This window comes from Oncorhynchus mykiss, chromosome 30, assembly GCF_013265735.2.
Source record: "Oncorhynchus mykiss isolate Arlee chromosome 30, USDA_OmykA_1.1, whole genome shotgun sequence".
Lineage (NCBI taxonomy): Eukaryota > Metazoa > Chordata > Actinopteri > Salmoniformes > Salmonidae > Oncorhynchus > Oncorhynchus mykiss.
This window is the reverse complement of record NC_050570.1, coordinates 23,349,548-23,926,263: the sequence shown is the minus strand read 5'-3', so window position 1 is coordinate 23,926,263 and position 576,716 is coordinate 23,349,548. Positions and strand designations below refer to the sequence as shown.

Genomic DNA, 576,716 nt, shown 5'->3' with positions numbered 1-576,716 from the left:
TATGCCCGCTCTGGCATCCCTCTTCCCCTGGCTTCATCTCACTGCCCCTCTCTGACAACAAATAATGAAGTGGGATTAAAGTGGGATTCGGGGAGCCGTGGAGGTCCCTCCAGCGAAATATGGATTTCAACAGTTCGGGCCTCATTTCAGATGTCAGGGTGAGACTTCTCACTGGGTAATCTAATACACTTCGCCTCTGTATGGAAACCAATCTCTTTGTCCTTGACAACGACTTTTCTTCTGTTTTTTTGTCGCCTTCTTGGGGATAAAACCTGTTTTTGAATATTAATGGTGCACCTATTCCTTGTTCAATGGTGCTTTGACCATTCCCTCTCATGGTTTAGCAGAGGGGAACATTGGTCCACTGTACTGACCGTGTTCGGAAGATTGAATTCTAAGAGGGCCATTATGTTAATGATTGAACAACAACATTGTCTTATTTTGTACAGTTTATTAATGCCAGGCTGTATAAATAGATCAGTATCAATAAGTGGATCTTTAATAACCTGAGAAAAACATGTATTTTGTTTTTGACTGTAAGCAGATTGAAGTGCATTGAACGAAGGTTACACATGCAACCCCATGGCAAATCTTCATATCGTATGCAATTACTGTATTTTATGTAGAGACAGAATGCAGCTACATATGCCTGGAGGACATTTGAGATTGGACAATATCAACTCTGACTTTTACAGACAGAGGTGGCACCACAGGTTCAGATGTGGTGTGCCAAATTGTGTATGTCTTTTCTGGGGCCTTGAGTTTTTTCTGATCTCATGACCTGGTCAGGTAAAACTCTTGGTCCTATTCGTAGGCTATAACAAAATATTATTATTATAGATAGCTTCCCTTTTCATCTGTGCTATAACTATAGGGCTGGGGTTTTTCTTGTCGGGTCATGTGAATTGGAAACATTCCTGGCCTTATGTTGATCAAACCCCTTCAAACTACCACAAACCTTCTTATTATTCACTCTGAATCTGATATTAAGAGCCAGAGACAACAACTTCAATGGACAACATACTCTGTAGTTTAGTGAACTACTATAGCAGGGCTGAGCATTCCGCAAAGAATGGTTACAATGTCTTTCAATAATTTCACTCTATACACACTCAGTGTTAAGCAGTGGACTTGTCATGTCATAAAATCTATTTTTTGATCATCTGATTAGTGCTCTTCTGCAATTATTCATTCTGTAAGGCAGGGTTACCTTTAACACTATACACAGTCAAATTTGTAACAAGGCAGGGTTAAATCTAACCATATACACAGTAGACTTTGTAACAAGGCAGGGTTCAATCTAACACTATACACAGTAGACTTTGTAACAAGGCAGGGTTAAATCTAACATTATACACAGTAGACTTTGTAACAATGTTTTTATTTGTAAGTCATAAAACCGCTAACCGTTATCCTGGTCTCCATCTGGCCCACCAGAGGTTGGTTCCCTGGCACTCACCGTAGGAACAGATTGCCTTTCAAATCTATATATTCAATCATTAAGGAGAGGTATATCTATAATTCCATGTGTATAACTTGTATTATCATCTAGAGTTATGATGAGTATTTCTGTTGAAACGATGTGGCTATGCAAAATCACTTGATGTTTTTGGAACTAGTGAATCTAACGCGCCAATGTAAACTGATTTTTTTATATAAATATGAACTTTATCAAACAAAACATGCATGTATTGTGTAACATGAAGTCCTATGAGTGTCATCTGATGAAGATAATTTAAGGTTATTGATTAATTTGATCTTTATTTATGCTTTTTGTGAATGCTATATTTTGCTGAAAAATGGCTGTGCTTATTGTGGTTTGGTGGAGACCTAACATAATCGTTTGTAGTGCTTTCGCTGAAAAGCCTATTTGAAATCGGACACTTTGGTGGGATTAACAACGAGAATAGCTTTAAAATTATACAAGACACATGTATGTTTTAGGAATTGTAATTATGAGTTTTCTGTGGTTTAAATTTGGCGCCCTCTATTTTCACTGGTAGTTGTCATATCAATCCCGATATCGGGATTGCAGCCATAACAAGTTAAATCAACTACTTTCAACATTTTCATTGAAAGTAATATCCCCCTTTCCATGAAGTAGATTTTATTGAATGTCACTCATTCTATTGCACTATATTCTAACCAAACCTGCATTACCAGCTCATATTAGTAGGTGTCACTATGCACTAGCTAGTCGAAAAAGACTGAAGCAATGATGGCTGCCTGTCTCTGTATGTGTGAGAAAAAAATCTTTCTGCATTAGCCATCCATCTGCTATGGTTGGACAATGTTCATATTGTCTGTGTAGACTGCACTGTGGTGGCATTTGTAGGTTTTTTACTTTTAAGACAGTGTAATATGTACCACAAACATTTGTGACTAATCAGCAGCAGTGGAAATAAAATGATATGCCAACATTACTGGACTAACAAACTGGCTTACTAACCTAACCAAACATCAGTATTCCTTGGCACTGGGTAGCAGCAACAGATAATGTCATCTTCTTTATGCTGTGCCAAACACATTTATTCTGTGAGTCTAAATTATTAACGTTAGCTGCTGGCTGCAGGATTGCATCAACCTAGCTAGCTAAAGCTATCTAGCTAGGCTATTAAAATTAACGTTAGTAGTTTTGATAGATAGCTATAGATTTGATCATTATAATTAGTTGTAGTGGATAACTGCTTTTATTAACATATACCTTGTTTTCCATGAAAATGTGTGCTCGCTCTCTCATGAGGCAGGCAACCAGACAGGCAGGAGAGGAGCGTGAGCGAAGAAAGAAAGAAACCAAGTGCAGAGTGGAGAGTCAAACAACGAGGTTCTGGTGCAACCAAACATAATTGTTGAGAGGCGTGGTTGATGAGGCTCTGTAGACTGTAACTAGGAGACCACTGTAACTGACAAGTGATTCCATCTCTCGCAGCAAGCGTGGGGGGTTACCCCGTCAAATCCCAGGGACAGGGTTGTATTCACTAGACAAAATGGGGGAAAAATGAAATTGGGGGAGGTACTATGTCAACTTGTCCAATAAGAAATGCCTGCTTTCTATTCCATTGCAAGACATGTTTTCTTAGTTTACCTATGATGTGAACTAATCAATATGTCTGGTAAACGCGTTTGGTGCTGCTGCTTTGAAAGTGGTGTGGAGAAAGCTGGGACCAATGCTGTCTCGCCACACATTTTCTGGCAGCTCTATTTACATATATGATGTGTCATGAATTTAGAATTATGGTACTGTATGAAGGACTATGGCTTGTCACAAAACTGGCAGGGAGTTATAATCCATTCATATCGTGCTGGACTGGTTTCAAATACCCCAAAAACTTCAGTGAAGGATATCAAACGCTGGCAACCGCTAATGACTGATTTTCTCAGATTAATGCAAGAAATACCCACTTCCTGTAAAGGCAGTGACAGAGGATCTGTAGCATAATGAGGCTCTTTGAAGTGAGAGCCAGAGATCCATGAGTTCCTCAGAAGAGGAGTGTTTTTTAACTGTCCCATCCTGTATCGAGGTAATCTGATTTAAGCTGAGCGATACAGTATGTGCTAACATTGCTTTAAACTCTTCCAGTCTCAGAGCTCCTAAGAATCCTCTGTCTCTCTCAATCTCGCTCTCTCTATTTCTCTTTCAAACACCCAGGAGGACTGGAACACTTCTGACTTATCTGACCTTTGTTACAAGGTCGGTGCTGTCGTGACCCTACTTCTGGCGTTGTGCACCAGAGGATGGGAGTTGCATACTAATCAATAAACAACATCAGCAGACTGAGAGGAACATTTCTGTCTAAATCATATAAATGGGTAAATATCAATAAATAGCCCAACAACACATTTCCTTCTATACTGTACAAAAATATAAATGCAACATTTCAATTTCAACAATTTTACGAACTAACAATCTATATAAGGAAATCAGTTAATTGAATTAAATCCATTAGGCCCTAATGTATGGATTTCACATGACTGGGCAGGGGCACAGCCATGGGTGGGTCTGGGAGGGCATAGGAGCCAGGCCTTTTGGACGTTCCTGCAGTCAGCATGCCAATTGCACACTCCCTCAAAACATCTGTGGCATTGTGTTGTGTGACAAAACAGCCAATTTCAGTGTGGCCTTTTGTTGTACCTCACAATGCTCATGCTATTTTTTAATCAGCTTCTTGATGTGCCACACCTGTCAGGTGGATGGATTATTTTGGCAAAGGAGAAATGCTCACTAACAGGAATGTAAACACATTTCGAACCCAAAATTGAGAGAAATAAGCTTTTTGTGCAGATGGAACATTTCTGGGATATTTTATTTCAGCTAATGAAACATGGGACCAACACTTTACATGTTGCGTTTATATTTTTGTTCAGTATATATGGAAGTACAGCAATATTGTTAGATGCTAAATTTAGCCTCGTGGTCCCAGTGTTGGGAGCCTGACTCTAAAGCTGTTACAGTATGTTGCACAAGGTAGGTTGTTATGAGAAGCTGTGAAATCAGTGAACCTGCCCTCTCTCCTATGATTAGTCATAACTCAGAAGCAGCTGGGATTGTCTGTTTGCTTGCGGCTCCGCCTGCATCTGGGTGTTAGTTCTCAAGCCTTCAAGTTAGTCATGCTCCGTGCTTTGACTCTTCAACATTTGTGAAGGTCCACAAACTCCTCTCATTGCAATTCAACAACAATGCATATGTGATGTAAACAGCCATTTCACGAATAACAGTTTGATCAATATCATCTCGGTTGAAGATGGCAATTCATGCTAACCATTGTGTCCTCTTGTCCTTGAAGAAATCTGCCAGAGCTGTTATTATTCCCATCTCACCGACAAAGACACTTGAGGTCACCACTTTACGTCCAGCATTCAGATAATCAGGCAACAATGTGGGAAGTTTGCACGAATGCCATGATCAACCATTCAACGTCTGAAAATACACATATGTTGCACTGAATATGCTTCCAAATGTCCCCTTTATTTCTATTCCAAGCTGAGCCTCGGCTGCGTGAGAATGTGGAGGATCTGCCAAGAACTACCTTTAAAAATGTAAATCCCCTGCTACTATCATCTGGGAACACACTTGCGCACAAAAAAAATGAGACACTTCCTAAACCGTACAATGGGTCTGGATTAGGAGTGATATGGGGAATGTGTACGAGCAAGAGCAAATAATCTCATTATTGTCTGAGCACTTCCTGGTTCCTTACTGGCGTACCTGTAATTTATCACCCACTTTGATGAAGGGAGGAAAAAACACAAACAAACCAACTTGGCTCCATTTGGAATGCTCCAGTGATATTTCTTTAAGCTCTCATTAGAAATTCATAACTTGACACCTGACAGAAAAACTAGAGGCACCCCAAATGCAATTTATATGCCTTCATTAATAAGATTATGTTTCGTTCTGCATTTTCCGAAGCAAACACGGAGCAGTGCACACTGATTTGAACTAATGACACAGTGTATGGCAGCCCTGCCTTTCTTCTGCTAACAAGGCCAGGCACCTTAATCATGTTGTTGGCTGCTGGCTCTCCTCCAGGACTCCTGGATCACCAGGAGCAGACAGCTCAGTGCCCTGTCTGTCTGTCTGTCTGTCTGTCTGTCTGTCTGTCTGTCTGTCTGTCTGTCTGTCTGTCTGTCTGTCTATTTGTTACTTCATAGTCACCAGTAGACAAGGGATTGGTATTCAGCAGGCTGGTGCTAGAGATGTGAGAAGTCTGGACACAGCAAAACCTTTATTGAATCATTGTTTACCCTGAAGGGGCTGGCAGAGCTCTGCCTACCCGTGGCCTGTGTGATCACTGGAGCACGGCCATTTACATACAGTACAATAGGCCTCCATCTGACTAGAGGACTATATAGGACTATAGAGGGCTAGGGAGCGTAGGATGCAGTTATAGCTAAATGTTTTCAATATTTTCCATCAAATCTACCCACCACCTACACCTACACCACCATACAATCACAAATTCAACAGCAATCCAACATAACCAAGCATAAGTTCAAATGTGAAGCCAAATCTGCTCTTCTTCAATAATTAAGTTGAATAATGAAGTGGAAAGCAACTTCATTAACTCGCCCTAAATCCCTTTCGAAGGAAGACGGTACATTGTTTTCTCTCTCAAGTGCAAGCTCCACATATTGTTCATAGCTGTCATCCTTTTTGTCCTTCATGACCCATTCAGGATTGTTGTCTGTCTCTTGTTGTCTTTTTCCTATTTTTGTGCCCATATTCTATTGATTGGTTACGTTTGTTTATGACAAAGTTGACCCTAGAGAAAATGTTCTTTGCAAACAGCCCATAGTCTCTTGAGTGTTAGAACTTACTGCCCTGACCTTGACCAGCAACCTAATAGATTCTGTGGTTGGCTGCTTTTAGAAAAGAGCCAGAGTAGCCTAGCATACGATGCAAAACTTGACTGTAGCACACAAATCAATAGCAAAAGAGTTTTCTCTTCACACATGGTAGTTTCCATGAGCTATGTTGTAGAGGGCAGCTTGAAAGTGGTTTATAGTGTGTAGCGTTTAGCCTCCAGTGAGCAATGTGTCAGTGGTGTGTACAAATGCAATAGTACCTATCTGAGATACACAGGCATCTTTGGTAAGCATACAGTACACACACTCACAAATACAACAAGCTCAACCACTGATGCACAGAACAACTGTATGTGTGTTCAAACAGAAAAAAACACACACATCACCCTCTCACATGTACACACACGCATATACTGTTCTGCCGCCCACAAACACAAACACACACATGCACACACACACAATAAAAAAGAGCATCCAAACTCCATGCACAGCATATACAGCACTTTAATGTGACACCAATGACCCAGTCTCTTTGAGTCTGTCTCCCTCAGGCACTGTGTGGGTGGCCAGTGGACATTAATCAAAGTCCATTCTGAGAGCCAGGACAGTGGAGAGTGAAGTCCTTTTACTGGGTTCATCTCTCTGACTGCTACTAGCCATCGAGATACAGTACTGTAGGAGCTCAATACTGCAACTCCCAGTAATGACTACTGTAGGTCAACTGCAGGTCTTAATTCTAATTCTACACCCTGGAATTATTTATGTTTGTATATTAAACATGTACTTACATATATCCAAGAAAAAAACTATATGGATTGTTTAACATGGATTCTTGCACACTCTATGGGGTGATGCCATGCCAGCAGGAGCAGAAAATATTTTGGGTTTCTCAGATTGTTCTGGCAATTCTCACCTATACATGCCTCGTGTAAAACCTATGATCTGTGAACTGTACATGACAGAGACAACATATTGGTGTCATTATACTCCTTATAGTGTGATCTAACACATGGAGTTTGTCCAGATTTTGAAATACACATTTTCACATTTCTTAAACATTAAACATATTAATATGGATATCTCAAAACTAACCTTTTTGATTTTGTTCATTTGAAGACATTGTTTGGAACAATATACTCTACAAGTACATCAAAACAATATACTCTACAAGTACATCAAAACAATATACTCTACAAGTACATCAAAACAATATACTCTACAAGTACATCAAAACAATATACTCTACAAGTACATCAAAACAATATACTCTACAAGTACATCAAATAATTCTGAAGTTATGCTACATTTTACGACTCAGAGAATGTTAAACGGATTACAGTTTTTCTCAGTCGCTTTGGTGCATTTCTTAGATCAAAAGTGCAATTCTTGATACTACTTGTACAAATTCCAAATCATCTAGTCACGTGTGCACATCATTAAAGCAATTTCTTATTCCTTTGAACAAATTGCAATTGATAATGTACAAGTGTCAGCTTTTTTCCACATTATCAATTGCTCATGTCATGTTGATCAAAATATAGTAGATGGTTCTCTGTTGAATAGTCTTACCCCTCAAAACATCTAGGCATTAGTTCCTTGCATAAGCCATTACATGCAAAATTGTTGAACTATTTGTCATAAACTGTCAAGCATAGTTTTACACATTTCTATTAGACCTTTTGTACAAAAACGTGAATTGATGAATCGTGCAGGTGAAATTGACCCTCACTCATGAAGGAATGTAAAGTGTTAGTTCAACCAACAATCAACCAGTTGTCTAAATTGCTCAAAGGTGCATCTCATGAATAATCAATTGGCAAGCATATATAGACAGACCACAACACAGAGTTGCAATGTTTTACAGTAAAATGTGTGTTCGCATAGTTTTTGTCTATGTGAAAGTGTGCGATGCATCACTGCATTTTTCCCCACATAAGACTGCAAGATTACCTCAAACCGGTGGCAGAGGACGCCTTTTCACACCTCAACAGGAGGAGGCTATTTGCACCATGGTCCTAGCAAACAATGCCATGAGACTCGGAAATACAAAGGACCATTATAGAAGACAACGATGTCTTTGAAAACATCCATACGGTTAGCATCTCAACCATCGACAGGGTGCTGCAATGAAACCAGATGAGTATGAAACAGCTGTACCGTGTACCATTCCAAAGGAATGAGGACAGAGTTAAGGAGCTACGGTACCAGTATGTACAGGTAAAACATATATCTATGTAACTACTTTACAGCAACATTTTATAGTGATACATAGTACAGTAAGCATAAACTGCACACATTTCCATTGCTGTGGAAGGAACATGCAATATACAGTGCCTTGCGAAAGTATTCGGCCCCCTTGAACTTTGCGACCTTTTGCCACATTTCAGGCTTCAAACATAAAGATATAAAACTGTATTTTTTTGTGAAGAATCAACAACAAGTGGGACACAATCATGAAGTGGAATGACATTTATTGGATATTTCAAACTTTTTTAACAAATCAAAAACTGAAAAATTGGGCGTGCAAAATTATTCAGCCCCCTTAAGTTAATACTTTGTAGCGCCACCTTTTGCTGCGATTACAGCTATGTGCATTTTATGTCACTCTTCCTTACCAAAACAAATTCAACTGTCTGTTCTGGGATATAGCGTATAATGGAGTTGGAATCAAGTGAACCCTCTCAAAACTTTGTATACGTGGATGAGGCTGGCTTCAACCTGACCAAATGCATGTCTGAATGACATGAATATCTGAATATATCGGAATATCATCGGTCACAGAGCTACTGTGGATTTGCCAGGCCAACAGGGAGGAAATATCACCATGTATGCTGCTATTTCGGAGCATGGTGTCCTAACCCATATCCCCCTTATAGGGCCATACAACACCCAGCATCTACTCAACTTTTTAAAGACTCTCTACAGGGCTTTCATCCCTGATGATGAGAGGGGTCTGTTTAGAGAGGATTTGCCAAATTATGTGGTCATTTGTGATAATGTGAGTTTCCATCGATCAAACATCACAAGGCAATGGTTTGTGACCCACCCGAGGATACTCGTAGAATTCCTCCCACCTTATTCACCATTCCTTAACCCAATTGAGGAGTTATTTTCAGCATGGAGGTGGAAGGTGTACGATCGTCAGCCACACACACAGATGACCCTGCTGGCTGCAATGGATGCAGCATGTGAGGACATCACAGTAGACGCCTGCAGAGGATGGATAAGGCATTCCAAAAGATTCTTTCCACGTTGCATTGGAAGGGAAAATATCCGGTGTGATGTGGATGAGAATATGTGGGCCGACAGACAGGAACGTCTGGATGTGTAGAGACAGCACAACAGTGCTGCGGGCAAATTTGTGCCTTAGGGATGGTTTCCTGTGTTTCTTTCTAATTTAGTTTTTTTTCCTTTGTGCCACTTGGGTTGTCCAGTCTCTTTCAATCAATAACCCACATACAGTAATATGTAAATAGTACTGTTGAAATTGATATATGCCATAGAAGTGCAGCCTTGTGCATTTTCAATACAGTAACTGTCATCCAAACTGTAGCCTTACATCAGGTAATACTGTCAAAGTACAAAGTTACATTGACAACATGCCTAAACATTTTGACGACCTTGTTCGTGAACAATGACTCAATGACTTATCATTCTGATAACACTGACATGATCATTGGCATGAATATTTACTTTTGAGAGATGTACTAAGGATTTTTAGTGACTGACTAGCTTTAGAAACATATCTATAAAAAAGTAGTTTTGAGATATTCATATTAGTATTTTTTATGTTGAATAAATGAATTTGGAACATTGTGTAGGAATATAATGACATCAATATGTTGTCTTTTTCATGTACAGTTTGCGGATCACACGGTTTTACAGGAGGCACGTTTAGGTCTAAAAAGGGCCTAAAATGGCCACTTTTATCATGATTTTCTCATGAAATGGTTTATGATACAAATGTAAAAAGTAATGTCAAACATCCTTCCTCTCAATGAAATTTCTATATGAGTTGCCAAAACAATCTGAGATACTCCCCCAAAAAATCCCACCTGCTGGCTTGGAATTGCCCTATAGTCTCAAAGGGACCAGCAGGCAACACACACAGAGTACATTCTGTCTCCATAAGCCACTTGAAAGACACTGCACATGATGGTTTTATGAGATGTGACATACTGTGCATTCGGAACGTATGTGTAGGAATATAATGACATCAATATGTTGTCTTTTTCATGTACGGTTCGCGGCTCATAAGGTTTTACAGGAGGCATGTATAGGTGTAAAAAGGTCCTAAAATGGCCACTTTTATCAGACCCCTTGACTTTTTCCACATTTTGTTACGTTGCAGCCTTATTCTAGCCTTATTCTAGCCTTATTCTAGCCTTACAGCCTTATTCTATTTTTCCCCTCATCAATCTACACACAATATCCCATAATAACAAAGCGAAAAACAGGTTTTTAGACATTTTTGCAAATGTATTACAAGTACAAAACAGAAATAGCTTACATACATTACTATTCAGACCCTTTGCAATGGGACTCAAAATTGAACTCAGGTGCATCCTGTTTCCATTGATCATCCTTGAGATGTTTCTACAACTTGATTGGAGTCCACCTGTGGTAAATTCAATTGATTTGACATGATTTGGAAGGGCACTCACCTGTCTATATATGGTCCCACAGTTGACAGTGGATATCAGAGCAAAAACCAAGTCATGAGGTTGAAGGAATTGTCCGTAGAGCCCCGAGACAGGAATGTGTCGAGGCACAGTTCTGGGGAAGGGTACCAAAACATTTCTACAGCATTGAAGGTCCCCAAGAACACAATGGGCTCCATCATTCTTAAATGGAAGACGTTTGGAACCACCAAGACTCTTCCTAGAGCTGGCCGCCCGGCTAAACTGAGCAATCGAGGGAGAAGGGCATTGGTCGGGAAGGTGACCAAGAACCCGATGGTCACTTTGACAGAGCTCCAGAATTTCTCTGTGGAGATGGGAGAAACTTCCAGAAGGACAACCTTCTCTGCAGCACTCCACCAATCAGGCCTTTATGGTAGAGTGGCCAGATGGGAGCCACTCCTCAGTAAAAGGCACATGACGGCCCGCTTGGAGTTTGCCAAAAGACACCTAAGGGACTCTCAGACCATGAGAAACAAGATTCTCTGGTCTGATGAAACCAAGATTGAACTCTTTGGCCTGAATGCCAAGTGTCATGTCTGGAGGAAACCTGGCACCATCCCCACGTTGAAGCATGGTGTAGACAGCCTCATGTTGTAGTGTTTTTTTACAGCGGCAGGGACTGGAAGACTAGTCAGGATCGAGGGAAAGATGAACGGAGCAAAGTACAGAGAGAGCCTTAATGAAAACCTGCTCCAGAGCACTCAGGACCTCAGACTGGGGTGAAGGTTCACCTTCCAACAGGACAACGACCCTGAGCACACAACCAAGACAACGCAGGAGTGACTTCGGGACAAGTCTCTGAATGTCCTTGAGTGGCCCAGCCAGACCCCGGACTTGAACCAGATTGAACATGCTTCCCATCCAACCTAACAGAGCTTGATAGGATCTGCAGAGAAGAATGGGAGAAAGTCCCCAAATACAGGTGTGCCAAGCTTGTAGTGTCATACCCAAGAAGAGATGAGGCTGTAATCGCTGCCATAGGTGGTTCAACAAAGTACTGAGTAAAGGGTCTGAATACTTATATAAATGTGATATTTAAAAATATATATATATATATATATTTGCAAACATTTCTTAAACCTATTTTGCTTAGTCATTATGGGGTATTGTGTGTAGATTCATAAAAACAAAAACAATTGATAATTTACATTATTTTTTAAAGGCTGTAACGTAACAAAATGTGGAAAAAGTCAAGGGGTCTGAATACTTTCTGAAGGCACTGTATAGGCACTTGATACGAGGGGATTTATTATGGCACCTTCTGTGCCTCACATAATGCATAGCAAATTTCTCATGCAGCTATTATAAGATGTTCATGTGATGAGGGATCATGGTTAGCGATGATTTACGCCTGCCTGATACTTGTGGATTATCACAAAATCAATTTTGACGATATTATATCGATTGTACGACTTTAGTTTTTTTGCTATGTGCTTAAAGTGATGCTCCAATACTTTTCAACCAATAGTTTTGAAAGTGGTGTTCACGTACCAAAATGGGTCTCCCAATTGTGTACTACGTCATCCATTTCTTACAGGGGTGAAAGTCAGGCGAACGGTCCGGCTAAATAAATAGTAGGGATACACTGCATCAGTAAAACGTGAGCCTATCACAATTAATGCAACATGACCCAAAAAATATAGGCTACTACATCATTATCAAATCAAATCAAACTTTATTTGTTCCATGCGCCGAATACAACAAGAGTAGACATTACCGTGAAATGCTTACTTACAACACCTTAACCAACACTGCAATTAAAGGAGAATTAAGAAAAGATTTACCAAATAAACTAAAGTTAAAAATTATAAAAAGTATCACAATAACACAACAATAACGAGGCTATGCTGTGGCTTGCTGTCACAACTCCCGCCGAAGGGTCTCCCCTGCCTGTTCGGGTCTATTTAAGCCTGTTAGGCCCGCTTAGGTTTGTGCGGGATTATTTTGTGTTCGCTGTTGGTTGTGGATGTATTTTGTTCTCCGGATCGTTTCGCCCTGTGTGTTTGCGCTGGTCAGTGTTTCTGCGCCCTGTGTTTGGCGTGTCTGTTTTAGTGCCGGAGAAATAAATAATCTATTATTGAACCCTCTGCTCTCTGAGCCTGACTCCTACCTTCCACTCTTAGTAACTCGTGACACTTGTGAAAGTATTCACCCCCTTGGCATTTTTCCTATTTTGTTGCCTTACAACCTGGAATTAAAATGGATTTTCGGGGGGGGTTGTATCATTTAATTTACACAACATGCCTACCACTTTGAAGATGCAAAATATTTTTTCATTGTAAAACAAACAGGAAAATTAGACAAAAAAAATGAAAACTTGAGCATGCATAACTAACTATTCACCAGCCCAAAGCCACCTTTTGCAGCAATTACATTTGCAAGTCTCTTGGGGTATGTCTCTATAAGCTTGGCACATCTAGCCACTGGAATTTTTGCCAATTCTTCAAGGCAAAACTTCTCCAGCTCCTTCAAGTTGGATGGGTTCCACTGGTGTACAGTAATCTTTAAGTAAAACCATAGAGTCTCAATTGGAATGAGTTCTGGGTTTTGCCTAAGCCATTCCAAGACATTTAAATGTTTCCCCTTAAACCACTCATGTGTTGCTTTAGCCGTATGCTTAGGGTCATTGTCCTGTTGGAAGGTGAACCTTAAATCTTTGGAAGACTGAAACAGGTTTCCCTCAAGAATTTCCCTGTATTTAGTGCCATCCATCATTCCTTCAATTCTGACCAATTTCCAAGTCCCTGCCGATGAAAAACATTCCCCCAGCATGATGCTGCCACCACTATGCTTCACTGTGGGGATGGTGTTCTTGGGGTGATGAGAGGTGTTGGGTTTGCACCAGACATAGCGTTTTCCTTGATGGCCAAAAAGCTCAATTTTAGTCTCATCTGACCAGAGTACCTACTTCCATATGTTTTATTTAACTAATTATGTGACTTCTGAAGGTAATTGATTGCACCAGATCTTATTTAGGGGCTTCATAGCAAAGAGGTTGAATACATATACACGCACCACTTTTCCATTTTTTATTTTGTAGAATTTCTTAAATACGTTTTTATTTCTTAGTTTCACTTCACCAATTTGGACTATCTTGTGTATGTCCATTACATGAAATCCAAATAAAAATCCATTTAAATTACAGGTTGTAATGCAACAAAATAGGAAAAAATGAGCTTTTTGGCCATCAAGGAAAACGCTATGTCTGGTGCAAACAGCGAGTAGCAGCAGTGTACAAAACAAATGGAGGGGGGGTCAAAATCAAATAGTCCATTGGCCATTTGATTAATATTAATAAAATATTAACATCACTGCATGTCAACGGCATGAAAAACTAGTGAATTGACTGGGAACCAAATGGTATATGCTCCAAACTGCACTGTGGTTCGATGAGAGCACTTACATTTTGGCAAGGCGGGATGAGTAGTCAAGACGCATGTGGACAAGGCGGAGATGAGTGGCCAAGACCGACAACAGTGGATGTATCAATTCAGGCTTCAAGTGTAGGCCTAATGACAATCACAGAATCTCACTACAATACACGGAAGTGTTTTGTAACATATGTCTCTTTCCATTCATCAAATTGCGGTTGCATAGTGCACTGTTGGGGTTTGGATGCTGAACTTATTTTGTGAGTTGACAAATGTACACGGGTGGCCTACAGGAGCACCTTTGTTATGTGATTGTTTGACAATCAGATGAAAACATCATGACTGGTTGTGTTTAGGCCACATTAAAAGGCATAGGCAGCTTGTCCATAAGGCTAGGAGATTGCCAAAATGATATAGCCTAATTAGCTTACACCCCTCTATACAGAAATAAATACAATCATTCAAAATAGGGTGCTACACCAGAAAGCATGATGCCACAGAGTATCATTAGCTTCTTTAAAAAAGGATGTGGATTGTTTTAAATTCATAGCCTACAGATGGAAGGGGCTACAATTTTTTTCAGCGTGCAAAGCAAATACCAATAGGCCTAGTTGATTGATAAGTTGTGACTGTCAGTGAACAGCAGAGAGACCAGGCATATTGCAATATTTAAAAACACAATCGCAGAAAAACAGTTTGGAAAGCAAATGTCTATTGCTGTGAAGAGATGACAATAAAAAGACTCCAATCTGTCTTTAAGTCTGTCTTTGACACCCTAGACCCACTTCAATTTGCTTACCACCCCATTAGATCAACAGATGATGCAATCGGCATCACACTGCACACTGCCCTATCCCATCTGGACAAGAGGAATACCTATGTAAGAATGCTGTTTATTGACAATAGCTCAGCATTCAACACCATAGTACCCTCCAAGCTCATCATTAAGCTCGAGGCCCTGGGTCTGAACCCCACCCTGTACAATTGGGTCCTGGACTTCCTGCCCGGCCACCCCAAGGTGGTGAAGGAAGAAACAACACCACCACTTCGCTGATCCTCAACATTGGGGCCCCACAAGGGTAGGTGCTCAGCCCCCTCATGTACTCCCTGTTCACCCATGAGTGTGTGGCCACGCATGTCTCCAACTCAATCATCAAGTTTGCAGACGACACAACAGCAGTAGACTTGATTACCTACAATGACGAGACAGCCTACAGGGAGGAGGTGAGGGCTCTAGGAGTGTGGTGCCAGGAAAATAACCTCTCACTCAATGTCAACAAAACAAAGGAGATGATCGTGGACTTCAAGAAACAGCAGAGGGGGTACCCCTCTATCTACATCGACAGGAGAAGGTGGAAAGCTTCATGTTCCTCTGTGTACATATCACTGACAAACTGAGATGGTCCATCCAAACAGAGGCCTGATCACAAAGGCCTGATTGGTGGAGTGCTGCAGAGATGGTTAAAGAAGGTGCTCCTCTTCAACCTCAGAAGGCTGAAGAAATGTGGCTTGGCACCTAAAACTCTCACAAACTTTTACAGATGCACAATTGAGAGCATCCTGTCGGGCTGTATCACCGCCCGCAACCGCAGGTTTCTCCATAGGTTGGTGGGGTCTGCCCAACACACAACCGGGGGCAAACTACCTGCCCTCCAGAACATGTACAGCACCCGATATCACAGGAAGGCCAAAAAGATAATCAAGGACAACAACCGCCTGAGCCACTGCCTGTTCACCCTGCTATCATTCAGAAGGCGAGGTCAGTACAGGTGCAGCAAAGAGGGGACCGAGAGACTGAAAACAGATTCTATCTCAAGGCCATCAGACTGTTAAATAGCCATCACTAGCAAATTAGAGGCTGCTGCCTATATACATAGGCTTGAAATGACTGGCCACTTTAACAAATGGAACACTAGTCACTTTAGTAATGTGTACATATTTTGCATTACTCATCTCATATGTATATAATGTATTCTATACTATTTTACTGTATCTTAGTATATGCGGCTCTAACATTGCTCGTCCATATATATTCTTAATTCCATTCCTTTACTTAGATTTGTATGTATTTCGCGTATTATTGTGAAATTGTTAGATATTACTTATTTGATATCACTGCACTGTTGGAGCTAGAAACACAAGCATTTCGCTACACCCTCAGTAACATCTGCTAAACACGTGTATGTGACCAATAACATTCAATTTGATTTGAAGTTATCAAAATGATCAACTTGATTTGAGTGAACAGTAGCCTAGTATCTTATTGACACCAGCAGAGAACATTGGCCATATCCCCGGTGAGTGTGCATATTCACTGTCTTTATCATTGGGTCAGTGCCACATTTGTTTATTTTTGGACAACAATGTCTTCCTCCTGGTTAGATCAACGTCATATTGTATTTGTGTCTCCCCTTTCATAGGCCGATTATATGGATCAGACAACAACGGTGTTATTGATCTGTTCGTCAGTGTGAGCAGAGTAGGCTACCCTGTAATTTTTGAAGTACTAAAAAATATTATGCTAATGTCTCCATTCATATAAAGTATAGTAGAATTGCATGAAATGTGTTATAAAAGGCCAACAAGAAATGTGTCTGATAATCCTATAGGCTAAGCCTACTCTACGCCGCTGTGAGCTGCATGGAACAGTCTATTTGCGAACAGTTACTGAGTTCTATTATTAACCTAACATGATCACTATCCAATCTACTTATCACATTAGTAATAGAAGGCGATTTTACATAAGTCTGCAAATGCGAGGATGCATGGAATGCTTTATTATAAGGGTGCATGTTCAAGGTGAAAATGAGCTTTGCGCCATCTATGTTAAAAGGTATTGCATGCTAAAAATGATATGACAAATCTTTACTAGGCCTAGGCTACTAGGCCCACAGACATAAATGAAAAGAATAGGGATTCTATATACACTACTGTTCAAAAGTTTGGGGTCACTTATAAATGTCCTTGTTGTTGAAAGAAAAGCAATTTTTTGTCCACTGAAATATGATCAAATTGATCAGGAATACAGTGCAGACATTTTTTAATGGAATATCTACATAGGCGTACAGAGGCCTATTATCAGCAACCATCACTCCTGTGTTCCAATGGAATGTTGTGTTAGCTAATCCAAGTTTATAATTTTAAAAAGCTAATTGATCATTAGAAAACCCTTTTGCAATTATGTTAGCACAGCTGAAAACTGGAACATCAGCATTTGTGGATTCGATTACAGGCTCAAAATGGACAGAAATTCTTGTTCTGAGAAATTAAAAAATTTGAAAAATTGCCAAGAAACTGAAGATCTCGTACAACGCTGTGTACAACTCCCTTCACATAACAGCACAAACTGGCGCTAACCAGAATAAAAAGAGGAGTGGGAGGCCCCGGTGCACAAATGAGCAAGAGGACAAGTACATTAGAGTGTCTAGTTTGAGAAACAGACACCTCACAAGTCCTCAACAGGCAGCTTCATCAAATAGTGTCCGCAAAACACCAGACTCTGGGATGCTGACCTTCTAGGCAGAGTTGCAAAGAAAAAGCCATATCTCAGACTGGCCAATAAAAATAAAAGATTAAGATTGGCAAAAGAACACAGACACTGGACAGAGGAATTCTGCCTAGAAGGCCAGCATACCGGAGTAGCCTCTTCACTGTTGACGTTGAGACTGGTGTTTTGCGGGTACTATTTAATGAAGCTGCCAGTTGAGGACTTGTGAGGCGTCTGTTTCTCAAACTAGACACTCTAATGTACTTGTCCTCTTGCTCAGTTGTGCACCGGGGCCTTTCTCAGAACAAGAATAGACTGACGAGTTTCAGAAGCAAGTTCTTTATTTCGTTTTGAGCCTGTAGATATTCCATTAAAAATCTGCCGTTTCCAGCTACAATAGTAATTTACAACATTAACAATGTCTACACTGTATTTTTGATCTATTTTATTTTATGTTAATGGATGAAAATGGTGCTTTTCTTTCAAAAACAAGGATATTTCTAAGTGACCCAAACTTTTGAAAGTTAGTGTAATTCTATGATTACACCCCTAGTCGATAAAGAAAATACCCTTACCATTAAGAAATGAAATCTACTTTCACTCCTGATTTTGTATGATATTGGTCCTGCATGAAATGCTGTGTCCTTTTTTCTTATTTTATGCAATTTGTATGATATGTTACAAATCCAATTCTTACAATATTTTACAAATTTGTTATGCTTAAGATCCCGGACTAGCACATCTTTAATGTTAGCTAGTGCTAGTTGGCAGCACCTTTACACCAACACTCCAATATTTCTCCTTTTCTAGCTTCTTATCCACCTTATTATTAAATGGTGAGCCAACATGTCTGCAGCACTTGTTTTCTCATGGCTCTCTCTTGTTCACTGCCATCAACCACTGTAGTCTAGTTTATCTACCTGCCTAAGGTCTGTGTCAGCAACTCTGCTGGCGGCCATAGGACAACTCTACCTGTAGGACAGGATATTATTGCTTCCCTTAATCTAATAGTCACCGGAGCTCATTGCTTAATACTTGTCATCAAATTTGAACGTTGTTCCTAGGCTCTGCTCCGAGGCTCAGGTTGGCTGTAAGGACAAGTAAACTATGGGGCGACATTCAAAGGAGAGCACTACAAATTATATCATCACAAGCAGGGACATGACTGTGGCCCGGCATACTAATTCTGCCTCCATTGAATCAACCCAGCCGTGTCTGATACGACCTGTCTGGCTCCCACAGTGTTTCTGAAGCCATTCTACATTCACCACGGCTATCATGCTATTGCTTTTGTAGCAAGACAATCCACCTGCAACCTCTCTGAAATCCAGACTATACACTATCTCGGTGTCTCGTTGGCGCCACACAATGCGAAGACCTATTGTAGATGACCTGGGCCTGGATTTCCGGATAGCAATGGAATTGAGGCTTATGAGTGTTTTAATGATGCATCTTTCCTACAACGGCCAAAGACGTAACATGTGTTTCCCAAAACACCACGCAGAGAGAATGGTCACTAAGTGCGTCATTGGAGCATGTATAAATACTGCTAGGATCGAAAGAAAGGGAGTGCAGCCCTCGGATTTGCTTTCTCTATTAAAACTGTACCTTCAAATGTGAATTATTTCACAATACTGATGATGGATCAGCTCCTAGAGAGATATTACCACCTAAGACTGCAAATATTGAGGTGGCTTATTCTATGCCTACCCAATAAAAATGCACTAAACCACCGATTTGGCACATCATTGCGCAGATGTTAGGCTACACATCATGAAATGTATTGAGAAAGATTATAGACAGTAGCCTACAAGTAGCAACATGGAACTCACTTGATTGAACATGAAATGTATTTCAATATGATTTAAATAGGCCTATAACCTACTATTTATATTTTAATGCCGTCATCTCTGTTTTCATCTGAATCATATTTTTATACGTTGCTTGTTTTTATCGCTTGCAAAGACATTGGCAACTTTGTGTTTGTAGTCATCTTTTAAAGTTATCAGAGGTCATAGGGAGACAAATAAATCATGTGATTGTAGGTTTAGCAAAGATCTTCTGTGTATAAATTGGCTCGGGGGGGGGGGGGGGGGGGGGACATTTAATGACGCACTTAGCTGTTCTATGAGTAGTCTGAGGCAAGTGTTAGATTAGGAGCGTATTCAGGTGCAACGTTAATAACGGTGGCTTTGCGTAACAGCTCCTATGAAGTTTCTAACAGTGAATTTAGCCTTAAAACTTCTTATGGCTTGGGGACAGTATTTCGACGTCTGGATGAGAAGCATGCCCAAAGTAAACTGTCTGTTACTAAGGCCCAGAAGCTAGGATATGCATATAATTGGTGGATTTGGATAGAAACACTAAAGTTTCCAAAACTGTTAAAATAATGTCTGTGAGTATAACATAACTGATATGGCAGGCGAAAACCTGAGGAAAATCCATCCAGGAAGTGGGATTTTTTTGATGTGGGTATTTCAATTGAATGCCTATAGAGTATCTAATGGGTTAGGACCCAGATTGCAGTTCCTATAGCTTCCACTAGATGTCAACAGTCTTTAGACATTGTTTCAGGCTTGTTTTCTGAAAAATTAAGAAGAATAAGACCTTTCTGTCAGTGGACTGAGGAAGAATGCAGAGCTGGTTTGGGCGCGTGACTGACCACGCGTCCTTCGTTGTTTTTCCATTCTACTGAATAAGCTATTGTCCGGTTTAAATATGATCGATTATTTAGACAACTGACAACCTGAGAATTAATTATAAACATCGTTTGACATGTTTTGACAAACTTTACTGGTACTATTAGGATGTATTCGTCTGCATGTTTTGACCACCTTTGAGCCAGTGGATTACTGAACAAAACGCGCCAACAAAACAGAGTGTTTGAGATATAAAGAGGAACTTTATCAAACAAAACAAACATTTAATGTGTAGCTGGGACTCTTGTGACTGCAACTATATGAAGATCTTCAAAGGTAAGTGATTAATTTTAGCGCTATTTCTGACTTTTGTCATTCCTTTACTTGGTTGTAAAATGTTTGTATGCTTTTGTAAGCGAGGCGCTGTCCTCAGATAATCGCATGGTATGCTTTTGCCGTAAAGCCTTTTTGAAATCACACAAAGCGGCTGGATTAACAAGAAGTTAATCTTTAAGCCGATGTATAACACTTGTATTTTTTATGAACGTTTATTATGACTATTTCTGTATTTTGAATTTGGCGCTCTGCAATTTCACCAGATGTTGTCGAGGTGGGTCGCTAGCGGAACGCCTGCGCCAGAAGTTTTTAAGAGGCTTTTGGGAAACCGGGTTTAGGATGTTTGCAGGTTGATGTTTATTGTCATGAATCTTGCCCTGGATGCAGAACTGAGCGACTTCCGCTAGATGGGCTGTGCCATCTAGTGCCCAGTCTGCAGGGCTGCCTCCAGAACAAGATTCATGACGTAAAACACTAACCTGCAGGTTGTTTGGAGTTTACCGTAGTGATAGTTTAGGCCAGGGATCATTAACTAGATATATCTGCGGGCCGATGGTCAGGAAGTCGGAACATAATTACAAATCATTTTAGATTGCAAAGAAGCCCAAACAGATATAAGATATGAGTAAAAAATAATCATTTCAAGCCTTACTTACATTTATATACGATCACATATATCTCTCTATTATGCTTGGGAATACTTTGGAACAGATATAAAAAAATTAAACTCACTTGGAGCTGATTATATATATACATATTTATATTGCTCAGAAATCTTGGTGGGACAAATAAAATCAGCTGCGGGGAACCCTGGTTTAGGCCATCACAAGAAGCTGTTTTTGCTGGTAAACACATTTGCCCTATTAAATAACATTAGACATTTTTACCACACCTCAGAAAAAGGGAAATAAATTAATAAAACCAACATGGAACTGGTAATAACCAGCAGTAAAGATTCAGCTCTGGCCATCAAACTGCAATCTTGCTCCCTCTTTTACACGCAGACACGCCTTTTAATCGTTCACACGGACAACGTGGTAATTCTGTCTGTAAAAGCCAAGTGAGAAAGGGCCGAGCGGTTTAAGATGGGCACACTAAAAACCCAAAAGCCAACATAAAACAGTCCTTTGGTAACATATACTCTGTAATTAACTCTGTGGTGAAATCTATGTCACCTCCGTCTCTGCTGCTTGTGTTTTATTTAATGTGATAGTGCATTGATTTCAAGCCCTTAATTAAGTTGGTAATAAGAGCTTTAGAGTGCTCTGTGAGGGTTGAGAGTGAAAAATTGCATATTAATGATCAGGGCCACTCAGCCCATTGCTGATTCAGTCTAATACCAGGCTGAATGGAGGTTCACACACAGAGAAAGGCTGATTTCACTGGCCCTGCCTATTTATCCTATCAAACATACAGCCAGACAGATACAGACTGCAGAATACATCAAATGGCGTTCCAAGGTCACAATCTACACCTGGAAGTCAAAATGGAAGCATTGGACTACAAACAAAATTGGAAATGAAAAGTGAAACGGGAATAAAAAATGCATTACCTGTACATGCATTTCCTTTATAGGGATGGGGTTTGAGAACAGAAGTATATGCAAAGGGGTCAACATCAACCAAAGTGTGCTGTCAGGATTTATTTGAATTTCTGATCAACCTTCATTCCCAGTATTTCACTTCCATATTCATACCAGCTCTCCCCAGAGATAACCTTGGAGAACCAACCGTCTTACTCCAAAGAGGCCCTTGCTTATGAGAACAGAAGACGCGGTGGAGAGGCAGCGGTAGCTCTACCTAAGGTGCTCATTTGAGCTCAAACTAAGGTATTGTGGATCACACAGCTAGGTGACAGAGGTATCATTCTGACTGCGGTGATAACCCATATCCCAGCACTCCTCTTATAGCCAGTGGCTATTCCACCTCCTGCTGTCTGCTCTGCACAGTGAGTGCGCCTCCCTTCCTCCACTGCTCTGCTTTTCTCCCCACAACTGACCCATAAAGCCATGGGAGTACATGATCCCCATGTCTAACAGGCCTCTGGCCTACTTCTCCTGGCAGGAGGGGTCATGATCTGTCCAACAAGGTTCACACAACATCTTCAGGTCTTTAACGTTTGCAACAAAAACACAAAACCAGACGAACGAGGGGGAGACAGAAGAGAGTGTGGCACATTTTCAAGTGTTTCTGACCTTAAAAAACAAGAGGCAGCCCTATCGATGTACAAACTCAGACCTCTCTCTCCGGCTGTCCCACAGAGCCTCTGTAGAGGACAAGGCATCCCTAAAACATGGGAAGTACTGATTTGTTTAACTCTTCACAGAGCGTAGCTCAATAAAATGTTAAACTGCTGTTAACTTTGCCAGGGGGAGCGAAGTGCCGCAGGAGCATTGGGCTGAGACCAGAGTCAAACATCTACTTATGTAAATGGAGAAAGGAGAAGGGAAGAGAATAGAAGGTAAGGTGCAATGGCTTCAGTACAGGAGATTCAGCTTAATGTGCAGGCCATTTGTTAAGGATGGAGAGAGAATAAACAATTAGAATAATTACATTTCCAACTCTGCTTAATGCTAGTGAGAAGGAGCCCTGAGCTTCTGGGGTAAGCTTGTTAGTGGCATCTTCAGCAAAGTAAAGTATAGCTAGATTCACTTAACAGAATTTCATTACCTATAAAGGGCAGCCTAAACAGAATAAATTACTAGCCTGTACAGTGAATGGTATTAGGAAAGACATTCCTTATGCCTTTTAAAACCAGTACTGTTTACTCTCGTGTGCACTGTAGATAGCTAGTAGAAGCTATGCTAGCTATCTCTGGAGGAGGTTCTGGCTCAGTCAGTGGCTTTGTTTCTGCCATGAGCGCCTGCCTGTGGTGCAGCATGTTGGCATCTGTAACCTTGGCAGTGGCCCTGTGAGAAAGATCTACAGCCAATAGATAGGTGCACCATATAGTGTATTACTGCGCCGGTCAGGAGTTGAATCTGGTGGAGTGGGCAGTGCTGCTGTTAGGAGCAGGGCGGATGGACATCTTGTATGTCAAGGTGGATAGGTCACAGTCCTCATCATCTCACTGAACACAATGTGGCAATGTACGCAGCCAAACACGTGATGGGTGGCGAGGACATGTAGCATCCCACAAGGGTGGCTGAGCTGCCACTCCCTTGGCTCTGGCCATTCTAAGGCGTCAACATCTGCTGAGAAGCACAACATAAATCATACAGACAATATGGAACCTTTTGCTCTGAATAACACTCAACCAACCACCCCATCTACCCCCACCGTTCCATTACTCACACACAGGGTCACACGCACACACAAGTGCACGCACGTGCACACACACACACACACACTGGTGTTATAGTCAGTCATGCCTCTGCATTAGCTGTGGAGAGCCACGGTAGGAGTCAGGATGAACTGTGACCAGGAAATCTCAATAACATCTTCACATTGCCATTCAAATAATCAAGCTGACGCCAACCCCAATTGACTGTCTGCAACCAACAGTTGATCTCCCCATCTCTCCCTCAAGACCTGTCCGATTACACTTAAGTACTGTACAGCCAGAGGCCCCCTGCTCTTAATGAAGCAGCCATTTTTATTAGTGAGTCAAAGAGATGGCTATCTTCTCCAGTGTGAGAGGATCTGAGCTCCTGTGCTCCATTGGCTGTAATAATGCAGATAGACTGCAGATGTACAAACCTTTTGCGGATAATTGACTCCAAAGCCTTCTGTATTCCCCAGGGTTTTGAATTTGATGACCAATGTGGGGAACATTTGCCATTCGCTATATGATTACTTTCCCTCAGATCTTATTTCATTGTCCTCAGAGTGTGCAAAAAATGCTGCGAGTCAAAACGACAGACTAAAATTAATAACGACACCCCATGAATTAGTAGGAAGTGCAATTTAATAAATAAACATCTAAATCTTGCCTTGAGCTCCGCATTCAATATTTGAATGCTTTGTCGCTCGTAATTTTCCAAGCCACATTTAGAATCATATTATGGTGTCGTTGCTCGAGCCAGAACCTGGAAATGTTGCATAATGGTATAACTCTGTGAAGTATTTGAGTCCTGGTGAAGATTCAAATTGTAAAGGTAAAGTTTAAACTGCCTGGTTTCATAAACCAGACCTTGAGAAAAATCTTCTTATTAAAGATCATAGGAAAGTAATGCCAAGTAATGATATCAACACTGGGGGCATGAAATAGATCAATATGTCTATAAGAGTGTCTGATCCCTACTAATGACTAGGAAGGTTATATCAGTCATTGGTTTACCAATACAAAATCAATGTACTCTGGTAAAGAAGATATCAGCAAACTCAGTCCTATTTCACCCAAATGCAAACAGAACACTTGGCTCAACTCATCAGTGTCATACTCACCAAAGAGACAAAATTACACCGTTCCCCATCTTAATTTAATGTGTGACTACCCTAATGGGGAATATTCAAACTTGACTAATGTTGTCTTATCAATTTGCTCAATGAACCCAATGAGTCTGAGTCTGACCGTCAACACAGCTGTATTACGTAACATGGCTTTGCCCTCTGCCATCCGTCAGCTCTGTGACTCTTTTTGCATCCCAAATGGCACCCTATTCCCTACATTGCATAACTTTTTACCAGAACACTATGGGCCTTGTAGAAAAGTAGTGCACTATATAGGGAATAAGGTGCATTTTGGGACACAACCTCTGTCTCATCCCCCTGTTCACCCCCTTAATATTAGCCATGACCGCGTGGCTAATTGCTGTGTTTCACGCCTGTGTCCGGTAGAGGAGCTGTGCTAAACAAGGAGATAGCCACAGTAGAGCACGGTCACCGTGACCATTAGGGTCAAACAGATTGTAGCGATATCCCAACTTAATGAGATGAGCACTGCAGAACAGAAGTATAAAAATAATGAGATTCATATTTTCTATTGACAAAGGCTGGTAACAGAGATGATTAGGACAATGAGCATGAGCTCCAAAAATGCTGAAAGACTGGGGAACACATCAGTCTGACTAACTCAATGGAGAAAACAGAAAACTTGTATGGCACACTGTGTGTAGAGTTAATTCACTAACAATGGACATACAGCTCAGTTGGTAGAGTGTGGCTCTTACTACGCCAGGATAGTGGGTTGAATTCCTGGTACCATCCATACTTAAAATGTAAGTCGTTTTGGACGTAAAATTTCTTTAGATAAAAGCGTCTGCTAAATGGCATATATTATTATTGTTATGTATGTAAAGGAGACAACATTTAGGTTTGAAGTGTTAAAAAAAAGAACACTCCAGTGATCAAATGACCCTGACAGACGCCAGAAATAGAGCAGCGTCTTAACTAACACCTTGAGTTCCTGTGCTTGTTACATGATTTGTTGTTAATGTGAGACAGAGTGAGGCAGTGACCCTTCATAGAGAAAACATTATGTTATTTAGATTAGCTACATTACCCTCCTGTGCCCTGGGCAAACAAGTAAACACTCAGGACAAATCAACAGCATAACTCAGGTTACATGAAGCAAAACATGGCAGTTTAACAGAAAGTATTTGAAAGTGATACAATACCTTCGGCCCATTATCCAATCAGTCTCTCAAGTACAAACTAAAATACATGTTTGTAACAGCAACTAACTTCTATCAACCCCCACCATCTCCTTGAACCAAAGAAAGGAAAATAACTCCTTCTTCAATATTGGTTCATCTAAAAGCCCTTGTTTGAGTAACAGGACCATTCAATCTTCTCAATGCCACTCAACACTTGATTTGACAATGAAAACTTGAGTATGAATTTGAGCCTCTGTAGCTCTTCAGAGGTGAATGTTTGTTCACCACACTCGTTCACTTCTTCGACAACTTCCACTATAATTTGCAACAGGATGTTGAGAACTCTATCTCTATTTCTCAGAATATATTTTTCATTGTTGTCTATCTGCCTTTCTCCTTATCTAAGCAGACAAACAGTAGACATTCAAATGGAATCAATTCATCTATCTGTTGGCAGTCTACAGTATTTAATCCTTAATTGAATAATAATTTTCAATGGGACATCAAAAATGGCCAGACAGCCTGAAATGGAATGATTGTTTAAAATATATCAAAAGTGTAGTATGGAAGCACTATAGCGGTATTGTTAGAGAGGGGTAAATATAAAGATTTAGTTCTGGTGCCAGGCAGGTATTAACCCTGCCGAAAGGAAAAGAGTAGGATAGAGAGAGTACCACTTTCTAAATATTCATATGATGGACCTGCAGAAAAATACAAAGAGAATTGTACTGCTGTTGTTGTCAAAGCTTTCTGGCTTTCATCTCTACAAAGAGGAACACACGGTCACCAACAGGCCAGGCCACCAAACCATGATGCCTGTGACACCCAACAGAGCCTGTGCATTGCTTACCGAAAACAGATGAATAAAAATAACACTTTTTAATTGCATAGTGAGCTTAGTTCTCACTGAACCTATTGACCATATTAGTACAGATGTCGGATCTTAATTTGACACATTTCGTCCCAGGAGGAAAATAATCCTGCAGCAGGAGGATTTTAATATCTGAAGAAATATTTATAATCGTCTTCAGGGTGCAGCTGAAGGCGTTGTTTGTATACAATGCACACTGTACCTACATTGTAACTTATGTAGGCTATGTGCAGCCTACAGCACGTCTCGTGGATCAATGTCTATTTTTGATGCATTCATTCCGTGTGTTTACAGAGTTAAGACAGAAACAACTTAACAGTTTAAGGATTAATTGTGGTTAAGGTTAATACTGTGGTTTGAAACAAAATAATAAAAAACAATGTATTATGAGTATTCATAGTATTCTTCGTGCTTGCTAGAGTGAACTGCGGTAGCACAGTGGTCTGAGCAGCGATCTCCGGCTCAAAGCTCAAAGCTGAGTTTTCACCCAGTGGTGGGCAATATAGTGACCATCCTGAGCCTACAATAGGCCCACAAGTTAATTGTATTTATTGAAACTTTTTCAAGAAGTTAAACAAATAGTCTTATCATTTACACAACATAGGAAAGTGTCTCAGCTCAACTAAATTGTCTTTGGATGGGCTCAAACTCATAAACACCTTGACAGCTCTACGAAATGAAATATTAAAACTACATAATACAAGCTTTCAATCCACACCAAAGACCAGAACTATATTGACAAAGTATACATAGCCTGCCTAACTATAAAACGTGGATGAGTATACACACTGGATGAAAGTATATCGTACAGGCCTACATCTGTAAATCAACTGATGGCCCAAATCAACTCAGCCAAAGAAACACAGTAGTTTATTAACGGTTTTCACCTCTGTCATTATGTGACAATGTATAGGTTACCATTCCATACAATAGAAATCAAGTATTTCATTGGTTACCAGAGCAAATCTACTGTGTCGATTTACCTGGCACTTTGTATGAATGGAAACTAATGTTGGTGTACAAATTTTATTTGTTTCCTATTTATGTTATCCAAAAGTGTCTGACATGGACATTTCTTATCAAGGGGGTAAAATATCCCTGGACTGTCCATATTTGAAATGTGTAACTTAATCAATCGGGGGGATAAGTCAATCATGGGGATTACGTTTTTTGTGCCAGAAGGGCATGGGCCAGAATAGAACCCACACCGACACGACAGGCCTATATGTGCGCACTGAAGGCAGCTGCCCCAACGGCTAGACAAACCCACAATTAAACTACATTTTGACCTTAGGATACACTTGATACCTGTATGTCGTAGCCTAGTGGAGACTAATATATATCTTGTGTTATTAAGCTATAAAATGACAGTTGTTGATCTGTATGGCTGCATTTCAGAAACATTTTTTTATATTTGAATGTTGCAGTAATAGGACCTAGGCCTAATGTTTGAGCGAGCCTGAGATACAATTGTTTTGAAAGCAAGCCCTGATCCCAATGTCTCGACTGCCCCCACATTGGAAAGAAAGAGAACTGATGAGGATCGTTTGATGTTCCTGATGCAGCAGGAAAATTCTCTGCAACAAAAGAGTGATCAAGTTAAGATCAGACATCTGTATATCACTGCTGAAGCCTAAGGTGAACAGGCCTTCGTAAAGATCTCCAGGTTTGCTACATGACATGAAGAAAAGTGTCTCATGCACAACTGTGTAACCAATGAATTTAGATGCCCTAGTATGCACATTGCTGTATAATCTGCACATTGTCTTTAGATTTACTGAAGTCAGTGTTTTACATCACCATCCATCCAAACATGCATATGTATGTTGAAGATACATTAGGCCATCACCATGCCACAATAAATCATTCACCAATATCTTGCTATGATACCCAATTACACTACACCTGTCAATGTGCTATCAGGATTAATGGTGTTGTGTGTAAATGAATATCTGACCTGTACTGCCATCTACAGGAAAACAGTCCAGAGGGTAACAACCACTGGGTCTGGCAGTGCCACTAATTGAGTGAACTTGAAAACGCTATCTCAAGTTATCCTTTATTATCACAATCACTGTTATCAGTAGATAAGCAAGCAATTTGAGGGCAGGCCTACATAGTGTTATCATTACTATGCACTGTAAATGGGGGGGGGGGGGGGGGGGGGGGGGGGCAGATATGAACTGTACTGTCATTGCAGGAGGCGGGACATATGCATTGAATATGAATATTGAATATTGATACATATTAAATGCATTGAATATGAACGTGTCATACAGTCATAAATCCAATGTTGTGAGTATCCAACCAGTGCCTTGACCCCGACCAAGTGTGTGAGAACTGTTGATGGTGCTCGTTGTGGCAGTGATTTGCTGTGTAAAATTGTACTCCAGATAGAGTTTAATTTAGAGAGAGAGATTAGGCAAATAATGCCGTACTGCCTTGTGACTTGTGCCTCAGCGCGCAGTGCTGATGATTTCAATTGAAAAGCCAGGCTCCGCCATTGCCTCTGCTCTGCAAACTGTCAGCACCATGGACAGCGACACAGTGTATTCTAATGGGCGTCTAGAGCTTGCCGGGCTTAAAGGTGGAATAATAGCCTATGTGATAGAAATCGTAAAACACTGGGGAAGTTGGCAAAGCTGCATGCTTATTATTTTAGCAATCGTTAATTAAATGAGAATGAACAACACATTATAACATATCTGATACCACCAAATTTCGTTCCTAATTTCGCTATGGAGATCAAATAGGCCTGGAGTATATTTTCAGATGTATTAGTTTTATTTGTAAATGACATTCCCTGTCTTAAAAGCTAGTTTATTCATTCAATTACAATGCTGTGGAGGGAAATTATATTTTTTCTAAATAAGAAATGACAATCAGATATGATCAGTTTGCTCATCTAGTTAAATTTGATGTCACTTGGAATTATCGACCTCCATGTAATATAATACATACTCACTCAGTTACTCATTATCCCGCTCTCGTTCTCGCGCGCGCGCGCACACACACACACACACACACACACACAGACACAGACACAGACACACACACACACACACACACACACACACACGAATCCATCAGAAATGGCAACTTTGTTTCCCCTTTATAGTTGTCCTCCAGAGGCGTGAATCTACTTTGCATTATGCAAAATAAATAATGAATTAAGAATGGCCTAATAAACATAATAGATCACACGAGCTAACATAAATCATTAAAGAATGTAAATAAAGATGTATTTATTTGTTGTTTAACCTTTATTGAACTATGTTGATAGCTTAATAAAAACATACCTGAGTTATAGAAGAATCTTTATATTGCTTGTCGACTCAGCAATCCTTGGAGTTTTCGAGTTATTTTGAACCAGACATCAGTCATGTCCAATTAATACACAGTTAATGATGTTTGAACCTTGCGATGACTGAGACAACAGGAGTGGCAAAGGTTTTTCAATGGCACCCGGTTTCTGCCGTCAATACTCCCAAGTAGCTTTATCGACGACCAGTTTACTTTTTTTCTCAGAATGTCTTGGACATGTTACATTTGGTGCAACCGTTATCCCTTCTCAAAGTTTGAAGGTAAAACAGCCGACTCCCGCTCCTCCTACAGTTGCTGTGTTTTTGACAGTGAACGGAATATCAAGCAGAATAGAGTCCGGTGAAGAAACCAAGTCAGGTCTGACGTTCCAAGGAGAGCGCTGCCGACGTGGTTTAAAACGATAATTTGGTAGACCAAGTCCAGACAAATTACCCAACTCTAATAATCACCGATGTTGATGTGAAAAGATTGGCAGTTAACGGCACAAATCCTACATGAGGCAGGCTGCGGTGCATCTCTACTGCCGTAACAAAACTGATGTCTGATTCTGCAGAAAGCAGCGCGAACGTGCGAATGACGCAGATGATGTATAATCAGGCGAGAGCAGCTCTGGGCCAGGGTGTTACCACAGGTTAAATCTCAAACTTACAATGAAACCGTTACGTGTATTGTATCTGAATACATTCATTGAGATTCCCTATGTGCACATATTCATTTTGACCATTGCTTTGAATGCCATCTCAACAATATTCTGAGTAAAATAATAATATAATCATAAATGGGTTTAGCACATACTGTCCTAAAGCTTTAGAGCCCAGTTTTAGAGCCACATAATTACTACCACAACGGATAGTGGATGGTTGCTTTGAGATTCAGTTAAATAATCACAAATTGTTTTCCCATAGGAATAGGATTTCCCTGGGTATTTCCCCATAAGGAAAAGACCAGCCCCATTGAGGAAATACAATAACCAATCTTTATTTTAATCTCAAGATTTGAACTCATGCCTGTGTAGTAGAGGAAGTGTTTTGCACCTGAGTATGCAACCTATTTTAGCTGGTGTTTTGTTGCTCGAGTCCATTTCCAACAGTAATTAGCCAATGATTTAGGGCACCCAATAATCTACATTGCAGATACTGTTACCAGCAGAGATATATATTCATCCTCATTATGTGTTTTCTTCTAAAGAAAAGTTGTTTTTTATTAAAAACAGCAGAGAGTGAGAGTGAGAATGTGCCTCAGAACATTGCCTAAATTACTTTGTAATTAGTTGAGAGTGAACAAATGGGGAGCTGCGTGTCAAAATTAAATCAAGTGCACATCTTCATGACTGCTGAATAGAGGCCGCATGTTTCTGAAATATGAACTGAAACAAACTCCTGGGTTTGGATACAATCAGAGTGATTTAGTTCATTTGCCAACCTCAATTTCTGAGTGGAAAATGAGTCTTTCTGGGTTTTTTTTTTTTAATTTCATGAATACAAAATAGGTTGTATGGGTTGTAGTCTATCAATACTTAGTCTTGATGAGGTACACCTGCTGATATTGATGGCAAATTACAGAAGGCATTGATTTCTGTTCCAAATAACATTCATTTCCTTTCAGAAGTGTTGCGTTGCTAAAGAAGGGTTGTGTGGCTAAACATCTGAACTTGACATGATCTCACTAAAGAGCTCACTAAAAAGCTCTAGTCTAGATCATGGTTTAATCCTGCCAGCATCGTTTATTACCCAGAGTCATGTCTTTATGTAAATATATGGCTATGTTATGACCCAGATAAGATCATGAATGTTTTCACAGGATCACCATGGTGACCATGGTACTGGATATAGCTTTCAGACAAATCAAATCAGCCATATGTAGGCTAGAGTCAACATTTATCACAACCACATCTACATCATGGTCAAAAGCTGTATACATTCAAATTCACACATAGCCTCTAATTGAAAAAAGCTAATAACTTAGTAAAATACAACACTTCTTTGACTTTAACACATAGAGCTGGTATAATTGTGCAATAACTGATCGACAAGCACCACCAGAATCAGATAAACATAAACATAACCCACAGGATAAGTCCAATAATTTGTTATGAACTGCCAGAGGCAGTAGCTGCATTGATATTTTCTACAACATAAATAAACCAATATTTATCAATAAAGACATTCTTTACATTTAATTTCTGGGTTATTGTTGATGTTCTCATGTCTGTTTTAAATTTCAAAGTGAAACATTCAATATTAAAAGGTTCCCCTCCCTACCTAGAGAATCTATTCTTTAGAGAGGAGCTCCCTGGTAGTGAGTCTGGGCTGTGAGCTAATTGAACATCATAGTAATGGCACTCTCTGGGGGTCTGGTTGAGAGCTGCTGCTCAGCCCCCAGCACCATCCATAACACTGACAGAATCCTCCATGCTGCCAGCCCCACTGTGGCAAACACTGAAATCTACAGAGAAGGTGATGGATGCACTCTTTAGCTGACATATTGAAACAATCTTTACCACGATTTCATTTTTTTCCCTCAGATTCAATTGCTGTTGTCTGATCGCCTTCTGCCCAGCTCACTTTCTTATCCTGTATTAGTTTTTGGACCCAAGTTCTACTTTTTGGGGCAAACAAGTAGTGGTGCGCAGGTTTTAGCCTTCTCTCTTGAGATGCATGGTGTCACCTAAAATCAGATTGTTGTAGGCAGAGTGGTGTAAAGTAAATCTCACTATAGTGCACAGAACACAATTATATCGCAATGCAATCTTTAGAATATGCATGTGATGGTAAAACAAAAGTTCACAGCTGAGCTTACTGTCCTTGATCAGAGATCTCAACTGACAGTGAAAACGGCATCTGAATGTGTTAAAACTGCTTCCTTGAACATGGTATTGACCATGCTATTCCCTGAAACATGTTCATATACTGCACCTATTTGTACACTACACTCTAAGAAAAAAAAAATGGTTATTCGGCTGTCCCCATAGAAGAACCCTTTGAAGAACCCTTTTTGGTTCCAGGTAGAACCCGTTTGGCTTCCATGAAGAACCCTTTTCACAGAGGGTTCGACTTTGAACCCAAAACGGTTCTACCTGAAACCAAAAAGGGTTCTCCTATGGGGATAGCCAAAGAACAAAGGCTGCTAAATATGGGGTCATTTCTACCTAACCTGTTGCTTATGAATCATATTAAGCAATCTGCCTACGTTAGTTTCTGCTGTATTTATACATTTTCCTGTCCAAAAGCTGAGCCATCTGCATGACATCTTTAATGTTCATCTGTTTCTACAAGCCTATATACAAGTGCATTTTCCCAGAACTATCCATGATGTTAAGTCAGTAGTGTTGTGGGTGGAAATCCTGGATAATATCTATTACCAGCACCCTCAAAAGTCATCCAACCCAGTATGAATAAAGAACACTTCCCACCCAAGCAGGGGGCTGTCACAGCAAGGCAGACCTCAACCTCATTACTAGAGGGACACATAGATAATGCGCGGTGTGTCTGGCAGGTTTTTTTCCTGTTTAATTTGAAGTGTAACGGCATCGTTTCAGATGAAAATATACGGCAGGGAAGATTATAGGTCTCTTGATATGGCCCTAAAGCATTTTCTCATCCACTTTTATTCCCCACCATGGTCTATTAATCTAAGAACCAGATACTTATCCTCATGGTGATTTACCCCCATATAAATATGATGACATAAGGATAGGATTAAGCATTGGCAGAGTTATAGGTTTATAGTAAAGGTTTAGTCAAGGGTCAGTGCTGGAATTGGTTTTAACGCTCTCTTAACTCAGTGGAATCAAGGATTACTAAATTGGCCACTAGAATTTTTTTTTAGTAAGAACAAATTTCACTGTGATTCTGTTATGTTAATAATTTAGAGGAAGGATTCAGAGTCTCTTCTGAACCAATTTGTTTGTATTGTTAATCAGTTACGGACTTATGATTTTAATTAATATGATTCGTTGTATGTCTAAATGAATTTTACATTAGCAACCACCCTTCCCCATGCTCCTCCTCCTCCTCCTCCTCCTCCGTCTCCATCTCCTCCACCAGAACCACAACCGTAGCACTGGTACTAACTTTGACTCACAATGAGTACTAGCCTTGTCTCCCTATGCCGTCTGCAGCTAAACTGTAGCTACAGCCAGTTTATATAAATCATGTAATCAGCCTTGTCAGCCTCAGCCTTTGTGAGCAAACTGGCTCTTATATGGCTCTACTTTCTTTGTTAGATACACTCAATATATTATATTTCCTTGACCCCCCTCCCACCACCCACTCCAATCCTTCCACATCGCAGCAGCCTCTTCATCTGGTGACGATAACACCTTTTATGTCATTACTTTTATGGCTCCCCAGGCTTGACTACTGAATATACAAGGAAAAGTGTTCCACTGTAGCATGTCATCGGTATTATATTTTCAAAGCTAGGGTGAACAAAGTCTAGGTATGTATTGGGTTGCAGTTGCAATTATGAGAAGGAACAAATGAAGCAGGAAATATCTGAAGGGTGTCTGTGAGCTGGCTTCTAATTTCATTGAACATAGTGTGCTTGACTTGTATTAGACTAAGAAAGGTCAGAAGACTCAGCCCAAACATACTCCCAAGGTCCTCTCCAGTAATGGAGATGCATATGGATGAGCTGCTATCTCATTATTAGTAAAGAGATGGAGAGAAAAAGCTGTGCCTAGAATCACTTCTTTAAGGTGAAATATATTGCATACTATAACAGGCCTCCTCTTACTTATCCAGGAAATGGTACAGCTGCTAACAGCTCTCTAGACAAATACGGATGCAAAGAAACTGCTCTGTGATAAAAGTACTTCACACAGATGTACTCTGCGCTAATCATATAGCAGCCATTTACAGTACCATAAGATTGGCTCTAATGGACTTCTAATAATTCAGAGCTGAGGACTTATATACATTTCACTTTGCCAGGCTGTGTGGACTGTGGCATTGAACCCAGGCACTTAAAAGAGTGGTCAGCAAAAGGTGGAATAAACAGCTATTTATATGCATTAAAGGGAAACAATAGGCAACAGAGAAATAGCTGTGTCTGCTGTTCTGCGACAATTTTACAGGTCCACTCTGCTGTGCAACGTGTGCCAGTACCATGGTCCTGTCACTCAGACTACTGGTAAGGAACAACAGAGGCTTTTTACCACTGGAGAGAACCCTGACAAGGCAGCAGCTATTCTTCATGGGATCCAGCAACATTAAGGCAGTTATATACTATTTCAAATATTACATGACATTACATTTCATAACATTTACACAATACATTAAGTGTGTTCCCTCAGGCCACTACATATCTACAATATAACATCCATGTGTATGTGCGTGTAGAGTGCGTGTCTTATCATGTGTGTGTGTGGCTGTGCGTGTGTCTCTTCACAGTCCCCACTGTTCCATAAGTTGCATTTTTATCTGTTTTTTTAAATCTGATTCTACTGCTTGCATCAGTTATGGCTCTGCACACTTGTATCATACTCATAGTCCTTGTCTAGTGTATCATTCACTCTGAATCATTAAGAGCCCTATAGCACAGCGCAGGGCATAGGTAAAATGCCACAGACAGGTGGAGTGTAGTCCTAGCAGAGCTGAATGTGACACCGTACTTGAGCACCCTCCAGCCCTTTTGTAATTTTTAAGGAACTTTTGCATGATAAATCTTCACAATGGCAAATGAGTCTCATACAATAACAAGCTTTTATTGTTCTTTTAGTGTCAGATTCTAAACCAGTGGAAGAAGAGACAAAAAAGACTTGGGGCAATCTGATTACATTGACACATTTTCTTTTTAATTGGGTCTGTCAGTTTTAAGTGCCATATTGATGCAGCAGACTAAAAATTGCATAATTACAACATCTAAGAGATTGGGATGGAGGTTCAGCCATTTTATGAATTTACTCCATACACTTCTCCCCATCTGCATTTGACAAGGGTGACCTGCTTCAGGAAGCTAGGCGTATGTCGCACGTCACTACTTCACATGAGAGGCATTTGAACATCTTTTAATGTTTTTCGCCAAAAAAAAAAAAAAAATCTCAGAAATGCCTTATGGAACATGTGAATGTTCATGTGCCTTAATAATAAACTTATATTCCATCTGTAAATACGAATACACTTTTTTACTTACGAGCCTAGTTGGTTAATCCACAGAAAAAGTGATTTGCTGAGATAATGGATGGGCTGGACATGGTGGTAGATGAGTTTGGATTGGTCTGTCATGTAGCATGCTTCTGTCTAATGCATGACCTGCTCTGTATGTGTTGATAAATCTTTCTATCTGTTTTTTTTTTAAATGTATAACATTAGCCATTGATAACTACAAAAGTTTTGCTACTTTTCTCAACAACATTGATGCCCTGAATTTAGCAGGCGCTATTGACAGATCAGTTGGAAAATGTTGTGATGGGCTAATTTCTACACAAGCCACGGTCAGTGTGAATTAGAGTAATTTAACATAACGCTGGCCAAAGAAGATGTAGCTACAAACAAAGCGGAGTTAAATGTTTACAGTCGGCCGTGAAGCTTTCATTTGAGTTTGGATGAAATGATTGAATAGCATGTTTGTGTACATTTATTTTGTAATGCTTGTGCACACGACACGGGCATTGTGGTCAGCATATAATAATCTAGCTACATTTCCAGATATGATACGTTTCTAATTTTGTCAGAAATTCATTTTCATTGCAAGTTAAGGCATACTGTACGCTAGCTAGCGAACATTAGCTTGCTGGCTCGCTAGCTAATGTTAAATGCATGATCTGTTAGTAATATTATTTCAATCAGAAAACCATTTGCATTGCTAGTTATATATAGCCTAATGTTAGCTAGTTAGCTAATATTGAACCTAGTTGGTTAGCTTTAGCTACCTGCATATTCATACTACAGCTATGACAATCAGTTCATATTTGTAGTAGTATGAGTTCAGATTATTCCAGTTCATTGTTTAGCTGGCTAGCTACAAGTCCAAACAAAAGACTCCACTTCTCCAGGTGTTTACACGACCCATCAAGTTAGCCAGGTGTGTCTGGGGGTGATTACGGCCATCTATTGTATTTCATGTTTACAGATCTAGACAATAGGGACCCATCCACTTAGCTAGATGTGACTGGGGTGATTAAAGCATTTATTTCACATGACCCATCAATTCAGACAGGTGAGTCTGGGTAAGCGTCACCTAATAATCATCTGGAAACTTTCTGTTTTTGAAATTGCAACTGTGCAAATATGCAAGTAACCATTTCACTGTACTGTTTACACCTTCTGTATCCTGTGCATGTGACAAATAAACATAGATTGTATTTGATATAATGTGTGTTTACCAGAGATGATCATGTGAAGAACAACATGACCTGCACCAAAGTCAGATTAAGATATAGGCCAAGGACGAGAGAAAGTCTATTTTTACCTGGAGTTTTTCCTTATTTGAGGCTACTACTTTTAGTCTTGAAAACCTTGGTCATTTACTACACTACTCACTCTGTTTAGCACATGACCTCACGTGAATCCTTAAAAAGATGGGCGGGGCTAAGGGTTAAGAGGGTATGAATGATGCTGAATGGGTGTAGACAAAGAGGAGCTCTCCAGTAGGTTTACCAAAGTATTCAAGGGCCATTTTCTCAAAAGTGGGGTTACAAGTTTACCAAATTTCAAAGCAGAATTACTTTCCCATTGTTCCTCAAATGCCGTGTTTGATAAACCCTTTTCTAGCTCTGAGTCTCTACTGTTATTCAAAGTAAAAAACAAAGAATTTCCCATTTTTCAACATAGGATCGAATCCAGACTTGTGCAAGGCAATTTTTAGAAACCCCTGAGTCCTAACTTTCTAGGCACTACGAAAACCAGAAGAATTGCCTTGACAATAAGCACAAGTTGTGTTAGGAGTAACACATGTGCGACTGACATGTGGAATAATACCAAAGTCAAACACAGATTCATGGATCTAGGTATCAAATAGAAACGGATGTGGGCAGAAAATTCATTAATCTTGAGAGGTTATAATGTTAACTACCTCTGCTGGAGACAAAAGACAGATTCTCTCTCCTTAGAGACAATATTATACATCTGTCACCAAGCTGTTGCTGTGGTGCAACGTCGCTGTGAGTTATGGAATGTCTATAAAAATAGAAAGCTGCTGTCAAGGCAGCTGAGCATCTTCATTCTCACTGTTGAAACTATAGATTATTATAGCTGTGCACCCAGTTCCTTGTTACAATAATTCCCCCATAGAGATTCCTCCAAGTTCTTTCTACCCATATCAAGACCACATAAAAGGCACAAAAAAAGGTTTTATTTTGAGCATTTTTGGTTCAAGGTACTTCTTGTAGCCTGTATTGTCAGGAGCTCATAATCCAACACAAGCGAAATTTGTAGCCAGCTCATTGGATCCGCACTACTCAAGAACGTTGTGTACAGGGACATAAAAAGCTAATTCACTCCAACCTGTCTAGCACTGTTTACAGAATCTCTCTTCATACAAGGGCCAACTGCCACTGGCGTAGCACGCCCCTCCGTAGCCCCCGCAAGGCTGGGGGGGCCACAAGCTTTGGGGGCTCCCAGGAGGTTGGGCCCTCTAGATAGCATATGAACATGTCATTGGCCATGATTATTTGGGGGGGAATTACAGGAAATTAGCTTCAAAACAGAACCTTTTTCTGTCAGCATCATTAAACTAATAAGAACCCTTTATTTAGCTTCTATGGCTCTTTTCATTAAAGAAATAATCTCACATTGTTTGAAAAGAAAAATAAAGAAGCATCAAATCAAATATACACCATATATACAGAAGTATGTGGACAACCCTTCAAATTAGTGGATTCTGCTATTTCAGCCACATCCCTTGTTGACAGGTGTATAAAATGGAGCACACAGCCGTGCAATCTCAATTGCCAAACATTGGCAGTAGAATGGCCTTACTGAAGAGCTCAGTGACTTTCAAGGTGGCACCGTCAAAGGATGCCACCTTTCCAACAAGTCAGTTTGTACATTTTCTGCCCTGCTAGAGATTCCCTGGTCAACTGTAAGTGCTGTTATTGTGAAGTGGAAACATCTAGGAGCAACTACAGCTCTGCCGCGAAGTGGTAGGCCACACAAGCTCACAGAACGGGTCCGCCTAGTGCTGAAGTGCGTAGCGTGCAAAAATTGTCCGTCCTCAGTGGCAACACTCACTACCGAGTTGGAAGCAATGTCAGCACAAGTACTGTTCGTCGGGAGCGTCATGAAATGGGTTTCCATGGCCAAGCAGCCGCACACAAGCCTAAGATCACCATGTGCAATGCCAAGCGTTGGCTGGAGTGGTGATTAAGCTCGCCACCATTGGACGCTGAAGCAGTGGAAACACATTCTATAGAGTGATAAATCACTCTTCACCATCTGGCAGACCAACGGGCGAATCTGAGTTTGGTGGATGCCTGGAGAACGCTACCTATCCCAATGCATAGTGCCAACTGTAAAGTTTGGTGGAAGAGGAATAATGGTCTGGGGCTGTTTTTCATGGTTCGGGCTAGGCCCAATAGTTCCAGTGAAGGGAAATCTTAAAGCTACAGCATACAATGGCCAACTAGACAATTCTAGACAATTCTTTGCTTCCAACTTTGTGGCAACAGTTTGACAAAGGCCCTTTCGTGTTTTAGCATGACAATGCTAAAAGCGAGAACCATACAGAAATGGTTTGTCGAGATCAGTGTGGAAGAACTTGACTGGCCTGCACACAGCCCTGACCTCAACCCCATCGAACACCTTTAGGATGAATTGGAACGCCGGCTGCGAGCCAGGCCTACAACCTCACAAATGCTCTCGTGTCTGAATGGAATCAAATTGCCGCAGCAATGTTCCAACATCTAGTGGAAAGTCTTCCCAGAGGAGTAGAGGCTGTTTTAGCAGCAAAGGGGGGGGCCAACACCATGTTAATGCCCATGATAATGGAATGAGATGTTCAATGAGCAGGTGTCCACATACTTTTGTAGTGTATGTGTAGCTACATAAGAGAATAGGTCTGGACAATGGGAGATGATCAGGTCCTCTGGTGGCAGGCAGGCAGGCAACACAGTTCACTCTCCATTCGAGACGTCTCACCGGCACCTTGCCGTTCCCCCCGCCTGTCTGTGACTTCTCCATGGTCATTGATTTGGTCTTGTACGAGGTTCCCACTCACTTAATGATGACAGCACTCACAACACTTCGGGGGAATCCTCAGGCTGAGCGATGGTTTCCTCACTGCCAGCTCGCCATACTTTTCAGTCCTCCTCATGGGTCAGGAGACAACCAAAGAATAGGGTGGTGAATTCAAATCAAAACACACTAGCTTGTTAGGTAGCTACAGTGCCTTGCGAAAGTATTCGGCCCCCTTGAACTTTGCGACCTTTTGCCACATTTCAGGCTTCAAACATAAAGATATAAAACTGTATTTTTTGTGAAGAATCAACAACAAGTGGGACACAATCATGAAGTGGAACGACATTTATTGGATATTTCAAACTTTGTTAACAAATCAATAACTGAAAAATTGGGCGTGCAAAATTATTCAGCCCCCTTAAGTTAATACTTTGTAGCGCCACCTTTTGCTGCGATTACAGCTGTAAGTCACTTGGGGTATGTCTCTATCAGTTTTGCACATCGAGAGACTGACATTTTTTCCCATTCCTCCTTGCAAAACAGCTCGAGCTCAGTGAGGTTGGATGGAGAGCATTTGTGAACAGCAGTTTTCAGTTCTTTCCACAGATTCTCGATTGGATTCAGGTCTGGACTTTGACTTGGCCATTCTAACACCTGGATATGTTTATTTTTGAACCATTCCATTTTAGATTTTGCTTTATGTTTTGGATCATTGTCTTGTTGGAAGACAAATCTCCGTCCCAGTCTCAGGTCTTTTGCAGACTTCAACAGGTTTTCTTCCAGAATGGTCCTGTATTTGGCTCCATCCATCTTCCCATCAATTTTAACCATCTTCCCTGTCCCTGCTGAAGAAAAGCAGGCCCAAACCATGATGCTGCCACCACCATGTTTGACAGTGGGGATGGTGTGTTCAGCTGTGTTGCTTTTACGCCAAACATAACGTTTTGCATTGTTGCCAAAAAGTTCAATTTTGGTTTCATCTGACCAGAGCACCTTCTTCCACATGTTTGGTGTGTCTCCCAGGTGGCTTGTGGCAAACTTTAAACTACACTTTTTATGGATATCTTTAAGAAATGGCTTTCTTGCCACTCTTCCATAAAGGCCAGATTTGTGCAATATACGACTGATTGTTGTCCTATGGACAGAGTCTCCCACCTCAGCTGTAGATCTCTGCAGTTCATCCAGAGTGATCATGGGCCTCTTGGCTGCATCTCTGATCCGTCTTCTCCTTGTATGAGCTGAAAGTTTAGAGGGACGGCCAGGTCTTGGTAGATTTGCAGTGGTCTGATACTCCTTCCATTTCAATATTATCGCTTGCACAGTGCTCCTTGGGATGTTCAAAGCTTGGGAAATCTTTTTGTATCCAAATCCGGCTTTAAACTTCTTCACAACAGTATCTCGGACCTGCCTGGTGTGTTCCTTGTTCTTCATGACGCTCTCTGCGCTTTTAACGGACCTCTGAGACTATCACAGTGCAGGTGCATTTATACGGAGACTTGATTACACACAGGTGGATTGTATTTATCATCATTAGTCATTTAGGTCAACATTGGATCATTCAGAGATCCTCATTGAACTTCTGGAGAGAGTTTGCTGCACTGAAAGTAAAGGGGCTGAATAATTTTGCACGCCCAATTTTTCAGTTTTTGATTTGTTAAAAAAGTTTGAAATATCCAATAAATGTCGTTCCACTTCATGATTGTGTCCCACTTGTTGTTGATTCTTCACAAAAAAAATACAGTTTTATATCTTTATGTTTGAAGCCTGAAATGTGGCAAAAGGTCGCAAAGTTCAAGGGGGCCGAATACTTTCGCAAGGCACTGTATATTGAAAGAGCTGATTTGCTATCAAATTCACAGGCAGAGAAACTCAGACTTAAGGTAAACTCCACCCAAAAACTATATTTTGGTGTTTGATGTTCCGGTTAGCATTTTGGGACTATGTCATCAATGAACTAATAGTTTTTGGGTGGAATTTTCCTTCAAACTATAGGCTACTCATTTAGCTGTTCAAAATCACAAAGAAAATACAAATATTCAAATAAATCAGATTAAATATTTACAAAATGTACAGGAGCTCTCTGCCTAGGCATCTGTACGGTGCCATGGCAAAATGTGTAGAATAGCAGGAAATTAGCTATAAAACTGCAATGTTTTCTCTGCCCCATGGCGGAGACAAATGGTTGGGGGAGGGGGGGGGGGGTCCCTTGGATCTTGTGAGCCCCAGCGAAACTGAGCTATGCCACTGCCTACTGCCTATGCACACAACTTATTTATTTATGATCTACATGTGATGCCATTTTCACCATAACTAAATACTGCAATATTATTTTACTAAAGAAAAAACAGGTTGCAGCAGACAGTGTACAAATACATTTTATTAAAAGCTATGGGTTCACTTGGAAATATTGGAATCAAACACGTTTTTTATGAATAGGCGTTTTTTTGCCGCACAAATTGGCCGCAAATGATAAAGCATGGAACCCAAAAACCTGAAGAACGCCTTCAAATGGTCTCACAAAATGTTGTTTTATGGCCAGAATGCGGATGATCGAATGCATTCCATCCCCATAATAATTAAGCAAAATAAGTGAGTAACAAATAGTTGTCAAAATATAGCTAAGTCATTCGAAAATGTCATTTAGGCTACATAACAAAGTGCCATTCAATGTCTTTGGTTTAGCCTAATATGTTTACAAAAACGCATACGTTGGCAGCGAATTGATATCGCCAGTGAGTAAGATTTATTTTTGTGGATAACGTCAGCATGACTTTCAGAATGTACTGCATCTGATTTGAAGGCAGTCTACGCTACAGTACATACAGCGATTTCAGGAAGTATTCAGACCCCTTGACTTTTCCACATTTTGTTACGTTACAGCCTTTTTCTGAAATGTATTAAATCGTTTTTTCCCTCATCAATATACACAAAATACCCTACAATGACAAACCACATTTGAAATATCACATTTACATAAGTATTCAGACCCTTTACCCAGTACTTTGTTGAACTACCTTTGGCAATGATTACAGCATTTATTATTCTTGGGTATGACGCTCCAAGCTTGGTACACCTTTATTTGGGGAGTTTCTCCCATTCTTCTCTGCAGATCCTCTCAAGCTCTGTCAGGTGGGATGGGGAGTGTTGCTGCACAGCTAGTCCCTGGTTTGAATTCAGGCTGCATCTCATCCGACTGTTATTGGGAGTCCCATAAGGCAGCACACAATTGGTCCAGTGTCGTCTGGGTTTGGCTGGGTTCGGCTGTCATTGTAAATAAGAATTTGTTCTTAACTGACTTGCCTGGTTTAAAAAATATGTAACCTATACCTTGTGTTTGAGAAATGTCATATTTCCTACTTTGAAAAGTTCTGATGTAGACTAGGAATTTGGCTTATGATCTATAACACATATTTTGCAGGAATTATAAATTATATATAAAACGCCTTGTTTCTTTTTTAATTCTTCCCACATACCAGTCACAAGGTCTAGGCCTACACAGTAACAAATATATTCCTACCTCAGAACATTTCCAGCTTAATGCACTGCAGTACGAGTCTTTGGCCCCATGGGTAATTCTGTTCATATTGGTGATCTTCTCCTAACAGCGCATCATGGTTCAATCTGCAGGAGTTTGACAGCTTTCAGATCATTAGGCTCGGCCTAAGAGACCCAGCGTGGCTACAGAGAGAGGAGGATCTGAGTCACAATACCCAAGCACGCACCACCAACACCCAAGGAGAGTGGCCTTAATAAGAGGAGGAATGTGAGGGTGAGGGGATATGGCACCAGGACCAAGAAGAGAAAGACGGACTGCAGGGGTGTTAGAGCTGGACCACCAGAGGAGAAGCACGGGGCGTGTGATGAGGGAAGCCCCTTGCCTCCACCCCTCCACACCTCTTTAAAAAGCCTGTTGGAGGCTGGGATGAAGCTAGTGTACGGTGACGAGCAGCACAACATTACCCAGCAGCCCTCCAAGTCCCCAGCCACCTCCTCGGCTTCACAATTAATGTGTCAAGCCTCTGAAATAGTAGGCCCTCCAAGTGGACCTAATCTCGGCTTTCTGCCTCAAATTGACAAATGGCTGGATCTAGCCTTACAGGATGCCGACTCATACTACCGACAGAAGAAATATGGGATCACAGCCAGTCGTTTTACCACAGCTCTGGAGGTACTTGATATTTAAATTATATCTGTCCGTAGTCCTTCCTTATTTATTTTTTTATTCACTTTATAAACAAATAGATTACATGATTATTTATTGTATCCATCCCTCCCCAGTCTAGTAAAATAATTGCCAAACATTTTTAAATCAAAGTGTTGAAAACTTGAAATTAAAACTGCCAGAACTTATGGCAGCAGACAGCTTTCCCCCAGGGTGTTTGACCTCCATTTTAACAAATGCAATGTGTTACAAATGCCATGGCCTTTAATGTAATACATATTTAGATACAGTTCTGTACATCTATTTGGCTTGTAATAATGGTGGCACAATGTTGTATGGTTAAAACAGAACGTTTGGAGAGGTGTTCAAAGCAACTTATTACAAAGCTCATGTACTTTGAAAATCGCACAAAGAAGCAACCTCTCAGTGGTATACTAACAGTGGTATACTAACAGTGGTATACTAACAGTGGTATACTAACAGTGGTATACTAACAGTGGTATACTAACAGTGGTATACTAACAGTGGTATACTAACGGTGGTATACTAAAAAGCAGGATCAATTCGTTAGCCAGCAAACTTTGATAAGCAACCAGAAAAAGCTTGACTTTCTGGTTCATTGAAAAAGTTTAACTTATGTGTATTACTTTTTTTCAACTTTTTTTTTCAACACATCTACACATCATAAAAAAACTTCTAAATAAAAATGTTTCATACAAATAAAAATGTTTTTAATAACATTTTTAATAACATTAATTAACATTAATTAATAAAAAATGTAAACTGTCAGCCTACACTGGCAAAACACAGAAGACACTGGGCCAGCCTGGATTCGAACTAGGGTGTATCTAGTGACACCTCAAGCACAGATACAGTGCCTTAGACCACAGTGCCACTCCGGAGCACAAATAACACTTGGAGGAAGCTAATTTGGCCTCCATTACAGTCGTGAATCATTTTGAATACGATTCTACCAACTTTACACAACTCTTAGTGCCACATACTGTATCCATTGTTTTTGTGAAAATTGCTCTCTGATTTTCAAACAGATTTAAGTCAGGACTGAGACTGAGCCACTCAAAAAAATGTAATCCCTTTTTAGATTTAATTGTAAGGCAGCAAAATGTGAAGACTTTGCTAGTGGTATGTAGACTTTAACATGGCACTGTATCAAAAATGTTTAGGCAAGTTAGCTGGCTACCTCCTTGAACCTGCTTTGTAGCATACCCTTCTGGTCTAGTGTTCAAGGTGAAACTTTCAAAACAATCTCAGTTGATTCTTTGCTGAAATAAATGATTTCATTACTGCACAGCCAGGTACATCTCTCAGTCTCTGATATGCAAATGAATCATTCATGAATCCTTACCCGTACATTGTTGAGAGATGTCCTCTCGTTAGCACATGCTGCATAGTTCTGCCAGTGGCACCAAAGTGTTGTCTTAGTCATTTGATTAAGCTCATTTGATAACTAATTTGTTACAGTGCACTCTTAGAAGAAAATTATTCTAAAATAGTTATTCGGCTGCCTGTCACCATAGGATAACCCTTTTTGGTTCCAGGTAAAAACATTTTTGGTTCAAGGTAGAACCATTTTGGGTTCCATGTAGAAACCTCTGGGGAAAGGGTTCTTCACAGAACCTGAAACAGTTCTATTTGGAATCAAAAGGGTTCTACTTGAAGTCAACAAGGGTTCTTCAAAGGGTTCCCCTATGGGGACAGTCAAATAACCCTTTAAGATTCTAGATACTGTAGCATATTGTTTTCTGAGAGTGTATGGTCACCCCAACTGCACCTCAGACATGTTTACCATGATCCCTAGAAAAACCAGGACTTGTTTGAAATGTTCCTGTGCAAAGACAAAATGAGTGTGAGCAGGCAAGAGAAGGATGTCTTAGACTTGATGTCAAATGTGTTAACATTCTGCCTGCTGAGATGTTACTAATTTCTGTCTATTTTGAGAAGCTTTGTATTCTAATGTTGAAATACTCAGGTTATTATCAAGGTAGACACTGTACTGTAACTCAATTATGAGATTTGGGTAATGAAAGCCTCTCTCTCAGTTGAAAAACCTTTGCAAATGGAGTATGAAGACATTTCTAAGGTTGCCAGTTTGATTAAGTCCAGACTTGTTTCCTTTTCCCTGAAACTGAAGAGACCAGAGATAGCCCTAAACCACTCCCACGGGTAAGGATTAGGATACTTGTCAGATTCATTGTCACAAAAACACCTAGCTAAGGACTCTACTGTGAGAGAAAGTCATAATTACCCTTAACAAGCCTGAAAACATCTCACATTGACATCAATTTATCGGCAAAAGGATAATATATATGTTACCCCCATCTTGTGTAGCCAAAAGCCATCTGAAAGGTCTTCCTCTGTATACTGTTGATTCTATGCGTATAATAGTGAGGGTGTGTTAATGGAGCTTTGAGATAAAAGCTAGTGATTTCTGAGCGGTGTCTACGCTGCCCGCCCGTCTGACCTCCCCTTGCCTCTCTCCCTCCGACCTGCCTGTTAGTCAGACCATTACACCTGTCCACCGCCCCCTCCATTAGGACCCAGACCTGGACCCCCATAACTCACCCTGTCCTGGACCCACTGTCTTCTTACCCTTGGAAGCACACAGTGCCTGGGAATTACAATATATGTGAAACTTTTCCCTCGTCTGAGCCTATCATCTATGGAGCTATGTAACAATGTAGGTTTTAGTGCTGCTGTTGATGTAACTGTTGGGTTTTAACCTCTACTCCCACACCACTACATGTCCAAGGTCGTCATTCATGATTGGAGATATTGCCACCCATGGTTATGTCAACAAAATAATGTCCCATCTGTTCTGCAGTTTTCGGCAACCTTGTTGCCATCTTTTGTCGGTTGCCATTGGCAACGTTCTATTCAATTAATTCCCTTGACAACTTTCCTTAGTTTATAACTTTCTTTCACATTTCTCTTGGTATTATTTCCTTACAGGAGTTGGCAGTGTCAATGTTGATTAATCACATATCACAATCCTGCAATAAAGAGGGGAAGGGGTTCAACCCTTATAATTTAGGTACAGTATAAAAAATAAGAACATTACAATTAGGCTTCAAGAGATGAGCATTACAAGCTATATTTGATGAGGTTCATTTCATTTCATTCATTTTAGCAATGATGCATTCAAAACGATTGCAATTGTTCCCATAGATATTGTCACAGATCCCTCTGGAACTTTCACTGCGGACACCTGGCCCCTATTACCACTGATTGCATTTGTATATATATGCCCTTTGTTCACCATGGTGCTGTCGATTATTGTTACAATGTCCGTTGGTGCGTGTGAGTACCTGTGCTGTGTGTTTAGGCTTTCGTGCCATTGTGGATTGCGCAGATGATTACGGGTTTCGTCCCATGTGTTAATCTCTTCGCTCTTTTGTTTGGGTTTCAACCCTGTGTTTTTGTTATGTCTTTGTTTGGTCTTCGTCCCCGTGTCTATACACGGTACGCAGTAATTTGGGTAAGACATTTTTAAAAACTATTACGCATTCCTGCGCCTGTCTCCCGAATCATTCATACCAGCGTGACAGATATAAAGTACATGGTTGGTCTATGTATCACTGACCCTAGATATGCTAGCGACTGGGCTAACACAGCTTACCTTTTAGGTCAACAATATAGTGCATTTATTAACACTTTGTTGTCTTTATAATCGTGAGAGATATTGAACAAGCTAGTAACTATCAAGTTAGTTACACCTACAATTTAAGTCGGAAGTTTATATACACTTAGGTTGGAGTCATTAAAACTTGTTTTTCAACCACTCCACAAATGTCTTGTTAAAAAACTATAGTTTTGGTCAATGGGTTAGGACATCTACTTTGTGCATGACACAATTTTTTCCAACAATATACAGACAGATTATTTCACTTATAATTCACTGCATCACAATTCCAGTGGGTCAGATTAGGCTAAGCTTCTGACTAATTGACATAATTTGAGTCAAATGAAGGCCTACCTTCAAACTCAGCGCCTATTTGCTTGACATCATGGGAAAATCAAAAGAAATCAGTCAAGACCTCAGAAAAAGATGAGATGAATGTACTTTGGTGCGAAAAGTGCAAATCAATCCCAGAACAACAGCAAAGGACCTTGTGAAGATGCTGGAGGAAACAGGTACAAAAGTATCTATATCCACAGTAAAAACGAGTCCTATATCGACATAACCTGAAAGACAGCTCAACAAGGAAGGAGCCACTGCTCCAAAACCCCCATAAAAAGCCAGACTACAGTTTGCAACTGCACATGGGTACAAAGATCGTACTTTTAGGAGAAATGTCCTCTGGTCTGATGAAACAAAAATAGAACTGGCCATCCCACATATGCTCTCTCTAATTCTCTCTTTCTTTCTCTCTCTCGGAGGACCTGAGCCCTAGGACCATGCCCCAGGAATACCTGACATGATGACTCCTTGCTGTCCCCAGTCCACCTGACTGTGCTGCTGCTCCAGTTTCAACTATTCTGCCTTATTATTATTCGACCATGCTGGTCATTTATGAACATTTGAACATCTTGACCATGTTTTGTTATAATCTCCACCCGGCACAGCCAGAAGAGGACTGGCCACCCCACATAGCCTGGTTCCTCTCTAGGTTTCTTCCTAGGTTTTGGCCTTTCTAGGGAGTTTTTCCTAGCCACCGTGCTTCTTCACCTGCATTGCTTGCTGTTTGGGGTTTTAGGCTGGGTTTCTGTACAGCACTTTGAGATATCAGCTGATGTACGAAAGGCTATATAAAATAAATTTGATTGATTGATTGATTGAACTGTTTGGCCATAATGACCATCGTTATGTTTGGAGGAAAAAGGGGGAGGCTTGCAACCGAAGAACACCATCCCAACCGTGAAGCACGGGGGTGGCAGCATCATGTTGTGGGAGTGCTTTGCTGCAGGAGGGACCAGTGCACTTCACAAAATTGATGGCATCATGAGGTAGGAAAATGATGTGGGATATATTGAAGCAACATCTCAAGACATAAGTTAAATCTTGGTCGCAAATGGGTCTTCCAAATGAACAATGACCCCAAGCATACTTCCAAAGTTGTGACAGAATGGCTTAAGGACAACAAAGTCAAGGTATTGGAGTGGCCATCACAAAGCCCTGACCTCAATCACACTGATAAAGCGTGTACGAGCAAGGAGGCCTAAAAACCTGTCTCAGTTACATCAGCTCTGTCAGGCGGAATGGGCCAAAATTCACCCAACTTATTGTGGGAAGCTTGTGGAAGGCTACCCGAAACGTTTGACCCAAGTTAAACAATTAAAAAGCAATGCTACCAAATACTAATTGAATGTATGTAAACTTCTGACCCACTGGGAATGTGATGAAAGAAATAAAAGCTGTAATAAATCATTATCTCCACTATCATTCTGACATTTCACATTCTTAAAATAAAGTGGTGATCCTAACTGACCTAAGACAGGGAATCTTTACTAGGATTAAATGTCAGGATTTGTGAAAATTGAGTTTAAATGCATTTGGCATAGGTGTATGTAAACTATCGACTTCAACTGTATGTAGCTTACAGGGTTAGGTGACTTTTCTTGTGGCTAGCTACTTCTAGTCCCTCATGCTCGCTTTTACAGAAAAATATCACTTCAGAAAAGTCAAAATTTTAAATATTGACATGGACAGCATTGTAGACCATTTCTCCCCTCTTGCTGAAGTTTTAGATCATCTAAAAAGAACAGAGAAATGCTGTGAAAACCAATGTCCTGACAAATGTTTTGTCACCAGTGATTGTTTTGTTGACATTTTTAGTTCTCACACACAGTTGCTCCTACGGCACTAATCTGCTGAGCACCTTTGGAGCTCCCCGCAAGCAAGGCATTTGATTGGTTTGACGTGTTGTGATGCGTCACTGATTTACACCTGGTTCCGACCCCTCTTCAGCTGATTTCTGTCTTGGAACTTCCCCAGGCTTCCCATTTTAGGGATCAGGGTCAGGGTGACAGGTGATTTAGAGCAGTGGTGTTGAACTTAATATAGGTGTTGGGAGTATGTAAAACCAGTCAAACATTGGAAAGGGGTTTTGGCCAGAAAAGTTTGAAAAGGGCTGGTTTAACACTTCCATAAGAGCATGTTGGGTTGGGATTGCGGGATTATGATAATGTATACATTATTCTAATACAGTATGTAATATATTTGTCCTACCTTTGGAATCAAATTTGGCCTTGGCAGTGGAACCAGTGAACATTATTATTCAACAAATGGCAGCTGCCTTCATTTCTCTCGCAGGCTGCTGTGTTTTGAGGTTTTATGGAGTTGGTAACATTTTGATAATGGATGGGTTCCAATCTAGCACACATATTCACGGCTCCTGAAACCCCAAATAGATTACAGCTTCATTTTTTCCTTTTGTTTCCTTGTTTTGCATTTACCGACTGTGTGTCGTTAGTGTTTGGCAGAAAATACATTTCAATGTGGTGCATTTTGTATTTTCTGTTGCTTCATAGGAGCTGGCTTTGAGCAGGATGAGTGCAAAAACGGGATTGGATCAAAGACAGCCACGTCGGTTCCCCCGTAAATTGATTTTGTGTCTTTCGAAGGAGGCTAGAACACGACAAAACAATACAGATAAAAATACCATAGCTCAATCTTTGAACCCGCTGCGATGACAGTGTTTACAGATTACTTTCTGTTCCAGCGCTGCGTCTGTCTCTTGTCTTCAGGTTGTAGATGCCATCTCTTTCCTATGCTGTTCTGTAAGCACGCTGTCACAACGCACACTTTGAGTTTGTCATGTACAGAAAAAAAATGTCAAGGGAGATTTTAAGTCTCCCTCATGTCAAGGGAGAATTTAAGTCTCCCTCATGTCAAGGGAGAATTTAAGTCTCCTTCACGTTCACTGAACAATAGCCATTTACTTGCCATTTCTATATGTAAAGTTTTAAATAGAACACTTACAAGAAACTATAGCTAAAAAGATGGTGCATTCATCTAAATGCCAGCCATTTAGTTAAGGCAGCAGATTAATGGGTGTAATTATCTAGGAGGCTTTAAAGAGCCTAGCCCCACTCAGGTAATTGTTTCCATTTAGATTAAATACGATGGCCATAAACAGTTTTCGTAAAGAATACTGAGCATTTGTGGGGAGGTTTCTGTGTAAGGAGTTTAACAAAACTTTTACAAAGTGATAGGCACTAACAAATTAATATTGCATTATTTTACTGTCTAGCCGATTGTTCTCCTTAGCTGCAGGTACGTGCTTACAATACATGGAGAGTGGAGCTGAGATATCAACCAACCAATGTCAGGCCAGATTCAGACAAACAGGAGAGAACAGAACTAACGCTCCATGATTTCCTGATTAGGGAGATGATGATATGCTCTGGCCCTGTCAAAATAACAGAACGATATGATAAAAGTTAGTGAATAGTCTCTGCTGTTTCTACAGCAGGTTGTATTTGACTAATGCCAGCCAGGTCAAATGTCTGCTTTTGAATGAGAAGTTCATCTTAGAAAGGTTGGCTGGCAGACCTGCTTTTGCATCCGTGTACAAAGCTTTTGCCAAGGAAATCTTGGCAGCACCCAGACGTGCCTTCAGAGACCTTTGCTGTATTTGTTACATTCCAAAGCTCGGAGATGTTAAATAAGGAATAAGCAGTTGTTTTCCTCCCGAAATGCCACAGCTTGCTGTAGAAAATCTCTGATATGAATTCTATTGCCCTCATCAAGTTCATCTGGAGAGTGCGAGACACACACAATCGCTCTTTCTCGACCCCTTGCCTGGACACGGGGTTCATCTCATGCATAAGGAGTTGAGATGACCCTCATCGTACTGTACATTACAGAGTGATGCAGAGGGAGAGTGGGGACGATGATGATGACAGTATTTGAGCCATGGCGTGTTAGGTGAGCACAGTTCACAGAGGCATCAGCCAAGCAAAACAGAATGCTTTTATAGGTTAATAGGGCTTGTGCTTAATAGCTGTAATGTCTTCAAACCGTTGAATTATTCAGTTAACACAGACAGCGTGGGATGGGGATATGTTTGGGGCGGGCAAATGATATGTGTGGGAACAAAAGACACTCAGGCGCATGCAAATCTAGGAGAAAGGAAAGCCAAATATCTCACGCTAGTGCAGTCACGTGTTGGATGGCCCAATGTTTATCATCTGTTTAGTCAAAAGGTAGGTGTGTTAGGGGCTCTTTTAGGGGCTCACCTGCTCAATAATTATAGTATTGAAGGCAGCAGAAACATGCTATTAATTGGCCCGTGTTTAGTAAGAGGTGCTGCTGTGGACTGAGCTGTGTGCTGCAGGATGACTACAGGATGACGAAGAAGAGTAACAGTAACGAACCTTCAAACTGTTGGACACATGCTTCATTGCGCTGCTTGAGTGGAGGGTGAAATTACGCAATCCACCTCCTTTTCTGTTTAATACAAACTATTGTCATTTAATTTGTTTATTTCATTTTGCTTTACAGTAGTTATCCCGATGATTAATATTTTTTTTAAGCTTAGACTTAAGGGTATGAGGCATGTAAAATGGCAAACCCATCAGGAACAATAATTGCACCAAAAAAGTAATTTCACATTTTACATTAAACCTATCAGGCCTCAATTCTTTTCCCTCCTTGCACCACAGTTCCTTGCTCCCATTGAAAGTTTCATTTCTATGATTACCTCATAAATCTCCATAACTGATCTGCCATAAAAGTATATTTCTTTGTCTGAAAAAGCTGCAGCCAACATCACTCTGACTCGGCACAACGACATCATTTCCCCCGTGACTTTTAAGTGACCCACAATAATGACAACTCAGCAATATGTCATTTATTTTTAACAATTTAACCAGGCATCAAAGAAAAGCTGTTGTTGTTTTACACTTTTAGAGGACATTACATTTAAGCAGATGCTCAGAGGGTAAAACTATAGTACCAAAACATTCTGAACTGGTTGAATCGCTATTCTGTAGCAGTCTCTTTTTATTTCTCTGTTCTCTCCTAGAGCCATCCAGCTAAACACCATCTATTTCTTCCACCATCTGAGCCAGGCCATGGTGTATCGACTGCTGGGGAACCAATGTGTGGCAGGGGGGTAAGCCTGTGAGGGTGTGAGGAGTGGGTCCTCCACAGGAAATGAAGACAGATTATCTTTGGCTAAAGCGCCAAGCCATTTACAAAGGGAGGATGAACACATGTCCACTCAGCGGGTTGTCACATCGGCTCGCCTACTGGTGGTTCTGTCTTTTCCAGGAAAAATATGTTCATGGAGACACATAAATACTAACTGCTCAATGTAGTATGAGTAGTGGGTAGAGGACAATTAGACTCATAATTACATTCTCTGCTAATGCTGCCATAAACCAGATACTAGAAGCCATCTCTTCCTACAGCTTCAGTGTTGTTAATGTGCCATTTGCATCCTAATGATATGATTATCAACTGTCTATGTGCCCACTAGTAGTCCCTTACATATGACAGTGCTTATTCTTTATTGAATGAGGAAGGAACAAATCGCAAAGGGCTCCAGAACCACAGCCGACCGTTCGCTATTTATTTTGTTAATGTCCCTTTCTGTTTCATTATTATTGGAATGGACTGAAATAGAGAGCAGGTTAAGTTTGGTTAATCTCTCTCGCTCTTTTTCCCCTCCATCCGTCTTCTTTCAAATTATCTGGGGGCCCAATTAAATAAAATTTAGCGACCTGCCTACTAATCAAAAAATTAAGAGCTTTATGTGTTTAGCAGTTGTCCGTGTGCATCAGGGCTTTGATAAACGGTCAGTGGGAAGGTCAATTGCATTTGCTCGGGTCTCTATGTTGGGGTTATGGCATTGAGCCTGACCTGACTGGCTACAGTACGACCGCCAGGGATCCAGGGAAGAGAGGAGGGGGGGAGAAGGTGGGGATGAGGGTGCAGGCAGTGGACAGTGCTCTGTCTCTCCTCCGGACACATCTCAGACTCCTGTCCATTCCCCTCAGGTCAGCCGATGCTGACATTGCTCCATCCTGGACACACAGAAACAGCAAATCAGCATCTTTGCCTCGGCTCAAATCATCGTAGATTAGTGAATTGAGGGATGCATCTTGTCAAGGCATTGCATATGCAACCTGAGTGGATAAGAGTGTCTGCTAAATTACCTAAAAAAAAGATTGCTGTATGAGGTACAATGGAATATGTTTCATTCAATAGACTAAAACTTTTTTTGATTTGGAATTGGAATTTCAAGAGATTTTGTGCTTAAACTTGCTTTTAAGGCACAACTTTCCTCCTTGGAAATTATATAAAGTCATAGTGCAATATCGAAGCTAATTACATGGATAAATGAGTGCATTCCTTAAGCTGTTTCGGGTGGGCAGATAATTAACGAACATCAATCTCATTTAATATTTATTTAATGGTTCCATTTCTAATACTTGTTTTGATGTGTCACTATGGGATTTGCTCAGGGGCGAATCACTGGCTCGATGTATCCAATCACAGTCTGTTGGAGACAGCTCGAGTGGCAAATGAGGTGAGGCCCTCTCCTCCTTATAATGAGCCACTCGCCCGCCCACTGGTGATTCACGCCTCTTTTCCTTGTGGAAGAGACTATGCTCACTGAAGTTCTCCTCAGTATGATTTAATTCCTGTCTTCCTACCAAACTTTAACGGTGAAGAGATACGCTTTGTTCTTCAAGAAACAAAGAAAGCACTTCTTTCTCCAGCTAGCTGTGTGCTAACTAGCTAGGCTATTAGCTGCGAGGTGAACGGTAGTTAACTCTCACTTTGCTCAAGGAACACTATTTTTTCTGAGCCATGGAGCCTGCTACCCCTACTCAGGGAGAACCGAGCAGAGCTCCTGCCCACGCCCCAGCACCGGCGCACCCATGTCCATGCTAGGTGAAGATAGCAGGCAAGGATACACACCCCATGTGCATCGCCTGCTTAGGTTTTGAGCACTCTACAGCATCACTCGCTAGCCCCGAGTTGTAGGACACTGCCTGCAAAATCCCTCCATCAGCAGGTGCACAGAGCAACCCCCATAAAATACTTGTCACCCTCACAGCCATCGGGCAATGAGGCTACCCCACAAACCCAACCCTCCTGGGAGGAGGCTATGGAATATGGGGTCCTCAACCCGCTGTATCAAGATGAAACAGCTGGCGAGGAGGATGACAACCTTGATATCGATGAGGAAGAAATACTCCAAATCGATGAGGGAGGCCCTCTTCCTCCCTCAGGCAGCATCGGCGCCCAATAAAAGATTTGGGCTTGAATGTCTGTAAACGGGCAATGGCCAGACTCGGTATCGACTGGCCCGCACCTGTCAGGGGTGGCAGCACCGAGAGGGACTGGTTCGATGTGAGGTAACTCCCTTCTTGTACCATCCCGGGGAAACAACTTGGTCCCAATCAGTAGATCCATTCTGCGTGGTGGAAGGCATGGTGGAATGTAAATGACAAGCCCTTGTCCAGCCAGGTCCAAATCAGACACTGTTGGCATGGAAGCCGCTGGTGGTTAAGCCGTCATTGGCTAGCCACCTCAACCCCAGTGCCTCGTCTATGACCGGCACTGCTGTCCCTGGGAAGACCAAAGGTCTAAGTGTTTGTGGCAAGTTCAGTACGGGCCTTGAACAAAACATCCTTACTTTTGGCTAACCAAGCCAATTTGCTACAAGAGATGAGCACTCTCTTAGGCACAGCCAACCAGAACCTATGCGACGATATCTGCATCATAGCAGATCCCAACCTCAGAGTCTCCAGAGGCACCATCCAAGGATGTGGGTGCACCATGAACCTTGTGGTGTTGGCGGAGAAAGACTTGTGGTGGTGGGGGAGAGAGCCTTGTGGTGATGGGGGAGAGAGCCTTGTAGCTCAACTTGTCCAGGCCTCTCAGACAAAGAAAAGGCAGATTTCTTTGATGCTCCTATCGCACTGAAGGAACTGTTTGGGCCTTCTGTTGCTGCAATGCGACAGAAGCGCGAACTTCACAAGAAGGAATGTGAAGCCTTCCACTTCTGCTTGCAACGGAGACCTGGTTAACATGGCAACCCGGTCTCCCCCTCCATGAGCCAAGGCTTCGTGCAGGGAGAGGGCAATTCGCTGGCACCGGGGTTTTCCGTAACGCAAGACCCCCAGTGACACAGCAGGCTGCTAACACACAGATCAGCTCTCCTAACATAGGCCGACAGTAGGGGAAGCAGTCTTTTGCTTCTACGGCATTTGTGTCTCCCGCCCCCCTTGATTTCCCCGTGGGAAAGAATTAGTGTCCGGCCTAGGGGTACATCAGCAAAGTACATACAGCAAAGAGGGGCAAACAACAGTTTACTTTGTGTCCTGACCTGCCTTCTCTAGGGTGTAGCACAGTGTCTGGCGGTCATGATATTTTGTCAGCCAGTAATTGTCATGCAAATCATTTCCAGTTTTAACATAAACAGGTTTAGTATCTTTGTGCTTTCCCGCATAGCCTACAAGCCACTGATGCGGACATTTGGAACATCTACATTTTAAAAACTCTAATAAATCCACTTAATATAGCCTACACCATCACAATAAATCCATTATTCATTTTAGGCAGGTCTAAATGAGTATTATGATATGAAGAAAATGTTACCTATTTCAGAAAAACAGAATAGCATATTCCGAGTCATCCTTATGTTAGGACCTAAGGCCTCATTTATAAATGTTGCATACGCACAAAACATTCCCCCGTAAATGTGTGTCAGTTCATGCAAAATGCGTATTTTTCTCTGCTCATACAGAAGGAATCCAGGCCTAGTTCACAAATGTAGTGGGGATTTTATTTGAAGGATCGGTGGTGCTGCAGTACCCTCATCACTCCTACTTTCCGTGACTATGCTTGTTGGCTAGAAAAAAGTAATGGGCTTGGAAGGAAAATAGGCAGAGCTTGTTTTACTGCTAGCTAAAGTAAGCTGATCAGGATGACTAACATGTTGCATCTGAAACAGTTTTCAAAATGTGATTTTCTAGCAAAACAGGGTGATAAGGGTCGGAAGACCAACTCTAAGCTCAGGGACCTACGTCAAAGGGACAGAAAATAACAGGATCCTTTCAATCTGTGTGGTATCAACTGAAAGACTGGCTCTGTGGCTGCGCTGCTACTCTACTGCTTCCCCTGCCTGCTGTTGTTCTCCACCAGCGACAGCGTGTAGAAAAGAGCAGTTACTACGACTTGAACAACTTGCCTATAGCACTCAACAAGCATGATACATTTGTCTCACATTAAAGCCAGATATCTCTTAAGACATTTGGCAGCTCACAGATAGATCTGGCATTACATTTACATTTTGTATTTTAGTCATTTAGCGAACACTCTTATCCAGAGCGACTTACTGTACTGTTAATTTTCCTCAATGAAGTAGCTATCAGCAAAGGACAGAGAAGAGCTTGGACTGGGCTGAGATGGGAGGACAAAGAGACCAGAGGTGTCAGAACGGAGTGCTCGGGTTGGGGTGTAGGGTTTGAGCATAGCCTGAAGTTAGGGATGGGCATTTCCTCTTGCTGCTCAGTAGGCAAGCAATATGATCTTGTAATGGATAAGAGCTTAGACTGGAAGCCAGTGGAGTGTGCGGAGGAGCAGGGTGACGTGGGAGAACTTGGTAAGGTTGAAAACCAGGAAAGCTACAGCATTCTGGATAAGTTGCAGGGGTTTGAAGGCACAATCAAGGATCCCAGCCAACAGTGAGTAGCACTAGTCGAGACGGAAGATGACAAGTGTCTGCATTAGGACCTGCACCACTTCCTGTGTGGGGTGGGATCGTACTCTATACTCTATATGTTGTAGAGCATGAAACTACAGGAGCGAGTCACTGCTTTAATGTTTGCAGAGAATGACAGGGTGTTTTCCAGGGTCACACCAAGGTGCTTTGCACTCTGGGAGGGCGACACTGGAGTTGTCAACCATGATGGAGAGGTCTTTGAGTGGGCAGGATTTCCCCGGGAAGAAGAGCAGCTCCATCTTGTCAAGGTTGATCTTGAGATGGTGGGCCGACGTCCAAGCTGAGATATCTGTCAGTTACACAGAGACTTGTGTTGCCATTAGGGTGTGAGAAGGGGTGAAGGAGAAAAGTAGTTGAGTGTCATCCACATAGCAATAATAGAGAGACCATGTGAGGATATGACGGAGATGAGTAACTTGTTGTGTAGAGATAAGAGGAGAGGGCCAAGAAACGAGCCCTGGGGGACACCAGTAGTGAGAGTATGTGGTACAGACACAGATCCTCTCCACGTCCCCTGGTAGATGTGGCGTTACAGGTAGGGTGCAATGCAAAAGTGTGCAGAGCCTGAGACGCCCAGCCCTGAGAGGGTGGAGACGAGAATCTTATGGTCCACGGTGTCGAGGCAGCGGATAGATCTAGGAGGATGAGAACAGAGGAGACACGGAGAAAATGAGTCTCGGTTGAGTGACCTGTCTTGAAGCCTGACTGGTTAGGGTCAAGAAGATTGCTCTAAGAGAGATAATGACAGAATTGATGAGATACAGCACGCTCATGTGTTTTGGAAAGAAAAGGAAGGATACAGGTCTATAGTTTTTGACGTCCGATGAGTCGAGTGTTGGTTTCTTGAGGAGGGAAGTGACTAGGGCCATTTTGAAGACAGAAGGGATGCAGTCAGTGGTCAGGGATGAGTTGATGAGGGAAGTGAGGAAAGGTCTCCAGAGATGTTCTGGAGAAGGGAGGAGGGGATGGGGTCGAGCATGCAGGTTGTCGGGTGGCCAGACCTCACTAGTCGCAGGATTTCATCTGAATGAACAACAAAGATTGAACATCAACAGCATGCACAATGCAAAGGTAACAAGAGAACCGTGAGATTTTGAAAGACCTAGCTTGTTAATGCTACATGCTACCTAAGTAAACAGGAGTTGGCATTTCAAATCAAATATTTATCACATGTGCCAATAACAACAGGTGTAGACCTTACAGTGAAATGTTTACTTACAAGCCCTTAACCAACAATGCTTTCAGAAAAACGTGTTAAGTTAAAAATAGATAAGTACATTATTATTATTTTTTTATTAAACAGCAGCAAAATAACAATAGCAATAGCGAGGCTATATACAGGGGGGTACCAGTACAGAGTCAATGTGTGGTTGCACCGGTTAGTCAAAGTAATTGAGGTAATATGTACACTACTGTTCAAAAGTTTGGGGTCACTTAGAAATGCCCTTGTTTTTTAAAGAAAAGCACATTCTTTGTCCATTAAAATAACATCAAATTGGTCAGCGATATAGTGTAGACATTGTTAATGTTGTAAATGACTTTTGAAGGTGGAAACTGCTGATTTTATGGAATATCAACATAGGCGTACAGAGGCCCATTATCAGCAACCATCACTCCTGTGTTCCAATGGCACGTTGTGTTAGCTAATCCAAGTTTATAATTTTCAAAGGCTAATTGATCATCAGTGATCAGAGTGTCAGCATTTGTGGATTCGATTACAGGCACAAAATGGCCAGAAACAGAGAACTTTCTTCTGAAACTTGTCAGTCTATTCTTGTTCTGAGAAAAAAAAAATGTGAGAAATTGCCAAGAAACTGAAGATCTCGTACAACGCTGTGTACAACTCCCTTCACAGAACAGCACAAACTGGCACTAACCAGAATAAAAAGAGGAGTGGGTGCACAAATGAGCAAGAGGACAAGTACATTAGAGTGTCTAGTTTGAGAAACAGACAGCTCACAAGTCCTCAACAGGCAGCTTCATTAAATAGTATCTGCAAAACACCAGCCTCAACGTCAACAGTCAAGCGGCGACTCCGGGATGCTGGCCTTCTAGGCAGAGTTGCAAAGAAAAAGCCATATCTCAGACTGGCCAATAAAAAGAAAAGATTAACATGGGCAAAAAAACACAGACACTGGACAGAGGAAGATTGTAAAAAAAGTATTATGGACAGACAAATCTAATGTTGAAGTGTTCGGATCACAAAGAAGAACATTCGTGAGATGCAGAAAAAATGAAGGAGTGCTTTCTGGAGGAGTGCTTGACGCCATCTGTCAAGCATGGTAGAGGCAATGTGATGGTCTGGGGGTGCTTTGGTGGTGGTAAAGTGGGAGATTTGTACAGGGTAAAAGGGATCTTGATGAATGAAGGCTATCACTCCATTTTGCAATGGAGGAAATGCCAATGCTAATTTCCTCCTACAACAGGACAATGACCCAAAGCACAGCTCCAAACTATGCAATAACTATTTAGAGAAGAATCAGTCAGCTGGTATTCTGTCTATAATGGAGTGGCCAGCACTAATTTTGCACGCCCAATTTTTCAGTTTTTGATTTGTTAAAAAAGTTTGAAATATCCAATAAATGTCGTTCCACTTCATGATTGTGTCCCACTTGTTGTTGATTCTTCACAAAAAAATAAAGTTTTATATCTTTATGTTTGAAGCCTGAAATGTGGCAAAAGGTCGCAAAGTTCAAGGGGGCCGAATACTTTCGCAAGGCACTGTATATACTAAATAATATATGTGTGAAATTAGTTCTGATTTAGAATTGGCCATTATCATGCACCTAATCGGAACAGGGGCAAAAAAAAGACATGTCATCTGTATGCAATTGAATATCAAATGGGGGACACTTTTTACACGATTCATTATCAGGCCATCCGAGTAGGTTACTCCGGTTGTCAAGTGAAGCAACGTGCTTAATATTAGGAAAGTTAAGAAATTAACATAGTAAGACAAGCCTATGGAAAGATTATGGGATCTTCCTCTGTTTAAAAGAGGCCATCAAAACTCTATTTTCTCATGCAATTGCATGGCCTATAGAAATGGTGCTCAACATGGGCTTATAGGAACACTTATTTCATTCCATGCATCAACCAGCTATGAGGACCTAGATCTCACTGATCAACAGGTGATCGATCCTATTCTACTCAAACTCTGAATGCCAGCACTTTCATGAAGTGTTTGATTTGATTGTCGATTTCATTTTCATTGGTGTCAGAGTGATTAGAGGGACTATGGAGTGCTGAGTACCAGGCCATTAGAGATTGGCTGGCCGTTAGCAAGTTTTGCTAATAATGACCATCAGCGGCATCGGAGCCCAGTTTTGGAGAAGCATAGTTACCATGACTCAGCAGTCATGTGGAATTTGACTGCAGTCATGACTCGTGACTGCCGGTGTGGAGGTAATATGGTCACCATACTCAGAACGTGTCTCAGAGTCCTGGGGTTGATGGCGACCACCATCTCAGTACTACCGCTGGTGCTACTGAGAATAAGAGACTTCCAGGATTGGACACAGGCGAAGTGCAGATACCCACAACGGCACCTTAATTTAAAGATAATGATGACCACGGACTGTCTCGGCTCTCCGTCACTGGAGGAGCCCCTCGATCTTCGTTGAATGTGGTGTGACCAAAAACATATCATTCCGTTCCAATTCTCTGTATCCAAGGTTTTATAATTCTTGCAGGATCTTTTGGAGGACCTTTAGCCGCTATCTCAGCCTGTCATATAGGTTTCGACAACAACACAGGAGGGAAACAGCCTCTGGTATGTAGTTTCATGAAGGAAGCACATCACTTACGCCCAGTCTCCAAGCCTTTAGCCCAGTCTTGGGATCTTTCTACAATGCTTCAGGTGATTTCACAGCAACCTTTTGAGTTGAAATATCTCTCCTTCAAAACGTCTTTGCTAATTTCCCTTACATTCACAAAGCAAAACTGTCAGTCCACCATTCGTGCCTACAGTTTGTCCCAAGGTTATTCAAGGTAAAGCTGTTACCCAACCCCACCTTTATGCCTTTATGCGCCAATTGCTGTTGTCTCGCCTTAGAGCTTATGGCTTTCCACCCGCCACCTTTCACTTCTACGGAAGAAGAGCATCTCCACTAGGGGTGTGAACGTTTGAACATTTAATTATTCTATGAAATTGGGATTGTTATAGTGTAGAAAAAATATGTAATTTAAAAAAAATAAATCACAGTGCACTTCTCACAAAACTACCACTAACAGGTCCCGATCATCATCATAAAGGGAGAAATTTAAATTAAACAAATACCTAAAGCTGTAATGCAGTAATGTTACTAGGAAGTGATATGCATCTTACAAATGATTTGCCATGGATATAAAGCGCACCATATGTCATCGTCGTTAACAGTTGTAAAAATGGCAGAGAGCGAGACAGGGAAGGAACAGAAACAAAGTCCTGTATGGCAATACTTTGAGAAGGTAAATGAGAAGGTGGTGAAATGAAAACTTTCTGAAATGGAATTGAGCTACAGTGGCAGTACAGGTGCAATGCTTTACCATCTGAAAGGGAGGCACCATGAGACCCAAACTGTTGCTGGCAGCAGCCCAGGACCCCAAAAACACACGAGACAGGCTCTTCACATGAAAGAGGTGCAATAATGGTGAGAAAATCACAGCGCTGATTACAGAAATGATTGCAGTTGATATGCTGCCATTGTCAATGGTAGAGGATGTCGGCGTCAAAGCCTTGATGGCATATCTAGAACCAGACTACAAGAGGCCATGTCGAAAAAACCGGATGGAGAAATTGATTGCTCTGCAATAAGAAAGCGCTAGCTCTCAAATACCCCATAAGTGGCGTTAAAAACAGATTGTTGGACATCTATGAACACGCTGTCATACGTCACTGCAACGAGCCATCACATTGATGAGAAATGGGACATGACGTCGCATGTACTAACCACTGAGAACATGGAGCAGAGACACACAGCAGAGAACCTAAAAACGGAACCTAAATGATTTAAAAAAGGGTTGTTTAAACATTTGTTTTTTACATTTTTCACATCCCTAGTCTCCACTGTTTATCTCCAGTATGTTGTCATGACGTTGGCCTGGGGGATAGGTTTATGACAGTCAAATACCTCTTCCCCCCCTTTTTCCTCTCTCTACCTTACTGATGTTACATTTGCAAAAACCTTGGCTAACATAGAGATTCTGGGAACATCAGAAGGTGGGGGAAAATGAACTATATTCTGGTAATCCGAACAATTGAACATATGCGGTGGTACTTAATGAATATGATGACAGTTCGGTTGTCATCTGAGAAATTCTCATGAATGATAAGATGACATAAACTCTACAGTGGAAAGTCTACACATGAGAGTTATCGGGTTCACATGGAATTGTTGATCAATTGAAATGTTTGAATATGAAATGTGAAGGGACATGGGCTATAAAACTTTTCAAACACGCCCTCCTCTCCCTTCCTAAAAAGCCCTTGACAGCAATATAACTCCCTGTTCCGAAGGATGTAGGACCACGGTCCTATGTCAGAATGGTTCAGATAATAACTACAGAACGAAGCCAACATCAGCGTGAGCTTTGGTTGCGAATGGTATGAACTTTGAACTCTTATTTACTACAGAAGTGGTACCTCCTAGCCGTTGAGATAGCAACAGCAGATGCAACGAGGGTTAGGAAGGAACAGACAGAGTATCCCGTCTATCACCCAACGACGTTACTACAACTTATCCAATTGACAACCAGAGACATTCTTCAAAGGACTCGGTTGGGCAACACGACCTTCCATCTACCACCAACCTACCGAAGCGCAGCTCAGAGTAAATATTTATTGCATTTTCCTTTTCCAAATGGGCGGTAATTTAGAATGCATAAGATACTGTATTTACGATAGCACAGCTTTGCCTTTGTTCCTGTCTTCCTGGTCCTTCACTCAAACCCAGCCCCTTTTCTTTTGTGTAACAAGCTGTCATATCTGTTCTGCCCGCTATGGACGTTTTCCTTTATGATGTCATTTGTAATCAAGTTATGATTTAATTATGTGTATGTGTAATTCTGTGTGATTAGTTAGGTATTTAGTAAATAAATAATTAAACCCAATTTTCTATTGCTGATTCAAATTGTTAGCCAGGGTTTGTGCAGATAACCAAGAATTTACAACTTTCAGATGAGACTGAATTAAGATGACAATTGATATTGACTGCTATTGATGTAAAATATTACTAGGTCTTTAAGAGTTTATTCGGAAGATAACAGCTCTATAAATATTCTTTAGAAGTGCCCGACTCTCTAGTTAATTACATTTACATGATTAGCTCAATCAGGTTATATTAATTACGGATAAATTATTTTATAGAATAGCATGTCATATCACTTAATCCGGCATAGCCAAAGACACGACAATGTGCTTCGCATATCTGCTTGGATAGAATGAGATCATGGCGTAATAATGACCCACACTTAAAGTGGGGCCCCTCTCTCGTCAACGGCTATCCCATTGGATAGTGGAGGCCTTTATATTAACTTACAATAGGCTTTACAGCCCCCGGAGAGAGAAATCAAATTTTATTTGTCACATACACATGTTTAGAAAATGTCATTGCAGGTGTAGCAAAATGATTGTGTTTCTAGCTCCAACGGTGGAGTAATATCTAACAATTCACAACCTAAAAGTAAGATAATGGAATTAAGGAATATATAAATATTAGGTTGAGCAATGTCGGAGTGGCATAGACTAAATACAGTAGAATATAATACAGTATACACATATGAGATGAGTAAAGCAAACATATGTAAACATTATTAAAGTGGCCAGTGATTTCAAGTCTATGTATATGGGGCAGCAGCCTTTAAGGTACACGGTTACGTAACTGGGTGGAAGCCGCCTATTGATGGCTATTTAACAGTCTCTCTGTCCCTGCTTTGATGCACCTGTACTGACCTCGCCTTCTGGATGATAGCAGGGTGAACAGTGCCGATGTCGAACGGCGGAGGGGAGGAGCTGCAGTAGACGTGACAGATACTTCGAGCCAGTGATCCTCCCCGAGCTTATTCCATAGTGACACATCTCACTCATATTCTCATAGAACTGGGGTTATGCAAGCAGAGAGAGGCAGGTGGAAAGGACAGGAAAGGCAGAGCATTGACTGTATGCTAGCAGGATAGTCAATATCTCCAATTATCTTTGCTGATGGCGATGTTGTGTTTGCTGTGAATTGGACTAATTTAACGTGTATGGTAAAGCCTCAACACTTAGCTACCTTTTTTAGAATTCAAAAAAGTTCATAATAACCAAATTTGTATTGTTTTGTGTGACTACAGCGCCAGCGATAAAATGCATAAATAGAGATACTTTTTAATGGAGCGAGGCGTCAAAGTGGACAAACCGCCCACCCAGCTTCGGTTGGGTCATTATAATTCAAAACAATGCATTCTAAAATAAATCACACACGCCTAGCAAGCTCTCCTTTAGTGAGATTAGGCTTTTTTCTGTTATTTTATATGCCAATGGTAGTGGGAATGAGATGGATTCTCCCCATTGTTCCATGAAGAAATCCTGTGAATTTCTCTGCTAGCAGTAGGCTCTCACCATGCCTCCACTGAATTGTGCTTGTAATTTTCCTGACATCTGGTGCACTTTTCATCATTAGATAGTCATCTGCAGACACTTACATTACAGGTTGCCACCTTGAAGATTGAATAGGAATGTTTATTAGACCACAATGACAGTTCGTATGTAAGAAAATGTCGCTCCTGCTTAGGCTTTCTTATCAGAAAAAAAAGGCTCTGTGAAGAATGTGATTTTAGACAACTAAATTATTCCATTTAAGCAATTAAGGTTGCCACTTTGTCTCTTGTCAAACTGTGTTGGCACAGACGTTGGAATATAGTAACTCTTAAAAATTGAATACTCATACAATGCTGTAGTGATACTCACAGCCTGCTGTCTCGTTCACGGCAAATATTTTTTCCATGTTGTAAGAACGTCTATCACTTGACAAATGTGGCCATTAGGTGCACCCCTTTATAAGGAGAACAAATGTATATCAATAGACATGTGTATGCCATGATTATGGAAATTAGAGAAAGTAGGCTACTGAGTGCCTTGTGAAAAGCTACACAGACTATCTGAGTTAACCCTGTATCCCTATTGACCTTTTATTTTATTCTATACTCTATGCCCATTCACAGGGCCCTACACAGTCACACACTCTGCTCACTCACACATAATATGCACATTTAATTACACTGATTCTACACACACACACCCACTCACATACAATCTGCTGTTACTCTGTTTATGTTATATCCTGTTGCCTAGTCACCATAGTCCTATACTGTACATACACTATATATACAAACGTATGTGTACACCCCTTCAAATTTGTGGATTTGGCTATTGCAGCCACACCCGTTGCTGACAGGTGTATAACATTGAGCACACAGCCATGCAGTCTCCATAGACAAACATTGGCAGTAGAATGGTGGTTAGAGCGTTGGACTATTAACCGGAAGGTTGCAAGTTCAAACCCCCGAGCTGACATGGTACAAATCTGTCGTTCTGCCCCTGAACAGGCAGTTAACCTACTGTTCCTAGGCCGTCATTGAAAATAAGAATTTGTTCTTAACTGACTTGCCTAGTTAAATAAAGGTAAAATAAATAAATAAAAAATGGCCTTACTGAAGAGCTCAGTGACTTTCAACGTGGCACCGTCATAGGATACCACCATTTCAACAAGTCAATTCGTCAAATTTCTGCCCTGCAAGAGCTTCCCTGGTCAACTGTAAGTTCTGTTATTGTGGAGTGGATGTATCTAGGGGCAACAACAGCTCAGCCGTGAAGTGGTAGGCCACACAAGCTCATAGAAGGGGACTGCCAAGTACTGAAGCGCATAGCGAGTAAAAATCGTCGGTCCTCGGTTGCAACACTCACTACTGTGTTCCAAACTGCCTCTGGAAGCAATGTCAGCACAGTAACTGTTTGTCAGGAACTTCATGAAATGGGTTTCCATGGCTGAGCAGCCGCACACAAGCCTCAGATCACCATGCACAACGCCAAGCGTTGGCTGGAGTGGCGTAGAGCTCGCTGCCATTGGACTCTGAAGCAGTGGAGACGCATTCTCTGGAGTGATGAATCACGCTTCACCATCTGGCAGTCCTGCGGACGAATCTGGGTGTGACGGAGTCCAGGAGAACGCTACTGTACCTTCCCCAATGCATAGTGCCAACTGTAAAGTTTGGTGAAGGAGGAATGATGGTCTGGGGCTGTTTTCATGGTTCGGGTTAGGCCCTTTAGTTCCAGTGAAGGGAAATCTTAACGCTACAGCATACAATGACATTCTAGACGTTTCTGTGCTTCCAACTTTGTGGCATCAGTTTGGGCAAGGCCTTTTCCTGTTTCAGCATGACAATACCCCAGTGCACAAAGCGAGGTCCATACAGAAATGGGTTGTCAAGACTGTTGTGGAAGAACTTCACTGGCCTGCACACAGCCCTGACCTCAACTCCAACGAACTCCTTTGAGATAAATTGGAACGGCGACTGCGAGCCAGGCCTAATCGCCCAACATCAGCGCCCGACCTCACTAATGCTCTTGTGGCCGAATGGAAGCAAGTCCCCACAGCAATGTACCATCATCTACTAGAAAGCATTCCCAGAGGCTGGAGGCTGTTATAGCATTAAAGGGGGAACCAACTCAATATTAATATTAATACCCATGATTTTGGAATGAGATATTCGACGAGCAGGTGTCCACATACTAGTGTACAGTATCTACAGTATCCCATCACTACAGTATCCCTGCACATAGTACATACGGTATTGGAACTGACCCTATAGATAGTATGCTTACTTAAATTCTTGTGTGTTCTTTTCTAGTATTACATTGTTATTGATTAATGCATTGTTGGGTTTTAGGTTTGTATAAAAGGAACTTCACTGTACTTGTGCATGTGACAATAAAACTTGAAACTGAAAGCAGAGAGAAATATCCTGTACTACAGCTCAGACTTGACGAGTTCCGCTCGCCTCACACCACTACCTCATCTGTGTTTTGAGAAGAATACACTCGACAGCTACATTTTTCATACGATTCTCCTCTTTAGTCTTCTATTATGCATACATCTGTTTTGCCAAGCCCAGACCTCAGATTTGTTTAAGAAAAGAGATGTTGAATGCCAAACCTTTTGCACTCTGGAGCCAAGAGTGTGCAGAATGCTGACACCAGTAGAAAACAATGCAATGTGCCCAGTGGCATTCTCTGCTGCTTTATGGAATAGCTGTGGGGGGTGAGGTGGCGGGGTGTTGTTATTTTCAGCAGCTTTCAAAGACAATTCTCACCATGGTGTGTCAAATATCCCCTGAGTATCAGAACATATCTATTGTGTGGTGCAGTACAGTTACCTGGGCTGAGCTGCTATGTGAAGGCAGTAGAAGATGATGATGATGATGATGATGGTGGTGGTGCTACTGCTGCTGCTGATGGTGATGATGAATTGACCATCACCTAGTCCACTGTGCTGTGGGGCTCCTTTTCTCTTCCCCATCACCTCTGTTGTTTTTTCTTCCTTAGACTTTAATGGTGTGTCATATTGTGCAGTCTCTACACGAGCTGCCCCCAATGGCCCTTTTTCCAGGCCAGCCGTCACAAACGGCCCCATGCTGTCAGACTGGTCATTATCTTGATGTGATGTGCCAGGCCGAGGAAATCTCTCTCGCTCCAAGTCCCGGTCCCAAACGTTTTAGAGGTTTTTTTTCTGTCTTAAAGTTGTTGTTTTTTGGTTGTCCTGCTGTCCTTTGACAAATCTCCTATTGTTCATCCACACCCCTATGTGGCCAGAGTGAGAGAAATAACAGGAACTTTTTAAATGAACCCAAGTCCAAGTCTGCCTGTTGAATTTAACACTGTCACATTGACTGCCAGCACTGACATAAAGGAGATTTATTTTAAGGTACATATATCAAGAGGGGGTGGGAAGGAGGGGCTGTAGGCAGCAGGCTAGTGTTGTTGGGCAGCCACAGTGCAACAGGAAAGGTATCCAAGTGTTTTAAAGGCATTTATCCAAGTGTTTTAAAGGCATTTTTAAAAGGCTTTTGATAGCCACGTCTACTTTCCGTGGCATCACTCAATATAGGGCCTCTCATGTAATCGAGCTATTGAACGGGGTCACCCCTGTTACGTTGGACACTGAGAAAAGGGGATTAAGTGTTCAATATATATTGTTGGCAAGCCACCTCTGACTTGGCGCAGACATCAATTCAACGTCTATTCCACACTGATTGAATGTAATTTCATTGAGTTCACTTGGAAACAACGTTGATTCAACCAGTGTGTGCCCAGTGGGTTTCTATAGCTCTCTCTGTTACAAGCGCAGTTCACTAGTTGCATGACAGGATTGTAAATGACATTAAACGGGTGTTTGCTCTAACTCTGTAACAAAGAGAATAAACTGTATGTTAAAGGACCAATGCAGCTGTTTTTACCCCAATATAAAATCATTTCTGTGTAACAATTAATTACCTTACTGTGATTGTCAAAAATAAACAAAAATGGCTTCATAGCAAAGATCAATTTCTCAAGAAAGGACTCTCTGGGAGGTGTCTGAGTGGGGAGGGGAAAACTGAAAACTAGCTCTTACTGGCAGAGAGGTTCGGAACTCTCTTTTTTATTGATCTAAGTGATGTCAGCTGGCAGGTCAAAACTCCATTCCACCTAAACAGGTGGACATTTCAGGCGGTCTTTTCAAACAGCTCTTACACTTAAAGGGCATTATCATCATTCTCAGAATTTTACAGTACTATTCCATACACAAGAATATCAAGATGACTACATTGGGCCTTTAAGCTGAGATGGCCGAGCACTGACACCTCACTTCAAACAATGGTTGTTTCTATATGCAGTTCCATACCATATTCACACTGTATGATGGTCATTTGCATGCCATTGAATGCTTGATGAGGGAAAAATAGGCAGAAGACTTGTAGGCTTCTTGCAGTCTGTACATTGAAAGCTACCGAAGCATTTGTCCATTCACTTGTGGGAATGCTGTGAGACTCTTGGGATTACTAGATACTTCACGCCCATTAACCAGGCATGAGTCCCAACCGCCGTAATGTCTATTGAACTCGCTGGAGTCAATAGAGGCTGGTCCAACATTGGAAAATCAGTTGCTTCCCTCTCTGGGGAGGATCAATTGGGTTTCCCTTTCTTAAACACACCCTCTCTCGCTCTCTCTCTCTCTATCCCCCCTCCCTCCCCCAAAAATCCAGGCCAGCTGGCCCATCCATCCATCCCTCAGAGCTGAGCCATCATCATCACTGTGTCAGAGGAACCAATCATGACCAATTACCGAGATTATCTTCTATTGATCTCAGCACACAGCACATCTGGCAGCCATCAGCCACCGTATAGATTGAGCCATCAGTTGGAAGCACGGTAGACAGCAGCCTGGCAGGCCAAGGCTTGATCTTAACGGCTAAACACCTGGCCAGGGCCAACAGAGTTGAACTGCAACCAGAATATTGCAATGATTATCATCATCACTCAGCCTCTCTCTACCAACCCCTGTCCCAACAAGTACCAGATCTTCTGTGGGAGGGAGCCAAACATCAGCCAAAGGTAGAAAATCAGACATGTTGCTTCATCAATTTGACAAATTTGACCTCTTCTTCTGAGCAATTGTATCACTTTCTACCAAAGTACTGAACAGTATTGTACAGTTATGTTACCACAGTATCTTAAGAATTACAACTCAAATCCAATGTACCTTCACTAATACAGTAGCATGGAGGTAGTGTGACTGCATGGTGTGATGATGTAAGGGTCTTTCTCAGATGATTGGTGAACACACTTGTGGAGGAATTAGGTCAATCAGATGTGACTGTAAGCCAACACAGTGTGCCACATACAGAGCCCACAGCCATGGACGGGGCTTTGACTGTAAACGGGGCATACTAAAGTAACCCAAGGGGATTCTTTGCTAAACTAACCATTCCTGACCTTGTGATCATTTACGCTGCTACAGGGTTACTCATATATGCAAGATCCACTCACAGGCATAGTGCTTCCAAGTCGATACGTGACAGAATGTTTTTTCAGTCTCATGTATTTTTTTTCATGCCATGTGCAATTCATTCTTGTTCGTTTTTTTGGCAACCTGGTTATTCTGAGAACACGGGGTGAATACACAATAAAGACAAAGGTTTTCAAATGGCAGGATGCAGGCAATACTTTTCCTTTGACAAATATTTATCCGGACATTACAGGGACACCAGAAACACTGAAACTGGGTATTTTGTCTCTTCTGTTTGGGTTGACTTTTAATATTGCTGCAGAATGTATTTTTTAGTAATGTTATCAGTGCTATGCTGTTCCATTTTAGAGAATGAAAACCCCTGTTCTGTATGTGCTTTGCTTGGCTCTTCTGTGCTTTGCTCTGCTCTCCTGTGCCACGCTGTACCACGTTATGCTGTGCTATGATGTGCTGTGCTATTCTAGCCTATTTCGTATGCAGTTTTCATCTAGCTATTGAATGTGCCTCTTGTGCCTCTCTCCCTACAGAGTGTAACATCTTGATTGAATGTTGTCTGATTGTGTCTGTGTGTCTCTGTCCTTGGCATTAGGAGCGCCATGATTGCTGACTGGGTGTACTGACTGTCCAGGGCCTCAGAGGAACACATAAGCAAGCTCATCAAACTGTATTGACAGGTGAGAACGGATGGCCCAGAGTAGAGGGGAAAGCCCAATGAATGATTATTGCTTTAAATACTGTCGACTGAGGTAGCTCTTAGCTTATCAATCAGGCAGAACGCTGCATAGCCGTAAACTGTTTATAATGAACCAGAGCATAGCAGGGTGGCACCTAGTGAACCTACAGTAACCTCAACACTGGCAAACAAAGGTAATCCATGAATCAGCTTAGACTGCTGTATGGTTACACAAACATTGTCCACTCTCTGATCTAATTTTAATTACCTCAACTACTACTGTCCGGATCGTTCCATGAAAGGGTGCCTTTTGGGTCGTTTTAATATTTTAAGTCGAAATTGTGCATCAATATTGAAGCATGTTATATCAAATGAAGTGCCCTTTAATATAGTACTGAATAGAAACCCCAAGCTTTTACATGAGTTTCCATTAGATGTTGGAGGTTGGCAAAGAGATGCATGCAAACATACAGAAAATTGCATACAGTTTAGCTGAGGAAAGACACAGAGTTTTAATTCTAAGTGCAAAATGAATGTTTTTGACATTGAAAGTGGGTTTGTACGGATCTGCATCCAAGCCATGATTTGCATTCGCTTGAAGTGAGATGAGTTCGGGATATCTTTTAGTATACAGTACATCAACCACCTTCCGTTTAATTCATTTCTGTCCCATGTGAATTTCGATACATCTGAGTGTTTATCCTGACGGCCCTTAAAAAGTACGCATTTCCAGCTCCCAACATCACAAACAGCCTTCTACCCTCTCTGGGTTTCATATCCCTTGGTGAGAGGCCCAGATTTAGAACCACACTACCTCCACTTTTAATGTTTCCTTTGTCAAATTAATAGGAGATAAAGTTCTGACCAGTGCTGATTCCACGGAGGCATTGTGTTTCCTTTGTTTGTAAATAATTTAATGGATAGTCTTCTCAGCTAACTAATTCCATACTTTAATGCCATACTTTCTCATTCAACATGAACATGAAAATGTACGTACATAGAAGATCTGTTAGGGTCCTGGCTGTGGCGTATGTGATCAATTTTTCTTGCCTGCTGACAAATGGCTCAGAAATGATACATTGTTACATTGGGGCGGCAGGGTTGCCTAGTGGTTAGAGTGTTGGACTAGTAACCGAAAGGTTGCAAGTTCAAATCCCTGAGCTGACAAGGTACAAATCTGTCGTTCTGCCCCTGAACAGGCAGTTAACCCACTCAAGATCATACTTTTTGGAGAAATGTTCTCTTGTCTGATGAAACAAAAATAGAAGTCTTTGGCCATAATGACCATCGTTATGTTTGGAGGAAAAAGGGGCAGGCTTGCAAGCCAAAGAACACCATCCCAACCATGAAGCACGGGGGTGGTAGCATCATGTTGTAGGGGTGCTTTGCAGCAGGAGGGACCGGTGCACTTCACAAAATAGATGGCATCATGAGGCCGGAAAATGATGTGGATATACTGAAGCAACATCTCAAGACATTAGTCAGGAAGTTAAAGCTTGGTCGCAGATGGGTCTTCCAAATGGACAATGACCCCAAGCACACTTCCAAAGTGGTGTTCCAAAAATGGCTTAAGGACAACAAAGTCAATGTATTGGAGTGGCCATCACAAAGCCCTGACCCCAATCCTATAGAAAATGTGTGGGCAGAACTGATAAAGCGTGTGTGAGCAAGGAGGCCTACAAACCTGACTCAGTTACATCAGCTCTGTCAGGAGGAATGGGACAAAATTCTCCCAATTTATTGTGGGAAGCTTGTGGCAATTTTTACTAGGATTACATGTCAGGAATTGTGACAAACTGAGTTTAAATGTATTTGGTATGTAAACTCAACTGTAACTAAAAGTATCTGAAAATAGGAAACTCAAAAGCAATTTATTCACGTTACTGTAATCTGCTTAATCTAATGACATATGAAATAATAAGAGTTGAATAGTCCTGTAGGGCATTATTTTTTATACAAAGCAATGCGTTGTTCACCATTTATGTTTAGTTTAAGACAAATGTCAAAGGTTATGGGAACGCCAAAGCCATAATAATCCCCAATTCATAATCTGTTCCCTCTCATTCAGAGTGGATTTAAATGGGGAATAGATTAGTCCTGAAACACTGTTAGTTTCCCAGTTGTAATGTTTTATTCATCACAACAATCAAATGGAAAGCATAGCAATGTGAAACTTTCGTAGATATTTTCTTGTTTTAAGTGTATTATTTTTTACAATAAAAGGTTCCAGTCCACAAAGCGCAAAAATCAGTGAGAGCAAATGCAACATTCAATGGTCAAATCAGTAGATATACAGTAGCAGCCTGAAAATGTTTATATTAACATGAATTAACTCTGCTTTTAGTAACTATAATCGTTTTAGGAGTATCTACCTCTGAATAAGGAAATCAGGGTAAAGAGTCCCTTTGATAACAATGGTGCTCTCTCACCCCTCCTCCTTCTCTTTATCCTCCGCTCCCTCTCTTCCCTCCCTCTCTTCCCTCCCTCTCTTCCCTCCCTCTCACGACTCCACATCCCCAGGCTCTGTTGGACGAGCGATCACCATGGAGGAAGGTTTCTCTGTCATGTACATCACGAGCTCCACCGGAGACTCCGTCAGGGATTGCATTGCCAGGGCTGAGGAGACCTTCAGGAAACAGCACCCTGCCTACACAGACCACCTGTTCACAGGTATGGAATATAGATGTAGGGGAATAAGAGAGAGGCATAGACTCTCTCCTCTCTATAAGATTTGTTCTATAGAAATGACAGAGCTCCCTCTAGTAGAAGTAGTGAGTGAGATGTGAGATTAACCTTATTCACCCCCACACCTTCCTCTCAGCAGAAGGCTGTACTGTACCAGTTATCCTCACTGTCAGCCTGCTGCATAGACTAGCAGGGGTGAAACACACACACTGCCAGTGCCTCAATTATCTGGCCCTGCCTTTACATCGCCTCATCTTTCCCCCATCCCCTCCTATCAAAACGAATGCATATCTACAGACCCCCCCGACTTCAAATAAGCCGCCCTACCCTACCATGATTTAGCCACGTTTGCATGTTACCTCCCATGGGCTGTATATTAACCCCCTTGATGCATATGTATTCCAATTCGAGAGGCGCTGTTCCATTAACTCTTAATTATCCTCTGCACTGAGACTTGGGCACTGACTGGTGCTTGCGTCCGTGGGCAGAATACCCAGACTGCCATGGGGCTAAGCTTCAGCTGCACTGTCCAGGGAGGTAATCAGCAGGAATGGTTGGCAGCGGGAGGAGAGGGGGAGGAGGAGGAGGGTTGTACCCAGACGGTGGATGAAAAGGGCTGAGGATCTCTGACGGCTTTGATTAAAGTTAGATTTGTGCTCAGTTCTCTGCTTCCACCCAGCCAGGATAACAAGCCAGGCCTGTAACCCCCGGTGACACAGGTCAGTGGTCAGAGGAGAGGGGAGTGCTCTCTGGACCGGGCTCATCATTAACACCACACACACACACACAGGCAGTGCTCTGATCAGCTCTCCACGGTGACCTCAACCCACTGTAATCATCAATATGTAATCATCTTTGAACTGAACAATGTGAGAGAGAAACATTCACTTGAGTTGCTCCATAAGTGTAGGCTTCTGTACATTAGCTACAGTAATACTAGAAAAACACTCAGTGTGTGTGTTTCTGAACTATTGCTTTATGTATTGTATTTTCACCATGGAAACTCTGCACTCATGGACACAGCAGGGAACCCATCATCCAACCATCCCCACTCTGTGGGTGAGTGTCTGTCTGAGTGGATCCTTTTAAGGCTAATAGCATTAATGTAATGGTGACCCAAGGATCAGCAATGCCACAAAAATAACCCAAATGAGTGAACAGGTTTTGGGAGCAGAGCAGCCATGGTGGGGGACACCGATGACCATAGAGTAGGCTACATCCACAAGCCCTCTCTTTGAGGGTCATGGTCGGTCCCCCTTCAAACCAAGCTGCATCCCAAATGGGTCCATATATCCCTATGAGGCCACATCAAAGGTAGTACACTAAATAGGGAATAGATTGCCATTTGGGACACACACCAGTTGTAATCCAATCATTGGAATTCCCTGGAGAACACATCCATCCCCTGCTGTGGCTTGTGTCAATATTCAACGTTGCCTCGGGGGATGGAAAAGGCCATTTCCAAATTTATACGCATTTAGGGAACACTACCATACAGACAGTAACATATGAAAGAGCTGGCATTTGTGTGTGGTATTGAATATACTGCTTATGGCTGGGTAACGGCCTGTAGCATCCCAGCTAACAAAATTACGTTCCAGTACGTGACCATAAAGTTATTTTAGTCCCCACATAAGTCATGATAAAGTTATTGTGAAATGTGCCGTCTACGTAGCTGCGGATGTCCGCTGACAAAACTACCGTCCAAGTATTTCCAGGAGGTTGAAATGTGGGTGATCTTAAACAGCTGAATAACGTTATTTAGAAACATCATAAGAGATGTCCTTGAATCTTCCCTGAACGTGCACACTGATGTGCCTTGTTGGTACTGTAGGTACCTACTGACCAAAGTTATGTTCCCAGTGGCTACCAGGAACTGCATTTTGTGGGGCTCTCAATGTACTTTCTGACATATAGTGACTTTATGAGGTTGACATAAAAGTAATGTTTTCAAGAAACGTCTCCTAGATGTACCTGTGGTGTCAGTTGACACAAGTTACGTCCCAAGTCACTTCAGGATGTTGAAATGAGGGGGCCCATGAATATCTAATGGCATTGTAATTTAATCTACTCTGAACATATACAGCATCCTGTTGGTAGGTGTCCACTGACAAAATATGCCAAATTTCGGGAAAATAAGAAGTTATCTTAAAAAAAATACAAAATTGTTATTAACTTTTAGCTTTAAGCAGCTTTACAGTTCTTGATTGGAGTGCAGTGTTCATGTCTTTACTGACTTGTTATTATGTGAGCTTATTGCTGTGATATAGTTTCCGAATCTGTTGTATTTGAAGTCGGAAGTTTACAGACACCTTAGCCAAATGCATTTAATCTCAGTTTTCACATTCCTGACATTTAATCCTAGTAAAAATTCCCTGTCTTGGGTCAGTTAGGATCACCACTTTATTTTAAGAATGTGAAATGTCAGAATGATAGTAGAGTGATTTATTTCAGCTTTTATTTATTTAATCACATTCCCAGTGGGTCAGAAGTTTACCTACATTAAATTAGTATTTGGTAGCATTGCATTTAAATGGTTTAACTTGGGTCAAACGAAACGTTTGACCCGGGTAGCCTTCCACAAGTTTCCCACAATAAGTTGGGTGAATTTTGTCACATTCCTCCTGACAGAGCTGGTGTAACTGAGTCAGGTTTGTAGGCCTCCTTGCTCACACACGCTTTATCAGTTCTGCCCACACATTTTCTATAGGATTGAGGTCAGGGCTTTGTGATGGCCACTCCAATACATTGACTTTGTTGTCCTTTTAAGCCATTTTGCCACAACTTTGGAAGTATGCTTGGTGTCATTTTCCACTTGGAAGACCCATCTGCGACCAAGCTTTAACTTCCTGACTAATGTCTTGAGATGTTGCTTCAATATATCCACATAATTTTCCGGCCTCATGATGCCATCTATTTTGTGAAGTGCACTGGTCCCTCCTGCAGCAAAGCACCCCCAACAACATGATGCTGCCACCCCGTGCTTCACAGTTGGGATGGTGTTCTTCGGCTTGCAAGCCTGCCCCTTTTCCCTCCAAACATAACGATGGTCACTATGGCCAAAAAGTTATATATATTTTTTTCATCAGACCAGAGGACATTTCTCCAAAAAGTACGATCTTTGTCCCCATGTGCAGTTGCAAACCGTAGTCTGTCTTTTTTTATGGCGGTTTTGGAGCAGTGGCTCCTTCCTTGCTGAGCGGCATTTCAGGTTATGTCGATATAGGACTCGTTTTTACTGTGCATATAGATACTTTTGTACCTGTTTCCTCCAACATCTTCACAAGGTCCTTTGCTGTTGTTCTGGGATTGATTTGCACCAAAGTACGTTCATCTCTAGGAGACAGATATGTCGATATAGGACTCGTTTTACTGTGCATATAGATACTTTTGTACCTGTTTCATCTCTAGGAGACAGATATATCGATATAGGACTCGTTTTACTGTGCATATAGATACTTTGTACCTGTTTCCTCCAGCATCTTCACAAGGTCCTTTGCTGTTGTTCTGGGATTGATTTGCACCAAAGTACGTTCATCTCTAGGAGACAGAACATGTCTCCTTCCTGAAAGGTATTTTACCTTCATTTAACTAGGCAAGTCAGTTAAAAACACATTCTTATTTTCAATGACAGCCTAGGAACAGTGGGTTAACTGCCTTGTTCAGGGCCAGAACGACAGATTTTTACCTTGTCAGCTCGTGGACTCAATCTTGCAACCTTTCAGTTACAAGTCCAACGCTCTAACCACTAGGCTACCTGCCACCTCTATGTATGGTGGCTGTGTGGTCCCATGGTGTTTATACTTGCGTAAAAATCTCTGAAGTTGGAGACTTTTATCCCCCTCACCAACTTTAAACATCTGCTATCTGAGCAGCTAACTGATTGCTGCAGCTGTACATAATCCATCGGTATATAGCCCACACAATTTATCTACCTCATCCCCATACTGTTTTTTCCCTTTTTTTCCCCTTTTTCTTTTTTTCCTTCTTTTTTTGCTGTTGCATTTTACCCCTTTTTCTCCCCAATTTCGTGGTATCCAATTGTTTTTAGTAGCTACTATCTTGTCTCATCGCTACAACTCCTGTACGGGCTCGGGAGAGACGAAGGTTGAAAGTCATGCATCCTCCGATACACAACCCAACCAAGCCGCACTGCTTCTTAACACAGCGCGCATCCAACCCGGAAGCCAGCCGCACCAATGTGTCGGAGGAAACACTGTGCACCTGGCAACCTTAGTTAGCGTGCACTGCGCCCGGCCCGCCACAGGAGTCGCTGGTGCGCGATGGGACAAGGCTACCCCTACCGGCCAAGCCCTCCCTAATCCGGACGAGCGTTCTGGAATGGAACGGAAGAATATATGATTCCCCAGAGAAAAAGGTGCCAGTCTTATAGTTCACAAATCAAAGGAACAGACGGAAGAGCATATATACATACAGAACAAAGTGTTCAGACAGATTGTTTACATGACAGTGGATTGGTGTAATTCAGTGATATGCCCTAGTTACTGTCCGGGGGTGGTCAGACTTACTGATGTCAATTCAATGAACCGTTGTCAGGCCACCACTACTGCTAGCTACTTTATCTGTCTGTAGCTAGCCGCAGGCAGCATAAGTGGGCATACAGGATCCGCCCATTTGGGCTTATTTCCACTTTTTACACATAGTTTAATAACGTATTTACATACAGCTATTACCAACATACAGGTATCGGTGTAATCTCCCTTCTAGTATTCATAACAAATCCTTTTGGGGGAACATGAAAACACACTAAACAAGGTTTTAACAGCACACAAAAAATGCAAACCGTGCCACTAATGCTTTTTAAAAATTATTATTATTGTTATAGGCTACATTCATAAAAAATATATTATAAAACAAATATTATTTTCAGTTATTGTTCCCTCTTCCATAGGCCTATACTGAGGTGAAAATGACATTATGAATTTCCATATGTTTATTAAATCGGTAAAATTATGGGAAAATAAATTGCCGGAGGGGAAGAGCTGGATCCACTTCCTTTAGTCTAAACACATGTATGCTGGTCCCAATATCTTGGGATCTCTGTCGTGGAGTGATATTCAAAGCTCAGGGTAGATATCCTCTCTGAATAACCTCTGTTTTCCTTGAATGGCCTGTTCAACAGCATCGGCCAACGAACCTCTAGTCGGTTATTTCCACATTGATGATTTAGATTTTGTACCTTGCTGCTCTCTAACGAAGAAGACTTGCTCAGCATTGGGCCATGCTTGTGATAAAGTAAAATCGTGTTCACTAGGAAAATGCGTAAATGTTGAATCTGGATTTATTACAAGATATGCAAATAATGTAAGCATGCAAACATTAATGAATGGGATGGGTACACAGTCCACGGTGTTGAGTCCAAGTATTTCTGATCTGTATAGACATTGATGGAACATGGCTGATGAGGGCACTTTAGATCAGAATGATGATTTCACCATGGGTTACATCATGGAGCCGAGAGCCATTTGTGTCAAGAAAGCTAGGCCCTGTGTGCAAGGAAAATGACATCGAGGGCACATCGTTCTTCAACAAGACAGCATACAGGACGATCAAAACAGACCAAATGGGTTACACAATTGATTAAACAGTTCTGGTATTCTGCTTCAAAGGCACAACAATGCCGATTCCTGCACTTATTGCATCTGCAATTGTCTGGAGAACCTGGTCATGCCGCCAACCAACTCGTACAAGCTTTGGGTTGCATCTCAAAATGTGCTTCAGCAATCGTCATCTGGAGAATAGCAGGCATGCTAGAGACTCCAACTGAACAGGTTGGATAGGCTGCGTTGAACCTCACAAACTTCCTGGATATGGGACTTGATGCATTTTGGCCCCACTTCCATGAGACTTTCCTCTCAACTGTCTGCTTCCACCAGGCCCCTTCGTTCTTCATACTCACTATTTGATACATCTTATCTCCCTTATCTCCCACACTAAAGGCCCTCTTTCCTTTGGCAGTCATATTTGGGGATAGGTTCCAAGACCAGCTCTTCTCCAGAGTCACTGCTGCCACAAGACTATTGTGGAGAAGTCAGGTATTTATCCTCGCTCGGCCTTAAGATTTTTCACACACAGTGTTACTCCATTACACATGGAACAAATTCACATGGATCCACAAGCAGTACTATCCAGGCTCCATGCAGGCTGTCATCCATGGCCATTCGCAATCTGGTCCCTGATATGTTTTTATATATTTTTTTTAATTGAACCTTTATTTAACTAGGCAAGTCAGTTAAGAACAAATTCTTACTTACAATGATGGCCTAACCCAGACAACGCTGGGCAAATTGTGCGCCGCCCTATGGGCCTCCCAATCACGGCCGGATGTGATGCAGCCTGGATTCAAACCAGGTACTGTAGTGACGTCTCTTGCACTGAGATGCAGTGTCTTAGACCACTGCGCCACTCGGGAGCAAGGCAAAGCTGAATTGTACCAAATTCAAGTTAATGTTGAGACTTAAATTCCTGACTTTTCATGCACATCTTCTTCAGAGAATAGAGAAAGGACAGCCCTAGCAACATTTTACTTGATATGTTTTTGATTTTAGAGTTGTTTTAATATATGTATTATGATATATACTGTATTTACTTTACGTGTATATATTCCAGAATGTCTATTTATTACTCTAATGGTAACTTTATGTATATAACTCTATTAACATTATGAAATGTTCGTAGAAAGATGTTAGATAACAAGGGAGTTTTAAGTAAAAATGTTAAACATTTCTTTAGTAACACAATTGCAACGTTGTTTGTAGACACATCACAATTCTCAATAAACATTCTAAAATGTTCTTTAGATATTCACAAAGTAGTCTGACATTCTGTATATTTGTGGAACATTTTGTGAACATTACAAATACTACTACAATGTCACCAAAGTGTCCTGACATTCAGAACCTCCAAAGTACAGTACTTACTGAAAACATAACTGACACTCATTTGTATTTTGTAGAAAATGTAACTGACACTAATTTGAGTCAGTTGACAATGATCCATAATGTCTATTTATAATTCAACGAATTCAAGTCATTGCAACATTAGGTAACTTTGCATTTTTTTTTTTTTAGGTCAACCTCGAAACGTTACTAAACGTCAGAAAGTACATTGAGAGCCCCACAAAATGCAGTTTCTGGTAACCACTGGAAACATAACTTTCGTCAGTGGGTACCTGCAGTAGCAATAAGGTACGTAACAGTGTGCCCCTTCAGGGAAGATTCAAGGACATCTCTTAATTCGTTACTAAATAACGTAATTGAGCTATTTCAGATCCATGACATTTCAACGTCATGAAAAGACTTGGGCGTAACTTATGTCAGCTGGCACCACAGCTACGTAGACGGCACGTTTCACAATAACGTTATCATGACTTATGTGGGAACTAAAAGAACTTTGTGGTCACGTCGTCAAATGTAATTTTCTTAGCTGGTTTACTAAGATATCCCGAAATTTACCTGACATTTAGGCATCTGCCATTCACAACATCTACTAGACTCATTGGGAACGTTATGTACAATATTTACAAAGTGACCACACATTCAGTACATTTCAGGAACCTTCTGTGAACATTACAAATACTACTACAATGTCACCAAAGTGTCCTGACATTCAGAACATATAATGTACTTATTTAGAACGGAACAAATGTTCCTACACACTTAGAAAGACAATGTTACAAGTGTACCACCACTTGGCTTACAGACAATGTTCCAAAATCAATTTCTATCATTCTGATTGTAAAGTTATATGAAGACAAACCATAGCTCTAAATCTAATGTTATCAAATGTTCCTAGGATATCTCCAAAATAACATGATATTCAGAACCTTTCATGGACTACCAAGGAATGTTTTTTAATAGTCCCATGATGTCTGAATAGTGACAGGATATTTATAACCTCTATAATACTTATTAGAAATGTTATGAATGTCCTATAATGTCCCAAACGGGCTATGCCATTCAGTACCTCTGGAAGACTTAAGGGGAGCGTTACAAATGTCTCATTTACGTTCCTTGTTAGCTGGGATACTACAAGACATGAAGACACTATTTCTATTTCAGTGTATTGTGAGAACCAATCAAACTGTGTCTGTCTCTCACACATACTGTATATTATATTAGTCCTGAATGAAAGAAAATGGATTGGATTCTGTTGATTTGAGAGGAACATGGCAGTACCTATTAGAGTTGCTTCAATGGGCTCCCGAGTGGCGCAGCGGTCTAAGGCACTGAATCTCAGTGCTAGAGGCATCACTACAGACACACTGGTTTGAATCCAGGCTGTATCACAACTGGCCGTGATTGGGAGTCCCATAGGACGGTGCACAATTGGCCCAGTATCGTCTGGGTTTGGCCGGTGTAGGCCGTCATTGTAAATAAGAATTTGTTCTTAACTGATTTGCCTAGTTAAATAAAGGTTGAATAAAAAATACAGTGTACAGATTACGATTTCACTCTAATGTATTAATGTAAATTGCCAAGCCCTCCTGTTCCCCTCTGCCTGTCCCCCAGACCCCAGTGGAGGTCTGGGGGACAGGCAGAGGGGAACAGCAGGACCTGCCCTTCTTTCACAGGTAGTTACTGGCCATCTCACTGATGTGTTACACTGCTGGCACACACAGAATACAGAGGTAAGTGGCTAGTAGCTGTTGTGGAGGCTACTGTAATACTTACCAACTCTTAACTCATGTGCCTTTTGAGGTTGTAAAACTATTTTTCAGTTTGTACATCTGTCGAAGCATGCTTGTTTTGATATGGACAAGTAACTCTCTGAGAACTGAGAGAGTCGATAGAGTTGTTTTCTTGGCTTAGAAAGAGGTTACAGATGATGTGGAATATTGAAGTATGCAGTAACATATTAAAGTGTGCAGACAGATAGACAGTGACAAGTCACTGAACCCCCTAGACGTCACACAGCGGGGTGCGACTGTGACTGTGACCTAGCCCTTGATCTGGTGTTCATGTCACACTGTCAGCTCTGCGTCCTCACAGCACCTTCATACTCACAACACCAAAGAGATCACACACACTCACACATGCACGTGCACACACACACACACTCTTCAGGATGAACAAACAGAGCAATGCAGCTGAGGGACATTGAATATTCAATAAGACTATGCAGGCAGGCAAGGATGTTGTTGCACAATAGTACCACAGGCTTATAACACTGGCTTAGATTCTGATATGGATATTGACCATAGGCTTTCAGTTCATTACCTTACTCAGCTGGTAATTTTGGGATTAGTAGATTTGTCATTTGACCTCAGTCATCTAGCAATCATTAAGTCAAGGGGAAGTGAAATATTGACACTGTTTGGATGGAACAGAAATAAGAGATATCTAGATCCTGTGATATGCATTTACATGACCATTCACATGATCTAGAGAGCATACAGGAGAGATGTTGAAGAATTGACGTTGAAGAATTGACTGTGCTGCGCTAACAAAACAAATGATATGTGCATATATGTGTGTGTGTGTGTCTGAGTGTAGGGGGAGGGAGTTCTTGCTCAGTTCCTCAGTAGAGGACAGGGCAGACAGAGCTGGGGAGGTCAGCTGTGCTGTAGTCGTGATGGAAGTGTGTTCTGCTCTGTGCTCTGTTATAAGGGATGGGGGCAGGCAGGCATGCAGGCAGGCAGGCAAGCAGGGGGGGGGGAAATCGATGCCTTTGTGTAATGTATCAAAGACATGGGCACTGCATGGGTTAGTTAAGCCATCGGTCACTTGCCCAAGGTGCAGGGGGGGGTTGCTGCCTTTGAGCTCACCATAAGGGGATGTCACCACTGCAGTCCTGTGTGTGTACTGCTGCTGCTCTGTGTGAGTCACAAACACAGCACCAGACACACCATCAATCCTGCATCGCTGATGAAGGACAGTAGCCTACTGTACATTGTTATTTTGGATGAAGGAACTGGGTTATATAAGATATTGCAAGAGCAGCTATATGGACATATTCAATCTCTCCCTATTACAGTCTGCTGTCCCCACATGCTTCAATATGGCCACCATTGTTCCTGTACCCAAGAATGCAAAGGCAACTGAACTAAATTACTATAACCCCATTTCACTCACCTCTGTCATCATGAAGTGCTTTGAGAGACTAGTCATATCACCTCCACCCTACCTGACAACCTAGACTCACTTCAATTTGCTTACCGCCCCAATAGGTCCACAGACGTTGCAATCGCCATCACACTGCACAATGCCCTATTCCATCTGGACAAGAGGAATACCTATGTAAGAATGATGTTCATTGACTACAGCTCAGCATTCAACACCATAGTACCCTCCAAGCTCATCATTAAGCTTGAGGCCCTGGGTCTGAACCCCGCCCTGTGCAATTGGGTCCTGGACTTCCTGACGGGCCGCCCCCAGAAGGTGAAAGTAGGAAACAGCACCTCCACTTCACTGATCCTCAACACTGGGGCCCCACAAGGGTACCTACTCAACCCCCTCCTGTATTCCCTGTTCACCCATGACTGCGTGGCCAAGCACCCCTCCAACTTAATCATCAAGTTTGCAGACGACACAACAGTAGTAGGCTTGATTACCAACAACGACGAGACAGCCTACAGGGAGGAGGTGAGGGCTCTGGGAGTGTGGTGTCAGGAAAATAACCTCTCACTCAACGTCAACAAAACAAAGGAGATGATCGTGGACTTCAGGAAACAGCAGAGGGAGCACCCCCCTATCCACATCGACGGGACAGTAGTGGAGAAGCTGGAAAGTTTTATGTTCCTCGGCTTACACATCACTGACAAAATGAAAGGGTCCACCCACACAGACAGTGTGGCGAAGAAGGCACAACTGAGAGAATCCTGTCGGGCTGTGTCACCGCCTGGTACGGCAACTGCACCGCCCTTAACCGCAGGGCTCTCCAGAGGCAAACTACCTGCCCTCCAGGCCACCTACACCACCCGATATCACAGGAAGGCCAAAAAGATCATCAAGGACAACAACCACCCGAGCCACTGCCTGTTCACCCCGCTATCATCCAGAAGGCGAGGTCAGTACAGGTGCATCAAAGCTGGGACCAAGAGACTGAAAAACAGCTTCTATCTCAAGACCATCAGATTGTTAAACAGCCATCACTAGCACAGAGAGGCTGCTGGCTACATACAGATTTGAAATCATTGGCCACTTTAATAAATGGAACACTAGTCACATTAATAATGTCACTTTAATAATGTTTAAATATCTTGCATTACTCATCTCATATGTATATATACTATACTATTCTACTGTATCTTAGTCTATGCCGCTCTGACATTGCTTGTCCATTTATTTATATATTCTTAATTACATTCTTTACTTATATTTGTGTGTATTGAGTATATGTTGGGAAATTGTTAGATATTACTGCACTAGAAGCTCAAGTGTTTCGCTACACCCGCAATAACATCTGCTAAACATGTGCATGTGACCAACAAAATGTTATTTTATTTGACATATTGAGATACTATAATTGATAGTGTGTTAAATGTTAAGCGTTGATGTATAGCAATCCATCATTTCGGCATGCTAGAGTAAGCTGAGGTTGAATTGGCAGTAGACATTGAATTTACTGTGTGTTTGTTTTTGAAGGACCCAGAGCCCCATTCAGCCCCTGCAGTCCAGAGGACATGGAGAGGCTGTGTGATTTGTTCAGCAAGTGGATCCTACCCATCTTAGATTTTATTACGTGCACCAAACTAGGGAAATGGAAATGTGGATACCTAGTCAGTTGTACAACTGATTTTATTTAACTGAAAAGTGTCTTCTGCATTTAACCCAACCCCTCTGAATCAGAGAGGTGCGGGGGGCTGCCATAATCGACATCAATGTCTTCGGCGCCCGAGGAACAGTGGGTTAACTGCCTTGCTCAGGGGCAGAATGACAGATTTTGTCAGCTAGGGGATTCAATCCAGCAGCCTTTCGGTTACTGGCCCAATGCTCTAATCATAGGCTACCTGCCAGGCCCCCCCAAGAAATTATATTAAATTAAAAATGTAAAAATAATAATAAAAACTAGCTGTGGGTATACGGTTACATGCTTTGAGTGGAGGAAAACGGAGAAAACATACTTGATATAAATGTGGAAGGTCCTAAAAAGAGTGGTGCTGTTATGGTAAACACTCCTGATAGCAACAAAAGGTGCTGGGTGTCACTGTACTGGAACACCATGCACCGCCTGCGTTATCTATCAATTACCCGCTCTTCTCGCTAAGCACAGGCAGGATGCTGTGGAAGTAATCACGGATCGTTCGTGGCTAGGATGTTATGGACTAATTTCCCTTTGCCTTGGTAAGAGGCAGGAAGGCAGCAGCGTAAAGAGCTACTCTATCCAGTGCCTACTCTATCCAGTCAGAACTCTCATATTCTCCTAACAAGCAGCGGTTGTTCCAAGGCATCACAGTAAAACTAGCTTCATTTCAAATGCTTTCTCTCCTATTTTGTACCACAATAGCAATTAACAATTTGTCAATTAGTAGTTTATTATTTAATGTCGCAGTAGTATACCCACTTATCTCCTAAAGTTCCAGGGATTGGTGGAGTAAGAAAATGTTCTGTAATAGAGCACCAATGGTAATTTATTTTAGCTCATTATCAGGAAATAATGTGGATCATGATTACTACATTTTCAAAGACTACATTTCCATAATGCAGATGGTTTGGAGTTCTGGGAGGCTGTGGCTTCCTTGATGTATTTTGTTGCTACTTGAATCATCCTTATAAAGAGGAAGACCATAGAGACATGTAAAAGCAAAGTACAGGTTATGTGGAGAGCAGAACTAAATGTACAGAAGGCACAGCTCTTTGAGATCTGACAGGAACTAATGATAGAAGCTCTTTTGAAAATGATCCTTTGGTGTCCTCTTATCTGCAATAAATGTATCCACTCATAGTAGCTCTCTTGCTTACCTGAAGAGAACCACACTTGTGTACACACACACACACCTTTCTACCCACTTATGTATTATAGCCATTAGTTGTATGGTTATTCAATGATGAACTACGGTGTGTGTTGGAAAGGAAATGAGCAGTAATGAAAGGAGTAGCATTCAGCTTCAGAGTGGCTTGTAACAAACTTAGTGGGGAGGTTGTTTGCACTGTTGTTGTTGTTGTTGTTGTTGAGATGTACTCTGTGCTTGTCCCTTGTAATTTGAGTGCTCATTTCTTGTAGTGTAGGCCAGACCAGGTCCTTGATTGGTGTGCTGTTTCTCTGGATCCTGTCTCGGGTTTACTAAGCAGCATGTGGCCTGAGGGAGACATACGATCATAACACACACACATACACAAGCACAGAGAGAGAGAGAGAGAGAGAGAGAGAGAGAGACACACACACACACACACACACACACACACACACACACACACACACACACAGAGGGAGACACACACACACACACACACAGAGGGAGACACACACAGAGACAGAGAAAGATACACACAAAGAATCACACACACGCAGTGATAGACACACAGCGAGAGACACACACACGCTGTTCTCCCCCGTGGCCCCCCAGCAGCACGGCTGCAGGTTGAGCAGACTCCAACACCTCGCCACCACATAGATGGCCCTGTCACGGAAGAACACGCTCTCTCCTCCCGCTGCTCTCAATAATTCAACAGGCTGATCACTGAGCCCTTTTTTCTCCCCCTAAGATGGGCAATGCAAACTGAAGAGGAGATTTCATTTGGAGCCGAACAGCAGAGCTCTGTCTGTCGATTTCAGGAGCGTTGTGATTCTATTACATCTGCGTCTGTGACACTGGCTCTATGAAATGCAGAGAGAGACAATAGTTATTAAATTATTCACTCTGCAGCTGAGAAGGCTAGAGAAAATTCTATTATGTTGCTATAACTTGAAATAACTTGATCTCTTATCTGCATCTGACGAAACCCCTTTCATTCTGTTATGAAGCGTCTAGACAAATTCAGCTTGAACACACTCCAAAAATTAGTGTATAATTGTTTGATGTGTGCTGCATATATTTGGTAGACCCTTGAAACACGCAATGCTAAATTATGTGCAATTTTGAAATGGGGATGGGTTTTTCGCGTCTGCTGCATGAGAATAGTATTTTCAAAGATTTGTTAATGATATACATCTGCATATGTTCTTGGTCAGGATTAAAATCCTTATATAGGAACAGCTTATGCTAACATACAGAGATGTAGATGAAAATATTTTACAGTACTAGGCACCAACAATTCGATATGTTGCATAGTTTAACTGGCAACACACAGTCAGTAAAAGCACCGGGACTGAGGTAAAACGAATGCAAATTCCTAACAACAATAAGAACGCTATTGCTGCACTGTTTACCCTTGTGCTGCTCTGCTCCATAACATCCCAAACATGGCATGGTAAATATAAGAAAATAATTCTATGAAATATTTAGAGGGAACTAAATAAAACAGCATAGCTTGTAAAGTAAAGGAGTGTGTGTTTTTTTTTCATCTTTGGGATCTTGAAAGTAAACAGAGAGGGGTGGCAGGCTGGGACAAAACAAAACAGGCGAGCCCCAGCTAGCCAGGAGCAGGGACAGTGGCGCTGGCTGAAAAATGATGCATGCTGGAGGATATGTATCTATAATAAAAAAATGACCATAAAGGGGATGAATGACAGAGGGGATAATTGCAGGCCAAGCTCCCAGTAAAGAAAATGGCTTTAGGAAGTAGAGCAGCATCAGGGGTATCATTTAGACACTGACCTCAGCGGGTCAGAAATCACTGGGGGTGTGCAACCTTGAGGCCCGCGAGGAGAAGAGGGGAGGTGTCGTCCCGCAAAAAGAAAAGGGAGAAAGGATCACAACTTTTCAACATGATTTCCAGCCTTTTGTTGCATAGGAATAAAAGTGCCAGGGCACTTTGTCAGGTTCCACTGGGTGGAGAAAGAACACCAGGAGATGCCAAAAGATATCTTCAGTGATGGATTGCTTCAGGAACCGCCAGCTAGTTCAATTAGATACCAGGGGCGGACTGGTAACCACACCAGCCCACATCACTGCTCACATCACAGGAAAAGTACAAAAGAAACAGATCTGTAAGTGTTTTTCGGTGGTAGAGTTGTTTATGTTTCTAAGGTTCCAAACATATGTTATTATCTTACCCATTTGGTGACTAAATGACAGCATAGGTTTGAAATATCTTTCTAACTCGTTTTGGATGCTAGCCAGGGACAAGTAATAGGAGAGGGGGCCTTCCAAGTGGCGGTCTAAGGCACTGCATTGCAGTGTTGCGGTGTCACTACAGCCTGGGGTTTGATCCCCGGCTGTGTCATGACCGGGAGTCCCATAGGGCGGAGTCCCATAGGGCGGCGCACAATTGGCCCGGTGTCGTCCGAGTTAGGGGAGGGTTTGGCCAGGGGGGCTTTACTTGGCTTATCGTGCTCTAGTGACTCCTTGTGGGGGGCAGGGCACCTGCAAGCTGACTTTGGTCGTCAGTTGAACAGTGTTTCCTCTGACACATTGGTGCAGCATACTTCTGGGATAAGCAGGTGTTAAGAAGAAGCAACGTGGCGGTCATGTTTTGGAGGACACATGACTCGACCTTCGCCTCTCCTGAGCCCGTTGGGGAGTTGCAGCGATGAGACAAGATTGTAAAAAGGGGTAAAAATAAGTTTCCTCTGACACATTGGTGCAGCATACTTCTGGGATAAGCAGGTGTTAAGAAGAAGCAACGTGGCGGTCATGTTTTGGAGGACACATGACTCGACCTTCGCCTCTCCTGAGCCCGTTGGGGAGTTGCAGCGATGAGACAAGATTGTAAAAAGGGGTAAAAATAAGTAAATCATTTTTTAAAAAAGTTACAGGAGAGAGGGGTGGGGCGGAAGCAATGTTCCCTCTAAGCTTTCGCGCATGCCCAGAGACGCAGCAACCCTGCGCACAGATAAACCTGCCCACAGAGAGAAGCACCAGATTGAACTTTCCAGAGCAGTGGTCATCAACCGGTCGATCTCCAAGTTGTTCATAATTGATTGCCAAATATTCCCTGTTCCTATATCTTTTTATCGTCTCGTGTTGTTGGTGGTAGGTGCATAGCAGGCATAAAAGAACGCTACAGCAAAGTTGATCCTAGGAGTTTTTAAAATGTTTAAAACTTTGACTAGAGAGAGACTGTCAACGAATATAGCAAAAAGATTATGTTTTAATGGTGAGTTCATGTTTAAGTTATTACTCAGCACTGTCAACACTTTGTATTCAACACATTTAAAAGGCCATAAAATGTTCTTCCTATTTCCACTCAGCGCTACAACAAGCACTGCAGCAGTAATGAATGAGTAGGAAAGTGTATCTATAGGCTTGCGTTGTTATTAGTAGCAGCTTGGTTATTATTAGCAGCTTGAGTCTTTTTAATATCGAGGAATATTTCTCTTTCTCTGTTCATAGGAGCAACAACATTCATTTGTGCATGAGGCGGGAATAACGCAATGCGACTCGAGTTTCTCCAGCTGGAAGATGGTGTCCCTTTTTGGTCAGGCGTCAGTGGAGGAAAGGGAGAGGATGGATGTTGAGAGATGGACCCTCAGTCTGCTGAACTATAAAAAATGTGCCAATCATCGTTGAGCTAAACTGAGCGAGCTCAACTGTGAATGGTCCTGGTGTCAAGGAAAGACAGCTTGGATTTTGCCGTCACTCCTATCAAATCGCATTGAGAGCATACACCATTGACAGAAATGTTGCATCTCGTTGTCTTGTCATCCGGTGGCTAGCTAGCTAAAATTATCCCTTTCCTAAATTAGCCATGGATGAAGATAGGGATGTGGACAAAAAAATAAAAGTGCGTACTATATGACAGAGTGATAGACCGGTTCGTCGACATGAAAGAGAGGAGGATGGCATTGGAGTTTCTCTACAAGTAGGGTGGGTCAACATGTTTTCTACTTGCACGTACATGCACACACACACACACACACACACACACACACACACACACACACACACACACACACACACACACACACACACACAAGCACACAGAAATCAGAACCATGGACAGCCACATCATATTTAACTTATGTTAATTGAACAAAATTGTTTTTGGTATATTTTAGTAGTCACTGTATTACACTAAGCAGAGGTGATTTGATGATGTTGAAATGTTGAAGTTGAAATGGTGCTGGAATAGTGGAGGCAGCTTCGGTTTTCTTTGCGACTTGCGGTAACTCTCCGTGGTCCTAAATCAATATTTGTTTAATGGTCCAAAATGGGCTTGGCTTCCACAGTGATTTTACCCATGCACCGCTACAGGATCCAGGCACCATCAGCCCAGTAAAATAAAAGTTAGAAGCAAACTATTTAAATCCTCACTCAGCTGTGCTACACAAGTAATACAACAATGGATCTATTATTATAGCCTAACTCAAATGTTGAAATATAATTTAAATAAATGGCCGAACAACAATTCATTGGCAGGGCAATTCAAGCTAAGCCAATGTGCAGTGATAATGTATTGAGCCTATAGCTTACTGCACAAACCTCAATTCTACACTACTGTTTTTAATTGGTTAATGTTGCATAGGCTTCTGTTGTAATGTAAAAAATCATCTGAGCGGTAGATCTCGCCTTGCTTTTTGACTCAAAGTGATATTGACTCAGAAAATGTTGGTGACCACTGTTCTAGTTTTCCCTGTTAACACTATCAACGCTTCCCTTTACTGTGCCAATTGTGATCGAATCAACGCAATATTAGCCACTTTCAAAGCAACATACTGAAACAAAATGATCTATGCAAGAGATTGTATTGTAGGCAGAACTCATCAGAGTAGGATTCTATTGCATAGACACGCACTACTCAGCCCGTACTCTACACAGACCAGTGTGGCATAAACTATCAGGTATGAAGGTAAGACCCAACTGCAGACCACGTCAAATAAACAATAGTTTAATGATACAATAGGGGCAGGTAATAGACAGGTCAAGGCAGGCAGGTGTCAGTAAACCAGAGGTGAGACAACTGTATCTGTCACGTTCTGACCTTAGTTCCTTTACTATGTCTTTGTGTTACTTTGGTCAGGGCGTGAGTTGGGGTGGGTAGTCTATGTTCTTTTTTCTATGTAGTATTTATGTGTTTGGCCTGGTAGGGTTCTCAATCATAGGCAGGTGTTTGTTGTCTCTGATTGAGAACCATACTTAGGCAGCCTGTTTTTCCCACTTGATTTGTGGGTGATTATTTTCTGTTTAGTGTTTTCTGTGTCTTCACCATACAGAACTGTTGTGTTTTCGTCTTTCACTTTGTTATTTTGTATTTCGTGTTCAGTGTCTTTTCATTTAAAATGACGAACACTTACCACGCTGCACATTGGTCCGATCTGTCATACTCCTCGTTACAGTATCGGACAACAGGCAGGCTCAGGGTCAGGGTAAGCAGTTGTCAATAATCCAGTGGGGGTTGGGGAATGTACAGGTTGGTAGGCAGGCTCAGGGTCAGAGGGCAGGCAGAGTGGTCAGGCAGGAGGGCTCAGAGTCAGGACAGGCAAGGTTCAAAACCAGGAGGGCGAGAAGAGAGAGACTGGGGAAAAGCAGGAGCTGAGAAACAAAACGCTCCTTGACTTGACTAATAAGACGAACTGGCAACGGACAAACGGAGAACACAGGTATATATACACACTGGATAATAGGGAAGATGGGTGGCACCTGGAGGGGGGTGGGGACAATCACAAGGACAGGTGAAACTGATTAGGTTGTGACAATAAACAATCAGAGCTGCAGTAGGCCTATATGCAAATAGACCATTGCCATATATGGATCTTTGCCATTTTATTTGAACTGGACTGTGTTTACAGCATGAGTGGTCAATGAACACCACACATTGGCTGCTACTGTAGGCTGAATGACAGAACAGCTATTTCCATGTTAAAATGTTATGGGATGCATTTTCTCCATTGTTTTTGATGGTAGGCCATTCTGGTAGGTACATTATGATCAAATAGTTACAGTAGCCTACATGTCCACTGTTAATTAAAACTGTAACTCAAAGCGGGTACAGCCTCAGAGTTCACTGGAAACACGGACTGGAAGTTGCACAGAATCTTTGTACTCAGCGGACTTGAAATTTGCTCAGTTCCCCAAAAAATGTAGAGAACATTGGGCGAAAGTAACATTTATAGGGTTAAGCCTGAATAGTAATTGAAAATTGTGAAAAAGCATGTACTACATTAACATGAAAGTGAGATGAGGAGATTATCGTTAATATAGCTATTATGTGATCCATTTTAGTCTGATTAATGTTGCAGTCACCGCCTTATTTATAGCCTTATTTATTGAATTGACATAAACATTCAATTATGGAATGAAATGAATGAGCAGTTCAAACAATAAACATGGAAATACGACATGCAAATAAGACACTCTAATCACCTGCCTTTACTTCTGTCCCCAGCCTGTGTTACATCAGCCCCACCGGCAGGTACAAAAGTAACGTTGTGGAAGTTCCTTTCTCTGACTAACTATTTAATTTAAACTAATTTAACCTAGAAATTACAGTTGCTAATGGTGAGGACATACATTGCTGTCATAAACTATGGTGGCTCTAGCTCTATCAATCACTGAGTAAATAGGAAAGAAACAAAAAGTATTACTTCGATACCAGTTCTCCCCTGGTGCTGAAACATAACATTGGGCAGTACTTTACAGCGTTTCTCAACCATTTCTGTACCAGGAACTGGCGAGACATGGTCTTCCTCCTCTTTTGTATGCACCTCATGTTTAAAACAAATACGATATGTAAAAACACCACTGTAGATAAAACTCAGCACTATAACTGTGCTTCTGCTCTAGTCATTTTGTTTTCCTCCGTGTTGTGCTGTCTGTCTGTCTGTCTCAGCATCTGCTGTGCTTCTTCTTGTTCTTTGTTTGTCTGCCTGTCTGTCTGCTTAAGCCATATACGTTATACAGTGCCTTGCGAAAGTATTCGGCCCCCTTGAACTTTGCGACCTTTTGCCACATTTCAGGCTTCAAACATAAAGATATAAAACTGTATTTTTTTGTGAAGAATCAACAACAAGTGGGACACAATCATGAAGTGGAACGACATTTATTGGATATTTCAAACTTTTTTAACAAATCAAAAACGGAAAAATTGGGCGTGCAAAATTATTCAGCCCCCTTAAGTTAATACTTTGTAGCGCCACCTTTTGCTGCGATTACAGCTGTAAGTCGCTTGGGGTATGTCTCTATCAGTTTTGCACATCGAGAGACTGACATTTTTTCCCATTCCACCTTGCAAAACAGCTCGAGCTCAGTAAGGTTGGATGGAGAGCATTTGTGAACAGCAGTTTTCAGTTCTTTCCACAGATTCTCGATTGGATTCAGGTCTGGACTTTGACTTGGCCATTCTAACACCTGGATATGTTTATTTTTGAACCATTCCATTGTATATTTTGCTTTATGTTTTGGATCATTGTCTTGTTGGAAGACAAATCTCCGTCCCGGTCTCAGGTCTTTTGCAGACTCCATCAGGTTTTCTTCCAGAATGGTCCTGTATTTGGCTCCATCCATCTTCCCATCAATTTTAACCATCTTCCCTGTCCCTGCTGAAGAAAAGCAGGCCCAAACCATGATGCTGCCACCACCATGTTTGACAGTGGGGATGGTGTGTTCAGCTGTGTTGCTTTTATGCCAAACATAACATTTTGCATTGTTGCCAAAAAGTTCAATTTTGGTTTCATCTGACCAGAGCACCTTCTTCCACATGTTTGGTGTGTCTCCCAGGTGGCTTGTGGCAAACTTTAACCGACACTTTTTATGGATATCTTTAAGAAATGGCTTTCTTCTTGCCACTCTTCCATAAAGGCCAGATTTGTGCAATATACGACTGATTGTTGTCCTATGGACAGAGTCTCCCACCTCAGCTGTAGATCTCTGCAGGTCATCCAGAGTGATCATGGGCCTCTTGGCTGCATCTCTGATCAGTCTTCTCCTTGTATGAGCTGAAAGTTTAGAGGGACGGCCAGGTCTTGGTAGATTTGCAGTGGTCTGTTACTCCTTCCATTTCAATATTATCGCTTGCACAGTGCTCCTTGGGATGTTTAAAGCTTGGGAAATCTTTTTGTATCCAAATCCGGCTTTAAACTTCTTCACAACAGTATCTCGGACCTGCCTGGTGTGTTCCTTGTTCTTCATGATGCTCTCTGCGCTTTTAACGGACCTCTGAGACTATCACAGTGCAGGTGCATTTATACGGAGACTTGATTACACACAGGTGGATTGTATTTATCATCATTAGTCATTTAGGTCAACATTGGATCATTCAGAGATCCTCACTGAACTTCTGGAGAGAGTTTGCTGCACTGAAAGTAAAGGGGCTGAATAATTTTGCACGCCCAATTTTTCAGTTTTTGATTTGTTAAAAAAGTTTGAAATATCCAATAAATGTCGTTCCACTTCATGATTGTGTCCCACTTATTGTTGATTATTCACAAAAAATACAGTTTTATATCTTTATGTTTGAAGCCTGAAATGTGGCAAAAGGTCGCAAAGTTCAAGGGGGCCGAATACTTTCGCAAGGCACTGTATATGCCAAGCGTCTTAGGCTATATTGCATTTCCCACTGGTGCCACTAACCTTTACAGTTCGTGGCACCAGCCTGGACCCAAATCAAACGTAATTCATGGTGCTTTATTAAATAGTACAATAAATAGACTCCTACGGTATTCAAGAAATAAGTTGTTTCATCTAACACAGTGGTTCCCAAAAGTTTTATAGTCCCGTACCCCTTCAAACATTCAACCTCCAGCTGCGTACCCCCTCTAGCACCAGGGTCAGAGCACTCTCAAATGTTGTTTTTTGCCCTCATTGTAAGCCTGCCACATTCACACTATACGATACATTTATTAAACATAAGAAGGAGTGTGAGTTTTTGTCACAACCTGGCTTGAGGGAAGTGACAAAGAGCTCTTATAGGACCAGGGTACAAATAATAATATAATAATAATCAATAATCTTTCTCTTTATTTAGCCATCTTACATATAAAACTTTATTTGTTCATCGAAAATGGTGAATAATTCCCCACAGGTTAATGAGAAGGGTGTACTTGAAAGGATGCACATACCTCTGCAATGTTGGGTTCTATTGGAGCGAGTCTCAGTCTTAAATCCTTTTCCACACACAATCTGTGCCTGTATTTAGTTTTCAAGAGAATCGAGAATCCACTCTCACATAGGTACGTGGTTGCAAAGTGCATCAGTGTCGTAATGGCGCGATTTTCCAAGGCAGGATACTCTGAGCACAGCCCAATCCAGAAATCTGTCAGTGGCTTCTGATTAAATAACATTTTAACAGAACCGCTTGATGCAATTTTGATGAGGCTCTCTTGTTCAGATATCTGTCGCCATGAAGTGCTTCGAAAGGCTGGTCATGGCTCACATCAACACCATTATCCCAGAAAGCCTAGGCCCACTCCAATTTGCATACCACCCCAACAGATCCACAGATGATGCAATCTCTATTGCACTCCACACTGCCCTTTCCCACCTGGACAAAAGGAATACCTACTTGAGAATGCTATTCATTGACTACAGCTCGGCGTTCGACACCATAGCGCCCTTAATTTATTTTTTTACTTGCTATTTTGTATTTACTTCGCCACCATGGCCTTTTTGCCTTTACCTCCATTATCTCACCTCATTTGCTCACATTGTATATAGACTTATTTTTCTACTGTATTATTGACTGTATGTTTGTTTTACTCCATGTGTAACTCTGTGTAGTTGTACCTGTCGAACTGCTTTGCTTTATCTTGGCCAGGTCGCAATTGTAAATGAGAACTTGTTCTCAACTTGCCTACCTGGTTAAATAAAGGGGAAATAAAAAATAAATTAGAAAAAACGTCATCAATAAACTAAGGACCCTGGGACTAAACACCTCCCTCTGCAACTGGATCCTGGACTTCCTGACGGGCCGCCCCCAGGTGGTAAGAGTAGGTAACAACACATCCGCCACACTGTTCCTCAACACGGGCCCCTCTGGGGTGCATGCTCAGTCACCTCCTGTACTCCCTGTTCACTCATGACTCCATGGTGATAAGATTTGGCATGGGTTCTCAGATCCTCAAAAGATTCTACAGCTGCACCATCGAGAGCATCCTGACTGGTATGGCAACTGCTCGGCCTCCGACCGCAAGGCACTACAGAGGGTAGTGCGTACAGCCCAGTATATCACCGGGGCCAAGCTTCCTGCCGTCTAGGACCTCTATACCAGGAGGTGTCAGAGGAAGGCCCTAAAAATTGTCAAAGACTCCAGCCACCCTAGTCATAGACTGTTCTCTCTGCTACTGTACGGCAAGCGGTACCGGAGTGCCAATTTTAGGTCCAAGAGGCCTCTAAACAGCTTCTACCCGCAAGCCATAAGACTCCTGAACACCTAATCAAATGGCTACCCAGACTATTTGCATTGCCCCTCCCCCTCTTTTACACCGCTGCTACTCTCTGTTGTTATCATCTATGCATAGTCACTTTAATAACTCTACCTACATGTACATATTACCTCAACTAAATTGACTCTGTACCGGTACCCCCCTGTATATAGTCTTGCTATTGTTATTTTACTGCTGCTCTTAATTTACTTGTTACTTTTTTTTCTTATTCTTATCCATATTTTTTTTTAACTGCATTGTTGGTTAGGGGCTCATAAGTAAGCATTTCACTGTAAGGTTGTACCTGTTGTATTCGGCGCATGTGACAATTATTTTTTTAAATTTGACATTGAGTTAATTTGCACACAAAAAAATCATACAATGATGGAAAGACATGTGTGTTGTCCTTGTTAATGCAGACAGAGAAGAGCTCCAACTTCTTAATCATAGCCTCAATTTTGTCCCGCACATTGAATATAGTTGTGTAGAGTACCTGTAATCCTAGATTCAAATTATTCAGGTGAGAAAAAACATCACCCAGATAGGCCAGTCGTGTGAGAAACTCGTCATCATGCAAGCTGTCAAAAGGGTGAAAATGATGGCCAGTAAAGGAATCTTTAAACTCGTCTCTCAATTCAACATTTTTTGTCAATACTTCTCCCCTTGATAACCAGTGCACTTCTGTATGTTGTAAAAGCGTTACGTGTGTCATGACGTTGGCCTGGGAGATAGGTTTATGACAGTCATAAATACCTCTTCCCCCCTTTTTCCTCTCTCTACCTTACTGATGTTACATTTGCAAAACCTGAGGTTAACATAAAGATTCTGGGAACATCAGAAGGTGGGGGGAAATTAACTATATTTTGGTAATCCGACCAACTGAACATATGCGGTGGTACTTAATGAATATGATGTCAGTTCGGTTGTCATCTGAGACATTCTCATCAATGATAAGATGACATAAACTCTACAGTGGAAAGTCTACACATCAGAGTTATCGGATTCACATGGAATTGTTGTTCAATTTAAATGTTTGAATACGAAATTATTCCTGATGGGATGAAATGTGATTTTAGCTTCTAAAATGTAAGATTTGGGTTTTCATAAGATAGGGCTCTGCTTAATCAGTGGCCCACCCCTGTGAAGGGACATGGGCTATAAAACTTTTCAAACACGCCCTCCTCTCCCTTCCTATATAAAGCCTTGACGACAATGTAACATCCTGTTCCGAGGACGTGAGGACGACGGTCCGATCTCAGAATGGTTCAGATAATAACTACAGAACGAAGCCAACATCAGCGTGAGCTTTAGTTGCGAATGGTATGAACTTTGAACTCTTATTCACTACAGAAGTGATACCTCCTAGCCGTTGAGTTAGCAACAACAGCTGGAAACGAGGGTTAGGAAGGAACAGACAGAGTATCCCGTCTACCACACAACGACGTTACTACAACGTATTCAATTAACAGCAGAGACATTCTTCAAAAGAACAAAGTTCTCGGTTTGCCAAATGGGCGGTAATTTAGAATGCATAACATACTGTATTTACGATAGCACAGCTTCGCCCTTTGTTCCTCAGTCTTCCTGCTCTTTCACTCAAACCCAGCCCCTTTTCTTTTGTGTAACAAGCTGTCATATCTGTTCCGCCCGCTAGGGACGTTTTCCTTTATGACGTAATTTGTAATCAAGTTATGATTTAATTATGTGTATGTGTAATTATGTGTGATTAGTTAGGTATTTAGTAAATAAATAATTCAACCCAATTTTGTATTGCTGGTTCAACTTGTTAGCCAGGGTTCGTGCAGATAACCAAGAATTTACAACTTTCAGATGAGACTGAATTAAGATGACGATTAATATTGACTGCTATTGATGCAAAATATTACTAGGTCTTTAAGAGGTTATGCGTAAAATAACAGCTCTATAGATATTATTTTGTGGTGCCCGACTCTCTAGTTAATTACATTTACATGATTAGCTCAATCAGGTAATATTAATTACGGAGAAATTATTTTATAGAATAGCATGTCATATCACTTAATCCGGCATAGCCAAAGACACGACACATGGTTGCTGCCCATATCATTGCACAGTGCAGAAAATACACAAGAGTTCAGGGACCTTGCTTTAACAAAGTTAATCATTAACCAAGCGCATTAACCATGCTTGCATGCACGTTACCACTCCATTATGTCTCCCTGTCATGGCTTTTGTGCCATCAGTACAGATATCAACACATCTTGACCACCAAAGTCCATTTGACATCACAAAGCTGTCCAGTACTTCAAAATATCCTCTCCTGTTGTCCTGGTTTCCAGTGGTTTGCAGAAGAGGATGTCTTCCTTAATTGACCCCCCATAAAATAACAAATATATACCAGGAGCTGTGCCAGGCACGCCACATCTGTTGACTCATCCAGCTGTAATGCATAGAATTTACTGGCTTATATGCGAAGCAGTAAATGTTTCAAAACACCTCCTGCCATGTCACTGATGCGTCGTGAAACAGTGTTCTTTGATGAAGGCATTGTCTGTAAAAAATGTTTTGGCCTTTTCCCTCAGCATTGTCCTAGTCATATCCGCAGCAGCAGAAAGAATTAAGTCCTCCACAATAGTATGGGGCTTGTCTGTCCTAGCCACTTGGTAGCTCACAATATAAGACACTTCTAGACCCTTCTTATTAATGGTATCTGTTTCTTTTATACATGTCTTACTACTCGAAAGTTGTCTTAATTGTCGCTCAAAAAACTCCTGTGGCTTATTTTTCTAATTTCTAATTGCCATGTTTTGTTTCTAAATGTCTACGCAAGAGTTAAGGTTTCATCGAGTTGTGAGATAGTACTTTTGCACATATAACACACTGTGGCGGAGGAAAGGCACTACTCGCAATATAAGTGAACCCTAAATCAATGTAGTTCTCATCATATTTGAGACTCTTCGATGGTCCAAAGTCCCTGTCTGTTGTTCGGTGCTTTCCCGGGTAAGGGGGCAGTAGTACTTCGGCTGCATCAGATTCACAACTGTCAGTGTCCATGCTAGTTGGGCAAACAACAAATGTAGAATTACTGATGCTAGCATTGCATGTGCTTGTGGAAGCAGAACAACTTGTGTCGTCGACAGGTGCAGGTGTATTACTGCTGGTAGTAGCAGTACTACCAGTAGAGCTGGTATGTGTCTCTATGGACGCAGTCCTTACTTTTTTTTACCATTTATCAATTTTCAAGCAAACGGAATGAGCAGCAGCTACGTTTGGCTACATACAGACAATTAATGGAATTCCCGTGAGAGAGTAATGGTCAATGTGACTGGATGTTAATTATTTGACTAGGCTACCTGTATTTGACATTGTGTTGTTATTTCGCTGAACAATAGATGGTTTCATTTTATTTTTGGTAGTGAAACGAGGCTACTCAGGCGAGAAAAAAACCTCACCCAAATGTTTTGCCAAATTGGAAAATATAAATGGATTGTTTGACATTTTTTAAATATATTTTTAAATGTGAATCACATTTTTATTTGGTGTACCCCTGACGGCATTGCAGGGTACGCATACCCCAGTTTGGGAACACCTGATCTAACACATCCAGGAAAGCATGATTCAAAATATTTGGATGTGCAACTCCAGTGATTGTCATGAATTTTGGGTTGACAATTAGACTACAAATAGGACTCCAAATAATGGTTTTAGCAATGAAATAGGAAGTTCTGATTATAATTTTTTTTTTTAGATGAATTACATACACATGTATGTGCACTCACTAATATCATAAGCTAATTAAGTTGGGGTTCAACACCTGAGAAAGTAGAAACTCAAAACACATTAAACTCACAGACATTTTTTTAACAGTTTTAGAAACTTCAGAGTGTTTTCTATCCAATACTATGCAATACTATGCATACCAATTATGCATATCCTAGCTTCTGGGCCTGAGTAACAGGCAGATAGTTTACTTTGGGCACGTCAGTCATCCGAACTTCCGGATACTGCCCCCTAGCCTTAAGAAGTGAACTAGGTCGCTAACTCTAAATATATTACCCACTGCTAGTAGCCGTGTATTCATCCAACATTAAATGTAATGTCCTAAAAAAACTTGCAGTTGTAGGCTACATATCAAATATCTTGGTTGTAAAATAATTGCTAATGAGCTGAATATCAAGAAAAATGTTTTATACCTACATAAATCTAAGACCCTCCTCTCTGTGACAGGAACAAGGTGTCGCGCCCTGACCTTAGATATCTTCGTTTTCTTTATTATTTGGTTAGGTCAGGGTGTGACAAGGGTGGTGTGTGTAGTTTTTGTATTGTCTAGGGTTTTTATAGGTGTTTATATGTTTATGGTTGCCTAGATTGGTTCTCAATCAGATATCGTTGTCTCTGATTGGGGACCATATTTAGGTAGCCATATTCCTTGGGTAGTTTGTGGGTTGTTATTCTATGTTTAGTTGCCTGTTCTGCACTAGCCATATTGTTTCACGTTTAGTTCAGTGTTCTCTCTTTAATTAAAGAGTTATGCTCGCTTACCACGCTGCGCCTTGGTCTCCTCACTATGACGAAGCTTCCAAAGTTGTGTTATTTTTTTACATTTTGAAATGTTATATGATCAGACCGCATTTTTCTCTACAACATATGGGGTAGAGGAGATTGGCTCGCTCATCACAGCAGCAGGGCCCAGCTGTTGGACCAAGTTTTAAAAAAATAGCAAGTTTTGAGTGAGAAGAAAATGTAGAATGTGCTCGATTTATGATCTAACTGATGACAGTCAGAGGAGGTCTCTTTGCTGATGCCACGTTTGACTTTGAATGTGTCACGCCCTGATCTGTTTCACCTGTCTTTGTGCTTGTCTCCAACCCCTCCAGGTATCGCCCATCTTCCCATTTTCCCCTGTATATTTATACCTGTGTTCTCTGTCTGTTGCCAGTTCGTCTTGTCTTGTCAGGTCTTACCAGTGTTCTTTCCTGCCTTTCTGTTTCTCTAGTTCTTCCTAGTTTTTCCTGGTTCTGACCATCCTGCCTGCCCTGATCCCGAGCTTGCATGCCGTCCTGTACCTGCCCGACTCTGACCTGATCATGAACCTCTGCCTGCCCTTGACCTGCCCTTTGGCTGCCCCGTGTTTCTAATAAATAATCTGGGAACTGTACTATCCGCCTCCCGTGTCTGCATCTGGGTCATATCCTGAGTCGTGATAGAATGTGAGGCTGAGATGAGGTCACGCAAACTATCATAAAACCAGGGACCGGCCATTGCCCACTGATCAGCCAAAGGCTCATTATAGATTAGTATAAGAGAAATTGCACATCTTAACATCTTTAAAAAAATCTTAACAGGCCCGTTTTATTTGTTTTATTTTTAAATATAAAAATATATATTTATTAGCATATCCACTCCTGTCAGAAACCACTGGAGGAAGGACCTTGAAACTAGTCCTCATGTTAACAGCTGCCAATGATCCAAAACTCTGTGCTAATCCTGTTGAAGACCTATGCTCATTTGTTTTTCGATGTTCTGTCGTACAAGACGGTACAACAACATAACTGTATCTCTGAACATGTTGTCAGGTTTAGATCTGACAACCCAGTTGTCAGGTTTACATCTAAATATTGTGGAACTTGCGGTATATGATTAAATATGAAACTATTTGTGTGAAGATGAAATGTGATGTTAGCCTTCTAAACAGTAATTGTTTTTTATATGAAAGTTCTACCCAGTCAGTGACCACACCCACGTGAGCACAGACATTATGTCGGCATCATGGATTTAAACGAATAGCAAAAATCACAGAAGCTGGAGTCTTATCTCCCTCACTAACTTTAAGCATCAGCTGTCAGAGCAGCTTACCGATCATTGCACCTGTACACAGCCCATCTGTAATTAACCCACCCAACTACCTCATCCCCATGTTATTTATTTTTTTGCTCCTTTGCACCCCAGTAACTCTACTTGCACTTTCGTCTTCTGCACATCTATCACTCCAGTGTTTAATAGCTAAATTGAAATTATTTTGCCACTATGGCCTATTTCTTACATTACCTCCCTAATCTTACTACATTTGCACACACTGTATACAGATTTTTCTATTGTGTTATTGACTGTACATTTGTTTATCCCATGTGTAACTTTGTGTTTGTGTTGCACTGCTTTGCTTTATCTTGGCCAGGTCACAATTATAAATGAGAACTTGTTCTACCTGGTTAAATAAAGGTGAAATAAAACAAATAGAACGCCCCCTTTTGCCGGAGTGCATAAAACCCCTCATGACGTAATTCACATTAGACCAGTACACGGACGGTAAACCAGACGTGTAAAATGGTTAGACTTCACATTAGACCAGCGTGACCAACATGGTTAGAAACTCAAACTCTGTATCGAAGAAGAAGACTACATAAGAATTCAGTTTGCAGCTGTTTAAGTACTTTAGTCTAGTAAACTCGACCGAAGACGAGAAGACAAAGCACAATTTACTCTCACCATTATAGATACCTCTATTTTAACCAACGGAGCCCGCTGAACAATGCGGGGTAGACCTCTGAAAGATTCATTCTAACAGACAGTGCAAGATAGAGAAGCTACAGCTACAAAATACATTGTGACCTCTGGGGGACAAACCAGAGACTTCTGTCGAACTACTCTCCACAGACGGACTGGCGATTTCAACAGAGAGACAGCAAAGACATACACACGTAAATATGTACACTGCAATTATTTCAAATGGGAAGCAGTTCATGTGCAAAGTATTCGCATTTCCATGAGCGTAGTTATCAGCTGTATGTACGATAGTTGAATTCCTTTGTCTCTCCCTTTCCCTCTCTTTTGAATCTGTAATTTTGTGTAGCATACCGTCATATCAGTTTAGTCCACTAGGGACCTTTCATTGCATTGTGTTAGTAACCAATAACTATACCTTGTGTGTGTGTGTTTATGTATTTCTGTGTGATTATTTGTATATCGCGTATTCATAATTTATGCAAGAGTTCGTGCAGATATCCAAGAATTTTGTGACATTCAGAATGAGACCGATAAGGTAACAATTAGCAAGTGATTGATGGATGACGGCTATGATACTTAGATATTCTGATCGATATTTAAGTTAATTCGGGAAACTCATTAAATAAACATTTCCCTTGCTGTCCCAGATTACTACCTGATAAATTGTTATATGATTAATTTAATTGCATAATATTTGAACGTGGTATGTAATTATTCGATGAATAGCCGTCATCGCATTAATGATAGTCACTACTAGAGGTCGACCGATTAATCGGAATGGCCGATTAATTAGGGACGATTTCAAGTTTTCATAACAATCGGAAATTATTTTTGGGCGCCGATTTCCGATTATTATTTTTTTTTAATGTTTTTTTTATACCTTTTATTTAACTAGGCAAGTCAGTTAAGAACACATTCTTATTTTCAATGACTGCCTAGGAACTGTGGGTTAACTGCCTTGTTCAGGGGCAGAACGACAGATTTTTAGCTTGTCAGCTCAGGGTTCCAAACTTGCAACCGCACAGTTAACTAGTCCAACGCTCGAACCATTGTACTCCACAAGTAATCTGCCTGTTACGCGAATGCAGTAGAAGCCAAGGTAAATTGCTAGCTAGCATTAAACTTATCTTATAAAAAACAATCAATCATAGTCACTAGTTATAACTACTAATCCAGTTTAGCAGGCAATATTTACCAGGTGAAATTCTGTCATTTCTCTTGCGTTCATTGCAAGCAGAGTCAGGGTATATGCAAGTTTGGGCTGCCTGGCTCATTGCAAACTAATTTGCCAGAAATGTACATAATTCTGACATACATTGAAGGTTGGTGCAATGTAACAAGAATATTTAGACTTAGGGATGCCACCCGTTAGATAAAATACCGAACGGTTCCGTATTTCACTGAAATAATAAACGTTTTGTTTTCGAAATGATAGTTTCCGGATTCGATCATATTAATGACCAAAGGCTCGTATTTCTCTGTGTTATTATGTTATAATTAAGTCTGATTTGATAGAGCAGTCTGACTGAGCAGCAGCAGGCCCGTAATCATTCATTCAAACAGCACTTTCGTGCGTTTTGCCTGCAGCTCTCCGCAAGCACAGCGCTGTTTATGACTTCAAGCCTATCAGCCTAATGGCTGGTGTAACCAATGTGAAATGGCTAGCTAGTTAACTGGGTGTGCGCTAATATTGTTTCAAACGTCACTCGCTTTTAGATTTGGAGTAGTTATTCCCCTTGCGCTGCAAGGGCCGCGGCTTTTGTGGAGCGATGGGTAACGATGCTTTGAGTGTGGCTGTTGTCGATGTGTTCCTGGTTCGAGCCCAGGTAGGGGCAAGGAGGGGGATGGAAGCTACACTCTTACACTGGCAATACTATAGTGCCTATAAGAACATCTAATAGTCAAAGGTATATGAAATACAAATGGTATAGAGAGAAATAGTCCTATAAATAATATATTAACTACAACCTAAAACCTCTTACCTTGGAATATTGAAGTCTCATGTTAAAAGGAACCACCAACTTTCATATGTTCTTATGTTCTGAGCAAGGAACTTAAACGTTAGCCTTTTTACATGGCACATATTTTACATGGCACATATTTTTACATGGCACATATTACTTTCTTCTCCAACACTTTGTTTTTGCATTATTTAAACCAAATTGAACATGTTTCATTATTTATTTGAGGCTAAATGATTTTATTGATGTTTTATATTAAGTTAAAATAGTGTTAATTCAGTATTGTTGTAATTGTCATTATTACAAATGTTTAAATAAAATAAAAATTGGCCGATTAATCGGTATAGGCTTTTTGGGTCCTCCAATAATCGGTATCGGCGTTGAAAAATCATAATCGGTCGACGTCTAGTCACTACAAGACACTGTGTTTGTGCCGATACAACAGGCATGTTTTTCCCCGAGGTCGGGAAAAGTGGAGAGACTGTAGTACGCTGTCTACCTGGGGCGATCCACGGCAGCAGGGAGCCGACCGCCATCCTCCACCAGGTGCTGGCTGAGCTCTCTGTCGTCCCCTACCTGCAGGACCTCAACCACGCAGACACCACACTGGTACGCAACTATCAGAGCCTCTGGACAAAATTGTATACAGTATGCCTACTTTGCACTGACTCCTCCTCTGTGCACTGACACACAACACGATGCAGTGATCTCAGCATGACTCTGGTAGTATCAGAGGAAATACAAGGGTGGATAAAGTTAAAAGTTATTTCCTGGGCCTGAGGTGGTATTATCTAGGTGCACTTTAATAGCACACAGGAAAAAATACCTAGGCTAGCTTGTTTTAATAAAGTCTTAAATTATGCACGCCAATAAGCAGGGCTTTGTTTTTAATATTTATGAGTCGGGAGAAATCAGCAAAGCAAAGCCTTGGTCTTGCGTGCGTGCCTGCGTGTGTGCGTGTGTGCGTGTGTGTGTGTGTGTGTGAGTGAGAGAGAGAGATAGAACAGGAGGGAATAGGGAAACATAAAATGAAAATATGAAGGGGGTGATGTACGTAGGTCTCATTCGGGTATACAGTGTGCTGTGCTGCTGAAGCTCTATAATTGCCTCTTCACTAGATTAGTGCTGCGCAGTGGTGAGATTAACCCAGATCAATTGCAGCGTGATGGCTGTGATATTGCAACCAAATCTGCCATGAATAGAGAACCAGGGGAGGGGGGCTTCTCATTAGATCCATGTTTGTGTAGGCAACAACAGCAGCCATGACAGTTTCTAGTACTTCAGATAGTACTGTATAGATTAAAGGGTCGCCTGCCACATACACTGGGGCCATGATGATGTGCCTCCTTTCAACATGACGTGTCTCCTTTCCAAAACAATTCTATTTCTGTCTGAGTGAATCAGTTTAAATATCCAGTCACAGCTTTTCGAGTGGATGTAAATGGATAGATCCACGCAATTGCTCAGTATTGGGAGCCTGGGAGTTTGTGAGCCACTGTGCTGTAAGTAGTTCTCCTCTGAGTTTCCAGTGGATGTCCAAAACTAACACCGTTTTACCGGCAAGCGCCCTCTCTATCAGGAGATGTAATAATTCAGAACACATTCTGCAGGTTGGTGAATTGCCCCAAGAAAAGCCTCCTATGTCTGAAGAAATAGAAGGGGGAAGTATTTCTGCCCAAAAACAAGGGGTGAATGCAGATGCATCAGCCACTGTCAGGCCTTCATACAACAATATATCATATAGGACTTTCAGCTTGTGTGTGTGTGTGTGTGTGTGTGTGTGTGTGTGTGTGTGTGTGTGTGTGTGTGTGTGTGTGTGTGTGTGTGTGTGTGTGTGTGTGTGTGTGTGTGTGTGTGTGTGTGTGTGTGTGTGAATACTGGGTTGCTCTCCTCTCAGCCATCTCTCCTGACATCACACACAGTGTTGCAGATGAATGGGCTCCAGAGTACAGCCCAATGTATATTACCTCCTCCCATGCACCTTGATGGACGAGTGCAGCTTGACCATTTGTCCACATTGTCTCCCTCTCGCCCCAGCGCCCAGGCGTCTGACCATGTAGAAGAAAAAAAAACATGTCGGCCCTCATTGTATGAGGAATGAGTTATAAAAAATCATCATCCAACACTTTCTTTTTTAATTAGCTTTTAAGTCTGTGTTTAGAGAAGTTATTGCTGGTGTGTGAATTGTGCTCTGATAATCTTTATCTCAGGCCCACAGCTGTAGACTCTAATGGCAGACACCATGGACACCCTTGAAGGAAGGTGGACTGATAGAGAACGTGTGTGGAATGAAATGCAAAAGGTAAAGAGAGAGAAAGGAAAATGGACAATGAGAGCGAGGAGAGAACGAGGGGATAGAAATACCAGCGTCTACACTATACCCTTCAAACACACACTTAGCATTCTCCCGGCAAAATAAAAAATAATGTTTTGACATATCAAATCAGGAAAGATAATGTTAATTTTGTGTGGGGATATCCTTGTGGCACGCCTGTCATCTGTGTTAAGATTAACAATGCCTACTAAACTTTCAAATGGCATGGCTCGTGGGAGGGAGAGAGGCCCATTAAAAATGTTCAGGCCAAATTATTTTATTAGTGAGACTGGCATTTCATTTCACTACGTACATAGTGCTGCAAACAACACTGGCTGGAGAACAAAACCCAATGTAAAGTTACTGAGATACTTTAATGCACATTAGCGTATAAACATGAAACCGTCTTGGGCTGGAGCCTCGAAATCACATTACAATATCCCTGATTGCATTTTCATGCTCTCTCTCTCTTGGGGAGTTGTTGCCTGTTGCCTGTTGACTGGTGGGTGTGGGACTGAGCAGTGGAGAGGGAGGGGATCCAGGCTGCAGTCAGGAGGGAGGCAGCAGGGCAGCCATGGTTAATGATGAATGGGGGCGCGGGGCAGTGCATCACTGGGTCAGTCTCTCTCACACCCAGTGGAGCATAACCACAGCCGTTAGTGATAGGCTGTATTAATCATGCCATCAGGTCTCCCCTATACCCTCAGCACACAGACACATACATCGACACACACATATTCTCACACCCAGCGCTGGTGGAGGGGTCTTTTTCACTCCCTATCTGACCGATATGTCCTTCCCATGCAGGGTCTGTCAAACTGAGCAGGAGATGGTTAGGCTGGGGAAATGTTTCTGTTTCAATGTTTAAACATGTCATCGCTGTAATGGATACAGTATAGGTGTAATTTACTTTAATTATTCAATAGGACATTACAGTACACCATTTCGATATTAAACTGATTTTCACTGAATGGTCAAGCATTACTCATGGTAACTAACATCACATTTTGTAACTCGAGACGACGTTATTGGTCAGTCACCCTGAATTTATTGTGCATGTTGAATTCACATTGTAATTTACCGTCTTTGTAGCGGGTGAAATTTATCTGGAGTGTCTAAATCAGTTGTTAAACTGAGAGACATAGGGCCATAAGGTTGTGGAGAACAATCAGAGCACTGTAAAAAATGTAGGCTACCCTATCCTCCACTCTATCGCTCAAGTATTTTATGTAAGGGCCACGTGCACTGTTACAATATGCGCCAATTAGCCTGTACTAGCATACATGCACCAATCCACTCCATAAAATGAATTCAATTTAGATGTTTTTTTGTCACTGTCCTTGAATACCCCTTTGAGCACAGTGATGGTATTAACACGCTAGAGTCTAAGCAAGGGGGGGGGGTTCTAAGATAATTTATGGAATTGTTTTAAGATGGTTATACCAAGGATTATTTAGTTATTTGATTTACAATTTTAAGGCCACTTAAGGTATATCTTGTTTCATTTGCAATTCATTTGGCATTACTGCTATTAGCCAATAGAAATGCATTTAATAACAGATAGTCCCCCAAAAAATCTAAAGAAAGTTTGTTCTGAAGTGTCTTTCCTATGTCTGAGGAAAGATAGAAAGATCAGAAAGAAAAAATAAAGTTTGTTTTTTACATGTATTTATCCCCTTAGTTTAGTGAGTAAAATATCCATATATATACTTCCATTAAAACATGTTTGTGGGGCCTCCCGGGTTTGGCCGGTAGGGAAATCCTTGTCTCATCCTTGTCTCATCCTTGTCTCATCGCGCACCAGCGACTCCCGTGCACGGTGTTTCCTCTGACACATTGGTGCGGCTGGCTTCCGGGTTGGATGGCGCTGTGTTAAGAAGCAGTGCGGCTTGGTTGGGTTGTGTATCGGAGGACGCATGACTTTCAACCTTCGTCTGGGTGAATTTTGTCCCTTTCCTCCTGACAGAGCTGGTGTAACTGAGTCAGGTTTGCAGGCCTCCTTGCTCACACACGCTTTTTCAATTCTTCCCACAAATTTACTATGGGATTGAGGTCAGGGCTTTGTAATGGCCACTCCAATTCCTTGACTTTGTTGTCCTTAAGCCATTTTGCCACAACTTCGGAAGTATGCTTTGGGTTATTGTCCATTTGGAAGACCCATTTGCGACCAAGCTTTAACTTCCTGACTGATGTCTTGAGATGTTGCTTCATATATCCACATAATTTTCCGGCCTCATGATGCCATCTATTTTGTGAAGTGCACCAGTACTTCCTGCAGCAAAGCACCCCCACAACATGATGCTGCCACCCCCGTGCTTCACGGTTGGGATGGTGTTCTTCGGTTTGCAAGCCTGCCCCCTTTTTCCTCTAAACATAACGATGGTTATTATGACCAAACAGTTATATTTTTGTTTCATCAGACCAGAGAACATTTCTCCAAAAAGTACCATATTTGTACCGATGTGCAGTTGCAAACGGTAGTCTGGCTTTTTTATGGCGGTTTTGGAGCAGTGGCAGAACGACCTTTCAGGTTATGTCGATATAGGACTTTATTTTACTGTGGATATAGATACTTTTGTACCTGTTTCCTCCAGCATATTTACAAGGTCCTTTGCTGTTGTTCTGGGATTGATTTGCACTTTTCGCAGAAAAGTACGTTCATCTCTAGGAGAAAGAACGCGTCTCCTTCCTGAGCAGTATGACGGCTGCGTGGTCCAATGGTGTTTATACTTGCGTACTATTGTTTGTACAGATGAACATGGTACCTTCAGGCATTTGGAAATTGCTCCCAAGGATGAACCAGACTTGTGGAGGTCTACATTGTTTTTCTGAGGTCTTGGCTGATTTCTTTTGATTTTCCCATGATGTCAAGCAAAGAGGCACTGAGTTTGAAGGTAGGCCTTGAAATACATCCACAGGTACACCTCCAATTGACTCAAATGTTGTCAATTAGCCTATCCGAAGCTTCTAAAGCCATTACATAATTGTCTGGAATTTTCTAAGCTGTTTAAAGGCACAGTCAACTTAGTGTATGTTATCTTCTGATCCACTGGAATTGTGATACCATGAATTATAATTGAAATAATCTGTCTGTAAACAATTGTTGGAAAAATTACTTGTGTCATGCACTTAGTACATGTCCTAACCGACTTCCCAAAACGATAGTTTGTTAACAAGAAATTTGTTGAGTGGTTGAAAAACAAGTTTTTGTGACTCTAACCTAAGTGTATGTAAACTTCTGACTTCAACTGTATGTAAATGAGATATTTCTGTATTTAATTTTCAATAAATTTGCTATAATTTCTTAAAACATGTTTTCACTTTGTCATTATAGAGTATTGTGTGTAGTTGGGTGAGAAATAAAATATATTTCATCCATTTTGAATTCAGGCTGTAACACAACAAAATATGAATACTTTCTGAAGGCACTGTGCTTTTTGCTTCATGTATCTTGAGAGTGGCAACTAACCTTTTCTCAATACCATAATTTATTAAGTGTGGCTGCTCCAGAAATATTAGAGGTGGCAAGTTCATTCTCGCTCCTCCTCAGCTCTCTTCAACTCGCATAAATCAGCAGGGCATTAACTGACAAATAAATGACGACTTGATTCTGTAACAGCCAGGTCTGCATACACATAGATTTTCCTGTTTGTTTTTGGCCAGTCAATATAAGACATTGGCCCTTGCTGTAAATTCCATTACATAAAAATAAGTGCACTTTCCCCAGTTCCGGCAGACGGGTGGCATCAATGTTTTCCGCTCCATAAAATATCTATAAGAAATGTGTAATGCGCCACAGCACTGCAGTGTTTTACTCAAACGTCCAACTCTATTTCCAATCCCTCTCTGGAAAGATGGAAAAGCTTACGATCAGTGTATATGTGAGTGCTTGTACAGTCTGTGCTCAAACGACACAAAGCAAAACTATAAAGTAGTTCAAAACTGTGACTCACCATCAAGTTTCATTTCTATTGATTTATTAACTCATTTGCCACTGTAACAGTAAAAGGTCACTGAAAGGGGCCACACCCTAGTGTTTAGACTAGGCTGCATTGCATATATGAATACATGAGTGTCAGTCGACAGGGTAACGCTCCACACATATCCCTAATCGCCCCTCCCCCCTTTCCTACCCAGACCCTTTGTTTTCGTCCCTGTGGTGATGAGGGCTGACAGGTTTGATGGACACTTTGACAGGCGTCATATCACAGCTCAGCTCCAGCACCACGGCACAGCAGCCTCTGTAGATAGATAGCACAGCCACGATACCGTCAGCCCCGGGCCCTGGGCCCTCTGAAGCTGCTGCTGCTTTTCATATACAAAGTGGTGCAGATGCAGCCCGCACACTAATAGAGAGGCTAACTGTTGTTCAAATGGAGTCCCAGGTTCTAATGTGCATGGGGAGGGGAGTGTGGAGTGCATATGCAGTGTAAGAAAGTGCAGGACGAGGGTAAACTGGTCGATGTCTCAGCCCCACTTCTCCTGCTCTGAGTTGAGGTGAATCCCCAAGGTATGGCTTTGGAGGTGGGTATCAGATCCCACTAATAGAAACACACACCCCAGCATCATCACCACCATTAGAATGGCTCCTCTGTCAGTCACAACACATACATCCCTCTCTCACTCTCTCTCACCCTGTCTCTTTCATCTTTTATCTCCCTCTATCTCCATTTTTCTCTTTCAGTCTCACTCGTTCTTTTATCTCTCTCTCCTTCTCTCTCACCTCCACCTCACTTTGAGTGCTCCCTCTCCATCTCTTCCCGGTACCCCAAATAGGTTTTTCTAAATTCATCTCTTCATCATACATTCACTTTCATATTTCACTCCCTTTCTCCCCCTCCCTTTCTCCGGTATGAGCTCAGGCTGGGCACAGTAAATTCCCATGCCAAGCTTTCACCTCACAAATGAATGAGGGAGGTACAGGCCAAACCCTACATCTCTACCAGGTAATTACATCCCTGGTGGGTTGGAGAGGAGAGACGGGGGCTGGGCTCGGCTCACAACACACAACCTCCTCTGGAAAATCTGTTTACACATGAAAAGTGTTTGTTATTTCTTATAACACACTGTGACTTGTTCTGTTGTGTTTTTAATTGTTTTTCTGCTCAGGTGGGGATGCTGGAGGATCTGTTGTTCCAACTGGAGGAGACCTATCTGAAGAACAAGGCTCAGAGGGCCATTAGGAAGCAGAGGACTGGGGCACAGGAGGTGGTGGAAAAATCCAGGGGAAGACCCAAAGCAGAGGCCAAAGGAAGGGCTACAGTGGTGACGGACAAGGCCAAGGGCTCTCTCACAGCAGTAGAACCAATGACCTTACCACATCCAGGATCTGACGGCCAGGATAGTGAAGACCCGCCCTCATCCTCAAAATGAAAGAACATTTTCCCTCTCTCCCTCTCACAAAAGCCTCATCTTCAGCCCGAGCATCTTTCACACCATTACTCTAGGCTGGCAGAAATAAATGGACTCTGCAGCCTTGCTTTCTCTCTGATTTAGGGTCTCTTTTTTTAACACTCATCCTTGTTTACTCGTTAATATACAGTGTCTCCAGGCCCACACTCTAGATGAAAGACCTAGGTGATTTAAACGTGTGGGAATGTTCAATTTGTGCATAAGGATATGTTTTCATGTTTGAACTTTATCATTTATGCTTGTTCATGCGAGTACTCATGTAAAGCTTAAGATCTGGTTTGTAAACACACAAAAAAACATATGCCATAGTAGCATGATTTTAATGTGTGCATGGCCATTTTGGGATTCACAGCAAATCCGGCTTCAGAAACTGTGTCGAACATAAAAAAAAACTACACTAAGTCATGACATTATTTTCATCATCATGTATGGTTAGCTACCAAGGAATACAAAACATTTTTCCATAGATAACTCATCCCTTTTGAGGAAAGGGAAACAAACATACTTCTTCCTCAAGTAGCTACAGTAGCTTCACGTTGTGTACAGTATGATGACCATGTTACTACAGTCTGGAGGTTTCCAGTCATTTCAATGCCAAAGGTGCAGTTTGGGGATTGATCAGGCAGGGCAAAACTTTGTGAGTAAGCACAATCAGTGGGGCCCTCGTCATTCATGTGCCCACTGCTGGTCCATCAACTGGCCGGTCAGCACCTGCTTCCTCTGGGACAGCCAATCACAGGCGTTCAATGCTATTGACAGCTGCTCTCGCTCTCTTGTCTCTTTCCCTGTCTCTCTCACTCTCCCTTACTGCTGCTGAATTATCCACATTTCCCTATACCTGAGGATTAGTTCATGGGATCGTACTCTACAGTACCTGATTATCAGTGTTTCTCTTTTTTTCCCTCTCCTTCTCACTCGCTCTCTCACTTTCTTTTCTCTCTCTCATCCCACCCTCCATCTGTCCCTCCCTTCTTCCCTTTCCCTTCAGATAAGTGTGTAATACCTTGGGGATTCTGTTGACACCCGAGCCGGCATGAGCAATGTTGTGATCAGCAATATGGTCATGCATTAATTTAATTCCTGAATAAATGAATGGTATTTATTGAGTGGTCAGGGGAGAAAATGTTGGCATTGTACTTATTGGCATCTTTAAAAGATTCATTATGCCAGAGGTAGTTTACAATTGGTAAACAATTATTATAATCCAAGCCTACATGTATAATTAATTGATGCATTAAAAGCCATCACCTTGGTTTTCATGAATTTGTGTAGAGATGTTTAAATGGAAATGCTTAAAATGGAGATGTAGGAATACTGCTGAGAGATTATATTTTATCAGTATCAATGAACTCAATTTAAATATATACTTTGGTGCTAATATACAATTCCATCAATTACTTTTACCTACTGTGGTTAGTTATTAGGAGTTCACAGCGAAGCTGCACACAGATGCTAGAGGCCATGAGTAACTTGGTCAAAAATAATGGCACCGATTGGCCTATAGGGGGTGCCGTTATAAGCAGTCTCACTTAAACCCTTATATCCATCACCCCTTTGACCTGGAGACTTTAAACTTTGGATGTAGGTGTAAGGACAGACGCTGTAGACGAGAAGCAAGTACAGGGAGTAATTTAATGAAACATGGACAGGAACAGAATACAGACAGTATCTGGACATTTGAAAACAAAACAGCAATAATGCTGACACAGGGATGAAACAGAGGAGCCAGACAGATATAGGGAATGCAATAAAAATGTGAAGGAGTCCTGGTGAGTCCAATGAGTGCAGATGCGCATAATGATGGTGACAGGTGTGCGTAATGAAGGGCAGCTTGGTGCCATCGAGCGCCAGAGAGGGGAAGCAGGATCAGGCGTGACAATAGGTGTCTTTCCTCATGCTGGACACATTTGAATCAACGACCTATAAGGTCCGTCAGGATAGATTTTCCTCCATCTTGTAAATGTTGAAAACCTTTGAAATACATCTTCTCATTAACTTATTTTGAAAAAAGCTCAGGGCTTTACTAAGAGATGGCTGAGTTATTGATAAAATAAAGAAATCAGATTTTAGTTGTCCATTTAAATCCTTTGTAAATCCAATTCACAATGGCCTATGAACTTGAAACTTTTTAGAGTAATCAAATACATTACCATGATGAACCATGTTAAGTGTGGCATTGATATCTAAAAATAAATATGAAACTATTAACAATTCACTTTTTGACTATGAAATGCTAATGCTTAAAATAATAATACAAAATCTTCTCACAAACTAAAAGTCCGTAAAGAGTTAGAGATTTTTGTTATACATTCAAAGATGGCCACACTATACCAGTAGAAAAGGAATTGGTCAAAAGATGGCTGAGGTATTGACAAAAATCTGATTTTACGTGTCCATTTATACCACTGTAAATCCACTCCACAGTGGCCTATCATGAATGTACCTAAGATGAACCACACTGAATGTGGTATTGATATCTCAAAAAACAAGGAAACTAGTAACAGCTCATTCTTTGCACATGGAATGCTAATGCTCAAAATAATCTTCTCCTCATAAACCATACGTCAGATTTTGGAATGATTGCACATAAAGGAAAACAGTTCCTACATGATAGACTGCTTGCTTTGTTATCCAACTGATCTTGTGTCCTTTCTATCATCCTGTGAACCCCGTTCATTGCTGCTCACAGCTATGTCTTTTTAATATGTTTTTATTAGTGTACTGTTTGCAGTGTTTCTGCCTCACTGCCTGCTGTTGCCTCACTATCACACATCTAGGCTGTAGCTCAGTGAGCTAACACAGTCTTGTGGTGCATAGTTGACCTGGTTTCAAACTCAGTTGGTCACACTGATCCCTGGTCCAGAATTGGTCAGTCAATGTCTCTTAGCTGCTGTGGTTGTTGTGGAGGAGGTCATTGAGCAGACTGTAACTGTATGGCAGTAGTGTGATCATTTGTTTTAACGTTTTTTACAAAATGGGGTGTGAGCATCAAGTTAAACCATAACAAATATAATTATTTATTGTTGAATGAAGAACCGAGTCTTGAGAGACCAGGTCAAGAACATTGTTGCACTTTGAATTATATCCAATGGGATTCAAAAGAAAGACTTGCATTGGGGAAAATAAATTATGGAACTAATTTTAACAGACCACAGCAAATCATTGTCTGGAAGCACAACAGTCAGTTCAGACATCAAATGGCAGCCTCACGTTTCAGATGTCATTTGGTTCTGGAGGCGGAAATTGTATACCGCCATTTTGGTGCTTGGGATCGGAGCAGGCTGTGTGTTAACTCGGCAACATGCAAATTAAATAATCTTGGGAAGAGATTGAAAGGGGTGTAGGGTGTGCTGGCAAGCCCATCTGTTTGACAAACAAATATACAGTTGTCAGAGAGATGCAGAAGCGAGCTTGCCTGACAGGAAGAAGGGGGGATAAACTGTTTGCTCTGTGCCCAGAGGAGCGCTGTGGTAAACATCTCCTCTGCCATGTTTTCTTCCAGTCGCACATCTTTGGAGAGTCCTTGTGATCACATTGTGGCAAACACAACATGGTTTCTGTGTTAAGAGGAAGGTGCTCAAAGTTGCTCGGTCACAAACCAGCGCCCCAAATCTACCATTATCCCAGTACCAGATCACAGAGCTTCTGCTCTAACCCAATGTTGACTTGTTTTGAAGAACATTTATGTGGTAATGTTTGGAACAAGTGTTTTGCACTGCAAAAAGACTGGAAGGTGGCGAAAGTCCAGCATCCTACAGGTGAGAATTTTTTGGGGGAGACAGAGACCATGAGATAGAATGACCTGTCTGAAAAGTACAGAAGGACAGACTGAGCAACAGAAGGCACACAATCTTATCTGGGCAAATCAGCCGGGATTACCGCTGGCATTGACATGACTGGCATTGAGCCTTTTCTCAATTTGCTGATAACAGAGCCTCTGATAACCAGGAAGAATTCTGCACAGAGACAAAACACAGAGGTGAGAAACCAAAAACAGAAGAATTCGCTCAATACAGGCCACAAAGTCTTCTTCAAACTTGACAGCCCAATCAGAGGATTGGTGCTAGAGTGTAGACCCATATGGTATCCAAGCAACAATTTAGCTAGGGAGGTCTGGGAGCGGTCTGAGTGGGGAGTGAAAAAGTAAAAACTAGCTGTTATTGGCAGGGAGGCCTAACATAGAGTTTATATTTTGTTACAATACAGCAAATGTTGACTTTGTGGCTGTGGTAACTAGCGTTAGCTAGCCTGTAGCTAGCTAGCCTGCCTCGCAAGCATTATCAAATGATAACGTTACATAACCAGCAGTATCTCGACAACCCTTACAAAAAAAGATTGCCGTTTTGAAACTGCAGTAAAAGTTCAGTAACTGCAGTCGACTGTGGTATTTTGAACACAGTAATTGCAGTCTAACAGTGTTATTTTGGGCGCAGTATTTGCCTCATACTGCAGTTACAATGCACTCTAACTGCAGTTATACTGCACTCTGACTACAATCTTTTTTCTTAAGGGAATTCACAATAAACTTGTAATGAGGTATCTAGCTAGATATCTAGTTAGCTAACTACGCTAACATTAGCTCAAATGTTAGCTAGCCACCTTAAGTCTCCATACTGGCCAATGATTACAACGGTGATTCTGATTCAACCATTAATTCATACATTGCTGTGCCCCCCTGGCCTAGGAGGATGGAAGATGTTGGCTAATGTTAACTATCTAACATTTCCCATGAATAGAAGTTAGGCTACCGAGCAAGCATTTTAGCCAGGTAGCCTAGGACAACAAAAAGTAAAAGCGTGTACTGCATGACAGAGTGATAGAAAGTTTCGTCAACATGAAAGCGAGTCAACATGCTTTTCTACTTGCACGAACGTGCACGCACGCACACACACACACACACACAGAAGCACAGAAATCAGAACCATGGACAGTCACATCATATTTAGCTTACGTTGATTGGACTAAATTGTTTTTGGTATATTTTAGTAGTCACTGTATTACACTAAGCAGAGGTGATTTGATTATGTTGAAATGTTGAAGTTTGAACTGTGCTGCAATAGTGGAGGCAGCTCCTGTTTTCTTTGTGACTTGAGGTAACTCTCTGTGGTTCTAATGTCGGAAACATTAACTTGCTTGACCATGCTGTAGATCATGTAACTGTCTGTTAGTGTACAAGCAATATGCTTTGTGGACTTCACTTGACAGAGTTTGTTATCCGGTTTTGGGATAAAACAAAGATACTGTATGGTTGAATTTATTCTGCAACTGTGTCTTCTTATTGTCTCTGCCTTTAGGCCTATATATCACGGTCGCAAGGCATATGAATTCACAGGTTATAGAGCAAACAACTCAATTATCACAACACATGGGTTGTAATATGGCTTTTCTGGGGAATAACACTACTTGTTATACTCACCACCACCGATCATGACACACCAAGCTAGAGTTACTGGTGCAGACTTCAGGACCGCCGAACTCCAAGCACCTATTTCGCATACTAGCTAGGGTCCTTCGGCAGGGCATGCAAACTATATAACTTTGGCAATACGTTTAGGGCTTTTCAGTCTGCCTTCCTTGGAATACATTAGGGGCGATGAAACAATGGAGCTCCATTCAATGAAGGGAAGTGGGCAGAGGGGCGATTTGCACATGCAAAAGGGAGCATGATTTATTGACATAATTGTAATCCAAACCCAACCTTGATTTACTCGTTGTGACGCACTGAGTTTCCAAAAGAGACTGACTTTATGACCAAAATTATCCTATTTATACTTAGTAGTCAATTTTGACACTATAATATAGGTTTCTGACTCATATCGATGCCACATGTTGTTTTAGGGGCAGTTACTCTTAACATTCAGAGACCAGGGCCTTCTGAGTGGCTCAGTGGTCTAAGGTATTGCATCGCAGTTCTTGAGGCGTCATTATAGACCCGGGTTCGATCTTGGGCTGTGTTGCAGCCGACTGGGAAACCCATATGAGGCGGCGCACAATTGGCCCAGTGTCGTCCGGGTTATGGGAGAGTTTGACTGGCTGGGATATCTTTGCCCCATCGTGGTCTAGCGACTCCTGGGGCAGCCTGGGCGCATGCAGTTGTACGGTGTTTCCTCTGACACATTGGTCCGGCTGGCTTCTGGGTTAAGCGAGCAGTGTGTCAAGAAGGTTTGACAGGGTTGTGTTTCGGAGGACGAGTGGCTCTCAACCTTCGCCTCTCCCGAGTCTGTATGGGAGTTGCAGCGGTAGGACAAGACTGTAACTACCAATTGTGGAGAAAAAAGTGGTTAAAAATAAATAACATTCAGAGACCAAGCAAATTGTGTCTCCATCAAAAGGGGCTGTACAGGCCTGACCTTTGGTGAGCTTTTTGATAGCTGTGCAAACCTTACTCTGTGAAAGGCTGCAGCATTGCTACTTATAAAATCTACAATGACAGAATATTTTCCCCCTCCTCCCTTTGCAGTACAAACCATTGAATCTGCTCATGAGTCGCAACAAAGCTATATTACCCTCAGAAATGTCAGACAGCTGCAGTAGAGAGGTACTGAAATGATACTTTATAATTATTTATGAACACAAAGGAGGGAGAGTAAGGAGGGAGAGTCTGATCCCTGTAAGGTTGTAAGACATACCTTAAACAGATTTGAAAGGCACGTTAACTGGAACATCTTTGAAGACATCTTCGGGAGAAGAAATAAAATGGCTGGGCTCATCTCTTGGTAATCCTAAAGAAGAAGGTACAGGAGGAGTGAGAGTCGTCAGCAACTGACAACTATAAACAGCTAAAGAGTAAATGTTCGTTAGGAAAGAGGTTTATATTTAACCTCCTTCACAGAGACCTGTAGACATAGAAATTGCACAAGGCATCAATTTGCATTTTGAGCTGACACAACTAGATATCATGGAGTTAAACAGTCCCTCTCTGGGGTTGGATGTGATGTCTCTATGAGGGGACCCACTGGGCACACACAGGTTGAATCAATATTGTTTCAATGTGGAAAATACAATGGATAAAAAAAAGTAAACCAGTACTGTATTCATCTCATTTAAACCAGTGTTGTAGACATTGGAATTAGGATAAAACTTCAACTAAAATACATTGACTTAGCCTAACTAACAGGTTGATACATCAATTTAGTTTTAACATATTCATCAGAACTATGTATACGTTGAAATTGCATTGAGAATTCCATATGGAAATGTAAAAAATAAAATCCTGTTATTAATTTACAATATATACAGTATATTGACTAAAGTAGGCTACTAAATAAAATGCCCAGTGGCACACAGATGAAATGAAGCCATAGGCTACTCACCGGTGATGGCCGATGCGTTCGTCGTGGCAATAGCCTATATTAGCTACTTTGAAAAACAGTGCTGCTGTTCGCAAATTGGGAGAAAATATATATATATATATATTGGCTCTACAGACAGATTAGTACGGAAGTCCAGAGAGGACATATTAATAAATACAAAAATTCCCTCCTTATGTCGATACCTCAACTTATTTGTCTCTTAATCACAACATAACAAAAGTTATTTGGTCGATATAACTAGATAATCAAAAGTACCACACATCATCCATTCATTTGTACAGATGCACTATAACCACCTCATCAAGGAGCCCTGTGGCTTTGTTGATCACAATGTTCCCCCAAGACAACAGGCATTCACATGCAAAGAACAACGCAGCCAACTTGGCTAGTCTTGTTAGCTAATTAGCAAGCAAGCTAGCTTGTTATCTATGCTGGTTGTTAGCTTGCATAACGGATATGTGTATAATTAAATGGGACACTTTATGTTTTGTGGATAATATTTACATTTACAGTGTAAATATGTGTAAGGGGTCCCTAATGTAAACGTGATGTCTTTATGACATTGGAAAAGCCTATAAGACTGTCCCACTTTAGCGACTCCATGCTGTCCTACTTTAGCTAGCTATAGTTGGTGAAGCTGGACAACTAAAAAAATGACTGAATTACCAAAGGTTTACATAATATTGGCAACTTTTTATATATCTTGAGGCCCCAGTACACAGTATTCACAATTATATCACAATTTGGCACAGTGCATTATTTATGACAGTTTTATAACTTCAACATCAAAACAGAAAAAGTTATGCCACTGATATTACCATGTGCTTCGCTGCGTGAGCTTGCTGTTTGAAGCTTGCTCTGCCCCCCTCTATGATGTCTTACCAAGGAAGTTTGTGATTTTGATCATGTAGTTTCTCAAAAAGGGCTTAGTAACAATAGTTTAGATTTTCTCTTGTCAGACCAAGAAATAAAAGTGTCAGGATTAAGCTTTCCCGGTTAATATGATGTCCTACTCTTTCTGTGCATTTTCCTGGCGTGGTTTAGGTCCACTCATTGGAGCATTGAAGCTGTTCTGGCGGCTTGTGGTGGCCTAACATCCTATTAAGACACTTTATGTTGGTGTTTCCTTTATTTTGACAGTTTGATAAAACCTAATTTATTTATTTTTAACCTTTATTTAACTAGGCAAGTCAGTTGAGAACAAATTCTTATTTACAATGATGGCCTAACTCGGCCAAACCCTAACAACGCTGGGCCAATTGTGCACCGCCCTATGGGACCCCCAATCACAGCCGGTTGTGATACAGCTTGGAATCAAACCAGGGTCTGTAGTGATGCCTCTAGCACTGAGATGCTGTGCTTTAGACCTCTGCTCCACTCGGGAGTAACTAATCGCCACTAATCCACAGCTATTTTTTTAGAAGCTATTGATCCTCTGTGACAAAATTATGCTTTCTGGTGTATTTTGAACATTGAGAGCGGGCTCCTGTGGTTGGCTGATGCAGTAAAAAAAATATTTACTTAAAAAAACTAAAACATTCTCTGACTCTGGGTCCCCTATGGGTTTGGGCCCAGACCCTGTAAGCCTCTGAATTAACCCTTTCCTCCAGTGGGCTAAATCAGGGTCACACAGAGTGTTTCTTGGTAGACTTAAACAAGTCTACTTTGAAACAAAAATATACACCTCACACACATAGCTATGGTCTTTAAAAAACAAGACACCTGTACCATGTCAGATATCGAGTTGAAATGTATTACATTTTGAGTTTGCAATCCAAAATTACACTTCATATACATTACAGAAGACTGAAATATAACAAAACCCTTTGACATAGAAACACCGTCTTTTGGCTGCTTTTTTTTAATAAACTTTATTAATTATCAAATTATAAAAAATATGAATAACATTACACCCATGAGGCCACTTGAGGGCAACTTGGTCATTTGACTGCAGGAAAGGGGTCTACTTCGGCCCTGTAGTCTATGTGAAAGTAAATTCGGTGTGAGGTTGTATTTATGTAGGCTACATTGACATGTGATTTGACCAGCAAAGGACACCATCATTTCAACGTGTAGCTAGGTATACTATAATGTATCAATGGTTGACTGGATATTTGAAAGTTTAGAAGTAGTTGCCATTAGCCCTGTATATAGGATGCCAAATGAACTTTTACCCATGGATATCGTCTTGTATATGAAGGTTGGTTGGTTGATTTAAAATGTAATCTACAAGTTATTCATATTTTGGATTCACGTCTCCATCTCAACCAAAAATGTAAGTTGAAGAATATTACTAAATCAAATCAAACTTTATTTGAAGTGCATTTAAAGTTTGATTTGATTTAGTGCTACTCTTTAACTTTGATTTGTGGTTGAGATGGAGACGTGAATCCATCAATCACTAATGTGTAGACAAACTGGATATTGGATTTTGAACCAAATATCAACATTTGAACAGGATGTATCTTCTGCTAGGATAGTATATATATACCGTATATTATGAATAACATACATAAAAGACAATATCCAAAGGTAAAAGTTTATTATGAATTCATGAATTTGGCATCCTATTTATAGGGCTAATGGTAACTACTTCGAAACTTCCAAAGATCCAATCAACAATGGATGAATGATAGTATACCTAGCATCATGTTGAAATGATGGTGTACTTTGGGCAAATCAGATGTCAATATAGACAACATAAACCCAACCTCACTCTAAATGTACTTTCACATACAACATGTACATATTACCTCAACTAATATTACCTTGACTCCGTACTGGTACCCCCCTGTATATAGTCTTGTTATTGTTATTTTACTGCTGCTCTAAAATTACTTGTTACTTTTATTTCTTATTCTTATCTGTATTTTTTTAAACTGCAATGTTGGTTAGGGGCTTGTAAGTAAGCATTTCACTGTAAGGTCTACTACACCTGTTGTATTCGGTGCATGTGACTAATAAAATGTGATTGGATTTGAGCTTGTGTAACAAAAGTTAGAGTTCATTTCAACTTTTTTATATAATTTAGGTAGTCTAAGCAAATTAATATGGAAACAGATCGATGTCTAAATGTGTTGACATGAAACCTCAGCTGAATCAAACATAGCTTGTTTCAAAAGCTAAGCAGGGTACACAGAGGTGGGCATCTGGATGATAGACTGTATCTTACGGAAGTCCATTACCCCTCAAATACCAGTTGGAGTCAATGAATCATTGGACTGTGGTTTCACATTTTATTTCAATATATTGTACCTCTTTATATAGTTGATTCAAACATTCTATTTTACTCAACAAGCTCTCACAGTCTCACTGCTAAATTTATGTTTTTGTTGCACCTGCTGCTCTGTATTGTTCCATTTCTCCACAAGTCAAATGAATAAGTTAAGGGTTAAGATTAGGAACTCATTCTGAATGGTTACGGTAAGGGTTAAAGTTTGGGATAGGGTTAAAACCCCCAAAATAAAAACTGTGTCCACAACTGGGATCAAATGCGCAACCTTCTGATCCAGAGTCATGGGATTACGCCCTAGCAAAACAAAGCCTACTTGATGGTAATAGCACTCACTGTTGCCTCTAGTGGACAGTTTTGAAGGCATTTCACGACGTCCTCAGGACATGGATAGACGTCCGATTTCGAGATCAATCTTGAACGATCTCCCTGTTTTACTATCAACATTGAAACAAGGTCAAATAAAACATGTCTAATAAAATATGAAATTCAAACAAAATCGACGCAATTTTAAATATGCATAGTTCTTAAATTGGAATTAGATTGATGTAAAAACCTATTTGTCAGGTTAAGTCAATGTATTTATGTGGAACTATTTCCCTAATTTCAATGTTTACATAAGTGGTTGAAATTAGGTGATAACAGTACTGGTTTATGTATTTTTCCACGTTGATTACACGTCAAAATACTTTTACAAATGAGGTTGAAACAACGTTGATTCAAGCAGTGTGTGCCCAGTGGGGAGTAATTGAGAATGCTCTTTTAATGTTCATTTGACAAGTGCATTGCTTTTAAAAAATACATTTAATTGGTGCTGCTAAAAGACAGACGCTGCGCTAACAGTTACTGGAGGGAAAAGCAGTTCATTCTCAGACAGCTGAAGGAACTCCTCTCTATTTCTCTGTATTCTCTCTCTGACTGGGGCTGTTATCACCTTCAGAGAATGAAAACACTATTACGCTCAAACACATTTGTGAACAATCAGTGTCTTTTGTACACAAAAGCACACACAAAAGTACACACAAAGCACTTCAATTGACTCTGGAAGTTTTGGAATTTACTGAAAAAAGATTGGATTAGAGCCAATACAGATGTCAGAAAGGGAGAGGACGAGAGAGAGTGCATACTGAGACTGATCTAAACTCAACCTCCAGAGAGACTTCATAAAAATATTTATCAGAATGATCTGCCACTGGCCTTGAACTGTTCTTTAATTATTTGTTACTGTTATTTTTTGCTCTTTAATTATTTGTTAGTGTTATTTTAAATGTTTTACTTATCTATTTTTGACTTAACACTTATTTTTTTTCATAAAGCTGCATTGTTGGTTAAGGGCTTGTAAGTAAACATTTCACTGTAAGGTATACCTGTTGTATTCGGTGCATGTGACAAATACACTTTGATTTGTTTTGATTTGACATGAATTGATTGCATTTGAATTTAGCTAAACAGTTGCACAACACACGTTAGGCAGTCCTTGTGCTCTATTCAATCTGTATCGCTGCTTAAGCATTATAGATTGCACGCTAGAAATGTAAAAATAAATACAGTGTTTACCGTGAATGCAGTCTTCATAAACATGGGAAAATTGCCATTAATTGTCAAAAGCGCTGTAAAGGTGAACTTCCGGGATACGGATTGAACACAGCCCATTGTGTTTGTAAAGGAATCCAATTTCTGAGGGATTGTAGCATGTATGTCATCATGACAATATCTGTCATATTTGTTATTCTTGTGGGTGCTTTTGTCCATTCTCATTATGGCCAAGTTTAGATGATTCCTGCAGTGAGATCTTCAATGTGAAGCACAGGGCCCTTTAGGATTACATCATAAATAAATCATTAGCATCTTTATGTTCTGTGGACACACCAGCATTCTAATGAAGGAAGGATGCATGCATTAGTAGCAGGGGTTGGAACTGGAATATAACTACATTTTTCAAGGAACAGAAATGGAACCTGGAATGAAAGTGATCCATACTGTTCCGGAACAGAACCATTATTTTAAAAGCATGGTAGCCGGTTAATAACGTTATTTTACGTTCCAGGCATTTTTTTTTCTAGTACCACAACAAAATGCTACAATGCGCATATGCAAAGCCTATGCAAAAGCATGTCACTCAGCCTGTCATCCTGAAACATATTCGTGTCTGCCTGCAAGCAGAAAATCTTTGCCTGTGCATGTGCGTTTAGGAGGGAGAGGATGTGTGAGAGAAAACCTTGCAGAGAATGTTAATGAGTCAGTCAGACGTCACAAGAGTAGAGCAGAGTACACCCTGACTAACACTTCTGGGTTGCCACCAAATAACTCAAATCAACAAACATCACTCGCCTTCACCTCAGCTAGACCCTATACGCTATGCTGACTACTTCCTCTCCTATACTACATTATCTATAGCTGAGCCTGCCAGCATCATTTCCCTTATCACTAAACCAACATTGTAATGTCATACCTTCTTTATTCCTCAAACACACAAATTGTTCAGTTATTACTGTAAGACTGTTCTGAAAATCCACATCTACAAGCTTAAAGTCACACCTCCAATGTCTTAAAATGAAATGAGCTTATATAGTGTGTGTAAATGTTCTGTGCTGCCGACACCAGGCTTATGTAAATAGACATCTGCTCATTGAGCAATGAATAATGTGTGACATGGAGGTAAAAAATACCTACATTTCTGAAGAAAGTGTGTGTGAAGAAAAACCATTTCAGGAAAGGCAGATGATTCCATACTGGAATGGTTGGTTGGTTCCATGTTCCAAATTAAATCAAGAATTTATATTATCTTAATTAAAATGCTGTATGAAGTATGAAAGCAAGTGATATGTCAAGAGGAGGAATGCCCTATGTGAGCTAGAAACCAAGACAATCTCTCACGGCAGAGCTGAGAGCCTCACAAAGTCACAGCCATGGTATGTAAATGTACAGCTGGAAATGGAGCAGAAACAAAATGCCCTAACCCATTATTACTATGGGGTCATTCCACCTCAAAAAGCACAAGAAAGAGGATTTCAACACCCACCATTTCAAATTGTTCTGAAATTGTTTCTGTTGTTAGCTTTAATATTTTGTTAAAAAACAATTTGATCTCTTATAAATTAAGCTAATTGATTGCACCAAAAGTGTCAATTTAAATTAATAGGATTCATGTAATATTCAATAAATATGGTACCTAACATCCGATTTGGACCAAACATTTTTCTGACACTGTGTTAGACCTGAGGGATCCAAAGAAATAGTCAAAAGACACACTCTGACCCCACATACCAAACGCCAATCCCACCGCAACAACAAGTATATAGTATCAGTTCTCTATGTCTGACAAGTAGAATGGAGCTGCGACTCAGAGTATTGTTTCTTCATCCTATGAAGTGTATTTCAAGTGAATTTGGTGTTGTTGATTTTTCTTGTTCAGAGACATTAATCATTAAGCATTTCACTGTAAGGTCTGTTGTATTCGGCACATGTGACAAATACAATATGATTTGATTTGAAGTTGTTAGGATTTTGTCCCATCCTACATATTGATATTTCCAGGTTTTGACCATTAGATGGTGCTGTTCCAGGTGATTTGTTTTAAAGAATCCCATCCCTCTCGATATTAAAGGGATAGTTCACCAAAACTACAAAATTACATATTGATTTCCTTACCCTGTAAGCATTTTATGGACAAGGAATGACAGCAATCCATACTTTTGGTTTGATGTTGACTTTTTGTATTTATTAAGGATCCCCATTAGCTACTACCACAGCACAAAATGTACAATACCACCATACAACATTATTAAAATGTACAGTGCCTTGCATAAGTATTCATCCCCTTTGCATTTTTCCTATTTTGTTGCATTACAACCTGTAATTTAAATAGATTTTATTTGGATTTCATGTAATGGACATACACAAAATAATCAAAATTGGTGAAGTGAAATTTTTTTAAATACGGAAAAGTGGTGTGTGCATATGTATTCACCTCCTTTGCTATGAAACCCCTAAATAAGATCTGATGCAACCAATTACCTTCGGAAGTTACATAATTAGTTAAACAAAGTCCACCTGTGTGCAATCTAAGTGTCACATTATCTGTCACATGATCTCAGTATATATACACCTGTTCTGATAGGCCTCAGAGTCTGCAACAACACTAAGCAAGGGGAACCACCAAGCAAGCGGCACCATGAAGACCAGGGAGCTCTCCAAACAGGTCAGGGACAAAGTTGTGGGAAATACAGAACAGGGTTGGGTTATAAAAAAAGATCAGAAACTTTGAACATCCCACTGAGCACCATCAAATCCATTATTAAAAAATGGAAAGAATATGGCACCACAACAAACCTGCCAAGAGAGGGCCGGCCACCAAAACTCACGGAACAGGCATGGAGGGCATTAATCAGAGGGCCAACAAAGAGACCAAAGGTAACTCTGAAGGAGCTGCAAATCTCCACAGCAGAGATTGGAGTATCTGTCCATAGGGCCACTTTAAGCCATACACTCCACAGAGCTGGGCTTTATGGAAGAGTGGCCAGAAAAAAAACATTGCTTAAAAAAAAATATGCAAACACATTTGTGGTTGGCCAAAAGGCGTATGGGAAACTACCCAAACATATGGAAGAAGCTACTCTGGTCAGATGAAACAAAAATGTAGCTTTTTGGCCATCAAGGAAAATGCTATGTCTGGCGCAAACCCAATACCTCTCATCGCCCAGAGAACACCATCCCCACAGTGAAGCATGGTGGTGGCAGCATCATGCTGTGGGGGTGTTTTTCATCGGCAGGGACTGGGAAACTGGTCAGAATTGTAGGATGATGGATGACGCTAAATACAGGGACATTCTTGAGGGAAACCTGTTTCAGTCTTCCAGAGATTTGAGACTGGGACAGAGGTTCACCTCCCAGCAGGACAGTGACCCTAAGCATACTGCTAAGCAACACTCGAGTGGTTTGAGGGGAAACATTTAAATGTCTTGGAATGGCCTAGTCAAAACTAAGACCTCAATCGAATTGGGAATCTGTGGTATGACGTAAAGATTGCTGTGCACCAGCAGAACCCATCTAACTTGAAGGAGCTGAAGCATTTTTGCCTTGAAGAATGGGCAAAAATCCCAGTGGCAAATGTGCCAAGCTTATAGAGACATACCCCAAGAGACTTGCAGCTGTAATTGCTGCAAAAGGTGGTTCTACAAAGTATTGACTTTGGGGGGGGGGGGGGTGAATAGTTATGCACGCTCAAGTGTTCTGTTTTTTTGTCTTCTTGTTTGTTTCACGATAAAAAATATTTGCATCTTCAAAGTGGTAGGCATGTTGTGTAAATCAAATGATACAAACCCCCCCAAAAAATATATATTTTAATTCCAGGTTGTAAGGCAACAAAATAAGAAAAATGCCAAGGGGGGTGAATACTTTCGCAAGCCACTGTACATGTGTACAATGCATGTGTTGGCGTGTGTGTGAGTATGCATGTGTGTGTGTGTGCTGTGTGTGTCTCTCTTAACAGTTCACGTTGTTCCATAAGGTGTAGTGTTATCTGGAGCTTTTTATCTGATTTTACTGCTTGCATGAGTTCCTTGATGTGTAATAGAGTTCCATGTAGTCATGGCTCTGTATAGTACTGTGCTTTTCCCAGAGTCTGTTCTGGACTTGAGAACTGTGAAGAGACTGCTGGTGGCATGTCTTGTGGGTTATGGATGGGTGTCTGAGCTGTGTGCTAGTCATTTGAACAGACAGCTCGGTAATTTCAACATGTCAATCCCTCTCACAAAGACAAGTAGTGATGCAGTCACTCTCTCCTCTACTTTGAGCCAGGAGAGATTGACATTCATGTCATTGATGTTAGCTTTCTGTGTACATTTAAGGACCAGACATGCTACTCTGTTCTGGGCCAACTGTCCCTCTTTGTGGCACTCGACCATATGACTGGGCAGTAGTCCAGGTGCGACAAAACTAGAGCATGTAGGACTTGTTTTGTTGATAGCCTTGTCAAGAAAGCAGAGCAGCACTTTATTATGGACAGACCTCTGCCCACCTTAGCTACCATTGCATCAATATGTGTTGACCTTAACTGTTTATATTCCAGGGTTACACCAAACAGCTTAGTCTCCTCAACTTGCTCTATTTCCACAGTATTAATTACAAGATTAAGTTGAGATTTAGGGAATGGTTAGTCCCAAATACAATCCTTTTAGTTTTTGAAATATTTAGTACTAGCTTATTACTTGCCAGCCATTCTAAAACTGACTGCAGCTCTTTGTTAAGTGTTGCAGTGATTTCACTTGCTGTGGTAGCTGACGTGTATAATGTTGAGTCATCGGCATACATACATACATACAGTATATTAGCTTTACTCAGTGCCAGTGTCAGTAAGGGGCCTAGACAACTGCCCTGGGGAAGTCCAACTCTGCCCGATTATGTTGGAGAGGCTTCCATTAAAGAACAGCCTCTGTGTTCTGTTAGACAGGTAACTCTCGATCCACGATATAGCAGCGGATGTAAAGACATAACACATGTTTTTTCAGCAGCAGATTATGATTGATAATGTCAAAAGCTGCACTGAACTCTGACAAAACAGCTCCCACTAGCTTCTTAGTATCAATTTATTTCAGTGCTGCACGTATTGAGTGCCCACCCCCGTAAGCATGGTGAAAGTCAGTTGTTCATTTGTTTACTATAAAATAGCATTGTATCTGGTCAAACACAATTTTTACTAAGGGTTGTAAGCAGGCTGATCGTCCGGCTGTTTGAGCCAGTAAAGGGTGCTTTGCGAGTTTATTGTGATGGCAGTGGTGTAAAGTACTGAAGTAAAAATACTTCAAAGTACTACTTAAGTAGTGTTTTGGGGTATCTGTACTCTATTTTTAACTACTTTTACTTCACAACATTCCTAAAGAAAATAATATAATTTTTACTCCATACATTTTTACAGACTCACAAAAGTACTCGTTGCATGGTGAATGCTTAGCAGGACAGGAAAATGGTCCCATTCATGCATTTATAAAGAGAACACGTGGTCATCACTACTGCCTCTGATCTAGCAGACTCACAAAATACAAATGCATCATCTGTGGAGTAAAGTGAGTGAAAAAGGAAAATGGTTGCAAATTCCTGAGCCCATGTGTGTCTGTGAGCAGGAGATCTGACAGAGAGAGCTTTCAATTTTGTGCAGATATCAAATCAAATGTTATTTGTCACATGCGGCTAATACAACAGTGAAATGCTTACTTACAAGCCCCTAACCACCAACGCAGTTTCCAGAAAATACCTTTAAAAAAGTAAGAGATAGGAATAACAAACTATTAAAGAGCAGCAGTAAATAACAATATCAGGGCTATATACAGGGGGTACCGGTACAGAGTCAATGTGTCAATGTGCGGGGGCACCAGTGTCAAGGTAATTATGTACATGTAGGTAGAGTTATTAAAGTAGCTATGCATAGATAATAACAGAGAGTAGCAGCATCGTAGGGAGGGACAATGCAAAAGTCTGGGTAGCCATTTGATTAGCTGTTCAGGAGTCTTATGGCTTGGGGGTAGAAGCTGTTTAGAAGCCTCTTGGGCCTACACTTGGCGCTACTGTACCGCTTGCCATGGGGTAGCAGAGAGAACAGTCTATGACTAGGGTGGCTGGAGTCTTTGACAATTTTTAGAGCCTTCCTCTGACACCGCCTGGTATAGAGGTCCTGGATGGCTGGAAGCTTGGCCCGGTGATGTACTGAGCAGTACGCACTACTCTCAGTAGGGCCTTGTGGTTGCCATATTTTTATTTATTTTATTTAACCTTTATTTAACCAGGAAGGGCTCAATAAGATTCAACATCTCTTTTTCAAGAGCGTCCTGGCCAAGATAGGCAGCACCAAATCATTAAAAAAATGACAGACAAACAACATGAAAAACTACAAGTAATCTAGTAAAAACCATAGAATTCACAAGAGAATAACAAAATCAAAAACAGCTAATTAAAAACACTGACAGGTCAGGGAATCAGTCTCAAAATCATTCATCAGTGATTTAAAAATACCAATCGGAACAAGTTCTTCCAGTTTAAAAGTATTTTGTAAGGTGTTCCAAGAAGATGGCGCAGAATACATAAAAGCCCTTTACCAAATTCAGTTCGGATATTTGGAACAGTTAGCAGGATAAAGTCCAGCAAACGAAGAGAGTACCCACCACATTTCTGAACAATAAAAATGCCCAAATAAAAAGCTAATAAACCCAAAATGGCTTTGTAACTAAAAGTATGCCAGTGACTGAGCCTACAAGTGACTAGAGAAGGCCAGCCAACTCTGGTATACAAGTGCAAGTGTAAGTGTTTTGCAGTACCAGGCAGTAATGCAACCAGTCAGGAATCGCTCGATGGTGCAGCTCTAAAAACCTTTTGAGGATCTGAGGACCTTTGCCAAATCTTGTCAGTCTCCTGAGGGGAATAGGTTTTGTGGTGCCCTCTTCACGACTGTCATGGTGTGCTAGGACCATGTTAGTTTGTTGGTGATGTGGACGCCAAGGAACTTTAAGCTCTCAACCTGCTCCACTACAGCCCTGTCGATGAGAATGGGGGCATGCTCAGTCCTTCTTTTCCTGTAGTCCACAATCATCTCCCTTGTCTTGATCATGTTGAGGGAGAGGATGTTGTTCTTGCACAACACAGTCAGGTCTCTGACCTCCTCCCTATAGGCTGTCTCATCGTTGTCGGTGATCAGGCCTACCATCAGGAAACTTAATGATGGTGTTGGAGTCGTGCCTGGCCATGCTGTCATGCTTGAACAGGGAGTACAGGAGGGGAGTGAGCACGCACCGCAGGGAACCCCATGTTGAGGATCAGCATGGTGGATGTGTTGTTACCTACCTTTACCACCTGGGAGCGGCCCATCAGGAAGTCCAGGATCCAGTTGCAGAGGGAGGTGTTTAGTCCCAGGGTCCTTAGCTTAGTGATGAGCTTTGAGGGCACTATACTGTTGAATGCTGAGCTGTAGTCAATAAATAACATTCCACATAGGTGTTCCCTTTTGTCCATGTGGGAAAGGTCAGTGTGGAGTGCAATAGAGATTGCATCATCTGTGGATCTGTTGGTGCATTATGCGAATTGAAGTGGGTCTAGTGTTTCTTGGATAATGGTGTTGATGTGAGCCATGACCAGCCTTTCAAAGCATTTCATGGCTACAGACATGAGTGCTACGGGTCAGTAGTCATTTAGGCAGGTTTCCTTAGTGTTCTTGGGCACAGGGACTATGTTGGTCCGCTTGAAACATGTTGGTATTACAGACTCAGACAGGGAGAAGGTGAAAATGTCAGTGAAGACACTTGCCAGTTGGTCAGCGCATGCTCAGAGTACACGTTCTGGTAATCTGTCTGGCCCAGCAGCCTTGTGAATGTTGACCTTTTTAAAGGTCTTACTCACATCGGCTACAGAGAGTGTGATCACACAGTCGTCTGGAAAAGCTGATGCTCTCATGCATGTTTCAGTATTACTTGCCTCGAAGTGAGCATAGAAGTTATTTAGCTCGTCTGGTAGGCTTGTGTCACTGGGCAGCTCGCGGTTGTGCATCCCTTTGTAGTCTGTAATAGTTTGCAAGCACTGCCACATCCAACGAGCGTCGGAGCTGGTGTAGTACGATTCGATCTTTGTCCTGTATTGACTCTTTGCCTGTTTGATGGTTCATCAGAGGGCATAGCAGGATTTCTTATAAGCATCCCGGTTAGAGTCCCGCTCCTTGAATCAACAGTTCTACCCTTTAGCTCAGTGCGGATGTTGCCTGTAATCAATGGTTTCTGGTTGGGGTATGTACATACAGTCACTGTGGGGATGATGTCCTTGATGCACTTATTGATGAAGCCAGTGACTGATGTGGTGTACTCCTCAATGCCATCGGAAGAATCCCAGAACATATTCCAGTCTGTGCTAGTAAAACAGTCATGTAGTTTGGCATCTGCTTCATCTGACCACTTTTTTATAGACTGGGTCACTAGAGCCTCCTGCTTTAATTTTTGCTTGTAAGCAGGAATCAGGAGGATATTGTTATGGTCAGATTTGCCAAATAGAGGGTGAGGGAGAGCTTTGTACGCATCTCTGCTGATAGAAATTAGGTAAAACTGAAAAAGTCACCGACCACATGACTCGTCGCCTCTGGATGAGCGTTTTCCTGTTTGCTTATGGCAAAATACAGCTCATTGAGTGCGGTTTTAGTGCCCGCCTCTGTCTGTGTTGGTATGCAGACAGCTACGGAAAATACAGATAAAAACTCTCTAGGTAGATTGTGTGATCTACATCTTATCATGAGATATTTTGAGACTTCCTTAGATATCGTGCACCAGCTGTTGTTTACATAAATGCATAGGTCCCCGCCCCGTGTCTTACCAGAGGCTGCTGTGCTGTCCTGCCGATAGAGTGTATAACCCACCAGCTGTATGTTCTTAAGAGCCGATATGGGATATACATTTTTAAATGAATTATAAATATAGTTTATTTATTGTCCTATCATGATGGAACGGTCCCCAACCCTATACCCTAGACACCCACCTGAGCGACCCACACACTAAGGAGAAGTCCTTATCTGTTTTATAGGCCTACTGCAAGTAGCCTATCTGCAGCCAAGACAGAAAGATAAACGCAGTCAGAGACCAACTAGAGCAGCACTGGCCCCTCAAGAGTCTGAGCCTGCCTTGCAGGGTTGGTCCAACAAAGCCAAAGCCCCCGGATGAGTGAAAATAATATAGAAGGAGTTTCTCAAAGCTTCTAATGAGAAATTTGATGACCTTTTACCTAGCCGATGAGAATTTCATTGGGGACACTACCCTCCTAGGTAGTGGCAGTGCTAGTAACACTAGCAGCAGGAACCCATGGGGAGGGGTCACTCAGAGAGAGGGGAAATTATTGTGGCTCTGGTTATAACGGGGGACGAGCATGTGTGTGTTTCAGGGTAGGGGGGTGTATCTGAGCTCCATCACCTAGGACTTGACATTGGTTAATCTCCCCATTCTTGCTCAATTTTGCATGCCTTCTCAGACAGCTGCAACTGTATATGCATTCGCACATCAAGTCTTCTCTTGAGTTCGACTCGGGGATGGAACAACTGTTGAACATCTGAGCCTGTGGTTGTTTGTGGGGGAAGGGTGGGTAGTGTGTATGAGTTGTGGTGGAAATTCTAACAAAAAGAAGAGAGACTGTAGATTTCTTCAAACAGCAACATTATTATAAGATTTGCAAAAATGGAGCAATCAACAATCACTCAAATAGTTCAGAGTTGAAATGCCCAATGACAGAGTTGTCAATCCCCTTTTATAGAAAGTACATCCTCTTATCTGTGTGACAGTTAGCAGATGTGCAGAAATAGGGCCAGGGAACAGAGTTGTAAAGTAATTTAGCTCATCTGTGCAGATCAAGATAGCCATTATCTCCACCATTCTCTCTTCCTCCCTGTAATTCACACATAGCTCAATTCCTGCCGATTGTAAACATAAGAGGTCACATCCTGCAGTCGCACCCAAACGGCTCATAAATCTCCACGCTCAGATTTATGATTAAGTCACACAAGATAAGTTTGTATCAGTAAAAAATATTAGCATATAACCATGGACAATTAATTAAGTATAAAACAGTATGTCTAAACAGCATACTATGTGATTAATTAATTTCCTCCACATATCCACCCTTTTGAGACTAAGTCTCAACCTAATAGGAAATTACCTACAAGCATTTTCATCAAACAAGCATGAGGGGAAAGAGGGAACAATGAAGACTGTCTTACATTACAATCGTAAATTACCTCTATTGTCATTGAGTTTCAAACCTTCACATAGTGCAATTAATTCTCAGAAGGGGGCAAGGACATATGAATTAAACATCAGTACATACTTCATCACCAAACACAAGTTATAATAAGCATAATTGCTAAAAAGATAACTAAGCCATAAATCAACCAATGAAATATTGTAGCTTTCATAAAACCAAATAACGACTGAACCTATCCCCAAACGGACTCCAATCGTTCTCTTGTTGGTGTTCGTTTGCGAGATCACCGCTGAGCTCTTTCAGATGTTCCACTACAATAGTCAAGTTACCCTCACCCTGGGGTATCAATGTACAGCAATGGTCACCTATAATTTGGCAAGAGATGTGATGAGATGTGATGAGATGTGATGCTAATACTACAGCGAACTTCCCTTCCGGTGAGGTGGCCTCCTGTTTCAAATACATTTGCACATATATCATTCCGTCATTGTGAATAAGAATTTGTTCTTAACTGACTTGCCTAGTTAAATAACGAAATACATCTAACCCATAACACATCAGTCACTACTGCTAGTCGACTTATATTTGTTTAAATGTATTTATTCACCTTTATTTAACCAGGTAGGCCAGGTGAGAACAAGTTCTCATTTACAACTGCGACCTGGCCAAGATAAAGCATAGCAGTGCGACAAAAACAACAACACAGAGTTACACATAAACAAACATACAGTCAATAACACAAAATAAATGGAAAATAAAAGGATCTATGTACAGTGTATGCAAATGTAGAAGAGTAGGGAGGTAGGCAATAAATAGGCCATAGAGGCGAAAATAAATACAATTTAGCATTAATACTGGAGTGATATATGTGCAGATGATGATGTGCAGGTAGAGATACTGGGGTGCAAAAGAGCAAGAAGGTAAGTAATAATATAGGGATGAGGTAGTTGGGTGTGCTATTTACAGGTACAGTGATCGGTAACCTGCTCTGACAGCTGATGCTTCAAGTTAGAGAGAGAGGGAGATATTTTTGCAATTCGTTCCAGTCATTGGCAGCAGAGAACTGGAAGGAAAGGTGGCCAAAGGAAATGCTGGCTTTGGGGATAGTTATATAGTTATAAACATACTAAAACATGCTCAAGTCAATTGTACTGTATCAGCCAGAAATGGTAAAACAAAACCCCTCCTATCAATGTTATACAACCCAAATTTGGAATGGCAGTCTTCAGTGCTCCACGTTGAGTCTATCACTCAAATTCAAGACCCTCAACTTAGCACACATCGACACGGTTAGAATGACCATATATTACCAGTATTAACTTTTTTCATTACGGCCCCCGTTTGTCCCTGTTTTAGTGTTGCGAGTGGCATGTTAATGACAGATCGGTATCTCAATGCATTTTAATCTAATTTACAATAAGCTTCCCAGTGTGTAGACCTCCAAAATCAACATGATACCCCAAATAAACAGTTTAGGGCAACCCTAAATAGATTTACAGGCACAGTTGACCACCCCCTACTTCTCGGCACTCTTTTTCTTGTGTTTCTTCATGTTCTGCTTCAGAGAGTGTTTCAGTTCGTCCTCCCAATGGCACATGCTCAAAGTGGATGGCCCTTGATAATGTCTCTCACCTGAGCCGCCACTGCCCTTTACAGTCCATTATGTCTTGTCCATTTTCCTACCAGTACACCAGCAGTAGGAGAGAAGTTTGGACGGGATCTCTCTCCATGCTCATTCCACGTGGACTCAGGTAGCACTCCTGAGAGAAAAGACATGAGAGAAAAGGCAGTTGATAACTTCGACTGGATGCTATCAAAAGACAAGAACAATTACAGTGCCTTGCGAAAGTATTCGGCCCCCTTGAACTTTGCGACCTTTTGCCACATTTCAGGCTTCAAACATAAAGATATAAAACTGTATTTTTTTGTGAAGAATCAACAACAAGTGGGACACAATCATGAAGTGGAACGACATTTATTGGATATTTCAAACTTTTTTAACAAATCAAAAACTGAAAAATTGGGCGTGCAAAATTATTCAGCCCCTTTACTTTCAGTGCAGCAAACTCTCTCCAGAAGTTCAGTGAGGATCTCTGAATGATCCAATGTTGACCTAAATGACTAATGATGATAAATACAATCCACCTGTGTGTAATCAAGTCTCCGTATAAATGCACCTGCACTGTGATAGTCTCAGAGGTCCGTTAAAAGCGCAGAGAGCATCATGAAGAACAAGGAACACACCAGGCAGGTCCGAGATACTGTTGTGAAGAAGTTTAAAGCCGGATTTGGATACAAAAAGATTTCCCAAGCTTTAAACATCCCAAGGAGCACTGTGCAAGCGATAATATTGAAATGGAAGGAGTATCAGACCACTGCAAATCTACCAAGACCTGGCCGTCCCTCTAAACTTTCAGCTCATACAAGGAGAAGACTGATCAGAGATGCAGCCAAGAGGCCCATGATCACTCTGGATGAACTGCAGAGATCTACAGCTGAGGTGGGAGACTCTGTCCATAGGACAACAATCAGTCATATATTGCACAAATCTGGCCTTTATGGAAGAGTGGCAAGAAGAAAGCCATTTCTTAAAGATATCCATAAAAAGTGTTGTTTAAAGTTTGCCACAAGCCACCTGGGAGACACACCAAACATGTGGAAGAAGGTGCTCTGGTCAGATGAAACCAAAATTGAACTTTTTGGCAACAATACAAAATGTTATGTTTGGCGTAAAAGCAACACAGCTCATCACCCTGAACACACCATCCCCACAGTCAAACATGGTGGTGACAGCATCATGGTTTGGGCCTGCTTTTCTTCAGCAGGGACAGGGAAGATGGTTAAAATTGATGGGAAGATGGATGGAGCCAAATACAGGACCATTCTGGAAGAAAACCTGATGGAGTCTGCAAAAGACCTGAGACCGGGACGGAGATTTGTCTTCCAACAAGACAATGATCCAAAACATAAAGCAAAATCTACAATGGAATGGTTCAAAAATAAACATATCCATGTGTTAGAATGGCCAAGTCAAAGTCCAGACCTGAATCCAATCGAGAATCTGTGGAAAGAACTGAAAACTGCTGTTCACAAATGCTCTCCATCCAACCTCACTGAGCTCGAGCTGTTTTGCAAGGAGGAATGGGAAAAAATGTCAGTCTCTCGATGTGCAAAACTGATAGATACATACCCCAAGCGGCTTACAGCTGTAATCGCAGCAAAAGGTGGCGCTACAAAGTATTAACTTAACGGGGCTGAATAATTTTGCACGCCCAATTTTTCAGTTTTTGATTTGTTAAAAAAGTTTGAAATATCCAATAAATGTCGTTCCACTTCATGATTGTGTCCCACTTGTTGTTGATTCTTCACAAAAAATACAGTTTTATATCTTTATGTTTGAAGCCTGAAATGTGGCAAAAGGTCGCAAAGTTCAAGGGGGCCGAATACTTTCGCAAGGCACTGTAACAACCAAAACAAGAACAACAATATACTTTTTCATATTATACTTAAATATCATCCAATGTCTCTATCATTTCTAGTGAGGTTGATTAGGCCTCACCAGAAAGTCAGGTCAAGACAAGGTCATTCAACACCATTTAGCATTTTCTTTCCCCTTTCTTTTCCTGTACTTCAGAAACCATTTAGAAACATTTTCATCATTCTGCGTACTCAGTTTACAACCAAATTAAAAAGACTCTGCACAATAATTAAAAAGACCCCACACAATAAATCACAATAAACAGCATCTAACAAATATTCATAACCGGTGGGTTGTGTGTGCATGTGCTGCTGTGTGTGGTAAAACGTAGGGCAAAAACAAACAAACCAATGGCCAGGCCTTACTTATTTGGAAGCTCCTTTTACGGCCAAATCCAGATACATACAGTGGTTCCTCCTTTAAAAGTTGCGTCATACTGCAGCACACCTTGCGTGCTGCCTCGGCATTCTGTGGCACGTCTTTTAATTCTCAGACAATTTATCTGTTACTGCAAGTTATTGCTAGTTTGACCACCAGAGGGCATCTTTGAGAAGCATTTGATAGTATTCCGTATTGGCATTACCAGAGAATTTAAAACCTTGTGGCTTAATTAATTTCATTAATATTGTGGTGTTTCTATTCAGAGAAAAATGAAAAATGAAACCCTCACGGTTTCTATGGCGCTGTACAACGTGACGTCGGGAGTAGGGTGCAGGATCGTAGGATTCTAAATTGTTTGCCTTCATTAGACAACTTTGTTCCAATATATCTGTAAATCAGTGATATTTATTCCCATAGTAATACGTTATTGAAAGAGCTTTTTTTTTTTTTTTTTTTTTTTACCCCTTTTTCTCCCCAATTTCGTGGTATCCAATTGTTGTAGTAGCTACTATCTTGTCTCATTGCTACAACTCCCGTACGGGCTCGGGAGAGACGAAGGCTGAATGTCATGCGTCCTCCGATACACAACCCAACCAGCCGTACTGCTTCTTAACACAGCGCGCATCCAACCCGGAAGCCAGCCGCACCAATGTGTCGGAGGCTACACCGTGCACCTGGCAACCTTGGCTAGTGCGCACTGCGCCCGGCCCGCCACAGGAGTCGCTGGTGCGCGATGAGACAAGGAGATCCCTACCGACCAATCCCTCCCTAACCCGGACGACGCTAGGCCAATTGTGCGTCGCCCCACGGACCTCCCGGTCGCGGCCAGAGGTGAAAGAGCATTTTTTATCATTATTTTATTTAAGAATTTAAAAATTTTATATATTAGGCTACTGTGCAGTCTACAATAAATACTGTAGTAAACATGGGAGAGTGCCTAATTCCTTACATAATGGAGAACAAGCCGTGTCTGTACTACAGAATACAGGGCATGCGTTATTTCATAGTTGTGATATCTTCACTATTATTCTACAATGTAGAAAATAGTTTGTTTTTTTTTATCCTGGAATGAGTAGGTGTGTCCAAACTTTTGACTTGTACATGCTTAATTAATTTGATTAATATTATGGTGTTTCTAATCCATGAAAAATGAAAAACCCTCTGGGTTTCTGTTAGAATGGAAAGGAAAATATGGCGCTGTACAATGTGACGGTAGGCAGTACAGTGCTGGGCTATTTAGCTAAAGAATCCCTTAGCTAAAATCCTGGAATGAGTAGGTGTGCCCAAACTTTTGACTGGTACTTGCTTAATCATTTGAATAATATTATGGTGTTCCTATTCCATGAAAACAAATTGAAAATATAGGCTTTGTTCCAATATTTCTGTAAATCTATGTATTATGTATTAATTATCCATAACTTAATCAACATCTGCATTTTGAAAGAGTATTTTTTATCATTAGTTTATTAACAAAATTTGTTCATTTGTTTATTAGGCTACTGTGCAGTTTACAATACATACTGTAGTAACTTTGACTGGTAATTGCTTAATTCATTTGATTAATATTATGGTATTTCTCTTCCATGAAAAACAAAAAACCCTATGGGTTTCTGTTAGAATGGAATGGAAAATATGGCGCTGTACAATGTTATTTCATAGTTGCGATGTCTTCACAACATAGTTGTGATGTCTACTACAGAATTATGCATTAGACATTACTCAACACTAGTGAGACTCATTTCGCCGATGGTAGGTCTACAGTATATCGAAAAATATGTTTTTCAAAGACGTGACTCTCCACCAATAATTACATTTACAGGATTGGAGGACTCTAAATTAATAGGGGCATTTTCCTTTAGATATTCTCACAGATCCTAAGGGGCTTATATATAATTCTGAATTCATTAATAATAATAATAATACTCACTTTGTTTAAAAAGTAACGATATTTTGGAGATTTTGTTTTCATTTAACCTAGAGTGAGCGAGAAAAAGGCAATAAAGCAGACATCACTTGCATATATTCAGTCAACACATATCTCAAGAATATCATGGCATATTTGAACAAGTAATTCGTTATGGACATTTTGAAAGAGTATTTTTGTCATTATTTTATTAACAAAAGCTTAAAGATGCTGATGAAGAAATACAGTAATGTACAGTATATGCTTTTACATATGGATAATAAAGCATTTAAAGCATTTTGAAGATATAAGCCACCTGCATTTGTTTTTTGGGCTACTGTGCAGTCTGACAAGTAAACGTAGCGTATAGTACATACTGTAGTAAACATGGGAAAGTGCATAATTCCTTACCTAAGGGAGAGCAGGCCATGTCCAGACTTTCTCGTTGACCTTTAATGCTTTTTAATGTTTTTAATGCTTTTTCGGGTTGCATCAGTCATGGACAGAAACTTCAGAGACACAGTATTAACGATGAACACCCGGAGGTTCACTGGTAAGCCACATTTGCCTCGGGATCCATCTCAGTTTGTATTCTGTGCCCACTCGTGGTATCTCTCTTCAGTTACACATCCTTGGAATAGCAGAACAGCATAACGGTCCGGGCGACCCTTGCTGTGCCTGGTGAGCAGTTGGTCAAGTTCAGTTGTCAGAAAAGAAATGGAAATGTCAGGGTGACCTGACGAACCCGCCACGTATGTTGACTCTGTCGGAGGTGGAGGTGGAGTTCCAGAGCTCACAGGTGTGCCTGACATGGATTGTGACTCCATCTCCTTCCTCGCCCTTTTCAACGTGTCATTCTCCACCTGACTCTCCGCCAATGCCGCCTGACTCTCCGCTAATGAGGTGTGACTCTCCGCCAATACCGCCTGGCTCTGGACCAATGCATCAGCTGTCGCCCGTATCTCTGCCCTCAGAGAATGTTTCTCTTTCTGATGATCTGCCTTCAATGACTCGATCTCGGTCTTCAAAGTTTGAATCTCACCCATGAGCACCTTCATCAGATGAGCAGAATGGTACCGCCCTGAGCCCCCATCGATTGCAATGGACTATGATAGAAACAGTAGATCAATTAAGAATTCAAAGTGATTCCAACACACAAATGCTGTACACATTTTAAGAATCTTGCTTAACTAACCGCCTTCTTGGCAACCTTGTGTTTTTTCGGTGTGGCCCATTGTCCAGCCCTTTGTCCACTGATCTCCACGGATGGAATCGGCATTTGTTGTAAGCTCTGCAAAAATGTATTCACATTTTACGTACACAATTATCGAGTTTATTATACAGTATGCTTACACATTGATAGGCTATATACCTTATATTTTCTTTATGTAAAATGCTCTGAAACCAAAATACCTTTAGTTTTGGTGATCCTCTCAGCTCCAGCTCATTTTCAAGTTCTCTGGTGGTTACAGTCCTAACCCTGGAATGGGTAGGACCATAGAAAGATGCTGGTTTGATGAAAACGAATCCCATTTCATTTTTTTTATTTTTTTATTTCACCTTTATTTAACCAGGTAGGCTAGTTGAGAACAAGTTCTCATTTGCAACTGCGACCTGGCCAAGATAAAGCATAGCAGTTCTCTTTGGTCGCAATGTGATTTAAAAAAAATGAACAGCTCATTTTTGAATGGTAACTGTGTTAAGGGTGGAGTTTTGGTCTGCGTGAGGAAAGGCGTGACTTTCAGGTTACAATAGGCTCTAAGTATAGAGCAGATTGTCTGTCGATTGTCCTCAATTTGATTATATTGTAGCACCATGAACAGGATCTCTATTCATTTAAGTGAGCAGATTAGGCCATTCAGGAGGAACGGAAAATCTACTGGAGACATTTCAAAAATACTGGTAGACTTGGGGATTTTGGTCACGGACAGTGCTATTCGCAAACACTATCATCAGATGCCTGTTTTACGCCGACCTCGAAATCCCAGGAAAATGAACAGGAACAGTAGGCTACCATACTTTAATGTAGGTCTAATAATGCTAAAAAATAATGCTTAAATAAATCAACTGCTTGTCTGTACTGTACGCTGCACATTTTCATATTGTATTTCAAATTGCTCAAAATTGCTACAAAAAAAAGGAAGATCAAGCAAGCCGAGTCCCAAGCATCCGTTCAAACTCCATGTGTGTGGGGGGCAATTTCTCGCCAGGGACCAGGCCCATATTTGATTTTTGATGGTAAGTTTGGCTATTTACAGAGCAAAAGGTACATAAAATATTGGAACCTAAAACTCACAGACTGTTATGTGTTCCAGAATAATTCACTCTTGCCTCCTTTTTTAGGTATCATGACTTGAGATTTCTTTGAGGAAGAAATCATCAAGAGATATGCTGGACCCTAGATACAACACCTTATCTACAAATATTGTTTTCATCTCTACATGTAGGTCTCCTGATTCAAACCTGATCGAACTTATTTGGCATCAACTGAAAACATTCATCAGTAACTCTGCCAAGCAGACAAGCAAAGATGAACTGGTGAAGGCCATCAAGATGTTTTTTTGCTAGAGAAATTGACGATACAACAATGCAACAAATACATTGATCATCTCAGCAAGGTTTTACCTGTGGTCGTGGAGCTGGCTGGAAGTGCAACTAAAATGTAGTTTATATAAACATCCTCATTTGAATGTCTTTTTTCTCATCATTTTATTTTATTAACAAAAGCATAAAGATGTTACTGAATAAATACTGTACTGCTGTTTTGACTTAGAAATGTAACACTTTAGAGTAGTTAACCATCATACATTGCAAGTTGGGGGATTTTCACAACAGTAGCAGGGTTATAAAAAGTATATTGTCCTGCTAATAGGAAACATTTGCATGATGGGCTAATACTGTAAATAAAAACACAGAATCTTGTTTACATCTTTTTTACATTCTTTATTGTGTCACACATCATTTGTATCTACCTTTCCAATTACTTTCAGAGTTTGGGATTTACAAATGTGCGCTTTGAATTATTAGTTACAATGTTTAGATTAAAAAACAATTGTTAAATGATTGTTTTATGTAGGATGCTACATTTTTGACCAGTTGCAATTGTAAGTAGGCCTAATAAAGCCTCATAGCCTACCTCCGCCTGTTAAGGCATTTTATATAGGTCTGGGCTCCGAAGAAATAGACTCCAATTAAGCCCTCTTGTTGTTTGAAAAGTAAAATTAAAATGAAGATTGTTGAAATGAATTGCTCGACTGGTGTAGGTTTTCTCCATCTGTTGGTGTGCAACACTTGCATAACAAGCTAGCTATATTTTCAGCACCAGCCTACCCCGGCTAATGAAGGCCAATCAAACCCGCTGGGCCAAATGTGTGCCACGCTATGACACTCCCAATCACAGTCAGATGTGATACAGCCTGAATTCGAAACATATATATATATATACATATATATATCAGAACATTAACCGCATATATATGTATACATACATATATATGCGGTTAATGTTCTGATATATATATATATATTTCAGAACATGTGTAGGTAGATACGTGTGTAGGTAGACACAAATGATTTGTTGCAAGTTGGGGTTCACACCTAGCTTGGCTATTAGACAATTCTTTAGTAAAGGTTGAATAGTCTATTGTTCCGCTAATAGCCCATCCTGCTGCGCTTGTGAAAAACGAATAATAATAATACTTTTCCCCCTTTCCACATGTTAAAGATTCCAATTGATAAAGTGTTTTTAGCCACAATCGGCCCCAACCCCAATTAATACATTTAGGCACAGTAGAAAGTGTGCTAGACTTCAGGCTAGAATGTTGAGGGTTAGAAACCTGCTCTATGCTTGTTTCATTACATTATTATGCAGATCTTAGAGCAAATAGCCTGAATTGTTACTCCCATCTCATTCCTCGCTCTCTTCCACGTGTCATTCAGCATGCTTGTGGGCGTGCTGGCAGGATGTACTGTTTTTTATTCTGTATATATATGAATTACAAAATCATGTTTCTAGTCTATTGCATAGTTACAATGTGTAATTATTGATGTCCCAGAAGCAGAGTGGTAAACACTGTTGAAGTGTATAATTGTAACACATACATGCAGACACAGCGTCATTCACAGAATGGAGCTTGATACACCTGGTATTGGATATGACAGAAAAAAACTTGCAAAATAGCGATTTTCGTAAATTAACTTTATGACAAAAAAATATGCACAATCGTTTGTCTCTATATTAACTAACATATTCCTCTCAATTGTACATTTTTTGCTTGATTGTTACTACATTATAACTACTGACATTTGCCTCCAAAAAATGTTTTGTCAGCCATCTTTGCTGAAGAAAGCCACACGGGAGGGGTGGCTCCGCGTCAAATTCATCATTGGAAACACTCGATATGATTAGTCATATAAAAACCTTGGGACCCAAATGCATAATGAGTGCTCTAAATCCCCCTTGTGGTGGTCTGGAGCAATGAAGCCCCGCGGTGTAAGTAAACTTGCAACTTTTAAAGGAGGGACCACTGTATATACTTTATAAAACTGCAGAATGTCACTAACTACTCTCCCAAGGCAACAGCCTCGGGAAACATTTCAAAGGGAGAGATAGAAACACCCCATCCTCTCCTAAAAGAGAAAATAATAATTTAGTTAGTTTTCATTTTTCTAAATCTTAAACCAATTTACTTTCCAATTAATCTACATCTCTGAATCCTTTAACTCTCAATCACCATCACCCAGTACATTTCTATTCCACTCTAACACTTGTTTCCCTCTACATACTCTACTACACTCTACCCCTGTCTTTCGTCTAACGTTACTTTACCAGGTGAACAAAAAGTTTTAAATTACAGACTAAACAAAACATGAGATCTTATGTTTACTAGGAGGCCACCGTCCTCCCTCCACTCATTAATCGTTTGTGTATTAACCCATCCCAACATGTATTTACTCTTTGTGTAGCCTACACTATACTTAGACACAGTGGCTTCTCTCTCACCACTGAGTGTAACAATTTACTCCCGTATATGACTGGTCTCTCTTCTCCTACATGATTTTATGTAACCACCGTACTACAATGCCCTTCATGTTCATGAACAAACTTTTTAAAAGGTAATTTCAAGTTTGGCAACCCCAATGTTGGCACCAGACATAATAGCTTTTTCAAAACTCCACAAACAATTACTCACAATATTAACTCCACTTTAATTTCTCGTGACCCCTCCTTCCTTTCGTCAATTCTATAAATCTATTTCAGAATAAGACGGAATAAAGTGTCTCACGAGATTAAAAACCCTCAAGGTTTTCTGGAGTGTTTGACCTGGTCATTTTAATTGTTACCTTTTAGAATCCATTCCCCTGGCATTTTGCATAGTTTCTTCCAACCCCAAAATTAGTTTCACACCCGGCGCAATGTAGTAACATTACCAGGGAATTTTTTTTACTGGTTCTGTGGTCAGAGATATGGGTAATATCTTAAAATAGCTTTAGATTCTGCCTGTTACCTCACTAAATATAATACTTTCCCTGTCGTAAATTTGGCCAATTTCGAGCTCCCTTGCCCCGCTACACTCACTTTTCCAATGACCAACGGCCCCTCACACTACGAGTCGGTAATTTTCCGCTACCCCCGGAATATCCATTTTGATAACAGGTTTCAAACCTGCCATCTAAGCATACATACACATTCTATCAACATACTCACATACCCAAGCTGTGTTTGAACACCCATACTAACATACAGTATACTACATAAACATAAGGATCCGCCCCTTTTTTACTATTTTTTTGCCTAAAATGACATACCCAAATCTAACTGCCTGTAGCTCAGGCCCTGAAGCAAGGATATGCATATTCTTGGTACCATTTGAATGGAAACACTTTGAAGTTTGTGGAAATGTGAAAGGAATGTAGGAGAATGTAACACAATAGATCTGATAAAAGATAATACAAAGAAAAAAACAACTGTTCTTTTGTATTTTTTTTGTACCATCATCTTTGAAGGCCATCATGTATTATTCCAGCCCAGGTGCAATTTAGATTTTGGCCACTAGATGGAGGCAGGGTATGTGCAAAGTTTTAGACTCATCCAATGAGCCATTGCATTTCTGTTCAAAATTGTATATCAAGACTGCCCAAATGTGCCTAATTTGTTAGTTAATCATTTTCATGTTCAAAATTGTGCACTCTCCTCAAACAATAGCAAAGTATTATTTCACTGTAATAGCTACTGTAATTTGGACAGTGCAGTTATATTAACACAAATTTAAGCTTTCTGCAAATATAAGATATGTCTATGTCCTGGGAAATGTTCTTGATAATTATAACCTCATGCTAATCGCATCAGTCTACGTTAGCTTAACCGTCCCGTGGACGGGACACCGATCTCGAAGAGGTGATTATATACTACATACTATTAGTATTATTTCATTTTAGTATACTGTAAATGAACAGTAACTTTTCAGATGAGCATACTTGCGCTTCGCCTGCCTACCTGAAGTTGATACTGTTGCTATGCAGCATCTTGCTAGCTTGTTAGCATAACAAATTACTAGGTAGACATCTTACGACTTCAGGTGTGTTCATAAATTCAGACTTTTCAGAGCGCACACTGCCCGCTCTGGCAGAGAAGCAGGGTTGACCTCACAATGGCAGTCAAGCACCCAAGCTAACTGGCTAAAGTTGGCTAGCTTGCTAGCTACTTCCAGACATAAATGAGAGAACATCTCACTCTGACCATTTTTGTTGCCCTAGCTGAGCTGGTTAGGCTTTCTTCATGTAATCCAGAGCGTTGATGACTGTAACTGTGCTGACGGCAACAATTTAATTACGCTTTTTTCCCCCGACGTTTACTGACACGGCCATATTCAACGGATGTTGAGCGTGTAAATTCAACAGTTATTCTGCGCTCTGGCACATTCAGACGAAAGTGCTCTGAAATCGGAGCAGATTGCCAGAGTGAATTTACAAGACACCCAATTTAACAATGTCCATTGAGTTCTCACAACGACTATACCATTTAGCTAAGCTAAGAATGATGTGAATAATCAAGTTAATATACATTGGGTAGTTAGAAAGCATATAGTTAATATACTGGCAAGTTTAATGTATTAGTAGCCAACTAACGTTAGGTAGGTAGCTAACATATTACCGGTGCATGATGTCGATTAAGGCAGCCCTCTGATTCAGAGGGGTTAAATGATAAAGACACATTTCAGTTGAAGGCATTCAGTTGTACAACTGACATGGTATCCCCCTTTCCCTTTCCCTTTACATACAGCTGTAATGATATGCTATGCGGTTCATAAAGATAGTGTAACTAACAAATTGTCAGCCAACATAACATATAACATCATTTACTTGAATAGTCTTTACTTTATAACATTGCTCAACATTTTCTTAACATTTGTCATAATTAGTTAAAGCAATGAATTTGTATCTATGACCAGTAAGCATACTACATACTCAATTTCCGACACAAATAGTACGGTTAGTGCGGTTATGCTGATATTTTCTTACTTCTATCTCAGGATTGTGCCCTGGGATCACATAACTTGTGACCATGTCATGTCATCCCATGGCCGCTTCTCTGCTTAGAACCTTACCCTACTCCAACAGGGCAAGTCATCCCAGAATTTCTCCTTTAATTAAAGAGTTATCTCTGCTCCAACAGAGTTTCTAACTAGGGGTGTCTTTTTAAAATGAAAGAATCCCCCATGATTCCCCAAACTATATTTAGAAAGAGGAAGCAAAGTACTTTAAGCATACAGTATGTTTTGTTTCAGTCTCCACTAACTGAAGTTAATTGTAAGGATTTTTTACTATTAATAATGTATATATATTTTTTTCTCGCATTGTTTGTAACTCATTTTGTACATAATGTTGCTGCTACCATCTCTTATGACCGAAAAGAGCTTCTGGACATCAGAACAGCGATTACTCACTTCAAACTGGATAAATATTTGTTCTTTAACGAGGCAGACACGAAGGAAATACTGCTTTGTCGAGACAAGGCCCTGTCATCAATGTGAAGAAAAGACAGAGAAAAAGGGGGAGGAGGGCAGCGTGCCTTGTAAGAATTCGCTGATGAGTAGTAAACCACCCCTTCCCTCCGTATTATTGGCCAACATGCAATAATTGGAAAACAGACTGGACAATCTACGATTCTGACTATCCTACCAACGGGACATTTAAAACTGTAATATCTTATGTTTCATCGAGATGTAACTAAACAACAACACGGATAATATAGAGCTGGCTGGCTTCTCTGTGCATCGACAGGACAGAGCAGCTATGTCTGGTAAGACTAGGGGCGGGGGGTTGTGTCTAATTGTCAATAACTGCTGGTGCACATGTCTAATATTAAAGAAATCTCAAGGTATTGCTCGCCGGAGGTGGAATACCTCATGACAAGTTGTAGACCACACTATCTACTAAGAGAGTTCTCATCTACATTATTCGTAGTCATCTATTTACCACCAGAAATCGATGCTGGCACTAAGACTGCACTCAACCAGATGTATAAGGTCATAAGCAAACAAGAAAATGCTCATCCAGAAGTGGCACTCCTAGTGGCTGGGGACTTTAATGCAAGACCACCTTTACTCCACACACAGAGACGCATACAAAGCTCTCCCTCACCCTCCATTTGGCAAATCTGACCATAATTCTATCCTCCTGATTCCTGCTTGCAAGCAAAAACTAAAGCAGGAAGCGCAGGTGAATCGGTCAACACGGAAGTGGTCAGATGATGCGGATGCTAAGCTACAAATATTACAACAAATATTATTGTTAAACTGAAATATACTAATTGATGAAAAAACAATATCTTTCAACTACAGTTTTTTTTAAACAGTCTGCTCTTTGTAAGTGATAAATAGAGCTGGTGGAGTTAAGTCACACATGCAGCTAACAAAAATACATGGAAATGTCTGCTCTACTCAAAATGACAACAGACTACAGTGCATTTGGTAAGTATTCAGACCCCTTTCTTTTTTCCACATTTTGTTAGGTTACAGCCTTTTTCTAAAATGGATTAAATTAGCCCACTTGGAGTTTGCCAAAAGGCACTTAAAGGACTCTCAGACCATTAGAAACAAGATTCTCTGGTCTGATGAAACCAAGATTGAACTCCTTGGCCTGAATGCCAAGTTTCACGTCTGGCACCATCCCTACTGGGAAGAATAGTGGTGGGAGCATCATGATGTGGGGATATTTTTCAGCGGCAGGGACTGGGAGACTAGTCAGGATCGAGGGATAGATGAACGGAGATCCTTGATGAAAACCTGCTCCAGAGCGCTCAGGACCTCAGACTGGGCTGAAGGTTCACCTTCCAACAGTACAACAACCCCTAAGCACACAGCCAAGACAATGCAGGAATGGCTTCGAGACAAGTCTCTGAATGTCCTTGAGGGGCCCAGCCAGAGCCCGGACTTGAACCCAATTGATCATCTCTGGAGCAGCGACGCTCCCCATCCCACCTGACAGATCTTGAGAGGATATGCAGAGAAGAACAGAAGAAATTCCCCAAATATTTGTTTACCAAGCTTGTAGTGTCAAGGCCAAGAATACTTGTGGCTGTAATCGCTGACAAAGGTGCTTCAACAAAGTACTGAGTAAAGAGTCTGAATACTATACTATAATATTTCAGTTTTGAATTTGTAATAACTTTGCAAATATTTTTTTTAAAAACAGTTTTTTGCTTTGTCATTATGGGGTATTGTGTGTAGATGTATGAGGGAAACAACAAGGTAATACATTTTAGAATAAGACTGTAACAAAATGTGGAAAAAGTCAAGGGGTCTGAATACGTTTCGAATGCACTGTAATTGCAGCATTACAAAAATGGAAGAGGCAAGTAGAAGGGGAAGAAGGTAAGGAACTTGTCTCTCGGCCATGCAATAAAGATCAAAATTGGTTAAAGAAAATTGTGATAAAGATATAAAAAGTATAGCCGTTTCATTTAAGGACCAAAAAATTGATATACTGAACAAAAATATAAACGCAACATGTAAAGTGTTGGTCCGATGTTTTATGAGCTGAAATAAAATATCCCGGAAATGTTCCACACACACTAAAAGCATGTGGAACACAATCCATCTGCCTGACAGGTGTGGCATAGCGATGATCAAGAAGCTGATTAAACAACATGATCATTACACAGATGCATCCTGTGCTGGGGACAACAAAAGGCCACTACAAAATGTGCAGTTTTGTCACAGAACACAATGCTACAAGTTTGCAATTGGCATGCTGACTGCTGGAATGTCCATCAGAGCTGTTGCCAGAGAGTTAAATTTTCATTTCTCTACCATAAGCCACCTCCAATGTCATTTTAGATAACTTGGCAGTACATCCAACCTGCCTCACAAGCGCAGACCACATGTAACCATGCCAGCCCAGGACCTCCACATCCAGGCTTAAAATAAAAAATAAAGGGTGCTTTGCAATTCTTAGGTAGTGGAATGACTTATGCTTCCCTCGAGGCCTGAGGGTACATACTTTCCTGTAGGCTTAGATTGAAGAGATGGCAAATAGGAGTGTCAGTATAGTCCGCTATCATCCTTAGTAATTTTCCATCCAAGTTGTCAGACCCAGGTGACTTTTCATTGTTGATAGACAACAATTTTTTCACCTCTTCCACACTCACTTTACAGAATTCAAAATGACAATGCTTGTCTTTCATAATTTGGTCAGTTACGAATGGATGAGTAGGTTGAGAGATTGTTGTTGTTGTGTCATGACTAAGTTTGCTAATCTTGCCAATTAAAAAAATCATTAAAGTAGTTGGCAATTTCAGTGGGTGATGAGCCTCCCCTAAGTGGGAATTCAATACTGTTTTTCACCTGTTAAAGCCATAAATGCTGTAAATTCTTGTGCCATGGACCCATTTTTCTTCATTTGAGACATTGATCCATGTTGTGCTATCACCACTCCCTCAGAGGTGTCTCATTGTGCAGGCAGATAGACCAATGGCATTTTAAGTTACCTAAAATATCAGGTCGTCATTTGTGATCAGAATGAATCCAACCAAAGGAGTTGATAGAGTGAGGTCCTAATTACGTTTTCATCTATTGTAATCCATCAAGGCCTTGTTGTAGGCAGACAATACCCCATGGTACAGGAGGAACCTGACAGCTGTTACAGGAAGAATCCCTTCATTTATTTAATTGTTACACATGCATGGATGTTTGTACGGAATTCACTTTGCAAACAGCAGACAACCTAATTGATAGTTGAAGGGTATGTGCAAATAGCATCATTAGCGATGATCAATACCAAGAGCCAATGTCAGGTCATTGGTGAGAATGAAGAGCTATGGGATGACTCAGAGGTATGGTATAGTGTATTGTCTCCAAGATGATACAAGCTCAAATGGGAAACTTTCATCCACAATACTAGTTTCGCTCATAAAATCAAAATGTATAAATTGAGACAATTCAGTCAGTCGCATAACACAGATTTGACAGTTAATAAGGGTTGACATTTCTTTGATAGTCAAATACAATTAGATTCATGTAACGGCTCACATGTGTGGACCAGACAGACTATGACCCTGGAATAGTTCAAATAAAATCACTTTCACTTATGGTGGTGCTCTACTACTGATAACCCCCACCCACCCCCCCCAAAATGAAAACATTTCCACAAGATTTAAGCCCCTACATCATTCTAATCTCACCAAGGCTCATCCTCACAGTTCACCCTCTACTGGCCTGACATATCTGCTTTGTTGTGGAGGAAAGTCAAATATAAAGAGAGTGTGTCCTCCACCTGGTGCCTATCCACTGTGGTATTCCCTGGTCTCCCTATGCCTCAGGGCTCCTGCATTGGCTCACTATCCAGTAGACTGCTTTTATTCTGGCTCTTTGAACGGACTCGTGTGCTATACTGAGCTGCGGTGACATGAATACCAAAAATGTTGACACCTTTCAAGTGAGTTCCCTGAACGTTAATAGGCCAGTAGCTGTAGCAGAAAGTGCCAAATAAGGACATTTATCACACATTGCTTTACACATGATCACAGACTGATTGCTTTGTGCTAATGTACATTTATTGCTCAAATGGAGACAATAAAAATTGCTGTCATGTCTTGCTTTAGTGTGCTATTCAGAACAACACTTCAACAGAGGGGTCAAAGGACGCAAATGGCATCCAGTTAACATTTTCCAAATTCATTTTAGGCAGCAATTTATTGCTTCATGGTAATTTGCAAAGTGAATTCTGTGCATTTCTCTGCAGAAGTCTGTGCATTTCTCTGCAGAAGTCTGTGCATTTCTCTGCAGAAGTCTGTGCATTTCTCTGCAGAAGTCTGTGCATTTCTCTGCAGAAGTCTGTGCATTTCTCTGCAGAAGTCTGTGCATTTCTCTGCAGAAGTCTGTGCATTTCTCTGCAGAAGTCTGTGCATTTCTCTGCAGAAGTCTGTGCATTTCTCTGCAGAAGTCTGTGCATTTCTCTGCAGAAGTCTGTGCATTTCTCTGCAGAAGTCTGTGCATTTCTCTGCAGAAGTCTGTGCATTTCTCTGCAGAAGTCTGTGCATTTCTCTGCAGAAGTCTGTGCATTTCTCTGCAGAAGTCTGTGCATTTCTCTGCAGAAGTCTGTGCATTTCTCTGCAGAAGTCTGTGCATTTCTCTGCAGAAGTCTGTGCATTTCTCTGCAGAAGTCTGTGCATTTCTCTGCAGAAGTCTGTGCATTTCTCTGCAGAAGTCTGTGCATTTCTCTGCAGAAGTCTGTGCATTTCTCTGCAGAAGTCTGTGCATTTCTCTGCAGAAGTCTGTGCATTTCTCTGCAGAAGTCCGTGCATTTCTCTGCAGAAGTCCGTGCATTTCTCTGCAGAAGTCCGTGCATTTCTCTGCAGAAGCCTACATGGTTCAGATTTTCACTTTCCCCCCCTAAGTAAGGAGGATAATACACCAAGGACATAATACATTAGAAGTAACTGACTGAATAAGTAAATGGATGAAGTTTCTCTTCATTTGTTTATAGAGCAGGACTTTGGTCTGGACGTGAGATGCATGTTAGTTTTTCTAATCCTAAAAAACCACAACATTCAATATAGGGCATTTTTATTAAAATTGAGTAAAACAATTCAATTACAAACCATAATAGTGACTTTGCATAATAATAGTCACTATTCAATACAGATGAATGGGAGATAATTATTAATTTTTTCCATTCATCATGTGTTGGTAAGAGAAGTCGTGAACAACATCCTATAACTGAATAACCCACCAGAAATAAGCTTAACGTTGGATCATGTGTAAGTGTATGGAATACACATAATGGAAGACAATTATGACAAGAGGTAAAATCAGAACAATTATAGATAATGATAGACAAAAGGGAGGCAAATGTACACATAAATAGCAAGAGAAAGAGGATTTGTATATAGACTATTTATAAAATGATTCTGGAAAATAAATGTAGTGTAATGCAACATCATCCCCTTAGACCCTCCTGAAAAACATACCCACTTTACAACATAAAACAATCACTTACAAAACAGCAAACAGTAGCTTCTGTTCCCCTAATCCTGATCATTTATATCATCAAAAAGTAAAAACATTTCAAGAGCTTTATAAAAGCTGGAAACTATAGTAAGTGAAGCCAACAGGCGTGTTCCCCAAAAAACTAAGTAACACGTTTATTGGCTTATCATTCATTGAATTATATCCCTCCTCCACGACAAAAATACAGAAAATGTCAGTAAATATCGTACCTATACATGTTAATCAAATGTTCCCAACTGTCTAAGACATGAGGTCAACTTGTAACATTGTAAGTAAACACTAAATACAAGAGTATTCATCTTTCATTTTCCAAGTCAGACATTATCTGAATGAACTTGCGTTCATTAAACAATTACAGGATGTGCCAATCTGCAGTAACATTGCCGAGAGGTGAGCTAATTGAATTACAGTGAGTGGTGCACCGTGCAGAACAGCTTGCCGTGTTTCTCTCCTCGAAGAGTCAATCAGAACAGGTGGGATGTGGAGCGACTGAACGTGTGGTACTTCCTCTCAAACATGGACGGCAGGTTGACCATGGAGGGAGAGTGCATCGCCTGGAGGGAACAGAACAGGACAGGGACATTAATTAAATTAGGAAATTGATTGGGTTCCAAAACAGAAACGACCCCTCGAGTGTTAGTTTAAGGACAATGAGTTACACTGAAGGGTTAGAGATGAGCAAATGCTCAAGTGAGCACTTAAGTCATTCAACATGAGGGCTTTCTGATCACATGTACACGCTGGGACTCCTGGTGGACCTTTAAAAGCCACGGCACAAAGATGGATTGTCATGTGGTCCGCAAAAGCAATCTCGTGGGAAGTGCATTGTGAAGGATACAAGGTCGTTTTATATGGAAGTCTCATTTAATTACTTTTACATTCAGCTTTCCCCAGTGCCAGTGTGCCTTCCTAGCCAAATGTTGGCATTGAACTAATCGAGCGAGTGATGCCAATACAATATTACTATACTCCCCCCAACTTCCAAAACCATTCAACATTTTGCCGTGTTGTAAAGACGTAGTTTCCTCTCTCTGTCCCTGTGCTGCTCATTACTGTGGATGAATCAGATCTATTGAAAAAGAACCTTGATTATATGTTACCGGGGCAACTTGGGGAGGCCAACATGAAAGGTGCTGCTGCATAAAAGCAGGGTGATTTATGGGGAACCACAAGGTCTGGCTGGTTAAAATGCATACATATTTCACCCTCATTAAGAGTCTACCCTATGGAGACCGGAGTGTTAACGAACGTAGGAGCGTAAACAGGTGTGCGTCATGTATCATGTATCCTCCTTCAGTAAAGCTGTGGCCGGCTAAAGCCAGAGTGAGAGTAAAGGCCAGCCTGAAAAGCAACCCAATTTATGCACCAGCACCTTCTCACCGTTTGCTTGTTGCTATAACCACCATAACACATTCTCACTTTGACAGGGCCCAGTCAGGTTAATGAGATTTGAGGTGACATTACGGTTTAAATTTGAGGACGTAGGATCAATAGCAGTGGCACAGCGAGGACATACAGAACAAGATTGTCAGGACACACATGAAGCCACTGTTTCACAAATGCCCAGTGACAGATTGTCAAAAGGCCTGGAATGTCCATCCAAACACTAAAGCATAATGCTGCACACAATGTTGGATTTATTTAATTAGTGGGAGAAAAATTTAAATCACTGTCACCACAACACATTTGTTTTAGAAGCCATAGATCATAACCAAATAATCCACTACTAAAAGACTCTCCTCCCTATTCCAAAATGGATTGAGAAGGCTTATGTAAAAGCTAAAAGTGAGCATCTGCCCGGCGCTGCAAGCTGATGTTAGTGGAGCTGAGTGAGTGAGGTGTGCAGCAGATAAGAGACAAGAGGAGAGAGCCCACAGAGAGCCGGAGAGAGAGAGCCACCACAGCCCAGGAATGAGGAGTTAGTCAGTGAGAGAGCCACCACCTATCCCAGTGAGTTAAAAGGGGTATTAAACCCAGCATGGTGATGCTCACGTCAGTCAGCCGCCTATAGGAGGGTCTCTTTGCGGGGCCTCAAGCAGTCTGCCTTGTGGGGGTCAGAGGAGGGGACCAGCAGGTCCCTGCAGGCCCCAGGGGGAAGCCTCCCTTTGGACGGGACCCTCCAGGTAGGGGGGCCGGCAGAGTAAGGGGGCCTGGTGGGGGTGGGTTGGGGCTTAAGTGGGGTCTCCTCAGGGCAGGTTGGATTAGGGGTTGGGTCTGGGGTATGAATACAGACGGGAACACGGAGGCGGGGACAGGGTGGGTGGTCCAGGGAGTTAGAGCGCTGCACCACAGCAGCAGCTGTAGAACCACTGAGGTTGAATGTTGAGGTGGAGCGGGCCATCTACAGTCACAGAGCAAAGCATGGGGGAGAGAGTCACAGACGATGGGAGAGACCCTGTCAACTCATAGGTCAGACTCTGCATGTCACACTACTGCATCAAGTTGCACTTAAAATCCCTTTTTAATAGCAAAGTGAGTGCAGTACCTTACTTCAAATATTTAGTATTGTATGACTCATCTTTTCCACTCTAATAAAAGGAAGTACAGAAAAGGTCAGAAAAAGACTGAGATAAAATAAAGCCTGTCATCAATACTGACGCAGTTAGAAGAACTGGAAATAAATAGCTAAACTGAATAAAAAAAAGAGAAAAGTTCAAAACAGTCATGTGTCATCATTAATTGAAAAACTGAAACTGAAGCATATTCAAAAAGAATATGGCTTGCACTGGCAGAACAATTTCACCATTAGATGTCAACAATCACCTAATTACGCAACCCTTTCAGGACTATGCTTTGGAGAGCGCTGCAAATTGATTTTCTGAGAAAAACAGGGTACATGGTGCAATTAGAGTACCCATCTCAAAATCCTAAAATGACTCAAGATTCTTCTGCCATTGCTCTTTTATCTTGCACTATGCCCCTTTAGCCTCGACTTGATTAGACAAACCTTGTTCAAGGCCTGGACCTTTGAAGTAGACGGGTGGGTGGGTGGATGGATGGATGAACTTACTGACAGGGTGGCACTGCTTCCAACATGGATCATGTTCTCTGAGCTGGGGCCAGGGCTCTTGTCGTCGGAGGTGCTGTTGGCCATGAAGGCTCTCTGGATTACCCGTTTGGGTGTTTTGGTGAAGGAAAATGCTCTCGTTACCTGGGGGTTAAACAGTCACAAACACTCATTGACGGGGCTGCAGTGGAGCAGGTTGAGAGCGTCAGGTTCCTTGGTGCCCACATCACCAGCAAACTAACATGGTCCAAGCACACCATGACAGTCGTGAAGAGGGCACGACAAAACCTATTCCATCTCAGGAGACTGAAAATATTTGGCATGGTTCCTCAGATCCTTAATAGGTTCTACAGCTGCACCATAGAGAGCATCACTGCCTGGTACTGGTTGCATCACTGCCTGGTATGGCAACTGCTTGGCCTCCGACAGCAAGGCACTACAGAAGGTAGTGTGAACGGCCCAGTACATCACTGAGGCCAAGCTTCCTGCCATCCAGGACCTCTATACCAGGCGGTGTCAGAGGAAGGCCCTAAAAATTGTCTAAGACTCCAGCCACCCTAGTCATCTCTCTGCTACCACATGGCAAGCTGTACCAGAGCACCAATTCGAGGTCCAAGAGGCTTCTAAACAGCTTCTACCCCCAAGCCACAAGACTTCTGTACTACTCCCCCCCCCCCCCCCCCCACTCTATGCATAGTCACTTTAATTAACTCTACCTACATGTACATACTACCTCAACTGACCGGTGCCCCCACACATTGACTCTGTACCGGCACCCCACTGTATATATATATATATATTTTTTTTTACTGCTTTAATTACTTGTTACTTTAATCTCTTATTCTTATCTGTATTTTTTTTTTAAACTGCACTGTCAGTTAGGGGCTCTTAAGTAAGCATTTCACTGTATGGTCTACACCGGTTGTATTCGGCACATGTGACTAATAAAATATGATTTGATTTTGAAAATAGCTCTGTTTAACAGTCAGCTTGTCCAATATCCAACATGTGCTTGTGTGGAATACAGGAGAGAGATGGGCTAATTCAGAGCCCATTTTACCTTCTTTGAAGTTTTCTTGATGACTCTAGAGGCTTTACTCAGCGTGCTGTCCATATCCTTTGTGCTCACTTGGACAGAGTCAGGCTCAGTGCACTGAATTAGATCTTCCTGTTTAAAATAGAAATAGAAAGTATAAATACATTTTCAGACCATTCTGCTTCGCTGTCAAAATGCATAGAGTGAGAAACTGTTGTCTGTTTTTACATGCAGCTGGAGCTCACTGGTTGGTATTCAGGGTGCGGAGAGAGCCAGTGAATCAATTAAGATAGCAAGGCCAGCCTGTAGTAGAGGTTTACATCGCCACCTAGTGGACAGTTCACTCCTGACAGCTGGGACTGGCTGGGCTCACCTCCGAAGCTTATTACGCCTGTTTTTAATTATGATGGGAAATACACGTCTGTCTCCGGGCAGCCAATTACTAGTTAGCTTCCTCATTCAAGCTCTAATACTACATCAGTGAAAAGACCTGTGGAGAGATAAAACAACCCATCTATGTCTTTAGTGTTAGTTCTAGTACAATTCCACTTCTAATTACATTAATCTGTCTTCCAGTTTAACCACAGAGGACAATCTAATAGGATTGAAATGACCAAAAAGGCCACTCACGCAACGTGATATGTAAGTGTACTAAAACTGGCCAAAATAATTGGATTTGTGTCCTCATCAACCTCTAAAGAGTCCATACACCATGTTCTGCATGAGGACACCAGACCAGTGAGGGATGCCTTGGTCGCTTCAGCCTGTCTGGCTGTGTTAATGAGAGGAGCAGATAGACAGGCAACTTGTGTTGCAACATGTGTTCTCAGGAGGAGCCCTCCAACCCAACGATCCTATAGCAGCTCAGTGGACCACTGTCTCACTCTGCCTCTCTCACCGCGTCAGCCTTACAGATGGTGTTGGCTACGTGGCGACAGAGCATCTTCAGCCAGGTTGACTTCACCGTATCCTCAGTGGTCAGCTGGAAGCTGAAGAGAAGATTCTCCTGTTCCGTGGGCGGGTGCACCACCAGGGCAAAGGCATTACGGCAATCTAAGAGAGAGAAAAGGAGAAATGAGCGAGGTTTGGACCACTCAAAATTGTCAATAGTCTAGGTAAAACATGCATCCCATTTCTCTTTAAGATGCATAGAGAGCCATCTCTGGTGTATCAACATACACTGGTTGTAATTATAGTACATATTGACAGTGAAATTAAACCTAGCAGCTCCATTACAAGGCCAAACAAGCGGAGTCACTGCTAGTGGGAGAGAGGAGAGATGTTTGCTTGATTATGTCTGGGCTGCCATTTCAGTCAGTGTTGACTCCAAATATTAGGCTATCCAGTATGCTTATGAATAACATTTCCAGATACAGGGAAAACAGAAAGGAGCAATATACCTGCTCAGGGAATGTGTATCGACCCAAAAGAAGCACAAACAAGGAGTGGTCATGTTTCTTAGTAATGGATGTTAAACAGGTAGGTAAGCAGGCCATCAGACTGCTGAACAGCTAACCCTAGCCGTCTCCCTACAGATCTGCACCTTAGAGACTATTTCCACCTCATTATCGGCACCTTCGATTATTTGCACTCCCTACCCACACATCCAATCCTTACACAAACACACGCACTCAGAACTCACACACAACTCTGCTGTTCTATTATATATGTATTCCACAGCGTGACCAAGACACTACCTACTTTATATTTCTAAACACAGTGTAATACAGTCCATTATTACTATGTTTACAACCTCTCATTTTTGACTTGACTTTTATTATTACTGTCTGATGTACTGCATTGAGGGAGCTAGCACAAAGCATTTCTTCACACCTTTAATCCCTGTTGTAAACTGTGTATGTCACTAACATCATTTGAATTTATAGGTTTTGATAGGTAGGTAGAGAACATGCCAGGGGCTGGGGCTCACTCACCCTCTGTATCCTGCAGGTCCAGGACCCTCCTGATCTGGGACAGAGGCATGAGGGTGATGTGTTTGAGTTGGGCTGCAGGTCGCGTCTGGCCCAGAGGACTCCTGAATGTGCTGATCACCTTATGTCTCTTCCGGGCAATCTGCGAATACAGACACAGTTGAAGTATGGAAGCCTCCATCCCTACCTAAAAACTCTCTCTCCAGTGAAGTGAAGTGAAGTGAAGTGAAGTGGAGTATGTATGTATGTATGTATGTGGTTAAGCTGTGACAAATCGATAGGGCCTTTTATAAAAGGTAAACGGTCCAAGTCATTAGCATGTGTTTAACTGGCCTGTGTGGGGGCTGAGCCAGGGGTTGGGTCTGTCCCATGAAGGCATTGTGATATCTATTGGGGGTAGGGGAGATCTGAATACAGAGGAGCTAATCAATGAATAATTGAAGAGTGCAGCCCCTGCTCTCCCCATGCTCATTACCAGGCTGCTCTGACACTCCTGAATCAGGCCGCCTCGCCCACACCCATTCTGGGTTTGATTGCTAACCCCCATTCTAATGCAACACTTCACTAATTAGGAGCCAGATAAGAAGCTGTGTCAGCAACGATAGATTGCACACCCATAAATAATCAGCCAGTGGGGCTCTTTGCTACTGAATTTGCATTTTCTTAGCATTTCAAGTCCCAAAGATTTCATAATGTGGGGGGGAATAGAGGACGGGCAAGATTTTCTCAAATGAGCAATGGCATTAACTTGGAGGGCATTTTGGGTGTATTGTAAAGTTCTAACATCTAAAGCCATGTCTGGGCCATCACTAGTCAATACGGTGAAATGTTGACCAGGGTTCAAATATTCAGCATATCATTGAGCCTGGCTGGAGTGTCAGATAAGCAGGTCTTCAATGTTGGTATTACTTCATTGATGTTGGCGTTACCTCAAGACAGTCATTGAAGAGAAAGAGTGTGACGTGCTCGCCTCGGTCACAGGGTTTGTCTCCCAGGGCGATGGTCTCCACCCTGTGGACCAGGCTGCGGTGGGACGAGAGCAGGTTGGCCTGAGGAGGAGAGAGAGAGTGAGCGAGAAGACGGGATGAATATCACACAACCAAAGAGACATCCAGCAACCATTTGTGAATAAACAAACAAACACGGTCACCAGAGAGAGCTTCATGATTCAATCACAGGCCTCATTTAAAGCGGCATATTTGGTATTAATGGGTCTAACTCCACAGATTGGTCATTTCACTGCACGGCTGATGGAGGAATTTCCATTTCCAGTCCCATTATTCCTTTAAAACCCTATCATCAAACTATGTTTATTCATTTGGATGCTCTGCTTATCCAAATCAAGATAAATAGAGCTATACTCACAGCCCAGAGCCAACGGTATACTAATTCACTCACTCTAGTCCCAACTCATCTCCACTATTATCACCTGAAAAGAGGACTTCGGCACACAGAAAAGTAGTTTGGTTCACACATACACACAGCTCTACACAAATTCTCTCCACACACACATTATCAAGTTAACTCCAGCACAATAATCCATAAATTACAAGCTATAAATGCGGAGTGAACAGTACAAAAAAATGCATCCTGTGGAAATTAGCTGAAATAAATAGGGATATCAGGGTGAACACGTAGGGAGAGGCCTGGCCGTTATGTTGCTGAGGACAGCCATGAATGCCGTTATGGGAGAGGCCTAGCCATTATGGTGCTGGAGAACAGCTATTAACGCATAGGGAGAGGCCTGGCCGTTATGGTGCTGGAGGACAGCCATTAACGCATAGGGAGAGGCCTGGCCGTTATGTTGCTGAGGACAGCCATTAACGCCATTATGGGAGAGGCTTAGCCGTTATGGTGCTGAGGAGAGCCATTAACGCATAGGGAGAGGCCTGGCCGTTATGGTGCTGAGGAGAGCCATTAACGCATAGGGAGAGGCCTGGCCGTTATGGTGCTGAGGAGAGCCATTAACGCCATCATGGGAGAGGCCTAGCCGTTATGGTGCTGGAGGACAGCCATTAACGCATAGGGAGAGGCCTAGCCGTTATGGTGCTGGAGGACAGCTATTAACGCATAGGGAGAGGCCTGGCCGTTATGTTGCTGAGGACAGCCATTAACGCCATTATGGGAGAGGCTTAGCCGTTATGGTGCTGAGGAGAGCCATTAACGCCATTATGGGGGAGGCTTAGCTGTTATGGTGCTGGAGAACAGCCATTAACGCATAGGGAGAGGCCTTGTCGTTATGTTGCTGAGGACAGCCATTAACGCCATTATGGGAGAGGCTTAGCCGTTATGGTGCTGAGGAGAGCCATTAACGCCATTATGGGAGAGGCTTAGCTGTTATGGTGCTGGAGAACAGCCATTAATGCATAGGGAGAGGCCTTGTCGTTATGTTGCTGAGGACAGCCATTAACGCCATTATGGGAGAGGCTTAGCCGTTATGGACAGCCATTAACGCATAGGGAGAGGCCTTGTCGTTATGTTGCTGAGGACAGCCATTAACGCCATTATGGGAGAGGCTTAGCCGTTATGGTGCTGGAGGACAGCCATTAACGCATAGGGAGAGGCCATGTCGTTATGTTGCTGAGGACAGCCATTAACGCCATTATGGGAGAGGCTTAGCCGTTATGGTGCTGAGGAGAGCCATTAACGCCATTATGGGAGAGGCTTAGCCGCTATGGACAGCCATTAACGCCATTATGGGAGAGGCTTGGCCGTTATGGACAGCCATTAACGCCATTATGGGAGAGGCTTAGCCGTTATGGACAGCCATTAACGCCATTATGGGAGAGGCTTAGCCGTTATGGACAGCCATTAACGCCATTATGGGAGAGGCTTAGCCGTTATGGACAGCCATTAACGGATTAGCGGCTCAACAAAGCGTGCCACATCCCAGTGAAGAAATGCACAAACAACTTACAGGGCAGCCGTCAACTTCATAGACGACATCAAAGATCTGCTTCTGTCCCTCTATTTTCCTCTTGTCCTCGTTTATGTGACTGGGGGGGGGGGGGGTCAAGTAAATTCCGTTAGACAACTGATGCTACAATCACTTTATGTAAATGCATGGCTAATGGATGAGGCTTTAACTTAATTACAACAAAATGCTTCATGCATGGCCGGTGGTGCACAGTTGACTCACGTCATAACTTCCTTGAGTGATTCGATTGCCTTCTCCAAAGTGATTTTGTCAGGGTTGTTACAGGCAGTGTGTTTCTTAATATCTGCAAGATAGATGGGTCAATGAACATTGACATATATAATTGATAGAACAGTGAAAAAAGCCAAGGGCAAACAACTGATATGACCGACAGATTTAGAACACAACTGTGGATAAAGGAGAGGAGCATCTATCACTATTTCCTGTGACATTTTAGTCGGAAATCAAGCGCTCTCTTCATATGCAGGTGAGGAGAATGCATAAAGTTAGTACTTCTATCATGCCACATATGTACCATGTTGCTCAAGATTTGGCTATCAAGTGTGTTTGTGTGTGTGCGGTGTAGTCTACCGTTGAGGAGAAGGGCGACGCTAGGCAGTCTCTGCACAGGGCGAATCAGCAGCTCCACCAGCGTCTGTCGTCCACACTCGGGCTTCGCCTGATTGATCTGGAGGCAAGAAAAAAACAAAAACATTGCTGTTAAAGCAGGAGGAGACCTGACAGACATGTTGCGGCTTACTTACACACACACAGGCAATCACTCACATCCACAACACAGACAGAGACATTTTCTTCAAGTTGACTGTACATAGAGACAAGCAATGAATGACCTTTCGCATATGCCTCATGCGAACTTCTAAACCTACACTCACGTGGATGTATACACAAATGTACATCGTCTCAGAGGTCACATACCTTGAGGAAAGCATGGAACCTTGGCTTCTGCTTCTCACACCTCACTATGGTCTCCTTGCTCATCTCAAAGAAGTTGACGAATGGCGGGTAAGCCTTCACCAGGTCTTTAGACTGACAGACAGAGAAAGGAACTGAGTGAGAATGTCCAAAATGGCTCAATACAACATTCAGAACAAAGGCCTGCTATACTCACGTATTTGAGAATGATGTCCCCGACACTCTTGTCCTCAGACCAGTCCATGACCAGCTCCTCCAGATCGGCCTGTCAAATCAACCCAATAAGCAGAGAGACACAGAGGACATTTAGGTGACTTCACTGCAGATTAAACTCTTGTTCGGGTCATCTTGGGATATTTCAAGGAGAGAAGTGCCCACCTTTATCCTGGTGTGTACATCGAAGATCTCTGGGATGCTGCCAAAGATGGTCTTGATTTCTTCCGGAGCCAAAATGGGTCCACCAACTTGGCCTTCCTTTTCCAGGGGGACTTTGAACAGCTAAAAGGAACAGACGTTTCAGGTGAGACTCAGACTTAGCCCACTATTCCCTTAATCAATACATACATCCCCAATACATACGGTACTCACTATTTCAGACTGAATAGTTCTATGAGAATGTTTGTAAAAGTAGAAAGTCAAATCATTTTAGAGTGCAGGTAAGTATTAATTATAAAAAGATCACCCTGCCTCCCCATCATCTTATCAAAGACATAGAAAACTCACAAACAGTGAAAGTAGGCCCCCTAATAAACAACAAGAAATGATTCCCATTAAAAAGTCCTGATCTAGCAAAGCTCTATTCAGCTTTCCTGTAAAAAGTATAATCAAAAGGCTCAAAATGGCCTGGAATTACCTTCTAATAAAAATACATTTTAACAAGCACCCAACATGTGTGAATCATAATGGGATAATTGGTATTCAAGCCCACTTCTTGGCAGGCCAGTTCATGGGCTGACTTCAGGAGGGCAGTGGACATGGGGTCAGCAGTCAGTGTTAAAGACCATCCAATGTGAAGCCGGCCATCTGTCTCCTGGGCTGGCATGGTGCAGTGGGCATGGTACAGAGAGAGGACACTACTGGTGACTGCTTACGAGTGGGGGTGAGTGGGCATGGGTCAGGGTGAAAGAGAACAAGGTGATGTACGTGCAAAAGTAGAGTACACTACACCGATCAGGAAATATGGTAGTGAGGTTTGCTGAACACCATTCTACTGGTATCATAGTAATGCTGTAGCGAGCAGAGGAGGGAGATGTGAGAATAGGAGCGATGAGACAAGGACAGGCCTGAGGTTTGGGTCGATGAACAGCAGAGAGCTCTGCAGTGTGAGTGGGAGCCTGGCTGGCTGACAGTCCTGATGCGCACAATCCTATTAATTTTCTCCCCCACTGGTCACTGGACTCAGGCACCAGTGGGACAGCCTGATTAGGACCTTAGCAGCCCCGGTGGTGCTAAGTGAGCCCAACATCCACAGCAGCAGCGACAAACCTGCAAGACTGTGGTGAGAATATCCACATAGTTGCTCTCTGTCTGGTACAACTCCTTGGAGACCTGCCATCTAGCCGACTGCTTCAGGACAGCAGGTGTAGAGCTCTTCAAGGGCCGGGAATGTTCTGGAAGAGAGCCAGGGATCGTCAAGAGGTGAATATTGATTGAGACAGTGGGGAAAAAAACATGTTTTCTTTTGACTACCCACAACTTCTGAACTTATTTTGACTTCCTGGGTGTCTCAGAGTTTAGAAAATTGAGATTCTGACATGCAAAGTGAACGCTACTCTGCAGAAGACTTGGGGCTTTTATCTTAGCTAGTGAGAATAGTTCCAGAATGCAACTAAATGTATTTCATATAATCCCATTCCTTCATATAATTTCATCCTCAACTCTCCAGTCAACTCTCCAGGCTTTAAGGCTCAACCTACTATTCTTGCACCACTTTGATCATCTAGACAGTTCTTATATAATTTCTAATATCATACCAAATCGGATTTCCCCACAGTGACAGTTCAACTGAGTGACCCTTCATCTCCTGGCATTCGCTGAGACAGACTGACTCCTGTGACGAGTCCCTCCACGAACCCTCCCCAGGCTCTGTGGCTGGGGACTGGGCTGGCTGAGGACGCACTCCCTGTCCTGAGGGCCCATGGGGGCCTCTGGGGTCTCTGCTTCCTGCTGAGGGGTGGTAGTGCTAGTGCAGTGGAAGGGCCACTCTTTGTCCCCTTACTCATCTCCCTGGCACTCATCCTCCTCTGCCTGTTGGCCTCAGCACAGCACCTCCTACGCCTGCTGCTCTCTACACTGTGCTCTGAAAGACAGGGTGTTCAGTCTCTTTGGGGGGAGTTCAAACAGAATAGCAGAGAGTGCTGGTTCTTCCTGCCTCCCCCTGCAACAAGCAGTCTATGACAAGGCTCTGATTTCAGCTGACATGAGACACTAATGATGCTATAATCCCTGTCTGTTTTTGCCTGCATTAATTTTTAACGAGGTCAGAGGCGCTTATTAACCACCGTTGACAGGCTAACTAACACCCAGTGTTACCAGCCCTGTGAGATGACGTGTGTGGCTGATGAGTGACCGTGGCTCCTCTCTCACCTGCCAAGGCCTTGCAGGTCTCGGGGGTGTTGGAGATGTCCAGCAGAGAGCCCATGGACATGGAGTGTTCGGCAGAAGGCCTCTTGCGGGGTGGAGGGAAGGGGGAGATCTCAGTCTCCTTGGTGAGCTGGGCCAGGGTTTCCCGCAGACGCCTCCTCTTCCGGTTACTGTTGGGTGTGTTGAGGGACAGCAGGGACACAGCCTTCTTCAGCACAGGACTGTCCATCTGAGAGTAGGAGAAACATGGGCATGTCAGATGAGGGTGTATGGAGAAAAATGTCTGTAAAAAGAAAAAGGATGGTACTGTGGTGGAAGTCATCTCTGATAAAACAGAACTAAAATCTCACGTATTTTGGTCAGATGCTCGATTAAGCTCTGCAGGGGAGAGGTTCAAAATTGTGATGAGATTTGTGAAGCCATAATTTCACCTAGTTTATCATCTGTTTGCACATGCAAAGCAATTACACTTATAAGTGTCAAATCAGTGGCACGGTATCAAATACATGGTTTCCAGGTGTTTGATGCAATTCCATTTGCTCCGTTCGGGCCATTATTATGTGCCGTTCTCCCCTCAGCAGCCTCCACTGGTTTGCAAGCGCACAATACTACGATTATTGTGAATACTCAGATTTATATACATTTGATTAAAACGTTAACATGCTTTCCAAGAACGCTTTCTCTTACAATCTAGACATGGACATGAAAAATGCAGAGCATTGCCAATCAAAATAAACATTCTATCACAGGGATCATCCTATTATTGGGGGAGCTTTTTTGATTTGGACATAAAGTTTGTATGTGAAATGTTTTTGTATTTTATTTCCCAAACTCACTTCACTCCCTCCAAAGAGGGATAATCAAGAGGATGTGCGCGACACAGTTTATAGAATCTTAGCAGTGTCCATTCCACTGTTTAGAGGTTTGTGTAGGGGCATTGGGAGGATGAATCAGATTGACTGACAGACAGAACTTACCTTCTGATAGAAGTACATGGACTCTCCGGCTCGGGCATCCATCTGTATCGTTCCCCAGAACCACTTGAACAAGCAAAGAAAAATAGTATTGATACAAGGTGGGGAACACCAGTGCTCACTATCTCTGCTCAAATGACTTGTCTAGTCGAAAGGAAAATTAAATATTGATCATCCAAGTGAGGCAAGAGTTTATCAATCAATACAGCCAAATACATTAAATAGAAATACGTATTTGACATAATCCTTAGAAGAAAACAACAAGGCTCATTTTCCCAGACTTGACAATGCCAATGTATTAGAAAATTCATGAATTTGAGGCACATGAATTTGAGGTGTTATGCTTCAGTCAGACATACTGTTGACCTGGGAAATGTTTCATGTTTGTCTGCCTACCACCAGTACGGTGATGTAAGCTGACACCTACTACATTGAAGTGCTCACCTCCTGCTTGACAACATACAGTCTCTTTGATGGTACGAATGGCAGCTCCTTGACAGCGTTTTCCTCCACCACCATGTGAGTGCACTTCTGATCACCAACCTCCAGGTGGCTGCCACCTTGGAGAAACAAAGTTTTAGAAACTCCAAAAGTACTCCATAATAAAGGGAGGATAATGTGCTTGCAGAGTAGCTTTTGTAAAGCCTAGATATAACATATGAAGGAAAATAAAAATAAATAAATACTGAAAATGTAAGACCTCTAGGCTAATACCATGTTTGATTGTCCTTTCCTCCATGTTGGTCTTCTCTTCATCTGAGAAGCCCAGGAAGCTCAGCACACAGTCTTGAAAGGGGGGAACTTTGAATTCGGTGCGGAACTCTTCATCTCCAGCATGGAAACTACTGTAAGAACAGGTGGTTGTCAGCCCTCATACATGTACATAATAGTATACATTGATGTACAGACATGAACGTGAAGACCACAATGAAGACTGGGCATGCAGTTGGCTTTGGCCATTGTCTGTAGCGTGAGGAGATACTTACACATCCTCTCTATGCTCCCAGGCCTTATGGATCCAAGTTGGGGTGAGGATGGGTGTTCCCATACACACAGCAAGCTAGACACAGAGAGGTATGTCATATTAGGAGGTATACCGTATATACTAGAGGTATACCGATTAGTCGGAATGGTCGATTAATTAGGGCCGATTTCAAGTTTTCATAACAATCGGAAATTGGTATTTTTGGACGGCAATTTTTATTATTTACAACTTTATTTAACGAGGCAAGTCAGTTAAGAACACATTCTTATTTTCAATGACGGCCTAGGAACTGTGGGTTAACTGCCGTGTTCAGGGGCAGAACGACAGATTTTTACCTTGTCAGCTCAGGGATTCAATCTTGCAACCTTACAGTTAACTAGTCCAACGCTCTAACCACCTGCCTCACGAGGAGCCCGCCTGTTACGCGAATGCAGTAGGAAGCAAAGGTAAGTTGCTAGCTAGCATTAAACTTATCTTATAAAAAACAATCAATCATAAACACTAGTTATTACTACACATGGTTGATGATATTACTAGTTTATCTAGCGTGTCCTGCGTTGCATATAATCGATGCGGTGCACATTTGCGAAAAAGGACGGTTGTTGCTCCAACGTGTACCTAACCATGAACATCAATGCCTTTGTTAAAATCAATACACAGAAGTAAATATTTTTTAAACGCGCATATTTAGCTAAAAAGAAAGGTTAGCAGGCAATATTACCCAGGTGAAATTGTGTCACTTCTCTTGCGTTCATTGCACGCAGAGTCAGGGTATCAAATCAAATCAAATTTTATTTGTCACATACTCATGGTTAGCAGATGTTAATGCGAGTGTAGCAAAATGCTTGTGCTTCTAGTTCCGACAATGCAGTAATAACAAGTAATCTAACTAACAATTCCAAAACTACTGTCTTGTACACAGTGTAAGGGGATAAAGAATATGTACATAAGGATATATGAATGAGTGATGGTACAGAGCAGCAAAGGCAAGATACTGTACTCGATACCATCTACTGTATGTACAAATGAGATGAGTATGTAAACAAAGTGGCATAGTTTAAAGTGGCTAGTGATACATGTATTACATAAGGATACAGTCGATGATATAGAGTACAGTATATACGTATGCATATGAGATTAATAATGTAGGGTAAGTAACATTATATAAGGTAGCATTGTTTAAAGTGGCTAGTGATATATTTACATCATTTCCCATCAATTCCCATTATTAAAGTGGCTGGAGTTGAGTCAGTGTCAGTGTGTTGGCAGCAGCCACTCAGTGTTAGTGGTGGCTGTTTAACAGTCTGATGGCCTTGAGATAGAAGCTGTTTTTCAGTCTCTCGGTCAGTCAGACCGTTTGGGCCGCCTGACTCATTGCGAACTAATTTGCCAGAATTTTACGTAATTATGACATAACATTGAAGGTTGTGCAATGTAACAGCAATATTTAGACTTTTTTATTTTATTTTTACCTTTATTTAACTAGGCAAGTCAGTTAAGAACAAATTCTTATTTTCAATGACGGCCTAGGAACAGTGGGTTAACTACCTGTTCAGGGGCAAAACGACAGATTTGTACCTTGTCAGCTCGGGGGTTTGAACTTGCAACCTTCCGGTTACTAGTCCAACGCTCTAACCACTAGGCTACCCTGTCACACTTAGGGATGCCATCCGTTAGATAAAATACCAAACGGTTCCGTATTTCACTGAAAGTATAAACGTTTTGTTTTCGAGATTATAGTTTCCGGATTTGACCATATTAATGACCTAAGGCTCGTATTTCTGTGTGTTATTATGTTATAACTAAGTCTATGATTTGATAGAGCAGTCTGACTGAGCGATGGTAGGCATCAGCAGGCTTGTAAGCATTCATTCAAACAGCACTTGATTTTATTGATGTATTATATTAAGTTAAAATAAGTGTTCATTCAGTATTGTTGTAATTGTCATTAAAAAATAAAAAAGTCTGATTAATCGGTATCGGCTTTTTTTTGGTCCTCCAATAATCGGTATCGGCTTTTTTTTGGTCCTCCAATAATCGGTATCGGCGTTGAAAACAATCATAATCGGTAAACCTCTAGTATATACCACATACTGGGGTATTATGAAATAAAGACTGTACTATTTTTTGTGGGGGCTCCCTAAAGCTCGGTGGGTGGGTGCAACTGTTTATAACTAGAAGTCAATTTATTTGGCACATCTTAGAAAGTGATCTTCAGATCAGGGCTCCAGCTATGCATTTGGTTTGCGAACTAAGTGGCTAACTTGCAAGATCCAGCTTCTTGGTTAAAGCAGAGACAATCCCCTCCTGGATCAAGATCCATGCTGCATACATTTGTTTGTGCATTATTTAGTTTTTTTACGTCAGGAAAGAAAGAGGCCCTTGTGTGCACTGCCGGCAATACAATATACCCAGGTACCACAGGATAATTGGGGGGCTTGTGTATGGCTTGTGGTAACGGCTGGAGAGGAATGAGTTGAATGGTATCAAATATATCAAACACATAGTTTCCATGAGTTTGATGTCATTCTATTTTCTCTGTTCCAGCCCCTCAGCAGCCTCTTATGCCCAGTATGGTACAGAAACTACTCTTTAAAAAAGAGGATTGAGGTGTTTGGCCCTCTTTTACAACAGCTGTAGGCTGTGTGCCAGGTACTGCAAGAAGTAAAAAGCTCCTTCAAAAGCCAGGGATGAAAAAAGGCATGTGTATTGAAACGGATCTCATTCTTGTACTCTATTAAGTACTCACTTTCCAATGTAAAATGTCTCAGTATGTCTGTTAAGAGAGCTAGGCTACTTTCCTGTTTAAAGTGCTGGAGCAAAACATCTAAACAAGTTGAGCTTTCAACTCAGAAAAAGATGGGGTGGAGAAAAGCGAACAGAACCACTGAGAATCAATAAAACAAAAACTTCAGTCAGCAAATGAAATGTCATGTGGGGAAGAAAATAAATCACATGGATTAGGTCTATACATGAGCTCTTCCAGACGGGAGGAAAGGTTAGGGGTGTTTTACAAACCTTGTATTTCTCGCCATGAGTGGAGTATGCAATGAGATGGGTGACTTTAGTGCTGAAGTCCTTCCGAATGGTGCCTCCCATGTGATGCACCAGATTCACCAGGTTTTTCTGCAGGGGTTAAAGGCAGTGAGTGACATTTGGCACCAACACACATCTCTTAGCATTAAAAAGCAAACAAAACCGACATGTTGGTACTTGGTAGTGCTACAAATAATGACAATCAACTTGAACCCATTCCACTTACAACTTCCTCTTTATTGCGGAAACCGGTGAAACACAGCGACAAGTTGAGCATGGTGGTAGAGTATAGAGGACGAGAGGAAAACGGCAGGGGCTGTGGGAAACAACAAACAATAAGGTTCTTATAAATATTGGATATTGGTAACATTGCTCATGCATCATTTCCTCCACTGCTTTTATCAAGTACATATTTTTTTTCTTTTTTTTGGGGGGGGGGGGTTCTTTACTGGTCAGTAGCAAAGCTGTATGAAAGGCCACTGCATTTATAAGTATGTGTGTGTTCTGTTGATCTCCAAGTTACCAGGCTCTGTAGATAAGGGGATAGATGCAGAGATATTTTCCGTTTTTAGAGCTGTGATGCATTCCTTCATAGATCTACGTTCATCTTGGAGAGGTGACTGGTGAGGTTTGCAGTGATCTGTGGCCAAGGGTGTTTTCCTCTTCCCCAGTAATCTGACTGAGTTGAGCAGGTGCTCTGCTTAGACTCAGACAACAGTGATGCATTTCTCAGGGTTCACGGGAACAATCAAAACCCATCATATAAATCTATTTAAACTTGAAAGCACACCTTTTCTGCCATGTTTTACTTCATCTCCCATTGCAGGCAGATGCTAAATTGCACCATAACAGTCAAAACCTCATATCTTGAACCGGCGAGGAGTGATCCACAGCCGAGCACTGCGAGTGCCATCCCAGAGTGAGTGAGTATATTTCAGGAGTGATTTGCTCCTGTCCTTACCTCCTCTCGTGTCGCACAGTGGAGAACAACCGGGGGGCCCACGATCCGGTTGTCATGTTTGTAAAGATAGATGTAGTCAGGAGAGGCAAAGTCTTTGAGCACGAACACCGTCTCAAACTCTGTGTTTTCTCCATCTCCAAACTCTTTGACATTGTCGGTCTTTATGCAAGGCACGTTGATATCCTGTGGATTAAAAAAGGTTGCTGTTAATGTGAGTAGGGACACACAAGCAGCCCTTTCATATCAAAGGAGTAATTTGATAATCATGATATTATATTGCAATATGAGTGATACATTTAAAGTAGGTGAGTTTAGAGCAAACGGTAAACATTGAAGTTCAGGTACTTGAAAGCCGTTCATTAATTTGCAGAGAGACAGACCGATGCTCACCATGACATTGCTCAATGCCGCATGAAACAATTTCCAGTGCCCACTCTGAGTGTGTTATTTTGATTCGATTTAACTCACTAAATTCAGTCGAGCAGAAATTGAATCAAAAACACAGCCTATATAAATCAGAGATCATTGAGCTGAAGAGAGAAATTATGTATGATACCTGTAAACCGTATTCATAAAATACATAATCCCCACAGAATTATTGGCACCATACATCAGAAGACAAAGCATTAGAGGAATAAACAGTGTGAACGTGTTAGATCATTTTGTTAGAGACATCTAAGCTTGGACACCAGGTGTTAACAGTATAAATCTGTGACATTTACCAGTAATTGTGAGGACACTGCTGCAGCTACACACCAATCACCTTGAGATTGCCCATGCAAAGAGACCCCCCTTGATGGATTAAAGCATGCAACACAATCCAAGCCCGAAAAAAGACCTACCATATTGACTATAGATTTTATCAATTTCTCTCCAGTCTCAGCACCCGGTTCTCTTCCTCTAATCTTAACCACTGGGACTTCCATTATTCTGACGGTCTGTAAAATGAAGCATTGACCTCAAGCTGGCGACACCAAACTGACAAATTCTCTGAACAACAGGCCTGTGTCATTACAACCCAGAAGGCAAGAACTTCAAACAAATGTCAAACGCTATCTGGGGGGGAAAGTTCTGCTAAATTAATAAAGTTGAAAGCAGCAGGTCAACTTTGTCAAATCACTCAGCAGACTTCCCCCTCTGATTAAGCTGTCAGCGAATGTGCCACTACTACAGATTGGAACACAAAATAGATCATTTAAAGAAGCCTTCAGATCGAAAAGCTTCTCAGTCGCTCAAGAGTGAACCCGTTTTATTCCTACAGTTGAGCCCTGTACCGTAGCTTCACATTCACAGACAAAGTTAACCTGTCTCCTCCCCTTCATCTACACTGATTTAATTGGTGGCATCAATAAGGAATCATAGCTCTCAACTGGATTCACCTGGTCAGTGTATGTCAAGGAAAGAGCAGGTGTTCCTAATGTTTTGTATACTCACTGTACTCATTATTAAAAAACAAAATGAAAACAATCACACGCAACAAATCATAATGCAATGATGCTTCCACAATGACAGCCCATACAACTGGGCTCAAACCATTAGGGCATGGTACCTGCAGTGCTTTGACAAGTGCTCCATTTTTTCCAGCTTCTCCTACAAGAACAACTCTGGTTTCGACCCGAGGTAGCATCTCTACAAGGGAATAGAGGACCAAGGGCACAGTGAATCTCAAAGGTAATGTGAAAGCAATCATAAAACGAAATCCTTCCTGTTTTGAGTGACAGCCTCAGGTAAAAAGCAGTTAATATCACACTGATTGAGAAAAGGGTGAAACTCTTGCCTTCCATGTCTTCAGAGCCCAAACCCAGGAATACATCCTTAGTAGTCTCAGCCATCCTGGAGTCATACACAGAGGAGTCCACCAGCAGGCTCCGAGCCATCCCCAAAGTAACTATGCTGCTGTCAGCCATGGAAGTGTGACACGGGTGGTGGCACAATCCTGTCTAAACAATCAAAAGTTAGTAAAGTCAGAGCTTGAGGAGAGAGTGAGGTGTCAAATGCCAAACCACTTGGAATAGAAATGATGAAAATAAAAATGTGTGTAGCCCATTTTATACCCAAGTGGAATTTGGGTCTTATAACATATTGGCTTCCCACCTTGCAAGTTATATGCCAATATGTGCCTCTGCCTGGTGATACTTAAACCACGATTGAATGTATATCCGTAATTGGTAGATGGTTGTAATTAGTAGATTGTGGTAAATGTCGCTTAGATGCAACCACCTTCCTCCCAAATAAATTCCAAACATGAATTCCATGTGGTATGTTTGCTTTGAGCGTACACCTGTCTGTTTTAGCTAATCAGCCTTGCAATATGGGCACCATGCTATCGCAGACGAGAAGTAGAATGAAGCATGTGTGACCAAACATTGACATTCATGTTTAGCATTTCCCCTATGATTTATATAAAAAAATGTTTTTACTTCAGTGGTGACAAAGTTAGCGGGGGCGGGGGGGGGGGGGGGGGGGGCATGGCCAATGCCGCAGTCTCTAACCAAAATTTGAGCCTGTCCTCTTGGCCTCAGAAACCTTTTGCTGTTTTAAAGCTAAAATCCTGCAATTCTACACATTTTGCCATGGCTTATGCAGTGTTCTTTTGCTATCTGAGTGACCCAAACATAAAGTCAAATGGGGGAGATTTGCCTCGACTGTCTAGTTATATTTTAGTGATTGCTAGACTTCAAATATTATTTTATTAAAACAAAAAACTCCATTATCTTTTCTACAATTTATATCTGGTTTTAGTTGTTTAAGTGTTTTTTTTAATATTTATTATATATTTTGGAGTGGTGGCAACGAATATAGCGAAAACACGGAGTGGTAGTGTCTAACAATTGGATTTGATTATTTATTGGGCAAAGCTCAGTGATGCATTCAAGGACCTTCTAATTAGAACCTTCTTCTGATTACGGGCATACTGTCCAACGTTGGACACACCCTGCTATACAGGTACAGTCATTTTCCACGTCCTTAAAAAAGGGAAATTCAAAAAATGCTCAACTTTATATTCACCATTTCCAGCACCACCGCAACATTAACATGTGAAAATGGCACATTTCTAGGATTTGTAGTAAAAAAGTGTGTATTGTGATTTTAACCAATTATGAGTAGGCATTGCCTACTAATTGGTTTATGAGGTCATTGGAAATACATTTTTTACTACAAAACAGAAACAGCCAATTTTCACATACAGTTGAAGTCGGAAGTTTACATACACTTAGGTTGGAGTCATTAAAACTTGTTTTCAACCACTCCACAAATTTCTTGTTAACAAACTATAGTTTTGTCAAGTCGTTTAGGACATCTACTTTGTGCATGACAAGTATTTTTTCCAACAATTGTTTAGACAGATTTTTTTCACTTATAACTAACTCACTGTATCACAATTCCAGTGGGTCAGAAGTTTACATACACTAAGTTGACTGTGCCTTTTTACAGATTGGAAAATTCCAGAAAATTGTGTCATGGCTTTAGAAGCTTCTGATATGCTAATTGACATCATTTGAGTCAATTGGAGGTGTACCTGTGGATGTATTTCAAGGCCTACCTTCAAACTCAGTGCCTTGACATCATGGAAAAAAATCTAAAGAAATCAGCCAAGACCTCAGAAAAAAATTGTAGACCTCCACAAGTTTGGTTCATCCTTGGGAGCAATTTCCAAATGTCTGAAGGTACCACATTCATCTGTACAAACAACAATAGTACGCAAGTATAAACACCATGGGACCACGCAGCCATCATACCGCTCAGGAAGGAGATGTGTTCTGTCTCCTAGAGATGAACGTACTTTAGTGCGAAAAGTAAAAATAAAACCCAGAACAGCAGCAAAGGACCTTGTGAAGATGCTGGAGGAAACAGATACAAAAGTATCTATATCCACAGTAAAACAAGTCCTATATCGACATAACCTGAAAGGCCGCTCAGCAAAGAAGAAGCCACTGCTTCAAAGCTGCCATAAAAAAGCCAGACTACTGTTTGCAACTGCACATGGGGACAAAGATCGTACTTTTTGGAGAAATGTCCTCTGGTCTGATGAAACAAAAATATAACTGTTTGGCCATAATGACCATTGTTATGTTTGGAGGAAAAAGGGAGGCTTGCAAGCTGAAGAACACCACCACAAACATGAAGCACGGGGATGGCAGCATCATGGTGTGGGGGTGCTTTGCTGCAGGAGGGACTAGTGCACTTCATAAAATAGATGGCATCATGATGTAGGAAAATTTGGTGGATATTTTGCAGCAACATCAAGACATCAGTCAGGAAGTTAAAGCTTGGTCGCAAATGGACAATGACCCCAAGCATACTTCCAAAGTTGTGGCAAAATCGCTAAAGGACAACATTTCGGGTAGCCTTCCACAACCAGGTTAAAGAATTTAAAGACAATGCTACCAAATACTAATTGAGTGTATGTAAACTTCTGACCCACTGGGAATGTGATGAAAGAAATAAAAGCTGAAATAAATCACTCTCTACTATTATTCTGACATTTCACATTCTTAAAATAAACTGGTGATCCTAACTGACCTAAGACAGGTCATTTTTTACTAGGACTAAATGTCAGGAATTGTAAAAAAACAAAACACAAAAAACATTAAATAATATTTTTTTTAAAAAATGAGTTTAAATGTATCTGTCTAAGGTGTATGTAAACTTCCGACTTCAACTGTATGTTGAGGTGGTGCTGGAGATAAATATGAAGTCATAACATTTAGTCATTCCCCTTTAACCCTGTGAGACCCACGGTTGCAAAAATACAATGTCTCTAAAATTGCATCCTGTATTTTATATATATATATATGTTTAGTAATTTACCAGACTGTCTTATTCAGAGCGACTTATAGGCGCAATTAGGGTTAAGTGCCTTGCTCACGTGCACAGACAGATGTTCTTACCTAGCCAGCTCGGGGATTCAAACTAGCAACCTTTTGATTACAGGCCCAACCTCTTAACCGCTAGGCTACATTGTTGTACTAGTAGCCTCTGAAATGTTACAAACTCGTCTGAGACCACACTGGTTGGCAAGGATTTATTCAGGGATTTTCTAGGTAAGATGGGAATGGTCGGCAAGGCCCCCCATCTTGGAGGCGAAGAAAAATGTTGCAGGAAGTTGGCTTAAAGATGCAATTCAACATTTTCTCAATGGAGCTTGGAGGAATGTTTGCAGTTTAAAGTTAATTTCCTGCAATTCTACACATTTTGCTGTGGAGCTGAAAGAAAATTTTGCAGTTTTAAAGCTAATTTGATGTGATTCTACAGTACATATTCTGCCTTGGAACCGTGAGAATTTTGCCATTTTAAAGCAAATTTTCTTCAATTCAGTGTATTTTGCCATGAACAATTATTATGCTAAATGTAGCAATTACAAAATCAATACTGCTAAATTCATTGTTTTTGGAATTTTCAATTCTCCCAGACTGTCTATTTTCATTTTGATGTTTGTATTGAGGTAGTTTTGGGAGTGTTGAAAAAAGGAAACACTGGGCTTAAAGGGGTGCCAAACTGAGACATGGTAGACAAGTCAGGGATTTGGGAAAGGTAACATTCTGCACATACAGACAACCAAATACTTCAAAGAATAACTTTGATGATGACCCCCCCCTACACATCAAAAGAATACAAAAATAAAAAATGGCTTATGGTCTCAGAATACTGCCATTAATCTTATGGTAAAGTAAAATAAGTTCTCTCTCCAAGTTCAGCCAGAAAGAAAAAACATATATATTACTAAAAAGGAAGTTGGACGTTCTCCATTCATAGAAATGTTTTTGATAGCCAAATACTAAAATATGGATTGGTCAAGTTGATAAACATAGCTATTTCTGTCAAAATGACTTAATTTCAGGTGTATATACAACTTACACCATATGTTATATCACACATCTTTATAGAATTTCAGTTCTAACGACAAAATTGTCATGCCATTGAAAACCAATGTTGCATTTAAAAGAAACATTTCCAGAAAACTATTTTACAAACATGACGTAACAACGTTAACGTAACAGACCCCAGTTAGCAACATCTGATTAACTATGTAACGTTAACTAGCAAAACAACACAAATGCAAGTGTATTTATGACTGCACTAACGTACAGTGAAAACCCTCGTCAGACTAGCTAACTGGTTGTTCTATCAAAACCGAACCAGACTGGCTAAACGTTAGCGACTGTACATTACCCTATACGACGTGTTGTTACTAACGTCAACTAATTCAATAAAACACTAACTAACGTTAGCTTGCACACTAACGAATTTAGTTAGTTAACTGACTACAGTACATAATAAACATGGTTGCTGGAAAATAAACAAATGTTAAGACTTACATAAACCTTCGGAATTAACAACAAATAATCGCAGGTGAGTGGTAAACTGGCTAGTCGACCAGTTCAGCTAGCTAGCTAGCGGCTGGCTAACTAAATTGACACTTAACTATCTGTAGGTTATTGCCGTCTCTAAAAAGTAAATATATATATTTGCGCGTGGATAAATCTGTCAACTCCCTCAATCCGAATTCAAAAAGCAAGGCAAACAAGGCGTCTGTAATCTCATTGGACAAGAATGGGAAAGCCTGCTGAATAAGCACTGCGCGGCTACTGATTGGCTCGTGGATTCAAACTACAATGCCCACTGTGCAGGGCACAGGCGCTCCGTGGCCACAGGGTTGGCTACGAAGTTATACACAACTTTACCAGATATTCTTCAAATTTATGGTCCGCTTCTATTATAGAATGTCATCATTAAACATGGGCAAGTTAATTTAAATAAATCAACTTTCTACGTCATTAAACCTGGGCAAGTTAATTTAGGTAAATCAACTTTCTACGAAGTTTACCGGGAAATCAACTTTCTCAAACACAGGCAAGGCTTCAAGACAGATTACCTGTCAGACATGCCTACATCTGCATTTCCCTGTTGTCATCACTGAGGTTGGGTTGCGCCAACATGGTTTAATTTAATATAGGTTTAAAGTGAAAACTAAACTTAGATTAGAGGAAGGATTTAAAAATTTGGTGCAACAAGATTAATAGATAAACCTTGATTTAAAACTTCTTATGGATAGGCGTCACGTCAACGGAAACCTTGATTTAACCCAATTTAAGAGTTAATCCATGTGGGTGCACAGTTTGTTCACAAAGTTTCTAAATCCAGAGCTGCAACATCGCGAGTCTTCAGGGAATGCTTGCGAAGAGACTAAACAGACCAGGCCGATGATTTGTTATAACTAAATCAATGTAGTTTCCAATGGGTACAAATGAGTCATAGTGGGCAGAACTAGAAAGGATATGGGCAGGACCAAGCACAAGCTAGCGAGATCCCATTGGCCCGTTATAGCATATATCTGCATATTTCCGTTATGGAAATGCCTCTGTGAAGTGCACTCGTAAATAACGCTATGTTTTAAACTTTGGCAAAGGGTAAAGTTTTCTTAGCCCACTCTGTTCATAACATATTCTAGTTTTGGAAACAGAAAACTGTATTGAGATCAAATGTTTAATCGATGATAAATGTAGCAGAATGTCAGTCAAAATCCATCTTCTCCCACTGCCGGCCAATGGGCTTCCTCTCACTACCAAATATGAGTGGAAACGCCAAGTGGATGCTTCACATTTATACATCCGGTGAAATATCTGTCTCATTGTTATAGCTGTGGTTTGGGAAGTCAATGAGAGAAGTTAAATATTCTTCCTTAGTTGTTAATTTTATCGAACTCTAAAGAAACAACCTAGATTCGACTCAATGTCTTAAGTAGTTGAACATGTTTCTACTCCAACCTCATGAGTGACAAACTGACACGGTTTAATTTTCGTCAAAAACAACTTTATATCGAAGGAGTGTCTGATTTAACGGCTTAGACGACCGTTAGACCCGATGACGTGTTTCTAACGCTTGAGCTATACAACGTTGCCATGACATCGCCTACACGTGTGATCGAGAAGCAGTTTTAGCTAAAATATTCATAAACTTTTCTGTCTGTGGTTTTAGCCTATCTTCATACTGTACTGTCTTTGTTTTGTTCTAGGGGTAGATGCTCATGATGGATTCCTTCTGGCTGTGGTGCAGTTTGTCTTCACAGAACCTCTGCAAACCTGCACCAAGCTTGAAGGACAAAGTGATGAGCTCAAGCAAGTCCCTTTCATTTTTTACTCGAGTCCCAGCTTCTGTATGCCTGTTACATCTTCAGCTCTTTGTGCCAGCTCTTTTCTACTTCTGTATTCCCCCCTGGAGCTTGAAAGACACACCATAGAACAAAGCTCAATGAAGCCGTGCCCTCCACCTCCCTGCCATCCCCTCCCTGCACCGCACTTTCAATTTCAAACCAAATCATATTTCTACCACAGTGATGGACAAAATGTTTACATTTCAGTTATGAGCACCTTTTCTTGTCACTGCACAATTCAGATGTTTTGGAAGACTTTATTGAAGTGAAGCTCAGGAATGTATTGCATGCCAATGGAAACTATAAAGATAGTGTAAATTATCAAATGTTAAACGTTTATTGCCTTTAAATCTGGGGTGGCAGGTAGCCTAGTGGCCAGTAACCGAAAGGTCAAATCCCTGAGCTGACAAGGTAAAAATATGTTGTTCCGTCCCTGAACAAGGCAGTTAACCTGCTGTTCCTAGGCTGTTATTGGTAATAAGAATTTGTTCTTAACTGACTTGCCTAGTTAAATAAACATCTGGATGATACTCACCAGCAAGGAAATTTGGTCCAAATGAGAAGTTCATATCTTTCAAACTTTGCATCTAAAATTGTGTTTACAGTTATGTAAAGATGTCTTTTGGTGCACTTAAATGGCAGGTTCATGTTTTGGATGAGGGAATAGAAGGAATTTGTCATCCTTTTCATATGCTATGAATAAGGCTATTGGTGCCAGAGACTAGATCTCTTAAGCATTTCAAATGTTATAATGTGATTCTTTAAAATATGATTTAATATCAGTAGGAGAAAGCAGATAAAAAGTTAGTACCAGTCACCAACTGAGGGAATACATTATGCTTTAAGTCTAACATTAATGGCTTTCTTCTTTCCCTTGAGGGAGTAGCAATGGGTAGGCAGGAATTATAATGATATAGTGGGCTGGTTGTGTTCTGCTATACCTGAAACAGCATTGATCACTGACAAAAGAACAGAAATTAACATTGGCTTTCAAGATGCATGCATTTCATTATATACTTAAAATTACAGAAAAGTAATGTACACTTATCCATAGAAAACAGTCACAGATGCATTCTGAATTCACTCAGATTGAATGACATTTCATTGTAACTCATCTGAAATGAGTCCAGCACCTCTGTCTAAAAAGGCAGCCGCTTTGTGCTTCGTGAGAATTCATTGCCTTTTGGCTGAATTTCATAACGTCTTAGTGATATTTTTTGCAGAGGTCTGGTCTCAGAGATTAGGAACACAACATTTTTGGTTATGAAAAACAAATCCAGACCTCTTCTTTTACATTCCATCTAGAGTTTCCTCTGTCTTCAATCCCTTTGTGCATGTGCTTATGCCTTTCAATGTCTTACTATTCTTAAACACTCCAAATTGTTAGAACTCCTTGATGGGCATTCAGAAGAGATTTAATTACATTGAGGTAATGCGACAAGTTAATTGAATATGCTATTGTGAATAATGATTTGTTCTCAATGACTTACCCGGATATAATGGTCAAATAAATACATACAAAAAATGTTGCCAGTAGCAATACAGCCTTTTGAAGCGCTTTATATTACAAGATTGTATCGGGCCACAGTATAGCAATCTCATGTATGCTGTTATACCATATCTGGGGCATTTAATGCCATTATATGGCTTAGAAACAATGATATTTAAACAAAAGTCAGATGAACAGTTCAATGATCATATGACTCATATCACTGATGGTCAAAGCTATGTTCTTAAATATACATAATATTAAAACATTCTATATTGGGGCTGTAGTGTATAGCAATACAACTTCCAAATAAGCTGTACAGTACTACTGGAATATTTTCTGTACAATGATACCACATTTTTAGTAGATTAATAAAATATGTTCAGGGCTATGTGCGGTGCTTGTAATCACAATCGACCATAAGATGGTATTTCATGAGTGAATTCACTAACATTTAACCAGGACATACATTTGAGATTAATCCACTAGAGGCACAAGCCAAAATTTGAAAGACGTTGGCATGAATACTTTTACAATGACCAGATGAGAATTTATAGAATAGTTATACACATATTTTACAATAGTGGAAAACAATATATATATTATGTATGTACATAAGATGAAGTAAATATCTATGTACAATATCTATGTTGTTGTTCAGGGAAAAGTATATCTCATGCAAAATGAGAATTCCCTCAGTTATTTATAAAACAACTGAACTGGCAGACAATTCAGCAGGACAAAACATCAACGTTTCAGGAAGTTTAAATGTTAAGGTCTTAACGCAAGAATTACAATCAAGCCCGTCTCCAATTGAGTCTATCGGTGAAGCATTTTCCCCCTTGATGGAGAGATCCAGTTTCCATGGTAGCACTTCTTTGTCCACTATGTGTCCAGGATGACCCTCCTCACAACGGTTACATGATTAAGCCACAGGAGGGAGTATGGTGTGCAGCAAAGCCACAGCAGAGTTTCTTTGACAGCACTGACTAGCAGATCATGTTCAGGTTTTGAGACATGACAAAATGGTGGTAAAAGTAACTTTCTTTAACCTTAGCAGCTGAAGCAGGGCAAAACAGTTTGGCATTTATTCTAATTTTCACTATTGACTTAACTTCAGACTTGTAGTTTTCTGTCTGAGCACAGCAGCTGAAATCGATGCCCCACTATGAAGATTTACCAAGTTGGGCTACCAGCATGAAGTTCATGGCCAAATGGTCCATCGTGCCTATCTGCTGTCCTGAGATACATCTCCCCACGTAGGGTTTTCATTTTCCTCAGAGTCAGACAGAGCTGCTGTGCACATGTCACTGAAGATATCTGCAATGTAAGGAAAATCAGAGTTAAAGACGTAAAGTCACATAGATGGAGGTTAGAATCTAACCTTATGGAGGCCAAGCAACAGGTGTGAAGGGAATGGTGATTTCTGGGATTTAAACACCATCAGTCTTTTTAGCGAGGGGTTGCATAGCCTGGCTACAATGACTGACCAAACAATGCAGTTTTAATAGCCGTGTAAAGAAGGACATTATGGTGAAACACACAATATCGATTAAGATCAAGATCAGTGAAAAGTGCTTCTATTAAACTTTATAGTAGTAACCAGTATTCTGCTGGAATGGTGTTTATAAGTGGTTTCGAGTGAGAAAGCTCTGCGCAAAAATGTCAACTGCCCAAGCATGGAACTCTGTTCTCGAAGAACTTAAGATGGCATTCCACTCAGTGCAGACAATAGCCTGAGAGAGCCCTTGTTTTAAGAGGAAAGAGCTCCAAGAAAAGCAAGGCCGTGAACTGAACACTTCAAGGGGTGGCTGAAGTGAGGGATGGAGGGAGGAAGGAGAGAGAGCATGCTGAAATGGATGACATCATGCTCTGCTTGTTCACCTCACAGCCAAAAGCTTAGTTTACCATTACCCTCCTCCCAAGCATGCACACTGCCAAATCCCTAAGCACCGAATCAAACTATCACTTTGAGCTATAGCGTGAGTGTCTTTTTGCAATGCCATGAATGCCTCATCATTTTACGGTGGATGTTGGTTAGTCAGAAATACCAGTAGTGTTACTGTATGAGTGACCACCTCCTGCTGCTGTCTGAAGTACACTGGGCGGTACCAGACCTGTCTTCTGAGGAATAAGATTCTTGACTAGCCTAAAACATGAAAGAGAATGTAGGCTTTAATGGAATGGCTGGTGCAGGGCCTCACACTGCAATCGAAATGATCAGAGAAGGACTGGGAGTTAGATTACTGTCACTAGGGAGAGCTAGAGGGGCCCTGGCAGTGTAAAATCTAACATATTTACAAAGTATTTGATCAGGTGTTCTCTCTGTGATCTTGTCTATGAACTGTCAAGTCCAAAGTTGTTGTTTTTTACACCCTGCTTCGTGTGACGGAAAGCTTGTGTATTCATTGCTTGTGATGCTGCTTGCGACAGTTGATTGTGTCCAAAGCCTCTGTACTGCTTCATATAGGTATTTCATATTCCCAGTGTTCTGTCTGTATACTCTACAGGCTCTGCAGCTGGAGCTCTGCCTAGCAGAAAGTAAGCATTTCATTGGACGGTGTATACCATGTGCATCCCGTACCTACAACTAATACAACTTGAAACAACCACTCTGGCCTTGGCCTGCTGCGAACCATTCACATGCCAATGGACAATTACGTGGGAAAGTCAACCTGAGCTTCTATTTACATTACATTTTAGTCATTTAGCAGACGCTCTTATCCAGATAGCGAATGAGGGTTTAGTGCCTTGGTCAAGGACACAGACAGATTTTTCAGTTGTGGAAACTTCTGTGCAATACATGTTGACTCCCTTCCATGAAAAACATATACAATTATTCATATCACTGACTGCTGAAGAGGAGAGGGTTGTGTGAGACCAAAGATGCAAATGATTGAAGACGGTTTTAAAGAAAAGATGAGATTGAAGAAAATATGAAATATGTATGAGCTGATGAAATATAAGCATATTCAAATAATTTTTAAGTGCAGCTTTAATCTAATGGAGTATAGTCACCCCAAAATGCACTGCGAAAGCTCGTGTGAAACCACAAATCGCTCTCTCTCATGGATTCTGCAATGGATTCTGCAGGCTATTTCTGTGAGAAGACATATATATTATTCATTTAGGCATTGTGTTTTCATTGCCACTGGGATGTGCAGATCTACTCAACTTGTATGCTTTAATATCCTGAATGCCCCATCGAAATAACTAATCATAAACTTAACTTTTAATCTAAAACTACATAGCACCTACTTTTAGTCCTAAGGGAACTCTGAACAACATTGTTATTATTAGTTATACATTTTTTCCACAGGGTTTCAATCAGTGAAGAGATGTGGATGGGCAGTGTGTGTGTGTAAAAACAGTGCAGGGACAAGGATGAATATGGCTGTTTTATACCGTTGACTTGGGTCCCTCTCACTACGGCAGGAGAAATGGTTTCTCTCTGGGACTCTCATGGAGTGTACAAAGGATAGAGAGAGTGGGTGCTACCATCACTCACCAGTGGCCATCCTCTGCCTCCTCCAGGAACTGTACTAAATCTCCTGACTCCAGAGACAGGTCCTGTGCCGTCCTCGACTCGTATGTCAATTGGACACGGAAGCGATCATGGTCCTTTGAGCAGAGAGTGGGGAGAGAACGGAGAAGGAGAAGTGATTTAGAGGAGATACCCTATCCTTGTAGTTGTAGTTTGTCTTTGTATGTGACAGTGTGTTACTTTAGAGTGTGTGTGTGTGTGCACAGCAGGTCCATCCATCAGTCTCATGTTGGACTCAGGGAGCATCAGTCTCAGGGTGGCAGAGTTGTGAGCTTCAGTCTCAGGCTGGCGGAGTTGTGAGCATCAGTCTCAGGGTGGCGGAGTTGTGAGCATCAGTCTCAGGGTGGCGGAGTTGTGAGCATCAGTCTCAGGGTGGCGGAGTTGTGAGCATCAGTCACAGGCTGGCGGAGTTGTGAGCATCAGTCTCAGGCTGGCGGAGTTGTGAGCATCAGTCACAGTGTGGTGGAGATGTAAGCATCAGTCACAGTGTGGTGGAGTTGTGATGAGGCCCTCCATATCTTATACATCAGACAGATTGTAATGGAAAGAGAAAATCCGGAGACGCTGGGGAGAACCGCACTAGGCTAATCCCCAGTCCTTTTGGTCTTTTAAATGTCAAGTCGTCAGCCCGTGTTAACGAGATGTGATGGTGGGAAATAATTAAGCGGAGAGGATTTCTTTCCCGGGGATTGGAAGGATTTAAGAAGAGCAACATGATGTAGGGGGATGAAGTTACCTTTCAGGATTTTTTTTTAACCCAACTTACATTTTTATTACTGGACTCATCCTCGCCATCTGAAGAGTTGGAGAGCTCCTCTGCACTTGAATGGATGGTTTCAAAGTCCTCTGTGTCCATTGAAGGCAAACACCGTTGGGTCCAGCCTGGAGAAATAGAGCACACAGAAAGAAGACAAGGTCTTGTTAACCCTTCAGTTGACGAGAAGAAGTGAACATGTTCGTCTTAAGACATGGCATTACACATCCACTGCTATGGAAATCCACCCTTTACACATACGCATTGAACATTCTGAAACATTGATACTGACAGTCAAAGGAGGTGTGAAGAAGTTGGAAATATATAAAGGATACACACAACGCAACAAACCCACCTGAAAAATGTACCACAAGACATTCAATGCCAACAAAGACTCACACAAACTTGAAACCAAAACCGGCAAAATGGGAAAAGAAGAATACAGACCATCAGTGTGACTTTTCCATTACCTGGTTGAGAAGTGGATCTAGGCACGGCTGAATCTGTGCCTGTGGTGCCTTTGTGTCTGCTCGCAGCAGGGATAGCACCGCGTAATGTATCTGTGAGGAAATGAGCTCTTTACAGACCACTGGGATGCCATTCAGGGAATTGATATACGCATGCAGAAATCAATAAAGGAGTCATCATCGCTCCACAGCCACACTGACTCATTACCGGCAACAAGGCAAGCAGAGGCCTGTTAATATGAAGTATTCTTGTTCAGCACTTGTTGTGCCACACTAATAACTAATACATACCATGCATCACAACGGAGCAGGCAATACACAATCATGTACACAGACACGTACAAAGTCACAAACACTTGAGTACACACACACAACCAAAATGCTAAAAAGTCCACATTAACAAAGGCTGTACATGCACAGACCCACCCAGTGCATACTGTGACGCTATAGCTACCTTCATAACCGAATGGTGTTGGATCACTTTTTATCTCATGTCTTTTGGTCTTTCTAACATTAGTTGAAGGAGGACCTGTCAGGGTCGAAGAATTAGTAGAAAATTAGATCTATTGAGACAGTGAACCCAAATCGATGTTATTGTACATCCTCAGTTTTCATTGATCATAAGTCTATCTACTTGTTAATGATGTTTCTAGATTTTACAGCGCTTTGAGATTTCATTATGTAATGAATAGCACTATAAAAAGCAGAATAAATTATGATTACAAGTTATTGAAATGCTTGATTGTTAGGAGGGAATATAGTTAAAGGAGAACTTCATAAGTATCTTTTTCATGGGGAAATTAAGTTCCTATCTAAATTCCAACAACAATTGCACTTGCTTTGCAGCTCTGAATGTCACCCCACATTCCAAATGTCAGCTTTTCAAAATGTACATTTTATTACTATGGTTTCTCCAAAAAAAAGACTATTCAGTGTTTTCGCTTTTCCATTTTGTTTCATTTCTGAGACTGATTTTATTCATGCATCTCATACATTTCATGAGTCATAAATGGGAAGAATTTGTTGAGAAAATGACTTTTTTTCCTCTCCCTTCCTTCTCTCTCTCAAAGAGCTCCCTCACTAACCTGTCGGTGCCTGCTCTCAGACACTTTAAAAAGTTTGATGGTGACGGGTGGAGAGAGAAAAAGAAAGAGAGAGACCGCAGGCAATCAGGTACCTTTTGTGCGGCTGGTGGCAGAGACACTGATAGAGGAGGCTACAGAGAAGCGGCGTGTGACATCTGTCTCCTTAGATGGAGCCTCGGCTGTGAAAGGCAAGGGTTAGCAATTAGCTGAGCACAGAAGAAGAGGAGGGAGGGAGAGAGGGCAAAGCAATGGCAAGGCTAAAGGAGCATATTGCATTGAGGATTCCTCTTTCCTCTGGATTGATTCCTGATCTTATACAATACTTGGTGATAACTGTCACTGTTGATTCCTCACTACACACAGTCCAGTTTATGGAGATTCGCTTAATTGCCAAAATGGCACACTTTTTTCCAATTACCCAGTCAGATAAACTCATGGATACCATTTTTATGTCTATGCGTGCAGTTTGAAGGCCGTTTAAGCATGCTAACGTTATGTTCCTGTAGACTTCCAGACATTGTGCTAACGATAGTTAGCAATGACTCCACAAACTCCATCTAACTTCCTTCAAACTGCATGCAGAGACATCAACATGGTATCTATTAGTTCATCTTACTATGGGTAAGGAAAGGAAGTAGAGAAGCGGTGGCAGGACCGCGTTTGGGAAACCATGGTCTGTGGGACTGAGACCGTGCAATGAGTGGAGGAGACACGAGGAAGTGCAGGGCATTGCATTGCTAGCGGGTGGCGGCATTCTCACAGGCGCAGATGAGAAATCCATGGGTGGGATATGCTAACAAGATGAAATCTATCAACAACAAGTTCACAGCGAGGCATTACCTCGGCAAACCAAAAAGTGCAAAAACATCACCCCCCCAGTGTCTATTTCTCTTCAGCTTTAGCTAGCCTGCTCTGCTCTCCATCAAGAATGGCGCCAACTATACATTATTAGATTATCACCATACAAATGATGACATAGTATACACGGTAATGTTATTGCCCACTTACAAACCACTTATTACCCCTGTAATAGCGCTAACGTGGTAATAAAACAATAATTAAATAAACCAATCTCCCTGTTCAATTTGTTTGTTTAACTGAAAGCAGTATAATGTTTGCATAATGTCAACATCTGATGTAGCGCCAAGCTATCAGTATTGTGATTAAGGATGTATTCTGTGGAGATTCTGCCATCGTTCATTATGCTTTTGTGTGCCTTGAAGTGAACCTTAACCACTAAAACAAGAGAAAAACATTGAATCAAACCATCCTCTTAAAAAAAAACATTTTAATGCGCGTTTAAATGTCAAGAGCATAGCACATTACAGGCTGACATTTACTACGGCTGAGAATGTAGCCTTCATGTGTTTTCATTGCCTATACGTCAAGGTTGTTTTATACTAGTAATGGGCATTTGAAATGATTTCATTACATTTTTTTGTAACTTTGTTTAAACTTGGACACTTGTTTGATGCGCAGACTGCGCGACTCGGGAGAGATGGTGCCCCAGGGAGGGATAGAGCGAAAAAGTAGACTGACTTGCGCTAGGCAGACAAACTTGTTAATGCCCATAGGTTATCCATCATCCCATCTGGCAGTGCCTGTCTTTACTGCATCAAATCGATGTAAATAATCTAGATAAGATAGCTAGCCAGCTACACTAATTGAGGCTATTTTGCTGTGCTCCCTGTCCTTGTCAACAACAGTTCCATTCGATTAAATAACAGCCTATCTGTCGGTTGCTCGTTGCAGACTCACCTTCTCATTTAGTAACGCAACTCCTGAAAATGTAAAATCCCTTTGTCCTAGACATACAAGTATTTGGCAACTTGTGACATATACTCCCCGCCATAATTATTTGGACAGTGAAGCTAAAGAGAAAACGGATGAGAGAAAATGTTGCAATTTTATAACAATGTCATGCAATTCCATACTAATTTTGCTATGGGGCAAAGATATATATATTTTTGTAGTTTTACAGCCAGTTTCTTTCAATTGTACCCATTTCGCCATGGGGTGGTGAGATATTTTTGCATTTTTAAAGATGATTTCCTGCAATTCTACACATGTTGTAATGACTTATGTGTGCCATGTTAATATGATATCTGAGTGAGAATGACTAACAAAATCAATGGGAGCCCCATGGAGGTCAGGGCTCCAGGACAGGTCCCCTCGTGCCTAGTCGGTATTTGGCTATGAATACTACAAGTTTAAATAGCTGGCTAGACTAACTACCAATCTACACATTTCTTGCTGACATCCCTAGCAGCCGGGGGCACAAAGCGACCGCTTATGTCGCTTATGCCTGGAAGAGGCCCTGTTTGTGCCTCTAACTTTCTCACTCATCATTAGTTATGATTAATGAATGATTGTCCGTAATCACGGTAGCATCCACATTAATGTTAAAGTGTTCAGAGACATATTCTTATTTACAATAAAAGTGACTCCAAAATGACACAATACATTATTTACACATACAATACATTATTTACCATTAATTTCTATCGGGTACAACATCATCCAAAACACAACCAAAACAAACTGCATATGCCTCCAACAAGTTTGTAAAGTCACAAGCTTGATGTAGTCATTGCGTGCTGTGAATATGGGACCAAATACTAAACTTTGTACTATTTTAATACACTATAGGTGAATGTGTCCAAATACTTTTAACACCTACAAGTGGTGGGACTAGATACATAAAGTGCTTTAATTTCTAAACAGTAAAACAGATATGTATGAAAATACCCTAAAATAAAACGTGACATTCTGTACGGTCGCCTCGTATAAAACATTTGATCTCGAATCCAAAATGCTGGAGACAAATTAAAAGTTTTTGCTTCACTGTTCAAAATAAATATGGAGGGGAGTACAATAGTTCTCTGCTCTGAGCAAAAGTGCCTGTATGTATTAGCAGCACAATGACACACAGAGTAGCAGGCTAGGGATGAGATGACCAACAATGAGAATGAATGAGAGCAGGTGAAGTTCTTCACAATACAATGAGTGGGACCTCTTCAAAGAGGGGATGAAGCCAAAGTCAAGAGTTAGGATGGAGTGGTGGTGGTGGTGGTCAGTGGAGATGTCATGGCTTCTTTACCTGAGGGAAGAGACCTTCTGTTGGAGAGGCCCTGCAAGGTAAAACGCTTCCTAGCAAGATAACCATTGTGGTCAGGGTTATTAGTGGCAGAAGCATCAGCTAGGGAAGGAAAGGGAGAGGACAATGGTAAAGGAGGCAGAGGTTAGAGAGAAAGCCCGAGGGACGACTTTGTAAGAGTAGTATGGATACCATGACAACCTTGGACATTTTGGAGACATTGACCCCTACTCAATCACCTACATTTTAGTCTGCATGAAAACTGATTCAAAGATCAGGGGTAGACCAACCTCAACCTATTTCTGAAAATAGATTCAGATGGTCACAAGTTTGAAGAGTGCTGACAAGGTTGTAAAAAATCATGTTTATAAGGGGACTCCCGAGTGGCACAGCGGTCTAAGGCAATGCATCTCAGTGCTAGAAGCGTCACTACAGACACCCTGGTTTGAATCCAGGCTGTATCACAACCGGCCGTGATTGGGAGTCCCATAGGGTGGCGCACAATTGGCTCAGCATCGTCCGGGTTTGGCTGGTGTAGGCCGTCATTGTAAAAAATAATTTGTTCTTAACGGACTTGCCAAGTTAAATAACAATAAATAAATAATAAAAAGACCATACTTGATACAGATGGTTGTTAATGATGGCTTTTAACTAGGTCTTTCTCATCCCTACCAAAAGGTTCTCTCTGTTCTAAACACAACACTGACAGAGCTCTGAGATGCATAATAAGCTTGACATGGAATTTCCTGGAGCCTTCACCATATGGACTAAACCTGACCCATGATTGACCCCTCTATGCTCCATCAACAACACAGCCTGCATTAGGAAGAGAAGAGTCCTCCACAATCATGCTGTAACTGCAACGGTATAAGGATTTAGACACCTGCCAATGCCAACTCTAGAAGAGACTTTTACACAATAAATAATGTATATTTTCAAAGTGGACTTTGTGCGCGTCTGTGCGCATGTGTGTGATTTCAAGGACACTTTAACTACCTGCCCTGGAGGGTGTTCAAAATGTCAATTTTATCTTGTACATAATTATCACCTTCTGATTGTGAGAACACAAAATAATCACAACTCCCAGCTTCACCTCCTCTCACCAACATCACACCTCTGACAAAGGTGCAAAACAGAGAAATGTCAATGCTGCTGCTTCTTCTTCTTCTTTCCTCAGAGGTTACTCTGGCCTTCTGGAGATGAGAAAATAAATTGGAGCTTTTGGATAACTATGAGAGAGAATCCAGTAGACTGACTGAGAATGTGAGTGTGCTATATACCGTATCCTTGGTAGCCCATGAGGTTGGTGGCACCTTAATTGGGGAGAACAAGCTCGTGGTAATAGCTGGAGAAGAATCAGTGGAATGGTACCAAATACATCAAACACATGGTTTCCAAGTGTTTGGTGCCATTCCATTTGCCTAGTCCTGGCCATTATTATGAACCGTTCAGCCTCCACGGGTTGGCCGAATCTAACAGCTGGTCAGACTAACCCCAGAAGAATTGGGAGCAATGTTCCCTCTAAACTGCGCACGCACCTCCTCCAGGACTGCCACTCAGAAGAAATGTCATGCTGCGCAGCGATGCAAGAGATGCAACATTTCCAATGCAACAAACCAAAACAAATCTAACTTTGCAATATTGAGTCTGTGGTTTTGTTGTAGGTAGACCCAGAGCACAACAGAGTACAATTCCATTGGCGGGTGTAGCTAGCCGATGAGCGGTCTTTCAATCACCTGCGAGTGAATGCGCTTTTCAGATCTGTTCAGATCAGAGAGCAGAGCAGAGCCGTGCGTGTGCACGTTTGTTGATATTCTTTGCTAGTTAGCGAGTTATTATCCCAACTATAGATAAGTATAGGTCAGCAATGGGGAGTTACTGCTTCCTACAAGAGCACAAAACATGTAGGCCACATTTCAAGCTGTTTTTGAAAAACCAGTCCAGTAAAAAGCTTTCGTCTTAATTAAAGAGGCAGTGTTGTATTTTGAGACAGGCTTGAATATGTAAATAAGCCAATAGGCAGTGGGGTAGCCTACATTGTCTAATTCTCTGTATGGTAATAATACATTTTATTTTGTAAAGTGGTTTCTTGCATAATTTTTATTGGCCTGGTCAAAGCTTTTGATATGGCAGACCATTCCATTCTTGTGGGCCGGCTAAAGAGTAATGGTGTCTCTGAGGGGGTCTTTGGCCTGGTTTGCTAACTACCTCTCTCAAAGAGTGCAGTGTATAAAGTAAGAAAATCTGCTGTCTCAGCCACTGCCTGTCACCAAGAGAGTACCCCGAGGCTCAATCCTAGGCCCCACGCTCTTCTCAATTTACATCAACAACATAGCTCAGGCAGTAGGAAGCTCTCTCATCCATTTATATGCAGATGATACAGTCTTATATTTTGTGTTAAATACTCTACAACAAAGATTTCTTAGTGTCCAACAAACTTTTTCTACCCTTAATCTTGTTCTGAACACCTGCAAAACAAAGGTCATATGGTTTGGTAAGAAGAATGCCCCTCTTCCCACAGGTGTGATTAATACCTCTTGAGGGTTTAGAGCTTGAGGTAGTCACCACATACAAGTACTTGGGAGTATGGCTAGACGGTGCACTGTCCTTCTCTCAGCACATATCAAAGATACAGTCTAAAGGTAAATGAAGACTTGGTTTCCTCTATCATAATCGCTCCTCTTTCACCCCAGCTGCCAAACTAAACCTGATTCAGATGACGATCCTACCCATGCTAGATTATGGAGGCGTAATTTATAGCTCGGCAGGTAAGGGTGCTCTCGAGTGGCTAGATGTTCTTTACCATTCGGCTATCAGATTAGCCACCAATGCTCCTTATAGGACACATCACTGCACTCTATACTCTTCTGTAAACTGGTCATCTCTGTAAACCCTTCACAACCCACTGGTTGATGCTTATTTATAAAACCCTCTTAGGCCTCACTCCCCCCTATCTGAGATATCTACTGCAGCCCTCATCCTCCACATACAACACCCATTCTGCCAGTCACATTCTGTTAAAGGTCCCCAAAGCACACACATCCCTGGGTCGCTCCTCTTTTCAGTTTGCTGCAGCTAGCGACTGGAATGAGCTGCAACAAACACTCAAACTGGACAGTTTTATCTCAATCTCTTAATTCAAATACTCAATCATGGACACTCTTACTGACAGTTGTGGCTGCTTTGTGTGATGTATTGTTGTCTCTACCTTCTTGACCTATGTGCTGTTGACTTAATGTTGTTGCCCAATAATGTTTGTGCCATGTTTTTGTGTTGCTACCATGTTGTTGTCATGCTGTGTTGCTACCATGCTGTGTTGCTGCCTTATGTTGTTGTTTTAGGTCTCTATGTAGTGTTGTGTCTCTATTGTTGTGATGTGTGTTTTGTCCTATATTCATATTGTATTTTTTATGTAATTTTATCCCAGGCGCCGCGGGAGGCCTTTTGGTAGGCCGTCATTGTAAATAAGAATTTGTTCTTAACCGACTTGCCTAGTTAAATAAATACATTTAATAACAATCATACAATACAATGCAATGTATCTGGCCCATGGTGTTACAGACCAAGTACAACATAATTAATATCAAGCTCTTCATAATGTAAAAAAAAGTCTCATGCAATGTAGGCCTGCATTTAACATATAGGCTACTGTAGGATATATCATAGAAATCAAAAGCTATTTCCATGTGAACATGTTATGGGATTTGCTCCAGTGGTTTTGTTGGTAGGTCTACATTATGCTCAAATTGCCACAATAGCCTATTGGCTACTGTCTAAAACTGTAAGGGTACAGCCTCAGTGTTCACTGTAAACAACATTCAAGTTTCCGCTCACGGGACCTACAATTTGCTCAGTTCCCCCCCAAAATTGAGGGAACATTGCTTGGGAGGTATAGTGAGATGTATTATTGAAACTAAAGTATTTGGAGTCATGACCTCTGGAGTGGGTCCTGCTGACCCAAAAAGGAAACAGTTCCAATTAGGGAAATGGTTGGCATCAGCTAAAAAATCCCACCAGACCACAGTACAAATCTCATTGTAGTCAAAACCGTACTGTACTACAGATGCGTACCTGTATGACTTTAGTGTAAGGTTCGGACTGGATTTATTTTTTTGTGGTAAAGCTCAACTCTACAACAGCTTCTGTCATTTTCCTTTCCCACAGAGGAGAAGGGGAGAGATTTTCTCTGTGAGTCCGTGGTGGGGGTAATAAAGGACCCCCGTGCACCCAGGACTAAGCACCTGTCAGATCCACTTACTTCTCGAGCCAGTGACGTCCAGTCACCGACTACATCCAGAGTCAAAGAGCCACTCTCCTCTCCTAACCACCACCACTCGCTCCCTGGCAGACAGACTACAGTTAGCCCAGGTCCCTCTCACTGTGATGCAGCAGCACCCTGCCCGCCGGGCTCTACATGGCGTGAAATCGTACCTGTTACCTCATCCTCATCTGCCAGTATAGTGAGCCGGTGTAGTGAACAATCAGAGTGGAGTGGGGGTGAGGGGTTGGCTGGGGATGATGCCGAGACAGACAGACTGAGCCAGTAATACATCCATCCTCTCATCTCTCACTAACAGAGTTAAAGCCCAGATGAAACATCCCAGCTAATTGTGCCATCAGTCTGGTGTCTTTCACAATGCCATTATGGGATAATTTGTAGATGGCAGATGCTGCCTCTTGTTTCCAGTGAACGCAGCTGAGTGGATGCTAGTTGGTCAGTTGGTGGTAGGGCTTTTGCGGTGACCATATTACGACACCAGCAGTCATGAGTCATAACCGCAGTAAAATTCCATGTGAGTCACGGTAATCTCTTTTTATGCACTTTGGACATGCCTCAGCTCCAAATAACTGGGTACTCAGGGCTCTATTGTCCCTCTAACCACTCTGACATCAATGCAAAACGCAATTGAAAATCACATCAAACACATATCAGCAAAACAGAAGGCCAATAGCACTTTTAAAACTCACCTCACTGCGATGATCAATTTCAAGAAAGAAACAGCAGGTTGAAACCGTGTAAAACATGGTTGTTGTGTTTCAAAGCCTAACACAACGAAATGGACAGCGCTATCTAAGGTGATGATTAATTCAAAACACCCATACAAGATTTTATGCATATGCAAGCCCCCCCCCCCCCCCCCCCCAAATAAAAACCTTCATAAAAATTATGAATGTGTCATTACACAATACATAGCATACCGCATATTACGCATAGCAGAAAAACATAAAACCGATTTAAGATGTCTTTGGTACATAATTGGTCTAGCCTATACTCCAAAATTAAACAATTCTAGTAATTGGCTTGGACTGTATTATTATGCATACTGGATGGACTGGTTACCTTACGCATGCTACACTCCAAAATGTTTATCCATGAGTCTGAGAGTGAACGTATAGCTCTAAGCGATGCTGTTGGTTCATTGACTGTGCAGTGCGGCTTAGTTAGCCTACAATGAGTGAATTTGTATTTTGAATAGCCTAGTAATAGGGCATTTTTATATTTTCAAAATGAATTGGGTGACACAGCTATACAGAATATCTCACCAGCATGCGTTTCGATTTCTTCCCTCTCCATTATTCCTTTCTCGAGCGTGCAGACGGGCTGTCAACAAATATGTTACTATCGATGTTCGAACAGATTTCACTTGGTTTCCCGAAATAAGCACTTAGCTGCAGGAACAAGGTTGGAGAAGCCATTGCATACAGAGTTTTGGTGGAATATCACCAGTGAGTGCATGTTCCTCAAACAGTGGTTGATGTGGACACCCCTTCAAATTAATGGATTCGGCTATTTCAGCCTCACCGGTTGCTGACAGGTGTATAAAATCAAGCACACAGCCATGCAATCTTCATAGATAAACATTGGCAGTAGAATGGCCTTACTGATGAGCTCAGTGACTTTTAACATGGCATGGTCAAAGAGTGCCACCTTTCCAACAAGTCAGTTTGTCAGATTTCTGCCCTGCTAGAGCTGTCCCAGTCAATTGTAAGTGATGCTATTGTGAATTGGAAATGTCTAGGAGCAATAACAGCTGAGCCGCGAAGTGGTAGTCCACACAAGACTGCCAAGTGCGAAAGCGCATAGTGTGTAAAAATTGTCTGTCCTCGGTTGCAACACTCACTACCGAGTTCCAAACTGCCTCTGGCAGCAACCTCAGCATAAGAACTGTTCGTTGGGAGCTTCATGAAATGGGTTTCCATGGCCAAGCAGCCACACACAAGCCTAAGATCACCATTCTCAATACCAAGAGTCAGCTCGAGTGGTGTAAAGCTCGCCACCATTGGACTACAGAGCAGTGGAAATACGTTCTCTGGAGTGATTAATCACACTTCACCATCTGGCAGTCCAACGGATGAATCTGGGTTTGGCGGATGCCAGGAAAATACAGTGCCTTGCGAAAGTATTCGGGCCCCTTGAACTTTGCGACCTTTTGCCACATTTCAGGCTTCAAACATAAAGATAGAAAACTGTATTTTTTTGTGAAGAATCAACAACAAGTGGGACACAATCATGAAGTGGAACGACATTTATTGGATATTTCAAACATTTTTAACAAATCAAAAACTGAAAAATTGGGCGTGCAAAATTATTCAGCCCCCTTAAGTTAATACTTTGTAGCGCCACCTTTTGCTGCGAATACAGCTGTAAGTCGCTTGGGGTATGTCTCTATCAGTTTTGCACATCGAGAGACTGACAGTTTTTCCCATTCCTCCTTGCAAAACAGCTCGAGCTCAGTGAGGTTGGATGGAGAGCATTTGTGAACAGCAGTTTTCAGTTCTTTCCACAGATTCTCGATTGGATTCAGGTCTGGACTTTGACTTGGCCATTCTAACACCTGGATATGTTTATTTTTGAACCATTCCATTGTAGATTTTGCTTTATGTTTTGGATCATTGTCTTGTTGGAAGACAAATCTCCGTCCCAGTCTCAGGTCTTTTGCAGACTCCATCAGGTTTTCTTCCAGAATGGTCCTGTATTTGGCTTGCTGCACTGAAAGTAAAGGGGCTGAATCATTTTGCACGCCCAATTTTTCAGTTTTTGATTTGTTAAAAAAGTTTGAAATATCCAATAAATGTCGTTCCACTTCATGATTGTGTCCCACTTGTTGTTGATTCTTCACAAAAAAATACAGTTTTATATCTTTATGTTTGAAGCCTGAAATGTGGCAAAAGGTCGCAAAGTTCAAAGGGGCCGAATACTTCCGCAAGGCACTGTACTACCTGCCTGAATGCATAGTGCCAACTGTAAAGTTTGGTGGATGAGGAATAATGGTCTGGGGCTGTTTTTCGTGTTTCAGGCTAGGTCCTATAGTTCCAGTGAAGGGAAATATTAATGCTTCTGTGCTTCCAACTTTGTGGCAACAGTTTGGGGAAGGCCCTTTCCTATTTCAGAGTGACAATGCCAAGTGTCCAAAGCTGTCATCAAGGCAAAGGGTGGCTACTTTGAAGAAACTAAATATTTTTTGCTTAACACTTTTTTGGTTACTACATGATTCCATATGTTTTATTTCATAGTTTTGATGTCTTCACTATATATTATACAATGTAGAAAACAGTAAAAATAAAGAAAAACCCAAACCTTGAATGAGTAGGTGTGTCCAAAAGTTTGACTGGTACTGTATTTTTTGATTTGTAAGACATTCTAAAGTTTGTATCATTCAAATCTAAATCTAGCATGTAGGACCGGTTTCAAATGATCTCTTTTATGCTCAACATGGCCACTTCATATGCACAGTCAATCGATCCTTAATGAGAAAAATATCCTTTATATTTATTCAGCTAAGTTCAATGATATCTTTCTTACTATAAAATCTTGTCAGCTAATTGAACACGCCTACAGCCTATGGCATGGAGCATAGCCAGATAACATGGGCCGACAGTAGGCCAACTCATATTCTGTTCTTCTGAAATGTATTTTCTTCATATCATAATGTTTTTTAGAACTGACAAAAAATATATATTTATTGTGATGGTGTATATTAAATTGATTTAGTAAATGTTCCAAAGACCCTCGTATGCTTGTAAGCTAAACGTGTTCATGTTAATTAAAGGTCAATTACCGTGAGACTTGGAAGTCTTTTGCATGACAATAACCGGCTGACAAAATTTCATGACCGCCACAGCCCTAGTTGGTGGGGGCCGTCAGCGGCTGTGTGACATCTCACCTCGTTTCTGTCTCATGTTGGGGCTGGGGTTGCTCCTCCTGAAGCCTGTCTCCGGGCTAGACGAGTCCGACTGCCTCAGGGCCATTTTGCGTATGTTTCTGAGCGGCGGAGAGGAGCGATGAGAGACAGTCAATCACACAGCCACTATAGAAGCATTACATTCCCTGTACTTGAGAGCATCTATGCGCTGCTGCCATTCAATCACACAACATGATGAAAACGTTGTGAGACCAGGTACTCTACCTCATGGGAGCATGATACACATTCTCAGTGATCTTCTGATGGAGTTGACTAGCCTCTGTGAATGGAGAAAAAAATGGTATTGGAATAGAACATAGATTTTCAATAGAACGACATATTAGTTTAGGTTAAATTGACATAAAACGGTCAGGGAGGTGGATTCATAGGAATGCAAGTGTGTGTGTGTGTACATTTGTTGTTTGCATGCTTGTGTACATCACACTGCGTGTAGGACTGTGTGAGAAACCTGCAGTCAAAAGCAGGTTGATAAAACTATGTTTCAATGCCAGGCGATAAAACAGGAGAAATCCCAGGAGTTACATAAGCCACAGGAGGGTATGTGGACCAAAACAGTGTAGTCAGAACAGAAGCCGTGGGCCAAAACAGTGGTGTAGACAGAATGGAAGCCCCTAATCTGTGTCTTTAACAGGAGGGACAGGACAGTTGACTGCCAAAGCCCAGGGGAGGAATCAAATCAAACAGCTGCAGTACAAGCCACTGCCTTGTCCTGCTATTGCACAAACCCCATGTCGCTGGGCTTTTTAACATCTCACACTGGCTTATCGTGTGTGCTTCTCTATGCTGCTGTACGTGCTCCCCTCCCCTCCCACCACTTGCCAGCAGAGACAGGTGTAAATCACATCCAGCCCTCCGTCAGGCCAGAGCCTCTTTCACTCTCTCTGCTTCATATGAGGGCTGCTGTGTCATTACCCAGTCCCCTCACACATACATCCTCTCTCTCACACACACACACAGGTTGTCAGTTCAGTTGAGAGGACACAATGCACAGAGGGTCGTTTTCCTGACTGTCAGGCGCTTCGGAGCGGAACATGGGGCGATTGATGCATACTACTAGGGAGGTGGAGGGAGAGGACAGGAGGAGAGGAGAGGAGGACAGGAATGTGTGGACTGTACCATCTGGTCAGGTAAGTGTTCTCAAACACTAGTCTTCCCCCCGCTTAACATTCACATCACCGTTCTGGGAGGCGTCAGGGCTGTGTCCAGGTGTCCTGTGTGAGCTGAGAGGGTGGTATAAATATGCCTATACAGAGAATCCCCACACACTGCATACCTCTGCACGCTTCGAGCTGGCCTGTCAGAACTTTCCGGATCTCTGACACCCACATGTTCTTCACATCCATGGAGGGAGCCTGGGGAGACACACACTAATATATATATATCTATATATATATAAACACCCTCTGAGGTTTAACTGTACAGCCTCCCTCACACCAGACAGTGGATGTTTCTGTCGTAGCGACGTCTGAGGAGCTACTCTCAGTGGGACAACACTGCCACCAAGTGGTCACAAGGAGAATATCATACAGAAAAGGCATTTGACGTCTTCATGACAAATGTCTCAGGAGTGAGAGGTATGCTTCTTAGAAAAGACTGTGGCTGAATCACAGCTCTTATTACAAAGTCTGGCATCTATTTAGTATTCTTTGGAAAATAACTAGTCATTTAAATGGAAACAATTGAGTTTTAACGCAGAAAGTTTATGGACATGTACCTGAATGATGTAAACTTCCTCTCTGCCGTTATACCAGACCTCAAACTTCTTAATGTCTCCTTTGACATTTTCGGTGATTCCTACAGCACTCATCTGAAACAGGGGCAAGACTGTGGTTAACAACAATGACAGCTTTATATTTCTGATTTCTCCTGCAGCTTCACATAAACACACGTAAAGAGAAGAATTTAAAGATAGAATCCTGCTCAGAGGCTCTTGTATTTTGCAAATGAATGTGAACTGCTACAGCCTTTCAGTTCAGCTTTAATTCCAATTGAATGGCTCTATCCTGAAACAGCCCTGGGCTGAAACATGTATTTGCCTATTAAGTTATGAACACCATTACTCATTGACCCAGTGACAGTCAGAGTGTATTACATGCACAGCACTTTATATCAGCGAGTGAGAGAAAAAAAACAAGTTCATCAAAGATTTCCTTTAGAAAACAAAGGGTTGTCCCAGCATCCCATTGATGAAAGGAGGTCCTGTCATCTCAGGGCCGTTTCCTGCCCTGACGTTTCATGCATCTAGATTAGCTTGAATTGAAACATGTGGGATGACAGTGAATTCCAAGGTTCTCAGGGGATCGGAGAGAGCCACTGTAAAGTTTCCATATGAGAAGGGGGAAGTAAGTGGAGGATGGTGAGAATTGTAGCCCCGCGGACAGTTAAAACCATTCAAATTCCAGGTGAGCAATTGTTATGTTTGTCCAACAAGGAACTGACCCCACAAGCCAACCTCACCTTTAGGGAGTGTTTGAAGCTGTAGGAGGCGGACGGCTTCTCGTGTCCGTCCGTGGTCTCCTCCCGCTTCTTACAGAAAAGCAGCATCTTATTGTAGAGGAACAGGTGCCTCTGCATGGGCTTGAAGCGGGCCAGGTCCTTCACCTTGCTGTGGCCCTTCTTATGGTCCGTCCACACGTTGAATGAGCCCTGCATCAGGAGCTTGCCCAGCTCACTAAGGTTCCCCTGGGGATGGGAGAGGCACACAGGGGACATCAGTCCTACACCCTCACACGTACAGTACACCTAGCCATAACACTCTCTCCGACAGATTAGTCAAACTGATTAACAGCAGGACTTCCTGGAACTTTGACACAGCCCAACAGATCCACTCTAAGATAGGAACAGTAAGGATCTAAATCGGACTGATTTTTCAAACTCGAGCCAAGTCTACACCCCAGCCAGGAGCTGTTCACTCCCTTCGCGTCAGGCAGATGGTATTGGAGCATGAGGTCTGATACCAACAGGCTCAGAGACAGTTTCTATCTTCAAGACATCAGACTGCTGAGCACTTGAACTGGACTGACCACCTGCACTGTAGCACACATGCACTCATCCACACACACACATGCACGCAAACACACATTCATGATACACACACAGCACAACTCCTGCTACCATACTGCACAATTGGTAGCAGAATTTAAAACACATACCCAATCCCCCCCTTCCCCAAATCACGTGTAAATATTGGACTATAAATTGTGCCTTCCTTACCTATGCTAAAATATTTATTATATTCTATTGAGCCATTTACTTTATGTTCGTATTGTTATGCTTTATTATTTCTTGTTGTTTTTTCATTGTCAAGAAGGAACCTGCAAGTAACCATTTCATTGGACGGTGTGTATACGATGCATCTCGTGTCCATTTTACAACTAACAAAACTTGAAACTACTGACCTCGAATCCCGTTATGGCAATTTGATGCATGGAGTCATTGACAGACTTGATGATGTCCAGCATGGTGGCAAGGGCCTCCTCCAATTCAGCAGTACCCTCCTGGTTCTTACTGCATTTCAGCATCTCCTAGAAAGGAAACAGAGCCGGGTCAGGACAAAGCCAAGTGGGATAAATAATGTATCTTAGTTCCTCTCACCAGCCTCCTCTGCTTGAGAGTCAAGGTCTTCAAATTAGATCAGTCTGAAGGAAGTGCTTTGCATGTTAGCCCTTAGGCAGTGAAGGAGGATGTTTGAGCAGTGAAGACATTTACATCTTATCTGTTATCTGTGTGTTGCTCTAAAATTTGAATAAGCCTGTGATTGTATAGTGCTGAAGTGAAATATTAACCTCAGTGATAAACTTGCCTTGACCATCAGCTGGTACTTGGTGATCCTCTGCACAGGCTTGAGTAAATAAGCATCCAGGGAGAGTTTGTGGTCCAGCTTCTTCTGACATTCCTGCAGTAACAAACATCATAGAATGTTGCAATCATTTACAGTGCATTCAGAAAGTATTGAGACCCTTTGATTTGTTCCACATTTTGGTACGTTATAGACTTATTCTAAAAATGGATTGAAAATATAAATATAATTCTCATCCATCTACACACAATACCCCATAATGACAAAGCGAAAACAGGTTAAGAAATGTTTGCACATTTATTACAAATAAAAAAACAGAAATACCTTATTTACATAAGTATTCAGACCCTTTGCTATGAGACTCCAAATTGAGCGCATGCTCTTTCCATTGATCATCCTTGGGATTCCACCTGTGGTAAATTCAATTGATTGGACATGATTTGGAAAGGCACACACCTGTCTATATAAGGTCCCTCAGTTGACAGTGCAATTCAATGCAAAAACCAAGCCATGAGGTTGAATTGTCTGTAAAGCTCCGAGACAGAATTGTGTCGAGGCACAGATCTGGGGAACGGTACCAAAAAATGTCTGCGGCATTGAAGGTTCCCAAGAACACGGTGGCCTCCATCATCCTTAAATGGAAGAAGTTTGGAACCACCAAGACTCTTCCTAGAGTTGGCCGTCTGGCTAAACTGAGCAATCGAGGGAGAAGGGCCTTGGTCGGGAGGTGACCAAGAACCCGATGGACACTCTGACAGAGCTCCAGAGTTCCTCTGTGGAGATGGGAGAATCTTCCAGAAGGACAACTATCTCTGCAGCACTCCACCAATCAGGCCTTTATGTTAGAGTGGCCAGACGGAAGCCACTCACATGACAGCCAAATGAGTTTGCCAAAAGGCCCCTAAAGACTCTCAGACCATGAGAAACAAGATTATCTGGTCTGAATGCCAAGCATAACATTTTTTAGGAAACCTGGCACCATCCCTACAGTGAAGCATGGTGGTGGCAGCATCCTGCTGAGGGGATGTTTCTCAGTGGCAGGGACTGGGAGACTAGTCATGATCGAAGGAAAGATGAACGGCGCAAAGTACAGAGAGATCCTGCACCAGATCGCTCAGGACCTCAGACTGGGGTGAAGATTCACCTTCTAACAGGACAACAACCCTAAGCACACAGCCATGACAACGCAGGTGTGGCTTCGGGACAAGTCTCTGAATGTCCCTGAGTGGTCCAGCCAGAGCCCGGACTTTAACCCGATCGAACATCTCTGGAGAGACCTGAAAATAGCTGTGTAGCGACGCTCCCCATCCAACCTGACAGAGCTTGAGAGGATCTGCAGAGAACAATGATCTGCAGAGAAGAAAGGTGTGCCAAGCTTGCAGTGTCATACCCAAGAAGACTCTAGGCTGTAATCGCTACCAAAGGTGCTTCAACAAAGTACTGAGTAAAGGGTCTGAATAATTATGTAAATGTGATCTCCGTTTTTATTTTGAATACATTTGTAAAATTTTCTAAAAAACTGCTTTCATCATGGGGTATTGTGTGTAGATTGAGGGGGAACAAAAACGATTTAATCCATTTTAGAATAAGGCTGTAATGTAAAAAAAGGGGAAAAAGTGGTTTAAGTCAAGGGGTCTGAATACTTTCCGAATGCACTGTCTGTCAAGCCAAATCCGAACCCTAAACAACAGGAAATGTATGTTTTTCCATTGACATGTTGCTTAAAGGGATACTGCAAACTTCCGGCATTTAATCCACTTACCCAGAATCACATGAACTTGTGGATTCCATTTGTATGTCTCTGCGTTCAGTATGAAGGAATTTAGCGATAGTTTCGAAAGCCAATGCTAACTAGCATGAGCGCAATGACTGAAAGTCTACATGTACAGCGTAACTACATTTACGGTAGCGTAACTTCATACTGCATGCAGAGACATAAGAATGGTATCCACAAGTTCATCTGACTCTGGGGAAGTAGAACAAGGTTCTCACAGTATCCCTTTAATGTAAACTGACACCATTATACAGTGGAATGCTATATCATAACTATGACAACACTTAGACACCCAAGGAATGGGAGTCACCTGGAAGAACAGGCTGTCTCCACACTGTCTCCACAGTGCCTCTGATCGAGGCTTGTTCTGACAATACTTCTCATAGATCTGCAGCTCTTCTTTCTGGAGAGAGACAGACACTTAGCAATGCAACATAACAGCACAGTAACGGCCTTCAGTCTCCAAATGACATCAACACAAGGAACTCACCCTTTTCAAAAAGCAGGTCCCTACCAATTCTGGCCTTTCCATGCAATTTTCAAGCTCTTTGAAAAATGTCCTGCGAACAAGAAGGATGAAGTCAACTCAATTAAAAAGTTGAACACATTTCCTGTTGACCCCTTACAAGGTACATAAAGTAACATATAACATTGGATACAATTGCACATTCATCAGATTGCCATTTCCTATGCTGGGAAGTTAAGAGGATGTTGGGAAACTGTAGCTGGTAGACAGAGTCTGTGCACTTCTGTTTGGAACATCTATGATGTGTAAAGTTATGGAAGCCATGGATGCCAGTCTGAACAACAAGGTTGGGATTTTTGTGGGGCCCTGCAGTTGACTTTGAATTAACCTACTGAACCCTGAGCCTTCCCAATGAGTGTCCCATTAGTATCATGCTTGGGGGTTTGTCCTGGGTTTTAACTCCTTAAGCATTTCCACACCAAGGAGTTAATACAGTAAGTCCTTCAGCTATGGACACTGGACAGTATTTAGCTGAGTAGAGATAAAACATTATACAACAGAAATTATCCACATATAATGAAATGATAGTGTTAAGAGCTAAAACCCTGGCACTGAAATGTTGACATATCTGATTATGTGTTATGTGTTATGGATATTGTCATTGTATTAGAAATATGGACAAACTGGAAAAGCGGGGGTGAAGGGACATGTTCATGTGAATGTGTCTGCATAATATTGAATGCCCATGTGGCGTGGAGCTCTATGGGTCCCTGTGGAACCTTTTGTTTGCCCCTCTCACTGTAACCTAACCCCACCTGAGAGGGAGTGATCACAGGGCCTAGCAGAACAATGGGTGTCCAACACATGGGGCGTCACGCCTAGAATACAAAACCCCAAAGACAATACAGGGCCCACTGTCAATTGAGCTCTCTCAGCCAATCACAATGCAGGATGTTTGTTTATTTTTTACTCCTTGCACAGAGGTATTTTACAAAGCAAGATCAACGACTCTGCCAGTTAACTTACCTAAATAAAGTAAGATAAAAATGTAAATAAAAAGATAAGCTTGAAATATGCATGGTCTGATTGACCCAACAACTAAAAGTACACCGTTTAGCTTTCCTAATAAACCAGAAAATCAATCAGTAGATATAAAAGTTAGCTGGCTAAAGGCTTCTTTCTGCATGCTTCAGTTAGGCTGGCGAACTCGGCTAGGCGAACAGAAAGAGTGCTCTCCCATACCTTCCACATTCGCTTGAAAAACGAGAAAAAAGCAGCAAAAGTACTGTTTGTCCATGTTGAGACGCCGTAGTCAGTATTAATCTAAAATAACTCAATAAATCTGTCATTCATTTGGATGTTTTTGCCAAAGAGATCTTAGTCGTGCAGTTTTACATCTAACTAGGATGTTTGGTACAGTATTTCTCAATCTGGTGATGATGAATGTTATTTGGAGCCTTCATAGTTGACATAGCGGTACAATGTGTTCTATATATATAGCTTCCAGTGAAGAATGGGGGGAAAACTTCCCAAGCTGTGAGAGAAAATAAAATAACCAGTTGTTCCATGTGAGTGCCTGCAGCCAAAGAATGCATAGTAGGAATGTGTTAAACACAGGTCAGGTCAAGAGAAGTTGTTAGCAATGGGAGACCAGTGAGAGGATGAAGGCTATCTCTCAGGATTGTCATGTGGCAGGGGGGATGGGGACCATGCCAATCCTTTTTTCTTTTGACATCGCAGGCACATTTGTCAACTCACTGAATATGGAAATGTAATTTAGAACGAGACAGAGGAAAATAGGTCACCTGTTGTGAAATTCATATATTTCTGGGAGATTGCCAAACAGTACATCTTTCTTGTTCTCCAGGGCTGCGGGGATGAGAGGGGAAAGCTCTGTGTTGTCCAGCTCGGCAGCATATCCCTGGAGAAGAAAATCACATTCAAAGCTAATGAGTGACGGCTCAGTGAAAACAATGATAATGTCAACACTTCTTTGATAATCTGAACCCAATCAAATCCTGTCCTCCACATGGCTTTACACATAACACTTGAATGAACATGATATGAACTTCAATCAACCACTGACAGTTTGAGTAGCCTAATGACTCATCTAATCAATAAAGACAGCACATTTTAAGTTCAACAAAAGTTCACACGGCATTCTGAAATGGGCAGATCTAATGCAACATTTACACTGGCGGTCAATTCGATTTTTAGAACAGGGTTTAATTTTCCCTAGGTGCAGTAAACAGAGAAAGGAGCGCTTTCTCTACTGTCTCCTTGACATTATTGCCACTAACTGGCAGCGTTTCACATGTCACGAGAGAGCCAATTAAAGTAACAAACGCACCTCCATGATGCTCTGCAGCTCCTCGACGTACAGCCTCTCAGTTTCAATCAGCTCATTCATGATGTGTCTGGGGAGGAAAAATACAGGATCCGTCAATACACAACAAATACAGAGAAGCCCTTTAGTCGTATTTGTCAATGCAGATAGATTAATGAAACCCATAATGAGGACATCAACTGCCTCTCATACACTAAGTGCTTTGTCAAAGTTCTAAATGACCATCAACATCGTCATCGGGTTATTGTACAAACTCAAAAGAGGCTCTGCTAAAGACAACAGTACATCACCCCAGATAGGAGGTACAAGGGAGGAAATAAGACCTTTGGAGAATTAACAGAGGAAGTTGTCATAAAATCAACCATCTCGAGCAAAGCTAACATTTCCAGACTTTAATGGCCCCTTTAATGTGCACATTTGTATGAGTTCTGAGGTCTTGATTTTTATGTGCCATCACGAGCCCATCGAGACACTGAGTGGTGTTTGATGTATGGTCACATTTTATAGGTCAATAAAGCTCCTCCAAAGGCCCCGCCAATCTCACAGAGGCAAGCATCGGTTATATCATAGGTGACTGCCTCCTAAGTCCCAACGCAATAAGATCTGTGAATATCGATTTTGGAAGATAGGGCAGCATCATGCGAATAAATATTATGGACAGAGATGCCTTGATTGAAGCCCTGGAGGGAAACTGTTCCATGACGCCATGTGCCTAGCCTGTTATTTGTCCTCCTAGGTCAAACCATTTTTATTGAGCACCCTAGTGGAGTGTTTAATGATACATACTCTGCCATCCTCCCTCATGTTGCTTCCAGCAGGCACTAAGGTATTAGTGCATAAAATAGCTTAGATCTCCACACACCTCTGTGTGCCTAGAATTAAGTCGGGGAGCAAAGAAAACCTCCTCCAACAGAAAAACAATGCCATAACTATATAAAACAAATAATGTATACATATCATGTACTAAAAGACAATGCCAGAGTTTTCCCCTGTGCAAACCCTCTCCTAATGTGACCCTCGGGAACACCGAATTACCTTTATTGTCCAGAATTTGTAGTAGCTGATGTAACTCAGATGACACAAATTCCAAGCTCTGTCATTCTGGCATATGATCCAGCTTCACTCCTACTGGTTGAATTCACTGATATGATAACGCAGAGAGAGGATCAGACTGACTCAGCTGAGGCAGGCAATGAGAGGGGAGGTACAGGGGCTGAGCTTTCCCCCTCTAGCCCAGCGGTTTCCTCCCCCACTCCCAGTCTGCTCTCTCAGTCTTTCACAGTCACACAGCGTAGAGACGTACAGACAGAACAGCTCAGGCAGGAGAAAACCACTGGGAGGCAGGCAGGCGGCTGGGGGCTGATGCTGCCATTCCTTACACACAGAGGGGAAAGAGAGAGAGGAGAAGGAAAGAGAGAGAGGGAGAGAGAGTGCTCATCTACAGGAAAAGAGGGGCAGGGGAGAGTAGTTTTCTGTACTTTTCCCAGCAACACGTGGATGGAACTCTCACAGGCTGGTAAGTGATCTGGGAGAGGAGAGGGAGGTGGTGGGGGGATTGTATGCGCTAGCTGAAAGACTGTTTATATTAACTTAAGCTGCTCAAAGCAAAAAGGTGTCGACTTTCGGTAGAGGGTTTGAGAAAGAAAAGTCAGACTGTGAAAAACTAAAAACAAATCTATGCTCATGTCGCACTCCTGAATTCACACTGCTTTTACAGTTAGCCTGTAGTGAGATAACAGCTAACGGTAGAATAATCGCAGGGATGAAGGGGAGAAAGGAGGGGAGAGGCCAACACCCTTTCATGGAATTGGAACCTAACCCTCTTGGTAGGTTTTAAAACAATATACACAAATTTAACAGAATTCAATATTTTCTTTTGACTCAACAATGATATGGAATTTATGGAATTTAAAAAAAATCATAACATCTGCTAACACAAAAAAATCTTATCTGCCTATTCTATTATGTTTTGATCTGACTATCTGAACTTACTTAGAGCCCAACTTAGCACAAAACTGTAGTTGTTTATACTTCTCTATAGATGTCTACTGCATTCTCAAACCATTGTTGTTGAGCTGATGATTAATAAACCACATTCATGTCTCCAAGAGTTTACATTCTTGGACTTATATTCTGGGAGGCTGGCTCAAAGATTTTTCCCACTTTCAAAGGAACTTCATGGGGACAGTTGGCTGTACAAGTCATTGATCAATGAATAGGTTTGCATCGGTAGGGATGAATGTTTCACTAGTCTAGGGGTGGGCAATAAATTCAAGTTTTAGATGTTCAAGATTGGCCTGTATTTTTTTTATTTTTTATAATAAATCCCCACCCTCGTCCCAATTAAAAAATAAAAAACCTCACCTGAATAAGCTCAGGGCCGTTTGTTGCCCACCCCTGCACTAGGCCTATAATTTAAAATATATTACACGTTGTAGCCTATAATAAGGCTATGGTGAACTTCTGTTTTAAATAGTTTTGAGAGAGAGAAAATACAGTACATGACCAAAAGTATGTGGACACCTGCTCATTGAAAAGCTAATTCTAAAATCATGGGCATTAATATGGAGTTGGTCCCCCCTTTGCTGCTATAACAGCCTCCACTCTTCTGGGAAGGCTTTCCACTCGATGTTTGAACATTGCTGCGGAACTTGCTACCATTCAGCCACAATTCATCCCAAAGGAGTTCGACGGGGCTGAGGTCAGAGCTCTGTATAGGCCAGTCAAGTTCTCTCGACAAACCATTTCTGTATGGACCTCGCTTTGTGCACAAGGGCATTGCCATGCTGAAACAGGAAAGGGCCTTCCCCAAACTGTTGCCACAAAGTTGGAAGCACAGAATCGTCTGGAATGTCATTGTATGCTGTAGCATTAATATTTCCCTTCACTAGAGCTAAGGGGCCTAGCCCGAACCATGAAAAACAGCCCCAGACCATTATTCCTCCTCCACCAAACTTTACATTTGACACTATGCTTTTGGGCAGGTAGTGTTGTCCTGGCATCCACCAAACCCAGATTTGTCAGTCGGACTGCCAGATGGTAAAGCGTGATTCATCACTCCAGAAAGCACGTTTCCACTGCTCCAGAGTCCCATGGTGGCGAGCTTTACACCACTCGAGCCGACGATGAGCATTGCGCATGTTGATCTTTGGAACTCGGTAGTGAGTGTTGCAAGTGAGGACAGACGATTTTTAAGTGCTACGCGCTTCAGCACTCGGCGGTCCCATTCTGTGAACTTGTGTAGCCTATCACTTTGCAGCTGAGCCGGTGTTCCTCCAAGAAATTTCCACTTCACAATAACAGAACTTATAGTTGAAGCTCTAGCATGGCAGAAATTTGACAAACTGACTTGTTGGAAAGGTAGCATCCTATGACGGTGCCACGTTGAAAGTCACTGAGCTCTTCAGTAAGATCAATCTCCTGCCAATGTTTGTCTATGGAGATTGCATGGCTGTGTGCTTGATTTTATATACAGTGCCTTGCGAAAGTATTCGGCCCCCTTGAACTTTGCGACCTTTTGCCACATTTCAGGCTTCAAACATAAAGATATAAAACTGTTTTTTTTTGTGAAGAATCAACAACAAGTGGGACACAATCATGAAGTGGAACGACATTTATTGGATATTTCAAACTTTTTTAACAAATCAAAAACTGAAAAATTGGGCGTGCAAAATTATTCAGCCCCTTTACTTTCAGTGCAGCAAACTCTCTCCAGAAGTTCAGTGACGATCTCTGAATGATCCAATGTTGACCTAAATGACTAATGATGATAAATACAATCCACCTGTGTGTAATCAAGTCTCCGTATAAATGCACCTGCACTGTGATAGTCTCAGAGGTCCGTTAAAAGCGCAGAGAGCATCATGAAGAACAAGGAACACACCAGGCAGGTCCGAGATACTGTTGTGAAGAAGTTTAAAGCCGGATTTGGATACAAAAATATTTCCCAAGCTTTAAACATCCCAAGGAGCACTGTGCAAGCGATAATATTGAAATGGAAGGAGTATCAGACCACTGCAAATCTACCAAGACCTGGCCGACCCTCTAAACTTTCAGCACATACAAGGAGAAGACGGATCAGAGATGCAGCCAAGAGGCCCATGATCACTCTGGATGAACTGCAGAGATCTACAGCTGAGGTGGGAGACTCTGTCCATAGGACAACAATCAGTCGTATATTGCACAAATCTGGCCTTTATGGAAGAGTGGCAAGAAGAAAGCCATTTCTTAAATATATCCATAAAAAGTGTTGTTTAAAGTTTGCCACAAGCCACCTGGGAGACACACCAAACATGTGGAAGAAGGTGCTCTGGTCAGATGAAACCAAAATTGAACTTTTTGTCAACAATGCAAAATGTTATGTTTGGCATAAAAGCAACACAGCTGAACACACCATCCCCACTGTCAAACATGGTGGTGGCAGCATCATGGTTTGGGCCTGCTTTTCTTCAGCAGGGACAGGGAAGATGGTTAAAATTGATGGGTAGATGGATGGAGCCAAATACAGGACCATTCTGGAAGAAAACCTGATGGAGTCTGCAAAAGACCTGAGACTGGGACGGAGATTTGTCTTCCAACAAGACAATGATCCAAAACATAAAGCAAAATCTACAATGGAATGGTTCAAAAATAAACATATCCAGGTGTTAGAATGTCAAAGTCCAGACCTGAATCCAATCGAGAATCTGTGGAAAGAACTGAAAACTGCTGTTCACAAATGCTCTCCATCCAACCTCACTGAGCTCGAGCTGTTTTGCAAGGAGGAATGGGAAAAAATTTCAGTCTCTCGATGTGCAAAACTGATAGAGACATACCCCAAGTGACTTACAGCTGTAATCGCAGCAAAAGGTGGCGCTACAAAGTATTAACTTAAGGGGGCTAAATAATTTTGCACGCCCAATTTTTCAGTTTTTGATTTGTTAAAAAAGTTTGAAATATCCAATAAATGTCGTTCCACTTCATGATTGTGTCCCACTTGTTGTTGATTCTTCACAAAAAAATACAGTTTTCTATCTTTATGTTTGAAGCCTGAAATGTGGCAAAAGGTCGCAAAGTTCAAGGGGGCCGAATACTTTCGCAAGGCACTGTACCTGTCAGCAATGGGTGTGGCTGAAATAGCCAAATCTACTAATTTGAAGGGGTGTCCACATACTTTTGTATGTATAGTGTATATTCTTGTTGTTTTGGTCAGGAATATTCACAATTACTAAAATGTCAACCAAACAAATGCAACCTTTTGTGATTACAATAACCTAGAAAGTAAACAACAATCTAATTTCTACCTCTTATTGACACTGATATGTGACACCCAGACATGGGAGGAAATTCTAATTGGGAGTTGAATGTTATTTGCGTTGGGACTGTTGGATAGATGGCCATCATGGTATTGACACAAGGTTATCTGATGCATGCTGTCAGGGCCGCTCATTGTTGTGGGCCACTGCCTAAATCTGCTGCTGTAATGATTTTGTTTTGTCATGATGACTGTTTTGTACAGACCTCAGCAATTCCATGCACTCTGTTAGTTTAAAGCCCCTCCATTATTGAACTTTCGCTGGGTTGGCTTATGCATTCATTCACAAAAGATTCGGCAACTACCGCTATACGGTTGAGAGGGTTAAGATACTTCACACTGTGAACAAGCATCTACAGAGGATGGACTCTGACAGATAAACACTGAGGATTTTCCATCATCCTTTCAGAGATAGAGCACAATGGGATGGAGGGCCTTCAGAAAGTATTCCTACCACTGGACTTATTCCACATGTTGTTGTGTTACAGCCTGAATTCAAAATGGTTAACTTATTTTTTTTTCTCTCACCCATCTACACACGATACACCATAATGACAAAGTGAAAACAAGTTGTGAATGTATTAATTTAATACTCACTGAGTCACTACTTTGTAGAAGCATCATTGGCAGTGATTACAGCTGTGGATCTTTCTGGGTGAGTCTCTAAGAGCTTCCCACAACTGGATTGGATTGTGCAACATTTGCCCATTATTCTTTTCAAAATTCTTTAGGGTCTGTCAAATTGGTTGTTGGTCATTGCTAGACAACCATTTTCAGGTTTTGCCATAGATTTTCAAGTATATTTAAGTAAAAACTGTAACTCGGCCACTCAGGAACATTCACTGTTTTCTTGGTAAGCAACTCCAGTGTAGATTTGTTTTAGGTTATTGTTGTGTTGAAAAGGTGAATTCATCTCTCAGTGTCTAGTGGAAAGCAGACAACCAGGTTTTACTCAAAGAACTTGCCTGTGCTAACCTCCATTCTACTTCTAATTTTATCCTGAAAAACTCCCCAGTCTTCTACGATTACAAGCATACCCATAACATGATACAGTTACCACTATGCTTGAAAATATGGAGAGTGGTACTCAGTAATGTGATGTATTCGATTTGCCCCAAACTTAACACTTTATATTCAGGACAAAAAGATAATTGCTTTGCCACATGTTTTTGCAGTATTACTTTGGGGCCTTGTTGAAAACACGATGCATGTTTGGGATATTTTTTTTCTGTACAGGCTTCGTTCCTTTCACTCTGTCAATTAGGTTAGTATTGTGGAGTAACTACAAAGTTGTTGATCCATCCTTAGTTTTCTCCTATCACAGCCATTAAACTATTAAAACTGTTTTAAAGTCACCATTGGCACCATCGTAAAGTCCATGAAATTCCTTCCTCTCTGGCAACGGAGTTGGGAATGACGCCTGTACCTTGTTTTGATACACCATCCAAAGTGTAATTAATAACTTCACCATGCTCAAAGGGATATTCAATGTCTGCTTCTTTTTTTTCTACCAATAGGTGCCCTTCTTTGCGAGGCATTGGAAAACCTCCCTGGTCATTGTGGTTGAATCCGTGTTTGAAATTGACTGCTCGAAGGAGGGACCTTATAGATAATTGTATGTGTGGGGTACAGATATGAGGTAGTCATTCAAAAAATCATGTTAAACACTATTATTGGACACAGAGTGACTCCTTGCAACTTATTATGTGACTTATTTAGGCTTGCCAGAACAAAGGGGCTGAATACTTATTGACTCAAGACATATCAGCGTTTCATTTTAAATTCATTAGTAAAAACATAAAAATACAATACCCCATAATGTCAAAGTGAACGGTTGTATGTAGGTCAGTGACATTAAAATAAAATGGAAAAAAAAACGGCTGTAAACAACAATATGTGGAAAATGTCAAGAGGTGTGAATACTTTGTGAAGGCACTATAAGCACAGGAAAATAACAGATACAGTGCATCCAGAAATTATTCAAACCCCTTAACTTTGTCCACATTTTGTTACGTGACAGACTTACTCTAAAATGTCTTAAATAGTTTATTTCCTCATCAATCTCAAGTCAAATTTTACTGGTCAGATACACATGGTTAGCAGATGTTATTACGAGTGTAGCGAAATGCTTATTCTTCTAGATCCGACAGTGCAGAAGTATCTAACAGGTAATATCTAACAATTCCACAACAAAACCTAATACACACAATCTAGTAAAGGATGGGATGAGAGAATATACGTATAAAATATATGGATGAGCAGTGACAGATCGGCTAAGACGCAGTAGATAGTAAAGAATAGATAGTGAAGGACACGGTATAGAGTATATACACATGAGATGAGTAATGCGAGATATATAAACATTTTTGAAGTAGCATTATTAAAGTGACTAGTGTTCCATTTGTTAAAGTGGCCAATGATATCAAGTCTGTAGGTAGGCAGCCGGCTCTCTGTGCTAGTGGTGGCTGTTTAACTATCTGATGGCCTTGAGATAGAAGTTGTTTTTCAATCTCTCTGTCCCAGCTTTGATGCACCTGTACTGACCTCGCCTTTTGGATGGAAGCGGGGTGAACAGGCTGTGGCTTGAGTGGTTATTGTCTTCGATGATCTTTTTTGCCTTCCTGTGACATCGGGTGTTGTAGGTGTCCTGGAGGGCAGGTAATTTGCCCCCTGTAATGCATTATGCAGACCGCACCACCCTCTGCAGAGCCTTGCGGTTGTTGGCGGTGCAGTTGCCGTACCAGGCGGTGATACAGCACAAAAGGATGCTCTCAATTATACACCTGTAAAAGTTAGTGAGGGTTTTCGGTGACAAGCCACATTTCCTTAGCCTCCTGAAGTTGAAGAGGCGCTGTTGCAACTTCTTCACCAGACTGTCTGTGTGTGTGGACCATTTCAGTTTGTCGGTGATATGTACACCACAGAATTTAAACTTTCCACCTTCTCCACTGCTGTCCCATCGGTGTGGATAGGGGGGTGCTTCCTCTGCTGTTTCCTGAAGTCCACAATCATCTCTTGATGATGACATTCAGTAAGAGGTTATTTCCCTGACACCACACTCCACTGCCCTCACCTCCTTCTTGTAGGCTGTCTCGTCGTTGTTGGTAATCAAGCCTACCACTGTTGTGTCTTCTATAAACTTGATGATTGAGTTGGAGGCGTGCATTGCCACGCAGTCGTGGGTGAACAGGGAGTACAGGAGGGGGCTGGGAACGCACCCTTGTGGGGCCCCAGTGTTTAAGAACAGTAGAGTGGAGATGATGTTTCCTACCTTCACCACCTGTGGGCGGCCCGTCAGGAAGTCCAAGACCCAGTTGCACAGGGCGGGGTCGAGACCCAGAGTCTCAAGCTTAATGATGAGTTTGGAGGGCACTATGGTGTTGAATGCTGAGCTGTAGTCAATGAACAGCATTCTTACATAGCTATTCCTCTTGTCCAGATGGGATAGGGCAGTATGCGGTGTGATGGCGATTGCATCGTCTGTGGATCTATTGGGGCGGTAAGCAAATTGAAGTGGGTCTAAGGTGACAGGTAAGGTAGAGGTGAAATTATCCTTGACTAGTCTCTCAAAGCACCACCATGGCCATCTTGAAGCATGTGGGGACAACAAACTGGGATAGGGATTGACTGAATATTTCCGTAAACACACCAGCCAGCTGGTCTGCACATGCTCTGAGGACGCGGCTAGGGATGCCGTCTGGGCCAGCAGCCTTGCGAGGGTTAACACGTTTAAATGTTTCACTCACGACGGCCACGGAGAAGGAGAGTCCACAGTCTTTGATAGTGGGCCACGTCGGTGCACTGTATTGTCCTCAATCTACACACAATACCCCATAATAACGCCAAAGCAAAAACAGGTTTATAGAACTTTTTTCAAATGAATAAAATAAAACAGAAATATCATATTAACATAAGTATTCAGACCCTTTACTCAGTACTTTGTTGAAACACCTAAGTCCAGGCTATAGCTGGGCCACTCAAGGACATTCGGAGATTTGGCCCGAAGCCACTCTTGGTTGTGTGCTTAGGGTCGTTGTCCTGTTGGAAGGTTAACCTTCACTCCAGTCTGAGGTCCTGAGCGCTCTGGAGCAGGTTTTCATCAAGGATCTCTCTGTACTTTGCTCCGTTCATATTTCTCTCGATCCTAACTAGTATCCCAGTCCCTGCCGACGAAAAACATCCCCACAGCCTGATGCTGTCCCCACCATGCTTTACTGTGGAGATGGTGCCAGGTTTCCTCCAGACGTGACGCTTGGCATCCTTGGTTTTATCAGACTAGAAAATCTTGTTTCTCATGGTCTGTCAGTACTTTAGGTGCCTTTTGGCAAACTCCAAGTGGGCTGTCATGTGCCTTTTATTGAGAATTGGTTTCCGTCTGGCCACTCTAACATAAAGGCCTGATTGGTGGAGTGCTGCAGAGATGGTTGTCCTTCTTGAAGATTCTCCCATCTCCACAGAGGAACTCTGGAGCTCTGTCAGAGTGACCATTGGGTTCTTGGTCACCTCCCTGACCAAGACCCATCTCCCCCCATTGCTCAGTTTGGCCCGGGCGGCCTGCTCTAGGAAGAGTCTTGGTGGTTCCAAACTTCCTCCATTTAAGGATGATGGAGGCCACTGTGTTCTTGGGGACCTTCAATGCTGCAGACATTTTTTGGTACTCTTCCCCAGATCTGTGCCTACAGACAATTCCTTCAACCTCATGGCTTGTTTTTTTGCTCTGACATGCACTGTCAATTGTGGGACATTATATAGATAGGTATGTGCCTAGCCAAATCATGTCCAATCAATTGAACTTACCACAGCTGAATTCCAATCAAGTTGTAGAAACATCTCAAGGATGATCAAAGGAAACAGGATGCACCTGAGCTCAATTTTGAGTCTCATAGCAAACGGTCTGAATACATACGTAAATAAAGGTATTTCTGTTATAATTTAATACATTTCTCAGCAATAGGCCTACATCCCATTGTGCAAAAAACTTGTTGAATCAACATTGTTTCGTTATTTCAACAAAAAAAAATGTAATGTGATGTTGAATCAAGGTAGAAAACTGATTGGATTTGCAAAAAGTCTTCAAAGCAAGGGAATTTTTTTGTAGGGAGCTCTGAGCATACGTGTTTTGGCAGCTTTGCTTCTTCAGTTTGGAATCGTTGGAATATGAGAAAAGTTACAATTTCGCCTTCAGCCTTACTGTTGTTCTTTCACCCCGGTGAGTAGGTTGATTGAAAAGCCACGTTACCAGTCTGTATTTATAGGTCTACAATCAATATTGCATTTGGACTGTCCACGCATTGTGGACTAAATGCGATTGCTCGACCCACGGCTGTTGTTGCTGTTTGGGTAGCCTACCTTGGGGACGTGAGGATGGATGCCTCGTTCCAGGTTGGACAGAATAAGATTGCTTGATTGACGCTGCCCTGCGGTTTTCGCACTTTAGCCCTGTTGTAATAACCTCAAAAGTACTTACCGGGTTTAGCCGGCGTGATGGATCAAGCACATCTAGCGGTTTCATTCACTTCCTCAGAATGACTCAATAACATAATATTGACTCACAATTTCAAATGCATTTCCTATTAGTGCGATATGTTCATATTTTTGTCTTTCTCTTTTCAGATCCTTTGATGTGGAATGCTTTGTGACTGTGTGGACACATCACAAAACGGTGATGACTAGAGACGTGATTGTCTCAACAATACAGTCCCAGTAGAGAGCAGAGTGGAGAGGTGTCAGGAGGAGATTAAATTTAACTGAAGACCAACATTTCTCTGAGGAGCCCATGTCTCCCGTTGGGCAAATATGATGGAACTCAGACACTCCCAAATCATTTGGAATAATTGTGAAAGTAGCAGCCTGTCAAACGCAACAACCTATTGGACTTGACAAAAAGATAGAAAAGGGGGGGCAAGGGTAGGAAGGTTGAAGAATGTTTTTGAATTTCAGAAGGATCAGAAAATGTCAATGTGTGCAGCTGGTGACGACGTGCTTTGTCCTGTCTGTGTTGATGGTGTGCTGGGAGCAGCTGGACCACCATGTGGTGAGCCATATGAAGTCCTACTCCTACCGCTACCTGGTCAACAGCTACGACTTCATCAACAAGAGCTTTGGCATCAGCCAGAGGGAGGCTAAGAGTCAGAGCAACTTCCCGTACCTCATCAACCACCATGACAAATGTGACAGCAATGAAGTGCTGTTGTTGCTGTTCGTCAAATCTTCCCCAGAGAACCTGGAGAGGAGGCAGGCCATCCGGGCCACCTGGGGGAATGAGGCCTACACCCAGAGGGAGTTGGGGGCCACCGTGAGGGTGGTGTTTGCCCTGGGGGTCCACCCCAACCACCAGCAGAGGGGCCATGTTCAGAGGAGGCTGCTGGGAGAGGACCAGGTCTATAGGGACCTGGTCCAGCAGGACTTTGTCGACACCTTTCACAACCTCACCATCAAACTGCTGCTGCAGTTCCGCTGGAGCCACAACTACTGCAGCCAAGCACGCTTCCTCATGTCAGCCGACGACGACATCTTTGTCCACATGCCCAACCTGGTGCACTACCTGCAGGGCCTGATCCAGCAGGGGGCCCAGGACCTCTGGGTGGGCCACGTGCACAGGGGAGCCCCACCTAACCGCCAGAAGGACAGCAAGTACCACGTGCCTTATGAGATGTACCAGTGGCTCTCTTACCCAGACTACACAGCGGGGGCAGGGTACGTTGTCTCAGGGGACGTGGCTTCCAAAATCTACCAGGCCACTCTGTCCCTCAATGCCTCGCTGTACATTGATGATGTGTTCATGGGCATCTGTGCCAACGCCATGGGGGTGTCTCCCCAGGAACATGTTTACTTTTCAGGGGAAGGGAAGGCCCCCTATCACCCCTGTATCTACGATAAGATGATCACCTCTCACGGACACGTGGCAGATGTCCGGTACCTTTGGAAGGCAGCGACGGACCCCCAGATCCATGACATTTCCTCTGGCCTGTTGGGAAAGATGTACTGCACAGCAGTGAAAGTAATGCTCCTCTGTAAACCTTACTATTTAAATACCTACCCATGCAAAGCAGCATTTTCATAGTGTATTGTAAGGCTGCACAGTATGTCACTGCAGTGTTTTTTTATTTTTTATATTTCAGTGTCAACAGCTGGTATTATTTTCTAAATAAAGACCAAAGCCTTGTTCTTGAGCATATATTCACCACTCTTGCCTTGGCTTGATGGATACTGCAGTTGTACTTTGTGGTTTAGCTAATTGTGTGACGGTAAACAGACTGTTCGTGTTCTTGGCTGCATTCAGGAACATTTTGGCTGGCTGCGTGAAGTCATAAGGGAAGAATCATTTGAATAAATTACCTCAGTCTCAAGAGGAAATTCTGTCCAGCTAGCTGTTGCTAGCTGACATTAGGGTTTTTATTCAGTTTTCTATTGCTCATTGAATTAAACTGGTTGAAAGTGTACCGTCTATATCCTACTAATTTTACCGACCCTCTTATCTCTATAGAGCCAACTCCTTTCTTACCCCATTCCCTGATTTCACTTCTCCTTAAATGTCAGGCTGCAAACAATGAGCAAACACAATTTGCTTTAAACCACATCCTGCTCACTAAATCATTCCATATGAACTCTGCTCCCCCATCTCTCCCTTTCTTACAGTCTGGGCCCCCCAGTAAGGTAACATACAGCATTTAGTGATTCTGCAGAAAGGAATTCACTGTGAAACTAACTACTCTCTGAAATAAGCTAACTAACCCCACCTTCAAACATAAAGCACTTCACAATATTTGCTAAGGCTCTTTAACATTCTCTACAATTATAAATCTGGCATGTGTAATAAAGAAATCGGAATGATTGGCTGTGAAAATGTGGATTTAGTATGGATCTCTAGCGGCCCTAGCCTACAGCAGGCGTTTCCCAAACTCTGTCCTTCATTTACTTCTTTTTTTAATCTGGTTTTTATCTGTACTTTATGCTCCAAAAGAGACATTGTCAGGGACATCACAGCCTGTATGTGTGTTTTATGAAAATCTCATGTACAAAAAAAAACCTTATGCATAAATACCCAGAACAGTTACAGGACATTTTAACATATCAGGTGACATACCATATGTACATAAGCTTCTGTACGTCTCATTTCAATGTCATGCAAATACACATGGCCTACATTGACTGCTTCTAATGCCTGTGCTTGGCAGAGGAGGGGAGTGCAAATATCATTCACTTCCTGTACCTATTTTATTTCTGTCTTTCAGCCACATCTCTTTGAGATTGAGCAACTTTCGCACTTGCTCAGAACCTCAAAAGAGGTTTCCAAATATAAAAATGTCTGTTGAGTCAGAGACTGTACCCATGCAACAGGGAGTACACTCCTACGAACCGTAACAGTTACAATAAAGACAAGATACATAATGTGATCGACTTATCGAGTATTAATAAACTTAGTGTGCTCCATATCAGGAGGCACTGTGCAGGTTGAAATTAGAGCAGGAGACATTCCACACAGCAGTCACACAGTGTGTGGTCACCTGGGTGCTAACAGTCAGCCGGCAGCCTTTGCCTCAATAAAAGTGTATCTTCATCATCGCTTCAAGCCCTTTCTTCAGACCACTGTACTGTAAATGCTATGCTCTCCTAACCTCGTCTTTCAATGTTCACTCTCTCTCGCTCTGTGACCTATTTCAAAGTTTCTTCAACTAACACTAACTAATGGTGGAGGAAAAGGTAGTCCCTGGTAAAATGTCGCCAACCTCATCACTAGCCAGTGTGTGTATGCAGTGGTTTTGAAAAAGAGCAGAGCGAAAGAAACAGGAAAGATACTGTATATGGGCAGAGAACAGAAAGAGACATTTACCTCCGTCTGTTTGAAAGACTCTCCTCTGTCTCGTTCGTCACCAGGACGTGGCTGGAGCCTCCCTGGCTTGCCTCATGCATTACCTCAATCTGAGGACACAAACACACAGCGTTGCAGTCACGGAGAGGTGAAAGGGTGACACCCACGGTACATACCTTGAAGGCCCCTATTTCCTTTCAAACGTCACCCTCGTGGTCATAGTGCTAACATTTAGATAAGATGAGTGGCTTATCACGCATGACTAGAACTTTATGCAAACTGGAAACCATATATCCGGAGGCTGCTGCATTTATTGTAGCTGGGGATTTGAACAAAGCTAATCTGAGAACAAGGCAACCTAAATTCTATCAGCATATTGATTGCAATACACGAGCGAGTAACACTCGACCACTGCTACTCAAACTTCCGTGTAGTTATTCCCTCCGTAAGGCAATAAAAAAGCTAAATGTCAGTATGGCGACAAAGTGAAGTTGCAATTCAACGGCTCAAACACGAGACGTATGTGGCAGGGTCTACAGACAATCACGGATTACAAAAATAAAATATTGACGTCTTGCTCCCAGACAAATTAAACAACTTCTTTGAGGACAATACAGTGCCACCGACATGGCCCGCTGTGGGTTCTCTGTGGGCTCTCCTTCTCCGTGGCCGACATGATTAAAACATTTATACGTGTTAACCCTCGCAAGGCTGCCGGCCCAGACGGCATGCCTAGCCACTACAGCTCAGCATTCAACACCATAGTACCCTCCAAACTCATCATTAAGCTTGAGACCCTGGGTCTCGACCCCGCCCTGTGCAACTGGGTCCTGAACTTCCTGACAGGCCGCCCCCAGGTTGTGAAGATAGGAAACAACAACTACTGTTCTTAAATACTGGGGCCCCACAAGGGTGCGTTCCCAGCCCTCTCCTGTACTCCCTGTTCACCCATGACTGTGTGGCAATGCACGCCTCCAGCTCAATCATCAAGTTTATAGAAGACACAACAGTGGTAGGCTTGATTACCAACAACGACGAGACAGCCTACAAGAAGGAGGTGAGGGCAGTGGAGTGTGGTGTCAGGGAAATAACCTCTCACTGAATGTCATCATCAAGAGATGATCGTGGACTTCAGGAAACAGCAGAGGAAGCACCCCCCTATCCACACCGATGGGACAGCAGTGGAGAAGGTGGAAAGTTTCAGTTCCACCGACAAACTGAAATGGTCCACGCACACAAACAGCGTGGTGAAGAAGGCGCAACAGCACCTCTTCAACCTCAGGAGGCTAAAGAAATGTGGCTTGTCACCGAAAACCCTCACTAACTTCTACAGGTGTATAATTGAGAGCATCCTTTTGTGCTGTATCACCGCCTGGTACGGCAACTGCACCGCCAACAACCGCAAGGCTCTGCAGAGGGTGGTGCGGTCTGCATAATGTATTACCGGGGGCAAATTACCTGCCTACCTACAGACTTGATATCATTGGCCACTTTAATAAATGGAACACTAGTCACTTTAATAATGCTACTTTAAAAATGTTTATATATCTCACATTACTCATCTCATGTGTATATACTCTCTACTGTGTCCTTCACTATCTATTCTTTACTATCTACTGCGTCTTAGCCGATCTGTCACTGCTCAACCATATATATTCTCTCATAGCATCCTTTACCAGATTGTGTGTATTAGGTTTTGTTGTGGAATTTGTCAGACATTAGGTTTTGTTGTGGAATTTGTTAGACATTAGGTTTTGTTGTGGAATTTGTTAGACATTAGGTTTTGTTGTGGAATTTGTTAGACATTAGGTTTTGTTGTGGAATTTGTTAGACATTAGGTTTTGTTGTGGAATTTGTTAGACATTAGGTTTTGTTGTGGAATTTGTTAGACATTAGGTTTTGTTGTGGAATTTGTTAGACATTAGGTTTTGTTGTGGAATTTGTTAGACATTAGGTTTTGTTGTGGAATTTGTTAGACATTAGGTTTTGTTGTGGAATTTGTTAGACATTAGGTTTTGTTGTGGAATTTGTTAGACATTAGGTTTTGTTGTGGAATTTGTTAGACATTAGGTTTTGTTGTGGAATTTGTTAGACATTAGGTTTTGTTGTGGAATTTGTTAGACATTAGGTTTTGTTGTGGAATTTGTTAGACATTAGGTTTTGTTGTGGAATTTGTTAGACATTAGGTTTTGTTGTGGAAATGGTTAGATATTACCTGTTAGATACTGCTGCACTGTCGGATCTAGAAGAATAAGCATTTCGCTACACTCGTAATAACATCTGCTAACCATGTGTATGTGACCAATTAAATGTGATTTGATTTAGAATGGCACATTATTCCTATTTATCAAACAAACGTGATGTGGTCAGGGCAAAAGGTGCGCAATTGATTTGAAACTAGGGTTTCTCATCCCCGCAGGGTTCCCTTGGGAAAGGCAGGAAACAGAAGATGTCTGATATAGGACACTCCCATGACTTCTTCTCCCAGACTCCCATTGACCAAGAGTTATGTTCTGATGAATTATACAAGAAGAATTGGCAGGACACTGTCATACAAATGGACCAGTGGCTAGCCAAAAAAACAACAACAGATGGTTGTTGTTGTTGTTGTGAATGAGGTTGAACCATTTCAGGTTCAATTGTCTAGAGGATGTCCACAGGTCTTACCTTGAGGCTCCCTTTGACTTTGCGGCTTACATTTTTCCTTTTTGCAAGCTCAGCTTCCGTGGGCTGCTTTGTGGCACTAGAGTTCTCTGAGATCCTCCGACTAAGGGCTAGAAATGGTTATAGAACAGGGATGGGAAAAGGAAGACATTTTTTTAATTAAGGGGAATGTTTGACATGAAGGCATAGAGACTGGCCCAAAGCTATGTCCTCCTCCTAGTAGGTCGAGTACCACAGTGAATACAATATACTTCCTTTAAAAGCCTCAAGAAGTAAGGTTTTAAATACATACTTTGAATTAAACTAGAAAATGACTGTGCTTCCTGGAAAGTAAAGTACAGACTATGTTTCAGTTTCAATAGCAATGAATAGGCTCTACAATGATCTTTCATTACGGGCAGGTAAAGTTTGAGGTTAGGTCATGTGGGGGGGAGACCATAACGATGGAAAGAGGTTTCAACTTTTTATCTGTGCCATTATGGAATCTGTGACAGCATGGGCAGCGCCATTGAGGCTATCTCCATTTTAAAGTAGTCTGTTTTCTTCTTATTTTGTGTTTGAAAAAAGTGTAAAGCTAATATTGGTGATTAACCGCCACAAATCTTGTGTCATTAATTCACTGTGGCCACTATATGGCAGTGATATAGCTTAAATTAATTTACAAGCCATAGCACTCAATTTGAAGAAGACAATGCTCTGATCATTTGCTGATTGCTGTCAATCCATAGGAATCCCCACCCAGTTGACTACTTTAAAATGGTGGATGCTCTCAATGGCAATGCCAATGCTAAAAGGGGTTATATCTAAGTTGAGTCCTTTAACTATCTCTATGGGGGAAACTTACCAGGGGCAGGGCAGGTGGTCCTGGGTGTTTTGTGGGGCACAGGCCGTTTGGGAGAGGACTCAGGTCGGGGGGCCACAGGCTGGACGGGCCGGGTCTGTTTGGCTGACAGCTTCTTCAGACTAACCTGTCTCTTCTCAAACATCTCCTGTACATCGTCCAGCCTCTTTAGAGCCTTTTGTACATTAGCCTGATGGAAAGCACAGATCAGGGATCAACAAATAGGACCATTGTTCTTCTGTAGGCTGACAACTCCAGGAATTAGGATTCCATGAGTGAATTAAGGGAGCACTGCACACACCTTGACTTCAACGTTGAGGACTAGCTCATACTGGTTGTGGATGTTCTTGAGGTCACTTAGTTGGTTCTCCTTGGCCGTCTCCAGGAACTTCTCAATGTCCTGCAGGGCTGCCTCAGCCCCTTCCTGGGACTGGCACTTGTCCACAGCCTGAGAGGCCAGCAGGTACACCCCCGACTCACACCACTGGTTTACCTACAACCACCCGAGAACACATGGATGAATGAACAACTACAGTAGCTACTGTCTAGGCTCCATATCAGTAGTATATCTAGGCTCATTTGCATGGCACTAATGTATATTTTTAACTACTAATGTTATACATGGATGGCATGTATAGTTGTTTAGGAACTAAAAAAGAAGGTACTGATTATTGTATGGGACAATATACTGAACAAGCGTTTTTTGAGACAGATAATATGAAAAAAACAATTTTATTGCTTTGCTGAAAAAGTGGAAGTACCACTAACCTTGATGGAAGAGGGAAACTTTGTGAAAGTTATTTGAATTCATGAGAGCATGTGTAAATGACGTGTATAATCATGCAAACAATCTCTCCCTGAGGACATTGCCTTTTCTGACAGCAATATAGAGATGAGGAGCCTCTTATGTTATCCACCCCACCTTGTCTATGCCTTTGTGTATTTGGCGTGATTTGGAGAGGACGTCGTACTTCTTTTGGACCTCGTTGGTGAAGTCATCACAGATGCGTCGGAGCTCCACACACTTGGGCCGTATGGAGTCCACAGAATAGTGGTTGCTCTGAATCAGCTGGTCCCCGTGTAGGGCGTGGAGCTGGGCCTTCTCTAATGACTCCTAATATGCATCAGACAGAGAGCCATTCATCTCACATGACCACATTCGTGTTAGGTTTACATTCAATACAATCCAAGGCTGATGATCACGTGCTGATTAACACATAGTGGATACATTGTGCTTTGTATTGTCTTGTAAGGTGTAGATGTTACATCTCATATAATATTTGTTATGTGACTTGGTTGACCTGAGCCTTCTCCTCTAAGGTATTGAGGTCCTTCAGTAACATCTCTACCAGGGTGACACAGTCCCCAATGTCTGACAGGGCTGTCAGAGTCGCCATCAGACTGTCCAATGACACTTTCACCTGTGGAGGGGACACAGAGAGAGCAGGAGGTTAAGGACTTATGTACAGTATTTCCAAGCACATATGCTTGAGAGGAAGCGCTATATACTGTAAGTGTGAGGTTGCAAACATAAAAAAAGTGTAATTAAACTGAGAAATTGACGGGTGAGCAACTAATTTTGGACAAGGTGTTACATTGTAACGGCTACTTCTAATAGCTGTCTCTGGGGGAACACAAATAGCCAGGCTGTGTCCTGTTCAGCTTTCTTTGTTAACATGATTAAGCTAAATCTGCTGACTACAGCAGTCAGCGACTCTGTCACAGAAACATACGTACCTCTCGGAAGTCATGCTCAAAATGGCGGAACTGTAGGCACTGCTCCAGTTTGAGGTGATGTTTAGACCAGAACTGTTCAAAAGCGTTTTCTGTCTCATCTAGCTGGGCCAACAACCTGAAATACAACATGGACATATAACATCATTTGCAGCATCTTTATCCACCTCTGGAATATACTCTTAGTGAGAAATTAAATAATAAGTTAAATCATTTGTGAACCGAACACATACAAATGATTTAATTGGGAGCTTCCATCTCCAGTAGGTCCCAGTAACCAACCTTTCCACAGTGATGTGGTTCTCCATCTCGTCTGGGTTTAGCTGGTGGTTCTCAGACTTGGCAGCCTGCTCTTTGATACAGCCCAGTAGAGTGGTTCCCTGTTTCATCGCTAATTTCAGTTCATCCTGTCAAAATGAAAGAATTCATTAAATACCATTATAAACCGGGTGGTTCAAACCCTGAATGCTGATTGGCTGAAAGGTTGGTAACCAGTTTATAATAGCAATTAGGCACCTCAGGGGTTTATGGTATATGCCCTATATACCACGGCTAAGGGCTGTATCTAGGCACTCCGCGTTGCGTCATGCTTAAGAACAGCCCTTAGCCATGGTATATTGGCCATATACCACACCTCCTCTGGCCTTATTGCTATTATAAACTGGTTACCAACATAATTAGAACAGTAAAAATACATGGTATACGGTCTGATATACCACGGCTTTCAGCCAATCAGCATTCAGGGCTTGAACCACCCGATTTATAATGGTATTGCTGGTTTGGGAATAGAAAACTCTGATTATTATCTAGGCCATTGATGCTTATGGTTAAACTACAATGCCACAGGCTATGATAGAACCCATTCCCCTGTGTATTGGATCACACTACTGTATGTGAATGTAACTAATAGTAAACTAACAAATATCAACACAATCTTCAGGTGTTGAGGATGTTAGCCATGAGTACAAGTAAATCATTGTAGGAAGCCAGGTTCAGTAGTATTATGTTGACGCTGAAGCAGAGCCCCACCTTGAGTTTGTCGTGCTTCTCAGTGTGAGTAGTGAGTAGGTCTTTGGTGCACTGCACATCATTGGGCAGCTCCGTCTCTGCCAGGTCTGTACCGAACTTCTGCAGCATTTGAGCCGTGGTCTTCACCGTCACAGCAAAGTTCTCAATGGCCTGACAACAAAAAACATAACACACTTGTATTGTTTCCAGTGAGTCCAGAAAATAACTGGTGTAAGGCCAATGTCATGGTAACTCACTGTCCGGCGGTGGATCCACTGGCTGTGACAGTAGTCCAGGTTCCCACCAAGCTCACACGTTAGCTGGCCCTTATCCACGTAGCCATATAAGTCAGATAGGGAGTTGAGCATCACAATCTGTAGGGAAACAAATTCACATACATTGCTGTGTGTTATAGATGTCAGGGCATCTTCTGCATTACCAGTCTCGGTTTTCTCATCTGATTTTAGGGTTAGACAATAATTGTCACGGCATAAAGTTAATATAGGCTTCTGTGTTTTTTTGGTTTCCTCCATTTCTCTATTTCCACTTCCTCACCAGTAAGGATGACACACACACGCAAGGTGCTGAGGAGTCTGAGGAGGAGTTGCAACTTTTATATTTTACAGTTACAGTATACTGTAGGCGTCTGGGGATAATGCAGGAGAATTGGCCTTCACCAAAAAAATGTATGAAGGGATATACAGGTGTATGTTGTCACATTCTACAGCTTTCTATAAACAAGGAAAACATGCAGTGAGTACATAGTCATTGTTCTAACAGTTAGTTTACAGGTGAACATCACACTCCGAAGCAACACTCCACATGACATTAGGTCAATCACTATCTCACACCCAGACACAGAGGAAATGTTTCTAAGATGATCTACGAGTTGGACAGGGTGAGTGGTAGCGAAACATTCTTACCGGTACCTTCATTTTAAAGTCATCCCGGTGCAGCTTCATGCCAATGTCAGCGATGGCCCTCTGGAAGAAGCAGGAGGGCCTTAGCACCAACACCAGCTGGAGGTTCCCTGGAAATGCCCCCTAGTGGACACAGGTACAAAACACAGCTTCATACCATCTCATAGCCTTGTGTGGAGTTAGCCTTGTGTGGAGTTAGCCTTGTGTGGAGTTAGCCTTGTGTGGAGTTTGCCTTGTGTGGAGTTAGCCTTGTGTGGAGTTAGCCTTGTGTGGAGTTAGCCTTGTGTGAGGGAGCTTTGCTCTGCGCTTACTTTCAATTTAACATAATCTCAAGAATTTGCAGTAGATTATACTCCCCCAAAAATTATTCATACAATACTTCCTGATATAGGAGCATTGGTAGCAATTATATTTTACAATGTTACATGATGCTGAGATAAAAATGCTTGGTCCCATTCTGTCTGTGGTGTGGCCAACTCCTCTATTGAAGTCAAAGACAGTGAGGAGTTAAAGCACAAACAGACTGGATAACCAGGCAAGAGATAAAAGCCCTGTCTGAAGTGAAAGATGGACATCGTCATACCGCTATCCGCGTCAGCGAGGCCTTCACTGAGCTCCATTTGTCCCGCCTGCGGTCGATGATTATAACGAAACCGATGCTGGCCACGTCCAAACTTGACAAAGGAAAGATGGGAATAAACGCATGCGGTAGGTGAAGCTATCCAAGCATGCAGTCACAAGACATATCCAAGAGGGCACTACACTACACTCTTGTGCTCTGTCTCTGTACAGTTTAAACAGAGTTGACACAAAATCACTTCAGCACTTTTAGAACCAGGCCATTATAGTTAACAGTGTTAGAAGAGCTGTGTAAACTTGTGTAATGTTTGGGGTCTTTTACAGGGAAGAGGTGTTTAAGTGAGGGCCATTAACATTCTCAATGTGTTACTCTGACAAAAAGGTGAATAAAGTTGCTCATGTCTAACATCTTAATGTGTTATCTGGCCTAATATAATTCCTACTCAATTGAGCAACTTTTGTGTATTTTCCTGGCTGCGAGCAGCTGACATGAGACAAGATTAATGGTCCTCACGATGTACCATGAGAGAAAAATGACATCCCAGTTTTTTCACAAGACACATTTCTCAGGATGTGGAAAAAATTGAAAACGAATTGAAAATGCTACACCTCAAGAAATGTGTCTTGGGAAGTACCTTTGGATTTGCGGTTGGATGGGAGTTAGCCGGAACCACATCCCATACAGAGGGGATGAAGTGGCATTTCCTACTGGGCACAAACTAGTTGGATCAACATTGTTTTAATGTAATTTGTCAATGTATTGTGACATGGAAACTCCGTGGGAAATAATTGAATTTGAAAAAAGTGTTGTTTTGAAGGTGAAATGTCAACCACAGGATTATGTCATCTTTTTGTCATAATCAAATTTAAACATAGACAAACCTTGAATAAAATATGTTGAATTTGTACCTTTAAGACCTAAGATCTTCAACGTTATATCCACTATCAGAAAAAAACGACAGGCTGGGCATCCCCTCCTACTGGAGAATTGATCTATATACAGCTATCCATTGGTCCCCCATCCAGGGTTTTAACCAAGGCCAGCCCTGCTTAGCTATGATATTTGTCACTGACTATTGCCAATATTAGATCATGAGAGTGATTGTTGAGAGATCTCCACTTGAAAACGAAATAGATTCACTGTTGCTATTGAAGTCATTCCAAAGGGTATGTTTAACATAGCAAATGAAAAGTGACTGTACTTTCACTCAAATATCATCATTGATGCTATTCAGGACTATATACGGTAACATTTGCAGTCATCAACAGCAATTGTTTCAATTCAACCCAGAATTCAAAAAAAAGAAAATAAATTACAATAGGCCAAGGATTTCAAGCAACGTTTGATTTCAAATGTAATTATATTTTGTGACATTGAGTTATGTTTGGTTGTCAACGCAACCAAATACTAACATTTGAAGGAGATGCATCTTCTGCTTGGATAGTTCCATCTGTGCCACTAATTCAATATTATCTTACAAACTAATGCAACATTCAACCTTAAAATAAGTAATACATCCATGGCCACATTGAGGTTTCTTTAACTATAAATGTGTTATTATGTAATCATGCAGAGCATGCATGTTCAAGACAGCATGCATAGGTCATCGCCGATCTGTGGAGATCATCACTGCTGTAATAATCTGCACAGAATGTCAAACGGCATTCACCACCTGTACTTTTAATGTCATTTCAAATGCATCCAGGTCATTTGGTTCTGCTTTTAGATGAAGCTCAGTATTCATCTGTTGTATAAATAAACAAAATATCTGATATTGTATTCACATTAGATTTTCTTTTAAATGGTTGAAAGCACATCGATAGACATTTGGGTGACAACTAAACCAAAAATTTGACATTGTTTTTCCATTCCAAATGGTTGAAAGCACAATGATCACAAATTGGAAATTCAACTCATTTAGGGCTGTCTTTTTGAGTGGGTGACAGGTTTTAATCTCGCTGATCAACGTCTCAACCAAATTGTACCCAATTATCCACGTTGCAATGATGTGGTGTACCCAATATCTTTCTTCAAGCCACACTCTTTAGAAGCATCACTCTTTAACCTGCTATTACCAAATATATAGTAGAATTCAGTGCCAGATCCCCGGAACAGGATCTGGCACCTCTCAGTTTTGTTCCAGAACCCATTTGCCAGGATCCGGTACCTCTCTTGGCATACTTTTTCCCCCACTATTTGCAATGTAATAAAAGCAATCAGAGCAATCAGAGTTAGTTCAGGTTGACTCCTCTGTAATTATCCTGCCCATTAAAAATCGTAATGTGAAATCATGCCTGATATTCTAAAAATGGATTTGTGTTGTGCCAGCCCGGGTTTATGGTTTGCGCAACATTGTAGCCTATGTCGACCAACGCCTATATAGACCAGAAGCAAGCCTGTATCGCTCACAGATCTAGAATGAGATTCACTTCCTATAATCTCTCTCTGCTCTGATAGACATGATCCTTCCAACTCATCTCTTCCGCGTTGCACTTCCTCATTTCTTTCCTTATTGAATCATAGCCGCCGAAGGGAACTCGAGATGCTGCAGCCTCCCTGATGAATTGAAATTCTAGGCTACATTTGCCAAAGTTATAGAACTACTCCTGTCTGATCATAAATACATCAAGTACATCAGAATGCTAGACCAGGAGTAGGCCTATAATTTAGCAACAGAGGATCAATAGTTTATGTAAAAATAAATAAAAAATGCCTAGCTGTGGATTGTGTAGCTCAATCACTGGGCATAGCCTACAGTCGGGAAGGCGCGGGAAATCGGTCAGTGCAATCAAAACAGGCCTTAAGCAAATATTTATAATAGGCCTACTTCGACCAACGGGTAAAACACAGGTTGTAAAGCAAATGGATCCTGCTGTAAAGAGACGTCTAATCTGTCTGTAGGCTACCAAGTTATCAACTTCCAAATAGCCCTGTTGAGCAAACAGCATTGTTTTACAAAGTCAAACAAGAGAGATAGGCTTTTGGCAGGAGCACATCGGCCATGGCTGGTGAGTGAGCTCTGCATCATTGGGTCAGTCAGTGAAACTGGAAAGCCTTTTTAAGACTAATAAGATAATTTCCTCCTCTAATTGTACAATATGTGTGTCTCCAAACACCTAGGACTTGGCTATTGATGGATTCGAGACAGGGTCGTTTTAATTGATCTCAGATTCTCAGTTTGTCAGTGTTAAAGTAGCCTGTCATTTTGATAATTTGTGAGGTATTAAAAAATATTTGTCTAAAGTCTGCAGTCATCTAAAATGTTGAAAAATTGCATGAAATACGTTTATAAAAAGGTCACATTTTTTCCCTGACCCTAGGCTACAAAATATTTGCCCAATGTGTGCAACTTAAGCAAGCCCGTCTATTCAACTGCTCTATACCAATATGAAAAAGCTATGATAATGCATGCATTACTTCATTCTTATATTTTTTTATGCGTTCTGGTCCTTCAGAGGCCCCAGATCACCCCGCTCTCGGGCTCACTTTTAGTTCTGGCACCTCCCAATTTACAAATTAAGCACTAAGCCTCTGTTCTCCACTGTGGGAAAATAAAGTGCACCAAAAGTGCTACTTTGATCTGAACTGCATAGCCATGGGTGAATATGCATGGTTGGAAAGAAAGCTTTAAATGCATTGCTCCTACTATACCTGGGGATGCTGGTCAGATATGTTACAACATTCTGGAAGTCCTCCGCTACGAGGTCGCCGAAGCCTGAGTACTCCGGGAAGGTGATGATTGGGGCACCATCTTTCCCTCTTCCTCCTGCACACAGAGGGGTAAAACAATTGGTTGTTATAAATGTGTCCATTTTGTTACGTTCATTCGTTCACACCAGACATTGACAGGCAAATAAACATTCATTGGACGCAGTCCTAGAAAAGTTATATTTACACTAATTAACCACAAGGTGGAAACATTGGGTTAAAAAGTGTCAGCATTGTTTGCCAATGTTTGATATAATTTGATAATTTTTTGACAATTAAGTCATTATTTAATTATTTGAAACATGAAACTTAACAAGTTTGATAAGTGAATACCTTGATCTAACAGAAAGAAAAGTTTCTTATTAAATCCTGAAACAAATGAAGCAGCCATATTATAATGCATGATCCTATATCTCTACAATGAGAGATTGATCAGTCAAAGTGTACCACTATGAGAAAGCATAGTGGAGCAGCAAGGCCACCATTTATCTAAAGTGTTCCACCTCACTCAACATCATGCCCCCAGTGCTTACATTCATGGGTGGAGATCGGGGACTAGGGTTTGGCCTTATTATCTAGGTTGAATTCTTCTCAACGTCAAAACAGTTCCGTTTAGGATGACAGAGGGGAACTGCTGTAAATGGTATCTTTGTGCAAGGCTTTTATTTGCCCGAGGCAGTCTGATTTTCTACTTAAGGCTTGTGTCTGGGCACTCACTTTATCTGGACACATTACTCTCATTCCTGTGGAGCACGTCAAGAAACATTGCCTTTGATATTATTGGTCAGGTAACGGTAGCTCTTTACTTTCAACTCGCATTGATTAACTTCTCCTCCTCTCCCTTCTCTCAGTCGGTTCTAAAAAATGTACCAATCACACAGACAAGCATAACACCCTCCTCCCAAACTCCAACGCTGTCACTGTCGTTGTGCTAAAAGCAGCATTTTGTTCATTTCCTGTGCCATCTCGCCTGCCATCCATCCCACAGGGTGACATCTCACCTATCAGTCCTCCCAACCAGACACATCCAATCACCTGCTGATGGCAGAAGAATCCATACCTGCCGCCACAGGAGATCCTTACACATGTCAGGGCTCGTTGTCTACTTCTCTCACTGACAACAACACTACATCAGATAATAATCAGAGTTAGAAAATACAGCGCTGTCTGGAAAACTCCACTTAGCACCACCTCTTCAGGTATAAGTACTGCCTGAAAGTAATATTGGAGGAAAACCCATTGAGAGACCCACTGAGAATTTTTAAAAAACAGCTTGCGGTGTAGGTCATAAAACATTCTTGTGTTTTTTCCACAGTAAAATGACATAAGTTTGAAAGCTAGCTTTTCTGAGCCAGGGTTTTTAGACTGAGGCATAAGCTTGGCAGAAGTGCAGCAGGCCGACCCCTGGTGGTTTGACATGGGTGGGAAGGAATGGAAACAATCCCAGGCAGAGGCTTAGGTGTGGACGTCCCGCCCAATAACTACCCACAACTCCCTCTGTTATTGTCCCAGCTTAGGCCCTACACCTCTGCCACTTCTATGTCTCCAGTAACTAAAATATGGATATGCCAGAAGATGAAGACTCATTTATTTGTGCTCCAAGAAGGTTATGAGGGAAATAACGCAGAGATGGAAAATGTTTGAGAGAGTCTTCTGGGTTGATCTGTGAGCACACAGATATGATATAGGGGACTCAATGTTCTCACCTACGTGTTAATAAGACTATACAGTACTGTATGTACAGTTGAAGTCGGAAGTCTATACACATTTACATTTAAACTCAGTTTGTCACAATTCCTGACATTTAATCCTAGTAAAAATTCCCTGTTTTAGGGCAGTTAGGATCGCCACTTTATTTTAAAAATGTGAAATGTAAAAAATAATAGCAGAGAGAATGATTTATTTCAGCTTTTAATTATTTCACCACATTCCCAGTGGGTCAGAAGTTTACATACACTCAATTAGTATTTGGTAGCATTGCCTTTAAAATAACTTGGGTCAAACATTTCGGGAGCCTTCCACAAGCTTCCCACAATAAGTTGGGTGAATTCTGGCCCATTCCTCCTGACAGAGCTGGTGTAACTGAATTGGATTTGTAAACCTCCTTGCTCGCACACACCTTTTCAGTTCTGCCCACAAATTTTCTGTAGGATTGAGGTCAGGGCTTTGTGATGGCCACTCCAATACCTTAACTTTGTTGTCCTTAAGCCATTTTGCCACAACTATGCTTGGGGTCATTGTCCATTTGGAAGACACACTTGCGACCAAACTTTAACTTCCTGACTGATGTCTTGAGATGTTGCTTCAATGTATCCACATAATTTTCCTACCGCATGATGCCATCTATTTTGTGAAGTGCACCAGTCCCTCCTGCAGCAAAGCACCCCCACAACATGATGCTGCCACCCCATGCTTCACGGTTGGGATGGTGATCTTTGGCTTGCACGCCTCCCCTTTTCCTCCAAACATAACGATGGTCATTATGGCCAAACAGTTCTATTTTTGTTTCATCAGACCAGAGGACATTTCTCCAAAAAGTACGATCTTTGTCCCCGTGTGCAGTTGCAAACTGTAGTCTAGCTTTTTTGGGCGGTTTTGGAGCAGTGGCTTCTTCTTTGCTGAGCGGCCTTTCAGGTTATGTCTATATAGGATTAGTTTTACTGTGGATATAGATACTTTTGTGCCTGTTTCCTCCAGCATCTTCACAAGGTCCTTTGCTGTTGTTCTGGGATTGATTTGCACTTTTCGCACCAAAGTACGTTCATCTCTAGGAGACAGAACACGTCTCCTTCCTGAGCAGTTTGACAGCTTTGTGGTCCCATGGTGTTTATACTTGCGTACTGTTGTTTGTACAGATGAACATGGTACCTTCAGGCGTTTGGAAATTGCTCCCAAGGATGAACCAGACTTGTCGAGGTCTACAATTTGTTTTCTGAGGTCTTGGCTAATTTATTGTGATTTTCCCATGATATCAAGCAAACTGAGATTGAAGGTAGGCCTTGAAATACATCCCAGGTACAAATTATGACTCAAATTATGTCAATTAGCCTATCAGAAGCTTCTAAAGCCATGACATAATTTTCTGGAATTTTCCAAGCTGTTTAAAGGCACAGTCAACTTAGTGTATGTACACTTCTGACCCACTGGAATTGTGATGCAGTGAATTATAAGTGAAATAATCTGTCTGTAAACAATTGTTGGAAAATGTACTTGTGTCATGCACAAAGTATATGTCCTGACCGACTTGCCAAAACTATAGTTTGTTAACAAGACATTTGTGGAGTGGTTGAAAACGAGTTTTAATGACTCCAACCTAAGTGTATGTAAACTTCCCACTTCAACTGTATGTATGTACACATTCACTACTTCCGGATCCCAAAAAGTGGCCATTTCAGGCACTGAACAAAGCTTGTGAATATAGTCAGAGGAAATGGTTCACTGTGTAATGTCGTAATGCTGTTATTGTCATGGAGCAGACCAGACAGGAGGCCGCTGAGGCGAGAATAGCTCATAATAATGGCCGGAACAGAGCAAATGGTATGGGATCAAACACCTGGAAACCATGTGTTTGATCTATTTGATAACATTCCACCGATTCCATTCCAGTCATTACCACAAGCCCGTTCTCACCAATTCGGGTGCCACCAACCTCCTGTGACCTCTGTCCACTCTGGGACAGGAAGTCATTAAGAGGCACTCCTATCGATCAACTGTATTAAAAAGGTTCAAGTCTGCTCACAACTCAATCATGATTTAAGGTCAACACCGGAAATGGCCTTTTAACTGATAATGTGACTCGAAAGGATATGACCCATTTCCTTTTTCTGTCCGCGATCCAAATGAATCATGAAACATTGCAATGTGTAGTACTATAGAAGCGATCACATCTCTCTAAGTGAGGATAATAATAGTCATTTCCATCCTTCGGACATCCATCTTTCCTCCTTCATAAAGGGAGAGGAACTACAATATTTGCCTGTCTGTGTGTGAGAGAAGCAGGATTAAGGAGAGGAGACAGAGCCCCTAGATACATACCTGAGAGCAGGGCAAACTGCCGGTGCAGCTGCTCTATGATGTCGACAGCCAGCAAGGGCCTGATCTCCTGTTGCATGATCTCATCTGGGGAGGGAAACAGGAGAATGCCTCCAGTCAGCAATCACAATATCATAGGAGAAAGAGACGTATTATTAAAACACTAGCGTACAACATGTCCCAACTAATCAAGCCCCCGAGGCCATACCCTGGCCCAATCATCATCAGCGGAGGCTGCTTAGGGGATGACGGTGCGTAATAATGGCTGGAATGGAGTAGATGGAATGGCATCAAACTTCTGGAAACCATGAGTTTGATGTATTTGATGCCATTCCACCTATTCCACTCCAGCCGTTACCACAAGCCCTCCCTCCCAAATTAAGCTGCCACCAACCTCCTGTGATCTACATGTCGGACAAGTCAGCTCAGTATGTTCTGTGGAATATGAGGGCAAGGCTGGGCGCTGGACCTTTCCACAGTGTCTGTTCTCTCTCCAACAGTGGTCTCCATGTGTAACGCTGCCCCTCGCAGTCAAGACCTTTAGCTGTGAATGCAGATGAGCTTTGTGTGCCTTTGTTAGATTTCCATTACAAGCTGCAGTAGCGACTGTTGCCCCCTTTCACACAGATCATTCTTTCATTGTGTTGTTCCTGTAAGACTTAGTAGCTATTCTGGATACTTGGAGGGGAGGAGGGGAAGGATGGTTGATGAAGCTCCATCAGTCTGCCTTAATGGTTTGGGGTCACCCTGGCCTGAAGCACACTGCAGCTAGCTTTTCACTGTGAACAAAACACCCTCTGTCTGGCCATGGTATAAAGGAGTGTATTAACACAGACTGCACTTTATCCAGTCCTGGTCCTCCAGATGTTTCCCTATAGTCAGATCACATGGTCAGGATAAACTCCAGGCCCTAGTCAGTCATATCTGCTGTATTGTTAGTCTGGTGGGTGTGTTGTCCACACAGAGTTGATTCTGTGGCAGGTTGTGCCAGCAACATGTGGAGACACCATGAAATAATGCCATGGCAACACAGAAGGGCGCCATCCTCTGCGCTCCACCCACCTCATCCCAGTGTTCACCTCACCTTTTGCAAGGGAGCCTACAGCCTTCTCCATTTGCTCCAATGAGCAGAAACACACACATTCACTCTCAGCTACAGGAACACATCTACTGGATATGAGGACTTACAGTACATACTGTATTTTCCCCTAATCCAAGCTGTGTGGTAAACTGAATGAATTTATTATTGTGACATGCCATTAATGAGATAGTCAAGATTGTTGCTTGCATAAGGGTCAAAGTGCAATGCAATATTGTCAGATATGAACTTGACGGACAACAATATAACAACCTCAAACTTGTATGATTCCCATTTGAGAGTTGTACTGTATGCACCATTTTCTCTGCCTGGAAAGTTAATAAATGTTTAACGTTAGTTACCTCAAACTATATGGAGGGCAAGCAGGTTTCCTTTGAATCATTAGCTATGGTGAGTTATATGATCAGGTACAAGGTTCTAGAAGGCTCAGTAAAGCTCCAAGAAAGCATCATTGCGTAGCCTACTAATTAACAACATTGCAGCTCTTGTGAAATAATGAGTAGAGGACTGGATAAATGACACAAAGCAATTACAACAGATGTTATATATTTGTAGCCTACATAACTTTTATCACGCAACAATCTAATTTTCACACAGTTGGCCCCCACCAGAAAAAAAGCCTGAAGCACACTGGCATCTCCCCCACAGAAAACTGCAAAACAACTGAGGCATTTTGTCCCTCAGCGTTAACTACGGACAGACAGGCAAGAGTCCCTTGAGCTCCTCAGAGGAAATGCTGAAGAATGTCTCAGCCTCTTGGTATACTGTTGAAATGGAAATCAAGTCTAGGACCAAGGCTAGCAACATGAGTGACAACAAACGTGTGTCTCTGTTTGGCATGTAAACACCCTATTACTCCCGACAGAGAGACAGCCAGCGAGCAAGGGGAGTGAAAATACCTTACCTATGACAGGTCTGGTTCTCTTCATCGTAGTGCCACTATAGTTGGGTGTGAGGAGAGAGAAAAGTCACACTAATCCAGGCGACGGGGGTAAATCACACAGCCAGCAGTGGTAGTTTGGCAAAACAATTTTTTCAACCATTTTCATCCCCTTTCTCCTCTTCGGACTTCCTTAATAAGTAACCCAAGACACACACACACACACACACACACACCCGAACACACACATACCCAGCTCGCAAAGTTTTTTTCTAAGGAAGGAGTGCATCTGTTCCTTTGGGCATTTTTTCCAGACCCATCTGTGTCTCACAGCTCCACTCTATTCTCTCACAAGACTCTCAGCGCACAGCAGCCACACAAGCAACCTATCAGGACTCAGGGAGGAGGAAAACACTGCTTACTGCCTCTTTAAGTGGGGGGCAGCCCCAAATGTTAACTAGACTTCTGAGAAAGAAAAAAAGAAAAAAAGAAAAAGAGAGGATCAAATCAGAGCGTTCTGTGTTGTGCTCTGGTGTTCTCCTCCCTTCAGCAGCATCCCTCTCATTAAAGTCACGTGCTGACTGTGCACCCCTTTCTGATCCGACTCTATCTCCTCTCTTCTCCCCCCTCCCCCCATCCATCCCTCTTCTCTAAGAGCAGCTGCATGGGAAGACAAGGGTGTTTATGGTCCTAGAGGAAGTATGTCCCAAAACACCAGTAGCAGCTACTGAGGCATTGTATGTTAAACAAGCAGCTTTCCTTCCTATTGTACACTGTATTCCAAAATAGTGAGATTCACTGAAATGTGCTGTCCAGTTTGCCACATGAAATGTGTTACAATATTCACACAAAGGACAACATGAAAACCATTCTGTTGTAAATCCGATTAAACTTTTAATGGACCTGAATGTATTATACAATTTCATAAACACGTCATTTAAAATAATCTCAATCCATGTGGTACTTTGAATCTATGTCAGGGTTTAGACTTAAAACTCTACCCTTTATTTTGTAAACAAACAAAACAAACTCTACCAGTAGATCTGGTATTATGGGATAATTAGCTCTGTGTTTAATCACTTGGCGGGTCAGCAGCAGTCTACAGCAGGGAGATCAGCTGTGTCTGAACGAGTAGATGGGAAGTTAGCTAGACTCCCTCTCTGCTATGTCTGCCCTGTCGACCTGCCTGCCTGAGCCACCATGGATTTCACACACAGACAATACGCCTACTGTTACAGGGTTACATAACAAGAGGCCATTATTGAAGACAAAATAAGGAGACAGCCAATTGTTCAGAAGGAGTGCAAATCAATGTGTTGATACATTTTGCATTGTTCTCTTTCCAAACAGAAGACACACGTCACAAATACACTCAAGTTTTCTGTATGTAACACAATATCCTACAATATCCACCACATATAGCATAAACACCACACACACTTTCTCTCCACACTATCCTCATAGGATATGAACCCCTTAGTTGACAAATTGAGCCCCGAGGGTGAGAAATTCATAACAAAATCTGTCCTCCAGGAGAGGACAATTGATAGGCTGGATTAGCCTCCCTAATGAGCATCTTAAAGCAGTGGACTATCTAACACAAATCATCCCCTCAGCATCAGGGACCAGCGGACCACAGCACTGTTTTTCGAGCTCCCCTCCCATCAACATGTGACTGTAAAGACACTCAGCCAACCAGCCCACGACGTTCCTCCTCCAGTCTGATCCCTGCTACACGACACCCACCCACACAGATACACACAGGTGCGCGCCAACACATACATGCAGGTGTGTGCGTATGGAGTAACACATTTAACTAAATGGACATTTAACACAGAAGCACAATCAAATGAGATGCATAAAGTATTGTATGAAAGTAGTCCATCCTTGTCATTTAATAGTGGTTGATACAGCCTCTCCTGAACAAAAGCTTCTGTCTTAAAGGAAACCTCCACCCAAATCAGATCTTTTGGTATTTTGTCCATTGTTGACATAGTCCCAAAATGTTTTGCTTGACAACACTCACATTTTCACGAGATGTAACTTTCAAAATACAGAAATCATTCCTGTACGATGCCTTTTGCGTCACATGATGCTGCGTTTTGGGTCACATGACTTCTGTATTTTAAAAGTTACATATCTTGAAAACTCAAGTGCTGACAAGCAAAACACTTAGGGACTATGTCAACAATGGACTAGTGAAACAAATACCAAAAGATAGTTTTTGGGTGGAATTTTTCTTTAACTAAAGGGACATGAGAATATGTGACCAACACTCCATGCTGATCTCCTTCAATATTGTTGGAGAGGAAGTTTGAATATAGTAGATATTTGTTCGTAAATCCACATACGTCCAAAAGAGCACGTTTCCCATTGACACTCAGGAAAAGGGCGGTCGTGCAAGAAAACAATAAAAGGATGTGTCAGACCGGTCCATTTATCTCCCAATAACAAACCTCCCCTAGTGATGGATAGCAAATGTCAGCTAAGCCAAAACTGTCTTTGGAAGTAGGACGAGCCCCAGATGTGTAATAATCTGGACTTCAGGTGGAGGGAATACCAACCAACCGATTAGATAAAAATAGGGCAACAAATTGGGATTTTGACCATGAATTTTGGCCAACATTCATGTGGAAACTTGTTCTAGGAACAGAATGAATGGACGTCATTATGGTGCTGAGAGATGAAAGGATTTCTGAGGAAGAGACGTCAAGGCCATGCGATGGTCATTATGGTTTCCGTCTTACACTCAGGACATTAAGATGGATACCCCATTCTCTTATTAACAATCAAAAACCTATTGGAATTGCGCTTGGACAGATACAGAAACGGCTTTCTGCCAATAAAATGTGTCACTTTGTTCCGACTAAAGAACATTATCTCAGAAACACCTTTGAATGAAGACAGTCCAGGAAGAGCAAAAAGTGACACATATCCTTACTTGAACGTACCCAAATAATTTGATTGCATTTATATCTTCAGACACACATATTTTGAACCAGATGCCCTGAAGGACATAGGCTTGGCAGCTAACTGGATACCATAGGTGACTATTTTCTTCAGTTGCAAGGGATAATCACACATAAGAGACGGTGCATGTCTAGGCATTGAAGATTTGTGGGACCATCAACTGCTTCTGGGTAGGCTATTTTGTGACTTCATTCAACTTTGCCAGCTAGTCTTTTCCCACATATTTAAAACAGTCAGACAGGACATCTTTATCCAACCACAGACACCATGATTCAGATTGTCATTCTTTTTAAACATGGAGCCATTTTTTTCTGCTGTCATTGACACTTCTCCACAGAGAGAAACATGAATAATTGTGCAAGCCTGCATGCATGGTATAAGATGTGTTCTAATCAAGTGTTCTTTAAAAGGTTGTTGTGATGTGGAGCTTTCTATCCAGGACAATGCAAGCCATTTGACATGCAGATAGGAAAGCAACCTGGCATATGATAAGCATGTCTGAGAAGGTTGAGAACTGCCATGCCTATTCATAAAGGCATCAGTCTAATATTAGAAGGAATGGCATACCTCAGATAGCAGCAGCGGCAGACTAATGAAATCTCACTAAAGCATGTACATGTAGCAGGGCCTTAGCAGCATCACATCAATCAACAAGCGCAGCATAATGGTTCGAGCGTTGGACCAGTAACCAAAAGGTTGCTGAATCGAATCCCTGAGCTGACAAGGTAAACATTTGTTGTTCTGCCCCTGAACACAAGGCAGTCATTGTAAATAAGAATTTGTTCTTAACCGACTTGCCTAGTTTAAAAGCAAAACTGACAAGGGGATGGAGTGAAGGAGAGGTGCTGAGAAGGAGGTTGAGAGGGAAGAGAGGGAGGACATACTTCTCCCTGTGGCTGACTCAGTCTTCTGACACACCCCCAGAAAGTGGTGGTAGGACTCCATCTCCCCGGCAGAGATACGCACCATGGAGGAAGCGCCACGCGTGTGCCTCCCACATACCGAACACCGCGAGGGGATGGTCTGGTACCGCGGGGAGCCGTCCATCATCCCACCACAGCAGAGTGCCAAAATATCTGCACTACTCATCTCTGAGAGTGTGTGCGTTTGTGTTCAAGAGATTGCTTTCCTGCACACCAGCCTGTGTAGTTCCTTCCTACGCAGTGCCTAGTGTAGTCAAGGTCAGTCCAGACTCCAGCCCAGGGAGAAAGGGACAGAAAGAGCTCGGAGCGGCTACCAGAGCTTCACTCTCCTCCCAGGCTCAGTCTTCCTGAATCACCCCTGGTCTGCTTTTCAAGTCCCCTAGACGCTCTTCTCTTACAGTGCCTTCCATCTGATAGTCTGTCTCTCAGCGCAGCACATCTCACACACACACACACATACTCTACACAGTACGCACACACCCAGTCCCCTGCTAGCCTCTACCACTGCAATTATTTATCTTCAGTCCCGGGAGCCAGTGAGCGGTTGCCTCTGACCTCTGCCTACGTCTCTTCCCTCTCTATGCCGGGCACATGCAACAGAGGATAATCAAAAACCCTTCTTATGTAACTATATAAGCTTAGGTGACTTCACACTCAGGGGAGAATGTAACAGTGAAATGCACCATGTATTTCTCTGTGAAGCACAACATGTATGCACAGAAGCAACGGGTAACTACACTGTATAATACATTCCATTGTGAATTGATCAGGCATTTTGAATTCCCCAGCTCTATTTGTGACCAGGTTCCCACAAGGTGTTCACAGGGTAATCACCGGCCTCTCTGTTAGGTCACATTGCTGAACGCCTTAAGCCTGTAAGCACGCAGAGCTCCTTACTCAAGACGTCACATGGAAACACAACTCCACTCAACCACCAGCCCCAACCTACTGCTCTCTACTGAGCAGGCTTCTCCAGTAGCACAACTAGCTTACATCACATCTGTTTCACACCACTCGGAGGCAAAAGAGACATGGAAACCAGACCTGTATGAGTGTGAAAGAACATGTAAATTAAGGTTTAAAGTAGGTATTCCTGTCACTTACACATAACTGAGCCCATGGCGAGGTCTTCCTGTCTGGACCGAACCAGACCGCTGAACACTACAGTCCTGCCCTGGGGGCTCCAGCTGTGGTTATGAAAAACCGCACAGAGCACCACGGAGCAGATTCCTTACAATGTGTGTGTCTGTGAGTGTGTGGGTGCATGTGTGTGTGTTCTGTCGCCAGAGGTCTGAGTTCAAGTCTTGTGACCAGTGGAGCACAGGAGACTGGCATGGTTTACACCAATATCCTCAACTATACCCTGAGGCACTGGGGCTTCCCTTTCCTCCCCCACCCAGCCCAACATTCAGCCTCTGTGCTGTGGAGTACTGTGTGGACAATGTGCGTCAGGAACACAGCACAAGAGGCACTGCTTTTCCTCCTGGCTGTAGCTCATTTACTGTCCTTGTCTCAGAAGCCCTTTCTCACCCCTCCCTCCCAAGACACTCTCATTGGCGAAGGGCACGTACTTCATGAGAATAATAACACACAAGAACATTATCAGTCATACTCAATCATACTAAGTTACACCCGTGGGCATGGCACTTGGTGTAAGTTTGTAGAACTGCTATTGTAGCCTACTGTCTGACATTCTTTTAACACTCATTCACAAATCTGCGTCTTCAGGCTTCACCACACCGTGTGCTGTAAGAACTTAACCATTACGTCATAATGTGTCCATTTAGTGTCAAAGTGATGACCAATATGTGTGATACTATAGTCTTGATGTTTGCCACATGGAATAGGAGCCAGTGGCCTTCCTGCTTTTAAAAATGCATAATACACAGGTCTGTATCTTAAGCTTACCTTTCCACTGGCTGATAAACATAGATCACTCTCGCTAGCTAATCTTAGGACACAGGTCTATTCAGGGACGACTTTAATGACAGTGATAGGCCTATATTTGGCTTTAGTGTTTACCTCTGCACGCACCTCCCATACACATCTACTACAATAAACAGCTCAGTCCAAAAAGATCTCAAACATACAGTGCACATAATCTGATATTGCCACATTTGCCATATAATGTAATAAAATATATATGTAAAAAATGTAAGATGCAATGTCCCTACTTTCTTTATGGATGACTTTGAGATACGTCTCCACAGACTATGCTCAGATAGTTGGTCTCCCAGGCAGAGAGAATGGGTGTCCACAGACAGACTCCTGTTCCTAAGTGGTGTTGATGTGCAGGAGATCACCAGTTCAGATGTTTTACTCACAGTGATTATGTCATGTGAGAAGAACTAGTGGCTTTTGCGAAAGTGTTCACCCCCTTGGCGTTTTTCGTATTTTGTTGCCTTACAACCTGGAATTAAAAAGGATTTTGGGGGGTTTTGTATCATTTTATTTACACAACACAGTGTGTAAGATGCAAAATATTTTTTTATTGTGAAACAAACAAGAAGACAAAAAATATATATAACTTGAGCGTGCGTAATTATTCATCCCCCCCAAAGTCAATACTTTATAGAGCCACCTTTTGCAGCAATTACAGCTGCAAGTCTCTGGGGTATGTCTCTATAAGCTTGGCACAATGAGCCACTTGGATTTATGCCCATTCTTCAAGGCAAAACTGCTCCAGCTCCTTCAAGTTGGATGGGTGCCGCTGGTGTACAGCAATCTTTAAGTCATACCACAGATTCTCAATTGGATGGAGGTCTGGGCTTTGACTAGGCCATTCCAAGACATTTAAATGTTTCCCCTTAAACCACTTGAGTGTTGCTTTAGCAGTATGCTTAGGGTCACTGTCCTGCTGGAAGGTGAACCTCTGTCCCAGTCTCAAATCTCTGGAAGACTGAAACAGATTTCCCTCAAGAATTTCCCTGTATTTAGTGCCATCCATCATTCCTTCAATTCTGACCAGTTTCCCAGTCCCTGCCGATGAAAAACATCCCCACAGGTGTTCTCAGGTTGATGAGAGGTGTTGGGTTTGCGCCAGACATACCGTTTTCCTTGATGGTCAAAAAGCTCAATTTTAGTCTCATCTGACCAGGGTACCTTCTTTCATATGTTTGGGGAGTCTCCCACATGCCTTTTGGCGAACACCAAACGTGTTTGCTTATTTATTTCTTTAAGCAACAGCTTTTTTCTGACCACTCTTCCGTAAAGCCCAGCTCTGTGGAGTGTACAATTTAAAGTGGTCCTACGGACAGATACTCCAATCTCCGCTGTGCAGCTCCTTCAGGGTTATCTTTGGTCTCTTTGTTGCCTCTCTGATTAATGCCCTCCTTGCCTGGTCCGTGAGTTTTGGTGGGCGGCCCTCTCTTGACAGGTTTGTTTTGGTGCCATATTCTTTCCATTTTTTAATAATGGATTTGATGGTGCTCAGTGGGATGTTCAAAGTTTTGGATATTTTTTTTTAACCTAACCCTGATCTGTGCTTCTCCACAACTTTGTCCCTGACCTGTTTGGAGAGCTCCTTGGTCTTCATGGTGCTGCTTGCTTGGTGGTGCCCCTTGCTTAGTGGTGTTGCAGACTCTGGGGCCTTTCAGAGCAGGTGTATATATACTGATATCATGTGACAGATCATGTAACACTTAATTGCACACAGGTGGACTTTATTTAACTAATTATGTGACTTCTGAAGGTAATTGGCTGCACCAGATCTTATTTAGGGGCTTCATAGCAAAGGGGGTGAATACATACGCACACACCACTTTTCCGTTTTTTATTTTTTTTTGCATTTTTTGAAAAGTCATTTTTTTCATTTCACTTCACCAATTTTGACTATTTTGTGTATGTCCATTACATGAAATCCAAATAAAAATCCATGTAAATTACAGGTTGTAATGCAACAAAATAGGAAAAACGCCAAGGGGGGTGAATACTTTTGCAAAGCACTGTATATGTTCAGTTCAACAATATGATCTTGAATCACAGTACTGGCATTATCTATTCTAAACCACTATGCTAATGAAACAACATAAAAGACTAGAAAAGCAGCAACACCTGCTGTACAAGGAGAATATCGGAGTATTTGCACTGTTTGTTTTTCTACTTAAGGTCAGAGGCAGGGAGTAAATTCCATCATATGACATCACCATGTGGCTCTGTCAGCAGAAAGCTGGCCTTTGCCATTGGGACATGTGCTCTAAAAACATGAAAACAGGAACAAGACACCCCCATATAAAAAACCGTACTCCTCATGTTTGGATCCGGAGATCACTCTTCCTGTCGCCCTGCCCGCTCTATCCGTCCTCTCAAATGCTCCCTGGACCATCACTTCTTCAGTTCTGAAGCCTACCCAGCCCTTACCCCCACCCTGCTCTGTCATCAACTAATGACAGAGCAGCCACATACTTCGAGCCCACACTGCATAGGACCAGTGCAGTAAGGCCAGGTTCTCCTAGTGTCACTGGCATCTGTCAGTCACTCCTCCCTCTAGAAAATACACACACACTGCACACACATAGGGAGGGTGATGAATAGTATTGTATATGTGAGCTCTGAACAGCACCGTGCTGGTAGTAATGAGGTCCAGGATCACACACACTGAGTCAGACACCCACACAGTGTCTTTTATTGCTTCCTGCTATTGTAATGGGGCTCACACATATATATCTGCATGTCAACACAAGGTCACCCTATTTTTGAAAGATACATATTGGAATGCATCTGCTAATCCTCACAATTAATTTTTTATTCTCTCGTTATTGCAAGGACATAACCAACCAAGTCCAAATAGCATATACAGCATTTATTTCACATTTTATTTGACATAAACATGTTGATGAACAACCCTACCCTAACCATAAAAAATATGTGGAAAAAGCTTGTTTCAGTGCCATTTCAATTATACATTTGTATATATATAAATGAGTAGTATGTCGTCCCTAGTTCAGAGTTGTTGTGAACATCTGCACTATTACATTGTGGCAGTGAGCCCCAGTTATCAGTGCAGGAGCAGAGCATGCATCAAAGCTCTCAACCGTGAGAAGCACTGAGGATAGGAAATCGACTCAAAGATCAGGTATTGTCACACCCTGACCTTAGTGTTCTTTGTTTTCCTTGTTATTTTGGTTAGGTCAGGGTGTGACATGGGTGATGTATGTGTTTCGACTTGTCTAGGGGTTTTGTATGTTTATGGGGCTGTTTCCTTTCTAGGTGTTTATGTAAGTCTATGGTTGCCTAGATTGGTTCTCAATTAGAGGTAGGTGCTTATCGTTGTCTCTGATTGGGAACCATATTTAGGCAGCCATGTTCTTTGGGTATTTTGTGGGTGATTGTTTCCTGTGTGTGCCACACGGGACTGTTTCGTTGCCAGTTCACTTTGTTATTTTGTATTTGTGTTCATGTTCAGTTTTCCCTATTAAAACATGGACACCTACCACGCTGCGTATTGGTCCGATCCTTGTTTCACCTCTTCGGAGGAAATCTGCCGTGACAGGTATGCTGTGACTGCACACAATATACTGCAACCCCTTGCGAGATAGATTAAGGATCTGGTAAAAAAAAAATAATAATAATAATCTGCAGTGCAATGGATCATGAATTTACACCGTAGCCTTGAGGTAATTCTCCTCACAAACAATGCCCTATCAGGGGTGAGCAAACCTTCCCAACCACCTTCAGAGAGGAAAGGGTTACAGAGGTCAAGGTCACAGAAGGAGAATGGGGAGTAGTAATCCCCAGTACTCCCTCTGTCTGTCCTAGCCTTACCTGACCTGACTTCTGTCTTCTACCTACATGCCCTCTGTTTTTCCAAGCCTGCTGTGAAGCTTGACCCTGCTGATCTGAGGTCCACCCTGAGCCCTTGAAAACTGGTGCAGTAAGTCCATATTAGAGTTTGAAATTAGGCCAGACTCTTAAAATAGATTTATGACTCAATGGGCTATTGTTCCATTGTGTTACTGTGAGCACCAATCAAATACTGGCCAATGCCCAAAGGGGGCTGTGCGAAATAAGACAAACGTTTTCCAAAGAGCCCCTTTCACGTAAATGAGGGACAAATGGGAAGCAGTGTGAATACAGCCTACGTCATAACAAGACTGGGCTGGCTGGGCAACAAGACCAGATCTGTTATGATACCAGGAAGATCTATGGCTGGAACACCTACCTAACCTTAAGATATGTTGACAACCTCTGAGTGAAACAAAATCCAACAGTCTATGATATGTCTACAGATGAAATGCACTCAATGAATGAACATCGAATCCCTGCAATCAATCCTTTATGATTCCACATCATCTAAAATCCAAAAACGGAGATAAAGTTGATGGCATTGTTGTGAGGGGATATGATTTCAGAAGTCAGAGGTGAGGAAGGCATCTGATCAGGACGTTTGAGATGATGAACACCAGGGCTGCTGTTCCAACAGGAGAGAAGATGACCTCCTGACCTTTCCATTGTTCACCTCTCTGCATATGGGATAGAATCTGGACTTTTTATATATCTCCTTCTGTGCCAAGGAAGGCTTATGAATGGACTATCAGTATTACAGAATGACATGGCACACGCGCTCATGGTGGCATCTGGTATTGATTTTGGAAGATAGCAATGGCCCTTTGGCTGCTAAGAGGATGAGGGGTGGAGACATAGATAAAGGGAGGGACAAAACAATGCTGCTTCTATTTATCCATTTAACTCTTTATGATGTAGATAGTCTCTCAATAGATTCATTGCTTACTGTAAGAGGATATAACTACTACAGTGCCAGAGTTACAACAAAATGAACGACAGACGAGTAAGCCAACATTCATCCTGAGAGAAGCCATAAACATGCTCACACAAAATACATAACGTCTAGGATCGAGGTCGGTGCTGTAGAGCCAGTGGAACATGTACATTGTCACTGATCACTTGGTGAGAATCTGCCAAGAATGGTTACTCATCTGTGGAAAGTATGTTTTAAACAAAATGCCTCTGAAAACCACACAGTGATTACACTGACATTTTAATGCATTTTCCAGCCTTGGTGCCTTTACGATTCCCTGTCAGCTGCGTCTTTAGTCTGGGCTCATGTTTTGATGTGGTTGTATTTTCTGTTTATATAGGCCTATAGACCGTTTCATTTCCCTGTGTTAACCACATAGTATGTGTCTGGGGCCAGCCTTGAGTAGCCAGACCATGCTAATCCCGTTAGTTCAATTAGCAACGGATGACCGATGCCACACATTTCCATTGTTCTACTCTACTAAATAGTACAGAAGGCATCCTGAAATGAGGGTTACTGCTACACAGGGCCAACATCTTTGCACACTATGAGGTTAAGAATTTAACTCATGTAATACTGAGTTTATATTTCCCTATATGATTTGGAGATTGAATTAGATATTAGATATCCTTGGGATGTGTTGTGGAGGATTGCCCTGTACACAAGAGGCATTGCACTACTGTAATTCCTCGGTTGCTAGAGGCAACAAAACATAACATTGTTTTTTTCCTGAAAACTATTTGAAGGACCATTTCAAGTCGGTTGTGTATTTTCCTGTAAATATAATTTGTTTGGAAGAGCTGTGAGGGGACGATGGTCTGCAGTATGATCATTCTAATAACTCTGTTTAATAGAGGAAGCCGCTTGAATTCTACATAATTTCTATCATGAATTATTCATAAAATCCATACACCGTTACCCTAGATTACACAGCCTTCACACTCCGGCAACTATGTTGTCACCTGCCACCAATGAGAGCTCAGATAAGGCTTGCCTCTTTCGCTTTCTTTCTCTCTGAGTCATGGAGCCTGTTACAAGGTGTAACTGCAATAATATCTCTGATGTAGTGCTGCTGACATCAGCTGCCAAGCTCACCATTTCCCACACATGGCTTTTAATGTCAAATATGTGATTGAATCTGCACAGCTCTACATCCCTTACAGATGAACAGAGGGGTGTGTCTTTGATTTTAAAGAAATCAATAGAGAATAAATGCCACTAGCAGAATAACATTACTATTGTCAGTCTCTTGTGTAGCAAGGCAATCATCTTCAGTATAGGGAAGCTCATTATGAACCTTGCATTAAAGAACACTGTTGGGACCGTTAGGTCCGATCGGTATAATAAAGTGTTATGATGAGAGCAATCTATAACGCTCAACATATAACATGACACTGACAATGATTTAATTATGGTTAATGAGTAAAGGAGGAGGGCCTCCAAGTCTATGGATGTGTTATGTGTTGGCCAAAGACCACCCTACGGGTGTGATAGTGAAAATAATTGGGGGTCTGTGATAATTTGGGGGCGTGAGAGATGCAAACAGCAACACAGGAGAGGCCGTTTCCATAAATCAATAGGGCCAATGCACACAAGCCTGGGCTATCTCAGTTTCTATGGTAACTGGCTGTATGGTCCCCTCCTCAATAGATGGCTGCTGCCTGACTGCCTCACGAGAGCAGTGATAGAATACACTCCGTAACAATCTCCAGCGTGGCACAATAACCTACTTCCTCTGCCCAGCCCGGAAGACCCGGATGTAGAATATGGAATGAAGGAGAACAAGAGGAATTTTGAGAGGGGGAGATAGGAACCTAAAGAGATGTATACTAGGTTGTGCTGTCTTCTGTGGCTAATAACAATTGAGTATCATAAAATATGTAACGAAACCCATAGACACCGATAAATACTGTATATCTATCTGCATGATGATACACATATTGTCTCTAAAATGTGGTTACAGTGATTTACAATTAAACTCATAATAAGAATAGGATGGGATTATCAGAGAATAGAAAAGTCATTTTCAATATATGACAATCACACTTTCTGATGACACCCACTCACTGTGATGTGCTGTGACAACTAGTTATTACACATCACACCAACCAGCATGGAATGACAAGTCTGACTGGAGTGGAACATGATGCGTCCATTATAAATCTACTCAAGAATAAAATATAAATCCACCTACCAGATCCCAATTTTGGGTGGCAGGTAGCCTAGCAGTTAAGAGCATTGGGCCAGTAACCAAAATGTTGCTGGTTCGAATCCCAGAGCAGCCTGGTGAAAAACCAGTTAATGTGCCCTTGAGCAAGGCACTTAACCCTAATTGCTACTGTAAGTTGCTCTGGATAAGAGCGTCTGCAAAATGACTCAAATGTCCAAAATGTAAATGAGTAGTGGATAACAACATGCTACATGGTTATTTGTGTAAAGCTGACTCTGAACTTGAACTGTTTCAAATGTAAATTGTGTATAAATTGCAACAATTATGATCAGCCCAAACCTGACATTTCTATCCGTTTAGACCAAATATTCACACATGTATCTCTATAGTCAAGCATTTCATATCTAGGCATCTCTAAAGATGCTGTCTGGAATAGGGAGACCATGCAGGGAGCAGCTGCTGGGTATCCCCTTGGCTGATGGCTCATGGAGGGATAAAGACAGGACACTCACCGACATGTGTGATGACACAGCCCACACGTTGCTGGAACTCCTGCAGAGACATCTCATCTTCTATCAGACAGCAGAGCATCTCAGGGTGTGGGCAGCGTCTGCTCTCCTCTCTCCCCTCCTCTTCTCTTCGGTCCACTCTCCTTCGTCAATCCGCTCCCTCACCGGAGCATGAAGCACCCTCCTCACACAATGCTTCCCAGTCCGCAAGCACCTCTGAGGGATGATGTGAAAGAAGGGAAGCAACTTGAGGGTCTGAGGATACCTCTAACTCCACTGAAAATATCTCTTCACGTCAAAAATGACAATACAATGTAGCATAGTATGTGTGTGTCATTAATAACGGATACTCACACACACACACACACACTCACTGGGTGAGCCAATCAGGAGGATTTCATGGTGCTTTCAAGCAGATGCTCGGCTTGCTGTAATAAAGGCTGAGTCAGACACCAGGAAGCAAATCAGAGAGCTGCTACCTGCCTTGGGGAGATAGGGGGCTAATGAATTCACTAACACAAAACCTGGAGATATAGAGCCAATGGAACGGAGCTAAAGTACCTCATAGGCCATGACTAAAACTTTGTTTCAAGAAAATGATTTAATTGATTGTTATTATTATTAATAATTATGAAAAGTATTGTTTAAATGGCAGACAATATAACAGAAATCCAATTATGATATTCAATAATATTATATCAATTTAAAATATAATATTGTAAGTGAAGGATTTGATTTTCAAGTCATCCATTTTAATAATGGGAATATGTAGGCTGAAATTGGCTACTAGCATACAAAAACTAAATATGTAGATATGACTATTAATACATTTAGCATTACTATTGGAACGTCATGAAAGAAAGCATCATCAAGGCTGTTTACCCTTCTTTTTGGTTTTGAAACCCCGTCCAATAACGGCAACCCACCCCTTTACTATTCTGTCCCACATTTTGATGAAATCCAGCCAAGAGATGAAATGCAAGCCAATAGCATTATCGTCTTACCACATGCCAGTGCTCTTGGGACCGTGGCGATTGCCTAGGAGATGAACATTGAGAAACCGCTCAGCAGACATCTGTGCTCCCACTCCATCACCACTGGAGACAATCATGTGACGCACAGCTGGTCATGACTGGTGATGAGAGGCATAAAATATTATCAGAATGAAAATGTGTAGGCTATAGGCCTACATATTATTTTAACTTATTTCACCACTTATTTTTCATACATCATTCCTAGTACAACAGCAACGACCCTCTCTAGGGTCGATGAAGAAAAGATGGAGGAGAGGAAGCCGCTTCTGACTTTTGAAATGCTACTGTCGCTCACCTCTCTGATTGTCGATTCAGTCAAAGTGACTAGAAGCAGCCTTGTTTTGGTTAATTGTGTAAATGAAGAACAGAAGAATAGTGCGATGCTGTCATGGCGACACGGCCGATGGTGGTTGGAACAGCGTGCTTGTTTGAAATGGAAAAGCGTTACGTTAGCTATTGATAAAGAAGATCATCAAGGCGAAGCAGCTTCTTTACAAGCGGGATGCACTGTTGAGCTTTACATCCCGAGGGGTTCGTGCTGATTGTACAGAGTTTGTGGCAGCTGGTTAAATGGTGTCCCTTCAGAAGCCAAGAACAAGATGTATGTCAAGAGAAGTGCAGTATTATCAAAAGGAGACGTATACTTAGAATATGTGGGAGGAATGGAGGGAATATGAGAGGCAGAAAAGGTCTAAGAGAGAGAGGGAAGAAGAGGGTGAGCTTGAGTCGGGTTCAAAATGGCGTAAAAAAAAGGAGATGGTTTGTTAAAGAAGAATGGTAGAAAGTGCAAGCAGAGTGAGCAGAAGACAGGAGGAGAAATGGAAGTGAATGAGAGAAAAGTATCGGAGGTGGTAGGTGTGGTGAAGTTCTCTGAGCCCGAGGCGTGCACTGTGGGTCAGGATAAAGATGAGTCTGACAGTCGGAGTGAAGTTTTTGGAAAAAGTGGACCTTTGCCTTTTGGCTGATCCATTTGCGGTTTCGGGGTGGGTGAAAACAGAGTTGGGTGCTGTGAAATCGGTGAGGGTAAACAGGAGTGGTCTCGTGATAATTGTTTGTGATTCTGCTGGTTAGAGGGAGCAGGTGCTCCACATTAACAGAATGGAGGCAAGAGATGTGAATTGTTTTGCTCTCAAGAAAAGGGTGCCATTGAAAGGAGTGATTGCTGGTGTAGCGGTAAATGTGAAAGTTGACCAACTGAAGGAGAAGATTCCCGGTGTTTGTGATGCTCATCGTTTGGTGCGACGCAGACAGGGTGGAGTGAGTGGTGAAACAGAAGAGTTGTTGTTTGTTCTTTTGAGTTTTGATGTTGAGTCTTTGCCCAACAAAGTGATGTAAGGATATATAAGTTATCCTATATGAGCTTTTATGCCGAATACATTACATTGTTACAGGTGTCAAGCTCATGGGCATGTGGCAGCAGTGTGTAGCAGGGATATTCCTAGGTGTGAGAAGTGTGCAGAAGGACACGAGACAAAGAAATGTGTAGCATTGGGGAAAGTAGCGGTATGTGTTAATTGTAGAGGTGCCCATTGGGCTGGGGATCAGAAATGTCCAGTGTAAGAGAGGCAGGTTGAGGTTTCCAGGGTTAGAGTAGTGCAGAAGTTGTCATATGCCGAGGCAGTGAAGAAAGTAGAGGAAGACGGGTCAAGGATGAGGGATCCTGAGAGGAGTGGTGTGAGTATTAGATCTGTACCAGTACAGAGGGATAAACCAACAAGTGATATTTGTTTCAACAAGATTAGATTTTTAGCATTTATAGCAATGGTTATCAACTGTACTGCAGGGATGGAACATAAGTCCCAGAGTACGGTGGTGTTTTATTTATTAATGACATTTTTTTTGTGAGTATTAGGTGGTAGGGTATTTGTTTATTTATTACATTTTTTTCAATCAAAGTATAAGGGAGTTATACTCCAGTCTTGAAGGTTGCGGTAATGCAACATTTATTGGATGCCAACCTCTATTAAACCTCATCGAAGAAGAATAGCGCACTGGATCTGGCAAAAGTGACCTGAATTGGTCTTCTGAGCAGGGTGCCTGCTAAACGAGCTATGGTGCTTTCAAAACAACTGGGAACTCAGAAAAAAAAAAAGTCAAATCAGTGATCTGTAAGTCGCAATGTCAGAGCTATAGAACGATGGTCGAGTTTCTGACTTCAGAATTCAGAGTTGGATGACCATTCAAAATGATTTTTTTTAGGAAACTCAAATGTCCGACTTGGTAATAGGTTGTAGTTACAAACAGTGCAGTGTTCAACGAATCAGCAATTCGGAAATGTCCTAGTTCCGACTAGCATGTGAACGTGACATGAGAACGCCCCCAAAAAACAATGTCAAATCATGAAAGTGATTTTCAGGTTGGAAAGTAGGCGCTCTAGAAATGTCGCTTTCTAAACAACTGGAAAAATATGAGGTCAAATCATGATGTCAGTGACCTTCAGGTCGGAACGTCAGAGCTCTAGAAAGAGGCCCTGAGTTCCCGAGTTGAAATTCGGAGCTGGATGACCGTTGAAATAGATTTTTCCCAGTCACAGCTAGTTTTTTTCCATGAGTTCCCAGTTGTTTTGAATACTCAAGTCTGAGATATCCGAGTTCCCAGTTGCTTTGAACTCGACAAAAGATGCTAGAGTTCCTGATTTGGAATTCCTTGTCGGTTGACCATCGTTTTTGCTGAGTTCCCAGTTATTATTGTAGCGACCCGCACAGACAGCTGTGTGTTATGTGTTAGGCTAGTAGGTGGTTGTGTTGTACTTACCAGTACCCAGTGTTCGCGGGGTCCGACATGCCAATCAACCTGCTATCTGCCAATCACGGGAATGCCTGGAATGTTCTGATGCCGGGCATCCTGGCGGTTGGCGGAGTGGCGTGGAGGGGGGTTGGGCAGGGGGATGGAGCATTGGAAGTTAAGACCAGGTTTAGACTTTGTTCTCTCTCTTACGTCTGGGCTTCACAAAAGAAGGTCACGATTGGCTTGTGGGTTATCTTTCATTTATTTGGCGTGAGCTACGGCCAAACAGTAGCCTGTGTAAAGTTGGTTTAATAAACCGTCAATTCGTAAACTCAATCCTCTGTCTGGACAATTGTTCCTTTATGATCTAGTCAGGTCATTACATTATGAACGTGGCATTAGCCCTTGATCATGACTCCGAGTCTTTTCACACTTGGTTCCTTTTTTGTGCAGTGTGAAAACTCCAAAGGAACTCAGACCCCTCAAAAAAGCCCCGAAGCGAACCGAACTGAGACCATCTCGAGAGGTGGTCTGAGTTAAGTTCACTTGAATTCTTCGGTCCGTTCCCTTTTTTAGCGCAATGTGAACGCAAAGCTCCCCAAGTTCGCTTGTCATTACTCCTGCGCCACACACTTGACTACTGCAACACCGTTTCCTCTGCCATATAAACACCCACTTACTTTGGTGCCACAAAAGGGAGAATATGATGTGCAGGTTTGGGGGGAAAAACATTGTTTTTGGATATTATAGATGCACAGAAATTCCACAAAATGTGTGGAGTTTTGAGTGCAGATTATTTGTTTGCAATAATGTGATCTATAGACTAAGAGAGATTTGTCCGTTGTTTATTCGATTGTGGGGTTTGAATGGTGTGAGAAGACAACATATTTGGTGAGAATCACGACATAGGGTACAAAATCAATACTAGCCACTTAAAGTGGCAGTAGCCTACATTGGGTGTATAATTTTTAATTACAGCATTACTTAACCTGCAGTTATTCTACTGCTATTTATTCTGTTATCAATCATATTTACATGTTAATAATGTATTATTATTACAATTATTATGTCTAATATTTTAATTAAATGCAATCTACTATCTTCCAAAATGTAAGTAGGTATATCTAGCTGTCCGTTAACACGTTATGATGGAATGGCTTGTCCTGCACTTTATAAAAACCCAGAGTCTATTGAGTGAATGTTGGAAAAAGTTATTTGGTTCCTTTCTAAACATAGCAATGTGAATGCAAAGAGGACTCAGACCACAAAATAGGTGAAGTGAACTGGCAGAAGAGTAGAGTCCTCATTCAAATGCAAGGGCAGTGTGACTACAAAGATAATTGAGCTATTTAGCTTTTTCTACCCCAGAGTTCACTTTAAAGAGGAATGAGATCGGTTCTTTTAAAGAGGACTATGTGAAAACACCCTTAGTTCCATTACATTACACATAAGAGTCATTGGATGAAGGCGTCTTCTGTAGTGTTGAGTTGTTAAAATCCCTGATGCTCAACCTGAACGTTAACACGCGTCACTTGGTATTGGGAGCATAAGGACTTTATATTTCATTTCAGCGAGAAGTCATTATCAAAAAATGAAAGATTAAATTGATGCACACCATGTTAGGGTTACAGTGCTTGTTTACATAAAACAGACAGAATACAAGAGGCAACCACCTGTGCTTATTAGCTATTTAGTATGCTCCGAGACGGAGGCATCTACAGCTGTATGGCTCTGCAGCCTGTGCAAAACTGCTAGAGTAAGTGTATCTTTTTTATTTGAAGGATTTGTCGTTGATGAAAGTTAAGAGTCGTATGTTTCAAAAGCCGTATCACGAGTGATGATTATTGAAATTTCTAAATGTTAAAACCCTGTTGGGATTAGAGGTCGACCGATTATGATATTTCAACGCCGATACCGATTATTGGAGGACCAAAAAAAAGCAGATACCGATTAATCGGCTGATTTAAAAATAAAATGTATTTGTAATAATGACAATTACAACAATACTGAATTAACACTTATTTTAACTTAATATAATACATCAATAAAAACAATTTAGCCTCAAATAAAATGAAACATGTTCAATTTGGTTGAAATAATGCAAAAACAAAGTGTTGGAGAAGAAAGTAAAAGTGCAATATGTGCCATGTAAGAAAGCTAAAGTTTAAGTTCCTTGCTCAGAACATATGAAAGCTGGTGGTTCCAGGGATATGGGGGACAAGGAAGTGGGAATGAGTAATACAGTACGCAATACGCAGTAACACAGGGAGACAGGGGGAGTGGACTGTCAGGAGCCTTGTCTGCGGCACCTGGGGGTGGGTGCCTGGAGAATGTCATTGCCAGAGAGGGGAATTGTGGGGGTTCCTGGGGTTTGGGGAGAAGAGGCCCCTCTGTATGGGGCTAACCTGTCCCGGTGTAGTGTCACCTTTCTCCCCCTGGGAGGAAGCTGCACCCGGTAAACAACCTCCCCTACCCTCTCCAGGACACTGCAGGGTCCCACCCAGTGACTGTCCAACTTGGGGCATCTGCCTTTTTTCCTTAGGGGGTTGTAGACCCAGACCAGCTCCCCAGCCACAAAGTGCCTTCCCGGGGTGTGCACGTCATAGTTCCTCTTCTGCCTCAAACCTACATTCACCAGCTGCTCTCTGGCGAAGGTGTGGGCTGTCTCCAGGCGGTCCTGGAGTCTCCGGGCATACACTGGCCCCGGGGGAACATGAGGGCTATCCAGGGGCCGATCAAACGCCATCTCCGCAGGGGTGCGGGTCTCTCTCCCCAGCATGAGGAGGGCAGGCATGCAGGAGGTGGAGTCTTGGACAGTGGAGCGGCATGCCATGAGGACCATAGGCAGGTGCTTGTCCCAGTCACGCTGGTGTTTGGAAGAGACGATGGCCAGCTGCTGTCCAAGCATTTTGTTGAAACGCTCCACAAGGCCATCACTTTGAGCATGGAGAGGAGTAGTGCGGGTCTTGTGCATAACCAGCCTCTCAAACTTGGTGGCGAACACATGGGACTCAAAGTTTCTGCCTTGGTCGCTGTGGATGGACTCTGCAGCTCCAAACCTGCTGAACATCCCCGCTGTCAGGGCGTTGACGATGGTCTCTGCCTCCTGGTCAGGCAGAGCATAGGCCTCAGGCCATTTTGTGAAATAGTCCATGGCCGTGAGCACCCAGCGGTTTCCACTGTCTGTCGTGGGGAACGGCCCAACTACATCCACTCCCACCCTCTCCATGGGAGCCCCCACTGGGAACTGTTGGAGCTGAGCATGAGAGCGGCCTGGGGGGCCCTTTCTCGCTGTGCAGTTGTCACATCGGCGGCAAAAGTCCTTCACATCCCTCTTGTGCTGCCCCCAGTAAAAGCCCTGACGGAGGCGGCAGAGTGTTTTTGTGACCCCAAAGTGTCCAGTCCCCACCCCCCCATGAGTACTCTGGAGCACAGCCTCCTGCAATGCTTTTGGGACCACCACCTGCCACCTCTCCTCTCCCGTAGCTGACTCCTTCCATGCCCGCTCTCAAACTTTGACCACAACCCTTTGGTCGGGAGTGAGAGCACTGTCACCTCTTCCCATGGTGGCCTCACCTGCACCTCTACCCACTGTAACACTGGCTGTAGGTCTGTGTCCCGTCCCTGCCCCCATTCAGCCACGTCGACAGTCTGCAGCTCACAGCAGACAGGCCCGCTCGCCCGACACACTGTGGCACAGACCCCCTCTGCACACAGCTCTCTCTCCCGTCCCTCTCTCCGCTCACAGTGGCGGCAGCTGTCTGCAGTACAGGGCCGACGGGACATGGCATTGGAGTGGCGTGCCCCTGCCCTGTGTACCACTGTGAAGTCGTACGGCTGAAGCTCCTCCAACCAGCGAGCCACCTGCCTCTCTGAACGACACGAGCCACTGGAGAGCAGAGTGGTCAGTCCTTACAGTAAAGGGCAGGCTACCCAGGTAGTACTTGAAGTGTTTGACGGAAGCCACAACAGCCAAGAGCTCCCGCCGGGTGACACAGTAGCGGCGCTCATGTTTGTCAAATGTTTTGCTGAAGTACGCCACCACTCTCTCCCCCTCTGGCCCCACCTGGGCCAGCACTCCACCCATGCCCACATTGCTCGCGTCTGTGTCCAGGATAAAGGGCAAGGTGAGGTCAGGGGGGGAGAGCACGGGGGCCTCGATCAGTGCACGTTTGAGGGTGTTGAACGCCTCCTCACACTCCACTGTCCAAGTGAAAGCCTTGTCCTTTGGCAGCATGCGGTTCAGGGGAGCAGCGGCACTTGAGAAGCCCTGTACAAACCTCCTGCAGTACGAGGCCAGGCCCAGGAAGCTCTTCAGCTGACGCTGGTCGGTGGGGGTGGGCCTGTCTTGGACAACCCCCAACTTGTCCTCCATGGTGCTGATCCCCCTCCTTCCCCACTCAGTGGCCCAAGAAGGACACCTCTCTCCTCATGAAGTGGCACTACTCGGGGTGGAGCTTCAGACCTGCGGAAGCCACCCTCTCCAGCACACGCCGTAGCGCCCCCAGGGCTGACTGGAAGGAGCTGCCATGGGCCAGGATGTCGTCGAGGTATACCAGACACTGCTGTCGGGGGATGCCATCCAGCACCCTGTCCATCAAACGCTCAAAAGTAGCTGGAGCGTTGCACAGGCCGAAGCACAGGACCTTGAACTGCCAGTGTCCTCTCTTAGTTTTGGCTCTGGCCTCTGGGGAGAGGGGTACCTGCCATTAGCCACTGCGGAGGTCTAGTGAGGAAAACCAGGAGGACCCCCTAACCAGGTCCAGCGACTCATTGATGCGTGGTATGGGGGGGATGAGTCCTTCCTGGTTACCTCATTCAGCCGCATGTAGTCCACACAGAACCTCAGCTTGCCCCCCTTCGGAACCATGACGACTGGCGCCGCCCAGGGGCTGTCTGAGGGCTCGATGAAGTCTGCCCGCTGCATCTCCAACACAGCCTTGTCTGCCGCCTCCTGGCGTGCCAGCGGAATACGGCGAGGACGCATCTTGATGGGTCGAGCATCACCTGTGTCGATCTCATGCTGCACCAGATGAGTCTGACCCACCTCTTCCTCACTCAGGGCAAAGCTGTCTCTGAATTCAAACAGCAACTGCCACAACCGTTCCTGCTACTCGGGGTCAAGACCAACACAGTTCCTCCCCCATATCTCTCTCACTGCACAGTGTCCTCTCCTCTCCCATCTGGGGTAGCTGGGCTGGGGGGGTGCGGCCCGGGCTCACAGAGGGCTGTGTCGTGGAGGTAGCTGGGGGAATGTAACACACAGCCGTAGGTGACAGGGGGGCTGGGGAAAAGTCACACACAGATGTGGGGGAGGGGGGGCAGCCATGAGTCTCAGCTGCTTTAACTGTTGGAGTAAAGGGTTTGTTGTGTTGAGTGAATGTGACATTAGGGGGGGCCATGGTGACTGCCGACCCTCCCTGGAAGCTCAGTGTGCCCCCATTTAGGTCTAACTGGCAGCCTGTGCTCCTAAGAAAGTCCAACCCCAGTATACAAGGGTCCTGCACAGCCGCCACCCACACAGGATGACGCACAGACCTGCCCCCTACTGTCAGTCATGAGTCCCTTCCCTTTCATGGGTGCCAGCTCACCTGTGGCTGTGCGGAGCTGCACAGTTGTGGGCTCACACTGAGTCCAACCTGGCACAATATCTGGCCTCACCAAGGTTACTGTGGACCCAGTGTCCACCAGGGCAGAGCAGGGCACTCCCTCCACAGTGACAGGGACATGACAAAAGTCCCCAACACAGGTCCGGCCCACCACAACAACAGGCTCCATCCGCTTGCCCTCGTCTGCTTCTGGGGGAAGTGGAGCCTTGCTTCCCCGTCTGTGCCGGTGGGCTCCTCCTGAAGAAGATGGTGGTTGAGATAGAAAGCAAGGGGTCCGCACTACCCGGACCCCGAGCCGTTTCCCTGAGCTCTGGGGGACATGGGGCAAACCCGGCACAGATGGCCTGGCTGGCCACAACCCCAGCAGACCCTGGGACCAGGGCGTGTGTTTTGTGCCGCCTGTAGTGACACAGCACGCATGAGTTCTGTCATTTCAGCCACCCATGCAGGCTTTTCTGTCTCCGGGCTGCTCTGCCCCCCAGCTCGCACAGAGGGTCTGTCTCCCTGCACCCCCACCAAAGCCCCAGCCCAGACCAACTCCCTCTCAAAAGCCATCCAAGGCTATCTGCAATGACTCAGGATGAGCCAGCTGGGTCTGTATGTGCAGCTCCGTAGGAGAGAGCGCCTGTATGAACTGGTCCCGTGCTAGCTCGCTCTGCACAGAGGGGGGCATGTGAGCATATGCCCGCTGAGAGAGGCTCTCAATGTCATTAGCTAGCACCTGTAGAGGCTCTCCAGGCTGCCTGCGTCTATTACTCAGTTCGGAGCGCAGTAGCCCTGGCTGTACACACTGTCCATAGCGCCTCCTCAGTGCTCCCACTAAAGCACCATAATCATGTCTGTCCTCGGGGCTAATTAATATCAAACAGGCCAGAGCTTCATCCGTGAGTCATAAAGCCAACTGCAGTGCCCTTTCTTCATCCGACCACCCCCTAAAATGAGCTAACAGTTCAAACTGAGCATGAAAAGCTTCCCAATCCGCCTTACCGGAATACTTCGGGGTCTTAACAGTTACGGAAGCAGCCGGGAACTGGGCGCCGCCTTGTTTGTTAACATCTTGAGCCCCAGATTCCTCGTCGCGCCGCGTCGCACCCTTTCGGTCCGCCCCCAGAATCCGCGCGAAACACAGTCGACGAAGGACTCATGCCCGCTTCAGCCGCCATCACTCTAACGTCCTCCCTCAAGCAGCCTCTGGGCTCCGACGCCCTGGCGATCTCCTCAGCCAGATCCTCCGACGTCCATGCACACGCACCTCCTTGGCCATAATCGTCCCCTACCTCCACCTTCACTTTCAGATTCCCTCTAAGCATTTTCAACCCTGGTTCTCACCGACAGTAGCTAGCCACATAAGTCAGCTAGCTAGCTGGCTAACTTTTATCAACGTTTTTACTTCTGACACCAATGTAATGACCTGATTAGATCATAAAGGAACAATTGTCCAGTCAGGGGGTTGAGTTTACGAATTGACGGTTTATTAAACCAACTTAAGCCGTAGCTCACGCCAAATAAATGAAAGATAACCCACAAGCCAATCGTGACCTTCTCTTGTGAAGCCCAGACGTAGGAGAGAGAACAAAGGCTAAACCTGGTCTTAACTTCCAATGCTCCAACCCGTGCCCAACCCCCCTCCACGCCACTCCGCCAACCGCCAGGATGCCCGGCATCAGAACATTCCAGGCATTCCCGTGATTGGCAGATAGCAGGTTGATTGGCATGTCGGACCCCGCGAACACTGGGTACTGGTAAGTACAACACAACCACCTACAAGCCTAACTAACACATAACACACAGCTGTCTGTGCCGTTCGCTACAATATGCAACGCAGGACACGCTAGATCATCTAGTAATATCATCAACCATGTGTAGTTAACTAGTAATTATGATTGATTGATTGTTTTTTTATAAGATAAGTTTAATGCTAGCTAGCAACTTACCTTGGCTTCTTACTGCATTTGCGCAACAGGCAGTCTCCTCGTGGAGTGCAGTGTAATCAGGTGGTTAGAGCGTTGGACTAGTTAACTGTAAGGTTGCAAGATTGAATCCCTGAGCTGACAAGATAAAAATCTGTCATTCTGCCCCTGAACAAGGCAGTTAAACCCACTGTTCCTAGGCTGTCATTGAAAATCAGAATGTGTTCTTAACTGACTTGCCTAGTTAAATAAAGGATAAATAAAGGTGTAAAAAATAAATAAATAATGGCCAAATCGGTGTCCAAAAATACCGATTTCTGATTGCTATGAAAACTTGAAATCGGCCCTAATTAATCGGCTATTCCGATTAATCGGTTGACCTCTAGTTGGGATTGTACCCTACTTCACATTAGGCAATCGTGGGGGAAGCTAATGGCTGAGAACTATAGGGAGAAGGCAAAATGCCTCCTAGAGGTGTGCATTGAGAGCATTTGCTGTGGGGATTGTAAAATATATGGCCACTTGTCAAATGTTTGCAGATGGGAGAATTATGTTATTAAAGAATCTGTGAATGGAAAATGTTGCAACTGTGGAGCAGATCATACTCCGGACTTCCTTGAGTCCCCCATTTGTGTGCAAGAGGTCAAGGTGTCAAGGATCAGGGCTGTACAGCAGATCTCATATGTGGAGGAGGTGAAGGGGCAAGAGGCCACATACTGAAGAAGTGATCTGGATACACTCATTGTGAAGAAGGTGGATTTTGTAGCATATAGCCACAGTTATTAATTGTACTGCACAAGAGTCCAAGAAGCTGGACAAAATTGTAGACAAAACGTTTTTGGGGCTCCAAGACTTAATGGCAGAAGCACTGCACGGACTACTGTCATCAGAAAATGTCCCGCCCTCACAGGATCCATCTGAGTCTGTGTAAGGACCTGATTTGTAATTTTAACAGAAAAACAAGTTAATTAGTTTAGCATTATTTCTGATATTAATATTTTTTACCACGCGTTATTTACTTGTTGCGGCTGTTTATTATCTACCCGCACAGTAGGTAGCGAACGCCATTATAATTATACCAGAGAAGAAGAAGAACTCTCTGATTGGAGGGAAAAGATTGACGTCGTAGACGGAAAAGGGCGTCGCATTTTCATCAGGGCGGGAAATCTACCACACATGTCAACAACTAACACAGTTCGAATGTTAACGCATTTTATATAGCTACAGGTAACCAAAGCTTGAAAGCAACTGATAATCTGTAGCTAACTTACTTGCAAACTGTTCTGCGATCTCGTTACAGTAGGGATCTCGCTAAGTGGTGGTTGTTATTGTTTAGCCAGCTAGCTAGCTTGCTTGTCACAGAAAGAGAACGTCGCCCTCTTTGACACGCAAGTATCGCTCAGTGACTAATGGGCAGTGGTCTGTTTTCTAACTCCTATTTAGAGAGCCATGCAGGCGTTTTTGAAAGGAACATCTACTCAAGGCACCAGACCTCTGAAAGAGAAAGGTGCCGGGACCAGTGGAGAGAAGAAGCAGAAGTCTGTCCCCTGGGTTGAGAAATAGTAAGTTCAATTTATCCGCGGCTGTAATGTAAGCCCTTGTGAATCTTCCTTCATAAAATTAAAATCCAGACACACAATGAACAGTTGCTATTCTTCCCTGAAACTGCCAGGTCGCAGTTGTAAATGAGAACTTGTTCTCAACTGGCCTAACATTACCTGGTTAAATAAAGGTGCACAAATAATAATAATAATTCATGCAGCGGCAGGCAAATATCTTTGTGATAAGTAGCTTGCTATGTTTAGCCAGAAAGAAAACCCTGCATTAATATGATCAACTGCACACTGAAATCCATTGTTTGGCTGTTTACAGTAGACCAAAATGTATGGAAGAGGTGGCATTTCAAGAGGAGGTGGTTGCTGTGCTGAAGAAAACTATAAAGGGCGCCGATGTAAGTACCCTCTTCAGATCCATGAGAGTGATGACTCATATGTCTAGGGTAAATACTGTCTGCTGGGGGTTCTGTTTGAATTTTACATATGCCCAGAGTGGATGAAAACGCACTTTGGTGATGACATTTCACTGGTAAAATACATTTTACCAAGACAAATATGATACTTTGTGTTCTGAATTGTTCAGTGGGGTCTTTCTCTAACACATCATTACCATTATATCCAAAAAGTTGGATTTTGTAACCTTATACAGTTGAAGTTGGAAGTTGACATACACCTTAGCCAAATGCATTTAAACTCACAATTCCTGACATTTAATCTGACATTTATTTCAGCTTTTCCCAGTAGGTCAGAAGTTTACATACACAAAATTAGTATTTGGTAGCATTGCCTTTTAAATTGTTTAACTTGGGTCAAACATTTCAGGTAGCCTTCCACAAGCTTCCCACAATAAGTTGGGTGAATTTTGGCCCATTCCTCCTGACAGAGTCGGGTTTGTAGGCCTCCTTGCTCTCACAAGCTTTTTCAGTTCTGCCCTCAAATTTTCTATAGGTTGAGGTCAGGGCTTTGTGCTGGCAACTCCAATACCTTGACTTTGTTGTCCTTAAGCCACTTTGCCACAACTTTGGAAGTATGCTTGGGGTCATTGTCCATTTGGAAGACCCATTTGTGACCAAGCGTTAACTTCCTGACTGATGTCTTGAGATGTTGCTTCAATATGTCCACATCATTTTCCATCCTCATGATGCCATCTATTTTGTGAAGTGCAAAGCACCCCCACAACATGATGCTGCCACCTCTGTGGTTCATGGTTGGGATGGTGTTCTTCGGCTTGCAAGCCTCCCCTTTTTTCCTCCAAACATAACAATGGTCATTATGGCCAAACAGTTCTATTTTTGTTTCATCAGACCAGAGGACATTTCTCCATGTGCAGTTGCAAACTGTAGTCTGGCTTATTTATGGCGGTTTTGGAGCCGTGGCTCTTTCCTTACTGAGCGGCCTTTCAGGTTATGTCAATATAGGACTCGTTTTACTGTGGATATAGATACATTTGTACCTGTTTCCTCCAGCATATTCACAAGGTCTTTTGCTGTTGTTCTGGGATTGATTTGCACTTTTCGCACCAAAGTACATTAATCTCTAGGAGACAGAACGCTTCTCCTGCCTGAGTGGTATGACTGCTGCGTGGTCCCATGGTGTTTATGCTTGCGTACTATTGTTTGTACAGATGAACGTGGTACCTTCAGGCGTTTGGAAATTGCTCCCAAGGATGAACCTGACTTGTGGAGGTCTACAATATTTTTTGGTTGGAGGTTTTTTAGAGGCTGATTTCTTTAGATTTTCCCATGATGTCAAGCAAGGAGGCACTGAGTTTGAAGGTAGGCCTTGAAATACATCCACAGGTACACGTCCAATTGACTCAAATTATGTCAATTAGCCTATCAGAAGCTTCTAAAGCCATTACATAATTTTCTGGAATTTTCCAAGCTGTTTGAAGGCGCAGTCAACTTAGTGTATGTAAACTTCTGACCCACTGGAATTGTGATACAGTGCATTATAAGTGAAATAATCTGTCTGTAAACAATTGTTGGAAAAATTACTTGTGTCATGTACAAGTAGATGTCCTAAACGACTTGCCAAAACTATAGTTTAACAATGAATTTGTGGAGTGGTTGAAAAACAAGTTTTAATGACTCCAACCTAAGTGTACGTAAGCGTTTTTTATATATATATATATCTATATTTTTTTACCTTTTTATTTAACTTGACAAGTCAGTTAAGAACAAATTGTTATTTTCAATGACTGCCTAGGAACAGTGGGTAACTGCCTTGTTCAGGGGCAGAACGACCTTGTCAGCTCGGGGATTTGATCTTGCAACCTTCCGGTTACTAGTCCAATGCTCTAACCACTAGGCTACCTGCCGCCCCGACTTCAACTGCACAGCTGATAATAAGTGTTGAGCTTTGTTGACGGAGCATTTCAGCTTCATCACCAAAACTTTTGATGATTTTACATTTTGTGGTCGTCGTCTTCAAGTTGTTTCACGAATGGCAAAATTAGCATGAAATGAGCTGAATTAAATGTAAAAGGCTTTTAAAATTAAAAGCTTGGGGTACACTCAGTGCTCTGACATTTCACAGATGTTTTTTGTGAGTAGTCTTTGAGAAAGAACAGGAACTTGGTATTAATATGAACTGCGTATACTAAAATATAAAAATACTACATATCATGTCCCAAATCAATATCTATCTTAATGGAGTGTAACGGTACACATTAGTAACGAACCATTCTATTTGGGGACCTCTGTTCGGTCTGCACTGTGAACCCGAATGGATGTTTAAATAGATAAAACATCTAAACTGCAGTGTATGCGTCTTTTTAGTACTGTAAAGCTGAGCTTTACATTGTAGCCTCCAGATGTTTTAACGGAATAGCCTATGTGCACGTTGTAATTATAATCTCAATTGCTTAATTTCATACTTTCCTTTTTGGGAGGCGCAGCCGGAAACTAGTTCTCTACGATTGTCAGTATTGGGGTCGATATACAAGAATTGGAGGATCCTCATCATTTAAATCTCCACTTTGGGACCATTTTGGCTTCCCAGTAGAAGCAAAAATGTATTTAACTTAGTAGGAAAGCAACTAGATGTATTGAATTTATTTGAACATTAATTAATTTGATGATAACACATGAACAAAATGGATAAGTAATTCTTATTTTCCTTCAACTTTTTGAAGAAGCAACGGTGCGGGAATGCCCCTGTCTGTGTGTGTGCGTTTGTCTGCCACGGTGTAGCCCTTAGCGATTATATTAATAACAACAGTCTTCTGGTAGATGGAAAGGCTTTCCCAAAAACCTAAATGAAATGTTAACTACAAAGTAGCCTATGCATACATGACAGAATGATATCATGATTATTTGCCTACCTCACTCCAGTGGTGATTTGCGATCACGTGGGCTACAGAAACACTGCTAACCAAGCAAGGCTCTTGCTGGTGTTCACCTAAATTAAATGGTATATCTACACCCAAAAATGTACATTTCTTATATTTTTCCCAGACCTCAAATGGTCTCCTGATGTGGTTTAAGCGTTGTGAACATAGAACATGACATTTTGTGTCATTTCTGAGTGTGAAACCCTGACAAACAAAAATCTGAAACCTGCAAAAAACAAATGGAATTAGGCAAAAAAATATATATATACAGTGCCTTGCGAAAGTATTCGGCCCCCTTGAACTTTGCGACCTTTTGCCACATTTCAGGCTTCAAACATAAAGATATAAAACTGTATTTTTTTGTGAAGAATCAACAACAAGTGGGACACAATCATGAAGTGGAACAACATTACTGGATATTTCTAACTTTTTTAACATATCAAAAACTGAAAAATTGGGCGTGCAAAATTATTCAGCCCCTTTACTTTCAGTGCAGCAAACTCTCTCCAGAAGTTCAGTGAGGATCTCTGAATGATCCAATGTTGACCTAAATGACTAATGATGATAAATACAATCCACCTGTGTGTAATCAAGTCTCTGTATAAATGCACCTGCACTGTGATAGTCTCAGAGGTCCGTTAAAAGCGCAGAGAGCATCATGAAGAACAAGGAACACACCAGGCAGGTCCGAGATACTGTCGTGAAGAAGTTTAAAGCCGGATTTGGATACAAAAAGATTTCCCAAGCTTTAAACATCCCAAGGAGCACTGTGCAAGCGATAATATTGAAATGGAAGGAGTATCAGACCACTGCAAATCTACCAAGACCTGGCCGTCCCTCTAAACTTTCAGCTCATACAAGGAGAAGACTGATCAGAAATGCAGCCAAGAGGCCCATGATCAGTCTGGATGAACTGCAGAGATCTACAGCTGAGGTGGGAGACTCTGTCCATAGGACAACAATCAGTCGTATATTGCACAAATCTGGCCTTTATGGAAGAGTGGCAAGAAGAAAGCCATTTCTTAAAGATATCCATAAAAAGTGTTGTTTAAAGTTTGCCACAAGCCACCTGGGAGACACACCAAACATGTGGAAGAAGGTGCTCTGGTCAGATGAAACCAAAATTGAACTTTTTGGCAACAATGCAAAACGTTACGTTTGGCGTAAAAACAACACAGCTGAACACACCATCCCCACTGTCAAACATGGTGGTGGCAGCATCATGGTTTGGGCCTGCTTTTCTTCAGCAGGGACAGGGAAGATGGTTAAAATTGATGGGAAGATGGATGGAGCCAAATACAGGACCATTCTGGAAGAAAACCTGATGGAGTCTGCAAAAGACCTGAGACTGGGACGGAGATTTGTCTTCCAACAAGACAATGATCCAAAACATAAAGCAAAATCTACAATGGAATGGTTAAAAAATAAACATATCCAGGTGTTAGAATGGCCAAGTCAAAGTCCAGACCTGAATCCAATCGAGAATCTGTGGAAAGAACTGAAAACTGCTGTTCACAAATGCTCTCCATCCAACCTCACTGAGCTCGAGCTGTTTTGCAAGGAGGAATGGGAAAACATTTCAGTCTCTCGATGTGCAAAACTGATAGAGACATACCCCAAGCGACTTACAGCTGTAATCGCAGCAAAAGGTGGCGCTACAAAGTATTAACTTAAGGGGGCTGAATAATTTTGCACGCCCAATTTTTCAGTTTTTGATTTGTTAAAAAAGTTTGAAATATCCAATAAATGTCGTTCCACTTCATGATTGTGTCCCACTTGTTGTTGATTCTTCACAAAAAAATACAGTTTTATATCTTTATGTTTGAAGCCTGAAATGTGGCAAAAGGTTGCAAAGTTCAAGGGGGCCGAATACTTTCGCAAGGCACTGTATTTATATAATAATTTAATAAGGCCCTACATTATGGCTCATGATGTATTCCTGGGTTAGTTTTACATCTTTTGCCAAAACAAAAATGAAGTACAGTAACTGTTGGCATTACATTTTCCTGCTAAACCGAACCACGACCCCAAAACCGCACCGTGACCCCAAAACTGCAATATGTACCGAACCGTGGGTTTGAACTGTTATCACTTTACTAGTTTACCTCCTATTGTTTCATTTTTTTCTGGATTTGAGAAGATGAGTTCAATGCTAAGCCTGTCAGGTAGCCTTAATTCTCACAACAGCATCCAGCCTAGCTGACACAATGCTATATTCCTGTTTTTATGACAAACATTTATCTGGCCTCCATTGATTTAGTCGTACTAATTTTGACCTGAATCCCTCTCTCATCAGAGAGTAAGAACTCCCCCCAAAATTGAATGGATTATGATAGAAACATGAGGTTTGGATCATTGGTTTTCTTAAAGGATTATCTACACAATTAACATTATTTTACCCATTGATCAAAAAATACATTTTTGATTGGACACCTTATATTATATAATCTCCATTGCAGCTCCCCAATCTGCTGTTCTATGGACCACCTGGAACAGGAAAGACATCCACCATCCTGGCTGCAGCCAGGGAACTTTATGGGTGAGAGTGACTCACCAGCTTTACAGATTACTGCATGCCAACTCCCAATTTATGCAGGCACTGCGTTTTGTGGGTTTCAGCTGTACAGTGCTTGTATACACCACAGTCAGTTTTCCCTGTCTGTTCCTCTCCACAGGCCAGAGCTGTACCGACAGAGAGTCCTGGAACTGAACGCCTCTGATGAGAGAGGGATTCAGGTGGTCAGAGAGAAAGTCAAGAGATTTGCCCAGCTGACTGTAGCAGGACACCGCACTGAGCAAGTACAAGTTTCCTTAACCCTTTACACTCTCATACCTGTTTAGGCTGTTTACCTGATAAACAGCCTAAATTGAAACGCAGTCGGTGTACCGTGTTAAAAAGAAAAATACTATTGCAACCTCTTTGCAATAATGAATTGAGACTAAAAGCTTGACGTTTCAAGTGTTTTAATACCAAGGATACAGTCAGCTGAGTGCATGCATTTAGAAAGTTCACAGCACATTTTATACTCTTCCCTCCTTTTGGTCACACCCCTCTTGTAGGTGTCACCTCCCCAACTATACATTTTATGACCCAAATGAGTTTCCCTCTGGCTCCTGTGGAATGTCCATGGTCCGCTCTTTGTTTAGCCATCCGTCTTCTGTTCTGGGCCTGACCCTGCTCTCTGATCCTGGGCAATTGCCTCTTATCTGATTAGGTCAACATTTCTAAATTGGCGTACACACAGTTTCATGGCCTGAACTCCATTAATACTCACAGTAATCATTCTCTAAACAGGAAGCAAACAAACTGTAGTTTAACATAAAACATGTTACATTTTGACAGAATCCATCAACAGTAACATGCTATACATGACGTCAGAGCTCTGGCTCTGCGCTTCACAGCTCTGTATGGGTTTTGACGGACAGCCGTTCTGAACTTGAGCACCGCGCACGACAAGAATTTGCCCACATCCCTCCTGCTAATTTGCCAACTTTTATGAAAAATAAATGTTTTGTTTGAGTGTGGGAAATGCTGTAAATTTAAAAGGACTATGTATTTTGAAAGATGAGACGTTGAGGATTATAATAAATATATCTTTGATGTCAAACAAGCAAACAAAATACCAAATGTGCACTTGACACATTCCAAATCATAAAACTCATGTCATATACAGTGTCAACTTTCATGATCACTGTTTGATGTACAGTTACAAGATGACATGTCGTCATAATCTGGGTTGTTCTGAACAGAATGAGTCTATGTTTCTCTATTGTGAAGAAAATGTGCACCGGAATGCACTCATGACTCCTTCATATGCGCTCCAAAATGTATGATCTGTTATCGTGAATTGCGTTGTGAACGCCTAATACTGTGATATTGTGTTTAGAACTTAGCTCAGGGATCATCAATTAGATTAAGCTGCGGGCCAATTTAAAAACAAAATGTAATATTTTTAGTTTTTTTGAGGGGATTGTCAGGGGGCTGGAACATAATTACAAATAATTTCTAGATTGCAAATTGACAGCAAGAAGCCGAAACAGATGCCTAAAACATAATCACTTCAAACCTTGCGTACATTTGTATACATTTACATACAGTATATCTTTATTTTATGCTTGGTAATATTTTGGAACAGGTTTTTTCAAATAAAAATCACTTGGAGCTGATTTGCTGGTCTTTTTCAAGTTTTATTTTCAACAAATAAAAAAGTTAATATTTATTTTGCTCAAATTGGGGGGCAAAATAAAATTCACCTGAAGAATTTCTGGATTTCATTATCAACTAAAAATACATGTAAAAGGCATGAAATCAACAGTGTAATGTTTGGATTCAGTCGTGTCAGGTGAACTGTTGTCCTCACCTTTGGTCTAATAATTTTGCCATAATCTCTAAACTGTTCCCTTACAATTGCTACCATTTATAATGCATATATTTCTTCTGTAAGAAGAAAGAGCCAATTTCCACAAGTGTAAAATCTACACAACAGATCAGACCATATAACGCATGCCCTTTCCTTACCCCATATAACTGTCAGCATCTTGTTCATGTTAAATTATGATATTAAAGTTTCTTTCCCTTCCTTACCTCTGACAGTGGGAAACCATGCCCACCCTTTAAGATCATCATCCTGGATGAGGCTGACTCAATGACCAACGCTGCTCAAGCTGCTCTCAGACGCACCATGGAGAAGGAGTCCCGGACCACCCGCTTCTGTCTCATCTGCAACTATGTCAGCAGGTCAATTGGGTTTCAGACTCCAAGAGGCACACTAGAATATTACATTCATATTGGGGGTTGGTTTAGGAGTCCCATACAAAACCACACAAACTCTTTAAGACACTTTACAACATGCTGTAATAAATGTTAAATCTGTTGCTAAGCTAACTCAACTTGAATGTGATTTGATTTTCAGGATTATTGAGCCATTGACATCCAGATGCTCAAAATTCCGCTTCAAACCTCTGGCCAATCAGGTCCAAGAAGAGCGCCTGCTAGAAATCTGTTACAAGGAGAATCTCAAGTACTCGAAGGAGGTGAGGATTGCAAACTGGCAAATGTCTTTGAAATAATATTTTTACAAAGAAATGCTCTGTACACACCTTTTTACTTCAAGGAATCATCTTCCGTTATCCTTAAAATTCTGTTTTCCTGCAGGGAATTGCAGCGTTGGTGAAGGTTTCAGAGGGGGATCTGAGAAAAGCCATAACCTTTCTTCAAAGTGCTGCACGGCTGAACACAGATAATGAGATCACGGAGAGTGCGGTCATAGAGATAGCAGGGGTGAGTGCTTCAACTGTATTACACTCAACATCAGTAATAGTTACCGGTTTTATGCACTGTGTGCAATCCTGTCAAAGTAGAGGTATCAAACGTTTGCTGACCATGCTCACATTCATCTTTTTAAGGTTGTTCCCCCCAAGATGATCGACAATTTGCTTAAAATCTGTTACAAGGGCACATTTGAAAAACTAGAGATTGCTGTTCGGGTATGTACATTGGTTTTCTATTGCTCCTTCAATACATATGGAAGAACATGAAGAACTCCTTTCCATGACAGACTGACCAGGTGAAAGCTATGATCGCTTATTGATGTCACTTGTTAAATCCACTTCAATCAGTGTAGATGAAGGTGAGGAGGACAGGTTAAATAATTATTTTTAAGCCTTGAGACAATTGAGACATGCATTGTGTATGTGTGAATGGGAAAGACTAATATTTAAGTGCCTTTGAACAGGGTATGGTAGTAGGTGCCAGGTGCACCGGTTTGTGTAAAGAACTGCAAAGCTGCTGGGGTTTTCACGCTAAACAGTTTCCAGCGTGTAATCAAGAATGTTCCACCAACCAAAGGACATCCAGCTAACTTGACACAACTCTGGGAAGCATTGGAGACAACATGGGACAGCATCACTGTAGAATGCTTTCAACACCTTGTAGGGTCCATGCCCTGACAAATTGAAGCTGTTCTGATGGCAAAAGGGGGTGGTGCAACACAATATTAGGAAGGTGTTCTTAATGTTTTGTATACTGCTCTCTACCAGACTATTCACCAGGCCATTCTGCCTCTTACAGAACATGGTAGATGAAGGCTATGCCGCCACACAGATCATCAACCAGCTACACGAAGCCATCATAGAGGAAGAGCTGAACGACAAGCAGAAGTCTGCCATCACGGAAAAGATGGCAGTAGGTGTTTCAAAAGGGCATAACTTGCATTGTGGTAATATTATTATTTCAATAATGTTGTGATTACGATGCCTACAGTAGTAGTGACTTATTGATTTGTCTTCTACTTCCAGGTGGTTGATAAGAGTCTAGTGGATGGTGCAGATGAGTACCTGCAGATGCTGAGTCTGTGTTCTGTGATCTTGCAGCAAGCCACCCAGAGTAACTGACCCTACAACCTCTCCTCTACGTTTACATCCTAACCAACTGCTTTTTTTGATACATGTTTTTACTCATTAATCTAAATGTGTTTCTTTTAAATACTATATTTGTTAATCAGTGCTGTCATACTTCAGGGGTCAGTTTCATTAAAAAGTACTGTGATTTCACATCTGGGTTTTGAGTCAGTTAGGAAAAAAACACATGTAACCATATTTTATACATAAATAAAGATATGGGTGCTTCTTTGCAGACATGCACATACTGTCCATAGTATGCATCATATATAATCTCACATCAATGCATTTTAAAAGTATTGTAACGACTCTGGGTTTATAAGCGCAGAAATCGACTCCGCCGTACGAACATTATTTTGCGGCACAGTCGATAGCGCGCCGGACCTCGGGCTCGAGACCTGCTCCCTGCCTGTTTCATTACAATATGATTACAGACGTAACAGATCAACATTGTCAGTTTAGTGTAGTTCATACGTTGACTGCTTCAGCACGGCAAGCGTCTGCCAGGTCTGGTGTATGTGTACTGCCCTGTTTATTCGATTCTGGTACAGTAGCTGATGGAGGTAGTCACATTTTTGAGTCATCCAGACATGCAGCAGCTACATCGCAAGACTGAGAAAGGCCTTGCCTCGTCTCTTTGAGCCACTTCTCCATACAGGGATCACTATTCATCTCACAAATATTGCGTAGGATGACAACGGCATGCCTGGGCCAGCACAGGGATCAGGGCAGCTTGGCAGTTGTTGCGCTTCAAGCACTACCAGCAGGCTTTCAGGCACGAAAAGGTAGCCTCAATAGGTGTTTGTGCTCAGATGAGCATTGAATGTTCGTTGAAGTGACTCTTGATAACGTTTGAGCAGCCAGCTCCGTAAAGGGAAGGTTGCATCACCCAACAGCGCATAGCCGAGAGGTTGTCCCATGGGTTTGTGAGGTGTCCGTGGTGACAACTACCCTTCTTACCAACATTCATAGTTTGGAGTCCTGCAGCATGGTTGCATCACCAGTGCTGCCTTAAAGCCTACACGAAAGTCCCAGAATGGACCATGTCCATTCATAATGCACTGCATTAACGTGGAGGGCTATCCTTTGCTGTTTGGCGTTGATATTTCACAGAAATGTGAAGGGAATTAATGACACCCGCACAATAAGGGAAACCCCACTGTGTTGAACATGGCAGCAATTTCCTCCAGCTCCTGTTCACTTGGATGATGAATGAGTGGCTTCAGTACTGTCACAACGATATTGTATATATCGTATAAATGTGATTACTGTTGGGCTGTTCGTGCCAAGTAGTTCGCTGATAGAGAGTCTAAGTTGGTGGCAAACCATAACTATTGCCACACGTTTATCCAGGTAGGGTCTTTTACTTCTGGTCTGAGTTTGTCACAGAGTTCGTGGAATGTGTCGAGCCAGTCTTGAGGCTGGAACTTTATCACAACCCTCTCCCGCCAGTCTGACAGGATCTGCAGGTGAGTAGTCGTGAGGGAGCTTGGTGGTGGCTGAAATTAGAATATATATAGATAGATAGCAGTTAAATATTTGAATTCCCACTTTATATTTAATCACCTATCACCTATCACGCCTTTGAAATACTGCATGCATTCTCTTGATACAGACACGTGATATGTCCATTTCTGACTGCACTGTATGCAGACGCCTCTTCATTTTGTTGAGGATATAGCTACATTTTATGTCTGAAATGACGTTCGATTTCCGTTTATCCATGGTAGGGAAACTTTCTGAGATGTTATGATAAGGAAGGCGCGTCTCTGCTAACTTTTAGGTGGTGCAATGATGACCATACCAAAAGGAGAAAATATTTTTTTGAAAGGGCACTGGTTCTCCATTTACCTGTCATGATTAATCAATTATTATTTTTAATTTGTGTCATTGCACAGAAGGTGATTCACAACCTGATGCCCAACAACTCCCCAATGTCCTCTCCCAGCAAGCATGGTGACAGGTTCAACCCCTCCCGTGCAGGGGCCAACTGGAGCATCAACTTTCACAGGATCAATCATTGTACAGTATGTCACTTACCTTGTATGTCACTTAACATCCTACCTTGTGAATGATGATGGGTAACTCCATTTGAATTCAATCACTTTTTGAAAGCACCCCTTTTGATTTGAACAAAAACTCCCATACATATTTGCCTATTGTAGAAGTGCTCAGAAAGTGACTTATTGGACCTGAATGCCAAAACATTCAAGGGATAAAGGTGCTCAAAGTTGACCCATTTTGCATACCCCACCATATTATAAGACATACATTGTCTTAATCACTGGAAAATATAAGTTAACAATTGGGATTGATACAAACAGTGTTGTAAAACTATTTTATAATTTCTTTAAAATAATGCTTTTCATCTTAAACGCCCCCCCCCCCCCCCCCCCCCCCCACAATGATGACATTGAGCCTATATTAAACCATTTAATATGTAATATTCCCCTCAAGAAATCATCCCAATAACATATTGATGAAATGCATTATCTTTAGGTACATGGTCCATATTATCAGGCAGGTGTGTCTGATGCAGCATATTGGCTACATGGCTGAAGCATGGGGTTACTCCTTTGCATTATTTACCACAATAGGCTTTATCTTTAGCTAGATCAGACTTTAAATATGATTTTGTTGCTTGTTTAATGTCCTAAAAAAAACTCCCAGTGGCACTAATAAAATCATCAATCAATACAGTGTTTATTAATACAGTGTAATTGTGTGATTTTTCTACAATGAATTGAGTATAGGCCGACCGCTTATGCCTTGGAATGGCTGAAGGCTTCACGTGGTTACTTTTTTTCAAATTCTCATGCCAGACACTTGATATTGTAAAACGCTGCCCTCTTGTGCAAAAATGGAACAATAATTGTCTTCAAAACTGTTGCATTTTACTTGATATTCAGCCATAGCTGCATGAAGTATGGGTGCTGCATCACCCTCTGAAAAATCAGAATCTTACAAAAATATATGATATATATCTATTTTAAGAAAATATATATATGATATATGTACTGAACAAAAATATAAATGCAACATGCAACAATTTAAGATTTTACTGAGTTAGTTAGTCAATTGAAATAAATTAGACCCTAATCTATGGATTTCATGTGACTGGGAATACATCTGTTGGTCACAGATACTGTACATTAAAAAAAAAAGTAGGGAGGTAGATCAGAAAACCAGTTAGTATCTGGTGTGACCACCATTTGCCTCATCTGGTGACACATCTCCTTTGCATAGAGTTAATCAGGCTGTTGATTGTGGCCTGTGGAATTTTGTCTCACTCCTCTTAAATGGCTGTGCGAAGTTGCTGGATATTGGCGGGAACTGGAACGCTGTCGTGCACGACGATCCAGAGCGTTCCAAACATGCTCAATAGGTAACATGTCTGGTGAGTATGCAGGCCATAGAACAACTGGGATATTTTCAGCTTCCAGGAATTGTGTACATATCCTTGCGACATGGGGCCATGCATTATCATGCTGAAACATGAGGTGAAGACTTCGAATGAATGGTACGATAATGGGCCTCAGGATCTCATGCAACAAGCATGTGAGGTATACTTTTTTTGAATATATATCAAAAGGAATGCTGTCAAAAAGTCAATTAATTTAAATAGATTTCCCCTGATACATTAACTCCCTATAACTTCATTTGACAAATTTAGTCAGCTCATGGATCATTTAAAAAAAAATGTCATTTGTGTTTTTAGGAAAATGAGAGATCAAGTCAGATTGGAAAAAGAAAGGATGCAACATCTGACAGCAACCAAGGTAAGTAACATGACAAACTAAGCCACATCATAGGATATTATCCAGCACCTAAGAAAGGCATACAGTGTGCACTCCTTCGACCTCTCTCTTCAACAAGCTGTTTTTGCCCACAGGTTTGATGCTGACTGGATGTTTTTTATTTGTCGCAACATTCTCGGTAAATCCTGAACTCTGTTGTGCTTGAAAAGCCCAGGAGTGCAGCAGTTTGAGATATTGGATCCGGCAAGCATGGCACCGACGATTATGCCACGTTCAAAGTCGCTTAGGTCACTCGTTTTGCCAATTTTAAGGTTCACTCGAACAGTGGATGCCTCGATGCCTGTCTGCCTGCTTTATATAGCAAGCCATGGCTAAATGACTCACGGTTTGTAGGAGCAATTCATTTTCGTGAATGGGATGGTGTATCTAATAAACTGTCCGGTGAGTGTATAATTTCAATAATTGCGCAAGCTAAAAGGCTGGCCACAAACAAACAAATACCGGCTCAGTACAACAGTGGTGTGCCGAACGGCATCTTGGAACACACAACTCGTCCGTTCTTGTCATGGATGGCTATTGCAGCAGACGAACCCGGTGTGGTCGAAACGGCTCAATTTGAGGAGTGGAAAAACATTGCCTGGAAAATGACAGCGAGTTCAATTTACTTGAGTGGCCTGCGCAGTCCGCAGACCTCAACCCAATAGAGCATCTTTGTGATGAGATAGAACGGGCTGCTGGCAGCATGAATGTATCAGCGTCCAATCTGCAGCAACTGCGTTATGCCATCGCGTCAGCATGGACCAACATCTCTGTGGAACATTTCGACCCCTTGTCGAATGCCCCGAATAATTCAGGATGTTCTGGAGGCAAAGGGGGGTCAACCCGGTACTAGATGGGTGTACCAAATAAACTATTTGGTAAGTGTATATTCATGTAACTGTGGTTCTCTATTAGCGGATGGGCTGGTCTTATCTGCTTTGCTGAAAAATTAGCTGCTCGGAGCAGACATCAACAAAGGACCCCAGACAGAGGACAAACAGTTGCAGCCCTCCACACCAGAAAAGATGAGTCTCTTTGGTGTAAGAATGTCTCACTGTATCTCTCATTTCCAAGCTACATGGAGTTATTTGGAGCAAGGTCTGACCCAAATCTATCTTTTATGTGCAGTACTCTCTCAGTGCTTAGAGATCCACACTAGATGAGGACAACAGAATGTCTCTCAACTTGTTGTCACCTGTCAGTAGTAAAAGGGGAATGGATCGAATGGCAGCCTCTCTGTAAAGATGCAGAGTGGTTACTGTTAACTACAAATCAACGTTCATTTCATTTGGTTTGTTTTCTGTCTTTGCAGTCAGAAGTTCCTACTGTCACCCTGGAAGCTGACTCGTAAAATCACAAAGATCCCATTCAAGGTCTTGGATGCTCCAGAACTACAGGATGACTTCTACCTCAACCTCGTGGACTGGTCTGCTCTAATAGTGCTAAGCAAGCTTAGGCACTTGTCTATCTCTGGAGTGCCTGTTCATTTCTATACAAGCCCCCAGATGTGCAATGATTTATTTTTCCAGGTAACTCGTCTGTGTGATTTAGCAGTGGAGGGAGATTCTGTTACATCCGTGGTGGGCTGGTCAGAGTGAGTAAATTCAACTCCATGTAATCTGCAGTTTGTCAGTCCCACCATAACACCTTTTACATCTGGTGTTTTTGTGTGGTTTGCTGACTCTAATGCTGTGTGTTTCTGATTTAGGGGCAATCATGTGGCAGTTGGGACTCACAAAGGCTACGTACAGATCTGGGATGCAGCAGCTGGCAAAAAGCTTTTTACACTAGAGGGGGACACTGCTAGAGTTGGTGAGCATTCAGAGGGGAAAAACACCCTTCTGTGGAAATGTCCATAATAGATGTCGCATATTGGTTGTTCATTTCATCAGTCTCTTTCCCTCGCTATTCCAATGTCTAATCTTCCACAGGTGCACTGGGATGGAACGCAGACCAGTTGCCATCAGGCAGTCGAGACCTTATGATCCTGCAGATGATTCGCACATACCTCTCCAGTCTGAGCGCCGGTTGCAGGGTCACCTGCAGGTGGTGTGTGTGGTCTGAAGTGGAGTACAGAGGAGCCATAGCCGTGGGAAGTAGTGCCGCAGCACCCACTAATAAATCAAAATAAATACAATTATAAACATTTAAAAAGGAATAGACTAATGATGGAATGCCTTGAATTCATCACAGTACATTCATCAACATAATGCAAAATAAGGAACCAACATGGACACGGCATCGTATCATAGAGGATGGAGGAGCAAAGAACTGTGTTTACTTTGTCACTCGGAAACAATTGAAACTGGACCATTAACAGATTTTTTTTGTTTTTTTTTGTCATCAATGTTTTTATTAGATTTTTTTTCAATTCTTGTCCAGTTCAATTTACAGTTTTGATTTTTGTATTCCATGTCTATGATGAAACTATGTGTTAAAGGAGGGTTAAGATCTAAACTTTGAGTTGATGATGTTACAGTCAGGTCTTATTTATTTGCCATTTAAAAATATATATTTTATTGTTGTATGGACTTGGGCAAGATGCATAATATAATGGGACAATCATGGAAGTCCAGTTTCTTTAAATTGCTAGTAAACATGTCAAAGCACTACATTGAATATAGTATGGCGGAAAAAAATAAACTAAGTAAAATGTGGGGAATTAACAGAAAATGTATGCAAATCAAGAATAAGAGTATTGGCAAAACATGTCAAGTGTTTTCATTTCCACACACAACTGCTTATACATATCATTTTTTTTCTTCTGTGATTTCAAGTAATTGTCATTTGTCAATCTCAACAGCCACCTGGTTTTGGCCTATATAGATATTGATTATTTTCCATAATATGTACATATTTATATGGAATGGAATAAGCAGATTTATCTAAATATATGACACTGAGTATAAGGTTTCCTTTTTATTGAAGGAAGTGGAGTGCATGCAGGCTGTGATCCCTTTTCCTTTGACAGTTCTGTTGTAGATCGTTGCACGTTCTGTTGATCCTATAAAATAGCAAACGTCACCGGATATGAGAAAAGGGCCAACTGAAGGGGAAGATTCCCGGTGTATGTGATGCTCGTCGTTTGGTGTGATGCAGACAGAGTGGCGAGAGTGGTGAAATAAGTCATTGTCTGTTATTTTGAGTTTTGATGTTGAGTCTTTGCCCGACAAAGTGATGTTAGGATATATAATTTATCCTGTACAAGCTTTTGTACCGAATACATTACGTTGTTACAGGTGTCAAGCTTATGGGCATGTGGCAGCAGTGTGTAGCAGGGATGTTCCTAGGTGTGAGAAGTGTGCAGAATGACAAGAGAAAGGACTGTGTAGCATTGGGTAAAGTAGTGGTATCTGTTGATTGTAGGGATGCCCATGGGGCTGGGGCTCAGAAATGTCCTGTGCGAGAGAGGCAGGTTGAGGTTTCCAGGGTTAGAGTAGCAGAAGTTGTCATATGCTGAGGCAGTGAAGAAAGTAGAGGAAGACGGGTCAAGGGTGAGGGATCCTGAGAGGAGTGGTGTGAGTATTAGATCTGTACCAGTACAGAGGGATAAACCAACAAGTGATATATGTTTCAACAAGATTACATTTTTAGCATTTATAGCAATGGTTATCAACTGTACTGCAGGGATGTTGCAGAAAATTGAGGTTGTGGTGGCAGCTGCAGAGAAGGATTTGGTTGTGTGAGACTTGACATCAGAAGAGTAACAGGGTGCGTTAAGTGGTGGTGTCCCATCCCTTTAAGTTGTTGGCATGAGGTAGTAGTAAATAGATTTAAACAAATCAAAATCAAATCACATTTTATTTGTCACATACGCCAAATAAAACAGGTGTAGATAGACCTTATAGTGAAATGCTTACTTACAAGCCCTGAACCAACGATGCAGTTAAGAAAATACCTAAAAAATTCAAATTAAAAAAAGCTAAGAAAAACAAATAATTTAAGAGCAGCAGTGAATAACAATAGCGGGGCTATATACAGGGGGTACCGATACAGAGGCAATGTGTCAATGTGCGGAGGCACCGGTATCGAGGTAATTGAGATAATTATGTACATGCAGACAGGGTTGTTAAAGTGGCTATGCGTAGATAATAACAGAGAGCAGTAGCAGCATGGGGGGTGCAAATAGTCTGGGTAGCCATTTGACTAGCTATTCAGGAGTCTTATGGCTTGGGGATAGAAGCTGTTTAGAAGCCTCTTGGACCTAGACTTGGCACTCCTGTACCGCTTGCCGTGCGGTAGCAGAGAGAACACTCTATGACTAGGGTTGCTGGAGTCTTTAACGATTTTTAGGGCCTTCCTCTGACACCGCCTGGTATAGAGGTCCTGGATGGCAGGAAGCTTGGCCCCGGGGATGTACTGGGCTGTACGCACTACCCTCTGTAGTGCCTTGCGTTCGGAGGCCGAGCAGTTGCCATACCAGGCAGTGATGCAACCCGTCAGGATGTTCTTGATGGTGCAGCTGTAAAATCGTTTGAGGATCTGAGGACCCATGGCAAATCTTTTCAGTCTCCTGAGGGTAAATAGGTTTTGTCATGCCCTCTTCACGTCTTGGTGTGCTTGGACCATGTTAGTTTGTTGTTAATGTGGACGCCAAGGAACTTGAAGCTCTCAACCTGCTCCACTACAGCCCTGTCGATGAGAATGGGGGTGTGCTCGGTCCTCTTTCTCCTGTAGTCCACAATCATCGCCTTTGTCATGATCACGTTGAGGGAGAGGTTGTTGTTCTTGCACCACATGGTCAGATCTCTGACCTCCTCCCTATAGGCTGTCTCATTGTTGTCAGTGATCAGGCCTACCACTATTGTCATCATCAAACTTAATGATGGTGTTGGAGTTGTACCTGGCCGTGCAGTCATGATTGAACAGGGAGCACAGGAGGGGACTGAGCACGCACCCCTGAGGGGCCCCCATGTTGAGGATCAGCGTGGCGGATGTGTTGTTACCTACCCTTACCACCTGGGGGTGGCCGTTCAGGAAGTCTATGATTCAGTTGCAGAGGGAGCTGTTTGGTCCCAGGGTCCTTAGCTTAGTGATGAGTTTTGAGGGCACTATGGTGTTGAATGCTGAGCTGTAGTCAATGAATAGTATTCTCACGTAGGTGTTCCTTTTGTCCAGGTGAGAAAGGGCAGTGTGGAGTGCAATAGAGATTGCATCGTCTGTGGATCTGTTGGTGCGGTATGCAAATTGGAGTGGGTCTAGGGTTTCTGGGATAATGGTGTTGATGTAAGCCATGACCAGCCTTTCAAAGCATTTCATGCCTACAGACGTGAGTGTTACGGGTCAGTAGTCATTTAGGCAGGTTACTGTTCTTGGGCACAGGGACTATGGTGGTCTGCTTGAAACATGTTGTCATTACAGACTCAGACAGGGAGAGGTTGAAAATGTCAGTGATGACACTTGGTCAGCGCATGCTCGGAGTACACGTCCTGGTAATCCGTCTGGCCCAGCGGCCTTGTGAATGTTGACCTGTTTAAAAGTCTTACTCACGTCGGCTCTGGAGAGCGTGATCACACAGTCGTCCGGAACAGCTGATGCTCTCATGCATGTTTGTGTTTCTTGCTTCGAAGCTCGCCTTGGTAGGCTTGTGTCACTGGGCAGCTCTTGTCTGTGCTTCCCTTTGTCGTCTGTAATAATTTGCAACCCCTGCCACATCCGACAAGCTTCGGACCCGGTGTAGTATGATTCGATCTTAGTCCTTTATTGACACTTTGCTTGTTTGATGGTTTGTCGGAGGGCATAGCGGGATTTCTTATAAGCCGCTACGGAAAGCGGCAGCTCTACCCTTTAGCTCAGTGCGAATTATGCCTGTAATCCATGGCTTCTGGTTGAGGTATGTACGTACAGTCACTGTGGGGACGCCGTCCTCGATGCACTTATTGATAAAGCCAGTGACTGATGTGGTGTACTCCTCAATGCCATCGGAAGAATCCCAGAACATATTCCAGTCTGTGCTAGTAAAACAGTCCTGTAGTTTAGCATCTGCTTCATCTGACTACTTTTTTATAGACTGAGGCACTGGTGCTTCCTGCTTTAATAGTGTAGTGGGGTGGTGTTATTTTTATTTTTTAAAAAAAATTAGATTTGTTTTTGGGGGGTAATTGTTGTGTTAGATGGTAGGGTATTTGTTTATTTATTATTTTTTCAAGCAAAGTATAAGGGAGTTGTACTCCAGTCTAGTAGGTGGCGGTAATGCAACATATTGGATGCCAACCGCCGTTAAACCTCATCGAATAAGTCACCGGATATGGTGCAGAGCGAGCGGGAAGTTGAACCATTTGTAAATTACCGGCAGCAAAGACGAACTTTTCTTGTGATATTTTTGACAGTCATACACTTGAAAACAAAGTACTTAGCCTGCTTACTATTTATTACAGGCACCTGGCAAGCTAACATATGTACGTGATAGTATTCGTCTTTGGCGAGCTTTCTTGTAGATACGTGCAGCCAGAGACAGTTTATTTAGAATAAATAAATACGTTACCCTTCTAACGTCGTTAGCTAGATAACGCCTCGCTAGTTTCGACTAAGGTAAGGATGGGGGACAGGACCCTCCTGCGGGAACTAAAGCGGTGGGCGATTGAAGAATTTAATCTACCACCCCAAAGTCTCCCAAACGACAACTACTTTAAAACGTAGGTAACGACGTCATTCATCAATGTCCTATGCTGTACTACTTTTTGGCCTTGTTGAGCTATTCCTCGTTGATTTTTGTTGGTAACAATTCATATAGTTGTCTAGCCAATTAAGCTCAACGATTTACGATTGTTCTGTGTAATTGCGGCCTATTTGGGCGTTAGCTAGTTAGCTAGTTCACAGCTACAGTTTTCCATAGCGACCGTGGCAGACTAAGTTAACTAATATGGACCATCAGTGAGTTAACACAATATATGGTTTGTTTTGATTCAGGTTATGTGTTGGTCCAGGAGCCTCAATATGGAGATATGTCACACAACATATTTTCAATCAGAGGTGGGTATGCAGAAAGGTTTTTACAACATATTTGTGTATACTTCGTTGGTCAACGATGACTTTGTTTTGTATTAAGTTTGCTTTTCCAATATCTTGATGTAATTCCTTTCTCTTTGCAGGAATGTCAGGGTTATGCGTGGAAATCTTCAGTGGTATCCTTTGGTTTTGTTCTCTTGAGCTATGTACAACCGGTAATTTCATTGTCTTGGAGATGAAACCGACTTTATTGTCAGGGTAACTGCCTAATTTCTCTGATACCAATATGACACTCACAGGTTTTGTTCTATGGACATTGGTACAAGGGCAATTCCATCGAAAAGGACCCATGAGCTCCAACATGTGAAGTTCAAAGGAGCATATCAAATTGTGTGTCAAAGGAAAACCTAAAGTCTATATTTTTGGGCAACGGCGGCATAGGTACATTTTAAACTAATTTTACATCTTAAAAATTACACATAAGCAAAGACTATGATTTCTTGATAAACATGGAAAATGGGTCTTGCAAAACATCCACCAGAAATGGTTTCAAAAGTTATCAGAAATGCATAGAAACACAAGTAAAGACCACTGCCAGCTAATATCAACACTTATATTTAGTTTTGGAGAAATTGTTTACCTTTTTAAGTTGAAGAAATATTTCCTTGTGCGTTGTTATTCTGTCACCAAAAACCCACGCATCTAAGTAATTTTATAATTTCTCTCCCTTATGAGAAGTGAGGATAATGAAAGTTCACAGAAGTAACAAGTAATGATAGACCTTTCAATTAGTTAGTGATTTTGCTGATATTTCTTTGATTTATTCAGTGATTCAAATGTGTATTTCCTGGAATTACGCAAAAATCAGTAATGACACTGAATTGGCTACAATGGGGAAATCATACGTCAGAAACCACAGATGGGTCACCTGCCATTGTCCCATCTTACATGGGCATACTGTTATGTTCAGCTGATAACTTTTCTTTCTGTTGTCTGGCATTTAAACCAAGTCTGGACAGCCTTTCTCTCACTCTCCAGTTAATGTCACCTCTGCTAGCTCTTACTGACACATACCCGTGATAACCCCTCTCTTTCCATTTACTGTGACCAGCATCGTCACCCACTGAGCACTGACTGACACCGGACGTCCGTGGACGTTAAAATTTGGTCAGTCCACCCTGGCCTTGATGTTAACATCCAAAGACAGACGAACTGGACCAAATCTGAACCTATCATAGACTTATGTGTCACAAGTTTGGATTGCACAGTATAGTAGGTAGAGCACAGTAGAGTACAATACAGCAGAATACAGTATATTAAACTACTGAACTGTACTGCATGTACAGAATCCTAGTCTGCTGTGCTGTATTGTACTGTACTCTGTGCTCTGCTGTGCAGCACTGTCCATACTTGTGAAACATGAGAAATTACATTCATATCTAGAAATATGCATTTGTGTTGTACAGATCAGGGAGTCATTATGTAATTTCATAACTGTAATTCCGTTACCGGGTGTTAGATCCACTTAATTTACTGTAGTTTAACCAAAAGTTTAAAAATATATATTTAAAAAATTCCCCCAATCTCAAGGTACCATGTCATAGCTGACCCTCCCCAGAGTTTTTGGAAAACGTGGTCACATAAAAACCTGAGGAAGATTTTACCAAAATTCTAATAACAAATTTCACATCTTTACGGTTCAATCACAAAATAATTTTGGTAAATTTGTTCAGTAGAAATGGTTTAAAGCAGTCCTTGTGCATAGAGTTGTATGGTTTAACCATTCGAAATCAGGCCTCTCGAGTGGCGCAGTGGTCTAAGGCACTGCAGACCGGGTTCATTCCCAGGCTGTGTCACAACCGGCTGTAACCAGGCGGCGCACAATTGACCCAGCGCCATCTGGGTTAGGGGAGGGTTTGGCCGGTGAGGCTTGGCTCAGCGCGCTCTAGCAACTCCTTGTGTCGGGCCGGGCGCCTGCAGGCTTATTTCGGGTTGTCAGTTGAACTGTGTTTCCTCCAACACATTGGTGCGGCTGGCTTCCGTGTTAAGCTGGCAGGTGTTAAGGAGCATGGTTTGGCGGGTCATGTCTCGGAGGACGCATGACTCGACCGTAGCTTCTCCCGAGCCCTTTGGGGAGTTGCAGCGATGACACAAGATCGTAATTGGCTCTATGAAATTGGGGTTGAGAAAGGGGGAAAAATACAAACAAACAACTTTGAAATCAATGTTTTTTGGTTTGGCATACATTTTAAAATGAATAAAAATGAGTCGATGCGTAATTCCGTTACCATGGAATTGCCCACAAGCCTTTCCTTGACATTGTGATCTCTCAGGTACAAAGTTCTACAAGATAAGGAGGTACACCCAATATTTCGTAACAATTAGATAGATAATTTGATATATAGTGCATTCAGAAAGTATTCAGAACATTTGACTTTCTCCACATTTTGGTACATTACAGCCTTATTTTCTTCAAGCCACACACAATACCCCATAATGACAATACAAAAACTGAAATATCACATTTAGATAAGTATTCAAACCCTTTACTCAGTACTTTAAGCACCTTTGGCAGGGATTACAGCATCGAGTCTTAGGTAAGACGCTACAAGCTTGGCACACCTCTTTGGGGAGTTTCTTACATTCTTCTCTGCTGATCCTCTCAAGCTCTGTCAGGTTGGATGGGGAGTGTAGCTGCACAGATATTTTACGGTATCTCCAGAGATGTTCGATTGGGTTCAAGTCCGGGCTCTGGCTGGGTCAATCAAGGGCATTCAGAGGCTTGTCCCGAAGCCACTCCTGCATTGTCTTGGCTGTGTGCTTAGGGTCATTGTCCTGTTGGAAGGTGAACCATTGCCCCATTCTGAGCGCTCTGGAGCATGTTTTCATGAAGGATCTCTCTGTACTTTGCTCCGTTCATCTTTCCCTCGATCCTGACGAGTCTCTCAGTCCCGCTGCTGAAAAACATCCCCACTGCAAGATGCTGCCACCACCATACTTCACTGTAGGGATGGTGTCAGGTTTCTTCCAGATGTGACCCTTGTCATTCAGCCCAAAAAATTAAATCTTGGTTTCATCAGACCAGAGAATTTTGTTTCTCGTGGTTTGAGTCCTTTAGATGCCTTTTGGCAAACTCCCAAATCAAATCTAAGTTTATTTGTCACGTGCACTGAATACAACAGTAGCAAGGCTTTATACAGACACCGGTTAGTCAGGCTTATTGAGGTAGTATGTACATGTAGATATGGTTAAAGTGACTATGCATATATGATGAACAGAGTAGCAGTAGCGTAAAAAGAGGGGGTAGTGGGACACAATGCAGATAGCCCGGTTAGCCACTGTGCGGGAGCACTGGTTGGTCGGGCCAATTGAGGTAGTATGTACATGAATGTATAATTAAAGTGACTGCATATATGATGAACAGAGTAGCAGCAGTGTAAAAGAGGGGCTGAGGGGGTGCACACAATGCAAATAGTCCGGGTAACCATTTGGTTACCTGTTCAGGAGTCTAATGGCTTGTGGGTAAAAACTGTTGAGAAGCCTTTTTGACCTAGACTTGGCACTCCGGTACCACTTGCCATGCGGTAGTAGAGAGAACAGTCTATGACTGGGGCCTTCCTTTAGGGCCTTCCTCTGACACCACCTGGTGTAGAGGTCATGGATGGCAGGCAGCTTTGCCCCAGTGATGTACTGGGCCGTATGCACTACTTAGTGCCTTGTGGTCGGAGGCCGAGCAATTGCCGTACCAGGCAGTGATGCAACCGGTCAGGATGCTCTGGATGTTGCAGCTGTAGAACCTTTTGAGGATCTCAGGACCCGTTTCAAATCTTTTTAGTTTCCTGGGGAGGAATAGGCTTTGTTGTGCCCTCTTCACGGCTGTCTTAGTGTGTTTGGACCATTCTAGTTTGTTGTTGATGTGGACACCAAGGAACTTGAAGCTCTCAACCTTCTCCACTACAGCCCCGTTGACGAGAATGGGGGCGTGCTCTGTGCTCCTTTTCCTGTAGTCCACAATCATCTCTTTAGTCTTGGTTACGTTGAGGGATAGGTTGTTGTTCTTGCACCACCCGGCCAGGTCTCTGACCTCCTCCCTATAGGCTGTCTCTTCGTTGTCGGTGATCAGGCCTACCACTGTGTCGTCTGCAAACTTAATGATGGTGTTGGAGTTGTACCTGGCCATGCACTCGTGGGTGAACAGGGAGTACAGGAGGGGACTGAACACGCACCCTTGGGGAGCTCCAGTGTTGAGGATCAGCGTGGCAGATGTTGCTACCTACCCTCACCACCTGGGGGTGGCCCGTCAGGAAGCTCAGGTTCCAGTTGCAGAGGGAGGTGTTTAATCCCAGGTTCCTTAGCTTAGTGTTGAGTTTTGAGGGTACTATGGCGTTGAACGCTGAGCTGTAGTCAATGAATTTCATTCTCACATAGGTGTTCCTTTTGTCCAGTTGGGAAAGGACAGTGCAATAGAGATGGCATCATCTGTGGATCTGTTTGGGCGGTATGCGAATTGGAGTGGGTCTAGGGTTTCTGGGATAATGGTGTTGATGTGAGCCATTACCAGCCTTTCAAAGCACTTCATGGCTACGGATGTGAGTGCTACTGGTCTGTACTCAATTTGGCAGGTTGCCTTTGTGTTCTTGGGCACAGGGACTATGGTGGTCTGCTTGAAACATGTTGGTATTAGACTCAATCAGGGACATGTTGAAAATGTCAGTGAAGACACCTGCCAGTTGGTCAGCATATGCCCGGAGCACACGTCCTGGTAATCCGTCTGGCCCCACAGCTTTGTGTATGTTGACCTGTTTAATTAAAGGTCTTACTCACGTCGGCTACGGAGAGCTGATGCTCTCATGCATGCCTCAGTGTTGCTTGCCTCGAAGCGAGCATAGAAGTGATTTAGCTCGTCTGATAGGCCTGATAGGCTTGTGTCACTGGGCAGCTCGCGGCTGTGCTTCCCTTTGTATTTTTGAAAGCGGCATCTCTACCCTTTAGCTCAGTGCGAATGTTGCCTGTAATCTATGGCTTCTGGTTGGGGTATGTACGTACAGTCAATGTGGTGACGACGTACTCGATGCACTCATTGATAAAGCCAGTGATTGATGTGGTGTATTCCTCAATGCCATCGGAAGAATCCCGGAACATTTTCCAGTCTGTGATAGCAAAACAGTCCTGTAGTTTAGCATTTGCTTCATCTGACGGGTTTTTTATAGACCGAGGCACTGGTGCTTCCTGCTTTTATTTTTGCTTGTAAGCAGGAATCAGGAGGATAGAGTTGTGGTCGGATTTACGAAATGGAGGGCGAAGGAGAGCTTTGTACACGTCTCTGTGCAGGTGATCTAGAATTACAAGTGATCTAGAATTATTTTCCCTCTGGTTGCACATTTAACATGTTGATAGAGATTTGGTAGAACTGATTTAAGTTTCCCTGCATTAAAGTCTCCGGCCACTAGGAGCACCGCCTCTGGGTGAGTGGTTTCCTGTTTGCTTATTTCCTTATACAGCTGACTGAGTGCGGTCTTAGTGCCAGCATCTGTTTGTGGTGGTAAATAAGCAGCCACGAAAAGTATAGCTGAGAACTCTCTAGGCAAGTAGTGGCCTGCAATTTATCACAATATCCTCTACTTCAGTTGAGCAAAATCTAGAGACTTCCTTAGATTTCATGTACCAGCTGGTGTTTACAAATATGCACAGACCGCCCCCCCCTCGTCTTACAGGAAGGAGTATGCTGTTCTATCCTGCCGGTGCAGCGTGTATCCCACTAGCTGAATATCCATGTCGTCATTCAGCCACGATTCCGTGAAACATAGGATAATACAGTTTTTGATGTCCCGTTGGTAGGATATTCGTGATCGTACCTTGTCTAATTTATTGTCCAATGATTGCACGTTGGCGAGTAATATTGACGGTAACAGCAGCTTTCCTACTCGCCTTCTGCGGGTCCTGACGAGGCATCCGGCTCTTCGTCTTCTGTACCTGCGTCGCTTCCTCTTGTGAATAACTGGGTTGTCTGCCCTGCTGGGTGTTTGGAGAATATCGTGTGAGTCTTGCTTGTTGGTGAAAAAATCTTTGTCTAATCTGAGGTGAGTGATCGCTGTCCTGATATCCAGAAGCTCTTTTCTGCCGTAAGATACGGTTGCAGAAACATTATGTACAAAATGTACAAATAACGCAAAAAAAACAACATAACAGTACAATTGATTGGGCTCCCGTAAAACTGCTGCCACTTCTTCCGGCACAATTTTGGGCTGTCATGTGCCTTAGGAAGAAGGCATCTTTCTGGGCACTCTACCATAAAGGCCTGGTTGGTGGAGTGCTGCAGAGATGGTTGCTCTTCTGGAAGTTTCTCTAATCTCCACAGAGGAACTAAAGCTCTCTGAGTGACCATCAGTTTCTTGGTCACCTCCCTGACCAAGACCCTTCCCCCTGATTGCTCAGTTTGGCTGGGCGGGCAGCTCTAGGAAGACTCTTGGTGGTTCCAAACTTCGTCCATTTAAGAATGATGGAGACCCCTGTGTCCTTAGGGACTTTCAACGCTTCTGAATTTTTTGGGGTAGCCTTCCCCAGATGTGGGCCTCGACACAATCCTGTCTCGGCGCTCTACGGACAATTCCTTTGACCTCATGGCTTGATATTTGCTCTGACTTGTACTGTCAACTGTGGGACCTTATATAGATAGGTGTGTGTGCCTTTCCAAATCATATCCAATCAATTGAATTTACCACAGGTGGACTTCAATCAAGTTGTAGAAACATCTCAAGGATGATCAATGGAAACAGGATGCACCTGAGCCTCAGAAAATGGTCTGAATACTTATGTAAATAAGGTTTTAGGGTTGTTTTTTATACATCTGCAAAAATTTCTCAACTTGTTTTCATTTTGTCATATTTAATCAATTTTAGAGTAAGGCTGTAATGTAACTATGGAAAAAAGTCAAGGGGTCTGAATACTTTCCTAATGCACTGTAGGTACAGTATCACAATTTTTAGACTGTCAGTTAGCATTATGTGTGAACATTATTTGTATTACATTATGTATTTGTGTGTAGTTAAAAAAGGTAGCGGGGCAGAGTGATGCTGCTAAGCGGCTTGAGCTTCAGGAGCAGATAGAGGAGCTGAGAGCTGAACTCAACCACCTGGACTCTCAAATCAATGGGACTGAAGCACAGCTAGTTACTGAAGGTTAGCCTTTTAACAAATAGGCATACAGTGGGGTCTGAAATAGGCAAAAATGGCTGTAAAAAAAATGTATAATTAAAATACTGAGCTATGTTGAATGCTCTAAAAAATTGGGAAATTATATTACACAACTACAATTGCTCAGAGATTTTGTAACAAGTCATATTTTCTTTCTCTAAAAGGTAGGGGTCAAAATTGACACCCCTGTTTTCAATACCTTTCATAACCTCACCTTGTGAAGTTGACGTTACTGAGCCTATTTGAATTGTTTGTCACTTTTGATCATCTTTATCAAGGGTGTCAATACTTTTGGACCCCACTGTGTAATTTGGTTTTCCACATACTAAATTGTGCTAGGTTTGTATATGCTGATATGTTGATGCCCCCTTTTGCTGTGATATGTTGTGCTGTAACGTTTCTTTTGTATTGAGTAGAAGAGTCCATTAACTGGAGCTGGGGAATGGTGGAGGAGAACCAACGCAGGGAGCTGCTTTTACAGGCCTTTAAGCAGCGCTGCATGAATGAGCGCCACGTTCTCTCAGAGGATACCCGCAAGATCAGTGGACACTCCCAGGTTCTGGAGCAGCTGTCTAGGTGTGCTTGCTAGAGCCTCTGTTAACCCTTACCATTTCTTAACACACGTCTACATACATTCTAATGCCGCAAACCCAGCCCAAATCCATTCTTTGCTTTTGGTGTGTTTTGCAGGAAGGCAGAGCTGGAGGTGGTGTTTGGAAATGAAGCCTCCAATAGCAGTGGGGACTATCTAAACCCAACAGGAGCAGAGCCTCAGGTTCTGGTAAGTGATTTTACTTAATTTTTTATGTTGATGCTTTATAAGACATAATCTGTGATGGTTTTGTATTGGACTAATCTTCTTTCTCTTCCTCCTTAGCGTAATGTGAGAGAGCTGTGTGATGAAAGACTCCTCTTCTTCCAGTCTTTACAAGAGAGTGAGCTGAAAATGGCATCCTCCACTGCCACACAGTAAGAATTATCAGATGGTTTTATATAGGAACCAGAGTCATCCATGGCATTCTTCTATTGCTAAATCATCATTGACTCTGTCTTCAGCTTGTCTCGTGAACAGAGAACTGCAGTATTTCAGCATTGGTTAAGTGCTGTGGAGGTAAGTTGCAATGTTGTTTGCATCTAGTTAGTGCCTTCGGAAAGTTTTCAAACCCCTTGACTTTTTCCACATTTTGTTACGTTACAGCCTTATTCTAAAATTGATTCAATTGTTTTTTCCCCTCATCAATCGACACACAATACTCCATAATGACAAAGCGAAAACAGGTTTTTAGCAGAGATATCACATGTACATAAATATTTATACCCTTTACTCAGTTGTCTCGAAGCCACTCCTGCGTTGTCTTGGCTGTGTGCTTAGGGTTGTTGTCCTGTTGGAAGGTAAACCTTTTTTATTTTATTTTTATTTTACATTTATTTAACTAGGCTAGTCAGTTAAGAACAAATTCTTATTTTCAATGACGGCCTAGGAACAGTGGGTTAACTGCCAGTTCAGGGGCAGAACGACAGATTTGTACCTTGTTAGCTCCGGGGTTTGAACTTGCAACCTTCCGGTTACTAGTTCAACGCTTTAACCACTAGGCTACCCTGCCACACCTTAACCCTACCCTAACCCCACCGTAACCCCAGTCTGAGGTCCTAACCTGCTCCATAGCGCCTTTCATCTTTGCCTCAATCCTGACTTGTCTCCCAGTCCCTGCCGCTGAAAAACATCCCCACAGCATAATGCTGCCACCATTATGCTTCAACGTAAGGATGGTGCCAGGTTTCCTTCAGACGTGACACTTGGCATTCAGGCCAAAGAGTTCAATCTTGGTTTCATCAGACCAGAGTATCTTCTCCTGGTCTGGTGCATTTTGGCAAACTCAAAGCAGGCTGTTATGTGCCTTTTTTAATGAGTGGCTTCTGTCTGGCCACTCTACCATAAAGGCCTGGTTGGTGGAGTGCTGTAGAGATGATTGTCCTTCAGGAAGGTTCTCCCATCTCCACAGAGGAACTCTAGAGCTCTTATAGTGTCTCGGAGCTCTACGGACAATTGCTTTGACCTCACGGCTTGGGTTTTGCTCTGACATGCACTCTCAACTGGGACCTTATATAGACAGGAGTGCCTTTCCAAATCATGTCCAATCAACTAAATTTACCAAAGGTGGACTCCAATCAAGTTGTAGAACCATCTCAAAGATGATCAATGGAAACAGGATGCACCTGAGCTCAATTAAGAGTCTCATAGCAAAGGGTCTGAATACGTATGTAAGGTATTTCATTTTTTATATATATTTTCAAAAATGTGAACTATTTTCGCTTTGTCATTATGGGGTATTGTGTAAAAATTGATGTTTTATTTAATCCATTTTATAATAAGGCTTCAACGTAACAATGTGGAAAAAGTCATGGGGTCTAAATACTTTCCCGACGACAATGTACATAACGATCTGTTTCATATTTGCTTCAGTTGCGTGAGAATGGTATTATAATTTTTATCTCATCAGGACTTGTTGCGATGCTATCCTCCAAACCAAGTGCTGTCAGCCTTGCAGTACCTGGCCTTGGGACAGGAAATTACATTGCAGGAGAAGCTTGCCTCATTGGATGTGGCTCATGATGTTGCCGCATTACGGTAAATTGTTTTTTTTATATTAGATGTGGCTGGACAAAAATCTGCATGGATTGGAATTAAAGGTCAAATGTATCTGTTTTGTTTTAGGTTTCGCTACGAGAGTAATCACCTGTTGGACATATCGAAAGTAGAGGAAGAGCTACCACCCGTTAAGAGTCTTTTACAGGTGCTTTACACACATTTCAGTTTACACTAAAATAACAACATGGGGTAAAGACACTGCATAGGCTTGAACAGTACTGTAGTTCACTGTTGCTGTAGTTGATATCTGTGTCTGATCCTTTTGCAGTCAGCCTGGGAGGAGGTGGAACAGAGTCTGATGGAACTGGCTCAAACGCGTTCACAAATTCAACAGCTGAAGACCCAGCTTCATGCCCGAAAAAATGAGGCAGAGTTGGAGCTGCTTGGCGGGGAATCTCAAACCCAAGCCCTGGCGCAGTAAGTCTGCACTACAGATTGGCTTTTTCCACCATTTTTCTTTTGTCATTAATAAACTTGCTCAGCCTCTAATGAAGTCATGTCAATTCATAAAAATGCTCTGGTTTCTTTTCTCACGTTTCCCTCCTGCCCAGGTCAGTGTTTGAGCTGGAGATGCAGTGTGTGATGCAAGCAGCAGTGCGAGATGGTGTGCGAAACCAGTGTGTTGAAATGGAGCAACATGCCAGGGACAGACAGGAGGCTCTTCGCAACCTGCGGAGACAATGGCAGAGCATCACGGACTTCAGACAGCTTGTGGTGAGGAAATATACTGTTTTTTGCAGTCTGTATTTCTACCTTTTGTCTTCCACACACAACACCACAGCATTTTGCCACATGTTAACCTAAATAAGTGTGACACACTTTTGTCATGTTTTTCTTCATAGGACGTCAGGCAGGAACAGACAAGAGGTCTGATCAAGGGGAATTCAACAGCTAAGACTGAACTGACTCGCGTGCACAAGGAGGTAGGCCCTCTATATGCTTCTGTGTACTCTAATGCATACTGTGTAAACAGTGGCCATCTAACTCAACCTGTTCCTCTCTCTTGTCTGACCCCAGATTGGCCAGTTTGTCCAGGGAAAACTGACTCCCCAGTTTGGTGAAGTTCTTTCAGCAGCCAATAGGCTTCGCAACTCTGTGTCCCAGGAGGCCAGACAGTTTGGAAACGTGTCACTAGTAACACTTGATCGCAGGCTCATTGAAGGGTAAGAGCTTCCCGTTTGATGGGTGAATTGACATCTTCTGATCATAAGGCTGACTGGCTCTCGTTCAGGCAAATGAGAACTAAGTGCACTCAGGCTATCTGGAAGGCCAAAGATATTTTTTTTAAGGAGCAGTTCTCTCTGTGGGTCTAACCCCAAGAAGTTCTGGAAAATGGTTAAAGACCTGGAGAATAAACCCTCCTCCTCAGCTGCCCATGTCCCTTAAAGTTGATGATGTGGTTGTTACTGACAAGAAGCACATGGCTGAGCGCTTTAATCACCACTTAAATTAGTCAGGATTCCATTTTAACTCAGCCATGCCTCCTTGCCCGTCCAACATTTCCAGTGCAACTAGCCCCGATGCTCCTCCCTATTTTTTTTTCTCCTGCCCAGCTACAAAGTTTCTCCCTGCAGGGGGTCACTGAGTCTGAGGTGCTAAAGGAGATCCTTAAACTTGACCCCCCCAAAATCATCTGGGTCAGATAGTTTAGACCCTTTCTTCTTTAAGGTTGCTGCCCCTACAATCTCCAAGCCTATCTCTGACCTTTTTAACCTGTCCCTCTTCCCTGGGGAGGTTCCCATTGCTTGGAAGGCAGCCACTCTTAGTCATTTATTTAAAGAGGGAGATCAAGCTGATCCTAACTGTTATAGGCATATTTCTATTTTGCCCTGTTTATCAAAGTTTTGGAAAAACTTGTCAATAATCAACTGACTGGCTTTCTTTGTCTATAGTATTCTCTCTGGTATGCAATCTGGTTTCCGCTCAGATTATGGATGTGTCACTGCAACCTTAAAGGTCCTCAATGATGTCACCATTGCCCTTGATTCTATGCAATGTTGTGCTGATTTTTTTATTGACTTGGCCATAGCTTTTGATACAGTAGACCATTCCGTTATTGTGGGCTGGCTAAGGAATATTGGTGTCTCTGAGGGTTCTTTGGCCTGGTTTGCTAACTACCTCAGAGTGCAGTGTATAAAGTCAGAAAATGTGAGATGTCAGCCACTGCCTGTCAACAAGGATGTACCCCAAGGCTCCAACTTAGGCCCCACGCTCTTCTCAATTTACATCAACAACATAGCTCAAGCTCTCTCATCCATTTATATGCAGATGATAGTCTTATACTCAGCTGGCCCCTCCCCGACAAAGCTTTCTTAGTGTCCAACAAGCTTTCTCTGCCCTTAACCTTTGTTTTGGAGGTGTTCAGAACAGGGTTATGTGGTTTGGTAAGAAGAATGCCCCTCTCCCCACAGGTGTGTTTACTACCTCTTGAGGGTTTAGTGCTTGAGGTAGTCACCTCATATAAGTACTTGGGAGTATGGCTAGATGGTACACTGTCCTTCTCTCAACACATCAAAGCTGCAGGCTGAAGTTAAATCGACTTGGTTTCCTCTATCGTCATCGCTCCTCTTTCACCCCAGCTGCCAAACTAACCCTGATTCAGATGACCATCCTACCCATGCTAGATTATTGAGACGTAATTTATAGCTCGGCGGGTAAGGGTGCTCTCGTCCGGCTAGATGTTCTTAACCATTCGGCCATGAGATTTGCCACCAATGCCCTTATAAGACTCATCACTGCACTCTATACTCCTCTGTAAACTGGTCACCTCTGTATACCCTTCGCAAGACCCACTAGTTGATGCTTATTTATAAAACGCTCTTAGGCCTCACTCCCCCCTATCTGAGATATCTACTTCAGCCCTCATCCTCCACATGCAACACCCATTCTGCCAGTCACATTCTGTTAAAGGTCCCCAAGGCGCACACATCCCTGGGTCGCTCGTCTTTTCAGTTCGCTGTAGGTAGCGACTGGAACGAGCTGCAACAAACACTCAAACTGGACAGTTTTATCTCAATCTCTTAATTCAAATACTCAATCATGGACACTCTTACTGACAGTTGTGGCTGCTTTGTGTGATGTATTGTTGTCTACCTTCTTGCCCTTTGTCTGTGCCCAACAATGTTTGTACCCTGTTTTGTGCTACAACCATGTTGTGCTGCTGCCATGTTGTTGCTACCATGCTGTGTTGTCATTGTAGGTCTCTCTTTATGTAGAGTTGTGTTAACTCTTGTCGTGATGTGTGTTTATCCTATATTTGTATTTATTTTTAATCCCAGACCCCATCTCCGCAGGAGACCTTTTGTCTTTTGGTAGGCCGTCATTGTCAATAAAAATGTGTTCTTAACTGACTTGCCTATTTAATTAAAATAAAACATGTTTTTAGTAATTGGTCTGGCTGAGAAAAAATGCTCAGAGGGAGATTTTTCAGATGGTTAAGTTCTGTCATCTGCTATACATTTCAGCGAGCAGAGAATTCCAGCTGCGTGGTTATCTATCCATCGCTTGCATTCCTCGCCCTTCCACAATCTGTGTCAAAGCATGACTTTTCCAATGTACAGGGTGAGTCCTAACAGATTATTCCATGACCATTTATGTACCTAGAGGTTTGCTTTTTGCTCTTATCCTTATTTATATATTCTCTATTCTGTCTCTTTGTTTTTCTGCCAGGCCCCTGAGGAACTGTACTCGCAAGCTCTATCCCAGCATTTGGAGCTTCGCTTTCTGCATCGTTTGCTGCAATTTTACTCCTCCTCTTTAGCTAATGTAGAGAAGCAAGGAGCGCTGCTACCTGCACCTGACCAACAAGGTACAGGTCTTCTATAGAGTTCAAAGCTGCAAACTAACAAATGGGATAGCTAGATGCCATTCAATCAGACTCCAATCACACTATCACTGCTCTTTACCTGGTTAACCATTCAGTTTTACATGTCTGACTGATATCTTCGTCTCCCTTTAATCTCCCTTTTCTTTATTTCTTCTTAGCCCTCCTGCTACGTGTCCAGGAGGAAGACAAGGAGCTGCTTCAGTCTTTGTTACCCAGGGTTTGGGAGCTCAACCAGTGCTGCTCACAGGGCCTTTCTTACGGGAATCAGGTCAAGACTGCCATTTCCTATTGGTAAGTGTTCCCATCAACTCTCTCACATAGATCTCCCTTTTTATTAAACTTCAATATTATTCACCAGCTAGACGATTGACAATTCATTTATTTGTTCTGTCTGTGCAGGTGGGATCAGCCTGCTCAGTTTGCTCTGCCTGACATACGCAAGGGGGGACTGACTTTTCAGCAGTGGCTACAGAGGTGGAAATTTGCAGCCAAGGCTTCTTAATGAGTTCCATGGAAAATAGACAAGTGCATAGATGGACAACAATACTTGTCTAAAACTACAATTTTATTCCCACTAAGGTTAATTTACTATATTGTTAGTTTTTCACATCTCCTTTTTGCCATTCAATGTACACTACATTGCCAAAAGTATGTGGACACCCTTTCAAATTAGTGGATACGATTATTTCAGGCACACTCGTTGCTGACAGGTGTATGGAATCGAGCACACAGCCATGCAATTGCTATAGTCAAACATTGGCAGTAGAATGGCTCACACTGAAGAGCCCTGTGACTTTCCAAAAAGTGATTTTTTTTCTTCATATTTCTGCCTTGCTATAGCTGCCCCTGTCAACACAGTGCTGTTATTGTGAAATGGAAATGTCTAGGAGCAACAGCCCAACCGCAAAGTGGTAGGCAACACAGGCTCACAGAACAGGATTGGCGAGCGCTGAAGCGAGTAGCGCGTAGAAATCGTTTGCCCTAGGTTGCAACACTCACAACCGAGTTCCAAACTGCCTCTAGAAGCAACATTCAGCACATTACTGATCATCGGGAGCTTCATGAAATGGGTTTTCATGGCTGAGCAGCCGCACACAAGCCTAAGATCACCAAGCGCGTTGCCAAGCGTCGGCTGGAGTGGTGTAAAGCTCGCCACCATTGGACTCTGGAACATTGGAAACACGTTCTCTGGAGTGATGAGTCACACTTCACCATCTGGCAGTTCCAGTGAAGGGAAATCGTTACAGCAAACTATTCTGTGCTTCCAACTTTGTGGCAACAGTTTGGGGAAGCACTTTCCTGTTTCAGCATGACAATGCCCCCATGCACAAAGAGAGGTGCATACAGAAGTGGTTGGTTGAGATCGGTGTGGAAAAACTTGACTGGCCTGCACAGAGCCCTGACCTCAACTCCATCAAACACCTTTGGGATGAATTTGAACGCTGACTGCAAGCCAGGCCTAATTGGCCAAAATCAGTGCCCAACCTAACTAATGCTCTTGTGGCTGAATGGAAGTCCCCGCAGCAATGTTCCAACATCTACTGGAAAGCATTCCCAGAAGAGAGGAGGCTGTTAGAAAAAAGGGTGGGACTAACTCTATTAATGCCCATGATTTTGGAATGAGATGTTTAACGAGCAGGTGTCCACATACTTTTCGCTGTGCCGTGTATATCACAAGTAAATTGCTGGTGTCTTGATGCCATTAAATCAACTTTGCCTGCACTTTATCTTTTTCTTAAAGAGTTTGACGGTTAAACTCAATCACAAATGTAATCCTATTTGAACAAGACCGTTACGTTAGTTATCCATATCATCAATACATACACAAAAGTAAATAGAGGAGGTAGATTGTTGAAATAAATGAGCTTGTTATTCCATAAATAGGACCACTTTGTCCATGGTATGGTTTTTCTCAGTCTGGATGGTTGGAGTTGTATGAATACTTCTAAAATAAAATTGTATTCATCAGGTACACACAACAGGTATAGTTTGTGCAGCGACATGCTTGTGCTACCTCCCTTAAATTCACAGTGCAATAAAAAAATAACAAGTAATAGAAGTGTATGCATAGCTGATATGTACAGAATGTATAGAGTATGAATGTGCTATGCCAAGTATGACTGTATTTACAAATAAAGTATATAATACATATCCTGTGTGTATTGTAGTAGGCCACTAGCTATATTCAGTTCTTGGTCTTCTGTGTGATGCGCATTGTTGGCACGCCCATTACTTTCCCTCCCGGTTGATTCTGTGTTGGTGAGTGGCAGGCCGTCAAATTCTGTGCTCACATCTCAAACTATTTTAACATTCGTAAAAATATTCAAGTTCTGCGTGCAACGTGTATACACTTCTGTAAAAAGGTTTCCTCCAGTCAGTGTGAAAATTGAACAAGGACTGTACTGTTGTAAGGAGGATGGAGAAAAATCCCTACTTTGCTCGTGAAGCTCCACCCGTTTCTCTATGCGTCTGCGCATTGGAATTTCTCTGACTGTGCTTCCGGACAAAGATGGTGGATAAATAAAGAGTTTTTACTCGGGCCGTTTGCCTTTGAAAAAAACGGTCAGTTCTGGTCTGCTTAACGGGGTGGTTCTTCCATAGTCAACAATGCAATAGCAGCTGTGTCTGCTCGGTTAGTTCCTTGACGGTAATGTATCCAGCAAAAATAAGGGAGTGGGGTGTCTCGCCGCTTCTTCCGTCTCTGCTTCCGGACGCCAAGACTGGCTGCACAGCTGCCGCCGAATTTAAAGAGACAGGCGATAGTTTATTTAAAATATCATAATCAGCAACCATTGTCTCAAAGCTTTTTTCATAGGCTTCACTCTGACAGCGTACCAGCAGTAGTTACTTGTTGGACCGATAATGACTTTTAATCAAAGTCGCATCGAGTCGTAGCTTATTCCCATAATTGTTACTTGGCTGGATTGTCCTTATTTTGCTTGCTGGCTAACGTTATCTACTAGCTAGCTAGCCAACTAAGGGTTGCTAGCTAGCTAGCTAGCTAGCTTCCGACGAAGGCAAGATTTTTGTCGGCTAGCCAACAACCAGATACCAAAGCGTATAATCAACCAAGTAGTAGTGGCTGTATGTCTGTTACTATCTCCGGGATCATGGCGAAAATACAGGCACACAGCAACACGAAACAAATAAACCAAATTCAAGACAAGGCCTATGTTGTACAAAAGCAAGTGCAACAACAGCACTTTCAAAAACTGAAGGTAAGAGACGGGAACAAAAAGGGAAAAGTCTTCCTCAGAACCATTTTGTGTTCGTCAGATATTGTCTTTCTCTTCATGCTCAGGAGTTAACGTTTGTTAGCTAGTTAATCATAAAGGTGTTCTGAATAGAATGTCGCATGAACAGTACTTTAGTGTAGGTTAACTAACGCCAGATAACTTGGATTCTTCAATTGCGTTAGACACGATTTTAATAATCATTCATTGGGTCATCCAGATACAGCACAGTATAACATATATCTATGTTAGTTTCTTTGGCTGGTTAGTTAGCTACTTTCCATTGTTGGATAACTTTGAGCATCTGAGGTTCCTTGTTCACATTTTCTGCCCGCAATGCCAGAAAAAAAGTCACATTTAAGTTGTCTAGAATGGGATGGTGTTTGTTGGCACAAAATGGGAGACCTGTCTTTAAATACGCGCTATTGCTTGCTAGCTGGCTTGTAATCCGACAACTAACTAACGTTAGCCAACATACAGTAACGTTACTCGTTTGATAACTTGCCAGCTAGTTTATGAGTAGGGGTTTCTCAATACGCCATGCTAACGTTAGCTATTGTATTGTTTATTCGTATTGCTGATTTTAAAATCGATGATCATATGCCGCACAGAACCATCGGTTTTGTTAGCTAGCTAACGTTAACCATGCAGTTTAACTACGTTTTCCTTGTTGACCAGATTTTAGCTACAATGCGTCTAAGGTGTTCCGATGTGATCTAGCTAACACAGCCCCCCAAAAAAATGTAATCTCTTCCTCAGCCTAGTTAACTGCTTATTGTTTGCAGTGTAACTGCAAATGGTGTTAGGGAGTTGGATGGATAGCTAAATGAGTTATGGTGAAGACATCATACCATAAATTGTTCAGCTCATGACTTCATTGAGGAGCAACATAACTCATTTTCCCCTGTTTGTGAATGTGTAATAACAGTGATAAAATCACTCACACGCTAGCATTCTTGTTGATGATCGGTCTTTAACCTGGAACCCTTAATATCTAGCATCTTATGGAAAGAAAAAAAAAACATTTTTATATGCTCTGAGTTTTCATTTGGTTTCACACCATTCTCTTTCCCTTAAGGTTGAAGATGCCCTATCATACCTGGACCAAGTCAAAATACGATTTGGGAATGACCCTGGAATATACAACAAATTTCTTGACATAATGAAAGAATTCAAATCACAAAGGTATAGCATTGCCGTTTGCCATTTCTTGATATATACAGTATATATTTTTTTATACTATTGAAGTGACTCTTAAATGATGTTGAGAAGCAGATTTTCATACATGTATATATCTTTTTTATACTGTTGAAGTTACTCTTAAATTATGTTGGGAAGCAGATTTTCTCGTTTAAGGTCACTTCCTCTGTCCCTATGAAATTAGCCTAAAATCTTTCTCTCCTTCATAGCATTGACACACCGGGTGTTATAAACCGTGTGTCTCAGCTCTTCCATGGGCACCCGGACCTCGTCTTAGGATTCAATGCCTTCCTGCCCCCAGGGTATCGGATAGAGATTCCCAAGAATGGCGTGGTTTTCCTTCAGTCCCCATTCTCTGCCCAGGTGGGTCCCTCTAAATGTGTATTGATTTTGGTTTGCATTAAACTCTAATACTGTCTGCCTATGCACAACATTTGTAACCCAATTTTATTAATCAACCATTATACCAAGTACTGGTAGTAGGCCTATATGTAAGTGGAGTTTGCCACAACCTTTCCACCATAGCAGACCACACTGGTCACACATGATGGATGTTGTGAAGTTAATTTATGTTAACAATAAGTGCCCCTTTTTGGTAGGTGTCCCCAGGTCAGGGGAAGAGTATGACAAGCCCTGCTGTGAGTGCCACAGGCTCATCTGTTGCTGAAGTTGGATCTGCCCAAAGTGAAGCTGTGGCATCGCCTGAAAGCATCTACTCATCCTCAGGGCCCCCAGAGCCTCCCAGTAGACTGTCCTTGCCACTCCCCAGCAGAGAGAGCCCATCCCAGCCACAGTCCTCCTCAGTGTCCCCCCCTGCCTCAGAGCCCAGCCCAGTAGAATTTGACAGTGCTATCAGCTATGTCAACAAAATCAAAAACCGCTTCCTAGACCATCCAGAGATCTACAGATCCTTCCTTGAGATACTACACACTTACCAGGTACACTGTGTCATCAATATGGTAATTGATTTGTTTTTCTGTCAATTGAAAACAATATATTAGTTTGATATAAAGTGAAGTCTGCTTAAAGTTAAGTTGTTTGCTAGCATCAAGGCTACTTTAAATTGTAGCAGATTAGTGTGTATCATATCATGATTTCTCCGATGGAATAATTGTCTGTTTTTGTCTTTTCAGAAAGAGCAGCTTGAGGTCAAGGAGAGCCGGGGTCATGGTAGTAGTGGAATGACAGAGGATGAAGTTTTCTCAAAAGTGGCCAGCCTCTTCAAGGGCCAAGAGGACTTACTGGCTGAGTTTGGACAGTTCTTACCAGATGCTAAGAGATCACTGGTCAGTATTTTCCCCTTTCTGAGAGCATCCTGCCCATGTTAATTTTCTGTGATCAGTTCACTTTCAGTGCAATTTGTGTTTCTACATTGTGTCCTTTCAGTTCACTGGCAGCTCCCTGACTGGGAAAGACCACCTGAAGAGGGCAGAGGACGAGGACATGAGCAAACAGAGCAAGAAGAGACCCAGGCCCATGCTGCTGCCTCACATGACACCACTGCTCAAGGTCTGGACTTAATCATACATTTATACAAGTCACTATTTTCATAGAAGACCTATACTGTATGTGATTGGTTATGTTTTTTTGTTTTTAGAAAAAGATGAAGTTTTCATGCTCCAAAGACCAGTCCTTTGCCTCAGTTGGGAAGCATGGAGTCTTGCGGGAGTTCACATTTTTTGACAAGGTAATGCCCAGGTGTCCGCGTTGGAATTATTCCATAATGTGTTTTGGCTGTGACAAATATCATGAAAGCCTTTGTCACCAATGACGATAATAATGTTTTGATTTGTTGCAGCTTCGCCGTTTCTTCAAGAGTCGGGAGGTATACGAGAACTTCCTCCGCTGTATTGCTTTGTTTAACCAGGAAGTGGTTTCGGGAGCAGAGCTGCTGCAGCTTGTCACTCCCTTTCTGGGGTAAGTGGATTGTGGGAGATTTCAGAGAGAACAGTCACTGATGTCTTTCTCAGTAAATAAATGCATAATGATATTATTGTACTGTATGAAGGGCAGTATGTTTTGCCAAGTCTCCTCTTGAGCCATTCATTAATTTGAACATGTTCATTATTTCCTCCAGGAAGTTTCCAGAGCTATATACCCAGTTCAAGTCTTTTCTGGGGGACAAAGAGCTCTCTCATTCAGTGTCTGGCCTGTCAGACCGATACATGGAAGGAGGTGGGGGCAGGGAGGTCGACTATGCCTCTTGCAAGCGCCTGGGATCCAGCTACAGAGCACTACCCAAGACTTACCAGCAGCCCAAGTGCAGCGGTCGCACTGCTATCTGCAAAGAGGTGCTCATAAATGAAAGGAGTTTTGTGTGTATGTGTGTATAAGATTTGCCATTCCAGCGCTTCTGATTTCTATTTCAAGTGTTTAGCCCTTTTTTGAGTCTAGTAGGAGACCCTACAAAGTTGTAACTATTGTTCCAATAGCTGTGAATCTACTTCCATGCATGTTTTGTTTGAGCTGCTGCATGCCAGGGCCTTGTGATTTTCCACATTTATTCAGATTTAATCTTAGCTGACGCTTTTATTTTGCTATCTTTATCAGGAGGTTGAGGATGGGGTAATTATTGAAGATCAATCAGAATTGAGTGTCTGTTTTTTGTTTTTCGCTCATCAACGACTTCTGGTTGGCATCAATGATAATGTTCTCAGTTGTGTTGAAAATTAAAATAAAACTAAAATTGTTTATTTCCAGGTGCTGAATGACACCTGGGTTTCTTTCCCCTCGTGGTCGGAAGACTCTACGTTTGTGAGCTCAAAGAAAACTCCATATGAGGAGCAGCTTCATCGCTGTGAGGACGAAAGGTTTGAGGTGAGTAAGCCGAGATATCAGAAGTACTACAGCCACCAACTACATGCAAACAGACTGTTCTCCCTTATCTACCCAGAGCATCACTGCAGAATCACCTTTGAGGACCTAGTTATTTTCCTATTTCCTCCAGTTGGATGTGGTCCTGGAGACTAACCTGGCCACCATCCGGGTCCTGGAGAGCGTTCAGAAGAAGCTGTCCCGTCTGTCGCCTGAGGACCAGGACCGCTTCCGTCTGGACGATTGTCTGGGAGGCACATCTGAGGTCATCCAGCGCCGAGCCATCTACCGTATCTACGGCGACAAGGCCCCTGAGATTATAGAGGGGCTGAAGAGGAGCCCCGCTACTGCCGTGCCTGTGGTGCTCAAGAGGTCAGGGTACACACACGTACACATGCAGAGATTTGACCCAAATTACTTGACGGGTGTGAATCTCTGTGTGTGTTAATTCTTTGATGTCCTCTCTGCTGTGTCTGTAGATTGAAAGCGAAGGAGGAGGAGTGGAGAGAAGCCCAGCAGGGCTTCAACAAGATCTGGAGGGAGCAGTATGAGAAGGCCTACCTCAAGTCCCTGGACCACCAGGGGGTCAACTTCAAGCAGAATGACATGAAGGCCCTTCGATCCAAAAGCCTGCTCAATGAGATTGAAAGTGTTTATGATGAGGTGAGTACTCCAACTCAATCCACTTCCTTTGTAGTCACCCGACCGATCCATCAAAGGTTCTTTAGAAAGGAGATGTTCTCCTGTGTTGTCTAACCTGTGCGTTTGTCCCCCTCAGCGTCAGGAGCAGAGCACAGAGGAGGGGGGCGTGGTCCAGCAGGGGCGTGACGGGAGCAGTGCGCCAGCGGTCAGCGATCCCCACATGGTGTTCACCTACGAGGACAAGCAGATCCTGGAGGACGCCGCCTCTCTCATCATCTACCATGTCAAACGCCAGCCCACCATCCACAAGGACGACAAGGACCACATCAAGCGCATCATCCAGCACTTTGTCCCCGACCTCTTCTTCTCCCGCCGCGGCGAGCTCAGCGAGACGGAGGAGTGGACGGACGAGGACGTGGAGGAGAGAGGAGACCGGGGAGGAGGATGTGGCGGTATACCAGGAGTCGTAGCAACAACAGGCAGTCAGCAACATCAGCATCAGCAGCAGAACGGGGAGTCGAGGCGGCGGCGCTGCGCCTCTCCCCAGACAGTGGAGCTGGGTGTAGCCTCGTCCCATAGCCTGGCTCCAGTGGGAGGGGAGAAGGTGGACCTGAGAGACCCTGAGGCAGAGCACCAGAAGGAGCTGGACGGAGTCTACAACCTGTTCTTCGTCAACAACAACTGGTACTTCTTCCTGCGGCTTCACCAGACCCTGTGCCAGCGGCTGCTGAGGGTGTACCGGCAGGCGGAGAGGCAACTGCTGGAGCACCGGGCAGAGCAGAATCGTGAGAGGCTTCTGATGGCCGAGTGCCGGGACCTGGCCATGGAGCTCCGCCTCAAACAGCCCAGTATGAACCTCTCAGATCTAACGTCCTTCATATCTAGTAGCCTGCATTTGTTTGTGTATCTGTGTACAGGAGAGGGAACATTGGGCTCAAGTTTGCCATGGTTTTTTTGAGAGGGAAGTTCTGTAGCTAGCTAGTGTCTGTTCAATGACCTGTGAACTTGCTCTACAGGTGAGGTAGAACTGGAGGAGTACTACCCAGCGTTCCTGGATATGGTGCGCAGTCTTCTGGATGGGAACCTGGAGTCCACACAGTATGAGGACACATTGCGGGAGATGTTCACCATCCACGCCTACATTGGCTTCACCATCGACAAGCTCATCCAGAACATCATTAGACAGGTCAGTGGTGTCTCTCTAGTTTCCAGTTTTCATAATCTACAGAACCAAATGCATATCCGTTAAATGCCTATTCATTCTTTACCTCAAGAATATAGCGATCCTGAAGTGTTTGATTGTTCTCAGAATGCATGTCATTTCTCTCTCTCCCCCTGCAGCTGCAGCACCTGGTGAGTGACGAGGTGTGTCTTCAGGTGGCTGAGCTGTACCTGGCCGAGAGGAAGAGGGGCGCGGCGGGGGCTAACCTGTCATCCCAGTGTGTGAGAACAGCCTGGGAGACCAGCTACCAGTGGAAGTCGGAGAGGGTCATGGCTGAGGAGAACTGCTTTAAGGTAACGGCCTGCCCTGGGGGGACAAACGCTGAGCCTTGTATATGTGATACATGTGATATGTTATTGTAATAGAGATTTAGTACATTCTGTAACCGTCGTGTTGATCATTGATGTTTAATGGCTTGCTGGGATGTGAATTATTTTGTAGGTAATGTTCATTCAGAACCAAGGCCAGGTGACCTTGACCATTGAGCTGCTGGACACAGAGGAGGCCCAGGCTGATGACCCATTGGATGTACAGGTAAAGAATCGTACGGACAGTCACACTTTTAGCACCTTTAGAATGTCATAGTATGAACATAGACTGGCCTTGTATGGCAACCTGCCGTTCCCTAAGGTGGTGGTATTCAAAGTAGGGGTTGGAACGGCAGTGGGGTCGCGCCCCCCCCCCTCCCCCTCTCCCTCCAAAAAAAAGAAATATTGACTGGAGGTCTCAATAGGTCTTCAGTGGCTGGAACCAAAAAGTAAGAGTACAGATTATTGTATGGGACAATATACAAATGTTTTTGAGAAAGATCATTTAAAAAATAAAATGTGATAAAGTACATGTATTGGTTTATTTTGATGAGAGATTAAAATGTAATACATTGAAGGGTACTTCTTGATGTAAAAATATACAGATTTTAAGGATGTCATTCTTTTTTTGGTGGGGCTGTGAGAAATTATTGCAAAAAAAGTGGGGTCCCCTGAAATTCTGGTGGAAAAAATTGGGGTCCCCGCTAAATAGTTTAAATATCACTGCCCTAAAGCAGGGTTTCCCAAACTCCCCCCTGGGGGCACATTTTGGTTTTTGCCCTAGTACTACACAGCTGAATCAAATAACCAACTCATCAAGCTTTGCTTATGATTGAGTATATGGCCTTTTGTAATGGCATTGTTTTGATGTAGACACATCTCTCTCCCTGTCCAGTGCCTGTCCAGCTATATGGAACAGTTTGTAGGGACAGAGTCAACGCTTTGCTCACAGAACGAAGGCTACTTTTTCAAACCGGTATTTTTGCCCAGGTAAGTGAGAGATTCACGCAATTAACTTTGGTTGTGATGTCCAAATATTGACCGTCATATGATGCCACCTGAATTCCCGAGACGTTACACGGCAATCCTGTGTTTTCACATTTTGTCATTTCACTGTCTTAACTAATGATTGTCACAAGCACTGCAGATAGATTGTTTCTGCTTGCCATAACAGCCAAGCACAAAATGAGTCCTAGCATATCAGGCTCTGATTTGAATATTACTGTACCTTGCTTCACTGTGGTCCTCTGTCTGAACCACAGTATTTTCCCTCTGATATACTCTGACTGTCCCCTGTGTGTGTGTAGGAACCTGAGGCACTTCAGACGCTGGCAGGTGCGGCAGGTGGAGGCGATGCGCTGCAGACGGGAGTGGCACAGACAGCTGGGTGTGGAGAGTGCTGGCAGTCTGGACTGCCGCTTTAAACTCAACACCCACAAGATGGTGTTCGTCATGAACTCTGAGGACTACATGTACCGCCGAGGAGCGCTGGTCAAAGCCAGGAAGGTAGCTACGACCAATTTATGTCTGGGATTGCATGTGTGTGAGTTGAAGAGAAGTTAAGGTGGGCATTGAACTAGAGAAGGGACAATATTTCTATAAAGGTATTTATAGTTATAGCTGCTTCCAACATGCTTAAAGTGTTATGTCTTGTTTTGGCATCAGTTATACATCGTCATGGCACTCGTCATCCAGTGCTTCCACTGTGGAATGTTGTCCCTTTTAAGGCACTGTCTGTTGGTCTGACCGTGACTGGCTCTTCCCCTCTGTCTCTCTCCCCCAGTCCCAGCACAGGGTTGCTGTGAACCAGCACGAGCGCTTTGACAAGTGGCACCAGGGCTGGCTGGTGGAGCACGTGACCCCGGCGGCTGAGCGCTCGGTCCACGACTGGCTCATAGGTGAGGAGGAGGAGGACATGATTCCGTGCAAGACCACCTGCCTCAACACACAGGTCAAAGGCCTGCCTGTCAACCGATACCAGGTGCATTACAGTAGGAAACCTCCCTCTCCGTAGAGGCCACACACACTCACTACACACACATGGAGAGAGACTGAGAGACAGGGGCATCCTGGGGGAATCCAGCACGGAACACAGGAGATCTTCACCTGACTCATCCACGTTGCTTCTCTGTTCACACAGTCCGCAGTGCAAGCAGAGGGACGGGAGATTAAAATCATTGAGTTTGTTTCAGAAATGTGAATGTCTCTTTTTATAAGTCCGTTGTAGTTTTTAGCTTCTGAAGCCAGAGGGCCTTTGTTTGTATATGTTTATACTGAAGTACTGGGAGAAATGGTTAGAAAAAATGTGTCATACTCATGTCTTTTGTACAGTAAGCTCAACTTAAGTAATTGCATTACTGTATGTGCATATACAACTGTACACATTTTATATATGCATTTACATGAATATGATGAATGAAATTTAACATTTACATGGATCTAAGTGTTTGCTGGCATCCCAATTCTTGACATTCTTTTTTTCGGGTCATTTCCTTTTTGTCTTGTGACTAATCTAAAAATGGTTGATTTGCCAGGGTGACGAGTGCTCACAATTGATTAAATTGTGTTAATTTTACGGAACATTTGGAATTATGTATCATATTCATGATTTCATCATTTTGCATACTAAAATAAACAAAATCAGTGTTAAAAAAGAATGTATAACATTTATCCTGTCAGTTATCATGAAAATAAACAACCTAGTTGTGAATTCTTAAACAGCCTGGAAAAGCCTGGTCTTTTCTTTCATTTGATTGTGTTGGGCTGAAGAACTTAAGGTATGGGAGTGCAACATTGCATCTGTACTTTCCTTCCAAAGAACTTGCAAACAAAATTCCTCACCCCAGTATGTTTATGCTCAACATTAGGAGATCTCGGTACAGACAAGTCTTTTTTTATTATTATTATGGAATGGAAGAAATAAAAAAGCCAGAGCCAGGGTGACAGTTTTAAAAATAAACGTGGTTTATAAAACCCAGATATGACAGGATAACTAACCAAAGTGTATACAGAAATACAAATGAGACCATCGTAGTACACCGTTATACACAACATTTACAAACCACTCTGTCAAAGGGGGATTGTAAGACGTATCCTTTGTCTCTTTAAAACACAAGCACATCTGATCTATCGTTTTTCATAATGTAATCAAAGTACATCTAGTTACTATAGACACCGTTACAGTCTTCCACTTTTAGAAAGAAAGGGTACAACATCAAGAAGGAAGTAAAGATGCAGAGATATCAAACACTTAAAATCGTGGGATTTTGCAAGCAGTGAAATCAGAAAATCATTGAGTGGGATATTGTGATGTCAGGGCTTGGTTATCATTCAGGTCTTACAAAGTAACCCTCTGTCAAAGGGTTATCACTTTGACCATCTCTTGTCATTAGGCATTGGTCAGTTTTATAAATTAGTGAGTTAGTCGGTCATACAGTGCCTTTGGGACATATTCACACCCCATGACTTCATTTTGTTACGTTACAGCTTTATTCTAAAATGAATACAATTTGATTTTTCCTCAATCTACACACACTACAGAAATGTTAGTTTATTTTTTTTAAATTAGCAATCACATTTACATAAGTATTATGGCTGGGGGCAGTATTGAGTAGCTTGGATGAATATGGTGCCCAAAGTAAACTGCCTGCTACCAGAAGCTAATATATGCATATTGTTTGGATAGAAAACACTATGACGTTTCTAAAACTGTTTGAATCTCGTCTGTGAGTATAACAGAACTCATATGGCAGGCAAAAACCAGAGAAAAAAATCCAACTAGCAAGTGGGAATTCTGATGTTGGTCGTATGCCAAGCTTGTAGCATCTCTTACCCAAGAAGACTCAATGCTGTAATCCCTGCCAAAAGGTGCTTCAACAAAGTACTGAGTAAAGTGTCTTAATAACCTTAGGAACATAATCGTTTGTGGTGCTTTCGCTGTAAAGCCTATTTGAAATCGGACACTGTGGTGGGATTAACAAGAACTGTATCTTTAAAATGGTGTGAAATACTTGTATGTTTGAGGAATTTTAATTGAGATTTCTGTTTGAATTTGGCGCCCTGCACTTTCACTGGCTGTTGTCATATCGATCCCGTTAGCGGGATCTCAGCCCAAAGAGGTTATTAAGACCCTTTACTCAGTACTTTGTTGAAGCACCTTTTGGCAGCGATTACAGCATTGAGTCTTCTTGGGTAAGAGATGCTACAAGCTTGGCATACCTGTATTTGGGGAATTTCTTCTTTGCAGATCTTCTCAAGCTATGTCAGGTTGAATGGAGAGCTTTGCTGCACAGCTATTTTCAGGTCTCCAGAGATGTTTGATCGGGTTCAAGTCCGGGCTCAGGCTGGGCCACAAAGAGACTTGTCCTGAAGCCACTCTTGCGTTGTCTCTGCTGTATGCTTCGGGTCGTTGTCCTGTTGGAGGGTGAACCTTCGCCTCAGTTTGAGGTCCTGAGAGCTCTGGAGCTGGTTTTCATGAAGGATCTCTCTGTACTGTGCTCTGTTCATCTTACCCCCAATCCTGACTAGGCTCCCAGTACCTGCCGCTGAAAAACAACCCCACAGCATGATACTGCCACCACCATGTTTCAACGTAGGGATGGTGATGCTTGGCATTCACGCCAAATGTTCAATCTTGATTTCATCAGACCAGAGGATCGTGTTTCTCATGGTCTGATAATCTTTAGGTGCCTTTTGGCAAACTCCAAGCGGGCTGTCGTACATTTTACTGAGGAGTGGCTTCAGTCTAGCTGCTCTACCATAAAGGCCTGATTGGGCTTGTGCTGCAATGATTGTCCTTCTGGAAGGTTGTCCCATCTCCACACAGGACCTCTAGAGCTCTGTCAGAGTGACCATCGGGTTCTTGGTCACCTCCCTGACCAAGGCCCTTCTCCCCCGATTGCTCAGTTTGGCCAGGCAACTCTAGAAAGAGACTTGGTGGGTCCAAACTTCTTCAATTTAAGAATGATGGCCACTGTGTTCTTGGGGACGACCTTCAATGCTGCAGAAATGTGTTTGGACCCTTCCTCAGATCTGTGCCTTCGACACAATCCTGTCTCTGAGCTCTAATTCAACCTCATGGCTTGGTTTTTGCTCTGACATGCCCTGTCAACTGTGGGACCTTATGTCCCGCATGTGTATGTCTTTCCAAATCATGTCCAATCAATTTACCACAGGTGGACTCCAATCAAGTTGTAGAAACATCAAGGATGATCAATGGATACATGATGCATCTGAGCTCAATTTCGAGTCTCATAGCAAAGGGTCTGAATACTTATTTACATAAGGTATGAGTTTTAAATTGAATAAATTTGCAAAAATTGCTACAAATCATGTTTTTGCTTTGTCAGGTATTGTGTGTAGGTTTTAGAATAAGGCTGTAATGTAACAATGTGGAAAAAGTCAAGGGGTCTGAATACTTTCCGAAGCCCCTGTATATGCATTAGAATTCTTCTAAGATAATGTCCTCCATTAGTATCTTGTTAGTGTTGACACTATGAAGTGAGGGTTGTGCCAACCCCTAGTCCCCTCCCTCCAGTAGCCCTAGTCCCCTCCCTCCAGTAGCCCTGGATGCCAATGAACCCTGAAGATGAGGGAGCCAGGAAAAAGTATTGAAACCCCAACAAAATACGACCAATCACAATCAAGATGAACTTCTACTGTTTCTTTTTTTACAAACACAATTCAACAGGTTTTACATTTGAATGCAGGATTGTGAACAATCAAAATGCTCATCAGCACCTAGAATACTGCTTGTTTTGAAGCTATATGGAAAACAAAATATGCAGTGCATTTGGAAAGTTTTCAGGCCCCTTCACTTTTTCTACATTTTATTACGTTTCAGCCTTGTTCTAAAATGAATTATATGGTTTTCTCAATCTACATGCAACACCCTATAATGACGTACAGCATCCTGTTTCCATTGATTATCCTTGATGTTTCTACAACTTGATTGGAGTCCACCTGTGGTAAATTCAATTGATTAGATATGATATGGAATGGCACACCTTTCTATATAAGGTCCCACATTTGTCGGCACAGATCTGGGGAAGGGTTACCAAAACATTTCTGCAGCATTGCAGGTCCCCAAAAACACAGTGGCCTCCATCATTCTTAAATGGATAAGTTTGGAACCATCAACTCTTCCTAGAGCTGGCCACCCGGCTAAACTGAGCAATCGGGTTGAAAGGGCCTTGGTCAGGGAGGTGACCAAGAACCCGATGGTCACTCTGACAGAGCTCCAGAGTTCCTCTGTAGAGATGGGAGAACCTTCCAGAAGGACAGCCATCTCTGCAGCACTCTACCAATCAGGCCTTTATGGTAGCGTGACCAGATGGAAGCCACTCAGTAAAAGACAAAAGGACTCTGACCATGAGAAACAATATTCTCTAGTATGATGAAACCAAGATGGAACTCTTTGCCCTGAAAGCGTCACGTCTGGAGGAAACCTGGCACCATCCCTACGGTGAAGCATGGTGGTGGCAGGCAGCATCAGTGTGGGGTTGTTTTTTAGCAGCATGGACCAGGAGACTCGTCAGGATCGAGGCAAAGATGAATGGACCAAAGTACAGAGAGATCCTTGATGAAAGCCTGCTCAGGACCTCAAACTGGGGCAATGGTTCACCTTCCAACAGGACAACGACCATAAGCATAAAGCCAAGATGACACAGGAGTGGCTTCGGGACAAGTCTCAATGTTGTTGTGGCCCAGCCAAAGCCCGGACTTGAACCCGATCGAACTTCTCTGGAGAGACCCTGAAAATAGCTGTGCAGAGATGATCCCCATCCAACCTGACAGAGCTTGAATGGATCTGCAGAGAAGAATGGGAGAAACTCCCCAAATGCAGGTTTGCCAAGCTTGTAGCGTCATATCCAAGAAGACTCGAGGCTGTAATCGCTGCCAAAAGTGCTTCAACAAAGTACTGATTAAAGTACTGAATACTTTATGTAAATGTGATTTAAGGTCGAATTTAAAAAAATCAATTTTCTAAAATGTATAACCTGTTTGCTTTGTCATTATGGGGTAATGTGTGTAGCTTGATGAGGAAAAATAACTATTTTAGAATGAGGCTGTAACGTAACAAAGTGGAAAATGGAAGGGGTTTGAATACTTTCTGAATGCACTGTATGTAATCAAGAATGATCAGAACAGCTAGAATAATCAGTGTTCTTCATATTATGAAAAATAAATAAAGATATGTACAGTGGAAAACAAAACCAGCATGCAGGCAAGACAAACGGTAGAGCGATACTAAAACAATCATGAAGTTGGAGGGAGAAGTTTTTGCTCTCTGACAAGAGGACAATGTTGGAGGGAGGTTTAGATGAGATTAAACAGTATTTGTGTTTTGTGGGGGTAGAAGAGCTCTCCATTGCTTTAAAAGGCCTGAAATGCAAAAGCTACAAGGATTGTAAAGGCATCCTCGCAGCAGTGTTTTTTTGGTGGAAAGACTGGTTGACTGGCCTGTTCAGTAGTTATCGTGAGTATGGGAAGAGAAGAAAGTGGGAGCAACTATACTTCCAACAAAGAGGACGCACTCCGTAGTTAGATAATTGAATTGTGTGTTTTGTGATAGTGGTTTTAATGACGTACCAGACGCCATGGCACATCCCTAAGTGCCATATGTCTTTCTGACTACAATCCTCACCACAATAAGAAATATATCTCAAAGGCACAAGCCATTATGTCATTCTGGTTGTTGATGGCACTTTTAAGCATTTGCAACACATTTTGTAGCCTATGGACTTTGCAATTTACACAGATTTTGTGCTGGGTCCCCAACCGTAATTTATCATTAGACACGTCAATAGTCTAAACAATAAAGACGAGCTCATGCTGATCAACTCATGGCTACTGCATCATGTAAACAGCTAAGCCACAGAGTGAGAGAGACAGGATTTCACACACTGGGAGGGGAGAGAAACAGGTAGTGACATACTTATCCTTCCTTTGAAAAGCCAGAAAGCCCACAAAAAGGGGCTTACCCACTTTCAAAGTTACAGCCGATAAAGATTGTGCTCGCAAATAATATTTGTCTACAAGTAAAGCATGCATGTGACAAACTAGACAAACAAAAAGAGCGCTAACAGTTGTACAATTTCCATGGTGTTATTTTTCTTGGCAAAACCAAAATTCACTAAGTTATAAAAAGTACATTAAAGCAAACATTACAGCAAAATCATGAGCTTTGTTGATAAGTGCATTGCCAAAAAAAGCAAGAGAAACTGACATGTACTGTAGAATGAGTTGGTAACACCTTCAACAGAATATTTGGCCACTGAGACTTGAAACTGTGAACTAACCCTTAAAACCCAGTAAATACTGCAGGCCTTACAACCCAAGGAGGACAGGCCCGTTTAATCATGGCTATCTGATCTGAGAACTACTGTTTCACAGCAAGGTCTTTCCAGGATTAGAGTTCACCTGACACAGCAGAGACACGACTCACACACTTGGTCCCTGTTCTAGTCAATAAGCCTGACAAACACTACCACTAGTAAAACAACACATGCAGAGTCCCAGGGCCTATGATACTGTACATGACGCATGCATTCTATATTCAAGTGGTGATGCAGCAGCTATGTTGTAAAAGTGGTAGATCTTTCAGAGAGATGACAGTGATCAGGGTGAGGACTGTTATTTGGAGAGTGCGAGGGCTAGCAGACATGACATGATGATCTCATGTTTAACCAGGGAATTCCTCCCATGGAAAAGCCCTCTTCAGATGTCAACAGTATCCTGTGAAGATTCCACATGACCTACTTGGGCAGTCAGAGGAACCCCAGTGGAAACGCTGGTCACTGTCCGCTGATCTCTGTCGCCACTGTTCTGAGAAGGCTGATAGCAAAACAACAGAACAGACGCAAAGTGCCCCACACCATCAGTAGAAAACACTGCAATAGAAAAACAGTCACAGTGCCGTTTCAGTTGTTGACTGATCAAAAGAGAATGGGATCGTTTTCCTAAAGGGCAGAGAAATGGAAAAACCGCTCACTCTTCTCAACTCCACCGCCGCACAGAACAGACCATTCTTCTCAGGCTAGCTAGATGGTTGATGATACGCCAGCGAACGACATTAATTAAAAGAACACGTTTGGCAGAAAAGCAAAGTACAGTTTTGCACGTGTAGGGCACTTGCCATGAGCTAATTAGATAACTTTGAAGTTGTAACGTGTTGCTGACTAACTGATCTGTGGGCCAAGCTTGTATGAGAGGGAGAATGAGCCACCTGAAGAGTTTGTACTCTTCGACAACAACGGCTTCTAGAAAGCATGGCACAAGTCTAACAACATTCCCACCATTGAGAAACACATCAATATCATTGCACAGATGCTCAAGCTATTGTCATTCTTCTAAATAATACATGGGGTACATAATAGTTCTGACATCCAAATAACGCACATGAACAAATATACAAAGCAACTTTAACAGACTCATATGTTCAAATGATATTTTTGTACAAGTTGTTTTGGTTTGTTTGTATGAAATGCACTTTTCCTGCAAGTGCTGCCAGGGTTTTACACCGACTTCATTATTACAACTCAATAAAAAAAATCAACCCAAAACGCAGAGTAGAAAAAGAAGCAACAGGTTGAAACCAGTTGATGTGGTTGATGTGCTGTGGTTAATGTTGCAGAGTCCATGCTCGGGTTGGTTATTATTATTAGTCTTTTTGATTAATATGTCTTATCCCTGTTGATCCTGATATACTAAATGCATGTAAACAGTTGTTTATTCTCTATTATTACATCTTTAAAAATGGCAAAGAACTACAAAAACAAATATACAAACTAAAAAGTATTAACATAAAGAAAAGAAACTAAAGGAGTCTGTTAACAAAAAATAAAAGTACTCATTGGAAAATCCCAGGTCTGGGTGTTTTTTCTCCAATATGTTCCTGTGTGTATCCCTCTTGGTCTGAACAACAGAACTGTGTGTGTAATTCCACCTCATCTATACCAATATCATATACTGAGATTGTGCTTGAGTAAGTTAATTGTTGTGTTTCTCTGCATGTATGTATTAGTTTGTGTCTATCTGTCTGCCTATGTCTGCCGATGTGTGTGTGTGTGTGTGTGTTGAGGCAGCTCTGTGATGGAGTGATAAGATCACTGGGGGTGTAGAGCTGGTGCCCTGGGCTCAGCTGAAGGCCTCATCATCCGTATCCTCTATCAACACCTTGGTGTCCTTCTTGGATGATCTGGACGTGAGAAGGAACACACATGGATACTGTCAGACAAACACAAGGCCACCATATACAGACTCCTGGCAATGGCCATAACCCGGAGGACCCTGAGGGTTTCCTGACCAATTGACCTGAGCGGGAAAAACTCAGGTCAAGTTTTCAGGAAAATCTCCTAGCCTTAGCCGTGTGTGTGAGAGAGAGAGAAGGTTCGTACTGAGAGGACATCAGAGGGCGTCGTAGAGACAGGCTGTAGCTGCGCTTCCAGCTCTTCTTGCCCTGGCGGTTCCTGACTCCGTCCTCCTGGTCCATCATCTGCTCCAGCAGTGTCTGGTCGTCAGCATTCAGCGGAGCCACTGAGATGTCCCTCACAGCACGGAACTCACCACAGTTATTCAGGTGCTCGTTCTCCAGACGGAAGAAGTTCCAGACAAAACGCCTGTGTGTGGATTCAGAGTGAGGTATATAAGAGAGAGAGAGAAAGAGGGCACGAGAGAGAGACTGTGATGCTCCAACCCACCTGAACACCTCTAGAGGCGCCAGCACTGTGCCCACAATGTCTCCCACAGAGGGGATGTTGGTCATGGTGGTGAGGGAGATCTGGATGGTCCAGGCGAAACGCAGGATCACGTCCTCTATGATGGCACAGTAGTAGTATGCCTGGAAAATAGAACAGTCATCAGGTCAGAGGAAGACTGTATGTGTGTCATATATACATATATATATATATATATATATGCATGTAATACTCACTTTCTGTGGGTAGACGATCTCCTCCCTGAGGAAGGTGTTCTCTCCTGCTCCACGGTCAAACAGGCCCCAGTCCATCTTCAGGTCCCAGATCAGAGTGTACAGGGAGCTGATGGCTGAGAACACCATCAGCAGGTAGAAGAACATGTCTGCATCAGAATGCTTTTGTTCTGTGAAGCACAAACAAGACATTTTTCCATCATTAGTCCGTATAACGGTAGTATTTTGAACAATCGCTCTGCATACACAGTGTAAAAAACATTAGGAACACCAGATCTTTCCATCACACAGACTGACGAGGTGAAAACTATGATCCCTTATTGATATCACTTGTTAAATCCACTTCAATCGATGTGGATGGCAATCTGAGGGAGAATGGGCAAGAAAACATATTGAAGTTCCTGTGAACAGGGTATGGTAGAAGGTGCCAGGCACACTGGTTTGAGGGTGTCAAGAACTGCAACGCGGCTGTGTTTTTCACACGCAACAGTTTCCCGTGTGGATCAAGAATGATTCACCATCCAAAGGACATCCAGCCAACTTGACACAACTGTGGGAAGCATTGTAGTCAACATGGTCCAGCATCCCTGTGAAACACTTGACACCTTGTAGAGTCCATGCCCCGACAAATTGACGCTGTTTTGGGGGCAAATGGGTGCAACTCAATATTAGGAAGGTGTTCCTAATGTTTTGTACACTCAGTATATAACTTGATAATTAAGAAGAAAACATAGCTAAGTTGTCGGCTTGGAACTGCAGACTTGGACAGCAGCTTGTTCATAAATGTGTCTCCGGTCTTCACTATCCCCACTAGAGGGAGAACTTGTACCATAAATAGTACGTTTCCTGAGACAGGTTACCATGGATGGAAAAGAACATGCTAGCCCTTGGGAAACTATTCAGAGGCTCTTGAAACTATATGTTGTTGTGTCCTTCAGTCTGGCAATTCACTACAAATAAAACTCTTTGCAAAAAAAAAAATATATATATATATACATTAAATGCTTATTAAGTATATAAGTGCATTTATATTTATTTAATGATGTATTATGTTCTAATTTCTTTTTGAACATTGACCTCATGCCAGTAACAAAGGTAACGGCGACCAGCTGTGCTGCAGTGTCATGTTGATTTCCCTGTGTCATAGCTGTGTGTTTTGACTAGGCCACACTCCCATGCTGCTCCAACGACAGCCTGAAATGCCTGGGGGATTATTGATGACTGAGCTATTCTAGTCTGGTCTGCCCGGTCTCTGGGCTGAACCCAGCGTTCACAGAGAGCTCTCTCCCGCTGTGACATAAACGAGAGTATGGCCTAACACTGTGTGACAGACTCACACACCGACACTAGCAACGGGACACCTAGGCCTGGGGAGACACATCACTCAATGATACGTAACCACTCTTATCACAACTATTCACACCAGCCAGCTATACCCAGGTGTAGATTTCTGACTGACTGAACTGGAAATGGCTGTGGTAAATCCACTGGGTAAGTCTACTGTGCATCTTCGAATAGGCTGGTGTAGGTTACTGTTCCCATTAACTAAGGAATGTGACAAGTAATCAAGATTCACAAGAGCTGAGACTTTGGACCTTGGTCATAAAGTGACAGTGTGTGTGTGTCTGTATGTGCTCACTGACAAACGGGTTAGATTCACAGTCTGACCTGACCACACAGACAGGGACAGTGACATCCGTCATGGTCAATGCCTCCCACTTACTGCCACCAGGGCGCCAGGAAATGAACAGGGGACATTTTTCACAGAGATTTACACTGGTCCCTCCAGCCCTGCTCTCACCCAGACAGTGGACTCTGAATCAGACTACCTCATCCAGTAGCGTGTCCCCACATTACCCCAACATTCCCTGCTGAGATTCATCCTAAAAACGTCCATGTTGTGTGCCTCCCCCCGTAATGGAATTTTAATGTTTGTGCTTTTCTTATAACTAATTTCTGTGTTCTATTTATGTGCGGTTCAAAAAAAACATTTCTGTGTTCATGCAAGTGGCTGACTGAACAAATCCTCACTATCAGTAGCTGCAATTTGGCAGTACGCCCAGACCTTGTTTTGAGAACAAGCTAAAGATATCTCAGTTTCAAGGTCTCAGCTTAGAGAGAAGAAGCCTCGTGAGGTGTTGGTCTGTTATGAGGCAGTATTGGTCGGGCACATGAATGAAACAAAACAGTAATGATTAATTAATGATGTTAAATCATGTAAATATAACTTACTTGTCTGTGTATACGACAACTGCTGGGACTGCCCAAGCAGAGCTCCTGATTGACATGTGTACTATGGTGCATTGAGTTGGTTGGACCCTCTCCAGCGAGCTGACAATAAACAATGATTCATATTGAGATTGACTTCGAGTGTCCCTGTTTAAGAATGTCCACCCCTTTCAAAAAGTACTTCTGATGTGTACTAATTCAAGGCCGTCTAATATAGTTAACAACACATCAATCCACAAATATGAAGGAAAACTGGAGCATCCATCACTAAGCCTTCTGGTTGGTCTCCAGGGCTCGGTAGAACTGATGTCCATCTGATGTCCTCAGAGGCTCTAGTGTGGGTGGCTCGTCATTCACCTGGAGCTCAATAGAGGGTAACTAGCTTCTGTCACGCTCACTAAATGCTTGTGTCTAGCCACCACCTAAGCGGTTAAAAGCCATTTGAGATTGGGATGTTGCAGTGACAGGCACACTTCATAAGGCCAGAGGGCCAGGGCACACCTCCCACTGAAGGTGTTAATAAGCACACGGGAACAGCAATCATCTGTCTTTGGGTTATCTGCCACGGTGCCGCCTGCCTGGACTGCCTTGTACTGCTGTTCAGGTGATAAAGAATCTATTACCTGCCTGCCTCATCACTATCTCCACCCCCTCTCCTCACAGAGTCTATCCAATCAGACACGGACTCCTAGCAAGACAAATAAAGGTTATTGAGTCAGGGAAGGTGACATGTTGATTTCACATGGCTGATTGGTCGTGAATCTGCGTAGGGTGACATTACTACCTGTGTGGTTGGAGTATCATTTACATTCATATGAATTTCTATTGCAGATACCAGTAGTTAGATCTGAACTCAACCTACAACTTAATATGAGGCTGATCATAATAGGCAGTATGTCCCAGAGATAGTGTGGTCGTAACAGGGTTGAGGCAGAGTTCAGTGGGTATCATGACCCCGACAGGGGGAGTGTGAGAACAATTTGACTTAAATCGAAGTCTTTCATATGCAGTGGTTCAGGCAGCTACCGCTGTGTGTACGTAGACAATGTGTGTGTCTATGTGAGTGATAAAATCCTATTCAGTCAGCCAGTCTGGCCCTGGGTCTCATCTCCATTCCAGCAGCATCCGCCAGAGATGTGTTTCGCCACAGGCAAGTTATTACAGCTCACTCTCATCCAGCTAGTCCATCCTCTTCCCCCTGCCTCCACCCCTCCCTCTCTGCTCTCCTTCTTCCTCTCTCAATCTCCTCTCATATCAGATTTTTCGCTGATCCTTCACACTAGTTCTACTTTTTATTGTATCTTCATTAGTGCTCGACTATCACTTCCTCAAAAGGTCTATTATTCCTTTGTCTCAGTCTCAACTAGACCATGTAATCTACCCGATCCATTGTCCCTCCTATACTATATCAGTCAGTGAGTGTCCTTCCACCAGAATTATGCTACTCGTTCCAGCTAACCTTGCAGTATTACTCTCCCCACGGCCTGGGCAGTTCATGAAAGCATTCCTAAGGGCTTACATTTGCATGACTGCTCAGCTCTCCTGCATCTAAAACAGCATTTAGTGAAGCTACTACTGTACAAGAGCAGATCCCATATTGATCCTGAATAAAGTCTTTGGCCTTACTGTCAGGCTTAATATCCTGTAGTGCTAGGGACTATACATTCTAAAGTCTGAATCAGGAAATCCCCCATTTCTACATACCCTGGAACATCAAGTGGGACTGCATAAACACCATTGTTCTTTGATGTATTCATAGATGATTATTACTTTACTGATCTGTTCACAGGACTGCCAAATACTTCTCTGCACAAATTCAGTCTTTTACCTTGACATGAATCCATCTCCTTTACTATATCGTAATACCTAAATAGTAGGAGGGTACATTTGACCCTGTGCATCGATTCACCTTATACATTTATTGCAACGTGAGTCGAGAACAATTCTCTGTGGTAGTGGTATAATACTGGGATCAATGAGGTCACAAAGCAACAACAGAAAACTCCTTTGTGGATGTACAATGGAGGTGACATATCTATACACAACCTGGTAGCCCTGCCAGCATTTCCTGTGCTGATTTACTACCACTGTGCACAGCATGAACATTTTATTTGACCTTTATTTAACCAGGCAAGTCAGTTAAGAACAAATTCTTATTTTCAATGACGGCCTAGGAACAGTGGATTAACTGCCTGTTCAGGGGCAGAACGACAGATTTGTACCTTGTCAGCTCAGGGGTTTGAACCTTCCGATTACTAGGCCAACGCACTAACCACTAGGCTACCCTGCCAAACATGATTCAATACTGGCCGATGATCAGTATGCATTCTGTTCTGCTGGTGAAACAGATGCTGTGTAATTTGGGTGCTCCGGTCCAGGCCTAACTCTATGTATCCCATTTACTGTGTCACAGCAGAACTGTCAAACTCAGGGGCCGAGATGCACCACTCCTCCACATCTGGCTAGACTTTAGGCGGTAGGCCTATACAGCAGACATAACAACATACAGTCTAGCAACAATAAAGAGCACTGGACTGAACAATTTAATGACCATGGAGAACATGCTTCAAATATCTATGGCCAGCCTGTGCATTCACTTTCTGTAAATTCTAGATTTAGTAGCCATGCCAACGCAGGTGAAAGACAGATGGTTAACTGGGCATTGTAGTCTGGATATTCCCTCCATCCCTTCTCATTTAACGACCCGGACTCTACCTCTTCATTCAAAAAGAGGGGGATGAAAGAGGTCTTCACACAGCATATGAAATGAAGAGTGCCCATTAGTCCAGGGTCCACAGGGCTGAAGACTAGAGGTACGGACGGAGTGACTGGAGGAGGAAAAGCCCTTAATGGTCTCGTTTCCTAACAACCTAAAACCTCCTCACTACCTCCAAACCCACAGCCAAACCAAGAGTCAGGTTACAGAAGAAACACAAATATTGATTTAAATTTATATTGAAAAATGAAGAAAAATTCATGCTGTGAATTAACATTTACCATTTTCAAAGGTTGAGCTGAGATTTAAAAGCTGGCATTTGCACAAACATAATATATTGACCGTTGACGAACAAGTTTATAAATAATGAAATGGCAAAAACCACTTAGCAAACTGCTTTGAGATTATCGACTTGGAAAAAGATCTAAGCAGCCAAGATGAGATAGCAGAAAGGCTGAATATTGAAGGGATGTCTTTGTACACTTCCTCTTTTGTGACAATGTTTCTGAATCAGAATAATCAGCGGCTAATTGCGGAGCTGGAGAATAGTGTCTTGAATTCTAATGACAAGCTTTAACTTCCTTGATACTAAATGGTATCCTCCCTCTCTCGCGACTGAAATGTTGAGCTTTGTACTTTCTCCTTTCTATTATAATGAGGCATCGACTAACAGAAAATAAATCCAGGGTTGACATCGTTATTCCAGTGACAAACCATTTGCACTCAAGTTCATCTCTGATTTCTGTTTCTTCATACAGCTTGTGATGGTCTGAGCCTCAGCATTCAGCCTGACATTCCCCTCCCATCACCTCAAAACCCCAGTCTGTAGTCTACAGCGCAATAACACATCTGCTAATACTCCACTTCCAATGATCCTCCCCTGACTGTCCAACTGGCTCAGAGAGTTGGTTGTCTCCTTACCTTTGTGGGTGCTGTAGAGTGCGGCGAAGGTGACCACAAAGAAAGTGGTGGAGTATTTGCCAGCGTTGACAAGGTGAGGGAAAGCTCGCTTGGTGTCTCGGTACCGACGGAGGCACTGCACGAAACGGAACCAAGCGGGCAGACACTGGATGATGGCACGGAGACCGTAGGAGTAACTATGACACGTGTAATCACCTGGTCGGAAAGGGGGAGAAAATTAACAACAACATAAACATTAAAACATTTATCAACCACATCCATATTTACATTGTGTATATGGTTCTGGTATCAACCACATCCATATTTACATTGTGTATATGGTTCTGGTATCAACCACATCCATATTTACATTGTGTATATGGTTCTGGTATCAACCACATCCATATTTACATTGTGTATATGGTTCTGGTATCAACCACATCCATATTTACATTGTGTATATGGTTCTGGTATCAACCACATCCATATTTACATTGTGTAAATGGTTCTGGTATCAACCACATCCATATTTACATTGTGTATATGGTTCTGGTATCAACCATTCTTACAGCTAGAACTGTTGTACTGTTCTGTTGGAATGGGAGGATGCCAGGATGGACATTAATGGATTTGTTGGACTCACACAGGTTGCTCCCGTGTGGCTCTGTTGGTAGAGCATGGTGCGTACAACATCAGGCTTGTGGGTTCTATTCCCATGTGGGACGAGTACGAAAAAGTACAAACAAAAATGTATGCACTCACTACTGTGAGTTGCTCTGGATAAGAGCGTCTGCTAAATTACTACTTATATATTTGTTTTTATGTCTGTAGTCCCAGACTCATTGTCATTCTGCACTATGCTGCTCTCTCTCCATCCCTCCCACACACAGAGCAGTAGCAGCCCTCTGAGTGGACAGCTAATCAGCATGAAAGTCACATTGCTGGACCCTAATGTAGCAGCTATAAAAGAAACACCTGAAACTAAATCCCCTACATCAGGGGTTCCCAACCTTTTTTCGTCATTTTGACCCCTAACCAAAAAATGATGTAATTAACAGACCATGTTAACTTCTTTTAATTGGGGCTATGGCAGTCAATTGCAAAACATTCTAACAGTATTTTTAATTGTCTTCTCAACTCACGATCACATACTTTTCATTTGGGTGTCATGTTCTGACCTTAGTTCCTTTGTTATGTCTTTGTTTTAGTATGGTCAGGGCGTGAGTTGGGTGGGTTGTCTATGTTCTTTTTTCTATGATTTGGGATTTTCTGTGTTCTGCCTGGTATGGTTCTCAATCAGAGGCAGCTGTCAATCGTTGTCCCTGATTGAGAATCATACTTAGGTAGCCTGGTTTCACTTTTGAATTGTGGGTGTCTGTGTTTTGTTGCACCGTTCAGGACTGTTCGTTTGTCGTGTATTGTTTTTGTTTCAGTATTCATTCTTTATTAAATTACAATGAATACTTACCACGCTACACCTTGGTCCTCTCTTTCTCCCGACGATAACCGTTACATTGGGGCTAAGACAGTCAATTACAAATAAGTCTGACATAATGTCTCATCTCACCACCACGGAACGAGATGGGTGTGCTTGATGCATGTCGCGTCGGAACTTCTCTAAGTCAGGGGGCGTGGTCAACAGTGCGCACCTCATCTCTGCTGTCACATCCAACCTGGATCAATATCTGGTTTTAATGTAGACAAGAGCACTGCTGAATCCAGATTCACACAGATATGAGCTGGCGAAGGGTACCATGAGTTTTAATTCTCTGAGGGAGATGGCAGGGTATTCCCTTTCTCTCAGGAACCAAATCCTCTCCGTAATGACCCGTGAATGCTTTGTATTTTTTCAGAATTTTGGAAATTCTTCCGCCACCCCATTTTCATACAGGCATCACTAGTTTGGGAACCGCTGCCCTAGACACTGGTCTTGACTAGAGGGGAAAAAACTGTCGCTGGTGTTCTCTTCTGCACTGTTCAACCAATCCAGTAAATGTGGAGGAGGAGTTAAGATGGAGTGTCGCCTGAAAACCGGAACATCCAGTTGTTGGGGACTCGGCAGAGGCTAGCTGGACCCAAACGTTTCCAATCAATTACCTGGCTGCTGATTTGTCAGGCTGCAGACTACTGAGGAGAACCATTAATGACTAATTTCACAGACAGACAGAACATGGACAACAGTGTCTATTGACCGGAGTCAGATCGAGCTAAACCATTTAGACTCCGCACATATCTCCCAAACAAAACTGTTAAAAATGAGTTCAAACAGAGCTGATGAACCAGCATAATATACAGGTAACATACACTGCTCAAAAAAATAAAGGGAACACTTAAACACACAATGTAACTCCAAGTCAATCACACTTCTGTGAAATCAAACTGTCCGCTTAGGAAGCAACACTGTTTGACAATACATTTCACATGCTGTTGTGCAAATGGAATAGACAACAGGTGGAAATTATAGGCAATTAGCAAGACACCCCCAATAAAGGAGTGGTTCTGCAGATGGTGACCACAGACCACTTCTCAGTTCCTATGCTTCCTGGCTGATGTTTTGGTCACTTTTGAATGCTGGCGGTGCTTTCACTCTAGTGGTAGCATGAGACGGAGTCTACAACCCACACAAGTGGCTCAGGGAGTGCAGCCCATCCAGGATGGCACATCAATGCGAGCTGTGGCAAGAAGGTTTGCTGTGTCTGTCAGCGTAGTGTCCAGAGCATGGAGGCGCTACCAGGAGACAGGCCAGTACATCAGGAGACGTGGAGGACGCCGTAGGAGGGCAACAACCCAGCAGCAGGACACCTCCTCTGCCTTTGTGTAAGGAGGAGCAGAAGGAGCACTGCCAGAGCCCTGCAAAATGACCTCCAGCAGGCCACAAATGTGCACGTGTCTGCTCAAAAGGTCAGAAACATGAGGGTGGTACGAGGGCCCGACGTCCACAGGTGGGGGGTTGTGCTTACAGCCCAACACCGTGCAGGACGTTTGGCATTTGCCAGAGAACACCAAGATTGGAAAATTCGCCACTGGCGCCCTGTGCTCTTCACAGATGAAAGCAGGTTCACACTGAGCACACGTGACAGAGTGCGGAGACGCCGTGGAGAACGTTCTGCTGCCTGCAACATCCTCCAGCATGACCGGTTTGGCGGTGGGTCAGTCATGGTGTGGGGTGGCATTTCTTTGGGGGGCCGCACAGCCCTCCATGTGCTCGCCAGAGGTAGCCTGACTGCCATTAGGTACCGAGATGAGATCCTCAGACCCCTTGTGAGACCATATGCTGGTGCGGTTGGCCCTGGGTTCCTCCTAATGCAAGACAATGCTAGACCTCATGTGACTGGAGTGTGTCAGCAGTTCCTGCAAGAGGAAGGCATTGATGCTATGGACCGCCAGTTCCCCAGACCTGAATCCAATTGAGCACATCTGGGACATCATGTCTCGCTCCATCCACCAACGCCACGTTACACCACAGACTGTCCAGGAGCTGGCGGATGCTTTAGTCCAGGTCTGGGAGGAGATCCCTCAGGAGACCATCCGCCACCTCATCAGGAGCATGCCCAGGCATTGTAGGGAGGTCATACAGGCACGTTGAGGCCACACACACTACTGATCCTCATTTTGACTTGTTTTAAGGACATTACATCAAAGTTGGATCAGCCTGTAGTGTGGTTTTCCACTTTCATTTTGAGTGTGACTCCAAATCCAGACCTCCATGGGTTGATAAATTTGATTTCCATTGATCATTTTTGTGTGATTTTGTTGTCAGCACATTCAACTATGTAAAGAAAAAAGTATTTAATAAGAATATTTCATTCATTCAGATCTAGGATGTGTTATTTTAGTGCTCCCTTTATTTCTTGGAGCAGTGTACATTCAGCTACTACCAGTCCTGTACTTAGACCATAACTAGTACCTAGCTAAAGGGAGCCAGTGCTCTAACTCACCGTTGAACATGGGCAGGAGGCCTTTGCGGTCGGTCCATTTGAGCTCAAAGCTGTAGAAGCAGATGAGATACTCCAGGTCCATCAGTACAATCACCAGAGAGTTGAGCTGGTCGGCCAGCCAGAAGTCTGCAAACTCCACGCGGTGGAACGGCGCCGTGAACACACGGAACTGGGAGACAGACAGATGTATTAGTCCCATACAAGACACAGGATTAAATACATACGCTAACACTGAAAGGGGGGGAGGGGTTGCATTGCTTATTGAAATAGTCTGAGGTTAGGAAAACATTGACAGCTCTTCTGTCTAAAGTATACATCTGCATACTAATACTACTACATGCTTGTCTCACATGAACGCAAAACAGACAGTACAAATTAACAAAAGAGAAGGGACATAAACGCAGAGACCTCGGCTCCAACCGTGTACACAAGACTTCAACATGGAGGAAGCTCATTGTCATGCAGCTAATGAGGCTGTCATGTACAGGGTATTAGAGCAGTGGAAGGGGACAGGGCAGAGCAAAATGAGCTGGAACGTGTTGAGGGCATGAGCCCTGAAGCAACCAGCAGTCCTTGCATCTCCCTACAGTAAATTAACTGGTGGATCCGTGTGGAAAAGCCTAACGAGGCTCTAGTTGGAGTGTGTCAATCTCATTCAACAGGGCTGTCGCCACACCAGCAATAGTATCGCTGACACACACAGTATCCAACCTGACACACCACACATGCCCTAAACATGTCTGGGATCAGCACCGGGTCAGCTGAAGAGCAGTGCCTCTGCAGCGGTTTGATTTAATATAGTCTAATAAGATTGGGTTAACTAGTGTTTCAGGTATGGTTTTTGTTGGGACTGGATTATGTTATCTGGGGTCTGTGAATGAGACTGTGGCTGAATGGGAATGATCCTCTCACCCTCTTGCCTCCAGGTCAAGCCTGACATTTCACCAGCCCATCTCTCTGTATGCTCTTCAGCCTCACTATGCAGCCTCACTATGCAGCCTCACTATGCAGCCTCACTATGCAGCCTCACTATGCAGCCTCACCCAGTCCCCATATTGTCTCAGCCGCAGTATTGATTCAACCTGTTATATATCAAAGCATTCGGAAAGTATTAAGACCACTTCCCTTTTTCCACATTTTGTTACGTTATTCTAAAATGGATTCAATACAAAATATCCTCATAAATCTACATACAATACCCCATAATGACAAAGTGAAAACAGGTTTATAGAATTTTTTGCAAATGTATTAAATAGCTTATTTCTATAAGTATTCAGACCCTTTGTTAGGAGACTCTAAATTGAGCTCAGGTGCGTCCTGTTTCCATTTATCATCCTTGAGATGTTTCTACAACTTGATTGGAGTCCACCTGTGGTAAATTCAATTGATTGGATATGATTTGTAAAAGGCAACTGTCTATATAAGATCCCACAGTCTGCAGCATTCAAGGTCCCCAAGAACACAGGGGCCATCATTCTTAAATGGAAGATGTTTGGAACCACCAAGACTCTTCCTAGAGCAGACCGCTCGGCCCAACTGAACAATCGGGGCAGAAGGGCCTTGGTCAGGGAGGAGACCAAAAACCCGATAGTCACTCTGACAGAGCTCCAGAGTTTATCTGTGGAGATGGGAGAACCTTCCAGAAGGACAACCATCGCTGCAGCACTCCACCAATCAGGCCTTTAGAGTGGCCAGACGGAAGCCACTTCTCAGTAAAAAGGCACACGATAGCCTGCTTGGAGTTTGCCAAAAGGCACCTAAAGGACTCTCAGACCATGAGAAAGATGATTCTCTGGTCTGATGAAACCAAGATTGAACTCTTTGGCTTGAATGCCAAGCGTCACGTCTGGAGGAAGCCTGGCACCATCCCTACGGTGAAGCATGGTGGTGGCAGCAGCAGGCTGTGGGGATGTTTTTCAGAGGCCGGGCCCTCCAGACAAGTCAGGATCGGGGCAAAGATGAACGGAGCAAAGTACAGAAAGATCCTTGAGGAAAACCTGCTCCAGAGTGCCAGGACCTCAGACTGGGGTGAAGGTTCACCATCCAACAGGACAACAATCCTAAGCACACAGCCATGACAACGCAGGAGTGGCTTTGGGACCTATCTCTGAATGTCCTTGAGTGGCCCAGCCAGAGCCCGGTCTTGAACCCGATCGAAAATCATTGGAAAGACCTGAAAATAGCTGTACAGCGACGCTCCCCAGCCAACCTGACAGCTTGAGAGGATCAGCAGAGAAGAATGGAAGAAACTCCCCAAATACAGGTGTGCCAAGCTTGTAGCGTCATACCCAAGAAGACTCGAGGCTGTAGTCGCTGCCAAAGGTGCTTCAACAAAGTACTGAGTAAAGGGTCTGAATACTTATGGAAATGTAATATTTCAGTGTATTAGTTTTTATACATTTGTAAAAATGTCTATAAACCTGATTTTGCTTTGTCATTATGGGTATTGTGTGTAGATTGATGAGGCAAAAAAAATGATTTAATCAATTTTATAATAAGGCTGTAACATTACAAAATGTGGAAAAAGTCAAGGAGTCGCAATACTTTCCGAATACACTGTATGTGTGCTAATGAAGGATTTCTACATGTCAATCTATGTCCTTACTGATCTCCACAACATCCCAATCGTACAAAGACATCCAGAGGATAAAAATTATTTTAAATGTATTCATTGCGTAAACGAACACACCAGGCAATCTGTCTCGCTTTGTTCCTTGATTTTGGTTAGCGCCTGTGTTCAGTGTGGGCGTGTGCATCTCTAGAATGGTGCACAGGCCCAAGTGGGGCACAATCAGAGCTGGAGAGGGCTGGGGATGCTTGGGAGATGGGGAAGGTTGGAGGAGCAGCATACTGATGGATCCATCCCTGTAATGATTGCACAGCCACAGTCGCCACATCCCCAGGGACACGCCTGTATCCTATTATCCCCCACCCCACTGGCCTCTGTCTCTCACACACACTGAATCCTCCTAACCCCCATCACCAAAGCCAGTAAACATCAGACAAAGAAAAGATAAGCCGAATACATGGAACACAATATAGAATGTGAGATAGGTATCAAATACAGTGTTGTACACACACAAACACCAGTTGAGTCAGGTTTCATTGTACTGATATAATATCATCATTATATTGCAGTAGTTCCAGTGGAGAAGGAGCTCACCAGAAGTTTGAGCAGCCAGAAGCGGGACTTGTAGTAGCCGGTCTTGAAGGGGTTGATGAGGAAGAGGAGCATGAAGCCGTAGAGGATGAGAGGGTTGACCTGCATGGGCAGCATGGTGTACTCAGAGTACAGACAGGACAGGATGCTCAAACACCACAGCACCCCCAGGAAACCAGCAATCTACAGAAGACACAAAGGTATTAAACTATCAAATTGTCAGTAAATTGCCTTTATAAAGCAGTATACACATTGTCCTTGGAAATATGATCAGAAAAAAAACCCTAGTGTATGTCTTCAGATTAGTATTGATTATTGACCATTTTTTATTTCCATTATTCAGCGCATTCTCGCTCCGGTGGTCACACAAGAGGATGTCTTCTCTCCATTATTTTCACTACTGTCTGACTGAATTCTTGCTCATTATCCTTGCGCATCCCCTGGTTCTCCCTTACCTCAAACAGGTGCTGGTGGGAGAGGTTGCTGCGAGGGTTCAACTCGAAGATGAGCACGTGGTTGACCCCCGCCTGGCGCCAGCCGTAGGTGTTAATGCCCAACAGGAAGAGGAATTCAATCAGCAGGAAGCCACCTCGGTAGATACGCACCAGAGGCCACACGTTCTCATACCGGATGAGTACAGCACCTGAAAAAGAATAATAGCAATTCGATCATGTCAATCTCCTTCAAATATCTGAAGCTACAATACAGTATGCAAAACTAACTTGAGTTCCCCCTAATGCCAAGTCTAAATTGTAAGCCTCATTTCCTCTGTATCTGTTATCTAACCCCCAGTAAAAAGGCCTTAATAGCATGGTTGTGTGTGAACGTACCAGTGAGGAGGAAGGAGATAGCGAGGACTATGAAGACCCCACAGTAGAGGCCAACGCGGAAGGTAGTCCAGGCTAGAGCAGGCTGCAGGAAGGAGCAGAGAATGACAGAGATGAGCAATTACCAGTTACTACACCTGCGTGACTGCAAGTCTTCTAGGCCTCACTGTAATGTCAGGCACACAGCTGGAGAACCGCACTAGTGCTGGAGAACCTCACTAGGCATTTACTAATTCATTTAGCTTGACAGATAGACACACTTATCCAGGGAAGCAGAAACCTTTTTCTGGTTGTGCTGCAGTCAATTCAATGCACGGTATAGAAAGAGTATATTAAAGTGTCTTATCATCAAGTACTTTGGTGTGTGCTAAAAATACAAGTCATATAAAGGTGCCCACGGGGAATCTGGACAAGTCATTTGGATCTAGCACAATTCAGGCTGGGCATGACATTGATATTAATACAGCTATAAATCTGAGGGATATGTGATGGGGATGCATTTTCTCCTCCCCTGTGGAAAAAGTAATTTGTCCGGCCTAGTTTGGAGAGCCTCTTACAGGATCAATACTGTGGGGATAAATAGTGTGTGTTTCACATACACACACACACACACACACACACACACACACACACACACACACACACACACACACACACACACACACACACACACACACACACAGCAGGAAAGAGATGAAGAGTGGGAAGTGTGTTGAACTGTCATACAACGTTAATGTTGATGAGATGCTGACACGAGCTGGAATTATAGCGAGAAAGATCTAAAAGTGATTGGTTAATGGTCCACTAACTAAAATACACACTATACTGACTTGGTATCCCCCTTTCCCTTTCCCATTCTAATAAATCTATGGTGCAGTCACTCTCTCACCTGTGCTGCCCCCAGTGGAGGCACTCTCAGCCTCTTCATGGCTTTCTGACGGTCCCCTCCCTCCAGCTCTGTGGTCACCAAAGCCTGACAAACACACAACAAAGACATGTCAAAGGGAGGTCTATTACTCAAATCAAAATCAAATCAAATTGTATTTGTCACGTGCCGAATACAACAGGTGTAGTAGACCTTACAGTGAAATGTAAGGGGGGGGTAGTCATTTGATTAGCTGTTCAGGAGTCGTATGGCTTAGAGGTAGAAGCCTCTTGGACCTAGACTTGGCACCACCTGGTATAGAGGTCCTTGATGGCAGGAAGCTTGGCCCCTGTGATGAACTGGGCCGTACACACTGTCCTCTGTAGTGCCTTGAGGTCGGAGGCAGAGCAGTTGCCATACCAGGCAGTGATGCAACCCGTCAGGATGCTCTTGATGGTGCAGCTGTAAAATCTTTTGAGAATCTGAGGACACATGCCAAATCTTGTCAGTCTCCTGAGGGGGAATAGGTTTTGTTATGCCCTCTTCACGACTGTCTTGGTGTGTTTGGACCATGTTAGAGATGTGGACACCAAGGAACTTTAAGCTCTCAACCTGCTCCACTACAGCCCCGTTGATGAGAATGGGAGCGGGTTCGGTCCTCCTTTTCCTGTAGTCCACAATCATCTCCTTTGTCTTGATCACGTTGAGGGAGAGTTTGTTATCCTTGCACCCCACGTTCAGGTCTCTGACCTCCTCCCTATAGGCTGTCTCCTTGTTGTCGGTGATCAGGCACTGTTGTGTCATCAGCAAACTTAATGATGGTGTTGAAGTCATGCTTGGCCGTGCAGTCATGAGTGAACAGGAAGTACAGGAGGGGACTGAGCACGCACCCCTGAGGGGCCCGGGGGTTGAGGATCAGCGTGGCAGATGTGTTATTACCTACCCTTACCACCTGGGGGCGACCCATCAGGAAGTCCAGGATCCAGTTGCAGAGGGAGTTGTTTAGTCCCAGGGTCCTTAGCTTAGTGATGAGTTTTGAGGGCACTATGGTATTGAACGCTGAGCTGTAGTCAATGAATAGCATTCTCACATAGGTGTTCCTTTTGTCCAGGTGTGAAAGGGCAGTGTGGAGTGCAATAGAGATTGCATCATCTGTGGATCTGTTGGTGCAGTATGCAAATTGGAGTGGGCCTAAGGTTACTGGGATAATGGTGTTGATGTGAGCCATGACCAGCCTTTCAAAGCATTTCATGCCTACAGATGTGAGTGTTACGGGTTGGTAGTCATTTAGGCAGGTTACCTTGGTGTTCTTGGGCACATGGACGATGGTGGTCTGCTTGAAACATGTTGGCATTACAGACTCAGACAGGGAGAGGTTGAAAATATCAGTGAAGACACTTGCCAGTTGGTCAGTGCAAGCTCAGAGTACACATCCTGGTAATCCGTCTGGCCCTGCGGCCTTGTGAATGTTGAGCTGTTTAAAGGTCTTACTCACATCGGCTGTGGAGAGCGTGATCACACAGTCGTCCGGAACAGCTGATGCTCTCATGCATGTTTCAGTGTTACTTGCCTCGAAGCAAGCATAGAAGTTATTGAGCTCGTCTGGTAGGCTCGTGTCACTGGGCAGCTCTCAGCTGTGCTTCCCTTTGTAGTCTGTAATAGTTTGCAAGCCCTGCCACATCCGACGAGCGTCGGAGCCGGTGTAGTACGATTCGATCTTAGTCCTGTATTGGCGCTTTGCGTGTTTGATGCTTCGTCGGAGGGCATTGCGGGATTTCTTATAAGCTTCCAGGTTAGAGTCCCGCTCCTTGAAAGTGGCAGCTCTCAGTGCGAATGTTGCCGGTGAATCGATGGCTTCTGGTTGGGGTATGTATGTACAGTCACTGTGGGGACGACGTCCTCGATGCACTTACTGATAAAGCCAGTGACTGATGTGGTGTACTCCTCAATGCCATCGGAAGAACCCGGAACATATTCCAGTCTGTGTAATTTAGCATCTGCTTCATCTGACCATTTTTATTGGCCCGAGTCACTGGTGCTTCCTGCTTAAATTGTTTGCTTGTAAGCAGAAATCTATTATGGTCAGGTTTGCCAAATGGAGTGCGTGGGAGAGCTTTGAACGCTTCTCTGTGTGTGGAGTAAAGGTGGTCTAGAATTTTTTTCCCTCTGGTTGCACATTTAACATGCGGATAGAAATGAGGTAAAACTGATTTAAGTTTCCCTGCAGTAAAGTCCCCGGCCACTAGGAGCGCTGCCTCTGGATGAACGTTTTCCTGTTTGCTTATGGTGTTATACAGCTCATTGAGTGAGGTTTAAGTGCCAGCATCGGTCTGTGTTGGTATGTAGACAGCTACGAAAAATACAGATGAAAACTCTCTAGGTATATTGTGTGGTCTACAGCTTATCATGAGATTCTCTACCTCAGGTGAGCAAAACGTTGAGACTTCCTTAGATATCGTGCACCAGCTGTTGTTTACGTATATAAGCATAGGCCCCTGCCCCGTGTCTTACCAGTGGCTGCTGTTCTATACTGCCGATAGAGTGTATAACCTGCCAGCTGTATGTTCTTAATGTTGTCGCTCAGCCACAACTCAGTGAAACATAAGATATTGCTGTTTTTAATGTCCCGTTGGTAGGATATACGTGCTTTCAGTTCGTCCCATTTATTTTCCAGCGATTGAACGTTAGCTAGCAGGACGGAAGGCAAAGGCAGATTAGCCACTCGTTTCCTGATCCTCACAAGGCACCCTGATCTTTTTCTGCGAAATCTCAGTTTCCTTCTCCAGCGAATGATGAGGATCTGGGCTGGTCAGGTGTCTGTAGTATATAAGATGTCCAGAAGCTCTTTTCGGTCATAAGAAACTCTAGCAGCAACATTATGTACAAACAAGTTACAAATAACGCAAAAAAATAAATAACAAAATAGCACGGTTGGTTTCATTCTAACCATCATGAAACGGTTAGAATGCAACACAACATATTCAATGAGAGTCAAAGACCAGGATCAGACTACGCTAGAATGAGAAATTTGGCCAATCATAATATCATGATTGTACCTAGCTAAAATAGCTAGTAAACATGGTTGGAAAATATTTAACCTCAAGAATGCCTAGACATCCACAGCCATGGGCTTCGGTTCCATACGTACCTCTGTCTCAGAGATGAGCTGAGTGATCTTCTTACAGGTGTAGAAAGGGGCCACCTCCACATGGGCCACACGCCAGTCAGCCCCGCGGGGGGTCTCCAGGATCTTATCATGCTTCTTCAGGATTTTACGGAAACCTGTGAAGTTCAGATTCTGGGAGAAAGACCAATCCTGGGGTTAGGGTTAGGGAATTGAATTGAGCAAGAGCTGCAGAGAAACATCAACAGGAGACAATGTCTGAAAGGTTATTCTGCTGAGATCAAGAGAGAAACAGAGAATGAAATTGACACCAATAAAGAGAGATGGATAGAGAGAGACTGAGCTGTAGAAAGACATGTTATGCTTATAGCAGCATCAAACAGAAAGAGAGGGTGTGGAGACAAGCTGACTGGGTCTCACTTGGTAGTTATGCAGCAGGATGAGGCGGAGCTAGTATCTAGGGGTAGTGTGCAAGGTTTAGGGTTAAGGGTACTAACTTGGTAGTTCTGCAGCAGGATGAGGCTGAGGTAGTATCTATGGCAGGTGTTTGCAAAAGGCGGCCCATAAACGGCCCGCAAGTCATTTTTTTGAGAATTTTAGTTTTTGGTCAAAAATATTTTCCATCAACAGGAATTCAGATATTTATTTATTTAGGAAATCTGTTCCCAAGTATTCCTACTATTAAAAAAAGAGACATACATTATGTGATCATGTTTCAATGTAATCAAGGTAGGAAATTATTGTTATTTTTAAATACAATCTCTTTTTGGGCTTAGTTGTGGTCAATTTGCAGTGTACAAAGTATTATAGTTATTACAATTCCCCGAAGCTCCAACAAAAATCAACCCGCGGCTGAATCTAGTTGTCTAACCCTGATCTAGGGTTAGTGTGTAGGCTTTACGTTTAAGGATACTTACTTGGTAGTTATGCAGCAGGGTGAGGCGGAGGTAGTATCTAGGGGTCATGTGTAGGGTTTAGGGTTAAGGGTTAATGGTACTAACCTGGTAGTTCTGCAGCAGGATGAGGCTGAGGTAGTATCTAGGGGTCATGTGTAGGGTTTAGGGTTAATGGTACTAACTTGGTAGTTATGCAGCCGGATGAGGCGGAGGTAGTATCTAGGGGTCATGTGTAGGGTTTAAGGTTAATGGTACTAACCTGGTAGTTCTGCAGCAGGATGAGGCTGAGGTAGAACTCGGAGAAGGCCAGCTGCAGGTCCTTGATGTTGCGGTGTTTGCAGCGTTCCTCCTGGGACAGGTGGAACACCGTCTTGCGTTTGCGGAGGCCTGGGGCATTGCTCTCCCGCTGCGCATCCAGAGACGACTGCAGCTCATTCTGCAGGGTGGCAAAACGCCTCTGTGCTTCAGCAAGTTTCTCTGCAGGAGGAAAAATATGGAAAACAACTGAGTGAGCAACAGTGTCATGGCTGCAGTATGCCCAAGATAGAACTCTCAACAGCCCTGCAGGAAGTCCAGTCGAGAGGTAAACACTCCTCTCCATTACGGAGGAAGCGGAAGGGGAGTATTAAGTTCTTTAGACATGTAAATGCAGCCCTCAGCAAGCCCATTACCAGGGTCAGAACAATGTTAATTTCCCTCCTGAGAGAGAGGGACAGCAGGGCAGGGAAGAACCTGAGTGGATCTGGAGCATGGCCCACATTCTCACCACCTTGCCTTGGCCTCACCCAGCCTCACTGCACCCCAGTCCCTTTCCCACTACCACATTCCTGGACTGGACTCCTCAAGCCAAGCTCTGACACATATCCTCCACTGTCCCCTCAGCCTCGGGCTGCACTTTGCAGCCCACCACACATCCTATTCATAGGCAAAGGCTGAAGACAGATGCTTTTGGAATAGACCTCCTCAATCCTGATTCACGACTAGACCACCTAGTAAAAGCGATGGTAGTGGCCTAGCACTGTCTCATGTCGCCCACGGTCAGTGAGGACAGGGGTGTTACATTAGGTGCAGTGGGTTCAATGGTTACTTTACCGCTCAGTTGCATACACAGCCTCTGGATTTCACAGGACTGCCTGAATAGCTGTTCTTTAGATTGCTAAAATTAGAGTTATCCCTCACAGAATAACAGGTAGATTATGTCACTGTCTACTCTGTCCAGAGGGCCTCCTATCTGCTCTGCATGGATCAAGTCATGACATAACATGAGGCGTGAAAAAGTCCAGACCCACATACTTTACCTAAGTAGGAAGAAATTAAGCCTGATTAGATGTGTGTACAAACAAAGGTGGTAGATATGTATGCAGGTTGAAGAGACTAATAGAGGCTTTAATGTCTGAACTTTGCCAGGAAAACCCACAGGTAAAATATTGTCTCTAGAGTCTATATTTGAGGATACATACAAATATTTTAGATATAGTGACAGCTCTTAACAGAGACTGTGTTGTGCTTCGGTTTTTCTCCCTGGAATAGAGTTAAGTCATCATGGAGCAGTGAAATGAAGGGGGTCGATGACCCCTTTCAGAAGAGAGAAGCTGCTTGCCACAGCTCTCTGTGGAGAAGAGGAGTCTCTTATGTAAAACTCACACATTGAACACGACATGAAAAGAGGGAGATAACGCTGTCTATCCAGCAAGATTCAGTAATTGCTTGTTTCATCCCAACATCCGGCTAGGAGGATTGAGAGGTTATGATGCTGCAATCTGGAGTCATGTGTGAAGTGAATGGCTGGGTTACATGACTGCTAATAAGACCCAACACTGCTGAAAACAACCTTCCCTAAAGATTTCATTATAGCCTACATCGAGCCAGACTGCATTCAATTATAATAATGCCTGGTGTCTAGCCTTGACTTACTCAGACGTCTGCTGGATATGCTTAGGGCCTGTTCGCAAATTACTATGGGGTAGTGCTGAGCGATTAGCTGAACATTTGGTTCTCTTTCATAAAAACATTTTGGGACCAACATTGGTTTAATTATTTGTAACCTTTATTTTAACAGTCAGTTAGGAACATTCTTATTTACAATGACGGCCTACATTTGAATTGCAATTATTATTTTTTGCACAGTTTCTCTATAGATAAATCATATGATGCCTGAAATGTGTGATGTAGTAGGGAGTTGTAGTTCACAACAGGCCAATATTCTACATGATGTGCAGTTCATTTTGAACAACTATTTTTACTGACTCGAGAGTCATGATTTGTTTTTCTGAGTAACTCATTCATTTTAGTCGTTAGTTTGACCTGATAGTGAAGGTTGAAATGAGCCCTACAGCAGGAGTAATACACGCGGCATCACTACTTTAGCCAGAAAACATGGTAATTACCTACAATGACCATAATCCATTGCGTACCTACTTGTCCGGTCTGTGTGTTTTTTTAAGCCTGCTACAGGAGTACACGCGATCAAGAGGGATAGCGGGGTATCTGTATGAATCAGAAAGATACATTTAGGACTTTTTAAGAGGTTTTATTGCAACTTGGAATGCAATTTAAGACCAATTTCGAGGTCTGCGAGCGCCATACACGTGCTAATGTTCCACTCCAGAAATAAGCACAAAAACATTTTAGCAAAAAGTTGTATTTTTACGGCAGTCTCTTTCACCAAAGACTATACATGGTTCATAGTGTATTATCAGGCAGGTGTGCTATTTTAGCAATGAGCATTCTCCCGTAGCCTAACTGATGTAGCAAAGTGGCTAGCCTATAGATGGCTGAAATATGGGGTTGCCTATCTAACTGCATTTGTTTAGGCTACCCCAATGGGCTAGTCAATAGCTAACCTTAGATCACAAACTAAGTGTTGTCGCAATAACATTATTTTGACTTCGATACAAATGCCAGCTTAATATAACGATACTCAATATGATTCCACTGTGAATTTTCTTTCTCAAAGTCAAATATACACCTCTGTTACTGTAAAAACATGCGGTCAACTCTCCATCTGGAGAGCCAGGTTACTAGGTGCAGGCTTTTGATCCAGCCCTCTCAAACACACCTGTCAGCTCCTGTTGAGCAGTTGATTGGTAAAATTGTTAGAGCAGGCCTGAAACAAAAGTATGCAGTACACACCCAATAGCTCTCTTGGAGGTAACTATTATATGCTATAGCCTAACATTAGAACTACAACCAAACATTTGATTTTAAAAAACACATTCCCGTTTTCAGTGAATCAGGTATATAATGGCAATACTTCAAATCCAAATCATTTTATTGGTCACATTTGGCCGCCTTTCGTTCCAGTTCTCAGGCAGTTCCAGTGCTGCCTGTGACTGGAACGAATTGCAAAAATCGCTGAAGTTGGAGACTTTTATCTCCCTCACCAACTTCAAACATCTGCTATCTGAGCAGATAACCGATCGCTGCAGCTGTACAAAGTCTATCGGTAAATAGCCCACCCAATTTTACCTACCTCTTCCCCATACTGTTTATATTTATTTACTTTTCTGCTCTTTTGCACACCAGTATCTCTACCTGAACATGACCATCTGATCATTTATCACTCCAGTGTTAATCTGCTAAATTGTAATTATTCGCCTACCTCCTCATTCCTTTTGCATACAATGTATATAGACTCTCTTTTTTTTCTACTGTGTTATTGACTTGTTAATTGTTTACTCCATGTGTAACTCTGTGTTGTCTGTTCACACTGCTATGCTTTATCTTGGCCAGGTCGCAGTTGCAAATGAGAACTTGTTCTCAACTAGCCTACCTGGTTAAATAAAGGTGATTTTTTTATTTTTAAATACACATATTTAGCAGATGTTATTGCGGGTATAGTGAAATGCATGCAAGTCAGCTAAAACTTGTTTATTTATTTATGATCCTGCTAAAATATTTCAGTGGTCAGGGCAAGTAAGATCTATTGACTAACATGAATAGAGTTGAAGTCGGAAGTTCACAGACACCTTATTATGTATTTCAGCTTTTATTTCTTTCATCACATTCCCCGTGGGTCAGAAGTTTACATACATTCAATTAGTATTTGGTAGCATTGCCTTAAATTGGTTCACTTGGGTCAAACTATTCAGGTAGCCTTCCACAAGCTTCCCAGAAAAGTTGGGTGAATTTTGGTCCATTCCTCCTGACAGCTGGTGTAACTGAGTCAGGTTTGTAGGCCCCCCTGCTCGCACACACCTTTTCAGTTCTGCCCACAAATCTTCTATAGGATTGAGGTCAGGGATTTGTGATGGCCACGTACTTTGGTGCGAAAAGTGCAAATCAACTCCAGAACAACATCAAAGGACCTTGTGAAGATGCTGGAGGAAACAGGTACAAAAGTATCTATATCCACAGTAAAACGAGTCCTATATCGACATAACCTGAAATGCCGCTCAGTAAGGAAGAAGCCACTGCTCCAAAACCGCCATTAAAAAAGCCAGACTACGGTTTGCAACTGCACATGGGGACAAAGATCTTACTTACTCTGGTCTGATGAAACAAAAATATAACTGTTTGGCCATAAGCATACTTTAAGGACAACAAAGTCAAGGTATTGGAATGGCCATCACAAAGCCTTGACCTAAATCCTATAGAACATTTGTGGACAGAACTGAAAAAGCATGTGTAAGCAAGGAGGCCTACACACCTGACCAAGTTACACGAGCCCTGTCACTGGGGAAGCTTGTGGAAGGCTACCTGAAATGTTTGACCCAAGTTAAGCAATTTAAAGCCAACGTTACCAAATACTAATTGAGTGTATGTAAACTTCTGACCCACTGGGAATGTGATGAAATAAATAAAAGCTGAAATAAATAATTCTATCTACTATTATTCTGACATTTCACATTCTTAAAATAAATTGGTGACCCTAACTGACTTTAGACAGGGGATTTTTACTAGGATTAAATGTCAGGAATTGTGAAAAACTGAGTTTAAATGTATTTAGCTAAGGTGTATGTAAACTTCCGACTTCAACTGTATCTATGCAATATGGTAGCCTAGCCTATGAAGATGTCAACAACCATTAGAAACAACATGCAACCTGTCCATAGGATCATTTTAGTGAAGCAATGGGTGGCTGACACTACATTTTAACTCCAGTGAGTGTAGGCCTATATGAAATGTAGATCTGTGTAACCAGTTATTTATATGGTCAAATATACAGGCTAGCATACGAATTATGGATTAATAGGGCTACATGAATTTGCCTAACTTCCTAAATTAGCCTACATCTCTTTCTGTCTTCACTGTTCCCTACTTTCACAATTCTCCACTGGCATCACAGAATAAATGGCCTGAGTAGCCTCTCGCTCTCCTTATTTCTCTTGAACTAGCCTAGCCCAATGCGAGTCCCAATAGCAATATTTGGTTGAGCAATTTTTTTTAAATTAGGAGAAGAATCACTCTTGCTTACTGAATATAACATTGGCTACACCATTGGCAATGAACTGGCGGTAAATTATGAATGACAAGAGCGCAGGCTACGTGTAGCTCAGATGTGAGGTGATCACATAGGCTGGTGGTGATACATTGATACATTGCAGCACTGATGCAGTATATAAACGTAGCCTACACAGGAGAGACAGAGGGAAATCCATTAATTCATTCACACAACAAGCCTGTCTTTTGCAGAAAATGTGTTCCATTGGTCGATAGACAGGAAAAATAGGAAAAACTGCAAAACGGTGAATGTAAACCAGGAAACAACACACTATACCCTCCCCTGTACCCAATTTAAAAAACTACACAACCCTCCCCTGTACCCAATAAAAAAACTACACAACCCTCCCCAAAGCAAAGAAAAAAGTTACTCACTCCTCCCCCATTTTGGACCCCCCCTCTCCCTAAGTAATTTTAGAACCGTCCCTTATTGAGCAACAGTGATGGGAAATCATTTTTTTTCAGAGGAAATAAAAGCGAGGAGCAACAGGATTTTGGTCAGAGTCCCAGTTCTCTTTGGCAGTCCAACCTGGCCTGAGTTTATTTCAGCTTCCTGCAAAGCTTCAATGGGAGGGGATGGGAGGGGATGTTTATTGGAGAAGAAAAACAAGGAAAGGCTTTAAGGAAAGGCTAATTAAAGTGGACACTAATGAATGCACCTCTTGAATACTTTGTTGGCTTCCCATCTAGCTCATATTATTACCAATAAAGTATGTGCTTGATAGTAATGATTCAGAATATATCGAATGTCCATGTTGCCAGGCAGCATCAGCCCATTAAATGCAGTTATACTAACAGCCTCTAGGGGCAGCAATGTTTCCTTATACCTCAGCAAAAAGGTTTATAAGCAGTACTGCATATGACATCTCATATTACATGAGGCATATATACTCCCTCCCTGAAATGAACCAGGCCTCCTTTGCTAATTTGATCAGCCATGCTTAAATCCAAGTTCCCCGCATTAGACAAAACGTCACTTAGTTGGCACACAAGTAAAGCTCATCACTCTACATGACACACAATGTACAACTGTATACATGTGCAAGACGTCAAGGCAATTACTAACTACTCCCAATGCACTGCAGGCTGACAGTTATGGCATTAGAAGTTAGCCTACTGTGAGTGGGCAAACTGCAGATGCTCAGGGCCAATCAACAGGATGGTCTCACTTAGTCAGAGAGAATAACTCGCATAGCAGCACTGCTCCATCAAATAGGCCTACCTGAATAGAATGTGTTGATCTTCAAAAGCTCTTTCTCACAATTCTGGAAAAACTTCTCCTCAAACTTGGCGTAGTATCTCTTGACAGTGTCTTCATCTGTGACTGGAGAGGGAAAATATATATATATATATATAGAGAGAGAGAGACCGAGAGAGAGAGAGAGAGAGAGAAAGGTCAGTTTTCAGAGAAGAGGTACATTAGCTGCTTATCATAACAATATTCAACAAAACCACATTATGTAACCAATCAGAAACAATTCTATTTTTTGGGTGAGATATAAAAAAGAAACAATACAGAACATACACAAACATCAAATACATCAGACCTGCCCAGACCCACGTGCTCACACCCCCATCTCCAGCGCCCACATCACTCTCCGCCACATGGCCTCAAACTGCACCATGTTGTTTCTCTCCGTTGCCCGCGCACTGTCAACATTTAGAAAATAAACCATTTGACATTTCCATTGTGTTAACAACGGAAGATTGGTTGGTTTTCAGTTTTTAACAATACGTTTTTTCAAGATGAGTATCTCACTGCACCCTCTTATTCCATGTCTTGAAATATTCAGACAGACGGATTAAAAGTACATTTACATTGTAATACTTCTGACAGTCAACTTTCTAACTCCGCCCATAACATGTGGACTTTATAACATTACCAGAAGGCATGGACTATTGAGTCTGTCACGTTCTGACCTATTTCCTTTGTTTGGTATTTATTTAGTATGGTCAGGGCGTGAGTTGGGTGGGCAGTCTATGTTTGTTTTTCTATGTTTTGGGGCATTTCTATGTTTCGGCCTAGTATGGTTCTCAATCAGAGGCAGGTGTCATTAGTTGTCTCTGATTGAGAATCATACTTAGGTAGCCTGGGTTGCACTGTTTGTTTGTGGGTGATTGTCTATGTCAGTGGCTTGTGTAAGCACAGGTCTAATTTGTAGCGTCACGGTCGTTAATTGTTTTGTATGCAGTGTCAGTACTTTCTTTATTAAAGATTTACCATGGACACTTACCACGCCGCATTTTGGTCTTCCGATCCATCTCGCCTCTCCTCTTCAGATGAAGAGGAGGACGATCGTGACAGAGTCGTTGTTAGTTTTACACTTAAGACATGACTCTGCCGTTGTGCTGTAGAATTTGTGTATTTTGTCTTGTATAATAAATTCTATACATTAGTTTACACTGGATTAAGCATAGATTTTCGTTAACTGTAATTCCGTTACTTATGTTCCAACATTCCCTCCATATTGTGCCAATATCAGGTCTTTTTAAGTCTTGGTTCCATCAGCTTATATATTTTTTTCTAAGAGTGTCAGTTGGATAGGCTTTTAGATATGAGAAACAATTCATGAACACAAACCATTATGGAAACCAGCTTTTTGTGCAACAGTTCATGAATATGGTAATTGTAGACCGAGAGGAATGTGAGCATTTTTGGGGAGAAATACAGGTATCTGTTGGACTCATTCACATCCTTCAGGCTGATTCTCCTTAGACAACAATCCGTTTTAAGGATTGTACAGTACAGTGAAATGCCTTTCTTGCGAGCTCTAACCCCAACAATGCAGTAATCAATAACAACCTCTAACCTCTGGCGGGCAGAGATAGACCGAGAGGGGTGAAGGAAGTAATTCACAGTGTATAAATAATTAAAATGTTAGGAACAAGCACAGGGCGGCAGGTAGCCTAGTGGTTAGAGCCAGTTGGGCCAGTCACCGAAAGGTTGCTGGATTGAATCCCCGAGCTGACAAGATAAAAAATATGTTGTTCTACCCCTGAGCGTGGCAGTTAACCCACTGTTCCCTGTGCGCCGAAGACGTGGATGTCGATTATGGCAGACCCTGCACCTCTCTGATTCAGAGGGTTTGGGTTAAATGCGGAAGATGCATTCAGTTGTACAACTGACTATGTATCTTTGCTTTCCCACTGGCTCAGCTCTAAATAAGGGCACCTTTGATATGGTTAAGGATTCTGGCTGAACCAGGCTGGGTAAGGAGTCTGTTCAGTAACCTCTCCTCCCTCCTGTGTTATGTTGTTTTAATCTCACAGTCATCCGCCACACAGTGTAACCCAACACCCCTGTGAGTTGCCCGGGGGATTCCTTCCTCTGTCTGCATCCCCCGCTCCCCCACCCCCTCCCCAATGGCAGCCAAGAGGACCAGGGCCACAGGGCGCTGTCCCAAGCCACAGGTCTACACCACAGGATCAACAGGCTATAGTTCTAATGCTTCATAGTAACCACATCCCATCAGTCTATAACAGCTGGCAATATTTGACAGTGATCCTGAGAGTAGAGAGTCACAGTGTAAGAGACAGGCCTCGCCTGCTGGGACTGAGAAAGACAGATACAAAGATGATCTGCACACTGAGAGAATGTGCTTCTCTATATCCTCTCTCTGCTAATAAAACACTTATTATTTTTCAATGATTATTCATCCCGATCACTCTCTTATCAATGTTAGCCTGTCCAGACTTGCGAGTTGACACCAGTACTGATGCATCATTGATGTTCTATCTAAATGTCACAGCGAAGGATACATCACACTATCCATCAGTAGGGTAAGAATAGAAATGTTAGCTAGCCTATCATATGAATTTACCCTTTGATGCAAGTTGAAACCTTTAGATGGAGAGCCATTCAATTATTTTCTCGGTAATAAGAAAAAGATGCCCAAGGCTGTAGGCTGTCGATATCCCTGCTCTATTCACCTGCAAGGAGAGCGAGAATGCAGGGAGAGACTGATTGTGTTCGGTAAAAGGCAGTTAAAATGTTCCTCAGAGCCAGCAAGGAAGTCAACGATTTATAGCTTTGCAGGAAAAATGAGAAAAATATCTGTATATTTAAAAGTACAGTGCATTCAGACCCCTTGACTTTCTCCACATCCTGTTACATCACAGCCATATTCTAAAAGTGTGTTTTTCCCGTCATCAATCTACACACAATATCCCATAATAACAAAGCAAAAATAGGTTTAGATTTTTTTTCTCACATTTATTAAAAATAAAAAACTTAAATATTACATTTACATAAATATTCAGACCCTTTACTCAGTACTTTGCTGAAGCACCTTTGGGAGCGACTACAGCCTCCATTCTTCTTGGGTATGACGCTACATGCTTGGACCGCCTGTATTTGAGGTGTTTCTCCCCTTCTTCCCATTTCTCCCAGATCCTCTCAAGCTCTGTCAGGTTGGATGGGGAGCATCACTGCACAGCTATTTTCAGGTCTCTCCAGAGATGTTCGATTGGGTTCAAGTCCGGGCCCTGGCTGGGCCACTCAAGGACATTCAGAGACTTGTCCCAAAGCCACTCCTGCATTGTCTTGGCTGTGTGCTTAGGGTCATTGTCCTGTTGGAAGGTGAACCTTCGCCCCAGTCTGAGGTCCTGAGCGTTCTGGAGCAGGTTTTCATCAAGGATATCTCTGTACTTTGCCTCGATCCTGACTAGTCTCCCAGTCCCTGCGGCTGAAAAACATCCCCACAGCATGATGTTACTACCACCATGATTCACCGTAGGGATGGAGACAGGTTTCTTCCAGACGTGAGTTCAATCTTGATTTCATCAGACCAGTGACTCTTGTTTATCATGGTCTGGGAGTCCGTTAGGTGCCTTTTGGCAAACTCCAAGGGGGCTGTCATGTCCCTTTTACTGAGGAGTGGCTTCCATCTGGCCACGCTACCATAAAGGCCTGATTGGTGGAGTACTCCAGAGATGGTGGCTTTCTGGAAGGTTCTCCCATCTCCACAGAGGAACTCTGGAGCCCTGTCAGAGTGACCATCGGGTTCTTGGTTACCTGCCTGACCAAGGCCCTTCTCCCCCGATTGCTCAGTTTTGTCGGGCGACCAGCTCTGGTGGTTCCAAACTTCTTCCATTTAAGAATGATAGGTGCCACTGTCTTCTTGGTGACCTTCAATGCTGCAGACATTTTTTTGGTACCCTTCCCCAGATCTGTGCCTTAACAATCCTGTCTCGGAGGTCTACAGACAATTCCTTCAACCTCATGGCTTGGTTTTTGCTCTGGCATGCACTATCAACTGTGGAACCTTAGACAGGTGTGTGCCTTTCCAAATCATGTCCAATCAATTGAATTGACCACAGGTGGACTTCAATCAAGTTGAATGGAAACAGAATGCACCTGAGCTCAATGTTCGAGTCTCATAGCAACGGGTCTGAATACGCATGTAAGTCTTTTTTATTTGTATTTTTTTTATATACATTTGCAAAACATACTTATATCCATTTTTTTCTTTGTCATTATGGAGTATTGTGTGTAGATTGATAAGGAAAACAATTAATTGAATCCATTTTAGAATAAGGCTGTAATGTAACATGTGTGGAAAAAGTCTAGGGGTCTGAATACTTTCCAAATGCACTGTATAATACATTTTGATGTTAATCATACTCAGTGGTTGGAAATGTTTCAGAATTCATTTTATGAACTGAAATAGTCCCAAGGTGCTGGCACACTAAATATGTCCCCTTTATTGAAGTTCAGCCTATCCCCATGAGAGAGGCATCTTGCAAGTCCTGATTCTGCATAAAAACAACATAACCAACATAATGACTTGAACAAAGGAAAACAACAACAGCCATGTTCAACTTTCTGAACTGAGCCTGAACATAAGGACTGAGATGCCCTTCAACTTATCTTAGCTGGGTCAGAAAGAGAGAGAGAGAGGTGAGACAGACAGACAGACAGACAGACAGACAGACAGACAGACAGACAGACAGACAGACAGACAGACAGACAGACAGACAGACAGACAGACAGAGTGTGCTGTAAAACAGCTGCGATCAGTGGGGCATAGCCAGTGTTGTGTTGAGGAGGTCAGGAGGGCGTGTGAGTGCCCAACAGTGTGTATCCACACTGCACCTCCCATTCCGTCTGGAGGAGAGGAGGATGAGAGGACACAGCTACCTATCTGAGGGATGGATGTATGCTCTGCCCAAGCCTCAGAGAATTTCATGACTCACTTCCCAATGACACTGCAGTCACAATACATGTTGGGCCAGGAAACAATCAAGGGAGAGTTCAGCCATTTTACGTCGTCTGGCTGGCAAGCTATCGCTCCTCCCAGCACAGACTGGGGTAAGACTCAAGTGTAGAGAAAAAGCCTGTGAGAATAGGGGACTGCAGTACTGCTTCAAAACAAGGTCAAAAACAAGATCCCAAAGGAAGGGGTCATAGAACACTGGGAACCAGTCCACATAAAGGGGGAGGCAGATGACAAATAAGACGGAGAAATAAGACGCATGTGGACTTTTGATGAAATCAGCCTAGAGGATGTTATGAGAAGAAATGGAGGAGATGAAAGCCTAGACAGAAGGGTAGGGAGAGGGCTGTGGAGTGACCCCTCGCCCCCCTCTCTCCCCCCGCTGACGCTCTACTGAGGAGCCCTGCTGGACCCCAGGAGACCGTGAGTGTGTGTGTGTGATGTGTTAGAACAAAGGAGTGAGAGGCAGCTCTGCTCTGAAACAGCCCTGTAGCTACACATTATTCACCAGGCGTCCAATGCAAAAACGTCTCTATAACCAACATTCCAGCCTCATGTGCTTCACCTCAACCTTTTCCAAAGACTCAAATCTGCATGAATCAACATAATTAGGCACCCGGAGTTAGAGCAAAGTGCAAGCTGTCTATGACTCCATGCTAATATATTTTCAACTAAAAGGACGGATATAAATGGACAGCTTAATTGCAGATTAAAAAAAAGACTAAGGCGCAGTGGTTAAGGGCGCTGTATTGCAGCGCCAGCTGTGCCATCAGAGTCCCTGGGTTCGCGCCCAGGCTCTGTCGTAACCGGCCGCGACCGGGAGGTCCGTGGGGCGACGCACAATTGGCCTAGCGTCGTCCGGGTTAGGGAGGGCTTGGTCGGTAGGGGTGTCCTTGTCTCATCGCGCACCAGCGACTCCTGTGGCGGGCCAGGTGCAGTGCGCGCTAACCAAGGTGGCCAGGTACACGGTGTTTCCTCTGACACATTGGTGCGGCTGGCTTCCGGGTTGGATGCGCGCTGTGTTAAGAAGCAGTGCGGCTTGGTTGGGTTGTGTATCGGAGGACGCATGACTTTCAACCTTCGTCTCTCCCGAGCCCGTACAAGAGTTGTAGCGATGAGACAAGATAGTAGCTACTACAACAATTGGATACCACGAAATTGGGGAGAAAAAGGGGTAAAATTAAAAATATATTTTTTTTTTTAAATACTAAAATAATAATAATGATATAGAGCATTTATTCTCATTTATCAAAGATGTCTGTATTTGTTTGAATCCAAGCCCTTCTCTCTCACCGTATGGGGCCTCGTTATTGCACCACTGGCTGGTGAGGAGACAGCCCAGTCCACTCATACTCCAAATGTATCATCCTCCCCAGTGTCCCTCTGACGGACAATTCTGGAGGGCTTCCCCTGAGCTCATTACCCTCTGAGTGGTACTGTGGCACAGCCAACAGCCCTCAGGGTAACCCCTCCAGGCAGCCGACTGCAACCCCCAAACAGCATTCTGCTACAAAAACCCAGAGCCACAGAGAGCAAACAAGCTGGGTCACACCAAAGCTGGCTCCACCGGCTATCAGTAAATGGTATCCTGCAGCAGTATCGGCCCTGACATTACAGGGATGAGGGAGCGCTTAGGTGGTGTGTGTGTGTGTGTGTGTGTGTGTGTGTGTGTGTGTGTGTGTGTGTGTGTGTGTGTGTGTGTGTGTGTGTGTGTGTGTGTGTGTGTGTGTGTGTGTGTGTGTGTGTGTGTGTGTGTGTGTGTGTAGCGCAAGCAGTGAGATGATGATGGAATTCCTCCTAGGAGACTAATAGTTCTGTCCCTGTGGGCTCAGTGTGAAGATGGATGTTCTGGCTGACTCCTTTAGTGGTTGATTGTGTTGGTTTTACATCCGCATTTCACCTCTCTGTCAGCACAGAGCAGGATTCTACTCTTTCTTTTGAGGTAAGCTCCTTGTTGTTTTGTCTATATATAGTGACATGATGGAGCTGTGAGATTTGTACCCTTTTAGCCATGACAGAGTGTCTCATGGAGGACAGGCTGGGCAAGTTGTCTTTTTTTTCCCCGTTTATCTTCATGGTTTCTTAGCTCTCTTTGTTTCAGTGGATACTGGATATAGCATTTCCGTTTGATTAAGATGTGTTAACAAACGCTGCGAATCATGGACAAGTGCCTGAAGGGGATGGGGTATATTATGCACCATAGTCCCAGTACACGGGGCGTTCCCAGCCTGCATACAGCCATTACCACCATGTTTCAACTGACGCCCAGGGCAGTCACAGGAGGGAAGTGAGAAAAGTGTAAGTGCTTTAGAGCAGTCAGGAAAAGAAAAACACAATTATTCTGTAGTAGAGGGATGGGTGAGTAGACTCTGAGTGTTTGCGAGTGTTTGATAGCATCTAAACCTACACAAACCATTAGCAGCCACATTTACAGAGCTGTGATGAATTCTACAGTATGTTTTACTGTAGGACGAGGTTCAGCACTATGGACAGCTCCTGCTCCAGCTAAGCTGCTGTTGGTATGACCAGAGGCATCATGCCCATAGCGGGCACAGAGTAGGGGCATGTTCCCCCTGAGATTTTTTTAAAGCATAATAAGCATTAATAATTAAGCATAATGATTATGGTTATAGATTGCATGAAAAAGTTGTTTCAGGTGTTTAAAAAATGCTAAATTCTCCAATTTACGAACAACCGCCCAAATCAAATCAAATTTTATTTGTCACAGACACATGGTCAGCAGATGTTAATGCAAGTTTAGCGAAATGCTTGTGCTTCTAGTTCCGACAATGCAGTAATATCCAACGAGTAATCTAACCTAACAATTTCACAACAATAACCTTATAAGCACACAAGTGTAAAGGAATAAATAAGAATATGTACATAAAAAAATATATGAATGAGTGATGGTATAGAATGGCTTAAGCAAGATGCAGTGGATGGTATAGAGTACAGTATATACATATGAGATGAGTAATGTAGGGTATGTAAACATTATATAAAGTGGCATTGTTTAAAGTGGCTAGTGATACATTACATCAAGATGGCAAGATGCAGTAGATGGTATAGAGTACAGTATATACAGTGGGGAGAACAAGTATTTGATACACTGCCGATTTTGCAGGTTTTCCTACGTACAAAGCATGTAGAGGTCTGTAATTTTTATCATAGGTACACTTGTGAGAGACAGAATCTAAAACAAAAATCCAGAAAATCACATTGTATGATTTTTAAGTAATTCATTTGTATTTTATTGCATGACATAAGTATTTGATACATCAGAAAAGCAAAACTTAATATTACAGAGATCATACGTTTCCTGTAGTCCTTGACCAGGTTTGCACACACTGCAGCAGGGATTTTGGCCCACTCCTCCATACAGACCTTCTCCAGATCCTTCAGGTTTCGGGGCTGTCGCTGGGCAATACGGACTTTCAGTTCCCTCCAAAGATTTTCTATTGAGTTCAGGTCTGGAGACTGGCTAGGCCACTCCAAGACCTTGAGATGCTTCTTACGGAGCCACTCCTTAGTTGCCCTGGCTGTGTGTTTCGGGTCGTTGTCATGCTGGAAGACCCAGAACCGACCCATCTTCAATGCTCTTACTGAGGGAAGGAGGTTGTTGGCCAAGATCTCGCGATACATGGCCCCATCCATCTTCCCCTCAATACGGTGCAGTCGTCCTGTCCCCTTTGCAGAAAAGCATCCCCAAAGAATGATGTTTCCACCTCCATGCTTCACGGTTGGGATGGTGTTCTTGGGGTTGTACTCATCCTTCTTCCTCCAAACACGGCGAGTGGAGTTTAGACCAAAAAGCTCTATTTTTGTCTCATCAGACCACATGACTTTCTCCCATTCCTCCTCTGGATCATCCAGATGGTCATTGGCAAACTTCAGACGGGCCTGGACATGCGCTGGCTTCAGCAGGAGGACCTTGCGTGCGCTGCAGGATTTTAATCCATGACGGTGTAGTGTGTTACTAATGGTTTTCTTTTGAGACTGTGGTCCCAGCTCTCTTCAGGTCATTGACCAGGTCCTGCCATGTAGTTCTGGGCTGATCTCTCACCTTCCTCATGATCATTGATGCCCCACGAGGTGAGATCTTGCATGGAGCCCCAGACCGAGGGTGATTGACCGTCATCTTGACCTTCTTCCATTTTCTAATAATTGCACCAACAGTTGTAGCCTTCTCACCAAGCTGCTTGCCTATTGTCCTGTAGCCCATCCCAGCCTTGTGCAGGTCTACCATTTTATCGCTGATGTCCTTACACAGCTCTCTGGTCTTGGCCATGTGTGTGGATAGGTGTTTTTTTATAGGTAACGAGTTCAAACAGGTGCAGTTAATACAGGTAATGAGTGGAGAACAGGAGAGCTTCTTAAAGAAAAACTAACAGGTCTGTGAGAGCCGGAAATCTTACTGGTTGGTAGGTGATCAAATACTTATGTCATGCAATAAAATGCAAATTAATTACTTAAAAATCATACAATGTGATTTTATGGATTTGTGGATTTGTTTTAGATTCTGTCTCTCACAGTTGAAGTGTACCTATGGTAAAAATGACAGACCTCTACATGCTTTGTAAGTAGGAAAACCTGCAAAATTGGCAGTGTATCAAATACTTGTTCTCCCCACTGTACATATGAGATGAGTAATGTAGGGTATGTAAACATTATATCAAGTGGCATTGTTTAAAAGTGGCTAGTGCTACATTTATTACATACATTTTTCCAGTGGCTGGAGTTGAGTCAGTATGTTGGCAGCAGCCACTCAATGTTAGTGATGGATGTTTAACAGTCTGCTGGCCTTGAGATAGAAGCTGTTTTTCAGTCTCTCGGTCCCAGCTTTGATGCACCTGTACTGACCTCGCCTTCTGGATGATAGCGGGGTGAACAGGCAGTGGTGGTTGTTGTCCTTGATGATCTTTTTGGCCTTCCTGTGACATTGGGTGGTGTAGGTGTCCTGGAGGGGAGGTAGTTTACCCCCGGTGATGCGTTGTGCAGACCTCACTACCCTCTGGAGAGCCTTACGGTTATGGGCGGAGCAGTTGCCGTACTAGGCGGTGATACAGCCCGACAGGATGCTCTCGATTGTGCACCTGTAAAAGTTTGTGAGTGTTTTTGGTGACAAGCCAAATTTCTTCAGCCTCCTGAGGTTGAAGAGGTGCTGCTGCGCCTTCTTCACCACACTGTCTGTGTGGTTGGACCATTTCAGTTTGTCCGTGATGTGTACGCTGAGGAACTTAATTTTTTTTTACCCTCTCCACTACTGTGACATCGATGTGGATAGGGGGGTGCTCCCTCTGCTGTTTCCTGAAGTCCACGATCATCTCCTTTGTTTTGTTGACGTTGAGTGTGAGGTAATTTTCCTGACACCTGTCACGACTTCCGCCGAAGTTGGCTCCCCTGTCTGTTCGGGCGGTGCTCGGTGGTCGTCGTCACCGTCCTACTTGCCACTACCTATCCCTTTTTTGTTTGTCTGTTGGTTTTGTCTTATTAGTTTCACCTGTGTGTATTTTAGTTTAATTAGCGTCCTTATATATAGTAGGTTGTCCCGCCCTTGTTTTGTGCGGGATTGTTTTTTGTTACTCTGTTGTATGGTGGTTTTCGTGTGTGTATTCTCCTACTATTTTGGTCCTGTGTTTGGGCTGGTCAATTGTATGCGCCCTGTGTGTTGGCGTGACCGTTTTTGTGCGCCGGAGAATAAATTGACAATCTACTGAACCCTGCTCTCTGCGCCTGATTCCACCCACCACTCCTAGTATCTCGTGACAACACCACACTCCGACGGCCCTAACCTCCTCCCTGTAGGCCGTCTTGTCGTTGTTGGTAATCAAGCCTACCACTGTAGTGTCGTCTGCAAATTTGATGATTGAGTTGGAGGCGTGCATGGCCACGCAGCCGTGGGTGAACAGGGAGTACAGGAGAGGTCTGAGAACACACCCTTGTGGGGCCCCAGTGTTGAGGATCAGCGGGGTGGAGATGTTGTTACCTACCCTCACCACCTGGGGGGCGGCCCGTCAGGAAGTCCAGGACCCAGTTGCACAGGGCGGGGTCGAGACCCAGGGTCTCGAGCTTGATGACGAGTTTGGAGGGTACTATGGTGTTAAATGCTGAGCTGTAGTCGATGAACAGCATTCTCACATAGGTATTCCTCTTGTCCAGACGGGTTAGGGCAGTGTGCAGTGTGATTGCGATTGCGTCGTCTGTGGACCTATTGAGGCGGAGTGGGTCTAGGGTGTCAGGAAGAGGGGGGAGGTGATCTGGTCCTTGGCTAGTCTCTCAAAGCACTTCATGATGACGGAAGTGAATGCTACAGGGCGGTAGTCATTTAGCTCAGTTACCTTAGCTTTCTTGGGAAGAGGAACAATGGTGGCCCTCTTGAAGCATGTGGGGACAGCAGACTGGGATAAGGATTGATTGAATATGTCCGTTAACACACCAGCCAGCTGGTCTGCGCATACTCTGAGGACGTGGCTGGGGATGCCGTCTGGGCCTGCAGCCTTGCGAGGTTTAACACGTTAAAATGTTTTGCTCACGTCGGCTGTAGTGAAGGAGAGCCCGCAGGTTTTGGTAGCGGGCCATGTCAGTGGCACTGTGTTGTCCTCAAAGCGAGCAAAGACGTTGTTTAGTCTGTCTGGGAGCAAGACATCCTGGTCCGCGACAGGACTGGTTTTCCTTTTATAGCCCCCAGGCCATCCTCACGTACTTTGTGCCCCCTCAGATTTTTGGGGTGCATGACGCCCCTGGGTAAGAGTCAGTTTGGTTGGGAACACCTCATTGGTTGTTACTGGAGGAAGCAGTACCATATTAGTCTACCTCATGAGAAAACAATACAACAATACGCCAGCAACCATAAATCCACTCTAAAGCTCTTGATATCCTGTTGACCTTTATGGAGGTCAGAAGTGAAAGAAATAAGGGGACCTGAACAAAATGCTCTATATCTGAATACAACATGTCTAGACTTACTGCCTGTTGTGTTTATTCCATACCTTCACAAAGAAAAACAATCTGGGCTTTAATAATACATTCTCTGAGAAAAACAAGTTGTGGTGTATTCCCTTGCAGGTTGCATAACTGGCGGGCAGCGCTTCACGTTTTCTGGTTTAAATACATAATGAGGGGCACTAGCATCTTCTCTAAACCTCACTCAAGTCCCCCCCTCCTTAGATGGTGGTCCCTAACCCACCCCATCAAACCTCTACATAAATCCTTCATGTTAACCCCCATGTGGTGATGAGCAAACATCAGCTCTCCGCCATGTCAGAGGCTCTAACCCTCCGTGAGCTGTACACACACACAGAAAGAAACATGAGGTGTTGTGGGTCACAGGTAATAATGAAGGAGAGGGTTGTTTACAAAAATCATATTGCATAATCTACTGGAAGCCTTTGTTTTCTAGTTGAAAATGGATGCATCTGTGTTACACTTTATGCCCAAGTCCACGTTTCTTTCCATTTTTACTGAACATCTTCTTAGTGTCCCGATTATCACAGTGATTGTGACAGAAACATGGAGTATGACTGGCCCAGAAAACTGTGGGTGATGTGTTCAGACTAGAGGTCGACCGATTATGATTTTTCAACGCCGATACCGATACTGATTATTGGAGGACCAAAAAAAGCCGATACCGATTAATAGGCCGATTTATATATATATATATATATATATATATATATATATATATATATATATATATATATATATATATATATATATATATAGATATATATAATCTCGTTCCCTTTATATATATTTGTAATAATGACAATTATAACAATACTAAACAAACACTTTTATTCTAACTTAATATAAAACATAAATAAAATCGATTTAGACTCAAATAAATAATGAAACATGTTCAATTTGGTTTAAATAATGCAAAAACATTGTTGGAGAAGAAAGTAAAAGTGCAATATGTGCCATGTAAGAAAGCTAACGTTTAAGTTCCTTGCTCAGAACATGAGAACATATGAAAGCTGGTGGTTCCTTTTAACATGAGTCTTCAATATTCCCAGTTACGAAGTTTTAGGTTGTAGTTATGTTACATCTCTCGTCGGAAGGCATGGAGCAAAACGCAGCGTGGTAAGTGTTCATGATTATTTATTACTCAAAAACACTCAAACAAAATAACAAAGTGAAAAAATGCACCTGACAGAAACAGTTCTGTCAGGTGCAGACACTAAACAGGAAATAACTACCCACAAAACACAGTTGGGAAAAAGGCTGCCTAAGTATGATTCCCAATCAGAGACAACGATAGACAGCTGCCTCTGATTGGGAACCAAACAAAGAAATAGAAAACATAGAAATAAAGAAATTAGAATGCCCACCCTAGTCACACCCTGGCCAAACCAAAATAGAGAATAAAAGCCTCTCTATGTCCAGGGCGTGACAAGTTATTATAGGAATTTATAAGACTATTTCTCTCTATACCATTTGTATTTCATATACCTTTGACTACCTTTGACTAGATGTTCTTATAGGCACTATAGTATTGCCAGCCTAATCTCGGGAGTTGATAAATCATAAACAGTGCTGTGCTTCAAGCATTGCGAAGAGCTGCTGGAAAACGCAGGAAAGTGCTGTTTGAATGAATGCTTACGAGCCTGCTGCTGCCTACCACCGCTCAGTCAGACTGCTCTATCAAATATCAAATCATAGACTTAATTATATTATAATAAACACACAGAAATACGAGCCTTAGGTCATTAATATGGTCAAATCCAGAAACTATAATTTCGAAAATAAAATGTTTATTCTTTCATCAACCATGTGTAGTTAACTAGTGATTATGTGAAGATTGATTGTTTTTTATAAGATAAGTTTAATGCTAGCTAGCAACTTACCCTGGCTCCTTGCTGCACTCGTGTAACAGGTGGGCAGCCTGCCATGCAGTTTCATCGTGGAATGCAATGTAATCGGCCAAAATCAGTGTCCAAAAATGCGGATTACCGATTGTTATGAAAACTTGAAATCAGCCCTAATTAATTGGCCTTGCCGATTAATCGGTCGACCTCTAGTTCAGACCAGTGATATTATCATCTCTTATTGTCCTGAAGGTGTAGTCAGGGGAGACAACATGACATGGATTCCTCTCTGAGCCTCACAGACACACACAGCTATAAGAGCCCCAGTCATTTTCCACTTCATTTAAGCCATGTAATGATGCCTCATTGTTGTTTTATCACCCATATCCTTCTGGCATCATTATTACCTTAGCTGAAAGTGCAGTTACTGCCACTATATTATTTTCTCTCATCTCGTTCCCTTCAACCTGACTTCAATCATTTTAATGGAATGGAAGTGTACCAGAGGTAGCTATAAAATACAAGAAAAGCTCTAGTCTTATGGGTGCTGTGAGGACTCTTCGACCTACCCGAATTAGACAGGATCCTTTTCATATCTTATCACCTAATTGTATTGAATTGAGGGAGTGGGTGGGTGTTCTCCTGTGCTGCCTCAGCTGGCATTATTCTCAGGTTTCACCCTGTCTGACGAGTAAGGAAGACTTGTTTTTGGGGAGAAAAAAAGAAAGAAATAGAAGAGAAAAGAAAAAGAGAGAGAGAGCACTCCCATAGAGCAGTTCTTCCTTGCAAGTTGACGTTTATTTGGGATGAATCTCGTCCTGGAGGCAAGATGATGGAGGGATGGCCAGAGAGCGCGAGAAAGAGAGAGCGAGAGAGAGCACTCACACAGAGCAGTTCTTCCATTCTACCTACATCCTCTTGTTCCAGGCATACAGGATAAAAAGAACATGAAACAAAAACCTGGCAGACAGTGTCCCAACACCAACCCAACACCTCCTCCCACTCTGCTTCCTTCCTCTTCCCATTCCCCTTCCAGCCAGAATTAATTCCACCAGTCATGCAGCTGTGGTGCCAAGAGACCATTAAGAATCCACATTAACTAGGCTAGCCTGCCAGGCCCAGAGTGGAGTATCAACCCGAGTAAGGAGGGGTATAAATAAAACAGTTTGCTAAGTAAGCAACTCAAACTGAATCAAACACAGTTGTAGTCGTAAGAGGCTCACCACTTTGAGAGAGGTGTTTGTTTATCCAGTGCATCGATAAGTGTGTGTATAAGCGTGATTGCGCCTGCGTGTGTGTCTGTGTGGGTTGAGGTGGATTGCCGGCAACCTGCAGGTATTGCACCAGTTGAATACATTAGTGGCAGGAAGGAGCCAAGACCAGATGGGATATGAAATGATCTGAGGGACCAAGAGGGTTATATCATGATATACTACACCAGCTCAGTGAGACAGAGAGAGACACAGGGAGAATGAATCATGAAACATTCACCAGCTCACTACCTAATAAAACCCACTGCCACAAACTAGATTATGCTGGAGGTGTTGAATGTCTATTTATTGCCATGTCTTTAGAGAAGTGAAGAGGGAATATTTCACAAACAGTCCTAGCAGTTGTTGATTGTGCTGAAAATAATCCCTTCCTTTGAATTGAATGTAGTGAGAATGTTAGACGAAATCAGGCGATCCCTTTTGCTACAGTACTGTAGTTTAGAAGCGATGTCCAAGGTTCTGAAACTTTCTGCATTTCAGATAAGAAACAAGCCTGACATACTGTACAGAATAAGTTGCCTCTGTTGTACTTTCAGGCAATTTCTGTACCATAATAGGAATGAACGTCAAAACAATGAATTAGAGACAAATTGGGTTATCTCCTCTCAGGCATAGAAGGATCCTTGAATGTATCCCTTCAATGAAGTCTACATCCCTCAAACCACATTAAAGCTACGATACTAAACCTCAAGGGAAGTTGGTCAAACTTTGATTATAACTTCTTAAATATTTGACCATAGTAAACCTTTCACAATAGCTTTGAACCAATTACCTTAGAGAGTATATAGCCTCTTATAGCCTCTATAAGTCAAGACAATGGATAATCAGAGTCTGACAACAAGATCCTTCTTACAATGTGGGTAATTTATTCCACATTTATCAGTACCATGTTACTACTGTAATTGTTTGGGGGACTCCTGAAGTGGAAACTACCATCTAATTCTGAGTGTGTAGGTCTGCGGCTCGATTCCCCACTGCCCTACTCTGCTTTGCTCTGCGTTGCCCTGGATTGTTTCCATCATCACTGTGATAAGGCCGGAGAGTAACAGCATTTAAAGCACTGCAGAAGAGACTGGGACAGCCTAAAAACACACCACTTCAATACAGCTAGTGACTTCTTCCTACCAGGTTAGGAGAACTTATGCAGCAGGTTAGGATAATTAGGTTAAGGTTAGGAAAGGGGTTAGGGAAAATGCTTTCCTAACCTGCTACGAAAATCCCTTCGGGCGAAATGGCGTGTTTTTAGGCAGTCCCAATAGAGACTAAGTAGTTTAGACCAAGCGAATCATTTAACAGTTGAGGTGAGGGAGAAGGATGGAGACTGAGGGAGACGGAGGGAGGAGGGAGACGGAGCTACAGTGAGGCCACAGAGGAAGTAGACCACACCATTCTCCAGCCAAACAAAGAAACCCACAGCACAGGAAGCATATTGACTATGGGCTGCTGGGAAATGTAATAATTTAGCTAACAGGGCATTACATTTCCTCTACTTACTGTGTTCCCCCTGTCCTCATAGGGCTACAAGGGTCAGAGGCAAAAAGAGGGAGTGTTGGACTAGAACTGAACACTACAACTAAACACAACTAGGCTAACTGGTACTCCCTGTATAAACAGTGCCTTCAGAAAGTATTCAGATCCTTTTACTTTTTCCACATTTTGTTACTTTACAGCCTTGTTCTAAAATGTATTACATTGTTTATTCTCCTCATCAATCTACACACAATACCCCATAATGACAAAGCAAAAACATTTATTTTTTTTGTGCTAATTTACTCAAAATAAAACAGAAATAAACATTTACGTAAGTATTCAGACCCTTTACTCAGTACTTTGTTGAAGCACCTTTGGCAGCAATTACAGCCATGAGTCTTCTTGGGTATGACGTTAAAAGCTTGGCACACCTGTATTTGGGGAGCTTCTCCCATTCTTCTCTGCAGATCCTCTCAAGCTCTGTCAGGTTGGATGGGGAGTGTCGCTGCACAGCTATTTTCAGGGTCTCTTCCAGAGATGCTCAGTCGGGTTCAAGTCCGGGTTCTGGCTGGGCCACTCAAGGACATTCAGAGACTTGTCCCAAAGCCACTCCTGCGTTGTCTTGGCTGTGTGCTTAGGGTCATTGTCCTGTTGGAAGGTGAACCTTCGCCCCATTCTGATGTCCTGAGGGCTCTGGAGCAGGTTTTCATCAAGGATCTCTCTGTACTTTGCTCCGTTCATCTTTGCTTCAACCCTGACTAGTCTCCCAGTCCCTGCCGCTGAAAAACATCCCCACAACATGATGCTGCTGCCACCACCATGCTTCACCATAGGGATGGTGCCAAGTTTCCTCCAGATGTGAAGCTTGGCATTCAAGCCAAAGAGTTTAATCTTGGTTTCATCAGACCAGAGAATCTTGTTTCTCTTGGTCTGAGAGTCTTTAGGTGCGTTTTGGCAAACTCCAAGCGGGCTGACATGTACCTTTTACTGAAGAGAGGCTTCAGTCTGGCCACTTGGTGGAGTACTGCAGAGATGGTTCTCCTTCTGGAAGGTTCTCCCATCTCCACAGAGGCACTCTTGAGCTCTGTCAGAGTGACCATCAGGTTCTTGGTCACCTCCCTGACCAAGGCTCTTCTCCCCCTTGCTCAGTTTGACCAGGCGGCCAGCTCTAGGAGGAATCTTGGTGGTTCCAAACTTCTTTCATTTAAGAATGATAGAGGCCACTGTGTTCTTGGGGAATTTCAATGCTGCAGAAATGTTTTCGTACCCTTCCCCAGATCTGTGCCTCGACACAATCCTGTCTCGGAGCTCTACGGACAATTCCTCCAAACTCATGGCTTGGTTTTTGCTCTGACATGACATGCACCGTCAACTGTGGGACCTTATAAAGACAGGTGTGTGCCTTTCCAAATCATGTCCAATCAATTGAATTTACCACAGGTGGACTCCAATCAAGTTGTTGAAACATCTCAAGGATGATTAATAGAAACAGGATGCACCAGAGCTCAATTTTGAGTCTCATAGCAAAGAGACTGAATACTTACATAAATAAGGTATTTTCAGTTTTAGTTTTTTTTTGCAAAAAAAAACAAAATATTTGTTTTCACTTTCTCATTATGGGTTATTGTGTGTAGATTGCTGAGGAAATGTTGTTATTCAATCAATTTTAGAATAAGCCTGTAACGTAACAAAATGTGGAGAAAGTAAAGTGGTCTGAATACTTTCCGAAGGCACGGTATAATATATTTGTATTATTATTCATTGGAATGGGCTCGTAAGCAAGCATTTCACAGTGAAGTCTACACCAGTTGTTATCTGCCCTCGCTGACTTAGTAGACGTCCTTACATCTATCTTAGCCTTGATAAGATCATGCTAAAGTTGTCACCGTATCTTGATCCTTCGTTATCACAGAGACTTTTTTTAGAGCACATCAAACATATCAGGGTTTTTGTAAGTCTCCTATTTCCCTGTCTGTATCTCTTCCTCCCTCTCTCTGTGGTTCAGAGCCCTGTAGAGGCTGGCATTGTTGATCTGCTGATGTTGTTAAGTGTTATCTCCTGCGCTGACAGCCAGAGGAAGTTTGGCCCAGACCTCACCCTGCCTGCTCACAGCTCTACATGCAGCGGCTCCTTGAAGACTAGGGCCCTCCTTTATTCCTCTCCCACACACCTCCACAGGTAAAGGCACAAGGAAAATTCAGGCTGATAAGAGTTGATTGAAGGGCTCACTGGCTACGGTCTGTCACTCTGTTCTCTGTCAAGCAAAGGAATGGAACTTATGAAGAAGATTGAAATGTTTACCTGCCTGGACGTTTCACAAAGTTTGTAAAGTTTTCTGGGATTTGTTTACGATTTAATATTTGAAACTGTGTGTGTCCCTCTAAACGTCAATTCTGCAACAGACTCATTGAAATACAATTATAGAACTGTTGTACACATACTAAATAGAAGTACAGTGATTATTGCGTGGATGTAAATATACAGCTACAATACGGAATTCAAATGGAAATACTTTTGTTCGGCATTTCATTTGGCACAGTTCCCTTTATCATTTTATCTATTTCAGATAATATCGGCTTTTATTCGTTTGGTACTGCGCCAATGAAGAAAGAAGATACATATTATTGTCTCAGCATGCACAATCATGGATAGCAGAGCTCTTTCACTCAAAACAAATAGGACCAAATCTAATCAAAGAGACAAAGTATTACAAGATCATTTTTTAAAGAAAAAAACACTACCCTGCAGAATAAGTCCAGTCTCGGTTGCTACAGAACTAAGTCTCAGCCAGGCGGCTAGAACAGGCAGGACTGTGCTTTCAATTATTTTAGACAGAGGTATATGCTGGCATGATAATAAGACAATGAACACTTTCCCTCTCCTCCCCCGTGGAGCACTGCAACGAAGCTCCTCCCCCGTGGAGCACTGCAACGAAGCCTGTGAATTAACAGGACTGTCACTGCATACATCAGTATACAGCACTGCACTGCCAGCATGAAATCAGGTGGCCTGGTCTGCCTTTGGAAACAGCCTCATCCCTTTTGAAATGTCATGGTATAAAGAGCTGAGGGATGAGGCAGTGAGGCACACGCTGCTCTCTTCAGGAGAGCTGGAGCTGACCCATACACTGTACCATGCTACACCGACCGGCACAGACCCCAGACAATATGGCTCCACATGCCCGACGGCACAGCTCTCTGACTCCACATGTGTCGCCGTAAGAGGAAGCAGGCTGGGGCCTGGGAAATGGAGGGGAGGTAGGGGGGAGATGCCAAGACTCATCAGAATAGTGTTCTCTCCCAGCAGATGTCCAGAGTCTGGCAGTGTTTGCCAACTCTCCACAGACACCAGCAGAGCAACACAGAGAGGAGAGAAAGCCTGTTCTGTCCTCTATCCGCTATCCGAGCTAGCTGTCCTAACAGGGGACTGCATGCCTACATTTCCATATGTGGAGAAACTGCATCTATCATCAGGTCTGAGGACATTTAATTATATATCAAATGCAGGGAATAATGTATGATAATATTGTCAATAATTAAAAATAAAAAGTAAACATTTTCACTGGCCGATGACTGAGAGCAAAGTCCAATAACTTAAACTGTAGCAAAAAATAAAGCTAAACTTTGAACTGGGCAAGATAATGGTTTGGAGGTGTAGTGTGCACACTTGGACATATCTTTCCTGCAAGTGATGGGTTGACATATGAGATTAGCCCCAGTCTGTAATGAGATCAGAGTCCAGTTAGAGAGCAGTTATTCAACGGAACACAGAAGCTCTGCAGACGCTGACCCTACTGCCAATCCCCTATGGATCAATCTCATTACTGTAGCTCCTAAATATCTCAGGATTTTTTTTCTAATATTCAGTTATAAAGCTGTCATGTTTTTATCTCCTATTTAAAGGTTCATTTAATAGTGTGTCATTAATTAAAATGTCCCCATTACATTCTATTACTGTGTGGATCATGAGGGGGTAATCATTAACTTGGAGCAGAGAGAGGACCAGTGGTGGAGGTCTGGGACTAACTAGACTAATAGGACAACCCCAAAACCCCATTCCCTCTCAATAATGCAATGTCTCATCCGCATTTCCTCTGTGTTCAGATCCCTTGTCTGATTGGAGGATTTCTCCCATAAACAACTGCATTAGGGGGGCAGGTCTATTGGTTCAAGCCTCATTAGGGACCGCCCGCCAGGCTTACTAACACAACAATGTTCTCATCTCATCAGACAGATTGATATTAATAGCCAACCCTTTTCTAAGACACGCAGTGAGGATCAGAACCGGCTGGCTGTCCTCTTGATGTCTCATTTACCACCCTGATGGATGTTTGACTGAGAGAAGGCCGTCTTCCCTCTCTCCCTCTTTCCTATGCTCTGCTTCTCCCCTGTACTGTGCACTCAGGTGGAAGGGATAAGGGCGGTGTTCACACAGCTCTGCATTCAATGGAAAGCATCGCTGCTACTGCCGATGCTGCTGCGATGCAGACTGAACACAGTCAACACAGTGGACACAGTTCATTAAGCCACATCACAAGGCTGGTGATTCATTTCACGAACATATTTCATATGTCTAGAGCAGCGGCGGTCAGTGCCATTTAAGATGAGGGTAGACTTTAAAAAAATAATTATGAACATGGCCTTATTTCTATTACAGCATATAGGATGACTATCATTCATATTCCATTCACCCAGTTCAATGTAAGATCGTAGTTCAGGCTACTACATGATACTTACATTTTCCCTATACCCATCATGAGGTTGCTACAACCTAGCCTATGAATGAAAGTCTACAACGTAAGTGCATACAGGTAGAGAGAAAATTTGAGGTGACAGAGAGAGGCACATGGACAGACAGCCTTGCACACTCTTGCCTGCATCTAGCTGATCTAGGGTGTATTCATTAGTCCAACAGTTGCAAATGAGAGTTTCTATAGGACAAATCCAGGAATATTTATCCCCGTTTCGTTCCGTTTGCTTCCATTTAAGAAATGTTTCAACAGAATCAGCAGACTGAATAGACCCCTGATCACGCATATCCTCGTAGAAATGCCCTGTGTTAGGTTAGTTAGGATCACCACTTCATTTAAGAATGTGAAATGTCAGAATAATAGTAAAGATAATTATTTATTTCAGCTTTTATTTCTTTCATCACATTCCCAGTGGGTCAGAAGTTTACATACACTCAATTAGTATTTGGTAGCATTGCCTTAAATTGGTTAACTTGGGTCAAACGTTTCAGGAAGCCTTCCACAAGCTTCCCACAATAAGTTAGGAGGAATGGGCCAAATTTCTGGTGTAACTGAGTCAGGTTTGTAGGCCTCCTTGCTCGCACACACCTTTTCAGTTCTGGCCACACATTTTCTATAGGATTGAGGTCAGGGCTTTGTGACGGCCACTCCAATACCTTGACTTTGTTGTCCTGTTGCCATTTTGCCACAATTTTGGAAGTATGCTTGGGGTCATTTACCATTTGGAAGACCCATTTGCGACCAGGCTTTAACTTCCTGACTGATGTCTTGAGATGTTGCTTCAATATATCCACATAATTTTCCTACCTCATGATGCCATCTATTTTGGGAAGTGCACCAGTCCTCCTGCAGCAAAGCACCCCCACAACATGATGCTGCCACCCCCATGCTTCACAGTTGAGACGGTGTTCTTCGGCTTGCAAGCATCCCCCCTTTTCCGCCAAACATAACGATGGTTATTATGGCCAAACAGTTATATTTTTGTTTCATCAGACCAAAGGGCATTTCTCCAAAAAGTACGATCTTTGTCCCCACGTGCTGTTGCAAACCGTAGTCTGGCTTCTTTATGGCTCAGCGGCCTTTCAGGTTATGTCGATATAGGACTTATTTTACTGTGGATATAGATACTTTTGTACCAGCATCTTCACAAGGTCCTTGGGATTGATTTGCACTTTTCGCACCAAAGTACGTTCATCTCTAGGAGACAGACCACGTCTCCTTCCTGAGAGGTATGACGGCTGCATGGTCCCATGGTGTTTATACTTGCGTACTATAGTTTGTACAGATGAACGTGGTACATTCAGGTATTTGGAAATTGCTCCCAGGGATGAACCAGACTTGTGGAAGTCTACAATATTTTTTTTCTGAAGTCTTGGCTGATTTCTTTTGATTTTACGATGATGTCAAGCAAAGAGGCACCGAGTTTGAAGGTAGGCCTTGAAATACATCCACAGGTACACCTCCTATTGACTCAAATGATGTCAATTAGCCTATCAGAAGCTTCTAAAGCCATGACATAATTTTCAGGAATTTTCCAAGCTGTTTAAAGGCGCAGTCAATTTACTGTATGTAAACTTCTGACCAACTGGAATTGTGATACATTGAGTTATAAGTGAAATAATCTGTTTATCATTTTTTGGGGGAAAAGATGACTTGTGTCATGCACTAAGTAGATGTCTCAACCGACTTGCCAAAACGATAGTTTGTTAAGAAGAAATTTGTGGAGTGGTTGAAAAAAACGAGTTTTAATGACTCCAACCTAAGTGTACGTAAACTTCCGACTTCAACTGTATCTAAGAATGTGAACACCACATTAGTACAAACTTTGAATACAAATGCATGGAACAAATCTCAAAGTTTTCAAAAGGAAATACATGCACAGTCTACTTTGTCCTTGAATTTCATGTGAATGTGCTGAAAGAATATGTTGATTACATTGAGTAGAAATATAACATTCTTTTCCCCTTTCTGAGAAACAGTTTTTGATTAAAATAATAATACAGCCGTCACTTGGCTGCCTGCCAGGAAATAGCTGTTCCATTTTAGTGGGTTCACTGGGACTGACATTATCATCATCATCTCGCTCTGTGTGCTCCCCCGGATGGTGTAGCCATTAGCAACCATCTACAGGAGTGAGGCTTTTCCACTGATGCGGCCAACTGCTTTCACATGAATGTGTGCACATGCATGCGAATGAGCAGGTGTCCGTGGTGTGTTTGTGTGTCAGTGGCGTACTGCAGTTTGGCATGGGACCCTCTGCCCAATTGTTTTCCTATATAGTTTTAAGGGGAAACAGCTGCAATTCTACACATTTTGCTATGGGGAGAGAGAATTATGTGCACTTTTATAGCCAATCTAAAAATCTAATAAAAGTGTATTGGTTGTGTACTTATTTAATTCTACACATTTTGCAATGAGGCTGAGAGAATTTTGCATTTTAAAACTAATTTCCTGTAATTCTAAAACGATTTGCCATGGCTTATGACATGTTCATATGCTATCTGGGGAGGGGGGCCGATCCAGGATCCTGGGTGTGTGTGCACCTGCGTGTCGGTGTGTGTGTGGGTAGGGTTGAAGGAACATGATTGAGAGGGTCTGGGGGATTGTTTCAGATTGTATATGATGCGTTTCTGTTTCAGTATAACAAAAAGTCCCCAATTTGATCTGAGATAAGGCATACATCCATAATAACTACATATCTTGACAGAAAGGAGACAACAACAAAAAAAATCACTCTACTTTCACAGGAACTCCATTGAAAAGAAATCTGCACACTGCAAGCAGTCAGCAGAAAATAGTCAATGGGCGTTGATTAGGCGAGTCAGGTACCTTGTATTGTATGGCAAGCAACACCACTCTCACTATGCCTCACCATCAATACAAAACACTCCTGTTATGGCTGGAATAGCTCATCTCACTGAGGGGTGAAAAGAGCAGCACAAATGATTGCGGTGAAATGAGATGGAGAACACCCTAAAACATGACAAATACTGCATTCATAGGATAGACATGCTGCTGTGAGAGTGGTCATCACAAAGGGGTCCACCAGTGACCGTTCCCTTTTCTTCAGGCAGAGTGCGTAGGTACAGTAGGACTACATGTTGGCACGGTTATATGAACATCCTTTTAGACTGAGCCTTCTACTGGGGAATCATGTGTAAGAAACAACAACAACATACTTTTCCCATATCAGTTGGGGATCTGAAGCAAACTGAGAAACCTGGATGGAGTAGCTAGGAGAGCTAAAGATAAGACTGCCATTGTGCTCAATCAGCTTATAGAAGGATATTGTTGATGCAGTATAACACAGGACCATTTCCTAATGACTCTGTCTATGGGTTAACTGATCTCTAATCTCTGAGCTGTTTGCCTTTGTTTCCACCGGGAGAGGTAGAATCATGTGACACCGCATGGGCGTGCCTATGTGAATCTGTAAATTCCCTTGGGGGATGTGTGGGGGCGGGGCGTGTGCATGCAGAAGAGAGGGGGAGGTTAATAGGGTCTGCATTATTGCATTAATCATGGCAGTAATAAAAACACAGAGAGCTGATGGAAGAAGCAATCCCCCTGAGGTAGTCGGCTCTTTGCGAATCTCAATCTCCCCAGCCAGGGGGATCAGCAAGCTGCCCTCTCCACTCCTCTCCTCAGCCAGGTCCTGGGAGATCAGCCTCCCTGCCATACCAGCTGATTGATGTGACAGACACAGCCCTTCCATTGGAGGCTGGGAGCACAATCACATCTGATGGCTTATTCATTTAAACAGTTGTAACAGTCCTGGTGGGACCCTAAAACGCCTGCATGGAGAAAACGGGACCAAGAAAAACATGTTTATCATGATGGATACTGTATTGAGGCTGCATGGATTTTCTTTACAGGTATAATCTTCTACCATCCATAACCTAATTTCAGTGATTTCATGACATTGACCCGCTCAACATGTGCCGCTGTGGATTCAATTATAGGAACTGGGGTTAGAACCTATTTTCATCACACTGGGTGATTTGGATAAAAATGAACACATCCAAGCTACTATAACATATCCAAAATGGTTTCTCGTTGTTTTGAATGAATTGCTTGCCCAAACTTTTCATCAGTGTCAGTTGGGTTTACAGTCAACACATTACTAACACACAGCACTCAGAATCCATGTTGGTTTGTGGATGGTGTGGAGGTATAGGCTGTCTGTCAGTTTGATACAGTACAGTATTATTTGATGTTTTCTTCTATTGGGCCCTCTTCATCAAACTCACTCACTACAAGAGTTCCCCAGGGTGCTGTTAGTCTATTAAAAACTCACACACAAACTCCAGGACTGAAGCACACAAACACACAGCTTTGTTTTCATTCATTTTCAGGACTTTTTGGTAAGTCAATATTTATTCCCATTCCAAGATTTCCCTAACCCTAAACCTAACCCCAAAAAAACTAACCCTAACTCCAAACCTTAACAGTAGAACTGCCATAGGTGTAACAGCTCTCGTTGGTGATAGAAAGAGTAGACCAAGGCACAGCGTGGAAAGTGATCATGATTTTAATTAGTTTTAAACACTCAAACAAAATAACGAAAATGCACAGTTCTGTCAAGCAACAGTAACTAAACAGAAAACAAGATGCCACAACCTAATTGTGGGAAAAAGGGCTGCCTAAGTATGATCCCCAATCAGAGACAACGATAGACAGCTGCCTCTGATTGGGAACCACACTCAAAAACAAAGAAACAGAAAACATAGAATTTCCCACCCGAGTCACACCCTGACCTAACCAAACACAGAGAATAATAAGGATCTCTAAGGTCAGGGCGTGACAATAGGCCAACGGCCACTGACTTTTGATTTTGTAAATTAGCCCCCAAAAAAGCTATGTCGTGCTCCTTCCCTGATTTTTCCTAAATGTTTGTATTTTACACTGCTCATGTCAGAATGTTTTTGCAACTTACTTCACAATTGAATTTTAATTAGGCCTAACTGAATGATAAGGAGGAAGAAGAGGTTGATTTAATTTAGAAAGACAATAGTGTAATGATTTTGTGTTATGCCTATTTATCAGCATTGTTAATAATTTGACTAATAATAATAATTTGCGCACCTTGTGGGTTGATACCATTCCCTTTTCCGTTTTACTTTGTAAACATATGCTGCTACAGGACTGGTCTATTGACTGTGACTCTATTACTAATCAAATGTATTGTAAGGTAATTGAAAACATGCTGTGTGTTGCAACGGGCCTTTAGAATAATGCAAAACTGCTCCTGGACTCGATCCAACTTGATGAGTGGGAAACAAAGCCTGTACAGTCGGCCCATCGACACTACACCTAAACCTTCCCGAAACTAATTTCTCACATAATAAGAGTTAGCCTACAGACAAAAATACAGTTACAATAAATCTGATGAGTGATAATATTAGGATTATCAGTTATCAAATTGTACATGAAGAGAATGGCTCATCTTGTAATTGACAGATGCAGGGAAAGAAGCATCACTTTATCAAATCCTCCTTCAGTCACTTGCAGGTAAAACATTTTCATTTATATAAAGTATCAGAAAGAGCATATTCTGCAGTTTCTATTACACTTACTTTTGTCAAATAACTCATAATTCAAGAGGTGCAGTTCTATTTCCAAATTTCCCCTTTTCCAAGAATATCTGTGCAGTCCATGCATTTATCACATGACCACTCTCCAGGCAGCATTTATCACATGACCACTCTCCAGGCAGCATTTATCACATGACCACTCTCCAGGCAGCATTTATCACATGACCACTCTCCAGGCAGCATTTATCACATGACCACTCTCCAGGCAGCATTTATCACATGACCACTCTCCAGGCAGCATTTATCACATGACCACTCTCATGGCAGCATTTATCACATGACCACCTTCCAGGCAGCATTTATCACATGACCACTCTCATGGCAGCATTTATCACATGACCACTCTCACAGCAGCATTTATCACATGACCACTCTCACAGCAGCATTTATCACATGACCACTCTCACAGCAGCATTTATCACATGACCACTCTCACGGCAGCATTTATCACATGACCACTCGCACGGCAGCATTTATCACATGACCACTGCACGGCAGCATTTATCACATGACCACTCGCAAGGCAGCATTTATCACGACTACTCGCACGGCAGCATGCATCACATGACCACTCTTACGGCAGCATTTATCACATGACCACTCTCCAGGCAGCATTTATCACATGACCACTCGCACGGCAGCATTTATCACATGACCACTCTCACAGCAGCATTTATCACATGACCACTCTCCAGGCAGCATTTATCACATGACCACTCACACGGCAGCATTTATCACATGACCACTCACAAGGCAGCATTCAGCACATGACCACTCCCATGGCAGCATTTATCGCATGACCACTCTCAAGGCAGCATTCAGCACATGACCACTCTCAAGGCAGCATTTATCGCATGACCACTCTCAAGGCAGCATTTATCACATGACCACTCTCACAGCAGCATGTATCACATGACCACTCGCACGGAAGCATTTATCACATGACCACTCTCCAGGCAGCATTTATCACATGACCACTCTCACAGCAGCATTTATCACATGACCACTCGCACGGCAGCATTTATCACATGACCACTCTCCAGGCAGCATTTATCACATGACCACTCTCACAGCGGCATTTATCACATGACCACTCGCACGGCAGCATTTATCACATGACCACTCTCCAGGCAGCATTTATCACATGACCACTCTCACAGCAGCATTTATCACATGACCACTCTCCAGGCAGCATTTATCACATGACCACTCTCACGGCAACATTTATCACATGACCACTCTCATGGCAGCATTTATCACATGACCCCTCTCACGGCAGCATTTATCACATGACCACTCTCACGGCAGCATTTATCACATGACCCCTCGCACGGCAGCATTTATCACATGACCACTCGCAAGGCAGCATTTATCACGACTACTCGCACGGCAACATTTATCACATGACCACTCTCACGGCAGCATTTATCACATGACCACTCTCAAGGCAGCATTCAGCACATGACCACTCTCAAGGCAGCATTCAGCACATGACCACTCCCATGGTAGCATTTATCGCATGACCACTCTCAAGGCAGCATTCAGCACATGACCACTCTCAAGGCAGCATTCAGCACATGACCACTCTCAAGGCAGCATTTATCGCATGACCACTCTCACGGCAGCATTCAGCACATGACCACTCTCAAGGCAGCATTCAGCACATGACCACTCCCATGGCAGCATTTATCGCATGACCACTCTCAAGGCAGCATTCAGCACATGACCACTCTCAAGGCAGCATTCAGCACATGACCACTCTCAAGGCAGCATTCAGCACATGACCACTCTCACGGCAGCATTTATCGCATGACCACTCTCACGGCAGCATTCAGCACATGACCACTCTCAAGGCAGCATTCAGCACATGATCACTCCCATGGCAGCATTTATCACATGACCACTCTCACGGCAGCATTTATCGCATGACCACTCTCACGGCAGCATTTATCACATGACCACTAGCACGGCAGCATTTATCACGACCACTAGCACGGCAGCATTTATCACATGACCACTAGCACGGCAGCATTTATCGCATGACCACTCTCACGGCAGCATTTATCACATGACCACTAGCACGGCAGCATTTATCACATGACCACTAGCACGGCAGCATTTATCACATGACCACTAGCACGGCAGCATTTATCACATGACCACTAGCACGGCAGCATTTATCACATGACCACTAGCACGGCAGCATTGCTCTAGCTACTAAGCAAGATCTAGTAACATTATAAAATGTAAATATGCTATTTATTTATGCAATTGATCCTTTAGAATTGCACTGGTGGTTTAGAAATACAGCAAATCATTTCAGCTGTGCACCTGCCTGGTTATATTATAATAACCTGTTTATTTATACTTTGTCAAAAGAAGCTCTCATTGGACTGTATTCATTACTATAAATCCATTACTAATCAAATCTACTAATACAGTTTATCAAATGGATTACACTGTCATTTCTTTATTGTAAGGAAACGAAAATAGACTACAGGCCTATGTTTTTTCTAGGATTTAGAATTACACTAAATATATCCTTGACTATTGTTGTTAGTGTTATATACATTTCCACAAATATGTATTCATGCAATTTATCCTTTATATCAGTTTATGCACTATTTATCAAGCGTTGGTGGTTATGTTTGCTGCACCTTGCAGGTTGATATGCATCTGATGCATTTGCTAAAGGTGATGCCCGGCAACGTTCTCTAGTGGGTACTTATAGGCTGAAAGGCCAGGCGGTTTAGTGTTAATGGAGGGGTCCATTTGAAGCTGAGGCTCTATGCTCCAGTGCACATACATCCTGTAACTCTGAATCCTGTCAAAATCACACAGAAAAGCCCCCCCTATGCAGGTCACATGCTCTACATAACAAAGCTGGATGTTATTGGAGGGCAGTGAAACTAATAGCCAACTAATTTTAGATAATGAGGCTTAGTACGTAGGATTCCCTGACCTACAGAAGGATTAGATGGGAGCCAATCTGACGGCATACAAGGTGACTGACAGTGATGTGTTTCTGCCCCGTGGTAGTAACAATTATTTATTGTGTGTGTGTGTGTGTGTGTGTGTGTATTCCCCCTTATGGGAAAACCACATGAATATCACGTGATCACATGTGAAGTGTTCCAAAAACACATGTGATCTTATGTGAAGTTAATATGTGACGCAGACAATTACATTGATGGAAGCTACAATATATCTGCAATATTAAAGCTGATCTACCCCCTAAACAAAAAATATATACATTTATTATACATGTGAAAACATGCAAAGCAATATGTTATAACATGAAACTACACATGTGAAAACATGATCCTGTGATTTGTGTTCTTCCTGTAAAGACCTACTTTGTGATCAGGGTGTCAGATTCCTGTTTACCGGAGGTGCTGGCGTGGTTCATTTTGGCTAGCTCCCCATCCCCCCTGTCTCCAGCAATCAATACTCAAGAGTAGAGCTGGGGTGGATGTCAGCAGGCCTAGACACTACCACGCTGTCACTCTACCACAAACTGAGGCGACCCCAGGCACTCTCAGCAGCAGCACTGTGCTGGCTAAATGTCCTCTGTCTGCTCGTAGCCTTTAGCCTCTGGCCTCTCTGTCGGGATAGACAGGCCAGCAGATAACAACAGTGATGAGGCTGAGATAGGAAGGGTCAGCCTTAACAGAGAATGCTGCTGGTTATCCCACATCTGACACACCACTCATACATAACAAAGCAGCGATGCCCTTAAATACCACCAGCTTCATTCTCCCCAAGAGATCCCTGTGGAACCATTCAGTTATGAGAGAGACCACAGACGGAGGCAACATCGCTTTATAGAGCCATGGAAATGAACATGTGTCTTCCTAAATGCTATCACACAACGGTAATGCAGCGGAGGCCTTTATTGATTTGGCCTGCTCTACTCTGTGCCTCCCACCCCCTCCTCATTACAGGGAGCCCTCCCCGCTCTCTCCCCTCTGATTGGTTCAGCTCTGTTCTGACTGAAGGGTGCCTGCTGTCTGAATGAGGCACATACTGGATATCAGCGTGATTTTCTGGGTTTTAGAGAAAGCACAGGAGGACAGTGTAAGTAGCGGCCCAGCAAGCGCCGAGTAGGCTGTGGATTATGGTGCATATCTGGCTGTCAATCTCTAGAATTCAATTATTTGTGTTTTTCCCGCTGGACTCGCCTTAATAAGGAAATCCTGGAGCCAATTTAACGGTTAATTAGATAAATGAGCAGCTGACAAAGAAAAAAATCAAATTTCTCTTTATTTTCTGCCATTCTGAGAAGAACTGCTACAGTATTGAGATTCATGATTTTTCTCTCATGAGATTTGACAACAATTGCATCGTGTTCACAAAGTTGTCCTTTCAGAGATGCAGTGTGTGTGTAATTTTGTATCGCAGTGGTTATACAACGCCCCCCCCCCACCTACGTAGAACCACCAAAGCTTTGTGGTGACCTTCATCACGTTGTTTGCATACATTTCATTTTGTGGTTATTGCTATTCTAATGTCAGTCACTAAGAGCAGGGATGAATTGATTTATATGGGTCACCACGTCACTGCAGAACATCAATACTGTTAGCGGGCTGTGTGTGTGTCTCCCCAGGGGGAGGAGACTAGTCATCTTCAGTGAGTAGACAGCTAATGCACACATAATGTGCTGGCCAGCCCATGAATGACATTAAGACAATAGGTTAAATGTCAACTCAGCCATGGTCCTGTTTATGATTTCACCCACAGCTGAGGCAGCCACACAACGCACATATTCACCATAAACAATCATTTAAGCACACACACACACACACGCAAGCACAAAAACACACATACTGTAAGCCCATTGAAGATAATACTAGATGAAAGTCAGTCAGGCTGTAGATGAGGATGCAAAGGGAAGGCAGGGGGGGGTGAGGTCAGACAGACAGACAGACAGACAGACAGACAAAAGACCAGTGCAGTGAAGTTCAAAAGACCCCTTTCAATCACACATCTAATCGATGTACACACACTAATGCACAAACACACATACAGTTTAATTCCATGTTTACTATAACATGCATTCCACACACGTAATTCCCTGTAATGATGTACAAATATGCTATGTATAATGCAAAAGCCCTGGGAACATGTAATTATCCAGTAATACTGTCTATGGTTAGTTTGTGGTAATCATTTAGACTAATATGTGTGTTTAGTTCTATCCAGTGGTGTAGTGGAGGGTATTCGCAGGTATACGCCGTATATCCACTTATCCTTTCAGTGGGCATTGTGTATACTCACTTCTCAATCCCCACTGACACATATCAAAGTAGTGTGGTGAAAGTACACGCCGTATCAATTAATAAGGCTGATGGAACAGATTGGAATGTTAAGTTTTAAATGTTGATAAACTATTATTTGTTCCCATTTTAGGCGCAACAATGAACACACAGCGGTGGGCCTACGGGTAAACGTTCCAAAATGTAATTGAGTGAAAACACAGTTCTAAAATTCACATCGCACAAGCGGTTTCATGGACAGAGATGGAAATATCCATTAGTAACTTAGAAAGAGAGAAGATCTAAAGATGTAACAACTATCATGGGTTGCTAATATGACTAGGATCATTCCTTTGGCTGCTAGACAATGAAAGGAAGTTTAAAGAATTAAAGACAGGAGAACACATATGAGTAAGTCTTTATGAAAATAATTGCCTCCACGTTTCTATGTTTTTTTTTTGGCTATAGGCTACTTTGAAGCACGGTAAGACATGCCTCTTAATATGAAGTAAAACGCCCAGGTGTCAAACAATTAAGAAACAGGGAAAATATAGCAATGCTAATGATAGGCCTAACCATCTTCTAGTAATTTGGAAAGGCTTCCCAAAAACATGCTCTATTAAATGTTAACTAGCTATAACAGTGCTAGGTGCCAGCACACTTGAATTAAAAGGGTAAATACACTCAAAAATCTAAATATTTCTTAGATTTTTTCCCCCATACCTTAAAAGTGGTCTCCTGATGTGGTTCAAGCATTGTTATGGACTTGGAACATAACATTTGGTTGTGAAAACCTGAAAAATCTGAAACCTTTGAATGTCTGACTCAGTTGACAACCTAATTTATCTGATTCAATAGTAGGCCTACTATTAGCCTACTGACACAGTACAGCTTGGGCCGGCCTGATTGTGAAAGTGATTTTAGGTCATTCAGAGTGTATGTCACTGTTTGACATATAATTGTTCACACTGGGCTTCTGTCCTTCAACGGGCAGGCCGTTCAGATTTTTGGGGGACAAAATTAGAGTATACCCACTTCTGCAGGCACCACTACAACACTGGTTCTATCCTTCCTCTGATAATGAGTGGACTACGTGTGAGGCACACACCCAACACACTGACTGACTGCTGTTTCATACACTAGCACTCAATGATGCTCTTTGTTTCCAAGGGCTCTCCTCGAGCACATGCAGTACAAACACTTACAAATGGTTTGTCCTCTTTAGCCGTCTGAGACTCCTCATGCACTTACAAGGTTAAACATTAGGCCTGTAGATTATAGGTCATATACCCAGGTTCCCATAACATTAATCTCCATTACTCCAGTCTTAATCTCAGTCTCTCCATTCCTGAAGAATTTAATCTCCAACCTGTGTCTCTTATTCTGTATCACTATTCATGCGGACAGCCATGATTTGTCACCATTCTAAAACGCAATTAAATTACCTCAAACATTTTTTTTATGGATTCAATTATAAACCAAAACAGGCACATATCCATTGGATGAGAAACGAGTTGGAAGAAATGTGGTCAATATAGAATTGACATCAAATCAAAAATAAATCTGTGTTAATTTTCCAGAGTGACTGGACTTTAAAGGTGCTATGTGCTTTGTGATCTAAAGTCCTTGCTCCCTGTGTGCATAACAATATTCTAAATGTTACCCCTGCACCACCAACGAGTCTAGACAGACACCCCGGGTATTTGTCTTAGACTCAACAGACAGAGCCTACGGTCTGATTGTTGATGGGAGCTATGTCTGTACTCTCTCTCCTCCCTAGCTAAAATCTCCATCCTCCTAAAGGCATGCTTCAGTTCGGCTGGCGCATAGTAGGCGAACCAAACGAGTATGCTTGCATACTCCCTTAAAAAGACCTTCGATTGAAAAACAGCAACTGCACTGTGTGTCTATTTTGAGATGCCGTAGCCAGTATACACTTCCTAAAAAATTGCCAGAATTAATCTAAGAACATTCCAGAAATGTTGACATTTTGCAGAGGAGATCTTGGTTGTGCAATTTTACATTACAAGATGTTTGGTGCAGTATTTCTCAATGAAAAAAATGTGCATGAAAACAAGTCGTCTCTCATTGAATGACAACAAAATCTATTGGAGAATCCCTACAATTGACCAATCAACGACAAAGGGGCATAGACTTTGGTTACCGACGTCTGCTTTCCTCGAGAAACCATCAAAAAATGTGTGTGCTCGAACAGCCGGAAAAAAACCTGTACCGAAGTCCAAAAGGATTTTGTTTTCTCACAAAATGTAGTCATAATATAGAGCCCCAGAGAGCCTGCCTCCACAGCATTGGTTATTGTTCAGAGCGAGGGAGAGGTGATGAATATTCACACAGGCAACACGTACACACGCCGTGACTAAACACATAATCAACATTTTTTGCTGTAAACAAAATCCTGAAGGGACGTGCAAGGAAATGTGAATCAAATGCATAAATTAATAAGCAGATTGAGTTAGATACTTACAAAAAGTCTCAGTGTAAGGCAAGCACTGGAACTATATCAACCGTAAGCCTACAAAACAAAGCTTAAACTTGCGCAAATCCATGCCTTGAGACAACCAAGAGGTAAAATGTCACAGAGAAAATAGGGAGAATGTTCTGGATAAAGGTCCAAGGCATACACATAACCCATCATGTCAAATTAACTGAACTTAGCTTTGAAACCAATTGAAACTGGGCTAGATATACAGAACAAGATTCCGTATGTAATGGTTCCCCTCTGTAAATGTAAATCAGTATACATGCTTTCCTAAGTATGTATAATGATTCAGTGTAAGAGGATGTGAGAGAAAGAGCGATGAACGAGGGCTAGAGGATGAATAACAAAGAGGAACAGCGATAGATGAGAGCACACACTTCATCTGCAACCATAAGGCAGCTAGCCGTAGTGACAGTGATCGGTGATTTACAACAACACTTTGCCTGGGCAGAATTGACATAATTGCAGCACTTATCACACCATCACAGAAAAGTGAATAGTTTTGCAGAGCGAGAGTAGTTGTCATGGCAACAGCGACAAGGGTTCACCAAGAGCATGTCATGGGCCTTGGGAGGGAGGAGAGGGGAGTGGAGAGAGCAGGAGAGAGATATGACATACTAAGTGGACAGGGACAGTAAGCCAATAAGGTGTGTCACTATGATAAAGTTAAAAGCACGTAAACAAGCAGAGACTAATCTCCAATTATGGAATTACAAATCTGTAGGATAAATCATCTACATCTTTGTTAGCACAAATCAGGATAGGGCCATTTATAGAGTAGAGTCCTCAAACCTCTGCAGATCACCTGCAGGGTAAAAAGCTGTTATATGGGGTATTTTATGTTATGGTTTGTCACCAGTGGTGAAAAAGCATCAGTCAGTGTTTATTGTGCACTGACCTTTACAGTGACCTGGCAGGAGATTCACTTTACGACTTAATCTGGTTTTAGATGGCTTGGATAAATGAGTGTGGAACCCTGCCACCCCCCTCCTTTCTCTCTCTCCTCTGCATTTTATTTGTCCCAGGGAGAAAGAGGGGTGGGATCAGATGGAAAGGGCTGATGTGAATGGATGAGTGTAATAGAGAAGGCAAGGGTGATGCAGTCATTGCAGTCTTCAGTTATCTTATGATTTAGAGACATACAGTACATTTCCAAAGTGTTTATAAACAAGCATAAAGACATTGTCATGGGGGTGAAATAGGGTTGCAGGGCCATCTGTAGCTGTACTGAACAGTGTTGTCTTTCACAGTGCTTGGAGCAACGCGTGGGCCAGTAGCAGAAGACTTTAACGGGTTGACAGTATCTGTGGACGAGTTCCCAAAGAGAGAGAGACAAGCCAAGCAGCCGCTTACTGAGTCACCGTCTGAGCTTCTGAGTCAGGACTGCTACAGACACACGTCTGAGTTGGCCTGGAGAATATACAAACCTATATTGCATACTACACACGTCTGGGCAGTATGCATTACACACACTAGCAGGGATACATTAGCAGGCAGATTTTGACTCCTAGTTTGAAACACGACCTGATGAAGTAGCTCGGCGTCGTGACCACCAAAGGTCTTAAACCAGGGTTTAGCCATCATGAACGGGGTATGGCCTTGCTTCACCAGCCATTCTTGGTGGCCCTGTTGGTATGCATGTCTGTGTTCCATCAGAGACAGCTCTGTTCTATGTCTGGACTCTCTGCATGATGTCACTGCGGTAAAAACTGAATGGTAGATAACTGACAAAAAACAACCACCACAAAAGATTTTAAAAAGTGAATTATCATCAGTGAGGTTTATTTTTAGTCAGCTGATAACACATTTCACAAGTGTATTTACCTGCCAACCTGAAAATCACAGCACAATAACAAAAGGTTTGTCGGGGAAAGAATGTGTAGGCAGAATGCCACAGGTTACGTTCTACCAACAGACCACTTTAGAACAAAGACATAATCATAAACACCAGGCCAGGCACAGACGCTTTAGATACCGCTCTGTTTGATACAGATGTAGGATCTTCATTTGAGCCAGTTTTCTACACCAGGAAAATAATCCTGCAGCAACAGGAAATGTGAATTATTATGTGGATTATAATGAATGGACAATTTTTGTAGGGATTGATACATTTTTCGTCGTGGTGAATCAAGTCTGACAATTTAAAAGTGGAAATGACTCTTTAGCAGCCTTTTCAAACCTTAAATACACTATACTCTTGAATATCCTGCTTATCAGGAAATTTATCAGCAACAAAAGAGTGATCTAATTAGGATCTGACAGCGGTACCACATACAGTACAAACACACAGCCCTCTACTCGGACAGCCAGCCTGACGCAATACAGCGGGCAACGCCTCTCCACTTTTCACAATGCTTCTTCGCTACCTTTCCAATTACTATAATAAGACTCACTGTACCAAATAAACATAGAAGAATGAATGTGTGGACGGTGGTCGGACAGTACAGTATGTTAATCTAAATAATAATTAGACAGCACAGATACAGAGTTTAGGGGCTTAGCAGATATATCAGTAATTAAAAGATCAAATGGGAGACACATAAGTGAGTGAATGTGGGTTGTAATTCATGCGGATTGTAAATAGCAGGGAAACAGTAGTGAGAATATGAGTAGGAGGAACAGAGAGTGGGTGGATGCCTCTGCAGAACACTTAGCCTTTCAGTCATTCTCAAGGCCTCACATGCAATAAGGGGACGGCTGTATCCAGGCAACGTGTAGGGCTGCCACGCTCTGCCCGACTGCATCTACCGGCCATCAGCCAATCACACATCAATTCATACATCTGCTCTTCCACAGGGATCCATTGTGCTCGCCAACCAGCTCTATGTGTGTGTGAGTCTTACGTGACTCTATAGTGTCTGAATGAATGTCTTTATCCAGCTGTCACTCCTCTAGTCTTATAACAGGCTCTAGTCCACACCTAAAGAACATTGCTATTGTGATTTTTGTTTTCGTACACTAGTCTGCACTTCACCTGTAGTTTGGACTCTGCCAACAGGTCTCAGGATGGAAGAAAACTTTTTCCATCATTGCACTTACTCAACTACACGTAGAGAGAACTATCAAAATATATATTTACGGATTCACGGTACAATATCAAAATATTCTGCTTCAATCCGAAGGGACTTGAAAGGTTTGGTGAAGTGTGTCAAAAGCAATCTGTGATATTCTGGTTCAAAACACAGCTCAATTATGGCACATGCTCCAGTTATTACATTTCCAATCCCCCGGTCAGGCACACACCACACAGCAAGCACAGGGGGGCAGGATGGCAGACAGGCAGACAGGCTGCAGACACCTGGCAACAGACAGCACATCAGCACAGACTGCAAAGAGACGGTACAGGGCTACAGTAACGGAGCTCACGTCACACACTCACGCACACACACACACACACACGCACACGCACTCACATGCACGCACACAGGCCGCCTACTCGCTCAGTGGCAGACACAAGTTTAGGCAAGGCAATCTGTTAACATAACTGCCAGTGACAGGCCCTTGTGCTGTTCTCTTCAGCGTGTGTTTGATCCTTCAGGTAGAGGGGAATCAAAGCCCACAGGGGGATCCTCCTCTAACTGTTGCTGTGAAGTCACATAACAGCATACGCGTCAGGGGACAGAAAACAGGGCTAGTTTGTTAGTGATTCAGAACCATTAACAGCCAGTGGAAAACAGCCATAAAGCTGCAGAGGGGACAGTAAAGTTGTCAGGATCACAGCGCTAGGTGAAGCAGAGACCCTGCAGGGCTAAACCAAGTCAGTGTCTGATGTGACTCTAGGTCTTTATGAGGAAATATGAGGACCCCACGCAACAGTGGGCTCATAAACGCTCAGATAACTGTTGTGCCAATAGTCAAAGCTGGACCCATTAATCTTGAGGGAAGTCTTGGCTACTGTTAGGATGGGAGATGTGGTGTAAGCACAGCTAGTGAGACTGGAGGTTGCTGCTGTGTCCATTAACCTAATGTGGCCTTTCAATTAACAGAGTGCACAGGGGTTAAGACTCGCCTTCCGCAAGCTGAGGTTATCACATGTTTTCTGGCCATGTTCTCAGAGACCTTAGAATACATTCAAAATATAGCCGTGTTTTCTGAGTTACACTGAACAAAAAATATAAAACGCAACATGCAACAATTTCAAAGATTTTACTGAGTTACAGTTCTTATAAGGAAATCTGTCAATTTAAATAAATTCATTAGGCTCTAATCTATGGAATATAGATATGGAATACCACCATTTGCCTCATGCAGCACAACATCTCCTTCACATAGAGTTGATCAGGCTGTTGATTGTGGCCTGTGGAATGTTGTCCCACTCCTCTTCAATCGCTGTGCAAGGTTGCTGGATATTGGCGGGAACTGGAATACGTTGATCCAGAGCATCCCAAACAGCTCAATGGGTGACATGTCTGGTGTGTATGCAGGCCATGGAAGAACTGGGACATTTTCAGCTTCCAGGAATTGCGATAAAATGTACGTGGCTTATGCCTGCCTATACCATAACCCCATCCCAACCATGGAGCTGTTGACATCAGTAAACCGCTTGCCCACACAACGTCATACACGCTGTCTGCCATCTGCCCGGTACAGTTGAAACCGGGATTCATCAGTGAAGAGCACACTTCTCCAGTGTGCCAGTGGCCATCAAAGGTGAGCATTTACCCACTGAAGTTGGTTACGACTCCAAACTGCAGTCAGTTCAAGACCCTGGTGAGGACGACGAGCACGCAGATGAGCTTCTGACAGTTTGTGCAGAAATTCTTTGGTTGTGCAAACCAACAGTTTCACCAGTTGTCCAGGTGGCTGGTCTCAGACGATCCCACAGGTGAAGAAGCCGGATGTGGAGGTCCTGGGCTGGCGTGGTTACATGTGGTCTGTGGTTGTGATGCCGGTTGAACGTTCTGCCAAAATCTCTAAAACGACATCTCTAAAGCCGCCTCGGCTTATGGTAGAGAAATTAACATTAAATGATCTGGCAACAGCTCTGGTGGATATACCTGCAGTCAGCTTGCCAATCGCACGCTCCCTCTAAATTTGAGACATCTGTGGCATTGTGTTCTGTGACAAAACTGCACATTTTAGAGTGGCCTTTTATTGTCCCCAGCACAGAATGCATCTGTGTAATGGTCATGCTGTATAATCAGCTTCTCGATATGCCACACCTGTCAGTCGGATGGATTATCTTGGCAAAGGAGAAATGCTCACTAACAGGGGTATGTAAGAAATAAGCTTTTTGTGCATATGGAACATTTCTCCTTCACATAGAAGTTAGTGATTTTATTTCAGCTCATGAAACATGGGACCAACACTTTGTTGATTTTTTTTATTTTTGTTCAGCATAATTATCATCAACTACAGTGCATTTTCAAGTTTTGTACTGTCATACTGTGTGGAAGTCTTGGCAAGTTTGGAGGGCAAAGTAATCAATTCAGATGGGAACTTGGTCAGGAGTACTTCAGTCAGCAGCAGGCTACAGTCAGCCAGCCAATCAGTCAGTCCTCTCAGAGGTGTGTAAACCTCTCCCTTCAGACCTGCCTGGCATTCGAACTGCAGCAGCCTGCAGCCTCTCGATAAGAACCACGCCATAAAGCCTCTCTTTGAGGATAATAATGAGGTGAATTGCCAACATAAACACACACACACCACACTGCACTCAGTGTGAAACAGGCTGCTAGCAGGAAGTTGTCCCAACAAATATTTTCACTGACAGCAACAGCTCTTTGTGATGGTCATGGAAAATATTAGTGACATTTTATTTGAAGTAAGACTTTCAGCCATTAAGGAATATTAACACCTACACACCTCATTCCCCTCAGGTCTGACTCCAAGAAACCGGTTCTTATCATAACTAACTTTCTTATCTCTCTCACTGATGAAACTAGTCTACTATAGATGTAACGCTCCACGTAGCGTGCACAAAATCAAAGCAACAATTTTGGATGGAGACCCTATGTGTGGCAATGGTCAATCTGAAGAGGAGCACACCTCTCAAGACAAAAGGCTAACATCGCCACTGCGATCAGACAAAATGTTAATGGGAACATAATCAAATATACATCAGGCAAGGGCGGGACCAGGACATGGAATATTCATGTTATAGTCCATGGCTCCATGCCTGCTCCCTGTCACTATGAGTGTGAGTGTGAGTGTGTGTGTGTGTGTGTGTGAGTGAGAGAGAGAGAGAGAGAGACAGGGCAGGGCAGGGCAGGCTGGATAACTCATCTGTTTAGAGTTCCACAGTACACACAGACTCCTCCGAGGTTGTTCTACTGCTCTAGCACTCAATCCAAACCAGACCGAGCACTAGAAACAAAATCTTGGCTATGAATTATTTACTGTCCAGTGGAGGTTTCTCAGAGGAGGAAGGGGAGGATCATCCTCCTCAGTGAATTTCATAAAAATAGAAATAGTAAAACGTAAAAAAGTTATCCTTTTTAGATAAACTATACTACGTCACCAAATAATTAATTAAAACACACTGTTTAGCAATGAAGGTCTACAGTAGCATCAACAGCACTCTGTAGGGTAGCACCATGGTGTAGCCGGAGGACAGCTAGCTTCCCTCCTCCTCTGGGTACATTGACTTCAATACAAAACCTTGGAGGCTAGTGGATCTCACGCCCCCATAGACTTACACAGTAATTATAACAAATTCCGGAGGACTTCCTTTAACCTATGAGAGCTCTTGCAGCATGAACTGACATGTCCACACAATCAAAGGATCAGAGAATGAATCTAGTACTGACAGCATAAGCTACAGCTAGATGGTACTGCAGTGTATACAATGTGGTGATTAGTTGACTCAAAGAGAGAGAAAGACAATAGTTGAACAGTTTGAACACATACATTTCTTCCAAAATGAAGGAGAAACAAGAGAGAGAGCTATATTTCATAGTATATTTTCTTTCACTTTAACTTACTTAGCTAGTGCAGCTAGTTAGTTTAGCCTACTCAAACACCCACAAACAGAGAGGGATGCTATGTTAGCTAGCTGGCTATGGCTATCCAACACTGGAACTCAAGTCAGGGCCTATGCTAAACTGATTGCTGTCGACTACACTGTACTGCATGATTGTAGCGGGCTAACGCTTGAGCTCAAGTAGCTATGTTGACTCTGTTGTGATAACAATTTAGGCTGTGTATAGCGGTTAGCAGTCATGGAAAGTTTTTTTTGCCTGGTCACAGACAGCTGATGTGTTCTGCACTGAAAAAGGTGAGAGGAGGAGAATGCATAGATAGATGAGATAAGGAATTATATATACACCATGAGATGTTTGAATGGGTCTGGTATGAAAGTGAACTCTGTTTGCGTGTGATCAGGGATGTATTTATTGTGCCGATTCTGTTGAAAAACATTTCTTAAATGGAATCCAACTAAATGAATCGGGGATAAACACCTGAATTTGTCCAATAGAAACTCTCATTTGCAACTGTTGGACTAATGATTACATCCTAGATCAGCTAGATGCAGGCAAGATTGTGCAAGGCGGTACTGAATGTGTCACTGTCTGTCACCTAGATTACTCAAACTTCTCTCGACCTGTGCACCTACGTTGTAAACTTTCATTCATAGACTAGGTTGTAGCAACCTCATCATGGGTACAGGGAAAATTTGAGTACCATGTAGTAGCTTAAACCTATTGATGTTACATTGAACTGGGTGAATAGAATATGAATGACAGTCATCCATTATGCTGTAATATAAATAAGGCCATGTTCATTAAAAAAAGAATCATCCTCCCTCATCTTAAATGGCTCCGACCGCCAATGTTACTGTCATATCGCGATCGCTAAATCTGTCATGAATGACCTACACACCAATGTTAACTGGGACTGTCTTCAGGCATTTTTGTATTTCTTACTGCAGTAGTAATACTAGGCTCCCTGGTGAGAGCTCATTCTGAGAATTGCATTGGAAAGCGCAAATAAACAGTCCAGCAGGCCATTCTTATTTGAGCAATAATCTGGAGTTAGAGTACCAACAGCTCTCAGGCCATCTGGCCTGGTTGTGTGGGCTGTATACAGGAAATCAAGTCACCAGGGAGTCATGAAAAAATAAGACAAAAAACTGAAAATAATGGACCATTGAAGAAAGTTAATCTATGCTATTTTGTTGTTATTACGGCCACCTAAGTGATAACCAGCTGTTTTGATTTTGGTATCACTTTCCAATGCAATGCATTACACCTACAAAATGTTACCTATAAAAAGGCCAATCCAGAGGTTGTAACCATGGTAATTAACTGCTTTACAGGATATGCATCATATACAGAGGGAATGTGGCATCCAAACCTGATATTATTAGATTAGCTGCTATTTCCTGATTCAATTAAATCAGGAGGTATTGACCTTTCCTCTTGTAGTGACTCATGTTTCATCATACAATTTCATCACACAATACAAAGTACCTGAGATCCCAACAGATATCACAAATAACCAGAACATTTTCTATTTTAGGGAACAGTATAAATCCGACGGGAGGTTTAAATGAAACCACCCCAAATTGCAGGTGATTTCATCCAACCGCAAAGCATTTACTTATGTTCTGTAATGTTCATGAGTCACTCGATCGATATGGCTTCCCAGAAACATTTGAAACAAATCCACAGCCATGGGCGAGCATTTAGGCTAACAGTGGGAAAGCTCCTGGATAGGAGAGAGAGAGGGAGGCTGGTTTGGGAGCTGGAGGGGGGTGTGTGTGGCACACTGTCAGTGGAGCAGCATGGGGCAGGGGCCTGCTGTGTTCAAAGAGCTCGGCGAGGGCAGAGGGGCTTTGTCTCTCAGTACAGAGAGCAGTGCCACTCCGTAATGTCCTTCATTCAGGAGGCTGAAAAAATTCAGCTTTTTATTTATTGACCCTTATTTTACCAGGCAAGATGACTGAGAACATATTCTATTTTACAGCAATGACCTGGGGAAAAGTTACAGGGGGATGAGAGGTGATTAATGAGCCAATTGGAAGCTGGGGACAATGAGGTGGATGGTATGAGGGCCAGATTGGGAATTTAGCCAGGACACCAGAGTTAACACCCCTACTCTTACGATATGTTCCATGGGATCTTTAGTGACCACAGAGTCAGGACACCCATTTTAACTTCCCATCTGAAAGACAGCCCCCTACACATGGTAATAACCCCTTCAGAGTGAGTGTCTTCTACTGGCCCACCAACACAACTACCAGCAACATCTGGTCTCCCATCCAGGGACCTACCAGGACCAACCCTGTTTGGCTTCAGAGCCAAGCCAGCAGTGGGGTGCAGGATGGTATGCTGCAGGCTTGACCCCTAAGACCCTCACAAACTTCTACAGATGCACCATTGAGAGCATCCTGTCAGGCTGTATCGCCCACAGTCGCAGGGCTCTCAAGAGGGTGGTGAGGACAGCCCAACGCATCATTGGGGGCACACTGCCTGCCCTCCAGGACATCTACAGAACCCGGTGTCACAGGAAGGCCAAGAAGATCAAGGACCTCAGCAATCCGAGCCACGGCCTGTTCACCCTGCTACCCTCTAGAAGGCGGAGACAGTACAGGTGCATCAAAGCTTGGACTGAGAGACTGATAGAAACGGTTTATCTCCAGGCCATCAGACTGTTAAAACAGTAATCACTAGCTGGCCTCCGCCCAGTACCCTGCCCTGAACCTTAGACAGTCACAAGCCGGTTACCACCCAGTACTCTACGCTACACATTAGAGACTGCTGCCCGATATGCATGGTCATTGAACACGGGTCACTTTAATAATGTTTACATAATGTTTACCCACTTCATATGTAAATACTGCATTCAAGTCATGGCTCATCCTATATAATTACTGCTGTACACACATATACAGTGCCTTCAGTATTCATAACCATGGACTTATTCCACATTTTACTGTGTTACAGTCTGTAGTCGAAATGGATTCAATAGATTTTTGTTCTCTCACCTATCTACACACAATACCCAACAGACATTTTTGCAAATGGAATACACCCCATTGCTACGACACTCCAAATTGTGTTCAGGTGTATCCAATTTCCTTCGATTATCCTTGAGGTGTCACAACAACTTGATTGGAGTCCACCTCTGCCCAACTGAACTGTTTGGACAGGGTTTAGAAAGCAAGACACCAGTCTACAGTAGATAAGGTCTCACAGTTTCCAGCGCATGTCAGAGCAGAAACAACACAATGAAGTCCAAAGAACTGTCTGTCGATCTCTGAGATTGTGATGAGTCAAATATCTGGGGAATGGTATAAAACAATTTCTAAAGAGTTGAACGTTTCCAAGAGCACAGTGGTCTCCATCATTGGAAAATTGAACAATTAAATGGAACTACCCAGACTCTGCCTAGAGCTGGCCTTCCGACCAAACTGAGTAACCAGGCAAGAAGGACCTTGGTCAGGGAGGTGACCAAGACTCCAATGACCACTCTGACAGAATTACAGAATTCCTTTGCTGAGATGGAAGAACCTGACAGAAGGACAACAGTCTCTACAGCACTTCACCAATCTGGGATTTATGGGAGAGTGGCCAGACGGAAGCCACTCCTCAAAAAAAGCTGTTTGCAAAAAGGCACATGAAAGACTCAGAGCATAAGGCAAATTATTGTGGTCTGATGAGACAAAAATGTAACTATTTGACCTGAATGTAAAGCGCTATGTCTGGAGAAAACCAGGCACAGCTCATCACCCTCTAACACCATCCCCACCGTGAAGCATGGGGGTGTCAGCATCATGCTTTTCAGCAGCAGGAACTGGGAGACTAGTCAGGATAAGGAGAACAATGAATGGGTCCAAATACAGGCAAATCCTTGATGAGAACCTGCATCAGAGTGCAAGACAATGACCCCAAGCATACAGCCAAAGCAACGCTGGAATGGCTGCAGAACAATAACGTGAAAGCCAGACTTGAATTCCATTGAAAATCCACCACTCCCTATCTAACTTAACAGAGCTTGAAAACTGTATATTCCAGACTCTGACATTGCTCATTCTGATCCGTCTTAATTTCTTGTTTTTTCTTTTTTTTGGGGGGGGTGGAAGATAATGTGTGTATTGCTAGATATTGCTGAATTGTTGGAGTTAGAAACATAAGCATTTCGCTGCACCTGTGATAACATCTGCAAAATTGTGTACGGCAACAATAACCTTTGATTTGATTCATCTAGGCTCAGTCCAATTAGACCGGGAGAATGGTGTAAACATATACTGTAAGCATATATGGAGATTGAGTTTCAAAGAAAGAGAGAGGTGTGAACTTGAAGTGTGTTGGACAAAAACAAAGGTGCTAGGCGCCGGATATGAGAGGGTGTCTAGGCCTTGAGTCTGTGTGTGGCAGGAAAAGGAGAGATTGGCCAGGTTGTCGGAGGTTGTCTGTTAAAAATGGGTCAGTGTGTCTGACCCTGTTAATTCAAGCCTGGTATGAGCTTGTCCTTCAGAAAGCGCAGACTCGCTAATGCACTAGTAATGCACAGCCATGACAAAGTACTTCCTGTCAGGTAGAACTGCAGCCAGAAGGGAGACAAAGGCTAGCTCTGATCTAAGGTTATGCAAAGCAGACAAGCTGCTAGAGTAGCTAAATAACAGATCTGGAAATCAGTTAGGCTAGGCTATGTCAATGGACGATTCTTTAAAAAGCATTATCTGTATCCCTGTTAAGAGATCACAGGTATAACATGAGGTCTTCAATCTTTGATCTATTTTCATGGCCTAGAAATGTTGCCAGCTATCAACAGCCAAAGGAAAACAGAAGGTTCTTCCCCTTGAATGTCAAAGTAACCATCAACAACAACAAAAAACAAATGATTCTGCTCCCCTCCTGGGTGCCATGGTTACCTTTGGCTGTGAGGTTTTGCTCTGTTCAGCTCTTCTGTTTTTGAAGAAAAAAACACTTACGTAAACAGTCACTTAATCACATAACTAGACACACATCTCAAGTCATTCAAATGCCTATGAGGAAATTAAAATGAGAGCTTACAGCAAATGGCACTTTCATGCCAAGGGAACAATAGGTTATCCATGCTCAATTGAACTGCATACTAATTGGGTAATCACAGAGTCTAATTATAAGATGTTGACTGTCAGGACAACATGCATTTTGCCTGTGGGGAAAGAAATGCTCATCATAGACAAATTGTAGTTTCTTAAGCCACAATAAAATGGTTCAAGGTAACAATAGGGCAGGTCAGTTGTATAACATATAAACAGATAGGGAAATTGTTAAACACACTGGGGAGGTGGTGGGCTGGTTAGTTTTGGTGGTGATGGTGAAAGACAGAGGGCGGATAGGGGTGAGTCTCCTCAATCAGAGTCAGTACATAAGGGCTCTTCTCCACCGGTGGTATGATGCTTCTCTTCCTGGCGCCACCCAGTCGTCCCCAGGACACAGAGGCCAGACTCACCATACCACTGTAATGGGTTATTAATAACACTCATCACGAATACATTATCCACAAGCTGAGGATTATATGAAAGATGCTAATTTCCTGAGACCACGAAGTGTTACCAATTAAAGACGCTGACATTCTTGTCCTAGATCTACTAGCTCAACGCCAGACATTCTTGGACGGTTTTCCAACAGCTGCACAAGCGAGGCACTAGAAACGGTAACCCTGTGTATGGTGTGCCAGCAAGCGTGCGTGTGTGAATGTGTGGCAGTCCAGTGTCTCCAGGAATAAGCAGGCTGGTCAAAGATGAAGGAAAGGAATGCTGGCCCATCTCTCCAGTCTCCACAAAGAGAATATTACAAATACAAAAATGAAATATTTTAAAGGAAAACTTTCAACTGTTAGCCACATGAAGCCATCTTTAAAGTCGGTGGCTTGATTGCAATGAACAGGCAGAACTTAACACAGGTTACCACTGGCTTTCCTAAAACATTACTAAACGGGAGATTACATGCACCTGCTGGCTAAACTAAGCTTGATTGCAACGAAAAACCAACAAGGGTAAACTAGTAGATTAGTTGATCTTTCTCATTGACCTCTCACCGGAAACCGTAAGGCTGATGAATGAGTATAAGAATATAGAAGTAGTAGGCCTATATTTGTTTCAAACGTTTCACCTTAGTTGACAAAATAATATAATATATGCCATTCAAAATAACTTTATAGACTACATTTTCATTTGATAAAAAAAACAGATTATATAACTCAATCACAATTTACTTGATTTAGTTACACATTTCAAGTATGGACTCTCCAGGGATTTTATACCCCCAATATTGATAAGAAATGACCATATCAGGCTATTTGTTTTACAGACAGTTGTATTCAATGGATTACATTCATTGGAAATGAATAAAATAATTAGAGCATGCTCCACCATCAACATCAGTTCATTTGTATTTGTATTTATTATGGTTTCTCATTAGCTGCTGCCCCTTCCTGGGGTCCAGCAAAATTAAGGCAGTTTATACCAGAGGACGACCGATTAATCGGAATGGGCGATTAATTAGGGCCGATTTCAAGTTTTCATAACAATCGGATATCGGTATTTTTGGACACCGATTTGGACTATTTTTTTTTTTTACACCTTTATTTATTCTTTATTTAACTAGGCAAGTCAGTTAAGAACACATTCTGATTTTCAATGACGGCCTAGGAACGGTGGGTTAACTACCTTGTTCAGGGGCAGAATGACAGATTTTTACCTTGTCAGCTCGGGGGATACAATCTTGCAACCTTACAGTTAACTAGTCCAACGCTCTAACCACCTGATTACACTGCACTCCACGAGGAGACTGCCTGTTACGCGAATGCAGTAAGCCAAGGTAAGTTGCTAGCTAGCATTAAACTTATCTTATAAAAAACAATCAATCATAATCACTAGTTGACTACACATGGTTCATGATATTACTAGTTTATCTAGCGTGTCCTGCGTTGCATATAATCGATGCGGTGCATATCGTTGCTCCAATGTGTACCTAACCATAAACATCAATGCCTTTCTTAAAATCAATACACATAAGTATATATTTTTAAACCTGCATATTTAGTTAAAAGAAATCCAGGTTAGCAGGCAATATTAACCAGGTGAAATTGTGTCACTTCTCTTGCGTTCATTGCACGCAGTCAGTGTATATGCAACAGTTTGAGATCGAAATAGTCTTGAAAAATGTTGGCTGCAATCAAGAAAAAAAAAGAAAGATAAACTCGACATCTGCATTGGAGAGTGGTAATTCACTGGCCAATGTTGGCTGCAATTGAGATCAGCTGTGCGGGTGATTTTAACACGTATTGATGGTTTAACGTGAGATCAATTAGCGAAAATCTTGCGGCTTTCAATGGTTGCAATTGGCCCATTCAATTTTACTGCTACATCAGAAACTTGGATCTTTGATAATGATAATATGGTCTATTTCAGGATAACTGCCATATCCACTTGAGTCACAACAGCATTACTTTACTGATAATGAACATACTCAGCTGTGTGAAATATTGCTGTAACACAAACATTTTCCTTTCCACATAAATTATGGTTTGTACATTCTAGCTGTGCAAACCACAAACACACACTATACTGTATATCTATCCAATCCTCTAAATACACTGTATGTCTAACTTAACAGTGGCTTTCTGTAACTGGGATAAATTACGAGAATCGTGAACAGAGGCCATATTTCCAATCTAACACACAGTTAATAATTCAACATTTAATATAAAACAACAAGTTGTCCAGTAACAATATCATTGAATAATTGATTCACTGCTCTCTCCTCCCATGCCACTGGATATGAATTACATTTTAAAGAATCAGAAAACCATATTAATTCCTCAATGCTTTATCCCCCTGCCCTCAAATGTGCTTCATATGGCCATCCTCTTGAAGTAAAAACAAAGTGGGGAGGTGACCCATTGCTATTCTCAGTGACATTTTGCAACATTATGTAAAAACACTTCATTGTCCATCCCTGTAATGAGAGCACTTAACAGAGGAGAGAAAAGTTGGTCCCCAAGGCTCCAGCTCACCACTGTACAATCTTCCATTCACTGTCAATGTCACCAGTCTCTCTTCCTCTCCTAGTTTATCCCAGAGGCACAACTGAGCAGGGGGAGCTCTATCTCATTGCAGAAATGGCCAATTTCTCCTTCTCTGTCACTCCCGCTCTCGCTCTCTCTCACACACCCACACTGACCCCATGGGAAGACACTCCATTTAAACCAACATGGCTCTGCTAACAGAAGCACTTGGATACATTCTGAAAAAAAGTATGTTTCCTAGTTCCTACTGGCCATTTGAAATAGATCCCTCTTTGATTGCTGCCAGGTAGACAGAGTAAAATAGAGCGTCTAGTCATGCCGTTGTATACAATGAATCTGTCAATAGCAGATAGGGAAGAAGCTTAATCTTCCATCTAGTTTGAGAATCTCCAACCTCTGTGGTTCCTGTCATCTCCTGCTCCCCCTGCTGAGCATTAGAATAAAGATTAAAGAGAGTCAGTGGGCGAGACAGTGGGAGATGGAGGGAGGGAGGGGCCGACACAGACCTCAAGCAACAGCCACCTGACAGCAGGTTACCCAGGAAGATACCAGCAGCCAATCAGCAAACAGTCTCCAGCCTCCTCTCCAGAGGGACAATGGACAGACGGGCAGATTTGAGCACTGAAGGACACTGTTTCTCCTACACACTGCTGGCGCATGTGCCCATGCACAAACACAAGCACACACAGGGGCACAACACTTCGTATTGTGTGTTTATACATACAGTACTGTGATAGTTTCAAAGTGAAGTGATTTGTTTGAGATGAAAGAAGTCAATGGGGGGAGAAACGTGATTAAGAAATAGCTTTGTGCGAGTGGAACATCGTTCCCAATTAAACTAATTGTGCGTGTAGATAATGAACCGTTTCTCATTTCCCCAGCTCAGCAGCTTTGGAAGACTAATTGTTTACCTGAAAGATTAGAAGAGCCTGTAATGAATGCATTTCATTTGCCTCAACGCAAATAAAAAGGGACTTGAAATACCTCAGCGAATGGTACTGCCACCATTGTCTATAGTTCACCCCCTCCTACGCCTGGGTGTGTGTGCACTCTGTGAGAGAGCGATAAACTCAGAACAGACAAGGGCATATTAGCCTATGTCTCTATTTTTCTCAGACAGTATTTGACTTGTTGGGCTCCAAACTCATGACATATTGTGCTGTCATAATCTTAATGGATATGGATTGAATAATACACAATAATTCAATATATATTTTTTTAAATACCATAACCATGATCAAAGTTGATAATCTTGAAGAGGACGCAATATGCCACAACCCAGGCAAGATTGATCATGTCCATGAATCCAGAACAAAGGTTCCGTTTTACATAACATGACAGATGGCAGCCCCAAGCTAACTGATTTGGCTTTGGCCTGACTAAAAATGCTACAGTAACCTGTCACAGTGAACAGAACAAGCCAACTGAGCAGAGACTATGTCTGAGAGTCTTTTAATCGTGAACAAACACTCTCACTCCTGAGACCTGCATCATCTCATTCTCATCTCAGTCTGTCTGTTGGCTATCAGCCCATCCATATGATACCCAGATTACTGCCAACACACAGCACACTAACATGCTGGTCTCCATAAGGATGTCTCCATCCATACTTCCTTTGTACGAGAGAGATGGCGCTAACCTACTGATTGCATAGACCTACTGCTCATATACCTTAAAAGGCTAAGTGCCAGTTCTCCGGAAAGACCTGGACTACTGTGAGCACCGATAACCTGGTGCTCCCCGGTCCCATCCCACCCTTTACCACACATCCCTTCCCCAACACCCATTCAGGCTAAATCTAATTCACAGATGAACAATGGATGGACTTTCATCTATCAAGATTTTTTCCCCCCTCTTCTCTTGCACTGTGCACTATAGCTGCAGAGATAATGTGGAGGGGAGCTCTCTCTCTCTCATACTGGAGGCAGCATATCATCACATGTGTGTAGTGTCATAGAGCAGTAGAGTAGAGGCACTTACAGAAGTTGCACACATGGGGAACCTTTTTAGTAGTCTAGGGTCTGGGAAAAATGTGGCCTTTTACAAACACATTTCATGCAACTCATTTTACATGACTGGAGACTATGGCAGAATATTTTTTTCGACTTTTTTTTTATTCTACTTTGACACTGACAAACTGAGATCAATAAAAACGGCTTTGTGAAACCTAAAAATATTGTAGACTACAATATGAGGAGGAAATTATAGTCCTAAAAATGCTTTCCAGTTTCACTGACTAACTCAATGATGAGCAGCTCACTCGCTGGTGATTGCCGATGAGCTCGTAACAACAGCCTCTCTCTCTCTCTCTCTCTCTCTCTCTCTCTCTCTCTCTCTCTCTCTCTCTCGTTTTACTTTGTAAAACAATATTTGGAAGTTGATGAAATATGTTGGTAGCCTACAGCATAGCCTTCTCTTTTCAGCAGGAGCCATTTGTTTTCCAACCTGTGTTTTCCCTCGATTGTACTGTTAATATTGCGAAAGGCCTGTTTTGTCAGCATGCTGTTTTTTCACTAACAGATTTGCCATGCGTTCCCAACTGTAGGCTATTCCTTGTTGTAAACTAGATGGTTCAAACTCTGAATGCTGATTGGCAGAAATCTGTGGTATATCAGACCATATACCATGGGTATGACAAAACATTTATGTTTACTGCTCTAATTATGTTGGTAACCAGTTTATAATAGCAATACGGCACCTCAAGGTTTGTGATAAATGGCAAACATACCACGGCTAATGTCTGTTCCTAGCACTCCACGTTGCATTGTGCATAAGAACAGCCCTTGGACGTGGTATATTACCACGGCTAATGTCTGTGTCCTAGCACTCCACGTTGCATTGTGCATAAGAACAGCCCTTGGACGTGGTATATTACCACGGCTAATGTCTGTGTCCTAGCACTCCACGTTGCATTGTGCATAAGAACAGCCCTTGGACGTGGTATATTACCACGGCTAATGTCTGTGTCCTAGCACTCCACGTTGCATTGTGCCTAAGAACAGCCCTTGGACGTGGTATATTACCACGGCTAATGTCTGTGTCCTAGCACTCCACGTTGCATTGCGCATAAGAACAGCCCTTGGACGTGGTATATTGGTCATATACCACACTCCCTCGGGCCTTATTGCTTAATTATTGGGCTACAATCCACAGCTAGGCAATTTTTTTTAAAGCTCTGTGGCTAAATGATAGGCCTTCTCATGGTGTAGTAGGCTATTCTGAATGACTTCATTTATTTATGAACAGACAGCAGTAATTCTATAACTTTGGCAAATGTATTTCAATTTATAAGGAGTGCTGCAGTTCCTTCATAACTCTTTGCGCAATTCAATAAGGAAATAAATGAGGAAGTGCAACACTGGAGAGATGAGAGTTGCAGGCTCATGTCTATCAGAGCAGAGAGGGAGAGAGATCATAGAAAGGGAATCTCATTCTAGTCATAGGAAAGATACTGGCACACTTCTCACACAGACACAGCCACAGCCAGGAGTTGGTCTCAAACATAGGTAACATTGTTGCGCAAACCATAAACCCGGTCCAGCCCAATCCAAATATTTGGCCAGGCTGAAAATCACCTTTTTCACATAGTTTTATTTTGTAGGGGCAGGAGAATTAACAAAGAGGCAACTTGAAAGAACTTTGATCGCTTTTGTTAAAATGTTTACATTGCAAAAAGTGCAAAAATAAATGTCATGCCATGAGAGGTACAGGATCCTGCCAAATAGGTTCCGGTACAAAACAGAGACGTGCCGGATACTGTTCAAATTAAGCACTGTTTTAAACCTAACCCTAACCTTAACCACGCTGCTAACCTTATGCCTAACCCTAACCTTAACTGTAACCTTAACCACGCTGCTAACCTTATGCCTAACCCTAACCTTAACTGTAACCTTAACCACGCTGCTAACCTTATGCCTAACCCTAACCTTAACTGTAACCTTAACCACGCTGCTAACCTTATGCCTAACCCTAACCTTAACTGTAACCTTAACCACGCTGCTAACCTTATGCCTAACCCTAACCTTAACTGTAACCTTAACCACGCTGCTAACCTTATGCCTAACCCTAAAATAAAAGCCCATTTTGACTTTGCAGCTGGCCCATATAGTGGAAACCTTAGCTCTACCTCCAGGACAAGATTCATCCCAATAAAAGGCAACTTGTAAGGAGAGGGAGCGAAAAGGCCACATCTCCCCACTCCTTCATCCAATTAGTCCCCTGCTTTTTCATTGTTCATTACCCTGATTCGATTAATCTATAACCTTGAGTTTCCTCTCAGCTCTTTATTGACCCTCCCCATCCTCCCATCTCCCTATCTAGAGCACCAGTCAGTATGTTGATCATCCTAGTAGACTTCCCTCAACTCCTTGATATCTTTAACAATCTCCACTAGATAAATGCCCCCAGGCTTCTTCCTCCTCTCCTCCTACTGTAAAAGCAGTAGCACGTGAGGCTTTTTCTACAGATGCACGGCCAGAAAAGTGAGATACGGGTGGCACCAGGCAGCTAGCGCTGCTAAGGAGGAATAAACCCACAAACACTGAGCAATTAGCATTTTCATCTAAATCAGAGAGGCAGCTTGTGAAGCAGCCCATCAATAATGCAGTCTGGTGGGAGACCCTGGCTGCTAGGCTACTGGCCCACAGAACGTACAGGGCTGTGTCCTTGGGCTACTGAGACTGGGGAAGGCTTCTGCTCAGAACTGCTGCTTAGATCCACACAGGGGCCTCTCCTATTGCCGGGCCCACTGTAATAACAGCTGCTAGACCTAGACACACGTGAGTGGAATAACAATCACTAAAATAATACCACCACCAGGCTTCAAATAGCCAGCCATATCCTTTAGCAACCAACAGCAGCAGACAAAATGGAAGGCCGCCCATCGCAGAAGGTGGAGAGCTGCGAGTGGAAATCAGCATGGAAGGTGGAGGTCTCTGGGAGTGTGATTCATGTTAGCGCTTTCATTAAGTGGATTACGTACTTATCTCACATTACTATTCCTCCTCGTACGAATTAATTGGCACTAAAAGGGGAATGGCAGCGAGGAGACAACAGGAGCCATTGTGACAACGTTTTTACTACCATGTTTATTTTCCTTAATTAATGCAATGGTGCCTTTGAAGTGCAATGGTAAATGTGTCCAGTTGAGGTGTGTGAACAAAAGACTGCCATATTGAGGATGAAAGAGATCAAGCATAGTGTTGTTCAGTGGTCTTTGACCGGAGAAAAGCAGGCAGGCTAATTGCTAGTGACTGCTCTCTCAGCAGGCAACAAGCTTGTCCCCCTCTCCTCTTTGATAACAGCTCTGCTTACTGCTCCACTCTGAACGACCTTCACCAATGCAGACTGGGGAGTCTGTCTGTGGCTGCAGCCAAACCCACCCACACACACACACACACACACACACACACACACACACACACACACACACACACACACACACACACACACACACACACACACACACACACACACACACACACACACACACACACACACACACACACACACCACTATCTCACCAATTTTACAACCAGCAAGATAACTTCAAATATTGTCTCCCTCCATGTCAGTTTTCTACATAATAATCTGATTGGTGGGATCTTCGGTTCTGAATTACCTGAATTGTGCTGGAGCCCATCTGCTGGTATTGAACCTGAGGGCTGAAGTTGAGACACAATTGCTTTTCTGCTGTTATTGATTCAGCTACATAAAACATTAAAATGTTTTTGAGTTTCAGGAGACACCCCTGGATTTCTATGAGGAACTACACAGGAAGAAAAACTCCACATGACAAAGGGGCTGAAGATGGTTGGCTGAGCCAATAGCTAGCAGTATAGTATAAACACATACTTTATAACATCTATTGTATTCCATACAAAACACAAAGGCTAGCTGTGTAATCAAGGTATGAACACTCCAAAGGAGGCTGGCTGGATGAGCTATAGGAGGAAGGGCTCATTGTAATGGTTGGAATGGAATACATGTAACGTGGTCAAACATGTGGTTTCCATTTGTTTGAGACCATTCCATATATTCCATTCCAGCCATTACAATGAGCCCTTCCTCCTATAGCTCATCCAGCCAGCCTCCTCTGGAACAGTCATATAATATTCCACTGCAATAACAGTGTAATCAGGCTGCACTGAGGGCCATGTTGCCTGCTGAGTCAGAAACAGTGGTCAGCGGGACTGCTGTGAGGAGAGAGGGGGAGGGCTCAGCCTGTCCAGAAGGCTGCTCTTCTGCCCTACTGAGCCATCATTCTTTATTATGGTGCTTTATCCTTTTACAGTCCGTCTCAAACTGCTGCTGCTCCATACAGTAATAACACTGAACCACACAGATACAGAGGCATTATGCATCAAACATCAACAACCAATGTACTCAGGGGAAGACACGTAAAGACTCCCCTCATTCCATTCAATCTGCAGTTTCACGCATGGCTTCCGTCCTCCAAGCTATGTATTATAGAGCAACCTAGAGAGACTATAAAAATTTTACTGCCCGTTTGTGATAAAGACCTCAGCTAACTTAGTGTACGTGCTTGGCTGTGGGAAATCATCTTTATGGTGTCCTCCTGTGAGCAGTCAACAGCACAACCCTTCCCCCACATTCCTCCTCTACCTTAGTCAAGCTATGGGGGGAGGGGTGGGCCCCGCCCTTTCCCTTGTGAATCATCCTAGATCACCCCTGATGTAACTCTGCCAATAGACTAGGCCACTACGGCATGTAACAATACTGAGAAATAGTTCCGGAGGCAGACTAATTCCTCCCATTGCTGTGTTTATCTGCAGTTATTGTTTTAAAATCTCATAATCGGCGGGCTAATTGAATTGGAATTGGTCTACTTTAGGGAGACCCCCCGCTGGTAGGACCGCGGATCCATTTCCAAAAACGGGGCCTTTTTCTTTTGAACTCAGTCTCATTGTTGAGAGTTAGAACAGTAGAATACACAAGGTGCAATTTGGAAACTTGGTTGTGCATCAGCAGCTTTCCTCTTGTTATGTCACTCACTGACAGTCACTCAATTAGCCCATGTTTTGATTGATAAATTAGTCTAGCCAGCTATCTAAACTTGTAATAACCATGGCCGAATACGCTGGGCACCTCCAGGTGGCCCCCATTGAATTTGTTATTGCAGGAAATTAACCAAATCTGGTACAATGCATTTAGTTAAGAGAGTTAAGTAGTAAATTGTTTGCACAAATCAGTTGACTGCATGTGTGTGTATGAATGTGGGTTAGCAGACCCGACAGCCACTTCAGCCCCTCGTGATGAGTTCAGATTCTTTGCGGACCCCAACCCCCATCAAAGTTGCCCATCCCTGATCTAATTCGATCTTACTGGAGAGAGACAGAGAGGAGGAGCCTGAGCTCGGGCCAGATGCTCCTCAGTTCATTCTCCTGGACTGAGCTGCAGTGCAAAAGCTGTACTAATTAAAACTAGGGAGCAAGAACAAAGGATCTCCCAAGAGGTTAAATGCCATAGAATACTCTACAAGCACTCTGGTGCTGTATGGAACTAGAACAAGCTCTCTTAATTACTGAACATTTATCAGAGTAAGGTAGGTAGCGCTGATCAATGCATTTCTGTCAAAATGTAAAATAACTTTCCTCATCAGTCCTGAAAACAGGCTTATATTTACTCCTATATAGAGAAGGTCACAGTGTAGCAATTGTTTGGGAATTGATTACAGACTAAAATCTTCATCAACACAACAGGTAGTATTGTATGGCCAATACCTTATTGTGTCAGGAGTTGTATCATTCATATCTTTCTAAAAATGGCTCTCACATCCAAACCATCCAAACAATGCCCTCAGCTTGACCACAGGAAAGCCTACGGTGCTGAAAACAGTGGACACACAACCCATTGTGCTGCACCCCAAGACATTGAGTAACATGCACTTCTGGGGTATCTGATAGAAGCCTGGATGAAGAGAAGGCCCTTACAGAGGCTTTGAAGTGCTGTATTCCTTCGTGTTGAATCTCTACTATAACTGTATCAGGTAGCGGGTCAGCTAGAGGGAGCGGTAATAACCCAGTAAATTGTCTCCCGGAGGCACCAGTACTCTCACAGAATACCAAACCTGACTCAGACACGGCAGGCCTCGCAGTCGAGAGAGAGAAAAACATCTCAGAAATCACATTCCCGTAATTACTCTTTCATTGAGGGGTGATTTAATAAAATCATCCCTTTTTTTTAACTCAATCAGATTTGAAACAGGGTCTGTGTGACGAGAAGTTCTGTGCTAAGCGTGTATTTCACGGGAAGTCTGTTAATCTCGTTCCTCATATGAAAAGTAAAGTGTCTGGCGCTGAAGTACAGGGGTTCAAAATCAAATCAAATCAAACTGTATTGGTCACAGGGCCTTCCGAGTGGTGCAGCAGTCTAAGGCACTGCATCACAGTGCTAGCTGCGTCACCACAGATCCGTTCGAGGTTCGATCCCAGGCTGTGTCGCAGCTGGCCGCGACCGGGAGACCCATGAGGCGGCGCACATTTGGCCCAGCGTCGTCCGGGTTAGGAGAGGGTTTGGCCGTCCGGGTTGTCCTTGTCCCATTGTGCTCTAGCGACTCCTGTGGTGGGCTGGGCACATGCATGCTGACACGGTCACCAAGATGTTTCATCCGACACATTGGTACAGCTGGCTTCCAGGTTAAGCGAGCAGTGTGTCCAGAAGCAGTGCGGCCTGGCGGGGTCGTGTTTTGGAAGACCCTTAGCTTCTCCCGAGTCCGTACGGGAGTTGCAGCGATGGGACAAGACTGTAACTACCAATTGAATATCACGAAATTGGGGGAAAAAAGGGGGTAAAGAAATTAAATAATAATATAAAAAATATATTGTACTGCTCACATACACATTTAGCAGATATTACAGCGGGTGTAGCGAAATGCTGGTGTTCCTAGCTCCAACAGTGCATTACTATCTAACAATTCAACAACCTTCAATATGTGTTCCAGTACAGTAGCTGGTCCCATGTATTCCTTCTCCTATTTCTCTGTTTTTCCATTATTTTACTCTTCATGGTGGCTTCAGGAGTGACCTACATATGGCAGCTCTGACAGGGGCAGACAGGATGTGATTCATCAGCCATCTTGAGGATAAGACCAACCTCAAACCCTCAGGAGAATGTTTAAAGGAGACAGCTCATATGTTATCACCAAACTAGACACACAGACAACTCTGTCCTTTAGGCGTCACATGCCATCATTGGTTGAAATATGAGGTGAAAGTTTGGCTGATTAATCATACTGTCAACGGCTGTTCGCTAGGCTTTTCTCCTCTCACCACAATGCGACTAGAGACTACTGTACTAGAGACTATAAACACAGGCTGACAGTGTGGTCTTTGTCAGATTATTCCATGCTTCATGAGTGGTGAGGAAGTCTTCTTTTGGAGTCGTATAGCGGAAACCGACCATACCTTAAACTTGTCAACCTGGACACAGTAAGAGTGGGTCCCGGGCAGCATTGAGCAAATTCTCAGTTCTGCTTCTTTTTCCTGCATGCTCGTTCCAGCCATATTCATCTCCTAGCCTGTCAACCGCACCTGCCAACTTCCTCTTTCCTATTCCACTGGAACTTTGGTTTTGGAAACATCAAAGTCAGACCAGAGGAGGCTTGGACACACCACTCTCTCTCTCTCACTCACACACACACACACACACACACACACACACACACACACACACACACACACACACACACACACACACACACACACACACACACAGAGCCACTGACTGGAAATAATGTCTCTCTCACACCTTAACAGAAAGGCCCGGCCCATCGGCCCAGTCTCCTGGAAGTAGACCTTCAGAGAGATGCAGCTCCCCAGTGAACAAGAACTAGACACTTTTCACAGATCAGTGCCAGACCGTTCAGCCATCATGTCTGGGGAGAGTCCTCACGCAGTCCTCCACACAGAGCAGCACTTCTTTGTATGATGTAAGTAGGATATGCATTCTGTCATGTAAACCAATTCTAGCATGACAACTCAGGCATTAATCTAAATATTGTTGTTGGATGTTGAGCATGTATTATGCAACCATTGTATTTAGAGGACTTCTATAAGAGGACCCTGAGTGTGGTCATCCAGTGACTAACTGCACTGCAACTGAAGAACTCTTACCTCCCATCACTCTGCATCTAAAAACAAACCATTACGCTGGTCCCTGTCACGCCTCGCTAGCAGCCTGACGTTGTATATTAATTATAGCCAAAGGCCTTATCTCAACACTGCACAGTGGTGGGGAAGTCACTGCACCCAGTGGCTGCTGGGTCGTGTGAGGGGTGGCTGGATGATCACTGGAATTTCCTCTATTTTTAGCAGGGCCTGTTATTTCGGGGTGCGGGGCGAGCTCATTCTGTCCGTGGACCAGGAGTTGACTTACCTTCTATGGATGGGGCCTGGTCCTGGGCTGCATACAGCATACTCTTGAACGCCTGGAAAAGGAACAAACAGAGGGATAATCACTCATCAGTTTCTCTACTGTACAAGCAATGACCTGTTGATGTTTAATCCAATCAATCAACACCTTTTCATATGAGTAAATGATTGCAATAATTAGTGGGGTTGACGTAATGAACAAGATATTACTGATTGATAAATTCAAGTAATCTACTTACGTAGCCATTGTCATGAATAGTATGATAAGTCAATTACTTCACACAAATGAAGAAAGAAGACCAGAAAACTAAGTAATATATTGAAAGTATATCTGAAATGTCCAAACTCAGTACATAATGTCTACAGGGAAAAATTACCATCCTTCGGCAACAATCGGCAAGATGTGTGAAGATAATGATTCCAGGCGGAGTTATAAGACATCAATGCCGTTGTATTTAACCATGATGTCTGATGGACACAATTTCCCTGTCACATTTCACATCTCTCAAATTAAAAAGAGATAGAGGCTAGTTCTTATCAGTTCTCACAGTTCTTATCACACCCAAGGATTTTTGTATATGGTTGAAAAGGGACCACAGATGTGCAGGGAAAGTTTTCTCATGACATTGTTGAAGGTGCTCTTCTAAAATCACATTCCTTATTTTCAGAGAAACCAAATGCATTGGTTCCGTACACAAATTAAATAGAGATCTGTAATCCACTAGGATCCATTGCATGAAAAGACAAGTTGTTAATGGTGTACCGCACCCTAGGAAATATAAATCCAAAATACAGGTCTAACCTGGCTGCTATCAGGCTACCTGCCATGGCTAGATCAGCAGACCTCCGTCAATCTGGTGGAGATGTCAAATTGAATAGAATCAAGGAAGACATGGATGCATTGTACAGTGGCGTTAAATGCAAACTATTAACGATATATGGTGCCATGGTCTCTCTCTGTGGAGACACCCTGGCACAACATAAACTGGCAGGGTTCAAAGAGAGTGTGGGCTTTGCCTACAGTAAGTGCAGACACAGTGAGTGTTCTTTTGAGGACATGCAGTCACACTTCAATGAGGATGCATATACTAAAAGGACATTGGAGAAGCATGTCAGTGTGATGAAATAGAAAAGGCACAGACGGACTTGCTTCGCAACAGTCTGAGAACAACACATGGGATCAATAGAAGGAGCAAGTTAGTTGAATTCCCAGCCTTTGAAATCATACAACAAACTCTGCAAGACATTATGCATGTAATTTTGAAGGGCATAGCCCCATTGGAAATCAAATGTGTTTTGAATCATCTTGTTGTGTCAGGACAGATTGATTGATTCCCTTATTCCCCTCTAGATGTTAGAGATCGGCCATCCCCAATTTCTGTTTCTACATTAACGTCAAGTGATGGTAAACTAAAACAGTCATCTGGGAAAATGCTTGTCCTGCTAAGGATGTCATTTGTTTTGGAGACTTTGGAAGTCAATGCATATATACAACTGATAATTGATCTAATAGAGAATGTACAGATAGTATTTCCACCTGTTCTTTCCATTGTGACTGTGTCTAGGTTGAAGTTACTCATTGAAAATCATTTGAAGCATTGGAAGGAGCTTTTTGCAGACCGCAATGTTACACCTAAACAACATTATATGATACATTTGCCATCACAGATAAAGTCATTGGGGCCAATGGTTAGACATATGCGTATGCGGTTTGAGTCTAAACATTGTTTCTTTAAACAATGGGCTTCCAAGCTCAATTTTAAAAATATTTGCAAGTCATTGATTAATCAGAACCAAATATATGAAAGCTGCCAAAATGTTGACAGTTCAATGCACCCAATTTTTTCAAATGAAAGGTAGATGGGACCTGTATCAGAGGTTAAAGATCAACAATATTTACGTGGAAAATTGAGGGACTTCCTAGGTTTCAATGAAGTAAACCAAATCAACTGTAGTAAATACAGAACTCAGAAGTCCATGATCTTTGCCAAAGTACTGAATGGGAATATGCCAGAATTTGGACTGGTCAAAAACATATTTCTTGTTGATTCTAGGCTTTATTGTTTGGAATATCAACCTTTTCAAACTATACACTTTGATAGAAACGTCATGGCTTATCAAGTTGAGGTCCCGCACCTTGCACAGGTCACTGAGTTAGTGGATGCTGAAAAGCTGGTTGATTTAACTCTTATTGCACAATTAGCAACAAGAGACAAACGTATGTACAAGTCAAATACCGTCTTGGGGATGTAATAGAATTGTACAACAGTTCAAATGACTCATAGTGTGTTCCCCAGATATGAACAGTGTCTTTGTTCTGTGTCTACATGTATTTTTATTTTCCTTTATTTAACTAGGCAAGTCAGTTAAGAAAACATTCTTATTTTCAATGAAGGCCTAGGAACAGTGGGTTAACTGCCTTGTTCAGGGGCAGAACGACAGACTTTTACCTTGTCAGCTCGGGGATTCGATCTTGCAACCTTCGGTTTCTAGTACAACACTCTAACCACTAGGCTACCTGCTGCCCCATAATGATTGCTGTGCTGTGTGTAAGATTGACAATAAAACAGTGAATTCCATTTGGTCATTCCATCATGGTCATCTGTTCTTAATATGTGAAGAGATGAAAAGGATAAGATGCTTGAAATAAGAAATTGTGACTTTGACAAAGCAGTTTTGTACTTGTCAGTGTTGATCAAACCGCTTTATAATTCTGGTAATTCTAGTTTCCAGCATTAAGTTACTCGGAACCAGTAAAACAATCTCAGTAACAAGTTATATTATCTTATTACGATAATTAAGGACAAATGCTCTAACATAAAAACTGCCTGGTAAGAAGAAATATCTTGTCAGACAAAAAACAAGCATATATTGCCTTGATTTAAGATATTTAATCTTACTTAGATTTACATTTATTTGCAGTGTAGCCTATATTACAAACACCTCTTTCTACAGAATGGGGTTATTTCCTTCGATCACTCTGACCTTGCAGATAATGGATACGGACAGATAATTACGAGATACGTCTTAACATGACTTTATTCTGTGAGGCCTGGACCTGACTATGTCCCTATTCCTCCCTACCAATCTAACTCTGGAGCAATAGCAGTCACTGTGAACACGTTTCTTGGACGTCCAGTCAAACGAATTACGCTTGTGCCTTCAGTGGGATAGACACAGTGGGATAGACACAGTGGGATAGACACAGTGGGATAGACACAGTGGGATAGACACAGTGGGATAAACACAGTGGGATAGACACGTACCCGCATGGTGAACTTTGTGTCTTGTGCAACAGTGTACAACTAATCTTTTTTGGGATTCAAAGCTTAGATGTGACAAAGAATAATTTTAATAATGACGCATAGTGAAGAAAAAAGTATCTTCTTGACAACCATATGTGTAGTTTCTGTTCCATTCCCCCATTCTCTGGAACGGTTTATCTGATGTTTGGATAACGTGGAAATATGAGAGGAAAGGATGATAATTTATCCTACTATGTGCTCATTTTCCAACATGAACACCAACACTGCAGTCAGATATTACTCTATGCTCATATCGAACACTTCATTTGTAGTTGACATTCTTCGCAGGAGACCACCTGTGGTTCATGTAGCAGGGTTTACCAACCAAACTAATAGTTGGAAGAGACAGAGGGGACGCATTCATCAAGACGTAGCCATATTGCCATGGCAATAGCACCGATGGTAAAGGGGGCAGGGCAGGGCGGCTCTTTTTTGCATGCTGTAGCATAGTACACTAGCTTACAGAGATCAACCTGCAGGTCTCCCCACACCTCATTGGGCTGATCGTCTTCTGTTGAGATGTACAGCGGTAAAAAAGAACTATATCAACTACAATACTGCAGGTGCTGGGTGGTCTGAGATCTGAACCTCCAATGATTCTCATCATCACTTTAACTGAGTGGATCTCTGAGGGCAGGACTGACCGAGACCAGATGCCTTCTCAGTAGGGGATAGAGGATGAGGTGTGGGAAGCTCGCCATGCCATCTCTGTTGTCTAAGTAAGATGCATACATTACACCAGAAGTGTGTCGTTTTGTGTTGGCTATAGGCTAGCATGATCATATTCATCATGTCATGTACAATGATTTCTGTTCTCATTTTAACCATGCCTCTTTTGTTAATGTCAGTGGTTGGAATAGTGAAAACGTTTATATGAACCAATCATTTGTATTTATGGTTCACATTATCCAATTTATGCAGCGAATCATCTTGCAATGTGTGCCACTGGCAGCGCTCAAAAACCTGCATATGGGCCTACCTGACGGTTGAAACACTGCACAGAGAGGCTAGAGTGGGAAATGAGCCCCACACAGTAACCACTGCATGTAATTAACATGTGTACCTGCTTATGATAATAATTATGTCCCTTAGGAATAGGAACTTCGCTTACACAAGCATTCTCCTGAACATATAAACCCACGCAAGTGATTCGATTGCAGAGGTAAAAGCACAAGAGGCTTCCTTCTGTCGCCCACCCACGCTGCCACATTACCCTCTCCACCTTGCTCATGTTACGGCTTCTGTTGCTTTACCACACTCACACAGAACAGACCAGGAACCAGACCAAGGGCCAGCATAGATGGAACCAAGAACCAAGACCATGTACCAACTGCACGAGCCAAAAGGAAAATGTCCACGAGATAAAACAAAAAGGACAAAGGGAGCAGTTTAATGTTGTTTGTTTTCATATTATATAGAAGAGTGAGATTATTCTGTAATAATGCCAGCATATCACACAGGAATGAGCTCTGCTTTCCTAATGAGCAGCAGCAGACCTCAACGCTAAACAGGTGTTTAAAAAGGACAGTCTCATAGGATGAGCAGACTTCATTACGTTATCACCTTGTCAATTCCTCAATTCACATGCAAGCGTTTTGGTGATTAGAGGCATCTTTTCTCCCAAGCAGCCTACCCAGCTGTCCTGTTGTAGCCAAAAGGCATTTAGAAGAATCCAGACAATGTTGCATTGGAAAAAATTAAAGAAAGAGTAAGGTCATTGATGGATGGTAAAAAGACCTGAAAGACCAAACTAAAGGGTGGGGATAACAGGGAGACATGTTGTTGCTGATGTTTCCTCCACAAAGCCTTGTTCAAGAAACGTCTGAAGGACAGAGTGATCTCTCCTCTGTTTTGGCAATAAACAGACATGTATATGTAAAAGGACCATGAGCTCCAACGTGAAGTTCATAGAAGCATGTCAAATCTGGTGTCAAATGAAAGCTAAGAGTATCATTGGAAAATTAAGGCGTTTATAATATTTTCAACCATTACTATCCTAAATACTAGGAATAAGCAAAGGCTTTGATTAGTGGTCAAGCAGATGGAAAGGGGGTCTTAAAAGACATCTAGCAGGAAAAGTCTTAAAAGGTATCAGAAATACATCAAAACATAATAATGTTGAAGTTAAGACCCCTGACAACTATTATCAACACTTGTGTTTAGTTTGGATAAATTATGTTCCTTACGTACATTTAAGAAACATTGCCCTGTGTCTTGAAATTCTGTTATCAAAAATCCACATCATATTTTCTCATTTCTCTCCCTCATGAAGAGGGAGGATAATGAAAGTTCACAGAAGTAACAAGTAAATCTAGACCTACCAGTTAGTTAGTGTTTTTACTGATACCTATTTGATTTATGAATTATTAACTGATTCAAACTTGAAATGTTGTTACCAAATTGTTAACGAAATTTCCAAAATAATCTTTAACGGAATTTGTGCAATTGAATTGGATACAATGGGAAATCATAGTACCACAGATGGGTCAACTGCTACAGTCCTCTCTTCCAACGGAATACTGTTATGTTCAACTCCTTACCATTTTCTTTCTCTTTCTGTCGTCTGGTGGTCAAAGCAAGTGTGAAAACAGTCTGGACAACCCCTCCCTCTCCCTCTCTCTCTATCCCTCTCTCACTCTGCTTTTCTGTCTTTTCTCTCTAGTTAATGTCACCTGTCCCGACTCTTACTGAACCCTACCCATGAGCCCCCTCTCTTGTCATTTACTGTAACCAGCATCCTCAGCCCCTGAGCACCGACACCGGACGTCCATGGACGTTGAAAAGTAGTTGACATTTGGTCAGTCCACCCTGGCCTTGATTTCAACGTCCACAGACGTCCATTTTTGGTTGTTGTTTTTTTAAACGTGGTCACATATAAAAACGGAGGGAGATTTTACCGAAATTCTGTTACCAAACTTTGCATCTGCACAGTTCTTCCAGTGAATGTGTTTTTGTAAAATGTTCCGTGTAAATTGTTAAAAATAGTCCTTGTACATATGTTTTTTTTTTGTTTTTTTTTGCCTACATGAAGTGAAAAATCTAAGTCTCAGCGCAATTCCATTACCCTCAAATTGCCCATAACCTTATTCCCTTAATATTTCCAGGGGATAAAATTAAGATTCAGAGGCTCTTAACCTAATGTAAAGTGCTATATTTCCGAATATTTCTGACCAGTTCCCCATCAATCCAGCGCGCAAGCCTAATTAATGCAAGACCAAACAATACATCCCTCACACTCAGAGAAAAAGGACGAAGTCCACTCATCAACCACTACTTCACTAAGCAAAGTGATTTAGTTAGTAATACTGATTATTTATAGATGGCATAGAAATGGATGGTATGCCAATCTATGCCAGAGAATCCATCATCCATCTCAGGTCATCCATCTCAGAGCTGACTGAGGTGTAAAATGGCTGATATGGCCATGTATTGGTCCCCGTACTACACGCGTCAGGCTGCAAGTATAGACAAAGACTAATATGGCCATATGTGTTTAACCGTCACCACATCCAAGTGAACGCATAGAGCTTCCTATACCTACTTAACGAGTTAGGTAGATCAATAAAGGTATTTATAAGATGTATATAAACATATATTTTTTTATAGTATGGTATGTGGCCACATAGTAAGGCATGCAGGTTTGATACTGGAATGCAGACTCAGACTCTTCCAGAGGCTCACATCAGTATCTTTGTCTATAATTCATAGAACAAAATGGAATGGGGCAAGCCTTGTCAGAGCCCGTCCTCACTCAGACTCTTAATGTGAACCAAGAAGATGTGGGGTGTGACCCTGAAAATGCTCCTACATATCCCAACAAAGACCTTGCCCTTGATGAACCCTTACTCTGATCTCTCCAAACCATAGATACAACCAAACATGACCAGTTTTAAACTTTGTGATTTTGGTCCGTTCAATTAATGCTCGTCAAACAAAGCAAGGCATAATATCAAATTTACAAAAATTGAAATTAACTAAATAACTTACAGAATAGCGTTATTCAATCAAATTTGTTGTTGTCACAAGGCAAAATGTTTCAGGACAGTAACATTTTATGAATTATAATGAAAACATTGTATTGTGATTTTATCTATTAACAGAGAATATCCTATGCATAATCATGTATATATATATATATATATATATATATATATATATATATATATATATATATATATATATGGATATGTTTTAAAATAATATTTAAAAAAGTGACATTTCTCATTCTAAAAAATATTTTAGGTCTGGTTTCCAACACTGAAAAACAATAACGGACTAAGCCACATAAATACTATCCTAATTGTTCAGCGTTCCAATGTAATGTAGGATGTAGCGCACGCGATGGCGACCTGAGCAGATGACAGATATATGTCAACATCAACAAATATAGAGAAAGATAATAATGTATCCCGTAAATATCATCACTAACCTAAATAAAATAACAATTAACAAAATGAATAAATGCTTAGGGTCTATGAATAGCAAGTATGTTATCTATGAACAAAAGGCTTCTACAATTAAAGTGACAGCTTCAGGAATGGTTGCACAAAGATAACTAGGATGCATAAAATCATGACCTAAAATGACAAAACAACACTAAATTAAAAACAAACAAAAAATGACTAAGACAGCACGGTTTATCAAAAGGAAAGTTAGAGCTTACGCAATAGCCAACCATAAACTGTAGACTATCCTTATCTAGTAGCCTATCCAAGTAATATTTTGTTACACAATTCAAGAAGTAGGCTAAAAGTTAGTGACAGCTGTAACAAAAACACAAATCAAGATTAATAAAATATACCAAGACTAATGACAATACCATATTATGCTATTAATTCAGTAGGTATTCATTAAACGATGGATTCGAGGGACTTTTCTCACTTTAAATCAGAAAGCATTACTTCTAAACACAATCGTGTGAAATTACCTCATATTGAAGGTACTGTTTCCTCCATTCCGGAGTAATATGAGACGAAAGGTGCTCCGCGAATTTCATTTTGTCGTAGCAGCTATATCTTTAACCTCCGTAATTCCTTTTAGGACTGTCCCCTGTTTACTCGAGTTTTGTTATATCTGTCAACTTGCTGGCTCGCATGCGGCAGCCTGCACTAGCGCACTCTGTCCTGTCCAAAATAACGTACTCCAAATTAACTATGTCCCATACTATTCTTAAGAGGGATGGCGGAACAGAATCCTCCCGCCCTATAACAGGTGGTTTGATTACGATATAACGGTTCCGGTGCAAATTCAATGACTTTCTCCCTTCGATCTCTGGTAAGGTCTGGGGACATAGCAGTCCGCCATCGCATTCAGCCAACAACGTGGTTGCGTCACTCCGCAGTGACAGCGGGCGCGGTGTGTATCCTATCTGAAGATGGTTTGACGACTGTACTGTACTGCGCTTCCTTTGTCTTTACTAGGCTATTAAAATATAGAAAGTTATTGGTAGATTATTTGTAGAAAAAGCTATCCACATGTAGGCTACAGCCTATGTTCTGCGTGCATTGGAGGTGTGATATCATCTGTTGAAGACTTTCTGGAAATATGCTCCCTAACTTTTAAAAGGCCAGATAATCACATGAATTGGCTACTCAAATGTATGTAATCAAATTCCATAGCCTATCGTATAATGAGAGAAAAAATATGTATACAGTACCAGTCAAAAGTTTGGACACACCTACTCATTCAAGGGTTTTTCTTTATTTTTTATATTTTATGCATTGTAGAATAATAGTGAAGACATTAAAACTATGAAATAACCCAAATGGAATCATGTAGTAGCCCAAAAAGTGTTATTAAAAAAATCAACATATATTATAGACTTTAAAGTAGCCACTCTTTGCCTTGATGACAGCTTTCCACACTCTTGGAGTTCCATTCCATCATGCTGATTACAAATTGAGACCGGTGTTGTGCCGAAAATCGCCCCCTGCCAGAATCCCCCCCCCCCCCCCCCGCATTCTTCATTGCTTCGACTTGCTTGCAAGTTGAGATATCTGCTCTTCACTCCTTCGTCAGTTTAGCCTACATTTCACTTATCTTAGTAGCAGAAAGCATATTTGTCTGCAGTTTTCGGTTTGGCTATTTGTTTCAAGTGTATGTGGCGGCTCTAGCTTGTATGGCAACCCCCCCCCCCCCCCCCCCCCCCCCCCCCCTCAGCGCCCGGTGCCGCCCCTGGCAAGATGCCCATGTCGCCCATGTCGCCCGTACCTAAATCCGCTACTGATTTTTATTAGTCTATAAATAAATATCAAATATCTTTGCCAAAATGTGTCATCTCTCCCATGTCTTATTCGACTTGTATTTTTGAAAGTGTAAGGATAATAATTCAGCCATAGTTGTTCTGAAATGTTTATTGTTTGCCAACATTTTACTCCCTCCTCTATGTTTAATATAACACACATACATTAATTATTAATTTCGCCTGCCTAGTGAAGTATATCAAGTATTTAACTCTGATGTGTGCCACATGAAGTATTTGACTCTAGCCACAAAATTAAGGACGTTAGAAGGGGGGGGGGGGGGGGGGGGGGGGGGGGTTCGGCACAACACCGGTGTTGGTGCGTGCGGTCTATTGTTGCCACCTGCAATACAGATCAACATATTGTAAATACTACCACCTGCTGGACAACATTTGCTAATCTGGCAGGCTACTGTTACATAGTTTGAAATTGCAGTTTTGTTATTTTTGATTCAGTCTTTTCTGTTTCATTTAACCAGATAATGATAATAAAGCTACTTTTGTCAGAGCAACAAGTAGGCTAGAATAATTTATATTGTGTAGCCTGGCGCCGTTCGTGGTCACTTTCTCGACATATGATGCTACAGTTTTGGGGCAGAAAAACAAATGATGGTGCGCATTATAGGCTAAACGAAAAATAAATTAAATAGATTTTACAAAAATGTATCATATGACTGACTTTTCCAACCAATGTACTTTTGCTATATTGGCATTTCGGTAGAACATATATAACAACAGAAGATAAAGGACTAAGGAACGCCAATGCTTTCCGGCTTGGTACAGGCCTTTATAAGGGGATTTTATGATACTAAAATAGTATCCACATCTATAGTACACCACGGTTATTTTTGTGATTTTTTTTTTTTTTTTACAGTACTCTGTAATTGTCATAGACAGTACCTGTCTGTACCACTAGAAGCATGGATTTCTGTACTGATTTTACGTCAAAATCTTTGTTCCTAGTCTAAGTTCTACCCGAGGCTTTTAGGGGGGTGTACCACAGACGGATTCGTGCAAAGTGCAAAGAAGTCCGTCTCAGCGATAACGGATTAAATCATAGCCTGTATAAACTACTGAAAGCGACAATATAAGGTTGTCACATATTTTTTTTAACCGTCTTTATTTTCAACAATGGCTTCACGCTCGCCATCGTCTTCCCCTGATTCTGCCACAGGCTCAGGTACCGACCCAGCTCGGCCTGATACAGGAGATCCTCTCGGCGGAGGATCGGACTCCGATTCAGATCTAGGATTAGGGAAATTCGACTGTGGTGCAGGTGACCCTGGTCATCGACTGGAAGGGGAGGAATTGGAACACGAATTTGAGGCAGCAGCAGACCGTCTTCGAGATCTACTTCAGACGGCCAGCAGGGAACAACTGTTGTACCTGTATGCTAGGTATAAACAGGTGACTATCAGATAGCAGCACATCCCAATGGTCCCATTTGTTATTTAGATACTTTTGTATATATACTGTATGTGGAGACCCCTTCAAATGATTGGATTTGGCTATTTCAACCCCAACCTTTGCTGACATTTTATATAAAATCGATCACACAGCCATGCAATCTCTATAGACAAACATTGGCCGTAGAATGGCCTTACTGAAGAGCTCAGTGACTTTCAACGTGGCACCGTCATAGGATGCCACCATTCCAACAAGTCAGTTCGTAAATTGTCTGCCCTGCTAGAGCTGCCACGGTCAACTGTAAGTGTTGTTATTGTGAAGTGGAAACGTCTAGGAGCAATAACGGCTCAGCCGCGAAGTGGTATTCCACTCAAGCTCACCGAATGGGAGCTCGGAGGCTTGAAGTGCGTAGCGCATAAAAATGGTCTGTCCTCAGTTGCAACACTCACTACCGATTTCCAAACTTTTTCTGGAAGCAATGTCAGCACAAGAACTGTTAGTGGGGAGCTTCATGAAATAGGTTTCCATGGCCGAGCAGCCGCACACAAGCCAAAGATCACCATGCACAGTGTCAAGCGTTAGCTGGAGTGGTAAAGCACGCCACCATTGGACTGGAGCAGCGGAAACGCATTCTCTGGAGTGATGAATCACACTTCGCCATCTGGCAGTCCGATGGACGAATCAGGGTTTGGCGGTTACCGGGAGAGCGCTACCTGCCTCAATGCATAGTGCCAACTAAAGTTATGTGGAGGAGGAATAATGGTCTGGGGCTGATTTTCATGGTTCGGGCTAGGCCCCTTAGTTCCAGTGAAGGGAAATGTTAACGCTACAGCATACAATTATATTCTAGATGATTCTGTGCTTGGAGCAGTTTGGGGAAGGCTCTTTCCTGTTTCAGCATGACAATGCCCCCGTGCACAAAGCGAGGTCCATACAGAAGTGGTTTGTTGAGATCGTTGTGGAAGAACTTGACTGGCCTGCACAGAGCCCTGACCTCAACCCCATCGAACACCTTTAGGATGAATTGGAACACCAACTCCGAGCCGGGCCTAATCACCCAACATCAATGCCCGACCTCACTAATGCTCTTGTGTCTGAATGGAAGCAAGTCCCTGCAGCAATGTTCAAACATCGAGTGGAAAGCCTTCCCCGAAGATTGGAGGCTGTTATAGCAGCAAAGGGGGGACCAACTCCATATTAATGCCCATGATTTTGGAATGAGATGTATAACAAACAGGTGTCTGCATACTTTTGGTCAGTGTAGCTAGCAAATGGCATAAATATTCAGTCTACATTCACGTCTGTTATGTTCTAGCTATTGGTGCCACCAAATGTTGTTCATCATGCCCTTGCATCCATAATAATATCATTGTTACGCTATTTTGTTGACTTGTGGTGGGATGGGAGTTTTACCACAGGTATGTACACAAATTGCAAACAGGTGTAGAATCGATTTCAATCTGTTGTTTGCCATTGAATTGATAGTGATGATTCTGCTGAGAGCTGTCAAAACAGATGGTTAGGCTATTTAATCCATTCCTGAGTCACCTGTATTTCATATTTTCACAGGTCAAGGTTGGAAAGTGCAATACAGCAAAGCCTGGGTTTTTCGATTTTGAAGGTCAAAGAAAATGGTATGTTTGGAATTTGTTAATCGTTATGCTGATATTATGTGTTTATTCAATTTCTGGCATAAATTTAGGTGAATAGGTGAATCAGACTATGCCCTGGAGTAAGTGGTGAGTGGTCCTGTTTTGAGATTTCAATTTACATTACATTTTTGTCTTGTTCCAAACTGAAACTCACCTACTGTATGGTCCTGTTCTCTCTAATGCTTTTGGGAGGGAGATAAACTATCTGCTGAATGTTTTTGTTATGTTTTGCTCCAGGACAGCATGGAAGCAGCTTGAGGACATGAGTGCAGAACAGGCCATGCAGGAGTACGTTTCGTGTGTAACTTCACTAGACCCAGACAGCAGTCAGAAGGTAAAAAGCCCTCACAAATCCAACACGACACTACATTTGATCTCACAAATGTACATAATACAATCTCCACACACAGGAAACTCTGCAATGTGAGAACTGAAACAAATGTCTTTCTCACGTTTGAACCATTCTAAAACAAAAAGATAACTAACTTTGACAGCTCCACCTGCACCTAAGAATGCAGTATGGCGCATTGACCAGCAGGGGACACTGACTGACTATGTAACTTGGCAGAAATACTAAGCGTTTGTCTAACATTTATTTATTTAACCTTTATTTAACTAGACAAGTCAGTTAAGAACAAATTCTTATTTACAATGACGGCCTACCAAAAGGCAAAAGGACTCCTGCGGGGATCGGGACTGGGATTAAAAATAAATTAAATAAAAAAATATAGGACAATCACCCATGACGACAAGAGACAACACTACATAAAGAGAGACCTAAGACAACAACATAGCATGGCAGCAACACATGACAACACAGCATGGTAGCAACACAACATGGCAGCAGCACAACATGGTAGCAGCACAAAACATGGTACAAACATAATTGGGCACAGATGACAGCACAAAGGGAAAGAAGGTAAAGACAACAATACATCACGTAAAGCAGCCACAACTGTCAGTAAGTGTCCATTATTGAGTCTTTGAATGAAGAGATTGAGATAAATTGTCCAGTTTGAGTGTTTGTTGCATCTTGTTCCAGTCGCTAGCTGCAGCAAACTGAAAAGAGGAGCGACCCAGAGATGTGTGTGCTTTGGTGACCTTTAACAGAATGTGACTGGCAGAATGGGTGTTGTATGTGGAGGATGAGGGCTGCAGTAGCTATCTCAGATAGGGGGGAGTGAGGCCTAAGAGGGTTTTATAAATAAGCAACAACCAGTGGGTCTTGCAAAGGGTATACGGAGATGCCCAGTTTACAGAGGAGTATAGAGTGCAGTGATCTGTCCTATAAGGAGCATTGGTGGCTAATCTGATGGCCGAATGATAAAGGACGTCTAGCCGGACGAGAGCACCCTTACCCGCCGAGCTATAAATTACGTCTCAATAATCTAGCATGGGTAGGATGGTCATCTGAATCAGGGTTAGTTTGGCAGCTGGGGTGAAAGAGGAGCGATTACGATAGAGGAAACCAAGTCTAGATTTAACTTTAGACTGTATCTTTGATATGTGCTGAGAGAAGGACAGTACCATCTAGCCATACTCTCAAGTACTTGTATGTGGTGACTACCTCAAGCTCTAAACCCTCAGAGGTAGTAATCACACCTGTGGGGAGAGGGGCATGCTTCTTACCAAACCACATGACCTTTGTTTTGGTGGTGTTCAGAACAAGGTTACAAGCAGAGAAAGCTTGTTGGACACTAAGAAAGCTTTGTTGTAGAGTATTTAACACAAAATCCGGGGAGGGGCCAGCTAAGTATAAGACTGTATCATCTTCATATAAATGGATGAGAGAGCTTCCTACTGCCTGAGATATGTTGTTGATGTAAATCGAGAAGTGCGTGGGACCTAGGATCGAGCCTTGGGTACACCATTGGTGACAGGCAGTGGCTGAGACAGCAGGTGTAACATTACCTGAGACTGTTTTAGTTTTGCATGCCATCATCTCTTTAATGTTTACAGATTACACTCAAACCAACTCCAATAAGGACTTTTTTTTACATTATTTGTGAGAGGGTTTTTGATCTAGCCTAAATAAAAAGTGTTTACTGTGCTCAAATTGTTTATCTGGTGTGCCTGCCTGCCTGCATCAGAAGGCTAGTGTTGTTATGCAGACATGGGCCTGTTTTCTCAGGGAGTAGGGCAATGGAATCATTCACTCACTAAGTTCTACCCCATTACAGTAACAGGCCTGCCAACTGGGACCAAGCACACTGTCACATCTGACAAAGACACCCTGCCTGGAGTGAAACGATGGGGAGGGGGGCTGCAAAGAGGCTGAATGAAACACAACATTTTTGGATACAGTACTACCAATAGACCAGTCCCTCATTGTGTCCTTTCCAGCATGGGTATGGTTTGATAAAATGGATGCAGGGAGAATGTATGTATGTATGTTTGTTCTATTCTGACCTCTATTCAACATTGCTGAGGAAAGTACCAACATCAGACAAACCCAAATGCACTTTTCTTCTCGAATGAAAATTCAGCACAAAGAAATTTCCCCTTCGCTAACCTCCATCCCCAAAAGGAGAGATTTAGAGTGATGTTTAGCGGTGTGACATAAAAGCCTGTCACCGGTCCTGTTTGAGTTAGTGCCTTCCACCCGCCTCTCTCCTTTCCCTTCTGTCCCCTCCACAATATGAGTGTCAGCAGGCATCAGTGGCCTGCAGACCAGCCTGACACATCCCTTTCTCTGGCGCTGCCATCGGGGCCAATACATGCTGACATGGCCCCTAGCTTGGCACAATGCCAGGGGAAGGCAAATGCACAAATGCCCCTCTGAAAAGGATGTGATTGTATTAGTGTTAACAAAGCACAGGGAGTCTATTCTTACCAGGGTCCAGACAAACAGATTTAGGAGAGGCTGGATGGGGATAAAGGCAGCAGAAACAATAGTCAGTTCTTGACCTCTCTCCTATTTGTATTGTTGGTTGCACTATCTTTACATTAGAAAAGGGAGTGCATTAGCGAATATTCTGAGTTTAGAAGGGAATTGCACTTGGAAAAGTGCATGTGCCGTTATTTTTTTTTGTTTTCTGCCCACGATCCCCTCGGAAATGAAATCGAATTTGTTTGTTGTCTTGTGTGAGTCATTGTGAAAGAGATTATAGAACATGGGCTAGACTGAGGACCTAAAAAAACGGTTGTATCCATGTTTGCCATGACAGCATGTATTAGCGGTTCAGAAAATGCAAAACAAATAAAATTGCTGAAATAATTTTGAACAGTTAAAATATACTCCTCAAAAGACTTTATGCGTGTGGTTTTTTACCCATGTTTTGGAGTCGCCTCTAAACAACGTGTGAGAGAATCGTGACGAGGTGAACCTATTGTTGTCTGTGAATAAGGACACTCATTCTCCCAGTGGCTCTTGTTTTTCATTGTATGGCACAGTTGGCTTGTTTTAGGTGGGGAGAACAGTGTTCACTGGATAACTAGTCAGGGGAATACTGACCTGTCCTTAGATCACAGTAGTGTGGCACACACCACTACAAACACACTGTTATTACAAGAAGTGAGGGGAGTGTTATGGAACCATAATTATGCTTTTGAATGAATGTCAGGATTTTAATGTTTTGCTTCTTGTTCCAGGAGAGAAGAGAGCGTAGGACAGGATTTGGAGGTCCAACAGTCAGTTCCCTCTACCAAGAAGAGATGATCAGGTACGTCACAGTTTCTGTCTGTCCTATATCAGAGACAAGCTTCCTCTGCACTGAGCTCTGAGTGTTAGAAGTTCTTCTGCAGATTGTAAACCAGGTTTTCCTGAACTCGGTCCTCTGGTTTTTGTCCCAGTACTACACAGTTGATCCAAATTAACTCATTTGCAAGCTTTGGTCATTTGAATCAGCTGTGTAGTGTTAGGGCAAAAACCAAAACGTGCACCCCCTGAGGTCCCGAGGACCGAGTTTGTGAAACGCTGCTGTAAACTGTTTTGGGAACATGAGACAGTCCTGATTTTATGTTAATTATATTCACTCGCCTTATGGGAACCCTCAGAAGCTTGATCAAGCATACACACCACTTCGTTTCTGGGAAAAAAGGCTCTTTTGGAAATGAAAATGACAGCTGAATCCAGTAGGTTTTCCCCTAAATGATCCTCATTAGTATGCATGCGCTGAGGAGAGGTGGCCTGAAAATGCCTGCCTTTAATTACTTTTTCGATAGCGTGTTGAAATGAGGGAGCATTGGGTATAGAATGCTGCCACGTGGCACGGACTCCCCTGGCGACTACCCTCTTGGTGATAGCCAATGGGGATGCCCCGTGGGGACAGGAAGTCATTAACATTCCCCTTCGGCGAGGTCTACCTCGGGCGTGTCCCGCTCCAAACTGTTACACTCAATGGTTCGCTGAATATCCAATTTTCCCCCCTCAGTACAGGAAGACCCACTCCATATTAAATAGTCTGCCTCCTCAAGCAAGGGCTTGTTACTGAGTTAATTGCATCCTCTTTGCTCATTTTCTGCTCCGGATCGGGTAGCTATGTGTGGAATGTGTATTGATAAAAGCAGGATTGATTGGCGATATCCCTCAGATGGTGAAATCTGCTGTTTGTGATGGAATAGATTTGTGTGAGCTACACTTGTGTAAAAGGCTCTGATGAACATCAGACTTATGGTTAGCTGACATTCTAGACCACTTGGCTGGAAAGTCACAGCAAGTGTGTGTTCTCTCATTGCCACTCATAGCTCTTTGTTGTAGTGTGTGCGGGTGACCTCCCTATAAGAATGTGTGTGATTGATGGTGGAGCTGTTGAAGTCATCAGTAGCCGCCTGGCTGTGTTGGGAGATGAGTGTTCTACTGAAGGGCTGGCATGCAGGCTGATGGATGAGGGGGATATCTGTCAGTATGCTGGACTGGGTTGCGTAGAAGAACTGTGTGTTTTATGAGGCTGGTGTGTGTGTGTCGGTAAGCTGGGCTAGGTATGCGGGTGATGTGGGTTTTACTCTTGCAGGGTGGTGTTCTGGATGCAGGGTGGTGTTCATGGGTCATGACACCAAATCCACATTTTACAGTGACTGATTAGTTACACAGTAGTAACAACATGCAAATTATATCACAGTTGCACGTACACTACCATACACTTAGGCCACTCGCACACATCAGGGTCTCTCTCTCTCTCTCTCCTACCCCCTCCCTCCCTCCCCCTGGCTGGTAGTCAACTGTGGTTAACCAGGCTGTGGGGATGACAGAGTAGCCTGTGACCTTCCCAGCATGCCATGCGGCGGGTCATTTATCAGGGCACCATTAATCGCGTGCGTGCTGTCAGGCGGCCGGCCGCCATGAGGCTAAACCCTTGCCGGCCAGCCCAGCCTGACTGATGAGCTCCGCCATTGATTAGTTGCCTTGGGAGACGGATGGTGCCCACGTGGCAGGGACACTCGGGGTCAGCGTGGCGATCACCAGAGGAGTGGGAGGGGCCAGCCCCCCACTTATGAATAAACATGATTCTCATGAGCATGTAAATGAATGTGCCCTCACATGTAACCTTATTCTGTTCAACCGGAATGAGCTGTTTATAAATCAACTTGTGATTGAGGCATCAGGAACAAAGGGAGAGAGGGCTCTACAGTGCTCTGTTTAACACTGTTGCTATTTTAGGCTCCATTTTGAGGTTCTGACACCCTCTGTTAGGATCTGCGTATCCTCTAATTCTTTGCGGATACGTAGATCCTAACAGAGGGTACCTCTTATTCAGATCCTGCCGAACACTAAGCAGAACCACTGCTGCACTGTATCCTAATCATTTCTCAATTCCCCTCCAGTTAGGTAGCTCTTAGCCCCGCTAACCGCTGTTAACGAATACTGTAACGCTATCCTCTACAACTTGGTGGTGAGGGGCCCTGCCAGCCTGTCCTGTCCTCCGCTGGGGCTGGGACTGGGTTGCTCTCTGTCAGACAATGTCCCACTAAATGCAATTAATCAGGAGCCCTGGGTAAGAGAGGGAAGGCGTAAAGTTCTAAATGAGATATAGCCCCTTCCCCTCTGTCCCTGTGCGCCCCCCACCCCAACAGCCCTGCCTGGCGTGGCCCTAATGCCAGGAGGTGATTAAGGGGGGGAATAATTAGAGCTAGTGTGGCGTACCGTGCTGCTTCCCCAGGGATGACTCACCAGGGATGAGTAGGAGGGAATGTTATGTTTATCCCACCCACCCTGTCATAGCGTGCGTGGTGTGTGTGTGTGTGGGGGGGGGGGGGGGGGTACTATTTCCAGTGGTGTTAACCTCATCCACACTTATAGAATATAGTGGGATGTGTATTCATATCAAGATTTGTTAATGACAGAGAAATACATTTTAATTTCACTATGATTATGAATTAATCTCATTCTATTCCAATCTAGATTTGTATGAGTTGTGTATGGTGGTGTTGTTATTGGTGTTGATTGTTTTTGCTGAGATGGAGAATTCCCAGATGAACAGATGTCTCTTCTCATCTGATGCCAGACAGTTCCTTCACTTCCATGCACTGGTACATTGACTGATGCTTCCTCTCTTCCTATCCCCTCACAGGGAAGAAGACAAGAACATCTTTGACTACTGCAGAGAGAACAACATAGAACACATTACCACAGCTATCAGTTCCAAGGAAGTGGATGTCAACGCAAAAGATGAGGAGGTAAGTGGCATCCTATCTTCAAAGAGCCCTCTTGTTAAACAATACATGTTATTAATTCCAACGGTAAAACCAGCTCATTTGCAATATGGTACAATATTCCCCCGTAACTCCATTGTGTTTGGCCTCAAATTGACTATTAGTCCATGGGAACTCTTCACTCTAATATATCTCCGATCTAAGGGAGAAGCTTAAGGCGTTAAGATCATTAGATGTTTTTCACTTTGACCTCAAATCTATTCATCTGCTTTATTTGTTTAACACAGAGGGCAAATGGCTTAGTCCCTCTCATCACAGCAATTCTTCAAATAAGGATCCAGTTGGTGTATGAGTAGCCAGGTGGAGGTCTGTGTGTGGTCACTCCAGCGTTGTTGACCAGTGGACTGCAGGTCTCCGGTCTGACCAGCAGAGGGCAGTAGTGAAGTTCCATCCACAGCCCCTGATGTGGTCCATCCATAGACTTAGATAAATGTTGTCTGTGAGTGCACGGGCAGCGCCATTGAGGCCATCTCCATTTTGAAGTAGTACATTTTCTTCTACTACTTCTATGAGTTGGTTAACAAACTGAAAGGGTGCACACTGCCACCTGGAGTGTGTTGTTTGAACAGGTATAAAGTCAAGGTTGGCGATTGACTGTCACCTGCGGTTATGGAATGTTTCCTCTCCTCTCAATGAATTGGCTGATCTCTCCTGATGACCCAGATGGAATCATGTGATCCTTCCTTCACCCATAGGAAGTCCCACCCAGTTGACTACTTCAAAATAGCTGCCCATGCTAAAACTAGCTTATTGGCACTAGAGTCCTCTATCCATCTCTATGGGTCCATCTCAGATAGGCCACCAGCTGAGAGAGATAGGAAGGGAATGTCTCTGGTATCCATTCATGGAGAGACAGACAGCCGTGTCTGATTTAAATAGATGAACATATCCCACCATATTCTCTCTTTGCAGATGTTTTTGGAGGATTTGGTGAGTGTGGATGAGTGAAATGGAGGTATAGCTCACTTACATCAGCTGATGTACGAAGGGTTATATAAATACATTTGATTTGTCAGTTTGAAAGGGTAAACTACATTCTGGAGTCAGCAGTAACAGCCACTGACTGACTGTTCTTTGAAGTATAGATTCATATTTAGCTATTTAAATCATTCAGGTTTTGATCTACCAAGGAGCCTGTGTTCGCTACTTGCAGTGGTGACTATCCCACTAATTGGAATGTGCCTACAATTGAATGTCCCGCTAGTAATCTAGAGACTGTATAAATTACTCTTGTTTCCACTGATAACCAAAGCCCTCAGTATTAGTGACTCAGACTGTTCTTCAGCAGAATGTTCTGTTTGATGTTTTCACCAGTTGGGGATATTGGCACTTTAATTCAGGGTGATATGAGCTGGGTGGTGGCCTCTGACCCCTGGGGTGGCTGGTTCCTTGACTCCCCTTCAGAGGCCAAAGGCATTAGCTGTAATGTACAGTGCAGGCGTGGGGCGAATGGGGAAATAATCCTAATGATGGGGGAGAATAGATCAGGGTGTCCAGCCGCCCGCCTCAGTCTTTATGACTCACTGAGGCTGCCTCATTACTGCTGGGGAGACGGAGGCCTGGGGGCCACACTGCAGGTATACATCATCCACACACACCAACCATGAGCATGGGATCAATCACACATGCTGTGAGTCATGGCCCATGCAGAAGCTTGACAAACGTTGTTTTATGGGTGTGTATGTGTGTGTTCATTTCACACACACAGGAACCGACTGGTGTTTTACAGTACTCTGGCTGCTTCCCACTATTCTTAGTCAGTTGGGAGGTCTGTTTGGAGAGGGCTGTTATACTGCACTCAGACACTATACCCTATCTCTTTTACACTACCCAGAGCTGAAGACAGGGCACTGATTCTAGACAATACTGTGACTAATATACTGGAGAGTATGAATACAGTCTAGTCAGAGTTCACCAATTGAATCCCCCTCAGCCCTCATGAAGTTGTCTCCTTCACTCTCTGAATAATCATGAGATTTTGTGTATTTGCCTATTCCTGCTGTGCAGTTGTATAGTGTACGAGCGTCTGCCCCAGTAGACGCTCTATGGGTGAAGTGTTCACACAGGTCCCCACATGCCACTGAGAGACCACACAACCACCACTAACCACCATGTACCCCAACAATGGAGGGAGGGATTTCATGTTGTAATACCACCCAAGGAACTCCTCTTTTCTCTCTCTCTCTCTATCCCTTTCTGGAACAAAGTCCCACCCCATTCAATTAGAGCCAATTGAGCTGACAGGTCCCCTCCCACTGAGACTGAGGAGCAGGCAGCGGCTGAGGAGAGCGCCCTTTCAGCCCCTTTCAGACGCGTCTGTTGTGTGTTACCGTGGGTGCGAGTCAAAGAGCCTGTCATTGGCTAATCCCCCACAACACTCTGACAGGGAGGTAGCTTAACCTTCTATGACAGAAAGTGCCGCCAGCGCTGCTTCCTGATGGATGATTTCCAGTGGCGTTTCCTTCTTTTGTTGTTCTCTCAGACAAACGAGAGGGCTACTGTGAAGTTATGTTCCTCCTTACGACGAATGGTTATTTCAAAGTATTATCTTTCCTCGTGAAAATGTTGTTTTTTATCCAACCAGACATCCCAATGGTGTATTTATGAGTGCACTGTCTTAGTCTGAGAAGACCAATTCAGTAGAGAGGTTATAGTGAACTTCACTAGTTCACAAAACATAGTTCTCTTGAGAGTATATACAGAACGTTCCAGAGTGGAATTCACGTATTAGAAGAAAAGGGCAGAGACGACGTAGTGATGGAAATGTGACAAACGATCAAAGGGCCACATCAAAACCCGAGAGAAAGTACAGCAGTATTCAGGCTGCGGCCTCTCTCATAAATATCTATTTTAACACGCAGCCGTGGTGATCAATAGAATTTGAGCAATAGAATAGGACTTAGGGAGTTTGCTTGATCTAATTGGCCAACTTGAAAAATGTGGCGGTTGTATCAGAATGAGGTGATTGGAGCTAAGGAGAGGAGGGGGGGGGGGGACAGGGTGTGATGACTGATCAAAGGGGTGCTCTCGTTTTGTCCGCAGCATCCCATCTATCAATTCTTAAGGACTATGCCGGCCCTCTGAAATTTGTCCCTGAGCTCCTGGATGAGCCCTGACCCAACCCTTTACACACATACACACCCCTCCTGTTGGCAAGGAGACGGGGCAAAGCTCATCCTGTCACCACCTCGTTATATAGTTGGGATCTGAAGGCTCTTGAGTTATAAATTGTACTGCATAATTAATTGTTTCTGAAGGGGAGAAGTCTATTGGGAAGTTAACTTGTGCATAACAGAAGAGAATAGATGGTTCTATTAGAGGTGAAGAGAGGTTGGGGCCTCCATCCATGTTACTGAACGCTCCAGCAGGTCCCCTCACTGCATTTGCATATGTGTGTGGTCAGCCGCACACACACTGTCACTATCCATAACAGCTGTAGTCCACTCACTAGACTAGGCAACCTTACTAAGTACCTACCGGTAGCGCCAGATTTTTGTTTACCTCGTGGGAAAAAGTATTGTTGATCACGAGATCTGATTTACAATAGATAGTGTTTCGGTGTGTAAACAAGTACTGACATTTACTTTGAGAATTTTACCTAAAAAAAAGATTCCCATATTTGATTCAGTATCTTGACTCCAACTCATTAGCTGCTACTGTAGTGATGGGAAACAATACCTGTTGTACCTTGAAGTTCCTGATCATGTATGGTAGATGGTAGAATCTGTTTATGCAGGAGTAATGAGGCACACCTTTTATGTGTTTCAGGGCAGGAATTTGCTCCACTGGGCCTGTGACAGAGGACACAAATACCTGGTGTCTGTGTTACTGCAGAACAGCGCTGATATCAACAGCCAGGTGAGTCTCTCTCTCTCTCGCACACACACGCACACACACACACCAGGGCTTGACATTCACTTTTTTAGCCACAGTCCAAGTAGGACAGTTTTTCTATGTATATATTTTATTTGTACTTTTCCAAAAGTTCAAGTCACCCCCTCCCCCCATTTTTTTTAACTTCATTATATGATGCAAGGAACCACTTTACAAAATAAAATGCATTACCATCTTCTTTACCATAGAGAATCAGACAAAAATGTAGGCAACATTCTGCCCATTGGCTTCTTTGCATATTCAAGCCTGTCCTGGAGGATGGTTGGCCACCCTTGGTAGCCTATAAAATATTGCAACATTACAATTACAACCAAATAATTGCACGTGTGTTTTATATGACAGATTAAAATATCTGTTAGAGGGGAGATGCATCAACCGGCATGAGTTAATCATGACTAGGATTGTGCCTTTGGCTGTTGGTTTGAAAGTAAAGTAAAGTTGATTTGAAAAAATGCTAGTTTCAATAGCATTAGGTGTTTTTATAAAATAATTCCCTCAACATTTCTGAAGTCGGATTTTGGCAAGGCTACTTTGAAGCAAGGTAAGACATAAAACGTCCAGGTTTTAAACCATTAGGTTTGTGGTTAAGTCGTTTCAAAATGCTGACCGCCTCCACTCAGATTCAAGGTGGGTGATATGCAAGGCACTGTCCTTCACTCTCCGATGTTGTGACCGTTTGTTCTGAACGTGCCTCGAGTGTGTTGACAGAATCAAGCCTTTAGACGTTAATGATCCTTCATTATATTTGTCAAATGACTTTTAGCCTATATTTATGTAACTAATTAAAAGTCTCCAAGTTTGGCTACTTTTTCTGGCACCTCCCTCATGTCAGCATCAGTTTGGACATGAGGCTGTAGCCAATTTGCATATCACCTTCACTTTGACATGTAGGCTTTTTTATTGATTTAAACAAAAAATAGATTTGAATATTATTCCAATGTTGGTCTCTGATCAAATTCTGATCAGAGTATTTGTATGATATTGTGAATTATTATTTTTTTATTTCATCTTGTCCGTTCAGACAACTTAAATCTATATTCTTCTTGTCCTACTATTTTTTTAATACTTGTCCCGGAGAAGAGGACACGCGTTAATGTTGAGCCCTGCACACACACCAAAAAAACTGGGGTTAGGGGTCAAGTGGCACTCGACGCAGATGTCACAGGGACAGATATTTTAGGGGATTTAAAGATTTCTGTGAGATTCACAATTGTGTTAAAAGGCGCATGACACAGAATTCTCTGTCACTCACTAGCCTTCAACAGCCAAGCACACATCCTAAACACACCTACAGGCTACATCACTAACACACCACATAGCCAATCCTCTGTATCCGTGGAGGCTCAGTACCTGTGGCTGATGAGAGTAGGCTATAGGCCCAGTGACACACTTCCTATCCCTCGATCCCTCTGAGCAGGTCTACTTTAATTCGTTTTGTGATATCGACAAATCCCATTGGGTTTATCCAACACAGTAAGCAGGTATACTTTGCTTAGTGACCTGGCTGCGGAGAAAAACCCTGAACACCATTCCGGTTTAGAGGCAGGCAGGGAGCTTTGGCTTTGTCTTAAGCTGGCTGAGTGATGCATCGGGAAATGAATGCTGTTGTGCATACAGTTGTGGAGCCAGGGGCTTTACCACCCCACAGTAAAACAAATCAATTGGGAGTAATCAGGTAAATTGTTTGCATTATACAACCCATATAATCAGAACACTTGCAAATGACTTTCTTTTTGTGGCCCTGAACCTTTTTGGTGTGGATGAAAAACCAGAGCGCCTGCTTATAATCATCATCTTGGTCTGCCTAGCGGTGACTACGGTTATGGTTTAACAAGAAACAATGACTACTTATTTGGAGGCATGTTAAATTCTGCATTGTAATTACAGAGAAGTGAAGCCTCTCTCTAAAGCCCCCATGTACTGTATTTAGCCTACATTTATGAACCGTAGCAGTAGTTACAGTAACAGCAAAAAATACAATTGTAATAAGTGGTTGAAGGTGGTCAAATCTAATCCCTGTACATCTCTGGCATCTCAGATTAATTTCAGATACTTGCTCCAGGAGAGTGTGTACAATATAGCTATGCACATGCATGTACTATTTCTGCGTGTAGGTACCAGTAACTGCAGTTGAATGGCAGACAGTTCTCGTTAAGGCCTAGTGTGAGAGGTCACTAGGCAGTCCCTCGAGTCATCGGAAACCCCTACGGCCCATCTCCTTCTCTGCCTATGTTTTGCGGTACCCAGTCAGCTGCCTGAGGGAGGGCATGGGTGTCCGAAAGGAAATACGGCTAGCTAAATCATGCAACAGTAAACCCCACAGAACTGGGAATTGATAGAGATGTGAAGCCTGCTACTTCTCATTAGATTCTATTAGTTTGCTGTTTTCAGTCACTTTCTGGCCATGCTGAACTAGACTAAATGCCTTAGATGCTATGCTTTTAAACCTTTTATACTCAGGGGAATTGGCCTACTGTACAAGGATAGAGTTCAATTGAAATGTTTTTTTACAGATAAAATAGGAAAAGCATATGCATAACAATGGTAACAATTGAAAGGGAACGGTTTTAACAGTATTGGAAAATGGGCAGTAGGTAGCCTAGCGGTTAGAGCATTGGGCCAGTAACTGAAATATGCCCATGAACAAGCTTAACCCTAATTGCTCCTGTAAAGCCTTGTTCACACTGCAGGTTTTAATGCTCAGTTTTGTTTTCTAATACTGACTGTCCAAACAGCAAGTTACAAGTGACCAAATTGGATTGGTGTGTTCAGACAGCAGTCATTTGCTGACATGGCTACGCTAGTTGTCATAGTAAGGATGGGTGTTCGCACAGTGGTGTAGGCTGATTGGTGGTGCTCGTGCTTCCTATCACTCAGAAGTTATGTAGCAAGCTGAGGTGACAACAATACCTGCCATGGATATTTCCCAGTTGCCTTGAATGTTCAAAATCATAGTGTAAGAACACTTTTAACACCTCAAGGATAAGATGACGCAACTTTCAAAATAAGTCATTTTTTGGGCTAGCCACAGCAGTCAACTACCTCGGTAATTTGTTTGTAAACTATTAACAAGATAGTTAGCTACCACATGTTATTGTCAAACTGTCAACAGAGTATCTATCAAATCAAAGTTTATTTGTCACGTGCGCCGAATACAAGCAGGTGTAGACCTTACAGTGAAATGCTTACTTACAGGCTCTAACCAACAGTGCAAAAAAGGTGTTAGGTGAACAATGGGTAAGTAAAGAAATAAAACAACAGTGAGAAATAACAGTAGCGAGGCTACATACAGACACCGGTTAGTCAGGTTGATTGAGGTAGTATGTGCATGTTGATATGGTTAAAGTGACTAAGCAACAAGATATGCCCAATTAACAGTCCAAAAACCACTTGAGGGCAAATCAATCAGATTTGACTGTTAAGACAAGTTGCATGGCCAGGAATTAGATTTGTATCTGATTTCAAACCACCTACGAAGGTGGCTTGGAATGTGTGGAATTTGTCTGTTCATACTATAGGAAAAAGAACAGATTCAAATCGGATGTGCCAAAAATTGGATTTGAGTCATTTCAAACTGCCAAAGTGAACATGGCTTAAGTCGCTCTGATGAAGACTGTTGGCTGAATGTCTAAAATGTCTATGCAAAATTATTAGACCAAAGGTGAGGACACAACAGTTCACCTGACAATACTGGATACAACATCTGAAAATACTCTGAATACATTCAGTAACATGATAACAATATTCCTGGATAATGTATTGTAGGTGCAACATAAAATCCCCCCAAAAAGTGGAACACAACCCTGTATCCCCGCCTTCACACAATTACTGTTGTTCATTACGCAATCGAAAAACAGTCCATTATAAATCACATTCGGGTCAGGTGGGAATCATTTGGAAGCTTGTTCTATTGCCAACATGACTTGCTAGGTTATAAAATACGATATTACAGTGTTAAGCTTTCAAAATGCAATTTAGGTAAACCGGATCAGGGGTTGTAACCAAAATAATTTCCCAATCGTTTCGTTTTTTTTGTTTCGTTCCACTGTTCCGACCAGCAAAATACATTTCTGAACCAGTTCGAACCCCCAAAAATTACCGGTTGATATTGTTCCTTTTTTTTTACCTGTAAAATCAACTTTTTTTTTTTTTTACCTTTAGCTCATTTGAATGACTTTATCAGTCAGTATGGCTAGGGCAGGCAAGCTAGTTGTTTACATGCGTGATGGACAGATAAGTGTAGCCCATGGTGCAAGATGCAACTGAAATTGTGTCGGTGGGGAGAGAGGCTTGAAGCATGGGCATCATGTTATGACATGCATGATTCTATGGAGGAACTTTGAATGTCCTTTGAGCTAGCTAGCTAACACGTTTGAGCTAGCTAACAAGCTTGTGTGTGCACAGAGGCACCACAATTAAAAACACGTCTTTGTACTTAATGAATCCAACATGAAACGTGATAACTAGGCCTATAGTATCCTTAACTAGCATTGAAAAAAGTTAATCGAAAATATCTCTCCCAATCAAGTATCCTAGGGGGGCGGTGGAGGTAGCCTGCACAGGCAAAGATTTTCAGCTTGCAGGCAGACACTGGAAAAAGTTGCTGAGTGACAGAGGGCTTGGTATAGGCGCTATGTTGCGTTTTGTTGTTGGACTAGAAATAAATGCCTGTAATGTAAAATATCTATAACCATGCTTTTAAAACAATGGTTATGTTCTGGAACAGTATAGATCACTTTTGTTTCCGTTCTCTGAAGAAGAAAAATTTCACGTTTTTTGGTTCTGTTCCCTGAACCGATTCCAACCCCTGAAATAGATTTGTTGGTTTTTGGTGCACATTGAAAGGAGTCATAGGTGCATTCAGGTGTTCTGCTGCACTGCACTTTCTCTACAGTAGACAAACAAGCTCATTCTGTTCAGAATAACCCAAGGTATGATGCCATGTCATCTTGTAACTGTACATCAAACATAGTGATCATAAACGTTGACACTGTATATGACATGAGTTTAATGATTATGGAAATGTAAAGTGCACATTTGGACTTTTGTGTTTGGCTTGCTTGTATGACATCAACAAGGTTTTTTATTATAATCCTCAACGTCTCATCCTTCAAAATACATAAAGTCCTCTTAGTTTACAGCATTTCCCTCACTTACATAGACAACAAAAAACGGATTGTCACTCAGGCAACTTCCTGTCGCGTGCGGTGCTGGAGTTCAGAACGGCTGGTAGTCAAAACCAATGCAGCACTGTGAAGCTCAGAGCCTGAGGCCTAACGGCATATATAGCATGTTACTGTACAGCCACTGCATTCCCATTAAGGGGTTTATCAGTGCCCAAATCTGCCATTTTCATACAGTTTACGAGATGAGTGGAAAGGGCTACAAAATGGAAATTGTAAATGGTCACATGAATGTGTGAACTCTCCATTTTACCTCACAGTTCTTTTGTCTGTGTTGAGGAGGGGTTTTGGGTTTGTTGTGTATTTGATGTCCCGGTAATCTGCCGTGACCTCTGCCAACTGCCGGTAAATAAAGATAAAAATGATTTATATTTAATTTGTTGATGGAAAAAAATAGATATATTATTTGCTCAGTGAAAATTGTTGGAAATTAATCAACTGATTGTTTCAGTGGATGTCCGAACCTGGTAACCTGCATTATGGGCTGTTTGATTCTAATCCAGGATCAGAATGGACTACAATAGGTAGCTCTGGCCATGAATACCCAGATCAACGATATGCCACCTGTCATCTGCAGAATGGCATGCCAGACACTGGCCCATAACCACCATTTCACTGCTTCTCTACTGCTCTTTATCAAATTAACCCCAGAAACTGGGTCGGATGGCAAAACTGGAGCTTTGTGTGAAGTAGGTCCATGTTTGTAGTCAGAAGCGTCACTCAGTTATTTCATGTGAGCTGACAGTGCATAGCATTGTAATAAAGGAACATATCCTCAAAATTGCATTTATGTGAGGAGAGATAAACATGATGATTATTATTCGGATATTATATGGGGCACGGCTTAATCCATTTACAAAGGAATTTTTATTTCAATTACATTCACAGCCGTGTGTGTGTGTGTGTGTGTGTGTGTGTGTGTGTGTGTGTGTGTGTTATTGAGTCAGTGTTTCCTCCATAAGACTGTGACCAAGGCCTTTGTCCAGACAAGAGCACCAGTTTCACCTGCATCCCCCCCTGGCTGTGACCTATGCAACCCCTACCACCCTGAGGTCATGACCCTGCCTCGGGCTTCTCACACTTCCCAGTCCCTGCCTCCCTCTGTCTCCTCTCCCTCCCCATGGACACTGTGTGTGTCCAGAGTCCAGACCCAATAATCCACAATTACACCCACCGCTAAGTGCACAGTAAATAAGACCCTGAGAGGACTTTTCATTGGTGAAAGCTCAGACATCCTGGCCTCCTTGTTGGGAATTTGTGTCAAACAAACAAGCAGCAATCTGGGCTGGCCCGGCTGGGGAATGGGCTGTGATGGGATTTGCAGGTAGCAACAAAAACACAATTTAAGACTTAGGTTTGGCTGATTGCAGAGCGGAAACATGTAAACAATGTGGGAGGTTCGGAATTGGGGCAGATGTAATCTCAGAGAAAGGGTGCGAAGGTGCAGGTGAAGCAAAATACAATCACAGAAAGAAAGAGTTTGAAGAGAAAGGGCCAAAAAGGTAGAGGGAGGTGGAGAAGAGGCAGGAGGAAGAGCACAGTGCGATGAAGTGGACGAAGCTGCACTTGTTATTGGCAGGGAGTAAATTCAGTTTGTGTTTGTTAAAAAATCTCCAGACAGAATCTCTTGTCCTGTCCTCGGCATGTGCTTTGTGACAGTGGCTGTCCCTGTCACTATATGCCTGTGTGTGTGGCTCTTTACTTTTTTATTAAAACAACATGATCCATGAGGCGCAGAGGGTGACTCCCAGCACCGCTGATTCTAATTAATCCACTCTCGGCCACGCCGGGCTAAAACGCTTGCAGTCTATCAGATTGAAATTCATAACTTAATTGAGGTCAAAGCCTCGAGCCGAGAGAACAGAAGTCTCTGGCTGGGACCAGGTAGATCAATAGTAATAAATATCTGGCTGGACTACAACTAGTTCATGGCCACGCATTATGTGGGACAGACAGACAGGCATCACAGGGCAGAGGGGACCGAGGAACGGCGGGGCGACTCAATGTTGGTGTCATGTCTCTTAGAGGGGGGGTTTCTCCACTGTTGACTGCAACTGCCTGGGAGAGACTATGGAACTAGTTTAGGTAGTTGTTACTGTGAAATATAGACATTCACATTAGACTACTCTACTACAACTCACTATTTGATTTTGTATTGACTGCTGAGTGGCAGGTTAGCGTGAACGTCGACAACAAGGGCCGTGTGTGTGTGTGATTTGTGATACCATAAGTATATATATTTTTTTATGAACGACCTCTTACAAAATAAGCACATTGATTTGATATTGATGTGAGGAGAAATTAATGAATTAATTAAAATTAAGTGCTTAAGTGTCCCCATGGCCTGGGTGTTCAGTGTCTATGTGGGTGATTGTTTAAATGGGGACCATGGCAGTTTGTTGAGTTGTGTGAAGACAAGAAAAACCTTCTCAGACCATAACACAGACATGTTATGCTATAGCTGTTGTGTGTATTTACACCCCTTGACCTATTCCATATTTCGCCTAAATTAAAAATGGCTGAAATATTTTTTTAGCACCAATTTACACACACTACCCCATAATGACAGTTTTAGCAAATGTATTGAAAATGAAATGCATCTCTCATTCACACCCCTGACCTAATACATGTAAGAATAATCTTTGGCAGCGATTTGGAGCTGTGAGTCTCTCTGGGTAAGTCTCTAATAGTTTTGCACATCTGGATTGTACAACATTTGCACATTATTATTTTTAATAATCTTCAAGCGCTGTCAAGTTGGTTGTTGATCTTTGCAAGACAGCAATTTTCAAGTCTCTCCATAGATTTTCAAGACAATTTAAGTCAAAACTGTGAATGGGCCACTAAGGAACATTTAATGATGTTTTGGTAAGCAGGTGTACGAAACATTTGACACCTATTCTTCCCATAACGTAGACTGACCAGGAAAGCTATGATCCCTTATTGATGTCACTTGTTAAATCCACTTCAATCAGTGTAGCTGAAGGGGAGGAGTCGTGTTAAAGGCAATTGAGATATGGGTTGTGACGAAAGATTTAAGTGCCTTTGATCAGCGTATGATAGTAGGTTCCAGGCGCACCGGTTTGACTGTGTCAAGAACTGCAACACTGAACTGCAACACCGTTTCCCATGTGTATCAAGACATCCAGCCAACCTGACACAACTATGGGAAGCATTGGAGTCAACATGGGACAGCATCCCTGTAGAATTCTTTTGACACCTTGTAGAGTCCATGCCCCGACAAATTGGGGCTCTTCTGAGAGCAAAAGGGGGAGCAACTCAATATTAGGAAGGTGTTTCTAATGTTTTGTACACTCAGTGTATATTTGGCATTGTGTTTTAAGTTATTGTCCTGCTGACAGGTGAATTTGCCTCCCTTGTCTGTTGGAAAGCAGACTGAACCAGGTTTTCCTCTAGAATTTTGTCTGTGCTTAGCTCTATTCCTTTTCTTTTTATCCTAAAAAACTCCCTAGTCCTTGCCGATGACAAGCATACCCATAACATGATGCAGCCACCACCATGCTTAAAAATATGGAGAGTGGTACTCAGTAATGTGTTGTATTGGATTTGCCCCAAACACTTTGTATTCAGGACATAAAGTTTATATCTTTGCCACATTTTATGCAGTTTTACTTTAGTGCCTTCTTGCAAACAGGATGTATGTTTTGAAATATTTATTTTCTGTACAGGCTTCCTTCTTTTACTCTGTCAATTAGGTTAGTATAGTGGAGTAACTTCAATGTTGTTGATCCATCCTCAGTTTTCTCCTACCACAACCATTAAACTCTGTAACTATTTTAAAGTCACCGTTGGCTTTCATGGTGAAATGCCTGAGTGGTTTCCTTCCTCTCTGGCAATGGAGTTAGGAAGGACACCTGTATCTTTAGTGGCTAGGTTTATTGATACACCATCCAAAGTCTAATTCATTAATAACCGCCATGCTCAAAGGGATATTTAGTGTCTTTTTATTTTTACCCGTCTACCAATAGGTGGACTTCTTTGCGAGGCGTTGGAAAACCTCCCTGATCTTTGTGGTTGAATCTGTGTTTGAAATTCACTGTTCGAGGGACCTCACAGATAATTGTATGTCTGGGGTACAGAGATGAGGTAGTCATTCAAAAATGCTAAACGCTATTATTGCACACAGAGCGAGTCTATGCAACTTATTATGTGACTTTGTTAAGCACATTTTTACTCCTGAAATTATTTAGGCTTTTTATAACAAAGGAGTTGAATACTTATTGACTCGAGACATTTCAACTTTTTTAAAATTATTTTTAAACTTAATTCCACTTTGACATAATGGGGTATTACATGTAGGCCAGTGACACAAAGTCTGAGTTGAATCGATTTGAAATTCTAACTGTAACATAACGACATGTGGAAAAGTCAAATGCAGTGAAAACATTCTGAAGGGACTGTGTATAGCTATCCTTCGTAGGTTCCTGATGTCAGGGGTCTCTTTACAGTACAGACTTAATCCAGTTTAATTCAAGGCTCTAAGACAAGGGATTATGTCTTGCACAGAAGCCTCAGGCAGTGGCTTTAAGTACTGTATAATGGCAATATTGACATTCTCCTAGTGTCTTATTGTGAACAACTCTTCTCTCCCAGTAAGTCAACTGTGTTTTACTATTTGGCTTATTAAATGTTTGGTGCATCGTCCTTGTTAGTGGCAATGCCATTCTGTGTGGATTTGATGTGTTGTGTTGTGATTAGAAATGTCACAGCTTTGTACCCTTAGCTGTGTTTGGCTGAACTGTAGAGTATCGACGTGAGATCGGAGCTATGTTCCTGGTCTGTCCAAAGCCAGGGTCTGTTTTATCAGAGCAATACAGGCCAGTGTGTACTGCACATTCTCATCTCTGTCCTCCACCTCAGTGTCAACTGCCTTGGTTATTAAACTAGTAAACACACACACACACACACACACACACACAGGAACAACAGCAGCTGATTGAAATTCTACGGCAGGAGCATTATTACAGGTTTGTATCCCTCCCCCTTCCCAGCACGGCCTCCCATAACAAATGGCTCAGTCATCGGAGTCATAACAAATATCTAACGGAATTCGTCATAAGTTTAACGGTGTGTGTGTGGGGGGAGGGAAGGGTGGCCCGTTGCCTGCTGTGTGAGAATGGCAGTGTTCCCGCATAGGCAGGAATAAATCTCGTCTGCACTGCCCAGCTACAGCACACAGGTCACACACCCACGGCTCAGTGCACACATTAATACAGATATTTCAGAAAGCCAGCCCTGCTTCCTCTCTTTTAATAGGGCCATTGACAAACTGTAATGAATCGCCCCAGCGTTTCCAATCTGCACCCGCTCCCAAGCCACTGCTCAGTACTCACTCAGGCCTTTTTTAGTGGCTGGGGGTGGATATGTTTTCTTTACCTTGGCGAAAGGTAATTGCCCTGTTTTGTGGAAGCACATGTTTTTGTGCGTGTGCTTTTTTTAATAAAAGAGGAGGGGTCTACAGAAACTCAGTTTGACAGAAGGGAATCATAGGAGTTTTAATAAGCAACCGTTTACTTTTGATAGGGTATTACAATGTTATTTCTAATAGGACTTCTGCATTAGCAACCCTTCTACAGAGCGTCTCTGCTCAGCCACACACAGAGTGAAATTACACCACTCATACAGTACATTTGACATTTATACATGCTAGCAGAGGTTATATGGCACATGTTTAAATGAAAGTAAAACGGCCGACACAACCATTTTTAAAAGTCCCAATAGGATAATGCACAGATGTAGATTTATTATATGACGCACCGTGTAAAGAAGTAGCTACGTGACTCATATTCCTGCTGCAGGTAAGAAGAAAAGTCCCTCTTTGCAGTTAGTGTTGTAACTACCTTTCTTATTGGCTTCTCACAATTTGTACACTCAACAATTTATTTAATCCACATAAATTGCGCTGAGCATTAAAGCTGTCCTCAGCTGCTTACTGATGGAGAGCGAGAAAACAAAGTGACTGTTTTCCTCTTCAGGGTCCAGTTAGTAGTCAACCCCACTTTATGGGCCTCTCTCCCAAATGCCTGCTGCCTGGCCATTGATTTTCATATTACACTCTTATGTATTTATTTATTTTATATATTTCTTTTTAAACATCATTGATGATCCACTCGACTTGGAGCACACCAATGTTAATTCCCTGCCACTCTTCCCCCATGCTAATGGATTCTGCCGAGTCCCTCGGGAGCAAGCAAGAGCGGTGGGAGAGGAGGTGGGAGAGGGGGAGGGACGGAGGGAGAGACGAGAAAGTGGAAGAGCGTGGGAGAGGAGGGGGAGAGAGAGGGGGAGGGAGAGACGAGAAAGTGGAAGAGTGGTGGGAGAGGAGGGGGGAGAGAGAGGGGGGAGGGAGAGACGAGAAAGTGGAAGAGCGGTGGGAGAGGAGGGGGGAGGGACAGAGGGAGAGACGAGAAAGTGGAAGAGCGGTGGGAGAGGAGGAGGGGGGAGGGAGAGAGAGAAGGAGGAGAGAGAGGAGGGGGAGGGACAGAGAGAGGGGGAGAGAGAGGAGGGGGGAGGGGCGGAGGGAGAAAGAGAGAGGGGGGAGAGACGAGAAAGTGGAAGAGCGGTGCTGGGGGAGGAAGAGAAGTACAGTATACACGAGGAGGAAAAGAAGGGAGAGTTTTCCTTTCCCATCCTCCAAAATGACAGAGAACCTGTGGAGAAAAATATAATCTCTTGATCCTCTGACACTAAATAAAGCATGGTAAACATACATGTTTGGCTGCGTTCTTGCAGGGTGCACACTGTTGTTGTGTTCCTTTAAAAATCAACCCCAGACTGGTTTTAATCAACCTCAATCTGAATACCAAAACACAGACAGGTCTTGGTTTCAGAAACCCAATCGTTCCTAGCAGACATTGTTGGAAGAATCCATTTCCGAACGGTTTCAGTTGATTGGGACGTTAAGAGCATCAGACCTCTTGGAGTGGTCTTGGCCCCTGAGCTCCCTGGTTCCTCTTCTCCAGGAATTGTATAAAATATTACAGTGTGCTTTAGAGAGCCTGTGAGGTGGTTTATTGGCACACAGGGTGACCTGCTGTGGAGCCCGGAGGCAGGCGAGGGGCAGCCCGGGCACCTCAAGGACACTTTGGGGAAGCGCTAATTTGCACCAGCATGGCAGTGCTCACACGCTGAATGGCAAGGTTAACACTCACTGCACAGATTCAATTAGGGGTGCCACTGTCTTCTGATCCCTTTACCTCTGGATATCCAGCTCCCTCACACACACACACACACACACACACGCTCAGAGTCACAAATGCACACACACACATACAACCAGATAAACAAAAGCTGGTGTCTCTTTACAAGAAAATCACGGATATTCAGATAATAATTTTAACGCATTTTTCCAGTTGATGTGTCTGTATTTGGTCTGGAGACATCTGTTCAGCCCATCAGTGCGCTGTGTGTCCTGTGATCTACTTTAATGGAACACAGTAACATAGAGACCGCAGGCAGTACCATAGAGTACCCAGCAGCAGGTCTTCAGAGACCTGGAATAACCCCGGGATCAGCCTGTTCTCCTCTGTCTTTCTGAGACTCTGATTAATGGCACCTGCTCATCGTAATGGTATCTGCATATGAATGGTGGAGGGTTCTATCCATGCTCCCTTTACAAGTCCCACTGCAAGCCCTGGAGACCGTCGAGCCTTTCTCCCTTCTCTCTCCCTTCTCTCCAGCGCCATTGTCATTATACAAGTCAGCTGCAGCTGCATGCATTGATCATAAATCATAATTGCTTGTCAATTTTTCCCACTTGTTTAATGTGGCTGTCAGGGACAGTGGAGCGAGAGAGATAGAGAGGTGCAGGAGGTAGAGAGAGAGGGGGGGAGGGAGAGAGAATGGGGGCGTCGGTTAGAGAGTAAGATGTAGCTGGAATAGAGAATGGTGTTAAAGGATAAAAATCCCACAATGGCTTTCAGCACACCTACCATATGCCATGGGCAGTTGCCGGATTGCTGTGGTATGAAAACAAGAAAGCTTTTAATGGCTGGCCATGGAGAGCACAAACCCAAGCCCTGCTTGTTGCCTCATGCTGCAGCAGGTTCTACAGATGGCAATGGATTTGAGAGAGCATTTTTCTCTACGGAATATGTCTGGCTCACGTAGACAAACCTACTTTGCTGTGGTGTACTGGAAAGACCTTGTCCTGTAACCGTTTCGTCCTCTATCTCTTTCTCTCTCACTTTTTTCCATGTTTCTTTCTCTGTTTTATGGTCCCTTTTACTCTCTTCATGTCTATCAATGTTATTTCTCTCTCTGTCTGTCTGCAGCCTCTTTCCTCCCATGCAACTGGGAAGGCAAATTCCACCACTCCCCTCCAAGGGTGTTGGCTTCTACAAACAAATAGAGAAACAGGGATGGATATATTGATAGACTCAGTCACAAACATACAGATGTAAGATTTAAATTTGACCTATATTGTCGCAGTAAAATAATCCTACAGCAACAGGATTTGAATGTTTAGTCCATAATGTTGCTTGATCGTTGGTTAGGCTATTAGCATGTCAAAATGAGGCTATATGAAAAGTGGAATACTGTTATTATAACAGTGTGTTAGTGCAGGTTTTCAGTGAATTTATGTAAATCATGAAGCTCATCCGCATTTCCTGCGGCGCAGGAAAACTTTGGTGACATTTAAAAAAAGAGCTATGCTGTGATGTGCTTCTGTAATGGGATGGAGAGCTACAAAGAAAAATGCTACCTCCAGCTAGGAAGTCTCCTCCTTTTTCCAAAAGCAAATGGGAGACAATCCAATTTCTCCTGATTCCATCAAGCCTCTCTTGGAGCATTAGTAAATGCTGAGAGGAGAGGCGAGAGGACCCACCCCCCCCCCCCCCCCCCCCCCCCCTCTGGCTCCCAGACAGACAGGACCAGCCAGCTTCCACACTGCAGCACTTTAAAGAACCTAGTAAAGGGCAGGGCCCTCACCTCCACTAACATACATGGACCCTTTAGTCAGTCTCAGTAGTGCACCAACCTGCAGGGTCCTACTTCTGGATTCTGCTGCCACATAGGCTACATACAATATATGCCTTTTTTAAGGGAAACCTCTTAATTTTACGATGTACAAACATGCTTTTAGTCTGTTTTAAGTTAATATATTTTGAATACAAACTTATGTTTACATGTTTGGTTTGGCGTTAGTTACTTCATGTGTTGCCCACTTATTTTATACACTTTTAATCTGTGTTAATTGTGTGTGTGTGTGTTGCGTCAAGTTAAGTACTGTATGAGGCAACTTTTGCATGTGTCCTCCCTGTCATACCCTGGGAGTGTCCCTGCACACACCGTGCTGTCCCAGCCGTCCGGCACTAACACCAGATTAGTTGGAGGGAGCAGATTAAGACCTAAACCCCTTACAGTTTAATTATTCCTGTATGTATTTGTGTGCATCAAGGTCCCACTCGCTGCCTCTGCGCTAAACATCTGCCACTCTGCCTCTATCGCGTAGGGCAATAGACCAACTATTGTGTGTGTGTGTGTGTGTGAGCGCATCTGCCCACTGACATGCTTTTATTGTCCGGATTTGTACTTTTGTGTGTATTTGATATTTATACTTTGCACATCAAGTGGGATTAAACCTAACACTAACATTGTACTGAATACTCAACATTACCGTAGACGCAGACCACAGGAAAATACTGTGTCTCTCCCGATCCATTTATGGTTGAGGACATTTGCATCAGTATTCTATCCATCTTGGGGGAATTGAACTCTCTAATGGAATCAGCAGGCCCCTGAAGTGGTGCTGCTCAGGGCAAACAATAGGATCTCACTCTGGGATCGTTGGAGAGAGCCTTTATCAAGCAGCGTAGGTGATCTCCCTCCCCCTCATGCTCTGGGATGATTCGACAGTCTTTGTCTGACACTGGGTTGGTTCCACTAATGGTTGTCTTCACTGGTTAATAGGCTAGGGCCAAAGGCTAAGAAAAAGAGGATTTACTGATGTTCAAATCAAGTCCAGCTTTATTCATACAGCACATTTCCGACATGGAATGCAACAATGTGCTTCACAGAAGAAGAAAAAATAGGCTATTCCAGAGGCTGGGGGCATAATAACTAAAGGCGCCTCTCCATACCTCTTGGTCCTAGGCTTTTAGATAGTTAAAAGGCCAGTGCCAGAGGACCTGAGGGACATACTGGGTACATACAGTTGATTCGGAAAGTATTTAGACCCCTTGACTTTTTCCACATTTTGTTACGTTACAGCCTTATTCTGAAATGTATTCAATTTTTACAAATCCTCAGCAGTCTACACACAATATCCCACAATTATAAAACGAAAACATGTGTTTAGACATTTTTTCTAATTTTGTTAATAATACAAACGGACCTTATTTACATAAGGATTCAGACCCTTTGCTATGAGACTCGAAATTGAGCTCCGGTGCATCCTGTTTCCATTGATCGTCCTTGAGATGTTTCTACAACTTGATTGGAGTCCACCTGTGGTAAATTCAATTGATTGGACATGATTTGGAAGGGCACACACCTGTCTATATAAAGGTCCAGTTGACAGTGCATGTCAGAGCAAAAACCAAGCCGTGAAGTCGAAGGAATTGTCCTTAGAGCTCCGAGACAGAATTGTGTCGAGGCACAGATCTACCAAAAAAATGTCTCTCTCATTCATAAATGGAATAAGTTTGGAACCACCAAGACTCTCCCTAGAGCTGGCCGCCTGGCCAAACTGAGCACTCGGGGGAGAAGGGCCTTGGTCAGGGGGGTGACCAAGAACCCGATGGTCACTCTGACAGAGCTCCAGAGTTCCTCTGTGGAGATGGGAGAACCTTCCAGAAGGACAACCATCTCTGCAGCACTCCACCAATCAGGCCTTTATGGTAGAGTGGTCAGATGGAAGCCACTCCTTTTGAGTTTGCCAAAGGCACCTAAAGACTCTCAGACCATGAGAAACAAATCAAATCAAATCTAATTTATTTATATAGCCCTTCGTACATCAGCTGATATCTCAAAGTGCTGTACAGAAACCCAGCCTAAAACCCCAAACAGCAAGCAATGCAGGTGTAGAAGCACGGTGGCTAGGAAAAACTCCCTAGAAAGGCCAAAACCTAGGAAGAAACCTAGAGAGGAACCAGGCTATGTGGGGTGGCCAGTCCTCTTCTGGCTGTGCCGGGTGGAGATTGTAACAGAACATGGCCAAGATGTTCAAATGTTCAGAAATGACCAGCATGGTCAAATAATAATAATCACAGGCAGAACAGTTGAAACTGGAGCAGAAGCACGGCCACTATTATTCTACAATGTAGAAAGTAGTGAAAATTAATAACCCTGGAATGAGTAGGTGTGATATTTCTTTTTTCCTGTTTTTGCTTTGTCGTTAGGGGGTATTGTGTGTAGATTGATGAGGGACAAAACACAAAAACACAACAAGGAAGCGTGCAGGTAAGATCATCACCTGCCCTAATATTTAAAAGATTCTGCTCTGGCAGACAGTTCAGGTCAATCATGATGAAAACCGCCCGTCACCTGAGCAGTTGAAGTGACTATTGGGATAAAAGTTTAGTACTTGGTCCCATATTTCTAGCATACAATGATTACATCAAGCTTGTGACTCTACAAACTTGTTTGATGCATTTGCTATTTGTGTTTCAGATTATTTTGTGCCCAATAGAAAGTATTGGTAAATAATGTATTGTGTCATTTTGGAGTCACTATTATTGTAAATGTAGGTTGACGTCTGTATTCTAACATGTAAGTCATTTAGCAGACGCTCTTATCCAAAGCGACTTGAGTCAATAAATGTACATACCCCTCCACAGAGTAACTCTGGAGCTCTGTCAGAGTGACCATCGGGTTCTTGGTCACCTCCCTGACCAAGGCCCTTCTCCCACTCATACTTTTTTTCTCTGTACTGGTCCCCCGTGGGAATCGAACCCACAACCCTGGTGTTGCAAGTTCCATGCTCTGCCAACTGAGCCACAAGGGACCCTGTTTGTACAATGTCTGTTGCTGACAGCGCCTATTGTCTAAGTCAAATTCAGGGTATGTACATTTATTGGCGAGTAAAGGTGATTCTGATTCTAAAGAAGCAGCCAGTTGGCTTAGTGACTGGAGGTATTCTAGTTGTTTCCATCTGAACAGCGGCTAGCTGGTGACAACAATATTGCAGTTTGTCATCATTAGGGGGTGAAAAGGCACGCTGGAGACGAGTCCGCCTTGATGATGCGTATCATACACTGTCAAACTGACCTCTTCACTCCCGGCCTCATGCTGCCTGCACACACAGCCCACAGGATTTACACCCCCGCTGACCTCTATCCTAAATATTGTTTTTCTTCATATCAGCTCCGGTCACAGACCATAGACACCACTTCAATTTGTCCCAAACGGTGGCGGTGCTCAGGGCAGACTGCTCCTTTGTACCAAGATCATTGTGTGATGGGACGGCCTCCGTGGGTAATGCGTTTAGCACGTTCTCACCCCAGGTCAATGACGAGAGACGCCTAGGCTTTGTTCCCTCGCTCTGAGCCTTTTGAGCACTGAGGTCTGCCTGGCCTGTTGGTCACAGTGTGTTAACCTGTGGCAGAGGGCTCAGAGAGGGCTCAGCTAGGGCTTAGGGGTGGATAGTGGGCTGATGCCATTGGTTCCCCTGGTTCAGTCTGCTATAGAGTCTCAAGTTGAAAGGTTTAATTGTTCGCTCAGTTTGAGATCAGTATTTCATATTTTTACATAATCTTTATGGGGAAATCATTGGGTTTTTAATTTAGTCGAAAGGTAAAAAGCAGTTTTCTCAACTGCAAAGTTTGCGAGCCACAACTTTACAACTGACAAGGCTACGGTTCTTTCATTGTTCTATGAGCAATGGTTGTCTCTATGATTTAAGCTTGTTTTATATACCCTTTACTGTGTTATGGGTCTACAAGTTAGACCTGTTTGTCTGGAACTCTTCTCAGGTTTCTTAACATTTCTCTCTCTTTTCACAGGATGACGAGGGCCAGACAGCACTGCATTATGGTAATCTTCCGGATATCACAGATTTTCATTTGGAATTCTGGATGAATATGTGTCTCTAGGCTAAGTTTGTGTATGAGTGTTTGTATGTATGTACATGTCATGTAAATTGAATTTGTTTATGAGTGTGAACAGTTGTATGGGGATGGATGGGAAACCATGAACCATCTGCTCTCTTGGCCCTGCGTATGTCCCCCTCTGCTTCTCTTCTCCCTCTTTCTCATCCTCCTCTCTTCTCCCTCTTTTACTGCTGTTGCTATCTCAGGTGCCTTTCATCTGTCAGTGTCTCTTTCATCCCTCCTTCTTGCCATCTCTCTATGTCAGTGTTAGAGGGTGTGGGTGTGTGTTTGTCTGTATCTGTGCGTATGGAGGGGCTGTGTGTAATAATCACCAGGTCTCCCCAAGGAAATCAACAGTGCTCCTCGGACTCTCAAGACCCCCTCCCATGGGCGGTCCCCATGTCCTCTGAGCCCTTGGTGTGTGTATGTGGGGGGGGGGGGGGGACACCATCTGGCCCTGGGCTGAGTGGGCATTTGGCTGGGCTTGGCGGCTGCAGTGTAGGGACTGGTCACGTGGCTGGCATACAGTAGACCACTGCCACCAAACCAGGCAGGAACAGGAGGATGGGGCATAAAAAAATGACTAATAAACATAAGCGATGAACTCCAGGAGACAAATAGCAGAGAATGAAAATTCATTTCCACCTCTATTTACACTGGGCCACAGTGGCTGGCAAATGATTAATTGAGGGTTTACTGCACACTATAAATTGTTCTCCTTCTCAACGACTCCCGGGGGGGGATGAGGGTTTTTACAGCCCAGGGCCCCCGTATGGCGCACGCAGCCCGGAAAATAAAATAAAATGTAGAAGGAGAAGAAAATTCTCGAACCTGACATAACCAAGCCTCTTATTTTCTCCCTGCTAAGAACGAGCGGCGCTTTAGCCACCTCTGGGCTGGAGGTTTAAAAGGGCCTGCTGTCAATCAGCCATTCCCGCTGACATCAGCCTATCACACAGGAGCAGGATAGCTCTCTTTTAAGGGGAGAGAGTGATTGAAAACACTCAGAGCGCAGTGGAATCCTGGTGCATCAGCGCTGTGACTCGCTAACTTGTTTAAGAAACTGCAAGCCCTCTCCTCATATCTTAGCCTAGCTTGCAAGTCCTTTTAGTGGGAAACCAATTGCAAATCGGCACAAAATCAGTGTTTAAGCCAACCACAAGTTCAGGGCAATGTCAATGGGCCTCCATATGAGCTTTTCATTGACTCCTGCACTCAGGTTAAAAACGTAAGGAATATTAACACCAATGAGCTGTGCTTAGAGGCTGTGTTCAGATGTAGCTGTGTGCATCATGTCTACAGTGACCTTGAAGCCTTTTGAAGGTGATTTGGGTAATGTTAGATATACAGATTTGTGTATATTCTTGTCATACCGCCCAAAATGATATATGGAAATAGCTGCTTTCATGGCATGTTAACTGTAGTCAAACCTGGATCCTTTTACCTCTGAAGTGCATCACAATTATATCTCTTTCCTCTCTCTCTCCCCCTTCTCTCTCCTCTCCCCCTTCTCTCTCCTCTCCCGCTTCTCTCTCCCCTCCCCCTTCTCTCTCCCCCTTCTCTCTCCTCTCCCCCTTTTCTCTCCTCTCCCCTTCTCTCTCCTCTCCCCCTTTTCTCTCCTCTCCCCCTTCTCTCTCCTCTCCTCTCTCCCTTTCTTCTCTCTCCTCTCCCCCTTCTCTCTCCTCTCCCCCTCTCATTCTCTCTTACCCTACTCTGTTACTCTGCTCCTTCCTCCCCTCCCCCTCTCTGTCCTGCAGCGTCTGCGTGTGAGTTTGCTGACATAGTGGAGCTGCTCCTACAGGCTGGGGCAGACCCTTCCATTAAGGACCAGGAGGGCTCTCTGCCCGAGGAGGTCACTGAATCCAGCTCCATCTCCTCACTGCTGCGCCAGTACACCGCCTCCAAGGGCTAGGCCCAGCTTCACCATCCCCTCCTCTCCCTCTCCTCCCCTCCAGCCTGTGCCCACTCCAGACATAGCACACAGCCCTCTCAGTAATGATGATGATGTTTTTTATTGTCACATACACCGGATAGGTGCAATGGTCATCCCACTCTGGCAGTTCAACCCGCTACCACTTCATTGTCTCTCATGTCAAATTCTAAGGAATCCATCCGTCATCATTGCTATTAATAAAAATAAAGAAATGTCATCCAAAAAGAGGTTCCTTCTGTTTCAGATATTGTGTGTTACCTTTGGTTGTCTTGTGTTTGCTGATAAAAATCTTTAAAATACAATTGGACAGCGTATGGACATTTTACCCTAGGAGTAAGTCAAACTTATTATATTATTCAGAATAATGTTTTAAGCATTTTTGTTGGCATCATTCTTGACAAGCAGAATGTAACTGTATATTTAAATGCATCCTAAAAATAAACATCTAATATGCAATGTTATATTCAGATGGAGCATGGAGAACTAAAAGTTCAACCTTATCCCATGATGACTAACAACTATATAACACACACATCGCCTGGCGAGGCCTCTTCGTTTAAGTGAACTGTTCACCTAGCACATTGTGTCTCCCTTGGCCCACCCCACATACCCACACCCTCTGTTATGTCACTTAAAATATATTTGGATGTTCTCCAAATAGCCAACACATGGGCTTCCTCCAAATCTGCTTTAGTTTTTTGTAATCCCTTCTGATCAGAGCAGTCTCTTTGGCACCCCCTCCCTCCCACCAGATGAGAATACTAAATCTGGAATCTCAGCTCTTAACCACCGCTTGATAAAGAAGCTAATGCACATTTGAACAAACAATGGGGACAAGCTGTAATCCCTCTTTCTCTCAATCTCCCTGAACATGAGGCATTAAATAACAGTCACCGAAAAGAGTCCTGCTGTCTGTCAGTCAGTCACCATGGCCCCAGTATACAGAACAGAGACGGCCCAGCCCAGACAGCCTGCTCTCTTACGGTATCAATGAGAAGGAGAGCTATTATGACCCTCAGCTTGTTACAGTATGCATTCCCTACACAACCAGGAATAATGCTGTTGGTATATTTGAAAAAGCTGTTTCGCCCATGTACCAGTCATTTCCTGAATCTCGATTGGGTTGGGGTAGGAGTCGGTGATGTCATACTCCCCGGGCATGTCTGCACAACTGTGACACTAAGCCCATTATGTTTCCATTATGGGCTTCAATTTTCTCTGAGCTTTTCACTTTTGACAGTGCCTCCTCTCAAACCTTCTTTACTTAACGTTTATGCATTTTTACAAGTCGCCTCTCTAACACCATTAGTGACAGATGGCCAAGGTTTGTTACAGGGATGAGCTGGAGCACTTTCCTCTGCCTCTCTTACTCTCCCCAGTCTGGGGGCTAAAAGCAATGGCATGTTGTTGTACTGGCCAACTCTTAATGCAATCTGCTCGCTAGTCCCCAGAACAGTATTGCTTGGAATTCAACACTAAGTAAAATCCTGTCTCTGCTGTTGAAAAGCATCCCTCTAATATCTTCACGAGAACTCGATAAGTCTCTGTTGCAAAGCTGGGTGTTTAGTGCATGATAAACAAGTGTTGCCGTCTGCTGCTACTCGAGGCGATAGTGATCCAAGCTGCTCCATAGACAAGTGTCTATATGGTTCGTCTCACCAGAATGTTCTAATAAGCAACACCTCACCAGGCACTGAAGCCAATATCCTGTTAACGACCCTCCCTCGCTTTAATGAAATGTGAACTATCTCATTTCTGCTATGAGGACCCAGTGAAAATAACCTAATTTCACTTAAAACAGAAGAACAACCTTGAAGTTGTCAATGAAAAGCCTCTCTGTGACTCAAACCCATTTAAAGCTACACTGTCATGGCAGCCATTGCTCATCATTAAAATAAGCCATAATTTGAAGAAAATATCCTGTCTTGATGTCCAAGATGAAGTTCAGTCTGAACCAAATATCTATTTACATGTTAATAGAATTGTTGCCTTCAGGAAGTTTGTAATAGACGCCTCAGATCGATGATGATGGCATTTGTGCTTGTGTTTGTCATCTTTGCAAAAGCAACAGTGCAGGAATTTCCCAGATTTATTTGTATACTAGTGCTGTAAGTGCCGTGTAAATTATACGAACTGTCTTTGTTGCTGTTTATCTTTGTAAGGCAGCACTATTACAGGGTATCCATTAATGGTCATAGCTTGTCATCGGCTGAATAAAATCAGCTTGTTTTGTGGCGTTTTATGCAAACATGCTTGTTCTGCTGGACTGATCTTTTCTTCTTCTCACACAACAGGAGCTTAAACACAACCAAATCGATAATACTTACGTTTAGGACGGACCAGGTAAGACTCAGAAAAGGTCTGGATAACGGTTGTGTTGCCTATGATTGAGTTTTACATTTGTTTTAATTTTGCTATGAATATGTCTAGTCTAGGCCTGTTTCAGATGTCTATCCAACAACACTTCTTTAGCGCATGGGTTATAGTGATGCTGAATTGTCGTATTTGGTTCATTTACTATGTGTGGTTGTATACACTACTGTATTAACACTGCTCTGCTATCTTGCCTGACCACAAATCATATTTATCCATGTTTCACAAGGCAGTTTACAATTAGTTAACAGTGCAGGGATTAAGGAAAGATTTGACTGTGCAAAACTGCAATCTGGTGCAGTCTTTAGTAGCAGAGGGATCAGTGTTCGCTGCAACTGAGCAGATGTGCTGCTTTGTCCTGTTTTTTCTCTCCTATGGGTGGGACGGGGGTTAGTGTATTGGTTTACGAATAAAGACACAGAAAACCATGGTTACTACAGTCTGTTTGATTGACTGACTGGATCTCCATAATTGAATGTGTAATATTTGTATCAGTTCATCCTTAAAGGGATAGTTCATTCAAAGTAAGATTATAGTGAAAATAATAGTCTCTACATTTTCAGTGAACACATAGCTACAATCCTATGGGATTACTATACTGAAGTGAGTGATATTTGGTAAATTGATGCTATTCTTATGCAGTGGTACATGGCCATTAGCTTCACAAGCCAGCCTGTTCTCGCAAGCTTGCATGAATGGTTTGCTACCACAGAATCTGTGTTAATCAGTCTGGTACAAGGCTGCATGGCCATAGCTAAGAAATAACAGATGAATCATAGATGGCAGTCACTCCTGGCCCATATGCTACTTCCAAGGTAAGAACAAGATTGACAAATGATGGAATTTGTGTAAACAATCCCTAGGGCATTGCTTTGCCTGTCTGACGCACCTTTCCCTGTGTGAAGGAAACACTAATCATGGTCCCTCCTCTTCTCTCCTGGCTCCTAAGTGGTGAGCCATAGCTACTGTACCGCCTTCCTCACTGCTGAGTTGTTGCTCGTCTTCTTCTTCCGTCAGAAGACATGTCTCCTCTAACTGTATCTGCTATTTGCTTTATAATGAGAAAGTTCATGTAAACATTAAAGAGAAATACAGCACTTTAATCCAAAGACAATTCAGCTTTATTTCCTCGTATAGTTTTTACTGTACACAGTTCATACCATCGCACAGAAGGCTTATATGAATAGATTCAGTGCTCTCTGTTTCATCTTTTTCAAAGACACATGGAAATAAATAGAGCTCGTGAAATAAGACTGTCAACACCTTTTGAAACTGTACAAAATGTACAACCATTAACAAGCAAAGTTCTGAGGCAACATAGATTGAACAAAAATGATATTGGTGTGTGTGTACATTTACATGTGTTGTTTTACTGTTTGTTGATTTGCATTCTGGTTGGCATAATGTATGCTCTTTTCAGCTGGTTCCACATTTGGCAATTGACACAAAAATAAATATAAACGAACAGACATTGAGATTTTTTTTTTACAGGAATTGTTCCGTCAGCATCTTATTTTGTTACCTCAGTTTATTTCATGGTATCTTAGATCATTTATTTTTTCTGAAAGAAGTGCCTCCTTGTACAGTTACTCTAGTGGCCTTTAGACACTACATGAAAGCCTTGAAACCAACACCATCAGACAAGACAGATTTTGTTAAAAAAAATAATAAACTAATCTCACCCAGTCCCCCATGTAAGATGCACGACACGACAGCATTATTCCGATACCATGACAATCAGGCCATCGGCTGCTTTACAGTGGCTCTAAGTATTACGTTTGATAATCGCTTTTGCTTGTGTTTACTTTGAGGAGTGATGCTACAGCTGTTGACAGAGAAGAGCAGCTTCTAAGCAGGATCAGTACTGGCTTTTCAGCATTAACAGTGAATGATCCTCAGTCAAGATTAGGTTGGTATGTGTTTTTTAGATACATAAATATACTGTATAAATGAAACATTTAGTAAAACCATTATTCTGTTCCTGTATCTGTCAAAATGAGATAGGAATCCCCATGTTGTCAGCTGCACCAGTAAAAGAGGATATCAAATGTGAATTCCCACATTCTTGTTGAATTGACTTTGCACTTCTCTCTACCCTACTGTCATTTGATGACAATGACTTCTAGGAGAGAGGCTATCCACTATTAGCAGAGAGCATATCCTGGGAGTATGGACAACGGAGAAATAAATACTGACAAAATCCATAGGACTAGAGATCATTCACAGACGAGAACAAGTCAAGCACCTACATTACAGAAGAGAATGGGTTTTTAGCAAGCAACTATCCCCTCTCAACTTCCCCATTTTGCACACAGAAGAATCTGTGGCTCCCGCATTGTACAGACAGCTGGACCAACATCGAGTAATTCCTAAAAACCCAGTGCTGTTAGTTTCAGAATTACATTAAAAAAAACTTAGCATGGGAATTGTGACACTGTTTGAAAAAAAGTATCTAATATGGAAACACTGCTGGGTTGTATTGTGCATTCATCGCTTTTCTGTTTGTTGCTGTCCATGTACAAAGAGAAGTGTAAAGTGCATTGCCAATGTAAAATGCTTTTCAACAGTGATCCTCCTCATTCAGAAGCATGCAGGAAGCTTCTTTTTTAGGGATTCCATTTAGATTGTGGCCCTAAAGCATGAAACTCACAGAGAATCTCCCTGTTGATAGGAGTGGGAGGTCGTTCCTTCTCTTGCTAGAACAAAAGCGGCACCTGCTGCGTGCTGACCCGGTAGTGAATAATCTACCGTTTCTACTTGTAGAATCGCAATGCTCGTCAATGGCCAATAACTTGACTTTGAGCCAATCAGAGTGCACGAAACACATGTGGGGGAGTCCCCCCCCCCCCAAAAAAAGAAGAAATAAGTAATTTTCTCCGTACATCCACGGATGAGCCAGTCACACTTCATATGCAATGTAAGCTATGGGACTGTAGCTAGCTAAGTGCATAGACGCAATGCGCACAACACTAAATACTTCCTCTAAGCTAGCTAACCACTGTACATTGCTGATAGCTGTTTGGGCTTGCCTCAGGGTTTAATGACAAACACCATCCCAATGCACAAACTCATGCTGGAAATTTCAAATCCAGTTTTTCCAAAGAATGAAAAAAAATCCATCCATAAAAAAAGTAGAATACAGTGTAAGTTCAACATTCAGTAGTGTTTCGTCCTTCCGTTCTGTTCTGTGTGGCGCCACTGCTCTGCTCTGGTCAGTGGTCGGTCTCCATACTTCCTTTACTCTGTTGTGGTGGGAGGGTAGCTGACGTGTAGCATGTCTACCACTTCCACATCCATTATTGGACAACAAACTATATCAAGTTTCAGGGAAATAGAAATGTAAAAAGCCTGCTTCGTCTGTCTCTGTTCCCCAGTCAGTCTGCTGTGTTCATGGTGGAGCTCAGAACTGGGAGTGGTCCATCTCGTCCAGCCATGAGGCAGGGCTGGTGGGGAAGTCTGGGTAGCCCGTGCTGCTCCCTGTGGAGAGGTCAGAGGTGGGGCCTCCTGCCATGGCCCTGAGAGCCTGTCCCACGCCACCCTGCCCCCCCTGGATCATGATGCTGTCCATGGTGAAGCCCAGGTTGTTGAGCAGCGGGGTGTGGCCGGACAGCGAGGCGATGGACGACGGCGACTGGGGGAGGCCGTAGGGACTGCCCGGCCGAATGTCATGATAGGGTTGTCCAGCAGCGTCCAGAGAGAAGCCTCCGTTCAACAAGCCTCCGTTGGCCACGTCGCCCACACTCCCATACAGACCGTTGGTGTGGCCCAGGTCTGACAGGATCTGGTCGTCTGGTGGAAGAGAGGAAGGAGTTAGCAACCATCAATTAGCCACACAGTGGTGTTTTAACACTTCTATGGAGTTGTCATCAACTATATCAACATTATACAGCTGTTATCTTTAAATAGAATTAAGTGCCTTTATGAAACCATTTTATTGAGGCAACATAATCTGGATTTCATCTAGGTAAATGGCATAGGTGTGTAGTACTTAATAGTGTTCCCCCAGCGCTTAGTAAGAGACGACAGAGTCATGATGTATCCTAAGCTCAAACAAAGGGGGTCTGTTCATGCAATACAAAATATTTGTCTCCGACAGTCCCTCCAGTGCTGTTTCAATAACAACAATGCCCCAGAGCACTTTCCCTCTAATTGACTAAAAGCTTCACCTACTTTATAGAGTTTCTGCTACGGTGTTTTCATTTCTCGTAAAAACAGCCTCCTTTTAAAAGTGGCTTGAGACTTTTATGAGTCCCCAAAACGGGCTCACAAACATCAAATAACCATAAAAACATGGGGATGTGTAAAATGTCATTTGCATGGCCAACGCTTCTCTTTTCATGTAGGCTCCCATGGAGATATGTGAAAAGGAAGACAAGAAGAGGAGGAGGAGTTGAGGAAGAGAGAGAGAGAGAGAGAGAGAGAGAAGAAAGAGGTTTGGGGTTGGGTTAGCCATACTGACCTCTGAAGCTGAGCTCACTGTCGCTTAGTCCCGCATCATCTGCTGAACTCTCCTTCTCCACTTTGTTGCCCCCTCGGTTACGTTTGACACTTTTGTAAAACTGACCCCAGCGGTGCCGCCCTGCGTCCTTCTTCAGACGCTTCTCTTTTGCACGACGATTCTGGAACCACACCTGCCATTGGGGGATGAGAGACATTTCTCAGTAAATACAGAAGAGAGGTTTTACTCTTCTAATTTGTGTTCATATCTACATATTATCACTAGGATGTTTTCTTAAACTAGTCCAAACTAGAAAACTGCTCCGCTTGGTAATAGAGATCCTGTTGTGAGGCACACACCTGCACTACTCTCATGTCCAGCCCCGTCTCTGAGGAGAGCTGCTCGCGGACGTGGCGCGCTGGCTTGGGAGAGTTCTTGTAGGCGATTTTAAGGGTCTCCAGCTGTTTGGCTGTGATGGTGGTTCGTGGTCGCTTTGCACCTGCCTCTGAATCATCTGAGAAAGACATGCAAGGATTATAAAATACCCTTTAGATATTTAGCTATATTTGTGACTAACATTTTTTATTGTAATTAACCTGTGGGTTTTTGATTTTGTATATTGACTAGTAAATACAGGTGAAGAACTTGCTTGAATGGACTGAGGTGCCATGTATGGCAAGTTGATACCCTTCTGAAACTGTCCAACTCTAGCTGTAAGGGACGTAAATCTCCCAGGAGAATTCCAGAAGAAGGGAGTTATTGGTGGCCCACCGTAAAAGTGCATTGCATCACTTAAGATAAACAATCAGCAGGCCATGTAAATCTCCATAAATACACAGGCAGAGCTTTCAAAATCAGATCCATAAAAGGTCACAGAAACTGGAGATTTAATGCCCAGGCAGGACACTGAGAGACACCCACTGGGACCCCTCTTCACTATCCCCTTGCCTCTTGTGATCTCTCAATTCTTCAGTATTATTGTACATAAAGGAGTTAATGCAGGCTGGTCTCATAGACTTGACGTAACATAGTAAATGAAAATATGGGACACTCAAATTAGTATGATATGTTATGTTTGGTATGGTTATATAAGACAGAAGGTTACTTAATTAATGCAAAAATGAAAGGAGGGTGATTGTTCGTTCAAGGTGAATGGGTAGGCGTATAACGCGAACGTCTAGCAACCCAAAGGATGCGTTTTCAAATCTTATCACAGACAACTTTGCAACTACTTACTACTTTTTAGCTACACCTAGCATAGCTAACGTTAGCCACCTAGCTAACGTTAGCCACCTAGCTAACGTTAGCCACCTAGCTAACAATAACATTAGCCACTTAGCTAATGTTAGCCACAACAAATTGGAATTCGTAACATATCAAAGGTATGGCAACTGCGTAACATATTATACAAATTTTTATATGCAACATATCATACAAATTGTATTTCGTAACATACCATACAAATTGTAATTCCTAACATACCATACAAACTGTAATTCCTAACATATCATTCGAAATGGATGATGAAAATCTACAAATGAATACATACCATACCAAAGATAACATATCATACTAATTTGAGTCTCATGGATTTTCGTTGATTATGTTACATCTACCCATGAATCCAGGTTGGTTAACTGCACCTTGCTGTCTACTGAACTAACTGTCTCCTAATTCCTGCACCTTTCTCCACAGCTCCCCTGCAGAACCCAGCAGAGATTTAGAGAACCATGCCACACGGGTGAACCAGCTTGAGGCTGCTAGTCTCAAGTCTATTTGGTGAGAATGTTCTAAATATAACAGGTTACCAAGGAGACAAGACTGAATTATTCACACAAAATATTACTCACACAAAACAGTGGCCAAAGCAATAGGAGGATGACCCAGTCAGATACCTACCATTCTGTTTGGCCGTCTCGTAGTCCTCCTTGCACACCAGCCTGCCGTCTTCCATGAGGTAGAACTCATCCCCTGTGGCCAGCTGCCGGCTGCACATGACACAGGCGAAGCAGTGCAGGTGGTACACAAAGTCCTGGGCCTTCCGCACCACCTGGGTCGGCGGTATCCCCTGTTGGCATGATGCACACTTTGTTCCAAACCGCCTGCAAGTAAACACACACACATACACACCTGCCGTCAGATACTCAAACCCCATCCAGAACAGGTAGATCCAGCCCTAGTCAGCTCAGACAGAGGCGGATGATAACAAAGAAGGTCTATAACATAGTTATGACATAGCATGCATCGTTTTCGTCTCTATTTACACTAATAATAGTATTAATGGCTGTATAAGTTGTAGAGGGGGAAAGCATCAGTGGTGGAATGCATTTGTGTTGGTGGTAGGCTGGTCCTCAGGTTGACAAATGGCATGAATCAATGTAGTGGTATAGTGGGGGCTGAGAGATCCAATAGAGAGAGCTCTGAGTAAACACACTGAAGAGAACCAATAAAGCACCGACTCAGGAGGGGCTGTAAATCACACAGCCTATACAGAGAAATAAACCCTTCCTTCAGACCAAGGTGAAGTTTCTTCATCACTGCTGGGAATCCAGCACTATACTCCAGTTCCAAGCCCCCGCCTCATCCCCATTCCCATCCTCATCCTCCCTCTCCTCTTCCTCTCTCCCGTCCCTCTAGTGCACAGCACCACTGCAGTTTTAACATTTAAAAAAATCCCCCCTATTGTCCCCAGGGCCACCTAATAAAGTTAGCCTCCACTCTCTGACTTGCACGCTTTTTAGGTCTCATTGAAGCTTCTGACATTAAAACCTCTCAAACATGATTTAGTAAAAGCCTGTACGGATCCTGTTTTGGATAAAAGTCAAACTTAATTTTCTTCTTTAATGCCTCAGAAATTCAATCGTAAAAAGATGGAAGCAAAAGGGGGAGAAAGAGGGAAGAGAAGAAATTCAAAGTTGCTGTTTTGTGTGTCCAGCTAGGGCTGGTAGAGCAGTAATCAATTGAATTTGTATAGAGTGTCTTTGGAGTTGAAAGTTTGAGTGTTATGTGTTCTGTCTTATCCAACATAAGTATTCAACATGGCCAGAAAGGCAGGAGGATGTTGTAGGATGTTCAGCTTGATTAACCTCATTGTGTTGATCATGTCACTAAGTCTTGACACAAGCCTTTTCTCTAACATTATGAAAGTTAACTATGCAAAGAGGAAAGTCCTCACTGACCAGGGGCATAGGCACAGGTGTCCCTGGCTGGGCGCATGCCAAGCCCACCCAATCCGATTGTCAGTGTTTCAAACAGGACATTATTTGTCTTTTTTACCTAATCACAGTACTTGACTTGGGCAGGAGCTCACTGGAACTGAGTACTGGCACCTCAATTTTTCTTCTGCTCGAGTTCCTGCACCTCCTATAGAATATTAGCTCAAAAGAATTGAGGAGTTCCTGCACCTACATATAAATGGTACCTTCACCTAAAATGAGTACCGGCACCTATTTCAATCCAGGTCTAAACATACATACGCCATCAGATGAAATTCATAGTAGCAGTACGGGGTGGGGAAACGAAAGGGATTTTTAGACAATAATAATAATACATTTTATTTGGCAGATGCCTTCAGGACACTCAAGGACATCTTACATAAAATCTAGTGCTATGCGTAAAATACATTTTATTTAGACCTATGTAATTAATTTGAATTATGCTTGATTATTTACCTGAAAAAAAATAATGAAAAACGAATAAAACAAATAATAATTCTAAATAATGGGTGGTTCTGGTACGTGTCATTTCGCACGGATACCATGTGAAGTAAACAGTAGCTATCGCTGTGTAGGCTACTCACCGCAGGCTGCTCACCGTTAGCTAGCTAGCTAAGACTCAAGTAAAATGGCTAAACAAAGCTAAAAAAAATTCAAGAGACCGTGTATATAAGAGGATGTTGAAGCATTTGCCAAGTTATTTGATATCAGTGTTTTCGACATGAAGGGCCTCCAGTCCCCCTCTATATCAGTCATTGATTGCATTGATCTAATCGAGCGCTGTTTTTATTCAACACTTTTAGAAATCCTGAAAAACGCTTCTCCACTTCGACTCGCACTCTCTCCCACCCTCCGATGAGACGTCACCATCAGTCCAGTGAAATAAAAAAAAACGAGTTATTTCAATTTATGCTCTGATGTACCTCATAAGTAATTGGCTACAACAACTGACCCAGTGCCAGTGTTATCAGGTAGCCTAGCTTGAGACACGAGTTTTGAACTATAAGGGACTACGTTATTTATAATAAGGGGTAGGACTACATTGAGAAAAACAGACCTCTCTTATTATATATGAAAATAGGCAAATGCACGAAGCAATAGTTATTTCCAGTCATTTTTAGGAATTGAATTGAATTGGAAGTAGAACTTTGCCCTGTGTTCCCCGCCCATGCACTATAGTTAGGCCCTATATGCTATTGATAATGTAATTGATATCACACAATATATTGTAGGAGCACTTGATCTCCCGTGCCCAGCAGATAATTGCACTCGGCTTGCATTTTGAATCATAAAGTGATCTCGACAAAGAAAAGGTTGGAGACCTCTATAAGCTATGGATGCCCATTGTGAATATTACTGTTATATCATGGCATTCTGTTCTAGTCTCATAGTCTGTTAATTATAGGCCTATGGTGTGTTATGTGTAGATCTATGTGAGTCGCATGTTAAATGCAAGAGTCATGGATTTGCGTAGGCCTACAAGACTATTTGGTTTGTAATGCCAAATCACGTAAGATGGTTTGTTTTGTGCGATCAATTAAATTTGGCTATAGGATAGGCTAATTTTGATAATTGTATGATGATTTGAGTGATTTCACAAGTTAAAGCCAGTGGAATCATGTTGCCATTTTTTAGCTCACTTGAATGTAGGCAATTAAATATAATGCTAGCTTTGTTTAAAAGTACATTACTTTTACATATAATTCCATTAAGCTTGCTATAATCAAATGTTCGAAATTCCCATTCAATACGTTTATAAATGAAGTTATACTCACTTGAAAAAGTCCTCTTTGCAGTACACATTTCCCGCCCGCGAGAAACACTTATCTGCCAGCAACGCTTGACAATCGGCGCACTTGAGGCACTTGGAGTGCCAGTGGCGGTCCAGCACCTTCAGGATGAACTTGTCGAGGATGTGTTGACTACAGCCCGCACACTGGGGGATTTCTGGAGGGAGAGAGAGAGATAGCGTTAAGACAAGATAGCATGCGTTAAGACAATATCCTGGTCCTGGAATACTGTAAGGAGGCAGATGAGCAGAACATTGCCGAGGCCGGTTTACAAGATCAGAGCCGGATAAAATTATGTTTTAAAAAATACAAAATAAAACAGTAATGCAATTCCTCATCATTATATTCGACCTCGACAAAAACATAGTCTGACAGAGTAAATTGTGTCACCATGGCATTCATTCGATTTGAGATTGAGATTGATCCCATTTCTTTACTCTGCTTTTTTAAATCAAGTGTCTGTGCCAGTGACACAATATTTAGCCTTGAAGTGGACTTGATTGGACCCCACTGATTCGATTTTTCTTATCTTAAACCGAGTAATAATGGCATGAATGAAGAAAACTAGGTTATAAGTAGGAGCACTAATAGTATTAAAAACTATACACCATTATCACCACAATACACCATTAATTATAACCATCAACATCACCAGAACAGCGTCACTATTGCTGTGATAAGATTAGGCTATGCAAAAAAAACTAATAATCAGATGTATTATTAGATTTATAAATATATATAGAGATAAATATTACAATGTGATATAACAATACATATTATTATTATACAGCCTTATTTTTTTCATTTGATATGAATATGAAACCTCGGGAAGTAATTTCCTTGCATTGGTAGCTTATGTTAACCATGTGAACAATGGCCAGGTGAAGAGGCATCTCATAAAAAAAGAATATTTTCAATATCTTAGAATAGTGGCAAGAACATAAGGAGATCGAAATTAGAACGGACCCCTCAAACTCATTCAAATTGATGCAATAGGGATAAGCAGCATTCTGTGCGCAAAATCATTATTCAGGTGATTTTTTTTCTGTGCTCGAGGAGTTTAATATTTTCACTGTATCTAAGGTCTGCAATTAGCCTATCCCAAACTAGTTGTTGTTTTAAATAAATTACACATGAAATCACACTGTCTAATCATTAATCTAATCACACCCATACCAAGCTGTTTAAACGTGCGCTTTAGAGGTCACGATAAGTAATACTACATGTGCTTCTTCATTCTGTACGTTGGGAGACATTTTGGAGGAGCACAATTTTCATATTTATTGTTTCTGGAAGGCTGCTCAATCAGCAACATTCATACATAAGCCGCATACACAACGAATAGAGGGATACGTTTTACATTGCACTTATAAAGGTGTAGGCCCAAGTAAATGAAAAGATGCTGCAAAGCTCAATATCTTGTATTTTTACTATTGTGATGTGGCATTATGCCTACAGTCATTTGCATAACAGGTATTTCCCAATCAACTTCACAATTAAATACGATAACCCATGGAGTACATGTATTTTCAATAAGTGTTAATACAAAACTGAATTAAAGATAGGTGTATTTTACATCCACAAAATATGAAATAATTCCTCTGATTTGTGGTGCTTTTGTTCATTAGATTTTGGCGGCAGTGGTGGTGCTGAAAGGATAGCTCAAGGGCCTCCAGCATGCAGCCAATCTTGGCAGTAGGCCTATTCACGCTCGATGTCTAATAGCCTCTACACTTCCCCTCTCTCTCTCTCTGCTTGACTTATAAATCACACGATTATACCACTTAAGATCTCTGGTGTGCCTCAAGAGGGGTCCTCAAATCTAAGAAAATGTGATCCTATGCGCTTCCTTTCCTCTTTTAGGCGGCTGTATTTCGATAGATGTTCATTTCTCACCAGTCTGATAGGGATACTAATTTTTTATTTTTTTAACAGGACTTAAAAAGTGTTTCATATCAACCAAGTCATGTGCTTATTAGCTACAGCATCGGAATGACTGTACTGTAACACCTTTATACGAAGCCTATAGTATTAGGGAACGAGCTCATAGCCTATGGAGCTCATAGGCCTATAGTTGATATGTTTTGTAGATTGCATGACCTACACTTCACAGCAAGCAGACTGTAAACTCTATTCAGGAAGTAATCTTCTTCTTCTTGGGGCTTTGTGCCGAAAACCGTTTAAGAATAATTACCCTTATTCGTAAGAGCTTGCGAACAGCCATATTCATCATGATAATAATGTTTAGATACATAATACTAAAATATTTTTATTCGTAGAGTAATCCGGTATTAAATCCAGCATGTATGCACCAAGGGGGGTTGAGTGGCAAGATCTTTACCCAATCTTTTAATCTCCCTCGATTTACAAAATTAAAGAGCATACGCCGCCAATATACAGGCTATTTGTACAGGTTAAAAAATTATATTTCACAATTCTGCGTTATGGTTCACTTTGTGCATTATGCATTATGTTTCACTACCTTTATCAATAATGTATGGTAGCCTAAATGAAGGTCGTATTAACTAATACAAGAGACAGTTTTTGACAGTCTCTCTTTTAAAATAGTTAAATGGGTTAACTGTTGTGCACGCTATAAAAAAAAACTGAATACAATTATGTACTAAATCGTAAGATATTAGTCTAGATTTTGAACAAAAATAATCATATATATATATATATGTTTTGTTTATACTCTCCAGCGCTGAAAGAAGCAATGGCTCGTTTGGATCTGCGATATAAAGGAGTATTTCATTGTGGATTAAGAGCAACATTAGAGGTAAAACCATAATAGGTCCATCTGTACATTTCAGTGGCTCCCACATGAATAATTAGGTCAGGAATTTATCCCATCCCAGTTCTATCTTGATAGCATGATCAGATTATATAGGCTTGAAGATTAACATGACGACGATAAAGAGCAGATGCGAAGATACGCAATTCTTTGCTTTGATGCTGAGGTAGGCTAGTTATTGCACACACAATATAGTGAAATATTTAATGTTTTTCATGTTTTAATAGAAATGACGACAAAACCACCTGTTTTAGTAGGCTATAATATCATGTATGTGTCAAACAATAATAAGACAGACAAAATTGTACAATTGTGTAGCCTACAATAGTGCAAAAACACAGCTATAACAGAAACATTAAAGCATACATTAACATATATAGCCTGAATCATTCAGATATGACTCAGTAATAGCTGTCAGTCAAACCAGCTGGGTAAAGAGAGTAGGTGATGACAACGTCTGATCTCTCATACGTGGCCAGACTCATTTGCAAATAAACAGCTGTCTAGCATGTCTCTGATTGTAAACCAGAGGCAACCCTCTCATACAGCTCGAGGGAATAGAATACAAAAAGCGCTGGAGGTAGAAAATATAAATATTCCTGTGCTAATAAGAAATGTAAAAAATATCTTAAAGTGTGTCTATGTCTTGATGAGTAAAGTATTATGCTCGTCAAAACATAGGCCCATGCACATGGGGCTTCTAAAATAGAGTAAAACCCGCACGTACAACTCGTGCAAAGGGCTAGAGTTTATAAACAACACTGTGAGCAGCTTAAACAATACATACTTGTGATAAAGAATCTCCATCTATACAGCATTCCACAAAATTCCATATGAGGAACAGAATATCAAAATGAGATGCAACTAATATCCTCACTTCAAATAATAATATAACACACATATGAGTCAGTGGAGTAAGAGCCACAATAGTATGAATACATATCACTGTCTTCATTAGCCTGTCTGTCCCTCAACCCTGTGTAATTAACCGCTGCATCTGTTCTACAGCAGTGCTCTGCAGCATTTCAGAGCTCACCTGCCAATGTCCTTATGATATAATCAATAGAAAAGGAAATGGAAAAGCCTTACGTTGCATTGGCACTCCGAGTATCTCCGGTAGACCCTTCACAGGACTCTCTGTTGGTAGAACAGCCGCACTTTGCATCATTGTGATCCAAAACCGGGAATAAACACACACATATACACGGTGGGCTGAAGCTCCCGTCTATTTAGTGAAAATGGTAGAATATATCAAATAGAAACTGGGTATGGACCCTTCTGTAGATCTAGCTGTCCCGTTAAAGTCCGGTTTGTTTTCTTATTCTGGAATATTGTCCTGTGCGTGCCGGATTTCGCTGTGCTCTTTTGGTGTGATCATACAGGCTGCTTGATTCATTCACACTGCAGGGGCAACCATGACGTCACCATAGCATGGGCACCGCCCGGGACCAATAGGATCCTCGGACAAGCCTCAAATGGGCGGAAGAATTCTGCTTGTGAGAACAGGTGAGAAGAAGGAAGAAGTAGTGACGAGACAGAATGCCACCAGAAAGGCGGGACCTTCTTTAGGATAGTATCAATAAATACAGGCTTGCTTTGCTCGTAGCATTGTCTCTCTGTCAGTATAACTGAAAGGGTAAAACGTTGGTCAATTGAAAATGACAGTATGCTTTGATAGACTTTGCTCTAGTCAGGAATGCCAAATCACTCTTCAGAGACGTGAAATGTGACATTGAGCAACCGTTAGCCTATAGGCTAACTAGTCTGTACAGTCGAATCCATAGCCCACCTGCTCTGATATGAAAGAGATATGAAATTAATCCGTTTCCTCGTATTGTCAACGATTTCACAATTAGGCTATCTATAAATTGTATGTGGGTTAATGCTTGTTTCTGCTCTAAACCTTCAGGCAAAGTAAGTCCTATTTCTTAGGGTTATACGAGTTATTGAATCTGGTTGCCGATAGCATACAAAAAAAGCATCGTTGGTGTGTAGGCTAAAACAGCATTTGAATTACATTTTGTTGATTGGACAAAATCACAATATTTGTGTCTGATCTCTATGAATAGGATGTAACCTGACTGTAATGAAGACCTGTTGTCAGAGAGCCTTGACAGGTATTCGAAGTCCAAGCACAATCCTTCTGACAGTGTTAATTTCAATTCCGCGTTTGAGAGACTGCTCTCGGATAAAATATTCCCTCCGGAGAGTTCGTAGTTCAAGCTAGATGAACTCAATCTTCGCTTCCAATTTTCTTCAAGCATAAAATGAAATGCACAGTTTGCTCGGTCTGCGTCCCACGCGTTCAGATAAACAATAGCATGCAGTCCTATTTCACTCAGGTTGAACGAAATTGTACAAGCAGCCGACCATCTGAATCTCGGAATATCTGAATACCAAATACCTAGCATGTAGGCAGGCTTATGTCTGCTATTACCCTAACCCGTACCACCATTACTAACAACAAGTGTTTACAATAATGATCATGAACATTGAACATTTCTAACATTAAAATAATATATTTAGCCTATTAATCATAATAGAATTAGGCAATTACAATAATAATAACAACAATAATGTGAATATGAATAATAATAATAGCCTATAAAATCAACATCATTTTGATAATGAACACAATAACTGTAGAATATTTTGTCCCGATACAACAATTACATAAGATTATAACAGACATTTGGGGCATAAGGAAGATATGTTTTTTTCTGTTCACCTTGCGTCCACCATAGCCTGTGTCATTTCGAGTGAATCGGAATGACACTGACAAAACGTTATATCTAATTACAACTAAATTACTGCCATCGTTATCTCGTTACTTGGTGGATATTCACTTCAAATGGACTAAGAAACCCCTCTCAAAAACATTCTTTAACCATTAACCACCTTTGGGGTTTATCTAAAAATCAACTAAAACATCCATCTTTATTGGATTTAAACACACTTACAATTTCTGGATATAAAGGGAGTCAATTCCAAAGGGTATTTTGTCGACCGCCAAGGAGGCTTAAACAGCTATTGTTGGTTAACTTAACACTATCCTGCCCTAAAGGTACACGAACAGTCACGTGTTTCTACATACCTGTCTCGGATATTTTCTCTGTTTCTCTGTTTTTGTAGAACTACAAACTCGTTTTTGCAGCTGTAAAAAAAAATACTAGCCTACTACCCACATGACTCAATCCAGTTGGCCTATCATTTGCAGACTGACAATATAGGCCTACTAGGTTATAGGTGAACCAATGTCTAAAAAAGAGAATATATTCTGTTACATTTGCATAATGGTGATATGATATTTCAGATAAAGTTATAGGATATTTAACATTTAGCGGATGATTCCATTGTTTCACATTGTAATGCTGTATGGCCTACAAACCACATACGCCGTTGTGTGTTTAACGTTTGAAATGTAGTTTAGTCAAATGAAAACACTCATCAAATTGATTAAATGGGAGCAGCAGGGATATTCTGGGAATAGGCTACACCACACACCAGCCCCACAAGCGCTAAACCCGTCTTTATGCCAGGTGTCCCAGTTATACCCACCCCCTTCACCCCTCCTCTCATTTAGGCCGGTGTGGCAAGGGAATCATCCCGTCGAACACTTTCATTTTCATTACACTTTTCCCCCCAAGATTATTCAATTACTCTGATTGTCGAGTGGTTCGAAAACATGCATTTGAATTTTAAATACAGTGTGGAGAAAATGTTTTTACTTAGACTGTCAACATTAGGTCATACAATTAGATTAATTGATATATGTAGGCCTACAGAGGATACATGCACATTCGATAGAAACTGAGGGACACAATTAGGATGTTATTTATTTTATTCATATACATTGCCTAGTAACGAAAGTAAAAACAGGCATAAAAATATATAATAAAGCAGATCAAAATATCTCAAGTGAAGTATAACTATTGAAATAGTATAAACTGGAATTTGCGTAAACGAGTGGCTGATCCCCTGCTAGAACGTATCCTACAAATAAAATGAGTGAACAGGAACCTATAACTCAAGTAAATGGCGATTTTTCTGCCACCGCTGTTGACCCAGTCACCTCTAATTAGATATAATATTTCAGTGTACGAGTTCATTGACATCTGCGATTCACAAATCCACCTTATTGGTAAAGCACAAGGACCAAGAGGTCTCAGAATACAACCATTAATTCTCACCACTGGACCGCTATTGTTCATAGGCTAACCAGGCCTTCCCCAATGCCTTCTTGTAGATGTTAAAACGTTTGCACCCAAAAGGCTAGCTAGCCATCATGATTACCTTTCACGAAATTAAGCGTCATCGATGCTTATTATTAAAACCAAGACACACTAAGGGAAGTGGTTTGGTGATGTACAAGAATAACAAATAACTTGAGGATATAGCCTATTATCTTACTTGAAATACAGTTGATAGTTGTGGGTCATTAACCAGGTTTCCATCCAATCATTTCATGCGAATTAATTACCTGACGCATAAAACAAGAACAGGCTGAACCTAACCTAAATACACCGTAGGTGTATATAAACCCTGGATTGCTGTTACTATGTATTGACCATTGAGAGGCGTTGAAGCCACCGGTCGGCCATATTGGGACTACCGAGTAGGAGCAGTCCTCCATAGGAACGAATGGAATTATACAGTATTTCAATTAAATGTTTCAAGGAAAAAAATAACCTATATTTAAGTATTTTTGTTGTTGTAGTGGGGACAGTAACATTAGTACTCTCTAAAAAATAGTTTAAGGGAAATGTTTTACTATATTATTTATTTGAAAAATATATATGTTTAGCTCACATATTATAATTTAAAAGCATGCATTAAGGTGTCTGTAATATAATAAACGTGTCAAAACGTAGATGATGACATTTATACATTTAATTATATTGATTGAAACATATTTTGGGAGGAGGAGTACCAAGATGGCTGCTTGATGTCTTCATTACTGCTCCCCCTGTTTGTCATCCAGGGGTTATACACATAATTTAAATACGCATAGGTTTTCCTGTAAGCCAGTAGATCAGTAACTAAACATGCTCACGCACACACGGTTGAGAGAGCAGAACTGTACAGTGTAGGCTTTACCATCACTATAACCATCACTATACGCAGCCAATATGCACACGAAAACAGTCAATTGTGATTGGGAAAAACATGATTCAAAATTAAAATATAAAATTCAATGGTCCATTTAGGCTCTATATTGTATATTATTCATAAAATAGCAATAATATCCGGGTAAATAATGAGTAATAATCCAAATTCAAGGAGTAATAATATTTTATCTGTTGGAAATTGTAATGAATTTATACTTTTAATACATTTGTAATTCTGGAATTTAGGCTATTATAGTGATACTCGTATAGAACCTGGAACAAAGCACTGTGTCTAGGAGAAATCTCAAAATCGCTATCTTCTACTTATCGAGTTACGTTTGATAAGCCTACGTAGCCTACTTGACACAGACACGGAAATCGCAATGAATGGACCAAGTCAATCCCGAGACCAGAAAAATGCAAGTCCTATTCAAGACCAACAACCTCTCCCTCAACGTGATCAAGACAAAGGAGATGATCGTGATAGGAAAAGGAGGACCGAGCACGCCCCCATTCTCATTGACGGGGCTGTAGTGCAGGAGGTTGAGAGCTTCAAGTTCCTTGGTGTCCACATCACCAACAAACTAACATGGTCCAAGCACACCAAGACAGTCGTGAAGAGGGCACGACAAAACCTATTCCCCCTCAGGAGAATGAAAATATTTGGCATGGTTCCTCAGATCCTTAAAAGGATCTGTTCTACAGCTGCACCATCGAGAACATGCATCACTGCCTGGTATGGCAATTGCTCGGCCTCTGACCGCAAGGGGCTACAGAGGGTAGTGCGTACGGCCCAGTACATCACTGGGGCCAAGCTTCCTGCCATCCAGGACCTCTATACCAGGAGGTGTCAGAGGAAGGTCCTAAAAATTGTCAAAGACTCCAGCCACCCTAGTCATAGACTGTTCTCTCTGCTAAGAGGTACTGGAGTGCCAAGTCTAGGTCCAAGAGGCTTCTAAACAGCTTCTACTCCCAGTTCATTTTTAAAAATGTCCTACCCAGACTATCCCCCCCCTCTTTTACGCCGCTGCTACTCTCTGTTATTATCTATGCATAGACACTTTAATAACTCAACCTACATGTACATATTACCTCAATTACTTCGACTAACCGGTGACTCTGTACCCGTATATAGTCTCGCTATTGTTATTTTACTGCTGCTCTTTAATTACTTGTTCCTTTTATTTCTTATTCTTATTCATATTTTTTAAACTGCATTGTTGGTTGAGGGCTTGTAAGTAAGCATTTCACTGTAAGCTCTAAACCTGTTGTATTCGGACTAATGTGACTAATAACATTTAATTTGATTTGATTGTAATTTTGTCAAATCACCACCATAATAAGAGTTCAAAATATCCAGTATTTCTGTGTTCATATTTCAGAACAACATATGGATTCTTTAGACTTTCAGAATAGTGAAAAAATGCACACTGAGGGAAAATAGAGCCACTCTACAAATTATTACTAACCCAAACACAGTGGGGACAAATGGGCCTTCTACACCTTCAGAGAAGGGCTAAGGATTTTAAAAATATTGATTATAATAATATAATGATAATGATTATTATATTATTATTTAAAAATATGTTCTGATTTAATCTCTTCCGTTTTTGTTGGAAAGAAAAGGGTTAAAACTGAAGCGAAAAAATATATATATGCTGGTCTCTGGGGAGATAAATCTAGCTGGCTAGTCAGCCATTGGCTAGGCCATCAGAAGCTAGATAAAGATATCTGCCAAACTTATTAGGGCACACTTTTGGAGTGACAGTGGAATCGACTAATCACATTTTAACTTAGTGGGTGGGACCGTTTTTACAAAAACTAACTGAAACTCCGGCCTTCTTGAAGGCCAACAGATCATTGCACAATAGCGAGCAGTAGTTTCCCAAGGTCTAGCTAGCTAGCTTTTGTTGTCGGCTAGTTGGCAGCAGCTGCATGCAGGAGGTGTTATTAAAGAGGCTGTATTTGCTATTTTTTTAGCTTCTCCCTTTTCAATAATAACTTTCAACAAGTAGTTAAGTTTCAAATTATCATCATCTGGTGATTGGAACTGTGTTATTTATTGCAGAGCGCTTGCTGTTGTTAGCCATCTCTTTGAAAATAACTTATGTGTGTGAAACATTGTTGCATTTAAAGTGGAACTGACAGCATTTTAGCAACATGATAGAATATGACACCTATAAAAAATATATATCTGACAAGCGACCATTTAAATATGGTAATTTTCACGTTTTCATAGATTCTAAGAATATTTGGAGGACACCACGGGAGTCCTCTTACATTCGGGAACTTTACAGTCCTATTGATTAAACAACCATGAAAAGGTAAAAGGGTAGGCTCTCTCTTCCTCAGTTATGCACATCAACAACAACAAGATAACAACTAATGCTAGCCAGAGCAAGATGAGCTCAAATCTAACAAAGGAACATTAGATAAATCCTCTCAAACTTTTTCAGCTAGTTAGCATTCAAAATTACACTGATAAACGATTAGGAATTGTAGCCTCCTTGTCCTTCTGCAGCTTGCCTGCCAATGCATGCTTGTCCCAACCAAGCACCCAAGCGAACTCGCTAAAGTTGGCTAGATTGCTAGCTAGCTACTTCCAGACACAAATGACAGGACATCTCATTCTGAGCATTTTACTCACCTTAGCAGAGCTTGATAGGCTGTTTACATGTTCTCTAGAGCCTTCTTGACTAAGTATTGTTTTTTCCCCCTACGTTTACGAACAGTATGAACAGTCATATTCAGCGGGTGTTATGCATTTGTACATTCATCAGTTGTTCTGCGCTCTGGCACACTCGGTCGAGAGTGCACTGAAATCAAAGATAGCCAGAGTGAATTTTCGAACGCAGAGATATGCTAACTGGATAACAGTTGTTCAGGTTCTTGCTAGCTAACCAAATGACACCTGCATCTCTAGCTGTGTATAGTCGCAGAAAAACGATATGAGGAGAAAAAGTCAGTCACTCACCGACTCCTCCAATGGCATAACATGACATCCTCCTAGCAGCTAACTAGCTAGCTATTTAGCGAAGGTTAGGCTCCGTGTTTTTAGCTTGCTACATACATAGATATGCTAGCCTATTAGCCACGTTATGGCTGACTTGTGATCATTGCCTCTCTAGTTTGATTGTATTGATATTCCCAGCATTAGTTACATTTGTCTGTTTTTGTCCAGGATATTGAGTTATTGAAACTGAAACAGTGCCTCCGAATGGAGGCAGCAAAGAATGTATCAGGCCAGCTGTGATTTACAACCTGATAGCAATATTTTTTGGACTATCAGGAAATGTATTGGTGAATTAAATTAATCATGCATTGAACTGCATTTGACAGATATTCTGATTGCCTGTTTCCTTCATATCTGCAAAGTCGTTCAAAATGCTGTCAGTTCAACTTTAAACTTTAGGTCACTGGTTACTTTGTGTGCTAAACGTGAAAGTTTATTTGCAATTGCAAATTTCGATTGGGAAATGTTTAATGGTTTTGTTTTTGTATTCTTATGATTGGGACCTACTTGCGTATTATGTTTGAGTTTATGGACTGCATATCCTTTAACATCATGCTATGTGTGACTGCTGTCTTTCCATCAGCCCTATGCAGTGGTGTAGTAGTGCCTGGAGAAATGGGTATACTCTATTTTTGCAAAAAAGTTCCCAAATGGCCCACCCAGTGAAGGAAAGTCACCTGTGTGAAAAATCCTATATTTACCAATAGATTTTTTCAGTACTTTAGTAAAAATACTTGAAAGTACTACTTAAGTAATAATTTGGGGTATCTGTACCACTGGATATTTTAGATTTTCACTCTCAAAGCCACATTATTATTATAAAAAAACAAAAACGTTTTACCCCTTTTTCTCCCCAGTGTCCAATTGGTAGTTACAGTCTTGTGCCATCGCTGCAACTTCCATACGGACCCCGGAGAGGTGAAGGTCGAGAGCCATGCGTCCTCCCCAAAACAAAACCCTGCCAAACTGCACTGTTTCTTGACACACTGCTCACTTAAACCGGAAGCCAGCTGCACCAATGTGTCGGAGGAAACACTGTACAACTGGCGATCGTGTCAGCATGCATCTGCCCGGCCCACCACAGGAGTTGCTAGAGTGCGATGGGACAAGGACATCCCGGCCGGCCAAACCCTCCCCTAACCCGGGGAGGATTTGTGCGCACCTCATGAGTCTCCCTGTTGCGGTCAGCTGCAACACAGCCTGGGATCGAGCCCGGATCTGTAGCGATGCAGTGCCTTAGACCGCTGCGCCACTCGGGAGGCCCACACTTTTTGTTTATATAGAAAAAATACAAAGATTTGATGGTCTAAGTCCACAACAATGCTTAAACCGCATCAATCTGATTGGGTGGGCTGTCAGGGCCTGGCTCTCCAGTGGGTGGGCCTCTGTCCACCCAGGCCCATTCATGTTTCCCTGATGGAAACAGCACATGATGACAATTGCATATCACAAATAGCCTATTAACCAACACTTTGGACTAAACCTTTCAACACCTGGTTTGCATACCCATTGTTACCTTATATAACATTTACTGGTAGATATCATACATTGAAACGTCTTTCCTACCCTAATGGCAACCGAAGTCATTAATCTGTGAGCTGCGCCATGCCAAAACCAGTTGAGAGCTCCACACTTTTGCTGCCTGCAGGTGATATTCCGCGGAAACTAGGTTAATTTGCTTTGCGATTGTGTAGGCTACTTTTCATGATTTCTCTACTGTACTAAATCCTATACCACCACTACACTACTTTGATACGCATCCGTAGGGATTAAGAAGTGACTATACGCAATGGCTACTGAAAAAAAAGTGGGTATACGATTTATACCTGACCCTTTACTACACCACTGGCCCTTTGTGTTTTACAAAAAGTGCACTCTCCTACATGAGCGCGCTGGTATTATGGTTGCTGTCCTTTCAGAATCACAAATCGATGACATTGAAGGCCTATAAATTCGCCACTGCGCAAACATGTCTATAATAGATATAAAGGCTGTTCATATTTTTTTCAAGAAAGGAGTGTATATATTTGGCCTGGTGAATCGTTTTTTTTGCGCTGACTGAATGGAAGCTGATAATTATTCGAATTTTACTCCGCTGGTCTCGGCTGGTCTCGGGAAGAAATTACGAGTCCTCACTGTCTGAGACCTAGTCAAGACCGAGTACAAATGTATCCGACACCGAGACAAGACCGATACACTCAATATGTGGACCGAGACACATACAACACTGACTATATGTACAGGTTTGAACATCACATTTAATGAATAAACTTCCTACATTTAAAGGGGAAATTATGTGGCGGGTGACACTTTGCTTCTAATATCTAATATTTTGAAACCGTGACTGCTGTGACATGCAACACATTTTGGGCCAGTTTCAACTGTGGCCGAATGAAACAAATATCGTTTTGGAGTGGATTTTCCCTTTAAGAGGCATAATAACCACAGGGAGCACCATTACTGCCCATCGTTTTGACAAAACACGAACAACGTCATTCAAACATACCTACTCAGGTGGATTTCAGGCGTCATGTTCATTTCAGCACCACTCCTTCTGATCAGCGCTCAACCTTGCGGAATCGGGGCAGGGTGGTCTTCTTGTTTACTCCAGCTAGGTTCTTCTGAAAGTACGAGGAGAAAGCAGTAGCATTTTGCTAAAATATTTTTTTCCCGTTTCACTAAAAATAGAAACATAAATAGAGAACCACGGTGGCCGAGGCATCATGTCAGAACGCGCTCCCAATTTCTTTGCCAGAAAAAGACAGAGAAAGATAAGGGACCTCAGGCGAGGGCAGGGAGAACATTTAATTGCACTTGTGAGCAAATTCTATTAGGGAATAGTTGTCTCCTGACAGGTCCTGTCCATTTAGGTAATTAGTAGAAGAGATTGTTTGAACAAACGAGTTGATTTCCACAGCGATCTGATTGACTACTATTCTGTTGCTTAGTAAGTTATATTTTCCATTTGATTTCGTTATCTGTTGGCTAATGTAATCAAATAGTTTAGTCGTTGTCATTAGACCACAACAAGAGGTAGGCTATGTATGGTTCCATACGTAACAAGAAGTCCTCATACAATAACTGATCATCTGTGTTGTAATGTCTGATGACGCGTTTTAAAAATGTAATGTGAATGGTGCCATTATATATATATATTTTTGTGCTATTTTTCAGAATATGTAACCTAGTTACAAATACTGTCGACACCATTGCACTTAGGTCTTTAAAATGACCAAACTGAATACTTAAAAAATAAACCTCACAAATGTTTATTTTGCAATAATGGCTATCCACCTCCCCATTTAATAACAGGCCTACGTTTAATTTGAAAAAATTAAAAAGGCTTATATTTTGTTTAAATGCTTTAGGATAAACAGAATTTCCTTGTTGACAAATGAGAACAAGTAGCCTTGACACTGATGATCTACAGTATATCTTGTAATTAACGCGGGAATAGTTGTGAAACAGAAAATATTCCCTGATGAGTGACATGGCATGGGTGTTTGAGTGCATTATTAAACCAATGTGATTGACACATCCGGGAATTTGTCCAAGTTTATCATCCATGTACCCGATGTTAGGCAGACACGGAGGGTTACGAAACTTTCTGTTCTTTCAAGTTGGCATGGTCCCTATTTAAACTCCAAAACGTAGAGAACAGTACCAGGGCCTGATTAGATTCTGAAATGTATTGATCAATTGTTCCTCCACCCCACTCCCCCCAACCCAGCCCACTCCTTTATCAAACAGCAGCCCACTAAGGTACACTGGAGATGGACTGAGAAATACAAAGCAACTGCTCCTGACATTGTCTTCTCTGGCTAAACACAAGTAGAGCTGTACAGCAAAATAAAAAAAGCCCGTATTCCCTGCTTCTATTCTGTCAATCAACCTGCTCCCCTGGGTTAAGAAAAACACACACACCGACCAGCAGCCCCATAAATAACAGCCACAGGAGAGTCTGAGTGCAAACAGTAGAACTCCAGTCAGAGTGCTGTGGACTGAGATATATGCATGCAGGTATAAAGTATCTATCTACACATCTTCAAACAACTCTTTATCATGCAATACTGAATAATTACACTCAATAATATTCACGTGAGGAACAAGTGGAATTATTGTAAAATGGATTCTGCTGTGTATGTGTAGTCCTTCCTCCCAAGTACGAATGGGTACACTATTTTGACTGCTATAGCTATATCTGTAATATCTTCTGTACTCTCATGGAGGTATGTATCTTCTGCTATGCCTGCTCCTGGGATGATCTGGTGGCCATGGTGGGGATGGGATGGTGAAGATGAGTCAGAGATGGGTCCAATAGGAGGGGGTGGAGTCACAGCAGTAAAAGGAGATGATTCTGACCCTGCTATTTTAGGGGCAAATGTAAAAATGGAGTAAATGGGTGAATGAGATGTGATAAGGGTATCATATACAATTGAAGATAGAAGTGTTCATACACCTTAGCCAAATACATTTAAACTCAGTTTTTCACAATTCCTGACATTTAATCCTAGTAAAAATTCCCTGTCTATGGTCAGTTAGGATCACCACTTTATTTTAAGAATGTGAAATGTCAGGATAATAGTAGAGAGAATAATTTATTTCAGATTTGATTTCTTTCATCACATTCCCAGTGGGTCAGACGTTTACAGACACTCAATTAGTATTTGGTAGCATTGCCTTTAAATTGTTAAACTTAGAATCAGCTTTCTATTTCGCAACAAAGCCTCCTTCACTCACGCCGCCAAACTTACCCTAGTAAAACTGACTATCCTACCGATCCTCGACTTCGGCGATGTCATCTACAAAATAGCTTCCAACACTCTACTCAGCAAACTGGATGTAGTCTATCACAGTGCCATCCGTTTTGTTACCAAATCATGTTATACCACCCACCCCTGCGACCTGTATGCTCTAGTCGGCTGGCCGTCGCTACATATTCGTCGCCAGACCCACTGGCTCCAGGTCATCTATAAGTCTATGCTAGGTAAAGCTCCGCCTTATCTCAGTTCACTGGTCAGGATAACAACACCCACCCGAAGCACATATTCCAGCAGGTATATCTCACTGATCATCCCCAAAGCCAACACCTCATTTGGCCGCCTTTCTTTCCAGTTCTCTGCTGCCAGTGACTGGAACGAATTGCAAAAATTGCTGAAGTTGGAGACTTTTATTTCCCTCACCAACTTTAAACATCAACTATCTGAGCAACTGACCGATCACTGCAGCTGTACATAGTCCATCTGTAAATAGCCCACCCACCCAATCTACCTACCTCATCCCTATACTGTTTTTTATTTTATTTACTTTTCTGCTCTTTTGCACACAAGTATCTCTACTTGCACATCATCATCTGCTCATTTATCACTCGTGTTAATCTGCTAAATTGTAATTATTCGCTCCTATGGCCTATTTATTGCCTACCTCCTCATGCCTTTTCCACACACTTTATATAGACTTTCTTTTCTCTACTGTGTCATTGACTTGTTTGTGTTATTGGTTTGTTTATTGTTTACTCCATGTGTAATCATGTGTTGTTGTCTGTGTCACACTGCTTTGCTTTATCTTGGTCAGGTCGCAGTTGCAAATGAGAACTTGTTCTCAACTAGCCTACCTGGTTAAATAAAGGTGAAATAAATAAATAAATATTTAAAAAAAACTTGGGTCAAACGTTTCAGGTAGCCTTCCACAAGCTTCCCACAATAAGTTGAGTGAATTTTGGCCCGTTCCTCCTGACAGAGCTGGTGTAACTGACTCGGGTTTGCAGGCCTCCTTGCTCGCACACACTTTTTCAGTTCTGCCCACAAATGTTCTTTCGGATTGAGGTCAGGACTTTGTGATGGCCACTCCAACACCTTGACATCGTTGTACTTAAGCCATTTTGCCACAACGTTGGAAGTATGCTTGGGGTCATTGTCCATTTGGAAGACCCCATTTGTGACCAGGCTTTAACTTCCTGACTGATGTCTTGAGATGTTGCTTCAATATATCCACATCATTTTCCTACCTCATGATGCCATCTATTTTGTGAAGCACCCCCACATGATGCTGCCACACCCGTGCTGCACGGTTGGGATGGTGTTCTTTGTCTTGCAAGCCTCCCCCTTTTCCCTCCAAACATAAATATGGTCATTATGGCCAAAATGTTCTATTTTTGTTTCATCAGACCAGAGGACATTTCTCCAAAAAGTACGATCTTTGTCCCCATGTGCAGTTGTAAACCTTAGTCTGGCTTTTTTTGGCGTTTTTTGAGCAGTGGCTTCTTTCTTGCTGAGCGGCATTTCAGGTTATGTTGATATAGAACTCGTTTTACTGTGGATATAGATACTTTTGTGCCTGTTTCCTCCAGCATCTTCACAAGGTCCTTTGCTGTTGTTCTGGGATTGATTTGCACTTTTCGCACCAAAGTATGTTCATCTCTAGGAGACAGAACGCTTCTCCTTCCTGAGCGGTATGACGGCTGCGTGGTCCCATGGTGTCTATACTTGTGTACTATTGTTTGTACAGATGAACGTGGTACCTTCAGGCGTTTGGAAATTGCTCCAAAGGATGAACCAGACTTGTGGAGGTCTTGGCTGATTTTCCCATGATGTCATGCAAAGAGACACTGAGTTTGAAGGTAGGTCTTGAAATACATCCACAGGTACACCTCCAATTGACTCAAATGATGTCAATTAGCATATCAAAAGCTTCTAAAGCCATGACATCATTTTCTGGAAATTTCCAAGCTGTTTAAAGGCACAGTCAACTTAGTGTATGTAAACTTCTGACCCACTGGAATTTTGATACAGTGAAATAATCTGTCTGTAAACAATTATTGGAAAAATGACTTGTCATACACAAATTGAAAAATGAGTTTTAATGACTCCAACCTAAGTGTATGTATACTTCTGACTTCAACTGTCCGAACCTCCTTTTTTTCTCTCCATTTTAAATTATTCACTGTTTCCACCTGCTGGAGCTCTATAGGGGGAAAGCTTCATAGTATTGTTAAGGTCAGATAGAGATGACAGAAAATGTATCAGACCTGTCCTTCATTTTAACACATCAACACATTGGTAGTAAACATGCAGGCTGTGAATAAAGGAGAGGCTGACAATAAAACTGTGCATTGTCTAATTTATGGAAGACAACACCATACAGAGCAGCAAGGTGATTTTTCTGCCCTTGAGTTTCGAGCTTCCATAACATTACATGTTACATTCTGGTATAGCGCTATAGTCATTGCCTGACGACTCAAACGGAATTCTTCCACTGCTCTATCGTTCACTACATACTTCAGTCTGAAACTGCCATCATTGAAGTCGTTTGTGGTGATGTTTGTTGTACAAAGCAAAGTCATCGGCGATTGGATAATCTCTAACCAATCAGAGTATCAAAGCCAATGCCCCCCAAAAATGTAAAGCCGCTTTACCCACCAAGTGTGTACTGGCTCTGGCCCAACCCATCTGTCTCTGGGGCCAATCAGAACGGTTAGAATGTGTTTGAGTTCTAGAAATTGTCGGTGAGGCACTCAGATTCAGACTTATTGTGGTTACCTATCGCAGAGGGCGTAAAATAAACTCTTGAAACTAGATACCCTATATACTGGTCTTCATGAGAATTTTAAAAAAATCAGGGGGAGGTTCTCATCTGCACTGTTCAACCAATCCAGTAAATGTGGAGGAGGCTTTAAGATGGAGTTCAGCAGAAGTCATTATTTTTCAATTTCCCCTGAAAACTGGAACATCCGGTAGTTGGGGACTCGGCAGAGGCTAAATTGCAGAGAAGAAATCTAACGTCCGTGGGAGTGGCGTAGCATTTGGCCGGACCAAATTTGGGTAGCCAGGCAACAACAGACCCAGACCTCCCTGCCTGAGTCTCTCCACATTTTAGGATCAGTGCAAGGAGCAAGGATTTCTCAGTTTATAAAAGATGTTAAAGTAGTAGAAGAGTGTCCCTGTGTGATCTCAATTCATGAGCAGGGATATCAAGTGAATGGCTGAGAGTCTACGATTGGATTAGAAACCCTTGTCCTCAGTGCGCACTTTTCACCTCCCATATTGGCAAAGCCAAAGACGTATATTGCACTGCAGCCAACTTCCTCATTAACTTGCATTAGTCTCAACCCACATAATACCCTGGGCTTCAGGGCTCAGAGCACCGGAGGGTTGCCATGAGCAGCAGGGAAGGGGTCAAAAAGCACCTTTACTGCTCACAATCCAATAGCAATGCATGTAAACAAATAAACTAGTCAATTGAGAAGGATAAGTAGGTAAGTTGGATCAAAGCAAGTGATGAAGCAAGTAAATAAGCACTGTATGTCATCATTGTTATTACAGTTTGACGAGCCAAAGAAAGAGCCATCGATCAGAGAGATACACCTCTCCGAAATTAGTTTTATAGATGATACATCGGAGGCAATCAGTAAAATGTCTAAGCCTTGCAGTAATTTCACCATGACAAACTATGCTTTTCTCAGTCCATTCTACAGATCATAAACTGTCATTTGGCTTAATTCACAATTCTGAAAGGTTTGATTTAGTCCGAGATCACAGCTGCTCAGGCTTGGTGCTTCACTCCTTTAATGTAGGGCCATTAATCATGTTGTGTTTTTGTGGAGAATTGAGAGCTCCACCACCACACTGCTGGCTACTGTTACTGCTGCCGCCATGCCCTGCTCTGCTCAGCCAATGTGAAAGCCAGGAGACAGGGAGGGCTTGGTGTAGAGGGGGCAGCGACATGGGATCGATTGAGTTCAATGTTCCCGGAAAACACAAAGCTCAAGAGTTAGTGTCCTTCAAATGAGCTTGTAACCTGGACCACATCAAAACTGTCCTATCCCCCAAGGTACCCATCCGGCCTACACCCCCCCACCCCCCACCACACGGTTGAAAAAACACCCCCAACAGAGCTCACTTCCAAGTGTGAAGGAAGAGACCCTGAAAGCCGATTGCGTTTTAATAAAGTTTATTATCGGGTGGGAGCTAATCCTCACGGTAATCTCCTACAGTCCAAAGGAAAGCTGGATTACTCACTTGCTATAATCCCAATGAAATTGTTAGGATTTAGCTAGAGCAACAGACCAGATGGCAACAGGCTTTTTCCTTTAACCTACAGCCACCCCCACAACCACCACTCCTTACCCCGCCACCTTACGAAAAACAAAACATCCGAATGTTATTCATCTGAACTGATGCAAAACATCAAGTGGTAAAATGTAGAGGGACAGAGAAAGCATTATCTGACATCTCAGGTACTTTGGATATTGATGATAAATGTAAATGTTTCCATTCATCTATAGATGTAGAACCCCAGAACAGCAGTTAGAATATACACTGTAACAGTGTCCCTTGCCCTAAAGAGAACTGTCAAAGTCAACAAGTGACCAATCGTGACAACAATGCACAATTTTAGCAAAAATTATTTTATTGATTGAGATAAGCAAAGCAAAACAGTGTCTCAAGTTGATTAAGACCAGTAAGTTTTATGTAATGGGCACGAGCCAAAACCCCAATCCTCCTTATTTTGTATCCTGTTAACTAGTGCTGCTCCAAAACATTTCATATCTAAACTCTATTGTGCAAAGCTAATTGGGACATGTAAGATGTCCTAGCCAATAGCATAGCATGGTCAGTCAACACAGACCACTGTGGAACGGAATGTGTGTGAACCATAGAATTAGAGCTAATTCTATAGTGGGAACACTGAGCACTATAATTCTGACCACAGACTATCTGTTGTCATATGGCATCTTTGTTTATTTGGAAACATTCACTTGCTTAATGCTAAAATTAATATGGATAATCATCTTTCAGGCACTGTTAATCCAACATTTCATTCGAGGCACATTTCTCATTGTAAAAATCACATTTTTGAATTGAAGATTGATTTCATTCTAAGAATATGATATGGTTCTCTACAGTTGTGAGAGTACATAGCTTATTGAACTCTTTGGAAGACGTGGAAGTAACAGTAAGAGAAAGAGCTTTGTCTTTTATATTGAATTACTATCCATAAAACTATGTAGTGATTCCTTTTCACATGAATTCATTTATAATATGGCTTTATACATAGCCTAAAAATTACAATAAATAACAACAACAACCCTTTTGTTGTATTCACAAAAAAAAAAAAATCACCAAAATCACATTAATTTCCTCGAGTTTTAATTAATCCTTCACAAGTGGTCAAAAAAGGCACAAATAAAATGCATAAATCGTCATAAATTATTATCCCGGAAGCATGCACCACAAAGCAATCCATTAACGCAAAACATAACGGATCCTTCACTTGGATGGTTTAAGAACTGACCACAGCATCACTGTCACATGTATGGGTAAATCTACAGTAGCACAGCAAGGCAGAGTTGACTCAGGGCAGAGCCACCTTGGCCCGGCGCAGCCGCAGGCGGTTCTTGAAGAAGAGGTACATGGCCAGCAGACACATGGAGGACAGGAAGTAGAGGAGCACACACAGGCTGATGTCCAGTCTGGAGAAGCCTACACTCAGGAAGGACATCCAGCGCCTCTTGTTAGGGTGGGGGTACATCTCCAGAGCCCCCTCCTCCTCTGACCCAGTGTACTGGCCCGTCAGGATCCTTTTCTGCAGAGTGTTGCGCTGCCCCAACAAGTCCTCCGGCTCCACGGGCTGCACCCCCAGCCCCAGCCCCGGCTCCTTTTCCAGACCGGCTCCAGGCTGCGGCTCCTCCTGCCTCTGCAGGGTCCTGCGTTTGACGCGGGAGGACCCTGCGGCTGCAGCGCGGAGGGCCTTGGCTTTGTAGTGCTGGTTGACGAAGGAGTCCAGGTCCACAATCTCCTCCTGGGGTGGCCTGAGCTTTAGCCCCACAATGCTGGGCCTGCGCTGGGACTGGCGGGACACGTCTGCCTCGAGCTTTACCCAGGTGGGGGGTTCAAAGGTCTTACCCCCCGGATGCTCTCTTCTTGCCCTCTGATCCACTTCCTCTTCTGCTGCTGGCTCTTCTTGAGCCTCTTCCTCATCTTCCTCCTCCTCCTCCTCTTCCTGGCCTGGAGGTGGTTCGGCCAAGGCCTCCCTGGCCCTCCTCTCTGCTCCTCTCTTGGTCTCCTGCTCCTTCTCCTGCTGCCTGGCGACCAGGCTCTCCTTCTGCCTGCTGAGGAGCTGGGCCTCCTTCTCCAGGTAGTCAGAGAGGAGGTGTTCAGAGGAGAAGTGGGATCGGAGAAAGGTGAGCAGCTCTTCCTGGTTCCAGGTGTGTTCTCCACTCTTCTTAACCCCATGGCAGCTGGGACACAGCTCTGGGGATGGCCACTGGATCTTAGGGAAGTGGGGATCCTCACTCAGAGCACCTGGTCAGAAGGAATATGACAGTTAGGATGGGTGTGTGTGATTACTCATCTGAGATAATATTACAGATAACCCAGTCATGTTGAGAAGACAAACTGTTTTGGTGAAAATTGAAATGTATTAGGTAAAACAGATTGGTTCCATATAAGGACATAATGATGACATACTGGATCGCCCACAATGAAACCAAACTGATACCAATACATATTTCTGTATGCAGAATCTGTGTTGCTGCTTGAATACATTAGATCCATTCCCCCCACATGGCTCATAATAAGCAGTAAGTGCAGTGTGTGTGTGTGTGTGTGTGTGTGATGTCTAGGTGTGTGAGTATGTGACAGTGTGACAGGGTCTAACAATGATCAATGGGCTTCTGGGATGTCCCAGAGGCCAGATAATAGATGTGGTCCATGCAGACAGCTCCCCCTCCCCCTGAACCTCTCCCAGACCCCCAATCCCTTACCCTCCACACCCCTTTGAAGATGGCCCAATCGCTAAATTGAATATGAAAGCAGGCACCTCCAGAGGGGAGCTCTCCTTTTAACGAATTACAATTGTTTTGCTTTACATGTTTCCTTTAGCCCCCCAAATGGAGGCATCTGCTAATAAATTGCTTGGCGACGCCCATGCGGGAGGAAAGTCAAAGCTGCAGCAGTTCTGTCACTTTACAGCGGTGTCAATTTACATCCACCGTCTCTCCCCCAGATTCATCTCAGTCATATGCATGTGTGCATGTAATCTGCATACAACACTTTACATAAAAGATACATCAATTTTATCCTGTCCTGCTGGGATTGGGACCTTTTGTATACATTCTACCAGCGTGACAGCTTTCATTTCCCAACCCCTTATGATGACATGCCTCTGATGTGTCTACTCTCATCACCTTGCCTTTCATTTTCAGAGGTGACTTTAGCAATAGTACCGATACTGAAACAAAGGCTTGTCAGGAAATGTCATTCATAGCGCTGCATAAATTCTTAGAGTATAAATAAATACCGTTTAAACTAGCTTCTTCGCCACTAATTGTGAATGTGGAGATCTACACTACAGGACATGAAGGAGCAGTGGCAGTGTAGATGGACTGGTAGATCAGCATAGTGATGCTCTGAAGCACACAGTACATTTCAAGCATTCAGCGCACACTCTTATCCAGAGTAACTTACAGAGCCACAAGGTCTGCCATGAGAGGTGACTGTATAGTAAATTATTTTAGTAAATATGCTTTCTCTGAGAGCTTCCCATGTCTGGAATACACTGCCATCAGACACACATAACTGCACCACATATCACACTTTCACAAAATGCATGAAGACATGGCTAAAGGTCAATCAGATTTGTGAACATATTCCCTAGCTGTGTATTGGCGCTTTCCATGTTGTCTGTAGCTTGTGAGGTGTGGAAACACTTTGTTGCTTTTATGCATTTTGTCTTGCTGCTTTTTGTTCTATGTTGCAATGTCTGTATGCTACGTCTTGCTTGTCCTATGTTGCTCTGCGTGTGCTCACTGCTCAATGATTGTCTATATTGTAATTGTTTTTAATAACCTGCCCAGGGACTGCGGTCGAAAATTAGCCGGCTGGCAAAAACCGGCACTTTTACTGAAACGTTGATTAATGATTACTGTCCCTGTAAAAATAAAATAAACTCAAACTGTAGTGAGTCATTTAGCACACGCTCTTATCCAGAGTAATTTACAGTAGTGAGTCATTTAGCACACGCTCTTATCCAGAGTAATTTACAGTAGTGAGTCATTTAGCACACGCTCTTATCCAGAGTAATTTACAGTAGTGAGTCATTTAGCACACGCTCTTATCCAGAGTAATTTACAGTAGTGAGTCATTTAGCACACGCTCTTATCCAGAGTGACTAAGAGGACTTTGATTTTTCACCTAGTCGGCTCAGGGATTCGACCAGCAATCGTTTGGTTAGCGGCCCAACGTTCTTAACCGCTAGGCTACCTGCCGCCCTATAGAACAGTATGAGCTGCTCCAGTCTCCAGCAGCACTGCTGTGAGATCCTCCATACAGCATATCCAAGCCCTGGCAGGCCCGTGGCTCTGCAGTCTTTAGACACGAGTCTCTATCTCACCCTGTTGACAACGGGACAGGTCTGCTGTTGCGCCGGGCTTGGCTCGGGGACCTTTTGTGCCAGCTAAATGAATTGTGTTGCTGCTTTACAAATTGGGCCTACTTCATGCATGGCTGCCTCTGAAAGGACGGTGGGGGGAGCTGCTAAAGAGCCCCACTTTAGGGAGGAGGGGGAGGAGAGGATGTTCCCCCCTGGGGAAGACTGGGATGCGAAGCAGAGGCGTAAGGGGTCAGTGAGGGGGGTGGGCCGACAGAGGAGGTAGCTGCTACGCATTGCTACCAACACTCCTGCACCCTCCCCTCCGCTCAGCCCACCCCACCCCCTGAGGTACTTGCCCCCAAAATCCCACAACTTGAACCACCCTGGTGAGGGATTACAAAATAGAGGCAGGCGTGATGCCGGTGACATGGCGTGTGCCACCAGCTGTCACAAGCATCTTGGGAATTGAGGCGGGGCCTCTGGGCTCCTCCTGGGCTGGTGGTCCCCGTTCTGGGAGATTGTTGCCATATCAGTTGTCAAGCGGAGGATATGACTCTCTGGGGAGGGACAGACAGTCAGTCCTAATAGGGAGGAGTGTCTGAGGACCAGGGACAGGCCCAGAAGGGGACGCACCCTGTTATTCAGGACACAGGCTGTCCAAGAGATTGAAGATGGGGGAGCCACTCCCACCACCACCACCATAGAGAAAAGACAACAAAGCGACTAAACAAAGTGAGGTGGTAATGACAGGCTTGTGCCTAATAAACTCAAATAATGGCCCTAACAGAGGGAGGCCAACGCAGCAGCCATATAGCTCTCATTAAAATGACACACACGTCAAAACGTTAAGTACCACAGATGGGCTTGACCATCTTCACAAAATATGAATGGATAAAATATTTGACATTAAAACATTGACAAAGGATAGAAACAAATAATTGCCAAAATTGAATAAACAAGACTGTAGTCTTTGCTGTTTTGTTGTCTTTAGCACTACTGTTAAACGCACAGAGTATTTACTGCTGACCTGTAATGAGCTGCAGACAGGCTGGGGCAGGGAATCTCAGTCTCCTGGAAGGAGGGCTAATCTCAGTGGAGGAAGAGACAGGGGAGAGAAGCGAGGGGGGACAGCTGGTGTCTGCTCAGAGGATCTCCGGGTGTATTATAGGGATTTAGGGGCGAGGAGCAGGGTTGGGACACTTGGGGGAGGAATCCACCAAAAAAGTAAGGTGTGGTCCTTATGAGACCTGTGTAAAGGAGTGAGAGGCTGAAAGAGATCCTCTAGGGGGGAAAGTGGGAGAGGGAGAAGTAGTGGCCTGTGTTTATCTCCTGTATGGACAATGGTGACCACTAAGGGAGACGTTTCTATTTTTCTTCTAAATATTTCATATATTAAAATGGTATTATATGCATATTCTATACTGATATAATTAGCATATTATGACGTATGTGTTGGAGGTTCAGTCTTATAGACAGCTGATCAATCATCCTCTATGGAAGTAACAGTAACATTTGTCATGTGTCCTTACCTGCCAGTCTGTTGTTGACGTGGTTATGGCGGGACCAGAGCCACAGCATGGCAGTGGACAGCGTCCCCACATGGGACATGCTATCCTTGGCCATGTTCTCAAAGTGGGTGGCACACGCCCGACAGCCAAAAAAACTGTGGACGTATGACCTCATTGCCTGTAGCACCTCCTGGGGGTCTGGGGAAAAGAACGCACAGGAGGAGGAAGTCAACAACAAGATTAACCATACTTGTTATGCACTTCAGAGTGATGTCTACTATTGAAAAGTAGTCTAATATTGTACATTATAAAATCGCAGCAAGCAATGTCTGTATATAGTTTGGGTGAGGGCTTTTCCAGTATTAAACCATGGGTGGTTAATAACAGGGAAATAAGGCCATACAAACAGAGTCTCCTTTGCATTCTTATGGTGCTGTGATGTGTATGTACCATGAATAACAGTATTTAGTCAACGCGCTGTGAGAACAACCAAGCCTGCAGATGTCACTGTCAGTAACAGCATCGTACCAGTGCAGATATTGTTGATGCAGGTTGTGTTGTGTTTCATGCCCTGCTAAAGTTAAACCTTATTTTGCTCAAAGATGAGTCGTGGTGGAGGGGTGGAGCTCTAATCCAGAGGTCCATCCGCGGGGGGCCAGATGAACACCCCTGGTCCCCTGGTGGCCCATCTGCAGGTTATGTGAACCCTCCTCCCCAACCCATAAGCCCTGGGATTAACCCCTCCAGGAGAGGAGTGCTGGTCAGCTGCCTCTTTTTCTAACCACTAATCTAAAGAAATCCCTTTTTACCCACCCACAATAAGGGACTGTTTCAGCTGGTGGTGTGTCAAGAAAACAAAACTAATAACAAACCAAAAAAAGAACAGTGCTTTGTATAGGCTACTAATGGAATATAACACTGAACGTACTTGTGTGTGTGTGTGTGAGTCTAAATGTTGTGCTTGTGCAAGTGTGTGCGGTCACATCAGGTGAATGCAAAACATTCCACTAAACATTCCAGGCAAATTTGTTTACAAAGCACTTGTCCTCAGTTGCCCCCCCCCCCCCCTGCTGCCATCCCCTAGCTGCCCCATATCCCTGCATTGAAAGCAGCAGCCCCTGTGTTAATGCTGCACACACTTCTGACTGGCTCAATGCACTACGAGGATTTGTCCCCAGAGAGCCATAGGAGTTCTAACAGACTGGAAACACTTGTGTCATGGTTCATCGCCTGGGCACACTCACTCCTCCAAGACTGGATGGCTGCTGACTTCTGGCCAATTTCCTACCAGACGATGGGCTCTACAGGCCACAGCAACAGGCTAACAAGGCAGGAGGGTTTGTTTTAGAATCTAGCGACACTTTCTCAAGTATTACCATTGTCCCAGGAACATTCATACTGAATTAACAGTTTAGTGATAGTGTTATGATAAAGACATAAACAGCCGCTGCTTAGTGATTTTAAAAAAAAAATTTTTTTTTTTTTTTTTTTACCTTTGCCAGCAGCTTCCTCGGCCTGTACAGTGAGGACATGGAAAAGGGTCCACATGCCACAGGGGTACCTTCTGAAGTGGGGCTTGGAGCCCTGGCAGCCCACCCACCTCACCCCCTCAGGCAGCGCAGCATTAGGTACCTGATCACACACAAACACATACATGTATTGACACTTAAACACTGCCCAAGATATGGCCACATTGATCATTCTTCTCACAGAGCAGGTTACATGGAAAACAGATTTATCTGAGGATTCTTAAGAGGTTGGTTACATTCATGTAAACAACAAGATAAGCATGTACATGGAGGAGAATTCATCTGCAATCTACTTTACTGCAACATTTCATGTTAAGTGGTAGAGCATTCTGGGCCATACTATTCTCATTCCATATCATGTCAATTCCAGGTAATGGATCGCCTCAATGGAGAGAGTGTATTCAGGTCAGAAGGAGGAAACACTGGTTAAACGTGGTTTGATCCAACAGCATATTTCTCCTGACATATAGTCGTTCCCTCCCTGCCACTGGCCAGGATTGCTGAGTCTATGATTGACAGAATTACTCTGAAGTCAATAGTAAAGATTCCGTGTGTATATACTGTTAGACATCAGTCCATTTCCTTAGGGGAGCTGGTTCATACCTCCTCATTGATTCATTGATTTGGCTGCTAAAAGCTAATGATGCCACTAAGTGACTGGTCCAATTTCTGAACCTATAGGCATGCAAGCTTCCATCCAAAGACAACTTCACATACATTTTCCAGTTATACACATGCCTGCACAAGACTGTGAGCAAAGATTCATATCGAGATATATCTGAATACACAGCATTACATAAACCTACTTCCCTGTGTGCAGTATGCCTGTAATATTTCAGCCATTATTATAAAAACTCTGGCTCAGACAATATGGTGGGTGGTTCTGCCTCAGGCTTGTCTGATTGGCTGGTGGCTTTGGGTTGACCCCTCACCTCTGCTGTGTTATCCAGGGCGTCCCTCAGAGAGTCGTAAGAGAGCTCTGTGTCGTTCTGACCCTTCAGCCACGTGTCCACTGACTTCAGCAGGTTCCTCACCACAGGTCGACCAGGGAAGTACTGCCCAAGACAACATTACAGTTAAGTATGATCATTAACTCTCCTCACATTTAATACAATAGACTCTTCAACAGCATATTTTTGACCGTGTGGTAATAGGTTATAATCACTAGGAGTTCCAAATCCATCTGTTTTGTCATCTGTTGGAGGGTTGAAGTTTAACCTAAAACTGCTTTTGCAGTTCTTAACGTGTAATAAAGTCACAGTTGGATTTTTTCAGGATTGTCTCTCGTACTGTTTGTTTCCATTCTCCAACCTCTGTAGTTGTCTTGACAACATGGCGTGTGTAGAAATGACACTGCAACCAACAGTGGGCCACTATGGAAGGCAGGGAGGAAATCCCAGTGCCTTGTGTTTCAGACGGTGGTGACAGAAGAGTGTCAGCTGAATGGAGGTGTAAAGTCACTTCCTATCCTTAAAGAACTCCTAAAAACAGCCACCCTGGAGGACACACTATTATACTATGAAGACTAGATCCTACAGGTCGGCCTGGATTTCACCCTAACGGCTGAGAGACGACCAAATAAACAGCAGGTGGTCATGGCAACCTCATCCCATTCAAAACAGAGGTAAGATGTCTCAGTCACGAAGGACCATTTAAGTTCATTAGCATTTTCTGGCATTGAGTCATGAAAAAGTGACTACTTATGAGGAGACAATATATAAGAATGAAATCACATGCACACACATGCCCACAGTTGCATAGAGCACACGAGGAAATAAACAGTCAGTGTAGTAACATCCAGCAGTGTGAATATGGTGGACCTGAAAGTGGGCCAGTGCTGACCTTTTGATTCCTTGGGCGGCACAGGGGCACAAACCCATCAGTGAGACACAGAGGCAGGGGCCTGGCTCAGCCCGGCCGGGGCGTCAGCATCCCAGAAGTGCACCTTTTTTGATTTGTGCTGCAGAGTCTTTTCAATTTGCCCCGGCCATCTGTTCAGCAGCGTTTGGGTGCCTGGCGCAGGATTCTATTCATCACTCTAACTGGATCTCCATTACACCAGGCCCACTTAAAAAGGCTCCTGGAGATGTACTTAACCCCTGCGCCCCACACAGGCTTTGATTTGCTCCCCTTAATCTTAGACATTCAGCCAAAAATATGGTGTTTGGGTATTCACAGACACAGATACCCAATCACGTACTACAGGTGGGGTTTTAACAAGATTCAAAAGGAGGTCCCCTGGCTGCTGCTGCTACTGAGGAGGAGGACAATTGGTTTAGCGACCATCCGGCCCAGACGCCCAGGTCTGGGGACAACTGGGCATTAACCAGGGTGAAAAGCTCATTAACACACATTTGAATCTAAGAGGGATGCAATTGGGGATGGAGATACTAATGCGCTTTGCTCACCAGAGCCAAACGTTTAGCATGTTCTGCTTTCCACCTGTGTGTCTATTTCCCGAATCATAAGCAAAGGCCAACATATTTGGCTTGGAAATCAGTAGTACATTGTCTGAAGTATTGGCAGAGGTCACTGATGGGCAGAAGTTTCATGAAAATATCAAGTGAGATGAACCAACGCTACAGTATACAGTATCACCATTATGAAGGATCTCTCTAAGTGACCTCTTCTCTGGTAGTGTACCTCCAACCACTATCAGAGCCCCCACCTTACACTCCCCCTTCCCCCATCTCTCGGAGGACCATGACAATTCACTTCGCCACGGCAATATGTCATCTTAAATCCGATTAGTATCAGCACTTGAGAAACCGCAGTCTCCTCTGAGAGACGTTTAAAAGAGAATGCATCTGTCGGCCTGGCCCGGGGAAGCCCTTTTAATCCTGCCCCATTCGACCTCCGGGACCAATATACATGCCACTGAGTAAAATCTGCCTAACTGCTCCCCTGCTCCCACTGTGGCATCAGACAAGTGGACCTACAGTGGGGCAAAAAAATATTTAGTCAGCCACCAATTGTGCAAGTTCTCCCACTTAAAAAGATGAGAGAGGCCTGTAATTTTCATCATAGGTACACTTCAACTATGACAAAATGAGAAAAAAAATTAAGAAAATCACATTGTAGGATTTTTAATGAATGTATTTGCAAATTATGGTGGAAAATAAGTATTTGGTCAATAACAAAAGTTTATCTCAATACTTTGTTATATACCCTTTGTTGGCAATGACAGAGGTCAAACCTTTTCTGTAAGTCTTCACAAGATTTTCACACACTGTTGCTGGTATTTTGGCCCATTCCTCCATGCAGATCTCCTCTAGAGCAGTGATGTTTTGGGGCTGTTGCTGGGCAACACGGACTTTCAACTCCCTCCAAAGATTTTCTATGGGGTTGAGATCTGGAGACTGGCTAGGCCACTCCAGGACCTTGAAATGCTTCTTATGAAGCCACTCCTTCGTTGCCCGGGCGGTGTGTTTGGGATCATTGTCATGCTGAAAGACCCAGCCACGTTTCATCTTCAATGCCCTTGTTGATGGAAGGAGGTTTTCACTCAAAATCTCACGATACATGACCCCATTAATTATTTCCTTTACACGGATCAGTCGTCCTGGTCCCTTTGCAGAAAAACAGCCCCAAAGCAAAGCATGATATTTCCACCCCCATGCTTCACAGTAGGTGTGGTGTTCTTTGGATGCAACTCAGCATTCTTTGTCCTCCAAACACGACGAGTTGGGTTTTTACCAAAAAGTTATATTTTGGTTTCATATGACCATATGACATTCTCCCAATCTTCTTCTGGATCATCCAAATGCTCTCTAGCAAACTTCAGACGGGCCTGGACATGTACTGGCTTAAGCAGGGAGACACGTTTGTCACTGCAGGATTTGAGTCCCTGGCGGCGTAGTGTGTTACTGATGGTAGGCTTTGTTACTTTGGTCCCAGCTCTCTGCAGGACATTCACTAGGTCCCCCCGTGTGATTCTGGGATTTTTGCTCACCGTTCTTGTGATCATATTGACCCCACGGGGTGAGATCTTGCGTGGAGCCCCAGATCGAGGGAGATTATCAGTGGTCTTGTATGTCTTCCCTTTCCTAATAATTGCTCCCACAGTTGATTTCTTCAAACCAAGCTGCTTACCTATTGCAGATTCAGTCTTCCCAGTCTGGTGCAGGTCTACAATGTTGTTTCTGGTGTCCTTTGACAGCTCTTTGGTCTTGGCCATAGTGGAGTTTGGAGTATGACTGTTTGAGGTTGTGGACAGGTGTCTTTTATACTAATAACAAGTTTGCAAATAAATTCATTAAATTATACAACGTGATTTTCTGGATTTATTTTCTCATTTTGTCTGTCATAGTTGAAGTGTACATATGATGACAATTACAGGCCTCTCTCATCTTTTTAAGTGGGAGAACTTGCACAATTGGTGGCTGACTAAATACTTTTTTGCCCCACTGTATCTGTCATACCCACAGCCCAGCCAAAGCCTGACAAACAAAGACCTTTGTTCTACTGTGGAGTTGGTGGGCTACCTATACAGTATCACTGATGTCAAGAAGCTGCCACATTCCACCACCATGCACCTCCGCTAACTGCTAACCTTAGCATGGGCACACTGAGGCACGCGCCACGGGAGAGCGATGGAGGACAGCTGGATTTGGGATGAAGGACAGCAAGATTTGGGCTCAAGGTCCCCCTAATTCCCTGGCCCTCCCTCCATCGCTGCTGGAGGCTTCTTTCAAGAAAGCAGGATAGAAACGGTAATCCTAGAACCTCTTTGTAATGCTCTCATGCGTCCCAGATCCACTTGTTTAAATCCTCATATACATATAAGGATTAATAAATCCGGATTCTGGTTGATAAAACAGTAAATCTAGTAATATTACGGCGCAGGAAAATATAACTTGTTTACATCCTGTCTGGGACGGAGATGCACTGTGATGTGGGTGCAGCACTGCACAGCACACCACAGATTATATTGACAACGGAGTGTGTCAAGGTGTGTCATCGGTGTGACACCAGCTGTAGGTTCTGTACACAGTAACTCATTCTCAGGATGATCCAATTACAGTCACTCTGGAAGTTAAGGATCTTAGTTTGTTGTGACATACCATCGTCCTGGTCTTAATCAAAAGGATCCCTGGCACACGTCTGGGTACGCTAAGCGCTGGGAAGGGAGGAGAGGAGAGAAGATGGGACCCAGTCCAAAGAAATCTTAATCATGGTATGTCTGCGTACAAAAAAATGAGTAGGGGGTATTGGCACGCTCTATTCACCAGGGAAGCAAATTAAGTATTTAAATGATACCCAAGACAGCCTTTTGTGTCCTGTCAGGTTTATGGCCTCCAATTTTGGGATTGACATTGAGGGTGTCATTCCTACTGTGATACTGTGCCCAAATAATTGTGAATGTCTTCTTCTGTAATAAATATGTAACATTGTAGTTACTACATAGTTGTACCATTATGAATATTGTATACATGTACCTACTAAGAGAGCAATTGTAAATTATTATGATGCATTATAGGGACCATATTTTCAGCTATATTTTTAAAAGCAAAGTTACATTTTAGAACAAACTGTACAGCTAAATCATGCAGAAAAATGTGCGTTTCCCAACTGATATCCAACAACTCCAAAGCACTGTCTCACTCTCCCCCTAGTGGTGTGTCACCCTAACTACACAGCCCTTTCCTCAGGGTGTTCGATATGACCAGAGGATGAATGTATGTGAGGTTAGTGTTCAGTATGGGTAGGGTTTGTCTCAGGGGGTGAGTAGACCTGCCCAATCACCTTGGCCAGTACTGAGATGTAACGCTGTAGAGTGATCAGAGCCTCTCCTTTGATGACAGGGTGAGCTGCCAGCTCCAAGCGCAGAGAGTAATGCAGAGTAGACTCCAGGTCTGCCATATACACACGAGACCTGACACACAGAATTTAACATTTTTGTCATGGAATCACTGGGGTTACATTTGTAAGGCTTATACACCCCCCCCCCCCCCCCCCCCCCCCCCCCAAAAACCTTCCGGTTACTAGTCCAACGCTAACTCAGTTAACCCACTGTTCCTAGGTCGTCATTGAAAATAAGAATTTGTTCTTAACTGACTTGCCTAGTTAAATAAAGGTAAAACACATTTTTTTAAAAGTGGTTTACCCGTTGAACGGTCTCCATTGGTCCTCTGTTGTGTTTTTCAAGAGGTCAGAGGTCACTGGTGGTGTATTTCCGGCCCGCAGTACCCCAGGAAGCCTCTGCAGGGCGTAGGTGTAGAAGGTCCGGGCCTCATTTTGTCTGGAAGACAGCCAAGCAGACAGTTTCACAGGTAGGACTGATGCATTTCCCAGACAGTTTCACAGGTAGAACTGATGCATTTCCCAGACAGTTTCACAGGTAGGACTGATGCATTTCCCAGACAGTTTCACAGGTAGGACTGATGCATTTCCCAGACAGTTTCACAGGTAGGACTGATGCATTTCCATTGAACTGGCATCCAGCAACAGGATGATTTTAACCATGGAAACAGGTGAAAAATCCTTCCCACTAGAACACAAACCTCACATTATATTCTAGCTACAGTGGAAGAATAAGCATTTTTAGCTTATCTGTCTAGGAATAGGATACAAGTGGTTGCCTCTGCCAGGGCCTGCCCTCATCAGACCACAGTAGTGTGTGGAACTGGAGCCACGGGTGGGCCCCTGGTCCCCTCACTAAGCCCTTATGGCCTCCTCTCTCCTCTGCTGAACAGATGGTACTGAGATACCATAGCTGATCATTTCCCTCTCCACTAACCCTGGCAATGGAACAAAAACACTGCTACCCCTCCCACTGTCCCCATCAGCCAGCCATCCCCCCCCCTCCCGAGCACATGAGAGCAGGAGGAGGATGCTGCTCCAGGCCTGAGCTCGTCCAGCCCACCCCAGAGCACAGAGTGGGTTCCCCAGAGCACAGAGGCACGCATCGAAGAGAGGAGGGGCAGCGTTCACCTGGGAGAGGCACACGCATGACGGATGTGCGACTGCATTTCCCCACCCCTCCTGGATCAATCGCGCATTCAGCTGTGATGGGCGACCATCTGTCGCAGCGCGAGGCGAGGCTGGGGTGGCTTGGCAGGTGAACCGCAGGAAAGGAACGCCATTGTTTTCATGCAAGAAATTAAAAACCCCTCTGTATGCTCGGGAAGAGGGGGGGGGGAATAAATAAATTAGTAATAAATAATTTCCTTTTTGCATTTGTCAACTAAAAAGTCTCCTCTTGCGTGCCAAGTTTTTTAAATAAGCAAAACAAAGCGAAAGAAAACGCAGATTAATTCACGGGGTGAGCAATCATCATACAAAGTACTATGATATTGAATAATGACTTATTTTAATTCCATGATCCCATTAAGAGGCCAGATGTTAAAAGGCATCCTATCATAGCTGTGGATAACACAACTGAAATAAAGCCTTTCACAACAAGATTGTTGCGCATTGAACCGTGAAAACTGAAGAAGAAGAAAAACACTTGACGAGTTGGTACATTAGGATCCAGACTGAAGATGGCTAAAGTGATCCGCAGTTCTGTCATATATTGTGATGGTATTCAAACAGCCACTCACACATGGAGCCTGGTGAAGTTCCCACTAGGATAGTACAGGTAACAGGATGGGAAGTCAGTCACACCCAGTTTAGCCACCAGGGCTTCCTCAGTCTTCAGGACCCTCCGCACGGCTATGTTCTCATACTGCAGTAGGTCCAGAGTCACCTGTTGAGGAAGAACAAACCAACACAGTAATGATCCACTGTCTGTATGTTGTTTACAACGGGTTGTACTAAACATGCAAGTACACTGTTGACATTGTGACACACTCTTGTTGATAGTCCCACAGTCAACATATTTTCTGCATGGTACTATAGAGCACCACAGTATGAGTCATAACACACATAAAACCTAGCGGTCAAACAGGGAAATGGTTCCAATTGTTTTTCCACTATTCATTTATCCCATTGGGGATTTTAGAAGCACTTAAAATAAAGGATGTGCTTCGTGTAGGCTTACCCTGGAGTGAGGTTTTGATAACCATGTAAATCTCTCTAGGACAAGGTGACTTTTATCAATATATTTGCCTGTATTTACCCAACAAAAATGAAATGCTAATTAGCTGCTAATGTGGCTATTATAAGGAACAAGAAATGCCATGATGATCTGGACGGGACTGCCGAATCGCAAAGGTAAAAATCTCTGGATTAACTATTTCATGTTACAAAATGATAACATGGTCAATAAAAAAATAACATAACAAACATACTGTTGACACGTAGGCTATGGGGTAATGGAATGTTTTGCCTTGTGTGGTAGGTTTTGTGGGATCTGACCATTGTGTAGGTGTCATAACCAGTCATAAAATAAGGTAACATATGTCACAACAGGTCTAAATATATGTCATGACAGTGTTATGATCATATTATAACAGGTTATGTCAGCTATTATGACATGATTATGACCATGACACTGGCTGTCAAGTAAAGTGTTACCAAACACAGCCCTTATTTTAAGTGTTTCTAAAAAAAATATATATTTGTGGAAAAATGATTGAAACTTTTCCCTGTTTGACCGCTAGGCTTTATGGGTATTATGACTCCTCCACTGTGTAGCTTTATACACAGTAAACATGTCCATTAAAAACACTTTCTATTTGATCACACCCAGGATTTTTTCTCCTCCATTTCCCTCTGAGGAGCATGTAGCTTGACTGATGATAATAAAGTCTGACCTCTCTGCCCACATAGGAGTTAGAGGTCTCAAAGATCAAGGCCAGATGTTCCACACCGTTAGTCTCAAAGAAGTTGTCAATCTCTGCTTTGCTGTGGAGAGAAGAGAATAATACATTCTACAGAGTGACTACAACATTTCCATAAAAGCTGACGTTTGAAACACCAAATCCATTTCTATTAAGACTATAAAGTGAACAGCAGCACAATCTGGGCATTGACACAACACAAAGGACACATGGGGTAGGGACTTAAAGGGATAGTTCTCCCAAATTACAAAATGACATGTTGGTTTCCTTACCCTGTACACAGTCTATGGACAAGGTATCTATGCTTTGATTTTGTTTACCTGGTCATTGTTTCAAACGCTAACCTTTTAGGATTTATGGCACAGATCTGCTCCAAACCATCACCTGAACTCACATTTCACGATAAGTGCTCGACTTGGGCAGGAGCTCCTGGGAGCAGAGTACCAGCACCTCAAATGTTCTACTGCTTGAGCTCCTGTTCCTCTTATAGAATATTAGCTAAGAAGTATTGTGGAGCTCCAGCACCTGCATACAGTGCCTTGCGAAAGTATTCGGCCCCCTTGAACTTTGCGACCTTTTGCCACATTTCAGGCTTCAAACATAAAGATATAAAACTGTATTGTTTTGTGAAGAATCAACAACAAGTGGGACACAATCATGAAGTGGAACGACATTTATTGGATATTTCAAACTTTTTTAACAAATCAAAAACTGAAAAATTGGGCGTGCAAAATTATTCAGCCCCCTTAAGTTAATACTTTGTAGCGCCATCTTTTGCTGCGATTACAGCTGTAAGTCGCTTGGGGTATGTCTCTATCAGTTTTGCACATCGAGAGACTGACATTTTTTCCCATTCCTCCTTGCAAAACAGCTCGAGCTCAGTGAGGTTGGATGGAGAGCATTTGTGAACAGCAGTTTTCAGTTCTTTCCACAGATTCTCGATTGGATTCAGGTCTGGACTTTGACTTGGCCATTCTAACACCTGGATATGTTTATTTTTGAACCATTCCATTGTAGATTTTGCTTTATGTTTTGATTCATTGTCTTGTTGGAAGAAAAATCTCCGTCCCAGTCTCAGGTCTTTTGCAGACTCCATCAGGTTTTCTTCCAGAATGGTCCTGTATTTGGCTCCATCCATCTTCCCATCAATTTTAACCATCTTCCCTGTCCCTGCTGAAGAAAAGCAGGCCCAAACCATGATGCTGCCACCACCATGTTTGACAGTGGGGATGGTGTGTTCAGGGTGATGGGCTGTGTTGCTTTTACGCCAAACATAACGTTTTGCATTGTTGCCAAAAAGTTCAATTTTGGTTTCATCTGACCAGAGCACCTTCTTCCACGTGTTTGGTGTGTCTCCCAGGTGGCTTGTGGCAAACTTTAAACAACACTTTTTATGGATATCTTTAAGAAATGGCTTTCTTCTTGCCACTCTTCCATAAAGGCCAGATTTGTGCAATATACGACTGATTGTTGTCCTATGGACAGAGTCTCCCACCTCAGCTGTAGATCTCTGCAGTTCATCCAGAGTGATCATGGGCCTCTTGGCTGCATCTCTGATCAGTCTTCTCCTTGTATGAGCTGAAAGTTTAGAGGGACGGCCAGGTCTTGGTAGATTTGCGGTGGTCTGATACTCCTTCCATTTCAATATTATCGCTTGCACAGTGCTCCTTGGGATGTCTTTTTGTATCCAAATCCGGCTTTAAACTTCTTCACAGCAGTATCTTGGACCTGCCTGGTGTGTTCCTTGTTCTTCATGATGCTCTCTGTGCTTTTAACGGACCTCTGAGACTATCACAGTGCAGGTGCATTTATACGGAGACTTGATTACACACAGGCAGATTGTATTTATCATCATTAGTCTTTTAGGTCAACATTGGATCATTCAGAGATCCTCACTGAACTTCTGGAGAGAGTTTGCTGCACTGAAAGTAAAGGGGCTGAATAATTTTGCACGCCCAATTTTTCAGTTTTTGATTTGTTAAAAAAGTTTGAAATATCCAATAAATGTCATTCCACTTCATGATTGTGTCCCACTTGTTGTTGATTCTTCACAAAAAATACAGTTTTGTATCTTTATGCTTGAAGCCTGAAATGTGGCAAAAGGTCGCAAAGTTCAAGGGGGCCGAATACTTTCGCAAGGCATTGTATAAACAGTACCGGCACCCAAAATGAGTACCGACACCTATTTCAATCGGCACCTAAGTCAAGCAATGACTACTGGCTACACACAAAATGATAGACAAACGCCCACATCACACAGCACAAAGGGGGCAATATTGCTGGAAATGCATTGCCAGTTATTGTGTTAGATTTGGCTTTTCAAGCCAATAGTGTCTAACCAGGGGTGGCATATAATGCCAGTGTTGCGTGGATTAGGTAGTAGCTGGGAGTTTACTGTGTATGATACTTGAAAGATATATTTATGACTGTGTGCAGTGGAACATGTGCATCTACTTTTAGAATTGTTTGGCGAGCTACTCATAGGGGGTCTGCTAGCTACTTGGATCTTGCGATTGAGCTGCTGGAGACCGGTACTGTCTGTATGTGTGAGCTCCGGGGTGTTTGAAATGATCAGAAGAGGCTGCCTCACCTAGCGGTCTCCAGAGGGGGGCAGGCAGGGGGCCAAGGCTCCTCATGGGTCTCCATCTTCTCGATGATCTTATGGCGTAAGCCCCTCACATCACGAGGACCCTCTGGGAGGATTCAGGTACACAGGATTAATAAGAGGATATGGATCACGTTTTGTTTGTTTTAACTTCTCCTACTAACCATTCATATTATTACCATCTGCCCTATGAATTATCGGAACATTTGCATTACCTCTGAAACCTTGTCCCTTGGAGTCAGGTTTGGAGTAAGCGTGGAAGAACTGTCAGAGGGAGAGAAAGAGAGGATCAGATGACAGGTGGCATGTTGATCACTGGGAGGAACTGGGGACACCCCTTCCCCCACAACCCCTTCATACTTGAAATCAACTGCAGATGTCTCAGCTCCCTCATTCATTCAGACAAATGATCTCTTTCATTTGACTTCCACCGGATGACAGAAAGGGAGAAAAATAACAGATTTATTGCTGACTAATCTAAAGTGAGTGCATTGCTGACTGAAATGTAACACTGTTAGAGGTTATGAGTTTAGAGTAAAAATAGCTGATAATGACTCACGATCATTGTGAGATATGGTTCATTTTTAAACATTGGATACATGTTCCGGTGAGGTACGACTGAAAATCCACAAGGCTTGTGGAATATAACAGTTGAAGTACCTTCAGTGTGGGGTACCCCTTGACACCAAAACGGGAACAAATCGGCCCATTATCTCCATTAGCACAGTCTATGGCAGCTAAATCCACAGCAGGTTTCCACTCTGGGGAAGAGAGATAATTAGTGTCAAAGTCAATGCACCAAAAGTGCATTACTCTACACAGTAAGGGTTATATGCAGGAATTCAGAAGTCAAAACAGCTTTTGATCTGTGTAAAAAAAATATTCCTCCTATTATTACCTCTCCTAAGCATTTACAAGTATTCTGTATGGTCAGCTTGAAAGCAGGCCAGAGGCTGGTGGGTCATGCGCTCTCTAGATCTGAGGCCTTAAAACCTTTCTGTGTTCAGGCCTGCTGCCAATAGGAAACGATGTCAATTTCAAACTAATTGTATGGAATTCTTTTCCTGTTATAGTTAACTGGATCCTGCTTATAGACTGAGGCCTGAAATGTCAGATAGTATTCTCATTTGAGATTCCAAAGGATGGTGTTTGAACAAGAGTAGCAATGAGACATGGACAGAATTTGAACTCCTAAATCACATCATATGCTCCAATAATCACATGTAGAGGTTGCTTTCTGGAAGGGGGAAGGGAGGGCTGAGAAACTGTCTCTGCTGTACTGTGGGAAACAACAAGGTGTGTTCTCAATTCCCCAGTCAGAATCACACAGCTTTTTTTATATGTTAAAGTGGAAAACAGGAATAAATTAAAACAATTATTAATAATTATAATTAATTTTAAGTCGACATAATCAAATTATTTTATTTTTGAACTGGTTACTACACAATGCCTTAATTTGCACTGAAGTTCGATGGGCATACAAGAAAACATGCATAGGCCTACTCTGCAAAATGAAGACAAATTTAGGGATCCCCATGGCAAGAACATATGTATTGTTTTAACCCATGCACTTATGCATACCACGACCAGTTAATTGTGATTGGTTTACTAACAACCCGTTCAATTTACATTGAAAATGTTTATTACGTTAAAATGCATACCAACCTTTAATATCTCTTGCGAGACGTTTCCATTCGGGAGAAAATGCAATACAATGTCCGCACCAAGAGGCGTAAAACTCAACCACCAGTGCGGCGGTGGAATTGACCAAAACGCTGTCCACATTATCCGGGGTTAAGATTACTATCTGATCAGAAGCGGTGTACAAGCCAGCTTCGGTGGTAAAAGGAAAAGTTAAACATACAAATAGGACAATCGTAGATATGAATGACTCTCTGAAATTTGTATGTATTTCCCCTGTAAACCGAGACGTGGCACGGCAGCAGCGCCGCGCCATCTTCGAGTGTTTTCTTTCTGACAGCCAGCAACTCAGAAAGGCAACCACTGTAAAAGAAAGTGATAAACTTTTTCACTTTTGTCACTCGTCCAACTCCTTCCCCCAACCTCTCACCGCCAGCCGAAGCAGGGCTAAATCATAGTCATTTGGCTAAATTCATAAAGTAAGACAGAGTAATTCCATTGACTATAGTTGTACTTGAACCTCGATTATGGAACGCAATTTAGTTTAATCAGCATCCTGATTTTGGAGGATGCAAACAAGCAACTTTTGCCAACAGACAGTAGATATACATTGTAACATCCCCAAGAATTGTGGTGTCCAAAGTCTATCCATTGGCCTATATTTGATACAATGTATTCATTTGTAACCTCCCACATCATGTTCAGCTGATACAGCCTGACTTGCTAGTTCTGTTTTCTATCAAGAATCACCCTCTTGTTAAATATTTACTTTGTGGCTATTCCATACTGTCTGGCCAATCAACCATTACCAGCTGCATCTGTCTTTATCACTTGACTTGATGTATCAGAAAGTGTTTTTTCCAATCCAGGATTTGAACATCCAATTTGTAACCCCAGATCACAGAAATGTTCAATTCCCACAAAAAGCTTATTTCTCTCAAATGTTGTGCACAAATTTGTTTACATCCCTGTTAGTGAGCATTTCTCCTTTGCCAATTTCCACCGGACAGGTTTGGCATATCAAGAAGCTGATTAAACAGCATGATCATTACACAGCTGCACCTTGTCACACAACACAATGCCACAGATGTCTCAAGTTGAGGGAGCGTGCAATTGGCATGCTGACTGCAGTAATGTTCACCATAGCAGTTGCCAGAGAATGTAATGTTCATTTCTCTACCATAAGCCACCCCCAACGACATTTTAGATAATTTTGTAGTACGTCCAACCGGCCGAACAACGGCAGACCACGTGTAACCACACCAACCCAGGACTTCCACATCCGGCTTCTTCACCTGCAGGATCATCTGGAGGGAGGGGGTGCTGAGGAGTATTTCTGTCTGTAACAAAGCCCATGTGGGTAAAAACTCATTCTAATTGGCTGAGCCTGGCTCCCCCGTGGATGGGTCTAAGCCCTCCCAGGCCCACACCCTGCCCAATCATGTTAAATCTATAGATTAGATTTAACATGAATTTATTTCAATTGACTGATCTCCTTATATACACTAACTCAGTAATATTGAGTTATATTTTTGTTCTGTACAGTTATAAAAGTAAATTGTATGGGTTACATTTTCAATGTATGAGCTTTACTGTACTTTAATGCTTGTCATATTCTACTTCCACAAGCTAATGAGAATCAAAGGCTGAGGTGATGAGTCAGCATTGTGATAACGTGTGGGGTATAACTCAGGGTGTAACAGGACACAGTGAGGAAGTCCTGCAGTTTTGTTTATAATAATACACTTATGAAAATCACTCAAATTGGGAAAAATAATAAGGCAAAAAAAAATGAAAAGGAAAACCACATTTGGCCAAACGTACTTGAGGCACTGTGCTAGGGATGATTTTTGCAGGTTATAGCAGACATTTAATATTTGGAAATAAAGCTTTATTTACAACTTCAACGTTCAATTTAGTTAAAATATATGTATACTATATACATATCTGCAATGTGAACAATGTTTATTTTACAAAAATCTTCCAGGTTCAATAGTGAGTCAGATCCAATAGGGAACTGTTCTAGTATATTTACACCCCATAAAACAATTCACAAGTCTAGTGTAGCTGCGTCTCTGACAGTAGTACATTCTAAATATTCATACACTTTAAAAGATGCAAAAAGATCTCTAGTCTACTCAATTTCATTATCAAACCATTTTTGCCTAATATACATGTTTGCTTTGGAGTTAGAATACCCATCTTCACAGCAAGGGCCAACACAAACCTACTACAGACAGCAGTTTGAAAACTGTCTGGAGGCGTATTGGTTACATTGCAATTCAATGTTTTTCCATAAGACTACAAAGCTGGCTTGTATGATCCAAACATAAAACAATGTACCCAACCAACAAATACTGCATAGTTATAAATGGGACATTACATCCACCAGCTACAATCAATTCATATTTATCCACAGCTACAATCAATTCAGATTATTCTCACCATTCTACAGGGGGGGGGGGGGTTACAATTCAGCCTTGTGGAAATTAATTTACTAGGTATTATCACTATTTTCTCATACCACACAACATGGGGCATATCATGGAGAAATGGTTATTAAAGGTAGATGTACAGTTCAACGTCTCACAATAGACAGTTAACAGTTTATCTGAACCTTCTGGTAAAATAACAGCAGTGGCAAAATGCAAATTCACAATAGACAGTTAATCTACTCCTTCTGGTAAAATAACAGTGGTTGTAAAAATGCAAATTGGCATGGAAACTACTTTCATTCCCACCATTAAGGTCACTTGTCTAACCAAAATTACAATTGACAAGCATCACCGTGCATGGTAAATTAATTTGTACATCACAGCATTCTTGGACTAAAGTATCTACTGATGAGAGGACAGAATAAGCCCTTGAACATTGTTGTTGAATGCTAGGACCCACACACATTAATCAATGACTCACACTTGCTACCATGCTGCTAAAGCCATTGTGTACGTGACGAATGGAGAGAACATTAGGTTCCATTGCAGTAAGTCAGAAGTGCATCATTAGTGACACCCAAAGGCATAATACATTTACCTACCATAAATGGCATTTGAGTCATGCTACCTTAGAACCATTAGAAATGCAATACAGAGTCTGTGAGCAAAAGGCAAATGGGGGATTTCAAAAGGTGTTCTCTGGTTAGAACTATGCTTAGGTAAACACTGAACAAGGCAGAGGCTGAAGTTTAACCCAGTTGGAAAAATACTTTTCCTTTAGGTATTTATGAAAAGGTATGTACTGTATATGTAAATATCATTCAAATAAAGGAAGTACATAAGAGTAGAGACATCAACTAAGGCCTGTAAATTGTGTTGTTGCTTTTGAGTGTGGCAATTCATAATCATACAGAACAAAAAAAGAGACACTAACTGAATCAGGTAAAAGGCCAATTTTAAGGCTTGAATCCAGCGTGACAGGCTGGTTTCCAATCTAACCAGGTAGAACCTCGAGGCATCTGTTCTCCTTGCCAATACACTAGTTACGAGGCAACAACATGTTAGAAAAAGGACAGTTTTTAAACCCATCAATTACTAATATTTGGATTCTTAAATATTAAATACAAAAAGGTAGATTTTCATTCATTTTTCACTCACTCCCTATACAATATATTGCCATTTCTACATTCACATTTCTTTTTGTGCTTTGTTATTTCATCATTCTTTTACAAAATGCTGAAGTAATTTGTTTCGAAACCTGTTAACAGCAAGTTTGCTTTCAACAACAACCATAATCAAATAATTTCCATACAATAAATAGCACAATACAAAAGGCAAAATATTTCATTTTTATACAACCTGATAACCCCAATGACTTCCACACTTGACATAGAAATCTTTTCATCATCACCTATTATTAGATGACCCAGACTGCTCCTCAATACTGTCTTGAGTTCATTAGCCATGGAACAGTCAATTTAGCAGCATTGCTGAATTTAATGGGAAACAAGATCCACTCCATCTTTGACTGGACATGAACAGGGCAGCCAGCATGGGAGGCTTTACATGTTGGTTGAAGGCTGGATCAAATATGTTTGGTGTAAGACATGTGGTAGATCCACAATTAGCTAGTCCAAAGCTGTGTTGCAGAGGGGTACCAGTTTGACTGAACTGAAGGCATCTGGAGATCATTGGCACGTTGGCTGTGGGAGGGACTGTCTGGTGGAAGATGGGTTTACAATGGGGGCTTAAAAGCTCAGGAAAGGGCTCTTTTCAACCTCTTCTCCTGAATTTGTGTGATTACTTCTGCTGTGTCTTTTATCAACGAATCAAAGATACCGTCAGCCAACTGCATCTTGACATAGAGCTCATCCTCATCATAGTTCACCCATAGAGACTCTTCCTCATGAAGCTCCTGGACCTGAAAATGCACACAAGACATCTCACTACCAGAAAATAACCTTTACATTAGTTGGGTAATTCATAAATTCATAGGACTTCTTGAATTCAGAACCAGTCACCCCTAAAGCTTCACTGTTTAATGCTCTTACCAGAATATGATCTACTCGATCCCGTTTTTTCCTTCCGAATTTCAGCATCTTCTGCCAATCTGTTTTCTGGTTGAGGTCTTTCTTCAGGCTATACAGTTTCAACACCTCTGTGGTGATGAACGCCTGGAAGACGAGATTTTACTTTAGATGGCACCATAAGCATGGCATATGTAACAAGAGTTAAGAAAGTGGCGTAAGCTCACTCCACAGCTAGCTTGAAATGTTGCCAATGGAGCCATCGATACAGAGCTTTTTCTATAGCTCAATTGCTTGGTACGTTGTCAAGGAGGACAGTCACATGTGTTTGCGAGCAGAACACCACTAGTTTGAGCCTGGTATGGAACAGGGACAGTGGAGGAAGCTATACTGTTAGTAGCACACCGACGTCGGTTTCACATACACACCTGAACTCTGGTGATGTCGCCAGGGCTCTTTACTCTATGGAAGTAGGAGGAGTTCATGCGTCGAGGCTTGACCCACTGAGGCTGATGGGCGTTAGGATCCTCTGCAAAGATCTCCTGGATGATCTCCCATGTTAAGTCATATACAGCCTGCAGATAATGCAAATGTCAGTGGATACATTTCAATACATGACATGGGTCATCTCTTTTCAATGTGTCCTTACCTGTCTGTAGCTACGAACACATTGACTTTCATGATCCTTGCCATCGCATCCCAGGAACTCCTCTGAAGGCTTAGGGACTGGGAGCCCAGTGAGAGTCTGTGTGCCCTGGCCCAGTTTAGATTGGTTCCAGATCTCCTGGGTGGCAGCGTCAACCAGCTTCTCCACCTTCGGGGCGGAGTGGGGCACCACCATGGCAGGCTGCTCAGGGAGCTTGGGCTGCCGGGGCAGCTCTGGTCTGGGTGGGGTCTTCACCTGGTCAGCCAGGTTTACTGACAGCCCCCCCTTCTCCTGCTGTTGTTTCCGTTTTTGCTGCTCTCTACGAGAGCTGAGGCCATAATCCTCATCGAACCAGTCCTGCTCGTCCCCCAGTTCATCCAGCAGCTCCCGGTTCAACTCCAGCTCTGCCAGACGCTTGGTCAACTCTTCCTGACCACTAGCCCCCAACACTGGACTCTCCTATGGATACAGAGTAAGGACAAGACTCACTAAGTGAAAACCCTAAGAAAATCTAAAATGTATTTTTTACTTCTACTGGCATAAATATTTACATAAAAGAAAACAGAGCACCAAATTCAAATGGATAGACACAGAGTGTACAAAACATTAAGAACACCTTCCTAATATTGAGTTGCTCGACCTTTTGCCCTCAGAACAGCCTCAATTCGTCAGGGCATGGACTCTACAATGTGTCGAAAGTGTTCCACAGGGATTTTGGCCCATGTCGTCTCCAATGCTTCCCACAGTTGTGTCAAGTTGGCTGGATGTCCTTTGGGTGGTGGACCATTCTTGATACACACAGGAAACTATTGAGCGCGGAAAATCCAGTAGCGTTGCAGTTCTTGATACAAACCAGTGCGCCTGGCACCTACTACCACAACCCTTCAAAAGGCACTTCAATATTTTGTCTTGCCCATACACCCTGTGAAAGGCACACATACACAATCCATGTCTCAATTGTCTAAAGGCTTAAAAATACTTCTTTAACCCATATCCTCCCCTTCATCTACATTTAACAAGTGACATCAATAAGGGATTATAGCCTTCACTGGGATTCACCTGGTCAGTCTGTCATGGAAAGTGCAGGTTTTCATAATGTTTTATACACTCAGTGTAGATAAGCATGTTGGTCAAAGTTGTTGTTTGACCTTTGGACTCAAACAAATCCACAAAAAAGGGTATTTTGAGGTCAAATCAACTCTGGATGGTTATCAACAGTGCTGCAAAGCTCAATTATTGCTCCATTCCCCTACAGCAATGTAATCAGTTCTGTTTAATCATTTACTAAGACAAATCAGCTCTTTGAAGTACTTCAGCTGAAAATATCATATTTTAGAAATGAAATGCATTACACATGATGTGATTGCAGGTTATCACATTATCTGAAGAAAATTCTGTATATTTTAACACTTCGAACATTTACTCTATAACCGTCTTAAAATGGGATCAAAACTCACCGGCCGGATACAGAGTTCTGGAGACGACACTTGCTCCTCTTGGTCTCCATCTAGGAAGAAGGGCAGACCATCTCTCTGTGCCACAACGTGAGCTTGGGAGACCTTTTCCCTACCCTCTTCATTAAAAAGGTAATCTTTCATTTGATTAACAGCTGATATCTTCTCTTCTTTGGCCTTTCTGATCTGTGCGAATTGCTTCACAGCGTCTTTCATGAAGTTGTTGAGAAGCTTATCTGCAAAAGCACCGAGGGTGTCTTTACCCACGGTCTGCTCTGGAGTAGATTTCTGATGGGCATCAAGGCCATTCCTCTCAATGACGGTAGAGGTCTCGTCAAGAGTTATCTTACGGTCTATGTCAGTGATGAAGAGACTGGTAGGTACATCTTCAAGGTCCAGAATGATGGTCTTGGTTCTTTTATTGGACATTGAATATTCTCCCTCTTTGAACTCATGTAAGTTGATCAAGTTTTTCTGGTGTTCAGTTGAATCATCATTCACATCAGTAGGTCCGTTGTCTCCAGAACGATTACGCTGAGATACACCCCCTCTTTTATTTTGCAGATTGCTTTCATGCATTTTCTCCTCAAAGTTGCATTTCTTTGGCTCGTTTTCAGATTGGTGGTCAAGGAACGAGTCCTCGCCCTCTGTGGTGTCCACATAGATCTCAAACTTCTCTGGCATACAGAAGATCTTGTCCGGAGGAGCGAAGATGCCATGATCCTCCTCACACTCAAAGTACACCACCCCATCGTAGGTGCCATTGTTGCTTCCTTCAGACTTGTCCAGCTCCACTCCAGCCCAGAAGCCATTGGCAAAGCTGGTGTGGCCCTTGAATCTAATCGTACCAGGCTGGACGTTGCTCACTAAAACTCTGTCTCCAATGGCGAAGTTAGGCATTTCATCCAGTGCTGGTGAAGGTGGGGTCTGGGAAGGGGAGATAGTTGGGGAGCAGTTTGAACTAATGACCTGGGAATCCTTGGTTTGGCTCTGCAGGTCAAGAAGTCTTTCAGAGTGAGGACTGCCACCAGGAGCTCCAGGTCTTACACTTGGCTCCTCACCAATCTCCTCCTCACTACTGTAGAGGGGGGACCTGCTGTGGGAAGCCTCTCTGGTGTCTTGGCGGAATGGTGAGGTAGGTTTGGAGCCTTGGTTTTCCTCCCTGAGTGACGACTCCACTGAGATTTCAAAGTCTTCATGATAACCATCAGCTGAAGGAGGAGAGGCATCCTTACCCTTGGTTGAAAAGTCACCCTTTGATGACAAGACATCAGACTCAGGGGTGTAGGCTCGCTCTTTGATGGGGGATGGTGACTTAGCAGATATCTCATCAAAATCAAGACTGCTTATCAGGGAAATCCCTTGTTCTCCTTTCTCTGAGGAAACATGTTCTGACAGAGAATGGTGCTGCTGGGAACTTGGGCTGTGCTCTAGGTCAAGTTTGAGTAGATGGTCAAAGTGATGGTCTTCAGAGCGTGACTGAGTGTGCTCAGTTCCTTCAGACTTCACAGAGTCCAGCTCCTCCATGACCTCTGACTGGTGGCTAGAGACGACACGCTCATCCCCAGAGTCGGTAGCCTGTGGCCTGGCTGGCTCCCTCAGGGGGAGTGCCCCCTCAGAGGGCTGCCTGGGGAGATGCTCTGGGGACAGCAGGCCCCTCAGACTGTTGGTGTGCTCTGGACTCCCATACACTGGAGTTGGGGTGACAGTAGGGGGGTCCTCGTCTGAGGACTCCTCATGCCATGCTGAATATTTACTGAGCCCGGATGTTGTGATGTCATCTGACAACAAAACATGGAACAACTTGTTTTATCACAGTATGGGCACAAATGTCAACATGGAGAAATACACTTCTTGACAATGCACAACCCACCTTGTTCAACTGGAGAATGTGGAAGTGTCTTCTCAGCTTTCTCTGAGTCAGAGACAACCTTCCAGTCGGTTTCAGGTCTGGAGAGGAAAAAAACATGTTTAGATAAAGATGGACCAATTCATCAGTTTGTGCAACATACACATAGTTAGCACGTTGGTGTACCTGTAAGGAGGTGGTGGTTTAATCTTGGGCTTCTCTGTGGCTGAGGTGGGGGCCAGGATCTGAGGCTTGGCAGCAGGTGTCGAGTCCGGTTCCTTACTCAACTCAGTCTCTGTCTTCTCAATGAAATAATTGTAGGACTAGACATAAGGAAACAAACAAAGCCCAAAGTAAGTCACTGTTCTTGTTATTGCTCATTGAATGGAGCAGGGCAGGCTAGGATTCTCTGATATACACTGACCTCTAGCTGCTTCAGTAGGCTGGCCTCCTGGGCTTTCAGACGCTCTTTGTGCCTCTTCTTCTGCTCCTTCTTCAGCTGGTACACCACAGACTTGCGTTTGCGCAGCTCCTCTTTGAGGGCACGGATACGGCTCTCAATGTCGCTCTGATCTGACATAGGCTCTGTGTGACACAATAAGTACGGTTAGAATGCTAAATCCATGCCAGACTGATTAGTATAAAGTAATCCAACTTAGAACTACTGAACTCAAATTCTCAGAAGGGGGAGTAAATATTTATTTATTTGCAGTTTGTCCATCCGGACATTCATAGGCTACTCCAAAAATGCCTGCACATGTTACGTTAGTGATAAAAATCTGATGATTGAAATGTCCACTATAATAGCACAACAGAACCAGCAAAGACAGGTTAAAGGACTATGACTGTAGCTCAGTGACGGCTGGGAAGCTTCCATACTCCCATAACACAACTAAGCAGGTTGAGTGTCAGGGAACTGCACTCATAATCCTTTTCTTACGGCATCACATTATGCCTGCAGTCAGTCCTCTTTCGACTCTGCTTTTCAACAGCTCTAACAGAAAATAAAAATGATGTCCCGTTTTGGAGGCCCTACTGCTCCAGAGAGGGGACCAACTCACCTGTGCCAGAGGGAGTGTCAGCGGCCTTGGGGTCGTGGCTGGAGGTCCTGGAGGAGGAGCGGAGCTGCATCTTGCTGCTGCTGCTGCCGCCCTCTGGGTGTGTGTTAGTGCTGAGGCTGGCTTTTGGTGAAGGAGACTGTACAACAGAGGAAAAGGATAGGGCCCAAGGGCAATTCAGGACAGTCTCACATTCACCACAACAGCATGCCCCAAACTAACTAACCAAGACACACCAAAACTCACACACATACACAAAAACAAACACACTCAAAAGGCACGGTCTCTAACGGTACATGCACAGATGCCTTTCTGTGACATTTAGACTTGAGTGTTTCTGGTTACATCTCATTTGCATGTGGCTTCTAAATTCCTGAGACGATTTAAATAACCCCAAATAACTATAGTGACATCTAGCTCCATAAGATGAGCTCACAGGAGTGAATGAAAGAAGTGATTTTTTAAAGTGTTTTCCTCTTTACCCAATAGGGCAGTTAATTGAGTATTATTAATGTCACACTCAAATAACAATCAAGTAACACATTAACTGTGCACAAGGAAAGTGACAATTCCCTGAAAGAAGCAACTGAGTCTGGACCCTGGACAAAGGCCTACATTCACTGAGCTGCCTAAAGCCTCTTCCCCCTCAGGAGGCTGAAAAGATTTGGCACGGGCCCCCAGACCCTCAAAAAGTTCTACAGCTGCACTATTGAGAGCATCTTGACTGGCTGCATCACCGCTTGGTGTGGCAAGTGCTCAGCATCCGACCGTATTGCGCTACAGAGGGTAGTAGGTGCGGCCCAGTACATCACTGAAGCCGAGCTCTCTGTCATTCAGGACCTTTTAATCAGGCGGTCAGGTGAAAGCCCTAAAAATAATCAAAGACTCCAGCCAACCAAGTCATAGTCGGTTCTCTCTGCTACCGCACGGCAAGCGTTACCGGAGAGCCAAGTCTGGGACCAAAAGGCTCCTGAACAGCTTCTACCCCCAAGCCATAAGACTGCTCAACAGTTCATTAAATGGCTACAGGGATTTTTTTTCCTTTTCTCCCCCTACCCAGATGTACATAGTATTTCAATCACCTAACCAAACCTACAATTCCCCCTCAATCTATCACTCCAATTACCTCGTACTCCAGCACACTGATTTGTTACCGATACGACGTATATTTCATTGTGTTAATATTTTATTTGTATCTATTTGTTAATTTTCTTACTGCATTGTTGGGAAAGGGCTCGTAAGTAAGCATTTCACGGTAAAGTGTACACTTGTTGTATTCGGCGCACGTCACAAATGAAATTTGATGGGAAGAGCGCTAACAAAGTCTCACTTTGCTCTCAGGAGGGATAATACATGCATGAGCGTTGACAGATTCTGGTAACTCATACAATTCCTTGCACAGCCCCTCCATCTACACCCAGGACTTAAACTCCCCCTCGGTGAGCAAGAGAGTAAGGCCCTGTGCATGTTGCTTTTTTGTGTGGGGGGGACAATAAAACGATCTAATCTTATGGAAGGGTTCATAAACAAATGTAATCAATGTATTTCTACTGTAGTAATAGATAACATGACACCACAACATGCACAGGGCCTTACTCTCTTGCTCGCAGGGGGGGAGTCTAAGTCCTGGGTGTAGATAGAGGGGCTGTGCTGGATGGAGGGCAGCTCAGAGACAGAACCAGGCTGATCAGTGGAGGGGATGTCTGGCTGCTGGGACCCAGAGAGCTCTGTGTGCACGCTGGAGCCAGTCACTACTGGGGAGTAGTCACCCTCACTCACAGAGTCTGAGGAGAGACACACAAAGGTCAAGAGCAGATGAATACACCTGCAGCCTCAAACATGGATATGCAGCTTGCTGTATGATGTTCTCGCCTTCATAAAAGTATACGACACAAGACAAGCAAACTCATACCTGATAACAGGCAATAAACAGAAACTACTGCATACTACAGCATGTGCTAATGTCATCTCATACAATAGGCCTATAGCTCAATGTCTGTCAACAGCGGTCTCTCACCTCTGTCAGTCTTTCCCTCAGGATCGTGCTGGCCAGAGCTGGCATTGGGGCTGGCTTTGGAGCAGTCTCTGTGATCTGACCTCTGGTCTCCGTCTCCAGGACGCTCTCTGTCCCAGGCAGCCAGGGCCTGCTTCTCCATCCGTCTCACCTCAGCCTCCTCAGCATCCAGCCTCTGCTTCCACTCCAGCAGCTCCTCCGCGTGCCTCCGCCGATGCATCAGACCCTGCTCCCGCTTGGTCAGGAACCTGGTGGTGAGGAGGACAGGAGGAAGGGAGAGAAAGCACAAAGAATGTTAGGTGCAATTGGTGTGAGAAGCAGTGAAATGATTGCAACATCGCAGAAGCTAGTGGAGTCATCAGCAGTCCAACCAGTCAACCCAACCACCCCCTGCCCATCTTCACTGCAAACTGAAAACCTCCGGGGCGGTCCACACACCTCAGACATGGTTTAATTCTGACACCATAGTGCACAAGTCATCCAAACTCTTCCCCCAAAAACAGAGTACAAACATTTGATCAAAATGGATAAAACAGGCACAAAGAGTAGTAGTCAGGTTCAATCAGTTGGTTTGACGCCAGGGCTTAACATCACTGTAGGACACCCCACAAAACATCAGTCAAAGACCACCAATGGTTAAAAAAACACATTGCAGATTATAAGTCAAAATGTCTATGGGTGTAACGTCGACATGAATTCTACACAACACAAGAGTCAAAATGTCTATGGGTGTAACGTCGACATGAATTCTACACAACACAAGAGTCAAAATGTCTATGGGTGTAACGTCGACATGAATTCTACACAACACAAGAGTCAAAATGTCTATGGGTGTAACGTCGACATGAATTCTACACAACACAAGAGTCAAAATGTCTATGGGTGTAACGTCGACATGAATTCTACACAACACAAGAGTCAAAATGTCTATGGGTGTAACGTCGACATGAATTCTACACAACACAAGAGTCAAAATGTCTATGGGTGTAACGTCGACATGAATTCTACACAACACAAGAGTCAAAATGTCTATGGGTGTAACGTCGACATGAATTCTACACAACACAAGAGTCAAAATGTCTATGGGTGTAACGTCGACATGAATTCTACACAACACAAGAGTCAAAATGTCTATGGGTGTAACGTCGACATGAATTCTACACAACACAAGAGTCAAAATGTCTATGGGTGTAACGTCGACATGAATTCTACACAACACAAGAGTCAAAATGTCTATGGGTGTAACGTCGACATGAATTCTACACAACACAAGAGTCAAAATGTCTATGGGTGTAACGTCGACATGAATTCTACACAACACAAGAGTCAAAATGTCTATGGGTGTAACGTCGACATGAATTCTACACAACACAAGAGTCAAAATGTCTATGGGTGTAACGTCGACATGAATTCTACACAACACAAGAGTCAAAATGTCTATGGGTGTAACGTCGACATGAATTCTACACAACACAAGAGTCAAAATGTCTATGGGTGTAACGTCGACATGAATTCTACACAACACAAGAGTCAAAATGTCTATGGGTGTAACGTCGACATGAATTCTACACAACACAAGAGTCAAAATGTCTATGGGTGTAACGTCGACATGAATTCTACACAACACAAGAGTCAAAATGTCTATGGGTGTAACGTCGACATGAATTCTACACAACACAAGAGTCAAAATGTCTATGGGTGTAACGTCGACATGAATTCTACACAACACAAGAGTCAAAATGTCTATGGGTGTAACGTCGACATGAATTCTACACAACACAAGAGTCAAAATGTCTATGGGTGTAACGTCGACATGAATTCTACACAACACAAGAGTCAAAATGTCTATGGGTGTAACGTCGACATGAATTCTACACAACACAAGAGTCAAAATGTCTATGGGTGTAACGTCGACATGAATTCTACACAACACAAGAGTCAAAATGTCTATGGGTGTAACGTCGACATGAATTCTACACAACACAAGAGTCAAAATGTCTATGGGTGTAACGTCGACATGAATTCTACACAACACAAGAGTCAAAATGTCTATGGGTGTAACGTCGACATGAATTCTACACAACACAAGAGTCAAAATGTCTATGGGTGTAACGTCGACATGAATTCTACACAACACAAGAGTCAAAATGTCTATGGGTGTAACGTCGACATGAATTCTACACAACACAAGAGTCAAAATGTCTATGGGTGTAACGTCGACATGAATTCTACACAACACAAGAGTCAAAATGTCTATGGGTGTAACGTCGACATGAATTCTACACAACACAAGAGTCAAAATGTCTATGGGTGTAACGTCGACATGAATTCTACACAACACAAGAGTCAAAATGTCTATGGGTGTAACGTCGACATGAATTCTACACAACACAAGAGTCAAAATGTCTATGGGTGTAACGTCGACATGAATTCTACACAACACAAGAGTCAAAATGTCTATGGGTGTAACGTCGACATGAATTCTACACAACACAAGAGTCAAAATGTCTATGGGTGTAACGTCGACATGAATTCTACACAACACAAGAGTCAAAATGCATTTCCCATGTATCCTGCGGAAAGAAAATACTTTCAAAATTGTTTCTCCATTGCTTTGATTTATAATGTACATTGAAAATAACTGGTTCATTATGCACTGCAAGTTAATCAGCTATTTTGCATGTTGACTATAATTAGTAGAAGTGCCAGACAGTACTGTGTTTGCTTGTCTCTCTTTCGCGCACTAGTACAGCTTTGGGTTAGACTGTGCTCCCAATTCTATTAAGCCCACTTGCAATACATACCAATTAGCCCATCACAAGCAACAGTTACCTAATCAGGAATGTCGGTGAAGATTTACTGGGCTCATTGAACAGATTAAACCCCTCTATCAATGCTAAATCACCGGCCAAAGGCACTGCCTCTCTTTCATGGATGGTGTGTAGCCTAATATCTTATAATTTACTCTGGACATTGGACATTTCTTCAACAAAAGTAGTGAATGACATGAATATGAGAAAGTCATGCAGATCCTGATTCATTCACTCTGAATGAGTTAAATGAGTCCCTCAAAGCAACACCACAGAGATTGGAGAGCTCTCGCTGTTCAAATGGGAGTCTCGTTCAAATCAGGCCAACTGTATTAAAAGGAATATGACCTTTGACCTTAGCAGACCAAAGTGAGGTCATTTCATTACTGGCAAAAATGCCTTTAGTTTTTTCACTTCTTGTTTAATTTCTGTGCCCCTTCATGCATATGGTTGTGAACGTACATGCAATGCCTGGTTTGTGTTGCCAACAGGATGCCATTGGGTGTTATTCAAGCTTTCACTTTACACTTCCTGGAAAAAAAGGAAATTGGGAGGCGGGAGCTGAACACAAGCATGGTCCTTGGGACAGGGGGCAGAGAAGGAGAGGCAGCAGTGAGAGGCGAGAGCAGCACTGTACCTGACCAACTGGATGTAGATAAACAGCTGGAGGTAGGGGAAACAGACACTGCGAGATGCCCAGTGGTGGGCCGTAAACGGAGAGAAGTAGTAGTGAACAGGAGAGCAGTGTCTACAACCAAACAAAGCAAGGACACGTGACACAGGAAAAAACCCACAAAATAGGAGTTGGAGAATGAGAAAACAGCCAATTAGAGAGAGAATATAGTGATTAAGCATGTGCTTAATTGTACTGAATGTTTCATGGTTTCATTCAAAGAGAAGTAATGTAGTTAATCTGCCAGGGTTTTGTGTTGGTGGCAGAGCTTAGAGGGGTATTAAAACTCAGTCCTTTTCATCAGGAGTTGGCCAGGACATGGTAAGATGTGCATGTGTGTCTTTGGAGCTGGACTCCAATAAAGAGCAGGTGTGTAGGAATGTGCAGCCATGTGTGAAAGCGTGCGGCAGTGCCAGAGACTGATAAATTATAATCCTAAAAAAGGTTAAGAGAGGCCTTTGTCTCATGTTGCACCTCAGAGGACATAGTACTTCTCCTTAATTAAATGCACTGGGTGGAGGAATTTGCGAGATTAGATTATTTTAGCAAAAAGTTGCAAATGTAGTGGTGGGTGATAATTGTTTTTAAGTACTGGTAACTAAAACCTGATTTAGGCTTTATTAGACTAAAACACTGGCTAAATCACACATTAACCTTCACTATGATCCACAACAACACTAGAGCATTATTAAAAGAGACAGTGTTAACATATTGAAATGGCAGGTTGTTAGACGACCAATGCAAGCAGACAGAGGCGTGGCTACAAGCAGCTTGTTAGTTCCCTATAGAAAATAAAGTCTAGGCTCAAATTGACAGTGATCTCCCACTTTTAGCTGTGATATTGGGTACATTCAGTTTCATGTTTATTGGTAGATTATTCAATTCAAGGAATCATTCGCTCTCGGCCTACAATTTGTACCGATCACCGATCACCGATCATCATTGATGAAAGTTACAAATCCTTAAACACCACAACAACTGAACGTTTGTTAGGACCTGTACTGCAGAATGCAAAAGCATAAAAATTAGGTCAGTCGGAGTGCAGGTCTGGCTGTTTAACCATCGTGAGAGTCCCCTCCAGTCACATGACCACATTGTTAAAAGACTAAAACCTGCCCTCGCTGCTTGTATGAGACACCAGACAGACATTTTACACTACATATGGTACATTTTGGAATAAGTACAGAGCTTGGAGAAGATGCAGTCTGAATAACTAACATGTATGTATAGCAGGGTTCCCCAACTGGCTGTTCGCGAGGTGGTTTTAAATGGCCCCCCAAGGTTTTCTGCGCAAACAAAAACAATCTGCACGCGGCTGAATCTAGTTGATGATCCCTGATCTAGAGGACATGGAGCATGCTTATATTCATATCCACACCACAGAAGAATTAAGGTTTCTAGTCAAGCCAATCCCTCACTTTCACAAGGCAACAGCAACTTCCATCAAATGATTTTCAATAACAGAAGCTCTGAAGCTGGTACATAATTCCTTGTGATTAACAAAGGAAACCGTCTTTAATGATTGATATGCCCAATATGGTTTTGTTAGATCGTCAGTCTAAGACAAGTTAACAATCACACCCATAAAGATAAAGCTATCAAATATGGTAATTTCAGCTGTTTAAAAGTTGGTATAAATTGTGTCCATCTTATTATAAGCCCTGAAGTAGAAAAAAAAGAGCCCATGACAAAGACTTCCAATAAGACATTTAGGTCAATAATAGACATTTAAATTACTTCTTATCCATGTGAGAGCGCATCTTCTTGAGCTTCTGCATGATGCTGCTGGTCTCACTGCCAGACACTGAGAGAGGAGAGGCGCTGCGCACGTCCCCGTCAGTCCTCGCAGTACTGGGGGAGGTTGCCCCTTCGACGTGCTCCGACACTGGAGTCTATGTAGGACATAGATGGTTACACACTCACACACCAGAAATGAAGAAGAGCGCAAGACCCTTTCAAATCTTAAATGGGACCATGCAGTATTATTTTAGACAAATGCATAACACAAAGCATCTCTTTCTGATGATTAGCTCAATATCTCCATAAATAACACATTCCCAGATATGAATATGATGTAAGAAGGTGGTAGTACTGACCGGTGGGGTGTCCTCGGTGCCGACACACTTGAGGCGCTCCTTCAGCTTGAGGGTGGTGTATCTCATTCTCGCTATCTCCTCCTGCTGTTTGAGAAGCAGCTGCCTCTCCTTCCTGGCTGCCCTGTTGGCCTCCTGCAGACGCTTGATCTCCGCCTGGAAACACACACAGACAGGGTCAAAGGTCATGGTCACTCGGCATTACAGATGGGCAGTGATGGGAGCAGGTGAGATGGGCAGAGATTTTGTTGGTTAGTTACCTGTTCCTGTTGAAGTTTCATCAGTAGGCCTCTCTGCTTCTTTCTGATGGGTGGCATCTTGTCATCCTCACCCTTGTCTCTGAGGCGCCTATGAGGTCAGAAAGGAGAAACAGTGAGAACATGAATGCAAAATGAAGACAGAAGTGCCTCATGCGAAAGAAATTCAACAGAACACATCGACCAAAACTAGACTAATAGTTCCGGTCAATGTGTTCTACTGAATTTCAGTCGCACATTTTCGTATGATGGAAAACAAAAAAACTTTGGCGTTAGCGGAGAATGAGACAATATTCATTCGAAAACATGGATCCTAATAAAAGTAAACCAATGCCTTTTCTGATGCTCCAGCCAGGCGAGCTCGGCCTTGGTCTTCTCCTTAAGGGCCTTCTGTCGCAGGCGCAGCAGGGAGCTCTGGTGGTGGGCACGCACCTCCTCCTCCTTCATGTACTGACGCACCATGTCCATGGTGAACCTGGAGAAGCTGTCCTGTCCGCTGGAGAAGGGCATGCTGCCGTCCTGCTGCCGGGAGCGGGAACAATGAGTCACTAACACATCACAAAGCCTTATCAGTCAGGAAACCAGGCATACACAGAGAGCAAACAGTGGTAGATGGAAGATCATTCTGGCCACTGGTTACATGCTCCCTCCAGCTGGCAAACAAATTGAGGCGAGGGAGAGGCTGCTGGCCTTGGTGGTTGCGATATAGAATCAGTGTTGTAAACGCCAAAGTGTATCCAGAGCGCTGTCAAAACACCTGGGGCCAATGAAGGCCAAGGTATGTACAAGATCATCCCTACATGTGGCAGCCAGGTGTGACTACAACCTCTCCTAGCCGCACCACAACCTCTCCTAGCCGCACCACAACCTCTCCTAGCCGCACCACAACCTCTCCTAGCCGCACCACAACCTCTCCTAGCCGCACCACAACCTCTCCTAGCCGCACCACAACCTCTTCTAGCCGCACCACAACCTCTCCTAGCCGCACCACAACCTCTCCTCCACCTGCTGTGTTTGAGGGGACCAGGTATGGGTCAGGGAGGGAACGATACAGCCAGTCAGGGAATCTCCCAGAACCCAGTTAAGCGGGGCCGGGGCACACAGAACGTTGATTGTGCCCAGGGAGTAATGAGTTGAGCAGTCTTTCTGATGCCATGGCCAGTGGAGCCCTACAAGGCAGGCAGCTCTTTCCAGGCGTCAGTATGGCTAGGCACAATCCCGCACACTGAACCCTTCAAAGAGGCAGGGAGCTACCACTGTGGCTTGACATTAAGAGCTAAGACAGATGCTGCTGCCAACATATTAGACAGAAGCTATAATTTCACCATTACTGCGGTCAAATCGGGCTAAATGTGGATAAGCATTATACGCTGGTGACTTTAAGGAGAAACCTCCCAAGGTAAACTAGTACATTTAAGCTTTTGGATAAGTGCTAAGATTTCAGCCAATCATTATGTATTTGAGTAGTCTTGCTACCTTGCCAGCATTACAGTTATTGAAATGAGGTGGCAAACTAACCTTGGAGCTGTCCTGTGCTGTGGGGTTCTCCTGACTGGGAACATCATCTGACTCCTCGTGAGGAACTCTATTCTTCTCCAACACTCCACGCCGGTGAGACTCGGAGGGCAGCAGAGAGCGGAACGAACGCTCCTCAATTTCATCCTCCGTCATGGACTCGTCAAACTTCAGAGAGTACTCTGTAGCCACTGAGGCGCTGTCTTTATGGGGACAGGTTGTTGGGGAGAGGAACATTGTTTTCTCTTTCTAAGAGACTTCAGGCTATTTATGCATCATAAACGATTATTATGCATTGCCTGTTTGTGATAATGGCTCCCTTCCAATCCCCACAATGAGTGCTATGAACCCCTGGCCTCACCTTTCTCATCCAGTAGGGACTGAACACGGTCACTGGGGATGGAGTCGTCAGCTGCTGTATGGGTCACAGCCTCCACCAGTGAGCTGTTACCTGTCTCCACCTTCCTCCTCTGTCTCTTCTCATAGGAGGCCAGGGAGGGACTCCGGTGGCTGCTTTCTCCACCACTGGGGGGGGGTACAACGCAGAGAGGACATGTGAGGGAGAAAACCAATTGCTTATCTAGCCATGCCTATAAAGTTTAACCTGACCAAGCCAAGTATGCTGACAAGGAGAAACATCTCCCGGTGTCTGTCTGTGAGGAACACCAGAGTGTGAATTCCAGTACCTGATGTTGGGTCTCCTGGAGGGGGTGGAGTCAGAGTGGCTGTCCAGGGAGAAGGGCTCCTCGGTCTTGTTCTTGGCAGAAGACATCTCACCCATGAAGCTCTGGTGATGCTGCCTCTGCTGGTCAAACAGGGTGCTGATGGGAGCAGCAGCAGGGTCACCGATCTGAGAACAGGCCAGCTCCGTCATCTGAGGAGAGAGCAACTAAGTCAGCAATATATCAACTGAAAGAAACTGTGTCGAGAAGCAAGAGTCAGACATTTGCAAATACATGCAACAGTGAGGAAACAAACCAAGCCCAGTGACGGGCTATAGGGACAAGAGTGGAGGGGGAGAGCGAGAGTGTTCGGACCTCTTTGATCTGGTGGGCAGCTACGGCCGTATAGCGAACAGACTCGGCCTGTTGGATAATCATCTTAGCGTTGGCCTCCTGCATGCCTCCCAGAGACTGCTGCTGGGTCTGAGCCATGTTCTCCTGCAGCTCCACGTGAGCCTGCAATGACACACACACACACAGTTCTGTTACTGAACCACACTACAGCCTACACACAGTAAAATAGCTCCTTTCTCACACCACATGCAGTGAAGGTAGATTGAGTTCTTTAAATATTCAAGGTGTTGGAAAATATGAAGCCACCCTCGAGAGGATCAACAATCTACCAAGTTGGTACATGGATCTAACTCTAGGTGAGAAGTACGTGGATTCTGCAGAGTTGCCCGTTCTAAATGCCAGTGCTGTGTGCAGTACCCTGGCTGCTTTCTGCCGTGTCTCCTCCAGCTGCCATTGGGTCTCCAGCGCCTCCTGCTCTGCTTTCACCTTCAACTCATGAAGGTCACGCTCGTGCCGCTGCTGCTGCGCCTGAAAAGGTTAGAGGTCAAAGGTCAAGACCTATGGAAAAAGGTGAATGAAAACCACCAGAACATGACTACATGCCAATAGCTAACATTTCAAGAGTGGAGTAGTGCCTATACTAAGCAGTCATATACATAAGTGAGCACTCTTCAGGTGCTCTGATTGGTTGGGCCTCCCTCACCTTGAGTATCTGGGCAAGCGAGACACTTTCCTGCTGCGCCAGAGACACACCCTTTAACCGCTCCATGTCGCCCAGCTGACGCACAGACTCCTCTATAGACTCCAGGTAGTGGAGCTCTGCAGACATACGCTGCTGCAACACCCCTGGGGTGTAGTGGAGCTCACCTGGACAACAGAGAGATGGATAGAAACAAAGGAAGTTGTAGATAGGCAATTGAGTATTTATCAAAACGGCTGAGCGGGTGTTTCTAGGTGGTATACCTGCAGCCGTGGGCTCTGCTCTGCCCCCCAGTGTAGTGGACCGGGATGAGGACGAGCTGGGGCGGGCTGAGGACCCAAGACCAAGGATGTCTGCCCCGGCTAGGGAGGCGCTGCCTGGAGACACACGACGGGAACTAGAGTCTGTCGGAGAGCCAGCTGGAGATGGGCTAGGGCTTCTGGGGGACTTCTTACTGTCCAAGCCCACACTGGAACCAAGAGAAGGAAAAATAAACAATTGATTCATATGCATGCTTTCTGAAAACGTACAAACTCCCATTTGTAACTGTCAATTTAAAGGAGGCTGGATTATCGTTTGAAAAAGTGGTGGGGTGGGGGCTGGGGATTATGCTTTAAACCAAGGGTGTCAAACATATTTTGCCCCGCGGGTTACATTCAGTCTTAACCAATTTCTTATATTATTTAGGCGCTGTCAAATTTGCAAAATATAGTCCCACATCCATCGCTTTTAGAATTTCTGATGCTCCCTGACTGTCTAGCATTCGAAGACTTAACAAGCTGGACAGAGTGACGAGACTATAAAATATAAGTTCATTATCATTCCTACACAGTTTTGATTAGGTTTTGGTCATTTCAATGTCAATTGACATCAATAAGGGATCATAGCTTTCGCCTGGATTCACCTGGTTTGTCTGTCATGGAAAGTGTTTTATACACTGCTCAAAAAAATAAAGGGAACACTAAAATAACACATCCTAGATCTGAATGAATTAAATATTCTTATTAAATACTTTTCTTTACATAGTTGAATGTGCTGACAACAAATCACACAAAAATTATCAATGGATATAAAATGTATCAACCCATGGAGGTCTGGATTTGGAGTCACACTCAAAATTAAAAGTGGAAAATCACACTACAGGCTGATCCAACTTTGATGTAATGTCCTTAAAACAAGTCAAAATGAGGCTCAGTAGTGTGTGTGGCCTCCACGTGCCTGTATGACCTCCCTACAACGCCTGGGCATGCTCCTGATGAGGTGGCGGATGGTCTCCTGAGGGATCTACTCCCAGACCTGGACTAAAGCTGCCGCCAACTCCTGGACAGTTGGTGGATGGAGCGAGACATGATGTCCCAGATGTGCTCAATTGGATTCAGGTCTGGGGAACGGGCGGGCCAGTCCATAGCATCAATGCCTTCCTCTTGCAGGAACTGCTGACACACTCCAGCCACATGAGGTCAAGCATTGTCTTGCATTAGGAGGAATCCAGGGCCAACCGCACCAGCATATGGTCTCACAAGGGGTCTGAGGATCTCATCTCGGTACCTAATGGCAGTCAGGCTACCTCTGGCGAGCACATGGAAGGCTGTGCGGCCCCCCAAAGAAATGCCACCCCACACCATGACTGACCCACCGCCAAACCAGTCGTGCTGGAGGATGTTGCAGGCAGCAGAACGTTCTCCACAGCGTCTCCAGACTCTGTCACGTGTGCTCAGTGTGAACCTGCTTTCATCTGTGAAGAGCACAGGGCGCCAGTGGCGAATTTGCCAATCTTGGTGTTCTCTGGCAAATGCCAAACGTCCTGCACGGTGCTGGGCTGTAAGAACGACCTGTGGACGTCGGGCCCTCATACCACCCTCATGGAGTCTGTTTCTGACCGTTTGAGCAGACACATGCACATTTGTGGCCTGCTGGAGGTCATTTTGCAGGGCTCTGGCAGTGCTCCTCCTGCTCCTCCTTGCACAAAGGCGGAGGTAGCGGTACTGCTGCTGGGTTGATGCCCTCCTACGGCCTCCATCCACGTCTCCTGGTGTACTGGCCCGTCTCCTGGTAGCGCCTCCATGCTCTGGACACTACGCTGACAGACACAGCAAACCTTCTTGCCACAGCTCGCATTGATGTGCCATCCTGGATGAGTTGCACTACCTGAGCCACTTGTGTGGGTTGTAGACTCCGTCTCATGCTACCACTAGAGTGAAAGCACCGCCAACATTCAAAAGTGACCAAAACATCAGCCAGGAAGCATAGGAACTGAGAAGTGGTCTGTGGTCACCACCTGCAGAACCACTCCTTTATTGGGGGTGTCTTGCTAATTGCCTATAATTTCCACCTGTTGTCTATTCCATTTGCACAACAGCATGTGACATGTATTGTCAATTGGTGTTGCTTCCTAAGTGGACAGTTTGATTTCACAGAAGTGTGATTGACTTGGAGTTACATTGTGTTGTTTAAGTGTTCCCTTTATTTTTTTGAGCAGTGATATAATTTATTTTATTGTATTTTTTTCTACACTCAAACCCACCACGGGCCAGATTGAATGGGCTCGGCCCGTACAGTATACGTAAAACATAACAGATGGAACATTAACAACTTTGATTCAGTTCAGGTATGTGTGCTATACTGCCAGAACACTAAATAAATAAGGTGAAATGGAGAACCAGGAACTCACAGAATTAAGAAAAGGGGGCCCCAGGAAAGCCATCCTAAGACATACAGTAAGTGAAGAAAATAACTTTCAATTAACATATTGTGCTGCTTTGAGCCAAACAAAAATGCCCAAAGACATCTAATCATGATGATACAGTATAATGTGCTTCTGCTTCCTAGCTAGAAACAGAATGGTAGACAGCGGTGCATCTCTCCTGCTCCAACTGCCATTGTACACAGTGCTTTACCTTACCAGAGAACAACTGCAGCATTAAGGACTTGATCCTGAATGTAATCGCTATCACATCAAGCAGACAAAGGTATGGAGGGAATCTACCACCTGGGCAAAAAAAAAACAATAAACACCATTGGGGAGGCTCAAATGTCCCAGGAGAAGAAAAAAACTCCCTGGCAACATGCCCATTTTGCAGTGAGGAGATTTAACAACCTCGCTGCCCAAACAAAAGAGTCAGTGTTAGGCTGCCATGAGGCAGGCTGCCATGAGGCAGGCTGCTGTAGACCCTTCAGCCGCAACCAGAGCAACAGCCAAAATACTATTTTTCCCTGGCACTCTGCACTAGACAATGCCCAGATCTATAGCCACAGCAAAATAAGCATTCTAGAGCGTTGAGTTAGCTAAAGCCATACGATGTGCAAGTGGCACGTCAATTTTACTTCAGTATTCCTTGTTATGTAGGCTAAGAATGAGCCTCAAATTTGCATTATCAGTCATGAAAACCTATTATACATATTACATATACATATATACATAAACATATTATATACGTGTTTCCGAGTGAATATATATATTTTTTAATGTATTTGATGGCGAAGAAGAAGCATGAAGCCAAAAACCTGACCGGGGTAGCTCTAGCAGGGCAGTAATTCACCGAAAGGACTTGTTGGAAAGGTGGCATCCTATGACGGTGCCACGTTGAAAGTCACTGAGCTCTTCAATAAGGACATTCTACTGCCAACGTTTGTCTACGGCGATTGCATGACTGTGTGCTTGATTTCACACCCTTGTCAGCAATGGGTGTGGCTGAAATAGCAGAATCCACTAATTTGAAGGGGTGTGTCCATATACTTTTGGTGATGTAGTGAATTTTGATAAAAATGCATTTGCTATGACTAAATCCATTCACAAAAATAAACATAATTGTGTACAAAACATTAGGAACACCTTCCTAATATTGAGTTGCACCCACTTTTGCTCTCAAAACAGACTCGACTTGTGGAAACAGACTCTACAAGGTGTTGAAAGTGTTCCACAGGGATGCTGGCCCATGCTGACTCCAATACTTTCCACAGTTGTGTCAAGTTGGCTTGATGTCCTTTGGGTGGTGGGCCATTCTTGATATACGCGCGGGGAACTGTCGAGCAAGAAAAACCCAGAAGCGTTGCAGTTCTTGACAAACCAGTGACTCTGGCACCTACTACCATAACCCGTTCAAAGGCAGTTGGATTTTTTTTGTCTTGGCCATTAACACTGAGTGACAGACATAACATCCATGTCTCAAGGCAACAAAAAAAAACCCTCTTTAACCTGTCTCCTCCTCTTTATCTACACTGATTAAAATGGATTTAACAAGTGACATCAATAAGGGATCACTGCCTTCACCTGGTCAGTCTGTCATGGAAAGTGTTCATAATATTTTGTACACTCAGTGTATATAATGGGCCACCCCATTATATTGGGAACTGAACTGAAAAGACCACATTCATTCGCTGCTCAAGCCTGACAGAGTGAGATGCATCTTTATGTTGGCAAAGAGACCCTGTAGAAAGAACACTGTAGCTGATGTGGTGTCCAAGTTTACTCCAATATTCTCTCCAGTCACTTGAAATGTGTAAATATTATAAGTGGTGGTCTTTGGAAGCCAAGGACCACTTAATTTATTTATTTCACCCTTATTTTACCAGGCAAGTTGACTGAGAACAGCAACGACCTGGGGAATATTTACAGGGGAGAGGGGGGATGAAGGAACCAATTGGAGGCTGGGGATAATTAGGTGGCTATGATGGTGGGGTCAGATTTGGAATTTAGCCAGGACACCGGGGTTAACACCACAACTCTTACGATAAGTGCCATGGGATCTTTAGTGACCTGAGAGAATCAGGACACCCGTTTAACGTCCCAACCGAGAGACAGCACCCTACACAGGGCAATGTCCCCAATCACTGCTCTGAGGAATTGGGATATTTGTTTTTTGTCCAGAGGCCCTCCTACTGGCCCTCGAACACCGCTCCAGCAGCATCTGGTCTCCCACCCAGGGACCGACCAGGACCACCCCTGCTTAGCTTTAGAGGCAAGCCAGCAGTGGATGCAGGGTGGTAGGCTGCTGGCTAACAAGGAAATTGTGTCGCATACCTGAAGTGAAACTGCACAGTCAAACAAATAGACCAGAAACTCATGTAATTGAAAGAGGCATTGTGCCCATATGCCAACAATAATATCCCCACACAAATGTGCTCAGAGATTATAAGACAACCAAGAAGCTCAGGAAGGAAGGAAATACCAGTAATCACTGAAGGTCAAGGAGGATATTCAAGCTCCTGGGAATTCCCCTGAGCCCCTCAGAAGTGGTCTGGGCTGGAACGCCTTACCTGCAGTGTAAGTGGCCTGAGGCGCCCCCTAGTGTACTGTCAGTGTACACACTCTTCACCAGGCTGTGGATGGAGCTTCTCTCAGAGGCTGAGCCTCCTCGTCTTGAGTCTCTAGACAGGCTCTCCCACCCCGGAGAGCAGGGGCTCCTCTGCTCCTCCACCAGAGTGGCATCACTCTTGTCTGAAGCAGTGCCTAAAGAGATGGGAGACACTTACACTAGTAAGAAATTGTCACTTGGCTATATGATTTCAGGGAAGTGGTTATTTTATTTTGTGGGGAAAGTCTCACCCCTTTTCACTGAGCCCTTTGAGTGAGGTGAAGATACTGGAGTGGAGCCTGAGGAGTGATGGGATGGCAGGTCTATAGTCCGGGTGTCATAAGGGGACCTGCGACTCATCAACTCGCCATAGTGACTGTTCCCGCTGGTGATGCTGCAATGAGACGTCGAGATAAGCCATATTTCAAGACCCACATCATGTGCATCAAACCACCACAGACTACTAAAACAACTTCAAAAACAGCAACTCACATCTGTTGAGTTGAACTCCTAGCCAGCCATGTGACATTAGTGCCACCTTGTGGTCGGGTTCCCATAATGTTTTAATTGCATGAGAGGTATTCAGATAGCAACACCCAGTCATGTGACAGTAGTATAAACCACTTTACCTGCATCCGTTGTATCCTTTCTTAGACTGGCTGCTCCCACCGCCGCTGCTACGGGACGACACAAAGTCATCCTCATACGCTGGTGCCACATCCACCGAGCTGGCTGCAGACAGGCCAAAATGCACAGCAGGGGAGCTCCGGTCTGCTTGCTCCTCTCCTTCAACTGCAGGGAGAAGCCAGAGGAACAGACGATGGGTTAAACATTCGTTCTTCATTCAAAACACTTCTATGGATAGGGTGGGTGTGTAACTGTGTTGGCTAACCCTTGGTGTGGTTGTGCAGGTGGTTCTTCGTGAAGATGTTGATGACGCTATGAGGACTCCCCTTGGTCAGTTCCTCCCATGGGCCTCGGCTACGGTCCCGTGGCTGAGAGAAGGGGAGGGTGCTGAGGGCTGGGTACTTCTCTGCCGCTCTCTGGAAGTGAGAGATGGGTTGGACGCCCTCCCTCTGGCCTGCACAGAAGTCCAGTGACCTGAGACGCTCTGCTGGTTTGGGGTCCCTCTTTATGTGCATGCGGGGGCTCTCGTTGCCCTCCGACAGGCTGCCCTCGCTCAGCAGTGGGCCCTCACTGATGGAGTCACCGCTGGAGTCATGGAGCTTGGTCTTCCCTGGTACCTCAGGGTGCTCCTCCGGCCTCTTATGTGAGCCGAGGCCTGGGGATGTCTGTGGCCTGCTGCCTGAAGCAGAGGCCCCGCCTCTCTGTTCTCTGAAGCTGTGCAGGTCGCCCACCCCTGGGAGAGCTTCGTTGTATGTGCTCTGGCCAGCACTCAGGAGCCTCTGGATCCTCAGAGACAGCTCGTCAGCAGCATCAGTGCGCTCTCTGACCGATGGGCTCACAGGCTTGGCCCGGCAGCCGTCGTCTTGAGGCTGAAGATGGGTCAGACCGGTAAGATCCATGTCCCTCGCACAGCCATAGTTGATCCCTGTGCCGGCCAGTTTCCATGCTTCACTCTCTATGCGGGTAGACAGGGATGCGGCTGTAGCTTTCAGGGCCTCAATGCGGTTCATCTTGGTCTTGTTGGCTGCTCCTGTGAGAGTAGAGTGCTGAGGCCTGGCTGGAGGGCTGGTTCCCCTCACCCCAGAGCCCCCTCCCGTTTCCAGGCCCAAGGAGAAAAGCTTGTCTGTGGGGGGAGCCAGAGCACTAGAGGGTCTGACTGCAGAACTAAGATGGTCAGGCTGCAGCCACGATGGAACTCCCAGTCCCATCTCATTCCTAAAGGAGAAAGAGTGGAGGATTAGTATTCAAATACACAATTTTTTAAACAAAGGGCTCAGAAACACTCAAAATATTGTTTTGGGGATTTACAAAGTCCTTTAGTATATGGACCCATTAAATAGTTTTAGTACAGAGCAACATTGTCCATAGGATACTATGCCAAAGGTTTAAGACATCTAAATATGCATGAAGCCATTAAAATATGTGACTTGTACAGTCTAAATAGGACTTTCTGAGAACCACCTTTGTGTTTATTATATAAGCAAAAATTGTTCAGGGTCAAGGATCAACTCAAGATTCCAAGAACTACATAGCAACTCATGAGTTTATGAACATATGCAGATGACAGTTACATACCATATTGTTTACCCTATGTGAGGACCAGACAGATATTTACAGTATCTGAAGTTACTGTTGCATCTAAACTATCACTAGAAGTACCCTATTTTATGGTTAACCGAGCATACTAGGTAAATTAGTTCTGTTGCACCTTATTTGTGGAACAATCTTCAAAATGTTCTTAAAATTTGATGTTCTGGTGCTTCTAGGGTAATTCAGAAAGCTGATTGAGGAACTTATGGAATAAGTTTGGAACCACCAACACTCTTCCTAGAGCTGCTCGCCCGGGCAAACTGAGCAATCGGGGAGAAGGGCATTGGTCAGGGAGGTGACCAAGAACCCGATGGTCACTCTGACAGAGCTCCAGAGTTCCTCTGTGGAGATGGGAGAACCTTTCAGAAGGACAGCCATCTCTGCAGCACTCCACCAATCAGGCCTTTATGGTCGAGTGGCTAAACGGATGCTCCTCCTCAGTAAAAGGCACATGACAGCCCACTTGGAGTTTGCCAAAAGGTACCTAAAGACTGTTAGACCATGAGAAACAAGATTAAAAACACGTCTGGAGGAAACCTGGCACCATCCCGACGGTGAAGCATGGTGGTGTCAGCATCATGCTGTGGGGATGTTTTTCAGCGGCAGGGACTGAGAGACTTGTCAGGATCAAGGAAAAGATTAACAGAGCAAAGTACAGAGAGATCCTTGATGAAAATCTGCTCCATAGAGCTCAGGACCTCAGACTGGGATGAAGGTTCACCTTCCAGGACAATGACCCTAAGCACACAGCCAAGACAACGCAGGAGTGGCCCAGCCAGAGCACGGACTTGAACCCGATCCAACCTGACAGAGCTTGAGAGGATCTGCAGAGAACAATGGGAGAAACTCCCCAAATACAGGTGTGCCAAGCTTGTAGCATCACACCCAAGAAGACTCAAGGCTGTAGTCGCTGCCAAAGGTGCTTCAACAAAGTACTGAGTAAAGGGTCTGAATACTTATAGAAATGTGATTTCAGTTTTATACTTATAATACATTTGCTAAACCTGTTTTTGCTTTGTCATGAGGTATTGTGTGTAGATTGATGAGGGAAAAACAATTTAAATACATTTTAGAATAAGGCTGTAAACTAACAAAATGTGGAAAAAGTCAAGGGGTCTGAATACTTTCCGAAAGGCACTGTATAAGCTGTAATTAGTGTTTTAGTGAGGTGTGTGCTGACCTGGAGAGTGGAGGAGGTTGTATCTCAGATAGAGACAGGTCACTGCTAGAGGAGGCACTCTGGGGTCTCTCCTGCCTCTTGTTCTCCTTGTCCGACTCCCCGGATGGCTGGTACAGGGGCCTCTGCTAAAGGAGAACACACACCACAAATAACTCACAGCTAGTTTAACTCACCACAGGATGAGTCATTTCCTACAAGCCACTTGACTACATGAAATACGAGCAATAGCATTTTATGTCCAAAGTTATACTGAGGGTAATTCGACATGTCACCATTTCACACATTGGCTCTTAATGACAGCTATAAAAATGCATTTGACACGCCATACATACCATGCTCTATACCCACATTTTCGCTAAAGCTTGCCATGTGAGTAAGGGGACAGTGAGGGCTTCAACTATGCCTTTACCTGGTGGATGACTGTGGTAGAGGCTGGCTGAGTCTGGTAAGGCAGAGGCTCCTCTTCTAACTCAGCCTGTTCCAGTAGTAGTTTGGTGTAGGTCTCCTGCAGGCGTTTCTGTACTGAACTCTCCAGTACCGCAGGGCCCTTATTGGCTACCCCCGCTCTCTGCTTCCTATATAGCTCCTGAAGACGTTGGCTCCTGCTCTCCGCCTCCTCCCTCTGGGCCCTTCGCTCCTCCACTAGACGTCTTTTACGCTCCTCTTGTTGCCGGGTGATGTACTGGCGCACTGAGTCGGCGTCGTAGTGCCTCTTCTTGGGCCCTGGTTCTGATGGCTCTGGCTTGTTGCGCTTGGTGGGGCTGGCACTGCGGGAGCCCCGTAAGGATGAGCAACCAGCCGTCCATGCTGTGGTTCTGGCCCCGGACACTGAACCCATCCTGGGCTCCACTGGAGCTCGCTCCTCTGCTCTGTGCTCCAGCTGCAGGTCGTCCAGGATGCCCCGGATGTCTACAGACAGGAGATCTGTGTTGAGGGCCCTGTCCTCGTCTGGGCCTGCAGAGAAAGGGTCTGGGGTGGGCTGGGTGGTCCTGTCCCGGCTGCAGGGTCTCTCTGAGCTGCTGGGTCTGGACCGACGATTCAGCTCCGGACAGGGATCTGAATTTGACCGAGGATGGGATGCTGGAAAAAAATTGCAAGGGGTAATGTATTGATTTGTGACTAAATGTTATTGTGAATTGAAAGGAACATGTGTTTTGTGTGCATGATTAGGGGGGAAATCGTGGTAGCTATTAGGGCTGTCAGAGTTAAAGCGTTACAATTAAACGGCAATCTTTGCTACGCATTTCATTTTTGTCAGCAAAGTCTGTTTCCTCACAGACCCTTTAAGCGGAACACTGTGCTGTTGGTCTACTAACAGCTGCTACCAACAGCAGCAACAGAGCGGTCTGCCTCTCTTGTAGTGCTAAAACAACTATACACGCAGCTTTGAGCAACAATTCTGAAAGAAAACTTACAGAAAGTTCAACCATACACTTTCTCAGGCGTTTCTATAAATAACGGCAGACACTTAATTTGCACAGAAGTAGCTAGCTTGTTATGCTAACGTTAGCTAGCTAGCCAAATGAGAATGTTTAGAATGTAATGGCAGAATGCCTCTAGATTAAACTCCGATTTTAAAAACAGAACAGCCATTCAATTCAGCTATGTTTTTGTTAATAGTCCTCAGGTCAAAAGATATGATAAAATTATCCCAATTCTTGTAGTAACAGCTTGTAACTAGTTCATGTTGAAGAACATGGATAAGAAGTAGTCTAGGCTAGATCTAATAGCTGTATGATATTTTACATGAACTCAAGACTTGACTGATCTGTTATTATTCAATTGTCTTAAAGTCTATTTTGTGTTTTCTTCCCCTATAGTCAAATTAAATTATTCCTACAACCCAATGTGATGTGTTTTAATTGAAACATCTTCAATAAATTTGAGATTAATCGCAGTCAACTACAGAAAACCATGCGATTAACTTGATAAATGTTTGTAATGGTTTGACAGCCCTAGTAGCTATATCCAGATAACACATCTACAATTGTTTAAGTAAATGTTCTGTGTGGAGTTCAAGTTTCAATGTCACTTGCAGAAGTACAGTGAAATGCCTTTCTTGCAAAGTCTAACCCCAACAATGCAGAAATGAATATATCAGTAAAAAAAAAAAAAAGAGACTGGCAGTACAACCCTTTAAGCAGCCTCATGCTTCACCCCCACCCCCCAGATATGAGTCTACCACCAGCACAACCCATGGAAACCAGACCATGCTGAATTGTGCAGTCAGTCAGAAACGGCTAGTCAATCTTAATTCATTCCGGTCACTGACAGCCAAAGTTGGCTAATGTAGGGAGACTGCCTGTGCTAGAAGAGACGACCAACTCTTTATTTATTGATATTCCTTTAGCCGTGCACTGTACGCCTTTTAACATGCAATAAACAAAAAAAAACATGAACACCACATATACAGTAACACAAATGCAATTTTCTGCATTTATGAGAGTGCCATTAGGTGTCCATGTAAACATGATTATTAGGGGAATCGTTCTTCTTGCATAGCATGTAAACATTTTAATCAAACTATTATATGAATCCGACTATCCACAACAATCTCATTATTGTGTGCATGTAGCCGTACACATTATTGTGTGATTAAGTGGAGGGGGAGTGGAGGGGGTGAGAGGGATAGAGGAGAGAAGGCCAAGTAGAGCAGAGATGGGTGAGGGTAGTGGATAATGCCTAAAGAAAGTATTCAGACCCCTTGACCTTTTCCACTTTGTTACGTTACAGCCTTATTCTAAAATTGATTAAATTAAGGGGTTTTCCCATCAATCTACACACAATACCCCATAATGACAAAGCAAAAACAGGTTTAGAAAATGTTGCACATTTAAAAATAAACTGAAATATCACATATACCTAAGTATTCAGACCCATTACTCAGTACTTTGTAGAAACATCTCAAGGATTATCAATGGAAACAGGGTGCACCTGAGCTTAATTTGGAATCTCATAGCAAAGGGTCTGAAAACTTACGTAAATAAGCTATCTGTTTATGTTTAATCACTATGCAATCATTTCTAAAAACCTGTTTTTGCTTTGTCATTATGGGATAATGTGTAGATTGCTGAGGATTCTTTTTTATTTATTCTGAATAAAGCTGTAATGTAACAAAATGTAGAAAAAGTCAAGGGGTCTGAATACTTTCCAAAGGCACTGTATGTCTCCCAACCCACCTGTCCTGGCCAGTCTGTCTGTGAGCTCTGGCCTTTGCTCTTGAGGTAGACGTGGAGCAGGGCCCAGTACCATCTTCACCAGCTTCTGGCCCTCCCGCCATGACGTGGTGCTGATCACTGCAGCAACAGGGAGCACACCACGAAAACACACAGAAAGGTCATGGTCGCTGTAGAGTTCAGCAGTAATGACTTATGGCAGGACTGTTTATCAGAAAGCAAAGACTTTCAACTTAGAATCCTTCATTGAAACAAAGTGGTCAACCCTGCTCTGTTTTGGTAAAAAGCTGAGGGATATACCTACAATTTTTGCCACTCAGTAATAGACAGGGCTATGGATGCAAGGACTGGCCATCTAAGATATCAAAATGACAGTTAACTGTGTTTTGAGGCTAAACAGTGTTTGTTTACATTTACATAGTTACAAACATTGGAGTAAAACTAGCTTTTATTTGGGTTATGATGGGGTACAACAGTTGAACTCATGAGGCATTTATAAGTTATATCCTTCAAGATTTAATTGGTACATATAATTCATTTCTATGTCCAGAAATGGATGTTTCAACAGCTTATTGCCCCTTGAAAATGTGTCAAATAAAACCTAATGCTGTTTTACTGAAGTGATACTCACGTGCACACAAGAGACATAATGATGTCGTCTCGCTCTACTATGAAGTCTTTGGAGATAAATTATTTTAGAGCTGCATTATGCAAATGTAATGAGTATGGGTCAATTATGCACCATCTGCATAACCAACTTTGAAAATATATATTTTTTCAACTTCCTTCATAAAAGGTGTCAGCACTGCAGTGAACTCAAGGGCTCTAACACAAAGCACAGTGCTGCTGGATTCATTTTCAACAAATGGAACATTACCATTTCTCAATTCTTCCATTACTTTGAATAATATAGCCTACCGATTTGCTCTACAAAGCAGGGGCTGATGTTAGGCCAGCAGCTGTTCCTGTTTGGTAAAGGAGCTGAACTTGATCCTAGATTTCAGGGTGATAAGTGACTTAAATGGTGCCACTGACAAACAGAGGCCTGTTTAATAGCACACAGTTAAGGCCTTGTGGTACACGCCTTCCAGATGTATTCACTGTGATACGCCTGCTCAGATTCAGTGTGCGTGCTGCACAGTAACTAATGAACCAAAACAAATGAGGAGATTCCCCCTGTTTGTGAAAGACCCCTGGGCTTTGTGATGAATTATCACCTACACGCACAATATTGGAGGAGCTTCCACATCTTCTATTGAACGCATAGACCCAGGATGAGTAAGCACGAGAGACAAATAAAAAGCGAGAGAGAGAGAGACGGGGAAAAATGAAAAGAGATCCAACCTAGCTTGGTTTCCGGGTGGGGAACAGAAGCTGATTTATGGATTTTCCTCACAGGCTTGGACGGCTTCCTTTCCTTAGCCTTCTCTGTGGGTCGCTGCTTGGGCTTGGTGCTCTCTAAGACGGGGAGAAAGGATATGACATGACAGTTTGAACACAAAAGAGGGAAAAATAACAGAACTATCACATTTCTAAAAAGTTGCTACCTTCCTGAAAGACATCTGAATGCAAAACAAAGCAATTGAATATGAAGCGGGTGGAATGTATCAGTATAAGAGGACGCAGCAGATAACTTTGGCATGAAAACCTGTGAGGAAGCCCAGGAATCAGCAGAGAGGACAAAGAAAATACAAAAATGTTTCTTCAAACAGTCATACAAAATGGTAGGGAAGCAAGCAGTGCTGCGGTTGTGGCAAAATGCCTGGAAATTCTGCTGCAGCAAAAAAACTCACCACATTCATCAAGTTATCCTAAATTTAGAGGACACATTTCTTTGGTGGAAATGTTTTCTCTCAAAATCATTCTTGTCCGAAATAGGCCAGTTGCTTTATTTATTGAAGGAAACAGTTGACTGGGATAGGTAAAATAGCCCTTAGTCTTTCTGAAAATACTGGAGCGTATTTTATGCCATCTCATTTCCAGGGCAGTTTGAACGGCAGAGCAGTATTTAAGCACAGGAGCTTGAAATCTGAACATCAAATATATTTATAGCCTAGTATTAGTTTTTTTCCCAGATCAAACTGGGAGTTTAGGTATTGGGAGTGGCAATAGGTCTGGTCATCTAATCTGAATGGCCCTGGACAATAATATTTAAGAGGTCTCCATCTTGGCGTTGTAGAGAAATTTGTTTAACTTTTTTTTTGCCAATTTCTTGCAATTCTACAGATTTCTCCATGGAGCGGAGAGAAAATGTTGCAATTTTAAAGCAAATTTCATGTGTTTCCACTTATTCTGCATGGAGCCGAGAAGATTTTGCAGTTTTAAAGTTAATTTCCTGCAATTCTATGCATTTTGCCATGGCTAATGCTGTGTTGTTATGCTCAAACATAAAATAAATGGTCTCGAATTCAGTTCTCAGAATTGTTAGTTCTCAAAGATTATATAGGTCCATCATCTTTTCTACATACTTTATATCCGGTTTTAGTAGTTCAAGTAAAACAAAGCATTCTTCCATCCCAAAGATTAGACTTATGTGGCTTGAAAAGAAAAACACTTAAAGACTTTGCAGACTACGATTTTAGCTGTCTTTTGCCACGATTTTGCCGTATCAGACAAAATGTTCATGTTCACGTGGTCAAATCCTTAGGTTGTAAACGATTGTCGGACATCTTGGGTCATTCAGTGTGATAGGGTCTAGGTCTGACGATTAAGTACCACTACATTAAGTAGTAGGCTCTGACAAAGTTCTGGCAGCATCATGATTTTTGTTGCCATTATCATGTAGTGTGGCTGGTGTTTACGAGACGATCCCGGTGACTGACCAAGTGGAACATTACCAGCACACAATAATACTGTTATTGTGAATAGCAGATTAATATAATAGTTTGATTTAAATGTTTACGATTTCCCTAATAATCTTGTTTACATGACACATTCGAAAATCAGGCTGATGGGTCTGATGGGATTTTGATAAATGCACAAAATCGCCAATCAAAATAAATGTTCTACCACAGCGAGCAAGTTATTTTGGGGGAAGCTTTGACCCCTGTATCATAGAAACACGTAATACATGGGAAAATGTGTACAATTGCAGGAAATGAGCATTAAAACTGCTTAAAATTCTCCGCCAACAAAAGGTGTGAACAAGGGATCGCATGGGTTGCGAGGTGGGGGTTTGTTATTATGCCAATAAACAACAATATCCCTTCAGACCTGTGCCACCATGAAATTTGTGTGATCAGATCTTCTCAAATAGTACTTGAGCACCTCTGGACTATGCTGTCCATCTGATGCCCTTTTCCATTGTAAATCCACTATGACGTCAACAGCCCATTGATTCTATTGAGCGGTGATGAGCAGGCAGTTCATCTCCACAGTCCTTTCAGTCACTCCCCACATCTGTTAATAACACCTGTTAACTGCAGGGGTCATTATGTAAGCATAGCTAATAGCATAGGGTGTGTCCTTTGATTGGTCATCTACCACTCAGTGCTCACCTGAAAGCTGGCGAGACAGGTCTCTGTAGATCTCTCGCCACACTTTACCATCAGGAGTGCAGATCTTGGTCTCACTCCTGTTGAAACCTGATAAGAACAAATTACTGTTTGGTTTGAAGGAATGATGTAATCAGATTTTTACATCCAGTGCAATTGGAGACCAACTTTCTCTATCCAGTGGGCTTTACCTTTGTATATAGGTGCCGGAGGTGCGGCTGCCACTTTGCGTATCTTAGCCGTGGGTACGGTGGTGGTCTCCACAGCTCCACTGATGCCCACAGGCTGCTCCAGCAGCCTGTCTCTGTCAGCAGCCTCCAGGTGCTCTCTCTGTCTGCGGATCGTCTCCTTCAGCTTCTCCAGCTTGTCGTCAGGCTTCCTCCGCCTCAGGTTCTCCAGCCTCTGGGAGGCCGAACCAGGGCTTGAGGAAACAGTCTCTGCTGGGGGTGGGGCCGGGCCCTCCAGGGTGTGTGCTTTGGGCCTGTGCTCCGGGCCCCCCTCCTTGTTAGCGTCTCTGGCTGCAGCAGTGTGGCCTGGGGGCCGCAGGGCTTCCAGCGTGGGACAGTGGTTGAGGTAGCGCACCACAGTGCTGTCCAGAGCAGACGAGTGTGTGCTGTCCAGGTCTCCGTGAGTCTGCTGGTCTCGCGTGTCGCTCTGGTAGACCAGCTGGCTGAGACAGGAGTCCGGGGGAGGGGGGGTGGCATCCTCCGACTGCAGACTCTGGGCCTCCAGCTGGGAGGAGGTCAGGGGGGGTGTTGGGGTTGCTTCCCTGGGGGGGGGGGGGGGGGGAGGGTCACTTAAGCATTCAGGCTATTTGAATGGGATGTGTCAAGATCACATGGCTTTGAATGGCAGCCTTATGTGCAAAGACCTACACATGTACATGTGGCTGTAAAAGTAGCGACTTAACGACCATCTCTGACTGCAGGACTTATAGGGTAGGTCAGGGACTAAAAACACAACCTTTTGCACTGTATCGCCGCACAACCTCAGCATACATTAGTAAACATGGTAGAAATACACTTAAAATGTTTTTACATCTCATTAACAGTGCATACCTATAAGAGGTCAGAGGCTCTTTAAACTCAACACAGTTGTTCCTGTGGACGTTGCTGTCCTGTGTGGTGTTCCTCAGGGGGCTGCGGGAGCTCTTGTCTGGGCTCCGATGACTCCTCCTTCTGGACTTGGAGGTTCCGCCTGCCTGGGAGCAGTCCTCTGTGCGCCGCCCATCTGAGTCAGGAGAGATAGGGTTAGAATTCCTGCAAAGTAACCTTGCAATGCAAAACAACACAAAGTAATGACGATGCCTGCTGCTAAGTCCAGTTTGAGAACCTTGTTCTGTAAATAGTAACCATGGCTCACAATGATGAGCTATATCATTGTGTACCTCACCTCTGTGGCTCACTTTCCTGGTGGCGCCCCCAGAGCTTTTCTTTGTATCCATGACGGAATCCAGCAGAACTCCAGAGCCAGGAGAAGCCTCCAGGTGGTTCTCAATGTGCTGCAACTGCAAGGAAAACAAAAGCGCCTGACTCAGACAAAGAATGCAGAACAAAAACTCAAATACCACAGCCCATGCATGTGTCATTGCATTAAGTGGGGAGTCTACAAAAATAGAAAAACTGTGAAACAACATTGTTAATATGGGTTTACTTACAGCAGCTTTGGTCTGATTCAGACTTTTCCATGCAGCTGACAGCTCTGAGGAGAGAAAGGCATTAAAAAAATAATTTAAAAAAATTAGCAACACAAAAAGGCAAACAAAGCCTTTGCAGCCCCATAGAGACATTCAAGGTAACTTGAAGAGGTATCCCACATCCTTATTCCTTCAGTGTGACAGACAGAATGTTGCACTGATAGAAGAATGGTAATAGAAGAATGGGCTCCCGAGTGGCGCAGTCGGGTAAGGCACTGCACCTCAGTGCTTGAGGCGTCACTACAGACACCCTGGTTCAAATCCAGGCTGTATTACAACCGGCCGTGATTGGGAGTCCCATAGGGCAGCGCACAATTGGCTCAGCGTCATCCGGGTTTGGCCGGTGTAGGTCAATTATTGTAAATAAGATTTTGTTCTTAACTTTACTTGCCTAGTTAAATAAAGGCTCAATCAAAGAAATTGCATTGTCCTGCCCAGTAGTCTGCGCCGGGACAGTCAGGGGTGGCTCATTCCGCTTGGAGCTCCACATCACTCCTGTTCACCTTCAATTAGAAAAGTTTATTTTATTAAAATTGCTAAAGTTCAGTGTGGCTGTACAGTGCCTTTGGGAAAGTATTCAGACCACATTACAGCCTTATCCTAAAATTGACCAAATTAAATAAAAATCAGCAATTTACATAAGTATTCAGGCCCTTTGCTATGAGACTCGAAATTGAGCTCAGGTGCATCCTGTTCCCATTGATCATCCTTGAGATGCAACTAAAACTTGGAGTCCACCTATGGTCAATTCAATTGATTGGACATTACTTGGAAAGGCACACACCTGACTATATAAACGTTGTAGAGTTGACAGTGCATGTCAGAGCAAAAATCCAGCCATGAGGTCGAAGGAATTGTCCGTAGAGCTCCGAGACAGGATTGTGTCGAGGCACAGATCTGGAGAAGGGGACCAAAAAAATGTCTGCAGCATTGAAGGTCCCCAAGAACACAGTGGCCACCATCATTCTTAAATGGAAGATGTTTGGAACCACCAAGACTCTTCCTAGAGCTGGCCGCCCGGCCAAACTGAGCAATCGCGGGAGAAGGGTTTTGCTCAGGGGTAACCAAGAACCCGATGGTCACTCTGACAGAGCTCCTCTGTGGAGATGGGAGAATCTTCCAGAAGGACAACCAATCTCTACAGCACTCCACCAATCAGGCCTTTATGGTAGAGTGGCCAGACTGAAGCCACTCCTCAGTAAAAAGCGCAACAGCCTGTTTGGAGTTTGCCAAAAGGCACCTAAAGACTCTCAGACCATGAGAAAAAAAAAAAAGAGTCTCTGGTCTGATGAAACCAATATTGAACTCTGGCCTGAGCGCCAAGCGTCACATCTGGAGGAAACTTGGCACCATACCTACGGTGAAGCATGGTGGTTGCAGGATCATGCTGTGGGGGATGTTTTTCAGTGGCAGGGAATGGGAGACTAGTCAGGATTGAGGGGAAAGACGAATGGAGCAAAGTACTGAAAGATCCTTGATGAAAACATGCTCCAGAGTGCTCAGGACCACAGACTGGGGAGAAGGTTCACCTTCCAACAGGACAACGACCCTAAGCACACAGCCAAGACAAAGCAGAAGTGGCTTTGGGACAAGTCTCAATGTCCTCGAGTGGCCCAGCCAGATCCCAAACTTGAACCCAATCGTATATCTCTGGAGAGACCTGAAAATAGCCATGCAGCAACACTCACCATCCAACCTGACAGAGCTTGAGAGGATCTGCAGAGAACAATGGGAGAAACTCCCGAAGTACAGGTGTGCCAAGCTTGTAGAGTCATATCCAAGACTCAAGGCTGTAATCGCTGCCAACGGTACTTCAAAAAAGTACTGAGTAAAGGGTCTGAATACTTATGTAAATGTAATAATTTCACATAAAAATGTTTAATGTTTTTTTGCTTTGGGTATAAATTGATGAGGGGGGAATTTTTTTTTAATCAATTTTAGAATAAGGCTGTAACCTAACAAAATGTGTAAAAAGTCAAGAGGTCTGAATACTTTCTGAAGGCACTGTATGTGAGAAATAGGAACCTAATGTCAGCAGCAGTACGTTTATGCTGCCATCTATCCAGGAAAACAGAGTTCAAACCACCTGAGCAGACACACATTGAAGCCAAACACTGCATTATTGCTACTTGCAGGCAGGCAAAGAATCTAAGTGACTGGGACAAGCACCTCTTACCCAGCATCTGCAGAGGTTCAAAACAGGATTGATTATACATACGTATGGATGTATGAAGGAAATAAATAACCAATGTATCATTAATGACAGACTGCTGACTCAAGAGCTGTTGCACTTCCATTTAAAGAGCTGTTCTATGTCCATTCCAACCGGTTCTACAGCAAATACCTAACAAGGTTTCCTTATGACGGGACAGGAACATAGGAAAGAAAAATACATGACTTTGGGTGTATTATTTATCACACAAAGTCTTCACGTAGGGTGACAGTAGAAGCAATGCATTTCCCTCCAATGTTGAAATTGCTTAAATTAATCAAAATCACAATTGTATGTCACATGCGCCGAATACAACAGGCCCTTACTATGAAATGCTTACTTACAAGCCCTTAACCAACAACGCAGTTCAAGAAATAAAGTAAAAAATAAAATAAAAAGTAACAAATAACAATAATGAGGCTATATACAGGGAGGACCAGTAACAAGTCAATGTGCGGTGGTACAGGTTAGTTGAGGTCATTAGTACATCTAGGTAGGGATAAAGTGACTACGCACAGATAAACAGCGAGTAGCAGCAGAGTTAAAACAAAGGAGGGGGTGTCAATGTAAATATACAGGTGGCCGGCCATTTGATTAATTGTTCAGCAGTTTTATGGCTTGGGGGTAGAAGCTGTTAAGGAGCTTTTTGGACCTAGACTTGGCACTCCGGTACTGCTTGGCATGTGGTAGCAGAGAGAACAGTCTATAACTTGGGTGACTAGAGTCTGACAATTTTTTGAGCCTTCTTCTGACACCGTATAGTATATAGGTCCTGGATGGCAGGAAGCTTGGCCCCAGTGAAGTACTGGGTCGTACGCACTACCCTCCGTAGCACCCTACAGTCGAAACCCGAACAGTTGCCATACCAGGCGGTGATGTAACCGGTCAGGATGCTCTCGATGGTGCAGCTGTAGAACTTTTTGAGGATCAGGGGACCCATGCTAAAACTTTTCAGTCTCCTGAAAGGGAAAAGGTGTTGTCGTGCCCTCTTCACAACTGTCTTGGTGTGCTTGGACCATGTTAGTTTGTTGGTGATATGGACACCAAGGAACTTGAAGCTCTCGACCTGCTCCACTACAGCCACGGCAATGTTAATGGGGGCCTGTTCAACCCCCTCTCCTTTGACTTGCTCACGTTGAGGGAGAGGTCATTGTCCATATCTGACCTCCTCCCTGTAGGCTGTCTCATCGTTGTCAGTGATTAAGCCTAACACTTGTGTCGTCAGCAAACTTAATGATGATGTTGGAGTCGTGCTTGGCCACGCAGTCGTGGGTGAACAAGGAGTACAGGAGGGGACTAAGCACGCACAACTGAGGGGCCCCAGTGTTGAGGATCAGCATGGCAGATGTTGCGTACCGTAACCACCTGGGGGCGGCCCGTCAGGAAGTCCAGGATCCAGTTGCAGAGGGAGGTGTTTAGTCCCAGGGCCCTTAGATTAGTGATAAGCTTTGTGGGCACAATGGTGTTGAATGCTGAGCTGTAGTCAATGAACAGCATTCTCACATAGGGGTTCCTTTTGTCCAGGTGGAAAAGAGCAGTGTGGAATGAGATTGAGATTATGTCAACTGTGGATCTGTTGGGATGGTATGCGAATTGGAATGGGTCCAGAGTTTCCGGGATGGTGTTGATGTGAGCCACAACCAGCCTCGAAGCACTTCACGGCTACCGATGTGAATGCTACAGGGCGGTAGTTATTGAGGCAGGTTACCTTCGCTTTCTTGGGCACAGGGACTATGGTGGTCTGCTTGAAACATGTAGGTATTACAGACTCGATTTGGGAGAGGTTGAAAATGTCAGTGAAAACACTTACCAGTTGGTCCGCACATGATTTGAGTACATGACCTGGTAATCTGATTGGCCCTGAAGCTTTGTGAATGTTGAATCTGTTTAAAGGTCTTACTCACATCGGCTACGGAGAGCATGATCACACAGTAGTCCGGAACAGCTGGTGCTCTCATGCATGCTGCAGTGTTGCTTGCCACCAAGCAAGCATAAAAGGCATTTAGCTCGTCTGGTAGTCTCGCGTCACTGGGCAGTTTGAGGCAGGTTTTCCCTTTGTAGTCCGTAATAGTTTGCAAGCCCTGTCACATCCAACGAGCGTCAGAGCCGGTGTTCTAGGATTCAATCTTAGTCCTGTATTGACGCTTTGCCTGTGATGGTTCATCTGAGGGCATATCGGGAATTCTGATAATGTCCATGGCCTTCTGGAATCTCATATTTCACACTCCATGCATTCCTCTCATGTCACTGCAGTTTACTCATATTAAACGACATAATTAGGTTTAATAGGTTCTCTATGTAATAAACAACAGCTCAGGCTGGCATGGATGACTATTTCAAATGGTGTTTTAATATTCAAGATCAAGCCTACAGCCCATCTACTCGCAGCAACCACTTTTGACAGTCTGGCTGAAAACCCAGTGACAGCCACAAACTAAGTGTAAAATGACAGCTACAAGCTACAGTTTCAGTGTTATTAACATTACATTTTAAAATACATTGTCATAAACAGTTACTACTATAAATCTGCCAAATAATTTTCAACAAAAGCAGAACAACTGAGGTGTGGCTCCCAACAAAGTTAAATCAACTTGGTTAGTTAGCTAGTAGGCGATTAAACCCAACTCCACGATACATTTGGTGAATAATTATTCACATTAACTGTCGCGTATTACAGTTTGAAGCACAACATCGGTCGGCTGCAAGTAGTTCTCATTGTCACTGCAAAGGAGAGGTGATCATTTGTAACTAATCTAGAAAAACTTACTATCCAGTTTTTTATTGAATATTAAAAACATACAATATACTTGCAGTGAAGCCGCTGAACAACTACATCACATTATTAGTCATCTAAGTGAATAGTTAGTTAGCCTAGCTAGTTTACTAATTGTAGCTAGTTAACGTAAGTTAACGTTACCTAACTAAGTATTTGCCAATCGGGGACTTACATGACATTTAGTATAGAACATGTTATATTTAATCATAAATCTTCGGTAACTATGGGGATGCTTGTGCTGTGGGCTTGATAACATTAGCAAGCAAACATCCCCTGTTTCTAGCTGAAAGTGACAGCAGGCTAACACAGTTAGCTAGCTAGCTATCAAACTTTACTAACGCAATGTTCGCTAACAAGTGGCGTAATATTAGTTAACGTTGTAGTTAGAACGCTATAACGATAGTTTGGGGCTTCGTTTAGATGTAATTTTGCACAACTTCTAAAATATGCCAATCGTGGCTACATACCGGTCCGGGTGACGCTCCAAACTAGATGTCCATAGATGATGGTAATTTCTTGATGATGGACATAAAATAAGGCAACTTTTCCAAAACCGACCAAGGCCGCTGCTACTGCTACAGTAGCTAGCCTACTGTCAGATTTTTGCCAGCTATTAAGCTAATTAGCTGCCGCCTCTTGTCAATGCCACAGGCTTGGAGAGTTTGGTTTTAGCTTCTATCAATAAATAGCTAACCGCCTTCCCGTCTTTTCCTGGTTACAGTGTTGATATTCCCCGACATTTATGAGTTAGTTAGACTGTCCACCATTGACAAAATAACAACAGGAAACTGGTGACGTGTAAACTCGCGGGAGGTGGAAACGTGACTTCACAAAACAAGACTGGAGCCACAGGTTAAGTTCTTCAAATCCTTGCTGGAGCCGTCTTCAGTGGGTGGAGTCCAGAGGGGTTGCGTCACTAGTTACTGCAGACACAAAATAGAAATTGGCAATATATAATTTATTTACCTTTAAATTAAGGTTAGGCATAAGGTTAGCAGTGTGATTAGGTTAGGGGTAGGTTTAAAATCTGAAATTGTAGAAACAGGCGGAGTTTAGACATTTTTAATTTTTTTTAATTTTTTTATTAACAACAAATCAATACATAAAGCACATGAGGGAACACAAGCATACATAGATTACAAACAATAGACAATCGAGCTAGGGGGTACAATATCACATTACAATTACACAAGGACCTTAAGGGACATGCATATACTTACAATTCTAACAGCTTTTTTGTTAGTAGAGCATTTAACAGTCTTAAAATACAGTTCAATTTATTTTTGTAGGGTACGAAAATGTGGTTTTCTGTTTGTAAATTTACATTTGTGTATATGAAATTTGGCCAAAAGAATAATGAAATTAATTACATAAAAATGTTTCCGCTTATTTCTATTGTATGTAAAGAATCCAAACAGTACATCTCTCCACAATAGTGTAAAATCTTCAGAAATGTGTTCAATTATAAACCTACTTGCCACAGTTTTCTTACATGCATACAATGCCAAAAAAGATGCAAAACTGTTTCTGGGTGGTCATTACAAAAGGAGCAATTTGAGTTGATGTTTTCCTTACACTTCTTCATATAGTGGTTGGCAGGATAATATTTATGAATATTTTTAAAGGAAACTTCATTAATTTTATTAACAAGTAGGTATGTGTGTGGCAACATCCAAACTTTTTTCCAACAGATATTATCAATAAATCCATTCCAATAAGGCATGACATAAGGTCATCCTGACCTCCATACAACATCCTGCTGAAACAAGGATCGTATCGCTCTGTTGTTGAATGGACCAAAAGAGAAACAAATCTTTCCTACTGATGAGTCAACAGGGTCAATAGAAGGTAGGCTCTGAGGGTCAGGTCTTGACATGTTCCTGAACAACATAGCAACACCTGAGGGAATGGCATCTAAAACAATTGCAAAATCTTTAGGTTTTACAGAGTTTAGCCATTTATGAACGTGTGGCTGTGATAACTAGTGACGATTAATATCCGAGTTCCTTTGCATTCCCAGTCTGGAAACTTCAGAAATGGTCCCCGTTTTTATTGTTTTATTATTATTATTTTTTATTCAACCTTTATTTAACTAGGCAAGTCAGTTAAGAACAAATTATTATTTACAATGACTGCCCACCAAAAGGCAAAATAACTCCTGCGAGGATAGGGGCTTTTTTATTTTTAAAAATATGACAAGAGAGACAGCACAACACTACATAAAGAGAGACCCGAGAGGACAACATAGCATGGCAGCAACACAACATGACAATAACATGGCAGCAACACAACATGGTAGCAGAAAAAAACATGGTACAAACATTGTTGGTCACAGACAACAGCACAAAGGGAAAGAAGGTAGAGACAACAATACATCACACAAAGCAGCCACAACTGTCAGTAAGAGTGCCCATGATCAAATATTTGAATTAATAGATTGAGATAAAACTGTCCAGTTTGAGTGTTTGTTGCAGCTCATTCCGGTCTCTAACTGAAAAGACGAGTGACCCAGGGATGTGTGTGCTTTGGGAAGAACAGGTGTTGTGTGTGGAGGATGAGGGCTGCAGTAGATATCTCAGATAGGGGGGAGTGAGGCCTAAGAGGGTTTTATGAATAAGCATCAATTAGTGGGTCTTGAGACGGGTGTACAGAGATGACCAGTTTACAGAGGAGTATAGAGTGCAGTGATGTGTCCTATAAGGAGCATTGGTGTCAAATCTGATGGCTGAATGGTAAAGAACATCTAGCCACTCGAGAGCACTCTTACCTGCCGATCTATAAATGATGTCTCCATAATCTAGCATGGGTAGGATGGTCATCTGAATCAGGGTATAGTTTGGCAGCTGGTGTGAACGAGGAACGATTACGATAGAGGAAAACAAGTCTATATTTAACTTTAGCCTGTAGCTTTGATATGTGCTGTGAGAAGGACAGTGTACCGTCTAGCCATACACCCAAGTACTTGACTAGCTCAAGCTCTAAACCCTCAGAGGTAGTAATCACAACTGTGTGGAGAGGGGCATTCTTCTTACCAAACCACATGACCTTTGTTTTGGAGGTGTTCAGAACAAGGTTAAGGGTAGAGAAAGCTTGTTGGACACTAAGAAAGCTTTGTTGTAGAGCGTTTAACACAAAATCCAGGAAGGGGCCAGCTGAGTATAGGACTGTATCATCTGCATATAAATGGAAGAGAGAGCTTCCAATTGCCTGGGCTATGTTGTTTATGTAAATTGAGAAGAGCGTGGTGCCTAGGATCGAGCCTTGGGGTACATCCTTGGTGACAGGCAGTGGCTTAGACAGCAGATGTTCTGACTTTATACACTGTACTCTTTGAGAGAGGTAGTTAGCAAACCAGGCCAAAGACCCATCAGAGACACCAAAACTCCTTAACCGGCCCACAGTCAAAAGACTACAATAGCCACAAGGCTGTTGACAATCCAAGCAGCCATGACTGCAGTTGTTTAATTAACATAGCAGTCAACCTATTTCCTGTAGTCTCAAAATGATTAGGCCTGAAAGTTTTTTTCCTTGTAATAACGTTTACTTTCGATTTCTACCTCAAATGGAGCGCACTTTGTTAAAAACATGTATTAAATCATATGAAAATGTAATTCAAATAAGTTGACTCATCCACATAAGTATACAAAATGCACATGCATCGTTCCAAGTTCAGACCATGTTCACATCAAGTATGACCTTCCTATTGGGAAAAATGCATGTGAATGCCCCTCCAACCCGTAATTACAACTAGGAAACTCGGGTATGATCTCTGGACCCCGATCTTTCCCACATGCGGAACTCTGACGTCACGCACCACTGAAAAGGGCAAAAAACAATGCCACGATTTCGGCTGTTAATGGTGAGAATGATTCTTGCATTTCTTCCGAGCCCCGAGCATGTGAACACTCCAAGTCTTTCCTCCGAAGTAGACAAGCAATTCCTCCAATCACTCCTACATGACATAAATGCGGCATCAACTTTGCAACATGGTTTACTTTGTTTGAGTTAATGGCTAGGCTAATGGCTTCTACCTGAACACATGATAATAACCTGCAATTCACAGCTCCCATGTAGATGGTGATAATTAGCATAACTCTCAGTGCTTGGCCCCTCTTTCCCTCAACAAACATTCCTTTGTTCATTGATCAGTGCTGCTGCATGAGCTAGGCGGTGGAGAACAATTACAGTGCAGGTGGTGATCACTTCCATCAGTGGTTTCATTTATACTTAGCAAAAATGTAAACACAACAATTTCTAACATTTTACTGAGTTACAATTCATATAAGGAAATCAGTCAATGAAGGCCCTAATCTATGGATTTCACATGACTGGGAAGGGGCGCAGCCATAGGTGGGCCTGTGAACTTGGAACGGCATAGACCCACCCATTTGGGAGCCATTCCCACCCACTAGGGAGCAGGCCTAGCAAATCAGAACGAGTTTTTCCCCATAAATGGGCTTTATTACAGACAGAAATACTCCTTAATTTCCTCAGCTGTCCCGGATGTGGAAGCCCTGGGCTGGCGTGGTTACACGTGGTCTGCACTTGTGAGGCCGGTTGGACGCCCTGCCAAATTCTCTAAAACAACCTTGGAGGCTGAAAAGATTTGTCATGGGCCATCAGATCCTAAAAACGTTATTCAGCTGCACCATCAAAAGCATCTTGACTGGCTGCATCCCCGCTTGGTATGGAACTGCTTGGCATCCAACTGCAAGGCGCTACAGAATATAGTGCGTATGTACTGGGCTGAGCTTCATACCATCCAGGACCTCTATACCACCTGCAGTGCTGGAATCCTGAACCAAATATTGTGTGTCATTAATGTATTGTAGCCACAAGACAGTGGTGATATAGCTTATAGCCATTTACAAACCATAGCACCCTATTTCAAGTTTTATTTGTCACATGCTCAAGTTCAGTGAAATGCTTGAAGAAGAAGACAATGCTCTGATCATTGGCTGATCGCCCCCAACTTATAGAAATCCCCACCCAGTTGACTACTTTAAAGAACTCACTGATTTGGACTGGCTTTTTAGCTTGCTCATTAAGAAATGCAAAGAAGCCATGACTGAGAGTTGTTTTGGGGGTGTGGTTTGATGTGTGTGTGATATTGCAAACAGCCACCATACCAACTGTGTGATGCAGCATGACAATGTGAACATGATTGGTCAAGAATCCCAAGCGCAGAGTGTTATGAATTTTCTCATTTCTAGAGTAGTATCACAGATAGAAGAATTTTGGCCCACCTACATTTTAGCTGGCCCTGCCATCAAAATATTTCCTCCAATGCCACTAACTCAGAGCCGACCAAAGTTACCTTGCTAACTCCTCAAACTAAGTACATAGACGAGGGCTCTGGCCCGGAGACATATCTACAAGGCTGTGCCTCTGCAATCTCCAATCTCCGGTCACTCTGAGAAAATAAGGGAAACGGCACACATTTAGAACAGACACACAAACAGCAGAATGGTTAGATACAGTGGTTAGGTACTGACATATATCAGAGAGGAAAAGGCAAAATATTATCTATATATAGATCATCTTTGTATATACTAAGATTTCATTTGAAAAATGTCCTACTATAGTAGCTCGCCAATTTTAAAGAAAGAGTTTTAGTACCCTCTGCTGGATGGTTTCCTCGAACATCCATCATCCCACCCACCTTTCCTTTCTTCCAACAAGGAAATGATTCATGTTGTATAGGTAAAACCTTATGCCAGATCAGCAAAAAATTGTGCAGTATTTAGCAATAATAATAAGAGTCTGGTTGCAGCAGTTGTGATGTGTGTGTGTGTGTGTGTGGATGAGTGAATGTCTGTGTGGGTGTGTGCGTGAGTGAGTGCATGTGCGCTAAGGTCCGGAGAGTCAGTGCAGGTGTTCAGTCCATTGCAGGTGTTCAGTCCAGGACTCATAGCTACAGTTGAAGTCGGAAGTTCAATTCTAGGAATTCTAATTGGTCAACCACAGGCTAGGGTTGGGTTATAAAACTACACCCTGTTCTTTGTTCTGTGGAGAGAATCACTGAGGACTGGGGAGATGGACCATCTACCTTTCAGCATTACATCTATGATTTGTCCTCTTTGAATACACCTATTTACCTCCCTCTTATTTGCCTTGGGGTCTGTGTTATTTAAGAGTAACATAAACTGCTAACACTTGGTGCCGTGACCCAGATGAATTGGTCTTGAAAAACTAAACTGTGTGTTGATACAGGGAAAAGAAAGATAGAGGGCTGAGCACAACCCACCAAGCGATTCAACTCTTAATCTCCTGATTGAATGTTAACATATTGCTGGGTGAGTCTATAAATACACCCAGTCACAACAAAGATACAGGCATTGTTACCAACTCTTTTGCCAGAGAGGAAGGAAACCGCTCAGGGATTTCACCATGAGGCCAATGGTGACTTTAAAACTTTTACAGAGTTTAATGGCTGCGATAGGAGAAAACTGAGGATGGATAAAAACATTGTAGTTACTCCATAATACTAACGTAATTGACAGAGGGAAAAGAAGGAAGCCTGTACAGAATACAAATATTCCAAAACATGCATCCTGTTTGCAACAAGGCACTAAAGTAATACTGCAAAAAATGTGACAAAGCAATTCAGTAAATGTCCTGAATACAAAATGTTATGTTTGGGGCAAATCCAATGCAACACATTACTGAGTAACACTCTCCATATCTTCAAGCATAGTGGCGGCTGCATCATGTTATGGGTATGCTTGTAATTGTTAAGGACTGGGGAGTTTTTCAGGATAAAAAGGAAATGGAATGGAGCTAAGCACAGGCAAAATCCTAGATGAAAACCTGGTTCAGTCTGCTTTCCACCATACTCTGGGAGATTAATTCACCTTTCAGCAGGACAATGAACTTAAACAAGGCCAAATCTACACTGGAGTTGCTTACCAAACATTTTCCTGAGTGGCCAAGTTACAATTGATTGGACATTATTTGGAAAGGAACACACCTGTCTATATAAGGTCCCATAGTTGACAGTGCATGTCAGAGCAAAAACCAAGCAATGAGGTTGAATGAATTGTACAGAGAGCTCCGAGACAGGATTGTGTCGAGGCACAGATCTGGGGAAGGCTCCCAAAACATTTCTGCAGCATTGAAGGACCCCAAGAACACAGTGGCCTCCATCATTCTTAAATGGAAGAAGTTTGGAACCTGCAAGACTCCTCCTAGAGCTGGCCACCTGGCCAAACGGAGCAATCGGGGAAGGACCATGGTCAGGGAGGTGACCAAGAACCCGATGGTCACTCTGACAGAGCTCCAGAGTTTCTCTGTGGAGATGGGAGAACCTTCCAGAAGGAGAACCATCTCTGCAGCACTTCACCAATTAGGTCTTTATGGTAGAGTGGTCAGACGGAAGCCCCCCCCCCCCCCCCCCCCCCCAGTAAAAGGCACATGATAGTCCGCTTGGAGTTTGGCAAAAGGCAATTAAAGGACTCTCAGACCATGAGAAAAAAGATTCTCTGGTCTGATGAAACCAAGTTTGAACTCTTTGGCCTGAATGCCAAGCGTCACGTCTGGAGGAAACCTGGCACCATCCCTACTGTGAAGCATGGTGGTGGCAGCATCAGCACCAGAGACTGGGAGACTAGTCAGGATCGAGGGAAAGATGAAAGGAGCAAAGTACAGAGAGATCTTTGATGAAAACCTGCTCCAGAGCACTCAGGACCTCAGACTGAGTCGAAGGATCACCTTCCAACAGGACACTGATCCCAAGCACTCAGCCAAAACAACGCAGGAGTGACTTTGGGATAAGTCTCTGAATGTCATTGAGTGGCCCAGCCAGAGTCCAGACTTGAATCTGATCTAACATCTCTGGAGAGACCTGAAAATAGCTCTCGATCCAACCTGACAGAACTTGAGAGGATCTGCAGAGAAGAATGGGAGAAACTCCCCAAATACAGGTGTGCCAAGCTTGTAGCGTCATACCCAAGAAGAATTGAGGCTGTAATCGCTGTCAAAGTTGCTTCAATAAAGTACTGAGTAAATGGTCTGAATACTGATGTAAATGAGATTCTAAAAACCTGATTTTGCTTTGTCATTATGCGGTATTGTGTGTGAAATGATGAGGGTAAAAAAAACTATTGAATCCATTTTTGAATAAGGCTGTAACGTAACAAAGTGGGGAAAAAGTCAAGGGGTCTGAACACTTTCCGAATGCACTGTACTCTATTGTCCCGGAAGATAAATTTGACATGGACAATAGAGAGTTCTGTTGCTTCCGCACAAATACATACAGTGCCTTGCGAAAGTATTCGGCCCCCTTGAACTTTGCGAACTTTTGCCACATTTCAGGCTTCAAACATAAAGATATAAAACTTTATTTTTTTGTGAAGAATCAACAACAAGTGGGACACAATCATGAAGTGGAACAACATTTATTGGATATTTCAAACTTTTTTAACAAATCAAAAACTGAAAAATTGGGCGTGCAAAATTATTCAGCCCCTTTACTTTCAGTGCAGCAAACTCTCTCCAGAAGTTCAGTGAGGATCTCTGAATGATCCAATGTTGACCTAAATGACTAATGATGATAAATACAATCCACCTGTGTGTAATCAAGTCTCCGTATAAATGCACCTGCACTGTGATAGTCTCAGAGGTCCGTTAAAAACGCAGAGAGCATCATGAAGAACAAGGAACACACCAGGCAGGTACGAGATACTGTTGTGAAGAAGTTTAAAGCCGGATTTGGATACAAAAAGATTTCCCAAGCTTTAAACATCCCAAGGAGCACTGTGCAAGCAATAATATTGAAATGGAAGGAGTATCAGACCACTGCAAATCTACCAAGACCTGGCCGTCCCTCTAAACTTTCAGCTCATACAAGGAGAAGACTGATCAGAGATGCAGCCAAGAGGCCCATGATCACTCTGGATGAACTGCAGAGATCTACAGCTGAGGTGGGAGACTCTGTTCATAGGACAACGATCAGTCGTATATTGCACAAATCTGGCCTTTATGGAAGAGTGGCAAGAAGAAATATATATATATATATATATATATATATATATAATATCCATAAAAAGTGTCGTTTAAAGTTTGCCACAAGCCACCTGGGAGACAGACCAAACATGTGGAAGAAGGTGCTCTGGTCAGATGAAACCAAAATTGAACTTTTTGGCAACAATGCAAAACATTATGTTTGGCGTAAAAGCAACACCCTGAACACACCATCCCCACTGTCAAACATGGTGGTGGCAGCATCATGGTTTGGGCCTGCTTTTCTTCAGCAGGGATAGGGAAGATGGTTCAAATTGATGGGAAGATGGATGGAGCCAAATACAGGACCATTCTGGAAGAAAACCTGATGGAGTCTGCAAAAGACCTGAGACTGGGACGGAGATTTGTCTTCCAACAAGACAATGATCCAAAACATAAAGCAAAATCTACAATGGAATGGTTCAAAAATAAACATATCCAGGTGTTAGAATGGCCAAGTCAAAGTCCAGACCTAAATCCAATCGAGAATCTGTGGAAAGAACTGAAAACTGCTGTTCACAAATGCTCTCCATCCAACCTCACTGAGCTCGAGCTGTTTTGCAAGGAGGAATGGGAAAAAATGTCAGTCTCTCGATATGCAAAACTGATAGAGACATACCCCAAGCGACTTACAGCTGTAATCGCAGCAAAAGGTGGCGCTACAAAGTATTAACTTAAGGGGGCTGAATAATTTTGCACGCCCAATTTTTCAGTTTTTGATTTGTTAAAAAAGTTTGAAATATCCAATAAATGTCGTTCCACTTCATGATTGTGTCCCACTTGTTGTTGATTCTTCACAAAAAAATACAGTTTTATATCTTTATGTTTGAAGCCTGAAATGTGGCAAAAGGTCGCAAAGTTCAAGGGGGCCGAATACTTTCGCAAGGCACTGTAAATACATAGAATCAATTGAGAATAATACCCCATCATGCACCCCCTCCCTATCCACACAAAAAGTTAATAAGTTCATAGTCAGGTGGCAGGTAACCTAGCTGTTAAGAGCGTTGGGCAAATAACTGAAAGGTTGATGGTTCAAATCCCAGAGACAACAGGTAAAAACATCTGTGAATGTGCCCTTGAGCAAGGCACTTAACCCTAATTGCTCCTGTAAGTCTCTCTAGATAAAAGTGTCTCCTAAAATGTAAACATTTCAGGCAAGGCTGTGACTAGGTGGCAGTTCCACATGATGAACCCCCACAGGCCAGGCTCCAGTCCATTATTGCCGTCGCTATGTCTGCCCTGATGTTAAGCAGTTTTATTGACAGGGGTAAATGTTAATGTTTATACAGTTTATACAGTTCATCACACCATCTGACAAATCCTTCAATCTCTGCCTTGTAACCGTTAGTGTCAGAGCCTTTGTTTAACAGCCAGAGGACAGCGATGTTGTCCGAGAACTTAATCACGTAGTTGTTGGGGTGCCTGCCGATGCAGTCATTTGTATACAACATGAGGAGGATAGGGGAACTAGGTGGAAGCAGCATTGGCAGCCATTACAGGTGTGAATAATTTTGAATAAGATGAGTATTGTGGTGGCAGCCTCATGTTGTGGATATGACTGTTACCAGCAGGGACTGGGGAAAATGTCATAGGATCAAAATAAATATGAAAGGAGCAAAAGTCAGGTTAAAAGTATTCTGAAAACCTAGCTCTGAGATAGTTTATTTTTCAGCGGAACAATTACACAAATTGTAAAGCCAAAGTTTCAAACTCCAGAATGGCTTTCCAAGAGCTTTTGAGTGTTCCTGAATGGTCTAATAGTCTCAGTCCTGACCTAAATCTGCTTGAAAATCAGTGACAAGCATTGAATACTGTAGTCCATCAATGACTCCCAAACAAAACTTATTGAGCTTGAGTAATTTTGACAAAACAATGGATATGTTGCCCTAAGAGTTGTGAAACAGGTTAGTATATTCTTATTCAAAATGATTTACAGCTGTAATGACTGCCAAAGGTGCGTCCACCAAGTATTAACTCTGGGGTGTGAAGACATACGCAATGAATACATTTACATTTCTTATTAATTTAAACACATTTCTATAATTTTTCTTTCTTTTTAAAAAAGAGGAGGAAGTTGTGTAGATCTATAGGAAAAAATCTTATTTTATTCCTTTTTTAAATAATTTTAAGATAGCAAAATGCGAAGACTGTAATTAAAAGGGTGTTTGAACTTTCGCTAGTAACTGTATGAAGGAACATGCAAATGCAATCTCGTCCCCATGAAGGTCATTATCATTAATTTTTTTATATCAAAAATTAAATGATCATATCAAAATTCTAAATATTGATATCGATAATAAAAATGTATATCAGCAATTCAAATTATTGATATACATGTTTATATTATTGATATACAAAATATAATTATTTATTTACAAAATTCTATGAATATATGTTAAAACGTCTTTCCTTACCAGTATAGCCTACTGCTAAATGTCTGGTATTATGTGGCATGTGTTAATTTCACTCTTTGGTCCCTATGGCATTGGAGTGCAGACTGAGAAAATATAAGAAATTGTTTAAACGTGAGAGGGACTGCTCACAGGGGAGTCATGAATTGAACATATAAGCTAATGACTAAGAATTATGAGCTCCTTTTAAAACCAGAAACAACTGGGCAAAAACAGGTTGAATCACAGTTGTTCACGTCATTTCAACCAACAACAAAAAAAACATCTATATGATGACGTTGAATCAACATGGAAAACTGATTGGATTTGCAAAAAGTCGTTACCATAAGGGCATTTACATTTTTATTTATATTTTACCTAAATACAATGACATGGTGACATTTTATGATTTCACTTTGAATTCACGTTAATTATTAACGCAACCAAATGTAAATCAAAACTAGACGTTGAACTGACGTCTGTGCCCAGTGGGAAGCTTATGTTTTTACCTGCATTTTCTATAGGCTACATACATTCCGTTGCTTGTTCATAGGGAAGGTCTAATGCACACAGGACAATTACAAAAAGTGAATTATATTGAATTACAAATCATGTTTAAATACAATAATTAATAACTTGTCCATGGCCACTATTGTATGCCTATTACATTTGGTTATATGAACAATGTGTTGGCAGTAAATTATTCACATTTTTAAATACACTGACTCTCGCGGTCCCCTTGTGGTGAACAAACCTGAATGACTCCGTGAAACTCAGCAGACAGTCAATCTCTCATACAGTATATCCGCCCGGCTCTGTCTTTCCACCTCCTCTCAATCACAACAAGGAAATTATTCGATGAACATGAACGTTACCAAAGAACACTTTGTTTTTTAAGGAATCGAAGAAAAAATGGAGAGACAGCCATTATCTTTAGGTAAAATTGTATTATAATTGTTTCTTTCAAAACTGTATTTTCAGTTAGAATGAATGGGAAGGCAAATAACCTGTTCGAATGTTGTATTTGTAGCTCTATCGACTGCCAATTTCACAGCTGTTTTCGGAAGTCATAACATATTTTTAGCTTTGTGCATTTTTCCCCATTTGAAAGCATAGGAAATATACGTTTTTGTAATGGAGAGTCTAAACAGACAACTTTTGCATTGCGTAGACAGTCGGCTACAAGGATGAGTCCAGGCACGTTTTTCATGGATTCATATTTAATTTCTTAGTTTACAATCAAAATTGAATAGCCCTGGCTGTATCACTTCGGTGAGGTTTCAGGACTTGATGTGTTGCCAGAGGGATTCGTGTAATGCTTTTGGTTGGCAGCCACTAAACATTCTAATAACATTGTATGAGGTTTGCAATTGTACATCTATGCCGGGGTATGTTGGGGCATTTTTGGCCTCTAATGGATTGGACAAACTACATGTCATGAGATGCATCCAGTAAATAACTGCGCCTGATGACGTATTGGCGGCAAGCGCAATATAAACATCTGGGCTACACCTCAATGGATCTGACAAATTGTTGGCTACCCTACCCTCCTATTTGGCATTGTTGACTCCCATTCTCTTCATGGACGTCATCTCACTAGCTTTAGTTTAGATCCCTGTAATATGTGTCATATGTTCCATACGGTGTTCTAGCGCGATGAGCCCAGAAGAATGTACCGCACCTAAATAAAATCTCGCAGTTACACAGGACAAACATAGGTACAAGGAAATCATTAAAGAATAGACATTTTAACAAGTATCAATTAAGTGTAGTCGGAGGTACAGTCCGCCCACACTAAACTCAACTAATACCTCACATGAACAAGTGTAGACGGTATGTTAAACAGAAATTGCCCCTAAAAACCATCTTCTCATTTAGAAAACAGCATCGATATCAGTCAGAAAGATTTATTCTACTGTCAAAATGTACTACAAATTGTAAATAGGATATTTTGTGAGACTTGTGGTTGTGATTGCAACACAACATAAATTAAGGATGTGTGCCCACAGCTGGCTGCACACAAGTAATCATCAATTTGGAGTGCAGCTGCACATGACCTGATCATGAACTGAACCAAAATATTAACCCAACAATTTCAAAGATTTTACTGAGTTACAGTTCATACAAGAAAATGAGTCTATTGAAATAAACACAGTAGGCCCTAATCTATGGATTTCACATGACTGGGAATAGAGATGTGCATCTGTTAGTCACAGATACCTTAAAAAAAAATTGGGGTGTGGATCAGAAAACCAGTCAGTGTCTAGTGTATCAGAAAACCAGTCTGTGTCAGTGTGACCACCATTTTCCTCTAACAACACAACACATCTCCTTCACATAGAGTTGAGGAGGCTGTTGATTGTGTCCTGTGGAATGTTGTCCCACTCCTCTTCAATATCTGTGTGAAGTTGCTGGATATTGTTGGGAACTGGAACGCGCTGTCGTACACGTTGATCCAGAGCATCCCAAACATGCTCAGTGGGTGACATGTCTAGTGAGTATGTAGACCATGGAAGAACTGGGACATTTTCAGCCTCCAGGAATTGTGTACAGATCCTTGCGACACGGGGCCATGCATTATCATGCTGAAACATGAGGTGATGACGACAGATGAATGGACGACAATGGGCCTCAGGATCTCGTCACGTTATATATGTGCATTCAAATCGCCATCGATAAAATGCAATTGTGTTCATTGTTCGTAGCTTATTCCTGCCCATACCATAACCCACCGCCACAATAGGGCCCTCTGTTGACAACGTTGACATCAGCAAACCGTTCCCCCTTGACACTATACACGCGGTCTGTGGTTGTGAGACCAGTTGGACATCCTGCCAAATTCTCTAAAATTATGTTGGAGGTGGCTTATGTTTGGGAAATTAACCTTCAACTCTCTGGCAACAGCTCTGGTGGACATTCCTGCCAGCAGCATGCCAATTGCACAATTCCCTCAAAACATGAGACATCTGTGGAATTGTGTTGTGTGACAAAACTGAACATTTTAGAGTGGTCTTGTATTGTCCCCAGCACAAGTTGCACCTGTGTAATGATCAGGCAGAACATTTGACAGAAATAACCTTAAATAACGTTTTTTTGTGCGTATATGTAACATTTCTGGGATCTTTTTATTTTAGCTCATGAAACATGGAATGACCACAGTTATAGGAGGAGACAAAAATCAACATAACCACTCTATATCCCTATTTTTAAAGTTTAAAGTTACGCATCATTGGTTTGCTTGTATTTTAGGCAAGGGAGAGAATGGAGGGTAGTTGAGATAAGATTGGACAGTGGAGTAGTCTAAGAATCCTGTCCAAATCCAATGAGCAGTGAGTCACCTGCTTCCATTCACTTCACTTTGCACCTAGTGCTTCAAGTTCTGAAGTCATTATGTAGAAATGGCCTTGTACTAGCTCCACTGTCCAGTCCAGCTTGGGTGCTCTCGAAAGTACAGCCTACTTTAGTAAGGTTCCAAACATGGCCAAGTGCTTACGTAACTGTCTGTGTTTTTAAAGGTACTTTGTTTTGGTCGTGCTTTTCAAAGGACTTCATGTTTCAGTGAGTAGAATGTTTCATGATGAGTGCATTAACCCAGGCTTTACCGACATGAATTCAATAGTCTTCATAACGAAGGTGGCACAGACTAGATCATCTTAAGCGCCAGAGTGTGGGAAGAGAACCATTCCAACACAATAAGAGAGGTGGGTAAAAGCAATGATTACCACGGCTAGACAGAGGAGGATACATCCTTTAAAGACAATACAATGAAATGAGCTAGGACTTCTAATAACTCAATCTAATAACTTTATAGAGTCCCATCTAAAGCACTGAAAATCCAATATAGTGCAGGCCACATTATTATTTTTTAAAGTCACTGTCGTAGACATTATTCAGACTTTGCATTATCCGTTTCAAAATTTGCATAAGTACATTTGTAGCATCATGATAGTATCAGTTGTTTACCAACTCATGATATGTGTGTAGTGATGTGGTAATTACATTCAGAATTTCAGCTATAGCATGTTTACTTTGAAGTCTGCTGAGGTTGACAGCGAAGCAGCAGCTAGAATAATTTGTGTTTGGATGAAAGATGACAGTCCTTTAGGCTCAGTGTGCTTATTGAGTAATAACCCAATAACATCACTGCACAGCCCTGAACCTGGGGTCAAACCTTCCAATTCTCTTGATTGTTGCAAGATTAAATAAAATAGACTGCTCTTAGGTGTTTAAGGCTGTGTCTAGATTTGACAGTTCATGCAGCTTTAGTATTCATGTTCTGATCATGGGAATGACGAACGCGCCATGAGTCTACCGTATCCACAGTGTGTCCGGATTCCCTTTTCCTCGCTATATTCAAATGCCAGTATGCATTCTACAAACGGTGGAATAGGCAAAATATGATAACACAACAACTGAGCGCAGTAGCTAACTAGCCAGCTAACCTCTGTAGCTAGCCATCAAGCTAGCAAGCAATGCTAAAGGGATCGCAAACTGGTTAGCATAACTCTAGCCAAACAAAAAATAGTTTTTCAAAATATTAGCTAGCTGGCTAGCATTTATGAGGCCAGCAAACACATTCCTTCCACGGTAGGAACGTATTTCCTCCAACGTTTTAATGAAAAGTTGCATGTCGGTCCCAAAACACAAGTTTTCTAGAGTACTGATGACATTGCCCATTGTATGTACTTTCGGTAGCCTGATTGAGTCCAGACTGAGGAGAAATACTAACACACACAATGCATCCCTGACCACCTCCTGAATTGGTCAGCCAGATCTGAACACAATCAGACCAGAAAGCAACTTTTCAATGCGATCTTCGTATCGTGATTGCAGAAGTCGCATGTAAGAGTCAAGTGTAAACACAACTAAATTCTAATGCATTTAGGAAGGAGAACAGAATACCAATGTCTTCACATTGACAACAATGAGAATATCGCACTTTGTGATTATTGGATTTGATTATTATGTTTGTCCTGGTGACAATCAGAATCTCTAAATGTGCAAATTAAAGTCGCTTCTGATGAGAGAAGACATCCGGAAGTTGAGCAATGTGTTTTCACTCTACCAGTTATGTTGCTAAACAAAGTTTGTGAGATAAAACAGATGGATTTCTCAGAGGCCATTTCCATGGTCCCTTCAAGGACAAACCTAAGCACAGTCTCCAGTAAAACAGAGTCCTGACTCAAAATGTATAAACAGTTGCCCTCTTTCATTCAAGTTATAGCATTCCACTTTATTAGATTAGGCTGTTTTTATTCAAGAGTGTTCTTTAATAGGCCATTTCTCAAAAATGTGACCTATGCATTTCTTAGTGGAAGACATTTGACAAACAGATCTGTTTACAGACGGTATTTCATTGATACATTTCTTCTCTCTTCTATCCCCGAAGCAATACTGAAAAATGACTTATTTTACAAGCACAGCATGCTGCTTTTGGCTCGTGTTTGCCTGATTCTGTAGCGTAGCCAGTTCACAGTTGCCATTTTTATATGATAAGAGCCTCTCCATGCCTCCTCCCTTCACCACTCCCCATGGCTAAGCTAACTGACATTTTCACTGTGTCTCCATCCATATGTGTGAACCCTGACAGGTGTGGGATTAGGGGTGTAAAACAGAAGTCAGAAATCCAATTGAGTACTTATTAATTTGAGTATTTTTTGCTTTAGAGCAGTAAAGCAAGACATCTGACCTTAGTGTGAGAACTCCTAGACAGAAAGAGCTTGTGTTTTATTGAAGGTTTGATTGCATCAGGACCTATTGGTCCTGTAATGTGATTTGTCATGGTGTTATAAGAAACTAGGTGTGTATACGGTGCATTCGGAAATTATTCAGACCCATTGCCTTCTTCCACATTTTGTTATGTTACGGGCTTATTCCAAAATGTATTCAATTATATTTTTTGCATACATACAATATCCCATAATGACAAAGTGAAAACAGGTTTTTAGAAATGCTTCCAAATTTCAAAACAGAAATACCTTATTTACATAAGTATTCAGACCCTTTGCTATGAGACTCAAAATTTAGTTCAGGTGCATCCTGTTTCCATTGATCATTCTTGAGATGTTTCTACAACTTGATTGGAGTCCACATGTAGTAAATTCAATTTAATGGACATGATTTGGAAAGGCACACACCTGTCTATATAAGGTCCCACAGTTGGGGGAAAAACCAAGCAATGAGGTTGAAGCAATGAGGTTGAAGGAATTGTCCGTAGAGCTCAGAGACAAGATTGTGTCAAGGCACAGATCTGGGGAAGGCTCCCAAAACATTTCTGCAGCGCACCATTAAAGGTCCCCATCACACTTAAATGAAAGAAGTTTAGAACCACCAAGACTCTTCCTAGAGCTGGCTGCCCAGCAATCATGGAAGAAGGGCCTTGGTCAGGGAGGTGACAAAGAACCAGATTGTCCATCTGACAGAGCTCCAGAGTTCCTCTGTGAAGATGGGAGAACCTTCCAGAAGGACAACCATCTCTGCAGCACTCCACCAATACGGCCCTTATGGTAGAGTGGCCAGACGGAAGCCAATTCTCAGGAAAAGGCACATGAACGCCTGCTTGCAGTTTGTCAAAAGGTACCTAAAGGACTCAGACCATGAGAAACAAGACTCTCTGGTCTGATGAAACCAAGATTGAACACTTTGGCCTGAATGCCAAGCATCACGTCTGGAGGAAACCTGGTACGATCCCTACGGTTAAGTATGGTGGTGGCAGCATCATGCTGTGGGGATGTTTTTACGCGGCAGGGACTGGGAGACAATTCAGGATCGAGTGAAAGATGACCAGAGCAAAGTACAGAAAGATCCTTGATGAAAACCTGTTCCAGAGCGCTCAGGACCTCAGACTGGGGCGACGGTTACCCTTCAACAGGACAACGACCCTAAGCACACAGCCAAGACAATGCAGGCGTGGCTTAGGGACAAGTCTCTGAATATCCTTGAGTGGCCCAGCCAGAGCCCGGATTTGAACCCAATCTAACATCTCTGGAGAGACCTGAAAATAGCTGTGCAGTGATGCTCCCCATCCAACCTGACAGACCTTGAGAGGATCTGCAGAGAAGAATGGGAGAAACTCCCCAGATACAGGTGTGCCAAGCTTGCAGCCACAAACCCAAGCAGAATCAAAACTGTAATCACTACCAAAGATGCTTCAACAAAGTACTGAGTAAGGGTTCTGAATACTTATGTAAATGTGATATTTTTTATTTTATAAATCTCCTAAAACAAATTGTTTTTGCTTTGACATTATGGGGTATTGTGTGTTGATTGATGGTGAAAAAAACAACTTAATACATTTTGGAATACGGCGTAAGGTAACATAATGTGGAAAAAGTCAAAGGGCCTGAATACTTTCTGAATGCACTGTATGTCCACTTAGTGTCTGGATGTGATAGTTTTAAAGTCAGCTAAAATTGAAGGTAGTCAATGAAAAGTTCAGTATCCGCATCTCACAATACCACATACAACCTTATTTTCCAGTGTGTTCTATGATGAGAATTATGGTGGTATGATACTTTTTGTGAATCCACAGTATATGATGTGTAGATAATGTTGCTATAACATGTACATTCACTAACCTGATGCTCTTCACATTTCCTATAATGATTTGGACCTAATCATTATTGTTTTTCTGTTGGTTTTAATCTCTACTGGTCATCGTGTTATGTGCCATGCTGTCAAACAAACAGCAGTATCTGAGTGGGAGCACAGACCTTTTCTGTTCATCCTCTGCAGAAAGACTGACAGAAACATTTTATTTAAAAAATGATCTATTTTTTTATAATGAGACCTTTCACTGTAAGAGAGTTAACCTTCTGAGTCTGGTTGTAAAGGAACTAAACCACATTGGTGATATAGCTGAAACTTGTTCACCTTTGAGCACAATACATCTAGGGAGCTGAAAGATACATTTGCAGTCAATTCACTGTGTATATCAGGGGCATTGCAATAATCTGACTGAGTTCATCAGGGAGTGTATAGGGGATATTGTTCCCACTGTGACTATTAAAACCTACCCAAACCAAAAATATGGGTAGATTGCATTATTTGCGCAAAGCTAAAAGCGTGAACCATCGCATTTAACCACGGCAAGGTGACTGGGAGTATGGTTGAATACAAACAGTGCAGTTATGCCCCCCCCCCCATAAGGCAATCAAACAGGCAAAACGTCAGTACAGAAGTGGAGTCGCAATTCAACGGCTCAGACACGAGACATATGTGGCAGGGATCCAGACAATCAGTGACTACAAAGGGAAAACTTGCCACGTCGCGGACACTGACATCTTGCTACTGGACAAGCTAAACACCTTCTTCGCCTGCTTTGAGGATAACACGGTACCACCGACGGAGGCCGCTCCCAAGGATTGTGGGCTCTCGTTCTCCGTGGCTGACGTGAGTAAGACATTTAAGAGTGTTAACCCTCGCAAGGCTGCCGGCCCAGACAGCATCCCTAGCCGCATCCTCAGAGCATGCGCAGTCCAGCTGGCTGGAGTGTTTACGGGCATATTCAATCTCTCTGTATCCCAGTCTGCTGTACCCACTCAAGATGTCCACCATTGTTCCTGTACCCAAGAAAGCAAAGGTAACTGAACTAAATTGCCCCGTAGCACTCACTTCTGTCATCATGAAGTGAGAAGCTAGATAAGGATCATATCACCTCCAACTTACCGGACCCCCTAGTCCCACTTAAATTTGCATACTGCCCCAATAGATCCACAGACGATGCAATCGCCATCGCACTGCCCACTGCCCTATCCCATCTGGACAAGAGGAATATCTATGTAAGAATGCTGTTCATTGACTACAGCTCAGCCTTCAACATCATAGTACCTTCCAAGCTCATCATTAAGTTCAGGGCCCTGGGTCTGAACCCCGCCCTGTGCAACTGGGTCCTGGACTTCCTGACGGTGGTGAAGGAAACATAGGAAACATCCCCTCCACTATGCTGATCCTCAACACAGGGGCCCCGCAAGGGTGCATGCTCAGCCCCCTCCTGTACTCCCTGTTCACTCATAACTGTGTGGCCACGCACGCCTCCAACTCAATCATCAAGTTTGCAGACGACACAACAGTAGTAGGCCTGATTACCAACGATGACGAGACAGCCTACAGGGAGGAGGTTAAGGCCATGGCGGAGTGGTGCCAGGAAAATAACCTCTCCCTCAACGTCAACAAAACAAAGGAGCTGATCGTGGACTTCAGGAGACAGCAGAGGGAGCATGCCCCCATCCACATCGACGGGGCTGCAATGGAGAAGGTGGAAAGCTTCAATTTCCTCTGCGTACACATCACTGACAATCTGAAATGGTCCACCCACACAGACAGTGTGGTGAAGAAGGCGCAACAGTGCCTCTTCAACCTCAGGAGGCTGAAGAAATGTGGCTTGTCCCCAAAGACCCTCACACACTTTTACAGATGCACCATTGAGAGTATCGTGTTGGGCTGTATCACCGCCTGGTACGGCAACTGCACTGCCCGCAACCGCTGTGCTCTCCAGATTGTGGTGAGGTCTGCTCAACACTTCACCAGTGGCACACTGCCTGCCCTCCAGGACACCTACAGCACCGGATGTCATAGGAAGGCCAAAAAAATCATCATGGACATCAACCACCCGAGCCATGGCCTGTTCACCCCGCTATCATCCAGAAGTTGAAGTCAGTACAGGTGCATCAAAGCTGGGACCGAGAGACTTAAAAACTGCTTTTATGTCCATCAGACTGTTAAATAGCCATCACTAGCTGGCCTCCACCCAGGACCCTGCCCTGAACTTAAGTCACTGTCTCTAACCGGCTACCCTACACCTTAGAGGCTGCTGCCCTATGTACTTAGACATCACTGGTCAGTTTTATAATGGAACACGGGTCACTTTAATTTTTACATACAGTTTTACTCATTTCATATCTAAATACTGTATTCTAGTAAATGCCATCCTATTCAACTATTGCTGTATTTAGCTACTATTCTACCCTACTTATTCTCCAGATATACTAAATATTCTATCCACATACTGTCCATAATGTCTATACATCCCCTCACATATATTATATATATATTTGTACTCCGAACTCCGGCATTGCTCGTCCTAATATTGATATATTTCTTAATTCCATTATTTTACTTTGAAATGTGTGTATTGTTGTGAATTGTTAGATATTACTGCACTGTCAGAGCTTGGAACACAAGCATTTTGCCACACCCACAATAACATCTGCTAAATATGTGTATGCAACCAACTTTTTAAAATGTGATCTATTTACTTAATGTGTTTTCATCCTGAAACACGATGTGAGTCATGTCTGTGGCAAGTCCCTCAGTAGGTATATTCTACTCTGAATCAAATTGCACATGCGGTTTGTTCATTGCAACGTAATGCTGAGGATTTGTTGTGGCACAAGGACAGGGACTGGGTGCCAAGTGCAAAATTGTGCTTTGCAAGAAGAGCATCCACAAAATGTAGTTCAATTGGACCACCCACACAGCAGTCCAATAATAATTGTCATCTCAATGAATCTCTGAGTACACTTAGTATACCAAACATGATTTATTATTTACTATTTGTTGCCTTACCTCCCTTTTCCTACCTCCTTTGCACATGCTGTATATATACTTTTTCTACTGTGTTATTGATTGTATGTTTGTTTATTCCATGTGTAACTCTGTGTTGTTGTATGTGTCGAACTGCTTTGCTTTATCTTGGCCAGGTCGCAGTTGCAAATGAGAACTTGTTCTCAACTAGCCTACCTGGTTAAATAAAGGTGAAATAAAAAATCAAATAATATTAGGAACACCTGGGGGCATGGACTCTAGAAGGTGTCGAAAGCATTCCACAGAGATGCTGGCGCATGTTGACGACAATGCTTCCCAGAGTTGTGTCAAGTTGGCTGGAGACTGTTGAGCATGAAAAACCCAGCGGTGTTGCAGTTCTTGACAGAAACTGCCTGGCCCCTACTACCATACCCTGTTTAAAGGCACTTTCATTTTTGTCACACATACACAATCCATGTCTTAATTATTTCAAGGCTTAAAAATACTTATTTAACCTGCCTCCACCCCTTCATCTACACTTCATCTACACTGACTGACGTGGATTTAACAAGTGTCATCAATAAGGGATCATAGCTTTACCCTGGATTCACCTGGTCAGTCTATGTCATTGAAAGAGTAGGTGTTCTTAATGTTTTGTATACAGCACCTGCTTTTAATCTTCAAAAGGGGATGTCAATAGCACTCAAATATTTCCCCTCTGATGCCTTTTCTGGAAATTAAATCTCAACATCAGTGTTTTTTTGTTTTTGTGGTAAATAACGGGAATAACCACTCATAAACAATAACCACTCATAAACAATGACCACTTATAAACAATAACCACTTATCATGAACTATATACAGAATTTGTATATTGGCTGTTTATGTATGCCCATCAGTGTTGCAGTACTCAAGACCTGTCTCGAGACCACATATTGAGTGTATCGGTCTTGTCTCCGTGTTGGCTACATTTGTACTCGTCTCGGTCTCAGACAGTGAGGACTCGTAATTTCGAGACCAACGGAGTAAAAATATCATAATTATCAGCTTCCATACAACCGCTTCGCCAGGCCAGGCCAAATATATACACTCCTTTCTTGAAACATTAACAGACTTTATATACATTATAGACATGTTTACGCAGTGGCGAACCTATAGGCCTTCAGTGTGTGATAGGTTCGTGATTCTGAAAGAACAGTATTACCAGCGCACTCATGTAGGAGAGTGCACTTTTTGTAAAACACAAAGGGCCAGTGGTGTAGTGGAGGTATAGGACTTTAACAATTACTGTATGTAATACAATAGAGAAATCATGAAAAGTAGCCTACACAATCGCAAAGCACATTAAATATATTCACATGCGCTCTGAACACAGCCTAGTTTCAGCGGAATATCACCTGCAGGCAGCAAAAGTGTGCAGCTCTCAACTGGTTTTGGCATGGCGCAGCTCACAGAAGAATGACTTCGGCAGCGGTAGGGTAGGGAAAACTTTTCAATTTATGATATATACCAGTAAATGCTAACTAAGGTAACAATGGGTATGCAAACCAGATCTTGTAAAGGTTTAGTCTGAAGTGTTGGTTAGTACTCAATTTGTGATGCACAATTGTCATCATGTGCTGTTTGCATCAGTGGCGTAAACATGGATGGGCCTGGGTGGTCAGAGGCCCACCCACTGGGGAGCCAGGCCCTGACAGCCCACCCAGTTAGATTGATGTGGTTTAAGCATTGTTGTGGACTTACACCATCACATTTTTATATTTCTTCTATACAAAAAGTGGGATTTTGAGAGTGAAAATCTGACAAATCTATATAAAAAGCAGCTGTCACACACAGCAAGATGTTAAAGGATAAGCAGTCCCATAAACTCAGACATAATAAGCCTGTAGGTCCCAATTATAAGAATACAAAAACACAACCGTTAAGCATTTCCCAATCGAAATGAACACCCATTACTTCCCATTGCAAAAAAACATTTCACATTTAGCACACAGGGTAAAGTTTAAAGTGGAACTGACAGTGTTTTAACTACTTTGCATATATGAAACAAACAGAAAATCCTTTCCTGCGCTTTCCTGCTCTATATTGCTATAGAATTTTCCCAAACATTCTAAGAATTTATGAAAATTACCATATTTAAGGGGTCACTTGTGAGATTTTGTTTTTTTAAGTGTCATATTTTTCCTGGGGGTGTATATGAACAGGTTTTACCTTGTCAGCTCGGGGATTTGATCTCGCAGCCTTTCGGTTACTGGCCCAATGCTCTACCCAGTTGGCTACCTGCCCCCCAAAGAGATGGCAAAGTGCGCTGCAATAAAAATCACAGTTCCACTCACCTTCTCCCTTATTCCTGAAAAGGGAGAAGCTAACAAATTTGCAACATCCACTTTGATAAAACCTGCTGCAGCTGCTGCAAACTAGCCAACAACAAAAGCTAGCTAGCTAGACCGTGGGAAAACTACTGCTCGATTTGCGCAGTGACCTGTTGACCTTCAAAAAGGCAGAAGTTCACTATTCTGGAAGTCTAAAGAATCCATATGTTGTTCTGAAATACTGGACATTTCGAACTCTTATTATGGTTGTGATTTACAATCATGGTTTTGAATTGGTCTTGAATTTTTCTGGTCTCGGTCTTGACTCGATCTTGGACCCCTTGTCCCCCTCTCGGTCTCAGTCTTGACTCGGTCCTTTCCCCCCTCCGGTCTTGGTCTTGACTTGGTCTCGATTTGCTCCGGGCCTTGGTCTCAAATCGGTCTCGCTTTAGGTGGTCTCTAACACAACACTGATGCCCACGGAGATGCAGAGAAAACAACAGAAAGTTGTACATTTAAACTATAGATGTTGGCCTCAGGTCAAGCTCCCCGTCACCGATTGTAAACAACTGTAATATGTTGAGGAATTCTGTCAGTGTGGCAATGGAGGGACCCAGAAGAGAACATTTATATCCAAAGCACGACGATATTGCAAAATAAGTAAGAATTTGCAATTTTATACGTGCAATTCACAAAGGCTTGCTCATTGCATTTATTTTCCTTCCGTTGCTTCCCTAATGTTGAAATGCCAAAATAAGTTTACGTATTTGATCACGTCGAGCGTTTCCTCTCAGTGTGTTGACTTGGCTAACATTTCCGGACAGCCTTTTTCCCACATCGGAGGAAGGTGAATCAACAGTGGAGAGGAAGAGATGAGACAGACACCATGGCTAATCAGGCTCTGTCGTAGGCAGCAGGTGTTTCAAGAGGTTACTCTCCTCAGATCTTTTCTTTTCACTCCTAATAATCAGTCACTCTAGGATTTAATTTAAAATCTTCTGATGAGCATAAAACATGATTTTATCTCTGAGAGTTAATATTTCCTTTTGAATGTTTCAGATCTCACCCAGTTGGATGTTGTCAGTGGGTTGTTGGTTTGGAAAGCAAAGTGACTGGTGTGAGACTAGGGCTAAGGGCTGTGGGGTTTCATAGTAATGACCATGGTCATGAGCAGAGGTTAATGAGAGGTTGTTGTTACACAGCTTTCTAAGCTATGATACACACACACACACACACAACACCTCTTCCTCTCTGTCTGTCTGATGGTCCGTTCACCCATTCACATCCAGCTTTACAAACCTAGGATTATATGATCCATGAAGAATATGTTTCACACAGCGACTCAAATAAATTGGACTGGATTATATACACTGCCTTCAAAATAAAGTGAGATACTTCAGTAAACATATCTGGTGGTTGTTAACCAGTGATCTAGAGCCCTGAGTGAAGGAAATACAAACAGTGTTCACAGATAAGGCTTGAATGGATTGAGTCTGGTCTGGTGCTTTTAGTTTTATGGACTAACGGTGGCTTTGTTCAGTGCTGTATGTCACATGGAACAACTGATTTGTGTTCTCAACCTGCTTGTCTTTATAATATGCATTACCTACCTGTGGACAGCAGTCAGATTTCTATTTTCAAATACAGTTATTTGTTGGTAATGACTATGTTATTGCAGTGACCTGTTACAGCGTATTGATCTCCACACGGTTTCCCTTCTTCTGCTGACAATTTATCATAATTCTTTCTGTGTTGTTTCTCAGGGGGGGAAATGTTCATATCATCAGTGAACTGTATTGGCTCGGATCTATCAAGTCAAGAGATTGAATTTGCACAGCTATTTCTTTCTGCCAGTTGAGTGAGCTTTCTCAAGGCCACTTTGAAACATAATTTGCAAATGTATTCATTACGACTGAGATCAATGTACGACTCTGCCCTTTTAGACAGAGCCCCTGTGCCAAAAACCTGAATAGCTCCATTGTTTGAACAAATTCATATTTATTTTACTAGGGTTTTCTTCATTCTGTTCGAGCCAAACACCAGTGCAGCTATTGAGTCTAATTAGACCCCTGGGAGGAGACTTGGCAGCGGCAGGTGTGCAGTTTTCGGACTCTGTTGGAAGCCCATTCATTACTTTGCCACTGCAAATAACCTGGCTGATTTCGCATCCCTTGAAATCTGGCGCTAGCGTCACCAATCGGCCTGTCAATATCTTCCAGTGGGTGGGAGCAAAATACAGTAAGACCAGATAGAGTAGGACCAGATAGAATAGGACCAGATAGAATAGGACCAGATAGAATAGGACCAGATAGAATAGGACCAGATAGAGTAGGACCAGATAGAGTAGGACCAGATAGAGTAGGACCAGATAGAGTATGACCAGATAGAATAGGACCAGATAGAATAGGACCAGATAGATTAGGACCAGATATAATAGGACCAGATATAATAGGACCAGATAGAGTAGGACCAGATAGAGTAGGACCAGATAGAGTATGACCAGATAGAGTATGACCAGATAGAATAGGACCAGATAGAATAGGACCAGATAGAATAGGACCAGATAGAGTAGGACCAGATAGAGTAGGACCAGATAGAGTATGACCAGATAGAATAGGACCAGATAGAGTAGGACCAGATAGAGTAGGACCAGATAGAATAGGACCAGATAGAGTAGGACCAGATAGAGTAGGACCAGATAGAGTATGACCAGATAGAGTATGACCAGATAGAATAGAACAACTCCTTTCACTGCTCGGAGTCCCTTTATACAGCTATCAAGTAGGAGTAATTTAGATGGGAATGACTGTTGTGAAAATGTCAACATTTTGTGGGTAATTTCTACCATACATCCTTTGTAATGGTTGCTGATGTGTGACTGACAGGGTAAACATTGTGTATCTCTCCATTTGACAGGTTTCCAAATAGGATACCATGTCATACAGTATTTGGTTTTCATTTTTAGGTGGATGGAATTGTTGGCTGTTCAGAATACTTTTTTTGCCACAGGGGCTCAGGCATTTTGCCTGTCTACCTGTTCTCTTTTTGTACTATAAAGAATCTAGGAGATCTAGGCCATGGTAATTATAGGAACGTAAAGCAAAACACCATACTAGCACTGTCACCCACTGTCCCACTTTCAGTTGTTTTAATGAGCTGCAATGCTAGCTGCATTGTGAATCAGTGTGATGGATTTGCTTAATCTTCATAATTTATGTAGTGTCAGTGTGTGCTTCATTCTGTTAACAGTTTTCAAAAAAATTATACTGGACAACATTTACTTAAATTAACCCTCCTCATGGAATAAAATAAATCAACTTGTCCAAAATGTCACAGTTATCCATGGTTTGAGTCTTAAAATGTGTATTAATCCAAAGGGGTAGGCAAGAGAATGGTCGTGGACAGGCCAAAAGGTCAAAACCAGATCAGAGTCTAGGGGGTACAAAGTGGCAGACATGCTCGTGGTCAAGGCAGGCAGACTGGTCAGGCAGGAGGGTACAAAGTCCAGAAAACAGGCAAGGGTCAAAACCGGGAGAACTAGAAAAGGAGAATAGCAAAAGGAGTACAAGAAAAACACGCTGGTTGACTTGACTAAACATACAAGACGAACTGGCACAGAGAGACAGGAAACACAGGGATAAATACACTGGGAAAAATAAGCGACACCTGGAGGGGGTGGAGACAATCACAGGAACAGGTGAAACAAATCAGAGCGTGACACCATCCTTAGTTCAAGTGGGCCAGAGCAATTGACTGGTGCTTTTTCCCAGCCTGGTTGATGGTAGTTTCTATGTTATTCTCATTAAGGTAGCACAGATGGTAATGATTATTTCCACTCTTGTGGATGTCTGAAGGCCAGCTGAAAGTATTCAAACCCCTTGACCTTTTCAAAACGTTATGTTACAGCCTGAATTCAAAATGGATTACATTGAGATGTGCCACTGATCTACACACAATACCCCATAATGTAATTTGGAATTATGTTTACAAGTTAGTAAACAAATCAAAGCTGAAATGTCTTGAGTTAATAACTATTCAACCCTTTTGTTATGGCAAGCCTAATTAAAGTTAGCTTGACAAGTAAAAATTAGCTTGACAAGTCAAATACTAAGTTGCATGGACTCTGTGTGCAATAATAGTGTTTAACATGATTTTTAAATGACTACCTCATCTTGTACCCCACACATGCAATTATATGTAATGTCCCTCACTGAATTTCAAGCAAAAATTAAACCACAAAGACCAGGGAGGTTTTCCTATGGTTCACAAAGAAGAGCACCATTTGGTAGGTGGGTAAAAAAAAATGTACATCCCTTTGAGCATGGTTTAGTTATTCATTTTACGCTTTGGATGGTGTATCAATATACCCAGTCACTAGAGAGATACAGACACCCTTCCTAAATCAGTTGCTGGAGAGGAAGGAAACCACTCAGGGATTTCACCATGAGGCCAATGATGATTTTAAAACAAAGACAGAGTTTAATAGCTGTGATAGGCGATAACTGAGGATGGATCAACAATACTAACATAAATCCACAATACGAACATGAATGACAGAAAAGAACGAAGCCTGTACAGAATAAAAATGTAAAAAAATATTCCAAGCCTCCCGAGTGGTGCATCGCAGTATTAGAGGTGCAAATAAATTAATTAAAAATCCTACAAAGTGATTTTCCAGATTTTTTTTTCCTTCTCATTTTGTCTGTCATAGTTGAAGTGTACCTATGATGAAAATTACAGGCCTCTCTCATATTTTTAAGTGGGAGAACTTGCACAATTGGTGGCTGACTAAATACTTTTTTGCCCCACTGTACATATGAGATGAGTAATGCAAGATTATGTAAACATTAAAGGGGCATTATTAAAGTGACTAGTGATCTATTTATTAAAGTGGCCAATGATTTCAAGTCTGTATGTAGGCAGCATCCTCTCTGTGTTAGTGATGGCTGTTTAACAGTCTGATGGCCTTGAGATAGAAGATGTTTTTCAGTCTCTCGGTCCCAGCTTTGATGGACCTGTACTGACCTCACCTTCTGGATAGTAGCTGGGTGAACAGGCAGTAGTTCCGGTGGTTGTTGTCCTTAATGATCTTTTTGGCCTTCCTGTGATATCGGGTGCTGTAGGTGTCCTGGAGGGCATGCATTGTGCAGACCGCACCACCCTCTGGAGAGCCTTGCCGTTGTGGGCAGTGCAGTTACCATACCAGGCGATGATACAGCCAGACAGGATGCTCTCAATTGTACATCTTTAAAAGTTTGTGAGGGTTTTAGGTGACAGGCCACATTTCTTCAGCCTCCTGAGGTCTGTGTGGGTGGACCATTTCAGTTTGTCCGTGATGTGTATGCTGTCACGAGATACTAGGAGTGGTGGGTGGAATCAGGCGCAGAGAGCAGGGTTCAGTAGATTGTCAATTTATTCTCCGGCGCACAAAAACGGACACGCCAACACACAGGGCGCATACAATTGACCAGCCCATACACAGGACCAAAATAGTCAGGAGAAAACCACCATACAACAGAGTAACAAAAAACAATCCCGCACAAAACAAGGGCGGGACAACCTACTATATATAAGGATGGTAATTAAACTAAAATACACACAGGTGAAACTAATAAGACAAAACCAACAGACAAACGAAAAAGGGATCGGTAGCGGCTAGTAGGACGGTGACGACGACCGCCGAGCACCGCCCGAGCAGGCAGGGGAGCCAACTTCGGCGGAAGTCGTGACATATGCGGAGGAACTTAAAACTTTCCACCTTTTCCACTGCTGTCCCGTCGATGTGGAGGTGCTCCCTCTGATATTTCCTGAAGTCCACAATAATCTCCTTTGTTTTGCTGACACCACACTCTGAGTGCCCACACCTCCTCCCTGTAGGCTGTCTAATCATTGTTGGTAATCAAGCCTACTACTGTTGTGTCATGTTGGCAAGAAATAGATTTGGCCATGTGGATGCATGGCTCTCAAACTTAGCCTCTTCTGAGTCCAATTGGGAATGGCAGTGATGGGACAAGTCTGTAACTACAAATTGTGCACCGCCCCCATGGGTCTCCCGGTCACAGCCGGCTGGGAAAGAGCCTGGACTCGAAACTAGTGGCACAGCTTGCACTGCCCTGCAGTGGCTTAGACCACTCAGGAGGCCTCACTCTTCATATTTTCAAGCACGGTGGTGGCTGCATTATGTTATTGGCAAGGACGGAAAGGACTAGAACGTTTTTTAGGATAAAAATATACGGAATATAGGCACAATCCTAGAAGAAAACCTGGTTCAGTCTCCTTTCCAATAGACACTGGGAGACAAATTCACCTTTCAGCAAGACAATAACCTAAAACACACGGCCAAATCTATGCTTACCAAGACGACACTGAATGTTCCTGAGTGGCCTAGTTACAGTTTTGACTTAAATTGGCTTGAAAATCTATGGCAAGACTTGAAAATGGCTGTCTAGCAATGATCAACAATCAACTTGACAGAGCTTGATACATTTTTAAAAGAATAATGGGCAAATATTGCACAATCCAGGTGTGGAAAATTTAGAGACTTACCCAAAAAGACCACTGTAATCACTGCCAAATGTGATTCTAACGTGTACCGACTCAGGGGTTGAATACTTATTTAATCAATATATATTAGTGTTTTATTTTTCTTCCAGTTTGACATGACAGAGTATTTTGTGCCCTTTGTTGACAAAAAATGACAAATCAATTTTAATTCCACTTTGTAACACATCAAAATGTGGAAAAAGTCAAAGGGTATGAATAATATCTGATGGCACTGTTTCCCTCCTTGTTCAGAATTTGGCTGAAGTTTTTAAGTATTACAGAAAAATCTTAAGAGGATGGTAATTCAGGCCAAAGATGATGAGAGAATTAAAGGACCTTGTGGATGAGCAGGTTTAATGAGTCTTGCTGCTGTTGCTCCTAGGAGGCTATGATTATGATGAAGCATATCACTGGAGATATTAAATGGCCACATTTGTTTACAGCCTGTTCATTGGTTCATACGCTAAGAAGCTGGGGAGCCTGTTACCGCCTTTGTCATTTTAAAATGTTGAGAGTATTTTATTGGCAAATTGCATATGCGGCATTGCTGAACAAATTAACACTTCTAAATCTGCATTCATTCACAGGCCCTGTTGATTCATTCATCCACCAAATTCCACTACTGAATGCTCCATTCCTCAATGTAAATCAATTATGCATAGCAGAAGCAAGATATCTCAGTGTACACAGTTCTATTATTGAAAATGACAACACTTACTGTGTGTACCGTAAACTATTTTAAATTGTACAAAATTGGAATGGGGGTCTGTTGATCTCAAGCAATTAGTGTGTGTATGTGAGAATAGACCTCTGCTTTTCCATTGGGAGTTCCTGTATAAACCCCACCATCTTCCCCAGTG

The 576,716-nt window shown here is 42.6% G+C and overlaps 12 protein-coding genes and 1 pseudogene across 36 annotated transcripts in view; 6 read left to right on the top strand and 7 right to left on the bottom strand.

Annotated features, from left to right (window-relative positions):
* LOC110521588 (neuroligin-1) overlaps nucleotides 1-31,070 on the bottom strand; it is a 338,049-nt gene extending 306,979 nt beyond the window's left edge. Inside the window, exon 1 of the mRNA XM_036968746.1 lies at nucleotides 30,528-31,070. The gene's annotated coding sequence lies outside the window, so the exon portion shown is untranslated. The remainder of the gene's footprint in view (nucleotides 1-30,527) is intronic.
* Nucleotides 31,071-155,518: 124,448 nt separating this feature from the next.
* On the bottom strand, nucleotides 155,519-180,914 carry LOC110521587 (protein ECT2). Of its 6 annotated transcripts, none has more exons than XM_036968962.1 (26): nucleotides 180,663-180,914; nucleotides 176,120-176,282; nucleotides 175,892-175,971; nucleotides 175,185-175,280; nucleotides 174,343-174,525; nucleotides 173,608-173,697; nucleotides 173,364-173,471; nucleotides 170,347-170,420; nucleotides 170,075-170,202; nucleotides 169,805-169,920; nucleotides 169,364-169,426; nucleotides 168,390-168,615; nucleotides 167,289-167,413; nucleotides 166,182-166,301; nucleotides 166,000-166,068; nucleotides 165,807-165,917; nucleotides 165,462-165,558; nucleotides 165,093-165,174; nucleotides 164,871-164,949; nucleotides 162,883-163,002; nucleotides 161,957-162,095; nucleotides 160,921-161,075; nucleotides 160,047-160,154; nucleotides 158,990-159,130; nucleotides 157,972-158,320; nucleotides 155,519-156,533 (listed from the first exon to the last, which is right to left on the bottom strand). In XM_036968962.1, exons 2-25 carry the CDS (start codon nucleotides 176,247-176,249, stop codon nucleotides 157,985-157,987), a joined length of 2,976 nt encoding a protein of 991 aa, XP_036824857.1. In that variant the 5' UTR covers nucleotides 176,250-176,282; nucleotides 180,663-180,914; the 3' UTR covers nucleotides 155,519-156,533; nucleotides 157,972-157,984. The 6 variants fall into 6 exon arrangements, with proteins under 6 accessions (XP_036824857.1, XP_036824856.1, XP_036824855.1 ...); XM_036968961.1 differs by having other exon boundaries at nucleotides 170,075-170,205; nucleotides 176,120-176,278; nucleotides 180,663-180,913; XM_036968960.1 differs by having other exon boundaries at nucleotides 170,075-170,205; nucleotides 180,663-180,912.
* Nucleotides 180,915-183,484: 2,570 nt separating this feature from the next.
* LOC110521584 (guanine nucleotide exchange factor DBS) lies at nucleotides 183,485-255,567 on the bottom strand. Of its 12 annotated transcripts, none has more exons than XM_036968423.1 (36): nucleotides 255,428-255,567; nucleotides 254,778-254,851; nucleotides 254,427-254,639; nucleotides 239,119-239,202; nucleotides 235,027-235,141; nucleotides 231,379-231,469; nucleotides 230,799-230,918; nucleotides 230,133-230,249; nucleotides 229,897-230,046; nucleotides 229,150-229,274; nucleotides 228,871-228,985; nucleotides 228,435-228,554; nucleotides 228,056-228,247; nucleotides 227,435-227,626; nucleotides 227,137-227,323; nucleotides 226,296-226,402; nucleotides 223,650-223,738; nucleotides 209,527-209,593; nucleotides 208,982-209,097; nucleotides 207,201-207,270; nucleotides 207,021-207,113; nucleotides 204,940-205,032; nucleotides 204,536-204,661; nucleotides 203,595-203,819; nucleotides 202,852-202,944; nucleotides 202,411-202,489; nucleotides 201,342-201,396; nucleotides 201,099-201,196; nucleotides 192,937-193,035; nucleotides 189,929-190,015; nucleotides 189,206-189,280; nucleotides 188,755-188,844; nucleotides 188,297-188,412; nucleotides 187,495-187,607; nucleotides 186,038-186,135; nucleotides 183,485-185,306 (listed from the first exon to the last, which is right to left on the bottom strand). In XM_036968423.1, the coding sequence occupies exons 3-36, from the start codon at nucleotides 254,503-254,505 to the stop codon at nucleotides 185,215-185,217; spliced, it is 3,768 nt and encodes a 1,255-aa protein (XP_036824318.1). In that variant the 5' UTR covers nucleotides 254,506-254,639; nucleotides 254,778-254,851; nucleotides 255,428-255,567; the 3' UTR covers nucleotides 183,485-185,214. The 12 variants fall into 12 exon arrangements, with proteins under 12 accessions (XP_036824318.1, XP_036824320.1, XP_036824319.1 ...); XM_036968425.1 differs by having other exon boundaries at nucleotides 186,065-186,135; XM_036968424.1 differs by having other exon boundaries at nucleotides 230,805-230,918.
* On the top strand, nucleotides 210,727-223,380 carry LOC110521586 (lactosylceramide 1,3-N-acetyl-beta-D-glucosaminyltransferase A). Its single transcript, XM_021599241.2, has 2 exons — nucleotides 210,727-211,039; nucleotides 220,430-223,380. The coding sequence occupies exon 2, from the start codon at nucleotides 220,740-220,742 to the stop codon at nucleotides 221,877-221,879; it is 1,140 nt and encodes a 379-aa protein (XP_021454916.1). The 5' UTR covers nucleotides 210,727-211,039; nucleotides 220,430-220,739; the 3' UTR covers nucleotides 221,880-223,380.
* An 11,207-nt stretch (nucleotides 255,568-266,774) lies between the features above and the next one.
* Nucleotides 266,775-277,235, top strand: LOC110521582 (replication factor C subunit 4). Of its 2 annotated transcripts, none has more exons than XM_021599224.2 (11): nucleotides 266,775-266,930; nucleotides 267,147-267,265; nucleotides 267,576-267,654; nucleotides 273,053-273,132; nucleotides 273,269-273,388; nucleotides 275,188-275,331; nucleotides 275,507-275,627; nucleotides 275,749-275,874; nucleotides 276,000-276,080; nucleotides 276,664-276,777; nucleotides 276,891-277,235. In XM_021599224.2, exons 2-11 carry the CDS (start codon nucleotides 267,153-267,155, stop codon nucleotides 276,984-276,986), a joined length of 1,074 nt encoding a protein of 357 aa, XP_021454899.2. In that variant the 5' UTR covers nucleotides 266,775-266,930; nucleotides 267,147-267,152; the 3' UTR covers nucleotides 276,987-277,235. The 2 variants fall into 2 exon arrangements, with proteins under 2 accessions (XP_021454899.2, XP_021454901.1); XM_021599226.2 differs by having other exon boundaries at nucleotides 276,664-276,781.
* A 4,825-nt stretch (nucleotides 277,236-282,060) lies between these two features.
* On the top strand, nucleotides 282,061-283,676 carry LOC110521583 (annotated as a pseudogene).
* Nucleotides 283,677-287,041: 3,365 nt separating this feature from the next.
* LOC110521581 (HAUS augmin-like complex subunit 5) lies at nucleotides 287,042-303,557 on the top strand. Its single transcript, XM_021599222.2, has 19 exons — nucleotides 287,042-287,424; nucleotides 287,699-287,761; nucleotides 287,881-287,913; nucleotides 290,071-290,095; nucleotides 294,783-294,915; nucleotides 295,347-295,506; nucleotides 295,621-295,711; nucleotides 295,808-295,899; nucleotides 295,987-296,041; nucleotides 297,432-297,559; nucleotides 297,647-297,725; nucleotides 297,849-297,997; nucleotides 298,132-298,294; nucleotides 298,423-298,503; nucleotides 298,598-298,743; nucleotides 301,045-301,141; nucleotides 301,250-301,388; nucleotides 301,565-301,697; nucleotides 301,806-303,557. The coding sequence occupies exons 1-19, from the start codon at nucleotides 287,327-287,329 to the stop codon at nucleotides 301,906-301,908; spliced, it is 1,968 nt and encodes a 655-aa protein (XP_021454897.2). The 5' UTR covers nucleotides 287,042-287,326; the 3' UTR covers nucleotides 301,909-303,557.
* Nucleotides 303,558-303,876: 319 nt separating this feature from the next.
* On the top strand, nucleotides 303,877-313,545 carry LOC110521580 (paired amphipathic helix protein Sin3b). 3 transcript variants are annotated; one of them, XM_021599221.2, is made up of 19 exons: nucleotides 303,877-303,968; nucleotides 305,718-305,824; nucleotides 306,049-306,202; nucleotides 306,439-306,798; nucleotides 306,973-307,125; nucleotides 307,226-307,348; nucleotides 307,437-307,526; nucleotides 307,638-307,756; nucleotides 307,917-308,130; nucleotides 308,540-308,656; nucleotides 308,787-309,025; nucleotides 309,133-309,316; nucleotides 309,432-310,143; nucleotides 310,312-310,481; nucleotides 310,637-310,810; nucleotides 310,959-311,051; nucleotides 311,721-311,815; nucleotides 312,133-312,331; nucleotides 312,609-313,545. In XM_021599221.2, exons 2-19 carry the CDS (start codon nucleotides 305,802-305,804, stop codon nucleotides 312,837-312,839), a joined length of 3,450 nt encoding a protein of 1,149 aa, XP_021454896.2. In that variant the 5' UTR covers nucleotides 303,877-303,968; nucleotides 305,718-305,801; the 3' UTR covers nucleotides 312,840-313,545. The 3 variants fall into 3 exon arrangements, with proteins under 3 accessions (XP_021454896.2, XP_021454895.2, XP_021454894.2); XM_021599220.2 differs by lacking the exon at nucleotides 303,877-303,968 and adding an exon at nucleotides 303,978-304,624 and having other exon boundaries at nucleotides 306,439-306,777; XM_021599219.2 differs by lacking the exon at nucleotides 303,877-303,968 and adding an exon at nucleotides 303,978-304,624.
* Nucleotides 313,546-319,756: 6,211 nt separating this feature from the next.
* Nucleotides 319,757-415,695, bottom strand: LOC110521578 (xenotropic and polytropic retrovirus receptor 1 homolog). The gene is made up of 15 exons (XM_021599217.2): nucleotides 415,299-415,695; nucleotides 407,071-407,122; nucleotides 347,075-347,176; nucleotides 340,670-340,887; nucleotides 339,539-339,688; nucleotides 336,415-336,498; nucleotides 335,529-335,610; nucleotides 335,154-335,341; nucleotides 334,702-334,881; nucleotides 331,539-331,707; nucleotides 327,622-327,816; nucleotides 321,759-321,925; nucleotides 321,526-321,665; nucleotides 321,223-321,444; nucleotides 319,757-321,023 (listed from the first exon to the last, which is right to left on the bottom strand). The coding sequence occupies exons 1-15, from the start codon at nucleotides 415,365-415,367 to the stop codon at nucleotides 320,963-320,965; spliced, it is 2,079 nt and encodes a 692-aa protein (XP_021454892.1). The 5' UTR covers nucleotides 415,368-415,695; the 3' UTR covers nucleotides 319,757-320,962.
* Nucleotides 415,696-417,530: 1,835 nt separating this feature from the next.
* On the top strand, nucleotides 417,531-450,672 carry LOC110521577 (acyl-CoA-binding domain-containing protein 6). The gene is made up of 8 exons (XM_021599216.2): nucleotides 417,531-418,019; nucleotides 419,589-419,653; nucleotides 419,909-420,005; nucleotides 423,263-423,333; nucleotides 426,181-426,286; nucleotides 430,091-430,180; nucleotides 448,365-448,395; nucleotides 450,209-450,672. The coding sequence occupies exons 1-8, from the start codon at nucleotides 417,744-417,746 to the stop codon at nucleotides 450,361-450,363; spliced, it is 891 nt and encodes a 296-aa protein (XP_021454891.1). The 5' UTR covers nucleotides 417,531-417,743; the 3' UTR covers nucleotides 450,364-450,672.
* A 3,197-nt stretch (nucleotides 450,673-453,869) lies between these two features.
* On the bottom strand, nucleotides 453,870-476,134 carry LOC110521576 (LIM/homeobox protein Lhx4-like). Of its 2 annotated transcripts, none has more exons than XM_036968774.1 (6): nucleotides 475,626-476,134; nucleotides 462,186-462,357; nucleotides 459,095-459,297; nucleotides 457,555-457,709; nucleotides 457,217-457,388; nucleotides 453,870-456,546 (listed from the first exon to the last, which is right to left on the bottom strand). In XM_036968774.1, exons 1-6 carry the CDS (start codon nucleotides 475,651-475,653, stop codon nucleotides 456,158-456,160), a joined length of 1,119 nt encoding a protein of 372 aa, XP_036824669.1. In that variant the 5' UTR covers nucleotides 475,654-476,134; the 3' UTR covers nucleotides 453,870-456,157. The 2 variants fall into 2 exon arrangements, with proteins under 2 accessions (XP_036824669.1, XP_021454890.1); XM_021599215.2 differs by lacking the exon at nucleotides 475,626-476,134 and adding an exon at nucleotides 466,084-466,375.
* A 6,366-nt stretch (nucleotides 476,135-482,500) lies between these two features.
* On the bottom strand, nucleotides 482,501-503,130 carry qsox1 (quiescin Q6 sulfhydryl oxidase 1). 2 transcript variants are annotated; one of them, XM_036968993.1, is made up of 12 exons: nucleotides 501,753-501,780; nucleotides 501,515-501,615; nucleotides 501,070-501,118; nucleotides 500,840-500,942; nucleotides 498,223-498,313; nucleotides 497,068-497,213; nucleotides 495,630-495,764; nucleotides 495,269-495,398; nucleotides 490,456-490,578; nucleotides 489,488-489,626; nucleotides 488,016-488,192; nucleotides 482,501-484,418 (listed from the first exon to the last, which is right to left on the bottom strand). In XM_036968993.1, exons 1-12 carry the CDS (start codon nucleotides 501,763-501,765, stop codon nucleotides 483,469-483,471), a joined length of 2,157 nt encoding a protein of 718 aa, XP_036824888.1. In that variant the 5' UTR covers nucleotides 501,766-501,780; the 3' UTR covers nucleotides 482,501-483,468. The 2 variants fall into 2 exon arrangements, with proteins under 2 accessions (XP_036824888.1, XP_021454889.2); XM_021599214.2 differs by lacking the exon at nucleotides 501,753-501,780 and adding an exon at nucleotides 502,520-503,130 and having other exon boundaries at nucleotides 482,506-484,418.
* Nucleotides 503,131-506,127: 2,997 nt separating this feature from the next.
* Nucleotides 506,128-545,917, bottom strand: LOC110521574 (centrosome-associated protein 350). Of its 4 annotated transcripts, none has more exons than XM_021599210.2 (36): nucleotides 545,555-545,917; nucleotides 540,061-540,104; nucleotides 539,796-539,910; nucleotides 539,462-539,633; nucleotides 538,595-539,172; nucleotides 538,407-538,493; nucleotides 536,254-536,367; nucleotides 534,913-535,029; nucleotides 532,143-532,813; nucleotides 531,734-531,858; nucleotides 529,229-530,178; nucleotides 528,966-529,128; nucleotides 528,588-528,730; nucleotides 528,299-528,491; nucleotides 523,306-523,511; nucleotides 523,046-523,209; nucleotides 522,760-522,870; nucleotides 522,364-522,504; nucleotides 522,013-522,200; nucleotides 521,688-521,851; nucleotides 521,330-521,529; nucleotides 520,146-520,333; nucleotides 519,815-519,902; nucleotides 519,558-519,710; nucleotides 519,199-519,353; nucleotides 513,982-514,226; nucleotides 513,561-513,748; nucleotides 511,968-512,103; nucleotides 511,331-511,491; nucleotides 511,093-511,229; nucleotides 510,931-511,007; nucleotides 509,061-510,838; nucleotides 507,607-508,062; nucleotides 507,386-507,532; nucleotides 506,982-507,104; nucleotides 506,128-506,851 (listed from the first exon to the last, which is right to left on the bottom strand). In XM_021599210.2, exons 3-36 carry the CDS (start codon nucleotides 539,845-539,847, stop codon nucleotides 506,687-506,689), a joined length of 8,736 nt encoding a protein of 2,911 aa, XP_021454885.2. In that variant the 5' UTR covers nucleotides 539,848-539,910; nucleotides 540,061-540,104; nucleotides 545,555-545,917; the 3' UTR covers nucleotides 506,128-506,686. The 4 variants fall into 4 exon arrangements, with proteins under 4 accessions (XP_021454885.2, XP_036824885.1, XP_036824886.1 ...); XM_036968990.1 differs by having other exon boundaries at nucleotides 511,331-511,498; nucleotides 511,969-512,103; XM_036968991.1 differs by having other exon boundaries at nucleotides 511,331-511,498; nucleotides 511,969-512,103; nucleotides 520,146-520,330.
* Nucleotides 545,918-576,716: the final 30,799 nt, after the last annotated feature.

What these genes read in the sequence shown, in the direction of transcription:
- LOC110521587 (XM_036968961.1), bottom strand. Translation starts at nt 176,249, where the DNA reads ATGGCTGACAGCAGCATAGTTACTTTGGGGATGGCTCGGAGCCTGCTG. An exon ending in CGTCGCCCTTCTCCTCAACG is followed by an intron (nt 165,175 to 165,461) that starts GTAGACTACACC and finishes TCTATCTTGCAG; the next exon opens with ATATTAAGAAACACACTGCC. An exon ending in TCTTCAATGACTGTCTTGAG is followed by an intron (nt 162,096 to 162,882) that starts GTAACGCCAACA and finishes CTGTATTCGCAG; the next exon opens with ATTGCCCGGAAGAGACATAA.
- LOC110521586 (XM_021599241.2), top strand. Translation starts at nt 220,740, where the DNA reads ATGTTTTTGAATTTCAGAAGGATCAGAAAATGTCAATGTGTGCAGCTG.
- LOC110521584 (XM_036968423.1), bottom strand. Translation starts at nt 254,505, where the DNA reads ATGCTCTGCTGTCTGATAGAAGATGAGATGTCTCTGCAGGAGTTCCAG. An exon ending in ATATATGAATTTCACAACAG is followed by an intron (nt 207,271 to 208,981) that starts GTGACCTATTTT and finishes TCTTGTTCGCAG; the next exon opens with GACATTTTTCAAAGAGCTTG. An exon ending in AACACCATTCGGTTATGAAG is followed by an intron (nt 188,845 to 189,205) that starts GTAGCTATAGCG and finishes ATTTCCTCACAG; the next exon opens with ATACATTACGCGGTGCTATC.
- LOC110521582 (XM_021599224.2), top strand. Translation starts at nt 267,153, where the DNA reads ATGCAGGCGTTTTTGAAAGGAACATCTACTCAAGGCACCAGACCTCTG. An exon ending in ATCTGCAACTATGTCAGCAG is followed by an intron (nt 275,332 to 275,506) that starts GTCAATTGGGTT and finishes TTTGATTTTCAG; the next exon opens with GATTATTGAGCCATTGACAT. An exon ending in CCATCACGGAAAAGATGGCA is followed by an intron (nt 276,778 to 276,890) that starts GTAGGTGTTTCA and finishes TTCTACTTCCAG; the next exon opens with GTGGTTGATAAGAGTCTAGT.
- LOC110521581 (XM_021599222.2), top strand. Translation starts at nt 287,327, where the DNA reads ATGGGGGACAGGACCCTCCTGCGGGAACTAAAGCGGTGGGCGATTGAA. An exon ending in CAACATATTTTCAATCAGAG is followed by an intron (nt 287,762 to 287,880) that starts GTGGGTATGCAG and finishes TTCTCTTTGCAG; the next exon opens with GAATGTCAGGGTTATGCGTG. An exon ending in CATGATGTTGCCGCATTACG is followed by an intron (nt 297,560 to 297,646) that starts GTAAATTGTTTT and finishes GTTTTGTTTTAG; the next exon opens with GTTTCGCTACGAGAGTAATC.
- LOC110521580 (XM_021599219.2), top strand. Translation starts at nt 304,493, where the DNA reads ATGTCTGTTACTATCTCCGGGATCATGGCGAAAATACAGGCACACAGC. An exon ending in CAGATGCTAAGAGATCACTG is followed by an intron (nt 307,126 to 307,225) that starts GTCAGTATTTTC and finishes GTGTCCTTTCAG; the next exon opens with TTCACTGGCAGCTCCCTGAC. An exon ending in AAACCGGTATTTTTGCCCAG is followed by an intron (nt 311,816 to 312,132) that starts GTAAGTGAGAGA and finishes GTGTGTGTGTAG; the next exon opens with GAACCTGAGGCACTTCAGAC.
- LOC110521578 (XM_021599217.2), bottom strand. Translation starts at nt 415,367, where the DNA reads ATGAAATTCGCGGAGCACCTTTCGTCTCATATTACTCCGGAATGGAGG. An exon ending in CCAGGCCCCATCCATAGAAG is followed by an intron (nt 347,177 to 407,070) that starts GTAAGTCAACTC and finishes TTCCCTCTCCAG; the next exon opens with TCACAGATGAAGACACTGTC. An exon ending in AGCTCATCTCTGAGACAGAG is followed by an intron (nt 336,499 to 339,538) that starts GTACGTATGGAA and finishes TGTGTTTGTCAG; the next exon opens with GCTTTGGTGACCACAGAGCT.
- LOC110521577 (XM_021599216.2), top strand. Translation starts at nt 417,744, where the DNA reads ATGGCTTCACGCTCGCCATCGTCTTCCCCTGATTCTGCCACAGGCTCA. An exon ending in TTTGAAGGTCAAAGAAAATG is followed by an intron (nt 419,654 to 419,908) that starts GTATGTTTGGAA and finishes GTTTTGCTCCAG; the next exon opens with GACAGCATGGAAGCAGCTTG. An exon ending in TACCAAGAAGAGATGATCAG is followed by an intron (nt 423,334 to 426,180) that starts GTACGTCACAGT and finishes ATCCCCTCACAG; the next exon opens with GGAAGAAGACAAGAACATCT.
- LOC110521576 (XM_021599215.2), bottom strand. Translation starts at nt 466,162, where the DNA reads ATGATGCAAAGTGCGGCTGTTCTACCAACAGAGAGTCCTGTGAAGGGT. An exon ending in CGAGACGGCCAAACAGAATG is followed by an intron (nt 457,710 to 459,094) that starts GTAGGTATCTGA and finishes TGTCTTTCTCAG; the next exon opens with ATGATTCAGAGGCAGGTGCA. An exon ending in CAGTGAGCTCAGCTTCAGAG is followed by an intron (nt 456,547 to 457,216) that starts GTCAGTATGGCT and finishes CTCTTCCACCAG; the next exon opens with ACGACCAGATCCTGTCAGAC.
- qsox1 (XM_021599214.2), bottom strand. Translation starts at nt 502,811, where the DNA reads ATGGCGCGGCGCTGCTGCCGTGCCACGTCTCGGTTTACAGGGGAAATA. An exon ending in CCCCCTCTGGAGACCGCTAG is followed by an intron (nt 498,314 to 500,839) that starts GTGAGGCAGCCT and finishes TTCTCTCCACAG; the next exon opens with CAAAGCAGAGATTGACAACT. An exon ending in CCCTGGATAACACAGCAGAG is followed by an intron (nt 489,627 to 490,455) that starts GTGAGGGGTCAA and finishes GTGTGTGATCAG; the next exon opens with GTACCTAATGCTGCGCTGCC.
- LOC110521574 (XM_036968990.1), bottom strand. Translation starts at nt 539,847, where the DNA reads ATGGATACAAAGAAAAGCTCTGGGGGCGCCACCAGGAAAGTGAGCCAC. An exon ending in CAACCTCCTCCACTCTCCAG is followed by an intron (nt 530,179 to 531,733) that starts GTCAGCACACAC and finishes TTTCTCCTTTAG; the next exon opens with GAATGAGATGGGACTGGGAG. An exon ending in CGCTTGCCCAGATACTCAAG is followed by an intron (nt 522,871 to 523,045) that starts GTGAGGGAGGCC and finishes TAACCTTTTCAG; the next exon opens with GCGCAGCAGCAGCGGCACGA.